Genomic DNA, 576,716 nt, shown 5'->3' on the forward strand with positions numbered 1-576,716 from the left:
GGAACTGAGACCCACAATCCGAAATGATCTTCTCTGGTAACCCATGTAAACGGTAGATGTGATGCAGAAAAGCCAAAGCCATTTGAGAGGAAGTAGGAATCCTGGAAAAGGGAATGAAATGCGCAGACTTAGTGAAACAATCTACCACTACCATGATGCAGGTGTGTCCCTCTGATGGTGGAAGCTCGACGATGAAATCGGTGGCTATGGTATGCCAGGGATAGGGTGGTAGTTCAGTGGGTCTGAGCAATCCCAAAGGTCTTCTCCTGGGCGTCTTGGTCTGGGCGCAAACTGGGCATCTCTCCACGTATAGTTTGGTTTCCTTAGCCCAACCCGGCCACCAGAACTGCCTGGCAATCAACTCCTGGGTTGCCTTGATGCCACGATGACCTCCTACTTGCGAATCATGGAACCCATGGAGAATGTCCAAGCGAAGAGATCTCGATGCTATGTACAACCGGTGTAAGAAGAAAAGAAAACCTTCACGTTCCGTGATTTGTGGACGTTTCAGTAGATTTGTGCGGTCTGGGTCTGTCTGAGTCTCTTGGAAGATCTTCTGCAAATGAGGAGAGATCGAGAGAAGAAAGTGCTTGGGGGAAATCAATGGAATGGGTTGGTTGACCTCCTCCACCTCTCTTTCCATGGAGCGAGATAAAGCATCGACTTTTAAGTTCTGGGCACTAGGAATGTACGTGATGTTGAAATCGTAGTGGGAGAAAAAAAAGGCCCATCGAGCTTGACGGGCGGTATGACACTGCAAAGATCGCAAGTACTGCAGGTTGCGGTGGTCGGTGCGGACTTCTACTGAAAAGCGACCACCAAGCAAATGATGCCTCCATTCCTCAAACGCTGTCTTGATTGCCAATAGCTCTCTTTCTATGACTGAGTAGTTCTGTTCGCAAGGAGAGAGTTTGCGTGAGTAATAGGCCACAGGATGTTCGTCACCCGTAGAGGGATGTTTCTGCAGCAGGACTGCGACCACAGCAAAGCTGGAAGCATCGGCTTCGACGATGTAAGGCATCTCATCATTGGGGTGACAAAGTACAGGTGCAGTACAGAATGCTGACTTCAAGGCTTCGAACGCCACTGATGCCTCAGTATCCCAGAGGTAGGGTATCTTCACACTGGTCAGACGCGTCAATGGAGCTGTGAGATGTGAAAATTGCGGAATGAAACGCCGATAAAAGTTTGCGAATCCCAGAAATCGCTGAAGTGATCTCACGTCCTGTGGTTGTTTCCAGTTCTGAATAGACCGGACCTTACCGGAATCCATGCTAATTCCTGTACAAGTGATTACATATCCCAGGAATTCCATCTCATCCCGATGAAAGGAACATTTCTCAGCCTTGGCAAACAGATGATGTTGTAACAATCGTTGAAGAACTACACGAACGTGGGAGATGTGTTCCTCTAGGTTGTCAGAGTAGATCAAGATGTCATCTAAATACACCCAAACAGAGATGCCAATTAAGTCGCTGAAAACATAGTCCATAAACCGTTGGAAGACAGCCGGGGCGTTACACAGCCCGAAGGGCATTACTCTGTATTCATAGTGCCCGAAAGGTGTCTTGAAAGCCGTCTTCCATTCATCTCCCTCTTTGATTCTGACGAGATGATAGGCTCCGCGGAGGTCTAATTTAGTAAAGACCCTGGCTGAACGTAAGGACTCCATGATATTCCGGATCAATGGTAACGGGTACCTGTCTTTAAGGGTGATGTTCAGTTGGCGGTAGTCAATACAAGGCCATAAAGAGCCTTCCTTTTTCTTCACAAAAAACAATGGGAAACCTGCAGGTGACTTGGAAGGAACGATGTATCCTTTCTTGATGCAATCATCGAGATAATCCCGGAGGACCTGTTTTTCAGACTGGGTGAGAGCATACACCTTTCCATGTGGCATCACGGCTCCGGAAACCAAGTCTATGGAGCAGTCAAAAGGCCTGTGAGGCGGCAGTGCGATGTCCCTTGGTTCGGAGAATACTGACATCAAGTCAGCATATTCAGACGGTATCATAGACAAGGAACACAAACCAGATGATTCTCTACCTGGGACTAAGGCTGTCGAGACTGACGTCTCTGAGGACGTGTTAGGGCTACAGCATTCTTGAAGGCAAAAAGAGGAGGTGAACTCCAGAGTACGTGTCTCCCAGTTTATTGTGGGGTTGTGTCGCTGAAGCCAAGGTAGCCCCAAGACCACGTGATATGAAGGTGTCCTTATAACATCCAGCGCGATTCTCTCCTCATGTCCTTTGATGCGTAACAACATACCCACAGTATGTAGTCGTATGGGGCCAGAAGCCAATGGGGTTCCATCAATGACTTCTACTGGAATCGCTTCTTTTTTGGTAAGCAATGGTATGCCGTTGTTGATGGCAAAGCGCTCATCGATGTAGTTCCCAGAGGCCCCACAATCCAATAACCCATGGATCTCTACTGTCTTATTCTGCCACTTGAGACTGACCTTCAGAATCATTAGGACTGCAGGCAACATGGGTGGAAACACAGATTCAGGGCAGGAAAGGACTGGTGGTTTAATCAGACCTGTCGGGGCCTTTCCGGAGCACGACAGGTCACCTAGTTGCCCCCTTTCTTGATTGGTCGTAGAGGATAAGTACCCAGAAAATTACCTGCGGCTCCGCAGTACAAACATAGGCGTTGGCTTCTCCTCCGCTTCTTTTCTTCCTCAGACAAAGGGCCCCTTACGGCGCCTAGCTGCATAGGTTCTTGAGTGGTGTTCGAGGACACTGGTGTCCCAGCAGGCGGAATTGGAGGTCTGAGGTCCGATTTCTCAAAACGGTGCCTTTCGCCTCTTCTCTCAGCCAATCTCTGATCAATCTTTAGCACCTGTTCTATGAGCTTCTGTAGATCTTCGGGTTCAGGAATGTGTAACAGCTCGTCCTTGTACTCTTCTCTTAACCCACGGCGAAACAAGGTCTTCTGTGTTATCTCAGGCCATTGGGAATCAGTTGCTAGTTGGCGAAAACGGCCTATATAAGAGATTATGTCTGTGTTGGCTTGTTTTAAATCCATTAACTGATTCTGTGCTGCTGAAGCCAGATTGGGGGACTGAAACACTTCCAGAAATGCCTTTTCAAAGGCCACAAAATCACCGAGAATGGGACTGTTAGAAACCACAAGCGGTGTCACCCAAGCAAGAGCGTTGCCAGACAAATTGCCCAAAATATATCCAATCTTGGCTTTATCGTTATTGAAGTGGGCTGAACGATACAGGAAATGTATCCGGCAATGATTGCAGAATTCCCCCACACGTCTGGGGTCTCCATCGAACTTGATGGGAGTGGTGTGTGCCATAGCGCTCTCAGGTGGAGGAACAACATTTGAGCTCTGGGTTACCATCTGGCGTAGGGTTTGGTTCTCCTGGCGGAGTGCAATCATCTCAGCACGTAAGGCCTGCATCTCATCACGAAGACTGGTGTCCTCATCCATCTCCGATTCCGAAGAGCCTGAAGCCTGGCGTCTCAATCTGTTAAAGATGGCGTCACTAGGGCGCAGCGTACCTGTTCGTCCGGAAGTCGGCTTAGTAGATGATGCCAGAATGCCAGAAGTTCTGTGGTGATGTGAGAGTGACACAAGGAACCAGCCCAACTCCCGTCCAAATGGATACTGGACTGGAGGTGAACCAGCTCCCAATGCCACAGGTTAGCTCACCCCTGATTAATGTGGCATCAGGACAGTGCAAGCACTGACAGGGGGAGCCTGATAGTCTTTGGCTAGAAGTTCTCTGCAGACAACTGGAGCAAGAAGAGTTGCGAGTCGAATCCAGGAGCAGGAATCCAGGAGGCAGCAGAATGCAAGGGAAGGCGGGAAGGCAAGGGGACCAAGAAGGACCAAGAACCCAGAGAAAGGAACAGAGAACAACTGAGAGGGGGGAACCACCCCAGCAGGAAGGGAGCAAGGAGAAGGGAACCAGGGGGACCCCCTACCCGGGAAAGGAAGGGCAGGTCTAATACCGAGGAACTGGAAAAACCAGGCAGGACAGAGCGGAACTCAGAGGAACTGGAAAAACCTGGCAGGACAGAGCGGAACTCAGGTCAAGGCAAGAGCAAAGCAACGATCCGGTCAGACCACGTTGAGACCCGGTTTGATCAAACCACCGGGCTCCTTAAGTAGGGCCTCCCACACCCGGGAGGCTTGGAACGCAAGCCGTGCTGTTTCCCAGGTGCTGGGAGGCCCAAAGCGAGGCTTGGGCCGCAAACCGGCCAGGAGCCGAGAGCATCGTGTACCGCGCATGCGCGGAAAGCGGGAAGGGGTCGGCCGCGCATGCGCGGAACGGCACGCCCCGGGAACCCGGAAGAGCGCGGGACCCGGAGCGGCCGACCGCGTACGCGCGAGACCAAGCGTCCCGAAGATCCAGGAGCAACCGGTACCCAGGACCGCCCCGTACCCCCCAGGCGAAAGCGGGGGTAAACCCTCCAAGGCGTGGCATGCCGCATCAGGTAAGAGGGCTGGAACAAGCCCGGGTTGGGCGGCGTGACACTAACCCTGAGACGAACTCCACTGGACCATCTTTCCCAACTGGCTGTACTTCTTTGCTGCTGCAGGAACTGAGTACAAGGGGTCGAGAAATCCGTAGTGGAGTGAAACGTCTGTGATCCGGCCAGAAGCACCAGGAGTCTCCTTAGTACCCTCCAGAATCAGGACGACCAGAGCTGGAGTCCCCTCACCAGAGTGCAGGACTCAAGGAGTGAAGGAAGCCCAACCGGTATCCAAGATCCGCAGTGGTGTTGTTCACCGAGAGCTGAAACCACAGAGTGCCGCTGATCTGAAAAGAGCCCGTAGCTGCCACCGACTTCAGAATTGCTGCCGCAGGTGTCCTCCAGGCATCCTCCCTCTTGTCCCCACGACTGAGGGCAAGGAACCCAGGATCTGCATCGCTGCAATCAGACAGAAACCAGCTGGACGACCACTCTTCTTCTAACCAAAGGTACTGTTCCGACTTGGGGTACTTACCTCAGTCTATTTAGCTTTGCTCTTCTCAGTTGAGACTTGGAGTAGCTACTTTGCTATAGTTAATTTCAGCTCTACCCTTCACAAGTGTCGCTTGTGACCCTACAGTAATTTTTTCTTCAACCAACTCTCTAACTTTGTGCAAGACTTTGTCATCTAAGAAGTGCCTCAGCTCCATAGACTGTGCTCCAATTGACTTTGGCTGTCCTGGCTCCCTGCAGACTCTTCTAGTCCATTTGACTTTGATATTTACTGTCCCTCAGAGGTGATAACTTGGTTTTTAACTATTATTGCTGGAAAAGGTTTTTGTCTAGACTTAATTGGAAGATTTAAGTGCTTACATGCTCCGAGAACCTGTTTAACTGTTTTCCTTCCCTTAACCTTTCCTTTCTACAAGCCTCAGAATGTACTAGTGATACATAAATGCCATTACTGTCCTAGTTAGTGAAGTCATCTCAGGGTGTAGGAAGTGTGTAAGAAGCATCTTTAAAAAGTATCTACTAGCTTTGTATTGATTCAGGAAAAGTATTTTAAAGTATATTTGATGGTTACATATATTGTCCCTTTTAAAGAATGCTTATTTAAAAACGGTTGTTGAATAAATAAATAACTATTTATAACTGATACCTTGAGTATAGGTGTTACTTGGCTACTTGTATTTGCAAATTTCATTGGTATAGCTCTACAGCTCACATTTACCCCTCTTGAGATAAGCATAGCTGCTCGGTCACACTACCAGCTTGTGTAGTACAGGTGTATACCAAAAGGTGGGTTACCTAATACCAAGAGGACAAGTGTTGTGTAGTCGCCCACAGGGTTACTACATCAATTCTTTTTTTATTTTAGTTTCATTTATTGTGCATTTAGTTTAAATTATTAAAACTTTAAGCTTTTTTCATATCAAAATACATTTCATTACTTGTCAAACAGACACATCCAGTACGTTTAAAAATGCACACTTTACATCGAAGTATAGCCACGTATCATTTTTTTCAACGGATCGATGCATTTAAAAAACATCTTCTATTTTCTGAATTTCTTTCCATATATCATGCACTGCTGTACATGCTACCACGGATGTTGCTCCATAGATAAATGACCAAAATTGGTTGTCTGAAAGGTTCACAAGTTTACCTAAAAATGTCCGTAACCCTTTTCATACTTTTCAACAGACCGTACATGATTGTAGGGATTATACTAGTTCTGTATATTTCTAGTATACCGGCCGTGTTGTTTCCCCCACAGTGACTTACGTAGTGCTTTACACTAGCCACTTCTTCCACAATTTATCACTGACTTTTCCATAATGGATATTTCCTAAGGAGTGTGCTGATATAAAAAATCCCAAATAGTTGTACTCCTGTACGTTTGCTATTACTCGCCCTCTCGCACTGTGTGTTCCTCCTTACATCTCTATCCCTTAGCCCCATCACCTTCTCCCTCTTTCTTTTCTCCTTACTTGTGCCACTCAGTTGGAATTTCCTCTCCCTTGATTTCAGAACTATCCCATCTATTAAGCAATTGAAGACAAATTAAATAATCTTCTATAATTACAATGTTGTGCCTTAGCGTGCTTCTTGAACCCAGTGATTTTGTGACAGCACTTAGTTGTCTGCATGTCAAACATATCTGACCACAGCAAAATGGCGACAGGCTCCAATTCAATTTCAGGTAATCCTTTTTCAATTTATATGGATTCCTCCAAAATTACAATGTCTAAAAGAAAAATGTTTTTCGAGGAAAGAACATCCGGAGTTTACCAAAATGATTATCATAAAGCAGAATGGCAAAACCACAGAACTCTTCGACCCAGACGATGTCCACAAATGTCCTGGCCAGTTAGATCTAGAAGGTATGGCTGTTACGGCTCCACCTCCATCAGAGCCTCAAGACCTAAGGTCTATGACTGGGAAACTTCACCAGCACTGCACTGGCTCATCTACACTATGAGAGGACAGTAGCTCTCAGAAAACCTTACATGAAGAAGAAGTGGAGAGACTGAGGCTGTAAGCCGGGATCTCCTAATAGGCCTCCTTACAGGAAACAAGTAATTTCAGGCAGAGAAAGATGATTACTTTTTTCAGCTAACTCTCTTTCAGAGAAATGTCTGGAGTAATTTCTTGGGAACCTTAAAACCATAATTTATTGTATTTTATTATCTAGAGTTAGTGATGGGTGACTGGGTTTTGAGTTGTATCAGACATGCTCTCCTCACAGGTTATAGGCATTTACAGTTTGTCTTTTATTGACTCTCAATGTAGAAGATGTAGTTGCGATTTGGTGAAAATGTGCATGTTTTTTATGCATTTACTATTCATTTTGTCCTTGCATTAATTTGCAGAAGTTTTAATTTTTTGTCAACCTTGTTTTTGTTTTTCATCATTGCTTTATCTTCCCACCTTGTAGCATGCTTGGTTACATAGCACTGTTATGTTCCTTGGGATGACCCCTAACCCTGTATTATAGTTTTTGGCTAGTTTTCATTCAGCTATGTCAATTTTACCCTTTCGATCCTTTTTCTTGAAATATTATTCCTCCCAGATTAAATTATGGCAAATCTTAAGAACATCTCTCTTAATGGTAACGGCAAGAGTAATTACATTGAGCGGAAAAATATATTCCATTATCTAAAATCATTTCATCCTGATATAGCCTTGCTACAGGAGGTCCATTTATTGAAAGATAAGGCTTATGAGCTCAACAGGAACTGGATTGGTATTTTAGGTTTTCCACTGTTGTAGGGCTAGTGGTTAGAAATGTGGGGTGGCGATAGTAATAAAATGGTCTTGAGGAAGGTAGGTTTCTGCATCTTGGGGGTAAAATCCTGGTGATAGGGTCCACATATGCTCTTAATGAGAGGACAGGTGAGTTCCTTTCTCACCTGACTGTGTTATCAGTGAATTTGGGAGGGGATTAGAATATTACTTTAGATGCAAATCTGGATGAATTGACCACACCCAATTTGACACATTGCTGGGATACAAATAGTCTGAGGGTTAAATTACTGGACAATGGATTGGTTGAGCTCTGGTGTCACGACTCGCTCCCTTCGCTCCCATTCCCACAACTTGGGGACATGATTTCGGGTTTATCCCCTACTGGACTTTCCCTCCGAACCTTATGCTACAGTGCTGTGATGAATTGGGAGCGCTAACTCCCTATTTTCCAAGCTACTTCCCGTCCGGATCAATTCCAGGTTTTCGGCAGCCAGCATGCTTCTTTAATCGAATGACTATGCTTCCCAGAATGCCTGGCCACTGCTTCACCTCCACCCTTGCAGGATAAGGTTGGGTGGAGGATAGGCAACACCTGTGGCTGCAGGTGCAGCAATCAGCTACCTGAGGCGTGTGCTCGTTTACCAGCTTTAAAAGCCTCAGTTTGCTTCAGTCCAGTGCTGGTCATTGATGCAGTGTTCCCGTTTTTGACTGGTCCCTTGTTCCTGGTTCTTTGCTTTGTGCTTAGTTCCTAGTTTCCATTGTTTGTTCCTTACCTTGGATTTCGAATTTATGAGCTTAATTGATTTCTGCTTTCCAGATTTCCCTTTCTGTCCGCCTCTGTTTACAGGCATCTTTTCTCAGTACTTTTCCCTTTGGTGCAGCCCAGTTTGCCTGTGTTCTTTATTTCTTTGACTTTGTCCTTTTCTGCTGTAAACCTTGATGGTTTAGTCTTTCCTCTTAATAGATTAACTTCCTGCCTTTTTCCTTGGATGGGTGGGGGAAGTTTGACTTTGTAATTTCGTTTTGCCTGCTCCTGCTCCTTTACTTTCTCTTGGAATCCATTCCATGTTTTCCCTTGCACTTCTGCATTTATTTCCCATTGATTATTAGGTGTGGTGTGCTGTTGTAGCTAGCTCCTGTGTGAATGCCTATGTTTTCATCACTATTCTATAATCACTATTCCTGCTTGCCCCTTGTCTTGAGTCTTATGTATTTAGTTATCCTCCCATTGCTGTTATAGCCTTTCTGGGTCCCTGTTTGATCAACAGGGTTCTTGGGCTTGCAGGCATTCAAGTGGTATTTCTCGTCCTCGTGAGTACTGTTTTTAAGTTCTCTTATTCAATACCATCAAGAGTGTTAGCTCACAGATCCTGTCGTTGCTTGCCCTCTACGTGGGCTTAGCGCTGTCAGTACCTCTAATAGCAATTGTGGGTAAGGAGCTTGCCGACTTTCCTTGCAATCATAAGGAGCTTCTAAGTGCTTATCCCACATCCCTTTTCATATATTTGTATTGTTGTAACACTCTGTTTGCACTCCTGGGTTTTAGTATACATGAGTTTTGGTTCCTATGTGCATGTTGTTTGACTCAAAGCTATTCATTGTGTGTTTTTGTGCACATTTCCCTTGCCATAATCGCTGCCTTAGTCCTCACATGACATCTGGAGACTGTTTCAACCCAAAGGTAGGGTATACCTTTGTGTGAAGTATTAAGGGCCCTTTTTTCGTGTAATGATTTTTATGTTACTTCTCAAAACCTACTTTATACAGTTATTTCCTGTGAAATCCTGGCAAGTGGTATTATTGATCATGGCTATATTCTTGTTAGTCTGGCTTTTGATATTGACAGACCTCAATACACAAAGCGGTGAACAAATGTGGGTATCTCCTAGGAGCCATACAGGGAAAAAGAGTTTTGATGGACTTCCTTTAGGACAGGGTTGTCCAACTCCAAGCCTCAAAGGTCGGTTCCATGTCGTGTGTTCAGGATACTCCTCATTAATATTCATGAGATACATTTGCATACAATGGTTTTAAATGTATGCACATTTTTCCTCATGAATATTAATGAGGGATATCCTGAAAACCTGTCAGGATCCCTGCCCTTGAGGTCTGAAGTTAGACAACCCTGCTTAAGCAGTATTTAGATTTGAATGATGGCTTGGATAAACACTGTTTTTTGTGGGTGATTGTATTGTATTGCATTCGTCATTTGTATAGCGCCCTTTCCCCATTTGTATGGCCTTAATGCGCTTTGTGGTTGGAATGCCCTCGGGGACCGTAGTGCGTGTGTGGGAGATTCTAAGAGTTGATTTATAAGATGCATGTGTGCCTTTTGCCAGGTTAGGACTTAGGTGGGCTGACTAAGCTCCAGTAAGCAGCCCAGAGCACAGGCACGTGGGCGGGTGCTGTTGATGGTTTAGAATAGAGTGCTAGTACCGGGAATTCGATGTGGGCCCAGTTAGCCCGACATTTTTCTTAGGTTGTCTCTGTATACCAATGGCAGAGGTGTTAAGGTTTGTCAGTGGTTTCTGTGTGGATGGCTTTGTGAGCTACTAGACCAAAATTGCACAGCCATAGCTGTATTCTAAAGTTCTTGGATGGGAGGCTGTGCCTGCAGCTTGTGTCCAGGGCGTGGTGCAGGGTATACATACCTTAAACTCAGATGGAGTTCATCTTCAATGTTGTTTTTCTGGGTCCAATGTGATTGGCTCGTCTCGCCAGTTGTGGTTTCCCTAGAATGAAAGTCTGAGCAGTTGGAGAGGGGCCCGGAGGGACAGGGAGTTATGTACGATCATCTGTGGGTGAGGGAGGGAGATGGATCTATCACGGTGTGCCGCTGCACACGCTGCCAGCATCCGTGGCGGTTTGGTGGATAGGTGTGCTCTTGGGTCAGTATAGAGTGCAAGAAGGTTTCAGGGGGGGAAGGGAAGAGCCAGATTTTGAGGGTCTTTCTGAATGCCAAGTGATTGTCAATGTTGCGGATGTGCAGGGGCAGAGAGTTCCAGATGATCAGCGTTTGGACGGCGAAGGAGGATAGAGATGCTGTGCCAGACCACAGTGCCCTTGAGCGATGGTAGCGAGATACTTTGTCTTGGAGCAGTTCCGGGCCAGTGTTGTGGGTGGCACGTGAGTGATGCACATGGCTTTAAAGGTAATGTGTCGACCAATAGGGTGTCAATGGAGGAGTCTTAGTGTAGGGCTGACGTGTTCTCTGGGACAGTTGCAAATGAGCAGGCGGGCCACAGTGTTTTGGATTCTTTGCAGTTTCTTTAGCTGAAACGCCAGTGCGCCCAGGTAAAGGCAGTTTGCATAGTCTAAGCAGGAGTGATGATGGAGATGATGGCCGAGAAATGGTGAGGAAAGGTGAGGCATGGGAAGAAATGCCTGAGGATGTGTAGGTGGAAGAAGCAGGTTCTGGATACAGAGTTGATTTGCTGCCAGAGGGATAAATCCATGTCCAGTGTGCATCCAAGGTTTTTTACCGTGGTGGAGGTTGCAGGAGGTTAGGGCGGGCTACGGAGTGAGGCCAGGGAATAGGTTGGGAAAGGAGCAATGTTTTCCTGCACACTAGGATTTCTGTTTTCCCAGGATCGAAGATGAGGTAACTGGTCATCCTGTAGTCAATATCAGAGAGGCATGATGACAGATCTGGATGTTTGGAGCCTGGCGATTTGGGGATTTTAAGGATGATCTGGGTATTGTATGTGTAGAGATTGTGGGAGCGGATGAGTGCGGGATAGTGGGTTCAGATTGATGTTGAAGAGGACGGGAGATAGGGGTGCTCCCTGTGGGACCCCTTTTGGTACTGGTCGGGAGGTATACGTGAAAGGGTGGAGGAGCATGATTTGCGAGTGATTGAGATGAAAGAGGAGATCCAGGTGAGGGCAGTGTCTTTGATTCCTATAGAGTGCAGCCTTTCTAGGAGAATGGTGCAGTCAATGGTATCGAAGGCAGCAGAGAGGTCAAGGAGAATGAGTACAGCACACCCTTCCACGTCTGCTGTTCTTTTTAGGTCGTTCCATATGGACACTAGGGAGGACTCTGTTCCTCAGAGTGGTCTGAAGCCGAATTGGGCAGGGTCAAGGAAGTGGTTGGCTTTGGTGAAATGGCTGAGTTGCTTGTATGCTGTGTGGTCCATGAGTTTGCCCATGAAGCAGGTGTTGGAAATGGGGCGGTAGCTCTGTGGGAGGAGTGGCTTGAGCGAGGGTTTTTTCAGGAGAGGTTTGATGTAGGAGGTTTTTAAGGCTTGCAGAAAGGTCCCCGATATTAGGGAGTGGTTAAGGATAGAGATTGCGATAGTGCCTGCACAGGTTGAAGCTAGGATGTTTTTGAGGAGGGTGGGCAGACAAGGGTCTTCAGGTGACCCAACTGATGTCTTTGTGCTAGTAGCCAGAGGAATTCATGGTGTGAGATTGGAGAGAACGAGGCAAAGGTTTGCATCAGAAATGAGTTTGGACGGAGAACGGGCGGTGGGCGAGTAATGGGGCAGGGCATTATTTCTAATTTAGAGATGATGGCAGAGTGTCTGTCGATAGTGATGTTGTGCAAGTGTTCCGTTAAGGCATCGCATATGGATTGGGAGTTGGGCGGAGGGGGGTAGACCAGCCTGGAGAATTGAATTCAGAAATGATTCTATGCAGTTCCTTGCTTGGGTTGCAAGAGTTCAAGAGTCTGTTCCCATAGAATGCTTTCTTGGTTTTTATGATTTGCAATCTGTAGGCCCTTGTTAGTCTTGCTAGGGCTGTTTTGTTTTGGGTGGTCGGGTTGGTTCTCCAGGTCCATTTAAGAAGATGCTTGAGGGTTTGTAGCAATTTGAGGTTGGTGGTGTACAACGTGGGTATGGGACTTGATCTCTGAGAGGCCATTGTATTGGAATGTGGGATGCAAGGGTGTTAGAGAGATAGTGGTCAAAGAATTAGATGGGGGGGGTGCTTCCTGGAGGGAGAGTCCTGGGATTGAGCTGAGGAGGAACCAGATGTTGAAATCACCTAGAATGTTGAGCGCTGGTTGTAGGTTGAAGGTAGTTTTCAGACTATCACAGAGGAAGTCTGCAATGTTTTTGTTGTAGCCAGTGGTCTGTAAATGAGTAGGAAGCTGTGTGAGGTGGAGGGTGAGAGTTGGTGTTTTACAAGAAGTATTCATAGTCTGTGGTGCTAGTTGAGGTGTCCTTGATAAGCAGAGGAAATGAATGTTTGTGTAAGGTTGCAAGTCATCCACCTCTTCTTGATCTGTTCCGAACAATCAGGTTGTAGCCGGGTGGGAAGGCCTTGTGTTCAATGGGTTCATAATCGTCAGCAAACCAGGTCTATGTGATGAAACGGACGTCTGGTTTTTCGCCTGAGATTAGGTCAAAGATGTCAAATTTGTTTTTAGAGCTTGACCTGGCGTTGATGAGGGCGAAAGAGATTTGGTGGGTGTGTTTGCAAGTGCGGAATGGGTATAGGTGGGGAGTATTGATGAGTGGAGGAGGGGGTGGTCCGGGGAGCATGGTAGTGTGGGGGGTGTTTGCGGTGGTTTGAGAGTAAGGGGTAGTCGGAGGAGGGCATGGGGGGCGGTTGTGGACACGGGGGGGAAAGGGAGGAATAGTGTTAGGACCAGGAAGGGCCTGACATGGGTGATGTCCGGGCCTTTTCTTGTCTTTCGGGCGGCCCATGGGGTGTGGGTGAGGGTGGGCTGGGGACTGTGGAGGTCTGGGTTTTGGCCAGGGCTGCCCTTGCTGCCCTAAGCAAAGGGAAGCGAGAGTTGGGTGTGGGGGGGATGTTGTTTGTGAGAGGTGAGGGTGCAGGTGAGGCGGTAGCGAGGGGGGTGTAGAGTAGGAGTGTTGGCTTGACTGGGTAGATGGGCAGTGCGGGAGGCTCAGGGGGTGAATGTTTTCAACTCTTGCTCTCTATCGTGCTTCTCCTGCTTGTGTGGAGCAAGATCTATGTGGAGGTTGGAGCAGGAGAGAAAAGGGGTAAGGGGGCTCAGAAAGGGTGGAGGGGTGTACACATTGGGGCTTTTTGAGGGTGAGGGGTGACTGCAAGATGAAGTGGAGAGTTGGGAGGATGGGCTGTGCTTTGGAGGGGGATGGAGTAGGGTGTGGTGAGTATTTGGGCAGTGTGTGGGATGGTGTCTATCTCGTGGGTAGGATGCATCTTTAATTGGGAGGTCACACACATATGGACAGTGCAGCTGGGGTTGGGTGTATCTAGATTTCGGATACGTGTATAGTGGGAGAAACATCTAAAATGGGGGCACAACAGTAAAGGTAAAAACACCTAGATTTGAGATAGCCCGGTAGAGGGCGAAACGCTTAAAATGGGGGCACAACAGTAAATACAGAAACACCTAGATTTAGGATGCCTGTATATAGGGAGAAACACCTACAATGGGGGCACAATAGTAGATGCAGAAACAACTAGATTTGAGTACAGAGCTTAAGATGGGGACGCAAGCGTTAATTAATTGGTACTTAGTGGTTGGGGTGCAGCAGTGATAGGACTATTACTTACTATCCAGCAACCTTGGTAGGTTATCTTATGAAGCTGAGAGGGGCTGTGGGGCTTTCCGGAATGCAGTAATTGCTATATTCCCCACCCAGACCATTGTTACATTGTCAGTTGCTGCTGGTTGACGGCCGCAAGCTTCCCATGTGAACACGGGCAAACACAGTCTGGAGCTGTTTCTTCGGGAGCTGCTGTGATTAATGAGTGATGATTCCTCACAGAAACCTGGTCTGGGACCTTCCTTATGTGGCCAGAGAACGGCAGATGCTTCCTGATCCCGACCCTGGGTGTGGTGCTCTGTGGGAGGATCACATGGAGGAGAAAACACACCAGGTAGACTGTGAAACCCCCCTATTCAACTTTCCCTGTAATCCCACACTTTTGGTGGCTGTTTGCCAAATTACAGAAGTTAAAAGAGCTAGCTTTTCTGTAGGTGACTACAAGTCCCATAGGAAGAGGGCTGAAGAGGAATGCCGTTGCAGTAGTGAGGCAATTAAGCCTAAGAACCCACACCTGAAAGAAACTGGGAGGCATAAAAGGCCCCCTCAGGTGCAGGCACATGGAAGGAGAGGAAGGAGCTGGAACGGTGACTGGAGTGCGAGCTGTAGCAGTGATAGCAGAAGGAAGAAGGCACGAGGCTGGCAAGAAGTGGGAGAACAAGAGGGACGCCTTTAATGAAGAAACACATATAAAAAGGAGGTAATTAAGGAAAGTTATACAAAGTTATAAATCCCTAAATAGGGTCTCACTGGAACTAGAGAAAAGTAGGCTGCGACAAACGTATAGAAATTGGTCATGGTCGCAAAAGTTTATTCGCCTACAGAATGATGGAGAATAGAGGCTGAAGGCTGTGGGAAAGGCTAACTCTAGACATTTCTGGTCCATAGTTAACAAGAGAGAGTTGAGGCAACCGAGCACCCAGAGCAACGTAATTCAAGAGTCGGTATGGGTAGATCATTTCTCTTCTCTCTGTGACCTATCAGACATGATGCCCGTATCTAATTCCTATAATGGTATTTGCCTTCTGAACTTTACCCAGGACTCTATAAAGGAAGCTATAAAGAAATCCTCTGGATCTAGAGCATCCAGGTCCAACGGGCTCACAAATCATTTCTTACAATCAGAAGTTGCCCTATGGTCCAAAATATGATATCATCTTTTTCAGGAGGTGGTCAGCTCAAGTACCCTACCAGAGTCGTGGAGGGCTGCGGTAGTGATACCAATCTATAACAAGGGACATCAGGCAGATCCAGAAAATGATCGCCTGATCTCCCTCCTTGATTCCAACAGCAAAATATTTGTGGGGCTGGTTCTGACAGACTGGGTAGAAAATCAGGGTATCCTATCAAAGAATCAAATCGGGTTCCGAACGGGTCTGTCTACGACACTCAATGTCCTTTCAGAAAGGTGCACCAGGCTTGTTTGGGGCATGGGTTGATTTGTCTGGGGCTTTTGAAACAGTCAATAGAGCCCGACTGTGGCAGAAACGGAGACAGTGGGGACGCCCCGAATCACTCTTCGCTTTAATAATTGAACTCCAAGAGTGGTCTTATTTGAGAATAAATAGGCCTACTGATTGGGTTCAAGAACAAATACATCTCTGACCTTATAGTGGTAGACGATTTACTCTATGGAGTGTTGGCTGCCTCTGTAACATTAAAAGACAAAAGGACTTACATACTAATTATTAATGTGTACTGTAACTATGCAGAATATGACCAATCTGTAATAATTGACCATATTGATGACATTCTAATCGGGTGCACAGAGAGGAGGCCTGATGGCCTTATTCTAATTGCAGGCGATTTTAATACAAACTGAATATCCCTCCTGAAAAACGGTGAATTCTTGCAAAGCTATAAGGTTGAGTCTACTCAGGACCCAAAGGGGAAGAAATGGTAGGAATGCTTTGAAGGTTGGAACCTAAATATGTTGGGGGGGGTGAGGGGAACAAAGGGTGGTAAATTAAAATACTTTGAGCAATGGGGTCACGTCTTTCATCATTGATTTTATTTTTATATCTGAGGAATGTGAATAAGAGTACTAACTTTGAAGTGAAATGTGGTTTACCGAGCAATCATGCAATAGTCTCAGTAGTACTACTGTGTGACTTAAAGATGGTAATAATTAAGAAAATGAATGAAGTCATTATCTCAGGGGGCAAAATCAGAATAATTTTGGCCCAGAAGGATATTCACGAGCTCAATGAGAAACTTCTGATAAACCTCTTAATGCCTCAGGGAGAGGTTGACAAATGCAACACCTCCCAGGCATTTTAGAAAATCTTCTTTTTCCTAGGAAATTCATCCAACAGAACAGTAGGCCTGATTACAATCCTCTCATTCAACAAAAAAAGAGGAAATTTAGATGAAATCTAAGAAGAATTATCTGCAAGAGTGATGTAGGACCCTCGCTTGACAGGGAAAAGAGGAGACTTAGGCAAGCCTATGGGCATAAATTGAAGACCATCAAGGCAATGAACTACCAGAGAGAGGGAAAAGAATGCTCGCCTGCCTGGTCACGAAAAGTTATGTAAATTACTGGAGGTTCATTAATCAGGGAAAACATTTCCAGAATATAGCACAAGCGAACCCTATAAACGAGCAGATATGGTCCTCACCCTTTTCGCTTTTATATAATCGCCCCATGGAGGCCCTGAAGAATTGGGATGGGGTAGATGCAGAAGACTGTTCCATGGTATTTTCTATTAAAGATATTGAGGCATTGATCTGTAGCAGAAGTAATTCCAGGGCCCCGGGTCCTAATGGACTTAGTAACAAAGAAATGAAGGAACCTCCCGAACTTTGGGCAAATATTTTATATAACTATTTCCAGTCAATTGTACACTTAAAAAGTACACCAGCATCCTGGAAAGAAGCACATATATATAAGAAAGGTGATCTGGAGGCCCCGGAGAACTAAAGGCCAGTGGCCCTGATGGACTCTGATTCCAAACTATTTGGAAGTTTACAACTCTCCAACTTAGAAGAATGTGCCAAAATGTATGACATCTTGAAACCCAACCAAGTGGAATTCCGGCCGGAGGTAGGTACCAATTTAGCGGGCTGGCTGATTAATCACATCCAATGTTTGGTATGGCAAGGAACATACAAAGAGACCTATCTGGTGTCAGTGGACCTTTCCCTAGCCTTCGATCATGTAAACAGGGATACCCTATGGAAAAAACTTGAGTGGGGCCTGCTGAAGGGATTGTTTATTTATTTTATTTGTAATGTGTTGGAACAGAGCCCTTAGGAATGGCAGCACGAGACCAGACAAACAAACACGAAACATAGAAGGTAATGGACAGTTAGATGAGAAACAGGGCTCCTCATTCAAGTAGGATAGTCTTCAGCGTACGTTTGAAAGCTGTCAGGGAGGAACAAGTTCTCAAGTCAGGCGGAAGTGCATTCCAGAGGCGAGGAGCAGCCATAGGGAAGCAACCTTCCGATACCCTAGCCAGATTGGCTTTTGGGGTCAGAAGGCGGCCAAAGTTATTGGATCGTGATGTACGTCTGACAGGGAGCCATGCCAGCATAAAAGTCAGTTAAGCTGTGCGTTTGCCAAAAAGACAGGAGTGCGCAATGCACAGCGTAGGAAGACCATTTACTTTCTAATTGGAAGCCAGGCAGGGATCTTCTTGCTACGGACACGTGGTCCGATGTGTGTAGGCCCCACACCACTCTGACGGCATTGTTCTGTACAACCTTGTGGCGATTCAGTACCTCCTGACCTACTCCCTGTGGGAGGCTCGAACAATAGTCCAGACAAGACCCAAAGATGGCTCGGGCCAGAGTGGTGCAACTGCTAGCATCTAGGAAAGGGCGGATTTGTGCCAGGAGCTTGATTTCATAGGAGGAGCAGGAATGCAGATGACTAACATGAGATTTCATGCTCAATTCCTAGTCAACAACTCCAAGCATCTTGACCTTTGTAAGGGTTTTAAGGAGGCAATCAGCTACTTTAAAGTTTGGAATGCCGGGTCTAGTTTGCAGAGTGTCTGAGCAGTGCCAACGATCATGATTTCCATTTTTGAGTTGTTAAGTACCTGACCATTATGCAGCATCCACCTATGTATGAGATTATAGGTGGAGTTGATTGTCAAGGATCCAGTCACATGATTGCCAGTGAGAGGGATACGAAACTGGGTGTCATCAGCATAGTTTGCATAGATCACATGATTGGAGTCCAACAGGTCAAAAAGAGGCAGGGAAAAATATAAAAAAGCTTGGGGGATAGACATGAGTCCTGGCGTGATCCCACAGTTAAAACAAATCCCTCCATCGCAACATTGTCACAATAGAATTTCGCTGTTCCCTCTGACAGAAAAGAGAGAACCCATTCAGCCGCATTGGGAGAGAAAGCTGCAGATTCTTGGGAGTCTGGTGACTAACATAGCATGGTCAACTAGATCGAAAGCCGCAGTCAGGTCCAGAAGCATCAATATTGCTGTTTTACCTTTATCAAGATGTTGCAAGATTTCGTGCTGTGATGACTTCTGAAACCTGACTGTCTATGGCTTAGAACATTGTGCTTGCCCAGAAAATCTTGAATTTGTTGATGAGCGACTTTATCTAACATTTTCAGGAGAAAAGGAGTGTTTGTTTTGGGCATATAATTGCCTGCCACGGATGGATACGAAGATGGTTTCTTCAGCAGAGGGGTGATCCATGCTCGCTTGATTGAGATGGGACCAAAATTATCCAGGAAAGATAGATTAATACATTTAGCACTTAAAGGGGCAAGAAGATGAGCACAAGATTTTAGAACAGCCACTGGGCAAATATCCCCTTTGCAGTTTGTTGGTTTTAGTTCGTCCAGCATGTCCAGGACCACCACATCAGATGCTTTAGAGAAGACAAAGCAATGTGTCTGGTCCAACAGAGTACCAGAACTGAGTACAGGCTTGTCATCTGATGAAGCACTGTTATTGGCCCCAATGTCATTTTTGATGTTTTCAATTTTTGTTTGCATGAAGTCCTCGATGTCCTTAAACCATTTCACATCCTTTTCGACAACGGAGGATGGTGGGCATGGGTTCTCTAGTTCCTTTATAATTCTAAACATTTCCCTGGAATTGGAGGAGGCCTCTGTAATTCTTGTCTCATAAAACATTTTCTTTGCTTCACAAATGGCCTGTTTATGTGTCTTTGCTGCCAAAGTGTAGCATTCCCTATCAGCAGAGCAGTTGGACTTGCACCAGTTCTTTAGGGTTCTGTCTTTCAGAGATTTTAATTTCTGGATGTCCGGGGAGTACCATTCTTTCGATGGTTTAGTCTTTACCCATCTATATTTCAGCGGCGCAAGATTGTTCACTGCCCTGGACATCCTTTCGTCATAAACTGACGCGATTTTAGAGGCAGAATCAAAGGGGGCAAGATTAGCTATAACAGGGGCAAAGAAGGGACACATAGCCGAGGAGGTCAATTTACGTGGGTTGCGACAAGCACTTTTTACTGGAGGGTTCCTCTCCTTTTCAGGTAGTAAACCATTTGCTTGCTAAAAGGAGATGAAAGAGTGTTCAGACCACAGGCAAGGATTTACTTCAAAATTCTCTAGTGTCACCCCATGGGAGGCCACCAATCCAGAGTTCGGCCCCCTATGTGATGGTTATTTAATATGTTAAGTGAATTTTAAACTTTCTAATGTATCCTGGATGCCCTTTGCCATGCAGTCATCAGGATCATTATACCCGAGATTGAGATCTTCCTGGACAAGCACCTTTGAGAGAGGTTTCTGTGATGTTGAGATCCAACCACTGAAATACAGTAGAAAGTCTGGCATGTTCTGAGGAGGCAGATAGATCAGAAGTATGTTAAGTGTGGTATTATAATCAATTTGCATTTTAAAGTTCAAGGTTTCAGTCAGCAATGCTTAGCGTGTTAATCACACGGATATTCAAAGACTCATGAACAATAAGGGCAACACCCCCAGCTTTCCTTACAGGTCGATCAGCTCTTAAACTTCTATTTTCATGAGGAATGGCTCGTGTCAGCACCGGCCCTGCTGCCTCATGAAGCCAGAACTCTGTTATGGCACAGATATCAATTCCATGCATCGTAATGAAGTAGGAAACTTCTGTGGAATGTTTTTATCAAAGACCTGGTATTTAATAACAGGTATTTCAGTTTTTTTGTGATTTTCTACTTTAGTGCCAGCACCTCGGGTCCTAGAGGTGATAGGAACAGGGGAGGATTCATTTTGGTTCAGCGCTGAGACCCCTGTGCTTCATGAATTGAGCAAGATTATCATTTGTGAGGAAAAGAGGGTAGTCGGTATTTCAAAGGGACATTACCTTCTTCTGCAGAAATTTTAGAAGATTCGATTATTTTAGAGTCAGTCGAGTGAAAGTAAGGTCATATTTTCTTCGCCTGAGCCTGCCCATGCTCCTTAAGAATATCTGGTTGCAAGGAGGGGAGAGAGATGTAAGTGTCATTTGTAGTTGAAGGCAGTACAGTCATGATTCTATTGAGTGCTCCCCTGCTGGGAGCGTCGTCTTTGGCTGGGTGATAGATGAGACCTAGGTCACCACACCCGCCCCGGATGCAAATAACCAGCGATAACCATGCGCCAGCGCTAACACGCCCCCAACGTCATTTAAAGTGCTGATTATCCAGGGAAATGTAGTCGACAAGAACTACACTGTGCGGCTACAGCTCTGCAATGGGTGAGCAAAGCTGGGCTGAAGCAACAAGCTTCAATGGAGGCACAGGTATGTTGTTGGCACCACTGATTCACTTGCACAAACACTTGTGGATTAGGACCAGACTAAACCAGGAAGGTCTCCTCTCAGACAAGATAAACACTAATAACGGCCTACGTCAAGGCTGTACCCTTGCACCATTCTTATTTAATGCATATATGGCAGATTTGTGAGAACAGCTGTTAAAAGCCTACTTTATTGCCCCAAAGATTTTGGGCACAAATATCTTCTGGATAATGTATGCAGACGATATTATCCAGATGGACTGCACTTGGGTAAGTATTCAAAGACTGCTGAAGGCTTTCTGTGTCTACTGTGGTGAAAATGAATTGACTAAAAACACTAAGATAACCCAAATGATGACTCTGACAGCAGGGAAGCGTAGGGGGAAGAATGCCATCTGGCTAGGTGATGAAGGAGTAAGAGAAGTTAACAATATGAAATATCTATGCTTTGACATTTATAGTAACCGAGATAAAAAAGCAATCATGGAAGGTTTTTACCTAAAGGCATCTATAGCTGGGGCCCAGATGAGAACGTTTTTTTCTTGTGGTATGCCAAATGCAAGGTAACAAGTTTATTGCAATAGACTGAGGAAAAGCATGATAAGAGCCAGGCTCTCACTCCAGCATTCTCCAACGTTTGAACAGAAAACAGGAGTTCATATAGTACATATGAGTCATTGTGATGTCACAGTTATGAAAACCTTTCTCTCTTAATCATCGGCTCCCTCTACTAAGCTACATATGGAATCCTATGTGTACAACTACGGAATGGACAATCGTTGTCTAAGAACCCACCCATGAACCTTTCCCTAAAACAGTGTATTACTCATCTGTAGAAATTAATTGGTAGGCCCTAAATTACTTCTGCCGTGAAAAAAGACGTGCTCATTGAGAGAGACACGTGTATTGCCTTATTTTAATTAAATCAAATAGCCCATGTTACCTCTCATGCCATGAGTCGCCGAGGCTCAAGGCCTTGTTCGCAATCTGTGATCGCCATCCTGCTCGACAGATTTATGAATAATAATTTTGTGAGTCATCCTGCTCTTACCCTGCTAAGATTTCATTGCGGCATTTTTTTTTTTTCTTTAACCGTTTCTTGTGTCTTCCCTGTCAATCCTAGCCGATTGCAGAATACATTAATCTGCCAACTCCTTCTGATTTCCTGGGATGCCCAGTTCGTCCCATAAACTTGAAACGGTTTGCTGTGTCTTTGCAACTTGATTAATCTGACAGCTGATTGTTCACAATAATAACTAATTCTGTCATGTACACTCCCTGCAAAGGCTTGGCCTTGACATTCCTTTGGGTAGCCACCATCTAGCCGGCTACAGCATTTTCCCTGGTTTGTTCAAGCGTGCACGACTGGGCTTTTCTTAAAGTTGCAAAGCTGAATTCTCTGCTGGTGCAAAAATAGCAACTGCTTGTCACGTTTTCTGTTGCTCTGCAGGACACATCTGCTCTGCATTTATTTGCTGTCTACCGAGTCCCAGTGCATTGGCTGTCACATAACATTTCTACATATGGGCATGCTGCAACCTCATTCCTATCTATAGAAATGCTGCCCTACTAGTCTCGTGCGTCCCTCATCCTTGGTACACGTTTACCTGCCACCTAGTCTTTTCTATATAAAAAGACACACTAATTATGCAAGCTAATGTCTCCTCTGTCCCTACTTGTGTAGCAAAACTAACTATTCTTTGTGCCAGTTGCATTTCCAGAAGATTTTAAAGTGCAGTTTCAAATGTGTTCTTTCTGATTTTGTAAATCTGTTTTTTCTGGGGAAGGCAGGGGCGTACCTGCTCTCTAGCCAACAATTGCCCCACTACATTCTACCCTCTGGTTGAGTCATCAACCACACCTTCATTTTCTCTCATCGTATTATAACCATCCTTGGGCAGCCACACTCAGTTGACCCCCCCCATACCCCTCTCATGTTACCTCATTGTGCTAGGCATTCTGCTGGACTGCATGTCATAAGCCAGTACTCGCCATTGTCGTCACATTTCATCCAGTGCACATTGTAGTTATGGGTATCTTTTGGGCATGTAAACAATGCTCCAGGTTGTGTAATTTGGGGCCCCAATGGGTACATGGGACAGTAAACGTCCTCATCTGTTTGAGTGCACTGATGCACGGTGTCAGCCACATTAAACATTACTGTCATTTGAAGTGTCTTCTTGACAGTCTTTTTACATTGGCTTATTGCTATTCTCAAGATGCAAAAGGCCATTAGGACCAGTACCAACATTGCCAACTAAATTCTGAATGCATCTTTCAGCCATGTAGGCATCCAGGAGAATAGATAACTGAATCAGCTATTCAGTCCTCAATATCATCCACTTCCTCCTCCATTTTATCATGCAGCTCTTTCAGGGAGTAAGTACATGGCCTCTGTCAAGTTCCCATTCTCCTCATCATGTGCGGTTGAATATGTACAACAACTTGGCCACATCTTTGCACACACTCCTCCTTCCATGGCTGTGAGGAAGTCCAGAACCTACCTGCTCTGTAGAGTCATTAATCTGACTGCTCTTAACTCCTCCTTGATGGCATTGAAGCCTTTTATTGTGGCATTAACAGTGTGTAACAGTTCCCATCTAGTTATCTGGATCCAATGTGAATTTGCTGCTGCTTGCAGGCCAGACATTACAAAGAATGTAAAGAACATTGTTGTTTTACCAAATAGCCTGTAACTCTCTGGTATTTCATTGAATGCAGCATTGGCTTCCCTGGAAAAATAGTTAGTTCTCTTTGTGCGTTTTATGCCTATGGATCTTTTCTCCCTGATGTGTGCCATTGAAGGAAATGTCCCAATGTCAACCTCACTTTGTGGTATTGCAAGTGCTGGTGCATTTAGTAACACTATTGTACATATGCCACCCCAGTTGTGTGGAAGCTGCATGTAGGCTCTTGTACCGTAGGCCCAGTAATGGTCCATCAGTACAGCTGTGCCAACTTTCATACCTGGCAAATCCATTAATACTTTTGCACCCTTCATTGTCACCAGGCTTTACTGAACCATTATTTCTAAAGCATAATGTTGGTGCTTGCAGTTTGGTTATGGGTAGTGGTCCTGCTTCATCCTCCACCCATGTTCAACATTTTGCAGTTTTTTAAAAAAAAAAACAACAATTTTTATTAACTTTTACAACTACCAATCAACAGAAAAACAAACCCATTAGTGCATGTCATATAAAGTCAAGCATCATATACAATATCGTAAAATGTCCACTGTCTCCCCATTACCCTCCCCTCTAACTCGGGCCTACTCCACTTCACCATCTCTGTCACGAGCTTTGACACTCTCCTCCCTGATGGCTACAAGATCCTCTCAGCACCCAGATCCTCCCGGTCCAGTGGGGGGATAGCCCTGATCTTTCCTGAGTGGATTCCTGCTTGTATCATTCCCACTCAGACCGACTCCTCTTTTGAATGCCTTGTCTCTAGGCTTTCTCTCTCGCCTACCCTTTCTCTTACTGTGGCTACCATCTACCGGCCTCCTGGTCAAATCACTTAATTTCTCTATGAGTGGGCGACCTCTCCTCCTCCCTCCTGGCCTCTACCACTCAACTCCTCCTCCTCAGTGACCTCAATATACATTTAGACTCTCCTTGTTCCTCCTCTATACTCTTCTGTGACCTCTGCGACTCCCTCTCTGTCCATCCTCCCCTCTGGCCCGACTCACTCTGCAGGGCACACACTCGATGTCTTGATCTCCTCTGACCTGCCCCTCTTCACCCCCCTGACCACACCTCTCTCCTGGAGCTATCACTCCCTCCTCTCCTCTTATCTCTCCCTCTCTTCCCCCCAAGCCAAGTCTACCCCAACACTGCCACCTACCTTCTCGGACATCTGGCCCATGAAGTGTGTGTCAGTTGAGGCTTTTGCCGCCACTCCCCCCCCCCCTCTGGCTGTCTCACAACCTGACACAGCCCTGTCTCTGCTCTACTCTTCAATTTCTGATACTCTTGATGCTCTTGCCCCTGTAATGAGGATCCGTTTGAAGTACAAAGCCAAGTGCAATTCCTGGAATTACTCTGACCTAGCTACACTTAAACGTAAGTGTAGGGCAGCTGAGAGGAAATTGAGGACTTCCTGTTCATCCTCTGACAAACTGGCCTGTCACCTGTTACAAAGGCAATACCCACTCTCTGTCCTCACCAAGAAGAGAGTCCACATTCAAGCTTGTGTCTCTGCGGCATCTAACAACTCGGCCTAACTCTTTAAAGTCTGTAAGGAGCTGGCCAACCCTGCTGCAGTCTCTACTCCTCATGTTGCCTCCCAGGCTCTTTGCAATGCCCTTGCCTCTCGCTTCATTTAAAAAGCACAGGACATCCTGTCCACCTTCTCCACCCACATCCCTCCGCTCCCCTCTCCATCTGTGCTGCTGACCCTCCTTTAGCCACCCCCCCCACCATCCTTCTCGTCTTTTCTTCTTTTCTCCCCTGATGAGGTCGCTAAACAAGTCCGATTTATGAAAGCCTTGTCAAAACAGGTTTATCCCCGTTCCTCTAAAACCATCAAGGACCACATTGACACCCTCGCTCCAGCCCTGCTGATTTCTGCAACCACTCCTTTGCCTCATGATCCTTCCCCTCCCCTCTGAAGCACTCCCCTTTGCATCCTCTTCTCAAGAAACCCAAAGCTGATCCTGCTTGTCAGCTAACTATCGCCCAATTTCCATTACTCCCTTTCTGGGCAAACTCCTGGAAAAGTTGGCTTGGAGTGCCAGGGATGTTGAAGTCGATGAGGAAGATGTTGTTGGCATGCATGAGACACATGGTGGTGAAGTCTTCGGTGATAGAGTGGGTGGTCTGCAAATGCGATTAAAAGTGATTGTGTCCATTGGCATTGGGGAGAGCAGGAAGTGGCAGGATTGATTTCGAAAGAGCCAATGGTGGTGACATCCAGTTGGTGTATGGCCATAATGCCTTATGAATGATGGCTAGTCCTCTGCAGATCTTGTTTGGACGGTCTTGTTGTAGAATTCTGTAGCCGTTGGGGGGTGAGGACGTCTAGGATGTAGTTGTCATCCAGGTCTCAGTAAGGAAGATGGCATCAAAGTCATGTGGGTTGATGAGGCTGGTGATGTCAGCTGCATGGTTGATTGCTGAGCTGACATTTGCAAGCATCAATTTTCGTGTGGTTGATGGGGTGTATGGGTGAGGTTGCTGTGATGCGGGGTCCATGATGTTGCTGGTGAGCAGGGTGGTGATGGTAGGAATGGGCTGTAGGACGGCCGTCTGCATCAGCCATGCATATATAGTTATACATTATGCATAGTTGCCAAAGTTATCCATTGCAATCTGTAAGTGCTTATCCAGTCCGAGTTTTTTCTTTGCATTCTGGGACTTGTAGCTCTGCTTTTCCCCCCCCATTATAAAACTCACTACAAGTCCCATAATTCAAAGGAAAATCCTGGACTGGATAAGCTCCTACAGATTGGAGTAGATCATGCTGGCAACTATGGATTATGGATAATGGATATATATTGTCTCAGATGGGATCAAGAACCTACCAATTCTCAAAGACAGCTCAAGGATTAGATAGAACATATGCAGGCCTTTACAACAGAGTTGGTGTTACGCCTTGGCAGAGCTAGCTGAAAGAGATCCTTGGAGGATGTTTTGAGTGGGAACTTGCACGTTGTGGGTGAGAACGCGCATAATGATTAGTGTAGCACTGATAGTTGGGCACAGACCGCACCTCTATCAAGACGTCCGGTCCATGTGAAGCAGAGTTATGGAGCAGACTACGTGCATGCCTCTCTAAGAGAGTATTGCGGATTCCTCGTACCAAATGTAGTATGTTATGCACAATGGAAGCTTGCCACCCTGCATGCATGGTGCAACCTTGGGAAACATCAGGATTCGATAAACTATCTGGCAGGCTGTGATCAGTGGAGAACGATGACTCCGACCTTTTGTCTTTTTTTATTACACTGTAAAATCATGTAAAAGAACACACTTAAATATGTCAGGAAAGTACGTCAACTGTTCATGACACTTGAATTCATAAAGCACAATGTCACCAAGGTAACACGATGTTCCTGTTTTTCATGTGCCGTTGTCCTTCAATAATTACATTTTTCACTCGTGGAATATTTAATCTCTTGACATGTAGTCAACCTAAGAAAGGCTCTTGGTTCTAATTCCTGATAATTATGCTATCTTGCTCGGTCCCCTTACGTATGTGACATTCAAGGTGTGATTTTTGACTAAGGAGAGCATTCTCCTAATATCAGAAGGCCTCTAATGAGGTTCACTTTGGTGTACACTTTTAAATATGAATTGTTTGAAAAAGAATTACTTGTTTTGCATTTTGCTTTTCATGTGACTGCACACCTGTACCAGCTAAAAGGTTTAATTAGGGCGGTATGTTCCATCAAGACAATTTTCTGCAGAGCTGAGGTGAGCCGCGAGACTGTGCTGCTTAATCGCATGTTGCAAATTACACACATATGGCCTCATCATGAGTTTGGCGGTAACCCTTAAATGCGGCAGTAACGCTATTACCGCCACATTTAAAGGTCTGCCAAATCACGGGTTTGACAGCATTTACCCCCAGCTTGTTCATGGGCATTGCTGATTTTTGGCACAATTACAGCGCTGTAATACCGCCGACAGTAATCGCCCCGTAAATTCCCCATTGTGTCAAATGGGGAATGGAGAAGTACCGTTCCGCCAAACCCACGATCCAGCGCCAATAGCGTTGGGGGGTTTGGCCGGTAACACTATTAGCCCTGGTGGTATCCCGATACCACCCAACTCGTGATGAGGCTGATAGTATTTCACATACTGATACACTGCCGTTTTCATCAGCTGGTAAGTTAGCTCAGCGGGTTGAGCGCTTGCTGCTGCGATCTGAGAGTGATCTGCAGGTCACAGGTTCGAATCCTGGCAAGGCCAACTTAGCCTTTCATCCTTCCGAGGTCGATAAATGAGTACCAATTTCAGTGGGTGATATTGAATGTAAATATGTGCTCTGTAAAGCACTTTGGATTAAGGCGCTATATAAATAACGCATCATTATCATTCATCAGAAAATGTAATATTCTTATGTGAAAATGTTTGCACTTAAAGTTTTCATTATCAACTTTTTGTTTTTTTGTTACGAATTCCTCTCTTGGGAACATTGTGGGCAATTATTAGCACCTACAGCATTAGAAGCTACTGGTTTTAGGCCAACATCAAAATGTCATGGTTGGCATAAAAAACATTTGTCTTAAATTATGCAGGTGGAGGAGGAATGCACGGCACAGAGGGTCACCCCAATCCAAGACCAAACTACAACTGTAAAAATGTTTTAAAGGGATAGTCCAGTAAAAAATGTTATTTAAAAAAATAGATAGGCAATATAAAAAAAATAATACTAGCACTATTTTTTTTTAAACTTCCTATGGAAAATGTTGAGCTATTCAAGCTCAAAATTCGCAAAAGCAAGCACATGGGCGCATCCATTTTGTGAAATGGATGCCCGCCTGTGCTGGCTTTTGCGGCACTAATTAAGGAAAAGCCAACCAGCTGTAGTAAACAAAAGCTACCGCTGGGTGGCTTTTCCTTCATTGGTGCCGGGACTCGGAGGACGCGGACCGGAGACCAGAGCAGGAAAGCTGCAGATGAATCTCGGTAAGTGCCATTTATTTTTTTTTTAAAATAAGCACTAGCTGCAGGTTTTTTTCTAAGTTTTCCGGACTGGAGGAGACCGAAAAACTTAGAAATAAAACCGCAACTTTAAAAACATTGTATTTATGTTTGCGGTCGCTTTTGAAGCGACCGCAAACAAATACAATGTTGTGTTTGAAAACGCTGCGGTTTTTCTTTCCAAGTTTCTCAGGCTCCTCCGGCTCGGAGGATCCCAACCGTGTTGTGTTTGTGCCTGCTGTGGCTATCACTTTGGGTCTCCGGTGCTCCCCCAGGGGAACACCGGAGACCCAAAGTGAAAGCCATGGCAGGCAGAAACACAACACGGTTGTGTTTACATGCCGCAGTGTTTCTCCCTACAGCTGATTTCCCATGTGGGGCTCTCGGGCTCCCCACGTGGGGCCCTGAGAGCCCCAAATGGGAAATGCTAAATGCTGCAGTGTTTCTGCCTAAATCTGCTTTCCCATTTGGGACTCTCGGAGCCCAAAAGCCCCAAATGGGAAAGCAGATTTAGGCAGAAACACAACCGCGTTGTGTTTCTGCCTGCCTTGGCTTTCACTTTGGGTCTCCGGTGTTCCCTTGGGGGAGCACCGGAGACCCAAAGTGATAGCCACAGCAAATAAACATTTTTACTGGACTATCCCTTTAAATTTCCCAGATCATAAATTACTTTTTTTTTAGCTTTCTTAAGCATAAAATGCTAGATTTCAACACCTTTATTTGCGCTACACGGGACTATCAAGTCATGACACCACATGTTCACACTAAACACTGGGTGTTGTTGTTGAATGTACGCTACTGACACAATGTGTAACCGGTTTGAATGAAGCACATAGAGCGCCTGGGACCGATTCCGTTGGTGACGGTGCGCTATATTTGCCTGCTGTTTGGCATCATATTTCTAGATAGTTGTGCAATTTTCCAGATATTGCCAAAATGTGGCCCTGTACTAGCATATACTTCGGTTCCAGTAGATTCAGAAACACCATTTTGCCAGGGGAGTGCAATGACTTTGCAACCATCTGTCACATTTACCATCAAATGCCCAAAAATTGAATAATATGTACACTAGCTTTGTTATCATCAGGAATTATGCATAAAGAACGTGTTTGCTCTTTTACAAGACTCTTAATAAAACACGTTGAAGCAAAAACATTCCAAAAGTCAAATGGAACGCAGTGGTCCACTGGATGGCAATGTTGGGCCATTTCAGACCATTATGCGCCGAAATATATTGATCGTATGCAGTGGTCTGCGCCGAAACATACTCGCGCCTAAACGTCCCGTCGCCCTATTGGCCGCGGCAAATGGAACCTGCGTCAAAACGGCCGCGCCTAAAGGTCAGGCGCCGATATGGTCCTGCTCTGCAGAGCACATAGATGGCATCCAAGCGCCACCTGCCGGTGAAAAGTAAAAATGGGAAGAATTCTGCTTGGCGGGCGTAGTCTTTCCTCCATTTCTTTTTCCCAGGCGACACATTGTACGACGATTTCCCACTATAAAACGGGAGCGCATGTTGCCCTCGGAGTCTTGAGACTGAACCCACTCGCGCTGCCGTAATAAAGGTTTCTGAAGTGCGAGCTCATGCCTCCGCAAGGCTGAGAAGATGGCAGCACTTCCGGTCCAACCGGAAGCGCCGCCATCTTGCCCTCGGTATCGGGACCCGGCCGGGCAATGGCAGAGGCGGGTAGCGAACCTTCGGGCGGGGAGGAGGAGGAGGGCAGCGGGGGCCGTTACCGCAAGCGCCGCGGGAGGCCTCGCCTCACGGACTCGGACCGCGCCCAGCGGCGCCTGGAGTCGCGCAAGAAGTACGATGTGCGGCGCGTGTACCTCGGCGAGGCGCACGGGGCCTGGATGCAGCGGAGGGCCCTCAGCGGCTGGAGCGACTCGCGCTTCGCGGCCTACCTGCTCAGCCTGGATCAGCGGGAGCAGGGGTGAGCATGGATACTGGCGGTGCGCGCGTGAGAGCGGGACGCAGTGCGTGACATCAGGGCGGAGGGGGCGTGGCCACTACGGGACTCCATTTCACCTGATTTCCCTACTCCCCTGTTTTTTTATTTAGCACACTGGTGCAGTATGGGTGTTGTAGTCTTGGATCACATCAATCAGTTCACCCCCCCCCCTGAAACGAGTGATTTACTAAAAGCAAAGTCCAGGACTGTAAAAGCAGTGACCAAGTGACATGGAGTTATGTAGTTAGCAGAGGTGTGACACTTGTTGCAAAGGGGTACTAGGATATGAGGTTTAAACTGGTGTTGGCAAGAAGCACACTTTCATTGGCGTACCTGTGACAAGGTCACTGGTCAGGACCTGGCCTGGATGGCCTCCTTTCTCACCAACCATTGCAGGTACAACTGGGGTCTTACCTCTTCTATCTCTCTCTACTCTTGGTGTTCCCCAGGGTCTAACCTTTCTCGCTGGCTTTTCAACCACTATCTGGCACCTCTTGCCCACTGCATCGCTATATTCAGCTCTACCTTTCAGTGTTATGCAGATGACACCCAGCTCTCCATCAAGCTCCTCTCAGCCACCTCTGCTCCTTCTCTCATACCAGATTATCTGGCTGCAATTCAGGAATGGTGTGCCGCCAATGATATCTTCCTTAATGCCAGTAAGAAGACTGAAATAGTCTACTTCGCGAAACCTGATCCCTCCTTTCTAGTCTCTCTCTGGCCGCCCACCCTGGGCCCTCTTCCTGCTCCTTCCTGTGAGGCTAAGAACCTGGGTGTCATCTTTAACTCCATTCTCGCCTTCTCTCCTCACATCTCCGACCTCTACAAAGTCACACTATCAGTTGCACCTCCTCAGAGGTATTCTGCCATTTATCACTTGCCCCCCCACCCCCCAGAAGCTCACTGTCTCTAGAGCCCTTGACCTCTCTATGCTGGATTATTGCAACAGCCACTTTCTAAATCTGACTGTCTCCACTCAGCAAACTTTACAACTTATCCAGAAAAGGACTACGAGACTTGCTCTTGGCCTCAAGCCCAGGTATCTTATCTCCAGCTCTGAAATCCCTTCACTGGCTTTCCGTGGCTGCAAGGATCACGTTCAAGACCCTTTGCATCGTAGACAAGGTGTTCCCGGGGCCTGGAACAGCACTACCCCCAACTTTCTCTTCCTTCTTGAGCTGTCCGCTCATCCACCTCCAACTCTCTGGGGCTCAGTCGCTTCTCCAAGCAGAGAATGGGGGGCAGATCTTTCCTCAGCTGGGGGCCTCCCTGCTTCTCTCAAACTTGAGCAGAACCAACTCCGGTTCCGGCAGCAACTCAAGACCTTCCTTTTCACTTCTGCTTTTTCTCTTCCTCTCCCCTGCTGATATCCCACTGGTCACCTGGCCTCCTCCTAAACTCTGATCCAGTCTCCTGTATGTCCAGCTGCCCTTGTACTTCCTTCGGTCTCCCAAGGGTCTGTATCTGTAACCCTACAGTCCCCTCTCTCTGCACCTATGAGCCACCCTCCAGCTGCACTTACTGAGTACTTGCGATTTCCTCCCCTGGCACTTATCGAGCTACCTGCATTGATACCCACCTAGTACAGTTGAAGTTGTGAGGAAAGCATTTGTTCTGAGATTTGTGAGGGCCACCACATATCTATAATTGTGTAAAGGCAGCAGTTTTCTAAGTAGTGCACTAATCTCATTTGGAGAAACTGGAGGGAAAATGGGGACCTAGTAGATTTATACAAGAATAAGATAAATTCTCACAACCAGCAATCATAAGCTTTTGATTCAAAATATTCTCCTAATATCTAAGCCGATACAATGCTCATATGAGATGGATATATGTGGTGGGGAGACAGACGGTTTTTATTAATGATTGACTACTCTGAGTGAACTTTCTAGGCAAATTTTCTGCATTCTTCACCTCGTTGTTTAAGAAACGTTTTCGCTTCAAGGGTGACTTTTTTTGTGTAATTTGTGCATAAAGCATGAACAATATTAAGATAGTCCTAATATTAAGATAGTCCTATGATTTGATATTCTTCCAGACTCTTTCTGCTTTACGAAGATCATGTGAACCCTTAACTGGCAGAGAACCACTGGGTAGACCTTTCTTAAAACGGGCCATTTGGAGTGGCACAGTATCACACATTTTATGAAACAATGATACCATGCACTTAGTATATTTGCTTCACAAATAAGCCATGAGTTATGCTGATTTTGATGTAGTTCTTTCAATAGTTTGCCAATTTATGTTTTTGTACGACAAGGAATATTCAGGTTTTTAACTGCTCTGCAGAAGGTGAGGGATGTTATGTTGCAAAATCTTAAGCAAATAGTTAATCCATGAAACTGGTAAAGGGTCATCATGAAGTATAGTAATATCTCAAACCATTTGACCGTGCCCTTTGAAAGAGTGGTAATATTAAGAAGGTGATTACAACTATGTGTGATAACACTCTGTTAAGATTTAGTTTAGTACCGTCCTGAGATGACGAGCAGAGATTTTAATCTCCCAAAACGAGGAGATTTTGTCAAGCTGATGATGTTGATCTAAAAACGTTTTTGTCAGATCCTGGAGGACTGTAACTCTTTCTGTAGTGTACATTTTCGTAACAAACATTCACCTGTTTTGGTGACGTGATGTATTTAGGCTTTCTGCTGCCCAAGGCCTCACCAAATTCATGTGCCCCTGCCACTTAACAGTCTACTGTTCCAGACCAGCCTCTTCTTTATTCATATTAAAGTTACAGAAGCACACACATTAAATTGAAGGTGAGAAACCTTTTAACCTGTTTACTTTTTAGTGATTCTCACTACTGTGCAGAGCAAGTTTTGACTTTTTAAATTGCTGTTTGAGCAGTTCTCTGTAGGCTGTTTGTTCTCCTAGAATTTGGGAGGAAACTATTTGGCCTGAAAGTCCATGGTTTTGCATAAACACACAATTTTCAATGTCAGCCAACTCAACTATTATTGCAGGTGCACTATCTTGTTGAATTAGCATATGAGCAAGCCCATGTGAGCAGCAGTGCCACTGCAACGCTTTACTGCTTGTTATTGAACATCAAACATTTGTAATAGACACTTTCGCATACTGAATCACAAATTCACTCCATATGGACCTTGCGTAGCCTGATTTGATATTCAAATGTTGTGGTCTGTTCTGCAGTGTCCCTAGCCCCCTGGTGCAGGTACCGAAACACCACCATTCAAATGATATAATCCGATTTTACCAGGATCTAACAATTTTGGCCATGTGGGGAATCTGAAATTATGGCACGGATGCCATAGTTCCAAATTCTAGATATCATTCTTAAAATGTTTTGCACAAAAATAAATTGCCAGAGCAATCATTAATGTGTAGATTGGATAACGAAGAACACCAGCACTCATGATTTCCTTAAAACAAACACCTAATCAATACCCATCAACCCCTCAGAAAAAGTTTACTTTTTATACTTCCAATAAAAATGTTGTGCACGAAGCTGGGTAGACAGCTGGATAATGTGGTCCTACTAGTATTGTAGCTCCTTAACCCAAGAATCCAAATGTTACTCCTTCGCCTGCAGTCTCAACCTCTCCTGTCCTCTGCCAGGCCATCTGCATGGCCTTGGCTTTTCATTTCATCTCTAAAACTCAGGACACCCTGTCCCCTCTCTCTCATCTCCTCCTCCTCCCTCTACTCCCCTCTCTTCCTCTAGCCCTTCTGTGGCTACCTCTCCTTCCTCCTTCTGTCTTTCCCCTGACAAGGTTTCTAGACAAGTCCGGTCTATGAAAGTCTCATCAAAACAGGTTCTCCCCTGTTCCTCTAAAACTATCAAGGACCCCATTGACAGCCTTTCTCCTGCTTTAGCTGACTTCTGCAACCACTCCCTCGCCACTGGAGTCTTCCCTTTCCCCCAAAGCACTCCCTTGTGCACCCTCTTCTTAAACCCTCTGCCGACCCTTCCTGCCCTGCTAACTACAGCCCGATCTCCATCACGCCTTTCCTGGGCAAACTCCTGGAAAAACCAGCCATCTCCCAGCTTAATCTTCACACTGAATTGGTTGGTTGTCTCTATGCCCATCAGTCTGGCTTCAGAGCTGCCAGAAGCACGGAAACTGCTCTCCTGAACATCCGTGTAGACCTTCTCTCCAATCTGTTCTCCAATACCCCCTGTGTCCTCATCTTACTTGATCTCCCTTCTGTCTTTGACACGGTCAACCATGCCATCCTGTTCAACCATCTCCGTGATAATATGGGTATCACCAATCAGGCCCTGGCTTTCCTCTCCGATCAACCCTCCCAGGTCCAACGTGGGCCCTTCCTCTCCTCTATCTCTACCTGTGGTGTTGCCCAGGGGTCTACGCACCGTCCCTGGCTGTTCAACCAATATCTGGCACTTCTTGCCCACCACATTGCCTCTCTCTGCCCCAACTTTCAGTGCTGTGTGGACGATACTCGGCTCATTTTCAGAGTCCCTTCGCCACCTCTTCTCCTTCTCTCATCTCTGACTGTCTGTCCGCTATCCAGGAGTGGTGTGCTGCCAACAATCTCTGCCTTAATGCCAGTTACACAGAGATTCTCCTGATCGGCACACCTGCTCCAACCTTTCCTGTCGCTCTCTGGCCAGCCTCTCTTGGCCCTCTTCCATCTCCCACCTGTGAGGCTAAAAACCGTGGGGTCATCTTCGACTCCACTCTCGCCTTCTCTCCTCATATCTCTGATGTCTCTAAGAAGTCACACTACCAGCTGCACCTCCTCGGAGGTATTCTTCCTTTCCTCCCTCCAGAAGCTCACTGTCTCCAGAGCTCTGGTTCTCTCTAGGCTGGACTACTGCAACAGCCTCTTTCTAAATCTGCCTGCTTCTTCTTCTGCCCTCTGCAACTCATCCAGAACAGGTCTGCGACACTTGTCCTTGACCTCAAGCCAAGGGATCGTATCTCTCCAGGACTGAAATCTCTGCACTGGCTCCCAGTGGCTGGGAAGGATTAAGTTCAAAACCCTCTGCATTGTCCACAAGGCCTTCTGGGGCCTCAATACCTACTCTCTTCCTAAATATCTTCCTTCTCGATGTTTTTGCCCATCTGTCTCTAACTCCCTCGGGGTGAGTCGCTTCTCCAAGCAACAAGTTGGTGGTAGATCTTTCTTCAGCTGGGCCCTCTCTCTGGAACAGCCTCCCTGCTTCCCTGAAACTTGAGGAGAACCATCTCTGTTTCCGGAAGCACGCCAAGACCTCCCTCATTGCTTCTGCTTTCTCTCTTCCTCTCCTCTGCTGAAATACTGACTGAATCTGCACTGGTCATCTGGCTAGCTTCTGATCTCTGGCCCAGGGTGCCTCCCCCGCCAGCTGTACACCTGCACTGCCTCCCGGGCAACCTCTGCACTTGGGGGCTGTTTCTGTATCCCCTACAGTCCCCACCAGCTTTTGACACTTGATGTCTGCACTTAATCCTGCACTTGCCACTAGCTGGCTGCACTTTTACCTATTGTTTTATTTATTCTTTACTGTTGATCCTATGTACTGCACTGCCCCCTCCCCTGCACTTGCGCGATGTAAGATCATTGTCTTTGTCTTCCCTCTATTACACCCCCCCTTGCCTCATCGCGCCTGCAAACACTTTTGTATAGGCGTGTTATAAATGCCATATCATTCCAAAGAAAGCCCAGCTACCACAGCCCCCCGAAACGCATGTCCTCTTTATTCTTGCAGCAAAGTCAAAGGCCCCTAAGATTAAAAAAAAGGCAAATGTTCATTGCACTGTAGGTCATACATGTCTTCCTGATATTCTGTGAAGGATCTTGAGGGAGAGGAGGAGGCCAATTACTGTCTAACGGAGTGACGAGTGAGAGCCATCAAAGGGTTTGGGAGCTAGAGAGAAACATGCAGGGAACTGATGAAATGGAAGGCAACTGAAGACCACCACCCAGGGAACCATTGTGCTAGAAGGTGCTGCTCTCCTGATGTCATCAACAGGCTCGGGAGCTGGTAGATGGCCACAGAATTTGGGGGAAATGACTCCCGTTTGTTAGTGAGGTTTTGTTAATCTCATTGCTAAAAGGAATCCTGTTGGAGTTCCATATTTATGGTGTTGAGGGGATCAAGCAGGAACATGTAAATATAAAGCGATTCATGATCGAGCAGAAGATTTAAAGAAGGTATGTGTGGTTTTAAAACGGCAACAACCGTCATTCTGCACTCCTTTAGCAAGTTGGTAATTGTGGATTTTTGATCACGGTGCATGAACAATGTTGCAGGGCATTATAACTGTTAATCTTGAATGGTTTTAGGTGTTTTGGCATCACTCATTTCATGGTCTCTTAGATATTGCGCAATTATTCGAAAGGATGTAGTTTGAGAGGTAAAACGTTTTCCCTGACTACACTCCTGCTTTAAATGGGTCAGTTCTAACCAGTCCCCGGTACATGCATTTATCGGTTTTGGCAATGTTGAGAATCGGGATTTCTCCAAATGTAAGGAGATTACCAGTACTCAATAACGGGGGGAGGGAGAAAGGAAATCATTTACCGGAGTCTTAGCTGGAAAGCTGCGCCTGTTGCCTCCTCCCTCTCACCCACCTGCAGTGTGCATTATAGCCGGTCAAGTGGCACAGCGAGTAGAGCACTCGCTTTGACATCCGTGCAGAGCCTGCTGACGCAGGTTCGAATCCCGGTGGGGGCAAACTCCGCCTTTCATCCTTCCTAGGTCGGTAAATGAGCACGTGGGTCATAATAAGCAGCGCTCAGATACCTGAGGGTTCGTAGCGCTATATAAATGCCTAATAATAATAATAATAATAATAATTATTATTATGTCTCCTTTCCGCCCATAACTGCTTAACGGGAGGAGAGCTGAACGTGAGGGTCTTTCAATTACTTTTAAACTTTTTGCTTGTTCTTAGCTGAGACTTTTCTAATGCCTAACTGTTTAGGTCATAGGTGATAGGAACTGTAATGGGGGCTTTCCAAACGGAAAGCCCACTAACTGCTCCAGTTACCTACCAGAAATGTGCCTTCTTTCAAGATAATGCAAATGAGCACAAAATAAAACTCCCTTTTAAAGCCTAATTTCTGCTCCTGATGTGTGCTGGTTTGAAATATAAAATTTTATGTGTTTGCTTTTATGTGAACATTCACATTTGCTTAACACCATACATCATGCTTACACTATCCATTCTGTTTGGGAGCAGCTAGCCCAGTGGTTTTAACTTTTTATTGTGGGGCTTGGAGTCCTGATTTCCCCATTATAAACCAAACCATGCAAAGTTAAAACCAGGAATGGTCCATTGTCTCCAAATGGGATGGATAACGTCGGCATGTATGATGCATACAAATAAGCTGGACGTTTGTATAAAACAATTGCTTTTGGCAGTGTCTAAAAGTTGAAAATATAGTAAAGAAATTTTTCATGTTTGCATTATTTTCCATTCTGGGCCTTTACCGTTTCCATTCAGGCTGTTGAAAATAAAGCTATTATGGGTACTATTTTGGCTTAACATGCTTCTGCAAGAGATTATATAATGTCAGATTGCTCTACTGTAATGCACGTACTTTAGAAGTAATACTATAATACCTAACTATTTATACCAGCTAGAGCTTGGAAGAAAAGTGCCTAAGCGAAGGTTCCGTCCTGGTGTCACTGCTTTGCCAAATAGTTTGATCCTTTTTAATGTTGGTGCACGGTACAAATGTCCTTTAACATTATCACTACCGGAGTGGTCCCCTGGCGCTCTGGCAGCTCTGAAAGAGGGAAGGGTGGTTAGTGGGAAGTAGCTGGAAAAGTGCAAAGGAGCAGTGGTGTGCTGTTGGCGGCCTCAGCGCAGTGGTTCCGTTGGCTGGGCCTGGGGTGTTTTGCGGCCGGTAGTCACTGTGTACTGTTGTGCGAGTCTGTGTGTTTTTTGTTTTGTTGCAATGTAGGGAAGCTTTCGCGGTTTGTTGTGCTGTAGGTTTGTGGTTGTTTGGTTTGGAGTTTGAGAGGTGTATGCAGAGAGGGAAATTGTTAGTGCAATTTGTTAATTGGCATCTTTATCCTAAATTGAGGCGCTGGGCTTCTGTAATCTCCCCAGGTGGGGTTCGGGAGCGCTCCTGCCCTGATCTGGGTCCGTCCGGCCTTCGAGGTCCCTTTCACATCTGGCCCCCTCTTCCCTTCCCACTCATACGGCTAGCGCATCTGCCCATGTCCACAGCTCATATAGTGTGGTGATTGCTAATATCCCGATAATTCCACTATAGTATGGTACCCAGTGGCAACTTACGGACAAGTGCAGTTGTTGGGTGGGATGTTGATTCCATCTCAGTTTGGGTGTTGCCTGTGTTCCCCTCTAACCGGCGTCCTTCGCTCAGGTGCTGTGGAAGCTTCTTAACATAGGGAGATGTCCACAGTCTGTACTGGGGGTTGTCCGTGTCCAGTTTATTTATCCCTTTCCTTTCTGTTTCGGTTTTCAGTTTGAGTCTGTGGTGTTGAAGAGCCAGGTTTTTAGTAATTTACTAAATTTGGTCAAAAATGAAGAGCCTCCCTAAATGGGGCAGCTTCAGGGGGCTTTTTTGCAGCCTCCCTCAATGGTAAATGAGGTGTACCAACCGCGTGTAAAAGGTTGACTTTTTTTTTTATTTTTTAAACCTAATTTCTCACTCCAGGGGATGTTTGTTTTTGATGGGCTCAGGTGGGGCTACGTAGCAAGCTTTATTCCCACCACCCCAATGCACTCCACTTGTTAAAATCAAATGCATATCCTGTAGCATTTGATTTTGATGAAGGCAGATATGCATTGGATTCTTAGGGTAAACGCTGGGCAGATTCCCCAAGAACTCATATAAATGCCCATCCCCATCCACAGACACAGCAGAATGCATTTATAATTGCAGAACAGAGTGCAAACAATGCACAGAAATCCGGGTCCTCCCAAATCGTCATACATTGTTTGCACTTTGTAGTGCAAATAATGTTAGGCCGGGTGGTCCTCTCCATGGTATTAGCAGAGGGAAGAAAATGCCCCTTCACAACAAAGCCAATGTACCTTACGTTGCCCTCAATAACATCTGCCGAGCAACTCATTAGGATGATCAGGTTTGAAGCTACTTTCTAACCCGGTCTGCTTATTGGCCATTAGTCTGATTGGACCATGCAGTGGTGCAGTTTGAGGTAACTAAGGTATGAAAGAGGGCTTCACAATCCTCAATGAACCAAGGTTCTGTAATAAACAGGAAATGTACCTTACCCACCAGTAGATCGTAAACCTCTGAAGCCTGGGCAAAAGCTGACCCAACGTTATTCACACATCAAATCCAGATTAGGTCATGTAATAGCATGAGAAGTTTATTAATATGCGAGGGGAAATTGTATCCCTACCAGTACTAAAGGATCAAAGTTTAATTGGCTAATAATTTAATCTGGCTTTTTCGCTCGTTATTACCAGAAATGCAGAAGACTTGTTCATCACCATACCTCTAGTAAATTTTGCCTAGTTTCTGAAACATCGCCTATCTGTATAGTTCTTTAGTCCTTATTTTTAAAAATTTTTTTTATAAAGAAGATCTGATAGTTGAACACCAACAAAACCAAGCATTGCCAAAGCCAATACTTCTGGTTTTTGTCTAAGCACAGGATTGCCATTTTCCAAGCACTGTCACATTGACGCTACCCGGTCCTACAATGGCAGCAGCTTGCAAATTCTGTTAGTACTTGGGCATGTTATGTTCGGCTTTGCAAAAGCTTGTAGAAGAACCACACTATGACAAGGTGGTGCCACACGATCATGCAAATCCACTTACGCCTGACCTGTAACATACCTTATGTGCAGGTATCTTATATTTTTTTGTTGCATGCATAGCTTATATCTTCAGAGCAGAAATGAAGCTATAAACTGTTTTTCTCTCTTCCCTATCTGACTAACGCCCTTGGTGCTTACCCCTTGATTTCTAGTTGTATGTTTTCGTGTTATACCTGTAGTCTTTATTTTGTCAGTCACCCTAAAGAGAAGGCTACAATCCATAGTTAATCCACACCATAATCATAACTTCCCCATTTAAATACTCATTTTTGGGGTCAATGCTAGATATAAACTTTCTGGTTTAACTAACTATTTTGTACATTTGTTCAGTCCACATGGGAGCACAGAGTTGCATTACTTCTTTATCACTGCTTGAACTCTGTTCCGCAGAACATTTGATGAAACTAGGCACTGCCGTTGGCCTGTTTCTTCTGTGTACAAAAGCGAAGAACCTCTACTCACAAGTGGCACTGGGGAATACACATAAATAACCTAAGGATGTCCCATGCAGAGAAGAATCAAAATAGTCAATTCACCATCACTCCGATACAAATTATCAATTTATTTTTCGACGGTATGACTTAAACAATGAATTATTTAAAAAATATTTATAAACTTTTAATTTAGTAGTTCATACCTATATTGAAAATACAAAGGAACACCATTGCAATATAATAAAAGGAAATTTTGAACAAAAATAAGATTAGGTGCTTAAAAGTGAAAAGAAACCGAGAAGAGAGTGGGAAACTACACCGATCCGTGGTGAGTTTAGACCAAAAGAGGTGTTTAAGCCAATCGTCGACGCAAGGAAAGAAAGACCAAGGGCCTGGCACACATGGTTAAAGACTGTGCACCTCAGACTATTTTCTGCCCACTGGAATGCGTTTCGGCGTGATATTCCAAGCCTTCCTCAGCACCGGGAGCCCCTGCATCCTAACAGAATACAAACAAAGAAGAAACACTTATATATAAAAACCGGGGAGTGTCCTTTTTTTTTAAAAAGGACACCTGGGCTTCTTCCTGGACTATGAGCCGGGCAGGTTTTCGATCTATGCACAGGACCGGGCTATGTTCTTCACCTTCTCCAGGGCCTCCTGTACCCGGCAACCCTTCTGCGCATGGAGAACTGAGGGGGGGCTGCGGATCCTCCTGTGGACAGGACAGGGTTGAGAGTAGCATAGCCTGGCACCTAGGCATCACTAGTGGATGGCATCCATCTTGAGAGAACATGGCACCATCATGCGAGAACATGGCATTGTATACTGAGATGAATCCCTACCAGAACCCAGAAATGCTGAAAAACCTCCACCGTGCCGCTCGCCTGGCCCTCAGTCCAAACTAGCCTTACAAGCCCATGCACATGCCTACCCCAAGACTAAATATCCTGCAGACCATGAGCATGATGCGGCTCTACAGTCGTACGCACCAGCTGATGCCAAAAATCTGGGTATGTTGAACAGTTTTTCGACGCTCTCGCTGGGGTGGGTTATGTCCACCATCTAGAACCCTGTTGTCTCCATCAAGAAAGCCCCCTCATCAGCCAGGGCCGCCTGTCCGCATAATCTCTGATCGCTCCAGCAGGATGGCGCTCGGATAGTAAGGCCCTCACCACTCAACCTTGCAAACTTCTGCCTTCTGCCAGAAATGCTGCCTTTGTGACAAAGGCCTCTATTTAAACTAACTGCAAAATCTGCTCCTGAGTCAGTGTTTGCGAACGTAAGCTATGCCCCCAAAGGTGCCAATTCTGCTGCTTACAATACTAAACGCAAGACCACCATTGAGAACAATACACCTATGCCGATCCCACAGTAACTGCTCCTAGAAAAAATATATCCTTTGTGAAAAATGCTGCCTTCAGTGCCACTTTTGCTACTGTTTATAGGCCTGCTGCTTGCTATACTGTCATGAGTGCCAATCTTGCCAATGTTTCTAGGCCTGCTATTTGTAACATCGCCAGCACTGCCCCAAACAGTACTATGCAGTCCAGGCCACTTTCAGCCCCCTATGAAGCAGGTCAATCCCTCCCTCGAAGAGAATAGGGGCATCCTGTCTCTTAAGCTGACTGCTTCACCCACATGCACCATCACACTCCACATTATCGCCCGCTGGCCCTGTGCTCCATTTCCACGAAGATTCCCTCCACACCCTGGAAGATAACATTAAGAACTCTGCAAGAATTATCCTTCTGGGTGACCTGAATCTGGGCCTCAATTATCCCATGGACCTGCTTGCTTTATCACTCTACACAGCCCTTGAAATCCTTGGCTTCAAGCTCCACATTAACAAACCCACCCACTCCAGCGGCTACATTCTGGACTGGATTACAGACCTCAACTGCTTTACTCTAGTTAAATCCAACACCCACTGCCCTTGGTCTGGCCTTCATGTAATCCACTTCTCCACGCCCCCCCCCCCCCCCCACCCCAAGAAATGTAAGCCCTCAACCACATTGTTGCCACCTGGACAAAACAGCACTTACTGCCATTCGTGGACAACCCTAAGCTCAACCGTCCCACCCCAAAGATTGCAACATCCTCGCTCATCTTTAGACTTCAACACTAGCCAAGGCAGTTGATGCCGCTGCCCCCCTCATAGCCTGCAAAGCCAAAGCTGTCAGGCGCGCCAACGCTTGGTTCACCACAGACCTGCTCAAACTCCTCAACAAAAATGGTTGGCCCAATCTATCTGGCAAAAAAAAAAACTCTTGACACTTCGAGACTGGAATTCACCAAGACATCCAAAACCTACAAACGGGCAATTATCGCAGGTTAAGCCTCATTCAACCTGAGAATTTCCAGTGTGAAATCTGACACTAGGGAGATTTGCTCAATCTTTAGAGAACTGGAGACCTCAGTCACCACCCCGCAGTCCTTTACTAAAGATGAAGCCTGGTGCTCCAACATCCAAACCGTGATGCTGGACAAAATAGAAATGTTAAACAAAAAAATCCTCTCTAAGCAAAGCCGACTGATCTCGCCCCCTCATGACACAACTTCCAATAACCCAATGACCTCTGATGTCCCATGGTTCCATTTCAAGGAGGTGACGGAATCAGAAGTACTCTCCATCGTCCAAAACCTAAAACCCAAATCTAAAGGAGATGTTTGTCCCGCCATGATTATCAAGGACTGTTAAGAAGTCTTTATCTTTCTTCACAACGCCTCCTTCAGCACGGGCCTGGTACCCACCAGCCTCATGGAAGCCTGAGCACTTCCCCTCAACAGTCCCATTCCTTTTGAAAATTCTAGATGGAGCTGCCTATCAACAGGTTCAGCAATACCCAGAAATCTACCACATACTAGGCCTTCGCCAATCTGGATTCCGATTCCGCCCTGGTCATTACACCGAATCCGCGTTGCTGGGCTTGAAAAACCAGTTGGATGAGATCGAGAACAGTGGTAAACTATACCTGCTCCTCCTCCTGGAACTGTCAGCCGCCTTCGACCTGGTAGACCACAAAATCCTGTGTCACCACCTCACCTCTAAAACCTTGAATGTGGCATACTCCACCATCCAGACTTGGAGATAAAACGGAAATCGTTCTTGTTGGACCTCCCGCAATACCAAAAAAGCTTGACGACCAATACTCAGCCTTTGTAATTGACGACATCCGGATCCCGATCTCGCCCTCAGTCAAGACCCTAGGGGTGTACGTGGATGCCACCGCCTCGTTATCCCGCCAGGTCAACACCATCACTTCCACGGCAGCCTATGCTACAACTACTGAACGCGGCCAAACTCTTCCTGTCCACTGATAGTTGCCTCAGCATCACCAGAGTGGTCCTAGGCTCAAGGCTGGACTACTGTAATGCCCTTTTTGCTGGCACCTCCACAAAAATCTAGAAGCTGCAAATCATTCAAAATAATGTGCTACAAGCAGCCCTGAACATTGCAAAAAGGGAACACATCTCAGCTGCCAGGAGAGCGCCCACTGGCTGCCCTTCAAGGAGCGTGTGCTATTTAAGACCTTGGTCATTACCCATAAATGCCTCTCCACTACAGCACCCCCTATCCCTCACAGAAAATTGTAAGAGCCCGCTCCACCAGACCCACAAGAAGCCCATATTCCCACCGACTCGTACAACCTAAAATCAGGCACGCCAAACCAGGAGGCACCAGCTTCCCTTTCATTGCAGCCAAACAGTGGAATTCCCTGCCGCCCACCCTGAAAGCCGAACCTTCCTACTGGACATTGCACAAAGCCCTCAAAACCTGGTGGTTTGAATAGGCAGGACCGCAATTATTTCTATTCCAGGTGTCCATGAATATACATGTCGTACTCCTACCCGAGCTGAACATCACAATACGATTGAACGAAAGTATGTAACCAATGTATTCTGTTTGACACCTGCACTACCGGCATATTACAATACTTCTTCTTTGACTGTCTGCATGTAATGAATCACTGTAACAGCACCACTATGACCCTGGGCTGTTCGTGAGCTCTAGAAATTAATTAAATAAAAAAGTGTCTGGGAGTGCTACAACTCGCATCCTAAAATGACTAACCTGATTATTCAGAAAGAAGCCCCACTTTGTTTTGTAAATGGAAGCACAGCCTTATACCTCTGGCCCACCTAGAGATTTAAAGGAGGAAAGCGTATTTACCATAGGCTATTATCCAAGAGTTTCTTAGTTTTCACCTACCGAGTGTCATCTTACCATCTGTTTTTACTCGTACATCAAATATTCAATCCATGAGCTTGATGTGTTTAATATTTTCATATTTCATCAGAATGTCGTGCTGCTGGTAGCACAGAGCCGTAAAGAGTTGTGCTTACTTCGTTCTTATTTCAGAGCTAGAGCTATCGCACTCAATTTAACTAAAAACATGAAAAGACAAGAAAGGAGAAATGTGGGCTAATAATTACGCACAGAGAGTATGTTCTTCAGACCGTGTAAACTCACAGCCACGCTTATTTGTTCAAACCAGGATTTCTCTTTAACAGTTCACTACACTGCAATGTGCCGTTAGGTAAGATTATAAATCTTCCCGACCTGTGTCAACCCCAGAACATGTTACTTGGACTTGGTAACTATTTTTCCTTGTCCCTGGGTGCAGGGGAATCATTTTCCCCCTCACACCTAGTCTTTTACTCTTTTTATGGGTGACCTTTTTATGTCTCTTGCTAGTGTATGTGTGAAGTTCTAGTTTGGTATAACTTTTGGGCTTAGGCTGGGTTGCCCCTTTGGGCCCCCCTGTTAATTTCGCGTTCATGTACTTGGGTTAACTACTGTTCCCAAGTAGTAAAGAGGGGTTTCTATCCCCTTTACATTTTTTATATAGTGAGCCAGTACACCCCACCATATGCGAGTGCTTGAGGGGGGGTACAATGTATTCCCTATCTTACTTAGCTGGTAACATTTTGTTACAATGACAAGTTTACTTGAATGGCTGGTGGCAGTGGTTTTACCTTAATGAATTTGTCATTTTTACTCGCAAGCTGTTGATTCAGCCTTGGTAATGCACAGAAGGGTCTCCAAATTGCTAAAATGGTGGGCTCCTTTTTTTGCCATTTCTTATGTGCTTGTAGTTTCTTAGGTCTTCCCCTGCCACTCTAGGTGGGAACGGCCTTGGTGGGATTTTTATCTTGAAAGTTAGCCCATACTTACAGGGTTACCCCTTAAATATATTGGGGGTACCCCTAATCGCGCTCCCACCTGATTAAAGTTCATCCCTCTAGGGCCAAGAGTCATGTCTTGCAAGGATAACAATTTAATCTGTACAAAATGAGTATGGGGCATGGGGAGAGCAAAGGATTCTGCCCTCATTCTGTGGCAGGCTCCTCTAGACTGATGCCAAGCAGGCGCCTTATATACTGTTCAACTTGGTTACTTGATACTGGAATAGCTCATTCAAAACTTCTCTTCTTGCCTTACAAGGGACCCTGAAGTCTTCCTTCTTGCATGGCCAGGTTACAAACTACTTAGCAAAGTGCTACATAGGCAAGAATACATTGTAGCTCCTGTTTAGCATAATTTGCTATATTATAAACCTTTACATATAAACTCACCTCCCCGCCATACTCTCAACACTTCACTCAATATTCTTATATTTTATCTTGTCCAGTAATTCTGCTTAAAACCCTGTTTTCCCATACTGTTACATTGTGTATATGAACCCCAGCCTGCCTGGGTCTTTTGATGGATAGGGAATAGCTGCTAGTTACCGCATGCTCTCTGCCAGCCTTAGCGAACACTACGGCAGTGCCTGTAGTCTATATTTAACACAGGCTGCGTTCTTTTTGGCACAGAGGATTCTGCTTTTTACTGTGCTCTGAGAAACCTAAATACAATGTTATATTTTTACAAATTCATTCAACTAATAGTTATTTCACCTTTTATATTTAAATACTAACGATTCTCATTTAGTGCCTGGCCAGGCCTGTGTGTGATTATTTTTGCATGAAAAAAGCTTTCTCAGTGCTATAGGGTTAAGAGAAGTCTTGCCTATTTGTAAAGCGTGTGAGGGGTGCAGGAAGGCGCTAACCAAGGGATAACTCCTCCCCAACTGTCTTCAGTGGGAATCCTTTGTATTCCCCGCCGTGGCTCCAGGGTTTCTGGAAAGTGAGGTAGGAGTCCAAAACTCTGTAGCCCTTTGTCTTCCACCTTGCCTGAAAGGAACCAACTCCCAGTGGGGGCTGCTGTAGTTCCTGTTAAATACTCTGTTCCTGGAAGCTGCTGACAAGTCGACCACTGGAACTGAAACCAAAGAGGAAGATGAAGACAAGTTGACTGTAGCGATTTCCAGCGACCAGAGAGCCTCCTGTCTAACTGGAAACTGCTTTACCCTTGTTTTCCATCCACTTGGGGGGGTCCCGAATGCGATGACTCCTACCCAGAGGCTGGTGAGAGCCACTAGTCTCAAGAAGACCTGCATTTTGAGCCATCCCACAACGTGCTGCGACCTTGTTTGGCTGTAATACCCCAATACCGTGGGACTTGGAGCCATTGTGCAGTGCACGTTCTACCGAATTCCGAATCTCACAGAAACTTTGGTGGCATCCTTTTGGACCACCAGAGACTTGATTTGAGTTCTTGAAGTCCCCTCCCCAGTGCTGGACCAGATTAGCGACGAGAATCCGACTGGCGCTATTCAGTCTTCTGGCTCCTGAAAAGGGTGCCAAAAACCACAGAACCGCATCCAGTCGTGAAACAAATTCTTGCTTTCTTGGAGCCTTCCCTGTTGATCCATGCTGCAAAATCCCTTCCAGTCTCTTGTCGTCTTGACAAGGAATTCATCCAAAATGTTTTTGGCTGTAGATCCTGAAGTCCTCTCGCTGCAAATTCTTCTTCTGTCTTGAGGTGCTGTGTTGGCTGGGGTATTACCTACCTTAAGCCCTGTGTGATTCCTGTGTAGCTTTTGGGGGGTGTTTCCTGTGATTGGGAGTCCTCTCATCCAGTTCACCCAGGCTCACTTCTGGAATAATCCGAATTCCCTGGAACCTAACTAACTCAAACTACTTACTTCTTTTGAAGAGACTTCCTCAGGAACTCTGACTTTTCTTTTTCTGCAACTGAACCCTATCTCGACCTGCCTACAGCTGGGACCTAAACCACTAGGCTCCCTCTTCTGCCTCTGAGAGAACTCATGCAATAGAGCATGGAAGGACTGGATAAGAAAATAATTCTACCTTGAATAATAAGTGTGTAAAAAATTACGTACTTGTGAAAGAGTTGGTTGGCAACTAACTGTCCCTCCGAGATATGAGCAGTTACAAAAGCTCTTCTTTCCTTTGAATGTTTTTTGCCACTTTTTATTTCTATTAAGAAATGAATGTATAAGTTCCCCCAACTGTGTCTTGCATCCCCTAACTTGCGGTATAGCCTGTTTAGAATAAGTCGGCCTTCGGTCTTACTGGAATAGCTGTGTGCAATTCTTAATAAGTGTATTGTAGGTTTTACTAACCATGGTCTGCTTTGTGCCATCCTAAAATTAGAGAGTTATTGCTTACCTTAGTCTGTGTTCCACTGATTTAAAAAGAAACTGTAATAGTTTATTACAACATTAGGTCTTACCTAGTATAACTGAAGGTTATCCCAAATGTAGTTGTAGGTTCCTACTGTCCCATGAATTTGTGTTTTACTATTCAGAAATGTATTCTTGTAACCCTGGGTTGTGCCTCTCCTGAATCTGCTTGGAGCAGGGTCCATTACTTACCTTGAAATACTGCTGTCTCTTAAACGCGTAATAGGGTTTTAGTACCTGATTTGCTTAGTGCATTCAAAAATAGTTGGTGTGTTTTAATACTTGTCACTGAGTAGCTTAATGCTCCACCAGAAAGTATGAGTTGATTTACTAAACTCAAAAGTAAGGTTGCAAGGAATACTTGTTACAGGGTTGGTTTGTTGTGTGATATCTCAACTGACTGTCACCGCGTGACTGACAGGGTCTACTACCCTTGAAGTACTGACTGTATTCAAAAGGTATATATAACCTGGTTTTACTCCCCAAGAATACCTGATTGTATACTGAATGTGTAATAGGGTTGACTTACCTTGACTATTGTATTCTTAATAGGGTGATACTTTGGGGTCTATCCCTTAAGTATTGAGTTGGTTTTTATAATTGTGTTTATAATGTTACAGTATTTATTTACCCAAGATTCATCTTGGCCTACTTGTTTTTAAATAAACCTTTTTATTTTTACAATACATAATGTTTGTGTTTCTTTGGAACATATGTATGCTACAACTTCTTTGTTCCTGTCTACAGCCCTCTCACCCTCCTAAGATAAGTCTGGCTGCTCTGTCTACGCTACCAACTTCTCAGGTGGTGTACTAAGAGTGGAGTCTTGTACTATCTCAGTAGTATGGTTTTACTAGGCCCTTAGTTGCACTTCAGAAAACCTGTCCTGGCAGCCTTGTTTACTTGAATTTATTTAAAAGACCAACTACAAAAAATAACAACACGGAGTGGTATCTCACATCAATGGGTGGGGAAAAAGGAAGGATTCTCCAAGCCCTGAAGCATACAGACTTATGAAAAGTCTTAGATATGCTTGAATTTTCTTGTGGTTATCTGCTGAATGCCGTCTAACCAAGAATACAGCATTCAAGCACGTCTTTATACTGTTTGTATGTGTTACTGCCATGGCGTCATTCCGCCAGGCGTTAGAAATAGAAGTATGCCGAAGGTGGCGCTATAATAGCTTGCTTTCAAAACTGTTCATAATCAGAAAAACAAAAGGATTCTTATTTGTCGTGAGAGGCTGTATTATTCTCTGCATGGCTTGACAAAATAACATATTTCTTCTAAACACATAGAAACATAGATAACAGAGCCACTGTAGTGTACATGCTACCAGAACATTTATTTATTTATCAAGAATTAAAACATTACACATTTTAGTCAAATGATAATGGTAAATTACCTCTGCGTAGTTAACATTGGAGAGATTACTGCAAGGGTATCTCTCTTATTCACACACCATATTGCACATTAAGAGCAGCTAACGATACCAAGTTATTGCAAGCAACTGCAGTTGATGCTGTTTACAATGTTACGGTTCAAGGTATGGGAGTTCTCCAGTGAGCATGAAGATCTTCCTTATTGGCGTACATCCCTGCATTGGTACCAGGTCATAAGTGATTTGTAAGTATGTTTAAACTGCCAATATGAGCATGTTAAGTAAACCAACTCCAACTGGTATATACATAAACACAGCCATTCATTATAGAATTGAAAATTGCTCATTTAGGCCATATTGGTGAGTGTCTAAGCGATGGATCCGTCGAGATTCACTTGACAACAAGGATTGTTCATTATTATGGGTACTTTTTATTACTTCCATAATCCACCATCTAATGTCATCTGGTGAGTATCTCATTGCATAAAATGATCAACTAAAGGTAGATTTGTTACTTTGCACCTAGTTCTCGATCTGTGCTCAGAGATGCAAGTGTGCACTGCTCTTTTTGTCTGTCCCACATGACAGTTGCGCTCCACGCAATAAATAACTTCTGAGTTTTTCATGTACTCGGGTAACTTAATTCCCATGTCCTGTTGCCTATTTCAAAACTAGTAATTTTAAGTGTGAATCTGCAAACAGAGCAAACACCAAATGAGCGATGTCCTCTTAGCAGGCGTAAGTAAGTTCCATGTAATATTTCTCATTGCTTTTGCAATAAATCTAGAGTGAACCAGTTTCTAGACTTACTCATGCATTTACGTTTCTACCTAATACAAGCACATTTATTTATACCACCCGGGTCTTTCTCAGGCAGTTGGTAATGGTACAGGATACTAGCAGAAAAACTAGTACAGGATACTAGCAGAAAAACTATCAAATTAGCCTACCTTTTGCTGCAAGAAATTCCTTTAAAAAAGAAAATCAACCACCTGCACTGTTTGGTTGGTTAACACAGTATTCTCAATTGACTTTTTCAGAATTAACGGAATTATTTTGTTCGAATTCTTTAGGAATTTCGGTCAATTTAAATATAAATGTGGGGTAAGGGAATAGGTTCAGGTGGGGGGAAGTGGGTAGAGGAGGGCGGCAGGTCCTCCCCCTACCTCACCCTCCCACATTTTTTGAACAAAAAGACAAAACAAATTTGGTCAAATCGGAAAAGGTCAATTATTTTTCGGACAAATATACTTAAACCACAAGTCAATTTTGCATTCAGCTTGGGGAACAGACTGTGTCAATATCCTTGACAACCTCTACCTGTTAACTGATGACGACGAGATGCGCCTTAATTATGTCAGACCTTTCAGGGGTATTTGGCATAGGCATCCATGCACAATAAGAGGGACAGCCTTGAACTACTATTTCTACTGCTTTTTGTTTTTTGAAACAATTGCTTCTTTTGGACTTACATGATGTTGGTGAGTCGCAATATCTTCCAACGCCTGTAATCTTGAAATGCTATTAAATATTACTTTAAGTTGGATGAGGGCTGGTACAACCCAGGTCAAGGGACACAGTTGCCGGTATCATTCAGGCTCCAAGAAACAGGGTTGCTCAGCTTATTGTTAGGTGATGAGAGGGCGCTCATACAACTGTAGTATTGACAAACTGTGGATCAAAGATAAAATCATGATATATGTTACTCCCGATGTTATGTTCTCTTCCAAGTTGTGGCGTTTTCATTAACCTTCCCTATGCTTTAGCTTGTTGCAATCAATGGATTCAATGAATGCGTTATTCCAGAGGTTAACATTTGTTTCATTTTAAACATCGAGGTTGATCTCCTCTCCTTAAAGAGATGATGTTGGAACTTCGCTAATGCACGCTTTCTTTAGTGAGGTCACACGGTACTGCAGATGCAATAGATCACAATGATGAGTACTCATCATGTCTTTGAGTGGCACACCCCGGTGGGGGGAGACAATGGTCTGTCTAACCCTCAAGAAGAACACCCTAGCCCTAGTGGGGGTGACTGTCCCTAGATGGCGAATGATGCGCCACCTATCTAATAGAGGATAGATCAAGGAGATTGTGTCCCTAGTTCTCAAACATTTGTGTGGGCAGGACTCGCAACAGATTTCGAGTTGAAACCGAAAGAGCAACAATGTCCAGCGTAAAACCACTATATGAAATTTCAACGGCAAGTCATGTGATTAAATCTTGCGAAGAGGCAGCTATAGAGCTGAGCATGTGGTGGGTGGTGCCATGGGAATTTCCATACTACATTTATTCACCCTTAGGCTACCACTTAACCAAGTGTGGGTGGTTTTTCCGTGGAATTAAAGAACACATAGTAAAACAAGAACGCAGTAAACGCTAATCCCTAATGGACATTGTTGCTCTTTGTGTTTCAACTCAAAATCTGGTGAGTCCTGCCCACACAAATGGTTGAGAACTAGGGACACTATCTCCTTGATCTATCCTCTTTTAGATAGGCGGTGCATCATTGGCCATCTAGAGACCGGCACCCCCGCTAGGGCTAGGGTGTTCTTCTTGAGGGTTAGACAGGCCATTGATTCCCCCATGTGGTATGCAAACTCGTCTTTGTCTGTCATTTGTGTGACCCTTTTGCACTTGTTACTCCCAAAGAACCGTGTGGTTGTGTTATGGTAACTGTTATGTTAAGGTTAGGGAAGGTAGTTGCCTTTCTTTTTTCCTTGTTGAAATAAGACCTGTTGTTTGTTGATTTGAGTGGCCCACTTTATTAATGATGTGCCTTTTTAATGGTCGTGCAGACAAGCTTGGATGTGAGATGAGTGTTCAGTGATCAATCTTTGCAGATAAATGTTTAGATCCTATCTATCGATGTGTTCTTGCTGTGAACGAGGCCAAACAGTGCTAAAAGACTGGATTACGGGAATAACCTTTTGTGAGGACTAGCTGTAAAAGATGCAAAAGCGCTCGCAGTTTGGACTGCTGCAAAAGGCTATACGCCGTAGAATTATCCCACACCCACCGTAAGGGCACTGAGGTTACAGTGTGCAACGTTTTCAGATCCTTTCCAAACCTACATTACCCACACTGGTATCTGGCTCTGCAGGCGTCTCTCCTCTCCTCCCTCAAAGCTGGTTGGAGTTTTATTTTCAGCGCAACAAGGGGTTCTGGCAGTTCTCTGGTCTCCCTCTTTAGGTGTGGATGATGCCCAAAAGGGATCAGAAACCACACCAGCCAGTCGTGTATACAGTTGCTTGTTATCACAAAAGTTAACACCCATATAACCAATGAAGCTGTTTGTTTCTTGGGACAAAGGAGGATAAGTTGGATCCCTGTCTAGGAATTGCCTGTCCTCTAAGGGGGAGTCATCCCCAGTGAGAAGCTGCTTGCTCTGTCTTGTAGGATGTGTTAAGCTTAGTGTTCTCGCCTCCCGAGTCCCAAAGGGATAGGCTCCCCGTTGGGGAGAGGGGATGATTTCCTTGGATTCGTCATGGATGATGAGAAGCAAACTACATACAAATAGCAAAGTACATGTAACCGTGTAATGCAGAAACGAAAGATGCCGAACCTGCCCACATATCAACATTTCGGACACAATCAAGATACCTCACACGGGATAAGACTAGACAATTGAGGGGCGTTGTACATGTGTATCCAGTAATATTGTTAACTTTATCATGTGCATGAAATGCCCCGGGCGTGGCTACTATATTGGGGAAACTGGTCAACCTCTACGTGAACGCATGAACTTCCACCATTGGAGTGTCAAGCTATGCACGAAGGAGAGCACGGTTGGCGAACGTTTGTCCGAAGATCATCATACCTTTGTTTGCCTCAGAATTACTGTACTCCGGGGTAATTTCAGGACTGATAAAGCCAGGAAGACTTATGAATTCAAATGCAGGAACATTTTCAATACATTGGCAGGGGGCTTGAATAGATATTGCAGTTTCATGAGTCATTTCCACAAATAACAGACTCTCTCACCATTTCCGCCCATAGAGATGCAGGAATCACAAGATTCAGACCTAAATATTTCCATCATATTCTTCAAAGCCATTCACGGGCATCAAACTGACACTGCACCAGCCCCACCAACCTTTCTAAGTCAATGACTCATTGCCAGACTCCCTGTAACCTAACCACACCTGTCCTCAAAATACCCTAGCCCAAAAGCTTCCAGGAGACTTGCTGGGGCCCTTGTCTCAAGTCGAACCCTACCCTTTCCTCATGATTGTAACACAATCCTGATATGGTACTTGACATAAACTTGCCACACGGGGCTCCACAAGCCATAGGCCTAACACATGGCTGGTTGTGCCTCCCCTCTTTCGACCTGTGGATGATTGTGCCACCACTGATCTTGCAAAGGGACTGGTCCGACATACTGAGTATTAACTGGACTGCACCTGCCATGACTGACAGTATTCCATCTCCTCCTGACTTCCTGAGAGCACTTTAGTTGGGTGGGCTGTGTTTTTATTTTTCTTTCTTTCCCTTCTCTTCAGTTCCACTGACACCTTCCCCACTTAACACAGTGTACCATTTAGACCCTGAAGACTGAAATGTCTGGGGGAGTTCATCATCTAATGCATGTCTCTGAGTAAAACTACAAATCGGGTACACAGACAGGCACAAATGAGGAAAAGGGGATTTCCAGGAGGAGCTATTTAAGCTGTATTGCTGCAATGTTTTTCAAAGGCTTCATTCCATTCTTAACCGATGAAGTGGTGGAATACCACGAAAGCTCACAAATAAGCAATTAAGTGACTTTTTTAGCCTAATTAACATATATATATATAATCAGGCGGAGCAGGAGAGCTCATTCTGCAGGGTCCGCACTCAGCGGGACGATCCGCTAAACACAAAGATTCACGGCACCCACTTTCTCTTTGCCATGTATTTGGTTATTTTTATTGATGGTTCCAAAAGAAACACGTGTTTCACCCTCAAGGGCTTCCTTGGAGTTAAACAGTGCATATGTAACCTCCCCTTATGTGCAAACTGTGATGTGAACAAAGTTATTGTCCCTCTTCTCTTGTTGCCTTATTTACAGATTCCATTAGTAAGGCAGGCGCCATCTTAACATGTATATCATCTAGATCTACACAGCTTTTCAATCCATCAGTGCTAAATGTTCCCCTTATCATATTAAATTAATTGATGTGCTGTCATTGTATAATCTTCTATACTAATAAAAGTCAGAATTTGTGGCTTAGGGAAGTGTTCCTTATACAATTTCACACCGTTTCACCAATCTGCACCACATTTTGCATAGTTGCCTGTTAGGACCCTCTGGACATTACTGGCTAACCCGCCCCTTTCCCTGGATTTCAGCACCTTCACACAAGAGACCTTTTCCTGAAATCTTCGAAACACCAATGTGGCCTTAGACGGAACAAGGAACAAAACTCAAGGTCCCTATGGGATCTCTCACGGTCCGAGGTCCTAGGATGAACGGTTTCTGAAATATTTGCAATGCAATGCACCCCAATGAACTGCACCACGCCAGGGTGTTGCAACAGGTGGGGGAGAGCGCACAGAAGATCCCCAGTATGCAGCAGCACACCAAAAATCGACAACTCCCAAATTACCCCAATTCCAACCCCCCAGCCCACCCCGTCTGTTCCGGGGTATGTCGGCCAGCCACACGCTACCATTCTTAGTTCCGTTTACGTCAGGATGCAAATCGAGCGATAATCGAATTGGAACAGCGACCTACTTTATAATTGATTTTCAACAATTGATGAGTGTTATCATGCAGGCCTGGATGGCCAAACGCCGTCTCTGCCGGAAAAAACTGAGCTACTCTTAGAGGGTCCTCCCTCTAAGCCTTGACCCCCAATATGCCACTTTCAACATTGATGGTCTCACTATTCCGGTCTCCTCTTTTGTGAAAACCATAGGTGTATATCTGGAGTCCTCCCTGTCCCTCTCGCGACGAGTCAATGCCATATCCTCAGCTGCAGCCTATTCCACCAAACTAATAAATGCTTCCAGACCGTCTCTCTCCCTGGACAGTTGTCTCGCCAGAGCCACTATAGGATCCAAGCTCCGACTACTGCAACGCCCTCTTTGCTGGCAGTACTGATCTCATCTTCTGAAAAATGCAGGACATTCAGACCAATGCTCTCTGAGCTGCCTTGAACATCCAGAAAAAAGATCACATCATGGCAGCAAGAAAAACAGCCCACTGGCTCCCGATCCGAGAACGGATCATCCTTAAGACAGACACTCCATCACACATAGATGCCTGTCCAATGATGCAGCACTGTACCTATCCCAAAATGTCACCAGAACCAACTCCTCCAGCCCTACCAGGGAAGCATACTCCAACCGCATCACCCAGGCTAAATTCAAACCTGTTAAAGCCGGAGGATCCAGTTTCCCGACTATAGCTGCCAAACATTGAACCTCCTCCCACCTATCCTCCGGGCTGAACTTTCATACTGGACCTTTCTGAAGGTGCTAAAACATTGCTGCTCGCCTAACTGCAAGCCACAGCAATCCCTTCCTTGACTTTTACTCTGTGACCCATAAGTAATGCATATTGTTTTTGTTTCTGTATCTTGCCATGGACAAGCACCTTGATGCCTCAGGGCTTGGCACGCTCTATAAATGTAAAATTAAATAAATGAATAAATGAATGTTTTCAGAACCCGTTCGGAGAATGTGTACTTTTGCTAGTATAGCATACATTTTTTCATTTTATATATTTGCATTATCATGATCATATTCACGTATCTGCACAGTATAAAAGGATAAGGAAGTAGCGAAATACCGAAAAACGCAGAATTTTTAAATCTGTCATATATATATATACATATATATGTATATTTCTGAGGCTTGTGGAATCTGCTTAGATCACATGCTGTGCATAGGCCGACATCTAGTGGAAGCTGCGGAGTATTACAGTTTGTTTTTCGAAAGTCGAAAATGGGCGTCGACACAGGCGTGCCAGTAATACTATCCCTAGTGTGACGTCCACTGTACCCAAGATCCCTCACGCGTGTAGGATCCTCAGATTGTATTTTTTCTGACATGAGGAAGCATGAGGAGTAGCGTGAGTACAGATAATCCAAGCAGATAGACAGAAAGGTAAGACTACAAGCAACCATGCGCCTTCTCTCGGAGGGGAGGAAGGGTGGGTCGCATGTGAATCTAAGCAGATACAAGCATCAGAAATACGATTACGGTGAGTAATGTATCCCTTCTGAGGCTTGTGGAATCTGCTTAGATCACATGCTGTGCATAGATTAGCGAGCAGTACCAGAAGAAGGAGGTGGGATGTGAGAAGGGTCATGAGCAAACAGGTGTCTTAGAACCGCTTGTCCCACTTGTGTATCTGTCTTGGAATGAGTGTCAATGCAGTAATGCTGAGTAAAAGTGTGAATAGAGCTCCAAGTAGCCGCTTTGCAAATGGTGTCGAGGGGGACATTTGCAATGAAAGCCAGAGTGGCACCAATGCCTCTAGTAGAGTGGGCCCTTGGCGTAAAAGGCAGAGTCTTTTCAGAAAGAGAGTAACACAGCTGTATACAGTTGATAATCCACTTCGAGATAGCGCCCTTAGAGACGCGATCCCCCTCTCTGCCTGTAGCTACGGAGACAAACAGTTGATCTGTTTTCCTTAGCGGTCTGGTTTTATTTACATAGTATAGGACCGCCCTACGCACATCTAGGGTGTGTAGTTTCACCTCAGCCGAGCTTTGCGGGTTCTGGAAGAAAGCCGGAAGCTCGATGGACTGGTTTACATGGAACTTGGATATGAATTTAGGTGAGAACCTAGGATGTGTGCGTAAAACCAGTTTGTCCTTGTGGATAGTAAAGAAAGGATCCTGCACTGACAGAGCCTGAATTTCACTGACCCTTCTTATGGAGGTAATGGCTACTAAGAAGGCCGTTTTATAAGTCAGGTGTTTGAGACTACTTTTATGCATGGGTTCGAATGGGGGTCCCATGAGCTTAGCTAGCACCACGTTGAGGTCCCATCCTGGCGGTGGGTTCGAAATAGGAGGGTGAAGTCTCTTTACTCCTTCCATGAAGGCTTTAACCACTGGTACTTTCCACCACGAGACCTTGTTATGGGATGTGGTGTAAGCCGAGAGGGCTGCCAGGTGTACTTTTAGCGAGTTAAAAACCAACCCTGCATCCAGCAGGTGGAGCATGTATGTCACAACGTTGGAAGGAGTGCAATCAACCGGGTTGATTTGTTTATTCTGGCACCAGATAACGAATCTTTTCCACTTATCAAAGTAACAGTGCCTTGTATTTGGTTTCCTGGACTCCTTTAGAATGTCCATACACCTCTGTGGTAATTTGAGATGTCCAAACTCTATGACTTCAGGAGCCATGCTGCTAGGTTCATAGAGTTGGGTTCCTGATGCACTGTTTGACCCTGTTGCTGGGACAGTAGGTTGTACCAGGCTGGGAGTCTGATGGGTTCGCACACCGCCATCCTGCGTAGGTGTGGAAACCATGGTTGTCTCGCCCACATGGGAGCAACTAGGATGAGCGTCATCAATTCCTTGTTCATCTTGTACACCACCTTCCTGATGAGAGGAGTTGGTGGAAAAGCGTACGCAAACATCCCTGACCAGTTCATCCACAGGGCATTCCCTTGGGAGTCCGGCTGGGGGAACCTGGATGCAAATCCTGGGCATTGTTTGTTTTAGCTTGTGGCGAATAGGTCTATAGTGGGGAAACCCCACTGAGAGAAGAGATCTTCTACTACGTCTCTGTGAAGGACCCATTCGTGTTCTTCTGGGAGGGAGACTCTGCTTAGAGCATCCGCTATGGAATTGAGCTCCCCTGGAACATGTTGCGATGACAGGAAGATGTTCCGTCTGAGTGCCCATATCCATATTTTCTGGGCAAGCTTGGACAGATTTGGCGAACGAGTCCCCCCTTGCTTGTTCAGATAGAACATGGCTGTCGTGCTGTCCGTCCTGATCTGCACCGACAAGTTCAGTAGATGGGGCTCGAACGCCCTTAGCGCTCGGAATACTGCCAGAAGCTCTAGCAGATTGATGTGGTTCTTGGCTACTGAGTGAGACCAGAGACCTTGAGCTGTGTGGTGGAGATGGTGAGCTCCCCACCCAGTCAGGCATGCATCTGTAGTCACCACGGCTTGTACTTCGGGATCGTAAAAGGGTTTCCCCTTTGCGAGATTCTCTCTTGACCACCAGTGTAGGCTCTGTACGAGTGTTGGCGAAACGACCACTAGATCGTCCCAATGACCACTTGCCTGAGACCACTGTTTCGCCAACCATTCCTGCATGGGACGCATGCGCAGACGCGCGTGGGGGACCAGGTAAATGCATGACGCCATCATGCCCAGTAACCGCATAGCTTTGCGTACTGTTATCTGTTGACCTGACTGATAATGCGGAATTTGCAGAAGTATATTCCGAATTCTCTCTTCCGAAGGGAAGGTCAATCCTTTCTGAGTATCTAGGATAGCTCCTAGAAACTGTTTTGAGGTGCTTGGCACCAGACTTGACTTTTTCTCGTTGATGGAGAAGCCTAATTCGTGGAGGAGGTCGATAGTCCTCTGAATGTTTGACCTGCAAATTTCTGGGGTTTCCCCCGTTATGAGCCAGTCGTCCAGATAAGGGTACACCGGGATTGCTTCCCTGCGTAGGTGTGCAGCCACCACCGCCAGTACCTTGGTGAATACCCTTGGTGCTGAAGCTATCCCGAAGGGCAGTACCTTGAATTGGTAGTGGCGACTGTCCACCTTGAAGCGCAAGTACTTTCTGTGCGCTGGGAGCATGGAAATATGAAAATAAGCATCTTTCATATCCAAGGTTGCCATGTAATCCCCCTTTTTTAGGAGGGGGATTACCTCTTGTAGCGTGGTCATACGGAATTTTTGGGGCTTGACATACTTGTTGGCAGGCCGTAAGTCCAATACTGGGCGCATTGTCAAATCTTTCTTTGGCACAAGGAAGTAAGTTGAATAGATACCCTTGTTTACCTGGTGTCCTGGGACGAGTTCTATCGCGTCCTTTTCTAGCAGAATGGCGATCTCCTCGAGAAGGATCTTTTGATGCTCTAGGGAGTGCACTCTTTGTCGTGGAGGATGATTCCGGGGACGCTGCAGTAGTTCTATACAATATCCTGCGGATACTGTTGACAGCACCCATCTGTCTGAGGTGATCCCTTCCCAAGCCTGGGTGAAGGTGAACCCCTACTGGGGTTGCGTGGCAAGGGACCCTGAACTGAGCGTCACTGTTTTGGTGGAGGCGTGCCCCCGCCCTTGTTGGGGCTGCCTCTGCCTCTTCCACGACCTCTCTTGTTACCCCTGCCGTAACTCTGGGTAGACTGCTGGTTGTTATTCCATTGTGTACCTTGTCCCTGGGCATAGTTGCCTCTTTGTGAATTTTGGCCGCGTGGGCGACGAAATTATTGTTCCCCCTCTGGTTAGGGGGTTTGTTGGTAAGCTGGCCAAGGGATTTGAGAGTCTCATATTCATCTTTGGCATTTTTAAGTGCGTCTTCGACCGCTTTCCCAAACAATAGGTCGGGTTCCACTGGCTTGTCTATTAAAGAAGCCTGGGTTTCTGTCTTGAATCCCGACTGCCGTAACCACGCATGTCACTTGATAACAGTACCTTCTGCTATCAATCTCCCTGCGTTGTCAGCGGCGTCGAAAGTTGCTTTTAAAATGCAACCAGACACGGCTCTCCCCTCTGCCGAGATCCGAGCCAGCTGGCCCTTTAACGGTTCTGGAGCAGAGGCAATGAGCGCCGCGACTTCTTCCCATTGATGGCAATTGAAACTAGCCAACAGGGTGGTGGAATTCGCAATCCTTGCTTGGTAGGCGGACGTTGAGGCTACCTTTCTGCCAAACCCGTAAAGTTTTTTGCTCTCCTTGTCGGGAGGAGCTTCTGATGAAGATAAGGGCGTGCCAGCCCTTTTTCTAGTGTTGGTCACCACTAGGGAATCTGGTTTAAGATGTCCCCTTATATACAGAGGGTCAGACTGGGCTGCCCGGAAAATCTTTTCAATTCTGGGGTTGACAGCTCTGGTGAGATTAGGATTCACCAGGGAAGGATCTATTCTTCGTTGGATGGATTTGAGGATAGGGATGGTCTGAGCGACCGGTCTTCTCTCTCCTACAAACTCCTCCGCGAAGTCCCTTTCCTCCTGTACACCGTGGGTGTCGATGTGGAAGTGTTCCGCTGCTCGAGCGAGAACCTCGTTGAGGAGGGGCTGGTTATCAACTGGAGAGTCAGTAACTGGGGCTTCGCTTTGTACTGGGGAATCTACTCTGTAAATTTCCTGCTCATCTTCTCCCTCCTCCAGGTCCTCATCCTCTGCATAGTAATCTGTCCCGGTTTGTTCTTCCATAATTTCAAACTCCTGGTCCTCTTCAGGGAAACCTTGTCCCTGGTAACTGGGGAGTGGAGTAGAATATGGAGTGGAGTAAGGCTGAACCTCGAAGGGTTCAGGTCTTTCGACCCGGGGCTTTTTACTTAGCGGGATAGGATCGGAGGAGCCTGAGGGTGTGGCCCCTTGAGGGTTATATGAAAGAAAGTGTTCTGGGTTCTTATCATAAAAATCAGCCAAGGAAGACATCCTAGACATAACCCTGTCTATGTCTTCACTGGACCATTCCCTGGAACAGGGTATTACTTTAGCAGGTGATGATTTATGGGACTTTTCAAGGGTAGACTTGTGTTTACTTGTCTGCCTAGGGTGAGAGGATGGCTTTACAGGGGTGGAAGGCTGTGCTTTCCGCTGTTTCCCCCCCTCCCCGTGCGTGGAAAAATGTTTTCCCTGTCCCTTGGAGGCCCCAGAGACTTTCGACGCCTGGCGCCGAGGGTCTGGAGAGGTATCTGTGTGCTTCGGGCGTGGGGCCTCACTGGTGTTAACCGCGGTCTCGGTATCTTGTAGCGCGGCCTGGGGGTGGAAGTCGTCTTCGTCTCCCGACGATCGAACTTCCGTTAATGTGTGTAGCGAGGCACTCTTGGCAAGAGTGGATGATTGCCTTGCGTCGTGAGGTGATCTCGATCGAGAGCGCCCAGAGGACACCGAGTCGGACCGTTCTTTTTGTGCCTCTTTCCGGGAAGTCGACGTCGTCGAGGTCCGGTTGGTCTTAGTGTGTTTAGTGTGTGTTAGGTGTGTAGCGCTTGCGTCGCCGGGGGTCTTCCCCATAGCCGCCCTGCCGGACGACCTTCCGAGGTCGGGGACCTGCGCTCGCCGGCTGTCTTTCGACGCCATAATGCCCTCGCCGTCCGAAAGTACGGCGTCGCTGCCATCGCTGAAGGCGCCCTCCGCTGCCATGGCCTCCTGCCTGGCGTGGTGGGCCCAACGCTTTGTCGAACGGTCCTTAAGTGTCTTAGGTTTAAACCTACTACACGCTCTGCAGTTCGCTTCGGGGTGATCCCTCGGCAAGCAGAGATTGCACGTGGCGTGCCTGTCGACCCAAGGGTATTTGCGATTGCACTTGGGGCAGAATTGAAAAGGGGTACCCTCCATACGCACCTTAAGGCAGCGGGCTGCTAAGTGTAGGAATATATAAAATGTAACTATATATCAAGAGTGAAGAGTATGTACCACCCCCCACTCTCCCTACTTGTAAGGGCCGAGGCCAGCGGCCTACTAGGCCCGGGCCGAGGCCAGCGGCCTTCCGAGGCCCAGATCCGTCGTGCAGCAGTCGACGGTCGATGACTTCTCCAGCCGTCGTCGAGGTTGAGGGTCGACGTTGGGGTGGGGAAGGGAATGAATAAGAATTATAATTATAATAACAGCAAAAGTATGGCTAAGGCCAGGGAACGCCGCAAGATGCTTCCGACCAGTATGGCGGAAAAAAACAATCTGAGGATCCTACACGCGTGAGGGATCTTGGGTACAGTGGACGTCACACTAGGGATAGTATTACTGGCACGCCTGTGTCGACGCCCATTTTCGACTTTCGATTACGGTGAGTAATGTATCCCATATATATATATATATATATATATATATATATATATAGGGGTGGGGTAAGGGATGAAAACGGGTGGTCAGGGGGTTGGGCTGGGATTATGATAGGGAAACGGGGGGGTTTAGGAAGGGGGCCCAAATGAATTCCGTATTTTTAATTTTTTCGGTAATTAAGTTTAGTTGAAAATTATTTAGTTATTACTGTTTTCGTTAAAATCACAGTGAACCATTATAATGTGCATGGTGCTATTTTCTTAAGAGCGACTGAAAATGTCATGCATTTTTTTTTTCATTAGCTAAATACATATCCCTCACATATACACACTGTTCCTCTCCGTGGTATTATGGCCATCAGATGTCCTTGTCAAGTGGGCTGCATATTACTATTACATCCATACTATCACGATTTGATTTATATGGCGTGTGCCCTATATCTGCTATATATACATAAAGCTGTCTGTCGCACCCAGTCTGCCCATCCCCGTTTTCAATATTCAAAGTGTATGTTTTACCTGTAAAGATTGCTGCCCATAAGGTGCATCATGCTTCCTAGGTTGTCTTGCTGTGCACACATAGATTGATAACGTTTTTTAGAAATAAAACAGTAACCTATGATCTAAGATGCTAAGGAAAGAAATGATGAGGGAATCTGGAGGAGCAATGAAGGGTGGCAAGGTCAGGAGTTCCTCCTGAGAGGGCATATCTGCTTGCCCTTTTATCTCATCCCTAATGACCTGCTTTTTGTTCCTTGCCTCTTGAACCATGTTTATAATGTGTGCTACCCTTCCCTTGACAGGAAACCGTGGAAGCAGGACCCAAAAAAATCAAAGGGGAATAAAAGTAAGTTTATTTATGTATTTATCTGTTTTATACAGTGTGACAAGTTGCTTAATGAGTCACAAGGCAAAACCAATAAGTTCAAGTTTGTTTGGATTATAAAAAAGTGTTTTCTTTTTAAAATACATGTTCATGTTAAAGGACATTTGTTAATTTTTTTTTTTAACTTTGTTTATTTTAAATCAAGGCAGGATGGCAAATATACAAATCATGACATATCACAAGCCATGCGTATTCAGGTTCTTCGATCCCCAGTCCTTATTTCCCCCATCAGGCTTCCTCCCTTCGGCCTCCCCCCCCCCCCCCCCTCATGTTTGGAGGCGAAATTTTCTTTCTGGGTTGTCCAGTTCGCCCCTTGGCGTCTGTGTCTTCTCCAGGGTCCTCTTGGTGTTTCAGGATCCATCGGGCCCTGGTAGGTTTATAGGTCTGGGCAGGGAAGCGCTGGGACATTTGTTAATTTTAAAGGACATTTGTACCGTGCACTATCACCACCAGAGTGGTCCCCTGGCGCTCTGGCGGCTCTGAAAGAGGAGGGGGAGACGGAGGGGGGGCTAGAGGGAAGAAGCTGGAAAAGTGCAAGAGATCAGTGATGTGCTGTTGGCGGCCTCAGCCCGGTGGGTCCGTTGGCTGGCCCTGGGGTGTTTGCGGCCGGTAGTCGTTGTGTGCTGTTGTGGGGGTCTGTGTGTTTTGTTGTTGCAATGTAGCAAAGTTTGTGCGGTTTGTTGTGCTGTAGGTTTGTGGTTGTTTGGTTTGGAGTTTGAGAGGTGCTTGCAGAGGGGGAATTGTTAACGCAATTGGTTAGTTGGCATATTTAACCTGAATTGAGGCGCTGGTTTTCTGTAATCTCCCCAGGTGGGGTTCGGGAGCACCCCTGCGCCTCTGTCCTGATCTGTGTCCGTCTGGCCTTAAAGGCCCTTTCACATCTGGGCCCCTCCTCCCCCAGCCACCCTCGTAGCGCTACCTGTCGTCCCTTCCCACTCATAAGGTTTGTGCACCTGCCAATGCCCACAGTTCAGATAATGTGGTGAATGCAATATCCCGATAATTCCACCACACTGTGGTACCTGGTGGCAACTAAGGGGTGAGTGCGGGTGTTGGGTGGGATGTTGGCTCAGTTTCCGTGGGTGTCGCCTGTGTTCCACTCTAACCGGCGTCCTTCGTCCAGGTGCTGTGGGAGCTTCTTCACATAGGGAGTTGTCCACAGTCGGTACTAGGAGTTGTCCGTGTCCACTCCAGTTTAGTTTAGTCATCCTTTTCCTTTCTTTTTCTGTTTTCAGTTTGAGTCTGTGGTGTTGAAGAGCCAAGTTTTTAGTAATTTCCAAAATGTTAGGTGATTTTTGGTGTTTCTTATTTCTTTTGGGATGTTCCAGGTTTTTGCAGCTAAGTGGTAGAAGGAGGTCCCTGGTTTTGATTCCAGGCGGGTTTCGTTGCTTGACCTCAGGAGTCTTGTTGGCTTGTAGATTATTTTCTTTTGTAGGAATTCTGCTCCTTGTCCATTGATTGCCCTGTGTGTTATGCACATTGTTTTGAAGGTGATGCGATGTTTTACTGGGAGCCAGTGTAGTGTTTTTAGGACAGGAGTGATGTGTTCTCTTCTTGATAGTTTGAGGAGTAGTCTGGCTGCTGCATTTTGGATCCATTGTAGTTTCTTCAAGAGGTATTCTGGTATTCCGAGGTAGAGGCTGTTTCCATAGTCGATTCTTGACATGAGAGCGACGATAGTGAGTGTTTTGTGCGTGAAGGAGAGGAAAGGTAGGATTCTTCTTGCCGTGTGCAGGAGGAAAAAACATTTGACTGTTGCATTTACTTGTGGTTCTAAGGTTAGGGTGTTGTCTATCAGGACTCCCAGATTTTTTACTATCTTAGATGGTAATGGTGCGGTTCCCATTTCCGTTGGCGGTTTCGTTCTCTTGGTCTTTGATATGATCATGATTTCTGTCTTTCCTGGGTTGATTTTCAGGTTGTGGGCAGTCATCCAGTTGAAGACTTCTTTTAGACACCCTATTAGGGTTGTATGATCAGCTTGGGTGTCTTTTGATTTTGTAAATGATTTGGGTATCATCCGCATAGTTGTAGCATGTAATGTACTTTTTGAAGATTCTTCTAACCGGAGTCTGGTAGATGTTGAAGTACAGTGGTGATAGTGAGGATCCTTGTGGCACTCCACAGTTGTTAACTCTTGGAGTGGATTTTGAGGGGTTAATCCATACGGTTTCTGTTCTGTCTGCTAGGAATGATTTAGTCTAGAGTAGTGCTGTGTCTGTTATGCCTATGTCTGTCTTCTAGTCTTTTGGTTAGGGTGTCTTGACTAACTGTATCGAAGGCTGCGGAGAGGTCGAGTAGAATGAGGGCTGAGGTTGTGTTTGAGTCTGCGTTAGTTTTTAGGTCGTCCCAGATGGATAGTAGTGCTGTTTCCGTTCCTCTTGCGGGTCCTCTTGAAGTGTGGGGGCATGCGGTCTAGGTGGGATCCCTATATATCTTCTCCTCAACCTTTGAGGGGTCTTCTATTTCCATTGCTCAGTCTCCCTACTTCCGCAGGTCATACTGCAGTGGTAATGTACTAGAGCCAGGGCACTCTTACTGTCTGGGCTATCCCTGCCTCCCAGGGAGGGTCTAAAGGCTGTGGACTTATATCTATGATTCCCTTTGAGACTTCCTAAGTGACCTAGCGGTATCGTCTGGTTGCCCTGGTGTTCTTCTCGTCTCGATGGCCATCTCTGAACCTTTTCCTCATTCAGCAGTCTTCTCTCTTCTCTCTCCACCTCATGATCTTACTATCTCTTTCCCTTTTCCTTTCTTCCCCCTCAAGCTCCATTCTATTCTCTCCCTTCGCCATACATTCCATCGCCTGGTTTTTTGAGCTGTCTCTCCTGTTTTCACTCTTCTGGTCTCTCCCTTCTCACTACATTCACTCTCCTGGTTCTAGCTTGCTCTCTCGCATGCCCATCTCCTGTTTTGCCTGCCAACTGCCTTCTGAACCTATCAGCTTCCCTCCTAAACTCACTCCTCCCAACACTACCCTGCCTTTTACTCCTCTTCAGCCTGCTGCCTCTCACTTCTCTCTTCTATCCCTTACTCTCAAGATGGCACCTTCTCTTCCTCCAACCACTCCCTCACTGAACCCACCTTGCACTCTCCCTCTAAAATTACCTCCAACCACTCTATCACTCAAACCTGAGGGTATCCTCACTCCTATTCCTCCTGGATCCTCTGCTGAGGTAGCCAGGGAAAGGCAATCGCTCTTGGATCCCAGCCCTGGGGGTGGAGCAGCTAGGGAGGATCACCTGGGTGGTGGGTCCTTGGATTGGGGTGTCCACAGCGAGACATGGTATCCCCCTTTCCCTATTGACGACCAACCTAACCCTCCCCGACCTTTATGGGCTATTGTAAGACCTCTCCCCTCTTTTTTCCCTACTTTTACCTCTGACAGTACTGGGACAAGGAAGAGGTGACTAGGAGGGATGAACACTAATGCCTCAGTTCTCCACTCAAGTACTGGGGTGGAGGGGTGAGAGAAAAAGAGAGGGGGGGAGGGAGAGATCCAAATCCAAGAGGACCTGTGGAGCCCAAGACCAGCTGGACTGAGAAACGATGACTGGCGTGGGAACCTACTAATGGGACAGAAACCAGCTGGAGCTGCGAACGAGACAGGAGGAAGAAAGGACGCTGTCCAGGTCCAAGCTTAACAGCAGGGCCACCGATGTGTGGAGAACCTCATCTGGAATGTGAGCAGGGCCAGCAGTCTGCAAGACAGAGAAGGTGAAGCTGAGCCACCACAGAGGAATGCCAGCACTGATCAGTGTCCGGAACATCACCCAGCACAGGGGCGCTCCTAGCGGGCTACGTTTAAACAATTAAGGGCCGCACGTGTTAATTGATCACCGAACTCAATGCAACTTTGAAACCAGGTTGAATTGCATTTATTGAATACTGAACTCATTGAAACTTTAGAAACAAAGCTGAAATACGTTTATTGAACGCTGTATTGAATGAAACTGTGAAACCCAGCTGATTTTAAACACAGAAATGAATGAAAATCTTGAAACTGATCTAAAGTAAGCCTATTGCACATAGAACTGACACTTTATGGGCAAAGTTAACAACGAAAGAACTTTTTATAAATGGATACAATACGGCAAAGCCAGAAGCTGGCAAGAGGTGTGTAGCACATGGTGACCAAGCCAAGAGGCTAAACGGGAGGAATCGGAAAAGTGTAAACCGGCATACAGAGCCAAAAAGGGTTTCCGATTGCGTGACCTGTGTTAGGTGGATCAAGTGGTCTGCCAAATGCGCCTAGACCAGTGAGCCCTAAGTGATGAAAGTCAAACGACATTGTGAAAGAAACCAAGAAACTGGTGGGGCGAACCAGGCGGAGTGTCAAGTGGACCCATTTTGTGTTGAACATAAAAGGTTGAAACCAGTGCAAGTAACTGGCTCTCCACCAACGATAAAATCCTGCTAAAATCTGCTTCACTAACTTAAAAGTGCCTGAACAATGCTGCACCCCGTTATCTCGTAGACAGAATAAACAGAAAACCTTCCCACCGACCCACCAGGGCGGCCTACTCCAACTGCCTCGCACTCCCAAGTTTCAAACTGACAAAAGTTGGAGGCAACAGCTTCCCTGTCAAAGCAGCCCAATTTTGAAACTCCTTATCCCCCTCTCTGAGGGCAGACCAAACCCACTCCATCTTTAGACGTAACATCAGGAACTGGTTCAAAGAAAATGACCACTATCAGAATGTACATTATCAGCATGACTCCTTTGCTATTCGAAATTCTCACTCCCAACCTGACTGATCACCTCTATCGCTCCTGTCCTACTTTGCTTTATGCATATACTACATGTATATATGTATTGTACACAACCATTTCACCAGTGTAATCTAGCTGCCACTTTATAAATATGTACTTTACAACCTGTAAGCTCTCCATCTGTATATATGTATTGTACATATCTAGTTCACTATTGTAATCTATGTCACGTTATAACTATGCGTTTCTGTAACTTTGTGAGCCGTAAATATTCTTGTTCCTGCACCCTGATACATTCGGGTGTGGTGCGCATTATAAATAAATAAACAAACAAGTGTTACATTGAAATCTTGGAAGGGACCCTGAGATTGGAGGAATTGCAAATACTGTCTTGAGGACGGAACCTCAACCCCCTCTCTTTTGTGTGAACTGTGTTACATTGAACTTGGGGAAGGGAATCCTGAGGATTGTGGGAAAACTACATTGCCTTGAACTGGAGAAAGGTAATCCTGAGACCTTTTGGTGAACAGTTTTTAACTTGGGGAAGGGGAACTAAAGAAGAAGCAAAGAGCCCACCCTCTTTTCAATGTCCATTTTCCTTCCGCCAGCCATATAGTCAGAGTGGGACATTTCATTTCTGTGCGTTTCCAGTCCTTGGCGGGTCACTGTTTAAACCATGTTTGGGGAGTGTATCTGGGTCTTCCTTATTCCTATGCATCGCTTGTCAGTTTCAGTTTTGCTGTCGCTGTCCCCTCTTTCCCCCCGCCTCTTGTAGCCCATTTTGTGGGGTGCATGTTTGGTCTCCCATTCAAGGTTGGGTTTGTCTGTTGGGTACACGTGCATTGAGTTACTCGTAGTCCAGTTTTATCTTTCACTTTGTTCTTCTTCCTGGGTTTTACGATCCATCCCGGGTTTCTGTGGAGTCTGATGCATGGTGATCATCATACTTTCTGAAAGATAGAAAAAGAGACATGGCTAGGTATTGGGATAGACATATTCCGGAATCTGCTCCACGTTTTGAAACTCTGACTGTTTCTTTGGGGCCGAGTACCTACTGACTAGTTCTCTCAGGGGCTGATAGTATAGGGATGGCCTGTCTAACATCCTAGATCTGATTTAGTGAGATTCTCTGGTAGGGCCTTGGGAGAGAACCCCAGGGGTGTTAGACTGCAAAGGCATCCCCCACTTGTGCATTCATTCTTCTCCTTGCTCCGTATACCATTTAGGATGTTTAACTTGTTAGGTCAGGGGTCGTATCGGTGGGTGCTATCAGTCTTGCCTCATAAGAGGTTGTCTCTGTCACTTTGTCACATGAACCTAGCCAAGGAGACAGTGTTTTTGAAGTGCAGATCATCTGACCACCAGTACAAAAATAAAGCTTTTGAACTTGGTTCACTTTCTGACAGTCTCAGTCTAATTCTTCTGTTTACTATGCTACAGTGTGAAGTCTATTATTTGTTTTTGCCATTGTTGATGTACTACGACCCATAGGTATCCAAGCACAGAACCTAACTGGCCTGAAGTGAGCAAAGAGCATATTAAAATCTAATTGTTGTGGTTTTTTTTTCTTCTTTTTCTGCTGAATTGATATAAATCCTCCCTACAGCATAGCTCTCCCGGCAGAGAGTTCCATGTTGTGGCCGATGTGATAGAGAAAGATTGTGCAAAGGCCTTAGAAACCCCTGGTAGCACAGAATCATTATGGTACACAGTGTTGTGACTCTTTGGGGCGGGAGGAAGTGTGACAGTGTGGTTTTGCATGTATGATGGAGCTGATCAATAAAGAGCTTTGTTACCGATGAGTAAATGTTTGAAGCAAACTCTTGACTTTGCTCTGAGCTAGTGTAGTCTCCTAAGCCAGTGGTATTCAAATGTTTTGATGTCTGCATTGTACGGAACTCATGGTGGCAACAGTAAAGACAGACACAAGTGATCGCAGTTCAAGGGTGTTGAACTGTATGCAGGTTGGAAAAACGCCTATTCTAAGCCTAAATCTAAGATGGGAGCATGCATCAACCATCAAATAAAAATAAGGCAGTCCTTGTGGCATTGTGTCAAAATAAAAAGGGCCTATACTAAGAAAGGGCCTATACTAAGAAACCTATCACCAAACCATACAGCTAATACAAAAAGGGTGTGGGATGATTTTCAAGGAAATATGTTACGATGCGGTAGCTTGGATCTCCCTTCCCAACGTTTTCAGCACAGTGTAAGATGGGATCTTTGAGCACGTTACACACTCAAGCTTTCCCCAGCATGAGTCGACAGTTTATCAGGACTCTTGTTGGCCAAGTCTCGTTTTTCTTGAAAGTCTCTTGCCTTTGAGGGCCTGACGTAAATAACAAATGTTCCTTCAACAAAAATGAGTTTGTTTCTTGGATTCCTCACCCCTGGGTCCCCCTCTTCTGGAAGCTGACCCTTCTTACTTTCAGCCTCCCTTCTCTGGGTCCACTAAGGCTTTTCTTTGGCTCAAATTCCAAATCTTACGGTCTTTTTAAACCGTTCCAGTGGATATCCCTTGGTCGGGTTCACAGTTGCCAACTTCCCCTTTACATTCACTTTCAGTGTTTTCAGGATTCACTTCCATTGCTTTCTTTATAGTTCATAGAACAAAGGCTTTCGACTGTACAGGGATTTTGCATGACCTCCTGCATGCCCACTTTGACCTATCTTGGCAGCTCTCCTACGGCCTTCTGGTTTCTGTAGTTTTACTCAGATGGGGATTGCCCAGAGTTTCTTCAGAGCAGCACCCACGGGGTGCAGGTCCCCTTCTGCAGCTGGTCTCCCCTTTACAATATTACAAACCTTTGAACTTTCTCACTTTGCGACTTCCATTCACCACAGCCCGGTTCTTATCGCCTCTCCCCTCGTCTCACCGGCTGTGGTAAACTGCTTTGCTTTCCTTTTCGCTGGAGTTAAAACTGGTACCACGGAAGCAGGAGACTCCCTCCGGCTTATCGGCATTGCTATGCTCCGTGTACTGCTGACATCTGCTGCAGCACACTTGGGCTATTATCCTCGGTCTTATGTTTCTCTCAGCGGAGGATTTGCAGGCTTTTGTCAGAAAGGGCAAGGCTGTATCTCTCCTTGTCAGCCTCTCGATAGATATTTGCCGACTTTCTCCTCCTCTTGAACTGCCGTACCTGGATAGCTGTCTCGTTGTGCGGTCTGCCTTGCTTGCACTGTGCTCTCTTGCTACACCTTTTATCCCTGTGGGGAAGGGAAAGGCCCGTCCGGTGTGTATGATTCTTGTATTGTCAGGTAAATGGCTCTGGTGTTCCGTTCTCTGGTGTGTCATGCGAAAGTGTTTGTGTCGGAAAGGCGGGGGGGAGCAGTGGTTTTGGATGTCCTACTTAGTAGGATGGGGAAAAGGTGTTGAAAGAAGGGGGAGACCGCGCCTCACCTGTTGATGACCCACTCCCTGAGGATTCTCCCATCCAGATGATCCTCCCTCACTGGTCCACCCCCAGGAACTGGATCCAAAGCGGTGGCCGTGTCCTGGCCACCTGGATGACAGATCCCCGTCAGGTTTCTCACAGCATCCGTTAACACGTTTTTAGGGGTCTAGCCCACTGTGTCATGTTAAGTGTAAACGTTAGTCAACCATCTTGAGTTATTGTGGTCAAATGTTAAATGATGAACTAAATGGAGTTGTGTGGGGTAGACACGTTAGAAACAATTGTAAAAGCCATGTTGCTTTCTATTTATCCACATTAAATGAGAAATACGTTTCTTGCCTCTGGAGTCAAGGACAGTACCACGGCGGCAATCGCTTCTCCCCACCTTGGCTATCAGTGCGGGAGAGCCCTGTGCACCGTTGACATCTGTCACACCACACACCAGCTGTAGGTCCCAGTCTTATTGTTCTTTTCATTGAGGCTTCGCGGGTCTGGGTTGAAAAGGGCAAGCACACTTCCCACCTTGTCCTTTCAGGTCTTTCCGCCTTGCTCCTTCATTTGAACTGCGGTCCTGGAATAGCTGCTTCCTTGTGCGTTTGGCCTTACTCAAAGTGTGCTCACGTGCTTTGCCTTTTATCCCTCTGGGGAAGGGAAATGATAGCCGGGTGTGTGTAGTTATCGGCAATTGTCTGACTCTGCCTGACCCTTGAGGTGGCACATGTCAGGTAAACGGCTCTGGTGTTAGTCTGTTCGCTTTCACTGTGTGAGAAAGTGTCTGTATTGGAAAAGGTGGGGGAATAAAGCTTCTAATTATCCTACGGGAAAGGATGGGGGAAAAGGTGTTATAAGGAAAGGTGTACCGCGTCTCGCCCTTTGGTGACCCACTTCCAATCCCTGAAGACCCCACCTCCAGGTTATCCTGTACCCCCCCCACTGACCCTCCCATAGGAACTGGATCCAATAGTGATGGCCGCGTCCCGGACACCTGGGTGACAGATCCCCGGGACTAGCGGGTGAGGCACCTTCAGTTTTCTCACACCCTTGTCCCAAGAGTGTTGTTAATTTAAAAACTGCGTCCATGTTTTTGGAAAGGGAGATAGTCGCTGCAGAAATGTAACAATTCAAGCTGGTAGTTTAACTTAATCAACAGGTTCCCCCACATCACCTTTGTCAGACACCACAGGGTAGCCTCGAACCTCCAACCTTTTCATAAACTTATGCATCTACTGATATTCTTTGCTGTGGAAGAGGGCACATTCTGTCCCTCTATTTGGATACAACCCAGGTTGCCAGTCTCCTAGCAGATGGTTTTCTTCTAAGTGTGTTTGTAGTTGTTTAGCTGCAGCTTTAGCCTTGATTTTAAATAACAGCAGTACTTTAGAAATGTCGTGCTCATTTTGACAGATTTCTGGGTCTCCACATTACATGCAGCGTGGAGTTGGGCCAAGGAGAGTCCACATCCCCTTTCACAGGTTCTCGTTGCCTGGTGAGGGAAACAGCAAGGGTACGGGCAGCATGTCCAATGTGAACCAGTGAATGCCTGCACAGGAAGACATGGAACCATGTCGGCAGCATCTTTGACACAGATATAATTAATAATCATTCATATTGTTTGGATTTTTTCATACGGAAGGATTTGATTTCATTGCACCCACTGGTTCATGTTTGGATAGTAATGGGTGATGGATGCAGTTTTTCAAGTCTATTCAGAATGTTAAACAGTTCCTTGGATGAATTTGAGGCTGCTTCTGTTTGGCATAAAGTTGTCTTTTACCTTCTAGAATGGCTGGGCTATAGTTGATGTGCACTGGTTTCAAAGAGACAATTTAATTAGCAGCTTTCTCTAAAGAACTCATGGTTGCAACAGTAAAGACAGACTCAAGTTATAACAGTTCAAGGGTGTTCAATGAACTTTATAATCTGTGAGATAAACGCCTAATCTAAACCTAAATCTAGGATGGGAGCAAGCTACGACCATCAAATAAAAATAAGGCAGTCCTAGTGGCGTTTTGTCAAAAAAAGGACCTCTACTAAGAAAAACCTATTACCAATCCTTACCGCTAAGTTACAAAAAGAGTGTGGGGTAATGTTCACCAGAAAAGAAAGGTGTTCACAAAATGATAAATCAGGAAGGTTTGGCTGGGTTCGACCCCCCCCCCCCCCCCCCCCCTCTCTCTGTTTTAAGCACTGGACAAGGTGGGATTTCTGAGCACAACGCACTCCTGGGCCTCGTCAGCATGAGGTTCGCAGTTCCAGTTCAACAATATCAAAACCTTCAGAGGCTAAGTCTCGTTCCTGCAAAAGTCTCTTGCCTTGAAAAGGTCTGCTGATTCACAATGACAAACAAACAAAAGTTCCTTTGATACTGTTGTACCCTGGGCATTTGCTTTTCTGCCCTTGGATCGCCCTCTGCCGGGCTCAGATCCTTCTTGCAAAAATGGGCCTCCCCTCCGTCGGGGTCACTACAGCCTTCTTTTAACACAGCTTATGTATTTTTAACGCAGTTGATGTATTGCTCATTTTCTACGGAAAGCAGGGTTTTCCTTCTTCTAGCTTTTTCTCTCCATCCCTCTGTCGGGTTCACACTTGCCGTATTATACAGTTCACAATCTTGTCGTAAAGCAGTGTTCCCTTCCCCTAGCTCTTTCCTCCTGGCAATGGGTCGGAGACTTTCGACTGTACAGGGGATTTGACGTGACCCTTGTAGGACCACTCTGATGCCTCATGCCGCCCTTTCCTGGGGCCTTCTGGTTCTTGTAGCTTCAAAACCGGTTCTGGTCTTTTCTTCTTGCTTTCCAAATGTTGCTATTTGCAATCTTGGGTTTAACAGTTTGGTTTGAAATCAGCTTCCTCCGACTCACCGGCTGTGCTGAACCCGTTGGCTACTTTGTTCTGTGGAGTCAAGCATAGTACCACGGTAGCCAGCTTGCCTCTCCGCCTGCGTCCTCAAAGTGGGAGGCCCCTGTTTACCATTGACCTCTGTTGCTCCACACGCTAGCTGTATCTCCCGGATTTACAATTTCCCTTCTGGAAGCTTTGCAGGTCTGAGTTGAAAAGGGCATGAGCAATTCCCCCTTCGTTGTCCTTCCAGGTACCACTGCTTTTCTTCTCCCTTTGTACTGCCGGTTTGGTGTAGCCGTATCCTCATGCGTTCGGCCTTGCTCGAAGTGTGCTTTCGTACTCCGCCTTTTATCCCAGTGGGGGAAGGTAAAGGGCCATGAGGGGTTCATGGTTATTGTCAATTGCCTGACTCTGCCTGACCCGTGTGTTGGGACATGTCAAGTAAACGGTTCTGGTGTCAGTCTGTCTATTACCGTGTAAGAAAGTGTTTGTGTGGGAAAACAGGGTGGGGGGGGGGGTAGAGTTTCTAAATATTCTACAGGGTGGGAAAGGTGTTACAAGGAAGGGGATAATGCGTCTCAACCCTTGGTGTCCCACTCCCCGAAGACCCCTCGCCCAGGTGATCCTCCCTCTCTGGTCCACCCCCAGGAACTGGATCCAATAGCTATGGCAGTGTCCTGGCCACCTGGACGACAGATCTCCGGGTCCAGCGGGTGAAACACCTTTGGGTTTCTCACATACCCTTCCTCCATGCGATGTAGCCGCAAATGCGTCACAGGGGTAAGAGGTAGTATCTCAGGTGGGTAATGGCCCACTTGATGGCCAGGGCCTCCAATTCCATCATAGAGTAATTTTTGTTCATGTGGGAAGCGTTTGCGGCTCGTAAAGAGAATGGGATGGTCTAATCCATCGCAAACTTGAGATGGGACTGCTCCTAACACAGTAAGGGAGGCGTCCGTCTGCAATATAAAATCTTTGGAGAAGTCTACCTTCAGGATTGGGTACTGGCACAGAGTTTGCTTTAAGGTGTTATAACATATCTCATCCTCTTCAGACCAATGAAGTTTCTGGGGTTCTGCGTTCTTAAGTTTATCGGTCAGCCTCGCTGTTTTGTCTGAAAACTTAGGGCTAAACCTGCGGTAATAGCCTATTAAACCTAGGAAGGCTCTCAAATCCCTTCTTGTTTTGGGTGTAGGTGTATCTAGGACGGCTCTCACTTTGTCATGTTGGGGCTGTATGTTCCTGTTCCCTACAAACCCCCCCAGATATTTTACGGCTGATTGTGCCAATATGCATTTAGATGGATTAGGCCGGCTTGTCTGAGGACTCTCATAGTATGAAGGTTGGAAAGGAGGTCTTCCCAGGTTTTACTATAAATTATGATATTGTCAATGTAAGCTCAACAGAAGCGCAATAAGGCCGTACGATTGTATCAATTAGGGGTTAGAAAGTGGCTGGTGCGCATTGTAAGCCAAAAGAGAGGCCTTTGAATTGAAACAGTCCTAAGGGTGTTGAAAACGGTCTTTTCTTTATCTGGCCCATATACTGGTACCTGCCAGTATCCTTTTGTTCGATCTAAGGTGAATAGAAAGGTGGCTGCACCGAGTTGATCAATTAGGTCGTCAATGCGTGGCATGGGATAGGCATCGAAACTGGATATTGCGTTGACTTGACGAAAGTCTATACAGAACTGCCATGAACAGTCAGGTTTATTGATCAACACAATAGGGGAGGACCATGGGCTCGATAATATTACCTTGCAGCATTTTGTTTACTTCCTCGATCACTATCCGTTTTCTGGCCTCTGGGAGTCTACAGGGCTTTACATGTACCACTTTTTCCTTAGGTGTTCTAATATAATGGTAAGTGCTTTTGATTCTTCCTGGTTTGTCTGAAAATACATCGGGGAAGAATATGATTACATTCCTCAGAGCTTCTTGTTTTTGGGGAGACCACTCAGAAGGAATTAGTTCCTAGTTGTCTATATATTCTGGAACCAAACAAGATAGCACTTTGGCATGGGTGGGTTGATGGGTTCTTCTTCCACTCCTTTAGGAGATTCACATGATATAAATGGACCTTCTGTTTTTCGGTCCTGTTGGGCTGCTTTATAAGTGCAGGTTCCCGTTAGTTCTACTATTTCATATGTCACATGCCAAGCTTGTTTTCTGAGGTGGGTAATATGACCAATACTTTTTGTCCTATAGAAAACTATCTTAAGCTTACTTGCTTATCGTAGTCAGACTTTTGTTGACTTTGGGCCTTTTCCATATGAGTGCTGACTAGATCTCGGACAAGTATCATATGTTCTCGCATTCGGGTGGCAGTTTGTGAGATGGGAATGGGTGCCTCTTCTCGTCCTTCCCAGGTTTCCTTGAGCATGTCGAGGACATGTCTGGGTTCTCTTCCATAAAGTAATTCAAAAGGGGAAAATCCTGTAGAGGCCTGTGGGGTTTTCCTCACTGCAAATAGTGCCCACGGGATCATTCGGTCCCATTCCTTCCTGTCTTTATCTACCAGTTTACATAGGATATATTTTAAGGTCTTGTTGAGTCTTCTGCCAAGCCATTGGTTTGGTCCGATACACAGAAGTTCGTAAGGTGGTAATATGAAGCAGCTCTTTGACCTCCACCATGAGTGTACTCCTTCAATTTGAACCTTGATTGGTCAATATTTCCTTGGGAAAGCCAACCCTGGAAATATACGCTAGGAGGTGTTTGAGGATTTGTTGTGTGGTATTTTGCATTGGGAGTTGTAAGGAACTTGATGTGGCAACAGTAAAGACAGAAACAAGTGATTATAGTTCAAGGTTGTCCCACTCCCCAAGCACCGCCAATCCAGGTGATCCTCCTGCACTGGTCCACCCCCAAGAACTGGATCCAAAAGCGATGGCCGTGTCCTGGCCACCTGGATGACAGATCCCCGGGGACTAGACGGGGAGACACCTTCAGGTTTCTCACGTACCCTTCTTCCATGCGATGTAGCCACATTTGTTTCACAGGGGAACCAAGAAAGAAAATCTACATTTCCCTTATCTTTTCCTTTTCGGTGTTCCACTGTGAAACAATAGGGTTGTAGGTCTAGAAACCATTGCATGACCTGAGGGTTGGAATGGAATTTTAACGTTGGCTAATCCAAACCAGGGGTGAGTGGTCTGTGACAGGTGTGAACTTTCGTCCTAATAGGTAGTACCTGAGATGGATAATAGCCCATTTGATGGCTACGGCCTCTAGTTCTACCACAGAGTTGTTTTTTTCACGTGGTAATAACTTGCAACTGGTATATAATCTGGGATGTTCTAGTCCGTCGCAAATTTGGGACTGGACGGCTCTTAACCCTGTAAAGGATGCATCCATCTGTAACACAATCTCCTTTGAGAAGTCGACTACCTTCAGGATTGGATTCTGGCACAAAGTTTATTTCAGGATGTTATAGCATATCTCGTCTTCGTCATTCCAGTGGAGTTTCTGGGGTTCAGCATTTTAGTTTTTTGGGTCAGATGGTCCTCCCAAGACTTACTATAAATGACCATATAGGCTCCACAGAAATCTGAGTAGGGTTGTAGGATCCTACCCATGAGGTGTTGGAAAGTGGCCGGTGCACCGTGTAGGCGGAAGGAGAGTACTTTAAACTGGCATAGTCCTAAAGACGTTGAGAAAGCTGTTTTTTTTTTCTTTATCTGGCCCATATACAGGAACATGCCAATACCCTTTGGTTAAATCTAGGGTGGATAAATAGGTGGCTGTTCTGGGTTAATCGATTAGGTCATCGATGCGTCGCATGGGATAGGCATCGAAGTCCAAGATGGTATTGACTTGACGTAAGTCTATGCAGAATCTGCATGAACGGTCCAGAGGGCTCCATGATATTGGCTTTTAGCTTCCAACATTTTGTTGACTTCCTCAATCACTATCAGTTTACAGGCTTCTGGTAGTCGATATGGCTTCAGATGAACCACTTTACCTTTTAGGTGTTCTGATATAATGGTATGTACCGTTTACTCTTCCTGGTGTCTCTGAGAATACATCAGGAAATGAGATCACTACATCTTTTAGATCTTCTTTCTGTTGGACTGACAGCTCTGAAGGAATTAAGTCAAAGTTGTCTATTAGGGGTGTCACGGTATTAGTTTTATGACGGTACGATAACCTTCTTGCCAAATGCCGGTATATCATGGTTATCGCGGTATAGCAGGTGGAGTTAACTAATCTTAACACATATTTTCTTAAAAGGTCATACATTGTCAGATTTATCATCACAAACAAAACCAGGCACCCAGGGCCAGCATTGGGCTTTTCAACATAATTTCCACTAAAATGCCAGCCCTTGCTTCCACCTAGCACAAACACATGTGGAGAGGAGGAGGGGTGGCGAGCCCTGCTGCAACTGGCAAAGCAAACTGAATAGCTTTTATTAAGTGGTCATTTAGGCTTTTAGCTCCCCCACTGGCTACTGGTGAAGATGAACATGTTGCTATCTTTATAATCTGTATGCCACAGATCAATGGAGGCTGATGGTAGTATACGCTTGTGCGCATACACACACGCACACTCTCTTTACGTTACAGCCTTTACTTTACTGGCGGGCCAAAAGGTGTTCAGTAATCACCACGGACATGTTTCCCTTTGGTATGGCAGTAGGGAATACCCACAGAGATGAGTGAATTTCGCAGTGTGACTTACTATATGTAAATTCAATGACAGAACCAGGGAAATCCCCCATTGTCATATGTCTAGCAAACATTATTCATTTTAAATATATAAACCCCAAAGCCGCCAACCCAAAGTAAACCTTTTTCCTTCTGGGCTCTGTATTTATTCTTCCTATTGCTAACATAATGATTTTGTGTCAGGCACGTGTGGTTTATGGAATGGCATTAAAAACTGCTCCAACTGAAACTACTTGGCAGATGGCACATCCAACAGTGCAAGACTGTGCAGCACTTGCTTACTGCAGCCTTTCCAAATCAGATTGAAAAGCACACTTAACGGTATAAACGGTATACCGGTATAAACAATGTGACGGTTATTATTGTTCAATTAAGTGGTTCACGGTATCTTTAACGGTATACCGTTATACCTTTACATCCCTATTGTCTATGTCCTCAGGAACCAGACAGATTAGATACTTGGCATGGGTGGCTGACTGGTTCACCTTCCATTCTTTCAAGAGGATTATATGGTATAAGTGGACTTTTTATTTTCTGTCTGGTTAGGCTATTTTATGCATACAGGTTTCCGTCCCTTCTATTATCTCATAAGGTCCGTGCCACTTGGAGACAAGTTTTGTTTTCTGAGGTGGGCAAGAGGTCAGTACTTTCTGGCCTATGGAGAAGTATCTTAAATCTACTTTTTTTTTTAATCATAAGTTACCTTTTGTTGACTTTGGGCCTTCCCCATATGAGTACAAACCAAGTCTCGGGCCATTTCTTGTGTGCTCGCATTCAAGTGGTAGTTTGTGAGATTGGAATGAGGGCCTCCTGTCGTTCTTCCCAAGTTTCTCGGAACATGTCCAAGACATCCCGGAGTTCTCTTCCGTGGAGCAATTAAAAGGGAGAGACACCTGTGGAAGCTTGGGGTGGGGTGGTGGATGTGTTTCTTACGGCAAATAATGCCCATGGGATCATCCGGCCCCAGACTTCCCGTCCTTGTCTACTAATTTCCGTAAAATTAGTTTTAAGGTCTTATTGAATCTTTCTGCCAGGCCATAGGTTTGTGGATGGAAGTTTGCATGTTAGTGATATTGAGTAGCTCTTTGACTTCAGCCATAATACTGATAAAATTTGAACCTTGGTCTGTAAGTATTTCTTTGGAAAAGCCAACCCTGGAGAAATATGGTAGAAGATGCTTAAGGATCTGCTGGGTGGTGTTATTTCGCATTGGGAATGCCTCAGGATATCGGTTGCATAGTCTACGATCACTTGGACATATTTATTGCCCAATTTAGATGTCTCTCGAGGTCCTATTATGTCCATGGCAATTCTAGAAAAGGGGACTTCTATGATCGGTAACAGATTCAGAGGGGCAGGTAATTGATGTGCATGCTGGACTTTTGGCTTAATTAGCAAATCTGGATGTTTTTATATCGGCATGGGTGCCCGGCCAATAATATTTCTCACTAATATGCGCCTGTGCTTCAAATTGTCCTAAATGTCCTCCAGTAAAGATGAGAATGTGCGATCTCTAGCACAAACTGTTGATGACTTTTGGGTATTAGTAGTTGAGTTTTTACCAAACTTTCGGTGGAGGTTTCTCCTATAAAGTAACCCTTGTTAAGGAACTGGCCTTTTCTTTGCCTTCCTCTTCCGGAATTGCTTGTAAAAAAAAAAGCTTCAGCGAGGCTTGGTTCATTTCGCTGGGCAAAGGTCAGGTCGGGATAGATGGTAGGTCCGTCTCCCTTTTCTTCGATGTCCAGAGATTTATCAGCTTCCCCCAAAGCCTAAATTGCCTCTCTTGTTTTATCTGGCTCACTTTCTTTAAATTGAGGGAATAGAGCTCTTTCCAAAATTCCCTGAGCAATCTGGTCTCCTCAACATATCTCACAGGGACTGCTCGATGATTCTGTAAGAGAAACTTCACATCTCCCCTGAAGTCGAGATCAATAACGCCTGCTAAGACATCTATACCGAACTTCCATGCTAAGCCATATTTTGGAGCTAGTCGGATATAGCACCCTGGAGGGATTATCGAGACTAAATACATAGGAATCATTCCTCATTTCCCAGGGGGAATAATAGCTTCCCTAATGTCACAGATATCAAACCCTATTGATTCCTTGGTGGCGATGGAAGGGTTAGAGGCTTTCTAACTAAGTCTTTGACATTGTAAGGTTCCCCAATTTGTTTCAATTGGGTCACATTCCACTCCTGACACCATATGTTAGGAACTCATGGTGGCAACAGTAAAGACAGACACAAGTGATCACAGTTCATAGGTGTTTATGAAACTGTAAAATGCAGGGTGGAAAAATTCCTAACCTAAATCGAAGATGGGCGAAAGCGTCGACCATCAAATGAAAATAAGGCAGTCTTTGTGGCGTCTTGTCAAAATAAAAAGGCCTATACTAAAGCAACCTATTGCGAAATCCTTACAACTAATTACAGAAAGAGTGTGGGATAGGGTTTGAATAAAGAAAGAAGTGTTCACAAATAATAAATCGGGATGTGATTGCCAGGGTTCTCCCTTCCCCCTGTTTTCAGCACGGGACAAGGTGAGTGTTCTGAGCACAGCACACATTCAAGCTTTCCAAGCACGTGCCGACAGTTCTGCATCCACTATCGGGTTCTTCAAATTTTTTCTCCTTTAACAAAAGTCTCTGCCTTCGAGCCCTGATGCTCTCACAAACAAACACAAGGTTCTGTTTTGCTAACACTTTGGGGAATGGCTTCACTCCTGGGTCCCCTTCTTCTGGAAGCAGACCCCTCAGAAGTCTTATTTAACAAATTAGCAAGACAGTTCCTTTCTCAATTAACTTTGGTTGATAACCTTCCACCCCTGGACCTCCCCCGGCCGGGCTCGGAGCTCAGATGACAATGGGGACACTTTCCTTCCCCTTGTCTTGCACTGCTTCTTGCTTTCACAAATCTTCCACTCTTTAAGAAACACAGTTCATGTACTAATTTTCATCAGGCAGGATTCACTTCCCTTAACGTTCACAATTCTCTGTCGGTCAAAGACTTTCAACAGTACAGAGGAGTTTGCAAGACCCCGTGTATGACCACTTTGACTGTTCTTCGCCTCTTCCCAAGGCCTTCTGGTTACAGTAGTCTTTACCGTTGGGTAATCTGCCAGAGTTTACTGCGTGAGCTCTTATGTGGTGCGGACTCCTCTGTATCTGGTTTTTCCCTTTCCTTCGTTAATAGTATCGGCTTCTTTTCAAAGTTCCACTTAGTCGGCTACTTTTCATTGAGCAAAGTGCAGCCTTTCATCGATACTCCCCTTGACCCACCGGCTGTGATGAACTGCTTGGCTTTTTCATCTTGGAGTCAAGGTTGGTACCAAGCAACAAGCGCCTCTTCCTGGCTTGGCAATCAGCAGAGGAGGGTCTCGCGTACCCTTGACATCTAATGCAATACACCCTGGCTATTGTTCGCAGACTTATAATTTTCTCTGCAGAGGTTTCAGTGTCTTGGTCGGAAAGGGCAAGGTAGACTCTCTCCTTTCTCCTTGTCACCCTCGCGGTCTGCACCGTCTTTCTCCTCCTCCTGAACTGCCGTGCTGAGTTGGCTCTTACGTCATGCTGTCTGCCTTGCTCGTAGTGTGCTGTCCTGCTCCACTTTCTATCCCTGTGTGGAAGGAAATGGGCCATCCGGTGTGTGATTCTGACCAATTGCCTGACTTTGCCTGACCCTTGTATTGGGACATGTCAGGTAAATAGCTCTGGTGTTGGTCTGTTTTCTTTCGTGTTGTGCGAAAGTGTTCGTGTATGATGGGGGGCAGTGTTTTGGAATATACTCTGTGGTAGGGTGGGAGAAAAGGTGTTTAAAGAAGGGGGATACCGTGTCTCACCCGTCGGTGTCCCACTCCCATTCCCCAAGAACCCACATCCAGATGATCCTCCCGCACTGGTCCACCCCCAGGAACTCGCTCCAAAAGCGATGGCCGTGTCCTGGCCACCTTGATAACAAATCCCTGGGGACTAGACAGAGAGACACCTTCAGGTTTCTCACAGAATGCTCTGGGGTATATAGTGGCATACTCGACAATTACCAGTACATACTTGTTGCCTAATCTGGATGTTTCTAAAGGTCCAATAATGTCCATTCCTACTGTTGAAAAAAGGGACTTCTATGATTGGTAAATGATTTAAAGGGGCAGGCAAGGGGACGTGTGCTAGTTTTTTGACATATTTCACACATCTGGACAAAGGTCTTGATATTGGCATGCATACCTGGCCAGTACAACTTCCCACTGATGTGTGCTTGTGTTTCCGTTTGTCCTAAGTGTCCCCAGATAAGATGTGCGATCTCCAGTACAACCTTTTGGTGGGTCCTGTGGATTACCAACTTTGTCTTTATCAACCCTTCGCTCGATGTATCTCTCCTATACAATAATCCCCATTTTAGGAAAAAAAAGGGGCTCCTTTTTTCTATACCTTCTCCTTCCGCAATAGTCTGTAGGAAGGCTTCAGCGGCAGTCAGATCGTTTTGCTGCGCGAAGGCTTGTTCGGGATTGATGGTGGGTTCCTCTCCCTTTGTGCCTTCAGTATCGGGTTTATCAGCTTCCCCAAAGCCCAACGTTCTTTCTGTTTTGTCTGGTTTGCTTTCTTGAAAGTGAGGGAAGAGAGGTGTTTCCAAAATTCCTTGAGCAATTTGATCCCCACGGTGTACTTCAAATGGGACTTCGTCATGATTCTGTAAGAAAACCTTTACATCTCCTCGGAAGTCTGGGTCAATGACGTCTATACTGAACTTCCATGCTAGGCCAGTTTTTGGGGCTAACCTGATGTAACACCTTGGAGGGGGTATCAGGACCAAATCGGTAGGAATCGTTCCTCTTTTCCCAGGGGGAATGATAGCTTCACTACTACTACAAATGTCGAAACCGTTTGACTCTTTTGTGGCAACAGAGGGGCCAGAAGCTGAATGACTAAGCTTTTGAAATTGTATCGTTCTCCAATTTGTTTCAATTGGTTCATATCCCACTCCTGTCACCATATGTAAGTAACTCATGCTGGCAACTGTAAAGCCAGCACAAGTTATCACAGTTCAAGGGTGTTTATTGAACTTTATAATGGGTGAGATAAACGCCTAATCTAAATCTAAGATGGGAGCAAGCTACGACCATCAAATAAAAATAAGGCTGTCCTAGTGGCGTCTTGTCAAGAAAATGGCCTATACTAAGAAAAACCTATTGCCAATCCTTACCACCAGAAAAGAAAGACGTGTTCACAAAATAAGTCAGGATGGTTTGGCTGGGTCTCCCTTCCCCGCATTTTAGGGACGGGACAAGGCGGGACTTCTGAGTACCGCAAACTCCTGGGCCTTGTCAGCACAAGGTTTGCAGTTCCATTTCAACAATATCAAAACCTTCAGAGGCTAAGTTTCTTTCCTGCAAAAGTCTCTTGTCTTGAAAAGGTCTGCTGAGTCACAATGACAAACCAACAGTTCCATTGGTACTTGTGTAACCTGGGCGATTGCTTTTCGCCCCTTGGATCTCCCTCTGCCGGGCTCAGATCCTTCTTGCAATGGGCCTCCCTCCGTCGGGTTCACTACGGCCTTCTTTTAACACAGTTTATGTATTTTTTAACACCGTTCATGTATCGCTTATTTTCTTCAGAAAGCTGGGTTTTACTTCTCCTAGCTTTCTCTCAGCATCCCTCTGTCGGGTTCACACTTGCCTTATTTTGCAGTTCACAATATTGTTGGAAAGCCGGGTTCCCTTCCCCTAGCGGTCCTCCTGGCAATGGGTCAGACTTTCAATTGTACAGGGCATTTGACGTGACCTTTGTAGGACCACTCTGATGCCTCACGCCACCCTTTCCTAGGGCCTTCTGGTTCTTGTTGTTTCAAAACCGTTCCCAGCACCGGACCCCTTTGCACCTGGACATCAACTGGGCTTTCTTTAAAGTTCAAACATACACACAAGTCCTTTCTTCTTGCGTTCAAAATGTTGCTACTCGCAACCTTGGGTTTAACAGTTTGGTTTGATATCGGCTTCCTCTGACTCGCTGGCTTTGCTGAACCCGTTGGCTTCTTTGTTCTCTGAAGTCGAGCATAGTACCACGGTAGCCAGCTTGCCTCTCCACCTGTGTTATCAAAGCAGGAGGCCCCCATGTACCATTGACCTCTATTGCTCCGCACGCCAGCTGTTACTCCCGGTTTTAGGATTTCCCTTCTGGAGGCTTTACGGGTCTGAGTTGAAAGGGGCAAGGGCAATTACTCCTTCGTCGTCCTTCCAGGTCCCACCGTTTTTCTTCTCCCTTTGTACTGCCGATTTGGTGGAGCCGTCCCCTCGTGCGTTCAGCCTTGCTCGAAGTGTGCTTTCTGTTAGGACAGTTTTTCTGAAGTCCAACTAAGGGCTTAGTGAAACCATTCAACTGAGGCAGTACAAGACTAAACTCTTAGTATAAGGCTGTACCAACTGAGTATATGGTAGCGCAGATCGAGCAGCCAGGTTTATCTTAGAAGGGAGCGAGGGCTGTAGAGTCAGTACAAATTAAATTGTGATACAAATGATCCAAAGAAACACAAACACTTATTGTAAAAATAAAGGTTTTATTTAAATACAGGCAGGCCCAGATAAATCTTGGGGTAAGTAAGCACTAACACAGACCCAAGTATAGACCTTATTTGAAATACCTAACAGTAGTTCTAGGGAAGTCAACACCTTTTCATACACATTCAGTATAGGTCACACCTATTCTTGGGGAGTAAAAACTAATGGTTACTTTTATATCTATATTCAGTAGTGCAAGGGCGGTAGACCCTACAAGTTATACACTGACTCTTAGTACAACTAACTTAATCGGTCAACTGGACAATATACTTTTGGTGAATAGTGGAACACTTATTCTAGGTGTAGTAAAAACCTATAACTACTTTGGTGATAACAGTGTCTTTGGAGATCCACCAGGATGCCCACAAAGTTTCAGTGAGATTCGGAAGACCGTGCACCGCACAATGGCTTGGGGTCCCAGGGTATTGGGGTATTGCAACAACGCATGGTCGCAGCAACGCGTGGGATGGCTCAAAATGCAGGTAAGCTTGTCGCTGTAACAGAATTGTTACAGGTTTAGTGTGAAAGGGGATACATTGTATCTACCTAGTACTCATAAGGTGGGGTGTGCTGGTTTCACTTAACAAAATGTAAAAGGGATCAAAAGATCCTTTCTACCCGTGGGAACTGTAGTTATCTCAAGGTAAGCAAAAGAAAGTTAAAATGGTTGCCCCTAGGGCAACCCATCAACAACATGCACTTATTCCCAATAAGTTGTTAAAGAGGATAACTTTAAAAAGACACTATGGAGAGTCAAAAAAATGACACCAATAAAGAGTTAAAGATTATGTGAGTGTGGAAAAAGGTTCACATTCACTGAGGTATTAAGGAAAAATATCCCACTAGCAAAGCAAAAAGTTCTGGGGTTGACCCAGGTCAGGAAGATTTACCAGTTCTGTGAAAATCTTACCTAACACTTTTGTACTCTGCCTTTTTTCCCCTTTGGGGAAAGTAAAGGGCTGTTGGGTGTGCATGGTTATTGTCAGTTGCCTAAGTCTGCCTGACCCGTGTTTCGGACATGTCAAGTAAACGGCTCTGGTGTCAGTCAGTTGTCTATTATTGTGTAAGTAAGTGTTCGTGTGGGAAAAGGAGGGTAAGAGTTTCTAAATATCCTACAGGGTAGGAAGGGGCAAAGGTGTTAAAAGGAAAGGGATACTGTGTCTCAACCCTCAGTGTCCCACTTCCACTCTCCGAAGACCCCTTGCCCAGGTGATCCTTCCCCACTGATCCACCCCCCAGGAACTGGATCCAATAGTAATGGCTGTGTCCTGGCCACCTGTACGACAGATCTCCGAGGACCAGCAGGTGAGAGACTTTCGGGTATCTCACATTTCCTTTTTCTTCACCAAAGCTTTTAGTTTTTGTAAATTGTAAAAACCCACAGTTTTCATATTAACTAAAGTTGTGCTTTATAATCTCTGATACACATGAGTTATAAGTCTTAACCATTTGTTCTCTTGAGGTAGCTTTACCTGCACAGGATATATTAGTAACAAATTAGTCATTAAGTATTGAAGTATTAAGCATTTAGTATTTGTTCAGACTGTGGTCTGCTACACAAGCCGTTTACCTCCTCTGATGTTTTAGACGCTATAATTGAACAGGAAGGGATGTTGAATAGGGTGGCTGAGTGATCAGTTCAGTCCAGGAGGTAGAATGCACATTAAGAATGATGGCTTTCCATGTGATCACTTTATCCAAAGCTTGGACAGATCCTGTGCCCGGGAATGGGCAGTCCCACTCCCTTCAGCAGATTACCTATGATATTTTATTTATATCGCACTCATACACAAGTGTTTCAGAGCACGACCAAGCAAAGGGAAGGGAACAATGGAGAGTAAAAACAAACAAGTTTATTAGGCCCAGTGACATGAATGCGCAAGTGCATGGAAAAGGGGAGGAAAGTGCGAGGATGGAGGAGAAGTGGAGAGTGCGGCAAAAGGAGAGCGCAGACAAAATAGTAAGTGCAATAAATTAATCAATACCGGCAGAGGCAAGTGCGTGGTTTGTCAGATAGGGTATATCTGATAAGTGCAGGGAAAAAATGGGGGACTGTATGGGTACACACAAAGATCCCATTGCAAGAGGTGGCTCGGAGGCAGTGCAGGAGGGTAAGCAGGCACCTGGGCCAGAAGGAAAGAGGGTGGCCAGGAGCATGGTGCATAGGGAGAAAAAACAGATCAGCAGTGGAGAAGAGGGGCAAAGGAAGGCAGACGTGGAGAGGAAGTTCTTAAGGTGCTTCCGGAACCGGGGATGGTTCTCTTCAAGTTTCAAGGTTGCTGGGAGGCTGTTCCAAAGGGAGGCCCCAGCCGAAGACCGAAATCTACCCCAAGCTCGTTTCTTAGAAAAACGACTGACCCTGAGGGAGTTAGAAGTAGAGGAGCGAAGGGCTCGAGAGGGGCGGTATTTACGGAGGGATAGTTGAAGCTATTTTGGACCCAGAAAGTCTTTTGGACAAAACAGAGGGTTTTAAATGCATTCCTTGCGTTCACTGGGAGCCAATGAAGGGATTTCAGAGCTGGAGAGATACGATCCCAGGGCTTGAGGCCAAGGACAAATCTCGCAGTCCTGTTCTGGATAAGTTACAAAGGGCAGAGTGTGGAGGCAGGTAGATAAAAACAAACAAAACAGTAGTCTAACCTCGAGAGAACCAGAGCCTGGGAGACAAGGAGCATCTGGGGGGAAAGAGAGGAAAAAGAGAGTACCTCTAAGGAGGTGCAGAAGGAAGTTAGACTTTTTAGAGACATCAGAGATGTGTGCGGAGAAGGAAAGTGTAGAGTCAAAGATGACCCTGAGATTTTTGGCCTTGCAGGTCTGGGTAGGATGGGGGCCATGGGAGGCCGGCCAGAGAGTGAGGGGAAAGAATGGTGAAGGTGTACCAATGAGGAGGATCTCGGTCTTGGTGGCGTTTAGACAAAGATCGTTGGCAGCACACCAATTTTTAATAGCTATTAGGCAGTCTGAGATGAGGGAAGGAGAGGAGGTGTCTGAAGGAAGCCTGAAAATGAGTTGGGTGTCATGAGCATAGCACTGGAAGTTAGAGCAGACCATGGAAATGTAGTAGGTGAGAGTGGGCAGGTATTGGTTGAAAATCCAGGGCGAGAGGTTAGACCCCTTGGGAACACCGCAGGTAGAGAGGGAGATCGAGGAAAGGAAGGCACCCTAAACTATAATGTTAGTTTCGGGTGGCTGAGTGACGGGTTCAGTCCAGGCGTTGATCCTGTGCCCAGGAATGGGGAGCCCACTCCCTTCAGCGGATTACCTATAATGTTAGCTTAGAGTGGCTGAGTGACCAGTTCAGTCCAGAATGTACCTATAATGTCAGCTTAGGGTGGCTGAGTGACCAGTTCAGTCCAGGAGGTAGAATGTGCCTTATGAATGAAATCTTTCCATGTGATCACTTAATCCAAAACTATGCCAGATCCTCTGCCCAGGAATGGGGAGTCCCACTCCCTTCAGCGGGTTACATATAATGCTAGTTTAGGGTGGCTGAGTGACCGATTCAGTCCAGGATGTAATGGTAATGTTTATTTGTAAAACGCCCATACACAAGGCAAGTGTTTCAGGGCGCTCAAGGAGGGAGGGAACAGGAGAGAAAAACAACATTCACAACAACAGCCCTTCAGTTTCTGAACGATAGCAAGTCTGCCCAGGCAGAGTAAGTACAAATATACAATTAACAGTGTAGATGACAACAAATGGGTCTGACGACAATTCTGCAGTTTTTCCAAGAGCATAGAGGTGACCATGCAGGAGGGGAGACAGGGAGGGAAAGATAGATGATCTTCAAGGCATGGTACGTTCAGATTGAGCAAGTGCACAGATAGTACAAGAGAGGGGAAAGGGAGGAGGACAAGTGCAGGGGAAGGGGGGGGGGTTAATTCAGATGCGCCCAGTTGGTCAGAAACTGGGTAAGTGCTGAGAGATGCCATTCTCAATGGGTAATTGACCGAGTGCAGTAGCAGTGAGGCAAGTGCAGGCCCTGAGGCAAGTGTTGGAGGTCTGGCGAGGGTGCCGGGTACCTTTGAGATTCTGAGGTGCTACCTCCGGCCAGTAGGCATGCTGTGTGGAAAAGGAGGGAAAGCGTTTGTTTGTGTTTTTATTCATTTATAATGCGCACCAGACCCGGGGGTATCCGGGTGCAGCAGTTGCAAGATATGTAAGGCTTGGGTTAAAAGGTTACACAATATGAGCAGACGTAGTACAGGTACAAGACAAGAATAAGTCAATAAATACACTGAAGAAAATATACCGCTACAGTACAAAAGTTATAGAGAGGAGAGCAGGAAGAGGAATGTATGAAGGAGTTTCCGGAACTTAAGGAATTCGGGCTCAAGACGAAGGGTGGCAGGAAGGCTATTCCAGAGGGAGGCCCCTGCTGAGGATAAATATCTCCCTTCAGATTTCTGCTTAGAGAACCGTCTCACCCGCGGAAGGTAGGACGTACATGAGCGGAGGGCTCAGGAGGGACAGTATGTATTTAGGAAGGCATCAGTGAAAATAGAAGGGTCCCGGGCCCACAATGCCAAGGGTTTTGAATTTGATTCTTGCAATCACTGTGAGCCAGTGGAGGGATTTTAGCGCTGGAGAGATGCAGTCCCTGGGCTTTAGGCCAAGGATAAGTCTCGCAGGTCTGTCATGGTTGAGTTGCAGAGTGCGCAGAGCAGGGAGGTTGAGAAAGAGGCTTTTGCAGTAGTCCAGCCTTGAGAGAACCAGAGCTCTGGATACAGTGAGCCTCTGAGGGGGTGCAGCTGATAGTTGGACTTTTTATAGATGTCCGAAATTTGAGTGGAGAAAGAGTGGAGTCGAAGATGACCCTGTGATGCTGGAAATGCATTGGAGGGACAGGGCCTATGTGCGTTCAGTATTGTTTTCTGCACAAGAGTCCATGTGGGACTCCTGGCAGTGCAGCTCTTCCTCTTTTTGATTGTGGTGAACAGAGACCTTGGGATACCCTTATGGCACCCATGGGTGAGGGTACAACCCTGTACCCCTAGTGTGTGTGTGTGTGTGTGTGTGTGTGTGGCCCACAGAGCAAGGTATGGGCTGGTGGCAGCTCCATGCTGAATTTGACATCTGCTCCGAGTATCCTCCACTTTGGGAACGCCCAGGCACTGCCATAGGAATCAGTGGATTCCTGATGGGAGACAAGATGGCCGTTTTGGCATCTTGGTTTCTATTACCCCTTAACTTGTTTTCCCAGTCCTGGGAAGCCCTGACTCTGCCCCTTCCCCAGACTGGCTGTTGGGTGGAAGAACCATATATGGTATTTTGGGGGAAGTCCAGGCTGGAGCCTTCCCAATGACTGTTTGTTGTGGGTACACCTTTGGGGTGGGACCTGTGTGAATAGAGTGTGAGACCAATATCCATGTTATGGTTGTCTGGTACGTGTGTTTGTGTGTGTGACACAAAGAATAAGACAGCCCTGCCCGAATCTTGACATGAATGCAGTGTGGTGTGCTGAAAGACTGGGTGCTTTCCCCAATCGACATTCCATGTTATGGGTGCCTGGGTGGAAGTGAATGGCCTGAATGCACTGTAAGCCTGATTGGTTGCCTGCCTGCATGAATGTGCTTATGAATGATTGGCTGCCTGAGCCTGGCTCAGCAGTATGAATGAGAGACAGAACAGTATATCTGGGGACCTCTCACTCACCAGAATTGTTCAGAAGCTGCCGCTTTAGCGAGGGGGGAGTGGGGCCAATCCCAAATTACCTGTGTTAAGGACAGCCAGGGGACGATACAGTGGTCCGACCAGCATATCCTTGAGGTCCTCACAGGCTTCTATTCTGAACTATACTCTCAGCCCCCCGAACACAGTGACTCTCAGATGCGGGAGTTCCTGGAACAGATTCCCACCACCACCATCGTCTTCCCCAACGACGAGAGACCAATTGGATTCCCTCGTTACATTGGATGAAATAGTGGAGGCTATCTGGAGTCTCCCAAAAGGAAAGGCGCCGGGCACCGACGGGCTAACGGCGGAATTTTATCAGGAGCATGTGGCTATACTGGCCCCCGAACTGCTCGGTTTGTGGAATGAGTCGCTCCAGTTGGGATCCCTTCCTCCGACACTACGCGAGGCCGTTATCACAGTCCTGCTCAAGCCTGGTAAGCTGAGCGATGACTGTGGATCATACCGGCCCCTTTCACTCATGAACTTGGACACAAAAATCTTTGCCAAGGTGATCGCCAATCGCTTCCTACCTGTAATGCCATAGATGGTACACGACGACCAGTCTGGTTTTGTGCCTGGGAGATCCACGTCACGTAATATCAGGAGGCTTCTTAACATTATGGCACGGACCAATCAAGATGTGAGTGCAGTTGAGGTCACGCTGGATGCCCAGAAAGCCTTTGACATGGTGTCCTGGAAGTACATGTGGTTGGTCCTGGGGACCATGGGTGTTGGGCCCAGGATGATTGCCTACATTAGACTGCTGTACACCTCCCCGGTTGCCAGGGTCCGTGTCAATTCTCAAATGTCTGCCTTGTTCCCTCTTTTCAGAGGCACCCGCCAGGGAAGCCCGTTCGCCCTGATCCTGTTCACCCTGGCCATTGAGCCTATGGCAGACTTTGTAAGGGAGCACCACTCACATAAAGGGTTACGACTACAAGGTACCCCTGAGATTATCTCACTCTACGCAGACGACATACTGCTGTTCGTCAGAGATCCAGATGTCCATCTTGACCCTATTCTGCGCGACATCACACGTATTGGCACGTACTCTGGCTTCACTATCAATTATACCAAATCCGAACTTTTCCCCCTCACGGGCTCCACGGTCCAACCCGCCACGGAATACCCGCTCCGTTGGTCCCCTGATGGGATTATATATCTGGGAATTCAGGTGTCGCTAACCAAAGACACTCTTTTAGCTAATAATTACCTGGCAGTGGCAAAACTGGTGGAAACCAAGATAGCGCGCTGGCGCAAAACTGTGCGCGCAGGTCTTCTGCCATTCTGGAGCAGTGAGGAAAAAATGGTTGGACATGACTCTTCCGTACGAGAAAGGTGGGTTCACGGCTCCTGACCTGATGCAGTACTGGATTGCTGCGCAGGCACAATTTGCCACCTACTGGTACACTGGGCCCCCACCCCGTTCCCCCACGACCACATGTCAAGCTGGAAAACCTTGCTGCCTCCGGCACCAATATAATTTCCTTAATTCTGCACCGACGATATGAGTCAGACTCGCCCGTAGACCCGGTCCAAACCACCCTATTGGCCTGGAGGCGGATGTTCGCAGCAGGCATGGAAGAACACGCATATTATAAGTGGCTCCCCGCCTGGCGGTTCCCCGGGTTAGAACCCGCGAATGACACAGCCCTGGTACGACACTGGCAGACCCTGGGATACTTGGCCCTAACTGACTTCTACCCGGAGGGGCTATTGATAACACCACAACTTGGAAACCGGGCCACTCGGGGTCACCGATGGAGCTGCTACAATACTACAGACTCCGCGCGGCATTCCGCGACGCATGGCCCGAGTTTCCCAGCGAACCCCCTGACTCCCCTGGGATCTCCTACATTGCCAAATCGGGTGGGGCCCGAGGGGTGGTATCATCATCATCATCATCATCATCATCATCATCATACAAACTCCTTATCACGACTGCCACACCGCGGCTCACCAGGGCGAGGGACGATTGGGCTTCCGAGCTGGAGGTGGAACTCGCAGACCAACTATGGGGGAAAATGTGCTCCCACACTAATGGGGTCTCTCTGAATTTTCGATATCGCACCATCCAGTATAAACTACTGAACAGGCTATACTATACCCCGCGAAGGCTCTCCAGGTTTGTCCGCTCTGACCCACGGCCCTGTCCTCGCTGTGGTGCGGAGGATGCGGGCCACTTGCACATGTTCTGGGACTGCCCGAGGCTAGCCCCATTCTGGGATGAGATCCTGAAAACTCTGTCAGAAATCTGCGATACTACTATTGAGCCAGACCCGCTGGGGGTACTGTTTGGGGCATGGGGGGGATGAGGGAGCCAGAGGGGCGGCTAAACTTTTAAATGTGTGCTGTATAATTGCCAAAAAGTGTGTTTTACAGAACTGGAAGTGCTCCGCTCCTCCTACCTTCCAAAAATGGCTGAACTTATTAACTTGGTCTCGGAACTGTGAGGAGGAATTAGAACCCTCCCGGCCCAGTCACGGCCTAAAAACATTTGGACTGCCTTCAACAGTTATCTTAATGGCCTTGATGCCCACTCTTCGGCTGACAACTCACCGTAATTAACATTGTTCTATACCTCGGCACCAATTGCTCTGTGTTGCTATACTCCTGCGTGGCTATTTCTCACTATTCATATGTGTAACTGTATTTTGTTGTTTACCCAGATTGTCATTTCATAACTGCCTTGATGTATGTGCATGCCACTTGCCTCTGCCAACAAAAATAAAAGTTTTAAAAAAAAAACATTGTTCAGAAGCTGAAGTAGAATCTTGAAGCTACTTCTCCTCGAAGCTGGAAGAAGAATTGTTACTGCTTTCCTTCGACACAATCTGAAAGCTGCTGTGCCTTCAAAGACTGATCCAAGAGAGGACCTGGATAGGAGACCTCTTCCTGAGCTATGAGGGAACATTGTGCCAAAGCTAATCTTCACCCAGGCACCCTGGAAGTCAGTCCTGAGAGGCTGCTGACCGGGGACAGGATTTCGCCGAGGAATCTGAAGTGAAGCACCAGGACGTAGGGGCCGTCGACGACCATCGCTGTCGACCGAGGTTCGGAGGACTGCTGTAAACTCGTTGACTGGAGCCTCAATGCTCCATTGCCTAAGACATTTAAACCAAGGACTCCCTTGCCATCACCGTAGACAGCTTTGTCCCGCCGGAGAAAGTCAGTCGTCGACGAAGCACGGAGAATCCGCCGGTGGGTTTCCCGCCACTCGAAGTCCACAAAGGCGCCAACAAAGATCTGAAAGCCAGCCGTGCTCAAGTCCTGATTGTCAACGCCAGTGACCCTACACCCTTGCTGGGCCTATGTTCTTCATTGAATCTATTGTGCGGCAACAAACTCTAGTCATAGAGGTGCACCGCATGCCTCGTCCTCGCAGGACGTCCACGATCGTCGACGAGCAACGCCAAAGCCAATGATATTGTTCACCTTTTCTCCGAGGAATCACCGACGACCTGTGGCTCCTGCTTTAAAGGGAGTCCACTCAAGAGGGATCTGTCGACGGACCGTCAAAGAACTGTGCTAAACTTGTGTACCTTGGGGTAGTAGAACATTTTAGCAGGAAACAAGACTATTTTAAACATTAATGGACTGGGCTTGTTGATGCACTTTATTTACAGATTGCCCAGGTGGGGGGGGATCCTCACACAGAACTGCGTCTTTGATAGGGCCAAAGTGTTCTGCCATTTGTTTAACCCATCTTGTCTTCCTTCCTATTTCTATTGTTGATTCACTTTACTATTTGACTTGTATGCCATTGAAACTGTCAGCAGTTGGTGCATTTTAAAGGAGTCAAGAGTTAACTGTGGTACCACAACGATACTGTACATATTTGCCACATAAGATTTGCCAAAGCACAAAGTGTATTATTGATTGTGTGTATATATATTGAACCTTGTTTATATATATAAAGAACTGTTTTATCACATAACCTAGTGTATGGACATTCCCTTGTGGGGGCGTGGGGCCTACACTGTACTTCTGAACCAACCTGCATCACCTCCTGAGAGCTTCAGCCTTGATTGCTCGTCTAACTACTGAATAGAGAATCTTAGCTGGGGTGCTCTGTGCTTCTACTCTGCCATACAGAGGGCAGGATTACAGATTACCCTCCCCCCACCCCCCCCTCCCTCCCAGTCTTTACGGACCCCAAGATTTATTGCCTCGCATGTTGGTGAGGGCCCTGGGCTAAGGGAGGCCGGCCAGAGTGAGAGTGAGAGTGGGAGTGGGAAGGTGGGAGCAAGAGTCCCAATATGAAAGATCTCAGTCTTACTGGCGTTGAGGCAGAGGTCGTTTGCAGCACACCAAGACTGAATTGCAGACAGTCAGATATGAGCAAAGTAGAGGAGGTGGCTGAGGGTACCCTAAAGGAGAGATGCGTATCATCTGCATAACCATGGAAATAAGAGGTAAAACTGGCAATCTCACGTGCCGGGGCAGCCATATAGACAATGAAGAACCAGGGGGAATGGTTAGAGCCCTGGGGGACGCCAGAGCCTGGCCAGTGATTTCCAGGGTGTCACAGAGATGTGCGATCAGGATGTTGTGGTTTACTGTGTAAAAGGCAGAGGAGAGGTCAAGAAGAATAAGGATAGAGGGAGTGTTCGTGTCAAGATTTGAGAGCAGGTCTTCACGGTTATTCAGAAGAGCAGTTTCTGTGCTTCCGGATGCTCCAAAGCCAGACTGATGGTCGTGGAGGCAACACGCAGATTGAGTGTGGAGGGGGAGCTGAGAGATAGGCAGCTTCTCCGGGTAGTTTGCCCAGGAAAGGGGTGATAGAGATGGGGCCATAGTTTGCCGGAATGGAGGGGGTCAGCAGAGGGTTTCTTAAGAAGGGTGCACAAGGGAGTGCTTAAGAGAAGGTGGGGAAAACTCCAGTGGCAAAAGAGATTGCAGAGATCAGCCAAGGCAGTAGCGAGAGCGTCAGTGATGTCCTTAATGGTTTTAGAAGGGCAGCGTTCCACCTGTTTGGATGAGGTATTTATGGACAGCACTTGTCTGGCAACCTCATCGGGTGTGACAGGAGTGAGTGAGTGAGAGAGAGAGAGAGGAGAGAAGTGGTGGAGGGGGCGCGGCAGGCTCCATGTGGTGGTGGTGTAGGATGAGGTGTCGAAGTGAGAGAGGAGGGGAAATGATATCATGGGTTTTTGCGGTGAAGTGAGGAGCCAGGGCCGAGCAAAGGGCCTGGTTGGGTGTGATAGAAGAAGTGGCTGCAGCAGGGTTGGCCAGTTCCTTACATACATCTAAAAATGTGGACCTTGTTGTGTGATGCAGGCTTGAATAAAGACTAATTTCTTGGTGCAAATGCAGAGTCGATATTGCCTTTGAAGGAGGCGGCAGGCCAGTATGTCAGAGAGCCCACCTGATGCATTCCATTTCCGTTCACGTGCCCTGGCATTTAAGGGCAGCCAGATCAGAGTCGTACCAACGGTTGCACTTTTTGGGAGGCTTCAGTCAGACACTCATGACAGGGGCAAGAATGTTAAGGGTGTTAGAGATAGAGAGATTGAAGTTAGCGAGGGCTGTGTCAGCGTGGGAGTCAGCCGAAGGAGTAGGATGCAGAAAGTATGTGGAGGCAAAGGCAGCTGCTGTCACCCTTTTCATGGGTCTAGTGACTTTGAATCAGAGTGACCGCGCCGGGTGTGCCGATGCAAGAGGAGCAGAACGTTTTAAGTGTGAAGAGAGTGGTCGGTTCAGGAAAGGGAGGTAGTGAGAGGGGTAGCGAAAGGGATGTTGGTAGAGATGATCGCATCAAGAGTGTGGCCTGCTATGTGCGTGGGACAAGAAGGTAAGATAGAGAGGTAGGGGAAATCGCATAGGTTGCGGACAGGATCCGGAGGAGTCTGGAGAGTCCAGATGGATGTTGAGGTCACCCAGCAGGAGGAGTTGAGAGGAGAAGAGTAGAGGGGAGGCCAGGTAAGCCCATTCCGAGAGGAAGAGAGTGGGCTGTCCTGGTGGCCGATAGAAGGTGGCCATAGGGAGATAGGATTTAGGAGAGAGTGAGAGCCTGCAGACTAGGCATTCAAAAGAGGAGTAGGCCTCAATGGGGATCGACACTCCCTCTCCTGAACCTTTGGGCCTGGGCACAGAGAGGACCTCGTACCCTTCAGGGAGTAGTGTGTCAAAGCTCAGGACAGAGCTGTCCTTGAACCATGTCTCCGTGATGGCGAGTACATCAAGATCCCGAGGGTGGCAAGAGAGCCAGAGGGATAGTGGAAGATGGCTGAGGGGCCAGGGCCGAGAAGGGAGCAGGGCAAGGGAGGAGACTTAGGAAGGCACGGCTGGCAAAGGAGGAGGAGGAGGAGGAGGAGGAGGAGGAGCTCCCAGCCGGTGCCATCATTAGTGGCTGAGGAGGCGATAGGAGAGAGAAAGACGACCATGTACCAGGTCCATAGGTCGGGTGAGGGAATGACGAAGAGGATGCCTGTGAGTGTCTTTGGTGGAAGCCGTGGCATAGGTTTCTGCAATAGAAAGGCCTGGGTTGGACCCCAAAATGTCCTGTTTCTTCCGGACAGATTTTGTTATTGGTTGAATTGAATCAACCTTTTTTGTTCAACATACAAGAAATTACAAAATAGAAAAAAGTAATTAAATAAATAAAAAATAAAAAATTAAAAATTTCCATATAACGATATGAAATTTTACAAAAATATCTTAAATTACTCAACTTAATTCACAATTAGTCACACACATCCTTAAAATTGCTCTATATCTTATAACATTTCAAATAACAAAGTTTATAAATGTTAATAGACTATTATCGTCATAATTAAAAACAAAACCTCCACTTATCAAATTCTCATGTTGTCTCTATGTATTCATTTTCTATTTCATCCTATGTTTCCGATCTCAATTTGATTACCCTTCTCCAAATTAAGGCTAACCAAAACATTTACAGCAGCCACCTGGATTGGGAGGTATGTTAAATGTCAAAAGTATTTGTACCGCGCACCGTCACCAACAGAGTTGGTCCCCAGGCGCTCTGGCGGATCTGCAAATGAGAAGTTGGGATGGGTTAGAAGGTGAAGCAGGAGTAGGATAGTGAGAGGAGTGGTGTTCTGTTGGCGGCTTCAACTCGGTGTACACAGGATGCTGTGCTTCGGTGCGAATGTTGGATCGATGTCAGTCCTTGTGTGCTGTTGGTGGTGTTTGTGTTGTTGCAGTGTTGTGAAGTGCGTGCGGGTTGTTGTGCGAGAGATGGTTGTGTGAGATTTTTGAGTGAGATCAGTCTGCAGAAATGCTTTTTTGTTAGTTGGTTGTATGAAGTTTAACAGAAGTTCGGAAATCTTTCCGAGTCTGGCACTCGCCAAACCTCCCAATCTCATCAGGGTGGGCAAAGGGGTTACGCCTGGCAGGGTTTGGTTTGTGTCGGGCGATCCCTGTGCTGCTCTAATGCGCTCTGTAAGATTTCTGATTGCTCCCTGCCATTCTATACTAACCAGCTCTGTTGGTGTTCTACTGCTGATGGATTGATTAATGTGGGTTGGGTGTCTATTCTCCTCCTTGGGTACTAGGGCTGGTGTAGCAGACTCCTCTCAAACTTTCTATCTAATGCGTCTGCCGGTTTGAATATGGTACGTCCGGGGGGAGTGGATGAGTCATTTAGGGCTTTCGTCTGGGTCTGAGTATGTGATCAGTCTCTGGAGACCTCCTTTTGTGGCTATTTCCCATGTTGAGCTATTCAATATTATTGTCCCGCATTGATCTGTTTCCTGCTTGTCCAAATATTGACAAATGTCTTGAGAAATGAGTTCTTTTTTCAAGTAGTGCTGGGCATTGTTACTAGATGTTTTAAAGTTTCACAGGTAGATTTGGAATTACAAAAACGACAGTAACTTTCTTGTCTTGTTGTTAGTTTCCTTTTCATAAGTAAGACTCGAGTTATCAATATGTTAAACCATAGCCATAAGATTTGAGCACGATATTTTGGAGATGGGGCTTTGAGATATCCTGGTAATTATCTCATTTTCTTTGGTGGAAAGCGATCAAAGTCTCCATCAGTATATAGATGACGGAGCGCACAGGTCCGAATCCAATCAGTGCTATAAATTTGATTTTTTTTGCCTATCAGGATTATTAATTAACGTTTCAATTGTGAGATCTGCATTAGCAAGAATAGCAAATGCTTTATTAATCCAGAGCTGTAGAAACCTATGGTCTGATGAGAACATATGTGCAGTCAACTCTTTAAGAATTACATTATTTGCAGTTGAGATTTGACATTTTCTGAACAGAGAGCAGAAGCGCCACTCATATAGAGCTTCAAGGGAGATCAGACCTAGCTCATATCACAACCAGGAGCATGGAGTGGAAGCAGGCAGAGAACACTTTTTTTTTCCAAAAACGGACTTCCCATTTTTCAAAGCTAAATTTAGAAGAAACATCAAGAGCCTCTGACCCGTATAAAATAGATGGAACGGCTTTGAGTTCAGTAGAACCAAACTGGTTTAACTGAAAATGTGCCGTATCTGTGCACTTATGTGCCATGAATATTTCTTGCAAGCATTTCTCTTAGGTGAATACATGATGTTTTGTGTGTATTTGTAATAAGTTCATTATTCACTATATAAGAGTTAAGTGCTGCAAGAAGATTTTGTAGGCCACTCTGCGTTTTTGACAATAAGACCATGTCATCAGCATACATCAAAGTATGTATTTGTTGGTTATTTATCTTAGGGGAATAATAAATCACCTTTTTAAAAACCTGAGTCAGATCATGGATGAAATAATTAAAAATAGCGGATGGCAAAAGGCATCCTTGTTTTAGTCCTCGGGCAGCTGCAATTGGAGCTGACAAGATTCCATCTAGTGATAGACGGACTCGTATCGATGTTCTTGAATGTAAAGCATAAATAATCTCAAACAGGGTATTAGGACATTGGTCTCTCTTCAGCACAACAAACAAAAGAACTCGAGAGACTGAATCAAACGCAGAATTTAAATCTACAAACGCAAGAGATAGTGATTGTTTACTTTCTTGACAATGTGATTTTATGGCGTTTATAGTTATTAAATTAATTTGAGTGTCCATACCTGCAATGAATCCTGTCTGCTGAGGATCTCAATAATTAACTAAACCCCACTTGTTGAAAGCGTGGAGCACACATTTTGAAAAAATCTTCCCAGTGGAGTCTAATAGTGCAATCGGACGGTAATTCTTTGCTTCAGATCGATCACCTTTTTTAAAGATCGGAATGATTACTGAGGATTGCCATGACGTTGGAATAGCTCTAGATGAAACAATGAGCTTAAAAATACGAAGTCATATACGAGTCATTCTGGAGAATTACTTTTGAGGATGTAATTTGAGATTCCGTCTGGACCAACCGCTTTGGGCGTACTGGACTTATTGATGTTATCTTCAATTTCATCTAAAGAAAAAGCTAGATTCCTCCTGGGCTCCAATGATTGCACATAATTCGCCTCATTAAACCTGAGATCTTCATATAAGCAAGTAAAATGTGCAATCCATTGAGCTTCATTCACAGTATTAAGTTGAGCTTCAGCTTGTCTGTTAGACCCATTGTTGTCCAGAAGATGCCACATTTCGGGGGCATTTTTATTACTCATGGCAAAGGCCATCTCTTCGCGGTCTCTTTTGAAACATTAATGATTTATGGCTTGAGATCCAATTTTTATACCGCGTGTTAGTAGTTGCCATCGGTTCTGTGACTGTGACAAGCTAATCCTGCTTTTTAGTTGTCTGAATTCTCTTCTTTGAATCAAAATAGCCTCATTAAAATGATGTTTGTTTGATGTGACCCTAAATTGGGAGAGTAATAGTATGGACAAAAGGAATAAGAATTTCAGTATATTGGAGCCTAACTCTCGGGATGTTCTGATGCAAAAGGAACTCAAACTCTCAAACCCTTGAATTTGTCCATTTTACTCGTGTTCGTGCATTGACTCCAAGTCCTACGTTCTTTGAGCATTCCCTTGCTTCTAGATCATTCCAATTAATTGAGAGTGCAAGCAATTTATGATCACTACACGGTTGTGCACTAATTTCCATCTTCTGTATTTTTTTAAACAGACTCTTATCAACACATATATATAGTCAATAGTGCAGGAAGAATTGTTGCGAAACCATGTAGTTTGTGGTGGCAAATCACCACTAACTGACCCATTGAGCATCTGAAAATGTCTCTCTGACAAAGTTTTGCCACATTATTACTGTATTAGAATTCTGCTTTAAGTTGAAGCAATCCATATTAATGTCTCCCATAATAATCGTGTGAGTAGTTGAGGCAGATATGTTAATCAGTTCTAGAAGTCTATTCGGACCACAATAAAAAGCTGCGTCAGACCAAGCCAATGGATTTATAGACACATTCAAGACAGCAATAGATTGCTCAGCAACTTTGACCTTTACTAATTGTAAATTAATGTTTTCTTCTGGCCAAGGACTAATAGTCAGACCTCTTAAGCGATTGACCTGCTACAAGAAGACCCGATGTGGGTCTCCCTTTAGTTGCCAGGGCCGGAGAAAGAACAATTTCATGTCCGTCCCAAATCGGAGGCACAGTATACCATGTTACTTGGAAAACCAAGATATCAAACTCAGTAAGCAATGTTTGTATAGAAGATTGAAGGTGTACGTGACCTCTCGTATTCCAGCTGGCAATTGTCAATGCTTGTTTATGCTCATTTTTTAATGGTTACTGTCTTTGAAAATTTTGAGACGGCATAGAATTGGCATTATTTACCAAGAGACTCTTCTAAATATTTGCTTTAGAACTGTGGGTCTTCAATGAATTTGTAGGGATTTTCGGTTCCTGGGTGAGTAAAAAACCCATCTCGAAGAGACATTTTAGCCTGCCAGATTATATATGCGACCACCCCAGATGGAATCCATAATCTGACAATTGCTGCCGATGTGTCAGACATGAATTCAATCTGTTTTGTCTCTTGACGTAACATCTTGCAATTCAGACACATCTTTAAAAATGTTCAAGACGCTATGTCTATTCAGATCGTACATTGGGAATTGTCCTTCTCTACATTTTAGAATGAATGAGAATGGACCTGCCCTATCCAACACAGATGGTGGTTTAGGAAATGTTAGATCGGACATGAGTCGGAACTTCAAAATATGCATTTTGAGCATGTAGATGTTGAGGAGGCTGTGACCATACATGATTCATGGGTATATCGTGAGGAATTTGATAAGACTCAACAGATGTGGGCATGAAATGCGGGGTGTTGAGCGTTGGAGGCTGGGTGGAATGAAATAATACTTGGTGACTATCCTTTGAGCAGGGGAGCCTCTCCATCAAATACGCATCACCCGCCTGCTTTAATAAATCTGTGGCAATTTTACCCTGATCCTTATTGAGGGAGGATGGGAAAGGCTGTAGAGAAGTGGGAATTACCTTTTTAACATTAGAGCATACAAGAACACTGGGAATAGATGCCTGGTCTGCCTGAGCAATGCCCTCTAGAAGATTGTCCAGCGGAGCATATTGCAGTTTGTTCCTTTTTTTTTTTTTTTGGTTTTGATTCATTGTTGAATCAACACTAGCAGAAACTTGAGTATCGGACTGCAGAGTCATGTGAAGGACTATTTGCGACAGTTGTGATTGACAAAGGCGCCCTCAATGAAGGATTTGAAACCTGTGCCAAAGGCATAGAGCCACCTATCGCTTTAAAAAAAGCATTCAGAGTACTTTTGACTCCTCTATGGGCCGGAAGATTTTTAGATTTTTTTTTTTGACATCGCGAGATGTTGAGGCTTAGCGCAATAAGGCCGATTGCCCCTGGAGACCAAAATGTGTTGGATTTTAGGGGCTGGCTCTGGCAACATTGTGGCATCTGCTACAATTGCTATAGAACTATTTTGAAAATGATTTGCCTGTGCACTTAAATCAACCAGTTCAACGTCAGCCGGACGAATGATCTCCGTGAATTCCAGTAACAGCGTGGCAATCTGATGTGGGACAGGCTGGCAGTGAATTTGATTGAAACATATTTTATATGTATGATCATTGCATCATTCACATATAGCAGTAAAAACATCTGTATCTCAGTGGGCCTTTCACAACATTGGAAAATAAACCACTTGTTCACTTACAATATCAACAGTTAAAAATCAGTCCCAAGTGTTCACACAAGACCTACAAAAGGAGGCATTTTACATTAGATCATGCCAGGTACAGAGTTTTCTAGAGCTATATCTGCACAACAGTGTATGTGAATTTAATGGCCAGTGTAGTGCCGGCCAGTGTAGTGCCATCCACTAGAAAAGTCTAACAACTTGTACTGATAACACACAATAAATGTATCTAAGGCACCTTGGCTAGGGTCCTTTTACAACATCTAAAAATGTACAGACAAAGGTGTATGTAAGACCTGGTGTGTAACACGGGTCTAGTTAGAATTAATTTCAGTATATGCAAAACATTCTGTACACAGATCATAAAAATGCATGAGACCAGCTTATGCTTTGTCAAGGTTGACCTGGTCATCTTCATCAGGACTTTATTCATATTGGGGTCTTACCTCCAACTCCCTGTATGGGTTAGCTATCTTGCTCCCATGCGTATGTTTTCTTGTTCCGCACTGTGTTGATTCAGGCACTCTTCACGATCCCTATCGAAAATGAAGGGCTGACCAGTCCTACTGCCGCTGTCAGGTGTATATGCAGGCGCTTTTTGGTGCTGTAAGGGTACTTTTGCGAAGTGGGGGATGACAAACTGGGCAAAATAGGATGGTGATTGTTTTGAGTCCATAAGAGAATCCTTTCTAATTGGGCAGCCTGTTTCTGCAATTTTTCATCCATTTGTTCGAAAAGTTTGTGCACACCCAAAACAGAAGTATTAATTGCAGAAAGCGCTACTTTGGACATAGTAAATGTCGAGACAGCAGGAATTGTATGTGGGGGTCTGACAGCACGAGGAGTTGGAAAGGCAAAAGTAGCTGCTAAAGAGGTTGTTTTTATGGAGGAGGCGGCAGAAGTTGATCCCTCACTTTCTGACTGGTGACCATCAGACCAGAGAGAAGTGGGTGATTCACACTGACTGGCATGTAAAGATATGCCAGCGTAATTTTCAGACACACTCTTAAATGAGATCGGTGCAATCAGAGAAATGCTCTTTAGAGAGTGGTGATAATGTATTTTTTTTTTTACTCTCCTCCATTTTCATGGAGTCCAGGATGGTTGCATCTGAAATGGATTGAGTCGGATGGGCATTGTTCATAGCAAGATTTTCACCTCACTTTGTTCCAATTGTGATAGAGGCACACGTGTGTTGCTGTGCCATAATGGAGGGCTGATTAGTAAGACCTACATTCAAGGGCACCTGTAATTTTTTTTGAAAGCATGGTAGTAGAGAGTTCTATTTTGCAATGTAGGCACGAGGGAGCTCTTCGGTGTAAGCACAGGAATTTGGGACTTGAACACTTGTGGTATAGTACGGAATTGCTCTGAAGGAGCAATGTTATTAGGCATATTGGATAAACCGTAACCACCATATACACCAATTTTTTTTAAAAAATATTTTTATTTTATTATGAAGTCAAACAAACACACTACAACTGATTCAAAACATAGAAAGCATCATTGTCCAGCACATTTTCATTAGAACTCCCCAACTACCCCCTCCCCCTCCTTAAACTAGAGCCGGTTCTCACATGTCATTTACGGGAGCATCATTGGGTAGCACAGTACTTAGGCAGTCATCATCTGGGTCCTCTGTTCCGTTGTTACCCTGATGAGAGTTTGCTATAGAGGCCACCAATTGCCGCCAGGCCAGCAAGGGCCCTACTTCCTCCTTGCCCCCCCCCCCCCTGGTGACCGCTTCAAACCAGACTACAGATTCAGCTTCCGCCCACCCCAAGAGGTCCGTCCACCATAGCTCCACCCTAGGTCTGTGGGCCGCCTTCCAACCCATAGCAATCCTGCGCTTGGCCAAAACACAAGCCAGGTCCTTCATCTTGCTTGTGTTTTAAATGCCGGGGTCTAGGAAAAAGCCCAAGCATGCATGACCAGGCCGATTCCACATCCAGCACCACCCCCCCACCAGTCAGTTTCGTCTTAACCTCGTCCCAAAATCTGTGCACTTCCGGGCAAGCCCAAAACATGTGTAGCAGTCCCGCATTCACCTCCCCACACCTGGGACATTGCTGCGTAACTGGTCCCCCAAACTTTGCAATCTTTCCGGGAGTTAAATAAGCCCTGTGGGTAACGTACAATTGAAGCTGTTGGAATCTCGTGTTTCGGGACACCTTTTTATGGTACCGCTGGGCCCATTCCCATTGCCCGTCCGTCATGGGTCCTCCCACCTCCTCCTCCCAATCTTGTCTCAATTGAAGCAACTCCTTCCCTGCCCTTACTCGCAGGAGCTTGTATATCCTCGATATTTCGTGCCCGCCCTCCGATACATCATACATGGTTTCCAGGGAGGCGTCAGGGTCTTCCGTTAGCACTGTCTCAGGCCATCTTTCTCTAGTCTTTTTCACAAGCCTAGTGTAGGTTATATATTGGCCACCATGTACCCCTGTCTCTTCCTGCAACCTCTGAAAGTCCAATGCCTCCCCTTCCTGCCATATGTCCCAGAGGGTGGCCAGGCCTACCTGTTCCCAGTATCTGCGGACCGATTCAAGTAGTTGAGTCGCTCCCGCACAGCGCCGCCAAAGGGGCCTGCTGAGAGTACGGCTCCGAGTCCCCCCCCCAATCTTCCATGTCCTGTGCCAGATCTCCCAGCCCAGCCTCAGTAGCCGCCCCCTGCCCACCAGTTTGTCTCTGCACAACCACACCACTTCCATCAGAAAGTATGGGGCTAAATCTCCACGCAGAAGCCTAGCTTCCGCCAAGTCTTCAGCTGAAAGCCACCTGGCCACGTACTGCAGCTGCCCCGCCAGGTAATAGAGTTCAAAATTAGGCAGGCCTATTCCCCCCACCCCCCTGTCACATCGGTTCTGGAGCTTTCACAGAGCAACCCTATTCCTAGAGCTGCCCCACACAAAACCCCTACACACGCTATGAAGTTTCGCGACTATGCTCCTAGGTATCAAAAACGGGACATTAACAAGAAAGTGCAAGAGTCTAGGCAGGACCACCATCTTGAGCAAGGCCGCCCTCCCCATCATGGTCGGGGGCAATCTAGACCAGAAAACCATGCTGTTCTTGATCCCCTCTATCGCCTTTTCCGTGTTATGCTTGTGTTCTGCCTCGACCTTGTGGTAAATATTTATTCCCAAATACCTAAATGTCACGGGCTGCGATGGTATTGGCAGGCAGCCTCTGTACCGGGACATTCCTGTATCTGCCCAAAGGAAACAGACTAGACTTTCTAGGGTTCACCGATATGCCCGAGAGGGTGGTGTACCGTTCTATTACCTCCAGCACATACTGCAGGTTTTCTTCTGGATAACGCAAATAAAGGAGCATATCATCCGCGTATAATGATATCAGGTGCCCTCCACTGACAGTGCTTATGCCCACCTCCCCATATTGTTGTCGCAGGCATATTGCCAGCGGCTCTAATGCCAGTATATATAGCATCGGTGACCAGGGGCATCCCTGTCTGGTCCCCCTGCAAAATTGCTAGGTGTCTGAGACTGTGGACCATGTTTTGACTCTCGCCATCGGGGTGCTGTAAAACAACTGGACCCATCTGAGGTATCCAGGTCCCATTCCATACCCCTTCAGGACCGCTTTCAGCCAGGGCCATCGTACCGAGTCGAAGGCCTTGACCGCGTCTAACGACACTATAGCCAACTCGCCCGTGTCCTCCTCAGTTTGGTCAATGATATGGTGTAGACTCCTGTGGTCATCAGTGATGTTCCTGCCTGGAACATATCCCGTCTGATCTGGGTGTATCAGTTTCCTAATCACCTTCTTCAGTCTATTAGCCAGCACAGCCGTGAGTATTTTGCTGTCCTGGTTAAGCATGGACAACGGTCTATAAGACCTGCACTCCACGGCCGGCTTGCCTGGTTTCAAGAGTGGGATGATCACAGCCTCGCGGAGAGACAATGGGAGTTCCCCCTGCTCATAGGCCTCGTTGAAAGTGGCAAGCAGTGGCTGAAGCAACTCTTGCTTGTATATTTTGTAGAACTCGCTGGGCAGCCCATCCGAACCAGGCGCCTTGCAAGTGGCCAAGTTCTGAATCACTACCTCCAGCTCATCCGAGGTGATGGGTGCGTCCAACTCCGTGCGTTCTAGGTCATCCAGGGTGGGCAGTTCTATGTCCTCCAATGTGTCCAGTATGTCTTCACACATATCCTCCCCCGTGTCCTCAAACAAGTGTCTTTAAAACTTAAGGAACTCCTCATTTACCTCTTTCTGGGTGTTGCATATGCAACCTCTCTCATCCTTAATCTCACTGATCACCGGGGGGGGATGGGTCTCACTCTTATACAGCCAGGCCAGCAGTCTGCCCAGCTTGTCGCCCCCTGCGTGTATCCTCTCCGTATATTTCCTGTAATTGAGTCTGCATAGTCTATCCCAGAGTGCGCTGCAGGACAACTGTAGCTCCTTTACTTTGGTTCTGTTATCATGAGCGGTGCTCTCGCAACGCGCAAGATCCTCTAGCTCCCTTTCCACCTCCTGAAGTTCCCTTTCGATGCCCCCCCCCCCCCCCCCCCCCCGTAGCCCCTTAGCTTTGGAAATGGCTACCCCGCGCACCACCACCTTAAACGCTTTCCACAGTGTGTCCAGAGAGCTTACGCTTCCCGTATTTATGTCAAGTATTCTTCAATGGCATCCCTCAGGCCCTCCCGAAACCCCTCGTCCTGCAGAGCCTCGGTCCTGCGTCTTCATGTAGGGATCCGCGGTCTTGAGGGCTGGTGTCTCCAGTCTAACACCAAGGGCGAGCGGTCAGATAGTACTCGGGCCTTGTATTCCGCTCCTTCTATGTCTCTCACTATCTCAGCTGTTACAAACATGTAATCTAACCTTGTGTGCAAATCATGTGGCGCTGCGTAGTGTGAATACTGCCTATCGGCGGGATGCAGCCTTCTCCACGCATCCTCTAGGCCTAGGTCTTTCAGTAAGGTACCCAGCGCTTTGGCCGCCGGTGCCGTTTTCCCTGCCCTGTCCTTGGACCTGTCCATTCTGGGATTCACGGTACAGTTAAAGTCCCCCCCCCCCCCCACCCCCCCACTACCGTACCCCCTGCCAGGGGGCCAAGTTTACCGTAGAGGGTCCTAAAGTAAGCCGCTGTGTTGTTATTGGGGGCGTACAAATTTATGATATGCACTTTCCTGTTTTCCAGGAGACCCGTTACCACCACCAGTCTACCCTCCAGGTCCACCGTACAATCAAGCACCCGAAACGGCACATGAGGCGCTACCCAAGTAATGACCCCTCTAGCATACGCCGAGTACGCCGCCCCCACAACATTGCCCTTCCATTTCCTCCTGACCACCTCCAGCCTTTCCCTAGTGCGGTGGGTCTCCTGCAGCAGGGCTATGTCTATGTGCATCCTCTTAGTACAACATCACTTTGTTACGTTTCAGGTAGCTGTTAAGGCCCCGTACATTCCAGGTCACAATTCTGAGATTACCCGATGCCATCCGGTCGGACTATCCCCATCCCATCCCTTCCCATAATGCTCCCCATGTTAGTTTGTTTCCTGGCTCTCTCCCTTCTATTCACAAACAATACCCTCCTTACCCCCTCCCCCCCAACTTCACACTACTGCACACAACTCCGCCCCCCTCCCCGCCAACCCCCAACAATAGCCCAGCTCCATCCCTGGATCTCGGGCCTACCCACGTCGGGACCCGTCTCGTGTCCAAGGACAAGGACCCCGCGGGGTGTCACCTATCTAACAGTGACCTAACTAAGTGTACTACTATTGGGTGCAGAGGGTGCTCCCCAGGAGCTCCCAGTCATCTATTTAGGAGAAGTGCATTTAACGGGACCCGCCGGCAGATACCATGACTTCCACCCCACAAGCACAATATCGTACTATATTCCAGTCCCAATGTCGTAACTATGGCCTCATGGGTGCCTCTGCAACGTGCTACTTATCTCCAGCCGCTTCTGTCTGGGCATCCGATTCCTGAGGTCGACCCTGCATGTCCAGCTACTCCATCGCTTTGGTCGGCGTCTCAAATAAGAGGGATCTGTTCTTATAAAACACCTTTAACCTAGCGGGGTAGAGCAACATGTAGCGGTGGCCTGCTTCTCTAAGCCTCCTTTTCACCGTTCCAAAGTTTATTCGACTCCGCTGTAAGAGCAGCGTATAGTCTGGATACGCCGTTATTTTAGCTGAACCCCTTTCTATCGTACCTCCTTTCTGGAAAAATTCGAGGATCTTTTCAAGGTCACGATAGTTCAAGATCTTCGCGATCAACGGCCGCGGGGGGGGGGCTCCTGGGGCCGGTCTCCTGGTCAGGGCCCTATGCACCCATTCGACCACGAACCCCTGGGTCAGCTCCCCGTCTGTAATCTCCTGCAGGAGCATGGTTTCAACGTAATCCGTGGGGTTCGATCCTTCCATTCCCTCCGGAACACCCACTATGCGAATGTTGTTGCGCCTGGCGCGCCCCTCTGCTTGCTCTGCTCTGTCGTCCAGATTGCCCACTCGTTGCACGAGGGCATGAAGCTCCTTAGCGTGTGCATTGCACGCCTCCGTGGTCGGGGCCAGCTCCTTCTCCAGTTTCCCAGTGCGCTCCGCGATCGTTCGTACGTCCTGACACAACAGGTTCACCTCTTCTGGGACCGCTCCGATCTTGAGGTCTAGGCCCTCCTGCAGCTCTTTCATGGCCAGGCCCAACTTCGTCTCCCAAGCCACCTTCAAGTCGGCAATTGCTGCCAGCACCTCCTGGATAGTACCCGGTGGGTCCGCCGCCGCAGGGGCTTCTTTGCTCTTGCCCCCTTCCGCGCCCGGGGGAGACCTAGCGTAGGCATCCATCGTGGGCTGTTTGATCCGGGGTCGCACCACCTTGGAGGACCTCCTGCTGCGTCGGTTGGGCACACGCGCCCAGCTGTGTCTCCGGCGCTGCGAAGGGCCTTGCGGGGTTCGCTCGCCGACCCCTTCACAGCAAGGTTCCGCTGAACCCGGGTTCGCTCTGCTGGCATGCCACGATCCAGGGCCTCCTCAGTGGAGGCTCGCTCTTATGTTCTTGCCCCCCAGCCAGAGGCGCATGCGACGCGTCTCTTTAGTTGGCCTCGCCCCCGCTCCGGCCAGCTTTGTCTTCCTCAGCTGCACGGACCATTTATGGCCTTTTGTCCACGGGCGGCCATCTTGGGTGCTGCCCTTACACTGTGCGACCGCCACCTTCTTCGAAGTCTAGTTCTGTGGATATGCAGTCTCGCTGGTGGGGAGGGCACTCACCATGTGCCCCCCACTTTCATGCACCCTTGGATGCACCGTGGGCTCGAAAGTCCACCGAAAACCATCACTTCTTCCCAGGATCAAGATCGGATCATCGGGAGCTCCTCCAAGGAACGTCCTCTCACATAGCCATCAAGCCATGCCCCCCCAACACCATATACAACAATAAGGCTTAAAACAATTGTGCAACACTGTTAAAGCTCTTACCAATTGGCCACAGCGTGAAAGCCAAATACAAGTTCAAAAATAACAAAGGGAGCAGAGCCATGGCCGCCACGCCGCTGCGAAGCGGAACTTAGTCGTGAACTTCCTTGTGCACGTGCATGCAGATTTTATGCACGTTGAAGCCCTCCGTTTCCTGGGCTGGCCCAGAGTAGCCTGTCAATCACAGGTAATGCGGGAAGACACTGAATAAATCAGTAGGAGTTGCAAAGTTCAGTCCGTATAAAGCAGTTGGAAGCACGCGAGCAGCAGTGATTCCCAGCGGCAAAGCGGAACTTAGTCGTGAACTTCCTCGTGCGCCTGGCCAGATTAAGTGATAGGAGAGGGATAGGAAATAGAAAGGCATTTAGAGAAGATAGCAGAGATGGTGACATAGCTAGTTGCAATGGTGAGGAGAACACTTACCAGGCTGATTCACTGAGGCACAGGAAACGGGAGTGGAGAGGGAGAAACGCAGGGTGTGGGGAACAGAGGGTGCCAAAAAAGGGGGTAGGTGGGTTTGCAGATGAAATAAGCACTTACTCTGCAGAAAACAGAAAAAAGCTACAAACGATTTGCTTTCTAACAGCTCGAATTACTTGCAAAACAGACAATTTATAGCAGCAAGGAGGGACAGCTAAGAACGATTTTCAAACGCACAGCAAGAAATTCTGCAGACAACGGAGTTGAGGGCTCAGGAGGAGCAGCTTGGCACTACAGTAGATGGTGAAGTGAGTTATAGAGAGTGGAGCAGAAAACAGACACCATAGAGCATGGAGATTTTTTCTAAGTTGTAGACATTGATGGCAGAGGAGAAGAGGTTCTATGGGTTAGAGGCAGCCCCTGAATTCACCTGTGGTGCGGGTCGGGCAAGAACAGTCAGGCAGGGTGCTGTCTGTGAAAAGGTTTTAGAAGACATATTGGCTAGTGATGCCAAGAAAATTGTCCCGGTGCACGTCAGGCAACGGACAGGAACAGACAAGGCCTTACTGTGTGGGCCTTGATGTTGGGGGCCGGCTAACGTCTGCTGGTGCCTGCCAATAGGTGAAACAGGGCCACGATCCGCCCAATCGGGGAAGGCAACATGCTACAGGGGGAACACACGCTGCAGTGGCGGCCATCTTTAGAGTAGTTTTTTGTTTTAAATTCACTTTTTTGTTTTCAACGGTTTCTAGAGAAACTTATATGCCCCCGGCACCAAGCAAACAATCTTCTGTACGGCGGGGTCAATAATAAATCGGCTGGGGTTGATGATCATATGAGAGCGCATTTACAAAGCGCAAATAAATAAGTCTTCCCAAGCCCACCAGGGTTTACCTTATAATTAGTGATGATTCGAGGCTCCTCCTGTGGCTTCAGATGAAAGTGAAAGGGTGGTGTAATGCACCTTATGAATGATGGCTTTCTATGTCATCACTTAGTCTAAAGCTTGGACAGATCATGTGCCCAGGAATGGGGAGTGCCACTCACTCAGCGGATTACCTATGTTTAGCTTAGGGTGACTGTGTGACCAGTTCAGCCCAGGAGGTAGAATGCACCTTATGAATGATGGCTTTCCATGTGATCACGTAATCTAAAGCTTGGACAGATCCTGTCTCTGGGAAAGAGGAGTGCCACTCCCTTCAACGGATTACCTATAATGTTAGCTTAGGGTGGCTGAGTGGCCAGTTCAGGCCAGGAGGTAGAATCTGCCTTATGAATGATGGCTTTCCATGTGATCACTTAATCCAAAACTTGGGCAGATCCTGTGCCCAGGAATGGGGAGTCCCACTCCATCCAGCAGATTACCTATAATGTTTAGCTTAGGGTGGCTGCGTGACCAGTTCAGTAAAGGAGGTGGAATGCACCTTATGAATGATAGCTTTCCATGTCATCACTTAATCCAAAGCTTGGACAGATGCTGTGCCCAGGAATGGGGGGAGGGCTCCCACTCCATCCAGCAGATTACCTATAATGTTTAGCTTAGGGTGGCTGCGTGACCAGTTCAGTAAAGGAGGTGGAATGCACCTTATGAATGATAGCTTTCCATGTCATCACTTAATCCAAAGCTTGGACAGATGCTGTGCCCAGGAATGGGGGGGGCTCCCACTCCCTTCAGCGGATTACCTATAATGTTAGCTAGGGGGTCATAATGGTCTTTGACGTCTAGATGTAGATCTCCAAGTATTGGAGCACCAATTTCGATTGGGTTATAATAATGTATGTAAATATGTTCTATGTAAAGCACTATATGAATATAAAAATATTATGATTATTATTATGAGAGGGGTACACAGTCTCATTAACAGTGTGATTGAGTCTAGTCATCTGTAGGCCGACACATAATGATCAGTTGTAATGGAAGCTGGCCATGTGTGATAAACCTAGCTTTTAAGATGTCATATGACGCAGTAGTCGCAGATGAAATCTTGTTAATATTATATTTTACATTGGCTTTTGAATATCATTGGTGGCTGCGCCCACCTCCTTACATGGGTTCTAATTAGAGCTGTACATATGGAGGGTCTTGAGTGATCTTGCAGCCAGGTTTCGGTGACGGCCAAGAATACAGCTTCATTTTCTGGAAAAAAGTCAAATATTTCATTAGTGTAGAAGGGAATAGAGTGAGGATTAAGTAAGGCCCACATAAATATAGTGCGGCTGTAATTGGGGTTTTGATCCTAAACATTATCGATGGACACATTCAAACTTCTCTCTAGGGAAATCCACTATGTGTTCCCGTAAAAGGATCCAAGTGGCTATGGGGACAGGGATCTAAGGAGAACATCTTCACTTCATGAGTTAAGACAGAGGTTTACCAATCTAATTACATCACATTGTATATGTTTTGAGTGAAAAGTGTGATCCAGGATTAATTCCTTATTATCCAGGTCAGAATCCGGCTCTGGGTGAGGAACGGGTAGTATAGCTCAGTGGCAACGCAGGTTCGGATCCTTAGTTTAGTTTGTTTATTTTAATAAAGCACGTGTGAACCCTCAGGTAGCTGGGCGCATAATCATGTGCACAGCAGAGTTACATATAGTTACACAAACACCTTAATACACCAGTCATTAGTCCAGTCTGAGTAGTTACATACAAAGTATACAGAGAACCGTGTACAAGATAGTTACAGTGGAAAGTGAGGACCGGGTTACAGGGTGGTCCTGAATCGGATAAAGCCAGGGTGAACATTACTACATGGTGGCGAACGGCGGCTGGCCGAACGTGTCATTGAGAGATTTGATGGTTAGGCTAGTAACCATGATTTCACCATGGCTCTGAATGGCCAGAATGCGGCTTCCGATCTAATTGCAAGAGGGAGGGTATTCCAGCATTGTGCTGCGAGCACTGGGAAGCTTGAACCTCCTGCTGTTTTTAGGTTATAGTTGGGGATCTTTAGTTGGTGCAGGTAAGGGGTTCTGGTGGGTCTAGTGGAGCAATGTCTAGCGAATTTGTCTGAGAGGTAGCGAGGGGCGGTGCATGACAGGCACTTATGGGTGATGACCAGGGTTCTTAGCTTGATTCTATCGCGGATCGGGAGCCAGTGGACTTCTTTGCTGGCCGTGGATTTGTGAGCCTTGCGCGGGAGGTTAAGGGCACATCTTAGTGCATTATTTTGCAGGATCTGGAGCCTGTTCAAGTTTTTTGTGGTAGTGCCTAGGTAGAGTGTGTTGCAATAGTCTAATTTAGATAATATCAACGCTCTTGATAAGGTGAGGCAACTAGAGGTGGAGAGAAAAGGCCTACAGGCAGTGATCAATTTATTGGTGTAGGTGGTGGCTGAGATGGTGGAGTTTATTTGTTTTTTTAGTGACAAGGTGGAATCGAGGTACACACCTAGTGTTTTGACCTCTTTGGAGACTTTTTTTGATGTTGCCGTCAATGGTAAAGGATTGATACCTTTGGTCTAGTTTGTTGAGGCGAGCCTGGGAGCCTACGATGAGCAGTTCTGTCTTATCGTTGTTGAGGCAAAGACTGTGTGTGGCCATCCAGGTTTGGATTTCTAAGTAGATTTCATTAAGCTTTTCAGCATCCTCTTCATAGCTGCCAGTGAGAGTGATGAGGACCTGGGTGTCTGCATAATTAGTGTAGCTGACACCCAGATCGTCAAGACGGTCAAAGAGGAGCTTCGTGTAGATATTGTAAAGTGTGGGGGAAATGCAGGAGCCTTGGGGCACTCCACATGTGATTGGGATAGGGTCCGCAGCCGCGGTGGGGGCGAAGACCCTAGTCGACCTGTCAGACAAAAATGACTGGATCCACTTAGTGGCATTCTGAGAGAATGCAGCAGCCGAGGAGAGGTGTTGAGTGAGGATCTGGTGGTCAACCAGATCGAAGGCAGCAGATAGATCCAACAAGAGCAAAATGGCCAGTTTGCCCTTGTCTTTGGCATCATCCATTTGGATTTTTAGATCCAAGAGGGCAGTTTCAGTCCCGTGCCTTGGTCTAAAGCCGAATTGTCGCAGGCCTAGGAGGTTGTCTTCCAAATGTTGTATTTGGAGGTAGGCTACCCTGTCTTTGAAGACAAATGGGACTGTGGTGATGGGCCTGTAATTTGTGGGGACGTTGGGGTCTAGGTTGGGTTTTTTGAGCAGGGGTAGGACCCACGCTGCTTTAAGGTTATTGGGGACCACTGAGTTTTTTAAGGAAGCATTGATCAAGGAGGTGATGAGGGGGGCTAACTCATTAGCCCCGTCTTTGATGACGGAGCCGGGACACCACTCGACCCCTTCCTATGGAGCAGGAGCTCCTTCACTGCAGGGGCAGTGACCCCGCTTCGGAATAGAGCTGGGGATTCCAGTTCCAGCGCAAGGTAGGCTTGGTGGCACCTATGCCATACCTTGCGCCCAAATTTGCGTTTTTTTGAAAATTTAAAAATCGCCCTACAATTCTCTGCATGTGACACCTAGGCATGCTAAATCATTTTCATGGCCAGAAAATGCCCCAAAGACTCCAGCTGAGCATATACTCCGAGCTACCATTGCCACACACGAGGTTGCCCCAATGAAAAATGGCCGCCGGGCTTTGCCGTGCAGCTGCCTGACCTGCCTTGCTTCCTGATCCTGGCCGGATCACCCATTGGCCTATACTCCCTCATAGCAGCCAATCGGGCGCCGGAAGGCGAACGCCGGAACAGCCCACGAAGGAGCACACACAAAGGAGCAGGACCTGTCCGAGCCGTTACACACCACTCGACCCCTTCCTATGGAGCAGGAGCTCCTTCACTGCAGGAGCAGTGACCCCGCTTCGGAATAGAGCTGGGGATTCCAGTTCCAGCGCAAGGTAGGCTTGGTGGCACCTATGCCATACCTTGCGCCCAAATTTGCGTTTTTTTGAAAATTTAAAAATCGCCCTACAATTCTCTGCATGTGACACCTAGGCATGCTAAATCATTTTCGTGGCCAGAAAATGCCCCAAAGACTCCAGCTGAGCATATACTCCGAGCTACCATTGCCACACACGAGGTTGCCCCAATGAAAAATGGCCGCCGGGCTTTGCCGTGCAGCTGCCTGACCTGCCTTGCTTCCTGATCCTGGCCGGATCACCCATTGGCCTATACTCCCTCATAGCAGCCAATCGGGCGCCGGAAGGCGAACGCCGGAACAGCCCACGAAGGAGCACACACAAAGGAGCAGGACCTGTCCTGAGCCTGTCGTGACCCGGAGGAGCCAGGGGCCTGAAACGCTTCCCTATTCCTACCACAGTGCCTCAATCATCTGGGTAAGTGTCTCCTACACCCAGCCATCTACGCTATACTTTCTCTGAGTCACTCGTATCGCATCTCGGCTTCGCTAACCTAATGAAGGCATTTATAGTTTACTTGCCACTTGAACGCTTCCAGAAACTTTAATGTGCAGCTAACTCCTGTGCCATCTGTTACGAGTCAAACCCAATCACCACCATTGCCTCACGTCTCTGCTGGCTTAAGCGTCCTACCCAAACCTGTGGCGCCACCCAACTCAGACAATTAGTCTCACTTTGGACTCAAACACTGCCACACTTACTATGTACTGTACTAGGACTACTATTATACCTGCCCGATTTGTGCCTTAACCTGTGTTATGCCCTATGGTCGCATTTAGACCTGCCTGAACTGTGCATTAATCTGTGTTATGCCCTATGGTCGTATTTAGACCTGCCTGAACTGTGCATTAATCTGTGTTATGCCCTATGGTCGCATTTAGACCTGCCTGAACTGTGCATTAATCTGTGTTATGCCCTATGGTCGCATTTAGACCTGCCTGAACTGTGCATAGACCTGCCTGAACTGTGCATTAATCTGTGTTATGCCCTATGGTCGTATTTAGACCTGCCTGAACTGTGCATTAATCTGTGTTATGCCCTATGGTCGCATTTAGACCTGCCTGAACTGTGCATTAATCTGTGTTATGCCCTATGGTCGCATTTAGACCTGCCTGAACTGTGCATAGACCTGCCTGAACTGTGCATTAATCTGTGTTATGCCCTATGGTCGTATTTAGACCTGCCCGATTTGTGCCTTAACCTGTGCTATGCCCTATGGTCGTATTTAGACCTGCCTGAACTGTGCATTAATCTGTGTTATGCCCTATGGTCGTATTTAGACCTGCCCGATTTGTGCCTTAACCTGTGCTATGCCCTATGGTCGTATTTAGACCTGCCTGAACTGTGCATTAATCTGTGTTATGCCCTATGGTCGCATTTAGACCTGCCCGATTCGCGCCTTAACCTGTGCTATGCCCTATGGTCGTATTTCGACCTGCATGAACTGTGCCTTAACCTGTGTTATGCCCTACGGTCGTATTTAGATCTACCCGACTTATGCCCTAATCTGTGCTCGGTCCTCCCTGCCCTTAATCATAATGATAATCACCTGTCACCAACTCTTACATTCTGCCCTGAGCCTCCTTACCACCATGGCACTTGCATCCATGGCCTCATACCCGGCCAAGGACAGAAACATGAGATTGAGGGCAAGACTATCCTGTCTCCATGAACCATCCTCCTACTACAATCACAGAGGCTACATTGACCTAGCAAATAAACGTTCACAAAACCCAAAATCTACCACGCTACATCCCGCTCCTATAACTACCGAACAGCCACTGTCACAAAGAGATGCCTATACCAAAAATAAACAACCTCCCTTGACTCAACCAAATAGTACCTTATCTATAACTGGATCTCTGATTAATGCAAGATCCATAGTAGCCCATGCTACTGAGATCTCGGACATTCTAACCAATGAAAATTTAGACCTTCTAGTCATAACCGAAACCTGGCTCCACGAGGCGGCTGGACCTGCCATCATGCTAGCTATACCTAACGGCTACCAACTACTAAGAGTGGATAGACCCAACTCTAAAGGGGGCGGCCTAGCTATCATTCACAAATCTACCTTACCTATTAAATTAGCCACTACCCTGATATTCCCATCTTGTGAACTCCTTACTGCCAAAATGCACCTCTCTTGTAACCGGACTCTCACCATGTATGTCATCTACAGACCACCCGGACCATTAGGAACCTTTGAAGATGACCTAACTAGTATCGTAACTAACAATACCAAAGACTACGCTCAAATACTACTACTGGGAGACTTTAACCTGGGCTTTAATGATGGCAATGACAAACATGCCCTATCTGTCGCCTCACTTCTGAATGACTACGCCCTAACTCAAAAAGTATCCTCCCCTACTCACACCAAAGGCAGGACCCTAGACTGGGTTGCCGATCGAAACTGTAACATTACCATTACCAATATAATACCACAATCCTGGACTGACCATTACTTAATTGTATTCAACGCCTCACTAGACCTTATCCGACCTAAACCCATACTCATGGCCCCGCCACTCCCTACGAGAAGTAAAAAAGACATCACAGCAGAACTACTCCTACCCCATCTCCTCCCTACTCTCAATAATCTAGATAACATCACAGACCCTTCGTCGTTGGTGGAAGCCTTCAACAGTACAATGAATAAGGCACTTGACTTGATTGCCCCCACCAAGCTACGTAAAAGTAAACAACTTTGTCACCTTAATAATTGGTTCACGCCACACCTGAAAGACCTTAGAATCCAAAAAAGAAAGTTGCAGTCTAACTGGCAACACTCACCTACTGAGGAGAACAAAACGAAATTAGCTACCATTACCAAACAGTATAAAAAGGAAATTATAAAAACCAAAAAAAACACCTTTAATGACAGAATCTCCAAAGCCAAATCAGACACCAAGGAGCTATTCTCCATCCTCCGCGAAATGGAATCACCCATAACCCCTCCAGACAATACTCCTAAAAATAAGCCTTGGTGCACCAACATACAAAATGCCCTGGCGGATAAAATTAGCCGGCTCCAAATTAAAATTGCTAACAAAAAAGCCTCCTTGCCGTCGCAAACAGAGTCTATACCGCAACCTCAGCCCCTCCTTAACCAAGCTAACACCCCTCACCCATTCAGCTTTAGAAAAGTATCTACACTAGAGACAGAAAAAATTATACTATCTCTAAAGCCTTCCAATTGCAAAGGAGACAACTGCCCGGCCCAAATAATAAAAGATGCAGCTCGAGACCTAGCACCCTTCATTTCAAAACTTATCAATGCATCCTTCAAGTCTAATCTAGTACCCAATAACCTCAAACAATCCTGGGTACTTCCCTTGCTAAAAAAACAAACTCTTGACCCTGCAATACCAACTAACTATAGACCCATCACTACCGTCCCATTCCTTCTTAAAATCATTGACAGAGTAGCATACCTGCAAATTCAGGACTACCTAGAAACTAACAATTTACTAGGCACACGGCAATCTGGCTTCCGCCCCCTTCATGGTACTGAAACAGCCCTGATTGACCTTAAGACACAAATTGACGAGTTGAAGGATAATGGTAAATCAGCTATGCTACTCCTCCTTGACCTATCTGCGGCATTTGACTTGGTAGATCATGTAGTTTTATGCAATCACCTAAGCTCGGCCGCACATTTCTCAAGTAATGCCATAACCTGGGTACAATCCTTCCTTGCAAACCGGACAATGAGAGTCTTCTCCCCCTTAGCAGCCGCTGACCCCATACAAGTCTCATGCGGTGTTCCCCAAGGATCATGTGTTTCTCCGACGATGTACAACATCTTTACTAAACCCTTGTTTGACAAGTTGGACAGACTAGGTGTTGTCTACACTAACTATGCAGACGACACTCAGATTCTAATCCCCCTTTCAGGTAACTTCTTGGAAGACACGGCCTTAGTAAATAAGATATATCTCCTCATTCAGGCTTGGATGGCATCACACGGCCTCTGCCTGAACGACGACAAGACTGAGCTACTGATCCTTGGCTCAGCATTGACCATCAAAAAACTTGACCCCAACTATGCCTCATTCAACATTGACAATAACGTCATTAAAGTGATGCCTGCCGTCAAGACCCTTGGGGTTTATCTTGACTCAGCGCTTACCTTCAAAAAACAAACGAACTCTCTAGCATCTTCCACTGCATATACTTGCAAATTGATCCGAGCATGCAGACCATTTCTAACTGAAACTAGCTGCATTACATTAGCCAATGCCCTCATCATATCTAAGCTAGATTATTGCAATGCCCTCTATGCAGGTTCCAACAAGTATATCCTAGACAAACTACAAACTCTCCAAAACAACGCTATCAGAGTAGCTTTAAATATTCCTAACAGAGCTCACATCTCCGCCTTTAGGAAAAATATCCACTGGCTAAAAATCAAAGACAGGATCGCCCTCAAAATACTTTCCCTTACATCCAAATGTCTTAACAACATAGCCCCTCCCTACCTGGCAAACAGAATCCACAAGAGAACCTCAAACCGTCCTACCAGATTGACCAACGCATTCACCTTAGTGATGCCTAGATACAAAAAGTGTACAGCTGGCGGCTCTAGTTTCCCCGTCATAGCCGCGCAAACATGGAACAAACTCCCTCTGGATCTTAGAATGGACCAACCCTACCTCGGCTTCAGGCGAAAAGTCCTCACTTGGATTCGCACCAATGACACTTAGTATGACCTCCCACCTCATAGATACTAGACAACCGTAATGACATCTGCATGACAAACGACACCTGTAACCAGATGAATGACATCTGGTCAATTAGACTGATCTGTATTTTATTTTTTATTTTATTTTTTTTCCTTTTTTTCTGCTCTTTGTATACCTACCTCTGCTTTAATTGTGAACTGCATAAACTGTATGCTTCCTGTAACTAAGTCTTCAAGTAACCTTGTACTGCTCTGCGCCCAGCTACCCTTGCGGGTTTGGTTCCGCGCTATATCAAAAATAAACAAACAAAACAAACAAACAAACAAACAAATGTCACCTTTGCAGTTGGATGGTTTGAGACTGGCGATTATCTTGATTACTTCCTCTTCTGTGACTGGTGAGAAGTGGAAGGAAAGGCAATTGGGGGTGGTGTGGTTTATTATGCTGATGGGATTCTGTTTGGAGGCAAGGTTGGCTTTTTTTGATTCTATCTTAGTTTGTAGGAGGGCAATTTTATTAGCGAGGGCCAGCTGGATATTATTGCACCAGGCCTTGTCTTTAATGCAGTCCTCTGAAGGAGGCAGTGGTGATTCGAGTTCCCTTAGTATAGAGAATAGTTCTTTAGTGCCAGATTTGGCGTTTTGTATTCTCATGTTATAGATCTCTTTTTTTTAGCATTTAAGATGGCGGATTTGTAGGTGGAGGCTGCTGAGGCGAACTTATCTTTAGTGGAAAGAGAAGGGGCTTTTCTCCAGCTAGTTTCTGCAGTTCTTTTGATATTGCTGAGAGACTTTAATTCTGCTGAGAACCATTTGTTGGAGTGGGCAATGGGTTTGGCTTTTCGTTGTTTAAGAGGAGCTATCTGGTTGAGAGCTAGTTCTATGGTATTGTTGTATAGGTCTACAATGGCTGATGGGTTGTCATTTTGCGTGGGTAGATTAGTTTTACTGATAGGCACGAGAAGAGGTCTAAGGTTCTCTATAGTGATGTTGCGATTATTTCTGGAGATTATTTGAGGTAACCTAGTGGGTAGTGTGGTAGATAGTATGGATCTGGGTAGAGAGAAGGTAATAAGGTGGTGGTCAGTCCAAGCACAAGGAGTGATGTCGGTCAGTGAGAGGTTGCAGTTGGCGTCTGCAAGCCAGTCCAAGGATCTTCCTTTTGTATGTGTAGGTTTATTAATGTGTTGGGTGAGGCCTAGATGAGTAATGGTGTTATTAATGGAGGTGGCTTGATTGTCATTGGGGTCATTCAGTCCCAAGTTGAAGTCGCTCATAATGATGATTTGAGATTTAGGTATCAGGTTGGTAGTGAGTAAGAGAGAGATATCATCTTCAAAGGTGGAGGGGGGTCCTGGAGGTCTGTATATAATGTGGAGAAGGATAGTTTGGGTCTCTGTGATAGCGATAAAGTCTAGGCGGTTGGTGGAGATAATATCGGCGACATCAGTAGCGTGGGCTACCAATGAGCGTGCGTTGATTAGAGCTCCCTTGATGGAGGTCAGTGGAAGGTTGAGTTTCGCGTGTGGTGGTGGGTGAGGTGTTGCAGGCTTGTGACTCAGTGGAGGGTCAGTAAGTGAGGTGGGCTGCGTGAGATTCCTAGCCTGATTAGTGAGCATTCTGGTGAGTTTTACATCAGGATTAGTGCAATGGCTGAGTCTAGCGTTTCTAATCATGGTCGGTGGGGCTGCGTTCAAGAAGGTGGTAGAGGGTACAACAAGGCGAGAAGCTAATCTTGTATTTCTAAGAGGTGTGGGACAGGGTATTAAGGGTGTAGGTGGGCTGGCGAATCTGTTTATCCAGTCCGCTGGAGATAGTAAGCCTGGGTAAAGTGGTGTGGTTGTGTAGGCACAGTTCTGAAGTGAGATCTTCTGGAACAGAGGGAGGAGAGTAGCCATAGTTAGAGTGGCACCTCTAAGTGAGGCCATCATGGGTAACTTGGCTCTGGAGATAGAGGCAGTGAGGTTGCCTTGCCTTGGTCCGCGCTTGGAAACCTCTTCGGTATTAAACGTGTTATAAATAATCAATTATAAGAATGTATAGTCTGGTAAAGTGTTAGGAATCCAGAGCAAGTATTGTAGGAATAAAGCCAAAGAGATGAGAAATCCCGCCATATTGCGCTGTCCAGAGCAGACATATGGGTAGATCGCCTGCCACACGCTGTGGCTCACTCTAGTGCCTTGACTTTCAATTCATTCACACTCGTTTTTGCTCTTTCCATGCCTCGTTCTCCGCTCTTGGGATTATTTCTAAAAGGGACTATTTGTTCTGGACGTGCAACGTTGTTTACTTGAAAAAACAATGTGGTAATTTACTATGTGGTAAGATACTTTGTGGGGTAAAATGTAGAGGGGGCGAGCCTGGGGTGGTCTGGCCCGGCCCGGGCTCCAACAAGCACTCCAGCCCGACCCTCCTTTCGCCCGGCACCCCCGAATGCCACACACCACACCGTTTATTAAAAAAAAAAAAAAAAAAAGCATTTCTTTCAATTTCGCCAGCGCTGCGTTGCCAAAATGAGAAGGAAATGGAAAAAGACAGGCGACTACTGTACTAGGCCTGACGACATTTCTGGTAGAGCCGGAGAAAAACAAAAGGTGAGGGGGAGAGGTGCAGAAAGGGATGGGAGGGACAAAACAAGCGACTATCGTACTAGGCCTGATGACATTTCAGATCGTGTTGGGGGGCAAGGGGGAAATAAAGTAAGGGGAGAGGCGAGGAGACAGGCTAGGTTGCTATCATACTAGGTCCAGGGGCAATTCTGATAAAGTGCATAGACAAAAGTAAGGGGAGGAGATAGGAAAAGGCAGAAGAGGAGAGGAGGAGAGAACAGGGAGTAAGCAGTCAAAAAGAGTGGAGGGGCAAGAGGGGAGAGCAAATACAATTGCAGAAGTCAGTAGTAACACATAATGTTGCAAGCCAGAATACAAGGTGAAGATGGGAACAGCATGATTCAGGGCCACCATGAGTACAAGATGCAAAGGAAGTCCAGCATGAGAGTTGAGAAAGGGTGACGCACTGTGAATCCAGGAAGTCCATAAAAGTAAAATCTAGCATTGGCCACAAGACTGGGATGGTGAAACCAGAAAGTATCAGGACAGACTGCTGCAGAAGTAGGCTGGAGGGCGGGGGAGTGGGAGCAGGGAAGAAGACTCTATCAGAACAGGCAACCCAGTAAACACATTTTGGTGCATGCTTACCTGCTGTCTTGCTGTCTGAGCGAGTGGTCGGTCTCTGGGTCCGCCTGATCGAAACAGGAATTGCCCTTTTCTTCGTCTGTCCTTTGCTTCGGACACCACGGTGAGAAACGCTGGGCGTTTTGTGGGCTAGACAGGCTGGGCATTCATTGTATTCAGTGGAATGAATCCAAAGTAGCCGGTGAAAAGGGTTATCTGGGAGACCCCATGGGATAGTGCCATTCAGCGCTGGTGCAGGTGAGTATGTCTCTAAACCAGGAAAGCCATAGGTTTACAGTGATGTTACCGCTCTTCAGGGTTGGCCTGTCTAGGTACCGGCTGGCATGCGAGTGGGCTTGGCAGGGCCGCATGCATAGATGGAAGTACATCTTGCAGAAAGAAATAGAATTGAAAGTTTATAAGAAACAGGAGGTCACCACTTCACATTTCATTTATGCAAATGTTTATTGAAAGAGCCACTAATGCTGAACTTGCATATTGCTAAGACTTAACTTATAAGAAGAATGCTTTTGATCACATTCCCATTTATTTTGCTTCCCGCTCTATAAAGTGGCAAGTGAAGAGCAATGCCTGTAATGTATGTGTCTTCAGAGAGTGATGCAGGATATCAAAGCTATTGAGTATCTGCCCCTTGAAGTGTTGGGCACTCAGCACTTTCTTTGCCTACTTGTGCAGCCGGCACCTGGGCAGCTGACGCAAGGTCTCGCAACCATCAATGTCGCCTAGGTCCGGCTCTCCTGGGACCTATAGATAAACTTGCTTGGGACACCCTTCCAGAAAACCAATAACGGGTGTTATTACCCCATGTATTGGTGTTCAATGTATCATCCTCAGAAGGAGAAAAAGGTTTGTGCATGTCCTTTGAGCAGGTAGCGACCTCAAGAAGCAAGTGACTTTTACTGCCTCTCTATTAGCTTGAAACATTTGTTTATCCCCCTGACTTAACTCAGAGCAATGGAGCGGGAGAAGGATGAGAAGCGGTGCTGATGTCTCCTTCTAATCCTTACCCTGCTACAGCTTATCTAATCACTGGGCTCAGTTTTACACTCCAACGCTGTTGAGATGGGTCCAGGACACAGGAAACCCTACGTATTCGCCTCACCCATAGATTCCAGCCCTGCCAGTACCTTCCCACTTCTACTCATACACTCAAGTGCTCTGAAGAAGGGAGAAGAATGGAGTAGGATACAGGCTTTGCTCAAGCCTCCTATGGCTTTGTCTGCAAGTGCAGATGTTAGGCTGCACTAGCCATGAAGTTACCTTCACATCCCTTTACACTAACACTAGGGGATGTGTCCTATGCCCAGGTCTGCTGTCGCCTTGCTACAATCAAACCCTGTTCACGAGTACAGGCAGAGAGCGATGCCAATGTGAAGTCCAGTCACTTTCATATTCTGTATCTCAAAGTTTGTGCTTGTTCTTTAGTAAATTCAGACACTGCTGTCCTAACCCCTTTTTTTTCCTTTTTCTCTTCCAGAAAGACGGCGGGACGTGAATTGCATGAAGGACCTGGTGTTCTGGTATGAAGACCACCAGAGCCGCTGCCCGTACGAGCCACTGCTGTCTGAGCTGGACCCCCTCTTTGGGCACTATACCACAGCGGTGTGGCAGTGTGAGGCGGGCCATCGCTACTTCCAGCATCTGTGCTCGCCGATGAAGCCTCTAAACGACTCGAACTCGGAGAGTGAGAAAAGTATGGCTGCACCTCTTTTCAATACACACTGTCTCACACTCCTAGCCTGTGGCAACAGCTTCATTGCTTGGAGGGATTCAGGGGGGCGTCTCGGACCCCAGCATTAAAGCTACATTCTATGGGTGAACATGTACAGTGCATAATTGTATTGCTCTATATGCATGGAGTATTCCATGAGGGGATCGCGTTTTCACAGCACAGGGTTGCCACTGTACATAAGAGTCCACTCGCACCCTAAGTTCCACCCCTACCATCCTCAACCCCCAACCCTCGAACACACCCACATGCTTATATAGCTCCATTTTGGGGACTGGAAAGCGTGTACACTGATTCTTTTTTCAGATAGCCAGAGCCTTGCTTTCTTTATTAACTTCCCAGGACCTCATACACCAGAGATGCCAAATAATTAGAATCTAGCTGGTTTTTCAATGAGGCTTTTACCAGAGCCTCACTGTTTGAGAATTCTCTAGGCCCTTTTTGGGGTCCCCTTAATTGTTTGCCTTTTCCCTTCATATTTTTTGGTTCACGGACCTAGGTTTTGGGATGTAGACTTCTACTTAAGCCCCCCTGCCAATGCAGCCCTTTTTCACTCACTAAGAGCATATAATCCCATGGTTGCCCAATGCGGCTTCCGGAACAGAGTCACTTTAAATGGCGATAGGACGAAAATATCAAACTCTTTACTGTGAACCCATAAATGGAGGGGTTTTCTAGTCGAATATTTGCACTTTTTCGCACAAATATTGATAAGTGGGGTAGGGATATTAATTGGGAATGAGGGGATGTGGAAGGGAAGCTGCAGGGGGTCTCCCCCCTCATATATTTGTGGAAAAAAGTGCAAAACAAATGGAGAAAAAAAGGTTGGGATTTTCGGGATTGACAGTAAAGGATTCAGCATTTTCACATGCATCCCTTTAAAAGCATGCTATTTTGTCCTTACATTGATTATATATAGTTACAATTCTGAAGAGTTCAGTGCAGCCAAGGCAGTGCCTTGAAAGGTACAAGCGAGAAAGAGTACGATCCAAAATGGCGATATGCCAAATATAGAGTTGCTCAATAACCTGAACACAAAGTTTCCACAGGTGTCTGAAGGAAGAACAGCCAAACGGATCCAATGTCTAATTGCTAACACAGATGTACTTTACCAGAAGACTCGCCCAGAAAGAGGAGCGAGCACCCTGTATAAAAACCCAGCTCCACTCAGGCACTGTGGGTTTTTGGAGAAGGTTGTCAGAGTTGGAAGGCGATATGTGGCATGATTAGGAGGTGGCGGAGAGAGTGGATGAGGTGGAAGAAAAGGTATTGGCATAATTGACCTAAAAAACATTTAACCTAAAACATATGATCAATTTATTTTGACCTCTTTTCCGGTCAAGTTTAATTAAATATATATATATATATATATATATATATATATATATATATATATATATATATATATATATATATATATATATATATATATATATATTTCTGAGGCTTGTGGAATCTGCTTAGATCGCATGCTGTGCATAGGCCGACATCTAGTGGAAGCTGCGGAGTATTACAGTTTGTTTTTCGAAAATCGAAAAAGGGCGTCGACACAGGGCGTGCCAGTAATACTATCCCTAGTGTGACGTCCACTGTACCCATGATCCCTCACGCGTCTAGGATCCCCAGATTGTTTTTTTTCCGCCATTCTGGTCGGAAGCACTTCATCGGAGTTCCCTGGCTTTGCCATATTTACACTTAAAAATAATTCTAATTTGCCCCATTTTCTCACCCCTACGTCGACCAGCATCTCGACGCCGAACCGGGGAGGAGATCAACGTCGAAACCCGACGGATTGGGCCTTGAGGCTTCCGCCTCGGCTCGGGCCTGGGCCGCTGGCCTCGGCCCTACAGTAGGGAGAGTGGGGGGTGGTACACTTCCACACTCGGTTAGAAACACCTTCTTACCTACACACACTTGCCCGCTGCCCACAGGCGCGTATGGAGGGTACGCCCTTTCAGTTTTGCCCCAAGTGTAATAGAAAATACCCTTGGGTAGATAAGCACGCTACGTGCAACCTTTGCCTGCCCAGAGACCACCCCGAGGCGGGTTGCAGGGCCTGTAGCAGGTTTAAGACAAAAACTCTTAAGGACCGCTCCACCAAGCGTTGGGCCCACCACGCCAAGCTAGCAGCTATGGAGGCGGAGGGTACCTTCAGCGACGGCAGCGACGCCGGACTTTCGGACAGCGAGGGCACCAAGGCGTCGAAAGACAGCCTAACGCACGTCCCCGGCCTCGGAAGGTCGTCCGTCCCGGCGACTATGGGGAAGTCCCCCGGCGACAAGAGCATTACACATACACACGCTAAACACAAAAAACCCACCCGAGATTCGACGTCGTCAAAACCTCGGAAAGAGGCACAAAAGGAGCGGTCCGAAAGGACGTCCTCTGGGCGGTCCCGGTCGAGGTCGCCGCACGACGTCAGGCAAGCCTCCACACTTGCACATAGTGCCTCGCCCATTAACATCACGGACGATCACTCGTCCGGAGACGAACACGGCTTCCATCCCCAGCCTGCACCCCAGGGAAAGGGTACATCACTTGGGAGTGAGGAGGGCCCAGTTTCGAAGCCTAGTTCGAAACACAGGGTTTCCACCTCCGATCCTCGACGCCAGGCGTCGAAAGATAAGGGAAAGGGTAAACACACTTCCACCCACGGGGAAGGGGGTAAGCAACAAAGAAACAACCCTTGCAATCCCCCACAACAATAGAACTGACTTCCCCGTCCAAGTCTTCTCAGGGACAGTCCATAGAGAGTTCCAGCAGGGTCACCCCAAGCTCAAAACTCTGGTCATGCGAGGACATTGACAGAGTAATGTCAAGGATGTCCTCCTTAGCAAATTTCTTCGAAAGAGACCCTGACCAACTACTAGTTTTAAACCCTCAGGAATCTTCTCCCTCAGGTTCAAGGGATCCTATCCCTTCAAATAAAAGGCCCCGGGTCGAGACACCAGTAAAGGCTTCAGAACCCTTCGAGGTCCAACCCTATTCTTGCCTTTTCCCTACAGGCCAAGGAGACTCTTCCCTTATAGAGGGCCAGGATTTTGAGACACCAGAAGATCTCGCAGTGTCAGATTATTACGGGGAGGACGAAGACGAGGATGAGCCAGAAAATAGCCCAGATATTTTCAGAATGGACTCACCAGTCGAAAGGGAAGCCCCAGTGTCTGATTCCCCAATAGATAATCAGCCCCTACTGAATGAACTGCTCTCTCGGGCAGCTAACCACTTCCACATAGACACACAAGGTGTCCAAGAAGAGAGGGACTTCGCGGAGGAACTAATAGGGGAAAGGAAGACAGTAGCCCAGACCATTCCCATCCTGAAATCTATTCAACGCAGAATAGCACCATCCCTTGTCAACCCAAACTTGACAAGACCTGTAAACCCGAGAGTAGAGAAGCTGTTTAAAGCAGCCCAGTCGGACCCTCTATATATTAGAGGCCAACTTAAGCCAGACTCTCTAGTCGTAACTAACACCCGCAAGAGAGCTGGAACCCCATTATCTTCCTCGGAGGCTCCCCCCGACAAAGAAAGTAAGAAACTCTATGGTTTTGGTAGAAAAGTAGCTTCCACGGCAGCCTACCAAACCAGAATCGCGAATTCCACCACACTGTTGGCCAGCTACAACTGCCATCAGTGGGAAGAAGTGGCAGCACTAATAGATTCCGCTCCCGAACCCCTTAAGAGCCAGCTATCTCACATTTGTGCAGAGGGAAGAAACGTCTCAGGCTGCATTTTAAAAGCAACTTTAGACGCCGCAGACAATGCGGGTAGAATTATAGCAGAGGGGACTGTCATCAAAAGACATGCTTGGTTGAGACAGTCGGGATTCAGAGCAGAAACACAAGCTGCACTCTTAGACAAACCAGTGGAAAGTGATCTCCTGTTTGGAAAGGCAGTCGAGGACGCACTAAAAAACGCTAAGGAGGAATTCGACACCATCAAATCCCTTGGCCAGTTAACTACAAAACCACCTAACCAAAGAGGGAACGGCAATTTTCGTCGCCCCCGCGGCCAAAATTCCAATAGAGGAAATAGCTATTCCCACACCCAGGGTACACAGTGGAACACCAACTCACAACAGTCTACCCAGGGGTATGGTAGGGCTAGTAGAAGAGGACGTGGTAGAGGCAGAGGCAGCCCCAGTAAAGGAGGCAGCACGCCTCCACCAAAGCAGTGACGCTCATTTCAGGGTCCCTTCCCATGCAACCCCAGTAGGGGGACGAATATCCAGCTTCACCCAGGCATGGGAAGGGATAACATCCGACAGATGGGTGCTGTCGACAGTATCCAAGGGGTACTGTATAGAACTACTGCAACGTCCCCGAAACCACCCTCCAAGACAAAAAGTCCACTCTTTAGAACATCAAAAGATCCTCCTCGAGGAAGTCTACAATCTGCTCCTAAAGGACGCGATAGAACTCGTCCCAGGACACCAGGTAAACAAGGGTATCTATTCAACTTACTTCCTTGTGCCAAAGAAAGATTTAACAATGCGCCCAGTATTGGACTTACGGCCTGCCAACAAGTATGTCAAGCCCCAAAAATTCTGTATGACCACGCTACAAGAGGTAATCCCACTCCTAAAAAAGGGGGATTACATGGCAACCTTGGATATGAAAGATGCCTATTTTCATATTTCTATGCTCCCGGCGCACAGAAAATACTTGCGCTTCAAGGTGGACAGTCGCCACTACCAATTCAAGGTACTGCCCTTCGGGATAGCTTCAACACCAAGGGTATTCACCAAGGTACTGGCGGTGGCAGCTGCACACCTACGCAGGGAGGCAATCCCAGTGTACCCTTATCTAGACGACTGGCTCATAACGGGGGAAACCCCAGGAATCTGCAGATCAAACATTCAGAGGACTATCGACCTCCTCCACGAATTAGGCTTCTCTATCAACGAGAAGAAGTCAAGTCTGGTGCCAAGCACCTCAAAACAGTTTCTAGGAGCTATCCTAGATCCTCAGAGAGAATTGACCTTCCCTTCGGAAGAAAGAATTCGGAATATACTTCTGCAAATTCTGCATTATCAGTCAGGTCAACAGATAACAGTACGCAAAGCTATGCGGTTACTGGGCATGATGGCGTCATGCATTTACCTGGTCCCCCACGCGCGTCTGCGCATGCGTCCCATGCAGGAATGGTTGGCGAAACAGTGGTCTCAGGCAAGTGGTCAGTGGGACGATCTAGTGGTCGTTTCGCCAACACTCGTACAGAGCCTACACTGGTGGACAAGAGAGAATATCGCAAAGGGGAAATCCTTTTACGATCCCGAAGTACAGGCAGTGGTTACTACAGATGCATGCCTGACTGGGTGGGGAGCTCACCATCTCCACCACACAGCTCAGGGTCTCTGGTCTCACTCAGTAGCCAAGAACCACATCAATCTGCTAGAGCTTCTGGCAGTATTCCATGCGCTGCAGGCGTTCGAGCCCCATCTACTGAACTTGTCGGTGCAGATCAGGACGGACAGCACGACAGCCATGTTCTATCTGAACAAGCAAGGAGGGACTCGTTCGCCAAATCTGTCCAAGCTTGCCCAGAAAATATGGATATGGGCACTCAGACGGAACATCTTCCTGTCATCGCAACATGTTCCAGGGGAGCTCAATTCCCTAGCGGATGCTCTAAGCAGAGACCCCCTCCCAGAAGAACACGAATGGGTCCTTCACAGAGACGTAGTAGAAGATCTCTTCTCTCAGTGGGGTTTCCCCACTATAGACCTATTCGCCACAAGCGAAAACAAACAATGCCCAGGATTTGCATCCAGGTTCCCCCAAACGGACTCCCAGGGGAATGCCCTGTGGATGAGCTGGTCAGGGATGTTTGCGTACGCTTTTCCACCAACTCCTCTCATCAGGAAGGTGGTGTACAAGATGAACAAGGAATCAATGACGCTCATCCTAGTTGCTCCCATGTGGGCGAGACAACCATGGTTTCCACACCTACGCAGGATGGCGGTGCGCGAGCCCATCAGACTCCCAGCCTGGTACAACCTTCTGTCCCAGCAACAAGGTCAAACACTGCATCAGGAACCCAACTCTATGAACCTAGCAGCATGGCTCCTGAAGTCATAGAGTTTGGACATCTCAAATTACCACAGAGGTGTATGGACATTCTAAAAGAGTCCAGGAAACCAAATACAAGACACTGTTACTTTGACAAGTGGAAAAGATTCGTTATCTGGTGCCAGAATAAACAAATCAACCCGGTTGATTGCACTCCTTCCAACGTTGTAACATACATGCTCCACCTGCTGGATGCAGGGTTGGTTTTTAACTCTCTGAAAGTACACCTGGCAGCCCTCTCGGCTTACACCACATCCCATAACAGGGTCTCGTGGTGGAAAGTACCAGTGGTTAAAGCCTTCATGGAAGGAGTAAAGAGACTTCACCCTCCTATTTCGAACCCACCGCCAGGATGGGACCTCAACGTGGTGCTAGCTAAGCTCATGGGGCCCCCCTTCGAACCCATGCATAAAAGTAGTCTCAAACACCTGACTTATAAAACTGCCTTCTTAGTAGCCATTACCTCCATAAGAAGGGTCAGTGAAATTCAGGCTCTGTCAGTGCAAGATCCTTTCTTTACTATCCACAAGGACAAACTGGTTTTACGCACACACCCTAGGTTCTCACCAAAATTCATATCCAAGTTCCATGTAAACCAGTCCATCGAGCTTCCGGCTTTCTTCCAAAACCCACAAAGCTCGGCTGAGGTGAAACTACACACCCTAGATGTGCGTAGGCCGGTCTTATACTATGTAAATAAAACCAGACCGCTAAGGAAAACAGATCAACTGTCTCCGTAGCTACAGGCAGAGAGGGGGATCGCGTCTCTAAGGGCGCTATCTCTAAGTGGATTATCAACTGTATACAGCTGTGTTACTCTCTTTCTAAAAAGACTCTGCCGTTTACACCAAGGGCCCACTCTACTAGAGGCATTGGGGCCACTCTGGCTTTCATTGCAAATGTTCCCCTCGACACCATTTGCAAAGCAGCTACTTGGAGCTCTATTCACACTTTTACTCAGCATTACTGCATTGACACTCATTCCAAGACAGATACACAAGTGGGACAAGCGGTTCTAAGACACCTGTTTGCTCATGACCCTTCTCACATCCCACCTCCTGCTTCTGGTACTGCTCGCTAATCTATGCACAGCATGTGATCTAAGCAGATTCCACAAGCCTCAGAAGGGATACATTACTCACCGTAATCGTATTTCTGATGCTTGTATCTGCTTAGATTCACATGCGACCCACCCTTCCTCCCCTCCGAGAGAAGGCGCATGGTTGCTTGTAGTTCTTACCTTTCTGTCTATCTGCTTGGACTATCTGTACTCACGCTACTCCTCATGCTACCTCATGTCAGGAAAAACACAATCTGGGGATCCTAGACGCGTGAGGGATCATGGGTACAGTGGACGTCACACTAGGGATAGTATTACTGGCACGCCCTGTGTCGACGCCCTTTTTCGATTTTCGAAAAACAAACTGTAATACTCCGCAGCTTCCACTAGATGTCGGCCTATGCACAGCATGTGAATCTAAGCAGATACAAGCATCAGAAATACGATTACGGTGAGTAATGTATCCCATATATATATTTCTGAGGCTTGTGGAATCTGCTTAGATCACATGCTGTGCATAGGCCGACATCTAGTGGAAGCTGCGGAGTATTACAGTTTGTTTTTCGAAAGTCGAAAATGGGCGTCGACACAGGCGTGCCAGTAATACTATCCCTAGTGTGACGTCCACTGTACCCAAGATCCCTCACGCGTGTAGGATCCTCAGATTGTTTTTTTCCGCCATACTGGTCGGAAGCATCTTGCGGAGTTCCCTGGCCTTAGCCATACTTTTGCTGTTATTATAATTTTAATTCTTATTCATTCCCTTCCCCACCCCAACGTCGACCCTCAACCTCGACGACGGCTGGAGAAGTCATCGACCGTCGACTGCTGCACGACGGATCTGGGCCTCGGTAGGCCGCTGGCCTCGGCCCGGGCCTAGTAGGCCGCTGGCCTCGGCCCTTACAAGTAGGGAGAGTGGGGGGTGGTACATACTCTTCACTCTTGATATATAGTTACATTTATATATATTCCTACACTTAGCAGCCCGCTGCCTTAAGGTGCGTATGGAGGGTACCCCTTTTCAATTCTGCCCCAAGTGCAATCGCAAATACCCTTGGGTCGACAGGCACGCCACGTGCAATCTCTGCTTGCCGAGGGATCACCCCGAAGCGAACTGCAGAGCGTGTAGTAGGTTTAAACCTAAGACACTTAAGGACCGTTCGACAAAGCGTTGGGCCCACCACGCCAGGCAGGAGGCCATGGCAGCGGAGGGCGCCTTCAGCGATGGCAGCGACGCCGTACTTTCGGACGGCGAGGGCATTACGGCGTCGAAAGACAGCCGACGAGCGCAGGTCCCCGACCTCGGAAGGTCGTCCGGCAGGGCGGCTATGGGGAAGACCCCCGGCGACGCAAGCGCTACACACCTAACACACACTAAACACACTAAGACCAACCGGACCTCGACGACGTCGACTTCCCGGAAAGAGGCACAAAAAGAACGGTCCGACTCGGTGTCCTCTGGGCGCTCTCGATCGAGATCGCCTCACGACGCAAGGCAATCATCCACTCTTGCCAAGAGTGCCTCGCTACACACACTAACGGAAGTTCGATCGTCGGGAGACGAAGACGACTTCCACCCCCAGGCCGCGCTCCAAGATACCGAGACCGCGGTTAACATCAGTGAGGCCCCACGCCCGAAGCACACAGATACCTCTCCAGACCCTCGACGCCAGGCGTCGAAAGTCTCTGGGGCCCCCAAGGGACAGGGAAAACATTTTTCCATGCACGGAGAAGGGGGGAAACAGCGGAAAGCACAGCCTTCCACCCCTGTAAAGCCTAAGCAGACAAGCAAACACAAGTCTACCCTTGAAAATAAATCACCTGCTAAAGTAATACCCTGTTCCAGGGAATGGTCCAGTGAGGACATAGACAGGGTTATGTCTAGGATGTCTTCCTTGGCTGATTTTTATGATAAGAACCCAGAACACTTTCTTTCATATAACCCTCAAGGGGCCACACCCTCAGGCTCCTCCGATCCTATCCCGCTAAGTAAAGAGCCCCGGGTCGAAAGACCTGAACCCTTCAAGGTTCAGCCTTACTCCACTCCATATTCTACTCCACTCCCCAGTTATCAGGGACAAGTTTTCCCTGAAGAGGACCAGGAGTTTGCATTTATGGAAGAACAAACCGGGACAGATTACTATGCAGAGGATGAGGACCTGGAGGAGGGAGAAGATGAGCAGGAAATTTACAGAGTAGATTCCCCAGTACAAAGCGAAGCCCCAGTTACTGACTCTCCAGTTGATAACCAGCCCCTCCTTAACGAGGTTCTCGCTCGAGCAGCGGAACACTTCCACATCGACACCCACGGTGTACAGGAGGAAAGGGACTTCGCGGAGGAGTTTGTAGGAGAGAGAAGACCGGTCGCTCAGACCATCCCTATCCTCAAATCCATCCAACGAAGAATAGATCCTTCCCTGGTGAATCCTAACCTCACCAGAGCTGTCAACCCCAGAATTGAAAAGATTTTCCGGGCAGCCCAGTCTGACCCTCTGTATATAAAGGGCAAGGATTGCGAATTCCACCACCCTGTTGGCTAGTTACAATTGCCATCAATGGGAAGAAGTCGCGGCGCTCATTGCCTCTGCTCCAGAACCGCTAAAGGGCCAGCTGGCTCGGATCTCGGCAGAGGGGAGAGCCGTGTCTGGTTGCATTTTAAAAGCAACTTTCGACGCCGCTGACAACGCAGGGAGATTGATAGCAGAAGGTACTGTTATCAAGAGACATGCGTGGTTACGGCAGTCGGGATTCAAGACAGAAACCCAGGCTTCTTTAATAGACAAGCCAGTGGAACCCGACCTATTGTTTGGGAAAGCGGTCGAAGACGCACTTAAAAATGCCAAAGATGAATATGAGACTCTCAAATCCCTTGGCCAGCTTACCAACAAACCCCCTAACCAGAGGGGGAACAATAATTTTCGTCGCCCACGCGGCCAAAATTCACAAAGAGGCAACTATGCCCAGGGACAAGGTACACAATGGAATAACAACCAGCAGTCTACCCAGAGTTACGGCAGGGGTAACAAGAGAGGTCGTGGAAGAGGCAGAGGCAGCCCCAACAAGGGCGGGGGCACGCCTCCACCAAAACAGTGACGCTCAGTTCAGGGTCCCTTGCCACGCAACCCCAGTAGGGGGACGCATTTCCACCTTCACCCAGGCTTGGGAAGGGATCACCTCAGACAGATGGGTGCTGTCAACAGTATCCGCAGGATATTGTATAGAACTACTGCAGCGTCCCCGGAATCATCCTCCACGACAAAGAGTGCACTCCCTAGAACATCAAAGGATCCTTCTCGAGGAGATCGCCATTCTGCTAGAAAAGGACGCGATAGAACTCGTCCCAGGACACCAGGTAAACAAGGGTATCTATTCAACTTACTTCCTTGTGCCAAAGAAAGATTTGACAATGCGCCCAGTATTGGACTTACGGCCTGCCAACAAATATGTCAAGCCCCAAGAATTCCGTATGACCACGCTACAAGAGGTAATCCCCCTCCTAAAAAAGGGGGATTACATGGCAACCTTGGATATGAAAGATGCTTATTTTCATATTTCCATGCTCCCAGCGCACAAAAAGTACTTGCGCTTCAAGGTGGACAGTCGCCACTACCAATTCAAGGTACTGCCCTTCGGGATAGCTTCAGCACCAAGGGTATTCACCAAGGTACTGGCGGTGGCGGCTGCACACCTACGCAGGGAAGCAATCCCGGTGTACCCTTATCTGGACGACTGGCTCATAACGGGGGAAACCCCAGGAATTTGCAGGTCAAACATTCAGAGGACTATCGACCTCCTCCACGAATTAGGCTTCTCCATCAACGAGAAAAAGTCAAGTCTGGTGCCAAGCACCTCAAAACAGTTTCTAGGAGCTATCCTAGATACTCAGAAAGGATTGACCTTCCCTTCGGAAGAGAGAATTCGGAATATACTTCTGCAAATTCCGCATTATCAGTCAGGTCAACAGATAACAGTACGCAAAGCTATGCGGTTACTGGGCATGATGGCGTCATGCATTTACCTGGTCCCCCACGCGCGTCTGCGCATGCGTCCCATGCAGGAATGGTTGGCGAAACAGTGGTCTCAGGCAAGTGGTCATTGGGACGATCTAGTGGTCGTTTCGCCAACACTCGTACAGAGCCTACACTGGTGGACAAGAGAGAATCTCGCAAAGGGGAAACCCTTTTACGATCCCGAAGTACAAGCCGTGGTGACTACAGATGCATGCCTGACTGGGTGGGGAGCTCACCATCTCCACCACACAGCTCAGGGTCTCTGGTCTCACTCAGTAGCCAAGAACCACATCAATCTGCTAGAGCTTCTGGCAGTATTCCGAGCGCTAAGGGCGTTCGAGCCCCATCTACTGAACTTGTCGGTGCAGATCAGGACGGACAGCACGACAGCCATGTTCTATCTGAACAAGCAAGGGGGGACTCGTTCGCCAAATCTGTCCAAGCTTGCCCAGAAAATATGGATATGGGCACTCAGACGGAACATCTTCCTGTCATCGCAACATGTTCCAGGGGAGCTCAATTCCCTAGCGGATGCTCTAAGCAGAAACTCCCTCCCGGAAGAACACGAATGGGTCCTTCACAGAGACGTAGTAGAAGATCTCTTCTCTCAGTGGGGTTTCCCCACTATAGACCTATTCGCCACAAGCGAAAACAAACAATGCCCAGGATTTGCATCCAGGTTCACCCAGCCGGACTCCCAAGGGAATGCCCTGTGGATGAACTGGTCAGGGATGTTTGCGTACGCTTTTCCACCAACTCCTCTCATCAGGAAGGTGGTGTACAAGATGAACAAGGAATCTATGACGCTCATCCTAGTTGCTCCCATGTGGGCGAGACAACCATGGTTTCCACACCTACGCAGGATGGCGGTGTGCGAACCCATCAGACTCCCAGCCTGGTACAACCTACTGTCCCAGCAACAGGGTCAAACAGTGCATCAGGAACCCAACTCTATGAACCTAGCAGCATGGCTCCTGAAGTCATAGAGTTTGGACATCTCAAATTACCACAGAGGTGTATGGACATTCTAAAGGAGTCCAGGAAACCAAATACAAGGCACTGTTACTTTGATAAGTGGAAAAGATTCGTTATCTGGTGCCAGAATAAACAAATCAACCCGGTTGATTGCACTCCTTCCAACGTTGTGACATACATGCTCCACCTGCTGGATGCAGGGTTGGTTTTTAACTCGCTGAAAGTACACCTGGCAGCCCTCTCGGCTTACACCACATCCCATAACAAGGTCTCGTGGTGGAAAGTACCAGTGGTTAAAGCCTTCATGGAAGGAGTAAAGAGACTTCACCCTCCTATTTCGAACCCACCGCCAGGATGGGACCTCAACGTGGTGCTAGCTAAGCTCATGGGACCCCCATTCAAACCCATGCATAAAAGTAGTCTCAAACACCTGACTTATAAAACGGCCTTCTTAGTAGCCATTACCTCCATAAGAAGGGTCAGTGAAATTCAGGCTCTGTCAGTGCAGGATCCTTTCTTTACTATCCACAAGGACAAACTGGTTTTACGCACACACCCTAGGTTCTCACCTAAATTCATATCCAAGTTCCATGTAAACCAGTCCATCGAGCTTCCGGCTTTCTTCCAGAACCCGCAAAGCTCGGCTGAGGTGAAACTACACACCCTAGATGTGCGTAGGGCGGTCCTATACTATGTAAATAAAACCAGACCGCTAAGGAAAACAGATCAACTGTTTGTCTCCGTAGCTACAGGCAGAGAGGGGGATCGCGTCTCTAAGGGCGCTATCTCGAAGTGGATTATCAACTGTATACAGCTGTGTTACTCTCTTTCTGACAAGACTCTGCCTTTTACGCCAAGGGCCCACTCTACTAGAGGCATTGGTGCCACTCTGGCTTTCATTGCAAATGTTCCCCTCGACACCATTTGCAAAGCGGCTACTTGGAGCTCTATTCACACTTTTACTCAGCATTACTGCATTGACACTCATTCCAAGACAGATACACAAGTGGGACAAGCGGTTCTAAGACACCTGTTTGCTCATGACCCTTCTCACATCCCACCTCCTTCTTCTGGTACTGCTCGCTAATCTATGCACAGCATGTGATCTAAGCAGATTCCACAAGCCTCAGAAGGGATACATTACTCACCGTAATCGTATTTCTGATGCTTGTATCTGCTTAGATTCACATGCGACCCACCCTTCCTCCCCTCCGAGAGAAGGCGCATGATTGCTTGTAGTCTTACCTTTTCTGTCTATCTGCTTGGATTATCTGTACTCACGCTACTCCTCATGCTTCCTCATGTCAGAAAAAATACAATCTGAGGATCCTACACGCGTGAGGGATCTTGGGTACAGTGGACGTCACACTAGGGATAGTATTACTGGCACGCCTGTGTCGACGCCCATTTTCGACTTTCGAAAAACAAACTGTAATACTCCGCAGCTTCCACTAGATGTCGGCCTATGCACAGCATGTGAATCTAAGCAGATACAAGCATCAGAAATACGATTACGGTGAGTAATGTATCCCATATATTGGGTGGCTAAGGGTATAGATCAGGTTGAGGGGATGTGGGGGAGGTTGCATTTTAGACTGAAAAAAGGGTCAAATAAATTGGATCAAATGTGATTAGGTCAAATGTTTTAGGTCAAATAAACCCACATCGAAGAAACATCATTGGTGGAATGGGAAGTAAAGTGTAAGTACCAACAGCAGCCAGGAAAAAGGCTGGCAGCACTGTAGTTCAAAATAACAGGAAGGTATGAGGGGCCCAGGTCGGCTCAAAGTAAAACCACACTGTGGGTGGAGGAATGAGAACCTGATGGGAGTAGTAGGGAGAGGGAAGGACACCCCAAGGCTATACAAAGCTCTAGGGTGAGTAAGAGCAAAGTGCAGGTGGGCCACACTGCCGATTCTGCTAGATCAACATTGTGCAACTGCTGGAGAGTCTCTTCACCCCTGAGGGACAAAACCAGAAGAAGTGGGCCATGAACAAAACCTACAACTACTGTGGAGGGGAAACAACATCACATTCGGTGTGAAGGATCCTATTTTGTTGACAGTTGTAAAGGACTGTGAACCATCTGCCCCTCTTTCAGTCTTATTTTTATTTGCATACTATCTAAGCCTCCTTCTACGCCATAAAAAAGAAAGGTCTGGAGAAAAAAGGGCAATGCTCTTCCTGCTCAGGTAACCCTAAGGGATGTTCAGTGCACCCCAAACAATGTGAATTGAGCAGACTAAAAAAAGTGAGTCCAAATCAGTAGCAGATATGTTGGGGGTTCCATTGAAGTAACTGGGGGACAATTACAAAAAACAAATCTTCCTTAACAAAGGTCCTCTTGGTGTTTTGCATTCAAGTTCTAGTAGTCGACTGAGGAATGGCTCCAACACTCCCCCATATTAAGACATTTCTCTGTTAGGCTGACTACAGCCCACCCATAAGGAAATGTATGAAACATTTTCAAACTCAGAGAGATTGCCCAGAGAGAGACCCATACCAGAGACCCTTGTGACCTCCGTGAAGAACAAGATATGGATTAGGGTGTCGGGACCCCAGTCAGAATTTCTATTTTTGGAGATTTGGGGCCACTTTTAGGGGTACCTCAACTTTTTGTTGTTTTTTTCCCCCCTGTCTTTTGGAGTTCTTTGATTTCCTTTTGGTGACCAGATGGACTCCCCTACCACTATGGCCCTTCACCTCTAAGGTGCCCAGTTCTAGGGCTGCCTCTCCCTTTCCCCATTTCTGCTGTAATGTGATTTTATCACACTACATAGGTTTTAAAGAGTAGGTTGGTGGTAGCTATACTTTACTTTTGGCTTCACCAAGGGTGCAAGCTATTTTACTGCATTATTTTATTTATTTGTACATTTATAAAGCACACTAAACCCATGGCACCAATGCGCTGGTATAGGTAAGAGTACACAGGCATTGTAGAAGAATTGACAGAAAAATAGTACAGGGAGAGCAACTCTGGTGCTACCCTCTGCGAAGAGCCATGTTTTCAACGGTTTGCGGAAGGCCCAGAAGGATTGTTCAGCTCTCGGGGCATGAGGGAGAGCATTCCAAAGTTTAGTTGTCATCACTAGGAGACTGGCACCGCCTACCTTTGAGTAAGCTGCCCACTCGAGGCCTGCTGAGCAGCCTCTATACCTCCCCCCCGTGGCAACAGCACCTTCTCTCCCAGCCTGCCGCCTTGCGAGCTTTCACAGGGATCTCTACAGGAGGACATGCAGTCCACACAGGCTCACCAGCATATGGCGGTGGATGTCCCCGATGACCCCGGCCAGGCGGGTCAGGACGACTACTTCCAAGACCAGGACGACCCAGGCATCTTTGTTGACCCCCTTCGTAGTTTAGGGCGGTCACTCGTCCCCTATTTAAGAACGACCTCCCTACAATTAGCTGCTCACCATTTTGGCATCGACGCTGAGGAATCCAGTCCCGCTAGGACAGACTTAGTTGAAAATCTTCTCAGCGAGAAAAAGCCCTTTTGAGACTAAGTGCTATAATTCAAACATAGTAGAGTATCTGAGAAAGAGTTTCAAAATTGCAAGGTAAGATTTATTTTACGCATATCATACACTCGAGCGGACTCCGGGTTCATCCACGACCAGTATTTCATGGAGAGTGGAGAAGGGAAGTGCCTGACTAGTATACAGCTTCTTCTATTATACAGAAAATGAAGACTGCATCCCCAGAAGGCAGAACAAATTACATTTTCAACAGTTATTATTGTTACTCGGAGTTTCCACTTTACTTATGGCTTTAATGACAAACTCTTTTGGCCAGTTCACGGACAGTGACTTATGTTTGAGGCCTTAAATACAGTATCCACTTGCCCTATGTTCCAACAATGGTCAACCTATTTGTATGATCTTAAAAAGATACCTTTCGTGCATTTAACAAAGTGGAAAGACTGAACACTATGACTCCATGTCTAACTGACCTCTGCTTGTTGCAGTAATCGTTTAGATAGCATTTAAAGAAGAGAATAGAGCCAGCCTTTTCTAATAATGACAGACGGAGGAAGTCATGAACACATTCCTATTTTGTTTCTACTCCATGACTGAAATATGCAATTCAATTTTGAATATTACTGAACGATCCGGATTTTGATCGCGAAAAACAAATTAGCTTTGGACTAAGAAAGATGCATATTATTCTTATTTTCTAACACAACACTATACTTGAAGGTACACAGACCAAAGTATAACCCTCATTTGCAACACTCTAGGGAAGTAAAAACCTTTTCATACACATTCAGTATAGGTCACACCTATTCTTGGAGTAAAAACCAATGGTTACTTTCACAGTTACATTCAGTAATGCAAGGGCAGTAGACCCTACTAGTTGTACAGTGACTCTCAGTACAAATCACATACTCAAGTCAACTGGACAATATACTTTTTGTGAATAGTGGAACACTTACTCCAGGTACAGTAAAAACCTATAATTACTTTTGTGATAGCACACAGTTTTACCATTTGAGTAAAACGCAAGGATATATATTATTCAATTACAGGTGCTTTTGAGATCAGTGAAACACAGATTGAGAGAAGCAGTAACTCTGGTAACTTATTTTTGGATGGCACACAGCTAATTCAAGGTAAGTAAAACCCATATACGTTCTTTAATCTCACAAGGAGTCCAGGTTAGATCTTTCCCATCTTTACAAGTGACTGATGTAGGACTTCTAAGGGACACTTGGAGAACCACAGACTCTGGATTAGATTGCACAGGGAAAGTAAACCCTATGTTACACTGTGTTGAATGACTCCAAGTTATTCTCGGTAGGCAACAACCTTATACAGACTTATTCTGTATAGGCTAATAGGGGAAGCAAGAACCAGTTGGGGGACACTCGTACAATTATCCTATCATCTGGTGATACCAACACATTAACTTTGGGAAGAGGCACAACCTAATCACCAGAGAGTGATATACCTTCACATCTACTTTCCATTACAATGGCAAAACAGTTTCTAAGGAAAGAAAAGATGTTAACGATACTTTTAAGAATAGTGCATCACACATCCAATGTACGTAAGAACTTTTGTAACTGTTCACTCTTCGAGTTAGTTACCAACCAACTCTTTTGCAAGTAATTAACTTTTAAACACGTATGGTCCAATCCCTTAAGTCTTTCCCCTATTCTTGGAGCATGAGTGTTCTAAGTGGCAGACGGGGGTCACTCGGATCTAGTGACCGACAGGCAGTGTCAGGATAAGTTCTTAATGAGCAGAAGTCAGATTTCCTTAGGTAGAGTGGGCAAACAGGTGAGTACTTTACTTCTAGGGTTAGAAGAGAGCCCAGGGTCTTCGCAGAAGACACTCTAGCAGGATTCTAGCAGTGGGATTGGGTGCACTGGATGAGAGGCCTCCCCATCACAGAAAACACCCCACATCTACCCCAAGAGACTTAAGGTAAGTACATACCAAAGTCAATACAGTACCTCAGCATTGAAGAAGATTTTGCAGCAGTAGGACTGGAGATCCTGGTCAGTGGATTCGTTGTCGTGGTGACTGAAAACGAGACCTTAGAAGGAACTTTGGAGAAGGCTCTAGGAAAGTTTTTCCTCCCGGCTGACTGCAGTTCTGCATATTTGGTGCCTTTTCAAGGAGCACAGAAAAGACTGAGGTCGTGCACTCTGGTGAAGGGTCTTTTCAGACTCGATTCGTGTTTCTAGTGATCCACCAGGATGCCTCAGGAAGCGAGATTCGGAAGACCTAGCACCGCACAGTGGCTCGAGTTCCCAGGGTATTGGGATATTGCAGCAATGCAAGGTCACAGTAATGCGTGGGGTGGCTCAAAATGCAGGTCTTCTTGAGTCGTGTGGGTCTCACCAGCTCTGAGTCAGGGTCGTCATTTCCGGAGTCCCCTGGTCGATTGGGAAGAATGGCTACAGCAGGCTCTCCGGTCGTGGAAATCGTCTCTGCCGCTTTTCCTTCTTCATCCTCTTCGGTTTTAGTTTCAGTGGACGACTTGTCTTCAGTTTCCAGTTTTGCAGTTTTAACAGGAACTACAACAAAACTTCTGCATTCTCTCCCTGCATTTCACAAGAAGGAGTGTTCTGGTTGCCCAATGATGCCAGCGCTTTGGACTCCTCCCTCGCTTCCTGCCCTCAGACAGACTGGAGCCTGGGCGGGGAGTCCAGGGGACTTCCACCGAAGATAAAAATCACACAAAGGAATTTCCCGCCCTGGATGTCAGGGTAAGGAACAAGAAAGCACATGAAACACTAAAATGGCGTAGAAGACGTGGGCCATTTTGGTCAAATGAGCACCCTTTGGTGCCTTTAATGCCGCTGCGAACACAGCCCGCGGTAAAGGTGCACCAAATTAATACAAGGTATCACTGACACCAGCCATTGAAGGTAAGCTTGTCCCTGTAACAGAATCGTTACACTTTTAATGTGAAAGGGGATACATTGTATCTCCCCAGCACTCCACATATGGTGGGGTGTGCTGGTTTTCACAGAATAAAATGTAAAAGGGATCCAAAGATCCTTTCTACCCTTGGGAACTGTAGTTCTCTCAAGGTTAGCAAAATAAAGTTAAAATGGGAGCACCTAGGGCAACCCAGCAACAGGCACTTATTGCCAATAAGTTGTTAAAGAGGATAACTTTAAAAAGACACTACGGAGAGTCTAAAAATGACACCCATAAAAAGAGTTAAAGATACTGTGAGTGTGGAAAAAGGTTCCCACTCACTGAGGTATTAAGGACAAATATCCCACTAGTAAAGCAAAAGGTCCTGGGTTGGCCCAGGTCAGGAAGATTTACCAGTTCTGTGAAAAGCTTACCTAACACTGGGAAATTTTATTACAACCTTTGCTGCATATCTCTCCAGGATAGCAAACGCCACCTTGCTTGCCAGCTACAGCAGCACCCAGTGGGATGAGGTCTTGCAGCATCTAGACTCTGTACCGTAGCCAGCTCGCACCCACCTTCTCAACAACACCACCGAAGGCAAACCGGTTTCCCAAAACATCCTCATTGGTCATTGCAGAGGGTACTCTCTTAAGAAGACATTCTTGGCTCAGACTCAGGATTTAAGCCAGAGAGACACGCAGCCGTAAAGAACTCTTTGGCAAAGCTGTCGACGACCAGCTGGAAACAGCAAAAAAGGAGCATGAGACAATCAAGACCGTTGGTCAGATTTCCAATAAGCCCTTTGTTCCTGGAGGAGCGTTTAACACACGCCGTACCCTTTGGGCGCAAGGCTCAGGAAAATGAGGCCAAGGCGCCTCGTTTTACATCCCACGGGGTCATTCATCTTACCAGTACCAGTAGCATGGGGTTCGCTGCGGGAAAGGACGAGGCAGAGCGTCAGACCGCTGGGACCTCCATAATGTGGACAAAGAATTCTCAGTGTAGTTCCTCGAAACACCTTGCCACCATCCACTGCATGTAGGACCAATATTCTCAGAATACCTACACATCCTCCAGGAGCAAATCCAATTACAGAAAGGAGCAATCAAGCTGGTGCCCTTCATGGAACAAAATCAAGGTATTTATATAAAGTACTTCCTTGTTGCAAAGAAAAATCTAACAATGCGCCTAGTGCCGGACCTGTGCCCTGCAAACACATGTCAAACCCCCAAAATTCAGGATGGCACCACTGAAGGAGATCATCCCACTATTCAAAATAAGGGGTTACATGGCAACATTGGACATGAAAGCTGCATGCTTTCAGATTTCAGTGTTGCCAGCGCACAAAAAATACCCCAGATTCAAATTGGGAAACGAGCACTACCAAGGTGCTACGATTTGGCATTGCATCAGCCCCCAGGATATTCATAAAGGTCCTAAGCAGTGGTGCCGGCCCATTTGCGAAGGCAGTCCATTCCAGTGTACTGTTACTTAGACGACTGGCTAATTACCGGCACTCTCCCCAGAGGTGCCTTCAAAGCACTCAGCAAACTATGAATCTGCTGTTACAATTGGGCTTCTCCATAAACGAAAAAAAGAAGTAAAGTCTAGTGCCCAGCCAAGTAAAGCAATTTCTGGGGGGGCACTAATAAAAACAGACTTCGGACTAGTCCACCTCTCTCCGAAGGAAGGGTCCAAAACATGCTGTTTCAAACACCTTGGTATGTAGCCGGTCGTGGAACGAAGGGCATTGCGCCTGTTGGGAATGATGGCTTCATGAATCTACCTAGTGCCTCACGCCAGACTGAGCAATGCGTCCAATGGCTAGCAAAACAATGGTCGCAAGTGTTGGGAAAGATTGTATGCAGTACCCTGTGGGAGACTACACCAGCTTTGTCAATGTTAGCTGTAGGGTTGTCGCAGTGACAAGAACCCAAATAAACTTACATTCAAGGTTTCTTGATTAAACAATTATTTATTTAACAGTCAGTTTGAATAAGCCTTCCACGGTAGAAATGTGAAAGGTATTTGTACAGCGCACAGTCACCAACGGAGTTGGTCCCCAGGCGCTCTGGCGGATCTAGAAACACACAATGATTGTAAAATGTACTTTGTAACCTTCTAGACCCAGCACACACTATCTTACAATAGGGTGATGGATGGGTTACCTATTATCTCCTTTTGTCTAACTTCTCATGTATCATTTTTATGTTACCCTTTCCTCACTGAATGACTGGTGGCAGTGGTTTCGTTTTTACTACCATGGTGTGCATTACCGCAGTATTTTTGTCAAAATGGGACCAGTCTACTTTTTTCGCCATTTCTTTGTGGAACGGTCCTTCTTGGGATTTACTCTGTGCGCCAAACCAGGTCTGGTCCCTTTGTTCGTTTTGCCTTTGGTGGGATTCAGGAGTGAAGCCCGCCTCTGGCTGCAGGGTGTAGGCAGGAAGTGAGGGAGGTGCCGAAACACTCTGCGCTTAGTCTCCTAGGAGACCCAAATGCACTCTGTAGTGATTGACCGGCTGACTGTCCGGCAAGGATAGTCACCCTACATAGTGACTGACAGCTGGGCTGGAATGAATGGGAGAGAACTACATAAAAGGCAGGTCTTTTGGCTTGGAAGGCAGAGTCGACCACTGGACGAAGGAACCGAAGAAGAATTTGAAGAGGATGCCTGCTGCAACTCCTGGACCATTGGTTTGCCCAGTGAAGCCCTGCTGCTGTGCTGAAACGCCAAGTTTGCATCGACAGAGAAGCCCCTGCAAGGACGACTTCTCCCCTTGAGTTGGTGGGACCAATCAACTCCAAAGTAAGCCACCTGGACATCCCTCTCGGAGCTGGTTGAATTTCCAGAGTTGCTGCTGGAAACCGTAGAGCCAGGGAGAGGAACACCAGTTTGTGTGCGTTGCTTTTAAGTTGGCCAAGAGCTCCAGGAAGATCCTCCCGACTGCCAGGAAGCAGGACTGACTCAGCCCGAGACCCCTCAACAGAGTGCGGGACCCCAGAAGTAAGGAAAGTCCATCTCGACAGCCAGGAACCGCAGTGTTGCTATTTGCGGTAGATGCGAGGAGCTGAAACGCTGAACAGCCACTGAAGTTTGCCGGTTGCACGTTTTGACCTTCCCAGTGCAGTGCAGGAGTCCCCCGACGCCCTCCCTCTTGTCCCCACGACTGAGGCCCAGGAACAGTGAGAGCTGCAGAGCTGTACAGGAACAGAAGTCATCTGCTGCACTTTTCTTTAAAGGTACTGTACAAAGTCTAAGAGAACTTGCCTCTTGCTGTAGTTTCTTGCATCTTCTACCACTCACAAGTCTAACAGCTTGTGGCCCTACATTGATTCATCTTTTTCTTCAAAGACTTCTGAAACATTGTGCAAATACTTTTCTATTTACCTTCAAAGAAGTTCTTCAGCCCATATAGACTTCTGCCTATTGACTTTGGTTTAGCCTGTTTCAGTGAATGATTTATTGGGGGATAAGAAAGTATTTGCCTGCTTAAGAAATATTTGTGGTATCTTGTTTGCTCTAATAATCTTTCACTTTTGACTTGCTCTTAACTAATTCTGAATACCAACAGTAATACATTAATGTCAACAGCACCCTAGCAATTGAATTCACCTGTGGGTGTAGGTCTCTGCTGTATGCCGTCCCAAATGGGTATTTACTGATTCTGAACTTAAGAGAGGATATAGTTTTGAAGTATATTTGTGTGGTGTTTTACAGTGCTCCCTTCTGAAGAAGGCTTACATTAACTGACTGGTAAATAAATGAATTATTGTTTTATCAAGAAACCCTGTGTGTAAATGTTTGCTTGAATACTTGTCACTGTGCAACTCTGTGTAATTCCCCTACAGCTCACATTGACCCCTCTTGAGATCAGCCTGGCTACTCGTCCACACTAGCAACCTGTCTAGTACAGACTTATACCAAAGGTTGGGTTGCTATTGCCAGGAGGTCAGGGTTGTTGTAGTGCACCCTAAGGGTACTGCATACAATCTTCCCTAACGCCAAGATTACACGTCCAGGTTTCCCCAGAAAGAATTCAAGGGGAATGCACTTCTGATGAACTGGTCAGGGAAAGGTGCATACGCTCGCCCAAACCTCCAACCCCCCGTCCCCCACCCACCCCAACTCTTCTCAACAAAATGGAACAAGTAACACTGAGTCTAGTAGCTGCAATGATGCCCCTGTGTCCTCCAATGAAACTACCCTGCACGGACAACCTGTTGACCCAGGATCAGGGAACAATGCTGCACCCATGCCCTCAGAAGCTGAACTTAGCAGCTTGGCTCCTGAGATCATAGAATTTGGTCACCTTAACCTAGACCAAAGGTGCATGGAAATACTCAAAGAAGGCACGTAAGCCTAACACAAGGCACTGCTATTTTAACAAATGGAAACGCTTTGTGTTATGGTGTAGGACACGGTCTCTCAATCCAACCAACTCTTCAACCAATATAGTCAACTACCTGCTCTACCTACTTGACTCAGGATTATTCTTTAACTCAAAGTACACCTAGCGGCTCTCTCCACTTACACCACGTCTCGGAATACAATTTTTGTGGTGTAATGTGCCCGTAGTTAAGGCTATCCTGGAGGGTGTCAAAAAGCTGTACCCTACCATCTCTTATCCTACTCCCGGCTGGGACCTCCATATCGTACTCCCAAGGATCCTGGGGGCTTGGGGGGCCTTCAAGCCTATGCACAGAGCCAGTCTTAAACACCTTACATACACAAAGGCCTTCCTAATAGCTGTTACTTCTATCACAAGGGTTAGTGAACTACAAACTGTCAATACAAGAGCCCTTCGTAATTATACACAAGGACAAGGTGGTGCTACGCATTGATCCTCGCTTTTAAGCCAAATTCATATACAAAAATTCCATGTCAAAGTATAGAGCTTCCTGTGTTTTTCCAAAACCCACCAAACGGAACAGAGGTAGTATTACATGCACTGTATTTTTGCTGTCATGTTCTACCTTCAAAAGACAAAGTCGATCAGAAGAGCAGATTGTTTCTTTGTATCTGTAGCCGCTAGAAGAGAAGGGGACCCATCTCTAAACCAGCGATTTCTAAATGGATCGTCAACTGCATCCAACTCTGTTACTCTCTTGCCAAGAGAACATTGCCCTTTAAGTCCAAAGCACACTCAACTCGAGGCACTGGGGCAACGTTAGCCTTCATAGCAAACGTGCCTCTAGATGTCATTTGCAAGGCTAACACATCGTCACTCAACATTACTGTCTGGACACACATTCTAGGGGTGATCCACATGATGGGATAAGCGGTGCTGAAACATCTCTTTGCAGCGCTCCCTTCTAATAACCACCACCTTCTACTAGCACTGCTTGCTAATCTATGCAAAGCATGTGATTCTAAGCATATCCACAAGCCTCAGAAAGGATACATTACTCACTGTAATTGTATTTCTGATGCTTGTATCTGGTTAGATTCACATGCTCCCGTCCTTCCTCCCCTCTTGGAGTAGAAGTTGCATGGGGAAAAAAGCATAGCTCTTTCACACCTCATGGTCTCTACCTACACTCTCACGCTCTAGTGCCACCTATAAACTGAGGTTGCCAGTTATATGGTCGAAAACAAAAGGATCAAATGCCTTTTGATCGACAGTAAAATGATTGGGAACATTTTTTTTTATTTTTTTTTTTTAATGGGGGGGTTCCCCCCAATAACCCCCATTTTGTTTTTAAAAACATTTTTTACCAACCCAATATATATTTCTGATGTTTGTTAATCTGCTTAGAATCACATGCTGTGCATAGGTCCGACATCCAGTGGTCACTGCGGAGTATTGCATTTTGTTTTTCGTAGTCGAAAAGGGGACGTCGACAAGGCGTGTCTGTAACACTATCCCTATAGTGACGTGCGTTGTACCCACAATCCCTCACGCGTCGAGGTCCCTCAGATTGTTTTTTTCCGCCCAGCTTATGGTCGCCTTACGCGGAGCTCCTAGAGAGACATTGCAAAACACTTACTACGGACCTCGGTCCTTAATTTATACTTATTGTTAAAGATCCCTCCCCTCGACGTTAGCTGTGAAGCTGTTTCTCCGCCGAGCAAGTTTTCGACGGACGGGAAGGGACGGAGGAGATCCTTCGGCGCTGCCGAACACGTGGCCAGGCCTCGCCGGCCAACATACAGTAGGGAGAGTGGGGGTTCGAACTTTTATCTTCTCGTCGAGAATGTCTTTCTTTCTCCCCTATCTTTCCCTTGGGGTTATCACCAGTTTTTATTGCCTCAGCTATGGAGAGGACACCTTTTAAGTTTTGCCCACGCTGTAGGGGCAAATACACTTGGAAGGACAAACACAAGCTCTGTAATCGTTGCTTGCCCCTCGATCATAAAGAGGACAGCTGCGCGGCCTGTAAGCTCTTGAAACCAAGAACTCTTAAAGAACGAAAAGTTAAGAGGTGGGCAGACTACGCTATGTCGAAGTCAGTTTCCTCACCCGCCGCCGCTGTTACAGAAAGTGACGAGGAGGGTGATAACTCGACGTCCGTTACGGAAGTCATTACCCCCAGAAGGAGCGCTCGCGCTCCTCGACGTCCGTCCCCGGCCCCGACGGGCTCGGCTCACGCCCTGCTTATGGGGATGAACACCCCGGCGACAAGGACGCACACAGACCCCATAGGCCTAAGCACACAACCCACGGCTCTTCTTCGTCGAGGACGAAGGATCCATCAGCGCCGAAGGGGACGCAGGGCACTCCGGCGTCTACCTCAGACCGTAAGTGTCTTAAGCCCCACCCGCAAACGCAGCCGCGACCAGCGATTGGGCTTTCATCTAACACGGGCGCTACCTCAAAAACATCCGACGTAACGCTCCATAGAGCGGCCGTCGAGAAACAACGCGTAACGCAGGCAACGTCGACTCCAGAACCCTCTACTGATGAACTCGTTGTCGAGAGCCTGGCGAGAATTGTTTCCGAAGACAAGCGGACGACGAAACAGATGTCGAATACCGCACCAAAAGATATAGAAACGCCGAAAAAGCACAAGAGTAGCCAGGAACTGCTCCCTTCATCTAAGGGCACTTCTGAACTACCGGAGGGCTTTTCTGAGGGCGACGGAAACCTTTTGTCGACGTTGTGGGAGCGTTCGAAGCGTTTTGAAGGTGAAAACACTGATTTCCCCCCTCTAGACTATTCAGGGGTTCCCCATGAGACCCTTGAAAGACTCCATTCTTGTATGGAAAAAATGGAAAGGTTTTTGGGTAGCCAAAACCCACCCACACCCAAAAGACCAAGAGAATGGACCCAGGATGACCCAAGGGTCAAGATTCCTAGGCTGTTTCCCCCTTCTACAGACGCATATGACCTCACTGAAGAGGAGCAATACCTCCAGGAAGATGAGTGTTTGGGTGGAGAGTAAGTACATGAGGAAGAGGGGTTTGAAGAAGACCCTTACACTAGTGCAGGAGCTTTTGAAGAAGATACAGCTACCTCACAGCCCTGGCAATCCCCATCAGTGCAGCCTTGGCAATCCCCATCAGTGCACTCAGACCCTGATGTCTTTCACCCTTCTCCTCCCAAGGACTCGCCTATTGGAAACACCTCCCCCATAGATGACCAACCTTCACTTAATGCACTATTGCGCAAGGCAGCAGCGCATTTTGAAATAGACACAGGGGAGACTCTTCCGGACATAGACTTTGTAGAAAAAGTTATTAAAAAGCCCCGGTTAGTCAATCTATTCCGCTCCTGGCTTCCATAAGGAGAAGAATAACTCCTTCCCTTTCCAATCCGGCCTTAGTCAGAGGGGTAAACCCTCGGATAGAAAAGCTCTTCAGCCCTTCGTCCTCTGACCCTTTGTACATCAGGGGACATTCTATTCCGGACTCCCTTGTAGTTACTAATACAAGAAAAAGAGCAGGGGTACCACTATCCACTAGTGAGGCACCACCTGACAAAGAGGGCAAGAAGCTCTATGCACTTGGGAAGAGAATCACGACCTCTGCCGCCTTCTCAACTAGGATTGCAAATAACAATTCCCTACTAGCTAGCTACGCAGATGTACAGTGGAGCAAGCTGCGCAGCGAAGCAGAGGACGCACCAGAACCCCTGCGTTCGCGCCTGCTGGCTATAATCTCAGAGGGAACTCTTGTAAACCAGGGCATCGTAAAGAACTCCTTAGATGCCGCAGAGACGGCTGGCCGTTCCCTGGTTCAGGGAATACTTCTCAAACGCCATGTCTGGTTGCGCAATTCGGGATTTAAGCCGGAAACCCAGGCTTCCCTGATCAATAAGCCCATAGAACAAACACATCTGTTTGGGAAAGCAGTTGATGAAGCCCTAGAACATGCGAAGAAAGAGTTTGATACCATCAAGACTCTTGACCAAATTTCTAGGCCACCTAACAGACGTAGCTATGGCAATAGACGCTCCATGCGTGGCCAACGCCAGCAGCAAAGCCAACAGCAATTTTACTCTGCTACCAACTGGCCCTCTAACCAAAGCACCCAGTTAAGTCAAAGAGGCCAACGTCGTGGCAAAGGAAGAGGTCGCGGCTCCAGTCCCAAAGGCCCCACACCCAATACCAACAAATGACCCGAAGATTCGGGTCCCCTCCCATGCATCACCGGTCGGGGGCCGGCTAACATCGTTCCTTTCAGCATGGGAGGGTATAACGTCAGACCGCTGGGTATTATCCACCATAGCCCACGGATACTGCATCGAATTCAATGGTTCCCCGAAATACAGACCCCCACGGAACCGACGCATGACACCGGAACACCTCACTATTCTTCTTCAAGAAGTAGAAGAGCTACTAAAAAAAGAAGCTATAGAGGCTGTCCCCCTATCTCGGGTAACAGAAGGTATTTATTCAGTGTACTTCCTTGTACCCAAAAAGGATTTAACCATGCGCCCTGTATTAGATCTGCGCCCAGCGAACAAGTTTGTCAAACCCCAAAAGTTTCGTATGGTAACCTTGCAGGAAGTAATCCCACTGTTATCACAGGGGAATTACATGTCAACACTAGACATGAAAGATGCATACTTTCATATTTTAATGTTGCCAGCGCACAGAAAATACCTCGGGTTCAAGATAGAGGACAAACACTACCAGTTCGGCGTACTACCCTTCGGGATAGCATCTGCACCAAGGGTATTCACGAAAGTACTGGCAGTGGCAGCGGCCCACCTGCGCAGGTTATCCATCCCGGTATACCCTTACCTCGACGACTGGCTCATAACAGGGGATTCTTACGAAACATGCTTCTCCAATACCCAAAAGACCGTAGACCTTTTGTCCCAACTGGGCTTCTCCATCAACGAAAAGAAGTCCAGCTTAGACCCCAGCCAAATCAAACAATTCCTAGGGGCTCTAATTCGAACAAAGGACGGCCTCGTCTTCCCCTCCAACGAGAGGGTCCAAAACATGCTGTTTCAGATCCCCAGTTATGTGGCAGGTCGAGAGGTGACGGTACGCAATGCGCTTGCTAGGGATGATGGCGTCATGTATTTATTTGGTACCTCACGCGCGCCTGCGCATGCGCCCAATGCAAGAGTGGCTTTACAGCCAGTGGTGTCAGGCCAGCGGACAATGGGACGATCTAGTGGTGGTCTCGCAGGCCTTGGTTCTCTCGCTACGGTGGTGGTCGAAGGAAAACCTGTTATTGGGGAGAACTTTTGCCACACCCGCAGTGGAAGCCACTCTAACCACAGACGCATCCCTTACAGGATGGGGGGCTCACCTATCCCATCAGACTGCTCACGGAGTGTGGACTCCGAGCTTAGCATCCAAGCATATAAACCTGCTGGAACTACTAGCGGTGTTCAAAGCACTGAAAGCCTTTCAGGAACACTTACAAGGAAAGACAGTGATGGTCCTCACAGACAGCACTACAGCCATGTACTACCTCAACAAGCAAGGGGGCTCTCACTCTCCAGGACTGTCCAAGCTGTCCCAGAATATATGGAAGTGGGCTCTCAAACACAACATGTTCCTACTATCACAACATGTACCAGGGGAACTCAATCTGCTAGCAGACAAACTCAGCAGAGACTTCCCCCTGCCCAAAGAATACGAATGGCAATTGCACGTAGACATCGTCTTAGACGTCTTCACGCAATGGGGATTCCCGGAAATAGACCTGTTCGCAACCCTGGAGAACTCACAATGCCAAAGTTACGCCTCCAGGTAACCCCAGAACCAGTCCAAGGGGAACGGTCTGTCGATTCAATGGTCAGGGAAATTTGTTTACGCCTTTCCCCCCAACTCCCCTCCTCAACAAGGTGGTGCACAAGATGCACCAGGAGCAGGTTACCATGATACTAGTGGCCCCAATGTGGGCCCGGCAGCCATGGTTCGCTCACTTGATGGAGATGTCCCTATCTCCCCCAGTGAAACTTCCCTGCCCGTACAACATGCTGGTACAAGACAAGGGCAGGACTCTGCATCCATGCCCTCAGACCATGAACTTAGCAGCCTGGCTCCTGAGATCATAGAATTTGGACATTTACATCTCCCACAGAGATGTATGGACATCCTCAGGGAAGCCAGAAAACCTAATACTCGCCACTGCTATTCCAGCAAGTGGAAAAGATTTGTCATCTGGTGTAGAGGTAAGAACATCAACCCGGTTGACTGCTCTGCCACTAACATTATTCTGTACTTGACCCAATTATTGGATTCAGGTCTAGTGTTTAATTCCATTAAAGTCCACCTAGCGGCACTTTCTGCATACACCACTTCCCAACTTAGTGTCGTGGTGGAAGATACCAGTTATCAAGGCCTTCATGGAGGGGGTAAAGAGAATACACCCTCCGATAGCTAACCCAGCTCCCGGATGGAACTTAAACGTGGTACTTTCTAGACTCATGGGCAATCCTTTCGAACCCATGCACAAGGCAACTCTTAAATACCTCACTCTTAAGACTGCTTTCCTAATAGCTATCACCTCCATTAGAAGAGTAAGTGAACTACAGGCTCTTTCTGTACTAGACCCCTTCGTAACAGTTCACAAGGATAAGGTGGTTCTACGCACACACCCAAGGTTTGCACCAAAATTCATCTCGAAATTTCATGTAAACCAGTCTATAGAACTACCAACGTTCTTTCAAAACCCTTCCAGCTTGGGAGAAAAAAGTCTGCATACACTAGATGTACGCAGAGCTGTCATGTTCTACATGGAAAGAACCAGAACACTGAGAAAGACTAATCAGTTCTTTGTCTCGGTGGCAGCAGGAAGAGAAGGAGATGCAGTTTCTAAGTCCACTATATCTAGATGGATTGTACAATGCATCACTCTCTGTTACACTCTTGCTAAGAGAGAACTACCCTTCAAGCCAAGAGCACATTCCACTCGAGGCACTGGGGCTTCCATAGCATTCATTGCAAATGTTCCCCTTGAGTCCATCTGCAAAGCGGCTACCTGGAGTTCTGTGCACACCTTTACAAAACACTACTGTCTAGATGCACACTCTAGATCTGACTCCCAGATGGGACAGGCAGTATTAAGACATCTTTTCTCTACTGTTCCTTCTCATAACCCACCGCCAACTCCGGGTACTGCTCGCTAGTCTATGCACAGCATGTGATTCTAAGCAGATTAACAAACATCAGAAGACTATGCATTACTTACCGTAAAAGCATTTCTGATGGTTGTATCTGCTTAGATTCACATGCGCCCGCCCTTCCTCCCCGCTCGGATGGAAGGAACATAGACATCCTTTCCTATATTTCTCTTTTCTGTACTCACTCACGTCTAGAAGGCTCCCTCAGGGCAGAAAAATACAAACAGAGGGACCTCGACGCGTGAGGGATTGTGGGTACAACGCACGTAACTATAGGGATAGTGTTACAGACACGCCTTGTCGACGTCCCCTTTTCGACTACGAAAAACAAAATGCAATACTCCGCAGTGACCACTGGATGTCGGACCTATGCACAGCATGTGAATCTAAGCAGATACAACCATCAGAAATGCTTTTACGGTAAGTAATGCATTGTCATATATATATATATATATATATATATATATATATATATATATATATATATATGAAAAAATTCAACCTTTTTTTTTCGATCATTTGACTGTAGATCAAATGGTCATTCGATCCTTTGTTTTCGACATTTGACTGGACACCATAAGCTGAAACTATTGCATTGGAGTACTCCAGGGGAAAAATGGCATATGAGGAGGGACACAAAGCTTGTAGGTTTTGTTTGTTTATTTGCCCACCCATTGACTGCCCATGGTCATGCTAATCATTCTGGCCATTCCTCCTCATGGGTACTCTTAGCTCGCTTTAGTCAAGCCTTACTCTAAAACTTTGCATTGAAGAGCCTGCCAGTCTTTTTTCAAAGCAGTCTTCTAACAGTTAATGACTTAATAAAAGCAGTAAACGTACTACTCGTGTAATAAACATGTATTTAACAAGACTGCCTTCAGCCACTCAATTTATAAGCAATATGCGTGTCCTTCACTAAAGTCCTGTTAAAACAAGCATTGGCAAAGTCGATAGTTTTGGCTTGCAAATAAGTATTAGACTTTTGCCAAGTGCCTTCCGCATGCCTACACAAACGCCCAAACTGTTGGCATTTCCAGTGCTTGTTAGAATATACTTGGTATCTTTTCAATACTATGAATTATTACCCGAGTACTTATTTGACCTGCAAGAGTTTTATGTGCGACTATGTGCGACTTGAATCAAATGTGTATCAGTGTGGTGTATTTTCTGGAGATATGTGTGACTAATTGTACCTTTTTTGTCAACCTACTACCCCTACCCAAGAGTTACGTCTGACCACGTTTCCCTTCCTTAAGGGAGGATTAGCTTACCTGTCTTGTTGGCCTCCCAATTAGGGTTAGTGGGGGAGGAAGCATAGCTCAGGGGCAACACCTTTGTCTTATAAGCAAGACAGCATAGCGCAACACAGGTTCGAATCCCGATCCTTCACTTAGAAACCACTCCTTGGTATTGAACGTGTTAAAAATGAACAATTATAATTGGTGGTTGTAGCATCCTCAACAGAAAGTGGTGCATAACCTACCTTAACAAATCCTCACAATGTCCAAGCACCCAGCTGCCCTTCCATTGCGCTTGATGGAGCCTGCAAAGATGCATGACCATATGCATCAATTTTCTACTCTGAACAGGGGAAAGACTGCCAGCAAAGGCAGTAAGCTGCAGTGGTAGGGCTTCAACAACAAGCTTAGCTAGTCATATTGGCCAATGTTGTTTAATTTTAGCGCAAAGCATCCTTGTGCTAAAATTAAAGGTGCACAGTAGCGCAATATCAAAATATAAAAGGAAAGGTACACTGCCACCAGCTTTTCAGGGGCACACTGTCAAGAATCAGAAATACAAATTGGAGAAAAAACAATGTTGTACAGGGCCCCACTGCACTATTTTCTATTATGAAGGTAGAGTGTTACACAAAAGATAAGAATGGGGTACTGCTCCCCCTGTACTGGTAGCCTTAGCGACTGACCAGGACCTGTCCAAGAAGTACGCTGCAGCAACTTCACAAAGTCTCTTCTAACCCTTCCCTACATAGGTACCTCCCGCTTGGCCCTGGGAGTCCTCAGGTGGGGATGGGATTATCTGCAATGGGCTTGCCCTTTTGTTTGGGGCTTGCCCTCTGGCGCTAATGCTGCGGCCAACAATCCTCTCCACTGATCTTTCCATCACCTGTTCATTCTGCGGAGGGCGGACGGGTTGGGTGCGAAAAGTACCTGGCTTGCCACAAAAGGTCAGGTAAAACAAAAATAACTATCAGATATGCTGGGGGGGTCACAAAGAATGGGGCTGAAAAGCAGCAGAAAGGAAAATATTTACTAACTGCAATCCAGACTTCTTTCCACACAGTCAGAGGGGACCACAATGCTTTCCTATTCTTACTTCCAGAAATCTGCACAGTTTACGCTGTGTCTGGAACAATGAACATCCTGCAAAGAATGACAGTTAGTAGGATCTACGGCTTTCAACTTCCAAATGCACTAACATACCTGCCTTGGACCACTTGGCCACCCCTGCTTTGGCCTACAAGACTGCAATACCAGCTACTGAAGTAGCTGCACTGTACCCCAGGATCAGGTTTGCTTCTCTATACTACAGCACTCTATACTCTAGCACAGCACTGTAGCTGGGAGCTAGACTGTCTACCAGGCCAGATTCTAGAAACCCACAGTAACACCAATTAACTTTTTGCCACCTTGTTATCCTCCTAAGAGTATAGCCTCTGATTTCTGTGCCACATTTCCCCCCCGAAGAGAGCCCAGCGCTAAAGGAAATGGCCTAGACGTGGAATGATCTTCCTCAGCTCTTCACTTGGGCTCCAGGATACTCCTGACTCTTAGCCCACAGGTACAGTCCTTACCTACAGAACCTCCTCCCCAACCAATGGGTAACAACAATACCTGACCGACCTGGAGATCTCTCTTTAGCCAAACCTAGTGTGCTCCCTCTCTTGGCACTCTCTTCTACAGGCGCTGAATGTCTGTGGATGTAGGGGTGCTGCAGAGAATAGTATCACGGTTCAGTGAATGGATTTCTGGGGATTGGACCTGAACTATGAATAAGAAACAGTTGCCTTGTGACTGAAGAGTTGATAGCTAAAAGGAGGACACCAGAGTGTTGTAGCTGATCTTTTAGGATCAGTTTTTTTTTTCTCAAGGATATTGTTTTATTTTGACTCATTGTATGTATTAAAAAAATTATTGTATGCGTTCATACTGTGCCAGCGTTCATACTGTGCCACCTAACATGGAGAGGATATCAAGGGGTGCACAGAATGATGAATTAAGAATGCAAATACATAGTATAAACAATGTTCTTTCCTTTCTCCATTGCTGCAGTTGTTAACGGCGTCGAGGTTGGTCACTCCGACTTTTCTGATAACAGTTGGGAAACGAATGAGCAGCAGCTGCAACCGGTGACGGATGATCAGGCTAGCTCCCAGAAGACTTTATCCCGGCAGGAGGTGGCTCCGCAGGACGGTGTTCCACAACCCTTTGAACAGCATCACATTGAAACCCTGAGTGCCGAACATGGACTGGAGGACTGCCAAGACTCCTGCACAGCAAGTGAGCAAGAGAGCATGAACGCTGTGGTCTGCATTCCGGGCCCCGAGCAAGATAGTCCGTGCCAAGGAACTCTGTTTGATGGTGTGCATCAGGAGACTCTTGGGCAGGTGGTGAGCGGTTGTTCTATGCAGGATATGGTGCAGAACCCGCAGGTCATCATCATTGCTGGCCACAGCTATGAAGCACTGACAGCGGAAAACCTCCATTTGAACGTGGGCAGCAGCGGTGGTGAAGAAGTCCAATGTACCATGATGGAAGGTGTGGCAGCCTACACGCAGACCGAGCCTCTGTGTTCTGAGCCCACCGAGGAGATGCAACCAACAGACTGCCTGGAGTGTCTGCAAGCAAAGACAGGTATGTATGTATGTATGTATGTATGTATGTATGTATGTATGTATGTATGTATGCATGTGTGTGTGTGTGTGTGTGTGTGTGTGCTGCCAGTCTTGGGCTACAATCCTTTCCAGAAGCTCACTGTTGGTTCGATTCTATCCCATCACTCTGTATTGGTTGATCTTTAGAGTATATGACTATCACAGATCCTCCTGTGGCACACTCAACCCAATCACCAATAATGACCTGACGGAAGCAATACAAACATAGACGCACCTTTTATTTTTATTGTCGAGCATGGCACCAAGTGATTCATGGATAGGCTGTTAAAATATTTCACCTTTTTGTCATGGTGTAGCAGTGCGTACTTCTAATTCCTGCCTGTTACAGTTTCTCTTTCTCACAAATCTTGAGGAAGACTGCCTCCCGTATCCAGAATGTATTGTGCTAAGTCATTGTTTCTTTTGTGATACAGTTCAGGAGTCCCTGACTCCCTTAAGCAGCATACAACCTGTCCTGGCAATGTGATATTTTTCCAGTGTGGTCTAGCAACATGCATACAGCATTTTCATCACTGTGGCTTGGTGCATTGGGGCTTAGACACAGTTGCTTCACCTTAGTGTACGGGCCTTCACTAATTCTCCTCACTCTGGCATTCGCCATCAGTCCTTGAAGCTGCAGAACTTCCCCAGTTTTGGACTTGCTTTCTCCTCCTCGCTTGTCTCGTATCCCAGTCGGATATTAATCTGTGTTCGTTATGTCGGGATTTGGGTTGGCGGCTATACTCTGACCCAGCGGTTCACGTCTTTGCTGCCCGATCTTTCCTTTACTTTGCATTGCCCTTGTGTTTTCCCTCCTGGTTGGGACTCTGGTCTAATGCTTGCTGCTGCTGCTGAATGGTTCATTGTCAAACATTCACCGATCCCGCACAGCGCACCATTTCTCAATGTCTCCAGGGACCTTATCCAAACTCTTGCTTGTCAGTTCTCTGCGGATTCTTGCATTGGCTGTCGACACACCACTAGCCGCAGGCTACACATCACCAAAGGTTCTCCCACCAGCAAAAGACCCCGCGCCAGAGTCTTCTCTCCAGCAAAAAACTCCTTCCTCATGTTGGAGTTCCCGACTCAAGGCAGTGCTGCGGAGTGTTACAGTTGATTTATCTCCTTATTGACAGACTTGAGACACAGCACTCTACAACATTTGCCATGCACTCCTTGCACAGAATCACACCGCCGCAGATTCTCCTTTGATCCAAGGGCCGAATGCTGATTCCTGTTCCTCAGTGTCCATCACTACACACGTGCTTAGAAACCCTGGCTGCTGTGTTTTTGTGAATGGCAGCACACCTCTCACTGTGCTTTACAGATGACAAGGTATATCTATATGTTTTGATAGTCTTTTCTCAATTCTTTAGAAAAGAATCTGTAAGGGAGCAAGTGCCTACTGCACCTCTGTTAAGAGGCCCTGGTCATTTTTTCTGCACCCTGTCAATCCTTTTTTCATCTAGGTCTCTGCTGAGGCCTAATGTGAGGCCTCAATGTTGGGTAGATGTTTCTTAGGCATGGTTTCGTGAGCGCATATGGGTGAAACTATTTGGCTTCTAGGGTGTTTCCTATGCGCTATCCTGACTCTCCAAGAGGTAGTATGGCTGAGCAGGCAAAGCAACTTTCCATGTGATGAGATGGTTTAAACGTACAGTAAACACTGTTGGTCTATATGCAATAATGGAAGGGTCACACAATGGATACATCAACGTAAATTATTACGTTCTGGAGATAATACGTTTGCAACTGTATGAATGCCCCCACCTCTGACCGCAACCAAACTAAGGGGGGCCCTTTGCAGGCCACCCACGACGAAGGAGGTTACACGACTGCACCAAGAAGGCTCAAGGAGAACCTAGCAAGCAGGTCACAGGTGTCTCAGATGCATTTTGGTGGCACTTTCGGAAATGTTTTAGGAATATTTACATCATCTCTTACTGTAGGTACCGTATTGAGTATATGGTCTAAATGTGTATCAGTTGTTCTACTGTGTACTAGAGCTTGTGGGCCTTGTAGAGACTGTTCATGGGTCCAGCTGCAGAACTGAAATAATGTATTGATGTCTAGGTTTCCCCCTTTACAATTCTAATGTACTGTGTTTACCCCAAAATCTGAGACATACATTGTCTATTGAGTGGGAGCGGTCTGCTGAAGCCCCGATTTTATACATATACTTACTCAGTGCTCCAGATAGGATGTTTTACTCCCAATTTTGAGATTTGAAGATTAAAACCAAATTCAAGAGAATGAAAAGGAGTATTCACCTTTGCATGAGTGTAAAAGATGTTGGACATCCAACCAATGTGTGCATAAAGTTAAACGTTTGGAAAATACACAAACAATATAATTGTATTTCATGTTATCTGGCTTTAAATTATTTATTACACTTGTGAAAAATGCTCCCTTATGCAATAACTGGTGTGTGCTATCCAGCTGCATCTTCATGACTTTAGGACACAGGACCTCTTACGAATTTTACTGTAGCTACAGAACCATATCCCAACTAGTTGGGTATTCCTAAATGAGGTCCCTTTCGAAGGGATTGTGTCCTCCGACGTATTCCTCATCTTAGATATCTCCTTCCAGCTCTGCTGGCCTCTGAAATTTTTTTCTCTAGAGGGCGCTGCGCGTCGACGTCCTCCGAGTCGATGTCCCTCGACAGCCGCCGTATCGATGTCGACGTCATCCTGCCTATAAAGGCCGCGCGCAGCGTCTGTTGCTCAGTTCCGTTTTTCCGCGCTTACTCAGTGCCTCGGAATACCGTTGCTCAGTTCTTAGTCAGATTTATCCTATTTACCTCGAGTCATTCGATCCGTACTCGATGGCTTCCTCGTCGGAACCGACAACTCCTCGATCCGGCTTCAAGAAATGTCGAGATTGTGGGAAAAAGATGTCGTTGACTGACCCTCACAGAGTTTGTCTGTGGTGTTTGGGAGCTGAACACCATTGTTCGGAATGCGAGGACTGCATGTCCATGACAGCTAAGGCCCTGAAGGAGCGTAGGGGGAAGCTGGAGAAAGGTAAGACTTTTAAAGCTTCTTCTTCGTCGACGAAGTCGAGACATTCGTCTCCTCGTCACCATTCGCGCTCCAGGTCTCGGAGTGGGTCTCATCACTCCTCGAGATCGAAGCACTCGAAGAGGAGACGTCGAAGATCCCCTTCTCCGTCTTCCTCTTCCTCTGTTTCGCCAAAAAGAATCCCTTGCCCCACGAAACATAGTTCCCGGGCTGAATGGGAGGAATTCCGCAAAAATATGATGAGCGTCTTCGAGAAAGCGGCCTCGACCCCCTCGAAGACTGCCGAGAGCGATGCTCTGGTCGAAAGAACCGAAGGTCAAAAAACGCCGCGAGTCGCAGTACCGGGCGAAGGAAACCTCTCGAGCGCGTCTCAAACCCTCGAGTAGGACTATGACCTCCAAACCTTCCTCGAAGGTTCCGTCGAGGTCGATGTCTTCGACGCCGTTGTCGAAGGGACCTTCGACACACGGGTCTGTCGACTCGACGCCAGCTTCGACACCGGCGTCGACGCCAAGAAAAGTCACGGTTACGACACACCAAGTGACTATCCCCAGGTCCTCGATGTTGATGGCTTCGAGATTGTCGAGTAGAATTCCAATTCTGTCGAGGTCTTCGAGGCCTCCGCCTTTGTTTTCGACGCCACGCTCGAAGCCTTCGGCATCGACGTTTTCGAGGCCGATAATGACAAGTTCGGCACCCTCTGCCTTGGAAATGGGATTTACTCCCTTTGAGTTCAGAACAATTGAGAACTATGTCTTCAATTTTGGAAGAGGATGAATTGTCTGAACAGGAAGACACATTTGTGTTGCAGGGATCTGTAACCCCAATTAGAGAGGAATTTTCCTCTGAAGAGCGCAGGTTAAAGGATCTTCATGATTCCTTACATGAGGCAAGTGGGTTAGACACTTCCCCTGAGGTGGAGTTTGCTAAGCCAGACCCGGGGGAGCATGCTGAAACCCCCTATAGAGCCTTAATGGCCAGGATCACAGAGTTCATGGGGTGGTCTGCACCTTCACAATCTTTCCAACAAGATGACCTCACGGATATTCTTGACAAAGGCCCACAGGAGGATCCTGTGGTGCCTTTTCATAAAGCTCTTCAGAGAAAGATCATGACAAACTGGGAAACCCCAGATGTAATACCAGCAGTAAATAAAAAACTGTCTACAAAGTACAGGTTATCTTCTACAGACCCAGAGTTTTTGTCTAAACACCTATCCCCAGAAAGTCTGGTGGTACAGGCAGCATCCTCTACCGATGTCAAGACGGCTTATCCTACCGTCCCACAGGACAGGGACGATAAAAAATATGATGCTATGGCAAAGAAAGTCTTTTCAGCATGTAGCATGGCGTTAAAATCTGTTAATGCTACTTGCACCCTTGCTAGGTTCAGCCATACACTTTGGGAGTGTGCTTCTACAGCGGCTGACTGCATCCCGGAGGGAGAAGAAAGGGATGCGTTCCTGAATATTATACAGGACGGTAAAGACGCTATGTGTGAATCCCTCCAGACGGGCATTGATTCGGCTGACAGTATCAGCAGAGCAATGGCGGCAAGTACATCAACCAGGAGATTCGCTTGGTTGAGAAAGTCTGGTTTTGGCCCAGATGTGCAAGCCAGGCTCTTGAACATGCCATTCGATGGCTCTTCTTTGTTCGGGAAAAAGGCGGATGACAGTTTAGAGAAACTGCAAACTTCAAAAGCAGCAGCAAAATCCCTAGGAGCTGCAATCCGTCAAACTCCTTTTCGTCCCACAGGAACCTCTGCGAGGGGCAAGTCCTTTCGCTTCTACTCCGCATTCGGAAGAGGTAGAGGACGACCGGCTCAAAGGGGACAAAGAAGAACTACCCGAGGTGGACGGGGTAGATATTCAAAAGCCGCAGCAACAGCAGGTACCTCTTTACCATCAGCATCTGCATCAGCCGCCCCAAAACCACTCTGAGGACTTCCCTCACAGGACACCTGTAGGAGGCAGGTTGACTCAACATCTGGCGGTATGGCAGGCTATCACGTCAGATGCTTGGGCATTGGAAACAGTTGCCCAAGGTTACTGCCTGCCTTTCCTACGTTTACCTCAGAGTCATCCACCGGGGATCAGCTCTCAGAAAGCTCCAGATCCGCTCCTCTTGCAGGAAATTTGGGACCTGCTAGAGAAAGGTGCCATAGAACCGGTACCTGTAGTGGAGAGGAACAAGGGCTGGTACTCCCCTTACTTTCTCATTCCAAAGAAAGACGGAGGACTGAGACCCATCTTGGACTTGCGAGAATTAAACAAATTCCTCAGAAAAGACAAATTCAAGATGGTCACTCTTTCTCCGATCCTCCAGGCCCTTCAGTTCCAGGACTGGTTGGTATCTCTGGACCTTCAGGACGCTTATTTCCATGTGCCTATCCATCTCAAACACAGGAAATACCTGAGGTTCGCAATTGGCAACTCTCACTATCAATTTCGAGTGCTGCCATTTGGGCTGACCTCTGCCCTGAGGGTCTTCACCAAGTTAATGTCGGTAGTGGCTGCAAGTCTAAGGAGGGAAGGGATTCACGTCTACCCCTACCTGGACGATTGGTTGATAAGGGCTGTTTCTCCGGAACAAGCTCAGATCCAGCTAAATCACGTGTGCCACTTCCTTCACAGACTGGGCTTCTCCCTCAATTTAAAGAAGTCACAAATGATACCATCGCAGAGACTCCAGTTCATAGGAGCGATCCTGGACACTTCCCTGGGAAAAGCCTCGCCACCAGAGGTGAGGGCTCAAGATATTCTACAGATGGTTACCAAGTTCCAACATGCCCAACGTCTCCCAGCCTTCGACTTTTTGAGGTTGCTAGGCCTCATGGCATCCTGCATTTTCCTAGTGCCAGAGGCTCGCCTGAGAATGAGATCCCTCCAGTGGGCACTGAGGACTCAGTGGTCACAATTCTCAGGGAGAATGACAGATCTTCTTCAGGTTCCCGGCAGGGTGGCTTGAGACCTTCAGTGGTGGGCCTGTCAGGAGAACATTCTGAAAGGAGAACAGTTTTGGCAACCCTGGCCGGAGATAACAGTAGTCACGGATGCCTCACTCACGGGGTGGGGAGCCCACGCCAACGACTTGACCATCAGCGGTCGTTGGTCTCCATCGGAGTCCAGACTACATATCAACCTGTTAGAGCTGAGAGCCATCAGACTTGCGCTGAAGGCGTTCCTGCCAGCTGTACAAGGGAAGAACGTCCTGATAATGACGGACAACACGGTGGCAATGCATTACCTCAACAAAAGAGGAGGCGTAGGATCACTACCCCTGTGCAGAGAGGCGATGCAGCTCTGGTTTTGGGCAATCCAAGAAGGAATCTCTCTATCGGCAGTTCACCTAGCCGGAGAGAATAACTTGACAGCGGACGCTCTGAGCAGGCAGAACACAGTCTCCCACGAGTGGGAGCTAGCTCAGGAAGTCCTTCAAGAGATCTTCGCCCTTTGGGGAACCCCTCAGGTAGATCTGTTCGCCACCAGCCTAAACAGGAAATGCGACCTGTTCTGCTCAAGGGAATTTCCCCCGAGAGGAGCTCTGGGAGACGCGTTCATAGTGGACTGGGAGTTTCCGCTTCTGTACGCGTTCCCACCGGTCCCTGTCATTCCTCAAATGATCAGGAGGTTGAGAAGATTCCGGAGAACCATGATCCTAATTGCCCCGGATTGGGCCAGGAGAACGTGGTACCCGGACCTTCTAGACTTGTCCATCTGCCCTCCAATTCGACTTCCACTCAGAGAGAACCTACTCTCACAGAAGGGAGGTCAGGTTCTCCATCCAGACATCAAAACCCTCAACCTTCACGCTTGGCTTCTGAAAGGCTGAGGTACAAGGATTGGGACCTCCCTGATGATGATATGGAGGTGTTGCTTTCGGCAAGGAGGCCAGCAACAAAGTCTTTATACCGCTGCCGTTGGAACAGATTTTGCAGCTGGTGTAGAGAACAGAATATCGACCCTTTTTCATGTGGTACACCAATGGTTTTGTCCTTCCTACTACATTTGGCAAATTCAGGCCTTCAAGTTGGCACCATTAAGGGCTATCTCGCAGCGCTATCCATCTTTAAGCGTACTGCGGAAGAACCATCCTATTTCAAATTACCCTTGGTAATACAGTTTCTAAAGGGGTTAACCAATGTTTATCCCCAAGACCATTCCAAATTCCCCTATGGGATTTAAACTTAGTACTAACATTCCTGATGGGTACACCTTTCGAACCTCTCCATTCTTGTTCGTTAAGATTCCTTACCCTTAAAACTGTTTTATTAATGGCACTTACATCTGCTAGAAGGGTGAGCGAATTACAAGCTCTTTCTTGTAAACCCCCTCACACAATATTTCACAAAGACAAAGTTGTCCTGCAAGTGAAGCCTAATTTCCTCCCAAAGGTGGTTTCTGAATTCCATATCACTCAGAAGATTACCCTACCATCTTTCTATCCTCCTCCTCACCCGGGGAAAGAGGAAGAGAGGTTACACAGGCTAGACCCTAGGAGGGCTTTAAGTTTTTACATCAGTAGACTAGCCAGGATAAGACACCCAGACCAGCTGTTTGTAGGTTACGCAGGTCACAAGCTGGGGTTACCAATAACTAAGCAGACCATTTCCAGATGGATCATTCTAGCCATTCTGGAATGTTATAAACTGGCAGGGAAAGAGCCCCCTCAAAACCTTAGGGCTCATTCGACCAGAGGTATTGCAGCTTCATCGGCCCTCAAAAGAGGCGTGCCGGTTAAAGACATATGTGCGGCCGCTACATGGTCGTCTGTCCATACCTTTACACGTTTTTACAATTTGGATTCCTCCTCCAGTCAAGAGACTAGGTTTGGAAGGGCTGTACTGCATTCTATTCATCAATAGAAGACAGCGTGAAGTCAGTACTCCCTCCTCCGATAATAGAATACTGCTATGGGAGCCTATCTAAGATGAGGAATACGTCGGAGGACACAATCCCTTCGAAGAACAAGTTACTTCTTACCTTGTAACGTTCTTTCGACGGGATGTTCCTCCGACGTATTCCTCATCGACCCTCCCATCCATCCCCGCAGTTCTACTTCCCTTGTTGTTGCAGCTTACGCTCCTTCAGGGTGATTAGTTAGTCCAGAAAGTATTATTGTGGGCTACAAAACGGAACTGAGCAACGGACGCTGCGCGCGGCCTTTATAGGCAGGATGACGTCGACGTCGATACGGCGGCTGTCGAGGGACATCGACTCGGAGGACGTCGACGCGCAGCGCCCTCTAGAGAAAAAAATTTCCGAGGCCAGCAGAGCTGGAAGGAGATATCTAAGATGAGGAATACGTCGGAGGAACATCCCGTCGAAAGAACGTTACAAGGTAAGAAGTAACTTGTTCTTCTCTACCAGCATCACTGCTATGCCTTGCCCCTCTGACTGTTGCTGCCTCTTCACCTACGTTTCCTGGCCTCTTCCTCATGTTTTGGCTCTGCCCTTCCTTTTGGTACTGTTTGACTGTCTCCCACTTTGTTGCTCTACCTCTCTCTATTGAGGGTTTCCATGCTTCTTGTTGTGGTCTCTTGCTCTGCACATCCTGTCTCGGAATACTATTATTGCTGTTCCTCTCCTCTGTCTTGCTGTCTCCATTGCTATAACTCCAGTGTCTCTCATGTTAATTCCTCTGTTTTCTCTTACATTGTATTACTCTGGCTCTCCCTCCTTTCCATTACGTTCTTTGTTCTGTCTGCTGCAACTTCAGCCATTTGTTGTCCTGTGTCTTCTAGGTTCGTAATTGCTCTTCCTCTCCTTTTTATTTGGAATTCGGCATAGAAATAAAAAGTGATACAAGCTGAAAATACATTTTCCATCTATAAATATAGTTCAGTTTGAAAAGTAGGGGTAGGTTCCTTTCAATTGTATGTAAACTTGCTTTTGGAAGTTGGGCTAAAACCATCACAAGCATGCATCCCTTGCTAGAACTCACTTTTACACTGTACTACACCAATCTTCAAAATCGGGCTCAGTGAGAATGCCAATTGTAATGGAACCTCCTAAAGTGTCAAAGCGATTTGCAATGCACATTAGTGATGCACAATTCTTAAATAACATTTCCAAAGTGAAAAAAACACACTAATTTATTTCCAAGTGTTACACTTTACAGACTCTGTATTCGCTGTATGAAATAACCAGACTCCGTATTCGCTGTATGAAATAACCAACACAGGAGTGTGTTAAATAAACAGATCATGACTCAACCTGGTTGGATGTCAGCAGCAAACTGCATGATTTATGGGGGGTGCTGCCAAGAATAATGGATACGAATAGGAAAAAGAAAGGTGCCGTATTCATAAGTACTAAGTGCGTAAAAAGGCCAGATACGTACTTTATCTGGAGGGCTGTACACACTGCTCTAGTTTATTGAAACTCAAGTACTTATTTAATCTTTGTATATGTTAGGGATTCTGTCCATTTTTTGGAATTCCCTAAGCCCCACCTTCACCTCCCTTTTTGTTTTTTAGGCTTTCAGACCTCCTTTTGTGGTCAAAAGAACTGCAATCCTTTTTTTTAGCACATAGTACTATGATCGCTCATATGGCCCAAAGAAGAGGGTCCCTTTTTAAGCACCTTATTTTGGCCACAGATTGGTTTTATCACCCTATGTTGGTTTTAGGGAGTAGGCTGGTGGCACCTGTTTTAATTTAGCTATAGCTTCATCAGAGAAGCAAACCAATTTACTGCATTAGTAGCCCATTGTATCTTATTGGCCATCAGGCTATTAATGTATTTTTGAAGTCCTACTCTCGGCCTGTTTGTTTTTGGGACACCCATTTGTTTGGGGAAAACACAAGGAAGGCCTAAAAGGACCTATGTGCACGTATGGGCTGACTTGGAGCCTTACACCCTCTCTAGTGGTTTGGGCTGGTTTAGACCAGTTCCTAGCCCTAGACATAGTAATACACATCCTTTGTGGGTGGTCCTGAATGCTTGATGGTTTTTGGGGCCATCCTGATTGACTGACTGCCGTAAGGAACTCGTGGTGGCAACAGTAAAGAGAGACACAACTGATCGCAGTTCAAGGGTTTTTATTAAACTGTATAAATGGGTGAGAAAAACGCCCAATCTAAACCTAAATCTAAGATGGGAGCAAGCTACGACCATACAATAATAATAATAAGGCAGTCCTAGTGGTGTCTTGTCAAATAAAAATGGCCTATACTAAAAATCCTATTGCCAAACCGTACACCTATGTTACAAATAGTATTCACAAGAAAATAAAAGACTGGTTTATTGGACATATAGCCAACATAGACTTTGTAAAAAAGAAAGTTTACAAACCCAGAACATTGATCGGTACAAAAATATTATACTATAAGCTCAACAGTTAAATAAACTAAAAGTGAGTAAAATCACAATTATTCAATAAAACTAATTTCATTATTCTGTTAAAAGCTTCATACTTTCTACATAAAATGTCATCAAGTTAGCATCATTTCTTTCCATCAATTTTCCCTACAACATTAACTGAGTGTCCTCAGTAAACATGCTAGAAAAGAGTATGCCTGCATAGTACATGATCTCAAAGCTGCAAAGCTATCGTAGACGCACAAAATATGCTCAGTTGCTTCGATTGTGTTCTCTCTATATAGACAACTGTTTTGCTTATTAAGCGATATTCGCATCCTTGCCCTCTGTTAGGCAAGATGTGGTGCAGTACCCTTTGGGTGCACTACAACAACCTTGACCTTCTAGCAATAGGCACCCAACCTTTGATATAAGTCTGTACTACATGGGTTGGTAGTGTGGTTGAGCAGCCAGGCTTATCTCAAGAGCGGTCAATGTGAGCAGTAGGGTGGTTACACACAGATTCACAGTGACAAGTACCCAAATAAACTCTTGCACACAACGTTTCTTGATTAAACGATTACTAATTTATTTAACAGGCAGTTTGAATAAGCCTTCTTCAGAAGGGGCAATGTAATAGTAACACATACCCTCCAAAATACACACTCTTTGTTTCTCTAAATCGTCAAATACCCATTTGGGATGGCACATACACATCCTACACCCTCGGGTGACTTAAATAGCTAGGACACTAGATATTAATATATCACTGGTTCATTTAGAGCAGTACTAAGATGGCTGTCACATTAAAGAGGTTTTAGAATAAGACAAGAGATCACACACATAGTCTTAAGCAGGTAAGTACTTTTGAACCCTCCAATGCAAAGTAGGTTAACCGTTTCCTGAAAGAAAGGTACCAACACACAATCAGAGGAGAGGAGAGAAGAGTCATTCAGGGAGCCGGGCCAGCCAATGTCAATTGGGAAAAAGTGTAGGTGAGCTGAAGCACTTCTTGCAGGCAAGTAATAGTCTTGCACAATTTTTTAGAAGTCTTTGTAGAAAGAGTGTAAGGCCACAAGCTGGGAGGCTTGTGAGGTGTAGAAGATGCAAACAACTCTACAGGAGCAACCAAGACCAGTCTCAACTGAGAACAAGTAAGACTATAAGTCAAGAGGTAAGTTCTCTTAGACTTTACAGTACCTTTGGTTAGAAGAAATGTTTTGTCATGCCTGTCAACTATCCTAGAGCCACTCTGGTCAAGCACCATACTCCAATATTCCCTACCTTCAGAGCCACGAAAGCCTCTGCCACATTACGTTTCCCATCTGCATTCAGAATGGCTGCTAAACCGTTCTACATGCACTGGAGGTTGTCGGGGTGGTCGCCATGGCGACTATGCGGCAGTACAATTGCCCGTCGTAAAACAAACACGTCTGAGCCAAACAGATATTCTTTGTTACTTGCACAGAAATTGTTTCCTCAGCGTCTTTCAGCCTTAGAGCCTTGGTTTGTTTTCTAAGGTAGTTTTGACACAATCGAACATCATCCATAGTGCGTTCCCCAGTGACCCTTTCTCTGGGTACCAGATTTGGAGGTGGGGCATTTGTTATCTCTCTTGAGCCTCATTTATTGCCGCCCCATTGTGATCGATTATATCAGGCCATAAGCGCCATAGCCTTAGCAATTCTTGCGGCATAGGCAGTAGAGGTGACTGTTTTCTTACCGAGCGCATATATGCGGCCACTCTCCCTGTCTGGGGGGTATTCAGTTCTCTCCTATATAGGTGCAATGGTGGACTACTGCAATGTCCTGCATAAACAAGCCAGCCGGAAAAGCACACAGTGTAGTTCTATCCATTCTGGAACATATGGCGTTGGCGCATCAAAAGAGATTTATATTCATTAACATTATGTTCCCGGGGAGATGAAACTGCCTAGTGGACAGCCTAAGTAAAGTCTTAAAACAAAATCATGAGTGGAAATTAAACACAAATAGATTTTCAAGAGCTGGGGACACCTCACAGAGGACCTTGTCCCAAGAGCACAGAATGTGAAATGGCCCACCTTCAAATCCCGGAACCCAGAGAAAGGGGCACTATGGAACACACAGTATGGTATGGGACATTTGCTTACACCCCCCCCCCCCCCCCCAGACGCACCCCCCTCCCACCCCCGACTCCACTCCTATGCAAGATGTTTCACAAACTATCCACATATACAAAAGAGGACTATTCAACCACCAATCAAATTACAGGAAAGACAAAACTCGCTAACACAACATCACAGTCAACTAAAACATCCATGGCGCAGAAGGAAACCACAAACAAGACGCTGCTACTCTTGCAAATGGAAGCAATTTCTCATTTGGTGTAAAGCAAAGCAGATTGACCCAATAAACTGCACATCCACTGATACTGTAATATGCATATAACATTTATTGGACTCGGTTGTCTACAACTGTATCATGGTACATATGGCAGAGTTAGCTACCTCTCAACATAAAACATCCTGGTGGAAGGTACCAGTCATTGGAGCATTCATGGAAGGAGTTTAACGCATCCTTCCCCCAGTATTGTACCCACCACCCGAGTGGGACCTTAATGCAGTCCTACAAAAACTCATGGAAGCGCCTTTTTAACCCATGTGTAAAGAAGCAGCTGACGTCATCTCTAGTGCCCCCCACCTCCCGACCTCTCATACTGGAAGCAAAACAGGAAGAATTTGTGTATGACACCAAGTAGTATCACAATATCGCATTGAAGATGTGAGCGACCATATGCACTCGGAAATCCGTACCAAATGTACCCTCGCACTGAAGTGGTGGACGGATGTCGGCATACAGCATTGGACAAAGAAGAGCTGTAAATGAAATCAGACCAAAGCAAAGTGACGTCATGAAAAGAAGATACTAAGACGTACCAAAATGATAGATGAATACTGAAAGAATGCTAAAGTAACTGAAGTAGTAAGAGAAACATGTACACAGAGATGACGAAATCATAAACCCTAAATAAGATGAGTAACCTGAAGAGTAGCAAATGTATATATGCAGAAACGCAAGGTAAATGAGACATATTGAAGCTTGTTGCAGTAGAAACTAGAACGCGAGGGAAGCTGCCATATTGAAAAGATGGACGTTGGATTGTGTCAAAACTACCTCCGAAGACGAACCAGGGCGAACCAGGGCTGAATGACGCTGAGGAAACCGTTTCTGTGCAAGTAACAAAGAATATCTGTTTGGCTGAGACTGGTGAAAGGAAGCGCCCCCAATTTCAGCACGATCCTCCCCGCAATGAGAGACAATAAGGGACTCTCCCGTAATGGGAATAAGGCCAAGACAGAGTGCGGGTGAGCGTAAGTGGGAGTTTATCCAAAGAATAGGGCATGCAAAGAACTCTGCAACCTCCGAGAGCGCTCTGTCTGACAATAGCAAAGACAGGCGTATTTCTAATACAAAAAAACGTCATCAGAACCTATACACTATAGGGGGCACAAGTTAATTGGGATTGGGTGGCGTCGACTAACTATAGGTGTTGCTGCAGCGTGGTTGGTCTTGGCGTGAGGACGTCACTGGTCAGCCTCGTGGGTTGGGTTGGGCCTGGCAGGCCAGCTTGAGGTCATCCGAGCGGTGTTGGTATGCTGGGGCAGCCTGTGACAAAGATGAATACCTTTCCTGACTCGTTTGCCCTAGGCCATGCACACTGCAGTTATTCAAGAAACGACATTTAAGTTCATCAATAAATCGCTCAGCAGTTTATCTTATAAAATAAATGCAACACATGAGGAATGCACCTCGTGAGAGGTCTGGTGGTTGTCGGTTGGGGTGAGATTTACCTGTGTCCTCTTGACCGGTATTTTAGGTCGAGGGGCTGGGCTCTGGGGCTTGAGCCGAATGATACATGTCTGTCTGCTGCGTTAGAAGTTATTATATAAATGGGTCTCTGTGTCTTGTCCCAGCGTTGGGGGTCGTCTTTGCACGGGGTCATGAGTCTTGGGGTGGTCTAGGGGGATTGTGGGATTTACGAGAGGGTGCTGGTAGATCTGTGGATTCAAACGTGGGTTTATTACCGTGCTGTAAATAACACAGGTGGCGGGCTGTGGCCTTGGGTGCGGTACCGGGGCCTCTGACTCTCTGAAGCGGCTCCAGCTTGGTTGGGGGAGGTGAGGGAGTGCGGCACATGCCTTAGCTTCTTCATCTGGCAGGCTTCGTAGGGTGGGAGGGAGAATGGCCTTGCATATATTCACAAAGGTTTTTTCCTCGTGCGTTGCTGACTTTTGAATGCAGAACTTTTATAATGTTTTGCCTTATTTTGATCTTATTTAAACACACATCTATATTTCAATTTCGTTACACATTCCTTTAATACATTCGGTCCGAGTACCTTTTCATTACATGGTATTATATCTACTACAGTGTTTAAGTATTTATATACATTCGACGGTACACGAGGTAGAACTATATTATGGACCACAGAGATTGACGGTTGCCACTATGGGTGACTTAAGAAGACATATAGGGGTTCATGTGTCTACATATGACTTAAAGACACTTTCTCTGTGATCTAGCAGCATTAGTACAGTCACAATGTGAAGTCATATAAACATTTCACTTTTATGGCTACTTCATAGTTTGCAGATCCTGTTTAAGAAGAGTAGTTCACTAATACCACTACTTGAATTCATTTCTGCGTCGCCCTGGCCTCGCGGACCAGGTCACACGGGGTGCAGTATTACATTGTGGATAACAGACTGTTACAGTGTTAATATCTGGTGTTAGCTCGTACCCAACTTTCTCATGGGAACGCGCTCGCAGCGGAGCTGCCATGGAGCTGCGGCGGCAGAGATGCATGAAAGGCCCTCCAAAGGTGGGGGCCGCGCTACAGTGCGCTGAACTCACGCCATCTTTGCTAGACAAGATGGCTTCTAGGCCTAACTGAATTTTGGTATATGCAGGGAACGGATACGTGTGGGCAATGTCGTCGGCGGGTGAACCCTCCTCCACCTGGGCCCGGGTGGCATGAGGGGACGCCCACCGAGTCATGGTCCTCACCTGGGGAGAAGGCTGTAGGTGAGGAGGGCCTCGCGGCCAGTCCTCCCCTACACTGGTGATGAAAGTACAAAGGGGGTTAACATGGATAATCTATGGACGAAGGACCTATTTCTCTTAGATAAAGCAGAAGCGAAAAATATCTGCAAGCGAAAAGTATTGGACAATTAATGAGGCAGAAAGCACATGCAAGATGGAACGACCAAGTCTCCAGAGGCCATGAGAAATGATACCCAGTATAATTGAATCAAATGGCAGTAAATAAAAGGTTGAAATGGACAAAATCGGTGGTCTACTGATACGTGGTGCAAGGCTCGAAAACAAGGCCTATTCATTAAGCTTCAACTGAAGATAGCGATGTATCTACACTCCCTTACAAGTCCCATAAAAGAGAACAGCCAGCAAGCAACTACAAAGGAGAAGCCTAGGCTCATGGTCAAATAGATGAGAAATGGTAGGCTAATTGACCAAAGTGGGCAGTGGTCTGATGTTCTCTGCTCCTGTTTCGTTTTGCTTACATGCTGCTAACGAGCTGAATATCCAAGGTTGAGAGAGCATGCCAACCAATCATAAGGGGCTATGTAGCGACATGCTACGCAATGTTGCAACAGCCAATCCAGTTATTATTTCTCTATAATCTGTATTATACGTATTTAGGGCTAGTTCTCGGCGTGCCTAATAGAGAAGGGACAACCAAAGATTTTATTAACGCTTATACATACTGCAAGTATAGATGTTCCCCCTAACCAATGCCTCACCTTCTCCTTCCCTCATCTCTAACTGTCTTTCTGCTATCCAGGACTGGTGTGCCGCCAATGACCTCTGCCTTAATGCCAGTAAGACTGAGATTCTACTCATTGCCAACCCACTCCCTCCATCCCTGCAGCTCTCTGGCCGGCCTCCCTTGGCCCTCTTCCTGTTCCTACCTGCAAGGCAAAAAACCTCGGGGTCATCTTCGACTCCACACTCTCCTTCTCTCCTCACATATCCGACGTCTCTAAGAAGTCACACTACCAGCTACACCTCCTCAGAGGTATCCTTCCTTTCCTCTCCTTCCCCCAGAAGCTCACTGTCTCTAGAGCCCTGGTTCTCTCGAAGCTGGACTACTGTAACAGCCTCTATCTAAATCTGCCTGCCTCTACTCTCCGCCCTTTGCAACTCATCCAGAACAGGACTGCGAGACTTGTCCCTGGCCTCAAGCCCAGGGACCGTATCTCTCCAGGACTGAAACCACTACACTGGCTCCCAGTGATTGCGAGGATCAAGTTCAAAACCCTCTGCATTGTCCACAAGGCCTTCTGGGGCCTTGGGCCAAAATACCTTGCAGTCCTGTTTTGGATTAGTTGCAGAGGGCGGAGAGTAGAGGCATGCAGATTTAGAAATAGGTTGTTGCAGTAGCCCAGTCTAGAGAGGACCAGAGCTCTGGAGACCGTAGAGGACCAGAGCTCTGGAGACAGTGAGCTCTGGGGGAAAAGGAGAATACCTCTGAGGAGGTGAGAGCTGATAGTTTGACTTCTTAAAGACTTCATCTAGACTTCATAAATGTTGAGGAGAGAAGGAGGGGGTGGAGTTGAAGATGAGGCCAAGGTTCTTGGCATCACAGGAAGGAGCAGGAAGATAGTCAGTCAGGCGTGGGCGGCCAGAGAGGGAGACAAAAGGAGGGAGCAGGTGTCCAATGAGGAAGATCTCTGCCTTACTGACGTTAAGGCAGAGATCCTTGGTGGCACACCATTCCTGAATTGCGGTTTGACAGTCTGGTGTGAGAGAATGATCGGAGGTGGCTGAGGGTAGCCTGGAAGAGAGCTGGTTGTCATCCGCATAACATTGAAAATTGGAGCAGAAAGTAGCGATGCTGTGGGCAGGAGATGCCACGCGTTGGTTGAAAAGCCAGGGAGAGAGGTTAGACCCCTGGGGAACACCACAAGTAGAGAGAGAAAGATAGGAGATAGTGTCCTGAAGATGGCTCTATAAATAACATTGTGTACACGTGGATACAGTGTAACACGATCCAAATACCGAAACGCGTGTCGACAACTTTGCTTAGAAGTACTGTGAATATCCTGGATACCTCGCTATTGGTTTATTTTATACAATGGATTTTCCACACCGTTTTCCGATAATTGATTTTTATTCATCAATGTGTTTATTTCGTGGGCTCTTGGTACAAGTAGTGGTCAGCTGACACGTGGTTCGACCCTTGGGTCTTTATCAAGGCTGTTTGCTTGCTTGCTTGCTTGCTTGTTTATTGAATTTCTAATGCGCACCAGTCCCGGAGGTAACAGGGCGCAGCAAAGGTTATGCAAGGCTTACAAGGTTACATAATGACAGGCAGTATAAATTGACACGTGAAATATAAAATGGGTAGAGCTCAGAATATACAGTTAGTAGATTTCAGAAAGAAGTTATTTACATCATAGTATACAGTAATATACAGTGGTTTGCAATATTGGGAGGTAAATTGTGCTAATGTGCAATAGTTTCAGTTGGGGCTATTCTTCAGTCAGATTGAGGTGGGTGATGCGGTTCTTTCTGAAATGTGGGTGCGGTTGATCAGCTCTCAGCTCTTGTGGCAGGGAGTTCCAGACTTTAGCGGCCTTCACAAGGAAGCTATTGCTGCCAATCTTGGAAGATTTGAATCTTGGTACCACCAAGCAGTTTGTATTGACAACTCTGGTAGGTCTACTGGAAATTCTTCTTGGCAATTTGTCAATTAGGTAGCTAGGGGCCGCATTATGTAGTGCTTTGTGCGTCAGGGAGGCTATTTATTTATTTATTTATTTATTTATTTTTTGTTAGATGTGGATAGCCATTTATATTGGCGTCTGATTGCAGTCATGTGCACTCTTTTGTTAAGGCCTAGTGCAGCTCTGAGAGCGTTGTTTTGTAGTATTTGTAATTTTTGGATACTGGCTTTGTTGCCACTGCTGTAGAGAGCATTGCAGTAGTCTAGTCTGGAAAGAATTAATGCTCTGGCCAATATTATGCAACTTGCGTTAGAGAGGAAGGGCTTACCACCTCTGATAAGCTTGCACGTGTAGGCTGTAGTGGAAGCCAGGGATTTCAGTTGTTTATTAAAAGACATAGTGGCATCCAGGTAGAAACCTAGAGTTTTTACCTCCTTTGAGACTATGGTGTTATTGCAATCAATGATAAAAGAAGCGTATTCAAAACCCAGTTTAGAGATGTTGGAGGGGGTACCAAGAATTATCAGCTCTGTCTTGTCATCATTCAGGCATAGGTCCGTGTGTGGCCAACCATGTCTGAATAATGAGGTAGATCCTATTCACCAACGCCAAGTCCTTACCATGATCCCCGGAAAGTGGCAGGAGAATCTGTGTATCATCTGCGTAATTAGTGTAGGTGATACCCAGAAGGTCCAGATCATCGAACAATGGTTTGGTGAATATGTTGTACAGAGTTGGAGACACGCATGAGCCCTGAGGGACCCCGCATAAGATTGGGGTAGGGTCAGCAGCCGCTGATGGGGAGAATACTCTGATGGTTATGTCCGTGGGCTGCTGAGTCAATGTGCCTGCAAAGGACCTTATGGTCCACCAGATCGAATGCAGCTGAGAGATCAAGTAACCGCAGTAGAGCTGTCTTCCCTTTGTCTCTCAGCTCATCGGTTTGTGTTTTCAAATCTATCAATGCAGTTTCTATTCTATGTAACGGACGGAATCCTGATTGTCTGACCCTTAGGAGTTTGTGTAGCTCAAGGTGTTTTTGGATCTGCGATTAAGCAACTTTGTCCAAAATTTTAAGTAAACATGGTACTGTTGTGATGGGGCGGTAATTAGTGGCGATAAGTGGGTCTAAAGTTTGTTTCTTCAGAAGTGGGAGAACCCAGGATTGTTTGAGGTTGGCTGGGACAGTGCCAGAGGCAAATGAGGCGTTGATCAGCTTGGAGATGAATGGAGAGAGGTCTCTTGCGGCATTTTTTTATTATGTGAGCTGGGCAGACATCTCCTGTACAGTTCGAAGGTATAAGTGATAAGATAGTTTTTTCAACTTCTCGGATGGAAGGTTTGTTGAAGAGGAATCTGTTATGATTCAAGGTTTTTTATTCTGTGGGAGAGAGTTAGTTGGCTGTGGTAAGTTCAGAGTATCTTTCTTATTTTTTATTTGGATTTTTAGGGTGTTTATTTTGTTAGTTGGGGCTTGGTGGATCTTTGAGCACCATGTCTTGTTTTTGGAACATATATCGGGTGTGGAGATAGGAGACTCTAGTTCTCTTAGTATTGTGAATAGTTCTTTCATACTAGAGTTGGAATTGGCAATACGTTCATTGTATGTATGAATTTCATTTTGCCAGATAGATTTAATTTTTGTAGTGGGATGCGGTGGAAGATGGCTTCTTTTTATTCTCACTAGAAGGGCAAAGCCGCCAGGCCGTTTCACATTTTCTTTTTAGTAGTCGCAAGTCCTTTAGTTGTGGAGTGAACCACTCCTGCACCAAGGTGTTGGGATCGAGATTATCCGCAGAGAATTTAGAGTAGGTAGAATATTAGGAATCTCGCTGTCCACTGTGATGTTCTTTTTCATTCTGGTTATACAGGGTGGCACTACTTGAGGAGCCATGGTTAATGGTCTGGTGGTGGATAGTGCCATGGACACGAGGGAGTGGTCAGTCCATGATAGGGGGGAGATGGAGGTAATGGTGGCTGTGCAATTGTAGTCGGCTACCCAGTCCAGAATTCTGCCCTTCATATGAGTGGGTTTGTTTACTTTTTGCGTTATTCCTAATGCATTGAGAGAGTTGGCGATGTGTAGGGCCTGTTTATCCAAGGGATTGTTAAAACCTAAGTTAAAGTCACCAAGCACCAATACTTGGGAGGAAGGTTTGTGATTACTGGCAAGTATGTTATGCAGGTCCTCCTCAAATGTTCCAATGGGCCCCGGGGGTCTGTATATTGCATGCATGGTGAGTGATTGGGAGTTGTTTAACGGGAGTTTGATAGAGAGGAGTTTGCAGGATTGCAGAGTTTGGGGAGAGGCTATTCTCATAGATAAGCTCTCTCTGGATATGATGGCTATTCCGCCGCCTCGGGTTCCATCTCTGTCTTGTCTGGAGATGGTATATCCTTCTGGGGTGGCTAGCATGAGTGCTGGTCCTGCAGCATCATGTAGCCAGGATTCCGTAATGGCTAGGAAGTCCAGGCTTTGTTCTGTGATTAGGTCAGCTATGTCAATAGCTTGAGCCACCAGAGACCTAGCATTAAGGAGAGCTCCTTTAAGGGGCTGATTGTCTGTTTTGGCTGCGGTTGAGCGTGGAGAAAGGCTGGTATGAGTCATAGTCTTGGAGCGGGGTGTGGTGGTCTGAATAGCAGTGGCACAGGGTGTGGATGGGGAGGTAGGCCATTTGGCAGTATTGGGGTTCGTGATACAGTAGCAGATAGTTTTCTTGTTGGTGGGAGGTAAAGATCTGGTCAGAGGCTCATATAGTTTAGGAAGTCTAGCGCACAGTTTGAGATTTCTGTTAGTTGTAGTACATGGGACCTTGGTATAGTCTCCTAAAGACTTGCAAAAGGGGTGAATAGAGAGGGCGGGGCTGCTAGGGTTAGGAGCCGTGGTTAACAGGTTGAAAGGGTGTGATCTATTCTCTTTTGGTATAGTTCCGTTAGGATGGACTGTGATACTAATGGCAAAGAGTTGTATGGCACCTAGTATCAGGATGGGGTGAGAGATACTTTGGCCTAGCATGTTTGGCAGTGGATCAGGGTGTGGTATATTTGTATGGCGGGCTTAAACACAATAGGCAGGTAAACAGTGTCCTAGGATCCAGTGAGTCACAATAGGCAGATTCATTTGTAGCTGGGTGGGCCTCGAAACAGTGTGCAGTGGAAGCAAGGTGCCATAGAAGCACAGTGGATCACAATCACAGTAGATCACAATAGGCAGGTTCGATTTTTGCTGATGGGGCCTAAAACACAGTTTGCAATGGAAGCAAGGTGCCATAAGAGCACAGTAAATCACGGTAGGCAGTAGCAGTGTGGATCATGTAATGTTAGCTTGAAGGGAGCTTGTCTGCATAGGTGCATGGAGGTGACTGGGTAAGAGGTGTGTATCATAGCTTTCAGGGTATAACCTTTGCAAATAATAAACCGGTATTTCATACAAATCATAGATTACAAGTGTGAATACATGCAAGATAATGCGGGCTGGTCCTGACGGGGGTAGTTGGAGGCGAATGTCAACAGGAAAAAAATTGTCCCCTCTCCCGTTTAGCCAAATGTGTGTAGCCCTCCTGTTTTAAATGGGGGAATAAACTTGTTCCTTCCTTGTCATGAACTGAATCAACACTAGTTATCAGACAAGGGGACTACTGAGGAACTCTTCACATGACTCTGCACGTGATAGTGGTCTATATCTTTACCTATATTTCATTCAAAGGCCACTTTTTTAGACACGGCTCTATATTCGCTGAAAGGAAGAAAGACCATATGCAAATAGTTCTAATAAAAAAAAAATAATTTATGCAGTGAAAGGAACCAAATTGTATAATATAATACAAGTGTGTATTGAACAGTTTACAGTAACACATATAATATACAAAGGTGAAACAAAAGTAAAACGAAATATAAACATGTTGCACTCCAACTCCTTAGTGCTAAACAATTGGTGTACAGTGAAAGCAAAAAAGCCTGAAGCTGGCCTTACTACTTCTTGCAGCCTTTTTTGTGTGACATATAATCAAACAGAACAATTATTGGACCTGTGTGAAATATCACATGAATCTTGAGGCTCAGTTGCCTCGAGGGTTGGTATGCTGAGCAAAGTGTTCGCAATAGTTCTCACAACTTCAGTGCTCAAGGTTGACTTTTTAGGGTCTGAAGTTTTGGACTTTATGGGATATCTCTGTATTTAGCCAACGTGCTTTTCAAACACTCATTTGACACACTAGGGGCTGGAAAAGAGGATACATAGTCTGTCCTCAGTCTTCATCTGTGTGCTGTTGAGTGGGTGCACGTTTCGGTGCTTAAAAGTACTTGCCCAGTACTAAGCACCTTCTTCAGGGCATCCAAATGGTAGACCCTGTGTGAGGGAGCAGAGAAATGTGGGGTTACCTCAGGTTTAAATAGCTGATAGTGCAGCTTAAGTAAATAAATTAAGACGCTTTCTGTACGGCTAGGCTTGTGGCGTTGTCGGTATCATGATCCCAAGACTCTTGGGGAATCCAGGGAGGGTCGGGCACTTGCATGGGACCTTTGGCAAGTGGTTTCTGTGGGCAGGCGGCACAGAACTTCCAGGTGTAGTCCTCGGGGCATGTAAGGGTGTGGGTGAGGCGACAAGAAATGGAGAGAGGAAAGAAAAAGGGTCAACTCTAGCCAGTAACCCTAAGGTGAAAGGGGTGTTGGTGGAGTGCCGGGCTGTGATAACAGATTACCTTGGTCCTGGTGTCTTGGTATCAAGCTGTGTATTCGTGGTGCCCAAAATGCCGATTTCCCGGGGCTATATTGCTTTCAGAGCCGTAGCTCGGGAGCGGCCATTCCACTGGTGCGCTTTCTTCTATGCATACAGAAGGTATCTGTTTTCGAAGAGAAAGCGTGTTACTAATGTGTATCTCTGGGTGAAATTGAGAGAGAGAGTTGTCGTGTCTTCTCGTATGGGTCCTGTGTCTAATGTGCACGGGAACAGGGACTTGATCAGTGTTGCTGTATCTTGCCAGAAGGGGGGAGAGAGGCACCTAGGTCTCTGCTCTTTGTTGCTGTGTCCGCGTCTCCTGTCTGTGGCTGTCGGAGCGCCGTTCTGCGTGCGGGAGTTCTGTGTACTCAGACGCCTACGGGTAGTTATGGCGACCATTGGGAACGGGATGGAATTTCATTGGTGCCGTGTCGTGGGCCAGGGGCTCGTAACGTAGCGTGCCTCCTGATTGGCTGCTGCGTGCTACACGGAGGGTGGAGGGCGCCTGGGCGTGTCGCTGGAGTGGGCGTGTCAGTGTGCAGTTCTCTCGCCGGTGAGGACGTTGGAGGCTGCACCAGAGAATGTTGCATCGGTATGTCTGCACAGAATTAACTGTTGTGGGCTGTGTGTCTGCAGAAATGGATCGGGTAGACACGTCACCTAAAATGACGGATGGCAAGGAATTGCGAGGTCCGCTGGGTCTCGTGTGCACCTCTGGTGACATTTTTTTAAAAAAGAGCGGGGAGTTGGGTCTGCCCCTGTGTGGATGGATCACCCGGCACCCCTGGTGGCCAGTAGTGTTCATGGCAAAAGATTTTTTGCAAGATCCACTGGGGCTCGTGTGTGCCGCTGGTGAAATGAAAGGTGCGGGGTGTAAAGTCTGCCCCTGTGCGGGTCAGGATGAGTTACCCGGCCCCCCCCTGGTGGCCAGGAGTGTTCATGGCAGTCCTGAACTGTGTGGATTTCGAGGTGGACAGACTGTGTGGCATTGATTTTTTGTGTCTGTCTCTCTGGTACGTGGCGGATATTCATATACTTCTTCGAGCATGTGCGATCAGAATATGCTCGGTTGAAAAGACTCATTCAGACCGTGGTGATAAGCGTCCAGCCGATGAATCCACCTAGACTCTCGATGTAGAAGGCTTTTCAATGGATTAGGGCCTCCCTTCACTTTCTCCAGTACCCACCAGAAAAGATCATTGGGGGTATGTTTGGCTGCAATGAAGTGTGTCACCAATGGGGCTGTTGTATTCTTGCACCTTATCCTTGAGCAGTGTTCTGAGATGCGTAGGTTGACTGCTCTCATGGTCTGGCCCACATACTTCTCCAGCATGGGGTCTGGCATGGATTCACATGCTCATGAATATTCCCCGTCGTCAGGCTGGGAATCCTCGGTAAAGAAAAAAACCAGTATCAGTTTCGTTTCTGATCTGTCTTTCGTAGTAATAACCAATCACTGGTCTCTGCGTCATACTGACCACAGCCAATGACTGCCCTCTACCTAAGCACCGCCTCTGGCAGCCATCTTCAGATTTTTACCGCACGTTCATGTGTTGGGATCCTCGTGCTATTGCTCTCGAGCGTTAGTGCAATTTTTTCGCGCTTTTACAAAAACTTCGATTCTTTCGGTCAAAAGAGCCTCAAGCTCCACCGATCCTACATCCGATCAACGGGGACCCGTGTCGGATTCATCTGTGCCCCTCAAGGGTGAAGATTTCGTCGAGCTACACTTCGGAGGACTCCAGAAGCTTCTCAGGCCCTGTCTCGGAGATGGCCCAGGAGAAGGGAAGCTCGACGCCCGGAAAGCTGTTCAGGGTCTGCCCTGGATGCCAGCTGCAGAACGTCTTCAAGGAGGACGAACACTCTTTCTGCCTTTACTGCCTTCATGAGGACAAGACGCACGTGGAGAAGGACTGTGCGTTTTGCGGCAACATGTCGGAACGGACCATGAAGGACCGCCATCAACGTCTCGCCAACTGGCTGGAGGGTAAGAACCCGTCTGGCGAGAAGAAGAAATCCGAGCGGTCTTCTAAGACCTTTGAGGGCGCCCCGGCGACGGGGGCCCAACATAAGGCCAAGCACCGCGAGTCCGCTGGCACCGGGAGCGCCGAACGGTCGGGCTCTACGGGCGCCAGGCAGGGCGCACCCTCCCCGGCACCATCAACCACGAGCCAACGCTCTGGGTCGGGTAAGAGGAAGGCCGAGCACCCGGCGAAGCTCCTGGAGAGGCCCCGGTCGAGCTCTAAGGCAGAGGAGGAGCGTGGCAGTGCCCCCTCCCTCAAGGATAAGGCGGTGAGCGCACCTAAGGTGGTGAAGGCCTTGATCCATCCGACCAAGCCCTCTATCGAAACGGTCGCGGCGGCCCTGGCTCAGCCTGTGGTGGCTGCACCAGTGGTGGCGACCTCAGGGCCCAGAATCTCCCTGCCTCCTCGGAGGGAGTCTTCCTTTGTGCCCATCGATAGGACCCCCGTGAAACCCTCCGTGGGGAAGAAGAAGGGGGGGCAGGGCGTCGTCGTAGAGTCGGCCTCAACCTCAGAAGAGGAGCTGATCGAGGTCTTAAGCCACGGCCTAGGCGTGGAAGAAGGCCAGCCCGTCGGAATGGACCCCGACGCAGGTGACGACGACGACGACATCGTCGAGGATACCGACGGGGCCCCTGCTCGCCCGTCGGATTCCCCTCTGCCAGCGCCGCAAGACAACTCGGCGGCCATTTTGTTGGCCATACAGTCCTTATGCTCCGAGATAAGGACGAGGCTACCGTTACCGACGGAGGAACCTCTCCCGTCGGGGGATCCAGAACCGGGACCTTCTGGTGTTCCCCCTACCAAGAAAAGAAGGATCCATCCACCACCTCCTTTTCAACCGTCGCGCCCCTTCCAGCCCTCCTCCCCGTCCACCCGAGGGGATGATACGGGGACTGACACGGCAGCGACGGGTACGGACGACGAGGCATACGACGAGGATTTTCCGTCGTCGCCTCCCACCAGGGCCTCTCCGCCCGACGAGATCGGATCTTTCCACTCCATGATCTCCAGGGCTTCCGAGCTTTTCCAACTCTGCCCTGAGGAGAAGAAAAAGGAAGGCTTCCTTTATCAGCGGCGCGAGGCCAAGAGGAAGACGGTCCTCGCAGTGCCTCTGTTGGACGACATTTGGGATGAGGGCCTTTCCCTCCTCAAGAACCCTTCCACGACGCCAGCTAGAAGAGACCGGTACGAGAAAAAGTACCGGGTCCCGGACACGGCCCCCCTATGCCTCCGGGCGCAGCCTACCCCGGACTCCGTCGTCTCCGCGGCAGCCAGGAAGAAAGCGGGGGGGGGGTGCGGCCTCCACATCGACTTCCCCGCCGGACGGCGAGGGAAAGAAATTGGATACTATGGGGCGTAGAGTCATCTCGTCGGCAGCGACGACGATTAAAGCGGCCAACGCCTTGGCTATCGTGGCCCGCTACGACAGGGAGCTCTGGTACAAGATGGCTCCCCTGCTGGATTTTCTGCCGGACGACAAGAGGGCGGAGGCCTTTGAGATCCTGCAGGAAGGTGAGGTGGCCTCGGACCACGCCATCACCGTGGCGACGGACATCGCCGACACTGGATTCCGCCAGCTGGGCAACGGTGTTTGCCTTCGACGTCGTGGATGGCTCAAAGCTACGGACTTCCGGCAGGACGTCCAGACCAGAGTCCTGGACATGCCCTTCGACGGGAACAACCTGTTTGGGAAGACAGTGGACGATTCCCTTCAGGCCATCAAGGCGGATACTGAGACGGCCCGGGCCCTTGGAGTCCTGAAACGACGGACGCCCTTTCGGAGCGGCGGAGGCAAGGGCGCCTCCAAAGGTTCCGGCGGCGGTTTCGCTTCCTACCGTCAAGCGGCCCGCTCGTCGTCGCAAGAGGCCTACAGAGGACGAGGCAAGTCTAGCGGACCCCGCCGTCGTCGCCAAGGAGGTCAAGGCGGCAAGGCCGCGTCCAAGCAGGATTGAACCGGCCGTGGGGTCGGGCCCCCACCGAAGCACCCCGGTGGGAGGCCGGCTGGCGGGCTTCGTCAGCGTGTGGGAGTCCATCTCCACCGACCGTTGGGTGCTGGACGCCCTGGCCCGGGGCCACGCGCTCGAGTTTCAAAGAAGGTGCCCGCGCGTCCCCCCCGTGGCCAGGAAAGAACTTCACGTCCCTCAACTTCTCCTGGAGGTAAAGGCGATGCTCAGAAAGGGCGCCATCGAACTCGTCCCAAAGAGGCTTCGGGGCTCCGGAGTCTACTCGAGATACTTCCTCGTGAAGAAGAAGACGGGAGGATGGCGCCCCATCCTGGACCTGCGACGTCTGAACAAGTTCATCAAGGCGCAGAAGTTCCGGATGGTCACCCTCCAGCACGTCCTGGGTCAGCTGGAGGAAGGAGACTTCCTATCGTCGTTGGATTTGGAGGATGCCTACTTCCACATTCCCATCCTAAAGGGGCACCGCAAATTCCTCAGATTCGTGGTCCAAGGGCGTCATTACCAGTTCAAAGCCCTTCCCTTCGGACTACGGTCGGCACCCAGGGTATTCACCAAGTGCCTTGCACCGGTGGCGGCGCAGCTGCGCCGCGAGGGGATCCACGTCTACCCCTACCTGGACGACTGGCTCATCCGCGCCAAGACGAGGGAGCTCGCCGTGGTCCACACGGCAAGGACCGTCCAACTCCTCACGGACCTGGGATTCTCCGTGAACTACGCCAAATCCCACCTGGTGCCCGCGCAAGTCGCACTGTTTCTGGGAGCGAGGCTCGACACAGTGTCCCTTCTGGCCTCCCCGTCGGAGGAGAGGACCAGGACCATCTTGGGCAAGGTGCAACGGATGTTGGTGGCCGACGCGGCCAAAGTGAGGTCCATCAAGTCCCTCCTCGGGATGATGTCTTCCTGCATCTACCTCATTCCCATGTGCAGGCTCCGGATGCGCCCGTTGCAAGAATTCCTGGATGCGCGCTGGATCCAGACGACGGGCAGCTTCGAGGAAAGGATCAAGCTCGACGAGAGTTTCCGACGAGCGATACGGTGGTGGGGCACCCGCGCGCATCTGACGGCGGGCATGGACTTCCAGACCCCAGCCCACCAGGAGACTGTGACCACGGATGCCTCCCTGGAAGGGTGGGGAGCGCACACCGAAAATCTGCACGCAAGGGGACTCTGGCTCCCGGCGGAGAAGTCCCTACATATCAACGTCCTGGAGCTCCGTGCAGTGTTTTGGGCCCTCAGGTCCTTCCTTCCGTCCCTCAAGGGCAAGGTGGTGAGGATCTTCACCGACAACACCACCACCATGTTTTACATCAGGAAACCGGGCGGAACCAGGTCCCCAGCGCTGTCCAAGGAGGCGCAGGACCTGTGGCATTGGGCCGTCGCCCAAGGGATTTTTCTGGTGCCGTTTCATCTGGCAGGGATAAAAAACACCATCGCCGACTCACTCAGCAGGGAGCTGCGCTCGTGCCACGAGTGGGAACTACGGCAGGATCTGGTGGATCGCCTCTTCCGACGGTGGGGCACACCCCAGATCGACCTGTTCGCGACGGCGACGAACACCAAGTGCCGGAGGTTCGCCAGCAGGTTTCCCCAGACGAGGAGCATGGGCGATGCTTTCTCGTTCCCCTGGGAGGGCCTGTTCCTCTACGCGTTCCCTCCCTTGCCTCTGCTAATCCGGCTCGTCAACCAGCTCAAGAGGTCACGGTGCAGGATGATCCTCGTCGCACCTGCGTGGCCGAGGCAGATATGGTTCCCGGACCTTCTGGACTTGTCAGCGTCCCCGCCGATCAAGCTGCCGGCGGACGCGGATCTACTCTCCAGGGAAGGAGGCGCCATCCTCCACCACGACCCGAAGTCGCTGAACTTGCAGGCCTGGCTCCTGCAGCACTAGAGTTTGGAGGATACGACATACCGGCCGATTGCAGAGAGGTTCTTGCAAAGGCCAGGGCGTCCTCGACTCTTAAATGCTACGGACACAAATGGAAGAGGTTCTCTGTCTGGTGCCACGCACAGAAGATTAACCCTCTAGGGATTACGGCTCCCCAAGTACTGCCGTACCTGCTGACGCTGGCCAAAGCTGGTCTGGCACATGCGTCCATCAAGATTCATCTTGCTGCGATCTCCCGATACACCAGAACCACGGGCCGGACGTCCTTGTGGTCTCATCGTCTGGTGAAAGAGTTCATGAAGGGACTGTTCAGATCGTTCCCGCCTGTGAAGGCTCCGGCCCCGGCGTGGGAGCTCAACGTGGTGCTGACCAAGCTCATGGGACCTCCGTTCGAGCCTCTGCACTCGGCCCCGTTGCAGTTTCTATCGTGGAAAACAGCTTTTCTTGTGGCCATCACCTCCGCACGACGAGTGGGAGAGATCCAGGCCCTTTCCTGCAAGGCCCCGTACTTGACTTTCCACGACACGAGGGTAGTGCTCAGGACGCACCCCTCCTTCATGCCCAAGGTACCGTCGGACTTCCATCTCAACGAACCCTTGGTGTTACCTGTGTTCTTCCCGTCGCCTTCGTCGCCGGCTGAGAGGACTTTGCACTCGCTGGATGTAGCTAGAGCGCTGAAGTTCTACGTGGACCGCACGAAGGGTTTTCGGAAGACGTCACAACTCTTTGTGAACTTTGGACCTGTCAATCAGGGGAAGGCTCTCTCGAAGGCTTCCATCTCCAGATGGCTCTCCGGCTGTATCATGTGCTGTCACCGGTTGGCAAACCGACCGCTGCCTGGCCGTCCGAGAGCCCATTCCACCAGAGCGATCGCAGCTACCACGGCGTTCCTATCTGGTGTGCCCCTGCTGGACATATGCAGGGCTGCTACGTGGAGGTTGACGCACACCTTCACGAAATTCTACTGCGTCGACCGGGATTCCAGGGAGGAGTCCAGGGTCGGCCAAGCAGTGCTGCGCAACCTGTTCGCCTGAGGTGAGCCTGGTGAGGAGGTAAGATGCTTAATGTTGAGTTGATGTGATGCTTAATGTTGAGCCTTTGCTACCTCCCGTGGTTGTGCATGTGTGTACTGCTATGTATTCTTTATTCATGAGCATGTGAATCCATGCCAGACCCCATGCTGGAGAAGGAACAAGTTACTTACCTGTAACTGTTGTTCTCCAGCATGGGTCTGGCATGGATTCACATGCGAACCCTCCCGCCTACCCCTCTGCGGCTCTTCACTTGGTCATACTGCCACTTCACGTGCTTCCAAATCTGAAGATGGCTGCCAGAGGCGGTGCTTAGGTAGAGGGCAGTCATTGGCTGTGGTCAGTATGACGCAGAGACCAGTGATTGGTTATTACTACGAAAGACAGATCAGAAACGAAACTGATACTGGTTTTTTCTTTACCGAGGATTCCCAGCCTGACGACGGGGAATATTCATGAGCATGTGAATCCATGCCAGACCCATGCTGGAGAACAACAGTTACAGGTAAGTAACTTGTTCCTTCATGCCACACGGGCACTGAATACAATATACCACACATTCACTTTTACAGTTTGTGTGGTCTCGGAGATGCCATTCCCGTTGACCTATTTGGAACGATTTCAATTTTCCCGTAAACCTGCATGAGGTGCAGTTGCCACAGGGGTAATGACCTTGTAGTGGTCGTAGGACTCTTTGAGATTGATAACTTGGGTCCGATTGGAACAGAGAGTGGACCAGGGACTCCTTCAAGTTCTTGCCTCGTTTGTAAGCAAAACGAGGGGTTGGGTCTTCTGGTAGATTTAATTTGGCTATGTGCCAATGTTTCCTTATGCTTTTCTTCATTTGGGATGTGTGTAGTCCATGTGTAATCACACATGTCAGTCGGTCTTCTCCTGCGGCTTGTCGTGTTGTGTTGTCTTGTTCCAATAGTGTGTCTCTGTTGGTGTGAAGGGCTCTTTTGGCTGCTTGTTTGAGTGTAGATGCTGGGTATCCTCTGGTCTTGAGCCTGTTGGAAAGGTCTTGGGAATGTTTTTTGAAGTTTTCTTTGGAAGTGCAGTTTCTCCTGATGCGTAGAAACTGACCGTACGGTAAATTGGTTCTTGTGTGACTCGGATGATTACTGGTGTGGTGCAGTAGGGTGTTGCGGTTGGTAGGTTTCCGGTATAAGTCGCACTCTAGTTTCCCGTCTTTGTGTTGGATCATCAAATCAAGGAAAGCGGTTTTATTGGTACTGTGCTCCATCGTGAATTGAATGTCCTGGTCACAGGTGTTCAGCCATTGCCAGAATTGTGTGAGGTTGGTCAGATCCCCCTTCCAGATGAAGATGACATCATCAATATATCTGAACCAGGAACTTATGTGCACCCTCCACTGGTTGGTCTGTGACAGTATGTGTTTCTCTTCAAATGAAGCCATATATAGGATGGCCATGCTCGGTGCAAACGCTGCCCCTATAGCTGTTCCTTTTTTCTGCATATATATTTGTCCATTGAAGGTGAAATAGTTCTTGGTGAGGGCTATGGTCATTAATTTGAATATGAAGTTGGTTGGGACTCTTTGTTGTAATGTGTTCCTGGTCAACCATTCTCGCGTGCATTCAATGGCCGCTTCTTGAGGGATATTTGAATATAGGGCTTTTATATCCATTGTGACTAGGATATCGGTTTCTGGATTAAACTCTTTGCCTTCAAATATCGTAATCGTGTGTTTTGTGTCCCGTAGGTAGGTATCTGTTAGCGTGCTCGGTGGTTGTAAGAAAGTGTCTACGAACTTGCATAGAGGTTCCAAAATTGAGCCGCATCCTGACACTATCGGGCGTCCCGGGGGGTTGATGGGGTCTTCGTGAATTTTGGGTAGGGCGTATAGGCATGGTGTTCGTCCCCCCTTCCTGATCAGGAATGCTGCTTCTTTCTCGGTCACACAGTCTCGTTGCATTGCGTAGTCCACTGTCTCTGCAATTTCTTGCTCTAAGTTTTTAGTTGGATCATTGCGAAGAGTAAAGTTGCATTCTTGGTCTTCTAGTATGGTAAGTAGTTAGAGGCGGCCTGGGAGAGCTGAGATGAACGTAGGGGCAGGTAGGGCAGAGTGAGATCGGGCGGTCTAATGTCGTTACAGGTCAAAGGCTGTAGGCCCGAGTAGGGGTCGGGGGTGGGGGGGGGTAATATAGCGTGACGTTATGGCTGCAGGCTGAGAACACAAAGTAGCGTGGCATACAGCTGCCGTCAGATAACAGGTAATCACAGTATAACGATGCGAGGGGGTTGGCAATTGGGTGCTGAATAGTTACACATCAGTGGTGGGCACGGGTGAGCCAATGGCTCGAGGGTTGTCACGTGGTCTTATTCGAGGACCAACAGGATAATATAGGCAGCTGAAAATCATACGTTTAAAATGAATACAAGTTTACAAGTTTAAAATGAACAAACATGTGACCCCAATTGATGTAGAGGTGGCATTTGTGACAAAAATGCATGTGTGACAGTGCCCAGTGAATAAGGTGTGAGGTAGTGCGGTAAGGAATGGCAGTTGTGAGCGTTATACAGCAAATTATCACTTGTAATTGCATATCATTGTGTACAGGCAATGTGGGTAGAATGGCGGGGGAAGGAAGAGAGAACGGAAATAATTAGTTTGAATGGAGCTCAGAATTGAAATTGAGCTACTTCATTAATGAAGAGCGAATACTCATACCTATTTGTGATGGAGGAGTGCCCCATATGGAGTCCTGAGATGGAAGCGAATGATCAGGTGTCTCATTGACAGCTGGGCTCTGCATAGGGCCCTGTGGAAGAGTGGGAAAATAAGGCTGCTCAATGTTGGAGGCAAGTTATTGAGTGGAATCCAGATGTGCACTCCATTGGTGGGGTGCACTGTTAGGCGACCCTAACTAGGTGCATGTGAAAAAGACACGTGTGAGCCAGGCCAGGGCAGCTGTAGTGGGGCACATTTCTGGTCCAGAGCGTACAGAGAGTCCTGGCCCATTTAATGTAAGGCCGAGTGGGAGAGGGTCCGTAAGTGGGGAAGAAGATTGTGGCGGGGGCCACGTGTGCGATACTAAGCGAGGGAGGGAGTACTCCTGCCTGCATTGGAAGGGCAGTAGTGGAGTGTGTCTGTGATCCATCTGTGAAGAGTATGCCAGTGGTAAGCAATTATGTGAACCTCAGTGCGGGTAACATTTGCTGCGGGTGGTATCAAAAATGATATTGGGCTCAGTGGTGAGGTTAAGCTGTGCTGGTAGCAATAGTAGCGTGTGGAGGTTAGCGAAAGGAATGGTGGGCACAGTGGGTGGCATTACCAAAAGTGAGCTTAGAAGGTCAGAGAATAGCATTATTTGCATGCAGAGGTTAGCGAAAAGAATGGTGGGCACAGGGGGTGGTATTACCAAAAGTGAGCTAGGGAAGTTCAAGATTTAACCTGTGCCTGGGATCGCCTCTAACGCTGTGGACAGCGTCATGAGTACGGTGCTCATTTGTGTCCGTAACCTGTTGAAACCCGACCTGGGGTCAGGGACATGATTAGGCCTGAGTCTGGGATGCCTAGCTGGGGAGCTAGCTTAGAGAATTATATATAAACTGCAGCCAGTATCCAAGGGGACCGCCCTGTGACTGACTTGGTCAGGGAAATTTGCCTATACTTCCCCCCCCTGACACCACTGCTCAGCAGGATAGTGCACAAGATGCACCCGGAACAAGTAACACTGATCCTAGTTGCTCCTATGTGGATTTGTATTTTATTTGTATAGCGCACCGGGCCCAAGGGCATTGGGGTGCTTGTCTTAGTTATGTTATGTTATTTTGCATTTATATAGTGCCTTGTATACCATTGGTATGGTCTGAAGGCGCTGGTAGGTTGAACGCCCTTGGAAACCGAAGTTCGGGTCAGTAGAGAAGAGTCTAAATATGCGTGTGCGCACCAGTTATGTGTGCAGCTGGTGCAGAATTTGTGTAATAGCTGCTTCATAGCGGTAGGTGTGGTGGTTGGGAGATCAGGAGTATGTGTTCGCTCAGGCAGGATTTATTCAGACAGAGTGTGGCTGCGTTAGGCCTGAGGAGAATGCCTGGCTGGGGGGTGTGTAACCAGCAGTGTTTACAAAGAGTGATGGGAAGTGAGCGGGAGATGTTGCTATGAGAACAGTCATACCGAATGGTGTCATAGTATCTCTGTGTTCTAGTTGGGTGGTGGTGTAAAGAAGAGAGTAAGCGTGGGGTGTGGTATGATGGGATATATGCTCTTTCAAATGTTCCTTGCATTCCAGGGCATATTATGTACGTCACGCAATTCTATGCGATCAAGTACGTTCTATGCACTTTTACTCGTTTCAGGCATTCAAGATCAGGTGTTTCACTCATCCGCTCTGTACACTCATCCGCTCTGTAGCTCCCCGTATTCGTCCGCTCCCCCACAGTCATCGGCTCCCCATAGTCATCCGCATTCTGCGCTCCTCTGCACTCCACGCTCGTCCGTTCTGTATAGTCATCAGTTCTACGCACTCCTGCGTTCTATTCGCTTCTCTGTATTTACGCACTCATCGGCTCTACACGCTCGTCCACCCTACACACCTAACCACTCTACACACTCATTTGATCTATCTAGTAGTCTGTTCTTTCACTCATGCACTCTTCCACTCGGTGCATTCATCTGTTCTATACTCTTCATCCATTCTAACTATTTCATCCACGCCATTCACTTCGTTCCCTCCTCATTCATTATGTCCATTTCAACAGTGTAGATCTCCTTACTTTCCCAATGATTTATTCATATTATCCACTTCACTGTTTTGATCTACTTTACTCGTTTAGTTCTGTTTGTCTTTCTAGTTTACATTCGAGTTTATTAGCTGTCAGTTTCTCGCATCAGGTAGTTTGTTGGGTCGGTGTCATTGTGATGCTGTTAGTTTGGAAAACCGGTTGGTTTTAGGGGAAGAGCCAGGTTTTCAGTAGTTTGCGGAAGGACGCTAAATCCTCAGTTAGGCGGATGTGGGGTGGGATCGAGTTCCACAGGGTTGGGGCCACGGCTGAGAATGATGATCCGCCCAACCTGACTGAGTTTGTTTTAGGAATTACTAGGAGGCCGGCTGAGCTTGATCTTAGGGGGCGAGTGGGATGATAAGGTTTTAGTTTGTCTTGAAGATATTGAGGTCCTGTTTTATGCAGTGCTCGATGGGACGGGCATAAGGTTTTGAAAGCCACCCTACGGGCTACAGGAAGCCAGTGCAGTGTCTTAAGGGCTGGGGAGACACGGTCTCTTGGACCGAGCGCAAGTAGCATGTTGGCTGCTGCGTTTTGTGCCCTTTTGGAGTTTATTCAGTTGGTAGGCGTGGATTCCAAGGTGCAGGGGGTTTGCATAGTCCAGTCTTGATATAACGATTGATTGGACCGCGGAGAGTCTGTTGGGAAATGAGAGAGATGGAAAGATGCGCCTAAGGGTTTTAAGGAGGTAGTGGCAGGACTTTGAGACATTGTTGACTTGGCGCGAGAGTGTTAAGTCAGAGTCAAGGGTGCATCCAAGATTTTTCACTGAGTTGGAGGGAGTCGGTGAGTTGCCCATGGCGGGTGGCCAGGGTAGTGGGTGCGGTAGAAGTTCGGAGTTGCCGCAAACCATGATTTCTGTTTTGGATGGGTTTAACAAGAGGTGGCTTGGGGTCATCCAGAGTTCTATGTCAAGGAGGCAGGATGCCAGGTCCGGTCGGGAGTTGGGTTTCAAGTCCAGGAGTTTTAGAATTAGTTGAGTGTCGTCGGCGTAGTTGTAACACATGATGTTGTGTGAAGGAATTATTGGTCGGAGGGTGATCAGGTAGAGATTGAACAGGAGGGCGGATAGGCATGCTCCTTGTGGGACTCCCGTGCCGGCTGTTCTGGCTTGGGAGGTATAGGTGGAGAGTATTGTTATTTGGTGCCTATCTTTGAGGAATGAAGCTATCCATTTAGGAGTGGTTCCACAAATTCCTCGGGAGTGGAGGCGGTCTAGGAGGATTGAGTGATTGATTGTGTCAAAGGCGGCGGATAGGTCAAGAAGGATTAGTGCGGCGCATCCCGCGGAGTCTGCTGTCATCTTGAGGTTAGGGTGGTTTCAGTTCCGTGACAGGCGCTGAAACCTGATTGTGTGGGGTCTAGGAGATTGTTGGCTACAACAAAGGCATTTAGTTGGGAGTAGGCGCTTCGGTCAATGAGTTTGGCAAGGAACCTGGTGTTTGAGATGGGGCGGTAGTTTTTGGGCTCGAGAGGGTCGAGGGGAAGGTTTTTTAATAAGGGGTTTCACATGAACCGTTTTGAATGCGTCGGGAAAGATACCGGAGTAAAGGGAGGCATTTATGATGGATCTTGCGTGTTCTCCTGCACATGTTGAAGCGAACATTTCTTTCAGGGTTGTGGCTGGGCAACGGTCTAGCGGAGAGCCAGATGGTTTGCGGGCAGATAGAAGTTTGAGAAATTGTTCTGGTGATATTGGACTAAAGGATTCAAACGTTGGTTGCAGCTGGTCGGCAGGTCAGAATGGGGGTGGGGAGGGGGAGTATTGCCTGGTGGATGTAGGAGATCTACTTTGGTGGCTAGAGTATTTGTTCTTTCGAGAGCTGTGTTGTAAAAGTGGATGGAGAGCGAGTTGCATAGTGATTGTGAGGGGGTCGGGACGGTCGTGGTGCAAGCCGGGTTGGCGAATTAAGAGATGATTTTGTCGAGTTCTTTGCTCAGGTTTTTGCTGTTTAGGATTCGGGAGTTGTAGTGGGCTTTTTTGCTTTCCGGATTTCAGCCTTGTACTGATAAAGGTGCCGGGCCAAGGTGGCCCTGCTCTCCTGGGTTTTGTCTTTCTGCCATTTGCGTTCTATGTATTTATATAGTTGTTTAGTAGCCTTCCACTCGGGAGTGAACCATTTGGGGAAGAGGCCATGTCGCTTTGAGGGTTTGCAAGGGGGTGTGAGCCGCATAAGAGATGCGTTGAGCCATGAGTCCAAGGCGTCAGGGGTTAGTTGTTTGGCAGGATGGTGGTGGAGATTGGAGGAGCGGGTCGGCTAGGTCCGGGACGATAGTTAGTTTTTTCCAGCATTTGCGTAGATTCGGAGGTTCGGATTTGAGTAGGGGAGGGGGGGGTCGGGTGAGCTAATGGTGAGCGAGAGAATAAAGTGATCGGACCAGATGATGGGGGTTGGAGGGTTTAAATTAATCTGGGTGTTGGAGCTGAAGATGGCATCAAGAGTGTGTCCTTTACAGTGAGTCAGGCCATTTATGTAGGGTTGGAGGTTAATTGCGTCTAAACCGTCAACCAGAGAGTGTGTCATAGAGTTGGAGGGAATGCCGAGCCATATGTTGAAGTCTCCAAGAAGTGTGAGGTTGGGGTGGTTTACTTGAAGGGTGGCAATAGTGTCGCAGAGGTTGTTTGCGAATTCTCCATCGTAGCCAGGGGGCCTGTAGATTATTAGGAAGCTGTGTGAGAGCGACTGGGAGAGGGATAGTTTAACAAGGAGAGATTTGCAGGAAGGCATGGAAGGTTGGTTGTCGATGAATAAGGCGTGGAAGACAGACTTGAAGACGAATGCTACTCCCCCTCCTCTGGAGGGACGGTTCAGTGGGATGAGGGAGTAGTCCGGGGGGAAGGCTTCATTAGCGATTGGGGCAAAGTCGTCAGAGAGCCAAGTTTCGGTGATGAAGACTAGGTCTGGTTTGTCAGAGGTGATGAGGTCAAAGATGCAATATCTGTTTTTTGCTACAGATCGGGAATTAAATAGGATGCAGTTTACGTCGGAGGGTGAGGATGGTCTCGGAGCGGAAGGGGATGGTGGCGGAGAGGGAGGGCGGTGGGGTGGGTGATGATCGATGGGAATAGCAGGCGAGCAGATGTATTGGCAGGCGTCGGCCGGGGCTGGGTGGCTGCGTGTGTTATGATGATCCGGTCTGTCCCGGGCGGTTTGAAGGTGGGGTCTGGGCGGTTAGGGGTTTCAGTTGCAGTTGATGAGAAATCTAGGGAGAGGGGTTTCAGGAAGGGTGAAGCCACGGGGAAGGAGGTGAGTGGGGGAATGAGGTGGTGGATTGAGACAAGGGAGGGTAAGAGTGCTGAGAGATTGAGGGGGACGAGGTACGTTTCCTCTTTAGTTTCTTTGTTGCGATTGGAGTGTGAGAGAGGGTAGGTGGGTCAGAGGGGGAGAGGGATGCGGCTTCGGTTCTTTCTAGGGCTAGGCGTGCAGTTTTTAGGGAGGGGAAAGGGTGCGGTCGGTGCGGGAATGTGGTGGGGGTTTGAGGGCAAGGCATGGGGTGGGTGCTTGCAGGGTGGGGTGTGCCAGGTATGATGGTGAGGGGAGCGGGCATGGTTAACGTTGGTTGGTTGGTCGTGGTGGGGTTCAGGGGAGGAGTGGTCTTAGGGTGGCTGGCTCGCCATCGTGCCCCTCTGGCTTGGTGTTTGGAGAGGGGGATGACAGGGAGTGCAAAAGAGGGTGGGGTGATTTTGGAGGGGGGGATGGCAGATCGGGAAGTGGGTGCGTTCCACGGTGGTCGTTTCCGACAAGCTCTGGTGGAATGGATGCACTCATGTTTGGTACGGTCTTTTAGGTGGATTTAGGAGGGCTTCTAGTTGTAGTTCTAAATTCAGTGGGTGCATGCTTTCAGGTAAACTTCCAGGTTCAAATTGCACAGAGATGCTACTAGACTACTAGGGACACTTCTAAGTTCAACTGTACACAGAGATATTAGGTCTACTTCTAGGATCGATTTTGTATAGAGGGGATATTAGATTGTTAGGCTCAGTTCTAGATTCTACATTACACAGATATACTTTTAGGATTAGCACGCTTCGTAACCTCAATGGCAACTTTCACAGAGAGGCTATTGGGCACACTTCCAAATGGAACTTTCACAGAGAGGCTATTGGGCACACTTCTAATTTCACAGAGAGTCTATTGGGCATACTTCTAATTTCACAGAGAGGCTATTGGGCACACTTCTAATTTCACAGAGAGTCTATTGGGCATACTTCTAATTTCACAGAGAGGCTATTGGGCACACTTCCAAATGGAACTTTCACAGAGAGGCTATTGGGCACACTTCTAATTTCACAGAGAGTCTATTGGGCATACTTCTAATTTCACAGAGAGGCTATTGGGCATACTTCTGATTTCACAGAGAGGCTATTGGGCACACTTCTAAATGCAACTTTTCCCAGAGAGGCTATTGGGGACACTTCTAAATTCACAGAGAGGCTATTGGGCACACTTCTAATTTCACAGAGGGTCTATTGGGCATACTTCTAATTAAACGGAGAGGCTATTGGTCACACTTCTAAATGCAACTTTTCCCAGAGAGGCTATTGGGGACACTTCTAAATTCACAGAGAGGCTATTGGGCACACTTCTAAATGCAACTTTCACAGAGAGGGTATTGGAACACTTCTACATGCAGCTTTCCACAGAGCGGCTATTGGGCACACCTCTAAATGCAACTTTCACAGAGAGGCTATTGGGCACACTCACAGAGAGGCTATTGGGCACACTTCTAAATGCAACTTTCACAGAGAGGCTATTGGGCACACATCTAAATTCACAGAGAGGCTATTGGGCACACTTCTAAATGCAACTTTTCACAGAGAGGCTATTGGGCACACTTCTAAATTCACAGAGAGGCTATTGGGCACACTTCTAAATGCAACTTTTACAGAGAGGATATTGGGCACACTTCTAAATGCACAGGGAGGCTATTGGGCACGCTTCTAATTTCACAGAGAGGCTATTGGGTAGTACAAGTAAGCATTGGTACAGGTGAGAACAGTTACGAACTGATGTTGCATATGATCATACAGAGCAGAGTATTCAAAAGCAAGAATTTAGATTGGAATTGCAAGGTAGTAGAACGGCTTGAAGGCAAGATAAGCACTATATACACAATATACATCAATATATACAATCTGCATAGAGAAGTTAAGTTAGGACGCAAAAGAGATTAGCGTACTGTAATGCTGAAGTGGTGGTGGGGAGGAGTTGAAAGGTAATTAACCAGTGTTTGGCTTTTTGTTTAAATAAGGAAGGAGATGATTCGGACTTAATAGCTAGTGGTAACGAGTTCCAGAGTTTGGGAGCAAGGACTGGAAAACTTGCACCACCTATCTGCCGTTTGTATCTAGGGATGGACAGGTAGTGTGCTTGGGCTGATCGGAGTATCCGGGTGGGCATGTAATGAGAGAATAGGGAGGCTAGGTAGATTGGAGGGGGGGGGCCTGATTGTTCAAACATTTGTGAGTGAGAGCGAGAGATTTCAATGAGATTCTTTGTGCTACTGAAAGCCAGTGCAAACTTCTCCTGGTTTTAGATATGTATGAAGATCTGGAGATGCTAAGGGCCGCTCTGATGGTGTTATTTTGGATAACCTGGAGTTTATTTACGTTGCGTTGGTTCGTCCCTAGATATAAGGCGTTGAAGTTTGGACATAACCAATGTCCTGGCCAGAGTAATGCAGTTCGGCCAGAGTAATACAGTTCGGGGTAGTTGGAAAGGGGCGGCATGCTGTGATACGCTTACAAGTGTAAGCAGATGCAGAGATTATAGCATTAGTTTGTCTATTGAGCGATAATGTGGAGTCAAGATAGATTCCTAATGGTTTGTTGTCGCTAGAGACCTTAATGGAGTTGCTGTCAATGTTGAAGGTTTTGAAGGAGGCATCAAGTCTATTCAGTCGATGTTGGGAGCCTAGGATGAGAAGCTCTGTCTTGTCATCATTGAGACAGAGCTCATGTTGGGCCATCCAAGCTTGAATGACTTGGTAAACCTCATTAAGTGCTTTAGAATCCATCATGTAGTCCCCCCGTGATGGGGATGAGTATCTGGATGTCATTAGCATATTTGGTGTAGGTAACACCCAGATAGTCAAGTATGTCAAACGGAGGTTTAGTGAATACATTATAAAGCGTTGTCAAGACGCAAGAACCTTGTGGCACATCACATGGCACCGGTGAAGGCGCCACCGAGGCACTAGGGGAAAAAACCCTCCTGTATCTGTTGTCCAAGAAGGAGCTAATCCATTTGGTGGCTTTCTGAGAGAAGTGGGCAGGTAATTTAAGGTGACAACAGAGGATTTGGTGGTTGACCAAGTCAGATGCTGCCGATAAGTCAAGAAGTAGTAGTAGGGCCAATTTTCCGTTGTCTTTTAGGTCCTCGATTTGTGTTTTGAGATCCATCAGGGCTGTTTCTGTCCCATGCTTAGGTTGGAAGCCAGATTGTCTCGTACCCAGTAATTTGTTGGTTTCCAGATACTTCTGAATCTGGAGGCATGCTGCCGGATCCAGGACTTTCAGCAAGAATGGGACCGTAGTGATGGGTCTGTAGTTGGTAGGTATGCCAGGGATGCCAGGGTCTAGTTTTTTTTTAATATTTTTTTTTTTAGCAGCAGTATGACCCAGGCATTCTTGAGGTTGTCCGGGACAATACCTGAGTGAAATGCGGAGTTGATGAACGCGTTGATGAAAGGGGCGAGTTCATGCGCAGATTCCTTGATGATTGGGGCAGTGCAGGAATCGCCCTGACAGTTGGACGGTTTCAGTTTACTAATAATGCTTTCTACCTCTGGGTTGGTGAGAGGAGCAAAGCTGACCGGTGCATGAGGGAATGTGGTGGGCAGGGTGTTGCTAGTGGGGAGTTTGTCTTGGAGAATGGTTTGAAGGCAATTTTGTTTAGCATTGATTTTGGACTGTAAGGTAGATATTTTAGTGAGGAGAGCTTTTTGGATGTTGTCGCACCACGTATTGTCTTTACTGCATGTAACGGGGGGATTCTAATTCTTTAAGAATTTTGAATAGCTCCTTCGTGTTGGATTCTGCTTGTGAGATATGCAAGTTGTACGTCTCTTTTTTTTTTTTTGGCCTGAAAAATGCTTTCCTTGTAGTTCAGGACACTAAGGTGAGGTCATCTTTATTGGCATCACATGGGTAACTTTTCCAGAGTGCCTCAGCATTACGTTTTTCTTTGCATAGTACTCTTAATTGTGGGGTGAACCACGGGTTGAGGTGGGCATGTTTAGGTTTCCTGGATTTGAGGGGTGCAATGGTGTTGATAGCTCCGAGCACAGTATGGTTAAAGGTGTCAACAAAGACCGAAGGGTCGTCGTGTGTAAAGGCGCAATTGTTGAGAATAGGCAGAATGAGGGGGAACAGTTTGTCCCTGGTGATGTCCTTTTTGTTTCTTATGGGGAAGACGGCTTTGGTTTCCACATCTGCTCCAGCTGGCAATGTGCGACCCTATCAAGCTCCCGTGTCCGTACAACATCTCCACCCACGCCCACAATCAATTAGCTTGACCGCTTGGTTCCTGAAGTCTTCGAGTTTGGCCACTCAAACCTTCCACAAAGGTGTATGAATATCCTCAAGGATGCACGAAAACCCAAGACGAGGCACTGTTATTAATAAGTGGAAAAGAGTTGTGATATGGTGCAAATCCCAATCATTAAATCTATTAGAATGTTCTCCAGCTAACATTCTAAACTACATGCTTACCTTACTAGACTCCGGCCTAGTATTCAATTCCTTAAAGGTGCATCTGGCGGCTCTATTGGCTTACTCCACTTCACAGAACAAGGTGTCCTGGTGGAAAGTCCCTGTCATTAAGGCATTCATGGACGGGGTAAAGAGGCTATACTACCCAATTTCCAACCCTCCACTGGTTGGGATCTCAGTGTTGTGCTCTCCAAGCTCATGGGACCACCCTTCGAGCCTATGCACAAGACCAGCCTAAAGCATCTTACCTATAAAACGGCATTCCTGGTAGCTATCACCTCCATAAAACGAGTCGGTGAGCTACAGGCTTTGTCTGTACAAGACCCCTTTTCATCCTACACAAGGACAAGGTAGTCCTCTGAACACTTCCTAGGTTTTCACCTAAGTTCTTTTCGAAGTTCCATGTAAACCAATCCATAGAACTTCACACCTTCTTTCAGAATCAATCAAACTCAGCAGAAAGAAGCCTCCATACACTTGATGTACGAAGGGCGGTCCTGTACTATGTGAACAAAACAAAAACCCTAAGGAAAACAGACCAACTCTTTGTTTCCATAGCGTCTGGTAGAGAAGGCGTTCACATATCAAAGGGTGCCATCTCCAGATAGATAGTCAAATGCATATAACTCGGCTATTCACTATCCAAAAAGGTTTTACCTTTTAGCCCAAGGGCACACTTTACCAGAGGTACGGCGGCTACCTTAGCTTTCATTTCAAACATCCCTGTAGATGCTGCTACATGGAGTTCCATTCATACGTTCACTCACACCGCATTACTGCATTGACACACATTCTAAAGCAGATTCACAGTTGGGACAAGCGATTCTAAAACATCTCTTTGCCGCTGTACCTTCTAACTTCTCACCTCATTCTCCAGGTACTGCTCGCTAATCTATGCAGAGCATGTGATCTGACCAGATCCACAAGCTCCAGAAGGGATACATTACTCACCGTAATTGTATTTCTGGTGCTTGTATATGCTTAGATTCACATTCGCCCACCCTTCCTCCCCTACTGGAGTAGTAGGCGCATAGTTGTTTTCTGGGTTATCAATATCTATACTCTGCTTTACAATATCTATACTCGCGCCTTCATGCAACATCATGTCCGAAGCAAACCATCTGAGGGACCTTGACATGTGAAGGACCATGGGTACATCGCACGTCACACTAGGGATAGTATTACTAATCATGCCCTGTCGACGTCCATTTTGGAAAACAGATCTTGTAATACTCCGACTTCCACTAGATGTTAGACTATGCAGAGCAGTCGAATCTAAGCAGATGCAAGCACCAGAAATATGATTACGGTGAGTAATGTATCCCATATATTTGAGGGATTTTGAGACCCAGCGAAGCCCGCTAGGATATGCCTATCCCCTCTTTTTTTTGCAGGGCCCAAAGCCCCGATATATTTCCCCTTGAACGTGTTCCTCCCCTTTCCGAAACATGTTTGTTTGGACGAATAAAACATCTAGTCCTGAAAATTTAAATTCCCTTAGGAACATTGAACGTTTCTGTGGCTAGTTTAGCCCTTTCACATTTAGCATCCCAAAGCCTACTGTGGTATTAGCCATCACCATGTTGAGGGTAGAGTCTCGCTGTCCCCACTAACCTGTGAGCGTGCAAGCGTAGTGCGTTTACCCTTCCTTGTATTGCCTCTCTGGCTCCCTGACGATGTTCCCATTTTCTATCACCAGTGTCGCATGCCTCTATAATGGATAATAGTTGCCCCTCCCCCATGTGAGATAAATGTAACAAGCCATTTCCCAATAGGTAAAGACGCCCTATGAAGCCACTCAAGGGAGACATCTCACCTGGAAATGCAGCCAACTGCTCTAAACCGTCTTAGTGCTGAACACTGTATAGTTTAGTAATGCTACTCCTAACTAACACGATTCATAAGCCTTGACAATGGGTTCTGTGAGAAACTACAAGGTGTCTCACCCGTTAGTCCCTGGGGCACTGTCTCTCAGGTGGCCAGGGCACTTCCATTGCCTTTGGATCCAGACCTTGGGGGTGGACCAGTGTGGGAAGATCACCTGGTTGAGGGGTCTTGGTCGAGTGGGACACCGGATGGCGAGACGTGGTATCCCTCCCCTTGTAACACCATTACATCCATCCTACCAGGTAGGAAACATGGGAACTTTACTCCCTCCCACCTTTCCCTTCACAAACACTGCCACACGGGACAGCCCACTCTGGGAGAAAACACTCACACCCGAGCAGTGTACCTGACCTGTCCCGCTACTATTTTACTGACTATCACTCACACCTGACTTCCATTAAACTTCCCCACACGGATAAAAGGCTGAGCACTCGAGAGCACACTCTGAGCAAGGCAAAGCACACAAAGGAGCCGCAGTTTCGACAAGGCAGCTGAATGAGGGGAGAAAGATGGCAAGGAGGGAAATACCCTTGACCTTTCCGACAGGAAACCGTTACTTTCCAACACCTTGTAGATAAGAAACGTATGGCCAGGAAACCAGACTAAAGAATCCTGCATTGTGTGTCAGAGATACCACAGGTCGTCCTCCAAGTCGGGGAGGAGTAGCAACCACTGTGGTATCGTCCTTGGCTCCAAGAAAAAAGTAGCGCCAAGAGATGAACAAAGCCGGTGAGTTGGGTAGGCCAATGCAAGACCGGTCTGTGTTGAAGTCCAGGTTGCAAGCAGCAACAGTGTATACTGGGCACAGGAACGAACATTGTGTGTGATGAAAGATGTGACTAAAGCTAAATTGCTGATGAATGTTTGAACTTTGAGAAGGAACAATACGATACCAGTGACAGTGTTCCGATGCCGCATGGCTGCTCAATGGAAGGCCTCTGAAAGGTATCCAGCCAAGAAGTGGCAGAAATTAAAGTAAGAACTTTGTGTGAAGTGAATCAAAGTGGTCCTGCGATGATTAAGCAAAACCCATTGCACATTCGAAAGTCTTCCATCTTTGATATCAAGAGAAAAACATAGAAAGTGAGATTGCATTGTCCAAGCCCAAACGAGGGAGAACATGAATATTGTGCTAAAAGGTTCCAAGCCGGAACGAGGGGAATCCATGGTCCGAGCCCGAATGAGGGAGACCATTGTGAAAATTGTGGTAAAAAGGGGTCCAAGCCTGAAGGAGAGAGACCCATGATGAATATTGGCTCATTTCAGGACTTGAATCCGGAGCGTTTTCTGCCTCTTTCCTGGACTTTACAGTGGATAGCTGCCGTACAAACAGCCTCACATTTTCACCTGGAGGACGTCCTTTTTTGCAGCACTCGAACTGCCTGGACTAATGGAAACCGACAAAGGTGACTGTGTTGAAGAGAGGCCACCAGGGGGCGCACAGGCAATGGCTGCCTGAGTGCACAGCTCCCGCCGAGGCCCGGGTATCTGAGGGGAATTGAGCCCCCCCCGCGAGCACAACTGGGGTGACCGACTTGGCGCCCCCCCCCCCCCCCGACGAGAGAAAGAACGGAGCGCGAGCTCCCCGGGGAGCCGGAATACGAAGCCCGCGGCGCCTGAGCGGGAGACACAGCAGGACAGGAGCGGCCTCGGGACCGCGAGCGAGGCGGTCCCACCCCGGGTGCACACGGCACCCCAGCCCGACTGGCCTTCACTCCCCCCATCAACACCCACCCCCCTCAGGGTGCGGGGAACGACCCGGCCGAGGTCCGGGCCCCCGGGACTTTGGTGACGCGGCAGTGGGCCGGCCCTCTCCGCCCCTCCCCCCGCGGCCCAGACCAGAACGAAGAGCACCGGGGCGGCGAGGAGGCGGCATCAGGGGGATCGGAGCAGCGCTCCTGGGGAGTTAGCATCCGCCCCCCCCCCCCCCCCCCGAGAGTCAAGAGAAGGAGCGGGGCGGCCCCCCCCCCCCCGGGGACGGCAGCGCAGGCGATCACGGCCCGCCGGAGGCCAGGTCAGCGGAGCAAGGGGAGCCCCGGTGGGCCGGGGACTCGCCCCCCCCACAGGTGAGCGCCCCGAGCGGGGCGGAACCCCAAAAGCAAGAGGACCAAAGGTGGGGTCTGTGGACCAGGGCCCCCCCTCTCCCTCCCCGGAGACAGCAAGGCTCAAAGCGGGGGTGACCAGGGTGAGAGGCCCCTGCCAGCAGTTGGTGGGGCGTGTGCCCGCCCGGAGGTGCCCCCCCCAGGACTCACGGAGCGAGTCACAACGTCCTCCACCCCCCCCTTTTTTTTATTTTTTTTTTTGGATTGGAAGGTTGGGCCCCCTTGATCCACCATCCCCCCCCCTCCAGGAGACCGGAGGAGGCCCCAGAAGACCACGAGGCACTTGAAAAGGGTGTGAGGCCCCTGCCTGAGAACAGGTGGGGCGTGTGCCCGCCCCCCCGGACTTTGCCACCCCATTTGGGACACCTGTGGAGCGCACAACCCAAGCAAGGAAGGACGGGCCAGTAGGGGGCCCCCGTCGGGGCCGCTGGGATCCAGACGACAGGACACAGGGAAGAACCACATGAGCTGGAGGGAAGCCTTGCAGAGATACCGCTTCCGGGGGGTTGTAAGAGGTGACAAAGGCTTAACCCGCGAAGGAACCATGGCCCAATCGGGGGAAGCTTCCCCCTCCTCGGCGGCAATGGAAAGGGGCTTTTCCTCGATCCTACAGGAAATAAGGGACATGCGCTCCGACATTGCCCAAAAATTTGAAAAAATGGACCAGAGGGTGGACAAGATTGAGGACAGGCTCCTTCAGGTCAAATCCAACCAATCCTCCATAGCAGTCCAAGACATACAATATAGCATGAGGTTGGAGGCCCTGGAGAGGAGGGACGAGGAGAGGGCCCGACAGATGGACGATTTTGAAAACAGGGAGAGGAGGAACAACCTCAGAATCTTTGGGGTGCCCGAAATAGAGGGGGAAACGGAGAGGGACGTCACCCGAGCAGTACGAGACATCATTACTCTCCTGTTCACGGAGGAAATGACAACCGAGCCAACTTTCGACAGGGTGCACAGGGCGGGGGGCAGGGCCGGGGCCCCCCGGTCGATTCTGGCCCGGTTTCACTACTACTCAGAGAAGACGAAGGTGTTGGAGGAGGCCAGAAAGGCTAGGGAAATCACTTATAACAACGCACAAGTCTCGATATACCAAGACCTCTCCGCCTACACGCTGGCCAGGCGCAGGATGTGCCGCCCTCTCACACAGGTGCTCAAGGAAAAGGGAGTGCGCTACAGATGTGGCTACCCCTTCTCCCTGACTTTCGAATACATGGGCCAAAGATCGACCCTGATCACGGAAGAGGACATAAGGGGAGCCATACAAGAATACGCAGTGGACACGAACCCCCGGAGGGGCCCATCGGGGCCGGAGCACGGGAGACCCGGCGGCCCTGGCCCGCCCGGCGAGAGGAGAAAGCGCACCGGCGCGAGGAAATTCAGGAAAATGAACACCCCCTCCCCTTCAAAGGAAGGAGACCGTAACGACTCCGAGGACTGAGCACGGGGGCACCCTGGCGTGCCCTGGTCGGAGGGACGCAGACTCAGAGGATTCGCTACTATCAACGTCCCTACGACCTGCAAGTAGGTGGGGTTCGCAGAGGGGTCACAGACGCGGGGGATCTCAGGGGGCTCAAGGAGATGAGCTTCTAATGCAGATTGCCTAGCCGAGGTGGGCAGGCTGGTGGTTCGGCCAAAAGCCAGCGATGGCAGAACTACTTGGCTGGACGCCGGGGAGTGGGGTGGGGGGGGACCACGGGAGTTGGGGAAGTTCAGTTACGGTTTGGGAAGGGGGGCAGTTGGGGTTTTGTCATAAGCCCACCCGGGGGGAGGGGGCGGGGGGAAAAGGGGAACACAGAGTTGATATAACGGAGCACACGGGGAGGAGCGCAGGGGAGGAGTTGACCGAGAGAGAGAAAAATAGCGACTATGGCTGACGGGCTGCCCGCCCTGGGAGTGGGCTCACTTAATGTCCGTGGTTTAAACACCCCCACCAAGAGGTCCTTGCTCTGCAGGGAATTTAGAAGGGCACACCTGGATTTTCTCTTCGTTCAAGAGACTCACTGGCCACAGGGGAAGGAGCCCAAAATGCGGGGAGGGGGAATTGGCGAGGTCCACAGTGCATCCCACAAGTGCAAAAAAAGAGGGGTCGCCATCCTGGTAGCCAAACATGTGGGCTTCGAGAAAGAAGCCCGTTACCTGCTGGTGCGGGGGTCCCTGCAGGGGGCCCCACTGACCCTAGCGGCCATCTATGCCCCAAATGAAGGCCAAGCCCAGTTCTGGGAGGAGGTGGGGGACAAACTCAAATATTTCATCTATGGCACGGTGGTGGTGGGGGGGACTTCAACATGGTTCTGGACCCCACCCTGGACAGGAAACGAGTAGGCCCGCAGTCCTCCAGGGCTGCGGACGAGATCATGGCGCGCACCTTCCAAAAAGTCAACCTAGAATTGGGCCTGTTGGACACGATCCCTGTCCCTAGAACAGACTCCCCCTCCTTTACATATTACTCAGCCATCCACACGTCGTTCTCCAGGATAGACTACATCCTGGTAGACGAGACCCTACGTCCATTTGTCTCGGGCCACAGGGTAGACCCCGTCCCCTGGTCTGATCACGACTTGGTCCGAGCTACAATAGCAAGGGGAGGTCTACACGAACGCAGAGGGAGATGGAAGTGCAACGACTCCCTGTTAAGGGACGAAGTCCTATCCCAGGAGGTCCTCGAGGCCATCGCGGAATTCTTTGAGCTTAATGACAACGGGGAGGTGGGCCCACACACCCTCTGGGACGCCTTTAAGGCAACCTTACGGGGAACCCTGATTAAAATAGGAGCCCAGAAAAAAAGGCAAAGGGAAGGCCAGGAAAGGTACCTCAGGGAGAAAATCGCCCTACTCCAACCTGGGGGTCTCCCCACGGTTCCCCTAGACAGCGAGCAGGTGACCGCATTGGACGACTACAGACTCCAATTGAAGGATCTCCTTCTCCACAAGACGGAGAGGAGTCTCCAACTGGTCAAACAAAAGTACTATGAAAAAGGGGACAGGGCGGACAGGATTCTGGCTTGGAAACTGAGGGAGGTGCAGAGAAGCCGATTAGTGAAAGAGGTCAAGAACGAGGTGGGAAAGGTAGGCTACGACACACCCCACATTGGCGAAGCCTTCCGCCGATACTATGAGAAATTATATTCGTCCGAGTACGATGGGGAGGAGGCGGAGATGGTGGGGTTCCTGAATTCAATCCAAATCCCGGCCCTGACCAGGGAGATAGCGGAGGGGTTGGAGGGCCAGGTGACCGAGGACGAGGTAGAGCGAGCGATTGGAGGAATGAAGGTGGGCACTTCCCCGGGCGAGGACGGGTACTCTGTCTACTTTTACAAAAGGTTCCGCTCGACCCTCTCCCCCCATTTGGTAAAAGTGTTTAACGCGGTGCTGGAGGGGGGGTCTCTCCCGGACTCCATGATGGAGGCAATTATTGTGGTGCTCCCCAAGGACGGCAGGGACCCTAGGGACTGCTCCTCCTACCGACCCATCTCCCTGTTGAATGTTGACGTGAAGATCTTGGCCAAGGTGCTTGGGGGACGGCTGGAGGGGGTCTTGCCGAAGCTGGTCCACGGCGACCAGGTAGGATTTATTAGGGGGAGACAGGGCTCAGACAACATCCGGAAGACCATAGACCTGATGCACTATGCCCAGAGGTCAGACTTGGACGCGAGCGTCCTGTCCATAGACTCGGAAAAGGCGTTCGACAGGGTGGAGTGGAGATTCATGGAACTTACCCTCCAAAAAATGGGCTTTGGGCCACACATCAGGGACTGGGTGGCAGCTTTATATAGGGCCCCGAGGGCCAGGGTCCAAGTCAATGGTGGGTTGTCGGAGCCCTTCCCCCTGTTGCGGGGGACAAGACAGGGATGCCCACTCTCCCCTCTAATCTATATCCTCTCCATGGAACCTCTAGCCATAGCAGTCAGAGCCCACTCAGAGATTAAGGGGATTAAGAGGGGGGAGGTAGAATTTAAGCTCTCCCTGTTTGCGGATGACATCCTGGCTTACTTAGTAGACCCGAGATCCTCGCTCCCCCCGCTCCTCTCCTTGATGGCTACCTACGGGCGTTTCTCTGGTCTCAAGATCAACGCGTCCAAATCAGTCCTGCTCCCTATGAGAACCCGGGACCCGGGCTTGGACGCCCCCGCCAGCCTGGAAGGAATAACGGTGGGAAAGGCCTCCATTCGATACCTGGGAGTCCTCCTTACTCGGGACCTAACCAATCTAGCCCCTGCTAACTATGATCCCGTTGTGGCAGGAATCACTGCAGATTTGAGGAGGTGGAGGTCAATGATTCTGTCTTGGTACGGCCGCATGACGGCTGTGAAAATGAACATTCTCCCGCGACTACTATATCTTTTCACCGCCCTCCCATCTGTAGTCCCTGACCGGACCTTCAGAGCCCTTCAGAATGCGGTGCGGGAATTCATATGGCAGGGTAAGACCCCGAGAACTGCCAATAGGGTCCTGACCTTACCGAGGGAGGAGGAAGGGTTTGGGTTACCAGATTTTCAACTCTATTTCCGGGCAGCCCAACTACGCGTCCTCCTAGAACATATGAAAGAGGGGATGGGCACTTACTGGTCATACCTGGAGGACATGGACGCCCACCCAGTGAAGATTCGAGACCTCCTTTGGGCCCCTAGCAAGTTTATTCCGAACAGACTCAAATCCCACCCAACCCTGGGAGTCCTCTGGACGATCTGGAGGGAGGGTCCCCAGACGGCACACCTAACATCGTGGCCATCACCGATGTCCTCTCTTTGGGGTCACCCCCTCAAACTGGGAAGCAGGGGGTTCCGCAACGCCCAGTCGTGGTCTGACATGGGAATGGAGTGGGCGGGGCAGATGTTCAGAGAAGGAGAATTCCGGCCATATGAGGAACTGAGGGACGCCCTCGGTCAGGGGTCCCTCTCCATATTTGAATACATCCGCCTGAAGGGAATTCTATGTGACCAGGCCTGGGGCCAGAACCTGAAAAGACAGCTGACCCCCTTCGAGAAGCTCCTGGACTCGGCAACCTCCAGGAAGGGTGCGGTATCAGGGATGTACAAGCTACTGAACACGGTTAACCGAGGGGAGAGAAGGGGGTTCCGCTCGTTCTGGAATGACTTAGCGGGGGATGAGATCTCGGAGGACGCCTGGGCGAGAATATTTAAAATAGCCTTCCATGGCGGACATGGAACACAACTTCAAGATTTTACAGGGGTGGCACAGAGACCCAGTGAAGTTGGCTAAAATGTACACGGGAGTGTCCCCCGCATGCCCAAAGGGATGTGGCCAGGTCGGTACGAGAGGGCACATGTGGTGGCACTGCCCGAAAGCCCAGGCATACTGGGAGAAGGTGAGGGGCTGGATCGCCGAAGTTTCTGATGAGCTTCTCCCCCAGAACCCCCTGACAATGCTGCTGGGCCTCCCCCCGGAGGACTCGGACATAACCCGATACCCTAGGATGTGGGAGACAATGCTAAGGGCGGGAAGGGTAGCACTGGCCCAGAAATGGAAGAGCCTGGAGACCCCATCGAAGGAGGACTGGCTAAAAAAGGTAAAAAACATGTACCTGATGGATAAACTGACGGCAATGATGAACAATAACTTGAGCTCTTTCCATGCAAACTGGTACGAGGCACAGCAGACATGGGGTTGGGATGTGCACTGATCCTCAAGGGGGACAAGGAGCGGACAGGGCCCTCGGCCCGGGGGACGATGGTAGTTCATCAGCCATTTCTAATAGTCAATGCTCTCGCTCTTCCTGGAGCTCCAGACTCTCGGAGCTTACACAGTGGCTCCCCAGCAGAACGTTTCTATGAGGACCAAGTTTTTTGGTTTTTCCCTTTTTGGGGGGGGGGGTGCGTGCGTTTGGGGTGGGTGAGGGGGGGGGGGGGTTGGGGCCTGTTACTTGCACAATTTGTGAAAATGTTTTGCGCCCTTTTGTTATAGTATGCAAATGCCAATAAAATAAAGTTGAAAAAAAAAAAAAAGGTGACTGTTTGGCGCACGTTGTGTACTTTCAGTTAGTAACTCCGTTGTGTGTGCACTTTCAGTTAGCAACTACGTTGTGCACGTCGTGTATGTGCTTCACCACCTATTATCTTTGCTGAACACTTATATAGTTTTTTCTGTTTGTGTTTCCTCAAGGGCTACTGCAGACTTTGGCCACGCCCCCCCTCCCCCACCCCGCAAGCTCGCTCGGCCCTTCATTATCCCACGTCATAGCGCACCCGCGCGCGCACTCGGCAAGTACTGCAAGTACTGCAAGTACTGTTTGCTGTTCGTGGGTCGCACGGTCCAGGTCCCAGGTATTACCTACTTTCTACTTTTTAGTTTAATTTCTATCCCTTTTTATTTTAGTTTATTTTCCCATTCTGTTTTCTGCATTCAGTGGTTAATTGTATGATTCCGTACACTCTGACCACCAGCATGCCGCCCATTCTAGAGACCCGCATGAAGAGTCAAGGCGTGAGAACGCCATGAGAAAAATTTTACTCCAACCGCGACTAACCAGTCTATTGCCATGTGTGGGGCGGGCTACAACTCAGCACACCCAATCACTTCCTGATGACATTCAATTGTGTCAATCTGAGGGGATTACATCTGAGGATAAGGGTCACTCTGACCACTCGCCTCCAACAATACAATCTGTTTCCACGAGAGCTGATGTTGTAGACCAGCCGTCTGGCCCTATAATTCCTGACCCCATGCCTACAATAGCCTCTTATATACCATCTCGAGAATCCAACTCGCATGGTGCTCCCACTGATAACACGCTGATAGCAGCTTGCGCTGCAGGTGACCTATGACCTGTCACAGCCCTTTTTCTAGGAGACACCATGCTACAACCGGTTCAGTGTTCAGTTCTGGCCCAACACAAATTGAGACAGGCTTACACTGATCTAACTATGATTGGAGAAATAGAGGAGGAGGATCTTGAATTCATGAACCTCCCTAATTGAACTGAGGAGCGTTCAGAAGAAGTTATATATGTGTGTTCAAATACCAGTGATTTAGTTCAGCTAGAGCAAGCTCCCAACAGTCATTTTGGTACAACTTGCGAAATTCTATCAACAATACGTTGGCAGCGATGAACACAGCCTTGTTAGCTGTGGCAAAACTATGCAAGGGGTTAGATGCAAAAATCTCAGAACAGTCCATCAGTCTTGAGCACCTGCTTTCCGTATACTCAAAAATCATAACACAACCCAATTCATCTGGGCAGATCCAAGAACCAGTGAGATCAAAAATCACTGAAGCAGTTTCTACACAGACGCCAGATAGTAATCTCATCTCACACACCGGATTAGAAACAATTCAATCCAATTTGCCTGTGGTGCCGCTGTCCGACCAACCGTCCAGTACAATTCGAGATACTACTACTGTTGATAGTACCAATAAGACATCGGAAGGCTCTGTCATGGCATTATCAACTGGTCTCAAAGAAGCTTCCGCGTCTGTGCTTGTCGCTGTAGCAGTGTCAAATGGCCATGTAGATGTTCCTGTACCTGTTACTAGCCTCCAAACAAATCGGTCTTCTTGTCCCTTAATGTCAAAGAATATGTTTGAGGTTTTTAACACGACCTCTACCAAATCTACAACACTACGGCCCACCAAAAGAAGAAAAGTCCAATCTGTTAAATCTAAAACTCCTGCCGCAAAATCAACGGCAGGGAAAAAACGGAAAAATCTTGTGGACTCATCAATTGATCAGTCGAACATTTCCATATCTGATATTGGCACCCAGAATCCTGAGGCAACGGCATTGAGAATGCTGATTGTTCAGCACAAACCATTGGATGATCTAGTGCAGAAGGTTGAATGTAATAACGAACAGCGAGAATCTCAGTCAAAAACCTCCAAAGCAACCTCTCCGGTCTCCTCTGTTGCTGCTGCAACAGCATTAGCGGAGTCTCTAAATTATCCATCTGGAGCCCAGAGCGCTCCCATATTGATGGCAATTCAGGCTCGGGTCCAGAAATCTATTGAATCATACCTGAAATTTTTGCCAAATAAATCCCCTCAGATAGCAAGACAGGAACATTGTGATAGTGTGTATCCAATAACTGTGGGCGACCAACTCAAGGCTCATCTCTCCCATCTTGATAGTAGACAAAGCCTGCAATCTGATGGCAAGTCAATCCAGAGCTCAGTGGCCCAGTTAGCCCCGCCAAAAGATGACTGTTTTACGAAAAATGTGGAGGATCAAATTAGAGCCTCAGTGGAGGCATATCTGACGCGCAACACCAGTTCTGATCCTCAGTTGAACTCTTCACATCCACCTCAGGTTTCTGCTCTCCCTCCTCCTCCTGTCTCTAATCAGACCTCAGTTTCTCGACAAGAGCTACGTGAAGAGATCAAGGCCTCCATCGAAGCCTTTATCCACCAATCAAATGAGATTAAACTAACAGAAAAAGGGTTTCCCTCACTCAAGCCCCTAATACAGGGGCCCCAGACAACTATTGCTACTCACCAAGACAGAAGGGCCCATTCCCCGGGAAGGCTACCAATGTTGTCAAGAGTGACCTGCACAAACCAAAGCCAAGCAAGAGCCATCTCACCATCGCTTTATAATTAAATGTAGAGAAACGCCATTTAAGTCTTATGATTTGAATCGATCTAGCATCCTTAACATCTGTGCAGAAATCCCTGCTCTGTCAGCCATCTCGTCATTGGATATTGAACAAATTGAGTTCACGAACCACACGGACCTGTCTGTTGCCCGCATATATATTCGATCCTCATTGGTAGCTGAAACCTTGTGGCAGGCTAGAATGGCATTATTTGACATAGGGTTTGTTCTATCACAAGAAACAATGCCTGGTCCTTCAACATTACAGGGCCATATGTCACGCATATTCATGTCAACCTCCAATAGCTCCTCTCATTAAGATTTAATGGATCAGACCAAACATGCATAACTATGCCATGATACCAAGGTCTTGACCCTAATTTCTTGGAATACACGGGGTCACAGCAATCTCAATTCTGTAAGAAATGGAGACCTAATTGACAGTGATATTGTTGCCCTTCAAGAAACATGGCTTGTCTTACCACCGGTCTAGGACTCACACACCATACTATTTACTCCTGCAGAAAAAGGTGCTCAGGGCAGACCCAAAGGAGGATTGACATTAGCAGTGAAAAAGACCTGTGGTTTAGAGGCAACCGAGTGTAAAGTTCCCTCTGTATCATTTCAGGTGGCAAAGCTATCTGGCATTAATCAAAGAATAGCAATTGTTAACATCTATTGGTGTAGTAACACGTTAGCCTCAGAAGATTTCTTTAAACAACTTGTGGAAATATTAGATGCACTTGCCATTGACTCCAGCTTGACACACACTCTGATATTGGGTGACCTTAATTTACATCTTATTTCAGAGGGGGTTGTTCCATTACCAGAAGATGAAATAAAATGGTCCTTAATTATGGGAGAGCGCAACTTCGTAATGGTAAATGGCAATGTGAGGGGTGATTGCCCTGCCCAGCCCACCTGGCGGAGGGGTGCCCAGCATGCCATAATTATCAATGGCAGAAATTTTAACTCGGTTCAAGAGTTACAAGTGATCGATACTGATCTAAGTGATCACCACAAACTCAAATTGTCATTACAGATTATTGAGACTCAAACGATGCATTGGTTTAACATGAATGTAATTGGTGCTGCTGTGAACAACGGGAGAAATAGATTGTCTTGGGACAAAGAGAAACTGAGAACTTTAGATGATAACCTAGAGACTGTGTATCAGAGTAGTCATGTGGTTAAAGACTATACAACTGCCATCAAGATGTTCACCCGAGTCATTACTAACGATGGGCTCACTAAACAGCGACATAATCATGCCTATGATTTAGAAATAAAATATCGAAAATCTGACTTGAGACAGGAAATTCGATATTTACGGACATCGCAGAGATCCGATATGGCTGAAAAAATCAGAGCAGCCAAGCGAAATTATAAAAAATGACTCCGGATAAAAAGAGCCAAGATGTACGAATTTGAGGGGATAGCTATGCTAAAACAATTAGTCTCAAAATCCACAGCTGGCATCTGGGCTCTGCTTAACCGTACAGCTGACATCCCTCAACATGTAGCCCAAATCAACTCGATTTCATCTGAAACATGGCAGTTGTATTTTCAGAAACTATATCTCTCTCCCTTCCCCGACATGCAACTAGATCTCAATCTGTCAACAGCTACAAAGGAACTCACGTTTGATATTTATGATCTTAGACTGCATCTTGAAACTGAGCTCGTCCCGGGCAGTAGGCCCAGATGGGCTGCACAATGCCATGTTAAAAATGCATATTGATGAATGGGCAGGCATTCTTAACCATATTTTCAATCAAGTGTTATATCTGGTGATATCCCTGAAACCTGGAAAAAGTACATTATCCTCCCGATTTTTAAAAAAGGCAATCACGAGAATCCTAGATCAAATAGGCCTATATCATTACTGGACTGTCCTGGCAAATTGTTTGCCAGACTTCTATTGAAATAATTTAATACATGGCTACAGAGGAGTAACTTGCGAGATCCATATCAAACGGGTTTTTTAGAAGGAATAGGCACTGGTATAAACATCATCACCCTGTCAAGTCTCATCCAGCGAGCCTATCAAAGAAAACAGCCCCTGTATCTCGCCTTTATTGATTTTCAGATGGCGTTTGATGCGCTGCCAAGAGAGCTTTTGTATAAGAAACTAGTAGATGCTGATTGTCCGTGGCACATTCTAAAATGGATAATACAACAATATACCAATACTATAATTCTCCAGCATGGGGTCTGGCATGGATTCACATGCTCATGAATATTCCCCGTCGTCAGGCTGGGAATCCTCGGTAAAGAAAAAACCAGTATCAGTTTCGTTTCTGATCTGTCTTTCGTAGTAATAACCAATCACTGGTCTCTGCGTCATACTGACCACAGCCAATGACTGCCCTCTACCTAAGCACCGCCTCTGGCAGCCATCTTCAGATTTTTACCGCACGTTCATGTGTTGGGATCCTCGTGCTATTGCTCTCGAGCGTTAGTGCTATTTTTTCGCGCTTTTTACAAAAACTTCGATTCTTTCGGTCAAAAGAGCCTCAAGCTCCACCGATCCTACATCCGATCAACGGGGACCCGTGTCGGATTCATCTGTGCCCCTCAAGGGTGAAGATTTCGTCGAGCTACACTTCGGAGGACTCCAGAAGCTTCTCAGGCCCTGTCTCGGAGATGGCCCAGGAGAAGGGAAGCTCGACGCCCGGAAAGCTGTTCAGGGTCTGCCCTGGATGCCAGCTGCAGAACGTCTTCAAGGAGGACAAACACTCTTTCTGCCTTTACTGCCTTCATGAGGACAAGACGCACGTGGAGAAGGACTGTGCGTTTTGCGGCAACATGTCGGAACGGACCATGAAGGACCGCCATCAACGTCTCGCCAACTGGCTGGAGGGTAAGAGCCCGTCTGGCGAGAAGAAGAAGAAATCCGAGCGGTCTTCTAAGACCTTTGAGGGCGCCCCGGCGACGGGGGCCCAACATAAGGCCAAGCACCGCGAGTCCGCTGGCACCGGGAGCGCCGAACGGTCGGGCTCTACGGGCGCCAGGCAGGGCGCACCCTCCCCGGCACCATCAACCACGAGCCAACGCTCTGGGTCGGGTAAGAGGAAGGCCGAGCACCCGGCGAAGCTCCTGGAGAGGCCCCGGTCGAGCTCTAAGGCAGAGGAGGAGCGTGGCAGTGCCCCCTCCCTCAAGGATAAGGTGGTGAGCGCACCTAAGGTGGTGAAGGCCTTGATCCATCCGACCAAGCCCTCTATCGAAACGGTCGCGGCGGCCCTGGCTCAGCCTGTGGTGGCTGCACCAGTGGTGGCGACCTCGGGGCCCAGAATCTCCCTGCCTCCTCGGAGGGAGTCTTCCTTTGTGCCCATCGATAGGACCCCCGTGAAACCCTCCGTGGGGAAGAAGGGGGGGGCAGGGCGTCGTCGTAGAGTCGGCCTCAACCTCAGAAGAGGAGCTGATTGAGGTCTTAAGCCACGGCCTAGGCGTGGAAGAAGGCCAGCCCGTCGGAATGGACCCCGACGCAGGTGACGACGACGACATCATCGAGGATACCGACGGGGCCCCTGCTCGCCCGTCGGATTCCCCTCTGCCAGCGCCGCAAGACAACTCGGCGGCCATTTTGTTGGCCATACAGTCCTTATGCTCCGAGATAAGGACGAGGCTACCGTTACCGACGGAGGAACCTCTCCCGTCGGGGGATCCAGAACCGGGACCTTCTGGTGTTCCCCCTACCAAGAAAAGAAGGATCCATCCACCACCTCCTTTTCAACCGTCGCGCCCCTTCCAGCCCTCCTCCCCGTCCACCCGAGGGGATGATACGGGGACTGACACGGCAGCGACGGGTACGGACGACGAGGCATACGACGAGGATTTTCCGTCGTCGCCTCCCACCAGGGCCTCTCCGCCCGACGAGATCGGATCTTTCCACTCCATGATCTCCAGGGCTTCCGAGCTTTTCCAACTCTGCCCTGAGGAGAAGAAAAAGGAAGGCTTCCTTTATCAGCGGCGCGAGGCCAAGAGGAAGACGGTCCTCGCAGTGCCTCTGTTGGACGACATTTGGGATGAGGGCCTTTCCCTCCTCAAGAACCCTTCCACGACGCCAGCTAGAAGAGACCGGTACGAGAAAAAGTACCGGGTCCCGGACACGGCCCCCCTATGCCTCCGGGCGCAGCCTACCCCGGACTCCGTCGTCTCCGCGGCAGCCAGGAAGAAAGCGGGGGGGGGGTGCGGCCTCCACATCGACTTCCCCGCCGGACGGCGAGGGAAAGAAATTGGATACTATGGGGCGTAGAGTCATCTCGTCGGCAGCGACGACGATTAAAGCGGCCAACGCCTTGGCTATCGTGGCCCGCTACGACAGGGAGCTCTGGTACAAGATGGCTCCCCTGCTGGATTTTCTGCCGGACGACAAGAGGGCGGAGGCCTTTGAGATCCTGCAGGAAGGTGAGGTGGCCTCGGACCACGCCATCACCGTGGCGACGGACATCGCCGACACTGGATTCCGCCAGCTGGGCAACGGTGTTTGCCTTCGACGTCGTGGATGGCTCAAAGCTACGGACTTCCGGCAGGACGTCCAGACCAGAGTCCTGGACATGCCCTTCGACGGGAACAACCTGTTTGGGAAGACAGTGGACGATTCCCTTCAGGCCATCAAGGCGGATACTGAGACGGCCCGGGCCCTTGGAGTCCTGCAACGACGGACGCCCTTTCGGAGCGGCGGAGGCAAGGGCGCCTCCAAAGGTTCCGGCGGCGGTTTCGCTTCCTACCGTCAAGCGGCCCGCTCGTCGTCGCAAGAGGCCTACAGAGGACGAGGCAAGTCTAGCGGACCCCGCCGTCGTCGCCAAGGAGGTCAAGGCGGCAAGGCCGCGTCCAAGCAGGATTGAACCGGCCGTGGGGTCGGGCCCCCACCGAAGCACCCCGGTGGGAGGCCGGCTGGCGGGCTTCGTCAGCGTGTGGGAGTCCATCTCCACCGACCGTTGGGTGCTGGACGCCCTGGCCCGGGGCCACGCGCTCGAGTTTCAAAGAAGGTGCCCGCGCGTCCCCCCCGTGGCCAGGAAAGAACTTCACGTCCCTCAACTTCTCCTGGAGGTAAAGGCGATGCTCAGAAAGGGCGCCATCGAACTCGTCCCAAAGAGGCTTCGGGGCTCCGGAGTCTACTCGAGATACTTCCTCGTGAAGAAGAAGACGGGAGGATGGCGCCCCATCCTGGACCTGCGACGTCTGAACAAGTTCATCAAGGCGCAGAAGTTCCGGATGGTCACCCTCCAGCACGTCCTGGGTCAGCTGGAGGAAGGAGACTTCCTATCGTCGTTGGATTTGGAGGATGCCTACTTCCACATTCCCATCCTAAAGGGGCACCGCAAATTCCTCAGATTCGTGGTCCAAGGGCGTCATTACCAGTTCAAAGCCCTTCCCTTCGGACTACGGTCGGCACCCAGGGTATTCACCAAGTGCCTTGCACCGGTGGCGGCGCAGCTGCGCCGCGAGGGGATCCACGTCTACCCCTACCTGGACGACTGGCTCATCCGCGCCAAGACGAGGGAGCTCGCCGTGGTCCACACGGCAAGGACCGTCCAACTCCTCACGGACCTGGGATTCTCCGTGAACTACGCCAAATCCCACCTGGTGCCCGCGCAAGTCGCACTGTTTCTGGGAGCGAGGCTCGACACAGTGTCCCTTCTGGCCTCCCCGTCGGAGGAGAGGACCAGGACCATCTTGGGCAAGGTGCAACGGATGTTGGTGGCCGACGCGGCCAAAGTGAGGTCCATCAAGTCCCTCCTCGGGATGATGTCTTCCTGCATCTACCTCATTCCCATGTGCAGGCTCCGGATGCGCCCGTTGCAAGAATTCCTGGATGCGCGCTGGATCCAGACGGGCAGCTTCGAGGAAAGGATCAAGCTCGACAAGAGTTTCCGACGAGCGATACGGTGGTGGGGCACCCGCGCGCATCTGACGGCGGGCATGGACTTCCAGACCCCAGCCCACCAGGAGACTGTGACCACGGATGCCTCCCTGGAAGGGTGGGGAGCGCACACCGAAAATCTGCACGCAAGGGGACTCTGGCTCCCGACGGAGAAGTCCCTACATATCAACGTCCTGGAGCTCCGTGCAGTGTTTTGGGCCCTCAGGTCCTTCCTTCCGTCCCTCAAGGGCAAGGTGGTGAGGATCTTCACCGACAACACCACCACCATGTTTTACATCAGGAAACAGGGCGGAACCAGGTCCCCAGCGCTGTCCAAGGAGGCGCAGGACCTGTGGCATTGGGCCGTCGCCCAAGGGATTTTTCTGGTGCCGTTTCATCTGGCAGGGATAAAAAACACCATCGCCGACTCACTCAGCAGGGAGCTGCGCTCGTGCCACGAGTGGGAACTACGGCAGGATCTGGTGGATCGCCTCTTCCGACGGTGGGGCACACCCCAGATCGACCTGTTCGCGACGGCGACGAACCCCAAGTGCCGGAGGTTCGCCAGCAGGTTTCCCCAGACGAGGAGCATGGGCGATGCTTTCTCGTTCCCCTGGGAGGGCCTGTTCCTCTACGCGTTCCCTCCCTTGCCTCTGCTAATCCGGCTCGTCAACCAGCTCAAGAGGTCACGGTGCAGGATGATCCTCGTCGCACCTGCGTGGCCGAGGCAGATATGGTTCCCGGACCTTCTGGACTTGTCAGCGTCCCCGCCGATCAAGCTGCCGGCGGACGCGGATCTACTCTCCAGGGAAGGAGGCGCCATCCTCCACCACGACCCGAAGTCGCTGAACTTGCAGGCCTGGCTCCTGCAGCACTAGAGTTTGGAGGATACGACATACCGGCCGATTGCAGAGAGGTTCTTGCAAAGGCCAGGGCGTCCTCGACTCTTAAATGCTACAGACACAAATGGAAGAGGTTCTCTGTCTGGTGCCACGCACAGAAGATTAACCCTCTACGGATTACGGCTCCCCAAGTACTGCCGTACCTGCTGACGCTGGCCAAAGCTGGTCTGGCACATGCGTCCATCAAGATTCATCTTGCTGCGATCTCCCGATACACCAGAACCACGGGCCGGACGTCCTTGTGGTCTCATCGTCTGGTGAAAGAGTTCATGAAGGGACTGTTCAGATCGTTCCCGCCTGTGAAGGCTCTGGCCCCGGCGTGGGAGCTCAACGTGGTGCTGACCAAGCTCATGGGACCTCCGTTCGAGCCTCTGCACTCGGCCCCGTTGAAGTTTCTATCGTGGAAAACAGCTTTTCTTGTGGCCATCACCTCCGCACGACGAGTGGGAGAGATCCAGGCCCTTTCCTGCAAGGCCCCGTACTTGACTTTCCACGACACGAGGGTAGTGCTCAGGACGCACCCCTCCTTCATGCCCAAGGTACCGTCGGACTGCCATCTCAACGAACCCTTGGTGTTACCTGTGTTCTTCCCGTCGCCTTCGTCGCCGGCTGAGAGGACTTTGCACTCGCTGGATGTAGCTAGAGCGCTGAAGTTCTACGTGGACCGCACGAAGGGTTTTCGGAAGACGTCACAACTCTTTGTGAACTTTGGACCTGTCAATCAGGGGAAGGCTCTCTCGAAGGCTTCCATCTCCAGATGGCTCTCCGGCTGTATCATGTGCTGTCACCGGTTGGCAAACCGACCGCTGCCTGGCCGTCCGAGAGCCCATTCCACCAGAGCGATCGCAGCTACCACGGCGTTCCTATCTGGTGTGCCCCTGCTGGACATATGCAGGGCTGCTACGTGGAGGTCGACGCACACCTTCACGAAATTCTACTGCGTCGACCGGGATTCCAGGGAGGAGTCCAGGGTCGGCCAAGCAGTGCTGCGCAACCTGTTCGCCTGAGGTGAGCCTGGTGAGGAGGTAAGATGCTTAATGTTGAGTTGATGTGATGCTTAATGTTGAGCCTTTGCCACCTCCCGTGGTTGTGCATGTGTGTACTGCTATGTATTCTTTATTCATGAGCATGTGAATCCATGCCAGACCCCATGCTGGAGAAGGAACAAGTTACTTACCTGTAACTGTTGTTCTCCAGCATGGGTCTGGCATGGATTCACATGCGAACCCTCCCGCCTACCCCTCTGCGGCTCTTCACTTGGTCATACTGCCACTTCACGTGCTTCCAAATCTGAAGATGGCTGCCAGAGGCGGTGCTTAGGTAGAGGGCAGTCATTGGCTGTGGTCAGTATGACGCAGAGACCAGTGATTGGTTATTACTACGAAAGACAGATCAGAAACGAAACTGATACTGGTTTTTTCTTTACCGAGGATTCCCAGCCTGACGACGGGGAATATTCATGAGCATGTGAATCCATGCCAGACCCATGCTGGAGAACAACAGTTACAGGTAAGTAACTTGTTCCTTCAAGTACGACTCACCAACGGTGGCTTACTAACTCCTCCCATTCCAACAGCTAGAGGCCTGAAGCAAGGCTGTTTACTAGCTTCAGCCCTGTTTAACTTCTTTGTTTTCGACATCCAGCGTAGCTTTAGCAAATTGACATCTGACTCTCCGAGGCTAATGGGAGATCAGATTCAATGGCTATTGTATGCTGACGACATGGTCTTGATGTTGCACACTCCTAAAGGCTTACTACAATTACTAGGTGCCCTCGATGGTTATACAAAAACAAATGGTATAACAATTAACATTGCCAAGACAAATGTCGTCCAATTTGGCGCTAGGAAACAAAGCCTAGCTCAGCATCATTGGCCTCTTCAGAACAGTAAGATTACTGTTACTAATGTCTATGTATACCTAGGCATCATCCTCTCTAATCTGTGTGCCCATGACCAGTACAATAAACGAGGCCTCCACAAACTCCAAATGTGCATCTCACAAGCTAAGATCATTAAGGCGAGATATTGCAAATTCTCTTACCGATTCTTACATACTATAAGCAAAAACCGGTACCTGTCATTTTGTATGGTGCTGAGACCCGACATATTATGTCATACACCTATTGGGCCATCAGGGAAGGTCGATTTTTGGAGGCAAATTTTACAGCTACCAACTTGGCAGCCCTTAACACTTGTAAGACATGAGCTAGGGTTAATCTCCCTATATGCAATCTATAAATGGAACCTATGTGCCTTATACCGCAAATGCCTCCTAAATGAAGCCACAACAGGGATTACCAATATCATATCTATGTACCTACTAAACTCTATGGATACTTTCCCGAAAGCATGGCGACAAAAAATCCAGTCAATTCTAAGGAAAGCTCAGATAGATCCAACCTTGTTACTGGAGAACCCAGATAAAGCAAGATCAAAAATCTGGGAAGTTGACTGGATCCGGACACGCCTGGCTTGTGTAAACTATACAAATTTTGAGGCTTTTCCATTCGCACTTAAATGCTACAATACTGTGGCCGATTATATGGTGAGGTCTCCTAAATAAAGCCACCGCAATGGATTTCTGAGATTTAGGTTATATATGTGGTTGACCAATGAAGTGGTGAATCGACGGGACAATGTTAATAGCCAATTACCCTGCCGATTCTGTAAACAACATGTAGAAACCCTTCAGCATTTGTGCACAGAATGTGGTAGCCTATTGTCAATTCGCTATGCTCACTTCAAACCCTTATTTTTGGCCCAAGAGATCCTGACCCCAGAAAACCTATGGATCTTATTACTTCACACTAACAGAAAGGCTGTAAGATATGCCGTGGTTAATTATTTACATCAGCTCAAAATACCGATGTATGCACTGTCAAAAAGCTGATTTGTGAGCAAAATACATTCTGTAAGATCTACTGTTGAAACTCCATAATGAGTAATGTTTTAAATTTGTTTTCTACATGTAAAGATCTACATCACCTTTTGTTATTTATTTATCTTGTATATATGCCAATTATGTAAATTGTTGTAAATTTGTGTATATGAGTTTTTAATTTTTCTAAAAGTTGAAAGGTCTTGATTTTGGTCGAGACCAAACCAACTATAAATAAAAAAAGAAAAAACAAAATTGTACATGTGAAAGCCCTGATACAAAGGATCTTTGGTGCTTATTTGTTGCGACGGGCCCTCTGCAGTAAAAGACTGTTATTGGAAAAGAAGCTTTGACAAAAGGCCCTGAGACCTTTGCTCTGAACTGTCTCCTCAGGGCAGAGAAGCCAGAGTGTGTGCGAAGCTTAAATGTGCCGTGCCGCCTTGCCCCGTGCTGAAAACGTGGGGAAGGGAAGCCAACTGCTCAACTATTCGGACATATTATTTCTTGGACACTTTTCTTTTTGCATACACCATTGTTTCACACCATTTTTTTTTATTGATTTAGAAGTAAGGATTGGCTATAGGTTTATTAGTATAGGCCCTTTTATTTTGAGGGACTTGACTTGGACTCTGTTATTTTTATTTGATGGTCATAGCTTGCTCCCATATTTTGATTTAGGTTTAGATAGGCGTTCAACCAACCCATTGAAGTTCAATAAACCCCCTTGAACTGTGATCACTTGCGTCTGTCTTCACTGTTTGATACCATGCCTTCCTTACAGTTGAGGCCTCATGCTATTGTACTCCAGACCAGACCCGTTTCCCACTGCTGCCCACCTATCTATAAAGGAACATGTTCTTAACACATTTTACATCACAGTTCTTCATGCCTGCTAGTTTGCTTGTTACAGAGTGTTGAATCTGCAGTACTTCCTAGATCCAGATGCACAGCCTCGTCCAGGTTGGGACATAAGACTCCCCTCCAAGTCTTTTAAATTCCGTAACTCTCCTAACTCCATTCCTCAATCATTGGATTTTAGACCATTGCAGAACATTGGACGCTTCTTCTCCAGATATAACTCTATGGTCCTCTCCACGATGCTAAAACTTTAGAGAAAATGGGACCCCCATCTGTATCTGGTGATTTGGTCCTGTAGCTAAGATGTTAACTGACGTAAGTCCTTTTTTAGTAGAGTTGCTACTGATAAATCCTGGTATACAAGGATGTCGGACCCCCTCAAAATAAATTGCGCCTTTCTTGCTTGCTTTCTGAACAATTTCTGCTTGTAATGATGGCATTTTGCCAGTACTGAGGGTGGACCGTTCACGTGGCCGTCCCACCTGTGGATTCTACAAAATTCAATTTCGGGTGTCGGAGGTATATCAGAGGGAGTTGATGAGAGCTTTCACCTGCTGTACCAGAGAGAGTTAGATGTTTCCTTCAAGCCCATTATTCGAATGTTGGAGCGTCTCTCCCTGTTCTCAAGATCATAAACCTTCGTGGCAAGATCAGATTCCCTCTGCTCGAGGTCCAGAAAGTGTCCCTCCATTTTCATCTCTGTTAGAACTACCGACTGCTGGTTGTTTTCCAGTGATTCTAATTTGTCTTCTACTTTGTCTATCCTGGACTGCAGGACTGTTATTGTGACTGAAATGCTGCTCTTCATCGGTCTTCTTTCCTCAAGCAGGTGGTGGATGTCTGCTTTTGTAGATGCTTCTTGGTCACTGCCTGGAACGCCTGGTATACTTGCTGAGGGCTGGGACTCAATTATGGAATCACTGCGACAAAAGCACTGCAAAGCTGCAACAGCATTGGGGTCCAGCATCGCGTTTACCGTCTGTGAAAGGGTGGCGAGAAGGGAGGGACTCTCACTACCCACTCTTCCCTGCTTCCATTGCGGCTGCTAGACTGCCATCTAGCTATGCAAGGGTGATGTGGAGGCGGTCTTGCCCCACTTCTCTTCCAGTGCTGCTGCCTCTTGTCACTAATCACTTAACATGCAATGTCAGACTTGGGAAGATTGTCTAGGTGACGCCCCCGACATTTCTCATTGGCTCTGGTCATTAAAAGCTCTTATTTATCCGCAGGGGGGCATGCTGCGCATCAGGTTTCCAGGCTGCTTGTTTGCTGTAACTTCCGGAGCCCTTTTGGTCACTTTATAACTGGGCACTGGGCCCCTACTAGTACTTGCCACCTGATGTCGGCACTTGCACTTGCCACCAGCTGGCTGCACTATTATTTATTGTCTTTATTTTACTGTTATCCTATGTACTGCCCCTCCCCTCCTTTCCCTGTGCACTTTTTCCCTCCCCTTCCCCCCCTGCACTTGCGCGATCTCAATGTTACCTGGCCTAGTAGGATCGTTGTCTCTGTCTTCCCTCTGTTTCTTCTCCCTTGCCTCGTTGCGCCTTGAAACACTAGTGTATAGGCGTGTTATAAATGGCATATCATATCACTGAGGCTCTATTGTAACATCTCAATTCGCTGCGCTGGCGCAATCCACGGTCTGCACTGGGATCCCTGCAGCAATTGCTCCGATGTGCACCGTGTGGAGTAGAGGGGCTTGGATGCTGTGCTCGGAGCAACTCTAGGTGCTTATGACTCTGCCAAGTCCCTGTCTTTTGCACACTCTTGTAACAGTGGGCCGTTCACTGTCTGCGGGTACCGGGCCTGTGTTCGGGCCCGAGATGTGCGCTACGTCCATGAGCAATTTTGATATAGATCCCTGGTGGTCTAGTGCAGTGCGATTTCTAAGCTATTGTCGCTTTCACGGCGAGCCCGCCCGAACACAGCATAGAGATGCACCGCCCCTGCATGGCCCGCTCACCTTCCTGCTTCACTGCCTTCCTTCTGCGCGTTCCTGTGCGGCGGGATTGCTGCCTGCGTAGCTGCTTCCATTGCCAGGGATGCCCCAGTAGCTACTTCACTATAGCGGCAGGTGGATTGAGTCTCCGGCCTGCGCCTTCACTCGAGTGTCCCTGCTCTTCACGCACTTGCGGGTCACTAGTGCGTTGGGTGTGACAACTGCATTCCTTTGCACTTATTGCATGCCGTCTTTTTTGCACGGTGGCTCCTGGGCTCTTATGACACGTCTTTTTTGCACGGTGGCTCCTGGGCTCTTATGACATCCTCTGATGCTGCCAGGCTAGGCTGAGAGTGGATGCGTGCTCATGACACCACCATTGTGCTGCTCCAGGCGAGAGAGACGATCGATCATGCGCCTATTACGCCTGCACCCCCTTGCGGTCTGCACCGGCTTGTGTTTTTAAAGCTTAAGGAATAGTATTTAAAAGGAGAGTGGGAGCCCCTCTACTGAGAACCACCATGGGACAAATACCTTGTTCTATGGAATTTCTTCTACTCAGGAGGGTTTACAACCACGTTTTATCTCACTGCACCCTTCAGAGGACAAATATCCATTATAGCTTGTAGACCCTCCCTAGTGGGCACCTTCCCAAAGAACTTACTTAAACATCAGTCCCTCATCTCCTGAAATCTTTCTTAATCCTCTGCCTATGTTATCTGTGAGATTTTGACTAGACAAAGTGTCTATTATCTTGTTCATTAACTGGGTTGGGCACTCAGAACCCTCCACACAGGACTGGTTCTGAAAAGCCCTCCTCGCGGACCTTAAGAGGACTGCAAGGACGACCAGTTCTGAGTTCAACACACTGCTCCCCAAGAAGGATGGTTGCAGACGTGAGTAACGACGTCAACGGCGGGGTTGGACAGGTTTGTTTCTTGATGGGCAGGATGAGCACAGGTGCCGTACAGCCACAGAATTAGTAAGACAACTGCTTGCAGGAGATCCACACTAAGCAGTCAGCTATAATTAGCTCAGGTTTGGAGCCCAGAGTTATCCTCGTAGGCAGCAACAGGAGAGGTCTCTATTCTCAGCCAGATGGGCAGAGGTCAGCACAGGAACCCTGCAGCGCCAGAGGAATGGAACCACCACTTCGATCAGAGCCTGGGGCACTTAGAAAATTGATTCAGCAAAGAGATGCAGTCAGCAACATTGTGTTGAAGAGGCTGCAGACGGGCCATTGGAAGAGCAACACGAAATGTCACGGTTGAAAGCCGGATGGCAAGGCCAGCAGACGAAGACTCTGATCTTGGAGGACAGGGCATCAAGCCCAGTGAAATCAGCCCCCCAGTGAAAAAGAGCAAGAAATGGCAGCTTTTCAACTTTGAGAACAGGTGGAGCATCAGTTCTGCTAGCCAGGGGTAACTGATAGTTGTTGGAATATTGTGCAACACTATACTCCACTCAAGGTCTCCACGCCGGGAGGATGCCACCAGAATCCTGTTAGACCATGGACGCATTAAACAAAAGGTCCAGCAGACGCAATAGCCAAGCTAAGTTACGAGATGGATGCAGTGTTCTAATTCCGTGGTATAGCAGCACAGACGAGCCCTAATAATTTGGAGAGACATATAAATCCCTTTGAGCCAAAAGATCCAGCTCACCTGATCCAAACAAAGCACCTCGGCACCCTAGACAATGAGCAAGGTTCCTTCTATTTGTCGGAAAGGCAGAGCTTCACCACCTGGTTTCTTGGTGTCCAAAGATTGCTCTTGCAGATCTTCTGTTGTCCCTGGACCATTTGTCTATCTGGATGAATTCCAGGTGTAGATAGTCTGCACCAGAACATTATCTGTTTTTAGGTCCAACCCAGAGTGTAGAAGGTGACCCCATGCAGCTTTCAATCATTTGGTGGCCAGCCAATTGATGCTGACCACCACACAACAACTTTAATTAGCACTTTAATTAGCATTCTCCATGGCAAATTCATTGGGATATCTATTCCAGAGGAATCCCAGCCAACAAGCCCACTCAAGTACTCCAGCACATCTACACAGTCCTTCTTTGAGCCCCTGGCCCCCATGGTCACTCGCCCACTCCACCCAGTAACATAAAGTCAACCAAGTACAGCTGCCTGGATGCAATTGTTGACTCTGTTTTGAGAACATCCAGGAAGAAAAGACCTACCTTGGAGACAAAATGGCAACTTGTGCTGCCACTATATTAAGTTACACTGCCAACAACTAGAACCATTATACCACAGTGTGTCGGCATTCAGACCCAGGGGGACATTCTGGCAGGGACCCCCCACCTTTGCCCACAAATGTTAGAATTGTGTCCCCAGTGAAATCTAGATGAAATTCATTTGGGGATAAATGGTGATTTGATTTATTTATAAAGCGCTTTCGCCAGCGCGCTGTACATAGAACATATTTACAAAAAATTATCATCTCAACTCAAGTTGTCCTGGGAAGGATGAAAGGCTGATTTGACCTCGCCGGGATTCAAACCTGCGACCTGCAGATCACTCCTAGATTGCAGCAGTAAGAGCTCAACCCACTGAGCAATCTTAAAGAATAGATTTCTTGGGACATGGAGCGCAGGCAAAAATAATTGTTTTACCTTGCACTTCATGCACACAAGTCTAGAGAAAGCATTTTGAATGAAGTCGACTGCTGAGTCCACTGCAGTCTTTGGGCAGTCCCTGCTTTCTTTCCTGACGAGTAGTTTGTCTACACTGCTTATCGTTGTTTGGGAGGACCCACATATAATCTAACTCCAGCCGCGGAGTGGGTGCGGAGTCGACTGCAGTCTTTGGGCAGTCTAGCGGCAGCCGCGGCACGCTGCCATATGGAGGAAGAAGGCCGGCTCTTACGGAGCGCAAAAGCTCGCCTCCCGGACGTAACCTCAATGGAGCATGATCTCATCTAGCTGGGAGACTCGCGGGCGGAACAAGGTAAGCAAGCCCCCTCTCCACCCCGCCCCTTGTCTCTAGGCAACGCCTCTGCTGTTTCAACAGCGTCGAGGAGACCTTTGCAAGGAGTTGTCGCGGGGCAAAAAAATGGGGAGAACAGGCCCGCCCGTGAAAACTGCAGAAGCAAGAACCGGCTTTCTCCGAGAGGAGCAAGCCCCGAACGAGTCGCTGGGGCAGAAAACCCCATGCAGCAACGCGGCACAGGCGGGTGCTGAGGGCGCAGAGGTCCCACACCTGGTACCTGGTTCGGCAGACCCGCGGGTTGCTCGCAAACGACCAGATCAAGCAGCAACACCAGATTTGAAGGAGGTGACCGAAGCGGAAGCTCCGACAGCGAGCAAACTGGATCCACCCAAGCCCTCGATTCACAAGCTTGCTTGGGGTTTAGTCCACGGGAGAATAGACCCAGAGCCGGAGAATCAAAGGGGAAGGAAGGGGCGAGGTTTGCAAATACAATACAGATTGACATCCACACAACAACCGAGAAGGAAGATCTGGTGAGTCCACCCTACGTCGAGTCGGAAGGGGTTGGTCAGGGGTCTGACACGGAACCAACACCCGTGAGCGGGTGTGATCGGAGTTCTGCCACTAGTCTTAGCAGTGAACTTTCCAATAACAGCAGCCACTCGAAATCATTACAGACCCAAAAAACCTCACAAGAGGAAAGAACTTTAAAACGGGCTCTAGAGGATAAGCCCTGTATGCACCGAACATTAAAACGCTTGATAATCCTGAAGCAATGGTTGTAATATCTAAACAACGTAAAACCCAACCAAAAAAGGGACACACTGCATCGCTTCCCAGCACTCATGTACTAACTGAAAGCCCAAGAAGAAACAATCGCGCCTAGTGCCAATACTAAAAGGACCAAACAGAAAAGTAACTGCGGCCCCCTCCAGGCACACGTTCTTGATTAACGTCCTAGAAGAGTTCTTCAAAAGGAAACATCCAGCAGCACTGCACGGACCTAAAGAACTATCAACGCAGAACTACTAGCTGGGGCGGAGGACATCATAGGCGATCCACCCAAACAACAACTCCTGGTTAACGTGCAAACAGCACTAGCAGAACGGTGGAAGAAATTAAATGGTCCCTTGACGCAAATGGTGCCTACTCGCACACCAATTAGATGGCACTTTGGTTAACCGGAAAGCAAGAACGGCAACTCATCCTCAGCTTGCAGGGGACATGCATATTACTGACGCTTCCACACGAATCCCTGGAAGCTAACCGTGAATTGACAAAAAACAAGTCATCCGAACATGGTTTGTAAACCTCATCCAAGGTAGCCCCTCGATCAGTAACCTACAATAAGGGGCTGGACACCTCGGAACTAGAAGAGACCAGAGACGCTCACTAATCGGAAGAAATTGTAGCGTCTACTCAGTCAACGCCTGCCAGAAGCCTGAGGTTTATGCCGGATATGAAAGAGAACAGAGAAGATACCTTAAAGATGCAAAAGAAATCTCAGAAGGAACAAAGGAGGTCCTCAGCCAGGTTCCAAAAAGTTCGAGAAAACACTCTTAACCAATAACTTTTTCAAGATACACCGCTTCATATACGTCTTCTGAGTGAGATATCAACCCTGGTCGCAAAAGAATCCCCATTAAAAACCCGACCTGCTGATAATCATATCGACAGTCGCCATCGCATTGGCTCCGTTTTTGCAAGTTGTACAAAGCATTAAATGACACCCAAAAAGACCATACTACCATGTTAGCACTTATGCACACCAAACTATCCATCCTCGAAGGGTTTATAACGGCCAAATCCAACGAAAAACCAACAACAAAATAAAAGCACGGGAACCGATTCATGGTCAACTTTGCCGTCCCAAAGGGACCCCGAATCTTCAGAAACTCGGAATCAGATCGTAACTTTAACTGATCACCAGGCACTAACCGAAACTTTGAACCAGGAAAACGACAGACGGAGACAAAAAGACAGGGAAAGGAACACCTGCAGAATTGAGAAAGGATAATCGAAAAGTCAAGCAATCAAAAAGGCTCGTCAGACCACCAACCTCACCACCAGCAAACCAGTCGGAGCCACAACCCGCCCAAACTGGGGACCTCGGAAGGAATGCTTCGCAACGACTCAATCGCCACATTCTCAATGGATAAGATCCAAAAAATAAATCCAAATCATGAGAAACCAAACCATTTAGTCCAAATTGAGACTAAGGATACACCTTGAGCATCCTTTGGAATTTTCACCCAGAGGTCAGTAACCATACATGCCGAGGACCCACAACTAACATCGTGGTGAGAGATTCTATTGTCTGAACCAAAGCGGATCCAACCGAACAAAGACAGGCGAGTGGTCTTTCTACAAACTCAAAATTCGACACCAATCTCTCCTTTGCAAACAAAAGTGAGAACCTCAAAGATGGAAGATGGGGGAGAAGCCCGATACTCGGTTGTCGAGGAAGAAGTGAAGGAGACCTCCATCGACCTAATGAACTTGAGTATTTATTCAGTAGAAGACTCTTGAGTCGGAAATAATACATCAGATACCCCAAAACCGTAAAGCAGAAGAAATGACAAAAGAAGTTGTGTCATTAGAGCTGAAAAATAAGACCATGATCATTGACACCCAACCACCCATCTCCTATTTGCCTCACGATGGCGGCAAAACACCATCAGGCTCACAAGGAAAGAGACCGACTAGATAACAAAAACAGAGCGATCAACAAGGATAGGACCCACACCGACAGTAATTACACCAATTACTCTGGTGGGAGTTCTAGAGGAAAGACAGTTGAAATATGAACTGCCGTACAACCTGAGACAAAGAAAATTCCAACATGGAAAATAACAGACCGTTGTAAAGAACAACACAGTAGGAACGAGAGGAATTCGCTTAGAGAATATGAAAGACGGTCTCAAGTGACCTCAGAATCAAATCAAAGAACTAAAAAACAGATATGCGAGAGGCTAGAATCAGATTATAGACAACTCAATGAAACCCAAACCGAATCTTTAAATTGGAGAGAGCTCCACAACCATAGAACAATCGCAAGACTATTTGATCAAGTTTCTATCTAGCCTGAGGTATCTAACATTTGACCTAAAGGTGGTAGAACATATATATGGTCGTAAAGACTGTTTTTTCCTTCATGTAAACTTTATGGTCATACAACGCATTCTACTAGACTCAACAGAGCACTTACAATCTCTGGTATATGACCTAAGAGAAGCAAACCCAGAATGGTCACTAAAGAAAGCCCAACCGAAGAAAACGCATGAGACGCAAAAGGATGAACCTCCGTGAGAGCGCAGAGCAGAGAGGAAGAACTCGCCAAACGAGCAGGGGACGAGATAACAACGCTCCCTCGTAGTTAGTTGAGGGCCAGTCTAAGGGCCAAAGAGCACAACACGAGGGAGGAGCTCAGAACTCAAAAAAGCACCATACTCAAAGTCACTTAGCAACGAGAACAAATCCCCCAGACATCCCATGGGCTCAGCCTGACTCACCTCTTAATCGGCCTATGGAGAGATTACCAACGGGCCCTCTGCCCCGGCTCAAAATAACCTTCGAGCAAGATGTATCAACAGCGAGACAGGAGCCGTGTAAAACAAAAGGGAGACCATTGACGCACAAAGAAGCACCAAGCAAGTGGACATGGTCTACAACTTCAGTCGCACCAAAACAGTATTTAGCCACTAAAGCATAGGGACGGAGAAGCTGGCAATCGGCCGAATTCACCGTAGCAGCCAGAAATCCATAATGGAATGTTAATAATGGGGTTGTGGAACACTAGAGGTTTCGGGCATTTAACCTTGCAAAGTGATGATAACCTAGGCAACTTTGATGTGCTATGCTTGCAGGAGACCTGGTTATGCACAAAACCAACATTGGATAGTTATGAACTAGCCTTGACAAGCACCTCGAAAGGCCCAAAAAGCTGCCCCCTTTCGGGCCTGCTTGCAGCAGTCCGTTCGGGAAGCGGTCTACACATATGAAAAACCTTACTCATCGGAATGTATTCAGACCACCTTGATATCTTGGCAACGTCCAGAAGCCAATGAACTAAATGACGTAGTGGAAAACCTCTTACTGATTTAATACCTACTGGAATCCCAGATATATTTCCAATGAGTCCTTCCTTGGAGCAATAGAATCCATTATTGATGAAGCCCAAGAATCAAACGAGATCAAATACACAATCATCAATGGGGACCTGAATGCAGTATGTCAAGATTTAGGGGTCTCCAACAAAAGTAGATCAGGCTCAAGAAAATCGCTAGAACGTGGACGGCAATGGTGATGCCTCATGGACTCGAAAGACCTCCACAATATGCACTGGATGACGAAAATCATGTCGCCCACTGTTCAAACATGGGAACGAGAAGGGTTGAGACCAACAATTGATCACACTTATGTGTCAAGGGAACTCTTGGCACTAGTAGAAAGCTTTACAGTTCTCAAAACGAAACAAAGTGATCATAATTTACTAATTACGTCCTGGCGAGCTCCAAAGAAAATGTCCTTTGAATTAGAAATTTGTGGAGGCGGAACTCGTCTGAGGCTAACAGAAGCAGTAATCAAGAACCTGACAGCCCAATATCTAGAATACAACTAGGCCTGAATGCAGGACTTGAATGCAGTGGACTACCAACCATTGCTCCTAGTATACAGAACGTCAAAGTAAGACAACAACAAATCATCGAAAATACACATCCACGAGTACAATCAAGAACAAGTAGATAAAAGAAAACTCTTAAAGGCAAAAAGAATAGAAAAAACATTTAACATTGATCAAAAAAACAAAGCCAAGGAAGCTGAACTAAGTTACAAAACATGACTGAGGTATTACAAGGTCCAGCTCTACCAATCAGACTCAGAAACAATGCTACGAGCCATATGTGGAAACAACTCTCGGGAATTCTGGTCGCTAGAGCACCTCAAAAGAAATAAACCATACCCGACAGAACAACGTGGGTGAACAAAAGTGGATCGACCATTTTACAAACATGTATAAAAACCAGACGAGTCTTCACTAACCAAACGGAAACAAATGGAAAGCTGCTGGGCTTTCTCGCACGACACGGAAACGATCTTGGCTAAAATCAAGAAATTGCTCCCGAGCGGCTGGGCCGGACAGGATTACTAATCGCGACCTGAAACATCCCGAGGCATGGTCTCTTTTCATAAGTAAGGTCTTTGAAAATTGAAGGAACACAAAAACAATACCGGCATCTTGGAAAAAGGCTTGCATGGTGCCCATCTTTAAAAAAGGCGCCAAAAACAATCCCCGACATTACAGGCCAATAGCTCTCCTGGACACAATGGGCAAAATCTTTGGATCATTGGCACTGGACAACTTCCAAGAATGGACCAGACAAAGCGCAACCTCAGGCCCCTTCCAAGTAAGATTCGTTAAGGATATGGGGACAACAGTAAACCTCTTGGCGTTAAGTTGCATGATGGCAAAGATCAAGGAGGGCACACCCTGAGTCGTCTTGGCATTCGTTGACCTGGTCCTGGCGTTTGACCAGGTCATCCGGGACACCTTATGGAACCAATTGGACCAACAGAAGTGCCCCAGATACATCTTGGATCCTATAATGGCCCTATACTCAGGAAAATTTATGCGAGTAAGATTGGATCAAACCGGGCTATTATCTAAAGAAATAAAAACCGAAAGAGGGGGAAAGCAAGGCTGACCTCTGGCACCAGCCTATATAACGCCTATACAAAAAAGGTAGCAGACGCCCCTCTCTCTAAAGAACACAGCATGGTAACCTGTTCATTGGTTTTTAACCACTTTGAGAGTTCGCAGCCACCTGCTTTTTGCTCACTGTATCTTTCATAGATGGGAAATATCCATTTGGATATCAGTCTTTGTCCCGCCCACACCAAAATGCTATGGCCTGATGAGGCCCAACAAGGCTGAAACACGTGTATGGGGTTGCTGTTGGTACTCTTGTTTAGAAGGTTCCCCGACATTAGGAGATGCGAAGCTATCCAGACTCCTCTACGCGGATGACATCATCTTAATGGATCAAACCATGATTGGTCTTCAGAGACAGATTTCCAATCTACATCTATACACCAAGGAAAATAACCTCGAATTGAATAAAGAAAAAACGAAAATGTCTTTCGAGATTTCCACGAAAAGAATAGAACAGCGAAAAATGATGCTAGACGTAATCCCACTTTAAAAAGTGAAAAGCTTTAGATATCGGAGTAATTTTGGGTAACGACGCAACTGTAATCCGGATGCAGGACAGCCTGTATGCTAAAACAAAGACCCTGACAGCGCAAACAAAATCAGTCTATAAGAAATACTGACGCTTTTCGCTTATCGCGGCCTTCAACTATTAAAAGTACAAGGTATTTTTTTTGTATTTATTTATATTGCGCACCGAACCCTGAGGTAACTGGGAGCTACCAAGCCTAACATACAGAGTTGAAGCAATGGCGATGATCCCGGATATACTCTGGTGAAAACTAGAAGGGCTGTTTTGGCGCAATGTTCTTGTCCTACCTCATTCAATGGCAGCGATTCAGCGAGAGCTGGGACTAATGTCAATCAGCTCGACAGTGGCACGAAATGGCTTAATGCTGTTTAGAAAGATCCTCCGAAAGCCACCATTGATCTTGGAGTCCATAAACAAAGAAATAAAAGGTGAAACCTGCCAGATGCTAACCAAATGGTCAGAGAAGAATAAACTTATGTTAGACACCCTGGGAAGCTCAGGAGAGGAATTGATGTACAATCCAACAAAAGTCAAAAAATGCCTATCGGAACTAGATTGGATTCACACCTCAGAAGAATCTGCGGCTTTAAAATTCTCTAAAGCACTTCCGCGCAATCCAATCAAAATAAATCAAACAAGGCCATACTTGGCAAAATTCCTGGATAAAACAATCCGACAAGGCTTCTTGAGGATTCGCTTTACACAAATGAGATAATAGCAGTAAGAAGCAAATCCAGTTCTCCAGCATGGGGTCTGGCATGGATTCACATGCTCATGAATATTCCCCGTCGTCAGGCTGGGAATCCTCGGTAAAGAAAAAACCAGTATCAGTTTCGTTTCTGATCTGTCTTTCGTAGTAATAACCAATCACTGGTCTCTGCGTCATACTGACCACAGCCAATGACTGCCCTCTACCTAAGCACCGCCTCTGGCAGCCATCTTCAGATTTTTACCGCACGTTCATGTGTTGGGATCCTCGTGCTATTGCTCTCGAGCGTTAGTGCTATTTTTTCGCGCTTTTTACAAAAACTTCGATTCTTTCGGTCAAAAGAGCCTCAAGCTCCACCGATCCTACATCCGATCAACGGGGACCCGTGTCGGATTCATCTGTGCCCCTCAAGGGTGAAGATTTCGTCGAGCTACACTTCGGAGGACTCCAGAAGCTTCTCAGGCCCTGTCTCGGAGATGGCCCAGGAGAAGGGAAGCTCGACGCCCGGAAAGCTGTTCAGGGTCTGCCCTGGATGCCAGCTGCAGAACGTCTTCAAGGAGGACGAACACTCTTTCTGCCTTTACTGCCTTCATGAGGACAAGACGCACGTGGAGAAGGACTGTGCGTTTTGCGGCAACATGTCGGAACGGACCATGAAGGACCGCCATCAACGTCTCGCCAACTGGCTGGAGGGTAAGAGCCCGTCTGGCGAGAAGAAGAAGAAATCCGAGCGGTCTTCTAAGACCTTTGAGGGCGCCCTGGCGACGGGGGCCCAACATAAGGCCAAGCACCGCGAGTCCGCTGGCACCGGGAGCGCCGAACGGTCGGGCTCTACGGGCGCCAGGCAGGGCGCACCCTCCCCGGCACCATCAACCACGAGCCAACGCTCTGGGTCGGGTAAGAGGAAGGCCGAGCACCCGGCGAAGCTCCTGGAGAGGCCCCGGTCGAGCTCTAAGGCAGAGGAGGAGCGTGGCAGTGCCCCCTCCCTCAAGGATAAGGCGGTGAGCGCACCTAAGGTGGTGAAGGCCTTGATCCATCCGACCAAGCCCTCTATCGAAACGGTCGCGGCGGCCCTGGCTCAGCCTGTGGTGGCTGCACCAGTGGTGGCGACCTCAGGGCCCAGAATCTCCCTGCCTCCTCGGAGGGAGTCTTCCTTTGTGCCCATCGATAGGACCCCCGTGAAACCCTCCGTGGGGAAGAAGGGGGGGCAGGGCGTCGTCGTAGAGTCGGCCTCAACCTCAGAAGAGGAGCTGATCGAGGTCTTAAGCCACGGCCTAGGCGTGGAAGAAGGCCAGCCCGTCGGAATGGACCCCGACGCAGGTGACGACGACGACATCGTCGAGGATACCGACGGGGCCCCTGCTCGCCCGTCGGATTCCCCTCTGCCAGCGCCGCAAGACAACTCGGCGGCCATTTTGTTGGCCATACAGTCCTTATGCTCCGAGATAAGGACGAGGCTACCGTTACCGACGGAGGAACCTCTCCCGTCGGGGGATCCAGAACCGGGACCTTCTGGTGTTCCCCCTACCAAGAAAAGAAGGATCCATCCACCACCTCCTTTTCAACCGTCGCGCCCCTTCCAGCCCTCCTCCCCGTCCACCCGAGGGGATGATACGGGGACTGACACGGCAGCGACGGGTACGGACGACGAGGCATACGACGAGGATTTTCCGTCGTCGCCTCCCACCAGGGCCTCTCCGCCCGACGAGATCGGATCTTTCCACTCCATGATCTCCAGGGCTTCCGAGCTTTTCCAACTCTGCCCTGAGGAGAAGAAAAAGGAAGGCTTCCTTTATCAGCGGCGCGAGGCCAAGAGGAAGACGGTCCTCGCAGTGCCTCTGTTGGACGACATTTGGGATGAGGGCCTTTCCCTCCTCAAGAACCCTTCCACGACGCCAGCTAGAAGAGACCGGTACGAGAAAAAGTACCGGGTCCCGGACACGGCCCCCCTATGCCTCCGGGCGCAGCCTACCCCGGACTCCGTCGTCTCCGCGGCAGCCAGGAAGAAAGCGGGGGGGGGGTGCGGCCTCCACATCGACTTCCCCGCCGGACGGCGAGGGAAAGAAATTGGATACTATGGGGCGTAGAGTCATCTCGTCGGCAGCGACGACGATTAAAGCGGCCAACGCCTTGGCTATCGTGGCCCGCTACGACAGGGAGCTCTGGTACAAGATGGCTCCCCTGCTGGATTTTCTGCCGGACGACAAGAGGGCGGAGGCCCTTGAGATCCTGCAGGAAGGTGAGGTGGCCTCGGACCACGCCATCACCGTGGCGACGGACATCGCCGACACTGGATTCCGCCAGCTGGGCAACGGTGTTTGCCTTCGACGTCGTGGATGGCTCAAAGCTACAGACTTCCGGCAGGACGTCCAGACCAGAGTCCTGGACATGCCCTTCGACGGGAACAACCTGTTTGGGAAGACAGTGGACGATTCCCTTCAGGCCATCAAGGCGGATACTGAGACGGCCCGGGCCCTTGGAGTCCTGCAACGACGGACGCCCTTTCGGAGCGGCGGAGGCAAGGGCGCCTCCAAAGGTTCCGGCGGCGGTTTCGCTTCCTACCGTCAAGCGGCCCGCTCGTCGTCGCAAGAGGCCTACAGAGGACGAGGCAAGTCTAGCGGACCCCGCCGTCGTCGCCAAGGAGGTCAAGGCGGCAAGGCCGCGTCCAAGCAGGATTGAACCGGCCGTGGGGTCGGGCCCCCACCGAAGCACCCCGGTGGGAGGCCGGCTGGCGGGCTTCGTCAGCGTGTGGGAGTCCATCTCCACCGACCGTTGGGTGCTGGACGCCCTGGCCCGGGGCCACGCGCTCGAATTTCAAAGAAGGTGCCCGCGCGTCCCCCCCGTGGCCAGGAAAGAACTTCACGTCCCTCAACTTCTCCTGGAGGTAAAGGCGATGCTCAGAAAGGGCGCCATCGAACTCGTCCCAAAGAGGCTTCGGGGCTCCGGAGTCTACTCGAGATACTTCCTCGTGAAGAAGAAGACGGGAGGATGGCGCCCCATCCTGGACCTGCGACGTCTGAACAAGTTCATCAAGGCGCAGAAGTTCCGGATGGTCACCCTCCAGCACGTCCTGGGTCAGCTGGAGGAAGGAGACTTCCTATCGTCGTTGGATTTGGAGGATGCCTACTTCCACATTCCCATCCTAAAGGGGCACCGCAAATTCCTCAGATTCGTGGTCCAAGGGCGTCATTACCAGTTCAAAGCCCTTCCCTTCGGACTACGGTCGGCACCCAGGGTATTCACCAAGTGCCTTGCACCGGTGGCGGCGCAGCTGCGCCGCGAGGGGATCCACGTCTACCCCTACCTGGACGACTGGCTCATCCGCGCCAAGACGAGGGAGCTCGCCGTGGTCCACACGGCAAGGACCGTCCAACTCCTCACGGACCTGGGATTCTCCGTGAACTACGCCAAATCCCACCTGGTGCCCGCGCAAGTCGCACTGTTTCTGGGAGCGAGGCTCGACACAGTGTCCCTTCTGGCCTCCCCGTCGGAGGAGAGGACCAGGACCATCTTGGGCAAGGTGCAACGGATGTTGGTGGCCGACGCGGCCAAAGTGAGGTCCATCAAGTCCCTCCTCGGGATGATGTCTTCCTGCATCTACCTCATTCCCATGTGCAGGCTCCGGATGCGCCCGTTGCAAGAATTCCTGGATGCGCGCTGGATCCAGACGACGGGCAGCTTCGAGGAAAGGATCAAGCTCGACGAGAGTTTCCGACGAGCGATACGGTGGTGGGGCACCCGCGCGCCTCTGACGGCGGGCATGGACTTCCAGACCCCAGCCCACCAGGAGACTGTGACCACGGATGCCTCCCTGGAAGGGTGGGGAGCGCACACCGAAAATCTGCACGCAAGGGGACTCTGGCTCCCGACGGAGAAGTCCCTACATATCAACGTCCTGGAGCTCCGTGCAGTGTTTTGGGCCCTCAGGTCCTTCCTTCCGTCCCTCAAGGGCAAGGTGGTGAGGATCTTCACCGACAACACCACCACCATGTTTTACATCAGGAAACAGGGCGGAACCAGGTCCCCAGCGCTGTCCAAGGAGGCGCAGGACCTGTGGCATTGGGCCGTCGCCCAAGGGATTTTTCTGGTGCCGTTTCATCTGGCAGGGATAAAAAACACCATCGCCGACTCACTCAGCAGGGAGCTGCGCTCGTGCCACGAGTGGGAACTACGGCAGGATCTGGTGGATCGCCTCTTCCGACGGTGGGGCACACCCCAGATCGACCTGTTCGCGACGGCGACGAACACCAAGTGCCGGAGGTTCGCCAGCAGGTTTCCCCAGACGAGGAGCATGGGCGATGCTTTCTCGTTCCCCTGGGAGGGCCTGTTCCTCTACGCGTTCCCTCCCTTGCCTCTGCTAATCCGGCTCGTCAACCAGCTCAAGAGGTCACGGTGCAGGATGATCCTCGTCGCACCTGCGTGGCCGAGGCAGATATGGTTCCCGGACCTTCTGGACTTGTCAGCGTCCCCGCCGATCAAGCTGCCGGCGGACGCGGATCTACTCTCCAGGGAAGGAGGCGCCATCCTCCACCACGACCCGAAGTCGCTGAACTTGCAGGCCTGGCTCCTGCAGCACTAGAGTTTGGAGGATACGACATACCGGCCGATTGCAGAGAGGTTCTTGCAAAGGCCAGGGCGTCCTCGACTCTTAAATGCTGCGGACACAAATGGAAGAGGTTCTCTGTCTGGTGCCACGCACAGAAGATTAACCCTCTACGGATTACGGCTCCCCAAGTACTGCCGTACCTGCTGACGCTGGCCAAAGCTGGTCTGGCACATGCGTCCATCAAGATTCATCTTGCTGCGATCTCCCGATACACCAGAACCACGGGCCGGACGTCCTTGTGGTCTCATCGTCTGGTGAAAGAGTTCATGAAGGGACTGTTCAGATCGTTCCCGCCGGTGAAGGCTCCGGCCCCGGCGTGGGAGCTCAACGTGGTGCTGACCAAGCTCATGGGACCTCTGTTCGAGCCTCTGCACTCGGCCCCGTTGAAGTTTCTATCGTGGAAAACAGCTTTTCTTGTGGCCATCACCTCCGCACGACGAGTGGGAGAGATCCAGGCCCTTTCCTGCAAGGCCCCGTACTTGACTTTCCACGACACGAGGGTAGTGCTCAGGACGCACCCCTCCTTCATGCCCAAGGTACCGTCGGACTTCCATCTCAACGAACCCTTGGTGTTACCTGTGTTCTTCCCGTCGCCTTCGTCGCCGGCTGAGAGGACTTTGCACTCGCTGGATGTAGCTAGAGCGCTGAAGTTCTACGTGGACCGCACGAAGGGTTTTCGGAAGACGTCACAACTCTTTGTGAACTTTGGACCTGTCAATCAGGGGAAGGCTCTCTCGAAGGCTTCCATCTCCAGATGGCTCTCCGGCTGTATCATGTGCTGTCACCGGTTGGCAAACCGACCGCTGCCTGGCCGTCCGAGAGCCCATTCCACCAGAGCGATCGCAGCTACCACGGCGTTCCTATCTGGTGTGCCCCTGCTGGACATATGCAGGGCTGCTACGTGGAGGTCGACGCACACCTTCACGAAATTCTACTGCGTCGACCGGGATTCCAGGGAGGAGTCCAGGGTCGGCCAAGCGGTGCTGCGCAACCTGTTCGCCTGAGGTGAGCCTGGTGAGGAGGTAAGATGCTTAATGTTGAGTTGATGTGATGCTTAATGTTGAGCCTTTGCCACCTCCCGTGGTTGTGCATGTGTGTACTGCTATGTATTCTTTATTCATGAGCATGTGAATCTATGCCAGACCCCATGCTGGAGAAGGAACAAGTTACTTACCTGTAACTGTTGTTCTCCAGCATGGGTCTGGCATGGATTCACATGCGAACCCTCCCGCCTACCCCTCTGCGGCTCTTCACTTGGTCATACTGCCACTTCACGTGCTTCCAAATCTGAAGATGGCTGCCAGAGGCGGTGCTTAGGTAGAGGGCAGTCATTGGCTGTGGTCAGTATGACGCAGAGACCAGTGATTGGTTATTACTACGAAAGACAGATCAGAAACGAAACTGATACTGGTTTTTTCTTTACCGAGGATTCCCAGCCTGACGACGGGGAATATTCATGAGCATGTGAATCCATGCCAGACCCATGCTGGAGAACAACAGTTACAGGTAAGTAACTTGTTCCTTCTAACAACTGCAGGTTTTGCAGAACCCAGGACCAAGTGGAAACCATAAAGCATGTGCTGCTGGAATGCCCGGGGACCCAAGACGTTCGTAACATCCACCTAGGTAATTTTGTTTAAATACCTACATTATTACGACGAAGAAGAATGGTGTACTAAGCCTAGCTGGGGGATCGCAGCAGTGCACTTCTTTCAGACTTGGGCCTAGACATGCTAATCACAATTCACAATTCAAAGTGTAACGTGACAGGATAGGACTACGCACCTTACTGATCGAGTGATAATAAAACTTCTCCAGCATGGGGTCTGGCATGGATTCACATGCTCATGAATATTCCCCGTCGTCAGGCTGGGAATCCTCTGTAAAGAAAAAAATCAGGATCAGTTGCGTTTCTGATCTGTCTATCTTAGTAGTAACCAATCACTGGTCCCTGGGTCATACTGCCCCCAGCCAATGACTGCCCTCTCCCTAAGCCCCTACCCTGGCAGCCACCCTCAGATGTTTACCGCACTTTCAAGTGTTGGGAGTCCTCGTGCTTTAGCTCTCTAGCTTTTACTGCGTTTTGCGAATTTTCAAAGAGATTTCATCTAATTTTTCAGTCATTCGAGCCTCAAGCTCCACCTTTTCTACTTCCGATCAACGGGGACCCGTTTCAGATTTTTTTTTCTATGCCCCTCAAAGGCGACTTCATCGAGTTTCGCTTCTCGGAGGCTTCCCGAAGATCATTGAGGCCTACCCCGCGTGGACATGGCCCAGGAAAAAGGAAACACGACGCCCGGACCCAAGCTCTTCAGAAGCTGCCGTGGATGTAGACTACAGAATGTCTTCAAGGAGGATGAACATTCTCGATGTCTCTACTGCCTTCATGAAGACAAAATGCACGTGGAGAAGGGCTGTGCGTTTTGTAAGAACATGTCAGAGCGGACGATGAGGGATCGTTGTGCCCGCCTCACCAACTGGCTGGAGGGGAAAAGCCCAGCAGCAGGTGAGAAAAAGAAGTCCGAGCAGTCTTCTAAGTCCTTTGAGGGCGCTCCGGCGACGGGTTCCCAACAAAAGGCTAAGCTCCGCGGGCACCGGGAGCACCAAATGGTCGGGCTCCTCGGCTGCCAGGCAGGGTGCAATCTCACTGACGCCATCAACCACGAGCCAATGCTCTGGCTCGGGGAAGAGGAAAGCGGAGAACCTGGGTAAGTTTAGGGAGAAGTCCCGGTCGATCCTGACGACAGCCGAGGGGGAGAGAGGTGGTGACCCTGACCCCAAGGTGAAGGCCTCAAGCGCCTCCAAGGTCATGAAGGCCTTGATTCACCTGGCTAAGGCCTCTATCGAAGGAGTCGTGGCGGCCCTGGCGAAGCCTGTGGAGGCGACCCCAGTGGAGGCGACCTCGGGGCCTAGAGTTTCCTTGCCACCGCGGAGGGAATCCTCTTTTCAGCCCATCGGTAAGACCCCCGTGAAAACCCCAGTGGGAAAAGGGGGGGGGGCTGGTGGCCATCACGGACACGGATTCAGCCTCTGAAGAGGAACTGGCGGGAGTCGTGAAAGTCCTGAACAAGGAGTTCGAGGAGGTCCGGTCCCACAGGAAGGATCCCGAAGAGGCGGACGAGGGAAGCGTCGGCGGTGGCGATGAGTAACACGTGGAGGTGGAGGATTCCACTCCCCAACCGTCGCACCCGGTCCCTGGGCCACAAGACAACTCGGGGGCGATCTTGATGGTGACCCAGGACCTTGTGTACGGAGATAAGGACAAGGTTGCCCTTACCACCAACTGACGACCAAGCGGAGCATGAACTGCCAGAGAGCCCTCCAAACAAGCGGAGGAGAATTCATCCACCCCCTCCTTTCCAGCCCTCTCGGCCTGCACAGCCTTCTTCCCCATCTCCGGAGCCGAGGAATGATACGGGAACAGAGACAGCCACGACGGGGACGGATGCCGACGGTGGTGATGACGGGATGGACCTTCCATCACCACCTCCTCGGGCCTCCCCGCCCATCGAAATTGGCTCCTTCCATGCCATGATCGCCCGGGCATCCAAGCTCTTCCAGCTCTGCCCTGAGGAAGAGAAGAAAGAAGGGTTCCTCTGTCAACGACGGGAGGCCAAAAGGAAGACGGTCCTCTCGGTCCCGTTGATCGACCTATGGGACGAGGGGCTGTTGCTCCTGAAGAACCCATCCACGGCCCCTGCCAAGAAGACCGGTACGAGAAGAAGTACCGGGTTCCGGACTCCATCCCCATGTGCCTTAGGGCACAGCCTACCGCAGATTTGGTTGTCTCCGCGGCAGCCAAGAAGAAAGCGGTGGGGGCGACGGCATCAACTTCGCCATCTCCGCCGGACGACAAAGGGAAGAAACTGAACGCCATGGGACGACGGGTCATCTCGTCGTCGGCGGCGACTGCCATTAAAGCGGCCAACGCCCTCGCGATTGTGGCCCGCTACGACAGGGAGCTATGGTTTAAAATCGCTCCCCTGCTGGATTTCCTCCCGGACGACATGAGGGCAGAGGGAGAGGTGGTGTCGGACCACGCGATAAGTGTGGCCACGGACATGGCCGACAGCGGCTTCCGCCAGATGGGCAACAGCGTTTGCCTTCGCCGGCGTGGTTGGCTCAAGGCAACCGATTTCCGTCAAGACGTGTAGACCAGGGTCCTGGACATGCCCTTCGACGGGAACAACCTGTTTGGCAAGCCAGTGGACAAGTCGCTGCAAGCCATCAAGGTGACACGGAGGCGGCTCGTGCCTTAGGCGTGCCAAGCTCGACACAGTGGCGCGACTAGCATCTCCGTCGGAGGAGAGGACGAAGGCCTTCCCAGGCAAGGTGCAACGGCTGTCGACCATGGACGTGGCCAAGGTGAGGTCAGTCAAGTCCCTGCTCTGCATGATGTCCTCCTGCTTTTACCTTGTGCGCCTTTGCAGACTACAGATGCGACCACTGCAGGAGTTCCTCGACGCCCGTTGGATGCAAGCGACGGGCAACTTCGAAGACAGGATCTCACTCAATGAGACCTTTCGACAGGCGATCCGGCGGTGGGGCACCCGAGCGCATCTGACGGCGGGTATGGACTTCCAGACCCAGCACATCAGGCGACTGTGACGACGGACGCCCCTCTGGAGGGATGGGGGGCCCATTCCGGACATCTCCACGCTGGAGGCCTTTGGCTGCCGGAGGAGAAGTCTGTGCACATCAACGTCCTAGAGCTCCGAGCAGTGTTCTGGGCCCTCAGGTCGTTCCTTCCGTCCCTCAAGGGCAAGGTGGTAAGGATCTTCACTGACAACACCACGACGATGTTTTACATCCGGAAGCAGGGAGGCACCAGATCCCCAGCCCTATCCAAGGAGGCCCAGGATCTGTGGCATTGGGCCGTAGCCCAAGGGATGTTTCTGGTACCCTTCCACCTGGCAGGCATAAAAAACACCATCGCTGACGCACTCAGCAGGGAGCTGCGCTCGTGCCACGAGTGGGAACTGCAGCAGGATCAAGTGGACCTCCTCTTCTGGTGATGGGGCAATCCCCAGAACAACCTGTTCGTGACGGCGGCGAACACCAAGTGCCAGAGGTTCGCCAGCAGGTTCCCCCAGCCGGGGAGTACGGGCGATGCCTTCTCGTTGCCCTGGGACGGCCTGTTCCTGTATGCGTCCCCCTGTTGCCTTTGCTGCTGCGACTCATCAACCAACTCAAACGGTCCAGGTGCAGGATGATCCTCGTGTCACCGGCGTGGCCGAGGCAGATCTGGTTCCCGGACCTTCTGGACATGTCAGCGTCCCCCCCAGTCAAACTGCTGACGGACGCAGATCTCCTTGTCAGAGAAGGAGGCGCCATCCTCCACGATCCGGCGTCGCTGAACTTGCAGGCCGGGCTCCTGCAGCGCTAGAGTTTGGAGGGTACGATACCCCGGCGGACTGCAAGGAGGTACTTGCAAAGGCCAGGGCGCCCTCGACTCTCAAGTGTTATGGACACAAATGGAAGAGGTTCTCTGTCTGGTGCCGTGCACTGAAGATTAACCCTCTGCGGATTACGGCACCTCAGGTGCTGCCGTACCTACTGTCGCTGGCCAAGGCAGGGCTGGCGCACACCTCCATCAAGATCCATCTAGCGGCGATCTTCCGCTACTCCAGGACCCAGGGGCGATCATCTCTCTGGTCCCATCGCCTGGTGAAGGAGTTTATGAAGGGACTGTTCCGGTCATTCCCGCCTGTGAAGGCTCTGGCCCCTGCGTGGGAGCTCTCTGCCCAGGCTCATGGGGCCACCATTCGAGCCACTGAATTCGGCACCGTTGAAGATCCTGTTGTGGAAAACGGCGTTTCTTGTGCCCATCACCTCCGCACGCCGAGTGGGAGAGATCTGGGCCCTCTCCTGTAAACCTCCATACTTGACTTTTCACGATACAAGGGTGGTGCCGAGGACGCACCCCTCATTCATGCCCAAGGTGCCGTTGGACTTCCACCTCAACAAGCCCTTGGTGTTGCCAGTTTTCTTCCTGTCGCCTTCGTCGCCGGCCGAGAGAACTTTGCATTCGCTGGATGTAGCTAGAGCGCTGAAGTTCTACGTGGACCGCACGAAGAGTTTTCGGAAGACATCATAGCTTTTTGTGAACTTTGGAACTTTGAACCAAGGGAAGGCCCTCTCGAAGGCTTCCATTTACAGATGGCTCTCCGGCTGCATCATGCACTGTCACCGGTTGGCAAACCGACCGTTGCCCGGCCGTCTGAGAGCCCATTCAACCAGAGCGATCGCTGCTACCACAGCGTTCTTGTCTGGTGTGCCCCTGCTGGACATCTGCAGGGCTGCTACGTGGAGGTTGACGCACACCTTCACGAGATTCTACTGCGTCGACTGGGATTCCAGGGAGGAGTCCAGGGTCGGCCAGGCAGTGCTGCGCAACCTGTTCGCCTAAGGTGAGCCTGGTGAGGAGGTAAGAGATGCTTAATGTTGAGTTGTTGTATTGCTTAATGTTGAGCCTGTTGCCACCTCCCGTGGTTGTGCATATGTGTACTGCTATGTATTCTTATATTCATGAGCATGTGAATCCATGCCAGACCCCATGCTGGAGAAGGAACAAGTTACTTACCTGTAACTGTTGTTCTCCAGCATGGGTCTGGCATGGATTCACATGCGAACCCTCCCTCCTACCCCTTTGCGGTTCGTCACTTGGTCATACTGCCACTTTACGTGCTACCAAATCTGAGGATGGCTGCCAGTAACTTGTTCCATATTGACAGGAACTTGTATGGATGGGCAGTATAACGTACTAAGGCTAATGAAATAAGGAGCAGCCCTGGGAAACAAAATAGTAACTTTTGTTTTTAAATTATTTCAAATAAAAAAAAAAAAGGAAAAATGTACTTTGAGTGCGAGGCCCTCTTTTTCTGAACATATTTTCAGAGATGTATATGGCTTGAAGGATTAATCTTCCGGTGTTCCTTGCTCCACCTTATCCTTCTTATGCGCAGGAGGTGCTACTTCTTCTTGGTCTAAAATGGATAAGTGGCCACAGAAGGAGTTCTGGGTTGAGAGTCGGGCATTCATCTAGTTTTCTGGTCCTCATACAGACAAGGCCATTACAGGGCAGTCCAACTCCCAGCAGATTGTCATGTGCATCAAGAAATAATCACAGCCCATTTAACCAGGAACCAGGCAACTTCTTTACTGCCCAAAGAGGTGTTTCCTTACTAAATGTCTGTCAGGCTGCCACTTGATTGAGTCTCCAAAGATTTGCCAAGCCTTATCGTCTAGACTCTTTGGTAGGGGAAGTCGCCTGTTTGGTCAGTATTGAAGCATTTCATTTTTGCATCAGTTCCTTGATGTGCTGCTGCATCCCTGGTACTCAGTGCCCCCGATAGGATTTTGAGGTAGGAGTATTTTACTCCCCATTTTTAAACTTTGAGAGTGATTTCAAGAGAGTAAAAATGACTTTTCTCCTTTGCAAGAGTAAAATGTATGTGACATTAAGCCGCCGTGTGCAACAACTGTATGGAAATAGTTACCATGCGGCAGCTTTCTGCATTGTGACAGAATACATCTTTCATTATTTCTCTACGATCTGGCCGTTTGATCTCTCCTGTATATATTTAAATGTTGAAAACACCAAAACCTAGCCAATTACAAAGATTAATTGTAGTGTGTGTTTTGAGGTTTGATAGCAGAATGGTCTTTTGATGTTTAATGAAAGTACTCATTTCCTGAAGCTATTACTACCTAATGGTAAAACAATGTTATGGTAGAACAGTGCAGAGAGGCGAGGACTCCATGCTAAATTCTATACCTAATCTCATGGTCAAATGGTTATTTATATATAGCGCTTTTGGCAAAGCGCTGTACATGGAACATATTTATCGCAATTATCAAACCTAAGTCAGTACTCCTGTATGGACCGCAAAAGGATGAAAGGCTGAGCTGGCCTTGCCGGGATTCAAACCTGCAACCTACAGATCACACAGATCGTAGCAACAAGGTTTCAAATGCCTAGGCGATTTTATTGGCTAACATCCTTCAAAGGTCGGTAAACTATTGACTGAGGTATAATAATCACAGTGCCTAGATGTTGGACAAACCTGTATGAAGCACTACATACAGCTAAATACCAATCTGGATTATCACGGGGACAGGTTTTGCTGCGTTTATATTTCAATTACAAATGTAACTTTAATTTGTTTGTTTTTGCGCAGCGCTTGCACTGCCTGGGAAATCAGGTGTTGGATGTTTTAATTGTAGTCTTGAAGATTTGAGATGCTATAACACCTGTGATTGGTGTAATGACAATCACTCATCCTTGAGCAAAGACTCTTCTGCCACTGGCCATTTATAGTAATGCACCCCATTGAATGTAAGGTTGAATGGATGTAAACTAGACTGTGCATACTCGTCATTTTACAAACTGTCTCTCGTAAGTTTGCCGGTCTGGTAACAACGGTACTGGTAAGCTTGCCGGTACCGCTGTTACCGGAGCGGCAAAGGAAGAGTTCTGCTTGCGGGTGCCTTCCCGCCTGCCAAGACTCACCTGGCGGGCGGACCAGCACCCGCAAGCAGACCTCGATGGATGCACCGGCCTCCCCATTCCCATTGAGCCCTATGGGGCTCAAATGTGAATGGGGAGCATTTTTTTCCCGGCACCCGCGAATGGGCAATTACCGGGTCCGGCAGGGCTGTAAATGACCCTGTAATTGCCCATTTGAGGGCGCTGGAAAAAAATGATACTGGCTTCCGCCGGTCTTGTATTGAGGCCCTCTGTTTTTATAATTAGAGTGTAAAAATGATCTGCCTCTGAATGATAATGCACACAGCACAGGAACTCTGAAAAATACAATTGTGCAATACTGGTTTGCTTTCACTGGATAAAAAGCACCATTTGTTACAAAAGATGAATTCTCAATTGCAATTTAGTTTTCCATCTTATTAATGATATAATCCTAAAATGCTAGGAAAATAAATATGCACAGTGCCTCTGTTTGCTCCCTGAACATACACACAGCAAAAGCTGAATGGAAAGACACCATTCCTTTAATCAGTGTGCAGTTTCTTTTTGAAAGGCTCTAGAGAAATGCATTCTGTTTCAGTGCTTTTCTCCATGGCTTGCAATTACATCCATTTAGCTAAAAATCAAAAGAAGCGTTCTGGTTTCTGTCAAGTAACCTAACCTTTCCACTGCCCTCTACTCTAAACTTGTGTGCACATGTACACAGGAAAATAATAAAGCTGCTGTATTTACAAGATTTTCATGTGTGAAAAGGTCTGGTATGCACCTTATCTGGGGGCCTTCTGGTACTACTTTTGGCTGTTTTTCAGCAATGCAGAACCTGTAGGAAGAAGCCATCCGCTAGAATAACAACTTAATGACCTTTAGTGTTCTTACTGATGGATACCCACTTCCTAACACAGAGACTCCCTGCCTCCCACGAAAAACCTCAACTTGCTCATTACTTATTCCATTTTTGGAGTATCTTTGCAATTCCTTTTGGTCTCTGTGGATGATGGAAATCGGGGTTGAATTGTGACACATGCCTGCATCACTGGGTCGCTGTTTTTCAGTTTAGCACCTGCAGATATTTGAAAGATGAGGAATCGCGGCTAGGAACAGTGTGTCCACCAGAAAGCATATTACTGAAGCTAAGTAGATTGTTCCTCAAGTTATGCGACATTCCTCCTGGGGTTAATGTATCCAAGTTCAGTACACTTTTGCCTTGCATGCAATTCCACAAACAAATCTTGTTTCCGAGTCAGACACGCAGGGATAATGTTCCAGTCTGTATGGAACCTATATACAGTCTGCTGCAGCCTCTTGGAAATGTGCAACCCGCTGTGATTTTTTTTTTTTTTTTTTACTTTACAAAAGACAGTGGGGTCTTGTTTAGGCCACAATCAAAATAGAGTTTATGATTACTATGGTGTTAGTAAACTTATGGTTTTTAATTGGTTTCCATCGACAGCGCATGAAGCACTCTATGCAATAACCAAAGAGAGTGACGACGATGTGGACATGGTAGGAAAGACAGGACTGGAGTTGGAACTGGAGCCTGCGCTTGAGAATGGACAGCAGAATCTCGAGTCACATACAGTGCCACTGGCTATGGAGACCACGGACACCTGTCCCATAGTCTACGAAATCCCAAAGGAGCCCGAAAAGTAAGTTCATATTCCCATGGCAGTGATGGGGAGAGTGGTTGAAAGAGGTTGAGTGAGTGTGTGGTGCTATCTTTCAAATGTCATTGTTTTAGATTTTTCACATAGTTGATGTCACAGAATAATGTCCTTTTCCTGCTGTATGCAGAGAAAGATCTCCCTTCCATGGCAGTAGATGTGCTAGATAACTAGATTTTATGAAGGAAAAACGGTCTAAAAATGTATTCCCATCAGTATTACTTTGGGGATAACAAATGTTTGTTTTTTCACAGCAGTGTCTTTAACCCTTTAAGTGCCATGGGTATTTCTCCCCAGTGCCAGAGCCTTTTTTGGTGATTTTGGTATGTGGCCATTCAATGGCTTGTAACTTTTTTGTTACATGAGATATCTCGGCCAAATTTGGCTCCTTTTCTTCCCACATGTAGGCGGTCGTAACGCCACCCAGGAATCCCAGGTTGCTGTAGGGGGGTGAGAGAAAATAAGGAAAATGTGCGAAAATTTTGGGTTTTTTCAAAAAATGCCAATAAAATGATGCACAAAGAAGCCAGTGGTTTTTTCCTTGTAAGAGCTAGGAACAAATGGTTTGCTGTGCTGAGTTCCCCAATGTGTTGGCTTTCAGGAACAGGTTGAGTGGAAATGGAAAAAAATTATTTTGATGGGGATATCAACCGTTTTGTGAGAGGTAGGCGATTTTTGCCATTTTTGCCAATTGGACATGCATGGACGGAATGGAAGAAAAGGGCAGGAAAGCCAAATTGGAGGACAGAAAGGCATATATTTCTGAAAAGTAGACAAAATTTCAAGTTTAGGAAGGGGTGATTTGTATAGGTCAGGCAACAACTAGGTAGGGGAAACTGCCATCGAATGGGGGAAAAGCGGGAAAATGACTGAAAAAAAAGGTATGTGTTGGACATGGTTGGCTTGGTACGGCAATGGCTTCTATGAATTTTGAGAAAAGCAATGCTCCGCTACATTCCCCCGACTCTTGCAGTTAGGAGAGCATACCATTTTTGTAGTGTTTGTACAAAACAAGCAATACCACAAGCCAAACACTGAGCCATGGTACACAGGAGTTTTACGCTCACGGTCTGACCAGACGCACTTAGCATGTGTAAATTGGGAAAACCAATGTGGTGAGGAACGGCAGCCATACATTTTTTGAAAGAGCACAGGCAGACCTTTTCAAGGGTAGGTGACTTGTGCAGGTTACAAAAGTGTATGGTGGCTAAAGCAGCGACTAAATGTAGGTCACATTTGGGAAAAGAAAGGGTTGTGAGACAAAGGGCTCCAGCAAATGGGTCAAAACGTTATGAAAACCACACAAACACAACACATGGCCTACCGTCCCGCGTTCCCACAGGTGTCCCGATGAAAACGGTACCTCACATGTGTGGGTGCACCTACCTGGCCGCCAAGGGGAAAGCCCAAAACACAAGTAACCCCAAGTCTGTTTTCACACCGGAAATGTCACACTCTCCCATCATACAGATATGGGCCTCGGGTGTCCAAGCCACCGAGGAAAACAGGGAACCCCATGCATTTCCGAAAAGAGGACACCCGTGGGAATCCGCAGAGGTATGATATGCCCAAATTGCCCCAGAATTTATTACCCAGACACCCCTGCAAAGTCGGAAATGTGGGGAAAAAAACGCTTTTTCCGTACATTTCGCTCGACGCACCCATCGAAACACGCCCCCAACAACACATGGCCTACCGTCCCGCGTTCCCACAGGTGTCCCGATGAAAACGGTACCTCACATGTGTGGGTGCACCTACCTGGCCGCCAAGGGTAAAGCCTAAAACACAAGTAACCCCAAGTCTGTTTTCACACCGGAAATGTCACACTCTCACATCATACAGATATGGGCCTCGGGTGTCCAAGCCACCAAGGAAAACAGGGAACCCCATGCATTTCCGGAAAGAGGACACCCGTGGGAATCCGCAGAGGTATGATATGCCCAAATCGCCCCAGAATTTATTACCCAGACACCCCCGCAAAGTCCGAAATGTGGGAAAAAATACGCATTTTCCTCACATTTCGCTCGACTCACCCATCGAAACACGCCCCCAACAACACATGGCCTACCGTCCCGCGTTCCCACAGGTGTCCCGATGAAAATGGTACCTCACATGTGTGGGTGCACCTACCTGGCCGCCAAGGGGAAAGCCTAAAACACAAGTAACCCCAAGTCTGTTTTCAGAGGGAAAACTCAGACATTCTGCCGACCGGCACAAGGTACAGATATGGGCCTCGGGTGTCCAAGCCACCGAGGAAAACAGGGAACCCCATGCATTTCCGAAAAGAGGACACCCGTGGGAATCCGCAGAGGTATGATATGCCCAAATTGCCCCAGAATTTATTACCCAGACACCCCTGCAAAGTCCGAAATGTGGGGAAAAAAACGCTTTTTCCGCACATTTCGCTCGACGCACCCATCGAAACACGCCCCCCACAACACATGGCCTACCGTCACGCGTTCCCACAGGTGTCCCGATGAAAACGGTACCTCACATGTGTGGGTGCACCTACCTGGCCGCCAAGGGGAAAGCCTAAAACACAAGTAACCCCAAGTCTGTTTTCACACCGGAAATGTCACACTCTCACATCATACAGATATGGGCCTCGGGTGTCCAAGCCACCAAGGAAAGCAGGGAACCCCATGCATTTCCGGAAAGAGGACACCCGTGGGAATCCGCAGAGGTATGATATGCCCAAATCGCCCCAGAATTTATTACCCAGACACCCCCGCAAAGTCCGAAATGTGGGAAAAAATACGCTTTTTCCTCACATTTCGCTCGACTCACCCATCGAAACACGCCCCCAACAACACATGGCCTACCGTCCCGCGTTCCCACAGGTGTCCCGATGAAAACGGTACCTCACATGTGTGGGTGCACCTACCTGGCCGCCAAGGGGAAAGCCTAAAACACAAGTAACTCCAAGTCTGTTTTCAGAGGGAAAACTCAGACATTCTGCCGACCGGCACAATGTACAGATATGGGCCTCGGGTGTCCAAGCCACCGAGGAAAACAGGGAACCCCATGCATTTCCGAAAAGAGGACACCCGTGGGAATCCGCAGAGGTATGATATGCCCAAATTGCCCCAGAAGTTATTACCCAGACACCCCTGCAAAGTCCGAAATGTGGGGAAAAAAACGCTTTTTCCGCACATTTCGCTCGACGCACCCATCGAAACACGCCCCCAACAACACATGGCCTACCGTCACGCGTTCCCACAGGTGTCCCGATGAAAACGGTACCTCACATGTGTGGGTGCACCTACCTGGCCGCCAAGGGGAAAGCCTAAAACACAAGTAACCCCAAGTCTGTTTTCACACCGGAAATGTCACACTCTCACATCATACAGATATGGGCCTTGGGTGTCCAAGCCACCAAGGAAAACAGGGAACCCCATGCATTTCCGGAAAGAGGACACCCGTGGGAATCCGCAGAGGTATGATATGCCCAAATCGCCCCAGAATTTATTACCCAGACACCCCCGCAAAGTCCGAAATGTGGGAAAAAATACGCATTTTCCTCACATTTCGCTCGACTCACCCATCGAAACACGCCCCCAACAACACATGGCCTACCGTCCCGCGTTCCCACAGGTGTCCCGATGAAAACGGTACCTCACATGTGTGGGTGCACCTACCTGGCCGCCAAGGGGAAAGCCTAAAACACAAGTAACTCCAAGTCTGTTTTCAGAGGGAAAACTCAGACATTCTGCCGACCGGCACAATGTACAGATATGGGCCTCGGGTGTCCAAGGCACCGAGGAAAACAGGGAACCCCATGCATTTCCGAAAAGAGGACACCCGTGGGAATCCGCAGAGGTATGATATGCCCAAATTGCCCCAGAATTTTTTACCCAGACACCCCTGCAAAGTCCGAAATGTGGTGAAAAAAACGCTTTTTCTGCACATTTCGCTCGATGCACCCATCGAAACACGCCCCCAACAACACATGGCCTACCGTCCCGCGTTCCCACAGGTGTCCCGATGAAAACGGTACCTCACATGTGTGGGTGCACCTACCTGGCCGCCAAGGGGAAAGCCTAAAACACAAGTAACCCCAAGTCTGTTGTCCATTCTGCCGACCGGCGCAACTTACAGATATGGGCCTCGGGTGTCCAAGCCACCGAGGAAAACAGGGAACCCCATGCATTTTCGAAAAGAGGACACCCGTGGGAATCCGCACAGGTGTGATTTGCGCCCATCGCCCCAGATTTTTTTACCCAGACAGCCCTGCAAAGTCGGAAATGTGGGGGAAAAAACCGCTTTTTCCGCACATTTCACTCGCCGCACCCATCGAAACACGCCCCCCACAACACGTGGCCTACCGTCCCGCGTTCCCACAGGTGTCCCGATGAAAACGGTACCTCACATGTGTGGGTGCACCTACCTGGCCGCCAAGGGGAAAGCCTAAAACACAAGTAACCCCAAGTCTGTTGTCAGAGGGAAATCTCAGACATTCTGCCGACCGGCGCAACTTACAGATATGGGCCTCGGGTGTCCAAGCCACCGAGGAAAACAGGGAACCCCATGCATTTTCGAAAAGAGGACACCCGTGGGAATCCGCAGAGGTGTGATTTGCGCCCATCGCCCCAGATTTTTTTACCCAGACAGCCCTGCAAAGTCGGAAATGTGGGGAAAAAAACGCTTTTTCCGCACATTTCGCTCGCCGCACCCATCGAAACGCGCCCCCCACAACACATGGCCTACCGTCCCGCGTTCCCACAGGTGTCCCGATGAAAACGGTACCTCACATGTGTGGGTGCACCTACCTGGCCGCCAAGGGGAAAGCCTAAAACACAAGTAACCCCAAGTCTGTTGTCCATTCTGCCGACCGGCGCAACTTACAGATATGGGCCTCGGGTGTCCAAGCCACCGAGGAAAACAGGGAACCCCATGCATTTTCGAAAAGAGGACACCCGTGGGAATCCGCACAGGTGTGATTTGCGCCCATCGCCCCAGATTTTTTTACCCAGACAGCCCTGCAAAGTCGGAAATGTGGGGAAAAAACCGCTTTTTCCGCACATTTCACTCGCCGCACCCATCGAAACACGCCCCCCACAACACGTGGCCTACCGTCCCGCGTTCCCACAGGTGTCCCGATGAAAACGGTACCTCACATGTGTGGGTGCACCTACCTGGCCGCCAAGGGGAAAGCCTAAAACACAAGTAACCCCAAGTCTGTTGTCAGAGGGAAATCTCAGACATTCTGCCGACCGGCGCAACTTACAGATATGGGCCTCGGGTGTCCAAGCCACCGAGGAAAACAGGGAACCCCATGCATTTTCGAAAAGAGGACACCCGTGGGAATCCGCAGAGGTGTGATTTGCGCCCATCGCCCCAGATTTTTTTACCCAGACAGCCCTGCAAAGTCGGAAATGTGGGGAAAAAAACGCTTTTTCCGCACATTTCGCTCGCCGCACCCATCGAAACGCGCCCCCCACAACACATGGCCTACCGTCCCGCGTTCCCACAGGTGTCCCGATGAAAACGGTACCTCACATGTGTGGGTGCACCTACCTGGCCGCCAAGGGGAAAGCCTAAAACACAAGTAACCCCAAGTCTGTTGTCCATTCTGCCGACCGGCGCAACTTACAGATATGGGCCTCGGGTGTCCAAGCCACCGAGGAAAACAGGGAACCCCATGCATTTTCGAAAAGAGGACACCCGTGGGAATCCGCACAGGTGTGATTTGCGCCCATCGCCCCAGATTTTTTTACCCAGACAGCCCTGCAAAGTCGGAAATGTGGGGAAAAAACCGCTTTTTCCGCACATTTCACTCGCCGCACCCATCGAAACACGCCCCCCACAACACGTGGCCTACCGTCCCGCGTTCCCACAGGTGTCCCGATGAAAACGGTACCTCACATGTGTGGGTGCACCTACCTGGCCGCCAAGGGGAAAGCCTAAAACACAAGTAACCCCAAGTCTGTTGTCAGAGGGAAATCTCAGACATTCTGCCGACCGGCGCAACTTACAGATATGGGCCTCGGGTGTCCAAGCCACCGAGGAAAACAGGGAACCCCATGCATTTTCGAAAAGAGGACACCCGTGGGAATCCGCAGAGGTGTGATTTGCGCCCATCGCCCCAGATTTTTTTACCCAGACAGCCCTGCAAAGTCGGAAATGTGGGGAAAAAAACGCTTTTTCCGCACATTTCGCTCGCCGCACCCATCGAAACGCGCCCCCCACAACACATGGCCTACCGTCCCGCGTTCCCACAGGTGTCCCGATGAAAACGGTACCTCACATGTGTGGGTGCACCTACCTGGCCGCCAAGGGGAAAGCCTAAAACACAAGTAACCCCAAGTCTGTTGTCCATTCTGCCGACCGGCGCAACTTACAGATATGGGCCTCGGGTGTCCAAGCCACCGAGGAAAACAGGGAACCCCATGCATTTTCGAAAAGAGGACACCCGTGGGAATCCGCACAGGTGTGATTTGCGCCCATCGCCCCAGATTTTTTTACCCAGACAGCCCTGCAAAGTCGGAAATGTGGGGAAAAAACCGCTTTTTCCGCACATTTCGCTCGCCGCACCCATCGAAACGCGCCCCCCACAACACATGGCCTACCGTCCCGCGTTCCCACAGGTGTCCCGATGAAAACGGTACCTCACATGTGTGGGTGCACCTACCTGGCCGCCAAGGGGAAAGCCTAAAACACAAGTAACCCCAAGTCTGTTGTCCATTCTGCCGACCGGCGCAACTTACAGATATGGGCCTCGGGTGTCCAAGCCACCGAGGAAAACAGGGAACCCCATGCATTTTCGAAAAGAGGACACCCGTGGGAATCCGCACAGGTGTGATTTGCGCCCATCGCCCCAGATTTTTTTACCCAGACAGCCCTGCAAAGTCGGAAATGTGGGGAAAAAACCGCTTTTTCCGCACATTTCACTCGCCGCACCCATCGAAACACGCCCCCCACAACACGTGGCCTACCGTCCCGCGTTCCCACAGGTGTCCCGATGAAAACGGTACCTCACATGTGTGGGTGCACCTACCTGGCCGCCAAGGGGAAAGCCTAAAACACAAGTAACCCCAAGTCTGTTGTCAGAGGGAAATCTCAGACATTCTGCCGACCGGCGCAACTTACAGATATGGGCCTCGGGTGTCCAAGCCACCGAGGAAAACAGGGAACCCCATGCATTTTCGAAAAGAGGACACCCGTGGGAATCCGCAGAGGTGTGATTTGCGCCCATCGCCCCAGATTTTTTTACCCAGACAGCCCTGCAAAGTCGGAAATGTGGGGAAAAAAACGCTTTTTCCGCACATTTCGCTCGCCGCACCCATCGAAACGCGCCCCCCACAACACATGGCCTACCGTCCCGCGTTCCCACAGGTGTCCCGATGAAAACGGTACCTCACATGTGTGGGTGCACCTACCTGGCCGCCAAGGGGAAAGCCTAAAACACAAGTAACCCCAAGTCTGTTGTCCATTCTGCCGACCGGCGCAACTTACAGATATGGGCCTCGGGTGTCCAAGCCACCGAGGAAAACAGGGAACCCCATGCATTTTCGAAAAGAGGACACCCGTGGGAATCCGCACAGGTGTGATTTGCGCCCATCGCCCCAGATTTTTTTACCCAGACAGCCCTGCAAAGTCGGAAATGTGGGGAAAAAACCGCTTTTTCCGCACATTTCACTCGCCGCACCCATCGAAACACGCCCCCCACAACACGTGGCCTACCGTCCCGCGTTCCCACAGGTGTCCCGATGAAAACGGTACCTCACATGTGTGGGTGCACCTACCTGGCCGCCAAGGGGAAAGCCTAAAACACAAGTAACCCCAAGTCTGTTGTCAGAGGGAAATCTCAGACATTCTGCCGACCGGCGCAACTTACAGATATGGGCCTCGGGTGTCCAAGCCACCGAGGAAAACAGGGAACCCCATGCATTTTCGAAAAGAGGACACCCGTGGGAATCCGCAGAGGTGTGATTTGCGCCCATCGCCCCAGATTTTTTTACCCAGACAGCCCTGCAAAGTCGGAAATGTGGGGAAAAAAACGCTTTTTCCGCACATTTCGCTCGCCGCACCCATCGAAACGCGCCCCCCACAACACATGGCCTACCGTCCCGCGTTCCCACAGGTGTCCCGATGAAAACGGTACCTCACATGTGTGGGTGCACCTACCTGGCCGCCAAGGGGAAAGCCTAAAACACAAGTAACCCCAAGTCTGTTGTCCATTCTGCCGACCGGCGCAACTTACAGATATGGGCCTCGGGTGTCCAAGCCACCGAGGAAAACAGGGAACCCCATGCATTTTCGAAAAGAGGACACCCGTGGGAATCCGCACAGGTGTGATTTGCGCCCATCGCCCCAGATTTTTTTACCCAGACAGCCCTGCAAAGTCGGAAATGTGGGGAAAAAACCGCTTTTTCCGCACATTTCACTCGCCGCACCCATCGAAACACGCCCCCCACAACACGTGGCCTACCGTCCCGCGTTCCCACAGGTGTCCCGATGAAAACGGTACCTCACATGTGTGGGTGCACCTACCTGGCCGCCAAGGGGAAAGCCTAAAACACAAGTAACCCCAAGTCTGTTGTCAGAGGGAAATCTCAGACATTCTGCCGACCGGCGCAACTTACAGATATGGGCCTCGGGTGTCCAAGCCACCGAGGAAAACAGGGAACCCCATGCATTTTCGAAAAGAGGACACCCGTGGGAATCCGCAGAGGTGTGATTTGCGCCCATCGCCCCAGATTTTTTTACCCAGACAGCCCTGCAAAGTCGGAAATGTGGGGAAAAAAACGCTTTTTCCGCACATTTCGCTCGCCGCACCCATCGAAACGCGCCCCCCACAACACATGGCCTACCGTCCCGCGTTCCCACAGGTGTCCCGATGAAAACTGTACCTCACATGTGTGGGTGCACCTACCTGGCCGCCAAGGGGAAAGCCTAAAACACAAGTAACCCCAAGTCTGTTGTCCATTCTGCCGACCGGCGCAACTTACAGATATGGGCCTCGGGTGTCCAAGCCACCGAGGAAAACAGGGAACCCCATGCATTTTCGAAAAGAGGACACCCGTGGGAATCCGCACAGGTGTGATTTGCGCCCATCGCCCCAGATTTTTTTACCCAGACAGCCCTGCAAAGTCGGAAATGTGGGGAAAAAACCGCTTTTTCCGCACATTTCACTCGCCGCACCCATCGAAACACGCCCCCCACAACACGTGGCCTACCGTCCCGCGTTCCCACAGGTGTCCCGATGAAAACGGTACCTCACATGTGTGGGTGCACCTACCTGGCCGCCAAGGGGAAAGCCTAAAACACAAGTAACCCCAAGTCTGTTGTCAGAGGGAAATCTCAGACATTCTGCCGACCGGCGCAACTTACAGATATGGGCCTCGGGTGTCCAAGCCACCGAGGAAAACAGGGAACCCCATGCATTTTCGAAAAGAGGACACCCGTGGGAATCCGCAGAGGTGTGATTTGCGCCCATCGCCCCAGATTTTTTTACCCAGACAGCCCTGCAAAGTCGGAAATGTGGGGAAAAAAACGCTTTTTCCGCACATTTCGCTCGCCGCACCCATCGAAACGCGCCCCCCACAACACATGGCCTACCGTCCCGCGTTCCCACAGGTGTCCCGATGAAAACGGTACCTCACATGTGTGGGTGCACCTACCTGGCCGCCAAGGGGAAAGCCTAAAACACAAGTAACCCCAAGTCTGTTGTCCATTCTGCCGACCGGCGCAACTTACAGATATGGGCCTCGGGTGTCCAAGCCACCGAGGAAAACAGGGAACCCCATGCATTTTCGAAAAGAGGACACCCGTGGGAATCCGCACAGGTGTGATTTGCGCCCATCGCCCCAGATTTTTTTACCCAGACAGCCCTGCAAAGTCGGAAATGTGGGGAAAAAACCGCTTTTTCCGCACATTTCGCTCGCCGCACCCATCGAAACGCGCCCCCCACAACACATGGCCTACCGTCCCGCGTTCCCACAGGTGTCCCGATGAAAACGGTACCTCACATGTGTGGGTGCACCTACCTGGCCGCCAAGGGGAAAGCCTAAAACACAAGTAACCCCAAGTCTGTTGTCCATTCTGCCGACCGGCGCAACTTACAGATATGGGCCTCGGGTGTCCAAGCCACCGAGGAAAACAGGGAACCCCATGCATTTTCGAAAAGAGGACACCCGTGGGAATCCGCACAGGTGTGATTTGCGCCCATCGCCCCAGATTTTTTTACCCAGACAGCCCTGCAAAGTCGGAAATGTGGGGAAAAAACCGCTTTTTCCGCACATTTCACTCGCCGCACCCATCGAAACACGCCCCCCACAACACGTGGCCTACCGTCCCGCGTTCCCACAGGTGTCCCGATGAAAACGGTACCTCACATGTGTGGGTGCACCTACCTGGCCGCCAAGGGGAAAGCCTAAAACACAAGTAACCCCAAGTCTGTTGTCAGAGGGAAATCTCAGACATTCTGCCGACCGGCGCAACTTACAGATATGGGCCTCGGGTGTCCAAGCCACCGAGGAAAACAGGGAACCCCATGCATTTTCGAAAAGAGGACACCCGTGGGAATCCGCAGAGGTGTGATTTGCGCCCATCGCCCCAGATTTTTTTACCCAGACAGCCCTGCAAAGTCGGAAATGTGGGGAAAAAAACGCTTTTTCCGCACATTTCGCTCGCCGCACCCATCGAAACGCGCCCCCCACAACACATGGCCTACCGTCCCGCGTTCCCACAGGTGTCCCGATGAAAACGGTACCTCACATGTGTGGGTGCACCTACCTGGCCGCCAAGGGGAAAGCCTAAAACACAAGTAACCCCAAGTCTGTTGTCCATTCTGCCGACCGGCGCAACTTACAGATATGGGCCTCGGGTGTCCAAGCCACCGAGGAAAACAGGGAACCCCATGCATTTTCGAAAAGAGGACACCCGTGGGAATCCGCACAGGTGTGATTTGCGCCCATCGCCCCAGATTTTTTTACCCAGACAGCCCTGCAAAGTCGGAAATGTGGGGAAAAAACCGCTTTTTCCGCACATTTCACTCGCCGCACCCATCGAAACACGCCCCCCACAACACGTGGCCTACCGTCCCGCGTTCCCACAGGTGTCCCGATGAAAACGGTACCTCACATGTGTGGGTGCACCTACCTGGCCGCCAAGGGGAAAGCCTAAAACACAAGTAACCCCAAGTCTGTTGTCAGAGGGAAATCTCAGACATTCTGCCGACCGGCGCAACTTACAGATATGGGCCTCGGGTGTCCAAGCCACCGAGGAAAACAGGGAACCCCATGCATTTTCGAAAAGAGGACACCCGTGGGAATCCGCAGAGGTGTGATTTGCGCCCATCGCCCCAGATTTTTTTACCCAGACAGCCCTGCAAAGTCGGAAATGTGGGGAAAAAAACGCTTTTTCCGCACATTTCGCTCGCCGCACCCATCGAAACGCGCCCCCCACAACACATGGCCTACCGTCCCGCGTTCCCACAGGTGTCCCGATGAAAACGGTACCTCACATGTGTGGGTGCACCTACCTGGCCGCCAAGGGGAAAGCCTAAAACACAAGTAACCCCAAGTCTGTTGTCCATTCTGCCGACCGGCGCAACTTACAGATATGGGCCTCGGGTGTCCAAGCCACCGAGGAAAACAGGGAACCCCATGCATTTTCGAAAAGAGGACACCCGTGGGAATCCGCACAGGTGTGATTTGCGCCCATCGCCCCAGATTTTTTTACCCAGACAGCCCTGCAAAGTCGGAAATGTGGGGAAAAAACCGCTTTTTCCGCACATTTCGCTCGCCGCACCCATCGAAACGCGCCCCCCACAACACATGGCCTACCGTCCCGCGTTCCCACAGGTGTCCCGATGAAAACGGTACCTCACATGTGTGGGTGCACCTACCTGGCCGCCAAGGGGAAAGCCTAAAACACAAGTAACCCCAAGTCTGTTGTCCATTCTGCCGACCGGCGCAACTTACAGATATGGGCCTCGGGTGTCCAAGCCACCGAGGAAAACAGGGAACCCCATGCATTTTCGAAAAGAGGACACCCGTGGGAATCCGCAGAGGTGTGATTTGCGCCCATCGCCCCAGATTTTTTTACCCAGACAGCCCTGCAAAGTCGGAAATGTGGGGAAAAAAACGCTTTTTCCGCACATTTCGCTCGCCGCACCCATCGAAACGCGCCCCCCACAACACATGGCCTACCGTCCCGCGTTCCCACAGGTGTCCCGATGAAAACGGTACCTCACATGTGTGGGTGCACCTACCTGGCCGCCAAGGGGAAAGCCTAAAACACAAGTAACCCCAAGTCTGTTGTCCATTCTGCCGACCGGCGCAACTTACAGATATGGGCCTCGGGTGTCCAAGCCACCGAGGAAAACAGGGAACCCCATGCATTTTCGAAAAGAGGACACCCGTGGGAATCCGCACAGGTGTGATTTGCGCCCATCGCCCCAGATTTTTTTACCCAGACACCCCCGCAAAGGCCGGGGCACGCTTTGCGGGGGTGTCTGGGTAAAAAAATCTGGGGCGATGGGCGCAAATCACACCTGTGCGGATTCCCACGGGTGTCCTCTTTTCGAAAATGCATGGGGTTCCCTGTTTTCCTCGGTGGCTTGGACACCCGAGGCCCATATCTGTAAGTTGCGCCGGTCGGCAGAATGGACAACAGACTTGGGGTTACTTGTGTTTTAGGCTTTCCCCTTGGCGGCCAGGTAGGTGCACCCACACATGTGAGGTACCGTTTTCATCGGGACACCTGTGGGAACGCGGGACGGTAGGCCATGTGTTGTGGGGGGCGCGTTTCGATGGGTGCGGCGAGCGAAATGTGCGGAAAAAGCGTTTTTTTCCCCACATTTCCGACTTTGCAGGGCTGTCTGGGTAAAAAAATCTGGGGCGATGGGCGCAAATCACACCTCTGCGGATTCCCACGGGTGTCCTCTTTTCGAAAATGCATGGGGTTCCCTGTTTTCCTCGGTGGCTTGGACACCCGAGGCCCATATCTGTAAGTTGCGCCGGTTGGCAGAATGTCTGAGATTTCCCTCTGACAACAGACTTGGGGTTACTTGTGTTTTAGGCTTTCCCCTTGGCGGCCAGGTAGGTGCACCCACACATGTGAGGTACCGTTTTCATCGGGACACCTGTGGGAACGCTGGACGGTAGGCCATGTGTTGTGGGGGGCGCGTTTCGATGGGTGCGGCGAGCGAAATGTGCGGAAAATGCGGTTTTTTCCCCACATTTCCGACTTTGCAGGGCTGTCTGGGTAAAAAAATCTGGGGCGATGTGCGCAAATCAGACCTCTGTGCTTTCCCACGGGTGTCCTCTTTTGGGAAATGCATGGGGTTCCCTGTTTTCCTTGCTGGCTTCGACACCCTAGGCCCAAATCTGTAGGTTGCCCACATGAACAAATTGTGCTGTGGCGAAAGGCTTGGGGTTACCAGCGGGTTACCCTTTTCCTTTTGCGACCCCGGTAGGTGCACCCACACATGCGAGGTACCTTTTTCGTCGGAACACCTGTGGGAACACGAGAAGGTATGACATCTGCTGTTGGCGACGTGTTTCGGTGAGTGGACACAGGGAAATGTCTCTGAAATTGGCCGGAAATGAAGACAAATCTCAGACATTTCCCTCTGGCCACTCAACGAAACACACCGCCAACAACACGTGGCCTACCTTCCCGCATCGCCACACGTGTCCCAATGAGAGGCTGACCTCTTTGTGTGCAGGTGTGGTACCTGAGTGACAATGGGCACATCTTTAGTATAGTAACTTCGCTGTAGTGCGCTTAGGAAACAGTAAAGTACTGCCAGTAAGCCATTTCACATGCACCTTTCCTCACACTTCCCATACATAGCAGACGCAATGCAGTTAGACACGCAAGGTGGGATTTAGCACAAGGACCAACCTCCTTGTATTGCACAAGAAGGTTTGTCCTTGTGAGCAGTGATGCCACGTCAAGGCACCCACCGGATCACTGGCCATTCGTATCCCTTTCGTGTCTGCAGTCAGTTGGCATCCATTTCAGCAGTTGCACTTCTACGAAATCACTAGCACCAGAGCAAGTGTATCTACACATGAGCATATCTACACACTTATACCACATGGACATCTGTGTACAATGCAACTGTGTCTCTAGCAATATCTTAACTATCATTTGGCATCAATTTCATAGCAACTGTGTCTGCATGCAAACTTTATGTGCTGGCAATCACATGTGGACAGTGATAGCAAGTGCATACTGCCTGACTTCACTACCCTGCCCTACAGGCGCTATCTTCCACACCAGCTTTCAGTATGCCCATAGCAACTATGGCCAAACATTCTTATGTCCCACCGTACCCACACAAAACAGCCATCCTGCAAAATGACAATCATTTCGTCACTGCTGGAAAAGTCCATTCACAGAAATTGCAACTGCATGTTCTTTGTATCTTTACCTAATTCACACACCAATCATATCCAATGCATTCCTACAGATGACGTGTCACTTACACCACACATAACATTACTCGAGGTAAAACAATAAACAAGGCAGGATCTTACGAGGTACGCAAGACACCGCTGCCATATAGTTGGTGTCCAAGTACCACTTTCATGACACTTAGACCTCAAGGGTAGGAGCCAAAGTGGCGTGTAATATTTTGAAAAAACACCCCTTGAGTGGAGGGAACCTGAATGCCGTTCTGGTCTTCCACAACGCACGGCTTGAGTAGAGGGAGCGGGACTGGCCTTTCTTTGCTTGCCAAACCTTAAGTGGAAGGAGCCAGATTTGGGTTCCTGTCCAAAGTACGCCAGAAGCGGATGGGGTTTTCCAGACGTTTTTTTTTTGTAAGGCAATCCCGAACAGGAGCAAGCTGCACTCCCATAGGGGAGTGACCCACAGTGCTCCACCCTTCTTCTCCATGGCCCGCCTCAACTAGAGGCGGTGGAGTGGCATTCCTTTCCAAGATGCGCCTTCTTTGGACGTAACAAGCATTGCGTTACTTTGCAAGGCACACCACGCGCAGAGGGAGCTAGACTGCCTTTTCCTTAGGAGGCAGACCTGAAGGGAAAGGTACCGGGGGTGATGTCTCTTTCCCAGGCAGGCCTCAAGTGGAGGGGGCAGGACTAGCATTGCTTGCCAAAGCACGCCAAAGGGGAGTAAAGCAGAGTGCTGTCCCCACCTACTCCAAGGCACACCTCAAGTGGAGGGAGCTAGAGTGGCATTTCTTTCAAAGATGCGCCTGCTTTGGACGTAACAAGCATTGCGTTACTTTGCAAGGCACACCACGCGCAGAGGGAGCTAGACTGCCTTTTCCTTAGGAGGCAGACCTGAAGGGAAAGGTACCGGGGGTGATGTCTCTTTCCCAGGCAGGCCTCAAGTGGAGGGGGCAGGACTAGCATTGCTTGCCAAAGCACGCCAAAGGGGAGTAAAGCAGAGTGCTGTCCCCACCTACTCCAAGGCACACCTCAAGTGGAGGGAGCTAGAGTGGCATTTCTTTCAAAGATGCGCCTGCTTTGGACGTAACAAGCATTGCGTTACTTTGCAAGGCACACCACGCGCAGAGGGAGCTAGACTGCCTTTTCCTTAGGAGGCTGACCTGAAGGGAAAGGTACCGGGGGTGATGTCTCTTTCCCAGGCAGGCCTCAAGTGGAGGGGGCAGGACTAGCATTGCTTGCCAAAGCACGCCAAAGGGGAGTAAAGCAGAGTGCTGTCCCCACCTACTCCAAGGCACACCTCAAGTGGAGGGAGCTAGAGTGGCATTTCTTTCAAAGATGCGCCTGCTTTGGACGTAACAAGCATTGCGTTACTTTGCAAGGCACACCACGCGCAGAGGGAGCTAGACTGCCTTTTCCTTAGGAGGCAGACCTGAAGGGAAAGGTACCGGGGGTGATGTCTCTTTCCCAGGCAGGCCTCAAGTGGAGGGGGCAGGACAAGCATTGCTTGCCAAAGCACGCCAAAGGGGAGTAAAGCAGAGTGCTGTCCCCACCTACTCCAAGGCACACCTCAAGTGGAGGGAGCTAGAGTGGCATTTCTTTCAAAGATGCGCCTGCTTTGGACGTAACAAGCATTGCGTTACTTTGCAAGGCACACCACGCGCAGAGGGAGCTAGACTGCCTTTTCCTTAGGAGGCAGACCTGAAGGGAAAGGTACCGGGGGTGATGTCTCTTTCCCAGGCAGGCCTCAAGTGGAGGGGGCAGGACAAGCATTGCTTGCCAAAGCACGCCAAAGGGGAGTAAAGCAGAGTGCTGTCCCCACCTACTCCAAGGCACACCTCAAGTGGAGGGAGCTAGAGTGGCATTTCTTTCAAAGATGCGCCTGCTTTGGACGTAACAAGCATTGCGTTACTTTGCAAGGCACACCACGCGCAGAGGGAGCTAGACTGCCTTTTCCTTAGGAGGCAGACCTGAAGGGAAAGGTACCGGGGGTGATGTCTCTTTCCCAGGCAGGCCTCAAGTGGAGGGGGCAGGACTAGCATTGCTTGCCAAAGCACGCCAAAGGGGAGTAAAGCAGAGTGCTGTCCCCACCTACTCCAAGGCACACCTCAAGTGGAGGGAGCTAGAGTGGCATTTCTTTCAAAGATGCGCCTGCTTTGGACGTAACAAGCATTGCGTTACTTTGCAAGGCACACCACGCGCAGAGGGAGCTAGACTGCCTTTTCCTTAGGAGGCAGACCTGAAGGGAAAGGTACCGGGGGTGATGTCTCTTTCCCAGGCAGGCCTCAAGTGGAGGGGGCAGGACTAGCATTGCTTGCCAAAGCACGCCAAAGGGGAGTAAAGCAGAGTGCTGTCCCCACCTACTCCAAGGCACACCTCAAGTGGAGGGAGCTAGAGTGGCATTTCTTTCAAAGATGCGCCTGCTTTGGACGTAACAAGCATTGCGTTACTTTGCAAGGCACACCACGCGCAGAGGGAGCTAGACTGCCTTTTCCTTAGGAGGCAGACCTGAAGGGAAAGGTACCGGGGGTGATGTCTCTTTCCCAGGCAGGCCTCAAGTGGAGGGGGCAGGACTAGCATTGCTTGCCAAAGCACGCCAAAGGGGAAAGACCCGCATGGCACAACTCAAGTACAGGGACTCATAATGATTACTATTTCGTAGGCACGCCTCCAATGGAAGGAGCCTGATTAGCGTTCCTTTGCAAGTCACGCTTTGAGCTGAGGGATCTAGACTGATGTACATTTTCTTGGCAGGCCTCAAGGGAAAGCTACGGCTGTGGTTGCCTTTCCAAGGCAGGCCTCGAGTGGAGGAAGCAGGACTAGCGATGCTCGTGAATGCACGCTAAATCAAGTGAAGTGAGTTGACATCCTGTTGCATTTTCATTGAAGGTACTCCTCCAGGGCAGGGTGCAAGAGTGCCATTCCTTTACAAGACATGCACGATTTCAGGGGCTAAGGGTCCCTTTCAAGGAATGATGGGCATTTTCGGAAATCAGTCGATCTCCCAATATTTTTCCTTTGTATGATACAAAAGGAAACAAGGCTGAAAGCAGAGGGCAGGCTGGGAAGGGCATTGGGGACAGTACACCCGAGTATCCTTCCTCTTTCCTTGTTTTGTACACACCTTACATTTTCGGTACGGTTGTGCCTTCGTGGCAGTGGGAGGAACATAATCACCAAAGTGTCGCTCTTGCAATCTGGCTACATCTTCGACCTCTGGAAAGGAGGGAATTTGTACATGAACATTAGCCAGAGATTGAACAATTTCTAATTCAAAATCCAAAAAGGAGAGCTTGTTTTGTGGAGTAGCTGCACGGTACACCACATAAGCATTGTACGTTGCCATATGCACAATGTGTGTGGCTAACTTTTTGTACCAGAAACGCGACTTGCGTTCAGCGTGGTATGACTCAAGCACTTGGTCATTTTTGTCTACTCCACCCATGTACTTGTTGTAATCCAGAATGCAATTGGGTTTCAACACTTGCTGAGTCTGCCTGCGCAGAGGGACAGCTGAAGTACTTTCATCATGAATAGTACTTAGCATGTACACATCCCTTTTGTCGCAGAATTTCACTGCTAACAATTCATCCTGCCGCAATGCCATACATTGTCCCTTAGCCAACTTCTTACACACAAGTTGTCTGGGGAAGCGTTTGCGGTTACTGCGGATTGTACCGCATGCGAGTGTGCCCACATTGAACAATTCCTTGAACAGTGGAATTCCGGTGTAGAAATTGTCTACATACAAATGATGTCCCTTGTGGAGCCATGGTGTGAGAAGATCCCAAACAATCTTCTCACTTGTCCCTAAATGGGCTGGGCAGCCCGGAGGGTTTAGGGTAGAGTCTTTACCGGTGTAGACTCTCATGCTGCTGACATACCCAGTGGTACTTTCACACAACATGTACATTTTAATCCCATATCGTGATCTCTTGCTAGGAATGTATTGCCTGAATACAAGGCGACCTTTGAACAACACCAACGATTCATCAATGGATATGTTCTGGCTAGGAACATACACCTCTGCAAATCGGTGAGTGAAATGGTCCAGAAATGGCTTAAGTTTGAACAGCCTATCAAAGTTTGGGTCCGTTTTGGGTAATGCTGCCGAGTTGTCATTGAAGTGCAACATACGGTGCAGTGCTTGAAAGCGATTTCTGCTCATTGTAGCTGAAAAAAACGGGCAATAAAGTGGTGCTACAGTAGTCCAGTACATTGCGACAGACGGCTTGTGTCCAATTCCCATGAGCAAAATGAGACCCCAAAACTGTCTCATTTCAACATCGTTTGTGGGTACCCATGCTTGTGCTCTGGAGTGGGGTTTCAGAGTGGGACCCCTAGACCTCATGAACTGTGCAGCGTATAAATTGGTTTGCTCAACCACGTCTGCAATGAACCCATCATCAACAAAAAGGTTGAAAAAATCAATAGGCTGAAACCCTTCTGTATTCACTGTGCACCCTGATATACCAGTGAAAGGGGGCACAACAGGCTGAGCCATTGCTGGAGGCACCCAGAGCGACTCTTGAGTCATGTCAGGAACTGCCACATTGCGTGGCAGTCTTGCACGTCCCCTCCCCCTTACAGGTCCCCTGCGTGTGGGAAGTGTGCGAAAAGGTGGACGCACTCTTCCTTCCTCTTCATCATCAGATGATGACGATGATGAGTGGGAGGAGGGACTTTCGTCAATGGCCATCTCACTTCCCCAATCACTTCCCTCCTGCCCCTCAGAAGCACTATCTGTTTCAGAATGCATGTACACATCTGTGCCTTGCTCTGAGCCAGATTCCATCACTACAGCTAATGCCTCCGCACCAGACATTGATCGCCGAGAAGCCATGAGTACCTTCGCTATGGAACCCTTCAATGCCCAAAGACCAGATGAAGACTGAAACAAGAAGTATGTGTGCTTCTGAAAGTATGGAACGTAGCACAGTAAGTGGTATTCAGTGCCACAAACCTACTCCACACAGGTACACCAAAAGGTCCAGACTTTGCTCACTAACAGTAGCAGCCCTCTGCAATATGACGTACTCCCTGCACGCTACAATAAACAGAGTAGTACTTTGCAAACACTCACGTGAAATGCTAAGGACCAGCTGACTGCTTTCCTACAAGTGTGTAGACAGCTACAACACACCTGCACCTAAAAGAAAGAGAACAAAAAATCTATGGCCAATGTACTATTCCGCTAAACTGTACAGAAATACAAGCGTGGGGACGAGGATTTCAGCCACACTACCTATTCAGAAACAGCCAACATGCTTTGCACCATGCCCTCCCCCATGGGATGCTTGTGGATGGGAAATCGAGGTGAGAAGGAACCATGCAACGTATTAGTGATTGGGTGAGTTGAAAAGCCATAGGCAATGAAGAAGCAGAGAGGGAAGATAAATACAGTACACGGCTGGCCCTTCCGGCCAACTGCTGGCACACTTTTGACAATAACACCTGCTCATTCATATAGGGGTGTCTATTGTAAGGGGAAAGCTCACATGGACAAAATTATTGCAAGGCCAAGCAAATTGATGTAGGCTGAAGCAAGTAGTGATGGGTACCAAAGAAATAAGTAGCAGAAACATACTAAATGCTTTGACATGCCATGAATGCAAACAATTGCTAGAAAGTGGAAGTCTCACTGCCAACATACTTACTACCACTTCTATTCACCTTTCAGATCTTCCAGTGTGTCCATCAGTCACTGGGCAAACTCCCCCTAAAATAGCGTCTGGGCAAAATCCATTATGTTTCCAATGAACAGCTCCATGCCTGTTTTGGAAAGGTGCACCCCATCTCTGTGAAACATCACAGCACCTTTGATATTGCCATGGTGAATGGTCCGTATTCTGGTGTTGCCCTCTGTCAGTTTAGTGAACTCGCCATTCATTTTCCACACCGAGCGGTTGATGGCCCTTCTATTCCCTTCAGTTCTCCAATCCATCCTGGGAATCATCTGGGACCAGGCCACCACAGTGTTTGGAAACCTCTCTGCAATCCATTCAAGGTCTGCCATGAGCTGCTCGCGTACCCCCTTCCGTCCCACAGACGCAAAATCATTTCCTCCCAGGTGAACCACTATAAGGTCAGGGGGGGGGGCCTTTCCTTTTTCTTGGGCAGCGACGATGGCTCCTCGGAGCTGGTGAAGGCGCATCCCCCCCACCCCAAACCAATGCACCGCAAGGCCATCCCTTCCAGACCCAGATGTAGGTGGCCCTCGGAAAAGTCGTGCAGCCCTTTGGATATAAGAGTGGCCGAAAATCCACACAACCCTCATCCTCACTAGGAAATGGAAACAGGAAAACCCCCATGATTATGGCTACACATACATTTTACCACATTACACAACATTTGCACCAACACATGACTCTTGGAGCAATCCCAGACACACACTTCACCCATTCGGAAACCACCTCTCATTTGAGATAACAGTAGGTCGACACATAATTGCCACGTTATTTTCAGGGGAAGGAGGTGAAGAAGATAGTATGTCACCTTGTGCCAATAACACAGTTGTGCTGGCGCAATTGTAATCAGTAAAAGTTGTCTGCTCCTGTGGCCCACCGCCTGCCCAGCACGGTGGTAAGGTGACGTCCACATGCTACATCGTTACAATTTGGCAGGGTGACTAGTCTCACGGAGGATATGAAGTCCACAGGAAGTGTGCTTTGTACGCTCTGTGAATATAGGTACCCTGACAGAATGTGCCACATTTACCACAAATGGGTGCACCTTCAGACACTTTCAATGTGAGTGTTTCGGCCATAGCTCCAGGACCACTAGTGACCTTGGGGCCACTTCACTACCAAGGAAGGGAGGTGGACAAGGTCACACCCATCACCCACCACTACCCTACATAGCTTCCTGGTCAGCACTACAGCTTTCCTCTCCTGGAAGGGATTGGACCCTGCACACACTGCTGAATTTGGAGGCAAAATATCCACCTGGGGGACGGACGACCAAGGCCAATGACACCCCCCTCTCTAGCTACCTTGCGTTACAGTTTTTTCCCCCTGCAAAAGGATGGGGACCCTGACAGGGCACACTGCGACCACTGCTGAAATTGGACCACAGAAATGGTGAACTTTGCAGTGAAAGGAATGAGCTCTGTAACAAGTGTGCATAGCATGCTCAGAAAAAATGACCATCTATATAACTACTGGAAAAAAATGTTTAAAATTTGCTGCCAAACCTTTCCTTCTGCAAAGCAGCTGCCTTACTCAATGCAAGGCACACCCATCACTGGCCCCCGACCCTCCCCACTACCCTTTCCCACCCTTATCACTGACAATGCACCCACAATTCCTTCCACCACAGTAACCCTCCACCCCCACATTACCAAGTAATAAATGTTGTACTTACATAAGTCAGCAATAGCTTTTCAGTAGCCGAAACTGCAAAGGAAACATAAAAGATTAAAATTCAATGCTTTGCCTACCAATTACACATCCAAACTGTCTGGCAACTATCTGTACATTTTTCACTTCCTTCCACCACTTCCATGACACTTCTCAGTCATCTACCACTACGGAAGGCTAGACTGCAGACGGATTGGAAATGGAAATAAGACAAGTGGGCATATGGCATCCTGCAGAAAAAACATAAAAATAAATAAATCCCGGAAATCTGGCACCAACCCATCACTGTTTGGAAACATCTGTGCTATCCATTCCAGTTCCTCCATTAGCAGCTCATGTATCCCTTCCCCTCCCACAGACGCTAAATCTTTTCCTCCCAGGTGCACCACTGTAGGGTGTTGGGTTTGCATCTCCTTTTGCATGGACATCGCTGATGGCTCCTCTGAGCTGGTGAAAGCACTTCCCCCTAACCCCAAACCAATGTACCAGGAGGGCATCCCTTTGAGAGCCAGATGTGGTTGGCCCTCGGAAAATCGTGCAGCCCTTTGGGTGAAAGAGTAGGCAATTATCTACACAACCCTCATCGTCACTATGATATGGAAACAAGTGAACCCCCATGAATATGCCTATACATACAGTTTACCAACTAGCTGAATGATTGTGTGAACACATGGCTCTTGTAACACTCCCAGACACACACTTCACCTATTCGGACATGCACCTCTCATGTGAATTTACAGTAGGTCATTACGTAATTGGCACTTGTGTTTTAGGGGAAGGAGGTGAGGAAGACAGTATGTCACCTTGTGCCAATAACACAGTTCTGCTGGGGCAATTGTAATCAGTAAAGGTTGTCTGCTCCTGTGGCCCACCGCCTGCACTGCACGGTAGTAAAGTGACTTCCACATGCTACACCATTACACTTTGGCAGGGTGACTAGTCTGACAGAGGATATGACCTGTGCAGCAAAGGTGTTTTGTAACCTCTCCGAATATAGTTCCTCTGACAGAATGTGCCCCTTTCATTACACATGCATGCACATTTGGACTCTTTGATTGTGAGAAATTGGGGCGCAGCTCCTAAAGTACTGGTGAACTTGGGGCCATTCAACTACCAAGGCCGAGAGGCAGCCAAGGTCACACACATCAACCACCACCACACTACATCTCTGCCTGGCCAGCACTGCAGCTTTCCCCTCTAGGACGGGATGGGGACCGTGCCGGGGCACCCTGCACCCACTGCTGCTTTTGAGGGACAAAATATCCATCTGGGAGATGGACGCCCAAGGGCAATGACTTAATCCCCCACCCCTCCTGCCCCTCTAGCTACCCTGCGTTACAGGTTTTCCCCCTGCAAAAGGATGGGGAGCCAGGCGGGGCTCACTGGGACGACTGCTGGAAAAGGACCACAGAAATGGTGATCGTTGCAGTAAAAGTAGTGTTCTCTGTATCAAGTACGCGTACCATGCTCATAACAAAATGACCATCTGCATTACTACCGGCAACATTTTTGAAAAGGAGCTGCTACTTATGTTGCCCAGTTTTTCCTTCTGCAAAGCAGCCACCTTCCTCAATGCAAGGCACTCCCATCACTGGCCCCCGAACCGCCCTCCTACCCTTTCTCCCCCATACCACTGACACTGCAGCCACAGTTTCTTCCACCACAGTAACCCTCCACCCGCACATTACCAAGTAATATATGTGGTACTTACATAAGTCAGCATAAGCTTTTCTGTAGCCACAACTGCAACAGAAACATAAAAGATTTACATTCAGTGCTTTGCCTACCAATAACACATCCGAACTGTCTGGCATATATCTGTACATTTTTCAGCTCCTTCCACCACATACATGAAACTTCTCTGTCATCTACCTCCACAGAAGGCTGGACTGCACAGTGATAGCAAACTGGCCTAAGACCAATGGGTGTATGGCAACCCCCAGCACACAAAACAAACATTGCACAGATGGCTAATTGGCAAACTTCCCTCCCAGGGAAACAGCACTGTTCAGCTGCACTGGGGGGCGTTTTGTCCGCAACCTGGACAAGTGTGTTCCTGGCCACCCCAATACCTCCCCAGAGCACCCACTTCCTTCACAACAGAACACTACAGGCCCTGTTCACCCCCACCCCAATAGCAATGTGCCCTCCACCCACTATCAAATGTTGGAATAAGCAAAATTTCATACGTACATAACAAGGGAGAAGCTTGAACTGCTCAAGACCTGTAAAGGGAAGAACAAAACATATATTATCTGTGTCAGCCCACCCACATACCAGACCACCCATATTGGCCCCACTGTAGCATTGGCCTGTACGTTTTGGGCACCCCGGCGCCAGACTGGCACACCAATGTGCCCCTCTACGCAAAGGCAGGTATAGTAAACGAAGAACCCAATTCAAAATGGCAGGCTGCCCCTTTGTGAGGGCGGAGGGGCCCCCTACACCGCTGTGGAATTTTCTAACGTGAGGGGGGTTGCACCTCTCCACCACCACCCCAATTTGAGGGGCGGCCCATCTCATGTAGCCCTCCCAAGGGGCAGATAAGGGGGAAGGCTGTCCTGCACTCCTCCCTGGGCTCAGGCGTCCGTTCCTAGGAGCAGATATCTGGTCCCAGGGAGGGCTGCATGACATGGCACCCACTCCATTGTGGGCAGGGGGGGGGTTAACACCCCATTCAGCTTTCCCAACCCTTTGGGGTGCTCCACCGCCCCCCCTAAAAAACCTTCCAACAATTTCACTGTTTTCCTTTGGTAACCCAACTCCCCTTTGTGCACAGGGGCACATTGGTGTGCCAATCTGGCGCCGGAGTGCCCAAACACTACTGCCCCCTCTATTGGGGGTCCTGCCCCACCTTTTGGGGTGCCCCCCCCCGCCCCACCCCCAATGGCTGGGGGACACACCTCATGCAGGCCTCCCTGGGCCTCCTCCAAACGGCTGCGTGAGGTACACTCCACCTCCATTTGGGGTGAGGGGGGAGAGGGCCACCCCAAAAGGTGAGGCAGGACCCCCAATAGATGGGCCAGTAGGGTTTGGGCACCCTGGGGGCAGATAGCCACACTAATGGGCCCATCTGCAGCAAGCAAAGTTGGGTAAACAAAAAACAAAATGCAAATTCACAGGCTGCTTTTTAGGGGGGGCTGGGGGCCACCCTAAATTGGCAGCGCCTGATGTACCGCAACGGGGGGTGGCCCTCAACCCCCCCACCCCAAATGGAGGGCCCCACCTCATGCAACCCTCCCTGGGGGCAGATATCTGCTCCTAGGAAGGGGCATCTGACCCCAGGGAGGGATGCATGAGGTGGTGCCCCCCCTATCTGCCCCCAGGGAGGGTTGCATGAGGTGGGGCCCTCCATTTGGGGTGGGGGGGGTTGAGGGTCACCCCCCGTTGCGGTACATCAGGCGCTGCCAATTTAGGGTGGCCCTCAGCCCCCCCTAAAAAGCAGCCTGTGATTTTGTATATTTTTTTTTGTTTACCCAACTTGGCTTGGTGCAGATGGGCCCATTAGTGTGGCTATCTGCCCCCAGGGTGCCCAAACCTTACTGCCCCATCTATTGGGGGTCCTGCCCCACCTTTTGGGGTGCCCCCCCCCGCCCCACCCCCAATGGCTGGGGGACACACCTCATGCAGGCCTCCCTGGGCCTCCTCCAAACGGCTGCGTGAGGTACACCCCACCTCCATTTGGGGTGAGGGGGGAGGGGGCCACCCCAAAAGGTGGGGCAGGACCCCCAATAGATGGGCCAGTAGGGTTTGGGCACCCTGGGGGCAGATAGCCACACTAATGGGCCCATCTGCAGCAAGCAAAGTTGGGTAAACAAAAAACAAAATGCTAAATCACAGGCTGCTTTTTAGGGGGGGCTGGGGGCCACCCTAAATTGGCAGCGCCTGATGTACCGCAACGGGGGGTGACCCTCAACCCCCCCCCACCCCAAATGGAGGGCCCCACCTCATGCAACCCTCCCTGGGGGCAGATATCTGCTCCTAGGAAGGGGCATCTGACCCCAGGGAGGGATGCATGAGGTGGTGCCCCCCCCTATCTGCCCCCAGGGAGGGTTGCATGAGGTGGGGCCCTCCATTTGGGGTGGGGGGGGTTGAGGGCCACCCCCCGTTGCGGTACATCATGCGCTGCCAATTTAGGGTGGCCCTCAGCCCCCCCTAAAAAGCAGCCTGTGATTTTGTATATTTTTTTTTGTTTACCCAACTTGGCTTGGTGCAGATGGGCCCATTAGTGTGGCTATCTGCCCCCAGGGTGCCCAAACCTTACTGCCCCATCTATTGGGGGTCCTGCCCCACCTTTTGGGGTGCCCTCCCCCGCCCCACCCCCAATGGCTGGGGGACACACCTCATGCAGGCCTCCCTGGGCCTCCTCCAAACGGCTGCGTGAGGTACACCCCACCTCCATTTGGGGTGAGGGGGGAGAGGGCCACCCCAAAAGGTGGGGCAGGACCCCCAATAGATGGGCCAGTAGGGTTTGGGCACCCTGGGGGCAGATAGCCACACTAATGTGGCCATCTGCACCAAGCAAAGTTGGGTAAACAAAAAAAAAATTACAAAACCACAGGCTGCTTTTTAGGGGGGGCTGAGGGCCACCCTAAATTGGCAGCGCATGATGTACCGCAACGGGGGGTGGCCCTCAACCCCCCCCCCACCCCAAATGGAGGGCCCCACCTCATGCAACCCTCCCTGGGGGCAGATAGGGGGGGGGCCACCTCATGCATCCCTCCCTGGGGTCAGATGCCCCTTCCTAGGAGCAGATATCTGCCCCCAGGGAGGGTTGCATGAGGTGGGGCCCTCCATTTGGGGTGGGGGGGGGTTGAGGGCCACCCCCCGTTGCGGTACATCATGCGCTGCCAATTTAGGGTGCCCCTCAGCCCCCCCTAAAAAGCAGCCTGTGTTTTTGTATATTTTTTTTTGTTTACCCAACTTGGCTTGGTGCAGATGGGCCCATTAGTGTGGCTATCTGCCCCCAGGGTGCCCAAACCTTACTGCCCCATCTATTGGGGGTCCTGCCCCAGCTTTTGGGGTGCCCCCCCCCACCCCACCCCCAATGGCTGGGGGACACACCTCATGCAGGCCTCCCTGGGCCTCCTCCAAACGGCTGCGTGAGGTACACCCCACCTCCATTTGGGGTGAGGGGGGAGAGGGCCACCCCAAAAGGTGGGGCTGGACCCCCAATAGATGGGGCAGTAGGGTTTGGGCACCCTGGGGGCAGATAGCCACACTAATGTGGCCATCTGCACCAAGCAAAGTTGGGTAAACAAAAAAAAAATTACAAAACCACAGGCTGCTTTTTAGGGGGGGCTGAGGGCCACCCTAAATTGGCAGCGCATGATGTACCGCAACGGGGGGTGGCCCTCAACCCCCCCCACCCCAAATGGAGGGCCCCACCTCATGCAACCCTCCCTGGGGGCAGATAGGGGGGGGGCCACCTCATGCATCCCTCCCTGGGGTCAGATGCCCCTTCCTAGGAGCAGATATCTGCCCCCAGGGAGGGTTGCATGAGGTGGGGCCCTCCATTTGGGGTGGGGGGGGGTTGAGGGCCACCCCCCGTTGCGGTACATCATGCGCTGCCAATTTAGGGTGCCCCTCAGCCCCCCCTAAAAAGCAGCCTGTGTTTTTGTATATTTTTTTTTGTTTACCCAACTTGGCTTGGTGCAGATGGGCCCATTAGTGTGGCTATCTGCCCCCAGGGTGCCCAAACCTTACTGCCCCATCTATTGGGGGTCCTGCCCCAGCTTTTGGGGTGCCCCCCCCCACCCCACCCCCAATGGCTGGGGGACACACCTCATGCAGGCCTCCCTGGGCCTCCTCCAAACGGCTGCGTGAGGTACACCCCACCTCCATTTGGGGTGAGGGGGGAGAGGGCCACCCCAAAAGGTGGGGCTGGACCCCCAATAGATGGGGCAGTAGGGTTTGGGCACCCTGGGGGCAGATAGCCACACTAATGTGGCCATCTGCACCAAGCAAAGTTGGGTAAACAAAAAAAAAATTACAAAACCACAGGCTGCTTTTTAGGGGGGGCTGAGGGCCACCCTAAATTGGCAGCGCATGATGTACCGCAACGGGGGGTGGCCCTCAACCCCCCCCCACCCCAAATGGAGGGCCCCACCTCATGCAACCCTCCCTGGGGGCAGATAGGGGGGGGGGCACCTCATGCATCCCTCCCTGGGGTCAGATGCCCCTTCCTAGGAGCAGATATCTGCCCCCAGGGAGGGTTGCATGAGGTGGGGCCCTCCATTTGGGGTGGGGGGGGGTTGAGGGCCACCCCCCGTTGCGGTACATCATGCGCTGCCAATTTAGGGTGCCCCTCAGCCCCCCCTAAAAAGCAGCCTGTGTTTTTGTATATTTTTTTTTGTTTACCCAACTTGGCTTGGTGCAGATGGGCCCATTAGTGTGGCTATCTGCCCCCAGGGTGCCCAAACCTTACTGCCCCATCTATTGGGGGTCCTGCCCCAGCTTTTGGGGTGCCCCCCCCACCCCACCCCCAATGGCTGGGGGACACACCTCATGCAGGCCTCCCTGGGCCTCCTCCAAACGGCTGCGTGAGGTACACCCCACCTCCATTTGGGGTGAGGGGGGAGAGGGCCACCCCAAAAGGTGGGGCTGGACCCCCAATAGATGGGGCAGTAGGGTTTGGGCACCCTGGGGGCAGATAGCCACACTAATGTGGCCATCTGCACCAAGCAAAGTTGGGTAAACAAAAAAAAAATTACAAAACCACAGGCTGCTTTTTAGGGGGGGCTGAGGGCCACCCTAAATTGGCAGCGCATGATGTACCGCAACGGGGGGTGGCCCTCAACCCCCCCCCACCCCAAATGGAGGGCCCCACCTCATGCAACCCTCCCTGGGGGCAGATAGGGGGGGCCCCACCTCATGCATCCCTCCCTGGGGTCAGATGGCCCTCCCTAGGAACAGATATCTGCCCCCAGGGAGGGTTACAAGGGGTGCCCCCTTTCTACTTTGGTTGGGGGGGCACCCGCCCCTATGGGGGGACACCCCCTCCCTTTCATTCAGTAAAAAATCCATGGTGGCTAGTGGCCCCCACCCCTTCCCCCAACCCTGTTTCCCATCATTTCATTTTTGTTTTTTATTTTACATTCCCTTGGGGCAGATGGTCAGCCATCTGCCCCAGGGTTCACATACACGTGCCCCCATGCTTTGGGGTCGGGAGGGGGGAGAGGGCTGCTTACTTGAAGCAGCCCCCTTCCCACCCCCCACCTCACAAAGAGATCCATGGTGGTCTAGTGGGTTGCTGGTCACGGATCGAGCGCTCTGCGCCGATCCGTGACCAGCAATGCCTCATATGTGGTGTCCTTGGAAAGGGGAGAAAGTCCCCTTTCCAGGGACACCACTTTCTGTTCAATCCCTGGTGGCCTAGTGGGCCCCAGGACCCCAAACCCCCTCCCACCTCCCCCCATCCCTCAGATTATTATTATTTTTTTTAGATATATTTCCCTGGGGGCAGATGGCCAGCCATCTGCCCCCAGGGTACATTTTCATGTGTCCCCATGCTTTGGGGGCCGGGGGGGGGGGGAGAGGGCTGCTTACCTGAAGCAGCCCCCCTCCCCCCCAACTCGCAAACAGATCCATGGTGGTTCAGTGGGTTGCTGGTCACGGATCGGCGCTCTGCGCTGATCCGTGACCAGCAATGCGGCATATGAGTGGTGTCCCTGGAAAGGGGAGAAAGTCCCCTTTCCAGGGACACCACTTTTAGGTCAATCGCTGGTGGCCCAGTGGGCCCCAGGGCCCAAAACCCCCTCCCACCTCCCTCCTTCCCTCGATTTTTTTTTTTTTTTTTTTTTTTTTCCCCCCCACCCCCGGGGGCAGTGATCATCTGCCCCCAGGGGTCCCTGGCGCTGTGGCCCCATGCTTTGGGGCCACGGGGGAAGGGGGCCGCTTACCTAGTAAGCAGCCCCCCCTCCCCCACGCGTCACAAAAGGATCTTCGTTTGATCCGTGACGTTGCTGCCCGCGGATCGAGGCGCCCTGCGCCCGATCCGCGGGCAGCAAAGTCACACAATGGGTACCGTTGGAAAGGGGAGAATCTCCCCTTTCCAACGGTACCCGCCTCGATCTCCGGCTTGAAATACAGCCGGAGATCGAGGCGGAACAAGAAGGGCACTCACCTTCTCTCTCCAACGCAGCAGCCGAAAATGGCTGCTGCGTTGGAAATACTTTCCGTTTCACGCCGACGTGCGTAACGCACGTCGGCGTGAAACTGAAGGAAATCCAACCCCCGGGCAGTGAGGGGGGACCTCCCCCTCGCATAGCCCGGGGGTTGGATTACAGTTTTGAGCGATCCCTGCTTTGCAGGGATCGCTCAAAACAAGGTGCCAAAAAGGACGAGCTATCTCGTCCTTGGCACTGCGTGTGCACTTCCAAGGACGAGATACCTCGTCCTTGGCACTTAAAGGGTTAAAGGATGTTTCACAATTGTAGGACCAAATACTGTATGATAAATAGTAGTGGGGTGAAAGGAAATGTACCGTCACCAACATAGGGTAGGCTTAGTCGGGTGAAGAGGGAATAGATGAGTGGGAGAAGTGGTGTGCTGTTAGCGGCTTCAGTTCGGTATACACTGTGCGCTGAGCTTTGGTGTGAGTATCGGACCGGGCAAGACCTCATGTGCTGTTGGTGCTGCTTATGTGTTTGTTTTGCTGTTGATGCGGTGTAGTAAGGTGCGAGTGGTTTGCCGGGTGAGAGATGGTTGTGTGAATTTTCGGGTGGGTTAGGTATGCAGAGATTTGAAAGTTGGGTTAGTGGGGTGTGTATCCAGGTTCTAGTATAACTTGTACCATTTAAATGGTATTCCTATGGGTGGGGTTATTGCTGATTCCTTTGACCGTCGTGTGTGAGAGGCACGGCTCGCTCCCACTGTATTCTAATGGACTTTGTAATGTGATTGGGTATGTCTATTTCTCTCCCTCTGGTGTAGGAGATGAGGATTGAATGCTCCCTGTCCCCTTCCTATCGATTGTGACAAAGGTCTTTTGGAGCTTGGGTGTGATTCAGGGCCAAGGTGCTAATGATGAATCGTCCTAGTCCTTCTGTCTTGGTGTGCCTATGTATTCAGTCTTTAGTGTCATCCTATCATGTCTATCTCTCAGACAGTCGTTCGGCATGTCGTGGATCGTCTTCCTTAGATTCTATTTTTTGATCGCTTGGTGGGAATCGGGATCTGTGTCTTTATTCATCATTGTTTGTTTTGTGTATGTCCCTGTGGGCGTTCTTCTAGTTATGAAGTGAAGAGCCAGGATTTGAGCAGTTTCTTGTGTTGCGTATGTTCTTTGGTAGGTCGTTCCAAGTTTTCGGCGCCTGGTGAGAGAAAGAAGATCCTCTAAGGTTTCTTTTATTGCAAGGTTTCGGTTCCAGGCGGTTGTTGTTGCTTGATCCGAGGGTTCTTGTTGGTTGATGTAGGCGTAATTTGTCGCTCAGCAACTCGGTGCCTTGTTTGTGTATTGCTCTGTGCGCAATGCACATTGTTTTGAATTTTATTTGTTGTTTTATTGGTAGCCAATGCAGTGTTTTTAGTGCTGGTGTGATGTGTTCTCTTCGGGTAGTTTGAGAAGCAATCTGGCTGCCGCATTTTGTATGCGTTGTAGTTTATTTATAAGTCGATCAGGCATAGGCTATTAGCGTAATCTACTCTGGACATGACGAGAGGTTTGTTTTATTTTATTTGTATAGCGCTCCAGACCCGGGAGTAAATGGGCGCTTAGGACAAGTTACAAGGCACAATACATATAAACATTTGCAGTAGTACATTAGTAAGGTTATGTACAGTATACACAGTTAAGGCATATGTGTGGCATGTACAATATATACAGTTTGTAGTAGGCTAGGCCTAACTTAAAATTGATTTTTAGTCCGTAACCACCCAATGACATGTTTCCGGAATAACTGGAAGGATTTGGTCGATTTAATGTTCAAGGGCAGGGTGTTCCAAAGTTGGGAGGCCAGGACCGTGAAACTAGAACCGCCAGCTCTTTTAGAAGTAAATCTAGGCACAGTGAGGCATAAAGTGTTCGAAGATCTAGTGGTTCTGATGGCCGGTTTCATGGTGAATTTTTGGTAAGGTAGGGGGGAGGGTGGTTAAGGGCTTTGTAGGTGAGTTTTTAAATCAATTTTTTGTTGAATGGAAAGCCATTTGTATGATATTCTGGTAGCGGATATATGCTCCCGCCTAGGAATGTTTAGAGCTGCTTGTAACGCATTGTTTTGGAGAACCTGAAGTTTATTAATTATAGATTGGTTAGCACCTAGGTTGAGGCTGTTGCTACCTTAGATTGTATGAGAGCCCTAGCCAGCGTGAGGCAGCTATTAGTAGATAGAAAATGTCTGCAGGCTCTAATTAATTTCCCTGTGTAGGCGGTAGCTGAGGCAGTCGAATTAACTTGTTTGGTGAGGTTGGTATTGGCATCGAGATAAAGGCCAAGGGTTTTCACATTTTTAGCAACTGGGATGGTATTGCCGTCGATGATTATGTTGGAATAGTCAGGGCTCAGTTTTTGTAGGTTATTAGGTGATCCGACCAGGAGAAGTTCAGTCTCCTCGTCATTTAGGCAGAGGCCATGTGTGGCCATCCATGCCTTTATGATGGAGAAGATTTTGTTAATCCTGGTGACATCAGCTTGATGTGATGGTGAGAGGAGTATCTGGGTGTCATCCGCGTAGTTGGTGTAGGTGACACCCAGAAGGTTCAGTTTGTCGAAGAGAGGCTTTGTAAAGATGTTATATAGAGTGGGGGGAAACACATGATCCTTGAGGGACACCCCAGGTAATGGGGATGGGGTCCGCTGCTGCCACGGAAGAAAAGACCCTCCTGGTTCTATTGGCCAAGAAGAATTGTATCCACGTGACAGCAGAGGAAGAGAAAGGGGCAGCAGAAGAGAGGTGGTTACAGAGTAATATTATGGTCGACCAGGTCGAAGGCTGCTGAGAGGTCTAGGAGGAGTAGGATGGCAGCCTTACCTTTTGTCTTTAACGTCATCAATCTGACTTTTGAGGTCATGATGAGCTATGGTGGTGATTGTTTTGATGGAGAATGATCGGAACTGTAAGATCCTTTTTATCTCTCGCAGGAGAAAGAAGCATTTCTTGGTAAGCGTTTACTTGTGGCTCTCGAGTAAGATTGTTGTCCATCAGGACCCCCAGGTTAACATACGCAATAACATGGGCAAGTATCTGGTTATAGGAACAAATCTGTTAGGTTTACCCAGTATATGGAAAAAATAGTCAGCTTTTGTGAGCGCCCCTCACTTTTTGCTTCTTTTTTTTTTATGATGCTCTGTCCAAATTTCTCCAGTGTGTTCCAGTCCGATCTCACTGGGGAAAAGGCTCTTATGTGTTTGTGGGCCTCTAGAGACTTGTATGCCCTCTAAGGGCATTGGCTACCAGCAATGTGCCCATCACTCCCTCTGTGCCAGTAGATCTGGTTTGTGGTAGTGTACTTAATTACAGTGGCTGCAAGAGTGTTGCCGGTTTGTCTGAGAGAAAGCCTTACTCTTATGTCCCGTCCCCTTTCCTCCAAACTGCATGGGCGTCCCTCGCTAAGGACTGGAGAAGGAACCTTTTTCACCAGAAAAAACCTTCTACCCCTTTAAATTTAGAGGGGTACGGGGGCACAGCCTTGGGAGCATGCGCTCCCCTGTCTATACCCACTGGCGCCACTCCTTGGTTTAGTTAGTGCCCTTTTCCGTGTTGACAGGAAAGGGACGATTTCACCAGCGCTCCTGGGTTTGGCTTCAGCCTTGTAATACCACGTGCTCTTACCCCAGATACTTTCTTCTGTCTTTTTGTCTTCTCTTTTATCAATTAGGTACTCGGTCCTCTGGCGCCATGCTCCTCCCCGGCGCATGTCGACATCAGCGGGCTTGAGCAGGTGTCCAGCCTGCGAAGGGCTCTTCCCTAAGTCCGATCCCCACACTCTTTGCCTCTGCTTCCTTGGCCCCGACCACGGCTGGGAAGGTTGTACCGTGCGTAATGCGCTTCTACTGCATGCTCTGAAGAACGGGCTAGCTCGGTGGAGGGAGCTCTTCGAGAAGTCACCTCCAGAGGACTTGAAGGACTTCATAAGTCAAGTCCCAAGGGAGGGCTGCTTTTTTTCATCGCACCCTGAATTGTGACCTGAATTGTAAATAATATGTACACCTGTATATACCTCACTCTGTATTCATTCTTGTAATTATATTTTATATTTTGTTTTGATTGTAATATCATGATCTATCTGTAACTTTGTAAGCTGTGCATTTCGATACTGCTGCGCCCTGTTACCCTTGGGATTGGTACACATTAGAAATAAACAAATAAACAAACCCAGACGGGCGTCTCCTTCCCAAGGAAACTCTTGAGCGGGAGGAGCCTTTCTGGTTCTTGAACCAGCACAGGTACCGAGGCTATTCCAGCTACCGGCCGCCAGGTCGAGGGGTCATTAGATCCTTCTGGAGACGGTGCTGAGGGACTTCAAGGTTCTTTCACTGGGTGTACACCTGAGGGGTGATGCCCTAATACCGGTCAGATGTCCGAGGGGGCACCTGCTTGCAGCACTATCAGTGATACTGCCGAGGGCAACACGCCTACCAGGCAGTGTCCTGGGGTGCAGGGTAGGTTGCATGCTTCATCGCCAATAGTCCTGGAGGAGGCCGGGTCCAGTGAGCCAAGCACCACGATGTCGGCACGTGGCATGCAGCTCGACAAGATGGCCGCTGCACCAGACAAAATGGCAGCTCGTCCGATACCGCCCCTGGGAACGGAGCAGGTGTGAGAACGAGTTACAAGGTGGGAATGGTGTCAACCAGCTACATGGCCTACAGCTTATCCATCGGCATTGCAAGGCAGGTTTACCTCGCAACTGACACTAGACAGAGTACGCACCGGCTCCCGCAGCCGCCCGCTACCCCATCAACATCACCTGCCACCCCACCGGCCTATGAGGGCAGTCTCTTTGAAAGGTTCCTCACTCTGATGAGATCTCCTCAGATGAGGGCCATCCTATGGGATGTGATCAGGGACCTGCTCCCTCCGGCCCCTCCACTGCGCCTATAGTCATTCCTCCTGTGGCTTCAGCTTCACAGGCCCTGGTGCAGCCTCTGCTGCCCTTGCCGGCTCCTTCGATTCTGGCTCCCCTGCCTCCCACAGTTCACGTGGTTCCACAGCAGCCCCCTGCTCCGGTTCCTACACCACAGCCCTCGTCCCGGTCCGGACCAGCCGGACACCCTGGTGGACACAGATGAGGAGGACCACCCCGAAATGCTGTTTTCAGCCAAGGCTTTCCATGAACGGCTTGCAGGTTTGGCAGAGTATTTGGGGCTCCCTCAACCCGAGGTCGAACAACCAGAGGCAGGATTCCTGGCCGAAGGCCTCACTCTATGCCCCGCGGCTAGAACGGTGATCCAGATGCGAAGGACGTCGCCTTGCACGAGAAGGGGTGGCTCAAGCCACAGTCGGCCCAGTCTGTCAATCAGCGCCTTCACGGCAAGTATAGTCAAATGGAGGGGGATCCACTCTTGCTGTCGGCACACCCTCAACTGCAGTCCTCGGTGATCGCTGCAGCGCCACTCTACTCAAAGCATCAGTCGTCCTCAGCCACCTCGTCCTCGGCGCTGCTAGGCAAGGAGGTGAAGATCTTGGAGGCTTACGGAAAGAAGCTTTATTCAAACGCTTCGCTGCACCTTCGTCAATCCAACGCGGATGCCATGCTGGCAGCCGTTAACTAGAGGCTTTGGTGGGAAATAGCCGATTTCCTTCCAGAACTTAGGGTGCAGAGCCAGGCACACTTCAAGGCGGGGCTGGCAGAGGCGAAACTGGTGGCATAGGACATCATGGAGTCCACTGTGGCCCACATTGACACCTCTGGCCGGGCCATATGCATCGCCAGGGACATGAAAACTGCCTGGCTTTGGGCTACTAAGTTAAACCCAGATGTTCAGGAACGAATATTGGATCTTCCATTCGAGGTAAGTGACCTCTTTCACACCACCACCGATGCGGAACTAGATAAAAAGAAAAACAGTTCCCAAACTGCGAAGTGTTTATCCTTACGAAGGCCACGCCCGAGGCGTACACCCAGTTGCATCAACACCCAGATAAGGGGGTGGATGTTTGGCGGGTTCTGGGGCTTCCAAGAACAGAGGTCTAGGCAGCCTGACCGTTCTGAGTCGGCACCGGCGCAAACAACAAAAGTGGGGAGCGAGGGCTTCTTTCAGTCCCCCTCCTCTGCAACAGCCTCAGAGGGTAAGAAGGCATGACGTGCCCCTTGTGAGTCCACGTGTCTTCGGTGGGGGGAAAGCTTGCCCTTCACGCACAGTTTTGGCATCAGAAGTTAGTGGACCCCTGGATCCTCTCCGTAGTATCCATGGGATGCCGCCTACCGATTCCTCCCTCTCCTTCCTCCTACCCTCCACTCCCACAGATTGGGACAGCAACTCTGTTGGCAGAAATTAAGTCCCTCGTCGAGAGCCAGGCAGTGGAGAAGTCCCAACCTCCCAGCGAGGTTTGGGCTTCTACCCTAGGATTTTCGCCATTCAAAAGAAGAAGCAGGCTGGCCTGAGAGTTGTTGGAACTCTCCACCCTCAACCGTTCCCTGCCTCTTCAAAAATTCAAGATGGTTATGCCAGCACTCATAGCAGAGACACTGTGCAGGGGAGACTGGATGTGCTCCCAGGATCTTTAGGACGCTTATCTACAAGTCCCGATTTGGCAGCCTCATCAATCCTTCCTGCGGTTCAGGATCATGGGCTGCCATTTCCAATACTAGGTTCTACCTATTCGGCCTCAACTCAGCCCCCAGGGTCTTTACCAGGCTAAGGAATGCAGTGGCTGCCCTCCTCAGGGCTGAGGGCCACCACGTCATGGAATCAGGAGCGGTGCTCCCAAGCAGACCTTGTCAGCCTTCCTCCTTCTCTCCACCTGGACCTCACCTGGTGGTCTAGGGACTGCCACCTGCGGAATGGCAGGCCCTTCCGGCAGACACCCCCTCAATTCACCATCGCCACAGATTCCTCCCTGAAAGGCTGGGGGTCTACGCTGGACAATCGGTGTCCATGGAGTCTGGTCCCTGCGTGAGCAGGAGTCTCATATCAACTGGCTGGAGCTGAAAGCTATCTGGCTAGCTCTCAAAGCTTTTCTTCTGCTCCTTGGGGGCAAGGTCGTCCTCATCCAGACGGACAACTCCACCAGCGTGTATTGTCAACAAGCAGGGTGGCACCAGGCCAGATTGGGAGCGGACAATTACGAATGGCAATTGAACGATCAGGGCCTGCTGGGTATCTTCAACAGATGGGGGCATCCTCAAGGGGGACCTCTTTGCCACCAGGTTCAACAGGAAGTGCCTGCAGTTTGCGTCCTGCCAGGGCCCCGGCTCCCTGGGTGACGCTTTTCAGATACAGTGGAACGGCATGACAGCATATGCCTTCCCTCCTACTTCCCTGGTCCACAGGGTGATCTGCAAGATGAGTCATGTCACCTCTGCATCATTCTGCTAGCTCCATGGTGGCCGGCGAGAACTTGGTTCTCAGAGCTCCTCAGCCTCTCGGACAGGCTACCCATTCACCTGCCGCTGGGCCCAGCATACCTTCTCTCACAGGAACGGGGCAGGGTCACCCACCCTGCTCCACAGAAATTAGCCCCAGCAGTGTGGCTCCTGAGCAGGTCACACTGAAGCATCTGAACCTGTCTTTGGCTAACCTAGAAATCATTCAGGGAGCTAGGAGCAAGGCTCCTAGGAACCAATAAAAAAGTAAATGGAATAGGTTATGTCACTGGACGGACTCTTAAGTAGATTGACGCCCTTACTTGCACACTGGACCATGTGCTTCCCTTTTCGGCACACCTCGCTCACTCCGGGGTGCAAATCGACACATGCCACACCTACTTGACAGCAATAGGCGCCAACAGGAACACAGAGGAGGAGATTTTCTCCTCTTCTAACCTTTGGTTTAATGACATCTGGCGGGCCTCACCAGGCTCTACCCGCCCATCAAGAAACCACACCCTGTGTGGGATCTCAATGTAGTGTTCGGCGCCCTAACGCACAAACCTTTTGAGCCAATGGCGTCCACGGACATCCGACTGGTCACCATTCAAACAGCTTTGTTGGTGGGTCTCACCTCTGCTCATAGTTAGCGAGATCCAAGCACTGGTGGCTTCAGCACCCTATACTACTTTTCACAAGGATACGGTGGTCCTGCAAACGCACCCCGCATTCCTACCTAAAGTAGTCTCATACTTCCATCTAAAGAAAGAGATGGTGTTACCCACCTTTTTTTGCCGATCCTAAGTATGATGCTCAAAGGGTAATGCTTTGTCTGGATGTCAGACACACTCTGAAATTCTATCTGGACGGACAAAGAGCTTCCGCAAGTCAGACGCTCTATTTGTCACCTTCGAGGGGGTCAAGGCCTGGGTATCGGGCATCCAAGGCCTCCATAGCAAGATGGATGGTTTTGGCCATCAGGGAGGCATATGAGGGGTAGCACAAACCACTTCCAGCCAACATGCATATCCACGCTGTCAGAGCCAAGGTCACAGGTGTCGCATTCCAAAGACTGCTCCCGTGTCAGGTCATCAGCAGGGCTGCCACCTAGGCCACCCCTTTGGCTTTCTGCGAACACTACTGTTTGGACGCCGACTCAAAGTCCGACCTGGCTTTCGGACAGGCGGGTCTAAGGAACTTGTTTTCTTAAAGAGGGTCACCGCTCCACCCTGCGGCTACACTCTGTTGTAATCGCCCATGTATAGAGAAAGGGGACGGGCCGTACGAGTAATTATAAGTTACTCACCATAGTGACAAATGTACTCTTGATCCTTAGTCCCCTTTCCTCTATACGTCCCTCCATTCCCCTCCCCCCTCCTAATACTGGTGTCCTTAGGAAATGTTTATATTGTCAACGTGTCATTGGGCACTGAGGAGTGGCACCGGTGGGCGGAGTCAGGGGAGCACATGCTTAGGGGCCCCTGCATGCCTATAAATTTAAAGGGGAAGGTTTTTTCTAGTGAAAAAGGTTGTCTCCCGTCCCTAGCGAGGGATGCCCATGCAGTATGGATGAAAAGGGACTATGGAGTCTCTATTTGTGACATCCATTATACATGCAACTGCACTGCTCTTTTGTGTGATTGTGTGGTGTCTGGAAATGGCCATTTATGGACCTTTTTTCTGATGGGTCGCTGCAAATGGAATGTGTGTGATTTCTCTGGAATCACTGATTGTCTGATCGCTCATGGTGCATGTGTGCATGATTGGAGATTCGGGCCACCCTCTGTCCTCCAGTTTGGCATAAAAGCTTACACTCTGCCCCAGGAACACGGTCAACCTTGTAATTTGATCCTGAAACATCCAGCGAGATGGCTTACTGGCTGTTGGGACAGTTTTCCTAAAGTCCAACTAAGGGCTTCATAAAACCATACATCTGAGGATGTGGTAGAATAGACGGAGCCAGGCTTATCTTTGGAGGGCGAGAGGGCTGTAGCTTGGTACAAAGAAATTGTAGCATACGTATGGTCGAAAGAAACACTGAAACACTATGTATTGTAAAAATAAAGGGTTTAATTCTTGGGCAAATAAGTCACATCATATAAACACTATCCTAAAAACGAACTCAATACTTATGGTCTGCATAACAAGGTTTCTGATGTTTGTTAATCTGCTTAGAATCACATGCTGTGCATAGGTCCGACATCCAGTGGTCACTGCGGAGTATTGCATTTTGTTTTTCGTAGTCGAAAAGGGACGTCGACAAGGCGTGTCTGAAATACTATCCCTATAGTGACGTGCGTTGTACCCACAATCCCTCGCGCGTCGAGGTCCCTCAGATTGTTTTTTTCCGCCCAGCTACTGGTCGCCTTTACGCAGAGCTCCTCGAGAGACATTGCAGATTTCACCTCCTCGACCTTTGGTCGTTTTCCTATTTAATATATAACACATCGATCCCTCCCTCGACGCAGTTGTGAAGCTGTCTCCGCCGAGCAAGATCTTCGACGGAGGGGACGAGCGGAGGAGATCCTTCGGCGTTGCCGAACACGTGGCCTGGCCTCGCAGGCCAAATACAGTAGGGAGAGTGGGGTTGTGGGACATCTCTGGTTCTTTTTTGAGAATGCCTTTCCTTTTCCCCTTCCTTTCCCTTGGGGTCGTTATCACGATTTATTGCCTCGGCTATGGAGAGGACACCCTTTAGGTTTTGCCCGCGTTGCAAGGGCAAGTTTACTTGGAAGGACAAGCATTCACGGTGTAACCGCTGCTTGCCCCTCGATCACAAAGAGGAGGGTTGCACGGCTTGTCGGCTTCTTAAGCCAAAGACTCTAAAAGACCGTAGGGTCAAGAGGTGGGCGGCCTACGCTATGTCGAAGGCCGATTCTTCACCCGCCGCTGCTACCACCGACAGTGACGAGGAACGTGATAACACGACCTCCGCTACGGAAGTCGTAGACCCCTCTAAAGAGCGCTTGCGCTCTTCGTCGTCTGTCCCCGGCCCCGACGAGCTCGGCTCACGCCCTGCTTATGGGGATGAACACCCCAGCAACACTGACGCACACGATACCACACATAAGCACACAACCCATGGCTCTTCTATGTCGCAGACGAAGAAAGCATCAGCGCCCAAGGAGACGCAGGTTCCACCGGCGGCCTCCTCGGACCGTTCAGGTTCGAAGCCCCTCTCGCAGCCGCGACCAGCGACTGGGCTTTCGGCAAATAAGGGCGCCGCCCCCAAACCATCGGCCGGCGCGCACCAGCAGAGAGCGCACGCCGCCGTAGAACGATCGACACCCGTAACATCGAAACCACAGCCCTCCGCTGACAAACGAGTCGCAGAGAGCTTGGCGAGGATCGTTGTAGCCGACGCCCAGAAGCATACGCCGAAAGACACGTCGAGCGCTACGCAAAGGTCGAAAGACACGCCGAAAAGCCCGAAGAAAGACAGGGACTACCCCCTTCAGTCGGGGGACCCCCAGCACACCGGAAGGCTTTTCGGAAGGCGACGGGACACTTTCCTCGACATTTATGGGAGAGGTCGAGCCGTTTTCAGCTAGATGACACTAATTTTCCCCCGCTAGACCGCTCAGGGGTACCCCATGAAACCATGGAAAGGCTCCATCTCTGCATGGAGAGGTTTATGAAGACCCAGAACCCTCCCACTCCCAAGAGAACAAGAGAAGGGCCTCAGGAGGACCCCAGGGCCAAATATCCGAGACTAATCAATCCCCAGCAGGACACAGCCTCAGATTTCCATAATGTGTATGACCTCACTGGTGAGGAACAATACTTGGAGGAGGAGGATGAATTTGTGGATGATGAAGAGGGACCGAACCAGGAGGAAGGTCTGGAAGACAGCCCAGACATGGTAGGAGAAGGCTTCGGAGAAAATCCAGAAGAAGGACCTTCTCATCCCTGGCAATCCATCAGTATATTCGGACACGGATGTCCTGAACCTAAATCCTCCTGACAATTCACCTGTTAGAAACACGTCTCCCATTGACGATCGGCCCACGTTCAATGCCCTGTTGCGCAGAGCAGCAGCACATTTCGAACTGGACACTGGGGAGATCTCTCCTGAAATAGACTTTGTGGAAAGAGTAATTAAGGAGAAACCCCCGGTCAGCCAGACCATTCCCCCCCCTCGCTTCAGTGAAGAAAAGAATCATCCCTTCGCTATCCACACCCGCACTAATCAGAGGAGTTAATCCAAGAATTGAAAAACTTTTCACTCCTTCACCCTCAGACCCGCTGTACATCAGGGGACATTCCATTCCGGATTCCCTTGTACTAACTAATACAAGGAAGAGGGCAGGGGTGCCGCTGTCCACCAGCGAGACACCACCTGACAAGGAGGGCAAGAGGTTATATGCCCTTGCAAAGTCACATCCTCGGCTGCCTTTTCGGCAAGAATTGCGAACAACAATTCTTTGCTAGCTAGCTACGCGGACGCGCAGTGGGCCAAACTGCGCAAAGACGCCGAAGAAGCGCCGGAACCACTACGTACACGCCTGCTATCAACTATTGGCGAAGGAACCCAGGTCAACCAGAGTATTGTAAAGAACTCTCTGGATGCTGCAGAGACAGCGGGACGTTCCCTGGTTCAGGGAATACTCCAAAAACGCCATGTATGGCTGCGCAACTCAGGGTTCAAACCGGAGACACAGGCGTCTTTAATAAACAAACCTGTTGAAGACTCAAACCTCTTCGGGAAAGTGGTGGATGAGGCTCTGGAGATGGCTAAAAAAGAGTTCGATACTATCAAAACTCTTGACCAGATCTCTAAGCCCACTACCAGACGCGGCTATGGCAACAACGCTTTTTTCGTGGCCAACGCCAACAGCAGAATCAGCAGCAACAGTACCCTGCCACCAATTACCAGACCAATAGTGGGCAGTACAGCCAAAGAGGCCAGCGCTGTGGCAAAGGGAGAGGTCGGGGGTCCACCCCCAGAGGCTCCCAAGCCCCCAACAACACCAAGTGACGCGAAGATTCGTGTCCCCTCCCATGCAACACCGGTCGGGGGCCGGATAACATCCTTTCTTCCAGCATGGGAGGGAATAACGTCAGACCGCTGGGTACTTTCCACCGTAGCCCACGGATACTGCATCGAATTCAACGGTTCCCCAACATACAGACCCCCGAGGGGACGACGCATGACACCGGTTCACCTTGCCATCCTTCTCCAAGAAGTACAACTACTGCTGGAAAAAGAAGCCATAGAGGTCGTGCCTCTATCTCAGGTAACGGAAGGTATTTATTCACTGTACTTCCTTGTACCCAAAAAGGATCTAACCATGCGCCCTGTATTAGATCTGCGCCCAGCGAACAAGTTTATCAAACCACAGAAGTTTCTTATGGTGACCTTACAGGAAGTGATCCCACTGCTATCACAGGGAGATTACATGACAATATTGGACATGAAAGATGCATACTTTCATATTTTAATGTTGCCAGCGCACAGAAGATACCTCAGGTTCATGATAGAGGGCAAACACTACCAGTTCAGAGTGCTACCCTTCGGCATAGCATCGGCACCAAGGGTATTCACAAAGGTACTGGCAGTGGCAGCGGCCCACCTGCGCAGGTTGTCCATCCCAGTTTACCTTTACCTCGACGACTGGCTCATAACAGGGGATTCTTACGAAACATGCTTCTCCAATACCCAAAAGACTGTAGACCTTTTGTTCCAGTTGGGCTTCTCCATCAACGAAAAGAAGTCCAGCCTAGACCCCAGCCAAATCAAACAATTCCTAGGGGCTCTAATTCAAACAAAGGACGGCCTCGTCTTCCCCTCCAACGAGAGGGTCCAAAACATGCTGTTTCAGATCCCTCAATATGTAACCGGTCGAGAGGTGACGGTACGCAAAGCAATGCGCTTGCTAGGCATGATGGCGTCGTGTATTTATTTGGTACCTCACGCGCGCCTGCGCATGCGCCCTATGCAAGAGTGGCTCAACAGCCAGTGGTGTCAGGCCAGCGGACTATGGGACGATCTAGTGGTGGTCTCGCAGGCCTTGGTTCTCTCGCTACGGTGGTGGACAAAGGAAAACCTGGAAAGAGGGAAACCTTTTGCCACACCCGCGGCGGAAGCCACTCTAACCACAGACGCATCCCTCACAGGATGGGGGGCTCACCTATCCCATCAGACTGCTCACGGAGTGTGGACTCCGAACGTAGCATCCAAACACATAAATCTACTGGAGCTACTAGCTGTGTTCAAGGCGCTAAAAGCCTTCCAGGAACACCTACAAGGCAAGACTGTGTTGGTCCTTACAGACAGCACCACAGCCATGTACTATATCAACAAGCAGGGGGGCACCAAACTGTCCAAACTGGCCCAAAATATATGGAAGTGGGCTCTCAAAACATGTTCCTACTGTCACAACATATACCAGGGGAACTCAATCTGCTGGCAGACAAACTCAGCAGAGATTTCCCCCTGCCCGAAGAGTACGAATGGCGACTGCACGAAGACATCGTCTTCGACGTCTTCACACAATGGGGATTCCCAGAAATAGACCTGTTTGCAACCCTGGAGAACTCACAATACCACAGTTACGCCTCCAGGTACCCCCAGAACCAATTCAAGGGGAACGGTCTGTCGATGCAATGGTCAGGGAAATTTGTTTACGCTTTTCCCCCGACTCCCCTTCTCAACAAGGTGGTGCACAAGATGCACCAGGAACAAGTGACCATGATACTGGTGGCCCCAATGTGGGCCCGACAGCCATGGTTCGCTCACTTGATGGAGATGTCTCTATCTCCCCCAGTGAAACTCCCCTGCCCGTACAACATGCTGTCATACGACCCTGTTCATCTAACAATTACATGGCCTAGCCCTCATAATTGTATTGTATGATGTATTATGTGATATATCTGATCACAGGTCACTGCCTTAATGTAACCCAAGGCACAACCTGCTCACATTGTAACTAATTCTTCCTGCAAGTAACAGTGCCACAATGCCCCTGGGCTGCCTGCGCGCTATATAAATTTAATAAATAAATAAATAATAAGACAAGGGCAGGACTCTGCATCCATGCCCCCAGAACATGAACTTAGCAGCTTGGCTCCTGAGATCATAGAATTCGGACATCTACAGCTCCCGCAGAGATGCATGGACATCCTCAGGGAAGCCAGAAAACCTAACACTCGCCACTGCTATTCTAGCAAGTGGAAGAGATTTGTCATCTGGTGCAGAGGAAAAAGCATCAACCCGATTGACTGCTCTCCCACACATATTGTTCTATACCTGACCCACTTATTGGATTCAGGTCTAGTGTTCAATTCCATTAAAGTCCACCTAGCGGCACTTTCTGCATACACCACTTCCCAACTCAAAGTGTCGTGGTGGAAGATCCCTGTTATAAAGGCCTTCATGGAGGGAGTAAAAAGAATACACCCCCCGATAGCTGACCCAGCTCCCGGATGGGACCTTAACGTGGTACTTACCAGACTCATGGGCTCACCATTCGAACCCATGCACAAAGCATCTCTTAAACACCGCACTCTTAAGACTGCTTTTCTAATAGCTATCACCTCCATCAGGAGAGTAAGTGAACTACAGGCTCTTTCTGTTCTAGACCCCTTTGTTACAGTTCACAGAGATAAGGTGGTTCTACGCACGCACGCACCCAAGGTTTGCTCCGAAATTCATCTCGAAATTCCACGTAAACCAGTCTATAGAACTGCCAACCTTCTTTCAAAATCCTTCCAACTTGGGAGAAAAAACTCTGCACACACTAGATGTGCGCAGAGCGGTCATGTTCTACATGGAAAGAACCAGACCACTGAGGAAAAGTAATCATTTCTTCATCTCGGTGGCAGCAGGAAGAGAAGGGGTTGCAGTTTCAAAGTCCACTATTTCTAGATGGATTGTTCAATGCATTACTCTCTGCTATACTCTTGCTAAGAGAGAACTGCCCTTTAAGCCAAGAGCACACTCTACTCGAGGCACGGGGGCGTCCATAGCATTCATTGCAAATGTTCCCCTTGAGTCCATCTGCAAAGCGGCTACCTGGAGTTCTGTGCACACCTTTACAAAACACTACTGTCTAGATGCACACTCGAGATCTGACTCCCAGGTGGGACAGGCAGTATTAAGACATCTTTTCTCTACTGTTCCTTCTCATAACCCACCGCCATCTCCGGGTACTGCTCGCTAGTCTATGCATAGCATGTGATTCTAAGCAGATTAACAAACATCAGAAGACAATGCATTACTTACCGTAAAAGCATTTCTGATGGTTGTATCTGCTTAGATTCACATGCGCCCACCCTTCCTCCCCACTCGGATGAAAGGAACATAGACTTCCTTTTATATCTCTCTTTTCTGTACTCGCTCACGTCTAGAAGGCTCCCTCAGGGCAGAAAAATACAAACAGAGGGACCTCGACGCGTGAGGGATTGTGGGTACAACGCACGTCACTATAGGGATAGTATTTCAGACACGCCTTGTCGACGTCCCTTTTTGACTACGAAAAACAAAATGCAATACTCCGCAGTGACCACTGGATGTCGGACCTATGCACAGCATGTGAATCTAAGCAGATACAACCATCAGAAATGCTTTTACGGTAAGTAATGCATTGTCGTACTCTTATTTAGAGGAGCAAAAAGCACGTCAAGGTGAGTCAAACCTAAAGTTATACAATCAGGATAGTAATATACTCTTCTTGGGGAATAAGACCAGGTTAGATATACTTTTAGAATACAATCAGTATTCCAAGGGTAGTTGACCTTGTCAGTCATGCAGTGACACACAGTTCTGAAATCCCATAATAAACCAACCCAGTTACAAGTATACTCCTTGCAACTTTACTTTTTAGAACTCAGTTCAGAGCTAGTTAAACAACTCATCCTTTCTGGAGAGGCCTTAAGCTACTCAATGAAAGTATGAACACTCAATAACTATTTTAGAACACACTAAGCAATCAGTAAAAAGCAAAACACTTTAAGAAAGACACTATGTATTTATTTTTTTTTTTTTTCATGTATGGCAGCGTGCCAAACCCTCAGGCATCAGGGCGCTAGTTACAGAAAGTGCGAAGGGACATTCTTCAAAGTGCAAGACGACGTATACAGATTACAACATAACATGTGGATTACAAAAAGCATAAACTGGCAAAGCCACACCTCATGGTACGGGGCTACATCAAGCAAGCAGATACATGAGTAACAGTCATGGTAACTGCACAGTCTGGCAAAATGGCAAAGCTGCTCCTCATGGTACAGGGTTACATCAGGCAAACGGATACATGAGTGACATGTCAAACTCACGGTGACAACAAGTAAGACAGACACAAATGATCACAGTTCAAGGGTGTTTATTGAACAATAAAAATGGTGTGCGGGTTGGAAAAACTAATCTAAACGGAAGTCTAAGATGGGGACAGGTGTCGACCCTGAAATGAAAAATAATGCAGTACTAGTGGTGTCATGTCAATCAAAAGGGCCTATGCTAAGAAGACCCATTGCTTATTCCTTACGCTATTCAAAGAAAGAGTGTGGGATAAGTTTCAAGAAAGAAATAAGTGTTCTCAAATAATAAGTCCAGAGGCGGTAGCCTGGGTCTCCCTTACGCACGTTTTGAGCAAAGGGCAAGGTGGAGTTGGTTGAGCACTGTACTGTCTCTCGTGCCTTCTCTGGCACGAGATAACAGTTCTAATACTAGTTCTCAGGACTGTCGATGGCCAAGCCAAGTCTGGTTTCATCAAGTCTCTTGCCTTCTGGTCTGAGGTGTTCAAACCACAAAACAAAAGTAAAAAAGTTCCTTTAAATCAAATAAATGTTTGTTTCCAAAATTCAACAAGTGTGATGGTTTCACCACCTTTGGTCCCCCTCTTCTGGGCTGACCCTTTCCCAATTATAATCCACAGTTCAGATAGGGTGGTAGCTTGACACTTGGGCCCCCCTCTTCTGGGCTGACCCTTCTGAATTGTATTCCTAATTTTGTATATGGTAGTTTGTTTTTCATTAAACTTTGGGTGTTTACTCCTTGGATCTCCCTCATTTGAGCTCGGACCTCTCTCAACTGCCAGCAATTGGGTAAGGACCTCACCCCTGGATCGCCCTCGTTCAGGCTCCGGTCTCTCTCAACTGCCAGTGCTTTGAGTATCAGCTTCTCAGGGCCATTTTGTCCCTCTTCTCCGGCATCCCTCGCCGGATTCACTATTGCCTTTTCAAAACGTTCTACTAGTTTAAAGTGTTTGCAGGATTCACGTCCCTTTCCTTCATTCACAATTTGGGACTCGCTTCCCTTGCTTTTAGCCAACTTACGGATCAAAATCCTTCGATTGTGCAGAGCTTTTGCTCGACACTCACGTATGACCACTTTGTTCCCTTTGGCAGCCTTCCTATGGCCTTCTGATTTCGGTAGTTCTCGATGTCTCTACTGCCTTCATGAAGACAAAACGCATGTGGAGAAGGACTGCGTTTTGCAAGAACATGTCAGAGCGGACGATGAGGGATCGTCGTGCCCGCCTCACCAACTGGCTGGAGGGGGAAGAGCCCAGCAGCGGGTGAGAAAAAGAAGTCCAAGCAGTCTTCTAAGTCCTTTGAGGGCGCTCTGGCGACGGGGGCCCAACAAAAGGCTAAGCACCGCGAGTCCGCGGGGCCCAGGAGCGCCGAACGGTCGGGCTCCTCGGTTGCCAGGCAGGGGGCAATTTCACCGACGCCATCAACCACGAGCCAATGCTCTGGCTCGGGGAAGAGGAAATCGGAGAACCTGGGTAAGCCCCGGTCGATCCCGATGACGGCCGAGGGGGAGCGACCCCCCAAGGTGAAGGCCTCAAGCGCTTTCAAGGTCGTGAAGGCCTTGATTCACCCGGCTAGGCCTCTATCAAGGGAGTCGTGGCGGCCCTGGCGAAGCCTGTGGCGGCTACCCCAGTGAAGGAGACCTCCGGGGGCCTAGAGTTTCCCTGCCACCGCTGAGGGAATCCTCTTGTCAGCCCATCGGTTAAGACCCCAGTGAAAACCCCGGTGGGAAAAGAAGGGGGGGGGCCATCACGGACACGGATTCAGCCTCGGAAGAGGAACTGGAGGGAGTCGTGAAAGTCCTGAACAAGGTGTTCGAGGAGGTTCCGTCCCATGGGGAGGATCCCGGAGAGGCGGATGAGGGAAACGACGGCGACGAGGAACACGTGGAGGCGGAGGATTCCACTCCCCAACCAATCTGGGGCGATCTTGATGGCGATCCAGGCCTTGTGTACGGAGATAAGGACCAGGTTGCCCTTACCACCAACTGACGACCCAGTAGAGCCTGGACCGTCAGAGAGCCCTCCAAACAAGCAGAGGAGAATTCATCCACCCCCTCCTTTTCAGCCCTCTCGGCCTGCACAGCCTTCTTCCCCATCTCTGGAGCCGAAGGATGATACGGGAACAGAGACAGCCAAGACGGGGACGGATGACGACAGTGGTGACGACGGGATGGACCTTCCATCACCACCTCCTCGGGTCTCCCCGCCCGACGAAATTGGCTCCTTCAAGGCCATGATCGCCAGGGCATCCAAGCTCTTCCAGCTCTGCCCCGTGGAAGAGAAGACGGAAGGGTTCTTCTATCAACGACGGGCGGCCAAAAGGAAGACAGTTCTCTGTCCCATTGCTCGACGACATCTGGGAGGAGGGGCTGTTGCCTCTGAAGAACCCATCCACTGCCACAGCCAAGAGACCGGTACGAGAAGAAGTAGCGGGTTCCGGACTCCGTCACCATGTGCCTTAGGGTACAGCCTACCCCGGATTCGGTTGTCTCCTCGGCAGCCAAGAAGATAGCAGCGGGGGCGACGGCGTCAACCTCGACATCTCCGCCGGACGGCGAAGGGAAGAAACTGGATGCCATGGGACGACGGGTCATCTTGTTGGCAGCGACTACCATTAAAGCGGCCAACGCCCTCGCAATTGTGGCCCGCTACGACAGGGAGCTATGGTTTAAGATCACTCCCCTGCTGGATTTTCTCCCGGACGACAAGAGGGCAGAGGCCCTAGAGATCCTACAGGAGGGAGAGGTGGTGTCGGACCACGCCATAACGGTGGCCACGGACATTGCCGACACCGGCTTCCGCCAGATGGGCAACAGCGTTTGCCTTCACCGGCACGGTTGGCTCATGGCTCAAAGCAACCGATTTCCGTCAAGACGTGCAGACCAGGGTCCTGGACATGCCCTTCGACGGGAACAACCTATTTGGCAAGGCAGTGGACGAGTCACTGCAAGCCATCAAGGCCGACACGGAGAAGGCCTGTGCCTTTGGGCGTTCTCCAGCAACGACGGCCGCCCTTTCGGGGTTCCGGAGGCAAGCAGGGTGCCTCCAAGGGATTTGGCGGCAGCTCCTCGATATACCGCCAGGCGACTCGCTCCTCGTCGCAGGAGGTCTATACAGGACGCGTCAAGCAAGGAGGATCTCGTCACCAGACAGGATTGAATGGGCTGTAGTGTCGGGCCCCACCTGAGCACCCCGGTGGGAGGCCGGCTGGCGAACTTCATCAGCGTGTGGGAGTCCATCTCCACCGACCAATAGGTGCTGGATGCTCTGGCCCGCGGACACACACTGGAATTTCTAAGAAAGTGTCCCTGTATTCCACCTGTGGCCAGAAAGGAAAATCACGTCCCACAACTATTACTGGAGGTACGAGCGATGCTAAAGAAGGGAGCCATCGAACTCGTCCCGAAGAGGCTCCGGGGCTCCGAGTATACTCGCGGTACTTCCTCGTAAGGAAAGACTGGCGGTTGGCGACCCATCCTGGACCTTCGTTGTCTAAACAGGTACATCGGGTCCCAGAAGTTCCGGATGGTTACCCTCCAGCACGTGCTGGGACAACTGGAGGAAGGCAACTTCCGATCGTCGCTGGACTTGGAGAACGCCTACTTTCACATCCCCATCTTGAAAAAACATGGGAAGTTTCTGCGATTCGTAGTCCAAGGACGGCACTAGCAGTGCATGGCCCTTCCTTTCGGTCTGAAGTCGGTGCCCAGGGTGTTCACCAAGTGCCTAGCACCAGTGGCGGCGCGGCTGCGCCTACAGGGGATCCACGTCTACCCATACCTGGACGACTGGCTCATCCGGGCAGAGTCAAGGGAACTCGCCGTCGAACACACAAGGAAGACCGTCCAACTGCTCACGGATCTAGGATTTTCGATCAACTTCATGAAATCACACCTGGTACCGTCGCAAGTCGCCCTGTTCCTGGGAGCGAAGCTCGACACAGTGGCGCGACTAGCATCTCTGTTGGAGGAGAGGACGAAGGCCATCCTAGGCAAGGTGCAACGGCTGTCGACCATGGACGTGGCCAAGGTGAGGTCCGTAAGTCCCTGCTCGGCATGATATCTGTTAAGGTGAGAATCACGGGAGAGTTGCGTACCTGAATACCTGGTTGATCTCGACGGGGCAGCCAGACTGACGAGAAGAATTGGTGACACTAGCAACCAGCCTCTCCTCCACCCAGAATGGGTACTGGGTAGAAGATGGACCGATTCCCAATGCCACAAGCTGCTCTCTCCTGGTTTCAGTGACGTCGGGACTGTGCAAGCACAGACAGGAGAAGTTGAAGGAGCGAATCCTTGAGGTGGCGAGGCTCCAGAGTTCAAAGTAGTCAGGGGCGAACTCCTGAAGAATGGCACTGGATGCTATGGTGATTGAGAGTCCAAAGAAGAGAGAGCAGTACTCCCGAAGCTGGCACTGGAAGCTGTGGTAATGAGAGTCCAAAAGAGTGGGAGCCGTACTCCCGAAGCTGGCACTGGATGCTGTGGTGATGAGAGTCCAAAGGTGAGGGAGCAAGCACCAAGAAAGGCTTTGGCGGTATACCACTAGGTACAGGCTTGGCCAGGGAGGAGAGGAGAGACTAAAGCTGGCAGGAAGCACTGGGCAGACTAAGGGAGAGGAACCAGGAAAGAGAAGGGAAATCAAACAGGGACCAGTAGGGAAGGAGAAATGCTGGCAGAGGACCACAACTAACCCAAGGAGAAAACCCAGAAGGCAGCAGGAAGGAGGAGAAGGAAATCCTTAGGCAGAAGTAAAGGGCAAGGCAAACGCTGGACAAACAAGGGAGAGCGAGTACACGATCCGGAACAGAACGCGTTGAGACGCGATCTGCTCCTGATCCTCTCTCTCCCTTTATGGGCCGGCGGCGCCCGCGAGGCCTGGAACGCAAGCCTGATTGTAGCCGGGCGCCGGCGGACCCAGAGCGAGGCTTGAGCAGCCAGCTGCTCCAATCCTGGGCAACCGCTCCACGGCGCACGCGCGGGACCGTGACCGCGGTCACCCGTGCACGCGCCGCGGAGCTGCAGCCCAGGTCCCCGGAGCTCTCCCCCTGGCGCCTCTCCAAGCGCAAAAGCGCAAATAGAGGCGCCAGGAAGGAAGAGCGCGAGCAGCGAACCCCGGTCTCCCGGTAAGCGTGACACTATCCTCCTGCATTTACCTCGTGCGCCTTTGCAGGCTACGGATGCGACCGATGCAGGAGTTCCACGTTGGATGCAAGCGAAGGGCAACTTCGAAGACAGGATCTCGCTCAACGAGACCTTTCTAAAGGCGATCCGGTGTTGGGGCACCCGAGCGCATCTGACGGCGGGTATGGACTTCCAGCCCATCAGGAGACGGTGACGACTGACGCCTCTCTGGAGGGATGCGTTCCCCCCCCCCCCCATTGCCGTTGCTGCTGCGACTCATCAACCAACTCAAACGGTCCAGGTGCAGGATGATCCTCGTCGCACTGGCGTGGCCGAGGCAGATCTGGTTCCTGGTCCTTCTGGACATGTGAGCGTCCCCCCTCAGTCAAACTGCCGACGGACGCGGATCTCCTCATCAGAGAAGGAGGCGCCATCCTCCACCACGATCCGGCATCGCTGAACTTGCAGGCCTGGCTCCTGCAGTGCCAGAGTTTGGAGGGTATGATATCCCGACCTGGTTATCTCCATGTACACAGGTCACTCGGACCAAGGCAGCGTGACGCAAGTCCTTTGTTGTAACTAAATTGGCTCGTACAGCGGTCTGTTTACTACCAGAGTCGATTAGGGCTTGTATCCGTTTCCCATTTACCCAATCTTTTTCATATATGAACTCGGCAGGGGTTTGATACTAAAGGCTTCTAATTCTTCCTCTGCCTCCTCCCACTCTTCTCCCTTCAAACATCCCATCTCCATAGGTTCTTCCTTCGTTTTTCGGACAGTGCTTAGCTAGATGTCCGATTTCTCTACAGGAAAAAACGAACAAAGGTGATGGTTTGCTTCCTTTTGCTTCTTCCACTTTCCTCTTTGGGTTTCCGGTCAATTTTCCTGATTTCTGTTCATTGTCTCTGTATTCCTTCCTTGTTTTTATATGATCCTGAATGCTCTATTCCCTGGGTTTGCGGTCGATGGATAAATTTATGATCTTTGATCCTTCCACCGATGAGCTAGATGAAAATTTTAGGCGCATCCGAGTGATTTTGCGCAGTCTTGGTGGCCATGGCTAAGGTGGGGCGATTTAATTGAAGGACTGCTTTTTGCAAAAGAGGGGTAAGGAGTTGGTAAATTGTTCTAGGATGATCATCTCCGTCAGTTCATCTAGGGTCTTACTAGTCCATAGGGCCACAGTGTCTTTAATTTGTTCGCCCATTTCTAGAGCAGTTTCTCCTGGGTTTAACCTAATGGCTCGTAATTTCTACCGATTACAAATTGCAGGTTTGCCCCACTCTTCAATAGGCCTTGGGATGGATAGGAAGTAAACTCCTTTAGCTAGGGTGTGTAATTGGTGGGAGGTTTGGAGTGCCCCTTTTAGTAGATGCCCCAGATAACATCTTTTTAAGGTTCTCCTCCCAACCCAGTTCGTCAGCTAGGCGCTCGAAATTTAGAAAATAATTATCAAATCTTCGTCTTCAAGATGGGGTTGAAGTACGCCCTGGGGTAGGTAAGGTCTTGCTTGTAACTCAGTTAGTTTGGTTAAACTTTCTTGGAGTCTATTTTCTGCCTGTATCTGATGGGCAGCTAGTTGGGCAATGACATTGGTCAGATCAGCCATTTCTTCGTGGGGTGTAAGGGTTCCCCTTGAGGTGTCTGAGTCAGAGAAAAAACAACTCTCTATCCCTTCAGACAAGGTTTCAAAATCTCCCGATTCAGAGTTTGTCGAAGGAGAGGACCTAGATAAGTTAGCTCGTAACCCAGAGGGTCCTGCTACTGATGAAAACTGACTACCCTGGAAAAAAAGGGTTCAGAAGGAGGGGGTCTTAGGGAGAATTCTCAGAAATTTGCTAATTCCATTCTACCTTAGAGACCCCCAGCACTTTTGCTGGACTTTAGGACTTTTAAATTTCGGACCTGGAGTGAGTGAAAACCTTTTTCCACTCGTATTTTTGGGTGATTTGGACTATGTTTCTTTTGACTCTGGAGTCTGACAAACTCCATAGGCATCACCTTTACATTGTGACACAAAGCACCTTCAGTGCAGTGACAGAAGGAAGTCTCTTAGATTTCCCAAAGGTTTAAATTCTTTCTCTTGGTAAAACTACTGTTTCCAAAAGCAGTGAAGCGAAATTGACTTTACTTACATTTTGTAACTTTCTAGACCCAGCACAGACTATCTTACTATCTTGCCATAGGGTGATGGACGGGTTACTTAGTATCCTATTTGTCTAGTTTCTCATGTACCCTTTCTACAATTAATGGCTGGTGGCAGTGGTTTACTTTTTCCTACCATTGTGTTTTTTTACTGCGTGCTGTGTTCGCATCTGCAGTAAGGCACCCATGGGTGCCCATTTTGTGAAAATGGCCCAGTCTTTTTTCACCATTTCTTGCTGGAAAAGTCCTTCTTGAGATTTGCTCTGCGCTCCAAACCAGGTTTGGTATTTGTTTGTTTTTTTTTGTCTTCACGAATGAAGCCTGCCTCTGGTTCCAGTATGTCTGGCAGGGGCAGGAAGTGAGGGAGGTGCCCGAAACTCCCTGTGCTTAATCCCCTTGGTTACAGGAATGCACCGAAAGGTGATTGGCGGGTTGGCTGTCCGGCAAGGACATCTACTCTACTCTGCTGTGTGATTGACAGCTAGGCTGGAATGAATAGGAGAAACATGCATAGAGGGAAAGGCTTTTGGCTTGGAAGGCAGAGGCGACCACTGGATGAAGGAATCCGAAGAAGAACTTGAAAGAGACACCTGCTGCAACTCCTGGACTGTTGGTTTTCCCGATGAAGCCCTGCTGCTGTGCTGAAGCTCCGAATTTGTTTCGACTAGAGACTCGTTTGGACATCCTCTCAGAGCTGGCTGTACTTCCACTGCTGCTGGAACTGAAGTGCCAGGGAGAGGAACACCAAATCGAGTGGATCGCTTTTAAGTTGGACCTGAAAACCAGGAAGATCCACCAGACTTCCCTGAAGCAGGACTGACCAAGCCTGAGCCACCTCAACACAGTGCTGGACCCCAGATGTGAGGAAAGTCTGAAGTGGTACCAGAGAACAGCGGTGTTGCTATTTGCTGTCAGACGTGAGGAGCTGAAACACCGGAATGCCACTGAATTGAAGTTTTCCCATTGCTGCAGGCGTTCCCAGATGTCATGCCTCTTGTCCCCACGACTGTGGCCTAGGAATAAAATTATCTGCAGAGCTGTACAGGAACTAAAGCCATATGGAACCATTTCTTCTAGGTACTGTAAAGTCTAAGGGAACTTGCCTCTTGTGGTGTAGCCTTACTTGTTCTCAGTTGAGATTTGTCTTGGTTAACCTTGCAGAGTTGCTTGCATCTTTTCCCCTCACAAGCCTTCCAGCTTGTAGACCTTCAAGTGAATCTTATTTGTATTTGTATTGTTTTTTTATATAGCGCTTTTGTCCAAAGCGCTGTACAGTTAAAACAGTGCAGTACAAAATAGTGGTAAATAAACATCAAAACATAACACATTAATGCTGGTAGTAAACAATCCAGAACAATGTAAAAGGTGAGATTTCAAAGACTAGCGAAAGGTAGGATAGTCAGTGATAGAACGAATAGCCACAGGAAGGGCATTCCAGTGATTGGGGGTAGTGGGGCAAGAAGCTGGAAAGAGCGGAAATGGAACTGGGCACATGGTGGCCGTGGGACATTCAGTCTAAAAAGACCAGAGGAACATAAGGGGCGAGATGGAATGTAAAAAGAAAGAAGTGAAGCCAGATAGTCGGGTGCAAGCTGGTAAAGTGATTTGAAGACTAAACATTGAAACTGGAATTTGAGCTGAGAATGGAAGCCAAGTGAGGTAAGTGATGAAGAAATTGAGTTGCGATAGGAAAGATGGCAGAGTAAACAAACAGAAGAGTTATAGATTGATTTCAGAGGAGCAAGACAGGAACTTGGAATGCCAAAGGGAGTGTTGGAGCAATAGAAGAGCCGTGAAAAACTTAGGGAGGAGATAAGACGTTTGGTGGTCTGCAAGTTGAGAAAAGGACAGATTTTATGAAAATTGTATAGATGGAAGTGACAGGAACGGAAAGTTAGAGAAATATGGTGAACAAAGGAAAGATTAGAGTCAAGATAAAGACCAAGGTTGTGAGCGGTGGGAGAAATCGTAAGACTGCAGATGGAAAAGATTTGGAAGGAGGTAGAGAATGAGGCGGAATAGTATTGGCAGGGAAGAATAGCACCTCATTTCCGCAAGGGCAGGACAATGACTAAGAGCGTCGGCCACGGTCATGGCGTACCCGGACTATTCCATGGGAGTACAGCAACAACGTCCTATAATATGTGGCGATGGAGACGGCTGCGAGAATCCGGCTTTCAGTATATGTTGCTATACCCGGCAAAACTAAGTCTTTCACATGAATAAGGCGTTTTTCTTTGAGACGCCCGAGGAGGCTGCGAGCTGGCTAGACATGTTGGGTTGCCCGGATGGTGTGGAGAGTCGACCTCGGAAAGAGCAGGATAAGTGACCCAGTATATTGTACCATAAACTTATAACAGAGTTGCCGGATCCCAGGGGGCTCCGAAAGATTGTATATAGATGCAGACATTGAAGGCAGTTCGCCCTTAGTAATAGGCATCTGGGCACACATATATAGTAATCTGCAATGTGGGCATAGTGTGGCTTTTAAGCAATTTAGCTTAATGCAGGAGAAATGAGGAAATACGTCCATACCCCCTAAGTTGGTTTAGTAGGGTATCCCCCTGCAGAGTCTCGGCACCGAGGCCGTGGGGGCTAGATGCAGGATAGCCTGAGATCCAAGGATGGAGCTGGGCAGTTGGGAATGGAATGGGAGGGGAGGAGGGAGAAGGGGGGGGGGGAGTTGGGAAGTTGATGGGAGGGGTAGGAAGGGTGTTAGGGGGATGGGAGTAGGGGAGTTTGAAGTGGTGTTCGAGACCGAGTTTACACCTATACATCACTGCGGAGGGCAACCGGGGCGGAACAGGATATGGATTGAATGGGGTACCTCAAGAAAGTGACATGGAATGTCAGGGGGCTCAATAGTTATTTAAAAAGGAATAAGACCCTGATGTACTTGAAGAGACAGAGAATTGACATTGCCTTGCTGCAGGAGACTCACCTAACAAAAGAGAAACAGGAGTTGGTGGGGAGGAAACGGAAGGGGACCACAATAGGATCTGCATATTTGGCATACGCCAGAGGGGTTATTGCGTGGATTGTACCGCATGTCCCCTTTAAACTGTTAGTCTACCATAGAGCCAGATGGGAGAATGATACTGCAAAGAGGATTAGTGGAAAATAGGGAGCTGAGCATAATCGACACGTATACCCCGAATCAAGATTCTACGGGCTACTTCAGGGCTTATACAATAAAATCAGTCCATACTTGTGGGGGTGGAGCAGTTATATGGGAGACTTTAATTGTACACTGGACCCCAAGGTAGATAGTTCATATGAGAAGATGGACAAGCCTACCCCGGCAGCTAAAGCTCTAAAGACCCTATTGAGAGATTTCAATCTGGTAGACATGTGGAGGATGCACCACCAGCAGGACAGGCACTACTCCCACTATTCCGCCCTGCATAACCTGTATACGAGGCTAGAGTACATTTTTGGTGCACCAGAGTTGACTGGGGAAATGGTGCGGTTGGAATACAAAGCGAGAGTCCTTTCTGACCACTCGCCTCAGGTTCGCCACCTAGGGTACGGATCCCTACATGGAAACTTACGGCTGAAGTTTTGAAAGATCCAATATTTAGGGAGGATATAAGAAAGGAAATAGTGGAATATTTCGAACATAACACGGAAAGTGTAGACTCGGCTGGCATAGTATGGGAGGCATTTAAGGTGGTGGTGAGGGGAGCTGCAAATCCAAGTCCAAAGGTCTGCAAGTGGGAATAACACATGAGCTGCAAGAAGCGGAGAAGAAAATAGAGGCAATTATACGAAAGGGCGAGCAGTCCCCTGAGGAGGCGGAAATGATGAGACCGTTGCAACAGGATTGTGGGGAGCATTGGGTGAGATTATGTAACTTGAGCTATAAAAAATACGTGGAAAGACAACTCGCGGTGGGAGACCAGCCGGGCAGGCTACTAGCCTGGCTATACAAAAGTGAGACACCCAGGCAGACAATTAGAGCAGTATGGGGAATGAATGGACAAATACTGGATACCCAAGAGGGGTCAACAGAGGCTTTTTAGAATTTTACCAGCAACTGTATAGAGATGTTGAGGGGGAGGGGGAGGAAGGGGCTGAAACATTGGCAGATATTGGCCTTCCCAGGTTGGGGTCTGCGGAGAGAGAGAGAGGGAGGTCCTAGAGGTTCCAATTACAGCGGAGGAACTAGAAGCAGTGATTCAGCTCTTACTTACTAGTAAGGCTCCAGAGTCATATGGACTCCCTAGTGAGTTCTACATAACATAAAGGGCGGAGGTGGTCCCCCCACTATTGACAATGCTAAATAAAGCTTTGGATAGGGGGATACTGCCAGAGTCCCTGAGGGAAGCAATTATTATCCCACTTCTTAAGCCTAACAAACCAAGCATGGGACTGCAGGTCATACCGACCGCTATCCATGCTTAATCAAGATACTCCCAGCAGTGTTGGCGAATAGACTGAGACCGGTTATCAATAAACATGTACATCCCGACCAGACCGGGTATGTGCCGCGCAGGAGTATATCGGATAATATTAGAAGGCTGCATCACGTCATAGAACAAACGGAAGAGGACCCACAGGAGGTTGCTATAATCTCGTTGGATGCGGTGAAGGCATTCGACAAGTGGCCGTGGGTGATGGCGGCCTTAAAGGAGAATGGGATTGGGCCCACGTACTTGAGATGGGCACAGCTGCTATACAGTACGTCACGAAAGGACAGATGACGTCACCACGCAATTACGTGATTACGACATCCCCATGGCGCAAATAAACAAACGGCCGCATTTCTTACAGCGGCGCCGTAATCATCAACACAGGACAGTTCGTTGGAAACTAGGAATAAAGAAGAAACCAGTTAGGATCATAGTTCTCAGAGCACTGGACTATGTAATTGCCCAGTACACTAGGCACAACAAGATCAGAAACATAGTAGATGCGTTTAGTCAGCAGCTCCCAAAGCAATGATAATGAGACATGCTTAACACAGCATTCACCTATTTGCAGATCACAGGGCACAAGAGGTATGTGAAGACCAGTACTACCGACGACAGTCCATGGGGAGAGGATATCCACTGCAGTCTTGGGGGAAGCAGAAGGGACAGCATGCCGTGGGACTTAGTCCTTAAGTGCCTAACATGAACAATCACTATTGTCCTATATACTACCGCAGAGATCAAACCAACCAGGCAACTGTGAGGGATGATTAACAGAGGAATCTGAGATTGAGAACAGTGAACACTATGGGAATACTGAACAGGTAATTTGAGGAGATATACATAGACACCAACCTATTGATTTTAAACTCCCATCTATGGGTTGTTATTAACTGGATATTACTGGAAGGTAGTCTAGTGACTTCATTTTTCATGTTTTTAGTTTTTACGGGAAGCACTTTTAACTCACTAAAGAATAAGTCACACTGAATAGGAAAGAACACAGGTAATTATGAGATACAGAATCATGACAGAAAAAAGTAACGGAAGAAAATACTCTATTGATGAAACACATTCTAAGATAAGAATAATACAAATATTGATTACCCACTATAGATTGGATACCAGATTTTATGAAGAGTACAGACCACTCCTGAAGAAGGGGACAAACGCACCCCGAAACGCGTATAGACACAAGCCAAGGATTGAACATTCGATAAGAAATTGCTATGTAGAGTTATTATTGAATGTTAAATCACATGTAACCTAAGACTTGTAATTGTCTATTCAATTGTGTAATGATTAAGTGACAATAAACGGTAACAGATTAATTAATTTACATATGATAGTTTGATATGAAATGATCTATATATTTGTATACATTTTGTACAAAATATTTCTTTACAGAATAACCTGTGTACGCATTATGATATAAGTGAATTTTGAAATTTACCATTTTAAGGAATTACTATTTGATTGTCTATACAATAGATATTGAGTGTGCAGGGGACGGGAGTGATCCACAAGATTGTGGACATCTTTTAGTTGAGGTATAGTAGTACAACCCAGTGTCAGGGTTGGTGTTCTCCCCGGCACCCCATTACTTATCCAATAAATTATCTAATTCTTGGAATTTGAACAGGAGTGCACTAGGGTAACCAATATTTAGACTTCAAGTGTAGGTAAACCAACATTTGTTATAAGTCTGTACTGCACAGTTTTGGTAGCGTGTTGAGCAGCCAGGCTCATCTCGAGGGGAATGTGAGCAGTAATGATGTTACTCAGAGGTTTACAATCAAAGATGTTCAAATAAATTCTTACACTCAAGGTTTCTTGGATAAATACTTATTAATTCATAGAAGGAGGTAATCCTATAGTAACACGGAAATGTACTTCAATACTGTACACTCTAAGTTTCGGAATCCGACAAGACTCTTTTGAGATGGCCCACAGACACAACCTACACCTACAGGTGACTTTAATAGCAAGGGTGCTGGGGACATATCTTACTGTTGGCATTCAGAATACTTTTCAAGAGGAGTATAAGAAAAAGGTTATCAGAATATAAAAGACTACAATTTTTCTTAGACAGTGCAAATACTTTGAGTTCACCAGAAGAGTCAATTCAATTCAATAGGCTAGGCCAAAGTCAATGGGCTAAAGTCTTGGATAGGATAAAGCGGTTCTGGTAAGAAAACGAAAAAGTCTCTGCACAAGGTCTTGGAAGTAGTTTGTAAAAAGAAGACTCATATGTGGGATCACAAGCTGATTAGGCCTGTGAGTTGGAAAAGTTTCAACCACTTTCACCGTGAGAGGTAACAATGAAGAAAAGGATGCAGCTGATGACTTCTGTTCCAGGCAGTTCCTGCAGATCTCGCTGTTCCTTGGCCTCAGTTGTGGGGACAAGAGGGAGGACGTTGGGGGACTCCTGCACTCCACTGGGACTGGTCAAAAGCTTGCAACTGGCAAACTTCAATTTCAGTGGCTGTTTCGTATTCCAGCTACTTCACTGGTAACAACGCTGGTCCTGGCTGTCAAGGTGCCCTGTCCTTGCTTCTGAGGTCCCGCACTCAGCTGAGGGGGAGTCAGGCTCAGTCAGTACGACGTTGTGGGAGTCCGGAGGATCTTCCAAACGCTTTCGGCTAGCTTACAAGTAACGCACACAATCTGGTGTCCCTCTCCCTGGCTCAACGGTTTCCTACAGCACTCCTGAGGAAATGCAACCAGCTTTGAGATTGGTGTCCAGGTGGCTTACTTGGGAGTTGATTGGTCCTACCAACTCAAAGGTAGAAGTTCATCTTTGCAGGGCTTCTCTGTCGATGCGAACTTGGTGATTCAGACCTGCAGCAGGGCTTCACAGTGCAAACCACCGGTCCAGGAGTTGCAGCAGCCGTCCTCTTCAAGCTCTTCTTCGGTTCCTTCGTCCAGTGGTCGACTCTGCCTTCCAAGCCAAGAGACTCGCCTTTTATTCAGTTCGCTCTCATTCATTCCAGCTTAGCTGCCACTCACCCATCAGGGTGGCTGTCCTTGCCAGACAGTCAGCCAGCCAGCCAATCAGCACAGAGTGCATTTGAGTCTCCTAGGAGACTAAGCACTGGGTGTTTCGGGCACCTCCCACATTTCCTGCCTACCCCATACACTCTGGAGCCAGAGGCGGGTTTCACTGCTGAAGCCCGCCAAAGGGGAATGAACAAAGAGACCAAATCTGGTTTGGCGCACAGAGTAAAACCTCTAGAAGGACCTTTCCACAAAGACATGGCAAAAAAAGAAGCCCAGGAACCATTTTAGCAACGACGGCTGGGCGCCCTCTTGAAACTGGAGCTACGAATAGTTTGCGGTCGGGGAAAAACCATGGTAGTTCGTTGTAAAATCACTGCCACCAGCCATTCTGAGAGGAAAGGGTAACATTTGAGTAACTAGACATGGGGGATACTAAGTAACCCCTCCAGCACGCTGTTTTAAGATAGGGTGTGCTGGGTCTAGAAATGTACAGGACTAAGTGAAGTCAATTTCACTTTACTGTTCTGGGAAACAGTAGTTGATCCCAGAGAAGGTATTTAAACCTTGGGAAATCTGAAATACTTCCCTGTGTCACTGCACTGAAGGTGCTGTGTGACACAAATGAAAAAGATGATGCCTATGGAGTTGGTTAGACTCCATAACCAAAGGAAACGCACACAGAAAAAACTTCTCAACAAATTGAGAAGTTCAAAGTCCCAAGGTTTAGCAAAAGAGCTGGAGGTCTCTAAGGTGGGAAGAATTGGCACATTTATGAGAATTCTCCCTAACATAAGGTCCAAGAAATATCTCCCTGACAACTAGCAAAACTGATCTGACCTAGCAGCCCTCCTGCCCTCCTGAAGTTAGGCCTGACTGCCCAGCCTTTGCTACTAGCTTTATAAAGGTTTGGATTCCTTTTTAATTGGATTTGTTTTTTCGCAATTCGGTTAGATAGTTGCACATCACTCACCAGAGGGATGTGTGTATACATCTCCCTAACAGTAATCCTGTGAGGCTTGAAGGCTAGTAGGTTCGATTGATCGAAGAGCGCTTCTGGGTGTAATTTCTAGGCAGTTCGAGTCAAGTGATGAAAGTATCCACTTAATTGTGGAAATAGTCCTGCAGTTATGTAGCCTTTTGAGATGAAGAATTTATTGCAGAAGACTTGCTGGGAAGAGGATTAGCTCTGTCTTGTGGGTCTGCATTGCTAGATGAAAAGTGGCCGAGAGGAAGCCTTTGTGATGGGACCCTCACAGTGGATGTCCATTGGGAAGCAAGATTACTTTTTCCACACTCTGCTGTCACTTCAGATGCCTTGGTGTTAGGTTAGGTACTTGATGCTTGTGCACTTCTTGTCCTTTTATAATTGCTATAAACTTTACGGTATAGAACGAATTGACCGAATTTAAAAGTCTGACCCACCAAAATACCTAAAACAAACACCACGAAAAGTTCGGACTACCAAAAGTCTGAACTTTTCGTGGTGTGTGTTTCGGTGGGGTCGGACTTGGGCCTGGGCGATTGTCCCACGCAACCCCCGCTCACTGTAGTGAGTGGGGGTGTTGTGGGGGACAAAAATGCAAAATGAAAAAAAAGCAGGGGTGTGTGGGGGTAATTTACAGTATAGTGAGCAGAGGTTACGGGGGAAACCCCTGCAGCTTCCGAACAAAAGGACCCTGTGGCACCGGTTCTCGATCGCGGAAGTGAAAGGGAACTGGCGCTGCAGGGACACAGCGTGAAGGAAAGGTAAGTAGGGTGTGGGTATGTTGGGGGTGTGGGTTTGTAGGGGTTTTAAATGAGTGTTTGCATGGGAAATGCACAAACCTTTTTTGGTTCGCACATTTCTCATGCAAACTTTTCTGTTGCCGACTTTAGTGCGGCGGAAAAATAACGCAGATTCAAACTATACATCACTCTAATAATATATTTACATGCTCTGATGGTCTTCACTAATCAGCTGAACCAGCTGTGAGAGTCTATGCTGCCCAGTGTCATATTGTTCTCTCTCTTACAGGAGGAGAAGCAAGCGGGGGCACCCCGCGGAAGGTGATGGTGTTCTGGAGATGTTTCATTGCCACTATGAAGGGTGTAGCCAAGTCTACGTTGCACTGAGCAGCTTTCAGGTATGTCACATGGAAAAGTGGATTGCTGTAGGAATGTTAGGAGCAATGTGACAGAGACAATATATTAACTGCATGCCTTTCAGTTAGGTCAGGGGGAGGGATGGAGCGGACTGTGAGACTGTAATTGGACTCCAGCTTCTAAAGGGCCACACATGCTGACAAGATGCTGGAGAGTCCAACTGTAAAGGCACATCTTCTTTGAAAGTTTGTTGATGGATACATCTTATGGACATTTTGGTTACAGCACGACCCCATTTGGGTTCATTTGCATTGAGGCTCCCCATTACCTCGGTGGACCTTATAACATTCCAGCAATTGTATTGATGGAAGAAGGAGCATGCTGTACACTGAAGTTCTAAGAGTGTAGGTTTTAGGCAAGATTGTATGCAGTACCCTTTGGGTGCACTACAACAACCCTGACCTCCTGGCAATAGGAACCCAACCTTTGGTATAAGTCTGTACTACACATGTTGGTAGCATGTTGAGCAGCCAGGCTTATCTCAAGAGGGCCAATGTGAGCTGTAGTGGAGTTGTGGGGGACTAGGTGCACACCTTGTAGTCAGTAATTTAGTTTAAAAAATTGGTCAAGTCCCAGCAGTGCTGGCTTTAAAGTATAAAGGTGCACGGGAGGAAATAAAGCCTTGACACAACAGCTTAATATAAAAATGTAAAGAGAGAAAAGGAACCTAGTCTGGAAACCTCCCGTCCCATGCACACGCGACGGGAGGGATCCAGACTAGGTTCCTAGTGTAGGGGAGTTGCACAGAGATTCGTAGTGACAAGTATTCAAATAAACTCTTACACACAAGGTTTCTTGATTAAACAATTATTAATTTAACAGTCAGTTTGAGTAAGCCTTCAGAAGGGGCAATATTATAGCAACACAAATATACTTCAAAATATACACTCTTAGTTTCTCTAAATCAGAAAAATACCCATTTGGGATGGCACACAGACACTGAGTTATATATGTATTTTAGGTATTGTATAACGGTTTTACTCTGTAACTGGTAAGCTTTGCATTTTTCTTATCGCTGCACCCTGTTACCCACGGGTCTGGTGTGCATAAAAAGTGAATAAATAAACAACAACAAACTTCCTTCACCCTCAGGTGACTTAAGTAACTAGGACACTGTAGACATTAATGTATCACTGTTGCATTTAGAGTAATACTGGAGAGTATGTCAAAGAAAAAGATTATTAGAATAAGACAAGAGATAACACCATTATATTCTGAAGCAGCTAAGTACTATTGAAAACCCCCCAATGCAAAGTTAATTAACCCCTTCCGGGAAGGAAGACCAAACACAATGTCAGAGGGAAGAAGAGTCATTCAGGGAGCCAAGCTAGCCAAAGTCTAGGTGAGCTGAAGCACTTCTTGCAGGCAAGTAAAAGTCTTGCACAATGTTTTAGAAGTCTTTATAGAAAAGAAGAAATCAAAGTAGGGCCACAGGCTGATTACGCTTGTGAGGTAAAGAAGCTGATAGCAACTCTACAAAAGCAACCAAGACAAGTCTCAACTGGGAACAAGTGAGGTTACACAACAAGAATGTTCTCTTAGACTTTACAATACCTTTGGTTAGAAGAAAAGGGCTTTCACTGGCTTCTGTTTCTGAGCAGCTCTGCGGATCCTTTGTTCATGGGCATCAGCTGTGGGGACAAGAGGGAGGACGTCTGGAGGACTCCTGCACTTCAACGGGACGGTAGGTGACAGAAAAGGACCAACTTCTATTCAGTGGCACTTTGCGGTTTCAGCTCCTCACGTCTAAGCAAATAGCAACACTGCGGACTCTTGGCTGTCGAGATGGGCTTTCCTTGCCTCTGGGTTCTAGCAATCTGTTGAGGTGGCTCAGGCTCGGTCAGTCCTGCTTCCTGGGAGTCCGGAGGATCTTCCTTGAGCTCTTGACAAACTTAAAAGCCACGCACACTGTCTGGTGTTCCTCTCCCTGGCTCTACTTTTTCCAGCAGCAACGGCAGTGGAAATTCAACCAGCTCCGAGAGGATGTCCAGCTAGCTTACTTTGGAGTTGATTGGAACCACCAACTCAAGGGGAAAAGTCATCCTTGCAGGGCTTCTGTAGTCGAGGCGAATTCAGAGCTTCAGCACAGCAGAAGGGCTTCACCCTGCAAACCAACAGTCCAGGAGTTGCATCAGGCGCCTCTTCCAAGTTCTTCGGATTCCTTCGTCCAGTGGTCGACTCTGCCTTCCAAGCCAAAAAGCCTCGCCTTTTATGCAGGTTTCTCCCAATCATACCAGCCCAGCTGTCAGACAGCCAGCCGGCCAATCACCTAGGAGTGCATTCCTGTCTCCTAGGAGACTAAGCACAGGGAATTTTGGGCACCTCCCTTGCTTCCTGCCCCCGTCAGACAACCTGGTGCCAGAGACGGGCTTCACTCGTGAATCCCACCGAAGACAAAATGAACAAAGGGACCAAACCTGGTTTGGTGCGCAATCTCGAGAAGGATCTTTTCACAAAGAAATGTTGAAAAAAGACGACCGTGGCTATTTTGACAAAAATGGCACCCTTGGGTGCTTTATCGCAGCTGTGAAAAAGCACACCATGGTAGTTAAAAGTAAACCACTGCCACCAGCCATTCATTGAGGAAAGGGTAACATGAAATTTTTACATAAAAAGCTAGACAAAGGGGATACTAAGTAACCCCTTCAGCACCCTATTGTGAGGTGGTGGGTGTTGGGTCTAGAAAGTTAAATGTGCAAGTAAAGTCAATTTCACTTCACTGCTCTTGGAAACAGTAGTTTATCCAACAGAATGTATGTAAACCTTTGGGAAATCTGAACGACTTCCCAGTGCCACTACACTGAAGGTGCTGTGTGACACAGTGTAAAGGATGATGCCTATGGAGTTTGTCAGACTCCACAACCAAAGGAAACACTGTGTTCAAATCACATTAAAAAATACACAAGAGAGTGGGAAAAAAAGAGTCTCACTCTCCCCATGTTAAACATTCAAGTCCTCAAAATCAAGCAAAGTTGCTGGGGGTCTCGAAGGTAGAGAGGAAATAGCACATTTTTGAGGATTCTCCCTAACACTCGTCCCCCCCCAGACTAATGGACAGGATGATTTAATCCACCCCTGGATGAATCTCCTTAGTCCAGTCGGTCAGACGTTATGGAGAGACCATCAGCATTTTGGTGATTACTCCTTGACCTGTGTTCTATGGTAAAATCAAGCCCCTGTGGCTGATTGACCATCTTAACAATTTAGGATTTTCCCCCTTCATCTGCATTAACCATCTCAAGGGTTGGTGGTCTGTTTGAATCACAAAAATACAAGTATGGGCTAACTTCTTCAAAGACCACACAATGGAAAAACATTCACGTTCTACGATTGCCCACCTTGTTTCAGGGTCCTTCAGTTTTCTACTGATGAAGCAGATTGGGTGTTCCCTGAGTTTCTCATCCAGCTGACTCAGAACTGCACCTATACCTGTATTGGAAGCATCAGTTGGTACAATACAGCATTGGTTGTACTCAGTAGCCCTTAGGACTGGAGCATGACAAATGGCTTTCTTAAGTCCTTCAAATGCCTTCGTGCACTCCTCGTTCCACCTGACCACCTTGGGGAATGTGGGTGAGGAGATCAGAGTCAAGGCAGAAGCTATGGTCCCATAGTTCTCATTGAAGGTTCCTATAGTAACCTGTGAGACCTAGAAAGGCTCTCACTTGGGTTTGAGTAGTAGGGGGTGGCCCAGTCTTGTACAGCTTGTACTTTGCTAGGCAATGGCCTTATTTGACCTCCTCCTACCTCATGTTCAAGGTAGACCACTTTACTCTGACCAATTTGGCATTTACTTGCCTTTATGGTCAGATTGGCCTGGTCAAGAGCCTGCAATACATATCCTAAGTGGTCAATATGTTCCTTCCAAGTAGGACTGAACACTGCAATGTCAACCAAGTATGCCATGCAGATGTCCTCCATCCCATTCAGAACATGGTTTACTATCCTTTGGAATGCAGCAGGTGCATTCTTTAGTCCAAAAGGCATAACCTTCAACTGGTAGAGGCCTCCTGGCGTTAAAAATGAAGTTTTCTCTTTGGCATGGTCTGTCAGAGCAATTTGCCAAAAGACTGATGTTAGGTCAAATGTACTGAGGTACTTGGCTGAACCAAGTTTGTCCACCAGCTCATCTGTCCTAGGTAAAGGATGGACATCAGTCGTGGTGACTGCATTAAGAGCTCTATAGTCCACACAGAATCTTAACTCCTTGGATTCTGCCTTTGGCACCAGTACATCTGGACTAGCCCATGGACTTGTAGATGGCTCTATTAGCCCAAGATCAAGCATCTTCTTGACCTCTTCCTTTATGTGGGTTCTTACATGGTCTGACATTCTGTAACCCCTGCTTTTGACAGGTAGACAGTCACCAGTGAGAATCTCATGCTGGCCCCAAGGGTTCAAGCCTGGTGATAGTGAAAACAAGGGGGGGGCGCAAACTGATTTAACAGAATTCTGCACTCCTCCTGTTGTTCCAGAGTCCGACCAGAGGAGAGATTAACTCCTATCTTTCCATCTAAAGGTTGTCCCCTGAGGAGGTCTGGTAGAGGCCCACTCTCCTCCTCCTGAGCAGAGAGTAGAAGCAAAGCTCCCAGTTCCGGTCTAGAGTCATAGGCCTTTAGCCGCTTGGTCTGAAATACCCTGGGGCCAGTTAGGGTTGCCTAAATCCATCAAATAATTGACCTATCCAAGTTTGTTGCAAAGGTGTTGGGGTTTGTTTGTGTGCCAGCTATACTGTGCTCTGTGCCTTGAAAATGTTCCTGTTTTGCACCTCTTCTGGTGTCGCAGATGTGTGAGGAAAGTAAAGAAGCTCAAACCCCTGCCTCTTGTAAGAACGTTGGATTTTTCTCACACTCTGAAAAAACTGCACCACACAATGTTTTGAAGTGTATAATTTGCCAATTTTTACGAGAAATATTTTCTTTGTACAACAAACAAAATGCCCTCTTAGATAACACATATTTCGACACTACACGTGTATCAAATCAGGGCCAATTTGTGAACTTCAAAAAACCCAGCAACAAATCAAAGTGATGGTCATATGTGTGCATGTTACATTGAATAAAAAAGGAAAACCATATATATTATGCACATTTGGTGAGTGAGACATAAACGAGCAAAATACAATAAGGTAGAAGTTCAAATAAATAAAGTGACACTTGTACCATGTTTAATTGCACAGTGCATCTTGATTTATTAATTTATTGGATGTTATACTGAATTGTATACCTATATGATATCATACCTATTTTTGTTTAAAGGAACGATCCAGTGGGGGCCTGTTCAAATTTTTTGGCCACATGGGGATCAATATGAACCTTGCATAATGTATAACTAACTACATTCTAATTTCATATCCACCGAAAATGGATGCACAAAACCAGTAGCATAAGTCACTATGAACTCACATGTTCATTGATTTCCCTCCTGAAATTACCCACACCGTAGTATATCCGCCACAAGCGTAAATATTACTAACCCTGAATTATTTTTCAAAAAAGTGTTACCTTCCAGTAACACTTCTCATTTATCGGTCCATTTTACAACCTTGTGTCTAGAATTTAGTGGGAGCTGACCGATTTCGTCTTGTGTTTATTATTTTGCGATGCCATTCATAGATGTTAATATGGATGGGAGTCTTTTAGTTTTTCACCACTGACGGTATTGCATACTTAAAATACTAAAATACCTTTGGACTATAGCAGAATCCAATGTTCGAACACCAATTCACACAACTTTGGATACTATGGATGCAATTAGATAGACTCTAAGGTTTGGGAACCCAAAATATGGCGCCGACATTAGCAGAACGAATTGGGGTAATGAACATGGTAGAAGTACCAATCTTTACTATAGTAACGCTGCGTAACCACGGCTTTTGCAAAAGTGCATGGAGCCGACGCGAGGAGACAAGTTACACTCCTTGGAGTTAAGCCCTAACTGCCAAATACATTTTGACACAGGCGGCAGCATCTTTATAACAGCCTCTAAGCTGAGGCTCGCATTGGGGGAATCGTATATACTAATAACCACAACCTAATGTATGCGCGATGCATGCAAAGAAAGCAAAAAATAACAATACGCTGCGTTTCATGACCGTTACGCTCCCCGTAAAACATGAACAAGCAATAGACTGATTTCATATATAGTAAAAATGCGGCACAGTATCAGTATAGCATTACAGATATATTAAACCAAATTCGGACTAGAGTCGCTGTAATATTTATCTACGGTTTTTGACAAACTGATCGACCACAACGATTTTATTTACAGGTGGGATTTAACCAATAGTTTAAAATACTGCGAATCCGAATTCAATTGGAATCAACATCTATGTAAGCATATATATTCACTATATATAACTTAGGTCGCTGTGACCTGACTTATGTTCTTGCGCACTATAGTAACACAAATACTTCTACCAGCAGTAAACTATATTTCTAATCTATAAACAGATTATATATGTCAAATAGAAAATGGTGCTTTTTGTGACAATAACCGCAAGTCTTTGCAAAATGTACACTTGGGTATTTAGAGTACAAGATTCCTGAGATACTGACTATGTTAATTTCTTTCTCCTTGTGTTTTTCGAAATCCCTTGTATCATCCACCCAACACCTCTCCTGTTTTTGTCTGTGTTTTGTTTCAAAATTTATTTGAACTTCTACCTTATTATATTTTGCTTGTTTGTCTCACTCACCAAATGTGCATAGTATATATGGTTTTCCTTTTTTATTCAATGTAACATGCACACATATGACCATCACTTTGATTTGTTGCTGCGTTTTTTTGTATGATTTTGAAGTTCACAAATTCGCCCTGATTTGATAAAGACACTTGTAGTGTCGTAACACGTGTTATTCAAGAGGGCATTTTGTGAAGAAAATATTTCACAACTAAAAATTGGCAAATTATACACTTCAAAACATTGTGTGGCGCAGTTTTTTCAGAGTGTGAGAAAAAACCAAATTTCATCCTCTCCAAGTTTGCCCACAACCTTCGTGTAAGGCCCTCTGCCTTGTAGGTACCATAACTAGAACAAGCTGGTCTTCAGTAAACTCAACCATGTTGGCCTTCTGGTCATGCCAATGTTTAACCAGAGCCTGACCTGCTTTCAAGTTATCAGAAGCTTCCGTCATCGTGTGTCATTCTCCTTTTGGAGACCTAACGCATAGTCCGTGACTCTCCTAGGCTTGTGGGAAGGAACACTCTCCAACCCCTCCTTGATTAGGGCCGATGGACCTCTAACTGGATGACTATAGAGGAGCTGAAATGGGCTGAAGCGAACCCCTTCTTGATTGACTTCTCTATAAGCAAAGAGAAGGCATGGCAGTAGAAGGTCCCACTTTCTTCTAAGGGGATCTTCTAAAGCTCCTATCATGCTCTTCATAGTTTTATTAAACCTCTCCACCAACCCTTTGGGCTGAGGATGGTAGGCTGTTGAGAACTTGTAGGCCACTCCAGTTTTTCCACATGGCTTGCATGTAGTGGGACATAAAATGGGTCCCCCTGTCTGAGATAACCTCGTTAGGAAAACCTACCAAATGCCAAGGAGGGCTTTCGCCACTGCCTGAGCAGTAACAGTCCTCATAGGTATGGCTTCAGGATACCTGGTAGCATGGTCTACCACAACCAATATAAATCGGTTGCCTGAAGATGTGGGACGGTCTAAGGGACCAACAATGTTGGTTCGTACCCTCTTAAAAGGGACTCCAACCACTGGGAGAGGCACCAAAGGTGGCAGGTTCTTGGCTCCACTCTTGCCAGGAGTCTGACAAGTGTGACAGCTTCTACAGATTGTATCTACATCAGACCCCATCTTGGGCCAGTAGAAATAAAGAGAAATCCTTTCCTTGGTCTTCTTAAATCTTAAGTGACCAGCTAAAGAAATCTCTTGGGCTAACAGTAGAAACTTGGGTCTCGCCTCCTGAGGCACTACACGTCTTCTGTAGTCCCCTGGGGGTAGACTCAATAGGCTTACTGTAGAGGAGGCCGTCCTCCCAGTACAGCCTGTTTTTCCCTGGCTCTTGCCCTTACCGCTGGGAAGCTGCTTGTTGGCGAAGTCCTTCACGAGTAGGACCATATCTTTGACCTCTGCTGAAGTCTGCCCTACAGGGGCCACCTTCTGCAAGCAAAGTCTGCAACTTAGGATTGTCTTTAGGATCCATATCTCCAACAGGGGGAAGGTCCTCTTCCAGCTCGGTGTCATCAGTCGCTGTTTCACCATCCTCTGGTTGGTCCTCCCGCTCAGCCTCAGCTGGTGTAGGGGTCACAGGTGTGACCTTGAACTGTCCTCTCAGGGCTATCCTGGTTTTGTGCACAGGAGTACTTCCTTTCTAGTTTTCTGAGACCTTGGGTTTCCCCTTTGTCTTTTTCTTCCTTGAAGTAGAGGTTTGCTCTTCCTGTGGACTAGGTTTTATAGGTTTCTCTGTAACAACCCACTGAGAGTCATCTAAAGTGGGCTCTCTGGCCTTCTTGGTCTGCTCTTGCTTCCTTTTGCTGTGAGGTCTGGGGGTGCTTGATACAACTCCAAGAGTTTTTAAGTCATTCCCCAACAGAACTTTCCCAGGCACCCCACTTTGTACAATGACAGCTATTCTTACAGTCATATTGTTGCACTGGAGGAGAGCTGGTATTGGAATCATCAGGACAGGGCCTCCAGCAAGCTTAGGTGGGCCTTTGGGTGCCTTAGCAACATCCTCAGGTTTTGTTAAGAAGAATTCTCCTAAATGTGCAAATTCCTCTTACCTTAGAGCCTCCCAGCTCTTTTACTAAACTTTGGGGCTTTGAACTTTTAAATCTGTTTGTTTACTAGTCTTTTTAAATTCCTAGACCCAGCACACCCTATCTTACAATAGAGTGCTGGAGGGGTTACTTAGTATCCGTGTCTAGATACTCATGTAGCAGTCAAATGCTACCCTTTACTCTCGAAATGGCTGGTGGCAGTGGTTTTACAACAAACTACCATGGTTTTTCCCGACCGTGAGCCCCGGTAGCGTTAAATCGCGGGAGACATGTTTTTCAAGATGGCGTCTGAGCCACCTCTGTAAAAACCGGTCCTGGTCTTCTTTTTTTGACATTTCTTTGTGGAAAGGTCCTTCTCAAGTTTTTCTCTGTGCGCCAAACCTGGTTTGGTCTCTTCATTCGCCTTTGGCGGGCTTCAGGAGTGAAACCCGCCTCTCAGAGTGTCTGGGTTAGGCAGGAAGGGAGGGAGGTGCCCGAAACTCCCAGTGCTTAGTCTCCTATGAGACCCAAATGCACTCTGTGGTGATTGGCTGGCTGACTGTCCGGGAACAACAGCCACCCTGATGGGTGAGTGGTAGCTAGGCTGGAATGAATGGGAGAGAACTGAATAAAAGGCGAGTCTTTTGGCTTGGAAGGCAGAGTCGACCACTGGACGAAGGAACGAAGAAGAGCTTGAAGAGGACGGCTGCTGCAACTTCTGGACCGGTGGTTTGCCCTGTGAAGCCCTGCTGCAGGCCCGAATCGCCAAGTTCGCATCGGCAGAGAAGCCCTGCAAGAACGACTTCTCCCTTTGAGTTGGTGGGACCAATCAACTCCCAAGTAAGCCACCTGGACACCCATCTCGGAGCTGGTTGCATTTCCTCAGAGTGCTGCCGGAAACCGTAGAGCCAGGGAAAGCTTTAGGAAGATCCTCTGGACTCCCACGAAGCAGGACTGACCAAGCCTAACCCCCCTCAGTTGGGTGCAGCACCTCAGATGTGTCGAAAGTTCACCTTGACAGCCAGGAACAGCGCTTATTGCTGTACCGCAAGGAGCTGAAATGAGAAACGGCCACTGAAAGTAAAGATTGCTGGTTGCCAGCTTTGACGGTGCCAATATAGTGCAGGCGTCCCCCGACGTCCACTCTCTCTTGTCCCCATGACTGAGGCCCAGGAACAGTGAGAGCTGCAGAGCTGTACAGGAACAGAAGTCTTCAGCTGCATCTTTTTCTTCTTTACTAAGGTACTGTAAAACTAGCCTAAGAGAACTTACCTCTTGCTGTGGAAGTGCTTGTAACTTCGGCAACTCACCTACATTTGATTCTTCTTGTTCTCAAAGCCTCCTAAGAACTTGTAGCTGTAGGTTGTGTCTGTGGGCCATACCAAAAGGGCCTTGTCTGATCCAGAAACTTAAAGTATACAGTATTGAAGTATATTTGTTGCTATTCTATTGCTCCATTCTGAAGAAGTCTTTATAACGGTCTGATAAATTATTCATTTTTTATGCAAGAAACCTTGAGTGTAAGCGTTTATTTGAAATCCTGTAACTGTGAATCTTTATGTAACCCCACTACTGCTCACATTTCCCCTCTTGAGATAAGCCTGGCTGCTCAACACGCTACCAAAAACTGTGTATTACAAGCTTATACCAAAGGTTGGGTTGCCTATACCTGTAGTCATAGGTGTTTGTAGTGTTCCCAGAGGGCACTGCATTCAAACTTTGCCTAACAGACTTTACTTACATTTGTAACTTTCTAGACCCAGCACACACTATTTTACAATAGGGTGCTGGAGGGGTTACCTAGTATCCCCTTTGTCTAGCTTCTCATGTAACAATTTTGTTACCCTTTTCTCACTGAATGGCAGGTGGCAGTGGTTTAGTTTTAACTACTCTGGTGTGCATTTACCGCGGGCTGCTTTCGCAGCTGCAGTAAAGCACCCAAGGGTGCCATTTTTGTCAAAATGGCCCTGCTCTTCTTTTTTTGCCATTTCCTTGTGGAAAGGTCCTTCTTGAGATTTACTCTTTGTGCCAAACCAGGTTTGGTCCCATTGTTCGCTTTGCCTTTGGCGGGATTCACAAGTGAAGCCCGCCTCTGGCTCCAGGGTGTCTGGGTTGGACAGGGAGTGAGGGAGGTGCCCGAAACTCCCTGTGCTTAGTCTCCTAGGAGACCCAAATGCACTCTGTAGTGATTGCCCGGGTGATTGTCCGGCAAGGACAGCCACCTTGCTGGGTGACTGACAGCTAGGCTAGAATGAATGGGAGAGAACTGAATAAAAGGCAAGGCTTTTGGCTTGGAAGGCAGAGTCGACCACTGGACGAAGGAACCAAAGAAGAACTTGAAGAGGACGCCTACTGCAACTCCTGGACCGTTGGCTTGACCGGTGAAGCCCTGCTGCTGTGCTGAAACTCCAAATTCGTATCAACAGAGAAGCCTCTGCAAAGACGACTTCTCCCCTTGATTTGGTGGGACCAATCGACTCCAAAGTAAGCCACCTGGACATCCTTCTCGGATCTAGTTGAATTTCAACAGAGTTGCTGCTCGAAACCGAACAGCCAAGGAGAGGAACACCTGTGTGCGTTGCTTTTATGCTGGCCAAGAGCTCCAGTTAGATCCGCGGACTCCCAGGAAGCAGGACTGACCGAGCCTGAGCCCCCTCAACAGAGTGCGGGACCCCAGCAGCAAGGAATGTCCATCTCGACAGCTTGGAACCGCAGTGTTGCTATTTGTGGGAGTCGCAAGGAGCTGAAACACCGAAGTGCCACTTGTTGGAAAGCTTGCCAGTTGCAAGTGGTGACCGTCCCATTGCAGTGCAGGAGTACCCAGAAGTCCTCCCTCTTGTCCCCATGACGGAGGCCCAGGAACAGAGACCTGCAGAGCTGCACTGGAACAGAAGTCATCTGCTGCACTTTTTCTTCAATACAAAGTTACTGTAAAGTCCGAGAGAACTTGCCTCTCATTGTAAAGTTGCTTGCATCTTATACTACTAACAAGTCTAATCAGCTTGTGACCCTACATTTGATTCTTCTGTTTTTCAAAGACTTCTAAAACCTTGTGCAAAGACTTTTCTACTTATCTACCAGAGGTGCTTCACCCTATATAAGACTTTTTCCCATTGACTTTGGCCTAGCCTGTTATACTGAATGACTCTGCTTAGGGAATCCAACAGTATTTGCCTGCTTAAGAATATTTGTGGTTTTCTTGTTTGTTCTAATAACCTTTTCATTTTACCAACTTCTAACAGTATTCTAAATGCAAACAGTAAGATATTAATGTCCCCAGCATCCTAGCTATTGAAGTCACAAGAGGGTGTAGGTTGTGTCTGTGGGCCATCCCAAAAGGGTCTTCCCTGATTTTAGAATATTAAGAGTGTGTTTTGAAGTATATTTTAGTGTTACTTTTATATTGCTCCCTTCTGAAGAAGTCTTACTCTGATAAATGAATAATTGTTTGTTCAAGAAACCTTGTGTGTAAGTGTTTATTTGAATACTTGTCACTGTAAATCTGTCACTCCCCTACAGCTCACATTGTCCCTCTCTTGAGATGAGCCTGGCTGCTCAACACGCTACCAAACTGTGTAGTACAAGCTTATACCAAAGGTTGGGTTTCCTATTACTTGTAGTCGGTTGTTGTAGTGCACCCTAAGGGAACTGCATACAATTTTGCTGAACACATTCCAGCCTAGCTGTCAGTCACCCAGCAGGGTGGCTATTCTTGCGGGACAGCCAGCTGGCCAATCACCTAGGAGTGTATTCCTGTCTCCTAGGAGACTAAGCACAGGGAGTTTCAGGCACCTCCCTCGCTTCCTGCCCCCGCCAGACAACCTGGAGCCAGAGGCAGGCTTCATTCGTGAATCCCACCAAAGATTTTAAAAAACAAAGGGACCAAACCTGGTTTTGCGTGCAGTGTAAATCTCAAGAAAGACCTTTCCACAAAGAAATAGGGAAAAAAGAAGACTGGGGCCATTTTGACAAAAATGGCACCCATGGGTGCTTTAATGCAGCTGCAAAAGCAGCACGCGCTAAAAGCACACCACGGTAGTTAAAAGTAAACCACTGCCACCAGCCATTAATTGTAGAAAGGGTAATATGAAATTGTTACATGAGAAACTAGATAAAGGGGATACTAAGTAACCCCTCCAGCACCCTATTGTAAGATAGTGTGTGCTGGGTCTAGAAAGTTAAGTGTAAGTAAAGTCAATTTCACTCCACTGCTCTTGGAAGCCGTTGTTTATCCAAGAGAAGGTATTTAAACCTTGGGGCAATTTGAAAGACCTCCCTGTGCCACTGCACTGAATGTGCTGTGTGACACAATGTAAAAGATGATGCTTATGGAGTTTGTCATACTCCACAACCAGAAGAAACTCCGTGTTCAAATCGCATAAAGAAATACATGAGAGAGTGGGGAAAAAAGGTCTTGCTCTCTCCAGGTTAAAGATTCAAGTCCTCAAAACCCAGCAAAAAGCTGGGAGTCTAAGGTAGAGAGGAATTGGCACATTTCTGAAAATTCTCCCCAACAGTGGGCATAGGCTGCAGCTGTGCATGCACCATCTCAGTCTGGCATGTGCTGCTTGGGCCAACACAACGTTTGTACTCTTAAGGTTCAGGTACTCATACCCACTCCTCACCCTCTTTCTCCTCTCTACCACTTTTGACTGTTTTAAAATGTCACCCTACCCACCACCAGTCACCCCTGAAATGCCTACAACTGCCTAGAGTGTCCCCTGAACTGCCTGGAGCCTCCTCTGCCCAGGTTATCCTTTCACCTCTGCCCCATGGAGTACTTTGTGATTGTGTGTCTGAAGTGCTAGTTGTTCAATTTCTATACTTCCATAATAAATTATCAAAATACCAGAATGTTTATTCTAAATGGTAACTCAGTCCCCAACTATCCCCTGGCCACATGAGAGAGAGATCTGCGGGGACTAGCGGGGTGCGAAACCCTCTGGTTTCTCACACCCTTGAGAAAAGTAAAATCTTACAATCTTTCCCAGAATCCCTGTTGTGCCCCACCGCACTTTTCCCTCACCCACCCGCCCTTAGTTTGCCCTGGTCTCCTTAGGTTTGCCCTCCGCTCAGCCCCCCCCCTTAGGTTCCCTTGCCCCATATTCCTGAGATTCTTTGCTGAGACATTACATTCGCTCCAAATCTCTTCCCTGCAGATTTTTCTCTACCTCTCCCCTCTCCTTTACCCCATGTGTCCCTCAGAGATTTTTGGCCTTCCATGTTGCCTTGTTCCCAAACGCCCCACCCCCAAATTACCTTAGGCTTCCTTGCCCCTCTTAGATACTTGTGTTTCCCCTTTATATCGCCATCCCATTGGGTCCACATCCTCCCAGGAGTTCTTGGTCCCATCTCCACATTTCTTGGAACCCATAAGTTGCCGGTGTCACTTCAGAACCCCTCCCCTTTCTAAAGCTACTCTCAACCACTCACGCCAAACGTAGATACTTTTCTAAATGGCTGGTTTAGCCTCAAACCTATGGCATATGGGTTTTAGACTCTTTGGGTGAGAGAAAGTGGCAACACCCTGTGAATGAAAAGACCAATCCCAACTCATCCTACTCTCCATACAGTGTAACTCTTTCGAGTAGACTAAGTTCTTCATATGGTTTATTTTGTTTAAACTTTGTTTCAATCAGTTCTCTCAATGGTGTGACTGTTTCTCCGTTTCGTTTCTGGGTGCTGTGTTGTGGGAATTATCACGTTCCCTGGGTCTGGGGAATGCAAAACTGAAATACTGGTCAACTAGGAGTCGGACAAAATAATAAAGGATGGGAAGACACTGAAATGAATACCAAGTGGTCAGGATGAATACTTGACCTTGTCCTGAGTGGGCCTCCTCTGCATTGTGGGGGTCCCCAGTGTCCCACTAGACAGTCTGGCTCTGGCCTCCTGAGTTTGTTGTCGTGGCTGTACTGACCTCTGTATTTGGTCAGACATAGGAGACCGTCACAAAGACATGATTCAATGGTTTTTATTAACAGAAAAGAAACCTCAGTTATCACTGTCTATTATGGCAGTCCCTACTAATAAAATAACAAAACTGGTGCTCGTCAAGATGTATTTTTTAAATATATATATATTTTTTAATAAATGTATTTTCCATAATAAACATGGACTGTTAGGCAAGTTTGTGTGCAGTACCCTTTGGGAGACTACATCAACATTGACCTGGCAATAGGAAACCCAACCTTTGGTACAAGTCTGTACTACGCAGGTTGGTAGTGTGGCTGAGCAGCCAAGCTTATCGCAAGAGGGGTCAATGTGAGCTGTAAGGTTGTAACACGGAGTTTCACAGTGACAGTTATCCTTATAAACACTTATCCTCCAGGTTTTCTGATTAAACAATTATTAATTTCAGTCAGCTATATAAGCCTTCTTCAGAAGGCAGTAAAACTTTTAACACTTATAGTTAATTCAAAACACACTCTGTTTCTCTAAATCAGATGATGCCCATTGGGGATGGCACACAGACACTTCCTACAACATCAGGTGACTTAAATAGCTAGGACATTGTGGACATTGATTTATCACGAATACATTAAGAGCAATACTGAGTTTGGTGTAAAAGATTAGACAGAGGAATAAAACAAAGGTTAACAAATAATTCATAAACTGGTAAGTACTTTTTTAAACCCTCCAATGCAAAGTAAATTAACCCTTTACTGTGGGGAAAGGCAAAAACACAAAGTCGGAGGTAGGAAGAGTCTTATCAGGGAGCCAGGACAGTCAATGTTAGTTGAACAAAGTCTAGGGGAGTTGAAGATCTTCTTTGCAGGTAAGTAAAATTCTTGTACAATATTTTTAGAAAGGTTTGTAGAAATATGATTCAGGTGAAGGGCCACAAGCTGGGAGGCTTGTGAGGGGCAAAGCTGCAAGCAACTCTACAAAGCACCCAAGACAAGTCTCAACTGAGAACAAGTAAGGCTACACAAACAAGAGGTAAGTCCTCTTAGTTTAACAGTACTTTTGGTTAGAAGAAATGGTTCCAGCTGGCTTCTGTTCCTGTGTGGCTCTGCAGATCCTGGGGACTCTGCAACACAATGGGAAGGTCGGCGGCAGCAAAGGTCAAACTTCAATTCAGCGGCACTTCGCGGTTTCAGCTCCTCGTGTTTCAGCAAATAGCACTACTGCAGTCTCTCGGATACCACGCTAGGCTTTCCTCACATCTAGTGTCCAGCTCTCTGTTAAGGTGGCTAAGGCTTGGTCAGTCCTGCTTCAAGGGAGTCTGGAGGATCTTCCTGAGGCTCTGGTCCGAACTTAAAAACGATCCACTCGATCTGGTGTTCCTCTCCCGAGCCGCCGCAGCAGCAGTGGAAGTACAGCCATCTCCGAGAGGATGTTCCGACAAGTTCACTTTGGGGTTGATTGGTCCCACCAACCCTAGGGGAGAAGTCGTCCTTGCAGGGCTTCACTAGTCGAGGCGTATTCGGAGTTTCAGCACAGTAGCAGGGCTTCACCGGGCAAACCAACGGTCCATGAGTTGCAGCAGGCGTCTCTTCCAAGTTCTTCTTCAGATTCCTTGGTCCAGTGGTCGACTCTGCCTTCCAAGCCAAAAAAGCCTTGCCTTTTATGCAGGTTTCTCCCATTCATTCCAGCCTAGCTGTCAAATCACACAGCAGAGTGGCTGTCCTCCAAGGACAGACAGCCAGTCACCTTTGGCTGCATTCCTGTAATTAAAGGGATTAAGCACAGGGAATTTCGAGCACCTCACTCACTTCCTGCCAGAGGCGGGCTTCACTCGTGAATATCGTCAAAGACAAAACAAACTAAGTGACCAAACCAGGTTTGGCGCGCAGAGCAAATCTCAAGAAGGACCAACAAGAAATGGCGAAAAAACTAAACCGGGCCATTTTGACAAAATGGGCACCCATGTGTGCCCTACTGCAGCTGCGAATGCAGCCTGCGGTAAATACACACAATGGTAGTAAAAGGTAAGCCACTGCCAGCAGCCATTAATTGTAGAAATGGTAACATAAAAATGTTACATGAGAAACTTAAACAAAGGGGATACTAAGTAAACCCCTCCAGCACCCTGTGGTAAGAGGGTGTGAGCTTGGTCAATTTCACTTCACTGCTCTTGGAAACTGATTTCACCAAGAAAAGGTATTTAAACCTTTGGGAAATCTAAGACTTCCCTGTGTCACTGCACTGAAGGTGCTTTGTGTCACAATGTAAAGATAATGCTTATGGAGTTTGACAGACTCCAAAGTCAAAACAAACGAAGTGGGCCTTGTTAAAAGTATGAAGGTAAGGCATCAACGGTGCTGTTATCGCTACCGGCACCGTTGCAACCGTACCGCCGTACTAGGAGTTCTGCTCGTGGGTGCCCTTGCAGCCACAAGGTCTGACCTGGTGGACGTACCGGCACCCGCAAGCAGAACATGATGGTAGCACCGGTACCGTTATTAACGGTACCGGTGCTACCACCCTCCCCATTCCCATTGAGCCTTATGGAGCTCAAATGGGAATGGGGATGAACTGGGCCCGGCACCTGCCAAAGGGCAATTATCGGTTCCGTCTGGGCGAGTTTGGAGGTAAAACCGGCAAGGCTACCTCCAAACTCGTAATGAGGCCCAGTGTCCAAATCGCAGAAAAATACTTGAGAGAGTGGGCAAAAGGTCTTGCTCTCTCCAGGTTAGAAATTAAAAAGTCCTAAAGTCCAGCAAAAGTGCTAGGGGTCTCTAAGGTAGAAGGGAAGTGGCACATTTTGAAGAATTCTCCCTAACATAGACCAAGCAATAACCTCTGAAATAAACGGTGCAAGTCAAGCAGCAATCCATATTTCCAAAAATATGTTTTGCGCACAGGGCACTTTTCACTTTATCCTTTCCTTTCCCTCCTCCCCTCTGCAGGTGTTGCAGCCGCAGAGTACCCCATCTCACCCTCTACTCCTTCCCCCTTCCATTAGCCCCCTCCGGGATCAGTCTGTCTCCGGCCATTTGCCCCATATTTTCTGGTGCTTTTGGGGGCAACCCCTCTTCCGAAAGACTCTGTGTTCCATCTCGCAACAGTGGTCCTTGGCCTCTCTCCATGTGGTAACGTTGGGAGGAGTTGGGCTACCCCACCCGCCACCAGATCCCTTTTAGCCACCATCACACGAGTCTTAATCAAGCTCTTCTCCCCCAGGTTAAAGTCTGGCTCACCCCAAATATGTAGAAGGCCCAGTTTGGGGCAATCCAGGACCTGATGCCCCACCATCCTTGAGATGGAATCCCTAACCACGCCCCATTATGACCGAATCTGCTGACAATCCCATTGTCAGGATGTCTTACATGAACTCTGTCAAAACCCTATCCTAACCTATGCTTGACCTACCACTAAAACTAAACAATATAATGTAGCCTAAGTCAGTTCAGAATGACGATACTTTGACTTCAAGTGGCTATTTTCGGAACCCCACCCACGGCTGTCATTGGGTTTCGGTGTCTCTCAGGCCCTCGGCCTCTTGCTGATTATCAAAGATGGATTCTTTCAATTCCTGAAAAAGGTTACCCGGAACCCTTGTGCAAAGTATCTTAAAGGTTCAACTAGTTCTTCTCCACCTCGGAATATTGGTTGCTCTGGACTTGTTGTCCTCGACACACACAAAACGTCTCTGGTTTATCCTTATCAAGATGACTGGTGGTTTTCTCATGCTTAGATTGACCTGAGCTATTTGACCCTTCAGGCCGTTTGTTTTCTATTTCTTGTTCACCCCCTTCTCGGGTATTCTCACTGGCAGTTTCTCATCTGTCTGTAGGCCTCTCAGGCCTTCTGCTTTCTAGTTCGCATTCACTCGTTTCCAGGCTATTCTCAGCTTTTGCCCCTCGTAGGTTTCTCGGTTCTCTTCCTCTCTCGGGCTCTCTCAAGTCTATTTCTCCTTCCCTAGGCATATTCTCGGTTTCAGCCCTTCGTGTCTTTTTTATGTTTGGTTCACCCTCTCTGGATATTCTTACTTTTAGCCCTTTGTGGCTTCTTTAGTTCAGTTTCCCCTTCTCTAGGGATATTCTCAGTTTCAGCCCTTTGTGGCTTTCTTAGGTCTATTTCTCTCGCGCTGGATATTCTTAACTTCAGCCCTTCGTGGCTTGCTTCAGTGCCTTTCCGCCTTCCACCCACTCCTCTAAGCAGGCGGCGTCTGCAAGGCACTGTGTATCCATGGTCCCAAGTTCCTTGCGGTCGGGTCCTCTGCCGTGATGCCTCCTGTCATCCAGGGACAGGAGTGTGGCATCAAGGTTGATCAGCGCGAGTACGCTGCTACGCAGGATCTGGTTTCCTGCTTTGGGAAGATGGACCCCGGTTCTCCAACTGCTTCCTGGAATAGGCATGTTCCGCTGGGTTTTCGCTGTTAGCCACGCTTGCATGCAGTAGCCTTTGGGTGCACTACAACCCAACCACCTGGCACTAGAAACCCAACCTTTGGTATAAGTCTGTACTACACAGGTTGGTAGTGTGTTGAGCAGCCAGGCTTCTCTCAAGAGGGGTCAATGTGAGCTGTAGGGGAGTTGCACAGAGATTCACAGTGACAAGTATTCAAATAAACACTTAGACACAAGGTTTCCTGAATAAACAATTATTACGAATTTATTTGACAGTCAGAGTAGGCCTTCTTCAGAAGAGAGCAATATAAAAGCAGCACACAAATACACTCCAAAACTACACACTCGTAGGTTCTAAATCAGTAAAGCCCCTTTTGGGATCGCCCACAGTCACAACCTACACCCTCAGGTGACTTAAATAGCTAGGGTGCTGGGGACATTAATATCTTACTGTAGCATTTAGAACATTCTTAAGAATTGGTCAAAGGAAAAGGTTATTAAAACAAACACGAGCTACCAAATATTCTTAAGTAGGCAAATACTTTCGGATTCCCTAAGCAGAGTCTTTCAGTGTTATAGGTTAAGCCAAAGTCAATGGGTAAATGTTTATACAAACTGAAGCACTTCTGGTAGGTAAGTAAGAAAAGGGCTTTGCACAATGTTTGAGAAGTCTTTGAAGAAAAGAAGAATCAATGTAGGGCCACAAGCTGTTTAGACTTGTGAGTAGTAGAAGATGCAAGCAACTCTACAATAAGAGGTACGTTCTCTCAGACTTTACAGTACCTTTTGGGTTGAAGAAAAAGTGTAGCAGATGACTTCTGTTCCTGTGCAGCTCTGCAGAGCTCACTGTTCCTGGGCCTCAGTCGTGGAGACAAGAGGGAGGACTTCTGGGGACTCCTGCACTTCAATGGGACAGTCATCGCTCGCAACTGGCAATCTTCAAACAAGTGGCACTTTGGTGTTCCAGCTCCTCGTAACTACCGTAAATAGCAACACTGCGGTTCCTGGCTGTCGAAATAGACTTTCCTTGCTTCTGGGGTCCCGCACTCTTTTGAGGGGGCTCAGGCTAGGTCTGTCCTGCTTCCTGGGAGTCTGGAGGATCTTCCTGGAGCTCTTGGCCAGCTTAAAAGCAACGCACACAATCTGGTGTTCCTCTCCCTGGCTATTCGGTTTCCAGCAGCAATCTGTGGAAATTCAACCAGCTCTGGGAAGTATGTCTAGGTGGCTTACTTTGAAGTTGATTGTTCCCACCAACTCAAAGGAAGAAGTCGCCCTTGCAGGGGCTTCTCTGTCGATACAAATTTGGAGTTTGAGCACAGCAGCAGGGCTTCACCGGGCAAACCAACGGTCCAGGAATTGCAGCAGGCGTCCTCTTCAAGTTCTTCTTCGGTTCCTTCGTCCAGTGGTCGACTGCCTTCCAAGCCAAAAGCCTCACCTTTTATTCTGTTCTCTCCCATTCGTTCCAGCCTAGCTGTCAGTCACCCAGCAGGGTGGCTGCCCTTGCCGGACAGTCAACCGGCCAAAAACTACAGAGTGCATTTGGGTCTCTTAGGAGACTAATTACAGGGAGTTTCGGGCCACTCCCTCACTTGAGCCAGAGGCAGGCTTCTCTCGTGAATACCACCAAAAACAAAAGAGAGTAAATCTCAAGAAGGACCTTTCCTCAAAGAAATGGTGAAAAAAGAAGACTGGGCCATTTTGACAAAAAAGGCACCCTTTGGTGCTTTACTGCAGCTGTGAACGCAGCCTGCGGTAAATGCACACCACATTAGTTAAAAGTAAACCACTGCCACCAGCCATTCAGTGAGGAAAGGGTAACATAAAAAAGTTACATGAGAAGCTAGACAAAGGGGATACTAGCTTACCACTCCAGCACCCTATTGTAAGATAGTGGGTGCTGGGTCTAGATAGTTATAAATGTAAGTCAATTTCACTTCACTGCTCTGGTGAAACAGTCGTTTATCCCAGAGAAGGTATTTAAACCTTTGGGAAATATAAAAGACTTCCCTGTGTCACTGCACTGAAGGTGCTGCGTGCCACAATGTAAAATATGATGCCTATGAAGTTTGTCAGGCTCCATAACCAAAAGAAACACAAAGTTCAGAAATCACATTAAGATGCATGAGAGATTGGGAAAAAGGGTCTCACTCGCTCCAGGTTAAAAAAATGAAGTACTCAAAATCCAGCAAAGTTGCTGGGGGTCTCTAAGGTGGAGGGAATTAGCATGTTTCTGAGAATTCGCCCTAACATCCGCCAACCACGCTTCCCACGTGTTCCTTCCTCTAGAGTATGGCCTAGACTGCTGGCCTCTTTTGGTTGTCTTAGTCCTCCCCCCCCTCCTCACTGGTGCAAAGTCTTAATTTCCTTCCTGTAACGGGAATAGTGATTCCATCGGTTCTCAGCAGCAGGTGTGGTGTCCACAACACTGAGTCAGAAACGAAGCTAAACTTGGTAAAGGTCACTGAAGATCATAAAATGGCTCAATTGACATATATCAACAGGGATGGTTCATTTTCATCTCTACTTGGAGCTGCCTTGTCCCCTAAAGGGAGGGAGGATCACCCCAATTTATATCCCACTTGCCCTGTCCCCTAGGCTCATCTCCATAGTCTCAAAGGGGGTAGCTCCCCCTTGGGCAGAAGGGACAAATTCCCTGGATTTGTCACACCTCCCACTCTAATCAGCCCAAAAGGGCGATTCCCTTACCCATTTTGTGGCTCTCTGGGGCATTGCAGGCTTTAGGATCCCAGAACTCTTCTTTACAATGGTCCGCTTTGTTACAGGCTTTCCAGGAGCCCATACACCAAGGTTGTCCGTTACAGGTGTAGGTCAACTAGCCGGCAAGGCACCAGGGAGAGCCTTCATGGAGCGGTTAAGTGAGAGACCGAGAGGAGTCGCTCCCAGTCTGGTGGTTTTTCCAACCCCTTGGAATCATTCCCCTGCCTACTCGTACTCCTCTGAAAATCTCCCTGACCCTCTCTCGAACCTCTTTTCCACCTTCTGGTCATGCCTAGGGCTTGGCCTCGACCTTTGGAACCTACCTGGGCTAGCCACTTAACCCCTTCTCTAATAGTCTCCTTGATTCTCCTTTCTCTTCCTTAGCTCTACATTCCACTTGCTAACTCTTATATTCAAGTGCTAGTCTGGCTCTCACAGCTGTCCTAGGTTTGTTTCCACTCGCCTTCTCCCATCTCTCCTTCCTCCTGGTGTCTCTCCTCCAAATTGGTCTCTTCTCAACTCAGGACTACATTACACCTAGCATCCCCGGCTTTGGGCCTCGTGACTCTTGGACCCCTAGTCATTGCTGCTCATCCTTCTAATAGTTACTCCCTCCACCTGAGGTTTCAACCATGTTCTGTCTGTTGGTCTCCCAATCTTCCACTTCGTTTAATAGTGTCTTGATAAATGTCTTTTTGCTTGTTCTCTCTTTCCTTCTGCACTTTTCCTCTCTTCTGACCTTCTAGCCAAATCCAGTCCTCCTCCTCTTTGAGGTAGCCATTTGTCCAGTACCTCCCTGCTGGCTCTTCCCATCTGGGACCACTGCTGTCAGTGCTCTGGGTCACTCTCCAACTCCCTTCTTGGTGTGTTCCTCTCTACTTTCTCACTACTACCATCTGCTGCTGCAATTACCTCTGCCTGAACACAATCTCCACCACCTCCTGTTGTAATCATTTCCGCATTTACATTACTGCCAGCAGCTGTAATTACTTCTGCCTTCAAACTTCACACTATCCTACAACCTCCTGACCTCACCACCTCCTCCTTGCCACTACCACAACCTCTTGTAATAACCATCACCTCCTGGGTTCTGAATCCACCACCTCCTGTTACTACCCCCTTTGCCTCTCTACTGTCACTGCCATATTATTACTTGAATAGCAGCAATCGCCTGAGTTAACCACCTATTTTTACTGCTTCTTCCAGACTCTTCTGCCCTTTTACTCCTTGGTCTCTCCAAATCCTGCTCTTTCCACACTGCTCCACTTTCCAGCTGAGTGCAAACTCAACATTTTCGGGTCGTGTAATCAACATGAACTGAATATCTGGCACTGGTATTATAGTGGTCTCGACCCCTTCCCCCAACCCCCGCCGCCCCTATCGCCCCACCCCCCTCCCTCCCCGACCGGCTGTGGGTATGTACCTGTGATTCCAAATCTGAGTGCCTCCGATTGATTAGTTTATCCAACCTCATTTGGGCCCAGTTGAGGCTGAGGGTGATGAGACTAAACCTAAATCGGGCCCAATGGCCATTTTAGATTTTCTCTTTGAGTGAAAGGGTCTGTGAGGATGAGAGTGAGGGCTGCCATTGTCTATGGGGAAAATACAGCTCCCGCCTATCATAGGTAACTTTAATGTTGCATGTGTAGGTGTGTTGTTGTTATTTTTATAATTTACATGGTGTTTGGATGCTGGCCGAATGTGCATACCTGCTGTTTTAGCAGTGGGCATGTACGGATCCGTGCACCTTACTGATTTCTATGGGAGCATGCAGGGTCTGAGAACTGCCTCGTTAGAAGGGTTGGGCTGCTTATATTCTCTTTTGGGGTCCAGGGGTCTTCAGGGTGGGGTTATTCAGATCCCTCTTATTGGAAGAGGATCTGCTGGCCTCTGTGATAGTCTGCTGCCAAATGACAGGGACCAAAGAAGGGTGAACAGCAACCGTCCCACTAGTTTATTCCCCTGCTGATCTTGCAGTCAGGCACTGTATTTTGCCGTATCAAGTACTGACCTCTAATGCCTTCTCTTTCTCTTCTTTTGCAGAATCATGTTAACCTCGTCCACCGGAAAGGAAGGACCAAGATCTGTCCCCACCCAGGCTGTGGCAAGAAGTTCTACCTCTCGAATCACCTGGGAAGGCACATGATTATACATTCAGGTGTGAAAAGCTAGGTGGTTGTGCTCTATTTTGTACCTGCGCACATCTGAAATTACGTTTGCAAATGTACATGCGCGACATTCTATACATAGCTTCATGCTGCTTTTATCACATATTTGTTTTCCCAAATTTGCCAGATATGACATCGGTGGCAGCGGAAGTTGAAATGATTTGCCCTCCAGAATTACACACTGTGGGAAAATGGCATTAGAACGGTTTCTTAATTTCCAGGGTTGACAATTCAAACACAACACACCTTCTGTATACACTTTGATTTGATACATCACATCTGCCAATAGAATGCAGCGGAGTCCCATGAAGAAATTAATGTCTAGCTAGAGACATGATTGTCTCCTTGACTCGCATACTCTCTCAACAACCCATCAAAGTACCCATCCACACGCCAATTCTCCATGGGTCGTTAGCAGGGACTTCGACACCCCTACCTACCTTCGTACTGGCCAAAATGCACACCTGCATTCATACCTTGGGCTTCGGTCCTCCAAGGGCGTTCACCGACCACGCTTTGCGGCCATACCAATGGATTTAGGTGCTATACAAATGCCATATAACATTTATAGAACACGCCAAGCAAGATTTCTGCACAGATGGAACACTGAATGTAGAAATAGTAGCTATGAAACGAGTACCCCATGTCCTTCACAAAAAGAAAATGTTTAGCTGTCTCAAAAATATTCTAAATCCATTTGGGAGCGCATCTGAAGTGGCAGTACGTTTCCAAGGGAGACCCCAATCACCAAAAATGTTCTGGTACTCCTAGTTTAAAATGAGAACTTGGGATAGCCAGTAATTGTTTCTACTCCGAATGGAGTGATCTAGATGCTACATATCATTGGACTTTGTTTGCACAATCTGTATGCAATATAAACACTTGGCTGGTAGACAGACTAGTAGTGCATTGCCATAATCCAGCCTGGAGTTAATACGAACCAAACTATTCCTGCGTTGGTCTCCTCGCGGAGGAATGCTAAGAATTTCTTTAACAAATGTAACCTAAAATAAGGTCTTCACAACAATACTAATTTGTAGATCAGATTGCCAGATGACTCCAGGGTTCTTAATTATATCACAAAAAGACGAGGAAAGAGATTGCAGGAGAGAGATGCGTCCTCAGCGATTCACCATAAAATAATCCTCTCACTCTTCTGGTGGACACTTTATGTAGGTCTGGGGATTTGCTTTTTTATGGTGACCAGGGAGAACTTGGTAGTTCAGCATCTTGGCAGCCTTATATGTGCAGGTACTACTGAACAAGAACTCCCAATGCTTACTTGGTTCACCTTTACTAGCAAGGTTTACAAGAGGTAGTATGCGTGGAGTGAGATGCATCATTGCACAGGAGTACACAAGTCAATACATTCATGGGGTTCCAGTGAAAGGTACTGGTTGGGATCCTTGTCCTTGAAGCAGGGGGAGATCCAACTTTAAAATGTACCACTCAGCGATCATCCCTCCACATCCCAGGGGTTTCCGACCTCCCTCTGTACAGTCTTCAGATGACCTTTCTCCACCTATCGATCATGTTATGGAAGTACTTGCAGCAGCCACCTCCTTTTTAGCTTCTTTTCATTGCGTATTCATTCATTTTCTGAAACCTTTCAGTAGCTTCTCTGAAAGGACCTTTACTATTTCGTGGCTTTGCCTTGCATGTTGTTCTTACTTTTTTTGTTTTACTGTTAAATAGCTTCTGTCCCATCCTGTCTCTTCTTGCAGTCTCTCCACAGCATTGATTGCACGCACTATGTCGCTAGCTTCAAGGCGTTTATCCAGCACATACATCCCTTCTCTTCTGACATGCACATAGCATGGGTCCCATTCTTGCCCCATTTGCATCCAGTGCAGTCTTGTGCCCTCTCAAGTAATCAAACCTCACTCCCCTAACGGCTCTCATCAACATATAGAGGCTAAAAGAAAATGACCTCTTTCCAAAGCAACCGCACACTCTATCGTGAATCCAGGCAGTTTAGTCATAGGGTAGGGTAGGGGAGCTCTGTACCAAGCTCGGCTTGGTGTCTGGAGGGTCTACTGGTTCTGAGCAGAAAGTTGCAAACTCCCATTATGAGGACTGCCTGCATGTCGTTCAGAAAAGAATGATTCCGGGGTCCCCTTTTAAGGTTTCTGATATGGAGGGTGTAAGTACGAACCCTTTCGTATCAGAAAATCTTTTGAAGGCGGATAAGGTTATTATTGTACTGAAGAGCAGCTTGTAAGACCACTTTGGCCTAGATCCGTACAGGTCTTGCCTCTGGGTTTGATCTGGTCGTAGTGTAGAAATCAATGTTTTTTTGGTTCCATTGTCCAACTTTGTGAGTGTTGGGTAAGAATTGGTGCAGTCACACTGTGTGAGACTACACAAGACGTAACCCGCTTGCTATTGGGTAACCCACCTTATGGTATAGGTCTGTACTATACAAGTTGGTAATGTGACTGAGCAGCCAGGCCTATCTCAAGAGGGGTAAATGTGAGCTGTAGAGCTGTACAAATGAAATCCGTAATAACAAGTAGCCAAGCAACACACTCAAGGGTTCAGTTATAAATAGTTATTTAACATCAGTTTTAAATAAGCATTCTTTAAAAAGGCAATTCGTTGTAACAATTCAAGTGAGCTTTTGGAAATACTTTACAGAATCAATAAAGCTGACGAATAATCTTTGGATATGCAAAATACTTTTTCTACACCCTGAGGTGACTTCAATTACAAGGATAATATTTGCATTTATATATCACACCAATATACTTTGTAGACTCTGGGTTGCAGAAAGAAAGGGATAAGGAAAATAAAAAGATTAGAACAGATTCTTTAAAAAGGTTGAGGACAACTGAATTCTCCAATGAAGTCTAGGGAAGCCTTTCCCAGCAGTAACAGTATTCAACAAGCTACAACCTATGCAGGGGCAAGCAATGCCAAAGTCAATGGATTTAGAAGAGTGCCTTAAGGGAGCCAGGATAGCCAGTGTTATTCGTACAAAGTCAGTAGTTCTGATGCACTTCTCGGATCAAAGTGTTTCACAAAGTCAGATTGTTCGAAAAGAAAATCACTGAAGACACACAAGCTGTTAGGCCTGTGCAAAGGGGATTGAAATCAACTCAGAAAGTTAAGCAAGTGCAAATCTCAAGTGAGACAGCACAACTTAAGGTAAGTACCCCCAAGCCCAAAGAGTACTTCTGGTTAGAAGTATAGAGTGGTCCAGCTGGTTTCCGTTCCTGAGCACCTCTGCAGATCCTGGTTCCTGAGCCTCAGTCGTGGGGACAAGAGGGAGGGTGGTGGGCTCTTTTCGATTCAGCGGCACTTCGCGGGTCAGCGCTTTGCAAACAGCACTGATGCAGTACAAATCTCTGGTTGGACTTTCCTTGGTCCCTCGGTCCTGGACTCTGGAGTGGGGACTCTGGATCTGGAATTCATGCTTCTGGGGTGTCCTTAGGCGGCTCCTGGAGCTTTTGGCCAGAGTCGTTCCGCGGCTGACTTGCACTTGACTATGGATCCTCGACCCCTAGCATTGGGCTTCTGCAGCAACGGAGAGGCACATCAAGTCTGGGATTGTGCCAAAGTGGAGTTAGTCTTGGGGTTAGTTGGTCCCACTAACCCAGGGGAGAAGTTGTTCCGTCTGAACTTCTTTGTCGAGGTGAAAAAGGATGTCAGTACAGCTGCAGCTCTTCACAGGGCAATTGAAGGTCCAGGAGGTTGCAGCAGGCTTCTCTTCAAGGTTTCTTCATCAGATGTTCCTTCCAGTGGTCCACTCTGACTCTAGTCCCAAAACCTTTGCCTTTTAAGCAAGTTTTCCCATTCATGCACAGCCTAGGCTGTCAATCACACAGCAGGGTGGCTGTCCTTTTAGGACACCCAGCATGCCAATCAGGACTGGTTTCGATCAGGCACATCTAGAGACCAAGGACAGGGGAGTTTTCGGGACACTCCCTCACATCCTGTCCTTCCAGACACATTGGAGCCAAGGGTGGGCTGGAGGGCTGAAGCCCGCCAAAGGCAAAACACAGAAAGGGGGGGCTTAAACCTGCCTCAACGCACAAAAAAGCTGAGAAAGATCTCACAAATAGAAGTGAAAAAAGAAGACCGGGGCATTTTGACACAATGGACACCCATGGGTGCAGTACTGCAGCTGAGGGTTCAGCCTGTGGTAGAAAAGCAGTCAATGGTAGTAAAAATTAAACCACTGCTACCAGCCATTTAAAGTAGTGAGGGTAACAAAAAACTGTTGCATGAGAAAGTAGGATAAGGGGCTACTAAGTAACCCCCCAGCAGTCCACATAAGATGGGGTGTACTGGACCTACCTACAAAGAGAAAAAAGTCAATTTCACCTTACTATACTTGCGGTAGTTCACTTTACTTTAGTTCATTTGTACCATGCAATCCAAACTGGCACGGAGGCATACGGGCACAGAGGAGGACACCTAAAGGGAAAAAAACCACACAAAGAATGGGCAACACATAAATCTTACCTGCCAAACCAGACAAAGATTGCTCAAATTACTTAAAAAGGTAAGTCTTCAGTTTCTACTTAAACCGATCCAGGGACTTTTCCATTCTGAGCTCTGGCGGAATAGAGTTCCATAGTTTGGGAGTTGCAGTGTAGAACCCACTCTTATTGGTTAGAGCCAATTTAGCTCTTGGTAACACCAACAAGTTGGAATTGTCTGATCTCAGATTTTTGACAATAGGCTTCTTACTAATACTTTCCACTAGATATTGTGGGTTCGAGCCCTCTAGGCATTTGTGGAATAAAGAAAGCATGCAAAAGTGAATCCTGGCTTCACCCAAGAAAAGGTAGTTAAAGCTTGTGAGAACTCTAAAAGGATTTCTCAGTGACACTGCACTGAAGTTGGTTTGTGTCGTCATACAACAAGCATATGCCTATGGAGTTTGCCAGACTCCAAAAACAGTGAAAACACAAAATCCAAATCTGGGAAAAACACATGAGGGAGTGAGAAAAAGGTCCCATTCATTCAGGAGTTAAAAGTAAAAAGTCCTAATTCCAGCAAAAGAGCTGGGGGTCTCTAAGGTTGAAGGGAATTGGCACAAAAATGAAAATTCTTCCTAACACTAGTCCCCCCAGACTAAGGGACCGGAGGATCTAATCCTCACCAGGATGGATCTCCTGTTGCAAGTTGGTCGAGTCCACCAGCAATCTTTTGTAACCCTTGCTGTGGTACTGTTTATGATTTTTCATTTACAAGCTATATGACCTACAGGTACTGTTGGGCATATCTCTCTTGTTTAATGTATTGGGGATCTGGTTTAACAGTCCCTCAGAAGTTGTGACAACTTCTGAACCTGCAATAGCCTTTTTACAAGGGTTCTTGTAAAGAAATCCCTTAGACCAAGAGGGTTCTCCATGATTCCTCACCACCTCTCACATGAGCAGGTTGGGGCTCAGGTATGTTAGTTGGAGTTCGAATGGCAGAGCAAGGTACATGCCTCCACTGCCTCTTAGATCTTGTTTTACCTTGGTTAGGGTTTTCCCTTCTAACACTAGGATTCACACTGGAGTCAAACAGTCTCAAGGTGTTTAGCCTTAGACTTATGATTCCTGGATTTCCAACAGTTTTGAGAATTACCAGCTCTCATAGGCCTAGATAGGTTTCCAACCTGTCTCTCCACCCCTTCCTCTGAAGCAGTCTGGGTTAGCCGCTTTACAGTTGGAATTGCAATGATGGAGCATGGTTTGGGCTCCCATTTCCCTAATATTCTAGTTTCTGTCTAGCCTTGCTGAGTGGTTGCCCTACTAACAATAGGACTTACAGTGGGGTCCTCTGCAGAAGACCCCACAGGTTCAGAGTGGTTTCTTAAGGTTGTTTCTCTAGCCAATCTGGTTTGCTCTTATTTACTTTTGTTTTGAGGCCTGGGGGTAAAGGACACTACTCCAAGAGTTTTTAAGTCCTTCCCCCAACAGGACTCGCCCAGGCACCTCATTTTGTACACTGACGGGGATACTTAGTCATATTGCACTGAATGAGAGCTGGCAAAATAGGAACCATTTGGACAGGGCCTCCAGCATGTTTAGTGGGACCTTTGGGTGCCCTAGCTACATCCTCCAGTTTAAAAAACTTTCATCAACCACTGTTCTGCTTCCCCCAGTGTCTCTAATGGCAGGAATCTAAGATACAAGAACACTTTCCATATAATATTCTTTGGTGTTATCTGTAATGGTGTTGGCGGAGTGTTGGCAGAGTGTTGACGTGGCACCTTGCTGCTGCTGCTGCTGCGTTAATCGCTGTGTGCGCTGAGTCTGATTTCATTGCCCTACAAGTAGGAGGGGCTACAGCCTTAAACACTCCATTCCCGACACAGAGCGTGACGAGGTGTTGGCCGAGTGTTTGCGGAGGGATTGCAGTGAAAATGGAGCCGCTACTATGCTAGGACCAGGGAGCCCTTTCAAGGACCCATAGTTAAGCCAGGATTCTACAGAATGGAGGTAGCAGGGGGAGGGGGGGATTCGGAGGGGTCAGAGCAGTGCCTTTGTATCATACGGCCCTTGCAGAATCGATTACATCAAAGCCAGCCGAGGGAATCAGTGTGTCTCCTTCTCCCACTGCCCTGTCCGCCCGCCAAGGCACCATACGCTAATCATGGACCGGCTTCCCCGTCCGCTCCAGCAAATACTGCCTCCCCACCCTTGGAGGAAGAGTGGCTGAATGTTTCAGATGCAGATTTATTGGTCGCATACAGACCATAGTGACAACCCGCAGGAGACGTTCCACCAATTTCAATCTGGCGAAATGAACACGGGGCGACCGAGGAACGGCCCAGCGAATGAAGTCTGCAATGGGTCCCTTGCATTCCTTCCTAACAGAGCCATCCCGTCCCTCGGAGATGAGGGTGTTGGCAAGTGATGACCTTGAAGTGCAGCAGGTGCCCCCTTGGAAGAACTCAGAGGCCCCCCCACTGGTCAAATAATGAGCCTAAATTGGACCGGGACAGAGGCAAAGTGAATACATCCCTGGCCGTTCGTCTGGCAAAAGACATTGCAACATTAACTCTACAACTGAGTATGAATACTTCGGCTAGGGGCGAGAAGATGCCCATCAGGGATGTCGAAGATGACACAGTCCTTGCAATCCTTGCACCGCAAAAAAAGTTGTAACTAGGATGTGTCCCTAGTTCAGCAGCTCAATTTAAGGGCAATCTCTTTAAGCGGGCAGAGATGGCACCAAGTGAGGCCAAGGACAAGCAGCTGCTGGAGAGCCCGAAGGGGCAATTCCCTCGCCCATTGATCTCTAGTGATGAATCTGAAGATTCGGAATCGGACGCCTCCAAGCACGAGAACCTTGACAACAGAGGAAAGGGGCAGGAAATGTCATCGTCCCCACATGAGTGCAGGAGCCCTTTGAATCCAAGCAGGAAGAAACCCATTGTAAATGGGAGGCCCAGTGCGCCCAACTTCAGTCTTCTATAGGGTCTATAAGTCTCTATTACTTTGTCCCCCTTCTTGAAACTATTTGAAACCCTAAATATGAACTATAAGGACCAATCGACTCTTAGCGCTGATGCATTCTAAACTCCTTTTCATCGAACCTCACATTGAAGCATCAAGGGAGAAAAGATCTAGAGAAAAGGAGTAGGAGGGAGTGATACGTAAAATTCTCGTTGGCCTAATTGAAGATGCGAGAAAGTGCAAAAAACCTTCCTAGCATGCTTTAGAGACACCCTCAGACTAATGAAGAGCCAAGATCATACTGATAGTAGAAAAAGTACTGCTACTCGAGTAGACGTAGATCTAACGTCCAAGCCTTTCCAACCACCTACCAGCACTTGGGAAAGGATGCCAGAGCTCCGAACAGCCCTATGGCATCCTGCTGATCCCAGAGAGAGTGCACAAGTTCCATCATGCAGTGGCCTGGGGTGCCCGCTGAAGATCTCTGCATGCCTTCCTCCAGTTCCCAGGTGTTGGGGAGAATTCTCAGAAATGTGCTAATTTCCTTCCACCTTAGAGACCCCCAGCACTTTTGCTGGACTTTAGGACTTTTTAATTTAAACCCTGGATAGAGTGAGACCTTTTTCCCACTCATGTATTTTTTAGTGATTTGGAGTCTGTTCTTTTGACTTTGGCGTCTGACAAACTCCATAGGCATCATCTTTACATTGTGACACACAACACCTTCAGTGCAGTGGCACATGGAAGTTTCTTAGATGTCCCAAAGGTTTAAATACCTTCTCTTTGTGAAACTACTGTTTCCAAGAGCAGTGAAGTGAAATTGACTACTTATATTTTGTAACTTTCTAGACCCAGCACACACTATCTTGCCATAGGGTGCTGGAGGGGTTACTTAGTATCCCTTTTGTCTAGTTCCTCATGTAACATTTTTTTATGTTACCCTTTCTACAATTAATGGCTAGTGGCAGTGGTCTACTTTTTAGTACCATTGTGTGTTTTTACCGCGGGCTGCGTTCGCAGCTGCAGTAAGGCACCCATGGGTGCCCATTTTGTCCAAATGGCCCGGTCTTCTTTTTTCGCCATTTCTTGTCAGAAAGGTCCTTCTTGATATTTACACTGTGCGCCAAACTAGGTTTGGTCCCTTTGTTCGTTTTGTCTTTGGTGGGATTCACGCGTGACACCCGCCTCTGGCTCCAGTATGTCTCGCAGGGGCAGGAAGTGAGGGAGGTGCCCGAAACTCCCTGTGCTTAATCCCCTTGGTTACAGGAATGCACCCAAAGGTGATTGGCTGGCTGGCTGGCTGGCAAGGACAGCCACCCTGCTGTGTGATTGACAGCTAGGCTGGAATGAATGGGAGAAACCTGCACAAAAGGCGAGGCTTTTGGCTTGGAAGGCAGAGTCGACCACTGGACAAATAAATCCGAAGATCTTGGAAGCACCGCCTGCTGCAATTCCTGGACCGTTGGTTTGCCCGGTGAAGCCCTGCTGCTGTGCTGAAGCTCTGAATTCGTCTCAACTAGAGAGGCCCTGCAACGACGACTTCTCCCTTTGGGTTGGTGGGACCAATCAACCCCAAGGTGAACTCGTTTGGACATCCTCTCTGAGCTGGCTGTACTTCTGCTGGAACCGAAGTGCAAGGGAGAGGAACACCAGATCGAGTGCATCGCTTTTAAGTTCAGACCCGAGCCTCAGGAAGATCCTCCGGACTCCCTTAAAGCAGGACTAACCAAGCCTAAGCCACCTCAACAGAGTGCTGGACCCCATATGTGAGGAAGGTCTAGAGTGGTATCTGAGTCCGCTATGGAGCTATTAACTGAGACTTGAGGAGCTGAAACCGCGAAGTGCCACTGAATTGAAGTTTGACCTTTGCTCCTGCCGACCTTCCCCTTGTGTTGCAGGAGTCCCCAGAAGTCCTCCCTCTTGTCCCCACGACTGAGGCCCAGGAACAACAGAATCTGCAGAGCCACACAGGAACAGAAGCCAGCTGGAACCATTTCTTCTAAGCAAAGGTACTGTAAACCTAAGAGGACTTACTACTTTTGTGTAGCCTTACTTGTTCTTAGTTGAGACTTGTCTTGGTTGGCTTTGAAGAGTTGCTTGAAGCCTCCCAGCGTGTGGCCCTTCAAGTGAATCTTATTTCTACAAACTTTTCTAAAAACATTGTGCAAGACTTTTACTTAACTGCAAAAGATCTTCAGCTCCCCGAGACTGTGTTCAACTAACATTGACTGTCTTGGCGGAGTCGGGTAGCAGTCTCTTGCTATTGAGACTACCAGATCATACGAACTTTTTGCTGTTTGGATTCAGTCCTCTTTCTTTCTCCACCACCTTAAAACCCTGACCTGGCCGCGGAGCGGACTGCTGAGTCGGGTAGCAGAGTCTCTTGTCTCTGGCTTGGTGCCGTAGGTGGGCAGCCCACCTCATATTCTGAGAAGTAAGCCGACCAAAGCCCTCTCTCTAATCAACATGAGACAAAGAACTAGAGAGCCCATTCAATGCAACAGAGCGCCGGGATTCGACCGGACTCGCCGACTGCTGCCCACCGAGAAAACGGGTAAGCGTAGTCACCCTACTTTAACTGTCCTGAATTGCTGCTACTGAAGAATAGGACAACCAACGTGAGTGGGAGACTGCAGGGCTTGTCCCTTTGATCCCGCTCACGGTTCCCAACAACGGCTTGCTAGCCGGACCCCCCTCTCGACAACCCTTTGTGCAACCGAACCCCCGACTGCGTGAGAGGAACGAGGTGAGGGTACGGAGCCGGCTATACTCGGATACCGCCTTCCATTTTTCTTGGCAGATATACAACACCCTTAGGGCAATTAGCTCCAACCCCCATTTGTTTATGCTGTACACTCTGCCTCATTAACACCAAGAGTCCATAACCATCCACAAGTCTCAAGTGGAATTGCCTGCCTGTCCATCCTGTCCACACATAGGCATACTATTCGTGACTAACGAGTATAGCCATGTCGAACCCTGGGGGACTAAGGACTCGCCGCAGAGGGAAAACGGATATCGTCGACGCTATGATGGTAAGAATCACAAAGGAAGAGCGACAACCATCGATACTTCAAGTATTCTCCAAAACCATAAAGAAGAAAGTGCTGTCTCTCTTGGAAGCACAAGGTATTCCTGATTCAATGTTGCAAGATCAAGAGGCAAAGAAACAGGACGCAGAAGTAGGAGACCTTACATTTTCTCCTAAGGGGGAAAACCAGTGCGACACTCATAAACTAAGGAAGTCCCAGAAAGAGACGACAGACGTGCAAAGTGCCGTAAAGCCTACGACGCAGCATGCATGCAGGTCGGAATTTATACAATGTCTTCATTCTCCCATAGATAAACATAACTACTCCCTGCCTACAACCCCCTGAGCATCAACGGCAAACATTGTAGCTTCATCAGCCTTGGATGATGCAACGGGAAAACCAGCTGTAAGCGCCGATGTCGTGGCGGCAGGAGAAGAAAATCCCTCAATTTTTTCAGATGTACTTGCCCGAGGGGGATCAGGGGGGCAGGGGGGGTGATGATCTAGACAGAGCGACCAGCACCTTTCCTCCCAGAGAAGTGGGCAGGCGAGAGAAGAAACCATATACTCACCCCTTACTGGCCAAAAAGCCTGTTTGAATGACCCAAACATAGCTACTGCACTTGAAACAGAACTGGCCAACTCAAAACAAATAGAAGATGGGGTTGACCCACAAACTCAAAAAGTTACACAGGATAACGAAGAATCAAGAAGAAATAATTCTCCTATAGATGGAGAGCCCAACATTCAGAGCGACCAAATAGAAACAAAAAAAATTAGACAACCTGATATTCTTACAGAACCTCTGCAGAAGATGACTAACAGGAAAAAAAAAGCGCTGAGAGCGAGAGCACTTTGGATACAGCTTCAAGATAAGAAAATCATAAAAGACCAATTGATCCCTGATATAAGAAATCAAAAGTCGGAACGAACACCCCAGTTGTCCTTAGATATTACTGAATTAGATTCTCTCATGAGCCCACATGAAAAAAGGGAAGAGCTGCACGAAAAAGCACAATGAAAGAGGTCTATACCTTGCCATACATCCACTCCTTTAGCAAAACAGAGTGACCAGAACTTCTCCTTTATACCGAATGACATTCCAATGGTCCAAGAAGAACAAAGCGATGACTTGCGCATAACGGAAAAGGGACAGTGACAAATAAAACATGAGACGATCCACCAGACCTCATTTTTTTTTAAAACTTTGGTTTTATTGGTAATTTTTCAGAAAAAGAAACCATGACAACACCGGGAGCAATATGAATATCACATTTAACATCATCATACCCCCGTGGTCTCCTTCCCCTCCCTCACCCCAGTCCGCCCCTCCCCTCAGATCAATGTCCCATCGAAAAACCAATCGGCGGAGTTGTCCTTAGTACTCATAGTTCGGTGCCTTGGAGCTGTGCTATGCGTTCCCGTAAATGCTGGCCTAGATGGATCCGCTGTCTCCCGGGCCGTGGGTTACACCATTGTCCTTGAGTGGTACTCTCTGGGCTCCATCGCCCTCACGCCCCATGTTGTCCACATAATGTCAGTGAGCATCCCACCCCCATGCCTGGTAAACCCCATACCAATTTGCCTGGAAGGTGCTCGATTCATTGTTTACCATGGCCGTCAGTTTGTCCATGAGGAACATGTTCTTAGGTTTTTTTTTAGCCAGCCTTCCTTAGAGGGGGTCTCCGGGCTTTTCCACCTTTGCGCTAGGGCCACTCTTCCTGCTCGCAACATGGTCTCCCACATTCTTGGGTACCTATATATTTCCGCCTCCTCCGGCGGGAGGCCCAACAACATCGTCAACGGATTGAGTGGGAGTAGTTCCTCGGTGACCTCCGCCATCCATCCCCGTACCTTCTCCCAGAACCCCTGTACCTTAGGGCAGAACCACCACATGTGACCCCTCGTCGCCACTTGGGCACATCCTCTTGGGCATCTGGGGGACACCCCCGAGAACATCTTGGATAACTTCAATGGGTCTCTATGCCATCCCTGTAGGATATTAAAGTTGTGCTTCATGTCCGACGTAAACAGGTCCCCATGGAATGCTATTTTAAATACCCTGGACCATGCGTCCTCCGAGAGCCTCTCCTGCCAAGTCATTCCAGAACCCCCGAAACCCTCTCCTCCCTTCCAAGTTAACAGTATTCAATATCTGGTACATTTTTTTTTTTTTTTTATTTGATTTAGTTGTTAGTACAACTTTACAAATTTTTTTTTTTCAATTTTTTTATGATTGAAACAATAAAATCGACATTTAGTTATAACATATAAAAGGTGACCATATAAAAATACAAATAAATGTTTTCATTTCCTCTCTTTTCATCTTTCCCTTCCTCTATCCTTGTACAAAGGGTGCAACTTTAAAAGGTTCCTTTTGGATAAGGAAATGCTATATCAAGCAATTGTATGGCAGCAATGCTAATCGATATTTTCCTTGCACTAAAAATTTGACACCATATTTCATCATAGGATCGACTAACATGCTGCCATGTCATTTCTTTCATCAATTTAAGTCGATGTGGAGCAAAGACATTACATTGGATGATAATATGCGCAAGCGTTTCTGTTTGAGATTTATCATTACAAAACCGACAATAGCTCTGCTTCTCTGAGACCACACCACGTCTTGCCAAAATTTCATTAACTGGCCATAAATTAAAACGCAACCGCATGATTTTCATTCTTAAATTTACAGATGGACAATTAGTGAGATATTCCGCCATGCTACCAAATTCCTTGTGACCAAAAAGAGATCTATTAAAATCTTTTAATCTTAGGCACTTTTCTTGAGTGGTTAACCAATCAGTCTGATTCAATTTAGTCTTAGCTCGATTCGGGTTTGTAATCAATAGATCGATTGATATGTGTGCTTCAACAAGGGCATTCATAACATGTATTCTCCATTTTGGTGGGAAGGGGTGAGTGGAGAATAAAAGATAATTTGCTAAGATGGCAAGACTCTCTCGCTTATTTATCCCCATAAGGCATTTTCTTAGAAGAGCACACATTTTCCATGTAGCTTGAACACGAATGGACAGCAGGCCAAGTTCAAATCTCAGTAGCATATTAGGTGTAGATTTGGGCAGTCTGAGTACACGCTTCCAAAATTTGGCTTCAATACCATTCCAGAATTTAATGGTTCGTGGGAGCAAAGATTCCAAACCATATATAAGAACAGGTATTACCTTTTCTTGGTAGAATTTCATAATCGGAATGCAAGTAAACTTACCAAATCTTGCATGGATTATTTTTGCCTGTGAAATCAATCCTGTTAATTTGGTTTGAATTAATGTCTCGAATGCTTTTTCCGAGGCAAAGTTGTTAAAATATACTCCTAGATATTTATATTCATTCACGATCTGTAGTTTTTTGTTACATATCGACCAGGTATATTTAGTCCGAAGAGACAACTTTGGTTTCCCAAGAATAATGATTTGTGTCTTCTGGTCATTGACTGTGAGATTATTTTTTGCCACATAGGAATCAAGGGCATTTAGTAAGTGTTGGAGCCCACTAGGAGTTTGAGAGATGAGGACGAGGTCATCGGCATAAAGAAGCCAAGCAACAGCTTGATTTCCTAACTTTGGGGGATCTGAGTGTACCACCGCAAGGTCGTCCGCCAAGTCGAGCAAAAATAGGTTAAAAAGGGTAGAGGCGAGTATACATCCTTGCTTGAGCCGCCTCTCAGTTGGGATGGATTTAGATAACAGGCCCTCTAGATTAAGTTTCACCTGAATAGATGTGTTAGAGTGTAGCAAACTCACGATTTTTAACAGTCTCCCTGGGCAACCATAATGCGCCAATTTTCTCAAAAGTAGCACTCGGTCGACAGAATCAAAAGCCATGCGAAAGTCCACAAATGCAACATATAAGGGTTGCTTTCGCATGGCATAGGATTGTTTAATTGCATTGAGAATGGTCAGATTAATAGCTGTTCCGAGACCTGCTACAAAACCCGATTGGAACGGGTCTCTACGCTTATACTGTAGAGACCATTTGTTTAGGTCACGCAATATAAGCCTGCAGAAGATTTTTCCCGGTACATCCAATAAGGCAATAGGTTGATAGCTCAATGGGTTTTGCCTGTCTCCTTTTTTAAAAATGGGAACAATGATGGAATGTGTCCAGGAACTTGGAATTTTTTGAAGGTGTATAATTATTTGAAATAGTGAGTATAGAATTGGTGCCCACATATCAATATGTTTCTTTTAGACCGCGTTCGAAAGTCCATCAGGACCCGGGGCCCGTGACATGCTTGCTTTATTAATAAAATAAAAGATGTCATCTTGGTCAAATTTTAAGGTAAAGGATGAAACTATCGTATCTGAGGGCTCACTTAGGGTAGGAGCAACATATATAGATGAGAAATGGTTGCACCAATCGTTTTCTGATACCCCGTTTATGTGAGATGATACTTGCGATACATTGGTTACTGAATTTAGAAATTGCCAAATTTGTGCTGTATTTTTGTTCTTAATTTGGTCTAACATAGCTTCTCCTTCTTTTTGTTGCTTTGTTATTTTATATTCTTTTATCCAATTTCTGTAAGTGGTTTTGATCGTTCTTAATATGTGAATCTTTAGGTGCAGAGATGATTTGAGAGCTTGTCGCTTTTGTGTTTTGAATAAGGCTTTCCTAGTGCGAATTGCATTGTCATATGGTTGAGCAGACTTTACCTTGATGCTTTGTTGTGTAGCATATAATTGCATAAGATCAAAAGGGACCAATCTATAGGATTCTGCTGACATTTGAGAAAAATCTGCATAAGATCTTATATGATCACGATAGCATGTTAAGGACTCGTGAGACCATTTTAATCGGTTTAAAGAATTATTAATTTCATATTTGCCCATAAGCGATTGACCTTCTACAATCGATGCAGAGGACAGCATAATCTTGAATGTTAATGGGCAATGATCGCTATGTTGCGATGATTTAATAGCAAAATCAGTAGTATGCGCGAATAGATTTCTGGAAACAAAGATGAAGTCAATTGTTGCTGACTGTTTTTGGCGATGCCATGTCGGTAATGGAGGAGAGTCCGCTGCACTTGTGCCATTCAGCATGATTAAATTCCATGACTTCATAAATTTGTTCCATAATCTTCTACGCTCAAGATCTTTAGAAGTTTCTTTGTTAAGAAGATGTAAGTTCAGGTCGCCCGCAATAACAAAGTGTACTATTTCTTGTGCGAGCACAACATTTTCCAGGACAGCTGTTAAATCTTTTAGAAATTTAACAGTTGAAATACCCATTGGGTTCCAATAAACATTGATACAGGCAATTTTAAGAGAACTAGCCGAAATATAGGAGCATTGGATGAATGGATTGCTAGAAGGCAATGGGAAAAGATGGATATTTGCAAGAGAATTTGATGCAATAAGCAGACCTGACATAGGTCTACCTCTCAAAGCGCATAGTGCTGGTTCAAGTAATATATCGTAGTTGTTCCAAGTCGGTGGAGTGGACAACCAAGTCTCTTGAAGAAAAACCAGGTCATAATCACCCAGTATACTTTCAGGGTTATTAATGAAATGAGAAAACCCTTGTGTGTTCCAGCTTAGCACCGATAGATCAACTTGCTCCTTATTTCGATCTAGTTATACTCTAGTGATCACATTTTGGCTCTTGCACATAGGAGTATTGCTTTCATTTCTATGTTTAGGGATGTATGGTTGGAATCTATGTGTAGATTTCATGCAAGATTTGATAGGTCCTTCATCTTTGTTGTTACGTGAGAGTACAAACCCTAGGTCAAATAATTCATCCCGGGCGGCCCAAATGATGTTATGGATTGTAAAAGACCGGCACCATATAAGGACTGTTGTCAGATCCTCACTACGGGGGAATTCGATCTGATCAATATCATTAGATTCGATCTCTCGTAGGGATTTCACGTCTGAGAAAAGTCTAAGAATATTTTGGCGATTCATATTACATGATGTAGATGAATCGTCTCGTGCTGATAAAAGCAAAAAGTGTCTGTTTTCTGCTTTGGATTGTTGTCTTCTACCAGACTTGGTTGGTTTATCAAAAGTGGGCTTTGGATCTATCACTGCTTGGTTAGGAAATTGATGACTGTTTGGTTGTTTTTTAAATTTTTCATCTTTTGGATGGTTTTGCATTTGTGCTTTAGAGTTTAGCATCCATAAGCGTGCAATAGACTCTTTGATTTCATTTAGATCTAGTTGTGACATGGTATTATTAACCAACCCCTCTCGTGTTGTTTCTTCATCGGCGTATAACAATGTGTCAGCAAACGAAACTCGTTTAACTGATGATTTTGTTAATTCACTAGGCATCATATAGGATACAGAATCTAGAGGGTTAAGAGTTAAAGATTTTGCTGGGCCATTAGTTATAATCGGAAAAACTGGAGGATCAAATTTGCGTGTCTCTAGGTATAGATCAATTTCCTCCCTTAGTGCTTTCCTTGATGATGCAACTACATCTGATACTTTTGTAAGTGGCACGCTCATTGCATTTGTTTTTTCAACATTGGTTCTCGAAGGCACATGTACGCTCTGATCTTTGTTTTTAAGTAGAGTTTGTTGTCCCTCTGCCAATGTGATCAAATCATTCAATGGTGGATGATCCATGATTGTTCCCACCGGCTGAGTGCTAATGATGTTTTTTAGCTTCTTAGATTTTGCTAGAGCAACATATTTTTTAGTTATGAGGCTCGCTGCTGAAGTTGAGCTAGAATTCGCCCTCGTGATCTTGTTAACAAATTGTTTGATGGATGGGAAGGATGTTGCTTTTACAGTTTTCATATTTTTTGTTTTTTTTTCTGCCATTTGTCTAGGGCTCTTCTTTTTTGCAGGGTTCTCGCACCCTTCATAGATAGTTTTTTTATCAAAAACAGAATAAATCGTTTTGTGAACTTGGTCGCATTCCAGTTTTTTGTCATGTTTTTTTTTGTACTGAAGGGCGTTCAGCGGCAGAGAATATGACAGGTTCTTGAGGTGTCATTTTTTCTACTATTATACCTGGCACAAAGGGGACCGCTGTTTTGGAAGTATGTAGGACACTGGATTTATATAGTTCAGGACAGATTTGAGAGTCCATAATGATTTCTACAATTTGACAGTCTGGGTCTTCTGTGGTTTGAGTGCTTATACAGTTCCCAGTCACACTTTCTTTAGATATACAACTCGGCTTCTGGGCCAGAGACTCAGCTATTTTTTGTTGTAAATGGGTGACATTATTTATTTTTGCATTTATGTTATCATGTAAGAGGGACATCTCTGATAACAGTTTAGTTTGGTTATTTTCAAGAGTATTAACATTAACAGTGAGGCACTTTAACGTGCTATCCACTGATTCAAACAGCTTTGCAAGGGCCATTAATGCTATGTTCATGACTTCCAAAGTCAGATTTCCGGATTTGGGATTAGTAGAAGATCTTTCAGGACTCGTAAAGATGTTATTCGATCTTCGTGGGGTTGGTGGTATAAATGATATCTCCAAGGTCGATATATCACAATCCGGACGATGGAACATATCTGGGGATTGTGATAATTTAGAGCCCTCTGCTCTAACCGAGCAAACCGAGTTGTTATTTTCTAATACATTTGTCAGTTCACTTGATTTTTCAAAAGTTGCCGCAACTCCAGTTGTCACTGCACCAGACAAGGCATTTTTTAAAAGCATACTATCTGACATAGAGGCAGTGATTTTAGAGGTTAGCAATGTCTCTTTTGAGTCTAAGTTGTCATCTAATATAATCACTCGTTCTTCCCCACTGCCTGTTTCAGAATCAATCGGCACAATGTTAGTAATATTATTGTCATGTGCAACAGTTGCCATCTGAATAGGCAGAGGGGCGGGATTAGTCATTCCACACTGCGCCCCACAGCCATATTTCCGAATATCAGCGTTGTCCATTGATGGCTTTTTCATTTTTCCTTTTGATTTGCATTGGATTCGAGCAGACTGTTGATCAGGCGTGGAACATACATTTCCTGCAGTACTTAATGGAAGTCTTTCGACCACCGACGCAGCCAGCAGTGGCTGGGTTTCTGACATTATTCGCAGCCTTGTATTCAAGGGCATGTCAGTTGTAAGGCGATAAATATCATTTCTTTTGGTGGACATATTTACGTATAGCGTCACCAAATTTATAACCAGAGCAACCTATGATGAAAAGTACTGATGCACTAAAACAAATAAAGGAAGAAAAAAAAAATAAAAAAAAATGAAAGGAAAGAAAAGAAAAGAGGAAAAGGCCCCGAGGTGCCCCGAGCGCCGCGGCGAAGCGGCAAAGCGGGGACTCCACGGGGACTCCACGGGGACTCGCTCGGGTGCGCGCGCGGCTTGGTGCTTATATAGGCCCGCCTCCAACAGGGAGAAAGCCTAAACAAATAAATAAAGAAATAAAAGAATAATAAATATAAACAAGGTATAGATGATGTATAGACCCCCTTGTATATATAAATAACACAGCAATAGGCTTTCTTAGGTGACAATTTCACCTGCTGGGCGTTGTAGTTTAAAGAGTCCAAAGTCCAAATAGCAACAGAGTAACAGAGCAGACTCCAGCAGAATCCAGCAGCGTGTAGCGGCAAAGCGGGGACTCCACGGGGACTCGCTCGGGTGCGCGCGCGCGGTGCGCGCGGCTTGGTGCTTATATAGGCCCGCCTCCAACAGGGAGAAAGCCTGCTGGGCGTTGTAGTTTAAAGAGTCCAAAGTCCAAATAGCAACAGAGTAACAGAGCAGACTCCAGCAGAATCCAGCAGCGTGTAGCGGCAAAGCGGGGACTCCACGGGGACATTTTAGATACTACCCCCTTCCTTGTTGTGGCCGTGTCTTTTCAAAGGGGGTCAGCTGTCTCCGCAGTTTCAGGCCCCAAGTCTGGTCAGAGGATGCCCTTCAGGCGCAAGTATTCAAAGACTGAAAGAGACCCCTGCCCAAGCGCATCTCGCAGCTCCTCGTATTCGAGGAACTCGCCCTCCTTGAACAGTTGTCCCTATAACGCTCACCTGATTCCCACGGAGGCGCAGGTCTGGCTTCGAGTGCTGGTGCTTCTTCAATGGTGAAGCGCAGGACTCTGAAGATGGACAAGGAGGGCCCCTCTACTCTGGCTTCTCTGGCTCGCAGGAATATTCCCCTGTGCGTGAAAAGGGAGTATTACCTACTGACTGAGTTATGCTCAAGTCTCCCACTCTCTTCCAACCCTCCACGATACCCTTCCACGATTCCCCGTGAAGTCTCACCTTAGGGTCATGAAGGATGGGCTCTCCATCCTGCTTCTGATGCTGGGGCGCGTTGAAACCCAGTTACTTCACTGGATTGAGGATTGATGGGAGTTCAGGTAAGCTTGACTATTCAGGTAAGGCGCTGTAAAAGTTCTGCTGCAAGTTCAAAAGTCCAAGCTTTATAATAATGTTCATAGTCTTGTTGCATTGCAGCAAGCGCTAATGCTTATGTCTTTTTCCTCTTAGGGGCCGGGGTTGGGAATGCCGGAGATATGGCGCCGACCCGAAGTGAAACGTGCAGTTCCAGTAAATGACAGGTAAGTTCTGGATGAGCGCTCGGGTAATGTCTTTGCATTCGCTCATTCAATGTCTTTGTCTTTTTTCCCCCCCATAGGGGCCGGGGTCCAGAAAATGCCTGGAAGCGGCAAGACCCGAAATGAAATGGGAATGACCCAACAGGTAAGTCTTAGAAGGAAACTGAGCTTTTCCTATTCCTTTCCTTCTCTCACCTTGTTCTTGTCTTTTCTCTCTAGGCTCTGGGAAGTGGCTGTGGATCCGGATGATCGCTGCTGAAGATGGAGGCGTCCAGGATAGGTGAGTGAAATGCAGCGCTGCAGCGATCGTAGCGAAATGCCTTTAAAAATGATGTCTTCCTTTTCAGGATCGTCGGTGTGATGTCTCCGTGGTGCTGATTTAGCAGGAAAGGTCTTTTGTCTCCCTTTGCAGGTGACCCAGGATACTGACAGGCGTGGCTGAGGTCCCGATGCAGGAGCGGACACGGTGAGCGTCCAGCTGCGAGGAGCAGAACAACGCGAAGCGTGAGTTGCTGATCATGTGTGGTTTAAATAGCTTTGGAAGAAGTTCCAAGTGTGTATCCTTCCACTGATCAGGTATGTATCCTTCCCCGACCACACCCGGGTGGAAAGTATTCCCACAGGTAAAGTAGTCCCATTCAGGCCTCAAGAGGGCCTGGATGTAGCAGCATGGTCTGCATCAGGTAAGTGCACATTAAAACACTTGAACACATGTCTAGCTTTATGAGCCTGGCGCCTAAGGCGCCAGGACAGGGGTCCAACATGAGCCTGGCGCCTAAGGCGCCAGGACTGCGTCCAAAGGGCCCCAGCTTGGGCCCGCTGACACTCCCCTGGGGGAAATGATGCCTGCCTCTGGGGTTGCTGGGTCGGACCTGGCTCCTTGGAGGTAGGCATCATGACAGCCCCGCCCATTCCAGCCCCCCATCCGACCAGGACTGGGCATTCCTGAATCCCCTGCTACCTAGTTTGAGCGGATGGCCCCAGAGCGAAGACATCGGGGAGAGCCATGAAGTGAGGTGTGCAGTTGTGGGACCTTCTTTCCAGATCGACCAAAGTATTCCCAGGGTTGGGTGGGTCTGCAGTTTATTTGGGATGTATTTACGCGGCAACCACAAAAGGTTGCATACTTTCAGAGGGTGGGCATCCATGTCCTCCAGATAAGACCAATAGGTGCCCATCCCCTCCATCATATGCTCCAACAGGACCCTTAGCTGGGCGGCCCGGTGGTAGAGCAGGAAGTCTGGCAGCCCGAAACCACCCTCCTCCCTAGGTAACATTAGAATGGCCTTCCCTATCCTCGGGTTCCGCCCTTGCCATACAAACTCTCGGACTGCCCTCTGTAAGTCTTGAAACATCTGGTCAGGGACCCCCGTTGGGAGTGCCGTGAAAAGATACAGCAGTCTTGGGAGGATATTAATCTTCACCGCTGTCATGCGCCCGTACCAGGACAGGATCATACCTCCCCACCTCCTCAGATCTGATTTAATCTCTGCCATAATGGGCCCATAATTCGCCAAAACCAATTTTGAGAGATCCCCTGTGAGGAGCACACCCAAATACCTAATGGAGTCCCTCCCACCACAATCCCTGCACACCTTTCCTGGTGGTCCAGCCCCGGGTCCCTCATAGGGAGTAACACTGATTTGGATGCGTTAATTTTTAGCCCCGAGAATTGCCCAAAGGTCGTCATCAGGGACAGGAGGGAGGGGGGGGGGGGAGAGAGCGAGGAGCTGGGCTCCACCAGGTATGCTAGAATATAGTCAGCAAACAGGGAGAGCTTAAACTCCACCTCTCCTCTTTTAATCCCTTTAATGTTGGGGTGGGCTCGGACCGCTGTGGCCAGGGGTTCCATCGTCAGGACATATATTAAAGGGGAGAGTGGGCATCCCTGCCGCGTCCCCCGTGTGAGAGGGAATGAGTCGGAAAGTTCCTCATTCACCTGCACTCTCGCCGTTGGGGCCCCGTATAGGGCGGAAACCCAGTTCCTGATGTGAGCCCCGAAGCCCATTCGACGGAGGAGGAGTTGCATGTACCTCCACTCTACCCTGTCAAAAGCTTTCTCGGAGTCCAGGGAAAGCAGACTTGCTTCGAGGTCTGATTCTTGGGCATGGTGGATTAGGTCTATCGTCTTCCTGATGTTATCAGAGCCTTGCCTGCCCCCTATGAACCCCACTTGATCCCCGTGAACCAGCTTGGGCATTATCCCCTCCATCCGCTTGCCTATCACCTTGGCCAGGATCTTAACATCTATATTGAGGGAAATCGGGCGATATGAGGAGCATTCAGTGGGGTCTTTGCCCTCATTGGGCAGAACCACGATTATGGCCCTCATCATGGTATCCGGCAGAGAGCCCCCTCCCCCTCCAACACCCCGTTAAACACCCTCACCAGATGTGGGGCTAGGATAGCCCGAAACCTCTTGTAGAAGTATACAGAGAAGCAGTCTTCCCCCAGGGATGTTACCACCTTCATCCCACTGATCGCGTGCCCCACCTCCTCTTCCGTCGCCCGGCCCTCTAGACCCTCCGCCATTTCACCTGTCAAGGACGGGATCTGGATGGAGTCCAGGAAACCCTCAATCTGTGTGTCATCCCCGTCATATTCTGACGAGTATAACTTTTCATAGAAATGGCGAAAGGCTGCTCCAATGTTTGGGGTGTCGTGATCTAATGATCCCCGATCATTCTTCACTGCCTTCACTGTTCTGTTCCTCTGAATCTCTCTGAGTTTCCAGGCCAGGATTTTGTCGGCTCTGTCCCCCTTCTCATAATATTTCTGTTTCACTAGTTGGAGGCTCCGCTCAGTCTTATGTAGCAGGAGGTCTTTCAACTGGAGTTTGGAGTTTTCTAGGGAGGCAATCTGATCCCTTTCCAGGGGTGCCTCCGGGAGGTCACCCGGCTGAAGTTGGGCTATCTTTTCCCCTCAGGGACTTTTCCTGGGCCTCCCTCTCCCTCTTTTTCTGGGCTCCCATTCTAATGAGGACACCACGTAAGGTCGCCTTGAAGGCGTCCCACAGTACGTGTGTGCCCACCTCGCCCTTGTCGTTCAACTCGAAGTACTCCGAGATGGCGTCCTGCACTTCCTGTGCCAGAACTTCGTCCTTCAACAGGGAGTCATTACATTTCCATCGCCCTCTGCTGCCACTCCGCCATCCCCCTACTATGGTGGTACGGACCAAGTCGTGGTCGGACCAAGGGACCGGGTCAACCCTGTGGCCAGAGATATGTGGAAGAAGGGGTTTGTCTACCAGGATGTAGTATATGCCGGAGTATGATGTGTGGATTGCTGAATTGTATGTGAAGGAGGGAGCCCTGTTCTGGGAGTCGGAATGGTGTCCACCAGGCCCAGCTCCGCGTTGACCCTCTGGAAGGTATGGGCCATGGTCTCATCTGCAGCCCTAGTGGGTTGGGGCCCCAAGCGTTTCCTATCCGCGGTTGGGTCTAGGACCATATTGAAATTCCCAACCAACCCCTCCCCCCCACCAACATCCCGTGAACAAACAATTTCAATCTGTCCTTCACTCCCTCCCAGAATTGCGCCTGGCCTTCATTGGGGCCGTACACAACTGCGAGAGTCAGAGGGGAGCCCTGCAAAGAGCCCCTTGCCAGCAGATATCGGCCCTCTGGGTCCTTCACCATGGCTTCCACTTCAAAGCCAACATCCCTTGCTAGCAGTATGGCTACCCCCCTTTTCTTGGTTCTGTGGGATGCGCTGAGGACCTCCCCGATCCCGCCTGCTTGCAATTGCGGTTCCTTCCCCCGAGCCCAGTGTGTTTCCTGAAGAAAAAGCAGGTCAAGCTTTGCCCTCCTGAATTCCCTGCAGACTAAGGATCTCTTGGTTGGGGTGTTCAACCACCGCACATTAAGGGAACCCACGCCCAGGGCAGGCAGATCCTCAGCCATTGTCTAGGATCAACATCTTACTGGATAGCTGACTCATGGCACTTTTCCTTTCCTGCTCCTTTTGTGTTAAAACCTGATCTCCCTTGCCCCCTCCCCCGCCCCCCAGGTGGGCCTTAAACCTGTCCCCAACTGCCCCCTGGTCCCCCCTCCGAACTGAACAACCCCAACTATTCCTTCGACCCCCCCCCCCCCACCCCGGCGTCCAGCCAAATAGTTCCGCCATTGCTGGTAATTGGCCGGACCACCAGCCTACCACCTCCGGCTGGGCTGATGTCAGAAATCACTCCTCCTTGAGCCCACCCCGTTTCCCCCCCGCCCCCCACAAGCCCCCTCCCCCAGGTAGCCGACATACTTGCTGTTCTGGTAGGCCCCTTACGTCTTTGGAACCCTTGGTCCTGGAAGTCAACTTGTCTTTGAGCCAGGCCGGACGTTGTGATCGTGAACCAAGTTCTTTGCCCGGTTTCATCGTACCCCTTTTTCACTTCCAGATTGGTTTTTCAGCTACAATACTACCCCAGGCCCGACCGGCCTGCTCCTCAGTGTCCGGGGTCAGCGTCCTCCCTGTCCGTCGTCAGGGACGGCGGGTTCAGTTTCTTAAATTTCCGTGGACCTGTCTTCTTACTCCTCTCTCCTTGTGGTCTGCGTTCTCTGGCTACTTCCGCTGCGAATCCCGTGGGTTCTCTCCGCGGGGACAGGTCCGACACATACGCTTGGATGGCTCCCCTTATGTCCTCCTCTGTAATCAGGGTCGACCGTTGACCCTCGTACTCGGACGAGAGGGAGAAGGGGTACCCCCATCTATAGCGCACCCCCTTCCCTTTTAGCATTTGTGTTAGAGGGCGGCAGATCCTGCGTTTGGCCAGCGTGTATGAAGAGAGGTCCTGGAAAATGGACACTTGTGCATTGTTATAGGTAATCTCCCGTGTCTTTCTGGCCTCCTCCAGAACCTTCGCTTTCTCAGTGTAGTAATGAAAGCGGACTAGAATTGACTGGGGCCCCCACCTCTGCCCCCCGCTCTGTGGACCCGATCAAACGTTGGATCGGTCGTCATCTCGTCCGAGAAAAGGAGGGTGATGATGTCCCTCGCCACTCGGTTTAATTCTCTTTCCGTTTTTCCCTCCAACTCCGGCACCCCAAAGATTCTGAGGTTGTTCCACCGTTCCCTATTTTCGAAATCGTCCATTTGCCTGGCCTTCTCCTCGTCTTTTTTCTAGAGCGGCTATTCTCAGGGACATGTCCATCTCTTGGGTCGTTGCTGAGGACTAGTTGGTCTCCAGCTGCAACAGTCTGTCCTCGACCTTGTCTACCCTACGGCCATGTTCTCCATTTTCTGGGCAATGTCCGCCCGTATGTCTCTGATCTCCTCCAGGACTGAGGCAAAGCCCTTTTCCATTGTAAGGGTGGGCGGGGGCGAGGTCTCGGGCTGGGACATTCTGGTCGTCTGTTCCGGGCCGCTAATCTCCCTTCTAGCGTCCTGGTAGCGGCACTCCTGGAGTGTGTGGCGCCAGCTCATCCGATCTCCCTTTCTCTCCCTCCGGCCGGTGGTCCTCGGGGGGGGCCAGGGGCGATGACCCTGCTGGGAGACCACCCTCTCTCCTTCGGGCAAAACCGCTCCGTGGGGAGCTATCTTTGAGCGGGCACATGCCCCACCGGCCTCCGGCGGGGGCCTCACACTCTTTTCCCGCTGCTTGTGGTCGTCTGTCCCTGTGGTGGGAGGTGGCGACGATGTGTGTCAAATTGTGATCGGATGAGGGTCCAGGCTAGGCCCACGGCGTGCTGGTTAGATACTATCGGCCATGTTTACTTCAGAGTTCGTCTCCAGGCGGGCACTCGCCCTGGGAAGGAGCCCAGGGGCCACCACCTGCGTAAGTCTCCTCCCGCCTGAGCCTCTCACTGTTAGGAAGAAACCTGTGCAGTTCCCTCTGGGACCACTGCAAATGATTTAGGACTACAGGTGTTTGGCAGTAAACCCACTTGGTAGCAGTCTGTACCACACAGATTCACTTGGTAGCTGTGGCTGAGCAGTCAGACTTCCCTCAAGAAGAGTTAGGCAGTATACAGAGTATTCACAATAGGTCAAGAGCACACAAAAGAACAAGTAAACACTGACCAGGGCTTGGTGTAAAAGAGATATAATTATTTATTTAAAACCACATCTGGAAAAACACACAGGCACTAATATTAAGCAATTCAAAAACACGGTCACTAAAAGATATACACTCCCTTAAAAGAATATTAGACAAGTCTTAAGTAAAGCCCCACTTATTTTCAGACAGCAGTGAGCGCTTAACGTAGATGGCACTCTAATAGTTCGTTTTAAAAAGGGAGAGAAAAGCAGAGAACAAATTGAAACAGATCCCAACACTTGTACAAGAACATAGCAAGAGAGGAAGGCAAAGTAAAACCGTGAATTCAGTCAGTAGGCCGGATCCGCTTTAAGAGGATCAAAAACGAAATGTGTCCAAGGTCACACTGTTGCAGTGCACAAAAGTCTTATAATGGTTCAAAAAGGAGTTGGATCAGAGAAAGGGACCAGTTAGAGGGTCAAGGCGGCCAGCCCAGTCCAGAAGGTTAAGGAGTTAATATTGCCTTGTTGCAATCTTTAGAAAGGGAGGCCTGGCGGACACGGTACCTTAAAGTGGTGGGAAAGCTCCAGCGGGGGCAGTTCCCGGCAGCAGGTGCAAGTCGGTGCTTCATCCGGAGGAAGAGAGGATCTCGTCGTGGAGGAAGACAGGAGTCCGTTGCACTGCCAGGGAAGAAACCAGCCGCAGAGTTTCTCAGGTACAAGGAGCGGTCCGGTGATTCGCGGTTCAGTGGTGAGTGGCTATCCGGCCGCCGGGGTGCTTGGCACGGGCAGTTCGACCACAAACCGGGCTGGGGTGCGAAGAAAGAAAGGAAAACTGGTTGTGCCCACCAGTCAGGGGAAGAAGCCTCTCCAGCCGGGAGATCTTCTCTGTCGTCGGGAAGTGGTGAGTCGGTTCTGCAGGGCTCCACCGGTGGTGTTGTGGTAGATCGGCTCAGCTTCTCCCTCGTCGGATTCTCAGGTCCTGTGGCGACTTCTGAAGTTCCAGTCCCCAAAGCCCTGCTTTTATGCAGAAAACCCCCATTCACGCAGCCTAGCTGGCTCACCACTTGGGCCAGTCGCACAAGAGTGCGCCCTGAGTTACCAAGTTAACTCGGTCCAGGGTGCCTAAACCCCCTACCACACCCCCTGTGGTACCCAGACAGAGTGGCACCACTTTTGGAGGCTTCTGTGGAGAAGCCTGCCAAAAAAGTGGAACAAAGGGCTCGACTTGGGTTGGAGTCACAGAAGAGAACACAAACGCCATTTTAGAATCGAGTCTTGGCAAATACCAACCGGAGAATTAATATTAATTAAATAAACCGGCGGTATGTTCGAGGCTATGAGAATTAAAAAATTAAAGTTGGTAGCCTCAAACAATGGGAAAATCCCATAGGAAAATATTTGCGGTCGAATATAAAAAGTAGTTTCCACTGCCACCAGCCAAAACTCGATCAGGGGGGGGGACGGAGACGTGCCCCCTCGACTAACAGACCCCGGGGCAATCGAATTGCCCCGACCAGTACGTCCACAATATGATGGTTTGTACTGGTGTCTGTTAATAATTTGGGACTAGTAAAGCCAATGGTGACTTTACATGCCCTGGGAGACAGTAGTCAGTCCCAGGGTATGGCGTCTATGGTGGGGTGTCACTATGACACCCCTGTGTTACTGCACGGAGGGTGCTGTGTAACACACATAGGAAAAACACATGAGACCCTATGGAGTAAAGGACCCCATAGCCCATAAAACACATTACCAGTCAAAGGAATACCATTAATCATGTCCAAGAGTGGGAGGAAAAGAGTCTCACTCTTGGCAGGAGGAAAAAAAAAATCCAGAAATCCAGCAAAGCTGCTGGGGGCCTCGCTAGGTTAGGAAATTCAGCCTAAAGAGAGAATTCTCCCTAACACTCACCAGCCGTGTCCCGCTGTTGTCCGCTGTCCACCGCTCTGATGGCCCTCGCCAGGGTCCGCTGGACGGGGCCTCGCCGCCCCTGTTGCTGGACTCCGTGTTCGGGAGCTCGGGTCAAGCGGGCTGCCTCTCCTTTGGTGGGTCTGCGGCTCGAGTCGCCGCCTGGGGCTTCCGCTCCGCGCTGGTACCGTTCTCCTGTGCCGTGGGCCCCAACGGTGGAGTCCCCGCCGGAGCACCGGCGTGCTCTGTGACCAGGGTAGGGTGGAGAGGTCAGGCGCGCTTGCAGGCCTCAACGGCTACCGCGCACCATGACTCCCCGCACAGCTCCGGAGGCGGGCGGGGCCTCTTGCGGCCCAACAAGAGAATCCACAAGGCCTCGTTCTCGGGCACCCGAGGGTCTTTCGGCGTCGCTCTTTCGCCCGGGGGGTTCCCCCGGGGTTCGACGCCACTGAGAACCACAGATATTTCATGGGGAGGTTGCGGGGGGGGCTCAATCCCCCAACACGGCCCAGTTTCGGTAGGAGCTGCGTCTTCAGGCGACCATCGCCTGTGCGCCCCCTGGTGGCCTCCCACCAGACCTCATTTAATGGAACGGGATGTAACTCTGGAGGAAAACATTCTGAAAATCGCCCTCTAGCTCGACTACCAACTACAATGTACGACACTCGTAGCCCTCATGCATACAAAACAGAGACACATCGAAACTTTCATCATGCAGGTACAACAGCGTTTAGAACAGGAAGCTGAGATAAACCGCATTTGGCAATCGAGACTAGCTGACATTGCTAGTTCAGATCAACTTGAGAGAATTCAATCCACAACAGCTTTGATGTCTCTGATGAAGGAGATGTCAAAAATCACAATGAAACTTACAGATTCACAACCGTCAGTAATGAATGCTACATTGATTGACCCAGGCAAGAAGGGAGACCAGATGAACATAGATGTGCTAAGGAAGCACCATTGAGTCAGCACAAGATAGCTGGTGTCAGGGTCCGGCTTGACTGAATTCCACAGGAGCTGATGCTGGCCCCACAGACCCTCACCAGGAGTTCACCTCTCAACCCTTAAATATAAGCTGAGCTGAAAACCCCAAGAAAGGGAAAGGGGAATTTGGAGAAAATAACAATGGAGACACTGCAGCCCTGCAACCGTCTGGTAGGCTCTGGTATCTGTGGTAAACAAATACACCTGGTTACTTATATGATAAGAAAAACTTCTTTTCTAAAATTATTCTAAATGAACCAAACATAGCATTGTTCCTTTAACCAATCAGATTAAGTTTCTTTCGCTCCATCTTGACTTGGGCAAGCTCAATGTTAATTCTATGTACAAACTCTTCCTGTTACTAACCCAGCCAGTTCTGAAAGCACAACTAACCCAGCCAGCTCTGAAGGCACAATGTTAATCTTGTTACTCTTCCTGTTACTAACCCAGCCAGTCCTGACAGCTGGGATCAAACCACAGATCCCTTCAGAGAATGACCAACAGTCATTTAATATATTTCCAAAGCAGAAGGTGATAAATCCACTGTTCAAAAGAAAATCGGTGGATAAAAAGGCAAAGAAAAGGCAGATGGGCTCACGAGCGTTACTTACGAAACCTCTCACTTCCCCAACCCAATCAAACGCTGATTGGAGTTCGTCTGACCAACGAAAAGACTGTAAAAGCAATCCATGTTGAACAAATAGATCCAATACAGACAACTGGAACAAAAATCACATCCTGTCACAATCATCAAGAAGAAGCAAGACAGCAACCAGAACTAATGGTTCTCTCCTTATACAAAGTAACTTCCGATACAGATGAGTCGGGCAAACACAACAATCCACCATTGTGGAGATAATTATTATAGATCAATATCCCGACACAAAATTTCCTGAAAGTTACATAATCAACCTGACCTGTGAGGAGATATCAGACGAAGAACTTAAGGATCTCCAAGATCCAGGGAGAACAAGCTCGAATGAAACGAGATATAGCTACTCAGAGGAAAGTAAAAAATCGCTCGACCAAGAGAAAAGACTATTATACTTACCAAAGTCTTTAAATCGTGAAGAGAGACAGTTGGCATTTCCACAACTAAGAGCACCTACATTTATAGAGCCTTTGAAAATACAAGAAAAATGTGTGCCAACTCTGGCTCAGCACAAATATGCAAAATCTCTGGTGATACTTAATCGAACCAACATATTACGTCTACTAGGAGCCCTTCTGGAATTGAAACACATAAGAACATAGGATATCAATATGGTGAGATTTACAGATGAAAAGACATTATATAGAGTAGAAATGGAACTAAAGACTGCCATCATAATGCATGAAATCTTAAAAACAACAAAACAATTCGAATACCTAGGATTTCAGTGCACCAAAGGCACAACATGTTATGTTAATGTTCAAGGTAATTTGTACCGTGCACTATCACCACCGGAGTGGTCCCCTGGCGCTCTGGCGGCTCTGAAAGAGGGGGGAGGGTGGGTTAGTGGGTGGAGGCTGCAAAAGTGCAAGATTGCAGTGATGTGCTGTTGGCAGCCTCAGCCCCGTGGTTCCGTCGGCTGGGCCTGGGGTGTATGCGGCCAGTAGTCGTCGTGTGCTGATGTGCGAGTCTGTGTGTTTTTGTTTTGTTGTTGCAGTGTAGTGAAGTTTGTGCGGTTTGCTGCGCTAGAGGTTTGTGGTTGTGTTTGGTTTGGAGTTTGAGAGGTGTATGCAGAGAAGGAAATTGTTAATGGTATTCGTTAGTCATCTCTATCCTGGACTGAACCGGTTGGGCTCGTGTAATCTTACACGACGGGATGCTTGTACACCCTGAGCCTCAGGAGGTACGTGCCCGTTTTGCATTCGAGGCGTTTGAGGATTTAGCTGTCCCCTCTGCCCGCTCCCTTAATAACCTTGCATGCTCCTCACCCCCTCCACATGACTAGCGCAGCTGCTAGTGTCCATACACCCGATTGTGTGGTGATTGGTGGTATCTTGGTCGTTCCACAGCCCCGTGGTACCTAGTTGTGGCTGTACGGGCGGTGGGGGATGGTAAGGGTTGGCTGGAGTAGTTGCATCCGTTTCTCTGGGTCTCGCGGGTGGACCCCTGTGTCCAGCGTCAGCCCTACTGGTGCCCAGGGTACTTCTGTCGGTTCTAGGGGTTTGTCAATGTCCTTTTTTGATGAGTCGTTTGTCTTATTGTTGTTTCGGTTTTAGTCTCTGGTGTTGAAGAGGCAGGTTTTTAGTAATTTTCTGAATTTAAGGTGATCTTTGGTGTTCCTTAATACTTTTGGGATGTTGTTCCAGGTTTTCGCGGCTAAGTGGTAGAAAGCGGTGCCTCAGAGTTTCTTCTTGATGTAAGGTTTTTGTTCCAGTCGGATTTCGTTGGTTGACCTCAGCGGTCTCGTTGGCTTGTAGATTATTTTTTTTTGTAGGAATTCTGCTCCTTGTCCGCCGATTGCCCTGTGCGTTATGCACATTGTTTTAAAGATGATACGCTGTTTTACTGGGAGCCAGTGTAGTGTTTTTAGGGCCGGGGTGATGTGGTCTCTTCTGGGTTATCACACGAATGAAAGATGTCAGATGAAAGACTCCAGAAACCAGAGAGTATTCTTTTGAAAATCAAGTGAGCGCAGTTTCTATACAGACGAAGCGATTAGCGACGCCTCATATGAATCTAGAAAATGGCAGAGCCAACAGAACTTGAACTCTTCCACAACAAATGAAAGAAATGGAAGACCACATACTTGAAAGGAGGATCGCTCTAACTTCCATGCAGGAAGGGAAACCAGCCCACGCCATCTGTAACAACCAACACCTGAAAACAAGTTGACACAAAACTGATCTCATGGAACACAAGGGGCCACGAGCACTAATTTTTACCAGATGCATCTGATCTTGATAGGAAGTCATATAATCTGTTTACAGGAGACATGGCTGTCCTACCCTCCAGTGTGTGAAGGGTATAATGTCTTCATTAACCCAGCCCAAACTAAGCAAAAAGAAGACTTTCCTCAGGTCAGTTGACGCTGGTCAAAATAGACTCCATATGGGCCCCTATTTAGTCATAATGTCTGAATCTATGGACGCAATATACCCTATTGCAGACCACAGATAAAGAAAATAACTCGCCTAGTAACCCAAGAGACACTCCAACCCTAGTTGTGTTCAACCTTTATTGGAGCCCTATGGCAGTTAACAGATGATATTCATAGACACAGTTAGGAGTGAGCTTGACATAATAGCTAAATACAAAAGGATTGATATTGTAGTTTGTGGTGATATGAAGGTTCATCTTGTGAATAAAATGGGAAACCTGAAAGATAAAGCCATTCTGACATCAAAAGAAAGACTATGGGTCAAAGAAATGGACGTGAGATGTTTGTCCAGTGTGGGAAACTACCAAACACAACAAATGATTCCAACATGGACACAGGGTTCAACGAAAGCCATACTTGATTACATATATACATCTCCAGCTATACAGTGTACAAAACAATGCATGGAGATCATTCAGACATCGAATAGCGACCATCATATCTTACTCTTGATCTGGGCAATGTGTCAAAAACAACCGCTCCCAGCACTGGACCTTAATATGCAACAAACACTTTTACGAATGAATCCAGGACAGATGGATGACCTTGTGGGTCAATTTCAACCCTCTGAGAAATCCCCGCTCCTAAAGCTAAACTATGAATGACTTGTAGATCCTCTTATACAAATAAAGAAAAGTGGCGGGATTACCAAGCAGTGTCATAATCACCAATTTGATTGTCAAATTAAAGAAAAAAAAAGGGACCTCAGAAAACTATGCAGGTTCTATAAGATTATTAGATTATCTCTTAGATCCAGTAGGGAAAATATTCGCAACCATGCTGCTTCGAGATCTCTCTACATGGGCCTACGAACAAAATCGCTTTGCTAAGAGACAGACAGGTTTTTCTCAACAAGTGGACAGGAATATTAATCTCTTCCTTCTTAACCTCATGAAACGAGAAGCCATCAATAAAAACACAACAGTTTGGATGGCATTTGTAGATCTGCATTTGACACCGTAAATCGACAACTACTATGGAATAAACTGGAAAAGTGGAAATACCCAGCTCACATCCTGCAACCTACCAAATCACTTAACTCACGGACCAAGATTCGAGTAAGATTGACCAAAGATGGGGTGCAGACCATATTCACCGAGACATGGACTGGTCTTCAGCAAGGCTGCCCCTTGGCAGCAACTCTGTTTAATCTGTTCACCGCAGATCTAGAACAGGAAATGTGGCAGACAATAACGAACCCTCCTAGACTAAATTCTACTCCAGTGCCCCTGATGTATGCTGACATTGTTCTGCTAGATAAAACCCCACAAGGTTTACAATACAGCTTGGATGTTATGGAAACATATATGATCAAAAACGAATTGAAAATAAACATTACAAAAACAAAAGTAATGTCCATAACAAAGACCAAATCCAAAAGGCGAACAAAGTTCAGTCATTCAAATATCTGGGGTTTATGATTAATCAAACAAATGACGAAAAGGAATGGACTCGAATACTCCACAAGTAAGCATATGCCTTAGCTAGACAAAGATATGCTATTCATTGTAAATTTGGAAAGTTCTCCTTTGTACCAATCGTGACCTTTTAGAGGAGTAAAGTCATTCCAGCAATAGCATATGGAAGTGAAACTTTTATAAAACTGCAGCCAACTATATGGCCAAAACTAGAGGCTATATTTTGGAGGAAAATCATGAACCTGCCAACATCATTTCCCATTGCAAGGATATGCTTTGAGGTGTCGATACAATCATTGAGGTTAATTGTGATATGGAAGAAACTGTCTCTGTATTGAAAGATAATCTGCAAAGAAAAAATTCCAGCAATCGAGATGGGATTTTGGTTTAATCTCAGTATATGTGCGAAAGAGGACACCCGTGGGAATCCAGAGGTCTGCCTTGCGCAAATTGCCCCAGTTTTTATTAGCCACAATCCCCGACAAAATGTGATATTTGGTGGGGAAAAACACAATGTTCCCTTTGTCTGGGGTTCTGGGTAATAAATTCTGGGCAGCTTCGCGCAAGTCAGACCTCTGTGCATTCCCACGGGTGCCCTTTTTTGGGAAATGCATGGGGTTCCCTGTTTTCCTTGCTGGCTTCGACACCCTAGGCCCAAATCTGTAGGTTGCCCATATGAACAAATTGTGCTGTGGCGAAAGGCTTGGGGTTACCAGCGGGTTACCCTTTTCCTTTTGTGCCCCCGGTAGGTGCACCCACACATGTGAGGTACTTTTTCGTCTGGACACCTGTGGGAACGCGAGAAGGTATGATATCTGTTGTTGGCGACGTGTTTGGGTGAGTGGACACAGGGAAATGTCTCTGAAATTGGCTGGAAATGAAGACAATTCTCGCTCTGGCCACCCACCGAAACACACCACCAACAACACATGGCCTACCTTCCCGTGTCCCCACACGTGTCCCGATGAAAACGGTACCCACTGGTAACCCCAAGCCTTTCGCCACTGCCCATTTTGTTCATGTGGGCAGCCTACAGGTTTGGGCCTATGGTGTCGAAGCCAGCAAGGAAAACGGGGAACCCCATGCATTTCCCAAAAGGGGACAGCCGTGGGAATCCACACATGGCCAAATTGGAGGGGCGGCCCATCTCATGTAGCCCTCCCCAGGGGCAGATGAGGGGGTGTGGGGGCTGTCCTGCACTCCTCCCTGGGCTCAGGCGTCCGTTCCTAGGAGCAGATATCTGGTCCCAGGGAGGGCTGCATGACATGGCACCCACTCCATTGTGGCACGATGGAGGGGGGGGGGGTGGTTAACGCACCATCACATTAGAACATTTCCAGACCCTTTGTGGTGCCCCACAGCCCCCCTAAAAAGCGTTCCACCATTTTCACTTTTATCCTTGGTTAACCAACTCCCCTTTCGTGCAGAGCGGCACATTGGTGTGCCAATCTGGCCCCGGGGTGCCCAAACTTTACTGCCCCACCCACTGGGGGGCCTGTCCCACAATTTTTGGGGGCCCTCTCCCCCCTCACCCCAAATGGGTGGCGGGGGCACCTCATGCAGGCCTCCCTGGGCCTCCTACAAACGGCTGCGTGAAGTACACCCCCCCTCCATTTGGGCTGGGGGGGAGAGGGCCCCCAAAAATGGTGGGACAGCCCCCCCAGTGGGTGGGGCAGTAAGGTTTGGGCACCCCGGCGCCAGATTGGCACACCAATGTGCCCCTCTGCGCCAAGGCAAGTTTCGTAAACAAAAAAAAAATGGAAACGGTACACTACACTTTAGGGCGGGCTGAGGGGCACCCTAAACCGCTAGGTAATTTTCTAATGTACTGGGGGGGGGAACCCTCTACCCCCGCACACCAAATGCAGGGGGGGCATCTCATGCAGCCTTCCCTGGAGTCAGATGCCCCTTCCTAGGAGCAGATATCTGCCCCAGGGAAGGCTACAAGGGGTGCCCCCATTTCCCCTTGGTGTGAGGGGGAGAGGGCCACCCCCCATTTCTGTAAAATATATCCCTGGTGGCTAGTGGCCCCCCATCCCACCCAAAATTCCCTTTTCTTATTTTCTTTTTGTTTTTCCCCCTTCCCTGGGGGCAGACGATCAGCCATCTGCCCCCAGGGGGGGACTAACCTGCAGGCCCCATCCTTTGGGGGGCCTGCACACTAATTCCTGGTAGCCCCCCTACCCCCCAATTGGATGGGGGGCCACCTTATGTACTCCTGCCTGGGGCCATAAATCTGCCCCCAGGGAGAGCTACAAGGGGTGGCCCCCCTTTCCACTTGGTGTGAGAGGGGGAGGGCCACCACCATTTCATGGGGGGAAAAAAATCCCAGGCCCCCCACCCGCATCCCTGTTCTATTTTTCTTTTTTTTTTTTTAAATTATATTTGCCCCCTTTCCCTGGGGGCAGATGATCAGCCATCTGCCCCCAGGGTTGTACACATATGTGCCCCCATGCTTTGGGGGCCAGGGGGGAAGAGGGCTGCTTACTTGAAGCAGCCCCCTCCCCCCCACGTCACAAACGTTTCCATGGTGGTCCAGCTGGTTGCTGGTCACGGATCAGTGCTTTGCAGGGATCACACAAAACAAGGTGCCAAAAAGGACGAGCTATCTCGTCCTTGGCACTGCGTATGCACTTCCAAGGACGAGATATCTCGTCCTTGGCACTAAAGAGGTTAAGAAGGCTTGTTTTACTGACTTAAATAAATTAATAATTGTTTAACAAATGAACCTTGAGAGTAAGTGTTTATTTGAATAACTGTCACTGTGAAACTCTGTGTTACAACCCTACTGCTCACATTGACCCCTCTTGAGATAAGCATGGTTGCTCAGCCACACTACCGACCTATGTAGTACAGACGTATACCAAAGGTTGGGTTCCTATTGCCAGGAGGTCAAGGTTGCTGTAGTCTTCCAAAGGCTACTGCACACAATCTTGCCTAACAGACTCCATAGTACAGATACAATACAAAGAATAGAGTTCCAAAAGACAGAGCCCATAAGAATGAATGAGTAGAAAAGGGCCCTTCTCTTTCAGGATTAAAAGAAAAAGGTGCAGAAGTCCAGCAAAAAGTGCTTGGGGTCTTTCAAGGAGTGGGGATGAAGCACAATAATGATACATTTCCCTAACAGTCTAGGATGTGTTGCAGTGTTACCATACAGACCATTTGAGACTTGAGGAGTTTAACATCCTAAGGTCTAGTATGGGTCCCCATCGTCCTGATCATTTTCTTACCAGAAAGTATCTGGGGTTCACTGTCCAGAGACCCGTTGGTTTGGTTTCGATTGCCCCCTTTTTTAGGAGGGACCATATGGTAGGGAGAATTCTCATTTCTGTGCTAATTCCCTTCTACCTTAGAGACCCCCAGCTCTTTTCCTGGACTTTGGACTTAATTTTAACCCTGGAGTGAGTGAGGCCCTTTTCTCACGCTCTTGTGTTTCGGCCTAATTTGGATTTTGTGTTTTCACTCTATTTGGAGTCTGACAAATTCCATAGGCATCAACTTTTTGTTTGGTGACTCACAGCACCTTCAGTGCAGTGTCACAGAGAAATCCTTTATATTTCTCATACGGTTTAAATACCTTTTCTTGCGTGAACTACAGTTCCCAAGAATAGTAAAGTGAAATTGACTTTACTTACCTTTTCTCTTTGTAGGACAATCACACATTCTTATCTGGAGTGCTGGGGGTTACCTAGTAGCCCCTTATCCTACTCTCTCATGTAACATTTTTTATGTTACCCTCTCTGCTTTAAATGGCTGGTGGCAGTAGTTTAATTTTTCCTCCCACTGTGCTTTTCTACCGCAGGCTGAACCCTCAGCTGCAGTACAGTAGCCATGGGTGACCATTTTGTCAAAATGGCACCCGTCGTCTTTTTTCGTCATTTTCTGTATGTGAGGTCGGTCTTGGGTTTTACTCTGTGTTAAGATATATTGGAGCCCTTTCTTTGTCTTGCCTTTGGCGGGTATCCGCCCTGAAGCCCACCTCTGGCTCCAGTGTGTCTGGGAGGACATGATGTGAGGGAGGGTCCCGAAACTCCCCTGTCCTTTCTCTCTAGGAATGCCTTAATGCAACAGTCCTGATTGGCTGGCTGGCTGTCCTCTAGGACAGCCACCCTGCTGTGTGATTGGATGAATGGAAGAAACCTGCTTAAAAGGTGAGTGTTTTGGGACTAGAGGCAGTCGACCCCTGGGAGAAACACCTGACGAAGAAACAGTGAATGAAGCTGTCCTCCTGGACCTTTGAATTGCCCGGTGAAGCCCTGCCTCTGTGCTGAACTCCTTTTTCACCTCAACAGAGAAACTCCCGACGGAACAACTTCTCTCCTTGGGTTAGTGGGACCAACTAACCCCAAGACTTAACTCCACTAGACCATCACCCCTGACTTGCTGTGCCTCTCTGTTGCTTTGGCAGCCCAATGCCAGTGGTCGAATATCCGTAGTCGAGTGAAACGTCTGATGCGGTAACAAATACGACAAGAAGCTCCAGGAGTCTAAGGACTCTCCAGAAGCAGGACGATCAGATCCCGAGTTCCCTCATTCCAGGACCCAAGGAGTGAAGGAAGCCTGTAACCGCGAAGTGCCGTTGGACCGAAAGAGCCTGTAACTGCCGACGACCTCCAAAGTACCGCCGCGGGAGCCCTCCGGACGTCCTCCCTCTTGTCCCCATGACTGAGGCTCCGAAACAAGGGTCTGCACTGCTGTAGCAAGACAAAATCCAGCTGGACCACTCTTCTTCAAACCAGAGGTACTGTTTAGGCTTGGGGTACTTACCTCATTGTCTTGTACCCGTGCTTTTCTCAGTTGGGAATTGCAGTGGCTTACCTTTTAGGATAGATTCCAACTCTCTTTTCACAGGCTTAACAGCTTGTGAACCTACAAGGGATTTTTCTACAAACTCTCTAACTTTGTGCAAGACTTTGCTCTAAGAAGTGCATCAGATCCACAGACTGTCCCAAATGAACTTGGCTGCCCTGGCTCCCTGAAGATTTGACTTTGATACTGCTTGTCCCTCGTAGGTGGTAGCTTGTTGTATACTGTTACTGCTGGCGAAAGGCTTATCTAGATTACATTGGAAGATTAAGCTGTCCTAACATATACTGAAAAACTGTCTAATATTTTTCCTTCCCTAATCTTTCCTTTCTGCAACCTCAGAATCTGCAAAGTATAACTAGTGTGATATATAAATGCCATTACTGTCCTTACGATTGAAGTCACCTCAGGGTGTAGGAAGTGTGTAAGAAGCATATCCAAAGATTATCCACTAACTTGCTCTGATTCTGAAAAGTAATTTTAAAGTATATTTGTATTATTACATGAATTGCCTTTCTAAAGAACGCTTATTTAAAAATGTATGTTAATTAAATAAATAACTATTTATAACTGAAACCTTTACTTGGCTACTTGTATTTACGGATTTCATTTGTACAGCTCTACAGCTCACATTTACCCCTCTTGAGATAGGTCTGGCTGCTCAGTCACACTACCAACTTGTGTAGTACAGACCTAAACCAAAAGGTGGGTTACCTAATACCAAGCAGAAAAGTGTTGTGTAGTCTCACACAGTGTGACTACATCAATTCTTACCTAACCCCATACCTTTCGAAGGAGGAATGCTTGTTGTTTTCTGCCTTTGGGATGGGCGGGGGATGGATGGACATTTCCCCATGAATTCCAGAGTATAGCCCTGGTGCAGGCAATGGTGCAATCCGAACACAATGTTGGAGCTCCAACTCGTGTCTATATTGTGGATAGCATATCCATTGACGTATCCTGAGCCAGAAGGTATGTCCATTGGGACAGGAAGCCTTGGATAAGGTTGAGGAAGGCGTTGTTTTGGTGGACCTGGTGGAGGCATGTTAACAACTGCTTCTTCTTCGTTGTCTGAGGACACCATCTCCGGAGCCTCTTTGTCTGAATCAGCCTCCTGTTGTAGTTGTGCAGGATGGGTCATGGATGGACAGGAACTGCAGGGGGTTCTTAAGGAGCCAGTGAAAACTGTGGCTGAGCATGAGTTTACCCGGGAGGTAGGATAATGCAGACGTGACACTTGGGAACTTGGAGACCAAGGGCCTCTGTACTGGCATCGTCGACAAAGCAGACCTGCTTGGTGAAGGCGTAGACCTGGGTGGCAATGCTGCTAAACATTTGGTCATCAATTAAGTGGTTGATGGGACTGAAGTAACGGTTTTACTAGTTGACATAGTTGCCTTGTTTGTCAACAAGTTGGTTGATGGAGTCGACGATGGGTTGGTCGTTGTCGAAGAGGATTTTGTCATCGTCGAGGAGGAGGCGGGGCAGCTGTGTGTCGTTGAAGGGGTTGCCAACGATGCTGCTGTCGATGATGGAACTGTAGTCGTGGCCGAGCATCGCTTTTCTGAAGAGTGTTTGTCTAACAAAACCATCAATAAAGACACTGTTCATGAAGATCCTCGACTTGTTTTTCAGATTACATATCAAGCCTTAAAAAGGCGTTTCTTCCTCGTGTCTGTCATCTCAACTGACTCCTGAAGGCTTCAGATGGAAAGTTGGAACTCTGGAGGCAGTGGAATGGGCTGTAACTTTAAGGCCATGGGTGAGAAGCGAGGCAGCACCAAACCTGAATATTTGATTAAAAAACTATCAAAAATAGACAACAATCATCAAAATTGTAGAAGAGAGAATTCTCTAGTACTCCCAGCACTTAACGTGCAGTAAAGAAAATCTGAAGATGGCCACCAGGGGTGGACCTGTCTAGTTGGCTGTGGACAGTATGACCCAAAATGACTCTTAACAGAGTATTAAAGTGACAAGCAGTTTCAAAATATATAGGTAAACTGCTTTAATGTTACAGTGGATTCCCAGCCTGATGACTGGGAATATTCCAAGAGCATATGAATCCATGAACGATCCAATGCCGGAGAACAGGAGTAACAGATATGTAACTTGTTTCTTTTTCAGTATCTGTCTGGTGTACTCTCTTGGTGTGTCTGATGGGAACCTAACTGTACCTATTCACCCACCTTCTTATCTTTGTTGAGTGAAGTCTTACTGCTCTGACATAGTTACCAATTTGGAGAGTCTAGTCTGTCTTTTGGGTGGACACTGAACACTCGTAGGATACATGATTAAACACAACTCCCCAGAGGCTTGTACAAAAATGGCCCTAACAAATACTGAATAGCCTTCAGTGGTACGAGGCCACACCCATGGCAGTTAATCGGTTTGCAAATAACATAACAGGAGTATTAAGCGATTTCATTTATCCCCTGAGAATAAACATGGACATTGATGTAGGATTACACATGAGTGTAGTTTGTCTAAGCTAGAAGCACTAAAAGGCAAAGTAAGGACACATGTACAGTCAAAGCAACATTTTGAAAAAATATCTTTGGCCAAGTAGTGTGCCTACATACCAGCAGTTAAAGGGTTAATTGATGTAGCAATGAGCGACTTTAGAAAAAGGATGTATATGGGTTCATGATTTTTCTTCTTTCCTTCCCTTAAACAGGTGTCCGGGAGTTTATTTGTGAGACCTGTGGGAAGTCGTTCAAAAGAAAGAATCACTTGGATGTACACAGGAGAACTCACACTGGGGAGACACCGCTGCAGTAAGTTATGTTGTGTTATGTGATATTTCTATAGTGCCTTCACGCCATTCTTATGGCTTCAGAGTGCTGTGGAGTGAGTAGCCTTCGGGCAGTCTGAACAGACGTGAAATAAAAAGAGCATTACATTGCAGGAAAATCATATTCATAATTTCAAGCGACTCTTCAGTTATTAGCAGAGATAACTTGGGTAGTGACATCATAATAGCTGTAGAATGAAGAGTGTACTTGTGCATAGTGGATTGCTGTGTCTGTGGATGTGTGATAGCTGGACTAAATATTTTGTTGGACTCGGTCGTATTCTATAGGGTGCTGTGCTAAAGGTGGAATGAGGATAGTATACATCAGTCTAACAACCCCAAGTGCACATTTCATATTGCAATGATAGTGACTCTACTGATGGTTAATGGGGTTCACTATCCACAATCCTGGTGCCCGGGATAGGTCCTGGAGGGGGTGGTACATGAGCTGGGACTGTTGGAGGAGAAGGCGGATGTGAGCTCCTTTTCTGATACGTATAATTGTGGAGGTACTACGTGGCAGTAGATGTGTGCAGGACCTGAGGCATTGTTACAGGGCCATGCCTGGACTCCGGGCGGTGGGCCTGGTGCAGTTTTAGGGGCCTGGTTGGGTCAGGTGGCTCCTGCGATGATCTAAACATTTGAGCAGGAAGTGACGCGGGGAGAACGTGAAGTGGCTGTCGAACGCCAACTGCTGTTCCACGTCAAAAGATGGATGCCAGATCAAAAAACAAAATTGAGGTGTGCCGGTGTGGTGAGGCGCTGGGTTAGAACTAAATTTGAGAAGACAAACTAAAGTCAATGAGACCCTTACAAACCAAATAAGATTTGGTTGCTGCACGAAAGAGGGACCAGCAGTAACTCTGTGTTACAACCCTACTGCTCACATTGACCACTCTTGAGATAAGCCTGGCTGCTCAGCCACACTACCAACCTGTGTAGTACAGACCTATACCAAAAGTTGGGTTCCTATTGCCAGGAGGTCATGGTTGCTGTAGTGCACCCAAAGGATACTGCACACAATATTGCCTAACAGGGAGTAAAACCTAAGAATGTAATATTCAGTAGCAGGTGCTTTTGAGATCAGTGAAACATAGATTGAGATAAACAGTAACTCTTGTAACTTATTTTAGGATGTTGCACAGCTAACTCACGGTAAGTAAAACCCCTATACTCTTTCAAGGAGCTATCAGCAACTTAAAGGCAGGTATAAACTCGAGACTCGTTTTGTGCCTGTCTAAAACGGACCAGAGAAAGCAAAACCCAGTGTTACACTTTATGAATGACTCAGTTATTCTAGGTAGGTAAAACATAATGCAGTCTTATTCTGGACAGGCTAACAGCAGGTCAGGGGAAGCAAGATCCAGTTGGTAAACTTACACACTAATTTTCTGAAAGAAATAGTTAAGTGAAGCTAACAGCATTACTTTTGGCGAAGAGGCACAACCAATTCACAGGTGAGTAATATACTTTTCTTTTAGAATTGTGAAACTTTTTTATAAGGAAAGAAAGATGTTACATATACTTTTCAGAATGGGACAACATTTCTAAGGTAAGTAATAACTTTTGTAACTGTTCACTCTGAGTTGGTCACCAACCAACTCTTCTATAATATAAGTAAGTCACTTTTAAACACTTATTCTCTTTTCTAGGCAAACGATCCAATCCTTTAAAAGTATTTCCCTTATTCTTGGAGCATGAGTGTTCTCAGTGGTAGAAGGGGGGGGGTTCCTAGGGGTCTGGTGGGCAACAGGCAGTGTTTAGGAAAGGTTCTTAAGTAGCAAAAGTCAGAGTTACTAAGAAAGACTGGGCTTCACAGAAGACACCCTAGGAGGATCCCAACAGTGAGCCGGGGTGAACTGGACGAGAGGCCTCCCAATCACAGAAAACGCCCAAAAACTACACAGGCATCACAAGAGACTAAAGGTAAGTAAATACCCAAGCCAGCACAGTACCTCGGCACAGAAGAAGGTTTTGCAGCAGGAGAACTTGAGGATCTGCAGCCAAAAAACATTGTTGTGGTGACTGAAAACAGGACCTTGGAAGGGATTTCTTTTCAGCAGGGATCAACAGGGAAGGCTCTAGGCAAGGTTTTCCTCGCGGCTGGATGCGGCTCTGTGGATTTGGCGCCTTTTTCAGGCACACAGAAGATGATAGCATATTGCCGGTCAGATTCTCGTCGTTACAAAGGTCCAGGGGACTTTCTGGACTTGAATCGTGTCTCTGGAGTACCAGCAGGATGCCCACAAAGTTTCAGCAAGGATTGGAATTCGGAAGACCGTGCACTGCACTATTTTATTTATTTCAATTAATAAAGCATACAACAGCCCTGGGGCATCGTGGCTCTGTTACATTATATTCACTTTGATGCAACTTAAAACAGATTCTTAGGACCAATATTAAGCAATATTCAGCATCAGTACGGTAGGAGTGTTCCAGGGTTACAAGGGAACAACATTCAGGTACAGTCTAGTTGAATAGATTGGTTTTTACACCTTTCTGAACGCTATGAGTGTGTTTTCTTTTCTAAGTGTGAGTGGAAGGGCGTTCCACGCTTTTGGGACTAACACTTCAAAACTGGTGCCGCCTGCTTTGGCCCTGTTGAACGCCAGGACTTAGAGTAGGTGAGAGTATTGGTAATGGCTTGAGGTCCCAGGGTATTGGGGTATTGCAGGCCTGCAAGGTCTCAGCACATTGTGAGATGGCTCATAATGCAGGTCTTCTTGAGTCTAGTGGGTTTTACCAGGCTCGGGGTCGTCCCTTTTGGGATCCCCAGCTCGATTGGAAGGAAGGGCTACAGCAGGCTCTGGTTACACAGCAGGCTCTCCGGTCGCTAGAAATCGTCTCCGCCACTTTTCCTTCATCATCCAGTTTTGGTTTTGGTTCCAGTGGTCGACTTGTCTTCAGCTTCCAGGTTCGGAGTATTTAACAGGAACTACAGCACCTCTTCTGCATTCTCTCCCTGCATTTTACAAAAAGGGGCGGTCTGGTTGTCCAATCAGGACAGCCAGCCCCCCACTGGGATTTGCCCCCATTAAGGGAAAGAGGAAGACAAAGAGCTGTGGAGCTTTGGACTCCTCCATTGCTTCCTTCCTTCACAGACAGACTGGAGCCTGGGCGGGGAGTCCAGGGGACTCCCGCCGTAGATAAAAAACATACAAAGGAATTTCCCACCCTGGATATCAGGGGAAGGAAGAAGGAAGGGCAAGGAACACTAAAATGGTGAAAAAACAAGACCGGGGCATTTTGGTAAAATGAGTACCCGTGGGTTCCTTTACTGCAGCTGTGAACACAGACCACGGTAAAGGTACACCGAATTAGTACAAGGTATCACTACCACCAGTCGTTAAAGGTAAGCTTGTCCCGGTAACAGAATTGTTAGTTTTAGTGTGAAAGGGGATACATTGCATCTCCCCAGCACACCACATAAGATGTGGTGTGCTGGTTTCACCAAATAAAATGTAAGAGGGATCCAAATATCCTTTCTCCCGTAGTGAACTGTAGTTCTCTGAAGGTTAGCCAGAGAAAGTTAAAAGGGGAGCCCCTAGGGCAACCCAGAAACACCAGGCACTTATTGCCAAAAAGCTGTCAGAGGATAACTTTAAAAAGACACTATGGAGAGTCTAAAAAATGACACCCATAAAAAGACTAAAAGATAATGTGAGTGTGGAAAAAGGTTCCCACACACCAGTATAAGGAAAAGGAATCCACCAGTAAAATGAAAAGGTTCTGGGGTTGACGCAGGTCAGGAAGATTTATAATTACTATGAAAATCTTACCGAACACATGGTTTGGTTTACACAAAGGTTAGATGTTGAGGTAGGCTTCATGTAGTAGACCAGGAGCTATAGGTACAAAAGGAGTGTCTGTTTTCTTCACTTACATGTAGCCGGTCGGTGCAGGCACCAACAGGTAAGTAGTAACACAGGTAAGAAGACTTTCTCTGGCACACAATCCACCACGCATGCCTATCTCCATCTGTCGTACATAATACATTCAACAGGTTACACACGCATACACACGTGCACAGACACACAAACCCCCTCCTCTCACCCTGCCATTACTACACTTCTCTCTCTCTCTCTCTCTCTCTCTCTCTCTCTCTCTCTCTCTCTCTCTCTCTCTCTCTCTCTCTCTCTCTCTCTCTCTCTCTCTCTCTCTCTCGCTCTCTCTCTCCCCCCTCTTAGATTCACATGCTGTACATAGGCCGACATCTAGTGGAAGCTGCAGAGTATTACAGTTTGTTTTTCGAAACTCAAAGGGGCGAACTACGGCGTGCCAGTAATACTATCCCTGGTGTGACGTCCACTGTACCCATGATCCCTCACGCGTGTAGGAACCTCAGATTGTTTTTTTTCCGCCATACTTGTTCGAAGCACATCGCTGAGTTCCCTTGGCGTTATCCATTTATCAATATTTCCCTGTTTCTCCCACCCTACGCTGAAGATCGATGCCGGTGAATTGAGATTGAGGAAATCAGCCGTTGAGACTCCACGACGGACTTTGGGCCTCGGAAGGCCTCTGGCCTCGGCCCTGTGCAAGTAGGGAGAGTGGGGGTGGTCATACACTCGTTAGCTACACGTACCCCCGCTGCCAATCAGTAACATAAGGAGAGTACTCCCTTTAAATTCTGCCCGAAGTGTAACAGGAAGTTTCCCTGGGTAGACGAACACAATACGTGTAACCTTTGTCTCCCACGAGACCATCCCGAGGCTACCTGTAGAGCTTGCAGGTTCTTAAAGCCCAAAACACTCACACCGCTCAACAAAGCACTGGGCCCTTTACGCCAGGCAGCTAGAGGCCATGGACGCCATGGGATCTTTCAACGATGGCAGCAAAGCCGCTTTATCGGACGACGAGGGCACAGGGGTGACTTCAGACACCCACGTGCAAGCCCCGACCTCAGAGGACTGACCGGCGGTTCAGTTATGGGAACAACACCCGGCGGCAAAAGCGGAACACACCACTTCCACCAAGCACATTAGCCCCAGCCGAGATTCGACACGCATGTCGAGCGATCGGCAACAGAAGGCATCGAGAGAGCGGTCCACTGAATCTGTGTCCTCTGGCCGTTCCCGGTCACGTTCGCCTCACGACAAACAACAACCATCCACGGTTGGGAAAGGAGCCACATAACCAGAAGTCATTGAGGAACGGTCGTCAGACGAATACGACCTCTTCTACCCCCCCGCCCCCCACCCCACCCAAGTAACAGGGTCGACGTCTACGAATCTACGCCCCTCTTCCAAGACTTCTGAATCTCGTACCACCTGCGACCCATGCAGGAATGGTTGGCGACTGTGGGCTCAGGCAAAGGGTCAGTGGGACGATCTAGTGGTTGTTTCGCCAACACTAGTACAGAGTCTTTGCTGGTGGACAAGAGAGAATCTTACAAAGGGGAAACCCTTTTTTTACGATCCATAGATGCAAGCTGTCATCACAACAGAAGCCTCCCTGTCAGGGTGGGGAGCTCACTACCTTCACCACACAGCCCAGGGTCTCTGGTCTCACACAGTGGCTCAGAATCACATCAATCTGCTAGAACTTCTGTCAGTCTTCAGAGCGCTTCGGGCATTCATATCCCTCCTATCCAACCTGTCAGTGCAGATCCTAACAGACAGCACGATGGCAATGTTTTTACGTAAACAAACGAGGGAGCACTCGTTTGCCAAATCTGTCCAAGCTTGCCCAGAAAATTTGGAAATGGACACTCGGACGGAAGATTTAATGTCATCTCAACATGTTCCAAGGGATCTCGATTCACTAGCGGACGCCCTGAGCAGAGATCCCCTCCCAGAGGAACACAAGTGTCGACTACACAAAGAAGTCGTAGAAGGAACAAGTTACTTACCTGTAACTGTTGTTATCCAGCATGGGTCTGGCATGGATTCACATGCTCATGAATATTCCCCGTCGTCAGGCTGGGAATCCTCGGTAAAGAAAAAATCAGTATCAGTTTCGTTTCTGATCTGTCTTTCGTAGTAGTAACCAATCACTGATCTCTGCGTCATACTGACCACACCCAATGACTGCCCTCTACCTAAGCCCCGCCTCTGGCAGCCATCTTCAGATTTGGTAGCACGTGAAGAGGCAGTATGACCAAGTGAAGAGCCGCAGAGGGGAAGGCGGGAGGGTTCACATGTGAATCCATGCCAGACCCATGCTGGAGAACAACAGTTACAGGTAAGTAACTTGTTCCTTCTCCAGCATGGGGTCTGGCATGGATTCACATGCTCATGAATAGAAGAGTAAATAGCAGTACACACTTGCACAACCACGGGGGGTGGCAAAAGGCTCAACATTAAGCAATACAAAAAACTCAACATTAAGCATCTCTTACCTCCTCACCAGGCTCACCTTAAGCGAACAGGTTGCGCAGCACTGCTTGGCCGACCCTGGACTCCTCCCTGGAATCCCGATCGACGCAGTAGAATCTCGTTAAGGTGTGCGTCGACCTCCACGTAGCAGCCCTGCAGATGTCCAGCAGGGGCACACCAGATAAGAACGCCGTGGTAGCAGCGATCGCTCTGGTCGAATGGGCTCTCGGACGGCCTGGCAGCGGTCGGTTAGCCAACCGGTGGCAGTGCATGATGCAGCCGGAGAGCCATCTGGAAATAGAAGACTTCGAGAGAGCCTTCCCTTGATTCACAGGTCCAAAGTTCACGAACAGCTGTGATGTCCTCCGGAAACTCTTCGTGCGGTCCACGTAGAACTTCAGCGCTCTAGCCACATCCAGCGAGTGCAAAGTCCTCTCGGCCGGCGACAAAGGAGACGGGAAGAAAACAGGTAACACCAAGGGTTCGTTAAGATGGAAGTCCGACGGCACCTTGGGCATAAAGGAGGGGTGCGTCCTAAGCACCACCCTCGAGGCATGGAAAGTCAAGTACGGTGCTTTGCAGGATAGGGCCTGGATATCTCCCACTCGTCGTGCAGAGGTAATGGCCACCAGGAATGCAGTCTTCCACGACACAAACTTCATCGGTGCGGAGTGCATCGGCTCGAATGGGGGCCCCATGAGCCTGGTCAGCACCACGTTAAGTTCCCACGCCGGGGCCTTCACCGGCGGGAACGACCGGAAAAGTCCTTTTCATAAACTCTTTTACCAGTCGATGGGACCACAGGGACGTCCGTCCTGTGGGTCTGGTATATCTGGAGATCGCCGCCAGATGAATCTTAATGGAGGCATGGGCTAGCCCAGCCTTTGCCAGCGATAGCAGGTATGGCAGCACTTGAGGGGCCGTAATCCGTAGGGGGTTGATCTTCTGTGCTCGGCACCAGATAGAGAACCTCTTCCACTTATGACCGTAGCATTTGAGAGTCGAGGACGCCCTGGCCTTTGCAAGAACCTCTCTGCAATCGGCCGGTATATCGTAGCCTCCAAACTCTAGCGCTGCAGGAGCCAAGGCTGCAGGTTCAGCGACGCCGGGTCGTGGTGGAAGATGGCGCCTCCTTCTCTGGAGAGAAGGTCCGCGTCCGCCGACAGCTTGATGGGAGGGGACGTTGACCAGTCCAGAAGGTCCGGGAACCAGATCTGCCTCGGCCACGCCGGTGCGACGAGGATCATCCTGCACCGGGACCTCTTGAGCTGGCTGATGAGTCGAAGCAGCAACGGCAACGGAGAGAACGCATACAGGTATAGGCCGTCCCAGGGGAACGAGAACGCATCGCCCATGCTTCTCAGCTGGGGAAACCTGCTGGCGAACCTCTTGCACTTCAAGTTCGTCGCTGTTGCGAACAGGTCGATTTGGGGTTTGCCCCATCGTCGGAGGAGTTGATCCACCTGATCCTGGCGCAGTTCCCACTCGTGACACGCGCGCAGCTCCCTGCTGAGCGAGTCGGCGATGGTGTTGCTTTCTCCTGCCAGGTGGAAGGGAACCAGGAACATCCCCTGGGCGACCGCCCAGTGCCACAGATCCTGTGCCTCCTTGGATAGGGCTGGGGATCTGGTGCCTCCCTGCTTCCGTATGTAAAACATTGTCGTGGTGTTGTCCGTGAAGATCCGCACCACCTTGCCCTTGAGCGACGGGAGGAACGATTTGAGAGCCCAGAACACGACTCGGAGTTCCAGGACGTTGATGTGCAGGAGCCTCTCCTCCGGGAGCCAGAGGCCTCTTGCGTGGAGATCTCCGGTGTGGGCGCCCCAACCTTCCAGGGAGGCGTCCGTCGTCACTGTCTCCTGGTACGGCGGCGTCTGAAAGTCCTTGCCCGCCGTGAGGTGCGCTCGAACGCCCCACCACTGAATCGCCCGCCGGAACACCTCGTTGAGGGGGACCCTGTCTTCGAAGGTGCCCGTCGCCTGCATCCAACGGGCGTCGAGAAATTCTTGAAGGGGGCGCATCCGTAGTCTGCAGAGGCGCACCAGGTAGATGCAAGAGGACATCATCCCCAGGAGGGACTTGATGGACCTCACCCTGGCCACGTCCGTGGCTAGCAGGCCCACTTTGCCTAGAATGGTCTTCGTCCGTTCTTCCGACGGGGCCGCCAGGCGCCTCACTGTATCGAGCTTCGCTCCCAGAAACAGGGCCACCTGCGACGGCAACAGGTGGGACTTTGGGTAGTTTATGGCGAATCCCAGGTCTCTGAGTAGCTGGACGTTCCTCGCAGTGTGTTCGACGGCGAGTTCCCTCGTCCTTGAGCGGATGAGCCAGTCGTCCAGGTAGGGGTAGACGTGAATCCCCTGCAGGCGCAGCCTCGCCGCCACTGGTGCTAGGCACTTGGTAAAGACCCTGGGGGCCGACTTCAATCCGAACGGCAGTGCTCTGAATTGGTAGTGGCGTCCCTGGACGACGAACCTGAGGAACTTTCGGTGACTTTTGAGGATGGGAACGTGGATGTATGCATCCTCCAGGTCCAACGACGATAGAAAGTCGCCTTCCTCCAGCTGTCCAGTACGTGCTGGAGGGTGACCATCCTGAACTTTTGTGATCTGATGTATTTGTTCAAACGACGAAGGTCCAGGATGGGGCGCCAGCTGCCCGTCTTCTTCCTGATGAGGAAGTACCTTGAGTACACCCCGGAGCCTCTTCGGGACAAGCTCGATGGCGCCTTTCCTGAGCATCGCCCGTACTTCCAACAGCAGTTGCGGGACGTGATTTTCCTTCCTGGCCACAGGTGGAACGTGAGGGCACTTCTTCAGGAATTCGATAGTGTCCTCTTGCCAGGGTATCCAGCAGCCAACGGTCGGTGGAGATGAACTTCCACACGCCGAAGAAATTCGTCAGCCGGCCTCCCACCGGGGTGCTTCGGTGGGGGCCCAAGACCACGGCCGGTTCAGTCCTGCTTGGAGGTGGTGGCCTTGCCGCCCTGGCCACCTTGCCGACGGCGGCGAGGCGCTCCCTGCTTGCCGCGACCCCTGTAGGCCTCCTGAGACGAGGAGCGTGCCGCCTGGCGGTAGGACGACGAGCCACCGCTGGAACCCTTGGAGGCACCCTGTCTGCCTCCGGAGCTCCGAAAGGGCCGTCGTTGCTGAAGGGCTCCTAGGGCGCGTGCCGTCTCTGTGTCCGTTTTTTTGGCTTGGAGGGATTCGTCCACCGCCTTCCTGAACAAGTTGCTGCCGTCGAACGGCATGTCCAACACCCTGGTCTGGACGTCCTGACGGAAGTCGGTCGCCCGGAGCCAACCCCGTCGTCGTAGGCAAACACCGTTGCCCAGCTGGCGGAACCCGGTATCGGCAATATCGGTTGCCACCGTTATGGCGTGGTCCGACGCCACCTCGCCCTCTTGCAGTTTTTCCAGGGCCTCGGACCTCTTGTCCGGCAGGAAGCCCAATATGGGGGCCAGCTTAAACCAGAGCTCCCTGTCGTAATGGGCCACGATCGCCAGGGCGTTGGCCGCTTTGATCGGCGTTGCCGCCGACGAAATGACCCGCCGCCCCATGGCGTCCAACTTCTTTCCCTCGCCGTGAGGCGGGGAATTCGACATAGAGGCTCCTGACCCCGCCGCTTTCTTTTTCGCCGCCGCCGAGACGACCGAGTCTGGCGTTGGCTTGTCCCTGAGGCACAGGGGAGCGGTTTCGGGGACCCGGTACTTCTTTTCGTACCGGTCCCGTTTGGCTGGTGCCGTGGAGGGGTTTTTGAGAACCGACAGGCCCTCCTCCCAGATGTCATCGATTAGAGGCACCGCGATGACCGTCTTCCTCTTGGCCTCCCGGCGCTGATGGAGGAAACCTTCCTTTTTCTGCTCCTCCGGGCAGAGCTGGAACAATTCGGACGCCCTGGCGATCATGGCGTGGAATGAGCCAATCTCGTCGGGCGGCGAGGCCCGTGCGACGGGAGACCCGTTCCGTCGCCCTCGCCCTCAGAACCCGCCGTCGAGCCCAACGCACCATCATCTCCCGACTCGTGGGAGGATGAGGAGGGAACTGTAGGCCTTACGAGGGCGAGCGGAGGAGAGGGTTGGGTCCTCCGTCGTTTGTTCTGAGGACTTCCCGACGGGCCAGGTTGCGGGTCCTCCGGCCTGGGCCGTGGGAATCTCGTCCTTATCTCAGAGCATAAGGACTGGATCGCAGACAAAATGGCCGCCGAGCCATCCTGAGGCCTAGGTTCCGGCCGCGCCGAAAGGGAAGGCTGCTCTGCCTCGCCATCGTCGTCTTCCTCGGTTATCTCCCGAGGATCTTCCTTACGGGATCGAACCTTCTCCAATTGGACTTCGAGGTTCCTCACGGCCTCGGTCAGTTCCTCCTCCGAGGCTGACTCCGAGCTCGAGGAGGCTACCGTGCCCCCCCTCGCTTCTTCCATCATGGCGGCCACGACGATGGGCTGAAAAGAGGATTCCCTCCTTGGCGGCAGGGAAACTCTAGTCCCGGAGGCAGGCTCCGCTGGCGGGGTCTCTGTTGGCTTGGCCAGAGTCGCCGTGATCGCCTCTATAGAGGCCTTTGCCTGCTGGGTAGGGGCCTTCACCACCTTAGGTGCGTCCCGGGCCTTCTCCTTCGGAGGAGGGGCGACGCCTCGCTCCCCCTCTTCCGAGATCGGACGGGGCTTCTCCCGAAGCTTACCCAGGGTCTCGGACTTCCTCTTCCCCGAATTGGAGCGCTGGCTCGTGGTTGACGGTGCCGGGGAAGGTGCGCCCTGCCTGGCGACCGAAGAGCCCGACCTTTCGGCGCTCCCGGAGCCAGCGGACTCGCGGCGCTTGGCCTGGTGTTGGGCCCCCGTCGCCGGGGCGCCCGCACAGGACTTAGAAGCCCGCTCGGACCCTTTCTTCTTCTTCTCACCCGTTGAGCCCTTCTCCAACCAGCTGGCGAGACGGGATCGACGGTCCCTCATGGTCCGCTCCGACAAGTTCTTGCAGAACTGGCAGTCCTTCTCTACATGAGTCTTGTCCCCATGAAGACAGTAGAGGCATTGCGAATGTTCGTCTTCCTTAAACACATTCTGCAGCCCGCATCCAGGGCAGCTGCGAAACAGCTTGGGTCCGGGCGACGAACTCGCATCCTGGGCCATCTCGAAGTAGGCCGCGAATCTTCTGGAATCCTCCAAGAAGTTGATTCGACGAAGTCTTCACCCTTGAGGGGCGTAGGAAAATCCCGTAACGGGTAGCCGTTAACGGGAGTAGAAACGGTGGAGCTTGAGGCTCGATTAACCGAAAAAATGTGAAAATTCTTGTGAAAAAGCGCGAAACACGCAGTAAAAGCTCGAGAGCTAAGCACGAGGACTCCCAACACTTGAACGTGCGGTAAAAATCTGAGGATGGCTGCCAGAGGCGGGGCGTAGGTAGAGGGCAGTCATTGGCTGTGGTCAGTATGACGCAGAGATCAGTGATTGGTTACTACTACGAAAGACAGATCAGAAACGAAACTGATACTGATTTTTTCTTTACCGAGGATTCCCAGCCTGACGACGGGGAATATTCATGAGCATGTGAATCCACGCCAGACCCCATGCTGGAGAAGATCTCTTCTCTCAGTGGGGTTTCTCCACTATAGACCTGTTCGCCACAGGTGAAAACAGGCAATGTCCAGACTTCACATCCAGGTTCCCCCAGCCAGGCTCCAAGAGAATGCTCTATTGGATGAATTGGTCAGGGATGTTTGCCTACGCTTTTCCACCAACCCCTCTGATGAGGAAGGTGGTCAACAAGATGCCCAGGGAATCGATGACGCTCATCCTGGTTGCTCCTATGTGAGCGAGACAACCATGGTTTCCGCACCTACGCAAACTGGCGGTGTGCGACCCCATCAGACTCCCGTGCTGGTACAACCTATGCTCCCAGCACGAAGGACAAACGGTGCATCCTCAACCCAACTCGATGAACTTGGCAGCATGGCTCCTAAAGTCATAGTTCGGGCATCTCCATTTACCCCAGAGATGTATGGATAGTTTAAGAGTCAAGAAAACCTAACACAAAGCACTGTTACTATGACAAGTGGAAAAGATTTGTTATTTGGTGCCAGAATAAACAAATCAACCCAATTCATTGTACTCCTTCCAATATTGTCACCTATATGCTCCACCTACTTAATGCAGGGTTAGTATTTAATTCACTCAAAGTACACCTGGCCACGCTGTCCGCCTACACCACCTCCCATAACAAGGTGTCATGGTGGAAAATGTTAGTTGTCAAAGCCTTTATGGAAGGGGTAAAGAGACTCCACCCTACAATTTCTAACCCACCACCAGGTTGGGACCTTAATGTGGTGATTGCTAAACTAATGGGACCTCCCTTTGAACCCATGCATAAAGCTAGTCGCAAACACCTGACTTATAAAACTGCCTTCTTAGTAGGCATTACATCCATAAGAAGGGTCAGTGAAATTCAAGCTCTCAGTGCAAGATCCTTTCTTTACTGTTCATAAGGATAAACTGGTTTTATGCACTCAACCTCGGTTTTCACCTAAATTAATTTCAACATTCCATGTTAACCAGTCCATTGAGCTACCGGCCTTGTTCCAAGAACCCAAAAGCTCTGCTGAGGTGAAACTCCACACACTAGATGTGAGGAGAGCGGTCCTCTACTACGTGGACAAGACCAGACCGCTAAGAAAAACAGATCAACTGTTCGTCTCCATAGCTCTAGGTAGAGAAGGAGATTGCGTCTCTAAAGATGCCATCTCTAAATGGATAGTACAGTGTATCCAACTGTGCTACTCCCTTTCAGATAAGATACGGGCCCTCATTACGACCCTGGCGGAAAGTAACTGACATGACCGCCACAGCGTAAATAGAGTTTCCGCCATAGCACGATGGAGCAAAGTGCGGCTAATTCCGACCCATCGGGCACGAGCATAACGCAATGGCGGAAGTGCAAAGTCCGCGATGGCGGAAATGGCCCCAAAACGCCCCTTACCGCCGTCGTACGCCGCCCAAGGTGCAACTCCGCCACCCATCTCAGCGGTCACCGTAATGAGCGGGCAGCGCAAATTACGGTCACCGTAAATATACGGAAACGGAAGTAAAAACATGGGGCCGGAACGGGAAACAGCACGCCGTACACCTATAAAATCAGAATCCCAACACAACCATCAAAAACCGACCCTGAGACGCATCCCAACCCGTTAGCCACCCCAGTTAAAAAAATAAATATGGGAAAAGTTGCTAAAAAAGCGTGCGATCGCAAGCGGCAGGTCCACTTCTCCCATGAGGAACTCACCGTGCTCACAGAGACCCTCCAGGAGAATGCTGCTGTCGTCTTCTCGACGCAAATGACCAGGACGGCACTTGCGATCAAGAAGGCCATATGGGCCCTGGTGGCACAGCGGGTAAGTGCGGTGGGGACCGCACCCCGCAACCCACAGCAATGCAGAAAGCGATGGGACGACTTGCGGATACGCATCCGGAGCATACTTTCGGCCAACCGAAACATTGCCACAGCCACCGGGGGAGGATCGGAATCACCCATCAAGTTGACCCCCTGGGAAGAAATCTGTGCCTCCACCATTGGAATGGAGAGCATAGAGGGAGTCGGAGGGATGGAGAAAGGAGTGCAGACATCCGAAGAATCAGGTAGGTGGCCCAAATAAAACAATGCTAAATCCACAATGTCCAATCATGTGAAGTACCATGTGTCCCCATAGTGCAATAGAAACACATGTCCAGGAGAACGTCCACATACATTGCCATGATAGCGCCCTTTAAAAGTCAGATCAAATACATAAATAAGTAAAAATCCTAAAACCACCCTCTACATGTGCAGCATGCACACCCTAACTGCAGGCTGCAAAATAACTGCATCCGCAATCCACACAAAAATGAGACCACCTCCAAGGCCCTGACCCAAATCACCCTCAGGTACCACCCCAATGCATGTGATACATTGCCATTCCAATTTCCACAGACCCATAAATAACGCTCGCCCTCCTTTACTCCACCACAGGGTCCGAATCAAACGACGAGCTACAGGACACCCCTACCAGCACACCTGCAAAGAGGGCCAAGACCAACGGCCAAAGACCCTCCACCTCAGCTGCACGGAACAAAACACGGCAGCAGCACAAATCAAGTGGCAGCACACTGGAGGGGACTTCAACAGGCACCCCAGCAGCCAGCATGTCCACAACAGCAGCACCACAGGTCCCCCCAATGGATGCCACAGAAGGCACTGCTTCTGGTGGCAGCAGCACCATAGGTGACACTGCTTTCATGCCAGCATGCTCCGACACAGAAAACGGTGCTGTAGATGTAGGATCCATCCATGACCTGTCTCAATCCCCCTGTTTGTTTCATCCCGTACACCATGAGGAAACCACGCAGGGGCACCCACTAGACGACGACTGGCCAACCCCCACGAGGCCTGTGGCAAGGCAACATGAGGTGATCAGCCCCGCTGTGACACCACCGCAAATGGGCATGGCCCAGCAGAGGCAACAGTCCCTCGAGCAGATGATTGTGCAACAGCAGCAACTGGCCACGCTCCTCAAGGAGCATGCTGCTGAATGTGGGGGTTCTAAGGCAGCCATTGAAACATCTACTGAGACACTTGGGGCCGAAATGGAGCTAAGTACAGAGACACTAAGGGCACAAATGGAGAGAAGCACCGAGAGCCTGAGGGGGGAACTGCATGCGACGTCCAAAGACGTATGTGGTGAACTTGCCGCTGTGCGCCGTGTGCTCACTGAGCTCTCACAAACCCTTAGGGACATGCATGGACGTGAGCAGGCAGAGACATCATCCGTTGCAAGTTCCGTCCAGGGCAGCCCCCAACGTAGATCTGGGAGGAACCTGCGCTCCACAGGCAGGGGTGCCCCTGATACCCAGAGAGGGGGCTTGCAATAGCGACTGCCCACTGACGCTGAGCATCTTTGGACACTGGTGTTGGGGGGAGAGGTAGGAGGGTGGAGGGGGTATGTTGGGCTTCTTTGGGTGGCGGGTCGATTGGGTGTGTAACATCATTTCACATTTGCTATACATTTCTTCGCATTCATCCAATGAGATGTGTGGACATTGATCTTTGTGTACGAGGCCTTTCTTGGCGTACAGTCCACATTGTGCATGTTCCAGACACACACAGTGCCACAAGTCCCGTGTCCATGTAACAGCCACCAGGCGTGAGTGCTAGAAGCATGCATCTATGAGATTCTGACGAATTACACGGGCCTCCTGTGCCTCGCGGACTCCTTGAGGTGCTCCCACATCCCCACCCACATCATCACCATCCTCAGGTGCTTGCAGTTCTGCGTCAGGGGGCATGGCCACATTTCTACGTACGCACATGTTGTGTAGCATGACACATGCCATGACCATCTTTGCCACCTTCTCATGGCGGTACAGGAGTGCCCCGCCAGACCTGCTGAGGCAGCGGAAACGAGCCTTCAGTAGGCCGAATGCCTGTTCTATGACTACACGGGTACGTGAGTGGGCATGGTTGTAGTCCTCCTCATGCTGGTTCTGTGGGTTCCGGATTGGTGTAAGGAGCCATCTCTTCAGTGGATACCCAGCATCACCTGTATGTGGACAAAGAAGGATGTTTGTGGAATAACATTGCTACGTACGCATCCCCCCCCTTCCTGCCACGTCATTGACGCATCACCTACCCCACATTCACATGCATTAAATGAGACTCACCGAGTAGCCAGGATCGGTGCCCTGCGTGTCGCTCCATGTAGCGTGGTATTGTAGAGTTCCTCAAGACCATAGAATCATGGGTTGATCCTGGAAATCGGGCACAACAATGTGTAAAGATCCTGTTGGAGTCACACACCATTTGTACATTGATAGAATGATATTGTTTCCTGTTGCGGTACTGGACCTCCATGGCATGTGGGACAACCAATTCCACATGGGTGCAGTCGATGGCACCAATGCAACCCGGTATGCCGCCAAGTGCATGGAATCCCACTTTTGTGTTTGTTAGCTCCTGCTCCGAGCGTGGTAAAGAGATGTAGTCGTCTGTGTGCTTCAGGAGGGCATCAAGCACTTGGAATAGTGTCCGTGACAATAGTGGCTGTGAAATGCCATGCAACTGTCCGACTGTGTGCTGGCAGGTGCCTGTGGCCAGGAAGTGGAGCACAGACACCACCTTCAGTAGGGGTGGGATGGCGGTGGGGCTATCTATCATGCTGACAAGGTCAGCGTGTGTCATGTTGACAATGGTGGTTATGGTTTCCCGGTCCAAACGGTAGAGGGTGTGGATCTGCTCAGCAGTGAGGTCGAACGGATTAGCTCGGAAGCGTGGGATTGCGGGCTGCCTGCGTGGTGGTAGTGGCTGTGCTGGTGGGCCTTGCTGCCCGTGCCTTGCCCTCCTCCTCCTTCGTCTCCTCTGTGCGGCCGGTTGTTGTAGTAGTTGGTGTTCGTCTTCTTCTTGAAGTTGGAGTACTTGCAGTGCTATCAGGTCCCCCAGGCCCAACATCGCTAGTCCTGTCGGTAGCATTTTGGAGTGGGTGTGGTTGTGGGAGGGGTTTGGGTGTGCATTTTATGTGTTTTCAGGCTGTATGGCCTCCACCTGTGGTGATTCATTCCACCTGTGCCAGCTGCAGTAACTATTGGGCGAGCACGTCCCGCACACAACGCTGCAATTTGACGCATGGCATCTTGCAATTACAATCATGTATTTAATCCCGATGGCAGTGAAATATTGGTTTATATGTTAATTTTGCTATTGTTCCATTTTTTAACATACTATATTTGCAGTGGCGAACAAACTTGTGAAGGGTCAGTGGAATGTAGTACTCGATGAACGGTGGACCCTCATGCAGCACTGTACCGACGTTCACCGACGGGCGGGGAGTCCCATTAGTGATTGGAGCCAGTTACCATTTTCACACACAGCCACACTACATAGATGTATTTGTGAATTCTTGCGTTCACAGATGCCTTTTCGACGTGATGTTGCAAATGAGGAATTCGAAGGACAGCGCTTTTGGTTTTCAACTAGCGGCGAGGAGACGCCCACAGGTCTGACAGGGAATATAACGTTCTATTGTTGAATGTCCTTGGGACAGGGCCCATGACGAGAATGCAATGATTGATATGAATTAAATGGGATGCGCAATAGCGTAGTGGATGATAAGGCAGGACGTTCCCACTTACATGTTATTTCACTACACTAGAAATCCGGCCAGGAGCACAGTGGATTTTGCAGACTGCATTACGCACAGACTCAATGGAAATTTCAAATGTTATGTGAGTAAATATTCAGGCGTTTTTATACCGGGATGAGGGAATGATGAATGGATGCATGGACAGATGATTTAATTGAGGGTTTGCCATGTACATGGCTTTTTGGAATCTATCCCCTTCCCCTGCGCTATGTGATGCAATGCTGCCATAGTGGGACCATCGTCTATCTGCCCTTGTTGAACCCTCCCTGTCTCGACGCGCCTTCAAACATTTGTGTCTATGCACGTTACCAATCCCATCAAATGGATTCTGTTTTAACAGACGCATGCACACAAACACTCGTTTGTGATAGTGTATTCACCTCGATTTATATCGTTCTGATTCCCAAGTTATTTTTGGGTGAAATTAATCCTTTTGAGTGGGCTAGCATGCATATGGTGGTAGATTTAGTGTGTTGAATGAAGTGAGTAATACTTATGAAGTTCGGATTCCCATACTATTTTAATTTTTATTCATTTGGGTGACAGGTATCTCCTCCCCTTTTGCCGCTGCCATCTGTACGCCACTCCTGCAGATGGCTTCTACAGTCGACACCTGCAGCTTCGAGTTAATCAGTGGAGCACCATTACGATCTTATGGGACGATCGCCAATGGGCCACATGCCCTTACGCAGTACTAGTGGCTAGGGGCAACATCTCATACTTTCAGCTGGACTAGTGCCTACTTCATGGGACGGCCCTGCGGTTCTAGGCGCTTCCATGTTGCCTTTTTGAACGTAAATGTAGCCCCTGTGTACCATGAAGAAACAGGGCGTCACACAAGAAGTAGCTGGTCATTTATTGCGGATGCAGCCCACAGTAATGAAAATATGGAAATTATTTGGGAGTTTATGAGTAAATAGCTGTATGGGCTTGGTTATTTTGATGTGCATTAAATTTATATTCAGTTATTTACCGTGTAGCGTTATTCTTTGCTAGTAATGTAGCACATTCCCATTGGTGCCGCGATGTATTGTGAGATGATATGCATTGGGTTCCGGCTTCTGAGTAGAGTTGTGTGGTACTGTACTGGCCGCGTTTGCCTGCGAAGCCCAGTTAGGTCAGGGATAGGGGCTTCCATTATGACTGTTTTTATGATGTCATGCTCAGGGGCGGGGATTAGCTTTTGTGCAACAGATGCCGGTCAGCCAGGTGAATTGGTGGAATGATGGGATTATCAGAAAATGGCTGGTCACAGGTGCCTGTGTTTGCGTGCGTTTCTTGGAGGGAGACTGAGGTCAGGTCCATTGGAATTGCTGCTGTATTCGTGCCATCTGTGCCCTACAGCTCCCATTGGCCCCTCTTGAGATGAGCCTGGCTGCTCAGTCACTCTGCCAACTTGTGTGGTACATGCTTATGCTGATGGTTGGTTTGTCTACTGGCAAGAGTACAGGGCTGGTGCAGTCTCCCTCAGGATACTGCTTTGGATGTTGATTTTAACTGGTGGCAAGCGATGGGGGACTATTGTTTTGTCTCTTGGAATGTTTCAGTTCATTTTGGTGTACTTGTACCTTCACATGCCTGTGCTGCATCAGTACGGCAATGGTGACATGCCAAATATGGATGGCCCCTCACAAGCCACTTGGAGCCCCTGCATGCATTTGATCGTTGGCATGCATGGGTGACTTGTACATTTCACTGGTTGCATAGTGTAACTACATTGCGCCTACGGGGAGTTGTGCAATGTGGGCAGGGAGTGGAGTACAGGCACTCAGTAGGGCCATTTACGGTTGGTTCGCGATGCCGTAATTCTCGCCATGGCGGAATGGTACTTTCCGCCATGCTTGATGGCGTTGAGTACATGTCCGCTAGGGTCAGAATTCGCGTACCGTTGCGCCATGGCGGAAATTACGGTTTCGCAAGGCGCGCGTGCGCGTACTTGGTGCAGTTAGCGTTGGCGTTCACTACGGTGTCGCTAATGACATCGTACTTTACGGTGACGGGTCATGATCGCAACGAGCGGTATTCGATGGCGGTATTACATTTCCGCCATCGTTTTTCGAATTCCGCCAGGGTCGTAATGAGGCCCACTGCCTTTTACGCCGAGGTCCCACTCTACAAGAGGTACTGGGGCCACTCTTGCTTTCATTGCAAATGTACCCCTTGACACCATTTGCAAAGCAGCTACACGGAGCTCTATTCACACCTTTACTCAGCACTACTGCATTGACACTCATTCCAAGACAGATACTCAAGTGGGACAAGCGGTTCTAAGACATTTGTTCGCTCATGACCCTTCTCACATCCCACCTCCTCCTTCTAACACTGCTCGCTAATCTATGCCCAGCATGTGATCTAAGCAGATTCCACAAGCCTCAGAAGGGATACATTACTCACTGTAATCGTATTTCTGATGCTGGTATCTGCTTAGATTCACATGCGCCCACCCTTGCTCCCCTCTGAGAGAAGGCGCATGGATGCTTGTAGTGTTATCTGTTTTATCTGCTTGGATACTCTGTACTCCCGCTACTCCTCATGCTACCTCATGTCAGAAAAAATGCAATCTGAGGGTCCTACACATGTGAGGGATCATGGGTACGGTGAACGTCACAGTATTACTGGCACGCCGTAGTTCGCCCCTTTTCGAGTTTCGAAAAACAAACTGTAATACTCTGCAGCTTCCACTAGATGTCGGCCTATGTACAGCATGTGGATCTAAGAAGATAATGATAGTGGCTGAGCAGCCAGGCTTATTTTAGGAGGGAGTTATGTGAGCTGCAGAGCAGTACAAAGAAATCAGTTGATACATCCATGCCACCCTTCACCACCTTCTCCAACGCCCCTCTCCCAGAGGGACACGGATGACAATGGCGAGACGGGGGAACCGCCGCCCAGAGCCTCTCCACCAGACGAGGTGTGGTCTTTACACGCAATGATAGCCCGAGCTTCAGAGCTGTTCCAGCTCATGCCAGAGGAGAAGGAAGAAGGCTTCTTGTATCAGCGCCGGGAGGCGAAGAGGAAGACCATCCTTTCGGTTCCCCTCCTGGACGACATTTGGGACGAGGGGCTGGCGTTCATAAAGTACCCCTCTACAGCCCCAGTAAAGAGAGACCGGCTGGAAAAGAAATACAGGGTGCCGGACTCTGCACCAAAGTGTCTGTGGTCTCACCTGTCGCCGGACCCGTTGGTCCCTGTGGCTGCCAGGAAGAGGTTGTTGGGCTCGGCGACCTCTTCTTTCTCCACCCCTCTGGACAACGAGGGAAAGAAGCTGGATTGTATGGGTGGGAAGGTTATCTACTCTGCTGCAACGACGGTCAAGGCCGCCAACGCCCTTGCGATCATGGCCATATATGACAGAGAGCTGTGGTTCAAGTTGGCCCCACTGCTGGATTTCCTCCCCGATGGCAAACTGGTGGAAGCTTTGGAGATACTTCAAGAAGGCGAGGTGGCATCGGACCATGCCATTACGGTGGCCCTGGGCGTCGCAGACACAGGTTTCTGCAGAATGGGAAATGGAGTCTGTCTTCGTCGTCGGTGGCTCAAGGCCACCAACTTTAGGCAGCAGGTCCAGACAAGGGTTTTGGACATGCCCTTTGACGGGGACAATTTATTCGGGAAAACGGTGGATGAGTTCCTTCAGGCCATCAAGGCTGACGCGGAGATGGCACGTGCCCTAGGCACCCTGCAGCAACGACAGGCGTCCTTTCGTTTCTCAGGAGGTAAGTCTTTCAGGTCGTCGAAGGTTTTGGCAGGGGTTCGTCCTCTTATCGCCAACCCTCCTGCTCCTCGACCCAGGCAGACAACAGTGGTCGTCGGGGACCGCAGAAAGGCCTGTCGACCTCCAAACAAGATTGAACCAACCAGAATGTTTGGCCCCCACCCGTGCACCCCATTGGGATGCCGGCTGGCGAACTTTGTCGGCGTTTGGGAGACCGTCTCCATCGACAGATGGATCCTGAACGCTCTCGCCCACGGTCACACCTTAGAGTTCCAACTGAAGTGTCTGCGAAATACCACTGATGGTGAAGCAGGAAAACCACATCCCTCAGCTGCTGCTACAGAAGGGGGCGATAGAGCTGGTTCCACAGCGACTCTGGGGCTCCTTTCGACGGCTCAACAAATACATAAAGTCCCGAAGTTCTGCATGGTCACTCTGCAGCACGTGCTAAGCCAGCTGGAGGAGGGGGACTTTCGGTCATCATTGGATCTGGAGGACGCGTACTTCCATGTCCCCATACACAAAGGACATCCCAAGTTTCTGCTCTTCGTCGTTCAGGGGAAGTATTATCGGTTCTAGAATCCTTCCATTCGGGCAGAAGTCAGCGCCCAGAGTCTTCACCAAGTGCTTAGCGCCGGTGGTGGCCCATAAGCGGCTACAAGGGTTCCACGTTTACCCCTACCTGGACGACTGGCTCATCAGGGCCAGGTCAAGGGACACCACCGTTGCACACACGGAGCGGACCGTCCATCTTCTCACGGATCTGGGGTTCTCAGTGAACTATGCAAAGTCCTACTTAACTCCATCACAGGACGGTCTGTTCCTGGGATCCAGGCTCAACAGAGTGATTGTTGCACGACAGAGTTCCTGTCTGGTGTACCCCTGCTGGACATCTGCAGGGCTGCTACGTGGAAGTCTACGCACACCTTCACAAGATTCTACTGCGTCGAAAGGGACACCAGAGAGGAGGTGGTGTAGAATATTTAGGTGGAGGTTGGAGAGAATATCAAAGGAGGAGAGTAGTGAGGAGGTGGTGTAGAATATTTAGGTGGAGGTTGGAGAGAATATTAAGGAAGGAAAGGAGGACAGCAGTAAGGAGTAGTGTAGAATATTAAAGTGAAAGTTGGAGAGAAGATCAAAGGAGGACATCAGGAAAGGAGGGAGGAGTGGTGTAAAATATTGAGGAGGTTGGAGAAAATATCAAGAGGACAGTGGTGAGAAGGTGGGGAATATTTAGGTGGAGGTCGGAGAGAATATCAAAGGAGGGCAGTAGTGAGGAGTGGTGTAGAGTATTACGAGGACGTTGGCGAGATTATCAAGGGGAAGAAGGAAGTTCAGTGTTACAGAGGAGGGGGGACAAGTGGGACGAGGTAGCAAAGAGTTTTGAAGAAGAGGTGTAGACTGTTGAGGTTGGTGACGACGTTCAGGGTAAGGAATGGGTTGGGGATAGCAGTAAGGGAGAGGAGGATGAAGGTATTATGTACTTGGGAGCGAACTGTAAAGAGAGTGCCAGGCTGGATTAGAGGAGGAGGGGGTTGCAGGAAGATCAGGCAAAATGCCTAAGCCTGAAAGGAGTGAGTGAAACTGGCAGTATGCAGCTTAGCTTCTTTCAGATAGACCTGAACAGTAGACCATACCATATATTACATCCTGATACCGTTAGTCATTTTCTAGACGAGTGGAAAGCTGTGATGGCTGCACTCCATGGAACGCTTGTAGTAGCAGGGATCCAGTGTGGCAGCATGGCCTGGAACCAGCTTAGCAGTACACTCTAAAGCTTGCTAGGCAGTATTGGAGCTAGACCAAAACACCTTGAGTATGTACTTAACTGCCTCGAAATCGCACACTACGAAGTTTCAAGCGGGTTTTGATTGAAACGATTGTGCGGGATACTTGAAGTCTCCGTGGTCTAGTTGGAGAAGTTCCCCACATCTCTTTCAGCCTTTAAATTGCTGTTCTAGACTCATCCACAAGGGGGCAGAAAAACACAAGCTTCAAAAGCCAAGAAATAAATGTCCATTTACAGATTATCAGCTGGTCATTTTTTACTGTTCTTGACAGAGAGGCTGATAAATCAGCTGGGCAGTCAGTAACAGAATCCAACAAGTCCTGGGACAGACACAAGAAGGAGTAATTGCGTGAGAAGAAACCCAGTGGCAGAGACTGGTGGGACCTAAGTTGAACGCAATGTATAGATTTTAAAGCTTTACGTTGAGGGGAGATTGAGATTGTCTGATTAATTTCCCGAATTTGCATTATGCCGAAGTATGGTGGAGTGCACATCTGGGGACCTGTACAGATGTTTGAGCACTAAAGGCATCCCTTTCATCTTCTGCTTTTCTGCTCGCCACGTTTGCGTTTGGTGCCCTACATGGATAGGGGTCTGGCGGGAGGAGGGGTTTTCATCAGGGTCGGACTGGGACAAGAAGTAGGACCGGACACGCCAAAATAAAGTGGCACACCCCTCGCCTAAGAAAAAGTGGCCCTCACACCATCATCTGTGAATCGCGTCAATTCACGACTTTACAGAAAATGCTACTTATTGAGAGTTCATGTGTCTGTTGCATATCATGTGTAAACGCTTGCGAAAGTGATAACATTCCTTTTTTTCTTCATCACATAGCTAAATACTTATTTTGCAGAACCAGTTTCCAGGCATAGCTACTCGTTGCCATCAGTAATGAAAGTAGATTGCATTTAATAAGCAGTACAGTCAAATGATGAAACCGGAAAGTACCTTGCCAGTTGTATTTATGCTCAAATATTACATTACAACAAAACTCCTAAAATGACATAACTCTGCGGCTAGTAGTTGTGACCACTGTTGCTGAATAAATATTCTTTAAAATGCACAATTTTCATGACACTTTGGGCCCGATTCTTGGAATAAATGTGCGCCGAAAACGGGGCGCTTACGTGCAAAACGCACGCAAGCGCCCGTTTACCGATTCATAGAACACATTTCCTGTGGCTTACCTGAGACTTGCATTGAATCCACGCGGGTCCAACACGTCACTGCGACACCATGAATGCCTTGGGCAAGTCGCCCAGTGAAGGTGCACACCGTCCAGCGCACACACCTAAAAAGGGGACGGAACACGTGGAATGGGGAACAAGCAGCGTAAATGTGGGCGTTACAGGGTGGAAGGGAGAAGTACCACAGGAAAATACTCGCAACGCCCACATGCGTGCTAACAATATGTATTCATGGAATCCAACAGGACCCACCTACGTGTGGCAAAAGACGCGCAAACCGCTTACCAAAAACAATGCATAAAAGTGCATGCGAAAATTAAACGCGTGCATACAGCTACTATGAATGTACCCTTCCTTGAAGCAGTGATCGTCGGACACCGTAGGAGGAGGAGGATAGCCAGGGTCCGAATTTTCTTACCGAGGACCAGCCTTTTCGGGATGCTTGATGACCAGGTCTATGTCAGGTATAGGTTTCCACCTCAAATCATCTTAGACCTGGTCATGGAGTGGGAAGATGACCTTGCATCACCCACCCTGTGCTCCCAAGCACTGAGCCCCTTGGAAAAGGTGCTCAATGTACTGCATTGTTTGGCCACTGGGTCATTTCAGCGGCCATCTGCCATAGTTGGGGGCATATTGCAGGCCACAGTCACGATGCCTACACCAGGTGTTGGCAATCATGACTGCATGTCCCTCAGTCCGCAGGCACATATACTTGCCCAGAACACCCGCAGAAAGGCAGGCCGTGGTCCAGGACTTCTATGGGGTGGCGCACATCCCTGAAGTGCTTGGTGCCATTGATTGGACCAATGTGGCCCTACGTCCACCTAGGACCACAGAGCACATCTATTGCAATCGGAAGCACTGGCATTCCATCAACGTGCATGTGATGCCAAGGGAATCGTCACCTCTGTATATGCTAACTATCCAGGGTCCACTCACAATAGTTTTCTCTACAGAATGTCCCCCCTACACCGGGCCCTGGAAGCTGGGAGGCATGGCAACACATGGCTCATTGGTGAGTACAAATGGACCGCCAATTGCGTGCATGTCTCACGCAGACTAAACCACACGCAGACTAAACCACATCACTGACAACCCATCTCACCTCCACAGGGCACAGTGCCTACCCTCTGAGCACCTACAGGATGACTCCAATACGGAACCCCACCACATCACTCCAGGTAAGATACAACACAGCTCACATTGCAACAAGGGCCATAGTGGAGTGCACAGAGTGCTAAAGTCACGCTTTCGCTCCCTTGACCACTCTGGGGGAGAGCTACTGTATGCACCACCAGTAGTGTGCAGGATCATAGTGGCAGCATGTGTCCTACACAATGTTGCATCACGGCGTGGCGTACAGGTGGACATGGTTGTACCCCACCATCCCCAACCACGTGCACGCCCGCAGCGCATGGGAGGGGAAAGGGCACGTGGCGAGGATGCCATACCCAGCTTGTGGCACAATTTTTCACCTAAAATCCAACCCCTGCGGAGTGCACACGGCCCTGGCACGTGCCAGGCCACAATCGATGATGACCAAAGGGACACACATCTGTCCAAGCCTTACCACCCTGAGAATGTGGCAGCGGAAGTGCCACATAGTATGCATTCCCTAGCACTAAAGCAACACAATCTGGTGTGTACAAATGGGACTCGTGGAAGAAGGAGCTTCCAACCACCACCATCGTGCCAAAGCAACCATCTAAATGCTGGTATGTCACCCAAATCCCCACACAATTCATGTCACCTGTCCCACACAACGTTTCATGGCATGCAATTCCCAAGCAGATGGCCAACACAACACCACTGTCACAAAGTGATCAACAATCAACGGACCAAGTCCATGAATCAACCCACCATGTCAACTAAAACCAACAATGTACACAGGAACAACAATTGGCCAGTACAACATACCAGACACACAGCACCCAATAGTGAAGCCCTCGTACCGTGACCAGACATAACTGCACTTGTGCTACAATGTGCGGCGACTTAAGCATGTCACCCTTGGACATACATGTGTCCCAGACAATCAAAGGGATCATCAAATTTCATACAGCCTTAAGGCCAACACCAATGAAGACAGACAAGCAAATATATGAAGTTACCACACCAACAAAGTATGGGACTAAATGCACAAACCAAAAGGGACAAACAGTCATAATTCCCACTAGGGGTGTATACACATGTTGGACTTGAGACTGCCCACAGACCTGATGGAAGCCCATTGCCAATGTGTATGTTACTTTCACACGATGCACACCTTGCAAGCCCATGGAAAGGGGAAGCAGGGGGTGCACATGTGTCTAGACCCAAAGGCACAAACAAGGCGGGTACCAACACGAGACAAGAGATGATCCTGCATAGGTCCAGCTGTAAACCACAGTGGATGCCTTCGGATGCCACACAAAGCAACACAATGGGCCTCATTACGACCCTTGCGGAAATGGAAAAATGATGGCGGAAATGCAATACCGCCATCGAACACCGCTCGTTGCGATCATGACCCGTCACCGTAAAGTACGATGCCATTAGCGACACCGCAGTGAACGGCAACGCTAACTGCACCAAGTACGCGCACGCGCGCCTTGCAAAACCGGAATCACCGCCATGGCGCAACGGTACGCGAATTCTGACCCTAGCGGACATGTACTGAACGCCATCAAGCACGTCGTAAAGTACCATTCCGCCATGGCGAGAAATACGGCAACGCGAACCAACCGTAAATGGCCCACTGAGTGCCTGTACTCCACTCCCTGGCCTCATTGCACAACTCCTGGCAGGCGCAATGTACTCACACTATGCAACCAGTGAAATCCACTATTCACCCATGCATGCCAACGTAGAAAAGCATGCAGGGGCTCAAAGCGCCCCGTGAGTGGGCATCCATGTACGGCATGTCACCATAGCCGTACTGACGCAGCACAGGCATGTGAAGGTACAACACATCAAAATGAAAATCAAGAACACATGACACAAAACAACAGTAGTCCCCCATCGCTTGCCACCAGCGCAAGGCAACATCCACAACAGCATCCTGAGGGGGATTGCACCAGCCCTGTACTCATGCCAGTAAACAAACCAACCATCAGCAGAAGCATGTACCACACAAGTCGGCAGAGTGACTGAGCAGCCAGGCTCATCCCAAGAGGGGCCGATGGGAGCTGCAGGGCACAGATGGCATCAATACAGAAGCTATTCCAATGGACATGACCCCAGTCCCCCTCCAACAAACGCACGCAAACACAGTCACCTGTGACCAGCCACATTCTGAACAACCCATCATTCCACCAATCGACCTGGCTGACAGGCACCAGTCGGCCAAAAGCCAATCCCCCGCCCCTGAACAGCACATCATGTAAACAGGCACAATGGCAGCCTCTATCCGTGACCATACTGTGCTACGTAGGCAAACGCGGCCAGTACTGTACCACACAACTCAACTCAGAAGGCGGAACACAAAGCAGATCATCACGCAATACATACCGCCACAAAGCGAAAATCGCCACATCACCTGCAAAGAACAACGCAACACGACAAATATCGGAATACAATTTAAATGCACATCCAAATGACAAAGGCCCCACATCAATTTGCAAAATCCCACCAAAACAACCATCATCACCGAGGGCTGCATCTGCAATAATTGACCGGCTTCCACTTGTGTGACGCCCTGTACCATCATGGCACACAGGGCTTACATCAACGTTCCAAAAGGCAACATGGAAGCGGCAAGAACCGCAGGTCCGTCCCATGAGGCAGGCACTAGTCGAGCTGAAAGGCCGAAATGTTGCACCTAGCCACCAGTACAGCGTAAGGGCATGTGGCCCATTGGCGATCGTCCCATATGATCGAAATGGTGCTCCACTGATTCACCCGAAGCTGCAGGAGTCGAGAGTAAAAACCATCTGGAGGAGTGGCGTAGAGATGGCATCTGCAATAGGGCAGGAGATACCTGTCACCCAAAAGAAACACAAATCAACCGATTGCATTACGGGACTCATGATGCATTACAATCTTCATTCAACACACCAAATCCACACCCATATGCATGCTAGCCCACTCCAAAGGAATATACACACCCCTAATCCAGTATCGAATCACAACGAAACCAATCGAGCTAAATACACCATTGGCAACGTCGGTTACTGTGCATGCGTCCGTCAAGATAGAACCCATGACATGGGATTAGTAACGTGCCTAGACACAAGTGTATGAAGGCGCGTCGAGACAGGGAGGATCCGACAAGGGCAGAGAGACGTATGTCCCACTATGGCAGCCTTGCATCACATAACGCAGGGGAAGGGGAGTGAACCAAAAAACCCATGTACATGGCAGACCCTAAACGGATTCATCAGTCCATGCATCCACACATCATTCCCTCATCCCGCAATGAAAACGCATGAATATTCACTCACATAATATGTGAAACTTCCATCGCGTCTGTGCGTAATGCAGTCCGCAAAAACCACTGTGCCCCTGGCCGGATCTGTAGTGTTGTGAAGCAAGATGGATTTGGGAACGTCCTGCCTCATCGTCCACTACGCTATTGCGCATCCCCTTCAATTCATATCATTCATTGCCTGCTCGTTATGGGCCATGTCCCAAGGACATTCTACAATAGAACGTTACATTTCCAGCCAGACCTGTGGGCGTATCCTCGCCGCTACTTCAAAACCAAAAATGCTGGCCTTCGAATTCCTCACTTGCAACATTACGTCGAAAAGGCTTCTGTGAACGCTTGCATTCACAATTACATCAATGTAGTGCGGCTGTGTGTCATGATGCTAACTGGCTGCAATCACAAATGGGACGCCACGCCCGTCGGTGAAGTACGTTACTGTGCTGCATGAGGGTCGGCCATCGATCGAGCCCTACATACCACTGACTCTTCACAGGTATGTAAGCGGCTGCAATCATAGCATGTGTAACAATGGGAGCATAGCATGAAAATCAGTCAAAGTACATCACACTGCCATCGGGATTTGATACATGATTACAATCCCAAGATGCCATGCGGCCAAATGCAGCCTTACGTGCGGGCCGTGCTCGACCAGAAGGGATTGCATCTGCCACAGATTCATTCAATCAGCACAGGTGGAGGCCATACAGGCCGACAGCACATATATTGCAGACCCAAACCCCTCCCACAACCACTCCAAAATGCTACCGGCAGGACTAGCGATGTTGGGCCTGGGGTACCAGATAGCACTGCAAGTGCTACAACTACAAGAAGACGACGAACAACAACAGGTACAACAACCGGGCGCACAGGGGAGACGGAGGAGGAGGAGGAGGGCAAGGCAGGGTCAGCAAGGCCCACAAGCACTGCCACTACCACCACGCAGGCGGCCCGCAATCCCACGCCTCCGAGCCGATCCGTTCAACCTCACTGCTGAGCAGATCCACACCCTCTACCGTTTGGACCGGGACACCATAATCGCCATTGTGGACATGACACATGCTGACCTCGTGAGCATGATAGATAGCCCAACCGCCATCCCACCCCTACTGAAGGTGGTGTCTGCACTCCACTTCCTGGCCACAGGCACCTACCAGCACACAGTGGGACAGTTGCATGGCATTTCACAGCCACTGTTCTCACGGACACTCTTCCAAGTGCACGATGCCCTCCTGAAGCACGCCGACGACCACATCACACTACCACGCACGTACCAGGAGATTACCAACGCTAAAGTGGGATTCCATGCACTTGGCGGCATCCCGGGTTGCATTGGTGCCATCGACTGCACCCATGTTGAATTGGTTGTCCCACATGCCATGGAGGTCCAGTACCGCAACCGGAAACAATTTCATTCAATCAATGTGCAAATGGTGTGTGACTCCAACAAGATATTTACGCATTGTTGTGCCAGATTTCCAGGATCTACCCATGATTCTATGGTCCTGAGGAACACAAGAATACCACGCTACATGGAGCGACACGCAGGGCACAGATCCTGGCTACTCGGTGAGTCTCATTCCATGCATGACATCGTGGCCCATTTGATGCGTCAATGACCTTGCAGGGGGGGGGGGGGCTACTTAGCACTATCATTCCACTGACACCCTTTATTCGTCTCATACAGGTGATGCCGGGTATCCACTGAAGAGATGGCTCCTTACACCAATCCGGAACCCACAGAACGAGCATGAGGAGGACTACAACCATGCCCACTCACGTACCCGTGTGGTCATTGAACAGGCATTCGGCCTACTGAAGGCTCGTTTCCGCAGCCTCAGCAGGTCTGGCGGGGCACTCATATACAGCCATGAGAAGGTTTCTAAGATGGTCATGGCATGTGTCATGCTGCACAACATGTGCATACGTAGGAATGTGCCCATGCCCCCTGACGCTGTACTGCATGCACCTGAAGATGATGATGATGATGAGGGTGGGGATGTGGAGGCACCTCAAGGAGTCCATGAGGCACAGGATGCACGTGCAATCCGACAGAGCATCATAGATGCATGCTTCTAGCAACCACGCATGGTGCCTATTACACGGAAAGGGGACCTGTGGCACTGTGTGTGTGTAGTACAGGCACATTGTGGACTGTACGCCTATGAAGGCCTCGTACGCAAATATCAATGTCCACACATGTCATTGGATGATAATGAGGTGCTGTATTGTTGATGTGATTTGATTTATACACCCTATGGACCCGCCACCCAGTGAAGCCCAACACACCCCCTCCACCCTACTACCTCCCCCCCCCAACACCAGTGTCCAAATATGCATGCTGTCCGTGGGTAGACGCTATTGCAAGCCCCCTCTACGGGTATCAGGGGCACCCCTGCCCGTGGAGCGCAGGTTCCTGCCAGATCTGCGTTGGGGGCTGCCCTGGACGGAACTTGCCACGGATGAGGTCTCTGCCTGCTCGCGTCCATGCATGTCTCTGAGGGTTTGTGAGAGCTCCGAGAGCACACGGCGCACAGCAGCAAGTTCAGCACAGACGTCTTTGGACGTCGCATGCAGTTCCCCCCTCAGGCTCTCGGTGCTTTTCTCCATTTGTGCTCTCAGGCTCTCGGTGCTTCTCTCCATTTCTCCCCTGAGGCTCTCACTACTTTTCTCTATTTGTGCCCTGAGTGTCTCGGTGGATGTTTCCATGGCTGCCCTGGAACCCCCGCATTCATTTGCATGGTCCTTGAGTAGCGTGGACGCTTCCTGCTGTTGCTCGATCAGCAGGTCGAGGGACTGTTGCCTCTGCTGGGCCATGGACATTTGCGGTGGTGTGACAGGGGGGCTGCTCAACACATGTTGCCTTGGCACAGGACTTGTGGGGGTTGGCCAGTCGTCGTCTTCAGGGTGCCCCTGCGTGGTTTCGTCATGGTGTAGGGGATGGAACATGCAGGGGGATTGGGAAAGGTCATGGATGGTACCTACGTCGCCAGCACTGTTTTCCGTGTCGGAGCATGCTGGCATGACAGCTGTGTCACCTATGGTGCTGCTACCACCAGAGGCAGTGCCATCAGATACGTTCTTTGGGGGGACCTGTGGTGCTGGGGTTGTGGACTTGCTGGCTGCTGGGGTGCCTGTTGCAGTCCCCTCCAGTGTGCTGCCACTTGATTCCTGCTGCTGCCGTGTCTTGATCCTTGCACCTGAGGTGGAGGCTCTTGGGACGTTGGTCCTGGCCCTCTTTGCAGGCGTGCTGGTAGGGGTGTCCTGCAGCTCGTCGTTGGTATCGGACCCTGTGGTGGAGTAAAGAGGGGCGAGCGTTAGTTATGGGTCTGTCGGATTTGGAATGGCAACGTATCAAATGCATTGGGGTGGTACATGAGGCTGATTTGGGACTGGGCCTTGGAGGTGGTCTCATTTTCGTGTGGATTGAGGATGCATTCATTTGGCTGCCTGCAGTTAGGGGGTGCATGCTGCACATGTAGGGGTTGTTTATGGCTTCTTGATTGATTTGTTTGTTCATTCTGACTTTTAGAGGGCGCTGTCAGGGCTAAGTATGTATTGCACTATGGGGTCACATGGTACTGCACATGTTCGTGGTTTGTGGATTTCGCATTGTTTCTCTTGGCCAACCTACCTGATTCTCCGGATGTCGGCACTCCTTTCTCCATCCCTCCGACTCCCTCTATGCTCTCCATTCCTATGGTGGAGGCGCAGATTTCCTCCCAGGGGGTCAACTTGATGGGCGACTCTGAACCCCCCCCGGTAGCTGTGGCGATGTTCCTGTTCGCAGAAAGTATGCTGCGTACGCGGATCCGCAGGTCGTCCCACCGCTTGCGACATTGCTGTGGCGTGCGGGGTGTTGTCCCCACCGCACTTACGCGCTGTGCCACCAGGACCCATATGGCCTTCTTGTTGGCATGGGCCGTCCTGGTCATTTGACTGGAGAAGACGACGGCGGAATTTTCCTGTAGGGTCTCGGTGAGCACGGTCAGTTCCTCTCGGGAGAAGTGTACCTGCCGCTTGCGGTCACACGCTTTCTTGGCTACCTTTCCCATATTTATTTTTTTAACTGGGGTTGCTAACGGGTTGGGATGTGTGTCAGGGTCGGATTTTTTATGGTTGTGTTGGGATTCGGATTTTATAGTTGTGCGGCGTGCTGTTTCCCGTTCCGGCCACATGCTTTTACTTCCGTTTCCGTATATTTACGGTGGCCGTAATTTGTGGTGCACGCTCGTTACGGTGACCGCTCATTACGGTGACCGCTAAGATGGGTGGCGGTATTGCACCTGGTGCAGCGTACGGCGGCGGTAAGGGCCGTTTTGGGGTCATTTCCGCCATCGCAGCCTTTCGGATTCCGCCATGGCGTAATGCTCGTGCCCGATGGGTCGTGATTGGCCGCACTTTGCTCCTTCGTGCTATGGCGGAAACGCTATTTACGCTGTTGCGGTCCGGTCAGTCAATTTCCGCCAGGGTCGTAATGAGGGCCAATGTCACATAAATGCACAATAGACACAAAAAGAAGAAAAAGAGAAAAATCAAAACCTCCATGGGATAATGGGCCGCATGGCTATCCGGGATCAGGAGACCTGTCGCTGCTGTCGTCATCAGAATGTGGAAGTGGCAAGGGAGGTACACAACATGTAGCCCTGGTCTGGTCCTCGATGGCAGTGGCCATGCAGGACTGAGATGCCTGCATCTGCAGCCTGATGGCTCGGAGGTCTCCATGCAACACCTCACGCGATGCACGCAGTTCCTCTGTGATGGCACGAGTCAGCAGATGCAACTGCTGTGCAGACCGCTGACTGCTGGATGCCTCGAGTGCATCCAGTGTCGTCCTGAGGGACATATACTCCGACCTCGCTTCCCTATGGGCTCGACCCTATACATCCAAGGAGGCGCGCAGATCCCCCGGGTCCACCCGTCGGCTCATGTTGCTAGCCAGCATGTTCAGCCTGTGTGAGCGGCATGTGTGGCATGCCTGCTGCTGGTGATCCACCTGTCTAGCCGGGGGGAATCATTAAATTGGCCACCCTATCCATGCCCTAAGCCAACATCTCCTGTGAAGCAGCCTGTTGTGCAACAGCATACATTGACTGCTCTCACACAGTAAAGCCAGTCAATGACCCCGTGCCTGACCTGGCCAAGGGAACCTGGCCCTTCATGTGATGGTGCTGCCTGTGGCTGCAGGACTGCATCCCTCCCCTGATCAGCTAGCCCAGGCCCAGGAGTCAAGACTGTGGAGCGCGGCACTGCAGCCGTAACCACCACAGACGGACGCACCAACACTGGTAGACCCTGTGAGGCCCCCCACCCTTCAGACGCTTGGAAAGCAACAGGATCCACACTCTATGCACTCGCCTGCAACATCAGAGGCATCCATGTCTGTCTCCCCACCGGAGCCATAGGCTTCCTCAGAGTCTGACTCAGACTGAGTCACGTCCAGGATGGCTTGCAAAACTGGTGGATTCTCATGGGCTACCACCCCATGTCCTCCACTGGTGGTTAGTTGTGTACCAGTATCCTGTACCTCCTCCACCTCCTCCTCTGCTTCCAGTGCCTCATCACCTGCACATAGACAGAAAAACACATGATTAGTCATGGAAACTGTGTAGACCATACACATAGCCACCACAATGTCAACATGCAAGACATCACTTGCCCTGTCACAATTTATTTATTTATTTATTATTTATTTATTCGCATTTGTTTAGCGCACAGGCAGCCCAATGGGCATCGTGGCGCTTGTTACAGAAATGAAAATGACTTGTTTTACATACATTGAAGTCATTAATTAGTTGCAAGCGAAGAAAACAGAAGATATGCAGATGACTAGTTGTACATACATTGAAATAATTTCTTCGTTGCAAGAGAAGAGAAATATCTACAGGAGAGGAAGACGAGGGAGTAGAGGAGGAGGAGGGAGTAAACAACATGAGGAGAGGGAATTAGTTAAACAAGGTGGTTTTCAGCTTTTTTCAGAAGGCAGAGAGAGAGGTTTCTGCTCTAAGTGTGCTAGGTAGTGCGTGCCATAGCTTAGGGGCAATGTAGAGGAAACAATCTCGCACACGCACACAGTGTCAATGCAAGTAATGGACAGCATGAAAGAAGACATGGACATGTGTAGGAAAGACATAAACACAGCACCTGCTCCAACCATGGAGCACCTAAATGGCATAGTCCATACACCAACATCCATGTTGTCAACACACATATGCCATGTAGCATAGTCATGCCTTGATCTGCTAAATGCATCAGATGTGACATGCATACCACTGTCACAGAGCCATGAATGAGGGATGTGACATGCTAATTAAAAAGGGGGGTCCTGGGAGTCCCTCTGCCAGACATTAGTCCTGGTTACAAGAGACTTACCCAGAGTCTTTAGCTCACTATCTTTCACAGAGAAGAAATATCCCAAACATATCAGTCCAGACGTGGACCCCTTGCTCACTATTCTTAGAGAGGCACAGCTCCTCCCTACTGATGAGGTCCAACCAGACCGAAACACGTGTCTGGGGATGCTGTTGGTACTCTCGTTCAGAGGAGAATTGCCTAGCATTTTGGTGCTGGACTGCCCAGGGCAGGACAAAGACTGATATGTTTGGGATATTTCTTCTCTGTGAAAGATAGTGAGCTGAAGACTCTGGGTAAGTCTCTCGTAACCAGGACTAATGTCTGGCAGAGGGACTCCCAGGACCCCCCTTGTTAATTTGCATGAGGGATGTGACATGACATGTAACTCAAAAACTCCATACACATGTCCCACAAGGTGCCAAAATGCAAGGCTGTTGTTATTCACCACTAGTCGAACAGGTCAGGGCGTAGCTCACCCTTAGGATACTAGAGGAGAGGGAGCTGCTCCGGTAAGTTGTCAGTAACTGAACTCTCCGGAACCAGACCGCCTCAACTTGAGGAGCTCTTTAATGCAACACACCACTTTGTTATAATAATACAATCAAAGGAATTAGTTACCCAAAAGAGCAGGGATACCCACACCGCTACACCAAGCTGTGGAAAATAGATAAACACGGTTACAAGGTGATGATTGGAAACATAATATATACAGTTTAGCAAGACAGAGGAGTACCTGAAGATAACCTAGTAGGGCAGTAATGGTATCAAAGAGTGTGGTTGAGACATAACTAATGGGAAGAGAGAGAGGATTGGTTAACTCAGTTTATACCTATCTAGAACCCCAAATATGCACAGAAATGTATTAGGGCTTACCCTGATAGGAAGGAGACTGATAATGGGTGTACAGGAGAGAGAGTGACCCCTGACCGGCCCATAGTCAGAGCTCGCTCTCAAGTACTTTAGGAAGAGATAGCTGCACCTTGAGGTGGATGGGGGTGCAGGTTTTTACTCTGAACACCAATCAATAAGGACAACTAAATGGTTTGGCATAGGGGAGTCCGTTTAATGACAAGTACAAAACACGAGGAAACATGGAAATCAAAAGTGATGCGATAGCCCGTCTCGCTTCAACTCCCAACTCCTTCATGCAATCAGTAACAGTTAAACTCAAAATTTGTCATCATTGACGTGTAACACTCAAAAAGTTTGTCATGCAATTCTATTGGTTGGCAAAGGTAACTTAAATATAGGTGCTATATCTGCATATGGTAACGGAGTGTGAGGATTGGATAAACATCATTAGGTGGGCGTCTAAGCCCATCCTTCTAACATTACTCTTGTAGACTTCACTAAAAGTACAACATCCCATTGGTTCTACTATCTATAGGACTCCAGATTATTTGGTCCACTATGATTGGGTTGGTTTCAACCCATGCATAAATCTCCACTTTAATTAGCAGCACGCAGAATGGTCAACCAGTTGCAGGATGGCCCAAGATTCACCCAGCCTCCCCTCCATCAATCAGTACTTTAGTGCCATGTGTCAATTAGTTGGCTGTAGTCGGCCTCGAAACTGTAGCTTCATGTCGGGAAAAGTTATGGTATCTTCTGTTTGGGAGACAGCAAGGCGTAGGTGCCTCTTCTCGTTCGGCTGGTCACATGCTAGCACACCGTGAATCTGCTTAGTTTTCCTTCCTTTCGTGCATTCAATTCTTATTTGCCTTGCCACCTGCCTGGGCCTCCTAATCTCGACCTTCATGAGGCAGGCTGCTCTGTTCTTAAGTTTCGATTCTCCGGAGCTACTGTCTGCCTCCCTCTCTTGGTTTGACCTAGATTTCCCAGGCACGAGCTGCTCCTTGCTAAGTTTCGATTCCGCCGTCTCATTTCTTGTTTTAGCTGGAATACGAATCCTGTCCTGTTTGACCCTTAGTAACCTGGGTTAATTCTGCTTTTGTATAAAGTGGACTCGCACTTATATAGTGTGCTTTTGTTGAGGTAGATACATAGGTGGCGCTTGCCGCTCTATTCTTCTACTAAGCATAGCAAGCTGCACTGTTTTCTTAGCTTCTTGCGGTTACAAACATGTACAGCCGTTAGCTTGTTGAATAGCTACATCCTGCTTTACAGTTTAAGTTTCTTTATCTTTTAACATCGTCTCTCCTTCTAAGTTCATGATATCCTTATTCATGGCGTTTCGTCTCTGTCATTTTTTGATTGTCGTTTTTCATCTGTGAATCTGTTTGGACCCTCGTGACGTCACCATTCGTCTTCAATTAAGGCCTGTTGAGTTTCTTCTGGGACAGTGTTTAAGCAATCTTCATTTCGTGTCATTTGCTAGTAGGGTTTTCTCAATGGATACCTTACTGTCCATGGTTGTGTGGTTATTGGTACTTCAATAGGTATTGCTCTTCTGATGGGCACTGGGCAGAGCCCTAATGCGGCTCTCTGCTGGTTTATTTGTTCATCATACGTCACATAGCTCGGTGGGAACGTTCCTGGTACTTCAAAATGGACGGCTGGAGTGCAGGCTATATTTGGCACCTCCTCTACACTCCCCCCTCTGGTCGCTTCATCGACCACTTCCGCTTCTCTTTTGGATTCATCTTACTTTGTTCTTCTGTATCCATTTCTTCTTCATCTTCTGGGTTTGTACATGATGGTTTGAAGGAATGTCTCTTTGGAGTCCATATTTTTATCACTCCTTTCAGGCTTCCTGGTGTCTTTACATGTTCATCCTTGTTCCATGTCCTTAGCTGACATTGCCCATTTGGGCTACAATAGATCCATTTTCCTTCATAATTTCTGCGTTTCCTGGGATAAAGAAACTTCGTACCCTCTGGCGCATGGTCGCTTGCCTTCACAAAGTCTCTTAGTTCAACGTGAGTTTGATCTCTGGGCTTCCATCCTGATTTGACATCGATCATGATCGTCATCCTTATGGCTTTCTTCGCAGTTTTCTGGCATTGCGAGATTATTATCTTGATAACGCAAAATCCTAGTAATATCATTACTAGCAGGGCTCCCAAGAACTTGAATGCATCTGCCATCCATTGTGGAACCCATGAAAACAGTGATCCAACCAGCTGTCATCATCCACTTCGTCGGTTTCATTGATCATCTGGTTCTGCAGGTGTGTCGGCATACTAATGGCTTCTGTTAAAGTTCCGTTTTCTTCGTCATGAGAAGGTTTAAATGTGCAACATGATTCTCCAATTTTTGCACAAACTCCTCCATCCATAGCTGTGATCATATCAAGGACATATCTGTTCTGGAGAGTCATCAGTCGGATGGCTCTCAACTCTTCCTCGATCACGTTGTATCCCTTTATTGTCGAGTTGATGGTTTGCAGTAATTCCCATCTGGTTATCTGCAACCATTTAGTATTTGAATCAACTTGGAATCTTTGCATGAGGATTGTCGCGAACACTGATGAGGTGAGGCTGAACAGCATGTTTTCCTATGGGATTGCATAAAATGCTGCTTCTGATTTGGCAGAGAGATCATTTTCTCTCTTCACTCGAGTTGTCAGTTCCACAGATCTTTTCTTCCTCGGGTGAGCATCTGCTTTCGGGAAACTGTTAATATTCAGGTCACCTTTAGAAATAGCTAGTGCTGGAATGTGGACATTCACTATTGTGCACATGCCTCCTCAGTTTTTCAGCAGTCTTGTATGCTTTGGATCCACATGCCCAATAATGATCCATGATTACTGCAGTCCCACGAGTCATTACTGGAGCTTCAAAAATGAGTCTGCAGTTCTGATTTTCTCCCCTTTTCATTGTGCCATTGTTCCTGAAGCACAATTTCGGTCTTTCTAGTGGCACTATCTGCAAGGGTCCTCCTCTGTCTTCCACCCATGTCAGTAGTCTTGTAAGCTTTGGCCATAGTGGTTTGCACAATCTGAGTTTCCAAGGACCATCCATGCTCGACGGATCACTACTCCTTCTTACTATCCGTTTGGTGAAAGCACTGTTACCCAAATCTGCATTTGTCCTCTGTTTTTCCAAATTTGAGTTTCTTCTGGGGTGTTTCCTTGGATGTTCAGTCTTTGGTTTATTTCCCTTCTTATCCCTGCTCCTTTAACTTCAGGTTTCTCGTACCTGATCACGTGATTCCTAGTATGAGCTCTGTTTCTCACTTGATGTCCTGAACATAATCGTCTTCATCGGGATAATCTGTTTCAGTTGCCTCTGGTGTTGCACATTGCTACGTGTGACAGTGTGCTGTCGGGACATCAATTTCTACAGCCACGAAGATCTTGGATTTCCCCATGCTGTACGGTAGAAGTGCACAAACGAAGCATTCTCCTTCTGAATTTCATCTTCCAACTTCTTTCATGTGCTGGTACCAAATGTTGTTCCCTAGGCGTGCTGTGCTGTCCAAGTAATCGTTTAGTTAATTATTCTCTTCATGAAAGCTTCTCTCAATTCTTAGTGTTTTCCTGTAGTTTGCTATAACTACATCTCTGAATGACTCTGTATGGCTTTTTCCTGCTTGAGGGTTCTCGGGTACCCTGGTCCATGGTGCAGGCTTCTGCATCTGCGGCATTTGAGTGGACAAGAGTCTAGCAGCTCTTTCCTGGTCCTCGTGCATCTTTTCTCTGCTGCGTGCAAATGCCCAAGCCAACCAGCCTAGCACTGGTCCTGTATATGGTTATATTATAGGCCTGGTACTTGTCCCTTGTGTTGAAATATGCGTGCTGGCTAATACAAGCTCTGCCGTTTTGTTCTTCAGTTCCTCTTGTCGTTTTCTCGCTCTGGTTAGGTGTGGAAATAGGTCTACTAACATTTGTGTCGTTGCGGAGAGTTTTTCTGCGGCCCCTTCTGTTTTCTTAAGGGATACTGACAAGACTGCTTCTGTTGGCTTTCCTCTTCATTCTTCTTGTTTCTTCTCACTATCTCCTGTGAAAGTTTTTGTGGTAGGCAGTCATCTTCTATGCTGCTTTCGTTTGAGGTTCCTTGGCCGCTTGGCCTGGTTCGTGTGTCTTCAGTGTGTGTAGTCAGTGATTTACACTTCATTCATCTCGTGCCGACCCGGTCTCCAGCTTTCAGCTTTTCTCTTCACTCGTTACCTCAAGTGTGTGTGTGTATCACTGCTAATCACATTTGTTTAGAGTTAATTCGCTCCACTGTCAGATCCCCTAGGGACTGGAATGACTATATAGGGTCTGGGTGCTTTTGTGGGTTTCATGTGTGTATCATCAGGTGGGTGCACTGAAATTGGAACGCTTCGTGTACCAATAAAGAATGCAGTTCTGATCGTTAATGACAGTAAAATAATGATAAATACAATGCATAAATACATTATAGTTCGATATGTAAGACGACAGCATTTTCTTCCAGAAAAGCGGGGGTGCCTCTCTGCTTGTGGGAGAACCAGGTTACTGTTCTGGGCCCCCATCTCGATCATTCGCAAAAAGGTCAATGTTATTGTTCCCCCACTCACTATCGTTCTCCGAGTTTTGTTTCAAAAGTGTCAAGTGGTTCACAAGTGTCCCCCCTCTTGCGAGTGACGATTGTCTCTTAATACAGGATACAGTTCCTTTGCTAAACTATGGGAAAAATAGATTAGAATAATACTTCGATGAGTCACCTTTACTGTGCATGTTCAAAGTGTGTGAGTTCCCAGTCCACTCCTCGAATCTGCTTCTGTCCTGAGGACATGTTTGACACTGGTCAGTATGAGAATATAGGGAAAAATGACAACAAATGTAACAAATAAGGTTCTTGACTCTGCTCCCTGGATCTGTCCCTCGGCGAAAGTCTCTTCAGAACCTCCTCAGATAATCTCTCCAATGGTAGGAAAGTTCTACTTGGAGTATTATTCCATGCAGGAGCATTCCCATTTGTGCGATATTAGCTGGATCTCTGATGAAGGTGAGGATGTCAACCTCGACGGGCCTCCCCACCAATTCCGGAAAGTCGGTAACTAGGCAAAAAAGGACATTGTGCGCTAATCTGCTGCCTTCTGGTGATAGGGACATTTGTCCAGTCTTTGTTGAGATTCAGGATTATACGTTCTTTCCTTTACATAAACAATGTTTGCACTGTCCGGTCGCGTGGAGTGTGAACAAAATACTGATCTTATTTAACAGATGGCTCAAATGTTCAGTGTTTGCTGGATCTCGAAGGAATTTCAATGTATCAGTTGTTCTCCCGACAAGAGATGGACAGTCTTCGATTATGCGAAAGAAAAGTGTTTTGATGAGTTCATCTGTTTCCGCCTGTGCTGGAAGCATTTGTTTCCTTCTCACTGTACTCTAGGAGTACAATGAATGTTTCAGCAATGACCGTAAGCAGTTGTCTGATTATTTTTTCGTTGTCAGGATCTTGAAGAAAGTCTGTGACGCGGGTGAGCCTCACTACCAGTGACGGGTAAGATCTTAACACTAGGTGTATGTTACCACGTCCTTTGTGATGTCTCTACTGTGGGACACCATAAGTGCTTCCAAACAAAGTCTCGGTTTTGGATGATTCGGGATGCTGTATCTGTTTCCAATGTACGTATCCTTGATCAGAGTTTGTCATAGTCCTTTTCTCCTCGCGGCTTGAGGGTGTCTTCGTTCAACAAGTTCAAGTCAACAAAACATGTTGTGGCTTATACGTGCAATTTTCTTCTTCACCCAGAAGTGTCCGTTTCTATGTCTTTATCCCCCTTTTTGCTTAGAGGATGTATCCAAGTTAAGCCATAACTTGCAAAAATTCTTTGTCTTTACTTTGCTGGTCATGCGTCTTTCTTCCTCGTCATGGATCTCGTCTGCACGTGCTGTGGTTCTTCACCGTTGTCTGTAGTCTCTTTGCAGTGGGGTGCAGGCAGGGGGTTCCTCCGATGTATGGCTTGATATCACCCAGGAAAATCCAAGCTCTTCTTCCTTGTAGCTTGACTGCGGATGGAGTAACGTCTTCAACTGTGAATGGTTCGTTGAACCTTGGCTCGTCCCACTTTTTCTTGTGTGATTCCTCACCAAGACGGTGTCCCCAGGGAAGACGAGTGGAACACGTAGACCCTGAGCCTTGTCTGGTGCAGTGTGTCTTTGTGTTCTGTGCTGCACCCTGTTTGTCGTCGCTGCAGCTGGTCTGAAATTACGGTAAGGCAAGATGTCATGCGGTTCAGATAATTTTGCATTTCAGAACCCAGAACCTCTCCTGTCGACTAGGCGTCACATCTAGCTCTATCTCGGGGGGTGAGGGGAGTTTTCATTCTTCTTCCTGTGACTATCTTGTGTGGCGTAAAATGATGGTCGGATCCGGGTTGGTTCCGAAGAGCATACAGTGTCAGTGGAAGGCAGTGCAACCATCCCCTCTTTAGAGTATGCTTCAACTTGGCTATCCTTTCCTTTAACAAGCCGTTGAGCCTTTCACAGACCCCATTCGCTTTTGTATGATACGCAGACAAGAACTTGTGCTTTATACCAAGCAGCAAGCTAATCTGCTCAAAGATTGCATTTACAAAATGAGCCCCATTATCTGATCTCATCACTTCACACACCCCCCACCTAGGGAACCCTTCCCTCACTAAGAATGTGGCCGCACAGGTAGAGTTTGGGTGTGTACATGGACCTGCTTCTATCCATCTAGAGAATGGACACAAAACGACAATTGAATATCTGTACCCGTTGCATACTTGAATCATGTCGACAAAATCAACATGCAAGTGCTGAGAAGGCCCATTTGGCCTGGGGAATGACTCCTCTCATTACTTTTAATGTGTACCCAGCGGTGAATTGCTGACAGACTATGCAGTTCACCATAAAGAATGCAACATGCTCAACTAAATTCGGTGTGAACCAGTCTTCCACGAGCGTTGCTGCTAGACTCTCTTGTCATGTGCGCCGGGTAATGCAACTGTTCCAGCGCTATTTTTAATAGGGCTACAGGCATCACCGGTTTACCAGTGCTGTCTTGTCGCCACAAGCTGTCGGAGGGGTTTAAAGAACACCCTCAACGTTTCCACAAGTTTTTCTCTTCCTGTGGTGCCTCCCCTTGGAGCTTCATTTGTTGCGTTTGCCCAAGATCGTTGTAGGCTTCTGATGTGGTTCGTGCTACCATCATCCTTTCATGGGTGCACGCCACTTCCATAACCGTCTCATTTTTGGATGCCATACGATTGGCTTCTGTGTCTGCTGCGTGATTTCCGCGTGAGACAAAATCTGTCCCTTTCGTGTGGGCGGCGCATTTCACGACTGCTATGCCCACTGGGAACTGTAGTGCCTTTAGCATCCGGTCCAGTAAGGCTGCGTGCTGCTCTGGCGTGCCGTCCGCTCGGAGGTAGCCCCTCCTTTTCCAGCACGCTAAGCCTGCGTGCACTGTTGACGTCACATAGGCGGAGTCACTGTACACCGTTACTTCCTGGAATGCGTGATTCTCAATGGCGAGTATCAACACCAATAATTCTGCAACCTGTGCTGAGTAATGAGATGGTATTCGCGCACTAAAAAGTAACTCGAAATTCTCCATTTGCTATGTGTTTCATTACAGCAATGCCTGTGTATCTTTGCCCATCACCTTGGTCGATCCTCGACGAACCGTCAATAAAGACGATCTCTCCTCATGCCAAGGCATTTTCTTTTACCCTGGGGATTTCATCATAGAATTCTTCATAATTCGTGCAGTCATGTATCGGCTCTCCTTCAGTGACTGGCTCTGCTATAAACATAGCTGGGTTCACTATCTTACATCAGACTATTTTGATAGATAGGTTTGATATGATCACTTCATAAGCAGAAGCTCTCTGAGATACCAATGTGCCCTTTGGTTTCTCTAGAATGGCAAATGAGTGCTCGACGTATAGCCTCATGGAGCATCACATTACAATGGTTGTCGCTTTCTCTATGGCGAACACTGCGGCAGCTAAACTTTGTTTGCATGGGAAGTGGCCTTTCATTACTGGGTCCAGGTTCCCACTGTAATATGTTAAAGGCTTGTACCCCAGCGAGGTTCTTTGGGCGAGCACTGCCGTCCTAGCGCTACCATCTGTGCGAAAACAGGTAAAATTCCTCTGCATAATTGGGAATTCCAAGAACTGGAGCTGTGCAAATCACTCTCTCAAGTTCAGTAAACCCTTTCTCCATTGTCTCAGACCATTCAATCTTTTCCTTTGTCACCTGGGCCTTCTTTAGAGCCTGAAGTATAGGCTTAGTATAGGAGCTGTAATCGAAAACAAATGCCCTAACATAGTTGCACAGGCTTAAAAAGCTCTGTATTTGCTTTGTGTGTGGCTTAGCCGTGCTCAATATGGCTTCAGCCCTTTCTGGGGTCGCCTTCATGTGAGATTAACTCGCCCATGTACAGGACTTTCTGTTGATAATATTGCAACTTTTCCTTGTCAACCTTATAACCTGTCTCAGCCAGTATAGTCAGTAGCTGAACAGAATCGTGCCTGCATTGTTCTTCTGTAGTGTTGCAGAGGATGTCATCCACATACTGCAAGACAGTACTTTCTAATGCAATATTGCTTAAGTCCATCTGCAGGACTCTGTTGAAAATAGACAGACTCACAGTACCCCTGTGGCAGTCTTGTGCTTTTCAGATGCATTTGTCTGAACGTGAATGACGTCAGATCTTGTGAGTCATGGTGCAATGGGATTGAGAAAAAGGCATTTTTCAAGTCGATCACCATAAAATATTTTGCCTCAACGGGTATATTACATAGAATTGTAGATGGGGTAGGCACTAAAGGGAACTCTGCTTCAACAATATTGTTTATTGCTCGTAAATCCTGAATTAAACGCCAAGACCCCTCCTTTGATTTCTTGTCAGGATAAACGGCCATATTACATGGTGACGCTGACGTCACTAAGATGCCTTGGTCCTTCATAGCAGAAATTGTCTTAAAAATCCCTTCATCTGCCTCTCTGGACATGGGATATTGTCGGACTCTGTAAAATTGCTCCTGGTTGTAGTTTGATTTTCACTTCTCCCACCCCCTTCAATAGGCCTATGTCATAGGGTCCTGTAGTCCACACTGAGACAGGCACTTTGCTATATCCTCATCAAAATATTCTGGACGTTCCAACGCCAACATCATTCTCTGAGGCATTTCCCTTTTGATCATTTTTACCCAAAAAATGACTCACTTTCACTCTTGTCTCCTCTGTGTCTGATTGTTCTTCAAACAGATTGTCATCGGTGACGTCAGTCACTCGATACCCTTCTTCGATGGCGATAATCGCGCTCCTGTCTGCCTTCATCATTGTACCCATCAGCCAATGCTACTTTCCCTCGCACTGCTGCTGCATGTATCATCAAGGGAAATACTTGTCCCTCCTCCTCGTGCATAGGTATTCATGGTCTAAATAAAAACTCATCAGGGGTTCTCATGGTTCTGTCTGCAAGGCCTGGCAATCCTGCCATAAGCACACGCATTCCATATGCGAAAACGTCTGGCTCCAATGGTATGACCCTCATGGCTATGTGTCCTGAGTATGCTCTAATCATTTTGCATACATTTGAATAGTGCATTCCTGGAGTGGAGCATACTATGCCCTCCTCTGTGAACAAAATTGTCATGTTCAACTTTGTCATTAAGTCTCGACCCAAAATGTTTACTGGGGTCTGACGTGAATATAATAAAGGTACATTCATTTTGCACTTTCCTATGGAGACTAGGAGTGCGTCTGTAAAGGTAACTCGACTGTGAGTTCCTGTAAAACTGAGTATCTATGGCCTCGCCGGACAAGGAAAACTTGCCTTCACTTATGCACCCGTGTCCACCAGGAAGGAATATTCTTTACCCCCTATAACGACATACACCCTAGTTTCCCTATGAGGGTCTGGTGTCACTGATAGGATAGAGCACATCACGGTTCCCAGTGAGCTGTCCTAGTTTATATATAAGTTTGGCCCACTGTGCACTTGCGGATTTTCCCCTTTCCCAGTGTTTCTTCCCCTTCCAGGGTTCTGGGCCTGCCTCATCGTGTGTGACACTTGTAACGGTGCCTGTTGGGATTGTCCTTGTGGTAAATTGCCCATGTTTTGTGGTTGCGCCCCTTGTTGCGCTCCTGGGGCTTGTTGCACTGTGTGATTCTGTGCAACGCCCTCTTGTAAGGCTCCCTGATTGCCCTGCCATCCTCTTCCTCTAAATCCTCTTCCTGTGGGTAAAACCCTACGTTACCCTGGTTATTCTGCTGTGGATTAGCCACCTGCTGCATGCTGTGTTAGTTAGGCCTGTGTGCTGGTGGCAGGTCCCTGCAGCACACGCCTCTTGCCCTTGGGACAAGTGTCCCTTGGTCTCCCTGGGCCGGTGCCTGGACCACTACAGGCATGGCAGGAGGACCCTGAGCCTGGGTGGCCAGCGTTGCATCTGCCCCTGCAGCTACCGGACCCTGGCTGGCCCTGGTTCGCTAGCGCTGGTGGCAGGTCCCTGCAGCATATGCCTCTTGCCCTTTGGGATGCGTCATTGCCATGCCTGTAGTGGTCCGGGCCACGGCCCAGGGAGACCAAGGGACACGCGATTTGGCTGGTGTGAGCGGGGTCAGGCAATTTAGTATTTCCAGGCTAGGATATAGAAGTTTAAATGGCATTTCCAAAGAATTCTGAGTCTCGTGACATCTTTGGCCCATTTGCCACGCTCAGAATTAGGCCTTTATAAACACCTATCCAATTACTGTGATCAGTTGCGAGTACCTTAATACAAGAATAGTACAATCTCCTACAGTGGGGGACCCAGTAAAAGTACACCCGAGGGGTGCTCCCTTCCTTTATCTAGTGACACAAATTAGAATGACCACAAACTCCTCACAGTTCAGCTGGTTGGGGCCATTGTCACGGTCATCACTCATCGTCTTTGGGACCTCAGGGACAGGCTCTTCATATAAATCACTTGGAGTGAATGCAGAATTCCTAAGCCTCAAATCTTTTCTACTCCTTCGCAAGGGAAACGTGGTAACGATTTGTACTAACAAGATGACTGCATGAGGGGAACCAAATCTCGCTGCTGTCACCTATCTCTGCATCTTTGGAAACAGTGCCTTAAGTATTGTATTTTTCTTGTAGCATCCCACTGAAGGAGGACTCTGAGCAGAACAATAGGTTAATCCCTCCCAATATCTCACAAATGGGATTTCCTTTAGGTTGGTAGGTTTGTTTGTGACTCAGAGCAACCCTCATGTAACGGTGTGCTTCCTGTCTGGCAATAGGAACTATGCGAGATGCTTTCAGTCTCCACAAGCTGAGGAGGTTCCTTTGTACTTCGTCTGAATTCTTGTCATTCATCAAACTCTGAGGAAATTTAGGATTTGTCACGACTTTGAAGATTCTAGTTCCTCTCTTTTGACCTCATCAAATATGGTTTTTGCATCTCCTGCATCTGTCAAAGAATATATTTGTTGCTTGCTCATTTTCACGTCTTCTTTTCCAATAGGTAGGCTCAGACCTTCACCCCCTTCAATTGCTGAACTTCAGCATCTGGTCCCCAAAAAATTAGCTTGTGCACCTTTAGGGTTCTCAGTTGATAATGAGGCTATCATTTTTGCATTAAGCACAGATTGTACCAGCAGTACCAGTAGTACAAGAGCAAGCTGGTGAGAATGTGTCACAATGCTCCGGTAAAAGAGTGAACATATAGTTCTTAATCAGCACCCTGTCATGCATGGATGGAATGTAGAGTAACTCTACACCAAATAATCAGACCGACTCAGGAAGTTGGCAAAGTCTCCTTCAACTGTTTTAATATCAGTTGTCTAAAACAGGCAGTTACAACGGACATCGACAGACATTCGCTCCAGCTCTCAACGCAAATCACATAAAAATACACTTAAGTATTAAAAATGTGTCATAAGCGACATCATACTACGTGGCAAATGAGAGAAACCTACGAGGGATTGTGGTTGGCTCAAGGGGAACATCTAAGTATACTTTCTGTACAGGAACAGGTTGTGATTGAGTCTCTACAGTCAGGTGGACAATTTATGCCCACCCCTAGTCCAAGTCATTTTCAACACTTATTAAGTACACCGAATACTATTGGCTCTTAAACTATAAAGCCCTTCGTTATATATATGGCCTCCTATAAATGGTTGGCACGCTTGTGCCATGACTGGAACTGTTGGGTAAATTTTGAATGCAGTACTCTCTGGGAACACTACAAACAACTATGACTACAGGTATAGGCAACACAACCTTTGGTATAAGCTTGTACTACACAGTTTTGGTTGCGTGTTGAGCAGCCAGGCTTATCTCAAGAGGGGAAAGTTGAGCAGTAGTGCAGTTACACAAAGATTCACAGTTACAGGTATTCAAATAAACTCTTACACTCAAGGTATCTTGCATAGACCATTATTAATTTATCAGTCAGTTATAAAGCCTTCTTTAAAAGGGAGCAATATGATAGTAACGCACAAATACACTTCAATACTGTGCACTCTGAGTTTCTGAATCAGAAAAGACCCTTTTGGAATGGCCCCCAGACGCAGCCTACACCCTGAGGTGACTTCAATAACTAGGGTGCTGGGGACATTAATATCTTACTATTGGCATTCAGAATACTCTTAAAAGTTGGTAAAAGGCAAAGGTTATTAGAATACAAGAGATCACGCATTTCGAGGAGATTGTGTCCTCCGACGTATTGCACATCTATGACAGTAATCACCACAGCTGTGCTGCTTCTGAAAAAATGTTGGCGTCTGTCTTGCGCCGATGACGTCGATATGCTGTCCCTCGAGGGCCTCCGTCGAGCGCCGACGTCACTGGATGTTATATGTAGGACACATGACGCCTGTAGCTTCAGCTCTGTTTCTTCCGCGAATGTGTTCGCTTCGGAATCAATGCGCGCCACAGTTCTTCTCCTGTTGAATCGGTTCTTCTAACTTGGTTATTGTGAAAAATATGTCTTTGTCTTCTTCTACACCGGGGTCTGGCTTCAAGAAGTGTCAGGACTGCGGTTCCTAGATGTCCCTGACGGACCCGCACAACGTCTGCCTTTGGTGCCTCAGCGAGAGCCACACCACCGATGACTGCGATGATTGCCAGTCCTTGATGTCGAAGGCCTTGCGGGAGCGGAAGAAGTTGTTGTCTGTAGGTAGGGTTTCCAAGCCCCGTAAGTGCTGGGCTTTCGACCGACGATTCGAGGGGCGACTCTCTGCGTCAGCGTAAGTCCAGGGGGTCTCGTTCTCGGAGTGGGTCCCGCCATTCCTCTGCCTCTTCTAGGCACTCTCGTAAGTGCCGTCACCGGTCACCTTCCCTGTCCTCGTCCGAGGACTCTGCAAGACGGTGGGTAGCTTGTTCTAACAAGCATTCATCACTGGCGGAATGGGACGCATTTCGCAAAGAGATGATGGTGATTTTCGAATCGCAGGGCAGCGTTTCGTCCGCGCCTTCAAGAGAAGCCGGCAAGGAACGTGCTAGGGCCACCGCTTGCACGCCTTCTGGCTTGGGTGGTCGTTGCGATCATCGGGAGCCGTCGAGGTTCGGATCGCCATAGCCATGCCAGGTCCAGGTCCTGGTCCTCGACTCCCTCGAGACAGTTGGAGCCTGTGAAGCCTTCTAAGAAGGCATCAACGGCATCAGCGCCATGTCCGTCGAGGGACTCTAGAGTCTCCGGCTCTGAGGAAGCTGTCGACGCCATCTGCGCCGAGGCCGTCTAAGGACGCGCTCGAGGCTCCGGCCTTGAAGTCGACGCCGATTCCATCGACGCCTTTTGAAGAGGCTTTACCACAGGTGCCCTGGAGGGCCGTGGAACCTCCGAGGAAGGCCCTGAGTAAATCAGTGAGGCATGTGTTTGAGCCTTTCTGTACCTTCATCCAGGGATTTATTCCAGCCTTTGGATTACATTTCAGAGGTGGAAGAAGGGTCAGATGAGGAGGGGATGGTACCTCCTGAGGTTCCTGATGACCTGTTGTCTGGTCATAGCCAGATGGAAGACCTGCATCCATCCTTACGTGATGCCAGTGGTCTGGACACCTCCCCGGAGGTTGAGTTTGGCAGGCCTGAGCCTGGTAAACACGCTGAGTCTTCGTACAGGCGTCTCATGTCGAGGGTGACGGAGTACTTGGGGTGGTCTGCTCCACCTGTGGATTTTCTGCAGGATGACCTGACAGATATATTGGACCAGGGTCCGCCCGGTGCTGCCATTTCATATGGCCTTACAGAGAGGGCGGCGGCGGCTTGGACTGCTCCAGAGAGTCTCCCGGCAGTGAATAAGTTGCTACTGAAAAAATAACGTCCAGCCAGTGGCGACTCCTGCTACTTGTCTACGCACCCCACTCCGGAGAGTTTGGTGGTGCAGGCGGCTACGGCCCCAGCTAAGCAGGCTGCGTACCCTACCATCCCTCCGAATAGGGACGACCAGTGCTTTGACGGTTGGGCGAGGAAAGTATTTTCTTCTGGGGTATGGCTTTAAAGGCAGCCAACTCCGTTTATGCCTTGGCAAGATTCATTCACACTCTGTGGAATTGTGCATCTTTGGCAGCTGACCATATTCCCGAAGGGGAGGAATGGGATGGTTTTCTTGCCCTCGTGCAGGATGGCAAGGATGCCATGTGTAAATCCGTTCAGTCGGGTCTGGACGTGGCAGACTGTGTCAGCCGGTCCATGGCAGCGAGCACTGTGATGCGCAGGTTTGCGTGGTTGCGGAAGTCGGGGGTTTGCTCCTGATGTACAGTCCCGGCTTCTCAACATGCCCTTTGATGGTGACCATCTTTTTGGCAGCAAGGCTGACGAGAGCCTTGAGAGGTTGCAGACCTCCAAAGCTGCAGCGTAGTCGTTGAGCGCTGCAGTACGTCAACCTCCACCTTTTTGTCTTAGGGGACAGCAATGGAGGGGAGGATCCTTTTGCTACTACTCTTCCTTTGGTAGATCGAGGGGAGCTGCCAGTCAAAGGGGCCAACGTAGGAGTACCAAGAGGTGGAAAACAAGGTACTCGGGGTGCCAAAGCCGCTCGGGCAGTTGCCTCTTTGCCCTCAGACACTGCCACAGCCGCTTCCTCTCAGTCATGAGTCCATGTCCCATGGTTCGCCGGTTGGGGGAAGGCTGGCGCAGCATCTGGTAGAATGGCGTGCCATTACTTCAGATGTGTGGGTCCTGGAGATCATAGCCCATGGCTACTGTCTTCCTTTCCGGCAGAGGCCTCACGACAATCCACCGGGGAAGCTCTCTTTGAAGAGTCTGGATCTGCTCCTTGAGCAGGAAATCAAATCCCTGCTGGAGCAAGGCACCATAGAACTGGTGCCTGTAACGGAGAGGAACAAGGGATGGTATCCCCCATATTTTTTGATCCTGAAAAAAGACGGGGGATTGAGACCCATCATGGACTTGCGTGGTTTGAACAAGCTCCTCAGGAAGGACAAGTTCAAGATGGTTGAAGTCTCAAGTCCTCCAGGCCCTTCAACTTCAGGACTGGTTGGTGTCTCTCGGCCTCAAGGATGCTTGCTTTCATATCCCAAGCACAGGAAGTACCCGAGGTTCACGTTTGGCAACTCGCATTTTCAGTTTCGGGTCCTACCGTTCGGGTCGACCTCCGCCCCGAGGGTCTTCACCAAGCTAATGGTGGTGCTGGTCGTGGCAGCATATCTCAGGAAAGGGGGATTCACGTCTACCCCTACCTGGACGATTGGTTGATCAGGGCGTGCTCTCCAGAGCAAGCCCTGGATCATCTGTCGGTCAGCTGCCACTCCCTTCACAAGCCGGGCTTCTCCCTCAACTTAAAGAAGTCTCATTTGACACCTACGCAGCGGCTCCAGTACATCGGAGCAGTGCTCGACACATCTCTGGGGCAGTGTTCGCCTCCCCAGGTGAGGGTGAACAAGTTTCAACATGTCCAGGGTCTCCCGGCGTTCGAGTTCTTGAGGTTGCTCGGCCTCATGGCATCCTGCATTTTACTGGTGCCAGAGGCCAGGCTGCGGATGAGAGCTCTGCAGTGGGCTCTCAAGATCCAATGGTCGCAGTCCTGCGGCAGGATGTCGGATCCCGTTCAGGTGCCGCCCTTGGTCGCCCAGGGTCTTCTGTGGTGGGCCGTCAAAGGCAATCTGATGAAGGGGGCTCCGTTTTGCTACCATGTCCGGAGGTAACGATCGTGATGGACACATCCCTCACGGGATGGGGAGCTCATGCCAGCGAGTTGACAGTCAGCGCTCGGTGGTCTCTGTCGGAGTCCAGACTCCATATCAATCTGTTGGAACTGGGGGCCGTTAGGTCAGCCCTGAAGGCTTTTCTGCCGTCTGTGCGGGGGAAGAGTGTCCTGGTTATGACGGACAATACAGTGGCCATGCACTACCTCAACAAAAAGGGGGGGGGCAGGGTCTCTCCCACTGTGCAGAGAGGCGATGCAGCTCTGGTTCTGGGCCATCCAGCAGGAAATTTCGATCTCGGCAGTTCATCTGGCTGGAGACGAAAACACGGCGGCGGACGCTCTGAGCAGGCAGAGCACGGTGTCTCACGTGTGGGAGCTGGCTCAGGAAGTTCTTTTGGAGATCTTCGCCAATTCGGGGACCCCACAAGTGGATCTCTTCACCACCAGTGTCAACCGGAAGTACGAAAGATTCTGCTCGCGGGAATTTCCTCCAAGAGGAGCCTTGGGGGACGCGTTCGTAGTGAAGTGGTCCTTCCCACTGCTGTACGTGTTTCCTCCAGTCCCCGTCATTCCTCAAGTGTTACGGAGGTTCGGTTCCCGAATGAGCCTCATTGCTCCGGCGTGGCCCAGGAGAGCATTGTCCCCGGACCTTCTCGACATGTCCATCTGCCCTTCACGCCGTCTTCCCTACCGAGAGGATCTGCTCTCCCGGGAGTGGGGTCGGGTTCTCCATCAAGAGGTCAAGTCCCTTCGCCTTGATGCTTGGCATCTGAAAGGCTGAGTTATAAGGCTTGGGACCTCACTGAAGACATGATGGAAGAGTTGCTTTCGGCCGGAAGGCCCGCAACAAAATCCCTGTACCGTTGCCCTTGGAGAAAGTTCTGCGACTGGTGCAGGGTACAGAATGTGGATCCTTTTCAGCGTTCAATTCCTGTGGTTCTGTCTTTTTTGCTTTCATTAGCCCACAAGGGCCTGCAAGTGGGTACCATTAAGGGTTACCTGGCGGCACTGTCCATATTTAAGTGCTCGTCTGAGGAGTGTTCTTATTTTAAGATTCCTTTGTTTCTCAGTTTCTGAAAGGGCTAACTAATTTGTTTCCTCCGTCACCTTTCCGGGTGCCCGGTTGGGATTTGAACTTAGTTTTAAAGTTCCTGATGGAAGATCCGTTTGAGCCCTTACATTCTTGTCCATTGAGACTCTTGTCCTTAAAGACTGTATTTTTAGTTGCGGTAACTTCCGCTCGCAGAGTGAGTGAATTGCAGGCACTATCCGCCAAGCCACCTTTCACTGTGTTCCATAAGGACAGGGTTGTCCTTAGGGTTCATCCTTCTTTTCTTCCGAAGGTTGTGTCGGAATTTCATTTGAGCCAGAAGGTAGTTCTTCCGTTTTATCCTCCTCCTCATCCTGGTAAGGAAGAGGAGAGGCTCCATAGGTTGGATACTAGTAGAGCTTTAAGTTTCTACATCTCGCGCATGTCCCGGGTCAGAGTGGACAATCGGCTATTTGTAGGATACGCTGGAAGGAGCTTGGGTCAAGCTGTTTCTAAGCAGACCTTGTCCCGTTGGATCATCTCGACAATCTCTGAATGCTACCGTCACGCGGGTAAGGACCCTCTGGTGGGCTTACGGGCTCATTCTACTAGGGTTGTGGCTGCCTCCACTGCTCTGCAGAGGGGTGTTCCTATTTGTGAAGCAGCCACATGTGCCTCTGTCCATACTTTTGTAAAACACTACTCCCTGGATTCTATCCATGGGCAAGATTTGGCCTTTGGTAAGGCGGTCCTCTATTCTGCAATTTGATTGGGCATTCTAAATTATTTTCCCACACCCATACGCTAGTACTGCTTTGGGAGTCTGTCATAGATGTGGAATACGTCGGAGGACACAATCCCCTCGAAGAACAAGTTACTTTCTTACCTGGTAACATTCTTTCGATGGGATGTTCCTCCGACGCATTCCACATCGCACCCTGCCAGCCTGCCCCTCTACAGAATTTCTTATGCTATTGCAGCTTACGTTTCCGCAAGGCTTTCTGTAGTCATACTGCCAGAAGATTGGTGCCACACGTTCTGGGGCAAAAACTACAACTGAGGCTACGGGCGTCGGGCGTCCTACAAATAACATCCGATGACGTCGGCGCTCGACGGAGGCCCTCGAGGGACAGCGTATCGATGTCATCGACACAGGACACAGATGCCGAAAAATGTTCCGAAGCAGCACAGCTGTGGTGATTACTGTCATAGATGTGAAATACGTTGGAGGAACATCCCATTGAAAGAACATTACCAGGTAAGAAAGTAACTTGTTCTTCTTAAGCAGGGCAAAACGCTTTTAGATCCTTTTAGAAGAGTCATTCAATTCAATAGGCTAAGACAAAGTCAACGGGGAAAAGGTTTGGATAGGATGAGGCACTTCTGGTAAGTAAACAGAAAAGTTTTTGCACAAGTTGTTAGGAGTCTTTGATGAAAAGAAGAATCAAATGTAGGGCCACAAGCTGATTAGACTTGTTAGTTGTGGAAGTTACAAACACTTCTACAGCAAGAGGTAAGTTCTCTTAGACTTGTTTAACAGTACCTTGAAAAATAAAGAAAAGATGCAGCTGATGACTTCTGTTCCTGTGCAGCTCTGCAGATCTCACTGTTCCTGGGCCTCAGTCGTGGGGACAAGAGGGAGGATGGCGGGGACTCCTGCAATGCACTGGGACACTGTCATGGTCATCGGGCCAAGAACGCAAACATTAAAGGGCTACATACACAGGGGGCCAGGATCGCCAGGCTCATGAATAACAGTAAGCAAGAACATTTATTTGGGACAAGAATGCTTTTATTATGGACATAGCACCACATTTCGGGTGCAAAGTGCAATTAACATGGGAACTTCCATCTCTAAAGCAGCCCCACGTATACACTTGGGTGTGGCTTCTGCTGCTCCTATTAGGTTGCCTTGCACGTGCCGACTCTCTAGGAGTGGCAGGCAAGCCAGGCCTAGTGGGTGTGCCCACGATCGCAGCTATATAAACTGCTCTGATTCCGAGGCAGACGATTCCCGTTGTTTTGCACTTCCATGCAGCGTAACGCTCACCGCCACCTGGGATTAGACTTACCTTTGGAAATCCTGCTTCCTGCCTTCATACATACCACTTGGGGAATCTGCTCTCACCTGTGCGTGTCTTCGTTGATCCTGACATTCTCAAATCTTCCGGGACGCTGACATCGTCATCTTGGCACTGCAGCTCATCTTCAAATCTTCTGGGGCGCTGAAATCTTCATCTTGGCACTGCAGCATGACGCGCCTCGTCCGTGACAGCAGAACCTGCACGTAAAAACGAAAGCCAAGGTTAGACACTTAAGGTCGCGCTACCACCAAACCTCACCCAGTCACCTGTTGTCGGACATTGCGGTTTCATCAATCTTCCATCCGGCCTTGTACCGCGCCCCCAAAGCTGCTTTTAGGGCGCATTTCCATCTATTGGGAAGAAAACAGAAAACGTTATTCAGGAATTAACAACAATATTGAGAGCAATAATATCAAGACAGAAAACGAGAAGGGGCAAAGAGAAAACAGAAAGGGAAAGAGACAAGAGACATCGAGAGACGCTACCAACCAGGAGAAGCATAGTCGGAGCTGGACTAGACTATTACTACCGGGGACCAGTGAAGGAACTAGGTCCCATCGACAAGCGCCACTGCCAGAAGTAGCAGGACGGAGAGCTTACCATCAATAGTTAACAGTTGAGCCCTATGCACAGAAATCGCACCTTAGGTAGAAGAGTTTGAGAGGTGCAATAGTCACTGATCAGCGCACTCACGTTTTCTCTTATCAGGAGCAGTATCACCAATTGCCGCTGCTCACAGCTCATCCGCAGAGGGAAAGACCTAACAGGGGTGATCTAACTCCTGGGAGGGCTGTAACAGTGCCCCAACGCCTCCGCAGAGACCAGGTGAGCGTAACAGGCAGTCAAAACTAGCAACCGGCAAACTTCACTTTCAGTGGCTGTTTCGTGTTCCAGCTCCTTGCGACTACCGCAAATAGCAATAACGCGGTTCCTGGCTTTTGAGGTGGGCTTTCCTTGCTTCTGGGGTCCTGCACTCAGTTGAGGGGGCTCAGGCTTGGCCAGTCCTGCTTCTTGGGAGTCCGGAGGATCTTCCAAAAGCTCTAGGCCAGCTTAAAAGCAACACACACAATCTGGTGTTCCTCTCCCTGGTTATACGGTTTCCAGCAGCAACTCTGTGGAAATGCATCCAGCTGGCTTAGTTTGGAGTTGATTGGTCCCACCAACTCAAAGGGAGAAGTCGTCCTTGCAAGGGCTTGTTTCTCTGTCAATGCAAACCTGGAATTTAGGCACTGCAGCAGGGCTTCACCGGCAAACCAAAGGTCCAGGAGTTGCAGCAGGCGTCCTCTTCAAGTTCTTCTTCGGTTCCTTCGTCCAGTGGTCGACTCTGCCTTACAAGCCAAAAGACTTGCCTTTTATTCAGTTCTCTCCCATTCATTCCAGACTAGCTGTCACTCACCCAGCAGGGTGACTGTCCTTGCCGGACAGTCAGCCAGCCAATCACCACAGAGTGCATGTGGGTCTCCTAGAAGACTAAGCACAGGGAGTTTCGGGCACCTCCTTCATTTCCTGCCTACCCCAGACACTCTGGAGCCAGAGGCGTGCTTCACTCCTGAATGCCGCTAAAGGCGAAATGAACAAAGAGACCAAACCTGGTTTGGCGCGCAGAGAAATTCTCTAGAAGGACCTTTCCACAAAGACATGGTGAAAAAAGACCAGGGACCTTTTTGTCAAAGATGACTGGACGCCATTTTGAAAAAGATGGCTCCCGCGGCGACAAATGCAACCCATGGTAGTTCAAACGAAACCACTGCTACCAGTCATTCAGTGAGGAAAGGGTAACATAAAAATGTTACATGAGTATCTAGACACAGGGGATACTAAGTAACCCTTCCAGCACTCTATTGTAAGATAGTGTGTGCTGGGTGTAGAAAGTTCCAATGGTAAGTAAAGTCAATTTCACTTTACTGCTCTGGGAAACAGTAGTTTATCACAGAGAAGGTATTGAAACCTTGGGGAAATCTGAAAGGCTTCCCTGTGCCACTGCACTGAAGGTGCTGTGTGACACAATGTAAAAGATGATGCCTATGGAGTTTCTCACACTCCATAACCAAAAGAAACACAGAGGTAAAATTCACATTAAAATACATGAGAGAATGGGGAAAAAGGGTCACACTCTCTCCAGGTTAATAAAATCAAGTCCTCAAAATCCAGCAAAGTTGCTGGGGGTCTCTAAGCTGGAGGGAATTAGCACATTTCTGAGAATTCTCCCTAACAGGAACATTCAGCTCCTTAGCAGCACGTCAGCTCATACTTAGGGGCCGGCGGTGGACATGACTTTTCTTCCCACCCAATTAGCCCCTCATCTCTCATGCCTTCTGCCATGCAGACTGTCTTTGAACTTCGCCTGCAGTACATTCTGTTCTCTTGGGATAAACAAGGGAGTACAGGCACACGCTTATCACTGTTCTGGTCTGCATGCCCAACTCCTAGTTCTATCCTTTGCTCACGTGACAGGAGACCGTATTTCGCCTGTTTTATAGCATTTAATTGTCTTGAATTAATAAACTTGCCACCCATGGTGTTCCTCCTTTGCACCTTAACATGAGATGATTCAACGCCTCACAGTTTCTGTTCTTCATGGATAGATAATTAGTTCTTGACTGCTTCAGCTTTGATACCAGGCCAAACAGCTTCACCCTTCAAGTCTGCGATCTCCAGCTAATTATTTGCTGTGACACACACAGCTCTCGATCCTTCTTTCTCTGTGGATTTGAACTTACTAAAGTTGTGACACCGATGTCCAGACACCATATAATGGCGGCACCGCCTGCAATCTTTTCACTACGTATAGCTAACTTCTAAGATTACCTAGTCTACTTGCGTTGTTGCATCTGTACAGTTATTAAATGGCTTTCATTTTCTGCAGTGCTCTTCACACATGCAATCTTTTCTGCATAATGATGTTCACTCGACTCCTTATTTCGTCATCTGTTACTATAAGATCCATCCATCCTCTTATCTTCTTGGTGAGTCTCCCTCACTTCTTGTGACGTCACCAGCTTATCTTTCTCTTGTTTTCATATTCCTTCAGGACATCTTCCAAGAGATTGTCATCTCTTCGGGCATACATTTGGTATGGCTTTCTCAGTGGATACCTTTCCTCGAACACTCCTCGCGGTATAGTCACAACTACTGGTGTCAAACATGGTGCAGTTTCAGTCTTCTAACATACAGGCAGTAGGGGGGTGGGACTTCCTGCAGAGGTGTTCGGGCTACTCCTCTACAAGAGTCAAATGCCATTGGAAAGCCTGGGATTTTGATTCAGTCCTTCAAACATTACCTGCCAGCATATCTTAACAGACCAGGTGCGATTTGTTCCTTATCAAATGAAGCAGTAAAAAGTTGATTTTATGGACTGCTTCAGATACATCTTCCATTTATACATGGCACTTACATTTGCTGACTTCCGAAGAATTCATTTGTTGCTATTTCTTTAGCCAGACGAGTGGCAACTATGATCGTCAGTAGATCCTTTTATTATCTTTGATAAGGACTTGTGCTTAGAGCAGTTATTTCTTTAATTCTGAAGGTGTTCACAGAAACTCATCATAACCAAGGGATTGTGCTTCCTGTTTCATTCAAGAGTGCACTCGTCTTCAGCTGAGAACATTTCCAGAGCTTTTATATTTCACTTGGATACAGCTAATCCTTTCAGAAAGTCTAACTACTGTGAGGAACCAGGAATGAGACGCGGACAGAGGACTCATGAGGATTGCTATAAATATTTATGAAATGATAATGGGGTGGGGAAATACCTCTGTCCCTAATCTAGTAGGTGTTTCCCTACCTCAACCAAAAACTAAGGGCCTGGCCTGTCCTGTGTCAAGATGTCCAAAGCACATATGTCCTGTGTCTGAAATCCTATCCTAGCCCTCTCATTCTAAGCAATCTCGAAGGTGTTAAGGGTATTGTCTTTGGCTTGAAAAGTGCACAAAAAGGTATAAGTCCAACAAAAGGGATAACGTTCACGGTTCCAGGGAATGGCTCCTTTCCCCAGGTTTCTCTCCACCAAAACAAAAGTTCAAAAGAATAATCAAATTCTTTGTAGCCCAAGAAGATCGCCCCCTCCTCTTGGTGTTGCCATTCACTCCAGGGGAAATTATTCTCTTCCCCCAGCCTTTTCCACATAAGGGCAGGATTCTTGCTTGGGATTCCCTTTTCATGATATCTCTACTGGGGTGCGGGACCCAGACTCGCAGAACAGCCGGTATACTTTCCTGCCAGGTTCTTTCATATAGTTCATTGATGCAATGTGTGTGTGTGCGCGTCCCAGACTCACAAAACACCTAGTTATACTCTCCTGCCAGGTTCTATCATATGTTCATTCACTCTCGATCTAGGGGCATATGTTTTCCCCCCAAGTTCCTCTCATCACTGGTGTATTTGCATCTCCCTAAATACTGGCACTTTGTAAATCAGTTTGATGTAAGCCATAGGGCATTTGCCTCAGTTAGGGACCAAGAATGCTTTCTCCAGCTCCCTCACAAGGCCTTGACCTTCCATTGTGGGCTCACTGGCTTTAGGACGGCTCCTGTAGCTCTGACCCCGCTCAGGCCTCTCGCAGCGTCTTCTATCTCTCCTCTTCACACAGTGCGTCTCTGCGACTGGTGGCCGTCAGCGTGCTGCTCCAGCTTCCCTTGCCGACGCAATGCTTCTTTGCCTCTCGTCCTGCTTCGGCATCTCTCCTGCCTGCGGAAATGTGTCTCCAATCCAGATGCCGTGCAGCTTCTCTGCCTCGCCTCTTCTTCATGCTTGCATGTCCACCTGACAGCTTTGCTTCCCCAGCAGTGAGTCTGATCTCTTCGCACTTACCCACGGTTCCGTCTTTGAACTCCCGCGTTACTTAAGGGAGCAGTTTGAAGCCAATCGGATTTCTCCAACAGCTAGACCGCTCACCTTGGTCTAGCTGAGCAATCTTCATTCCGGTTGCTCTCTTCCTCGTGTCAGTCTTTGTTACTGATGTAACTAGATAATGTTTAAAAGTTCTATCACTAGGTTTTGATAAAAGGCGGAGGGTTACTGCCACAATATGCCATGAAGGTCCGAGGTACTGAAGGGGTGTCCATAAAAGGCAATGGGGGATACCATGTCTCACCCACCCCCCGCCCCCTAGGGTTCACTGGTCCTCATGTCAATACCTGCAATATTTCCAGCTTAATAAGGATAGATGGAAAGGTGTAACTTGGGATAGGGTAACAAGAGGGAGGTAGATTGAGTGTGAGGGTTCTTATCCTGACCTCTCCGTAGGTGGATGTTTCTGTTTCCAAAGGGAAAGTCCCTCTCCCTGTGTTCTTCCCAGTATAAACCAACCCTAATTGGATCCACTGGAAGAGTCCTTTCTTGGTAAGCAGGGCTGATGTCTGTGACTTTCTCACAACACCCTTTAATAAGCGCTGGTGAATAACTCAGGAGAAATGTGCTCTTCTTGGAGGAAAGACCGCACTGAGCAGCACAGGTTTGATACCTGGTCCCAAGCTCAGAGGCTGGATTACAGCATGAGGCACGATATAAGAGCCCAGTTTAATTTAGGTTATGATGTTAATGTTAAAGGACATTTGTACCGCGCACTATCATCACTGGAGTGGTCACCTGGCGCTCTGAAAGAGGAGGGGAGGTTGAGTTAGTGGGAGGAAGCAGGAAAAGTGCAAGAGAGCAGTGATGTGCTGTTGGCGGCCTCAGCCCGGTGGGTTCGTTGGCTGGGCCTGGGGTGTTTGCAGTCGGTAGTCGTCGTGTACTGTTGTGCGAGTCTGTTTTTTGTTGTTGCAATGTAGTGAAGTTTGTGTGGTTTGTTGTGCTGTAGGTTTTGGTTGTGTTTCGTTTGGAGTTTGAGAGGAGTATGCAGAAGGGGAAATGGTTAGTGGAGTTGGTTAGTTGGCATCTCTATCCTGAAATTGAGGTGCTGGGCTTGCGTAGTGTCCCCTGATGCGCCTCTGTCCTGATCTGGGTCTGTCTGGCATACAAGGTTCCTTACTCTTCTGGCCCCCACCTCTATCTTGCTCTCTCATAGCCCACCCTTTCCTCCCTTTATGCTCCTGTGGCCAGTGCACCTGCCAAATGTCAACATCTCAGGTAGTGTGGCTATTGCCAGTATCTCGACAATTCCACAACACTGTGGTACCTGGTGGTAACTAAAGGGCGGATGAAAGATGTTGGGTGGGATTGGCTGGGGTCGTTGACTTGGTCTCCATGCGTGTCGCCTGTGTTCCAGTCTATCCAGTGTCACCCGTCCAGGTGCTGAGGGAGCTTCTCTGTCAGTTCTGGGCTGTCCGTGTGCTTTCCAGTTTAGTCATCCTTTTTCCTGTTTCGGTTTTCATTTTGAGTCTGTGGTGTTGAAGAGCTAGGTTTTTAGTGATTTCCTGAATTTTAGGTGAGCTTCAGTGTTTATTTCTTTTGGGATGATGTTCCGGGTTTTTTCGGCTAAGTGGTAGAAGGATGTGCCTCCAAGTTTTTTCTTAAGGTATGGTTTGAGTTCCAGGCGGATTTTGTTGCATCTTTAGGGCAGCCACTTTGACCCTATATTATGCTTTTTTATTAGCATTATTTCACTGATGCATCTTCTAGTAAATATTCTGCCGTAACCCTGCACATTTTATGCAGCCTTTTTCCTCGAAACCTGTCTGAGCATATGGTGCCTCCTCCGCCCAACATATTTGGTGTGCACAATCGGATGCCAAACCAGTTCGGAAGATGGGAAGAGTAGAAGGAAAGAGTAACGAAAGATAAACTTCATTCGGTGTGCTTGCACTCCCTCTTTCACAAAGTGTCCCCAGGTGTTCCTTCTCAGCATATACTTTGCTACAATCTTCAGGTCGTAAACGCATGTTAGAACTGAAGAGGGACATTTGGGGACTCGTGCTGGGAGCCCCTGTTCTAAAGTTTTTTACATTTTTTTTTTTTTAAGAGTCTGCATTCTTTTTGACAAGTTTTGTTGCTGGTAGTACCGAAGCAGTTGGGAGGAAGGAGTGGACTAATCAAAATCGCCATGATGTTAATATTTCCTGTTTTGGGGACAAAGCATGGGGAAAAAAGTATTTTCAATTGTTTGCTTTTCAAGTTTGCGATCTACATCACAATGTTTCTTCCCCCTCTTCCAGGTGTGAGATCTGCGGGTACCAGTTTCGGCAGCGGGCCTCCCTGAACTGGCACATGAAGAAGCACACCTCAGACGTGCAGTACAACTTCACCTGCGAGCACTGCGGCAGGCTCTTTGAAAAGCTTGATGGCGTCAAGTTCCATAAACTCAAGAGCCATCCAGAAGTGAAGGTCACCTGACTGTCCCCACTAGGTGCCCAGGAGCACCTTGCCTTTACTTTCCTGTTCACTGGCTTCCAGTGACTACTTGTTTGGTTCTGTGATCTGCTCTTTGTCCTGGGACACCGGTGGAGGAGACACAAGATGGTTCAGATCAGTGTTGTGGAAATGTCCGTCTGCTCTCTTAAAGACTGGGCGTTCAGACACATCTGTGAAAGTATGTTCCTTGGATGAAGCAGTGGTTGCATTCTCCACCATCCTTGGTCAAAGATGACGAAGCTAAGAGATTATGTGTGGTACCAGTCTGGAGAGTCAAAAGGGGTTAGCGTGTCCCTTTGGGCTGGGCCTGATGGATCTCCTCCTTCCAAGCAAGTTCCTTATTTAAAGTTCAGTTCTATCCCTTTTAAAAGTCTTATTTCAATATTCAAACTGAATAAGCACAGATGAATTACAAATCCATCGGGTATGGAAAGTTCTGGCTGTTGAGAGAGGGGTGCACTGATGCTTCTGGCATTTATATCTTACTGGGTATGGAAACCTGGAACATTCAGACATTGGCAAATGGACATCCGAGTGTAATCTGGAGATGGGGATGAACACAGATGTTAGCAACACTGATGCCTAAGGATATTCGACAGATACTTGTAACATTGAGACTGGGGGATGTGCACAGATGGTAGTAACACTGATGCCTAAGGATGTCCACAGATACTTGAACATTGAGATTGGGGGATGTGCACAGATGTTAGTAACAGTGATGGCTAAGAATGGCCACAGATGCTAGTAACATTGAGACCGGGGATGAGGATCATATAGGTTAGTAACACTGTTACCTAACAATATTCCACAGATGCTTGTAACATTGTGACGATGGGTGAACACAGATGTTAGCAACATTGAGGCTTGCAGATGTCCACAGATGCTGAGGTTATTGAATCCTGATAAATGCAAATATATTACTGAGATTGAGGTCTGGGCCTGTACACAGAGCTTTCTAACATTAAAACTTCTAGGGAACATGCACAGTTGTCTTTGACATTCAGAGCGGGGCGCGGTTTTCTGGTATTTTCAGCTTGAGAAGTGGGGTTATGCTCAAATGTTGGTGATATTGATAAGTGGGGATGTGCACTGGTCTTTATGACATTGGGAATAGGTGATGTTCAGATCATTGTGAAATTCAGTGTTGATAATGTGCACAGGTGCTTGTGGCATTCAGTACTGAGGATAGGCACAGTTATTTGTGGCATTCAGCCCTGAGTCTTTGCACAGGTGGTTGTGACATTGAGACCCGAGAATGTGCACAGGTGATTTTGATTTCTGCGGATGTGCATTTCATATTCAGACATAGTCTTGTGGAGAGAGGGAGGAAAGCAGCGGTTGTCAAAATATAAATGTTTTTTTCTTCTTGTCTCTTTCTAAAAGTGTGGTGTATGTGTGGATGACAGTTTTGCTACTGGGCAGGTGGGTGTCTGCATGAATCAATCTTGCATCCCCAGTCCAGTGTGCCTTGTCCAGATCCATTTCTAAGGTGCAACCCATCCTTCAATGGATTGCTTTTCTCCCGCACATTCCTCATCTGATATCCTCATACAGCTCTGCGGCTCGGAAACTTTTAGATTGGTGGACCTCGACTCGGCCGACGATCCGTCTTGCTTGGTGCCCGATCAGTCTTGCTCAGTGCTACGGACATGATATATACCACATCACTACTCTCTGTACCTCAGTTCCTTTTTTCCGCACGCTGCTTCAGGAACACAACATTGTGTCTTCGACTCAGCGTTTTTGATGAAAATTCATAACATTTCTTATGTAAAACCTTGACCGCAATGTCCGCTCCCCGGATTTCAGGCTTTAAGGTGCACCGACTGCCATTCCAAAATGTTGGTGACTGACCTGCACGCCATTTGTCTGTGGTGTCTGGGTGTGGATCATGAGACAGAGGGATGTGCGTTGTGCTCCAAGATGCATTCAAAATCCATTTGTGAGCGGGCCGCCAAAACTTGCTTTGGGCTGACCGTCCCCGAAATCTCCAGCATGGTTGCTCGTCCGGTCCTCCCAGGCCGAGATGGAAGTGCCCAGTCCTGAAAAAGAGAAGGAAACACATCGGCAGAAGGCCAAAAGGCAGTCACACTCGAGGAGCCACTCTTCCTAGTCTTCATCACGTAAGAAGAAGAGGCGACATCGACAGGAGTCCAGCTCGTCGTCGGAAAAAGCAAAGCTCTCGGCTGGCTCGACCACTCGAGTTTAGTGGGAACATTTAAAAAAAGAAATGCTAGACATGTTTAAGACACAGGCTGCTGCAGGTGCGGTTACCACCTTGCCCCCAAACAGCAAGCCTCAGTGCCAAAAGCAACATTCCCGATTCCACGCATGCCAAACTGTCGACGCCGTTGGCATCAGAGAAGCCTTTGGGCTCGACACTGAAACCATCGACGGCCAGAGACTCACGTTCCCGATGTCACAGCAATACCCAAGTCCCGACCAGCGACGATGGCCATTCCGTCAAAGGAAAATCCCTTGGCGCCAGCGGATCCTTCATCCCTCTCTCCAGGTCCGGATTCTTCGAGTCCATGGCATCGATTTTCAGCGCGACCAGGGGGACATCGATCCCGTGTATACTGGGTTGGGAGGTGTTGATTTTTCCAATGACCAAGCGGACCTGTTGGCATTAGCCAAAGGATTACACAATGCCAGCTGCCTGGGCACATCTCCACATGTGGAATTTCAGCAGGGTCAATCCTACACCTACACCCACACCCATGATACATTTAGGGCCCTAGTAGTAAGGGTAGTAGACACCCTAGGTTTGAAGTCCTCTTCAGTGCCTATCAGGGCTACAAATTGACGGACATCTTAGAAGAAGGCCGAGTAACAGAGCATAACATGCCACTTAATCCACCCCTAACCTCCTTGTGGCAACATCCGTGCTCCATTCCCCCTGTCAACTCTAACTTTGCTGGGAAGTACAGGCCGGCAAGAGGAGATCCATCTTTCCTGGCTTCTCACCCTTCTCCGTGTGGGCTTGTTGTGCAGGCAGCCACAATCGCCACCAGGCCTTCGGCATCCACTTCGAATCTGCCTCCGGATAGGGAGGGTAAAAGGTTGGACGCTATGCCCACGAATGTCTTTACTTCTGGCAGCATGGTGTTAAAAGCCACCAATGTGGCCTGTGGATTTGCAAAACATTCCTTTGGTTTATGGAAAGCCCTGGAGCAGGCAACGCAATACATCCCCAAAGGTGAAATGCTGGCTGGATTTACACGGCTAATGGAAGATGAGAAGGAGGTAGCCAAGCAGTCGTGGCAAACGTGCCTGGATGTGACCGACTGCATTGGCCGTTCGATGGGGTCGGCGGTAGTATTGAGAACGCAAGCCTATCTCAAAACCTCTGGCTTCTCCCCGAACGTCCAGAATAGGCTACTGGGTCATGCCTTTTGTGGGAGAGTTTCTTTTTGGCCCGCAGGCGGATGACTCTTTGGAAAGGTTTGAGTCAAAATTAGCCGCAGAATCGCTGAGCTTAGTTGCGCATCCAGCCAAACCTCCCTTCTGCTTTGACTCTAGGTGCAGAGGCTTCAGGCAATATATGCCTTAAGGCAGGAACGCGCAGCTCCCACAGGCCAGGCGGTGGCAGAAGCGTTTCTCGTGTCCTGGAAGGGGCAGACAGGCTTCCAGAGGCCAGCAAACAGCGGCAGGGGAGGCACCGCCCATAAGCCGCTTTAATGTCCCCTCCCAAGACTTACCTGTGGGTGGACAGTTGGCAGAACATTGGCCCCAGTGACAGGAGAGTACCTCCAATGCCTGGGCCCTGCTGCTCGTTCGGTGAGGTTATTGTCTGCTCTTATTAGGAAAACCACTGGACAGACCCTCACTGCCTCCAATCCTACCGGGACAGGAGCTCCAGGAAGAACTGCAAGCCCTGTTGTTGAAGGTTGCTGTGGAAGAGGTACATTCAGATCAGAGAGGATCGGGTTGGTATTCCTGTTATTTCCTGATATCAATGAAGGAAGAAGGTCTGCGTCCCATTCTGGACCTCAGGGCCTTGAACAAGTTCCTGAGGAAGGACAAATTCAGGATGTTCTCGAACTTCAGGACTGGCTGTTGTCAATAGATCTGCAGGACGCTTATTTCCATGTGCTGAAACATCAAAAGCACAGTAAGTTCCTGAGGTTCCTCATAGGGGACAAGCACTGTCCGTTCAAAGTGCTCCCCTTTGGGTTGACCTCTGCTCCAAGGGTTTTCACCAAGCTCATGTCGGTAGTCGCGACTCACCTCAGGAGATCCGGGATCCATGTATGTCCATACATGGATGACTGGCTCATCTGAGGGAAGTCGGCGATGGCAGGTCTTGTTTCATCTGGAGGACACCTACCTGCTACTACACAGGCTGGGCTTCTCCCTGAAGAGGTCCCATGTGACACCAGGCTCCAGTTCATCAGAGCAGTCCTAGACACCCGGGTGGGAAAGGCTTTCCCCTCCCGAGGAGAGAGTTGACATCATAGCATAGATGGTACACTTCCGGAATCATGCCACCTTACCAGCTGCTTCCCTTCTCCGCCTCTTACGTCTCATGGCCTCCTGTATTTTTCTAGTGCTAGAGGACAGGCTACGCATGAGATCCCTAGTGGTCACAGTACCACGGAGCGCTCACAGATGCCCTCAAGGTGCCCAGCCAAGATGTTGAGGACCTCAGCTGGTTGACCAACCGCAGCAATCTTATTACACGGGGAACCCTTCTGGCCTCTGCTCCTGGTGGTCATGGATGCATCTCCGAAGGGTTGGGGCGCTCACTGCAGGGATTTGCAGGTCAGTGGCCTTGGGTCAGTGATGGAAGCAGGTGGCACATCAACAGTCTTGAATTGCGAGCCATCAGGCTAGCCCTGAGGGTTTTAACCTTTCTCTCAGGGGGACACATGTCCTGAACCTGACATTCAACACAGTGGCCATGCACTACCTGAACAAGCCGGGTGGCGTGCGCTCCCTCCCCTTTTGCAGAGATGCAATGCAGCGGTGGTTCTGGTTGCTGGAGAGTCAAGTCTCGGTCTTGGCAGTTCATCTGGTGGTGGCAGAGAACGGCTTGGTGGATGCTGAGCAGGCAAAGCACAGTCTCGTGCAAGTGTGAAGTGTGCCAGGAAGTCCTGGAGGTCTTCTCTCTCTGGGTTACTCCAGCAGTGGATCTGTTTACCATGGAGTCCAACGGGAAATGCAGACAGTTTTGCTCAAGGGAATTCCCAGTGAACGGTGCACTAGGGGACGCGTTCCTGATGGATTGGACCTTCACGCTCCACTACGCCTCCCCCTGATTCCCGTCATCCCATGGGTTCTTATGAGGTTGAAGAGGTTTCGAGTGACCATGATCTTGATTGCCCCACACTTGGTGAGCAGAACGTGGTACTAAGATCTCTTGGATCTGACCATCTGTCCGCCTCACTGGTTGCCTCGGTGCCACCCGAACCCTGAGTCCCTCAACCTACATGTGTGGTACTTGAGAGGATGAGGTATGATGACTGGGACCTCTCGGCAGAGGTACTCTGGGTGTTGCTGGCTGCATGCAGACTGTCTACAAGATCTCTGTACGCATGCAGGTTGAGAAGATTTGAGGCGTGGTACAGGGACCGCAAGATCGATCCCATCACTTGCCCCACCACTACAGTGATGGAGTTCCTTCTGTCACTGACCTCAGCAGGCCTTCAGGTTAACATAGTTAAAGGGTATTTGGTGGCCTTTTCTGTGTTCAAAAGGTCACCGGATCAAGGTTCTTTCTTTACAATCCCAGCTATGGCCCAATTCTTGAAGGGCCTTGTGAATAAGTTTCTGCTCACTCCTTGTCCCGGACTGGGATTTAAATCTAGTTCTGACATTCTTGATGGTGGCTCCATTTCAGCTCATGCATTCCTGTTCTTTGAGGCAGTTATCTTTGAAAACAGCCTTTTTGGTTGTGATCACGTCAGCCAGGAGAGTTAGTGAGTTGCAGGCCTTGTGTTGCAAGCCCCCGTTCTGCATTTTATTTTCGGTAAAAGGTTTCCCTTAAAGTAAGATCTGGCTTTCACCCGAAAGTGGCTTCTGAGTTCCACCTTTATCAGTACATAGATTTACCGGTCTTCTACCCTCCACCACACCCCTCTAAGGAAGAGGAGCGGTTCCACCACTTAGATCCCAAGAGAGCTTTGAGCTTTTACGTCGCTAGGACGTTTGCTGTCCGGAAAACTGACCAGCTGTTTGTGGCTCATTCATTGTCTCGCAAAGGTCTAGCGGTGACAAAGCAGACTCTATCTCGTTGGATTATCTTTTACATCGCAGAATGTTACCAGTCTGTAACCGGGAGCTTCCTCCAGGCATCAGGGCACACTCAACGAGAGGGGTTTCGACTTCTACAGCCCTGCAGGGGGACAGGGGGTTGCATTAGGGACATCTGTCATGCGGCCACATGGCCATACTTGCACACATTTACCAGGCACTATTGTCTAGATGTCAAACGCGGGGCTAGCGGGTCTGATGCACGTTTTGGTAGGGCAGTTCTGCAAAATCTGCTACTGTAACACTTTCTACCCACTTATCTATCAGATGAGGAATCTGCAGGAGAAAAGCAATTAATTGAAGGTGAAATAACTTTCTGTAATGTTCTTCCTATAAATTATTCTCCCGCAGATTCTTCATTGCCCCTCCCTTCCATCCCGATTCACAAAGTTCTTGTGGCTTTGGCGCATCTGCCTAAGCAAAGGGACGCCTGGTGATGGCTCTGAGGTAACCGCTCCTTTCTGGCTAGTCGCTTGCCTTTCAGAAAAAGAAAACAAAAGCTTTTATTTTTTCCTAAATTCTTGGGGTTTTCACCCTTTGGGATGTTTCCCATTGTCATGGTTAGCCTGGTCTCCCATTGTTTTCCTATGCAGCGTTCAAGCATGGGGAAACTAAGGTACGGGGCGTAGTGACGTGGTATTACGACGACTGACGTCGAGTCCGAAGCCGCCGATCGAGCACTGAGCAAGACGGATCAACAGCTGAGTAGAGGTCCACTACGCCCCTGTCGCAAAGTTTCCAAGCAGCAGAGCTAGATGAGGATATCTATCAGATGAGGAATCGGCAGGAGAAGAATCCATAGAAAGAGGGGGGGAGGGGGTGGGGGGGTTTGAGAAGGGGGGGTTTGAGAAGCCTCTCAAATTATAGGCACAAGTCGTCAAATAATGACCAAGTAGAAAGTGAGCATGATTTGCCCCGGAGGAGGCCTTCAATCTAATAATCAGTATACGTATGTTATCATGCATTTGTATAGCGCCTCCTGCCATAGGTTATGGCGTCAAAGCAACATCCTAGACTTAGCCTTCACATCACCCCCTCTGAATCACCTGTGCAAACCCAACCCCACTTTACTGGTCTGACCACGCTGCCATCCCATTATCGGTCACCCACTCAACTGTGGCTCACAAAGGTCAGGCGCTCACTCAACGCTGATCATTCAAAACCTTCCCGGTTAATGAGCTGGAAGCAGACTTTGCAGCCTTCCACACCATAGAGAATGCCTCAGGCCACCTGAAATTATTCAGCAACTCGGCTGTGAAACTAGTGGACACTCATGCCCCATAAATTCCAGCCGGCCAAAGACCAAACCATCCGCCCCATGGCACACCCTGCCTCCAACAAACTCTCAATCGGAGCCCTAGAGAAATGGTGGTGCAAAAACCATAACTCTGGAGACCTCACCAACCTGAAATCTCTGCAAACCATAGGATTCTAATTACTGAGGCCAAAGCTGCTTATTACTCCACCACCATTGCGGCTGCCTCCAACAGGAGCAAAGCCCTCTTTAAAGTAGTGTGAAGCATTGTACCAACCCTCACCCGACCCCGAAGTGCCAGCGACTCAGCACATTTTTTTATTGAAAAAAGGGACCATCGAATCAACCTCACAGCTTTAGCATCCCCTGTACCCCGGCAGGCATACTGCCCCTCTGAACTGAATTCTCCTCTCTCTTTCGCCCAGATCTCCTAAAAATGATGACCTCCCTCAAACCTACTTCTTACACTGATATCATCATTCCGGCCTCCATCATTAAACAATTGACTGTCCCAGTGCCCTCCTCCGCATCATCAATGCCTCCCTCGCAGAAGGATCATTCCCAGACACCCTCAAAACTGGTTTATACAACCTCCTTTGAAAAAAATCTAAATCCTAGATCCAGACGAATTGCCAACTACCGACCCATTAAGAAGCTCCCGTTTATTGGCACAATATTGGAAAAAGTAGCTGCTACAACTACTTGCCAGAATTGAAAAACTCCACCGCCTAAATGACTAACAGCCATTGTTCCGCCCAAAGTGTAGTATCGAGACAGCCACCATCGAGGTGGTGGATGATGCCCTCCAAATGGTAATGGTAATGTTTATTAATAAAGCGGCAAGTGTTTCAAAGCACTCAAGGAGGGTGGGAACATGGGGAAAAAACAGTCGTTCAGAGCCCTTGAAATTCTTAGACGATAATAGTCTGCACAGGCAGAGTAAGTGCATATAATACAATTAACAGTTAAGACACGGCAAATAGGCCTGATGACGATTCTGCAGTTTTACCAAGTGCAATTAAGGCGTGAAGACAGGGGAGAACAGACAGACGATCTTCAGGCATGCAGCATTTGGATCGTGCAAATGCACAGACAGTTACAGGGAGAGGGAGGTCCAAGTGCACCCAGTCGGTGGTGACTGGGGTAAGTGCAGAGAAAGCTACTCTCTTGGGTCATTTCTCAAGTGCAGTGAGGGTGGGGTGAGTGCAGGGCTCTGAGGCAAGTGCGAGAGTGGACTGGCGTGAGTGCCAGGGATGTGTGAGACTCAGAGGTACACCAAGCGGCCAGTCAGCAGGCTGTAAGAAAAAGGAGGGAGAGAGGGAAAGAGCAGAGCGCTAGGTTAGCAGGGTAGAGAGAGAGAGAGAAGGAAGAGGAAGGTCTTGAGTTTCCGGAACTTAAGGAGGCTCAAGACGGAGGGCGTCAGGGAGGCTATTCCAGAGGGAGGCCCCTGCTGAGGATAAAGATCTCCCTCAAAATCTCGGCTTGGAGAACCGGCTCACTCGCAGAAGGTTGGAGGTAGATGAGCGGAGGGCTCGGAGGGGACAGTATTTAGGTAGGAAAAATTGCAGATAGCTAGCTCCCAGGCCCCAGAAAGCCTTGTGGACAATGCTGAGGGTCTTGAACTTGATCATTGCAGCCACAGTGAACCAGTGAAGGGATTTCACCGCCAAAGAGATGCAATCCCTGGGTTTGGGGCAGGATATGGCTTGCAGGTCTGTTCTGGATGAGTTGCAGAGGGCACATGGCTGTTGAGGAAGAGTCTGCTGCAGTAGTTAAGCCTAGAGAGATCCAGGGCTCTGGAGACAGCGAGCCGCTGTGGGGAAAGTGAGGAAAGGTAGATTACCTCTGAGGAGGTGTAGCTGATAATTAGACTTTTTGGAGATGTCCGAAATGTTAGAGGTGAAGGAGAGTGCAGTCAAAATCATAGATGAGGGCGATCCATGCCCCCTCGTCCGCCTTGACCTCTCAGATGCATTCAACACTGCATCCTTCTCTCCCTCCTTGCTGATAGGCTGGGATTCTCTGGCACTGTCCTGAATTGTTTTAACTCCTACCTCTCAGGCAGACACCAGGCTGTTCAAATGAACTTGTTGCGTCTTTGAGAAGCCAGAAGGTGTCTCACCCACCAGTCCCTGGGGATCTGTCATCCAGGTGGCCAGGACACGGCCATCGCTTTTGGATCCAGTTCCTGCGGGTGGACCAGTGCGGGAGGATCACCTGGGTGAAGGGTCTTCGGGTAGTGGGAATGGGGCACCAGATGGTGAGACGTGGTATTGCCTTCCCCATAACACCTTTACCCCATCCTACCAGGTAGGATATTTAGGAACTCTATTCTCTGACCCCCTTTTACAACACAAACACTTTCTCACGGACAGCCCGCTATGAGAGAATTCAGACTAACACCCGAGCAGTATTCTTGACGGGTCCCAATACAATGGTCAGGCAATTACTAACGATCAAACACACCTAACATCCATTAAGCTTCCCCACATGGATAAAAGGCGGAGCGTAAGAGCACACTCTGAGTGAATCAAAGCATATGAGGAAACAGCAATTTGGAGGGGGCAGCTGAACGAGAGAAGAAAGATGGCAAAGCAGAAGGGGATCGCAAGGAGAGAAGTTCCCTTGACCTTTTGGACAAGGAGCTGTTATTATTTTAGGGAAACCTCGAGAATAGAAAGCGTAAGACCAGGAAACCAGGCTGAAGAATCCTGCATTGTTTGTCAGAGATACCCGGGGCACTCCTGCATCAATAATCAAGGCGGGGATATGCACAAGCCGCAGTGGTACTGACCTTATCTCCAAGAATAAAGCAGCGTCAGTGAAAGCAACACAGCCGGTGTGTTGGGGAGACCGATGCAAAACCAGTCTGTGTTGAAGCCAAGGTTGCATGCAGCAACATTGTATGGTGAGTGCTGGAATGAACATTGTTAAAGCGCGTGTGATAAAAGACTCAAGTAAATTTTAACTGCTGATGAGTGATTGAACTTTCAAAGCAAGATACAATACCTTTGACAGAGTGGTCCGGCAACGTGTGGTTGCTCAATTGAAGGTCTATGTAAGGTATCCAGCTGAGAAGTGGCAAAGGTGAAAGTGAGAAAAAAGTTATATTAAGAAGAGAACGAGTAATTGTGAATCAAAGCGGTCCTGCAACGGGTTGAGCAAAATCCTGCGCACAGTCGAAAGTCTTCGATTTTTTTGGAAGTATCGAAAACTTTGAAAAGTAGATAAAGTTGGTCCGAGCCCAGCAGAGGGAGATCAGTTGAAAGCTTTGTGTTAAAATGGGTCTAAGCCTGGACGGAGGGAGACCCGTGGTGAACCTAAAATCACCCGAGAAGTTGTATATGTGAAATCCTAACAAGAAAGAAACTTTAATGTTTGTTGTGTTGCATCAGGCCCTCTGAAATAAAGAGACTTTGAATGGCAAAGAGACATTTACACAGAAGGTCTTGATATTGAGGTTTTGAACTTCATCCTCATGCTAGAGAAGCCAAAGACTGTGCTATGCTCGAGTGTGCCACCTTGTCCCGGCCTGAAAACGTGTGGAAGGGAAGCCAACGGCTTGAATATCTTGACATAACATTTCTTGAACACTTTTCTTTTGCATAATATTGTTTCCCACACTATTTGAATTTAGAAGTAAGGATTGACAATAGGTTTATTAGTATAGGCTCTTTTATTTTGACAGACTCGACTAGGACTGTTTTTATTATTTGATGGTCGGAGCTTGTTTCCATCTTTAGATTTAGGATTAGATAAGCGTTTTCCAAACCTAATTGACGTTCAATAAACACCTTTGAACTGTGATCACTTGTGTCTGTTTTACTGTTTGATATCATGCCTTCCTTACAGTTGTAACCAACTCCAGGTCTCCTGCAGAGTCCACCAACGCTCCATCCTCTCACCAATGCTTTTTAACCTTTACATGAAGCCTCTGGTCACTCTCCTGAAAGATCCCAATGTAGCCATTCACCAATACACAGATGATACTCAATTGTACATGAGAGTAAAGGGCACACAGGACATCATTTGTCTCTGCGATTACCTAGCCATCATCCAGTCCTGGATGTCGACTGCCTACCTCCTACTAAACCCATCCAAGACTGCTAAAAAACAACTTGTCCAACAATGACTCAATGATCTGCATCTAGAAGGATTTGATCCACAAGTCTCAGACTCACCAAAATCTGTGGGTTTCACCATTGACAGCAGCCTGTCCTTCCAGAAACAAATAGCCATGAAGGCCGAAATAGCCTGGCTCAGAATCTATACCCATCGAAAAATCAAAGCCTTCATCCCGCCTATGGCTTCTGGACCATCGTGCAGGCCCTTGTGGTCTCGCACATCGATAGAGGAAATTCTCCCCTGACAGGGCTCCCAGCTGTTCATTTGGCTCACCTAAAAGCAGTCAACCACACTGCAGCACGTCTTATTACAGGAGCACGGACATTTGATGAATGACCCCATCCAAAGCGAACTACATTGGCTTCCACTCCAAGCCAGGATATTGTTCAAGACTGCATGAATCATCTACAAAGCATTCGCGATTAGCACACCAGCATACCTGGCGGCTAAGCTCCACGTATCTGGTGGAACATGCTCCTCACGCAGCAACTTGACCAACCAGCTTGAATAGCAACTTGTCCGCACAGGGAGGACTCTCAAACACTCCTTCTCTTGTCATGCACCCACCCTCTGGAACTCGATCCTGATGTCTGGTCGGAAGGCCCCTACAATTCTCCAATTTTGCAAATCTATCACATCATGGCTCTTTCAAAAACACCTGACCAAGGACTAATTCCAATAGATTCACAGGACTCGCTGTACTGCACTACTGTTAAAAGATGCCAGCCCAAATGCTTGCTGCCCGAACTCTGCACAGCGCTCCTCTGCTCTCCAGCTAGGTCCATAATATTAGCAATAAAAAAACAAAACTGTATTCTCTGTGACGCAGCCCCAAATGGAGAGATAGCTGTAGAGAGGTGCTCACCCCGCTAGGGGGTATGTCTGGAATGTACTCACCTGATTGAGCTTCTATGTTATGTTATCCAATATTTATACTACGCCTATCACCACTGTAGTGGTCTTACTATGACTGGCCTTGTACAAAAGGTGGCATTTTGTGACTTTGCCAGTGTGTTGCAAAACCTTAGTTTGTGGAAAAGAAGGGGAGGCGATGATAGGAAAGACAAACTAGACAATAGAATTACCAAAAACAATGAGGTAAAAGGATTGAGATGAGTGGAAGGGGATATTGTGTCGAAGTAGAGATGTGTGTTTCTCAAATGTGAAAGTTATTCGTACTCAAGAGTGTAGGACTGTTAGGCAGAATCCCATGCAGTACCCTTTGGGAACACTACACACAATTAAGACTACAATTGTAAGTACAATTTCACCTTTGGTACAAGCCTGTACTGCACAGTAATGTGGTAGCAGTGGCTGAGCAGCCAGACTTCTCTCAAGAGTAAAGTGAGCAGTACAATTGGTTACACAAAGGACTAGCAATTACAGTGATTCAAACAAACACTCGTGGTTTCTTGGTAAAGAATATACATTTATTTACACAGTCAGTTGGAAAACATTCCACTAGCAAGAGCAGCTCAATATTGTATACTAATATACTACAAATACACAACCAATAAGTTATTCGACAAGTTCAGCTCCCCTGAAGTGGGAGCAAAATGGCACTTCAATTACTTTTAAAAGGGGTAAAAATACAAGGTTAAAAGAAATCAAGACACAAATACTTTAATAGGCAGTGCAAAGGGTTTCAGTTCACCACAACCAGCAATTCAATTCAATAGTCCTGGGCCAAGTTCAATGGTTCAGAGTCTTGTATAGGATAGCACAGTTCTGGTAGTAAACGGTTAAGTCTTTGCAACGGTTCTTGGAAGAACTTGGTCAGACAAAGTTAGATGTTGGTTGAGGGAAGGACAAGCCTTCAAAGTTGGGAAAGTTTCACAAACTTTCACCGCGGCTGAACAGAGTTCTGCACCGCACTTGCACAGTACTTGGTAAGTGAAGAAAAGCTGTAGCTGAGGCAATTGTTCCTTCAGATCTCGCTGTTCCTGAGCTTCAGTCATGGGGACAAGAAGGAGGATGTCGGGAGGTTCCTGCACTGCCCAGGGTAGAGGCCACAAGCTTGGCTAAATGTCTGTTTAAGGTGTGAGTGCCTTAAAGACCACAAACTGGTATCCTTCCCACTGGCTATGCGGTTTTCCACAGCACTATGCAGATAATTCGACCAGTATGGGGACGGTGTCCAGGCGGCTTACAAGTTGGTTGTTCCCGCCAAACTCAAGGGAAGAAGTTAACCTTGAAGGGCTTCTCTGTCGATGGAGTTTCAGGCAATTCGGACCTGCAGCAGAGCTTCACCAGTGGACCAGGAGTTGCAGCAGTCGTCTTCCTTCAGCTCGTCTTCGGTTCTTTCGTTCCAGTGGTCGACTCTGCTTTCCAAGTCCCAGAGGCCTGCTTTTAAACAGTTGTCCCCCATTCATTCCAGCCTGGCTGTCACTCACACAGCAGGGTGGCTGTCCTTGCCGGACAGCCAGCTGGCCAATCACTCCAGAGTGCATTCAGGTCTCCTAGGAGACTAAGCACAGGGAGTTTCGGGTACCTCCCTCACATCCTGTCCCCCCCAGACACTCAGGCGCTAGAGGAGGGCTTCAGCACTGAAGCCCGCCAATGAACAAAGGGACCAAACCTGGTTTGGCACGCAGAGACAAACACAAAAAGGACCTTTCCAAAAAGAATGGCGTAAAAAGTTGACCGGAGTCTGTTTTTACACATAGGTCTTGGGCGCCATATTGGAAAACATGGCTGACCCGATTTTTAGCTACCGGTGTTCGCGGTCGGGAATAATCATGGTAGTTTGTTTAAAACCACTGCCACCAGCCATTTCAAGTGGGAAAGGGTAACATTTGACTGTTACATGAGTGTTTGGACTCAGGGGAAGCTAGGCAACTCCAGCACACTATAGGAAGATAGTGTGTGCTGAGTCTGTACATTTAAAAAGACTAGTAAAGTCAATTTAACTTTACATGCTCTGGGAGACAGTAGTCTGTCCCAGAGAAGGTATTTAAACCACGGGGGAGTCTGAAAGACACCCCTGTGCCACTGCACTTAGGGTGCTGTGTGACACACAGAAAAAGATGATGCCTATGGAGTTGTATTAAAACTCCATATCCAAAGAACACGAAAGTAAAACGTATATCAAAATACATGAGAGTGGGAAAAAGGCTCACGCTCTTTCCAGGTAGAAATTAAAATCCTAGCAATCCAGCAAAGTTGCTGGGGGTCTCAAAAGGTAAGGTAAATGGGCACATTCTTGAGAATTCTCCCCAACAAGGATTCAGGAGAGCACAGCTTAGTTTGGAGCAGAGATTTATTGTGATGGCAATGTCTAGAACCAACGAAGCATGTTACTAGATATAGTTGAATGGTGAGTGGTCACGTGATGGACTTGAGAGGTCCTCACACGTCCCTGAATAGTGTGGAGGCTTTCACCAGATTAGTTTATAAGAAACAATATCTGTATTTAGGGAGGAGAGCACTGAGTTTGGCAAGTCAGCTGACAGGTGCCAAGAGTTGGACGTGTAAAGAATTATGCTTGGGGAGAACAAGGGGTAAGTGATAGGGGGGGGAAGGAGACATGATGGACTTGTGTCCAGAAATTGGTTTTTCATTTTTATTTGTGTTTGGTTAATAAAACCTTTACAAAATGGCAGAGTATTTTTTTTATTTAAAATGTTTTGTTTGATTTTACAAACTTTTCATTTACACTTGTTTTGCATTTCAAAAAAAGTATCACTACATTTCAGTCTTTCAAATTGCTATCTTCGATGATCGCTGTCCAGAATTTGATTACTGTGAAGATTAGACATTTGTCTTGTCCTCTTAATAAATTGGCCCATCTTTCTTGAGTCGTCATTTGTTTGTGGGATATCCCAAAAAAGTCTCTGTATAGATCCCTTTTTTCCAGACAGACCATGATCAGGTGAAAGTGTTTCGCGCATGTTTCTTGATTTGCAGAAGCGGCCATCAGAAGTTTTATTATCTGGTTTATCTGTCATAGTTAAATAGTCACGAGTCGATAAAATATTAAAGCGAAAACGCAAGACTAGATCACGGATAGTCCGGTGCGGAAAATAGTTCAGGTAGCCTGGCAGTTCGTGAAGGGGCCCTTATTTCCGTATGACATTTAAGATGATGTTTATATTTACTTTGTTCGGCTACAGTTTTGACCCAATCGGTGGTCCGAATTTTGCGTTTCGCATGCTGTGGTCTATTTATCAACATTTCTTCAGTGATTTCTTCTGTATGCATTTTTTGTATAATCTCGGACGTCCACTTCGAAAAAGCTGTGATTTGAAAAGCTTGTTTCTTTTCTTTAAGGATTTCCAGCGATGGTATTTTGTCTTGGGAGATTATTGTGCGGTGGAGATCCATTTGCTTCCAGAGAACTATAGATTGTATAGATTGAAGGGCTAATTCAAACCGGATTCTTGGCATTGGGAATGAACTAGGAAGAGATGGTGTTTTCCTCCAAAATAGCGCCTCATAATGAGGCCACTTTATTGTTTGCTGATTGATCAGTGATTAACTGGCATAGATCAGGATCGGAATTTGTTTTTGCTTGTACAGAGCAATTGTAGCTTTTATTGAGTATGTTCCAAACTTTAGATGGAAAAATCGACCTTGCCTTGCAAGAGATCTGGCTTTTCCTTCAACGTGGTCTTTCCATTCTTGTTCGTTTAAATAGGGATTAATCATTGCGCCCAGATATTTGATTGCCCTGGTTATCACGATCGGTTTGCTTTCTAGATGTATCTTTAAGTTGTGTTGATTCTTGTTTTTTTGGGAGGAAAGTTTCATTACCTTAGAAAATGAGTTGCTGATAAATATCGATAAAACTATCATGAAATTTTGTGCTTTGTCTAAGGTTTTTTGTAGGCCTGACAGTTTTATCTAAAAGGATGTCGTCATCGGCATAAATTAGGGTTTGAATCGGTTCGTTGTTAATCTTCGGAGGGCTCGCTGCTATGTTTTGGATCCTTTCCCCAAAGTCACAAGTATAACAATTGTATAGGCAGGCTGCCAAGGGGCACCCTTGCTTCAGGCTGTTCCAGGTGGGGATTGGCTTTGACACTATACCATCATTGGTTAACCGGACTTGAACCGAGGTGTTGGAATAGAGTTGTTTTATTGGGTTTCAGGATGGAGGGTGGACAGCCCCATGATGTTAATTTGGTCCAAAGTTTTTGTCTGTTGACGGAGTCAAATGCCATTTTTAGATCTATAAAGCTGGCGTATACCTGTTGGAACTTGGTTATTGCTTCATATTTTATCATGTTGAACAGTAGTAGGTTCACGTTGGTTCCTATTTTGGTGACAAAACCGGTTTGTCTTTTTTCTTGTTTACCGTTTTCTGCTGCCCAGGTGTTGAGTTTTTTTAAAAGATAGCCCGCAAATAATTTCCCTAAAGGATCTAGAAGCGCTATAGGTCTATAGTTTGCCGGGTTTTTTCGGTGTCCAGTTTTGAAAATTGGAATTAGGATAGCCAGTGTCCAAGAGCGAGGGATTTCTTTTGTCATACTAATAAGTTGGAGAAGTTGGATGAAAAAGGTAGCCCATTCGCCTGGAGCTGCTTTGAGATCGGCATTTGATAACCCATCTCGAGCCCCAGGCCCCGATGGACTAAGGGCTATGATGGTATTTCTAAGATCTTCAATGTCCCAGGTAAGATTCCAAGAACCATCTTTCTTCATATCGATTGTTGAAATATCGGTATTTGATTTGTAAAGTGTTTGATCCATATCTGTGCTTCGACTTCTTGGATCATGTTAGGTGCTTTCGATGAATCATTCAGCAATGACCATAGCTGTCTTGTGTTTTTCTGTTTCAGCGCAGCTAGAATTGCTTCTGCATCATTTTGTTGCATTATGGCTTTGATTGCTTTTGAGTTTGAGTATTTCTGTTTTTCTTTTTTATTTCAGTTTTGAAATCATGTTCTTTCTTTTTCTTTAATTGTCGTATTCGTTTCTGATAGTTTTTTCTTCAACTTGATTTCGATATTGAAATGATTGTGTTTTGATGAGTTGGTAAGACTTGATCGCGGTTGATAGTATTTTTCCAGGATCCAGCTGTAGTTCAGTTTTGATTTGATCTTGAAGTGGTGACTCTTCAAAGGTTGATACTAGTCCAGCTATCTGATGATTCTTTATTCAGAGTTTGTTCAAACTGTTATTAAGTTCGAGGGCTGGTAAGGTTATTTGGGGGTTCTGTGATCTTAGCATGTCCCATGAAATTGATATTTGGTAATGGTCACTGGTGGACTGCGGAGTGTTAGCAGTGGAGATGATTAATTTTCATATACCTTCTGAAATTAAAATATAGTCAATGATTGAGGTAGATTTTTCTCATGACCAGGTTGGGAGGAGAAGACCTTTACTATTCATTGGTTGCTCACTCAGGATATGTTACGAATAGTTAATTCTTTAGTCCATTTTCTAGCTCTAGATGACAAAGCCTGAGAATCTAGTTTTGTTCTTTTTCTGCTGAATAAAAGCATGTTGAAGTCTCCCGCAATGATAAATTCTACTTGGTTGTTAGTGTTGGCGATGGTATCGATTTCGTCGCATATTGAGTCTATAAATTTGTTATCGTTCATTGCGGTCGGGTTCCAGTAGATTTTAAAGATGGTTAGATAGATGGCTTCAGAGCATTGATCCAAGTCGATAGTAAAGGTTGGTATAAGTATGGTGATGTATTGTGCCCAGGAATGGATATTCTTCCTTGTTGTTATCGACCACGAGGGGATGAGTTTCGTTAGGATTATCATTCCTGACGCAGGTCTACCTTGCTGTGAGGTAATTGCGGGATTCATCAAGGTTGTAAATCCATCGCAAATTACATCTTCTTTCAACCAGGTTTCCTGTAAACAAATGATGTCTGATTCTGCAAGAGAGGCTCACCCTTCATCGAAGAGGTGTTTGTGGTCTCTGGTATTCCAAGAGCATAGAGATGTTTTACTCAATTGGGGAGTTTTGCATGTTGATTGTTGTAGATAGGTTTTTCTGGACAAACTCAGGTTTCCCCCCTGAATTCTAGATTTTGTTTTGTGTTGGGGGATCCATTGTTGGTCACGCCATATTTCTTGTCTTTTCAGGGTATCATATGTATTTGTCTGGTGGTTTTCCCTGATGGTATCTTGAAGCTTTGGAACAGTATCATTAGCATTCTTCTGGGTATCATGTACCGATTGTTGTTTCATTGATTTGTTTTGCGAAAGTGTCAGTCGTGCATCGTTGGTTAGCTTATTTTGTTTTCAGCCATTAATCTGAATACAAAGATCTTTTCTGTTTTGAAGCCTAGCGTTGCTAATTGAGAATTGGTGGATAGAACACATTGCATTATTTCTTGGCAGTAAAAGTCAATATGGGCTGTTTCCATCTGTCGTTTATGTCAGAGTAAAAAAAAACATAAGCATTTGTGACAAAACATGTCAAATAAAATTATTACATCTATAGATTTTAAAACGACCTAGACAAATACAAATAATCAACAGAAATTGAACCAAATACTTTAAAAAAAAAGTGACAACATCCCTCTTTACATAAAAACCACATTCAACTTTACAACAGTAAAGGACGGAAAAAAGGGTCTTCCCCTATTTCCTTAAATTTCACAATTATTCAATTCCGAAGTTGCTAAATCTTTTTCTATGAATTTTAAATAATGACCTAATGCAAAAATGAGTGGATAGTATGACCCTTGCATAAGTCTATCCCATATGTTTTCATTGAAGTCTGCATTTCTTGTGCCCACAAATTTCATTAAAAACACTGTACGAGATACTTTAAATTGTGGACATTCCAATACAAGATGCTTCAAAGTTTAATTTGGTTTGTCACAATTAGAACATCTACAGCTCTTCGTCTGCATGAACAATGGCATACCTTCCCAATGACCACATCTCTCCTTAGTTCTAATTGGGGGAGGGGGGTGTAACCCATGGCAGTTAAAAGGTTAAGGCAGCACAGGTTTACTCTATGTTCCACCTGATTAATTTAATCCACCACAACAGCAAGAGTATGGGAAGAATCATCCTTTTAGACAAGATTACCTCGATGATGACATTACCCTCTACCAGAATCCCGATTATGAATCCTACATGTATTTTAAGTAATGGTTACCACAAGGATTTTGTGCTTGAGTAGGCCCTACGCTTGTGCGTCTGCAAGTGCTTAAGGACACAAAGCCTGTCTTTAGCTCAGCAATAGTCAAAGTTGTGAGCCTTCTACAGTGTCATGGTGAGTCTGAGTATGTTCAATCCATGCCCAAGAAAACACGGATGGCAAATCCCTTCCACTAATTTGCCTTGTTTGCAAAAGCTGTCTGAAAAGCAAGCAAAACATTGTTTTATTTTGGTTTCCTCATTTATGTCATGGTTGCCACAAGGATTTTTTTAAAATAAATATCATCAAACCCTAGGCTTGTGCATCTGGGCAAAGGGCTAAAGGGCAAGAAGACGGCCTTTGCTCAGCATTGGGCAGGCTTGTTAGCCTTTCAGTGTCATGGTGAGCCGAGGCATTTCATTTCTTAACGTCATTAGTTTAGCGCTTTTCACTATGGGTATGGTACCAATGTGCTGTTGGTTGAATGCCCTTGGTGGGAACATTGTATGGCAAAGTTAGGAGGTGCTAGTATGCATGTGTGCATAATGGCCATTAAAGGTTATGAGGACGTGGTCGAGTCCCTTCTAGCCACCCATGTCTTATTGGTATGTGTATGGGTGGAGAGATGTACACTAGAAAAATAAGCTGAGGGTGCGTGTAAGAAGATAGTTAAGTGTAGCTACACTTTGAATTTTTGTTGTGAAAGTTAGTTACATTCTTATGGCAGAAGTGTTATGCTTAGTGTCAATCAGGTTGTATATATAAGCAAATACATGCGGGAGTGTGGCAGCGCATTTGGTTAATTCCAAAAGCATGGGCTGCAAGAGGATAAATGAATTGGTCATAATCAAATGAAAGCCTAGAATTGGTACATTTGGCCAAATTCTAAAACATATAGGTTGATGAATTGGTTTTATTTCGCTGCAGTATTTTTCATCGCCGTTTTTTTTTCTCGAAAAACTCGTTTTTGTTTTTTTTGGGGGGGTTGCCCCCCAACCCCCCCTTTTTTACATTTTTTTTTTTATTCCCTTACACCCACAACCATATATTTAATTTTTTAACCCCCCAAAAAAAAGATTCGTTTTTAAAAAAAATAATAAAAACGGCGATGAAAAATACCGCAGTGAAATGCGTGTATACCGATGAATTAAGGTGGATGTGTTTTATATGCTTCCAGCTATCATTAAGTGGCTACATTCAATACCCCACTTAACCATAAAGGCAGCATTCTGCCAACACCTGCATTCCCTATGGTGGAACACCTTCTGCAATCGCCTAGAATCCATAACGTGGTCGCCCTCATGGACTCGACTAAGTGCAGCACCCTGGTCAACTGCACATCCCTTCCAAGTGCTATACAATGACTATCACAAGAGATCTTCTGCTGCAAAGGCTACAGTCTGTGCACTATAATGGCTATCCTCACAAGATCCTCTGCGAGCAGCACCCAGTTCACAGGGCAAAACAAGAAAAAATACTTGGCTTCACTTGTAACTCATCTAAGAGCAGAAGCAATGGTCATCTTTCTAATGATGTGGTTCAACATGTTGGTCACCCTCAGAAATTCCTCCAGTGCGATACATTGACAACCACTACCACCCTCCTGCCCCCCCCAATCCTTTGCAGTGCAAATATATTGCACACACCCAGAATCCATCAAAGTGCAGTACATTGCCAAAGTCCATCTAAGAGCAATACATTTCCCAAACCATGCCCAAGAAACGCAGAGGGCAAAGCCCTTCTACTCCTTGAATGGCCAAGAACAACCGGGGTCTATAGATGAGAAAATTAGGAGGAACAATGGGCATTTAACTGAGGGGGCGTGATTTCTGCCATGGCTTCCTTGGGAGCAGAAGCCCCAGTCCAAGGTTCCTGAGTTTTATTCAATGGATTTATTTTACAAGCTTGTATAGCGCTTTTATCCAAAGCGCTAAAGTAATGATCATTACAAAAGATGCAAAACTCACAAGGCAGGACTTCAAAGAAAGAAAGGTTTAAGAGCATATAGAGTGAAATAATTGAAGATTGAGATACTTTTTGATAGATTACGAGAAGGGCAGGATCGAATATCTGGAGAAAGAGCATTCCAAAGACAGGGGCCAAGAAGTTGTAAAGAAAGAAAACGAGATGAAGCACGAGGGGGAGGGGGGGCAGGGACAGATCGAAGGAACTGAGTAGAAGAATGAACCTCGCGGACTGTGTGGCAGAGAGAAATCAAGGGACAGAAATAGGGTGGGGCCAGGTCGTGGGGACTCCTAAACACTGGAAATAGGAAATTAAATTCAAATCATAATTTAAAGCCTTCGGAGACGGGTCAAGTAGGGAGTAATACTGGAAGACAAGAGAAGGTACAACAAGATTCTATCGGCAGTGGGGAGGATTGAACACAGAGGGAGAATGGCATAGTTGGGGAGACCAATATATAAGGAACAGCAATAGTTAAGAAGTTAGACTATGACACTGAAAAGGTGAAAGCGACAGGAATTAATAACAGGCCCAACCTGGGGAAGAAGTCAAAAGGAGCAATCAAAAAGGACACCGAGATTGCGATCTTGGCAGCTGATGACGAGTTCGAGAGCAGGGAAACAGAGAGAGAGAGGAGAGACGGTGGCAGGGGAAGCAGGGAAAAACAATATTTTGGTTTTGTTGGGGTTAAGACAGAGGAAACGGGAGGCCATCACTTTATGCGAATGGTTACAATGGTGTGTGAGCCAAAAATCCTCTTAGGCTGCAGCTGGGCGCTATTAGAAGTTAATTCCCAAAACTAGCCTTCCCTCTCTGGGCTGCATTTAGTGTGCTTTGTCATCACAGGGCATCATGCGATTGGTATGCCAAATCAAGGGTTTAGGGTCTAGTTACCAGATTAGCCTCCTCTCTGTTCCTGTTTGTGATTTCATTTTTCTGTTGCTAATGATATTTGCGTGTTTAGCCTTAAGGCTGCTTCAAGGAGCTTGAACACTAGACATTTAAAGCAACACATTATAACTAAACTTCAACATAATATACCTTGACCTAACCAGCTAGTATAAAAGTGTTGTAAAGTGACTTGCAGGCTTTCTTGGGTTCCAAGCACTTAAGTTACGGTTACATTAAGATAAATGCATGAGAGTATGGACTATAATCAGCACTGGCCCCATCACTCAGGCAGGGGAGCTCTAACTGCCTCAGTATGGAACCCTCAGATCAACACTCCATCATTCACACAGCAACACTCCATGTGACATCACAGACTCACAGCATCACACAGACAGTCACTACATAACACATCTCCTTCTTTTACCAGACCCACATACACACACAGAAGGTCACAACATAATACATCTCCTTCCTTTACCAGACCCACACAACACATAAATGGTCACTACTTAGCACACCTCCTTACATTACCGGACCAGACTCAACACCATGCATACTCAACACCACACATCTCACTCCATTACTTAAAACAAAGACAAACACTACACACCCACTCAGACACTAAATTGTCTGGCCTATCGGGTGCACCCAAATGAGCCAATATATTCAAATACACCGACACTGGCCAGGCATCCCCTAATCCATCTGCGTACCTGACACTTGGCCACTAACGACCCGATGGCAGTATCACGAAAGTCTGTCATGCCATAACCCCACGCTATAGAAAAAGTATAGGCTTCAGCATGTCACATATAAGAAAATCTCAACAATGAAGGCACTACCTCCTTTAAATATATAGTGGCACTAATCTGACCTGGCACACACCCACTAAGTTACCACTCCTACTTCATACTGGCAGAGGCGCTACCTCCCTTACAGTATTCCACAAACGGGAGTCGCTACCTCCCTCAAAAACACTAATGACACGAAAATCAGAGGCGCTACCTCGCTTGAAAACCAATTGTGCCACAATAACCGGAGGCGCTACCTCCCTTAACCGCCTTTGCGTCACACTCGCCAGAGGCGCTACCTCTCTCAATCATGACACAAACAGAGGCGCTACCTCTCAAAAACCACGTTTCCACACAACCTGGAAGCGTTACCTACGTCAATTACCTTAGCATCATACTCACAAGAAGTCACTACCTCTCAATCGTGACGCATACATCGGAGGTGCTACCTCCCACAACATACACTGACACACATATGAGAGGCTCTACCTCTCTCAAATACCACTAGTGCAACCCAACCGGAAGCGCTACCTCTCACTACTACCTAGTGTCACTTACACCAGAGGCGCTACCTCTCTTAAATTACAATCGTGACATAACACACCAGAGATGCTGCCTCTTACTACTACCACAGAGTCACCCACACCAGAAGCGCTACCTCTGCTGTGACAACCTGACTCGTACCACACCTTTATTCCAAGCACTTAAGTTATGGTTACATTAAGATAAATACATGAGTATGGACTATAATCCGCACTGGCCCCATCACCCAGGCAGGGGAGCTCTAACTGCCTCAGTATGGAACCCTCAGATCAACACTCCAGCATTCACACAGCAACACTCCATGTGATATCACAGACTCACAGCATCACACAGTCACTACATAACACATCTCCTTCCTTTACTAGACCCACATACACACACAGAAGGTCACATCATAACACATCTCCTTCCTTTACCAGACCCCCACACACATAAACAGTCACCACTTACCACACCTCCTTCCCTTACCTCATTATCATACACACAGCAACACTCCATGTGACATGTTAATGTTAAAGGACATTTGTACCGCGCACTATCACCACCGGAGTGGTCCCCTGGCGCTCTGGCGGTTCTGAAAAGGAGGGGAGGATGAGTTAGTGGGACGAAGCAGGAAAAGTGCAAGAGAGCAGTGATGTGCTGTTGGCAACCTCAGCCCAGTGGGTCCGTTGGCTGGGCCTGGGGTGTTTGCGGCCGGTAGACGTCGTGTACTGTTGTGCACGACTGTGTGTTTTTGTTTTGTTGTTGCAGTGTAGTGAAGTTTGTGCGGTTTGTTGTGCTGTAGGTTTGGTTTGGAGTTTGAGAGGTGTATGCAGAAAGGGAAATTGTTAGTAGGGTTGGTTAGTTTGCGTTTCTATCCCGAGTTGGGGCGCTCGGTTTGCGAGGTCTCCCCTGATGCAGCTAAATCCAGATCTGGGTCCGACTGGCATATAAGGTTCCTTACTCTTCAGGCCCCCACCTCTAACATGCTCTCTCAGTGCTCCCCTTATTCTCCTTTAATACTCCTGTGGCAAGTGCATCTGCCAATGTCAACCTCTTAGGTAATGTGGTGATTGTCAATATCTCGTCAATGCCATACCACTATGGTACCTGGCGGTAACTAAGGGCAGGCGAGGTGTTGGTGGGATTATCTGGGGTAGTTCACTCAGTCTCCGTGCGAGCCGTCTGTGTTCCAGTCTGTCCGGTGTCACCCGTCCCGGTGTCATGTGAGTTACCCTCTCGGTCGGGGATGTCTGTCCCCTTTCCGGTTTAGTGACCCTTTTTTTTTAGTTTTGGTTTCCAGATTTAGTCTGTGGTGTTGAAGAGCCAGGTTTTTAGTGATTTCCTGAATTTTAGGTGATCTTCAGTGTTTCTTATTTCTTTTGGGATGTTGTTCCAGGTTTTTGCGGCTAAGTGGTAGGAAGTGCCTCCCAAGTTTTTTCTTAAGGTATGGTTTGAGTTCCAGGCGGATTTCGTTGCTTGATCGGAGGGGTCTTGTTGGCTTGTAGACTGTTTTCTTTTGTAGGAATTCTGCTCCTTGTCCGCTGATTGCCCTGTGTGTTATGCACATTGTTTTGAATGTGATGCAATGTTTTACTGGGAGCCAGTGTAGTGTTTTTTGCGCTGGAGTGATGTGTTCTCTTCTGGATAGTTTGAGGAGTAGTCTTGCTGCTGCGTTTTGGATCCATTGCAGTTTCTTCAGGAGGTATTCTGGTATTTCGAGGTAGAGGCTGTTTGCGTAGTCGATTTTTGACATGATTAGGGCGACGATAGTGAGTGTTTTGTGCGTGAAGGAGAGGAAAGGTAGAATTCTTCTCGCCGTGTGGAGGAGGAAATAGCATCTCTTCACTGTTGCATTTATTTGTGGTTCCAGGGTTAGGGTGTTGTCCATTAGGACTCCCAGATTTTTTACTACCTTCGATGGTGTTGGTGCGTTTCCCATTTCCGTGGGCCATGGGATGGTAGTTTCGTTCTCTTGGTCTGTGGATATGATCATGATTTCTGTCTTTCCTGGGTTGATTTTCAGGTTTTTGGCATCCATCCAGTTGAAGACTTCTTTTAGACAGTTGGTTAGGGTTGAGTGGTCGGCATCGGTGTCTTTGATTTTGTAGATGATCTGAGTGTCATCTGCGTAATTGTAACATGTAATGTTGTATTTTTTGAAGATTCTGATGACTGGAGTCTGATAGATGTTGAAATATAGTGGAGATAGTGAGGATCCTTGTGGGACTCCACAGTCGTTAACTCGTGGGGTTGATTTAAAAGGTTTTATCCATACCGTTTCTGTTCTGTCTGCTAGGAATGATTTGGTCCAACCTAGTGCTGTGTCTGTTATGCCTATGTCTTCTAGTCTTTTGGTCAGGGTGTCGTGGTTAACTGTGTCAAAGGCTGCAGAGAGGTCGAGCAGAATAAAGGCTGAGGTAGTGTTCGAGTCTGCGTTAGTTTTGAGATCGTCCCAGATGGATAGCTGTTTCCGTTCCTCTCGCTGGTCTGAAACCGATTTGAGCTTGGTCCAGCAGGTGGTGTTTTTCTACGTGTTCTTGAGTTAGTTTATATACGTAGGTTTCTAGAAGTTTTGCTAGGTAGGAGATGTTAGAGATCGGCCTGTAGTTGGAAAGGTCATCTACGTCACCACTTGTGTTTTTCAAGAGTGGCCTGATGTATGCTGATTTGAAGATCTTCGGTACAGTCCCTGTTAATAGTGAAAGGTTTAGAAGGTTTCTGTAGTGTTCTGCTGGCGATCCTTGCGCGAGGATTGATTTGTATATGTCTGGGGGACAGGGGTCCATGGGTGATCCCGCTTTCTTGCTTCGTTTTACCAGCATTGCGAATGCCTCTGCTGATATTTCAGGCAAGCTTTGGAGTTTGTGCTTTGGTTCCGTGTTAGGTCAGTTGGGTTGTGTGTTGTGGTTGGTTGGTCGCTTTTGTATGGTTTGTCGGATATCATTGATTTATTTTTTTGAAGTGGTCTGCCAGGTCGTTGCAGAGTTTTTCTGAGGGCGTTGGGGTGTTATCGCAGCCTGGTGGGTTTCTCATTTCTTTAATGATGCTAAACATTTCTTTTTGTGTGTTGGTGGCATTGTTGATTCTGTCATCGTAGTGTCTTCTCTTTGCTTTTTGAATTTCCTTCTTGTATGCGCGGATTTTTTTCTGGTATAGTGTTTTTTTTTCCTTGGGTTGTATTCTTTCCTCCATTCCAATTCCCTCTTTTTGTTTTCCTTTTTCATGTCGTTTAATAGTAGGGTGACCCATTTTGCCGCTGCTCTTTTTTTTTTTGATGGGGTGAACGGTTTTTCTGGGGTGATCTTGTCTATTGTATTTGTGATCCATTTGTGCAGTATCTCTGCTTTCCCGTCTAGGTCCGCTAGCTCCAATTCTGTATTTGAGGGTTTCGTTAATTCCAGTTGTTCGAAAAGGTTGCTTTCTTTGACGTGTTTCCAGTTTCTTTTGGTGGTGGTAGTGAGTTTTGGATGTTGGATGTAGGCTTGGGTAGGCAGAGTGATCACGAATGGGATGATGAGATGGTCGCTCCACAGTATTTGTATCGGCGGTGCCGTGGTGATTTTTCTTTGGCGGAAATTGCATCTAGGGTATGTCCTGCCGAGTGTGTGAATCACAGCATCACACAGACAGTCACTACATAACACATCGCCTTCCTTTACCAGACCCACATACACACACAGACGGTCACAACATAACACAAAGGAAACCAACATCATATTCTCCAACCCCCCAAATCGAGTGAATACATACAAATACTAGTAAAAATCCAGCAACACTCTGGTAGGTTCTAGTTAACTTGAGTTTAGTTTTGGGAAAATAATACATTGATCTTAAACAAACAAAACATTACACAGCATGTTTCTAAAGCTTAAAAACGACTTGGCGTAGAATACCAAATCTGAGTGTAGCACTTCAAAACAGGGCAGAGCACAGACCATATAGCTTAGCGTAGTCACATAGCAAACCACGCCATCGCTAGGCTTCCCAAATAGATAATGATGCAACCCAGCAGAAACTGTGCCACAAAGGTAGCGTGTCCTTAGATATTGAAGATATTGGCATGGTGGCGCACATGCACATGTTGGGGTTGGAAGCCCTGGGTCTCAATCGCAAGGGACAACATCCCTCACACTCTTCCTTCAGTCTACCCTAGGCCTAAGAAGTGCCATCTCTCCTGGACATAGGAAGGAACATGTGGGTCCTTTTTAGTGAGAGAGTGTTGGCTCATTGTTTGAAACTACTCCTGGCTTCAATAAATGGACTTTATTTTTATTTCCTTATTTTTTTTTTTTATTTGTAGTTGTATACATTGCTAACATACTGCCTTGCCTCATGCTTGCTTCATAGCTCTTCAGTTGTACATCAGTGGCTTTACTAGTGATAAAGACAAACGATGGAACATGACTTGAGCCCTGCGTTTACATTACAGCCACAGTTCAGTAGATAACCGTAGACTGCCTTGCAGTGCATGCCTTGAAAGAGAGCAGTGATAGTAAGGTACTGTGGGTAAAGTCACCTGATCGATGATATGGATCCTTCTTTAAGTAATGATGACCAGGGATAGCTGGAATGAAATTGTTTGTTCTAAAATGACCAAATCTTTAGGTTGTATGTTTGTCAAGGTTTGTCACAATGTTCCTAGCACTAGGAACACTAATTTAGGCAACCTGGGCGAGAATTGTCTTAGAGGCGGATATGTTAGGAGTGCATCCTCATTATACAGGAAGACGACACAGTCGAAACTAAATCGAAAGGTTCCTCTTTCCATTTTGGGGTCTGCATTATAAATCATAAAGGACTATCTCTGCGTACATGCCGGGTCCCGGAACACACTTAGGTTAAAGAAACAATTAAGTGCATTTTACATGGAGCGATACAAACTACACAGAATCGCATTAGAAGTCATTTTTCTTTTTGTAAACATAGAGAGCAAATAGCACTTGTGCTTACTATGTAATCTGCAGAGCCATATTAAACAGACTATGAGAAAACAAAAAGGAAACGCCTAAGAGAAGAAATCCCCAGCTCTGGGTCGCTGCCACAGTCCCATGAAGCACTGTACTGACTGTTATCCCTCAGGTCCCTATGGAATTGTCAGCAACCTGCTCATTGTTGTCGAGGATATCTTCTGTGTTGTCTGAATCAACTTCGAAGCACTGTCGCACCTCTCCAGAGACTGGTTGGATGTCTGAATGTTGAGACATTTGATGTCAAAGCATTCTTCAAAGACTTTGAGTTCCTCAGACTATTTGTCAATACACTGTACTAGTCAGTCAACATCTGGACAATCTGCCACCAGCTTCTTCAAAAACATCAACTCTGAAGAGACGAGAACTGGCTCCTTGGGATATGGAAGTAGCTTCAGCCATGGGACTATTGAATCTCTGTCTCCTATGAGGACAGAAGCGATCTTGAGAGCAGTCACCATAAGCGCTCTAGAGTAGAGATGTTGCCTGGAACCCCTTTGAGGCCGCCTTCTATGGATTTGGGTCGGTCTCGTTTCGCTCTTTCACCTACCTTGTCGGCCAAGTCCAACGTGTCTCCTCCGAATGACATAACCTTCAACAAAGTACTCATGACAGCTGCAAACAAAGTCCCAACTTTGTTTTTGTCAATAAAGGCCACAGGGATTTCACCAATCAATGATCTATAAATCCCTAGTACCTCATAGTACCAGGCATCATGTAATTGGCAGAATATGCATTCTGTATGTTTTTTCCAGCAATAGGTACAAAATCAACAAAATCAAAACCGGATAAGAAATGTAAAACTCTGGTACAGGACACGTTATTTCTCCAGCATTGGATCGTTCCTAGATTCACATGCTTGAATATTCCCCGTTGTCAGACTGGGAATCCTCGGTTATATAAAAAGAAATATATATATATTTTTTTTTTCTCAAATAGGAAAAATCAAAACAGTTTGCCCATTCTACCTGTACGGGCACTCGCTTATGTAGTCCCTCCACCTCACTTTGATCCTTTATGACCCTAACCAATGAGGTGGCAGGGCTTAAGCTCCATCCCTGGCAGCCATCTTCAGGTGTTTCACCGCAGTCAAACAGACTAGGGGAACCCTCATCAGCTCTCCAACCTTTCTTCAAATATAACCATCTTTACTAGAAAACGATTTTCTGAAAGAGCCACACTTGCTCAACACAGTTAGTGTTTTTGAACTCTGTGTCTCTTTTGCTGTGCCTGTATTCGTCGAGAGAAGAGCCTCCACAGGGTACTGCATGTCCACGGCAGACAGAGGCATTGGAGGTACTTCCAAGAGGAAGACCTCTCTCTTTAAGTACTGCTTTAAATGCAGGAAGAAGCTTCTTTTCGTCAGAGATCCACACATGGAGTGGATCGACTGTCTCTACCCACATGACATTCATGAATGTAATATTTGTAAAACTTTCACTCAGAAGACCCTCTAAGACAGACACAGAACGCTCTTACATCCCCTGCATCATCTGATGCGGCTTCTGAGAAGCAAACCCCTAAAAGGAGAGCTTCATTAGTTGAAAGAGGATCTTCACCTCCCTCGAAGGTCAAGAAAAGGAGTGTCAAGGAGTCTAGGGCAGGTTGCCAGGCATCCAATGGGCACAAACAACGGCATCCGGAGGCTAAGGGGACCAAACCCAAAGGTAAGAGCCCCCTTCCAAATCCTCATCCACAGGACTCTAGTCTACAGAGTGGGTTGCAGCAACTGACGGATAAAAAGGCCATGCCTACAAGTCATTCTCCCACAAAGGGACACTCATCCACGGACCGAGTTCTGACTGACCCTGAGACACCATTGATACCTATGTTGTCCATGGGAGAACGTTTGTCCACTGGGAAATCCCTATCCACAGCAGCTTTAGCGTTGACGATCATGATGAAAACCTGGTCAAAACACTGCTCGTCCACTACTATCCTCTCGTCCACGGGTGTCCCGTCAACGGAAAAACACAGCTCATCCATGGCTACCTCATCACCGGACTATTTGTAAATGAGATAAGCCTTGTCAAATGACCATTCACCCACAGAGGCAATCACATCCACAGTGAGCATTGAACAAGCTGCCAATATTCCATTTCATACACTGACAACCCCCTATGCATACACCAGAGGGAGGCTAGAAAACCAATCAAAAACCCTATAAAAGGAGGGCCTGTGCTGGCAGTAGGCGAACCTAGGTTAATAAAAATGTGTTCGGCTGATTCTCATCTGCAATTCCTTCTAGTGCTTGACTTCCATTTGCTGTATGGAAACGCAGAAGCTGTGGTAGTGATAGTGCAGCATGAGGGCTGAGAACAGCCCTGAATTGAGACGGCATGCCTTGGTGATATTCCTCACAGGGTACCCGGATTTCGCATTTCTCTGCACTTAAACGATAGCTATGTTGGTTGGGTGCCTACATCCGAGTGCTGTGTCCATTCCCTTCCCATTATCAGTTTGAATCCTACTAGGTCCTTTCGCTCCCTTTGTGTAGAACCCGATTCAGCATTTTAAACTTTTGTGCTTGATAAAATGATAACCAGTAGTATTTTATTTAAGAACCAAGAGGCTGTTCCATTTGGCCAATTTTAGCATTAAATGTGAATCGCTGATAAGGGTGCAGGGAAGGACACATAGTCCTACATCATTTAAGTCTCTCCTGAACGGCAAGCAAACACTTTCTTTGAAACATACATCCATCCTTTATTAACTCAGACATACACAAACACCACTCTGGTACTGGGGCAAAGAAGAGGAATGCTGAGTGCTAAGACCGTTGTTCGATTGAAGAATATTGTCTGTACGTGAGGCCAATTGGGTGGTATAAATGGCACGGTCAGGTGAGGCTAAGGAGAACACCTGTGAAGCGCTTGCAGAGGAGAAGCTGGAGGTGAATGCAGGAGACGCATGCCCAAAGTGCTGAGGAGCTGCAGAGTCATTGCCGCAGAAGCAGATTGTGGCAGGAATTTTCAGAAGGTCTCTGGTGGCAGGGTTGGCCTCCCTCTCCGCGGTTAAAACATTTTTATTTTTCACAATAAGGAATAAAACATAACATAGCGCTAATCCAACAAATAAGCACACAATCAACCAAAATCAGAATACGTTAAGAAAATCACATTAAACCAAAACTGAATAACAAATAGAAGAGAAAGAATAGAGGTGCACGAAGGGGGAAAAAGAAAAGGATGAAAACGAAAAGAAAGAAAGTAGTGAAGCCAATGACTGAAAACTACATTTGAAATAAACCATGTAGCAAACATAACAATATTATAGACGCATTACATAAGCTAACAAAGAAATACTCATATCTAGAATAATCAAAGCTAGAGGTGTATTGTACCCCAAATAAAGTCCAGTTTCACCCATAGACATCGAGAAAACTGCTCCAAATGTCCCAAAATTTGTCAACATCATCTATGTTTTTGTAAATGGCTTTTTCATACGTTGAAACTGTAAGAAACTCCTCCACCCAGTCATCAATATTAAAGGAATTACTTGATTTCCAGCACCTCAATACTATTTTTTTTTAGCAACCATGCATGCGCGCAGCAACCATACTTTCTTGCCAAAGTCAATGTCAACCAGCAAAGAGATATCACCCAAAACCAATAATCAAAGCTAGAGGTGTATTGTACCTCAAATAAAGTCCAGTTTCACCCATAGACATCGAGAAAACCGCTCCAAATGTCCCAGAATTTGTCAACATCATACATGTTTTTGTAAATGGCTTTTTCATACGTTGAAACAGAAAGAAACTCCTCCACCCAGTCATCAATATTAAAGTAATTACTTGATTTCCAGGACCTCAATACTATTCTCTTAGCAACTATGCATGCGCGCAGCAACCATACTTTCCTGCCAAAGTCAATGTCAACCAGCAAAGAGATATCAGCCAAAACCAATAAAGAAGCTTTCATGGGGATCGCAGCGTTCAAGACTAGACTCAATCTTTCACAAACCTTTCTCCAGAACTGCATTGTTTTGGGGTATGACCAAATCAAGTGACTGAGGGAACCTCTTGCCAACTTGCACTTCCAGCAGAGATCACTATCCAAAAGTTGTCTCCCAAACAATTTCACAGGTGTCCAATAGGCTCTAAATAGCAATTTCGTTTGAGAGGCTCTAAGGCCCCAATCCAAACTCTTTAACCGAGTGTTATCACAGCACGTTCGCCAACATCTCAAGTCAACGTGTTCCCCTATCTCCTCCGCCCAAACTGCAGGTGAACTCGGATCATCTTTACGATTGGCTTTTATGATTCCGTACATGGTAGAAGCGGGGGTGTGATGCATTCAAGCATACCTCTAAAGCTGCCCAGGCAGTACTCTGGTTTGCTAACTGCAGCGCTTCAACACAAGCAGAAATAATAATCTTCAATTTCCTGTATTCAGCAAATGAGCAGTCTGCCATCTCATATATCTGACCAAGTCGAGCGTATGGAATCCAACTTCCTTATTCAAACAAATCTTTCGAGTACTTTATACCAGCCATAAACCATTCCGTCCAGAAGAGGGACTTCCCCTGGTACAACAATGCCGGATTATTCCATATGGATGCATCCGGGTGCAAATAGGGATCAGGACCCAAACGACTTGAGAGTTCACACCAGCAGTCTTGCAAGAAGCGAGTGCACTGGATTTTTTCAATTTACATCTTTTAGTAGTCAGCAGGGCTTTAGGGTCCAGTAGGGAAACTGCACCACAATGCCACGACAAGAATTCAGATTGAGCAGACTGTTCATTCATCAAGCCAGCAACCCTGCATAAGTGGCGAATGGAGAAGGACAAGTGGTAATCCAAGAAATTAGGCAAGTTCATTCCTCCAAGTTTCAATGGGAGCTGAAGTTTCCAGATTGCGAGACTTGGGGGCTTCCCATTCCAAATAAAGTGCTGCATAAGTCTATTAATCTCCTTAAAAATGGTTCCAGGCACCTTTATCGGTAGCATGGATAAGATATAATTTATCCGGGGAGCCAAATTCATTTTTATACAGTTTATTTTGCACCAGGTTGACAGATGTAAAAGACCACATCTTCCCAAATCTGACTTGAGTTTCGGGAGGATCCATGCAAAATTAATCGTTAGCAGTTTCATTATATCTGCTCCAATCCAGATGCCTAGATATTTCATTTTTTCTGCACACCACCTAAATTGAAATTGGGCACAGGTATGCAGTTGACAAAGATAATTAACCGGGAGGATTTCGCATTTACCCCAATTAATCCTATAGCCTGATATCGAGGAGAACAATTGAATATTACGCATCAGGTACGGAATACCAACAGCCGGGTCCTGAAGTGCAATCAATAAATCGTCAGCGTACAGCCAAATTAGATTATTCCGGCCATTTCCAAGAAGAGGTTGAAGGTTCACATCTGCTCGTAAGCATACCGCAAGAGGTTCCATAGACCAAATGAACAGGAGAGGTGAAAGTGGACAGCCATGCCTTGTACCCCGATGAAGCACAAATGTTTCTGAAATAAGGCCATTTGTTAGGACACTTGCAGAAGGATTATTACATAAAAGCTTAACCCAGCGTCGGAAGTCTTGCCCAAAGTTCATTTTTTCAAGGCACATGAACGAAAATTTCAATTCCACACGATCAAATGCTTTCTCAGCGTCTAGTGAAATAACTGCATTGGGAACAGGCTGATTGTGTCCCTTCTCAATGGTCAGTAACAGGCGTCTCATGTTATCCGCCACCGCTCTGCCAGAAACAAAACCCACTTGATTTTCATGCACCAAACTTGAAATGACTTTTCCAAGTCGAACAGCCAAGATTTTAGCCAGTATTAGCCAGCAATTTATTAAACTGATCGGTCGGTAATTTTCACACCTGGTAACATACCTGTCTTTCATTTTCAGTACTGTAATCAATGCATGTCTCATTGTATCCGGTAGCGAGCCAGACTCAAATGCATCATTAAAAACTTCACTCAAAAGTTGCAGTGCAGAATCTGGGAGGGCTTTATAGAATTCAACAGGTAGTCCATCAATACCAGGCGATTTACCCACAGTACGCTTCGAGATTGCCTGTTGCACATCAGCTAACTCCACTCTCCCTTCAAGGCTTGCCGCCTCATCAGTTCTCAAACGAGAGAAAGTTTGTGAATCAAGAAACCTCTCAATGTCCACTTTATCACAGGCCAATTCAGAGTCATAACGGTTCTCATAAAAGCCACAGAAAAATCGTTAATTCCCCTCTGCTCCGTTTCTAATGAATTATTCAGATCTCTGATTGCAGTAATGAAGTGGTCACTTTCAGTTACCTTCAGTCTATGTGCCAGCAATCTCCCAGCTTTCTCACCGTTCTCAAAGTAATTAATCTTTTGCCTGAATAGGGCATAATCAACCTGGCTGGAGATGATTTTATTCAGTTCATACTTTGCTTTTCTCAGTTCAGAGTTTGTCACATCATCCTTACTAGTTGCAAACAGATTGTCCAGAGGCTTTGCTTCAGAAGAGAGTCTTTGGATTTCTTTAGACCTCAGTTTTCTCTCTTTCCCAGTTTTTGAAATCAGCACCCCACAGACAAAGCATTTCAGTGCCTCCCAGACCAATGAGATTTTGACATCAGCAGTCTTATTGATTTGAAGTAAGCTTTCAATTTCCTCTACCACCTCTCGCCTGATTTGGTCATTCTTTAGAATATTTGAATTCATTCTCCACCTTGAAGATTTAACCAGAGAGTGATGCAACGATAATCGAAGTGAAACAGGTGCATGATCTGACAGGGCAATGAGCCCAATTGCTGTATCATAGCAACTCGAAGTCACCCTTCCAATGTGTTATCTTGAGCGTGAGAGATTGTGTATAGCACACACTGCCTAACCTATTAACCTCTTGGCGAAAGGTGACTGCAATGACAAGGAAAGATGTTTTAAGAAACCCCACAGAAATGTTGATTCTCCAGCATGGTGTCTGGCATGGATTCACATGCTCATGAATATTCCCCGTCGTCAGGCCGGGAATTCTCGGTATAGAAAAAAAATCAGTATCATTTTCGTTTCTGATCTGTTTTTCTTAGTAGTAACCAATCATTGGTCTCTGGGTCATACTGCCCCCAGCCAATGACTGCCCTCTCCCTAAGCCCCGCCTCTGGCAGCCATCCTCAGATTTTTACCGCACGTTCAAGTGTTGGGAGTCCTCGTGCTGTAGCTCTCGAGCTTTTGCTGCGTTTTCGCGCTTTTTCACGAGTTTTTTCTCATTTTTCGGTTAAATAGAGCCTCAAGCTCCACCGTTTCTACATCCGATCAATGGGGATCCGTTTTGGAGTTTTCTACGCCCCTCAAGGGTGAGGTTTTCGTCGAGTTACGCTTTTGGAGGATTCCAGAAGTTCCGAGGCCTACCCCGGACATGGCCCAGGAGAAAGGAAGCTCGACGCCCGGGAAGCTGTTCAGGACCTGCCCTGGATGCCAGCTTCAGAATGTTTTCAAGGAGGACGAGCATTCGTTATGCCTCTACTGTCTCCATGAGGACAAGACGCACACAGAGAAGGACTGTGCGTTTTGTGGGAACATGTCGGAGCGGACCATGAAGGATCGCCACCTCCGTCACGCCAACTGGCTGGAAGGGAAGAGCCCGTCAGGCGAGAAGAAGAAAATGAAGTCCGAGCGGTCTTCTAAATCCTGTGAGGGCGCCCCAGCGACGGGGGCCCAAGGAAAGGCTAAGCACCGCGAGTCCGCGGGCACCGGGAGCGCTGAACGGTCGGGCTCCTTGGATGCCAGGCAGGGCGCATCCTCCCCGGCGCCATCAACCACGAGCCAATGCTCTGGCTCGGGTAAGAGGAAGTCCGAGAACCCGGCAAAGCTTCTGGAGAGGCCCCGGTCGATCTCGAAGATTCCGGCAGAGGGGGAGCGAGGCTCGGACCCTCCCCCCAAGGTGAAGGCCCCAGGCGTCCAGAAGGTGATGATGGCCTTAATTCACCCTGCTGAGACCTCGATTGAGGATGTCGCCGCGGCCCTGGCTCAAACTGTGGAGGATAACACCAGTGGAGGTGCCCTCAGGACCCAGAGTCTCCCTGCCACCACGGAGGGAGTCTTTCAGGCCCATTGAGAAGACCCCCACGAAGTCCTCGTTGGAAAAGGTGGGGGGAGGGGCTGGTGGCCATCGTGGATATGGACACGACCTCTGAAGAAGAGCTCATCAAAGTCGTGGAAGAGGCCCAAACCATTGGGAGGGATCCCGACGAGGGCGACGACGAGAGCGACGGTGTCGCCGACAAGGCTCCTCAAGAGTCCTCGCGCCCGTCGTTTCCGGCGCCGCAGGACACTTCGGCGGCCATTTTGTCAGCAATTCAGTCCTTATGCTCGGAGATAAGGACAAGGTTGCCCCTTCCCCTGACTGAGGTACCTGAGCCAGACCCGACGGAGGAACCGGAGCCAGGACCTTTGGAAAGTCCACCGCATAAGAGGAGGACGCATCCTACGCCAGTCGGCACCCAGGGTGTTCACCAAGTGCCTCGCACCGGTGGCGGCGCGGCTGCGCCTACAGGGGATCCACGTCTACCCCTACCTGGGCGACTGGCTCATCCGGGCAAGGCCGAGGGAGCTCGCCGTGGAGCACACTGCAAAGACCGTCCAGCTGCTCACGGACCTGGGATTCTCCATCAACTTTCCAAAATCCCACCTGGTTCCGTCGCAAGTCGCCCTGTTTCTGGGAGCCAAGCTCGACACAGTGGCACGGCTGGCCTCGCCGTCGGAGGAAAGGACGAGGACCATTCTGGGCCAGGTGCAGCGTCTGCTGGCCATGGACATGGCCAGGGTAAGATCTATCAAGTCCCTCCTCGGGATGATGTCCTCCTGCATTTATCTGGTGCGCCTTTGCAGGCTTCGGATGCGCCCCTTACAAGAGTTCCTCGACGCCCGCTGGGTCCAGTCGACGGGCAGCTTCGAGGACAGGATCCCTCTCAACGAGACGTTATGTCGGGCGATCCGGTGGTGGGGTACCCGCTCCCATCTGTCGGCGGGCACGGACTTTCAGATCCCAGCTCACCAGGTGACGGTGACGACGGACGCCTCCCTGGAAGGTTGGGGAGCGCACTCCGGAGATCTACACGCGAGAGGCCTTTGGCTCCCGGAGGAGAAGTCACTCCACATCAACACTTTGGAGCTCCGCGCAGTGTTCTGGGCCCTCAGGTTCTTTCTCCCGTCCCCCAAGGGCAAGGTGTGAGGATCTCCACCGACAACACCACCACGATGTTGTACATCCGGAAGCAGGGCGGAACCAGGTCCCCGGCCCTATCCAAGGAAGCCCAGGATCTGTGACATTGGGCCGTCGCCCAACGGATGTTTCTGGTGCCTCTTCATCTGGCAGGAATAAAAAACAAGATCGCCGACTCACTCAGCAGGGAGCTGCGCTCGTGCCACGAGTGGGAACTATGCCAGGATCAAGTGGATCGACTCTTCCGACGATGGGGCCAACCCCAAATCGATCTCTTCGCGACGGCGACGAATTCCAAGTGTCGGAGGTTCGCCAGCAGGTTCCCCCAGCCGAGGAGCATGGGCGATGCTTTCTCGTTCCCCTGGGACGGCCTATTTCTTTATGCATTCCCTCCGCTGCCGTTGCTGCTCCGGCTCATCAACCAGCTCAAGAGGTCCCGGTGCAGGATGATCCTCGTCGCACCGGCGTGGCCGAGACAGATCTGGTTCCCGGACCTTCTGGACTTGTCAACGTCCACACCAGTCAAGCTGCCGACAGACGCAGACCTTCTCTCCAGAGAAGGAGGCGCCATTCTTCACCACAACCCGGAGTCGCTGAGCTTGCAGGCCTGGCTCCTGCAGCACTAGAGTTTGGAGGGTACGACATCCCGGCCGACTGCAGAGAGGTTCTTGCAAAGGCCAGGGCGTCCTCAACTCTCAAGTGCTACGGACAAAAATGGAAGAGGTTCTCTGTCTGGTGCCGTGCACAGAAGATTAACCCTCTGCGGATTACGGCCCCTCAAGTACTGCCGTACCTACTATCGCTGGCCAAAGCTGGACTGGCTCACGCCTCCATCAAAATACATCTGGCTGCAATCTCCCGATATACCAGGACTACGGGACGGGCGTCCTTGTGGTCTCATCGCCTGGTGAAAGAATTCATGAAGGGACTATTCCGATCATTTCCGCCGGTGAAGGCTCCTGCCCCGGCGTGGGAGCTTAATGTGGTGCTGACCAGGCTCATGGGGGCCCCATTCGAGCCTATGCATTCGGCGCCTCTGAAGTTCCTGTCATGGAAGACAGCTTTCCTCGTGGCCTCCGCATGACGAGTGGGAGAGATCCAGGCCCTATCTTGCAAGCCTCCATACTTGCCTTTTCATGACACGAGGGTGGTGCTGAGGACGCACCCCTCCTTTATGCCCAAGGTGCCGGCGGACTTCCACCTCAACGAGCCCTTGGTGTTGCCAGTTTTCTTCCCGTCGCCTTCGTCGCCGGCCGAGAGGACTTTGCACTCGCTGGATGTAGCTAGAGCGCTGAAATTCTACGTGGACCGCACAAAGAGTTTTCGGAAGACGTCACAGCTGTTTGTGAACTTTGGGACTGTGAATCAAGGGAAGGCTCTCTCAAAGACTTCCATTTCCAGATGGCTCTCCGGCTGCATCATGCACTGTCACCGGTTGGCAAACCGACCGCTGCCTGGCCGTCCGAGAGCCCATTCGACCAGAGCGATCGCTGCTACCATGGCGTTCCTGTCTGGTGTGCCCCTGCTAGACATCTGCAGGGCTGCGACGTGGAGGTCGACGCACACCTTCACAAGATTCTACTGCGTCGATCGGGACTCCAGGGAGGAGTCCAGGGTCGGCCAAGCAGTGCTGCGCAACCTGTTCGCCTAAGGTGAGCCTGCCGAGGAGGTAAGAGATGCTTAATGTTGAGTTGTTGTATTGCTTAATGTTGAGCCTGTTGCCACCTCCCGTGGTTGTGCATGTGTGTACTGCTATGTATTCTCTTATTCATGAGCATGTGAATCCATGCCAGACCCCATGCTGGAGAAGGAACAAGTTACTTACCTGTAACTGTTCTCCAGCATGGGTCTGGCATGGATTCACATGCGAACCCTCCCGCCTACTCCTCTGCGGCTCTTCACTTGGTCATACTGCCACTTTACGTGCTACCAAATCTGAGGATGGCTGCCAGAGTCGGGGCTTAGGGAGAGGGCAGTCATTGGTTGGGGGCAGTATGACCCAGAGACCAGTGATTGGTTACTACTAAGAAAGACAGATCAGAAACGAAACTGACACTGATTTTTTTTCTATACCGAGGATTCCCGGCCTGATGACGGGGAATATTCATGAGCATGTGAATCCATGCCAGACACATGCTGGAGAACAACAGTTACAGGTAAGTAACTTGTTCCTTATTGGATAAGGCATATTGCATAGCTCCTACAAAGCCCTATGCACAGGCGCTTTACAGCAACCCACGTTTACAGTGTTACGTGAATTTTATAAAGACACAGGCCTCATAATGAGTCAGGGGTGTAGTGAATTGTTGGTGATTTTCGGTGGTAATTCTGCGTTGGTTAAATCCCCCACTTTACCTTACAAGATCTTTGGATTTACTGCGTCAGAATTACTGTTTGACAAATATGACAATATCCCACTGTTAGGCAAGACTGTATGCAGTACCCTGTGGGCGACTGTGTCAGCCTTGTCCTCTTGGCAATAGGTAACCCAACCTTCGGTATAAGCATGTACTACACAAGTTGGTAGAGCGACTGAGCAGCCAGACTTATCTCAAGAGGGGTCAATGTGAGCTGTAGGGTTGTAACAGAGATTCACAGTGACATGTATTCAAATAACACTTATATGCAAGATTTATTGATTAAACAATTATTTATTAATTTAACAGTTAGTTGAATAAGCCTTCTTTAGAAGGGAGCACATTTATGAAACACAAATATATACTTCAAAAATGCACACTCTCAGTTTCTTTATATCAGTAGATACCCATTTGGGATGGCACACAGACACTTCCTACACCCTGAGGTGACAAATAATTAGGACACTGTGGACATTGACATGTCACTGGCACATTTAGAGCAATACTGAGTTTGGTGTCAAAAGGAAAAGATGACAGACTAAAACAATGGTTAACAAATATTCTTAAGCAGGTAAGCACCTTTTAACCCCCAATGCAAAGTAAATTAACCCTTTCCGAGCTACACAAGTTATAGAATGTGTGACTTTTGTTGAGGGATAGTTTAAGCACAAAGTCAGAGGTTAGAAGAGCCTTTCAGGGAGCCAGGGCAGCCAATGTTAATTGAGCAAAAGTCTAAGGGAGCTGAAGCACTTCTTGAAGGTAAGTAAAAAGTCTTGCGCAATGTTTTAGAAATCTTTGTAGAAAATGAAATCACTGTAGGGCCATAAGCTGGGAGCCTTGTGAGGGGCAAAGCTTCAAGTAACTCTGCAAAAGCAGCCAAGACAAGTCTCAACTGAGAGCTAGCAAGGCTACTAAACAAGTGGTAAGCACCCCTTAGTTTTACAGAACCTTAGTTCAGAAGAAATTGGTTCCTGCTGGCTACTGTTCCAGTTGTAAGTCTGCAGATCCTTTTGTTCCTGGGCCTCAGTCGTGGGAACAAGGGGGAGGACATCTGGGGACTCCTGCACTACAAATTGAAGGTCAGCGGCAGCAATGGGCAAACTCCAGATCAGCGGCACTTCGCGGTTTCAGCTTCTCGCAAATAGCACTAGCGGGGTTCTCGGATACCTTATGGACTTTCCTCGCATCTGGGGTCCAGCACTCTGTTGAGGTGGCTCAGACTTGGTCAGTCCTGCTTCTAGGTAGCCTGAAGGATCTTCCTGGAGCTCGGGTCTGACTTAAAGACGACACACTCAATTCTGGTGTTCCTCTCCCTGGCTTTCCAGACGAGTTTGTCTTGGGGTCGATTGGTCCCACACCCAAAGGTGAGAAGTCGTCCTTTGCAGGGCTTCTCTACTTGAGGCGAATTCAGAGCTTGAGCACTGCAGCAGGGCTTCACTGGGCAAACCACAACGGTCCAGGAGTTGCAGCAGGCGTGTCTTCCAAGTTCTTCTTCGAATTCCTTCGTCCTGTGGTGGACTCTGCCTTCCAAGCCAAAAGCCTCGCCTTTTATGCAGGTTTCTCCCATTCATTTGCAGCCTAGCTGTCAATCACACAGCAGGATGGCTGTCCTCTGAGGACAGCCAGCCAATCACCTTTAGGTGCATTCCTGTAACCAAGGGGATTAATCACAGGGAGGTGTGGGCACCTCCCTTGCTTCCTGCCCTGCCAGACTGCTGGAGCCAGAGGCAGGCTACAACAGAGAAAGACAAAACTAACAAAGGGACCAAACCTGGATTGGCACGCAGAGGAAATCTCAAGAAGGACCTTTCCAACAATAAATGGGAAAAAAAAGACTGGGGCCTTTTGACAAAATGGGCATCCATGGGTGCTTTATTGCAGCTGCAATTGCAGCCCGTGGTACAAACACACAATAGTAGGAAAAAGTAAGCCACTGCCACAGCCATTAATGGTAGAAAGGGTAACATAAAAATGTTACATGAGAAACTAGACAAAGGGGATACCAAGTAACCCCTCAGCACCCTATGGTAAGATAGTGTGTGCTGGGTCTAGAAAGTCACAAAATGGAAGTAAAGTCACTTCACTGCTCTTGGAAACAGTAGTTTTACCAAGAGAAGGTATTTAAACCTTTGGGAAATCGGAGAGACATCCCTGTGCCACTGCACTGAAGGTGCTGTGAGTCACAATGTAAAGATCATGCCTATGGAGTTTGTCAGACTCCAAAGTCAAACGAAACACTGAGTCCATATCACATATAAAATATATGAGAGGGTGGGAAAAAGGGCTCACTCTCTCCAGGTTAGAAATTAAAAGTCCTAAAGTCCAGCAAATAGAGCTGGGGGTCTCTAAGGTAGAAGGGAATTGGCACATTACTGAGAATTCTCCTTAACACCCACGGATTAGTCCTATTGACTTCATACATGGGGGCTAACATCACTGTTACCCCACTTTAATCCCACTGGTGGTAACAGTAAACATGTGGAAGATTGCATTGCTATGCTCCACCACATCGTCTTGACATCACACGGCTCCCTAACTCACCTGATTTGACTTTCTAGACTAACATTATACATGCCACATAAATGGAAACATACTAATCTTGACTTTATTGCATACTGCTGTTCTCATATGATGCCTGCAACTGTAACATGCATGCAACATACCTAACTCTATCTCTGCCCTGACAGCCATGTTTGCTCACTTACCTGAAGTTGCCCCATGTACCACAAGGCTTGCCAGAAGGTGCACTCATACTTGTGTCACTCTTGTTTGCTCACCTGAATCTGCCCCCTGTACCATGAGGCGAGGCTTGCCAGAACGTGCACTCATACTTATTCTGTCACTCATGTTTGTTCACCTACCTGAAGTAGTTCTCCGCACCTTGCGGTGAGGAGAGGCTTTTACAGGAGTGTGTTTTTCAAGATAATCCCTCTTGCGTGTGACCCTTTGCATGGTCTTGCACCCTGTGGACTTGGCTATTGCACTCACTGTAACTTACCATGTAACTAGGACCCAGATGCCAGAGGGATTGGTGCGCTGCTATAAATGCAAAAATAAATCAATAGAGCTTCTGGATATCCTGCAGGAAGATTTCTAAGACGAAGAAGATATTCTGAAAGTACCACAGCCGTCACCAAAGGAACACAGTCCGCCATGGCACCCCTCTGCAGACGACACTTCCGACCCTTTCCATCCAGCACTCATGCAGTCCATGAGGAACATTATGGAAGAGTTCCAGCGACGACAAGCAGCACACCTGGCGAGGCGGAAGGCCCGTGAGCCAACCACTATAGACCAAGAGATCCCATCCAAAAAGCAGAGAAGTATCTCTCCTCCACCAGGACCAAGCAACTCGCCTAGGAGCATGACCCCATGCGGAGACGCAGCACCTCCCCCAGAAGCATGTCTTTCCAGAGTCAATCCTTCCCCCGCCCACATCCTTTGTCGCTTGGAAACAGAGCCTCCTCTGTTTTGTCCTTCACATACTGGCAAGATGATCCTTACAGACAGGACCCAGACAGGACCCAGTGGATGAAACGTACAGCGATTTCACTAATCTTGTTGACCAAGATGATTCCCTGGAGGAGGGGGAAATCCTTCAACATTCACTAACACGTTGAGTGGATGAATGGGACAAATATGTCATAGAGAAGCAGCTGAGGAAGGACTCTCCCGCAGGCTCCTCTCCACCGGACGATGTAACCTCAATCCACACCGTCATGGCCAAGGTGGCTGAGCTGTTCAACTTGCAGGTGTCCGGTGAAGAGAAAAATCGGTGTTATATGAACACAGGGACAAGCAATGGCGAACAGTTGCTACCATTTAAATCGTGGACACTATATAGGAAACCATGTAGAAGATTCTGATGCTCTTTATCCACCCCTGCCTTGGCCACTCAGCCTGAAAAGAAATAGAAGACACCTCACAGCGCACCTTTATGTTTATGAGGTCACCGCAAGCCTGACTCCGTCATTACAGCAGTGGTGAGAAAGAAGCTGGTAAACCCAGAGTCACTGCATACTACTCCCCCAGATAAGGAAGGTAGGAAACTAGAGACGATGGACAGAAAGGTGTCACGGCAGCGTCCCTAACAATAAGAGCAGCAAACGCCCTAGCAATGTCAGCAAGGTACGACAGGGAACTTTGGCACAAGGTGTCCAAGCTCGCAAAACATCTACCTACAGAGTTCCAAGAAGAGTCAAAGTCAATCATTTCAGATGGCGAAGCCACTTCAGAGCACATGATCCACACAGGAGTAGATATAGCTGAATCTGGTTTCAGACAGATGACCCACGGCACAGTGCTAGGAAGACAGGCCTGGATAAAGGCTACAATGTTCAGGCCAAAGGTGCAAGCCCAGATACTGGATATGCCCTTCAACAGACAGTAGCTCTTCGGCAAGAAGGTGGACGACCATATCAAAGGGATAAAGACTGACACAGCTACGGCCAGAGCCATTAGCTCCCTAAAGGATAAGGATAAGGGCTGGCGTACCTTTCGTTCTTTTCGGGACTCATCCTCAAAATAGTGAGACTACACCAATGCGTACACCTCGCAGAGGTAGTCCTCCTCATCCTTTCAGTCGGGTAATATGTACTAACAATCTTCCGCCAGGTACAGCACGCAAAGGCAGGCATGGGTCGGCCATACCAGAGCCCAATCAAAGCAGAATTGACACAGCCCCTCGCCCCCCCACACTACACCCCTGTGGGAGAAAGGATCAATAACACATCCACCACTGGCTGAACGTTACGTCAGACAAATGGGTGCTTCAGGTTGTACCAAACGGCCACACCATGGAGTTCATGGACTGTCCACCAACATCACCTCCACAAACAACAAAGGTGCACCACTTGTCACAGCTCAAGCAGGAGATAGACAAACCTATTCAGAAAGTGTCTATAGAAATGGTATCAATAAGCTAAAGGGCAAAAGGATGTTATTCTCGTTTCTTCATGGACCAGAAGAAAAACGGACTGTGGCGCCCAATATTAGACCTAAGGGCTTTGCACAAGTTTGTGAGAAGAATAAAATTGAAGATGACCTCAATCCAACAGGTCTTAAACCAAGAAGATTTCCTGGCTACGCTCGATCTAAAAGATACACCCAGCTCACAGGCTCCACCTTTGGTACTCAGTGGAAAACTTGCACTTCCAGTTCTGTGTGCTCCAGTTCGGATTAAAGTCAGCTCCAAGGGATTTTACAAAGTGTCTCAGTCCTGTGGCGGCACATCTCAGGCACACCGGAATAGAGGTATTTCCGTACCTAGACGACTGGCTGATAAAAAGGAAAAAATAAGGAATCAGGCAGCCAGGGCTGTCAAGCTACCGGAGGCAACTCTAAAAAGGTTACGTTTCTCCATCAACAAGGGCAAGTCAGTGCTTACACTGGCGCAAACCACCCTCTTCCTAGGAGCAGAACTAGATACTCACATTCCCGGTGTGTGGCCTTCCGCAGAGATAATAGCAGCAATGTTGCAGCTAGTTTCTCAGGTAGTTTTCCTCCACGGTACGTTGATTCAAATCCCTCCTAGGCATGATGTCTTCTTGTATATGTTTGTGATGTCTCCTAGGCATGATGTCTTCTTGTATATGTTTCATCCCCAACTGCAGATTGAGAATGAGGCCAATCCACGAGGCACTGCACCAGCAATTGGAACAAACAACAGGCTCATGGGAGGATCGCATTCGCCTCTAACCCCAGTTCACACGGCTCTACAATGGTAGAGGAAATGAGGAACACGTTCTCAATCAAGGTATGCATTTTAAAGCGAAAACGTCCACATTGATTCTCAGGGCAGACATTTCCCTGTCAGGGCTGTGTGATGAATCCTGTGTAGTCATCACTAATTCTCCGTAAATTATCTCCTCCCATGTGGCCAGGGGATGACAGCCGCTACCTGACCCTGGGGATGGTATTTTGAGGGAGGATAACATGGGAGGAGACAGCTGTCAGGCGAAGGTGGTGACTCCATCGAGGGAGATGCAGTATTCTTCCCTCCGGATGAAGATCTTACAATCCCTACGTTTTTGATGGCCTGTTGTCACTCTACAAATCCTCCTCTTTGTAGAGCCCAAATCCCTTCCTTTAAGACCCTGTAAACAAGAACCCCTTTGTACCTCCAACATACACCACAAACACCTAACATCTCCTTTTTCTGATGTTTTTCTAAGTACAACTCCTAAACAGCATTACTTTAGAAAACATATAAACTTTAGGGACTCCAACTCCCATAAATCCTCAAGACGAGGAAGAGCAAGAAGGCGTTGATGCAGATTGAAAGAGGCCCAAAGCTGAATAGGCAGACTAGTTGTTTGACTGGATTACGAATGCGCGGGACATTTATAAATGACATCCACATCCGAGGCAGAAGTAGAATGTCAGAGGACCGTGCCGGAGGAAGTCAAGAGGACAGGCGCATCCATGCGGCAGCTTGCAAACGCGAGAACCACTTACTGGTGTGGCGCAAAGGGACCGGCAGAGTATCAGGAGCGGCAGAGGAGCTCCCTGAGATAATGGCTGTGCCGAGGAGCAGCAGTCTTCAGCCCAGGTCACAGTGAGAAGCCGGCGGGTGCACGTGGAGCGGACAGGAATGCATTAGGAAGGTCCGCCATGCAGAGGAGGGCGTCCAAGAGGTGAAGCTGACTTGCAGAGACACGCCATGCGTCGGGAACGCTGCAGAGTACCAGTGAGTCGGCCCATAGCCATTGGGGACCCCTGGGTGTACCGACAAGCATGTAACCCAATAACTGAATTAAGAACATGTGAATACTGACAAAATAAAGTGCAACAGCAACACTTGGAAAAGTCCCTATGTGTGAAATGTCGTTGCGGGGAAAACTGTAGCAAGTATTATCCTAAATGCTGATAACATTAATAAAATGACAAAACTTTAAAGTTCCACAAAAGTCTCTAGATTACCTTTCCCAAGTTCAAAGTAATACAATACCAAACAATCTTGGGTTTCCCTTACCCATATTCGAGGCAACACAGTTCAAAAGAAAAGGGTCTTGAGGCTCCATCCTCAAGAGAGCATCTGCAATTCATCAAGTCTCAGGGTTCCCTTGCCCAAGACTTCAACGTAGCAACTTGTACTTGGTTCTGGTTTTTGAAGTTCAACACAACTCCAGGTCAACTTGACCCTCCTTTTGGATGGCATAAACAGTTATCTTACAGTGATCCTTGTGATATGTGTGGTTGCCAGGACTTTCTGAATAGACTCCTCAGACCCCTGGTACACTCCCCTGCAGGAATCTTGTCACCACAATGTCTTATAACTTTCTATTCTCTTGGTGGATTGCCTGGTATACTCCCTTGCCAGGAATCCTTCTTTAGGGTCTTGTTGATCCCCTGGTGTACTTCTCTGCCAGGTATCTTCCCTGTTTAAATGTCAACTGCTTGGTCCACTCCTTTCACCAGGACATCCCACACATTTCAGTGTTCTTTAAAACATATCGCAGTTGTTTTACTTCGCTGTATTTTTATTTGTTTGCATAAGATAATGCTTGCTCCAACTTTCCCCACACTGACGTTTCAAATATAGGGAATTGTTCAAGTTGCCTTCTTCTTCTACCCCATTTCCAAACAATGCATCCAGAGGCGCCCTGGGTGCCACCTTGTCTAGTAATGGCTGCTGCTCATGGCTTTGGTGTCGACATTAGCCGAATATGCTCAGCTCAACCCTCCCTCTGGAATCTTGACACCCTGTTCTGGCTCAGCAGCTCTGCCAGGACTTCCTCCTTGTTCGCCAACCTACCTCGCTCTGATCGCTCCTTTTTTCTGACCAATCACTGCCACAGAAAAAATACTCTGGATTTTGCGTTTTCTTTGTAATCGACGAGGGCACTTCACATCACCATATGAGGGACATGATGGATGAGGTCCGGCTTCTTGAGTGTTCTTTGACTTTTATTGAACGTACACATATGGGCTCTGGCTGGCAAAAGGAAGACCTGGTATGTCCTTTTGTCTGTCAGATGCCCACAGAATTCATGTTGGTGGGTACTCAGAAGAAGATTGTTAAGCTAGGTCCTAGTTTCGAATCCTTCACGATTGCAGACTGTAAAATCGATGTTAAGAAGAAAGTCAAAACACTGGGTATGGTGCTGGATCTGAATATGAAGGCGCAGGTCAGCAGTGGGGTTGCCTCGTCGACTTATTCCATAAAACTTCTGGCCCACTTGCGGCTTCTTATATCTCAAAATAACTACAAGATTATTGCTAGAGCTATTGTAGGCACTAAGATTGAATATTGTAGCAGCCTACTGATAGGTTTGACGAAAGTGGAATGTAACCGCCTCCAGGTTATTCAGAATAGCACTGTGAGAGTGGTTAAGGGACTTAAGTGGAGAGAGCACGTCTCTGCGACCAGATGGCGCCTTCATTGGCTTCCGGGAGCAGCTAGAGTTCACTTTGGCTGCTTCTAATAACCCATAAATATCGAGTAGGACCTATGCCAGTCTATCTGAAAGACCTTCCCATGGGGAAAAGTAACTCGCAATCTCTTAGATCCAATAACACGAATCAGCTGATGATACCTCCCAGCAAGACATGCAAAGCGTCCACAGGTGCCTTTATTAAAGCAGCTCCTAGAGCTTGGAATTCCCTTCCACCAGATCTAAGGAAGATCACGTCAACAGAAACGTTTAAGAAAAAGCTAAAAACACTGCTATTCAGCTAGCCTGCCGCTCTTTGACACTCTGTTATTGCTGCTACTTTCAGTCAAGTTTAATCGCTGTCTCTGTCTTAGCCGTTTGTTTGTCTCTGTCTGCGTCCTTAAACCCTCAGGTCCAAGGTTTGCGCGTTATGAATGTGAAGTAAAGTAAAGTGAAAAGCTTGCAAAGAGCAGCCGTGCATGCTGGGAACTTCCTCCCAAATCACCACGTACACCTGAGAAAAAGAGTTGGGGGAGAGCGATTGCACACGGGTAGTTGTGTTGCAGGTCCCCAAACACAGCTGATTAAGGGACTGGAATGAGAAATATTAATACTCATATTTGATGGTTAAGTTCGTAGACAGTTTATAACAAGATCGAAATAAGAACCAGTGCATGCTGGGAAATGGTGTCTAAATTCCTAGATCGGTTGGAGAAAGACTGAAAGAAGAAACGATGTATGCTGGGAATTGAAATCCAAAGTCCCAGAACTAGCACACTGACTGAAAGAAACAAGACTTAGCGTTCTGGCCCTGACAGCATTTGCTTTTAATTAAGATATTGAACTCCCTTTCACACCTTATGTTTATTATTTGTTTAAGAAATAGCCACACTTGAGAACACTGTTCAGGAAATCCTGATAGATGCTGTTTGATGGCCTTAACTTGTGTCGCAAGATATTGGCAAAGTAAGGTTCACAGGTAGTGTCTTGATTAGGGGTTTACTACAGGCATTTAGGGAAGGGATCAATAAAATAGAACCTTTCCTGAGGGCAGAATCTTAAATAAAGTGAGAATAGAACGAGCGATGCAGCTCTGTTTGCATTCCCGCTTCGGCACTCCTGTGCACTTTTCTAAACAATCCCTGAGCCATCTAAATATTGTTACAGGGGGCCAAGTGGGATGTAACTATGACTGTACCCTCTGAGTGCATTTTAAGTTCTTTATTTCTAAGGAAACAATTCAAGAGCAACACACAAGCTTCAGTAAAACAGATTATTATCAGTGTCCAAACAAGTTCTAGATTTAGGCTTTTCCGGGTATCATTGGCCATCTACCCTCAAACGTTGCTGCAAATCTTAATCAAACTGCTTTCCTCAAAGCCTCTCCAATATACACTTCTCTGTTACCTCCACCGGGTGTAGGCACCTTCATTGATTCTCAAGGGTTGAGTTCCCACTAGCCCATCCTCCTTCCAAGGTTGCTCCACCACCTTCATCCTGTCCTTTACCCCTGTACATCTGGTAGTTTCTACGGTACACATTGCTCTTCGCATCCGGCCTGGTTGTCGTATCTCCTCATAGCTCCTCTCTCTTCTGCCACCTTACTAAGACCAAGCTGCCCTCCTTATTCCATCCTACTCTTGCTGACTCTGATCCCACTTCCTTTAGGTATTGAAATCTGTCTCTTAATGCCACTACCTCCTGCTGCTGCCAACTCCTCCAGGTATTTTCACTTCCTCTAATGTTCCACCACTGCCTCCAGATATTACCACATTCTTCCACTCTGCACCGGCTCCTCCATATTCTTCCCTGCCTCCAATTATACACCACTTCTCCCAGATCTTAACCCCTCTTCCAACTCTTCCAAAGATAACCTCCTCCAACTCACCACAACCTCCTCCCGATATTACCAGCTCCACCAACTCTGTGCTACCTCCCGCTAACTTGTTGCCCCCTCTCTCATCTCCAACAACTTTCCCTTCCCCACCGTTTTCGTATTGTGCTCCAGACTCCTCCAACCGGCAGCCACACTCTGCTCCAACAACCCACACTTTAGTGAGAGTACTGTTTGATAAAGGGCAGTAACTCCTCCTCTTGGTGTTATCCTCCCTTTAGTGCTTACTCCTGTGTAGTAGGACTTGGGCTCAGCAGTGATTGGCCCATGGGCTTTTGGTCAAGTGGGCTTACAATGGACTGGCCTACGGCTATGTCATGAACAACCGCCATTTTGATTCCTAAAACTTCTCTCTGGCAACTTCTCACTTCACTCCTAGTTCCCATCCTCAGTGCTGCCCTGTGATAGGGCTTCCTCGACTCCCTTGCATTTAACTCTGAAGTTTAGGAGATGCTCGGGGAACCTAGAGAATGGGAATGCAAAGAACGATGGTCTGGAGGGTTGCCCAGAGCAATGCAAGAGGTTAGGATTAATTTGAAACCTTCCAGCCATCACCTCTTTTGTTTTGCTGTAGCTACCCCGAGTGGGACGAGTATGCCCAGACGTGGGTCTCGTGCCTGCTGGGCCTAGACACCCAAGCTACTCCTCACTGATGCGGTCCAAAAAGGCCAAACATGTCTGGGGATGCTTGTGATCTCATGCAGAAGGGATGTGACCAAGCAGTTTGGGCTGGACTGCTCCTTTTGGGTTGGGACCAAGACGGATTTGCACATGGTCTTTCCCCTTTTGTAATGGCTTGGCAGGCGAAGAACGATGGTCTGGAGGGCTGCCCAGAGCAATTTCAGAGGTTAGGATTAATTCTAAATCTTCCAGCCATCACCTCACTGCAGAAAGTCGTTATCGCGCACGGGGAAACCCAGACTTCGCAGTGGGCTTATCAGGCCCCAGGAAAGTCTGACTATCCAGCCGAGATCTTTTGTGGTCAAATCAGGTGAGTTTACCTTTAAGAATCATGTCCCACGATTGTGATGTTGTGTCCGCAGGACTTCTGTGGGCTAGCTCTGTGCTTTTAATAGTTTTTCTGGATGCTGGACATAAGAGGGAAGAGGGGAGGGCGGGAGGGCGCACGATTGCTCTGAGTTGAGGCAACATGACGGTCAAGATCCAAAGAACTAGAGGTAGGTGGAAGGGGAACTCGATGGGAAAACATCTATGAGGAGGTTGAAAAATCGGGGCCAGATAGAAATCGGGCGGAAAGTCAGAAAGGAGACCCAAGGAGTAAAGGACTCAGTAAGCTTCTAGGTTATGATTTCTTCTGCACCAGTCACCATTCCAAGATGACCCCCAGGTTAGACTCTTCTTAGAAACATAGATTAGCTTGCTTGGGGATTGGATGGGACTATAAATAATTGGCACCCTCTACCTGCACTTTTGAACACCTGCTGTCTGCACTCACCCTTGCACCTGCCGCCTGCTGGCCACACTTCTTGTCATTGTTTTGATCCCAAGTACAGCACTGCACCTCCCCTTTCCCCTGGCACTTTTCCCCTTCTCCCTCCCTTGCACTTAAGAAATCTCAATGTCACTTGGCCTAGTAAGTTCATTGTCGCTGTCATCCCTCTGTTCCCCCTTCCTTTTCTCGTCACGCCCTGAGACACTTGTGTATAGGCGCGTTACAAATGCCATATCATATCACTTGCATTAAAGAGCTGCTTGGTAGCATTCTTTGGTGGATCTTTTCGCAGTCCCATTCCAGCACCTTGCAGATTACTCGTTACTTTGGGATTTGGTGGCAGTTTGGGCCACCCCTCTGTCTCTCTTCTGGGTAAGAGCCTGAGTTGTTCCCTTTTTCCTCTGCTTGGCTGTCACCTTCTCCCTCACGCACCCCATTGCCTTCTCATTCCCGCCTCCACAGTCGTCCGGCCTCCTTAATTTCCCTGTGCAACACGGCTCTTTCGTGCATGCTGTTCTGAACACATCCCATGGCTCCTCCTGCCTGCGCCTACGCCATTGCACTGCCACTCCGGTCAGGCGTGTAATCCCCAGTCATGAATGCAATCCCTTCCAGAGCAGATGCTCCTTACCTGCACACTTTGCTTATCCGCTGTTGGGCCACCTGAACCCTTACTACTTGCTTCTTTGGGTTCACCTCCGTTCTACCTGTCAATATTTCTCTGGTTGTTTTTCCTTGAACTGAAATGCTTTTTCTCTTCCATTTGCATATGGACTATGTTGTGTCTTGGTTCCCTGCCTTGGTCCTGCATGAATGCTTGTCTGAGAGAATGCCTCTTGGAATGTTATGCCTGTGGAATGTTGTGGTGTGAGTGCCTTTGTAAGCTCCATGAAGGTCAGTTGGAGTGAAGCAGCCTATGAGAGTGGAGGCCCGTGGAGGTCTCCTGTGTACCTTCCTACTTAGTTACCCTTGAACTTACCTGATATATATATACCTTGTCACTGGAACTTGGTAAAGAAGTTCACTTCCATTACCTGAGCATCAGACCTTTCATTTCACCCCGCACACTAGTGACGAGCTGGCTTAGGGAAGGGCCAGGAACCCACAGCTGTCCAGAGTAAGCAGGGCCTAGAAGAAAGAAAGAAAGCTGTGAAACCAACAATTGTATCCCCCCACCCCCAGAGGTGAGCTGACCCCGTCTCATGCCCCAACAGCAGTTGCAAAGGCAGGAAGGGGGCAGCTGGGGGCAGGAGTTGACTGTATGTTGAAGTTGGAGCATCAGTGGGGCCACCTTTAAGCATTTTGGCCACCAATGGGGCCACCTTACAGTTAAATATAGTGATGCCACTACTGTAACAGGGGAATGTGGCTGGGGGTGCACCGACACTGTAGAGAAGGAGCCAAGTACCCCCACCTCAATCGACCCGCACCTTTTACCTGTATGTTGAAACCAGAGTATGTGACATATACAGAACAGCTTAATCGACAAAGCAGAATATGGACTAAGTCCAGTACCAGTGAAAGGGCCAGTACCTAAGGGAATCTGGGAGCCAAGGTACCCATTGAGAAAACCTTATTTGCATACAAAGAAATATGATGGCCATCTGAATGAAATCCCTGAAGAAGCAGAACCAATAAACTGCAAGGATGAATGGTAGTATTACTAGCCATTGCCAAGCATATATTATATGGAGCTGAAGATGAAGTACATGAAAGGATGCAGTGATCGGAGAATGCGGATATTCTACAAGGCATCAAGAAAGCAATAAGGATAAGTGACATTTTGGGCTCAAGGTGAAGAAACTTAAGCCACAGAAACAGATGAAGATGTTTATTTATTTTTTATTTATTTTGTATTTGTAAAGCACCTAACAGCCCAGAGGCATTGAGGTGCTGAAGGTGTCTAGTTACATGACCTGAGAGGCATGCAAGGGTTACAGGTAACATGTACCTTACAGGTAGAAGTGCAGACATGGAAACATACACGAGATTCTGTATTCTACCATATAGTTACACAAACAGCATTGTTTTGATTGATTTTCTTAGTGTGGGGGGAAGCAGGTTCCAGTTGGTAGCAGCGATGACTGGGAAGCTTGAGCCACCTGCGCAGACTCTTAGGCTTTTGGGAATGGTTAAGCGGTTAGTGTAAGTTGATCTGGTAGGTCTTTTAGAGGGTGGGATGGAGAATCTTTGTGAAAGGTAACGGGTGCTGTGTCATGGAGACATTTGTGGGTGAGTGCCAGGGACTTAAAGAGGATACGTTCCTTGATGGGTAGCCAGTGGACTGATTTCCTAATGGCCGAGATGTGGTCTCTCCTGGAGATGCCTGTGGCTGCTCCGAGAGCATTGTTTTGCACCGTCTGGAGTTTCCTAATGTTCCTTGTTCCTAATATCAAGTCATTTTACATGTGTACAGACGCAGAAGAAACACCAGCGGCAAAGTCATCGTGATGCTAGCTTGAAGCTTATATTAAATAGATTGCGGCAAGCGAGTACGTATATATATACATAGAAATACAAATAAAATAAAAAATAGGAATGAGAGAATTATGGATGTTTCCACTAAACGTATTATAGCTGGTTGAACATTAGCAAAAAGGCCTCCGTTCCGTGTGTCGCAGTTAAAAAGCAGACATTGGATTACAAGCAGAGTATCAGTGAAAGGAGAGGCTGAGTGAGCCAAGAAGCCAAGGTCTTATCAAAACTGGAGTAAACTGACTTTGGATACAAAATCGTGTGAAAGAACAAACCTCCTGTTCAAAAGGAATGAACATAACAAGGAAGACGTCAGAGGTCTATTACAACAGAATATTAAATACACTAAAAGGCTTGATTTTATGGTCTCTAGTCACATGGAAGCATGAAGTTGGATGAACGAGATGGTCACACCTACGTATGAAGGCAGACTGTGCTTCTCACTCCCTAATTTTCTCAGAGCTAAGAACACGCTCAAGGACGAAGTTCAAAGGCCTAATTGACAGTAGACCACTGAGGTGATGATGGATTGATATGCTAATTGGGGGGAAGCTAAAGTAATGGCAACCTCGCCAGTCTCTGCATGGCCGACCTGCAGGCTGCTAACGTAGGTTGAAAAGTACTGAAGATGCATAGAGTGCCAACCAATTGTAGAGGACTTGCGTATTCAGGGTTCCTATAGTGGGTAAAGCAAGGAGACGTTGTGTATTTAGTGACGTTCATAGTGATAATTTTTGAAGGGAGTGCTTAGTTGTCCCACCTGCTGTTAAGTAACCAATCACATAGCTACACTTTTTTTTTAATAGTATGGATCATATACGTAGATGTTCACACAGATCCAATAGCCCAAGCACATAGGTTTTGTAGTTTTCCACATAGGATGTCGTTAGTACACATGTGATTTGGACGTCATTGATGACACATTTTGCTTATAAAAGTACAGTTTTTTCTTAAATGCTTTGACTTTGAAGTTCGAGCGTTTGCGTTGATGTTCGTTATGCTCCCTGTCTTAGATAATTGATATTAAAACAGTCTTTCTTTTGTCACCTTCCTGAGTCGGCTCTACTATTGATGTATGATTAAGGTCTGCATCCCCATCCATCTTGAGGGTAATTGCTGTGAAGAGGAAATATGGGACGTTCCCTTCCCCTGACCCACGTACAAACTATGGCTGATGACGTCACGACGCAAGTAACCTCAGCGGGATGAGTTCGCACCTCGGTCCGCCACCTCAGATGTCAATATCCACTGTGGCCACACCCCCACCTCCACAACCTAGCCGCATCCCACCCAGAGAATGAGGTGGGAAACAAGATGGAGCTGAGACTAACTACATGGACCAGCTCGACTTAACGTCACAAACCTATGCTGCCATCATTAGAGATGACATGACGACATAGCCACAACAAACAGAAACGCATTTGTTGCCATGCACCTGGATCAGACACACACCAATCCACACGAACACGCTCAGTGCTACGACTTAGAGGACTGTGCACACTCACAGACATGCATCGTTATTATTTTTCACAAAGGTCAGCAACCGCATTGCAGAAATGCTAGACGCCAGAAGAGTTTGTGTATATGCTTGCAGACGCTTCATGCACTAACCCCTGAAGATAAGACCCTATAGATGTACCTATGTACAGAGAACCACACCGCACCCTCACAACTCTTGCCTTATGGATCTTATACCGCCACATATAACCAAGCCAAAGTAGGCCGCAAACCAGAGTCCACAGACAGAGTCTGGAGCAGTTCATAAAGTGCTACAAGGTGCTGATCATGCAGCCCAACCCTGACTAGAGCCCCGCAGCCAAGGTCGCGACATTGCAATTAACATGCTGCGTTCTCCAAGCCAAGGTTACACCTGCCACTGCTACAACCCCCCAGAGCAGACATACAAATCAAATCCCCGTAATTATGCCTCAGCTTCGGTCACTCAACACGTGACCAGGACAAACTGATACAATGCCAAGGTCCAAGGACTGAAGAGACTCTGGGGTACCACATCTGGGACCCAGCTTGCAACAAAGAAGTAACAAACTAACCAACGGCAGCGATGGGACAGGAGCGCTCTAACGGCAAGTAGCAGGACCTGTCCATTGTCGTTCACTGACACATAGTCACACATTGTTGCCAGCACCAGCTACATCGCGAGCTGGGAACAACGCTGGTCCCAGGCTTGGGGGCTCGTGGATGGGCCAATCGGGACATGGGGGGCTAACCACTGACGGCATCACAACCGAACCAATCACTAACTCTCTCCATGTAACAATTTCCAAGTAGCAATTTTTAGGGACAACCTAAGCGTACCACCTGAACGCTACTCTACCAATTAAACTGTTCTCTATACCGTCCTATACTGACCCTACCACTCAGAGAACCAATCCGGAGTGGCGTTAGGTTTGTGTCGAGCTCTCTCAATTTACGCACATTGTTATGTCACTAAGCCACAAAAGGCCCGATTATAACAAGAAGTTTTTGGGAACCTACGCTCCATGAACCTGTCCCTGTCTGTTTTCTTGTAATAAACAGCAGTAACCTATTGCTCTTGTGTGGGCCTCCTACTTCTTTAGGACACAGAAGGAGTTAGGGCCTTCCCACAGCTGGAGGTCTGCGGACGCCTGATACAACCCTGCCGACCTCCAGAAATGACCATAACATGTTGGAAGCACTGCTGAGATCCTGATATAGATCACAGCAAGACCATTTGCGACAAGGAGGCCCGGCAATGTGGGCCCCTCTGCCGTTGCCCCCTTGGAGGACTGCAGGACCATCACGGAACTGTGAGACGACCAGACTGCTCAATCCAGAGATTGGCCGTCGGGAGCCGACTTCAGCAATTTACGGCCCGCGGTTGGCGAGTGTCCAGACGCGGTCTAGATGAGGGGAAGTGGCGAGCTGATTGGGAGGGGTGTCTGCAGCCGAGCAGCACCAGCAGACGTGAGCCCGATGTGAGTATGGTCCTCTCAAACAGCAATATCATGTTGTGCGGGTGGGGGGATGCATTGTGAATTGGGTGGTTGTACATTGTCGCAAAATTTGGTCTATCAGTGGTGATCGACAAGTGAATTGTAGTAGGGAACGGAGCAGAGGTTATCCCTTCTTGTGTTATTGAGCATGTTGGGTGGAGCGACAAGTTCCCACGTGTTGAATGGAGTGTTGCGCTGATTGGTCTGGATAGTGAACATATGCATGGGGGTGTGGTATTCCTATGAGTCGGCATTGTAGTTCAGTGAATAGATGTGGATCCCTATAAATTGAGTGTTTTAGCTCGGTGAATAGATGACATATTCCCGCAGGAGGTAGCTAGAGTCTCTCTCAGGTTGCGGAAGATAGTTGGCTGGTTAAGTTCCCTAGTGCGTGAGCGTATCACACACGAGGCGGCGCAGCGTGCCAAGCCCAATTATAATAATAAAGGTGATTAATGAATACTCCACGCAAGGTGTAGTGGGAAGACAGCTGTAGGGATTGTGGGGATTGTTGAACTTGGCGCGCATTACATATTCAAACTGTGTCTATACGTAATACATTGTGTTATTTGGTGATGTCACCCATAGGGCTTGCATAGGACATAGTGCTTCCTTCTTAATGAAATTGGAGTCGCAGGCAATTGGCTAGGGCGGGGTGAGCAGGCGGCCGCATACAGAGAACGCCGGCACACCATCGATCGTAGGGGGTGTGCCGAGCAACAGTACAACACGTGCAAGTGGGAAGGTACGGACATACGCAGCGCAGGCTGTGGAAAGTAGAGGGGAGGAGGGGTTAGGACACTAACACAGGCGTGCTGAGCAGCGGCCACCCGAGAAGGCAGGGTGGCACCGGAGCATGCTGCACTGGGCGCGAGGTCGCAGGAGACCTCGCGCGCCTCGGGTCGAAGGGGACCCTAGTTGCACAGGGGGGTGCGTTGAAGGGCGGCAGCCCGGTGAAGGACGACAGCGAAGTTGGTAGTGAATAGTTCGACAGTATTGTAACGCACTTTTTTTCCCTCCGATTGACAGTGGAGAGTCGGAAGTCCCCAACTAAGGGGCCAGGTAACGTGGAATATATCTGAAAAATGTCATTGTATTATGGGTTAGGAACCGACAATGGGTTCCACGCATTAACACCACTCCAACACATTTCTGGAACACTACCACCGCACAGAGACAAAATAGTAAAATACAGTATTGAATGGACTAAAGGGAAGGACGAAAAGATAAGGATACCATGGCCGCCCAACGGTAGCTTTAGAATGGAAGCCCAACATTCACTGCTAGCATATTTACACAACACATACAAGGGGAAGAAATTGGTAAGCCAATTAGAGGTTTTCGACCTCTGGAAGATGTTTCGGGGTATAGCCCTGGAATGATGAGCAAAGAAAGAAGAGGTGAGTGAAGGGGAAGGGCGCAGTATGCCCCAGGCTCCTCCCAGCGATGTAGCAAAGAATGCTGAGGAGAGTGAGGAAGAGGTAGAGGGATCATACCCAATAAAAGAGGTCAAGAAAGAGACTGAAGGGCTATACCCAATAATGGAGCTGAAAGAAGTAACAAGGTCGCGAGAATTAACGGCCGAAGAGGGATACTCAAACCCTACATACAACCCACCACCGTACGCTCCAAAGGATCACTACCAGGAAGAGTTGCATGTAGGGGGCACGGTAGGTATGAAAGGGACACAGGTGAACGGCGATGGCATAAAGAAAGCACAGCTCGCGTTAGCAGGTATAGGCCCAGACGAATGGATAGCAGCACAGGAGCTATTCAAACTGCAGGGGACAGTGACAGGAAAGGCAGAGGAGGTGATGCAGGCAATAGACAGAACGGAGTTAGGGCAAACACAGAGGGAGAGTGAGGTAAGTAACAAGGAAGAAGGGAACACAACGAAAGAAAAAGAAGCAGAACTGGAGGAAAGACTAGCTGAATTAAGGAAGACTTGAAGCATACCCACTAAACAACTAGAGTTAAAGGAGCTAAAGAGACAGGTAGAGCTGGAGAGAGAAAAGGGAGTGAGAATCCGAGGGGGGAGGCTCGCATATGGAGTATCACAGAAAGAGCAGCACGTATGGAACAACGGGACAATAGGAGAAAATAAGAAGAAAGGGAAGAGAGTGACCGGGAAATGATGTTCTGGAAGAAAATAATTCTGTCAGAAGGCACACGTAAGTACGAGGAGGGAAGGATAATTGAAAGCATACTAGCACGAGAGGGCGGAGAAACGAGTACCAAGGATAGAGATGCAAGGGTGTTGGGCCAGGTAAGTGACGCCATAATGAAAGAACTACACAGAGCTAGAACGGTAATGGAAAGTGAGGGTGAACGGCCAGGCGACCAAGAACTCAGAACAACAAGGAGTAAGTTGAACACATGTAGTTACGAAGCAGCCATGACACCTCAAGAAGGGGCACATATAGGGGATACAGGTAAGTGCGCAGGCATAGACTTAGAAACAGTAACAGTACGATACCCGCGCCCACGCACAAAATTAACATTCTCGGGGGGATCCCCTAGTGTCATGACCACTGTGAGGGGGCACAAGTTGTGCCACAAGCAGGCTCCCACCAGAACCCTGAGGGCATTAAAACCACTGCAAAAGGGCTCCTGGAGCCAGTCCTGGCGCCTTTGGCACCTGGCTCATATGTAGGAAGGAAGGGCTGTTCAAACTAGGTCCCATTTATGTACATGGGCCTTTAAATCCAACATGGAAGCACCCACACAGTCTAGTTCTAAGAACCAAGCCATGTGGTCTAGTGTTTTGGGTGTGTCAGGCCTGGAACTACTTTACCTGGGCTATATAAACCACACCCTGACTGCAGAACACGCTTCGTGTTATTCTGCAACCAGCAGCGTGACGCTCACCGTGTCCAGCTCCTGGTCTTCAGCATCTTCCTGCAATCCTGAAAGAACAAGATTATTCTGTTTTACCTGAGAAAACAACTCCCAGCACTCAGCATCTCAACTGGGCTGCAATCTGTGGAAACCGAGAGAAGAAGAAACATCACTCACCTGTGAGTACTAGTTTAAGGCCTTCCGGAGAACTGCTACCACAGCTGCTGTTCGAACATTGCGACCTGCAATAACGAGAAAGGGAAAAACAATATTAGAATGCGCGCTTCCAAAACATCGAATTCCATCAGTCTTACCTGAATTCCATTGCGCTACACCACGCTTCCATCTGGAGCACCATAGCAACATCTGCAAAGGAAAAGAGATGTATTCAGGTTTGCTTTCAATATTAAACAACCGCACAGTGCTGTACTTACCTTAACAGATTCCGGGGGCCTGTTTTTCATCGCTCTCTCATCCACTTACAGCACCACAGCGGCCTGTGAGGAGAAGAATAAGAAAACACAGGTTAGCTTTAAAACACAATAAAGGCGCTGCGCTTCACGCTTTCTCCTACCTAGAAACGTGCCTCTCCATCCGGCACGCCAGCATCAAGACCTTCGCACCTGAAAAGGAGATAAAGACATTGACTAATTCCCACCATAAACAGAACAAAGACTTACAATTAACAGACCTACCTGCCTACCAGCAGATTTGGGGTCACGGCAGACCTGGGCCCAAGGAAGCCGTACTGCACCAGTGAAGAAACTCGGGCAGCTCGCCAACAAACGTCAAGTGCCCCTGCACAAGAAACGCAGGACGGATAGCTCACCCTACAAATAACTAAGGTGAGAAAAGAACCCAGTGGGAAGGGATTCGGTCATAGGAAGGTGGGAGATTCACCCATTAGAGACAGTTATCACAAATCCCCCCTTCTGTAATTGCAGATTCATTATTCAGCACTGGGCAACTACGCATCCAGCGTTTCAGATCTCAGAGCCTTCCAGACGCCCCCGGGGATATCAGGTGAGAGTAACAGTAGTGACGAGGAGGAGGAAGAATCATGCGGAGGACAGAGCAATGAGAGCGGAGATCGGCTTAGTAAACTATACATCACATACACAGGCACAGGGTCCTCTTGGGAATGTAGAACACGTGAGGAAGGCACAGCTGGACGAGAGGTTGCAAGCCCACAGAGGGAAGGTATACTACATTAACATCATCCACCAAGCACACCCATTATGTCAACAGACTAAGAGACCTCCCTGGGCGCAGAAAGGAAGGATCAGCAATAGCACATAACAAGGGCCAAACAGGCCATCGCAGGGATCGTAGGAGCACAGCGGACGCACAACATGCACGTCAAATTACTGACTTTTTTGATGATTTATCAGACATGGAGGAGGAGACTCAAGACATACACATCACACAGCATAGACGTACACCAGAGGAAATATCAGATTACACACAGCTGCCGCTCTTGAAAAGGGGCGGGGCGAGGCCACAATATGTACCATGGAAACCATTAAGTGTAGACTACCCTCCCTAAGTGGGGGGGTGGGGAAATGGATATACGAAATGGAAAAATTAACTGCAGGACATAGGCTAGCGGTTGGGGATGTCAAGGGGTTCTTAATATCAATTTTGGGTGACGCTGCAGATGCCATTTGAAAGAGGGCGGCATTCTTGGGGGTGATCATCAGCAACACAACACACAATGGGTCATTATTTGCAAACTGCAGACACGCGGTATGGCAAGCTTTGAGGGTACAGTACCCCGACACATCAGACATGGGGCGATTACCTCACGTAAAATGCGTGAGGACGAGGACCCTGTTAATTACATCCAAGAAATTCAGGAGAAATGGCGCCTGGAAACACGGGAGCCGTGGGACAAAACACTAGCTATAGTTATGGCAAGAAACGATGAAACAGAAAGAGGAAGATAGAAAGGCAGATGAGGCAAAACTGGTTCAAAAGAAGCTGTCGAAGTATGCCCTAGAAGGGGCACTCATAACGGGCCCTACCCCACCTGCACTGGCTCTCGCACAAAAACAACTAAGCAACAAGTACCCATTAAGACACAACAATTGCCAACCCCGCCCCAATACACGGCACAAAAATGATATGCACAATGCATGGGAGGAGGGTACACGAAAATGGGTAATGGCTACATGAACAACTACAGAGGTAGGGGAAGGTTCAAAAGAGGGAGGGGGTTTGGCCCATCAGCACACCAGCAAGGAGGGGGGGTTCCGAGGATATTCCCAATTTGGAGAGCAGGGTTATTTGGACAGCACAGGGGGATACCCATGGCAAGCCCGGGAGCAGCCCACGTGCTGGCCCTGCGGGATAGTAGGACACGTATCACGCACATGCAGGGCAAGACTGGCACAAGCGGGATGGGGGAGCAATGACAACAGTGCTACCAAGGGGGACCAAATATCTACCACCAACAAGAAATGCTGCAAGCGGGTCAGGTACAGATGGGACAGCAAGGTGACTTGACACAACCACAGCTACAACAGCAACCAGACATCCTAACCACTACACAGCAGATGCAACACCAACCTGCTCAGCAACAAGCACAACAACAAATGACATTGACACAACATCAACACGTCCACACAGTGCAGCAACTAACACAAGCACAGGACAACATACAACCACCCATGGACACGGCAGTACAAAAGACACAAATGGGGGGAATAACAATACTGGGGCATAACCTCTACACAGGCAGTGGACAATCATTGTACCCCCAATAGGACAGCCCACAGACTTCCTTATTGTGTCCCATCCTGTCGGTAACACCTAACCCTCTGGAGGAACCATGCATAAAGGTGGCGATAGATGACAAAACATTTTCCTTCCTAGTTCACACAAGGGCCACTAGATCCTGTATTAGGGAAGGGAAGTTCAAATTGTCAGGCGATGCCATGCACATTCAAGGATTTTCTGGGGCTCGAGGGGTGGTTCCTTTTTCTGATAACATCTCCTTATCTGTTGGAAATCACAACTTATCTGTGTCCATGTTATACGCAAAACAATCACCAGTAAATATACTATGGCGGGACATTATGAGTCGGTTGAACATGACCATCTCCTTCACTGACAAAGGAATAATATGCTCAACACCAAGCACACACATGATCACGGCAAGACACATACTTCAGGCTTACTTTGGCCAGACAGTGGCGAGGGCAGAACCCGTGCACGCTGAGATCTTCCAATACGGGACATGCATGGCAATAGCCTGGCTACCGGGAATTGAGGGTAAGGTATGGAGGAGGCCCGCCACATACGTTTTCAGGCCTGAAACGCCCACGAGTGAGGAAGAAGAGGTAATAATATCAGTAGACATTGAAAGTACTGTAGCAAACAAAGACAGGATCGCGCTTCACGCCCAGGATGGGGTAGGAAAGGCATGGAGGGCGGTAATAGCACTGGCAGAAGGATGCAGGTGTCCTGGGAAGATAGCTCAGTGGCAACGTGCGCGCCTTGGAAGCAAGAAAACATGAAGCAACACAGGTTCGAACCTGGGGTTCGTGCTTAGAAACCTATGGGTGTTTAAGCGCTTTATAAATATGCAACTAAGACAAAAACAATTACGCAACTAAAAAAAAATAAGAAAAGAAATTCCTGTAACAGCGCCTCGATGCCAGCGGGCTGTGTGAGTGCTTTAAAAATGCAACAAAAAAAAAACACTAGTGTCAGACGAGGAGCTGTTCTCAGATGAACAAGGAGATGGAGAGATGGTGTTCCAGATGAGCGTCTACGTGTGGTTGAAAGTGACATACAAGGAGGTTGCCCAGAAAATGGCAATAGCACTAGAAGCGCCCCTCCCCACACACTCTGATTTCTGCAAGGAAGATTTGTCCGCTGTACCCACTTCACTATGGACTACTAGTCCCTATGATGTGGGGTGCATAAAGAGCATTGGAGAGGAAAAAATAAAACTAAAAAGGGGAGCAATACTGCCCAGAGTGAAGCAATACCCATTGTCAAAAGAGGCTGATGAAGGGATTTATGAGACAATAAGCGCCCTAGTGGAAAGGGGTATATTGGTACCATCAGAATCACCATGCAACACTGCGGTATACCCTGTGCACAAGGCTAAGGGAGGGTTTTGGTGTTTCATACAAGATTTGAGACCACTTTACTATATTGTAGAGGCAGGATACCCGACAGCAGCTAACCCCGCCATAATATTGTGTGGAATACCAGCAGAGGCATCATGGTTCTCTGTGATCGACCTCATGAATGCGTTCTTTTCAATACCACTGCACCCTGACTCACAAGATCTGACAAGCTTCACATAACGCAATACAAAATGGAAACACACTAGGTTACCTCAGGGATACTGCCAGTCACCATCCATCTTTATCAGGGTTATACAGATGGACATGGGGAATGTTGAACTTGAGAGCACGGTATTGCAGTATGTAGATGATATTCTCATCTGCAGCACCACCAAGGAAGAATGCTCACGGTGTTGGCCAAAAAGGGACACATGGTTGACAAGGAAAAACTGCAATACTGGCAGGAGCAGGTCCTATACATAGGACAGATTATATCACAGAAAGGGAGGAACATCGCACCACAAAGAGCACAAGCTATAAAGAATACACCTCAGCCACAAACGATCAGGGAATTGCAACAATTTCTTGGCCTGTGCAATTATTGCAGAGCATGGGTTTTTACATACAGCACATACTTAGGGCCCCTTCGGTTGCTCTTAGGGAAGCACAAAGAGGGGTGAAAAAGTTGGGGTGGACAAGAGATATGACTGATGCATTCAATGAACTGAAAGAGGCCATTTCAACAGCACCAGTTCTGGGCACTCTCAACTATGAAAATGAATTTTACATCTTCTCACATTGCGATGGTGCAGTAATGAAAGCAGTACTAACACAAAAAACAAGTATGGAACACAAACCCCTAGCATTTTACAGCGGGCACTTGGGCCCAGTAATGATGGGACACTTCCTGTGCGAACAACATCTGGCTGCTTCAGCATTTGCTGTGGAAAAATCATCTTCCATCACTATGGGTTTCTCCACCATACTGTATGTTGAACACACCCTCTTTGTAATTCTGTATGTTTTGTAAAACCCATAGTTTTGTAAAACTATGGGTTTCTCCACCATACTGTATGTTGAACACACCCTCTTTGTAATTCTGTACAAACCAAAAACCACACTCACTACCCAGAGAGCAACGGGGTATGAAATTATTTTGTCAAGACCTGAGTTGAAAATAGTGAGATGCAACAATGTTAACCCGGCACAGTTCATAGCAGAAGAAGTAGCACACGATTGCACATATGCCATTGAATACTACTCATCCACCCGAAAGGTAGAAGAAAATGCCCTAGAGGGGGGTGAGATTTCGTACATTGACGGGTCATCAACAATTGATCAAAGTGATGGTATAAGAAGGACAGGTGCAGCTGTTGTGCGATTAAGGGAGGATTGGACTTATGTACCAGTAAAATGTGTCAAATTACCCCAACAATATTCAGCGCAAGCAGCAGAATTGGTGGATCTCATATTGGCTTTAGAAGAAAGCAACGGCAAAAGAGTAACAATATATTCTGACAGTGCCTATGTCACTTCTACAGTACACTCAGGATTAATAAGATGCCTCAGAAGGGGATTTAGGAGAGCAGACGGTAGTCCGGTGCAACATGGTCTCCTCCTGGGTGAACTGATAGAAGTAATAACATACGCACACGATTTAGCATTGGTGAAGTGTCAGGCACACACAAATGGTGAAGACTCAATATCTAGAGGTAATGAAACAGCAGACACACATGCAAAATATTCTGCATATTTTGGCGAGATGGGGGACCTCCAAGAAAAACAAAAAGAAAGGGGGAGGGCGAAACAGATGATAATGAAAGATGGGGACACGCATATCCTAGAGACACAGATTATGGAACTACAGGCAGCAGCCCCAATGGCAGAAAAGGAACTGTGGGTACAAAGAGGATGTCCCCAACAGATGCACTATGGAGACAGAATAACACAGAAAAAGTTGTGATGCCCCTGGTCCTACTAAAAACAGTGCTGGCCCAACTACACCATCCCACCCATACAGGAAAGGAAGTAATTGCAGCACGGATAAAAGAATCATGGTTCTGTCCCGAACTAAACTCACACATTGCAAACATTATCAGCAATTGCCTTACCTGCCAGCAATTTACGGCCGGTCACACATTACAAGTGATCAAGGGTACAATACCACGGCCTGAAGGACCCTTCCTGGACCTGCACATTGACTACGTTGACATGATCAACGTATGTCAAGGCTACCGATACATGATTGTGGTAGTGTGCCCCTTTTCAAGGTGGATTGAGGCTGGCCTGTGCTCCCATGCTGACGCACTTAGTGCAGCAAAGTTTCCGGTATGGGAGGTATTCCCAAGATGGGGGCTCTGCGAGGTATTAAGGTCAGACAACGGTCCCCCCTTTGCGAATTAATTATTTGAGCACATTACAGCCCTGCTCGAGATTAAACATAAATTTTCCTCTGCATACCACCCACAAGCCAATGGCGTCTGTGAAGGCCTCAACTGCCTCTTAAAAGAATCCATAGCTAAAACTCAGCAGACGACCAAAAAGAGTTGGCTGTATTGCCTTCCTCTGGCTCTGTTTTGAAGAGGGAACATGGTAGGATCCCTTTCCCTGATCCCATCCAGACCATGGCCTATGATGTCACGACCTAAGTAACCACCGTGGGATGAGTTCAGCCCTCTGACTGCTGCCCCGGATGTCAAGATCCACCATGGCCACGCCCCACACACCCAGACCAGCTGCGTGTCATCCAAAGCATGTGGTGGGACCTCGGGTAGAGCTGAGACGGACCATATGGACCAACTCGATTAGACGTCACCCACCAGTATCGCCATCGTTAGAGATGACATGACGACATAGCCAATGGACAAGACTACACGTGCCACCAAGCACCTGGATCAGACACACACCAGCCCGCACGAAGAACATACTCAGTGCTATGACGCAGAGGACCGCTCACGCTCACAGACATGCATCGTTGGTATTTTTCACATAGGCTAACTACTGTACTGCAGAAACGCAAGATGCCACAAGAGCTTGTGTATATGCTTGCAGACGCTTTTGCTACTAAAAACCCTGAACATGTCACCCTGTAGATGGACTAATATATAAGGACCCAAGTCGCACCTTGTGACCCCGTGTTATAAGACTGTATGCCGCCACCCATAGACTAGGCCAAGGTAGGCCGCAAACCGAGTCTGAGTCCGCAAACAAAGTCCGAGCAAACTCCGGGCTGAGTCCCCAGGACCGGAGCAGCTCAGACGGAGCTGCAAGGTGCTGATCGTGCAGAACAAACCCTGACGGGAGCCCCACAGCCAAGGCCACGAAGTTGCAATCTACACGCAGTGCTCTCAGCGCTAAGGCTACACCTGCCACTGCTAAACACTCCTCGGAGCCGAAATACAAATCAAATCCCCGTAATTCTGCTTCAGCCACGGTCTCTCAACACGTGACCAGGCCGACCGGATATAATGCCAAGCTCCAAGGACCAGAGAAGCTCTGGGGTCTCACGCCTGGGACCCAGACTGCAACAAGGAAGTTACAAGTTGGACACCGGCGGTGATGGGAAGAGAGCACCCAACAGCCAGTCGTAAGACCGGCCCATTGTCCGCCACTGACACATAGTCATACATTGTTGCCAACACCAGGTACATCACGAGCTGGGAACGGCGGTGGTCCCAGGCTTGGGGACTCGCAGATGAACCAATCAGAATACGAGGGGCTAACCACTGACAACACTATAATTCAACCAATCACTAACTTTCTTCATGTAACACTTTCTATGTAGCCATTTTTAGGGACGACCCAAGCGTACCACCTGACCTCTTCTCCACCACTAATATTTTCTCCTATACTGATCCATACTGACCCTACCACTCAGGAAACCAACCCGGAGTAGCGTTAGGTTTAGGGGCTAGTTTTCCCAGGTGACGCACGTAGTAGCGTCATCCGATTAGAAAAAGGGCCTGCAAGCCCATCGCCGCTGAGATGTTCCTTGGGTACCTATGCTCCGAGAACCTGTCCCTGTCTGTTGTGTGCAATAAACAGCAGTAACTCTTTGCTCTTGTGTGTGCCTCATACTCTATTTGGGACGCGTGAGGAGTTGGGGCCTCCCCAACCCCGGAGGTCCGTGGACAGCCCTGCCGAGCCCCGGGAAATCACCCCGACAAGTTGGAGGCACTGCTGAGATAGATGGTGAGATAGACCACAGCGAGACCGTTTGCGTCAAGGTGGCCCGGCAACGTGGCTCCCTCTGCCGTTGCCCCCTTTGGAGGACTGCAGGACCATCGCAGAACTGCGAGATGACCGGACAGCGCAATCTGGAGATTGGCCGTCGGGAGCCGACTTCAAAAATTTCCCGTCCGCGGTTGCCCAGTATCTATTTTTGGTCCAGACGAGGGGAGGCGGCAAGCTGATTGGGAGGGGCACCAGCAGGCGAGAGCCCCGATGTGAGTATGGCACAAGCAACCAGCAGTGTAATGTTGTGCGGGTGGCGGGAGGAATTGTGAACAGGGTGGCGCGTGGTTTTACAGTGTGTTAAGAAAAGATTTTGGTCATTTAGCAGCGATCGATACGTAAGGTGTAGTGGGGAACGGAACAAAGGCTGTCCGTTCTGGTATTATGGAGAGTTCTGGGTGAGGCTTCAAGCTCCCACGTGTTGACTGGCAGATCGCGCTGATTGGTCTAGATCGTGGACAGCTGTACAGGGGGTGTGGCCTTCCTATGAGTTGGCATTGTAGGTCGATGAATAGATGACGATTCCTATTGAGTGTTTTAGCTCGGTGAATAGATGACATATTCCCACAAGAGGTAGCTAGATTGTCTCTCAGTGCGGAAGATAGTTGGCTGGTTAAGCTCCCCTGGGGAGGGGGCATATCACAAGCGAGGCGATGCAGCGGGTGCAGCACAATTATAATAATGAAAATGATTAATGAATACTCCACTCCGGGTGCGGTGGGAAGACAGCTGTGGGGATTGTGGGAAATAACATTGTCAAAATTGGCGCGCATTTTATGTTGTACTCGTAAACCATAGTACTAGATGTTGACGTCACCCATAGGGCTTGCATAGGACACCGCGATCTTCTTCAGCATAATTGGTGCAACGGCATGCGGCTAAGGAGGGGTGAAGGGGGACAGGCGACCGTGCATAGAGAACGCCAGCACATCCTCACCCAAAGGGGTCGCGCTGAGCAGCGGCGCAATCAGTGGGAGGGGGAAGAGGTGGGCATACACTGCGCGGACAGTGGGGACAGAAAGAAACGAGGAGGGCTTAGAAGAATACCGCAGGCGTGCCGAGTAGCGGCCGCACTGAGAAGGCGGGGTGGCTCAAAAGCACGTTGCATCGGGCGCGACGATGCCGGGGGCCCCGCGTGCCATAGGTCGAAGTGGGCCCTAGCTCCGAAAGGAGGGGTGTCAAGGGTGCAATAGCGTTGTGAAGAACAGGAGAGCGGTGGTGCCCAGCACGAAAGTACTGTAATAACAACATTGCTTTTCCTTGCAGTGGAAAGTCGGAAGCCCCCAAATTACAGGGCCAGGTAACGGCGGTAAACAAAATTTGCAAATTTCAAAATGTCTGTGTATTACGGGATAGGGGCAGGATATAGGGCTAGCACATTACCAACACCACTCCGGCACATCTGGGCAACACTAATACTGCACAGAAATAAAATAGTAAAGTACAGTATTGAATGGACTCAAGGAACAGATGAAAAGATTAGGATACTATGGCCGCCCAACAGCAGCTTTGACATGACAACTCAACATTTATTGCTAGCATACCTACACAACACCTACAAGGGGAAGAAGTTAGCAGGCCACCTAGAGGTTTTTGACCTCTGGCGAATTTATCAGGGGTATGCACCGGGGATGTTAAGCATGCAGGAGGTAAAGAAGAAGAAGGAGGAGGTGAGGGAGGGGGACGGGTGCAGCACGCCCCAAGCTCCTCCCAGTGCTGAGCAGAGCAAAGAAGAGGCAGAAGGATCATACACCATTACAGAAATAAAAAAGGAGAGTGAGGGAGAGACGCCCCCAATTACAGAGGTGAAGAAAGAAACAGAAGGTTTGTATCGAATGAGAGAATTAAGAGAAGCAGCACGACCGCAATTAACAGCTGCTGAGGGAAACTCAAACCTTGCATACAGCCCACCACCATACGTGCCAGAAGACAACTACCGAAAGGGGCCGGGTACAGGGAGTACAGTAGACACCAAACAGGCACAGGCACAGGTGAGCTCTGGTAGCATAAAAAAGACCCAAATAGATTTGGCAAGTATAGAACCAGACGAGTGGATAGCAGCACAGATGTTATTGAAGCTTCGGGGGACGGTAACAGGAGAAGAAGAGGAAGTGATAAAGAAGGTAGATAAGGAGGAGGTAGGTTACACTCAGAAGGGGAGCGAGGTAAGTACTGGGGAAGAGGGAAACATGACAAAGGAAGAATAGGCGGGGTTGTAGGCGAAACTAGCAGAGCTGAGGGAGGCACGAAGCGTATTGATTAGACAACTCGAGCAAAAGGAGCGGGAGAGGAAGGTGAAGATGCGAGTAGGAAGGGAAGCACGAGCGGAATTAAACCAGCAAGAGGAAGAGAGAAAGAAAAGAGAAGAGGATTGCATAAGGGGGATTGCAGAAAGGATAGCACATATGGAGCAATGGGAGATCAGGAGGATAGTAGAGGAACGGGAAGAGAACGACAAGGAGATGACACTATGGAAGAAGAAGATTATATCAGAGAGCGCACGGAAGTACGAGGAAGGGGGAATAATAGAGAGTATATTGGCAAAAGAGGGCGGGACGTGGAACGATAAGTATAGAGACACAAGGGTGCTAGGACAGGTGACACCATACGGGGAGACACAAGGGTGCTAGGACAGATAAGTGACGCGATAATGAACGAACTTCGCAGGGCGAGAACGGAGTTAGAGAAGGAAGGAGACAAAAGAAGCAATCAAGGGCTAAGAGGAACCAGCCAAACACCTAGGAGTAAGATCAATGTGTGTAATAATAAAGATGTAGCGATACCACAAGTGCAGGGAGAGATGGAGGGAACAGGTGAGTACACAGATATAGATTTGGAAACTATGACAGTGGGAGGAACACGGTGTGATGCTGGAACTGCATCAGAGGGACAGGGCCTCCGTATCCTTGTCCTTTACTGCTTTTTATTGTGTGTTCTGTCGTGTTTTCCGTGCAGGAGTTCATGTGGGACTCCTGGCGGTGCATCTCTCTCTTTTGGCTTGGTGAACAGACCCATGGGATACCCTTATGGCACCCATGGGTAGGGGTGAAAACCTAGTGTATGTTTTTGGGCACCTGTGTGTGACCCACAGAGATCCTCCATTTTGGGATGCCCAGGCCCTGTCATTGGAATCGGTAGATTCCTGATGGAGACAAAATGGCCCCCATGGCCTCTTGCCTTCCATCGCCTGTTACCTTGATCTTCCCAAAGTCCCGGGAAGCCCTGACTCTGTCCCTTCCCCCTGACTGGCTGTTGGGTGGAAGTTCCATATATGGTAGTGTGGGGAAGTGCTGACCAGACTGGCTGGAGCCTTCTCAACGACCTTATGTTGTGGGTACGCCTGTGGGTGGGACCTGGGTGAATGGAGTGTGTGACGAATATGCATTCTTTGTTGTGGGTGTCTAGTATCTGGTGGTTGACACAATGACAGAGACAGCCCTGCCCAAAACCGGTATGAATGCAGTATGGAGTGCTGAATGGCTGGGTACTTGTCCCAATCCACACAACCTGTTGTGAGTGTCTGGAGAGAAGTGAAATGGCCTGAATGCACCGTGTGCCTGATTGGCTGCCTGCCTGCATGATTGCCTTTAGTCGTGATTGGATGCTTGAGTGTGACCCAGCGGAATGAATGGGAGATCAACAGTATATCTGGGGACCTCTCACTGCTAGGAATCGTGTTCAGAAGCTGAAGTCCACTACGACGAGTAACTGGAGTAACGGAAGCTTGACCTTGAAGCCCTGCTGGACGAGAAGAATTGCTGTTGCTCTCCTTCACAATCTGAAAGCTGCTGTGCCTCCAAGGACTGACCCAGAGAGGACCTGGTAAGGCGCCCTCTTCCCGAGCTACAAGGGACCATCATGCACCAGCTGATATTTGCCAAAACTCCCTGGTAGACAGACCTTCGACAGGCTGCCGACCCAAGACGGGGACCGCCACGGAATCACAAAGAGAAGCGCCCTGACTATTGTCCGCCACTGTCGATGACTGCCGTCGCCGACTGGAGCCGCCATGCTCCTGTTTGCATAAGAACTTTCGAATCCAAGGACGCTCTCGTCAGCATCATCGCCGCTGTATCCTGCTGGAGAAGGCCTGACCGTCGATGCGCTGAGGTGCATCCACCGGTGGGTTTCCCGCCATCCAAAGACCACAGAGATGCCAACGACCCGACACCCTTGCTGGGCCACAGTTCTTGAAACTCTTTGTGGTCCAGAACTATCGACACCGAGGTGCCCCGCACGCCTCTTCCTTGCAGGATGTTTAGGTTTCCCCGTCAACGAGCACCGCTAGGAACGAAGCTGCCACTTCACTGTCATAGCTTGACCTGTTCTCCATCGGACGTTCGACGACCCGTGACTCCTGCCTCAAGAGTGCCCCTCTTCGTTCTGCCTGTGTTCCTCGCGTCGGCCGACGCAGATAACGAAGATAACAAAGGGATTAACCCATGATTTTTGTGAGATGGAATTCCAATAAAAAGTATTATTTAGCAAATAATTTGCCCTTAAATAAGTTTTTGTTTTGAAAAAGGCCCTTAAGAGGCTGAAACACGTGTTAACAAAAATTAAAGGGCAATGTGAGCAAACCATTAATAAACTTGCTCCAACATCACCAAAGTGAGAGTGACCACACATTTCTTTCAAGGAATAATGGAGGTGGCGCAGTCAAAGTGTGTATCAGCCTTGTTTACCTTGCAACCAAGGGAAGGAGGGGATTGGTCCTTCCCTAAAACAACACACTAGCGCGACACCAAATCAACAGGAGTGGTATTTAGGTCGCTGGGTCAAATAAGCTGCTACCAGAACAAAAACCCAAGTATAAATAATAAATAAATGTCACATAAAACATACTATAACATACAAAATCAAAAAATGAGACATAAAATCCTCGACAAGTGTCTTTGAAACCACTATCCCAACATGTTTCTGTTTATATTGTCATACATGACTGAACATTCTTCAGGGGAAATTCTTTAGAATGTGGATTCCTTCAACACCAAACAATTCAAGGTCGAGAGAAAACTTCATAGGAGGGATGTCACTAAAACCTAAAAATAAAGAAAAAAACCTTATTTATGGCCATGAGAACAACTCCAAAATAGATTATGCTCACCTAAAACTCTAAGTAGTTATCAGAGTAAGCCACACAAACGGTTCCGACAATAACCGATTTATGAATATAAAGAGAGCAATTACCTATTAATGGTATTGAGTCTCCTGCAACTTTGTTTATTTCCATTAGTTGCTGAGTGCTTGAAAACTCAAGTATTCAGAATCCAAAAATATCTGCAAAAAACATTGAACCAACCATCACCTCTTATTGTATGAAAGACATGTAAACCATGTCTATCACTCCAAATCAACTAATTTAAAAAATACCTTGCTGGTTTCTGATTTCATAACCACATAGAAGGCTTCCATCCATCGCTAGAATTCAAGCTCTGTACTGTTCATCAGTCACCCATAGTTCATATTTCACTACAAAAAGATATGAAATAAAACATCATTGTTCAAAATCCAGTATCCCATACGCTGACACTGCAATGACTGCACACTATATATGAAAACAAGGATGAAATACACCTTTGTACACTTACACCTAACAGCATCTAGATCTATGTTTACAATTATGGTTCGTGGCAGAAACAATGACCTTACTCGTAAGAACTACAGAGTGTACAACGCTCATAATACTGGCGTCCCAGAACTGCGCGCTCATATGTGGCGGTCCATCAATTCGATGTGCCCCCTATTCTCCGGAAGAAATAAGCTACACACATCTATAAATACTGTGGCCTCACACGTGGAAACTCACCTCAAGCGTGTGTACACAGTGGATCCTAAACGCGCTCGCTAATGCTGCAGCTGCGGTCTGATTACAAATGGCTATATCGATGTGCCCCCTATTCTCCAGAGGAAATAAGCTACACACATCTATCAATACTGTAGCCTCACACGTGGAAAGTCACCTCAAGCGTGTGTATACAGTGGATCGTAAACGCGCTCGCTAATGCTGCATTTGTTAAGAAACAAATGGATATGGAAGCTTTTAAAGTTAAATTAGAACAACACTTGAAAGATTTAGTGGAATTTAAGAATGACACCACCAGTGAAAGAATAAAAAGGATGAGAAAAGATCTGATACATTTTTCTCATGAAAAAGCCTTCCCATATACCACGGATGGTCATAAATTTGGCAACAACCAGCAGGGACCCAGCAATAGAAGAAGGGTACATTTTCGCGATACTTCTTTCAGTTTCAGTGATGAAGGTAGCACCGGAAGCATTGTATGTGGTTATGAAATTGGAAACCAGCAAGGTATTTATTTAATTAGTTGATTTGGAGTGATAGATATGGTTTACATGTCTTTGATAAATAAGAGGTGATGGTTGGTTCAATGTTTTTTGCAGATATTTTTGGATTCTGATGCCATTTGCGAGCATTATACGTACTTGGAATACTTGAATTTTCAAGCACTCGGCAACTAATGGAAATAAACAAAGTTGCAGGAGACTCAATACCATTAATAGGTAATTGCTCTCTTTATATTCATAAATCAGTTATTGTCGGAACCGTTTGTGTGGCTTACTCTAATAACTACTTAGAGTTTTAGGTGAGCATAGTCTATTTTGGAGTTGTTCTCATGGCCATAAATAAGGTTTTTTCTTTATTTTAGGTTTTAGTGACATCCCTCCTATGAAGTTTTCTCTCGACCTTGAATTGTTTGGTGTTGAAGGAATCCACAGTCTAAAGAATTTCCCCTGAAGAATGTTCAGTCATGTATGACAATATGAAACATGTTGGGATAGTGGTTTCAAAGACACTTGTCGAGGATTTTATGTCTCATTTTTTGATTTTGTATGTTATAGTATGTTTTATGTGATGCACTTATGATTAGCACAGGTGAATTCCTTCAATTGTATGTTTTTCAAGGGTCAATGTGCGGGATGTGTGTTTTTTTAAAAAAATGCAAAAATCTTTTATGATGAAGATATTTTTAAGAAATAATTTTTTGAATAAAATTTAATTGATGATTGTAATTTAAATTGAGGTGTACAGGACATCCATTTTTTCAGGGTGCAATGTACTAGAAGAATCTTCCTTTATTTGTGGGCTAATGAGATACTATTGTACTTGTATCAAATCTTTCTCCTCTGTGTATTCCTCTGTGTATTGATGTAAATAGATCTACCCCTGACCGTGGAGTTGGGTTTTTCTGACTAGGGGGCCCGTTTTCCTTGTCCTGTTTTATACTTATGTATTTGAGAGGCTCTTTAAGGTCTCACAGGCTAGTGTAGTTACACAGTCCTATAGATAGCAAAAAACATTGTATAGCCTCTTCTTTTTACACTGTGAGTGGTATTTGGGGCTTTAGTGGTGCTTTGACGATGGTGATCCCGATTGATAAGTCTTTGGCTTATAGTGAAGATCACATTAAAACATTTTTGGACTCTTTGTCTATACTGTCCGGTACCCCGGAACAAGGGAGTACCAAGAGCAATGACCAATGGGATGAGCTTGCGCAACTGAGAAAACGTGTGATTTGTACGGAATTACACGGAGCGATTATGTTGGAATACTTGAAAAACCAGGCTCTACCGCAGGGATTGGTCGTGAGAAATGAACCACGACTATTCTTGGACAATAAAGAGTTTAAAATCAAATGGAGCTACATAGCCAACAAGTGTGGTCGGAACTGGTTAGTTTTAATCATTGATACAGCCCATGAAGTTTCAAAACAGATCGAAATTGACATTAATAAGCTGCAAGAAGACCTTAAGAAACAAATGGATTTGAAAGCTTTTAAAGTTAAATTAGTACAACACTTGAAAGATTTGGTGGAATTTAAGAATGACACCACCAGTGAAAGAATAAAAAGGATGAGAAAAGAGCTGATAAATTGTTCTCATGAAAAAGCCTTCCCATATACCACGGATGGTCATACATTTGGCAACAACCAGCAGGGACCCAACAATAGAAGAAGGGTACATTTTTCGCAATACTTCTTTCAGTTCCAGTGATGAAGGTAGCACTGGGCCTGAAGGGTCAGGGATCCAGCAGGGTTCGAATAGAGGCAGAGGCCAGAGAGGCTCAAACCGCCAAAGACAGAATGGGTCTTTTTTAGGAAAGGGCCCAGATCGAGGGGCATGGAACAGCCAAATGCAGACTCGAAGCAGATCAAGGAATCAATGGTAGTTAATCTATCTAATTACCAATCGAGTGTGAAGGAGGAGGCAGTTCTTAACAAGGGGTTGAATTTTGTAACTACCAAAAAACATGATCCGTTTGAGCTTAGGATTGAGTTCCAGGGGTTTATGCGAAAAGTACACCTCAATGAATACTTCATTCGTGAATGTGAACGTGTGCGGCTCTTTGCGGCTCTTTGCATTTTTTTTGCGGTTCTTGGTCAACGGACTGGGGCCAAGGACGGGGCTAAGCCTGGAGTGCTGTCCGCGACTGAGACCGGACCGGACGCGTGTGAAGTGGAGTATCTCGCGTTCTACGAGACCCACGCGGCGAGCCCTGCAAAGCCGAGCCGAGCCGAGTAAAACCGAGTAAGTTTTTGGAACTCGATGAATAAATGCTTGTAAGAGAGCAGGTCTGTAAGGTTAAGGGTGGTCTGAGGTAATTTGAAATTGGCCCATTGACCCGCTGATCTGCATACCCATTTATCAGGCTGTACAAGAAGCTACTAGCACTCAATCTGAGGGGGTAGTGTGCTGTGTGCTGTGTGCTGCCCGGCGCCCTGTGGGAGACTGTGGAGACTGGGTCCCTTTGATCCCACTGTCTGGATAATATAGGTGGTAATATTTGTGTCAGTTTCCTGCGGGCTCTCTGCACTGCGATAGATTCGCAAAAGATTTGTGCTCACAATCTGACTGTATCCAACACAATAAACGCAACACAATAAACGCAACACAGCGACAATTGTGGGTTTCTCTTTTGAATCCACTGCATTAATAGACCTAACATACCTCAGTTGCCGGCAAAAGGAAGAAGAGACAAAGGTGAGAATAAGGGAGATTGTTGGAGATTGTACTTCTTTGATCCCTTTTTATATACCCTTATCTCCTAAGATAAAGTGTGGAGCAGAGTTGGGCAGTCTGCGGCAGTCCGCAGCGGGAGATGGCGCCAGATGAAGAAGAACCGCAAAGACATTTGTGTAGCAATAGCCAGCGGACGGAAGATTCAGAGCTCGACCATCGGGGCCCGTTGAAACCTGCGACATCAAAACGAGGTAAGATCTTACTGGAGGACAAATTAACAGCGCAAAGAAAGCAAGGGCAGCGATTACCCAGGCTTTCCGAAAAACCTCAAAGAAGCCCGATTCCACCAAACACTGACACTAATATCCCCGCTTTCACACCTTCCGAGGTGCCGATGAAAATGCCGTCAGTGGAAGGGGGGAGAGAAGGTTAATGGAGCTACCACCTGTCTTTGTCCCAGGAGAGGAAAAGAGAAGGGAAAAGAGAGACGAGACCAAGAGGGGCGAAAAAGTCTGCTCACCCTCACAAGCTGGAGTCCATTGTCCTGGGAGAGGGTTGAGATCTGAAATGACGTATGAAAGCTACGTGGACGGAGTCTCTCTACACACGGAGACGATCAATATATCGATTGGAGAAAAAAAGAGAAAGGATGAAAGCATGCTCGCTTCCGGTGCAATTAGCGGCCTAACAGAGAAAATGGACGGGAAAGATGTCGCTGTTTTAACAGACGAACCGGACAAGGCAAAATCTAAAATGGGGTGCATAACGGAGTGTATTGTCCACCCCATATCTAATGTCCAAAATCTCCAAAGCCCCCCGGCAGGAGGCAGCATGTCTTATCTCCAAAACCAGGAGCTTGGAAAAATATCATATGAGATATCGGACTCGAACGTGATGATCTTAACAGATAATGTTATAGACTTGGAGGAAAGGCTGGACCTCTCACAGATAATAGAAAACCCACTAAGCTCGACAAACAACGAGGAGGGAAATGAGCCTAGAAAGAAGGCAAAAAATAAAATCAGCCTAAAGAAACAGAGAAAATCAAACTTGAAGGAACTAAAAACTAAAAAACCCAAGACAAATAACATTATAATAAAGCCACCTATCTTGATGAGAAAAAAAGAGAAGGAGCAGAAGAAACTGGAAACCGAGATGAAAGGAAAACGGGTGTATAAAAAAATCAACCCGATAAATAGAATAACGACAGACCAACCCAAAAAATCAACCCGATAAATAGAATAACGACAGACCAACCCACGGTCTCACACTTTTTTCTGAAAAAGCAAAACACAAAGGTTCAAAATTTGGGAGAACTATCGGATGCAGAAATTCTACAAGGGGCAGACATAGACCCCAAGATCCACTTACCAGGTTTGCAGGTTTTCTCATGGTCAGGTATGGCTAATGCACAAACCGAGCAAAACTTGGAGAAAGACCACACCAAGGAGGGAGGCCGCATGAGCCATGACGTAACAAGACCAACTGCTCAGTATGGGAGAAATTCAATAGAAGTAGACTCCCCACAGAAGCAACGAGAGAACGTGGCAACTAATACACTGAAGAGCCCGGGAGAGGACATGACAAGACAGCCATGTTGCTCTGTATCGCAAAACACTTTAGAACCAACTCATGTTAAGTTGACAACTCAGACGGAGGAGAACCGAGCACAGCTTGAAACTAAAACATTAGTAGGCAAATGTGTTTCAACAGTTGGAATAGAGAGAGGAATCAACACCACGATTAACTGAACTACATGACAGCATAGTGCCAGTCCTAACGAAAGAGAAAACCACTAATAAAGAGCAAACACCGTTAAGGAACCAGACAGAAGGCAATCTCAGAAGCCCAACGGATGGACTTGTATCGAGGGAAATGAGAGGCAACAAAATCCAATCCCATACTTCAGGGGAAACCCTCCCGAAAGAAAAAACACCAAAGAGAAAGCAAAACGAGCGAAAGACCAGCAGTGCAATGATCGAAAAAACACCATCTCCAGAACCCCGAAAAAAGAGAATATCAAGCGAAGGTCAGATTAATGATATCGTCAAAGGGGGCACAAAGGAAATAAACCATCACAACCACTGTCTACCCCACTAACAAGAAGACATTCTTTATCAAGATTCTGGAATACCCACAAAAAGAAACACAGACAAAAAAAATGGACCTGGCTCTGGCACCTTTTACAAAGCTATACGAGTCACTTAATGATACGATCAAAGATCAGTCTTCATTACTAACAACGCTGCACACTAAAATGATGTAAATGCACACTAAAATGATGTAAATGATGAGGGCTATATTACAGTATTACCAACGCAAAAAGAACTGTATAAATCCACCATCGGGGAACAATTTAAAGAGCATCAGGAGGCGAGAACACATTGTAGCAATCAAAAAACAGAAACTATGCGAATAGAAACAAGGAATCAAATGATACAAACAGGTTTGGAGGAGGAAGGACAAAACGAGGTGTTACACAGAGTGGAAATCCGGAGACAGAAGACAAATGATAATGATAAAAAAAGAAAAGAGGAAGAGGAATCCGCAGGAGAGAGAGTCATTGGGGTAAACCTATTAGAAACACCCCTACAATCCATAACGCAAATCGGGGGTCAAAGTAAGAAATCAGATCGAAAAATGCAATGTGAAACAACTAGGAAACGTGTGAACGGCTGCGTGGTCCTGAAAGAAAAAAAATCATCAGAAATACAATTGGATTGTAAACTACAGGATACACGAAAACAATGTACACAAAATTTGAGAGGTGAGATATACCCGGTATTCTCCCAGATTCAGGGAGACAAACTCACCAAGAAAAGGAAAGTAATATTTGAATCTCCTAACAATAAAGAGAAGAAACAGGAAGCATACGATGAGGAAACAGAGGATGAAGTAGCCCTGTCTATCTTAGCACAACGGTTAGTACCAAACAACCCCTCTCAACTTAAAGAAACGGAAGAGGGAACGAGAAAAAAAACTACTAATCCACCGATTAAGAGAATCGTGATCATAGATTCAGAAGAATCCACAAATCTATTAGATCTATCACAACATCAGGAGGAGGAGGGAGATAATGAAACAAGTCTTATAAAGGAACATCTAGAGAATACACAAACTCTAAGAAACAGCTCTAGAGATATTAACCTGGACGGTGATTTGTCACCATTTATCTCGCTAGAAGATAAGAGGAAAAAAATTGATAATGAAGAAAGAAAAAAACGAGACAGGATGACATGGGGGGGGGAAACATACCGAAAGAGAACAAATAAACAATTACTCTAACAAGAAACCTCAACGCCTACAGGACGAGAAAGAAAAAACAAAATCTCCTTGCGTTAACACATCCAGAAGAGCCTTCAGGGATAACCAGAGTTACAAACCAGGAAGACAGCGAGAATATCAATCGAGATCGAGAATTCGAAACTCGAGCTATACAAATACCAAAAATGACAGATTAACCTATAAAGAAAAAATAAAAAGCTGCAGAAGCTTTCATCTGGAAAGTATAGGAAAATCAAACGATACTATTCTAAACAGGAAGAACATAATGACTTTGCTACAATGTATACCACCCTTAAGAACAATAACCTCTGTGGATATCAGGATTGTGGAACTCGCCAAGCGAGGCAAACAGGATAGTGTCTACCTACATATCCCTTCTCCGGTGGTAAGAACAATGATGGAACAAGCCACCGAATATTTTCTGATACTGGGATATGAGTTAACAATATATAAAGATTTAAATCAGAAAAGGGAAAAAACAACGCGAACAGGATCCCCACCTAGACGAAGGGATGAACAAAGGAAACATAAACTTTTAAACTCGGATAGAAAAGCAGCAGTTACATCGCCAAAAAGAAATAGAACTCGAGCTACTGATGAGAACGAAAAAACTACAGAACGAAGCAGTAGTCACAACAAAAGTAGAAATCAAAAAGATCAGGAGGGGGAAAACACAGAGATATAGGAGGGACTCGACATCTCCACAAAATGAATTAGTCAAAACATATAAAGACCCTACGGGTTGGCGGGCTGGCTCCTTAAAAGACCCCAACCAAAAATAAAGATCACATTCAACCCAGAAGATAACGAGAAAGAAGAGCTATCATCGGCAAAACTGGAAAAAGAATGGAAGAAATTGAAAGAAGGTCAAAAATGGAGATGGATTTCCAAAGTTCTCAATCAAAGGGATTCCAGTTAGCAAAAGAAGACCAGGAATTTGGAACCTCCACCAAACAAGGAAATCAGGGAGGAGACTGTATCGTTGAAATTTGCGTCCTGGAACACTAGAGGTTTCACACATCTCCTAAAACAAAGTGACATACATCTAGGAGACTTTGATATTCTCTGTCTCCAAGAGACATGGTTAAGAGAGCAGCCTACAATGGATGGTTATGAAGTATATCTTTCTCCAGCGGCAAAAGGACTTTCAGGTAGACCGTCATCCGGCCTCCTGACAATGTTACGTTCAAACAAAGATCTACAAGTGACAAGAGTATTAGAATCGTCGCTATACTTCCAAGTGCTACTATTAACATGGGAAGGAAGAAATCAAAGATTGCCAGCTCAGAAGCCAGAGAACATCATAATAATTAATACTTATTGGAACCCACTGGCATTAAGTGACGAACAGTTCTTAAAACAGCTAAATAATATCTTTGAGAAAATTGACTTGAAATTTCAACTGAGTCACTGGATAATATGCGGAGATTTGAATCTGGAATATCCTAAACTACAGCAATGTAATCAGAATTACTCAAAAACCCCAGCAAAGAAAAGGGGAATAAAATGGAACACACTAATGAAAACAAGATCCTTAAAAAATCTCCACTTTTTGATTGAGGAACACGCGCCCCTGATACCAACTTGGGAAAACAGCTCTTCAGCATATATCTTGGATCACATCTTTGTCAGCCTGGAATTCTTAACATATGTCACCAATTTTAAGGTCAAGCGTACCAAGAACAGTGACCATAACTTACTTGAGTTCGAATGGAAAACCCAACAGGAACCAAGAGACCTAATGAAAACAGAGATCGAAGAATCCCGAGGCAGAATAAGATTAAAGGTAAAACCGGAAAACATAACTAATCTTATAAAAAAATACGTAGAAAGAAATAACAACGAAAAAGAAAAAAAAGTTGATTACGAACAATGTTTAAACATCTATAAACAAAGAGTGAACACAGTAACAAAGAAAGGAGGTGAATACATGCATAGTTACGACAAACTTTTGATAATGGAACGGAAAAAGCTAAGAAAACTGCAGAGACGGGCAAAGAAAACTAAAGATACAAAAGACGTAGAGGCGGCCCAAAAAGCAAAAAAATATTATAAACACTGGCTAAGATCACGCAGAGCAGGAATACTCCAAGCAGATGCGGAGTTGATGCTAAGATCATTGAATGGGCGTAACCCTAGAGATTTCTGGACACTAATTAAGCAAACAACGAATACTCTGAGAAACACAATCGATAATAACGTAGGAGAAGGCAAGTGGATCGAGCATTTCACCAATCTCTATAAAAATACCAATAAGAAAACAAAGACCGCAAATAACAAAATGGAAGTGAAATGGGTACTCCCAAACGACATACCTTCAATTATAACGAGAATCAAACGACTAAACACCTCTAGAGCTCCGGGGCCGGATGGCCTGACTAACGCCCATCTAAAGGAATCGCCACAAAACTGGGCACTATTCATTAGCAAGGTATTTGACATCATCGAAGAAACTAAATCAATTCCGAAATCCTGGAAAAAGGCTATAATAGTTCCAATTTATAAGAACGGCCCAAGACAAAATCCAAAAAATTACAGACCAATAGCGTTATTAGACTTCATTGGGAAAATATATGGTTCAACCTTGTTGGAGATGTTCGAGAAATGGGCTAATGAAAATGAACTGATGGACCCTTTCCAATCGGGCTTTGTGAGGAACGCAGGGACTCTGGCCAACATATTCTTGATTAAAATCTTAAAAAGCAGAACGAAAGAAGGAAAACCGGGCATATATATGGCCTTTATTGACCTGGTTCAAGCGTTTGACCAGGTCAATAGAGAGCGCCTCTGGAGAAAATTAGAAACCAAAAAATGCCCGGGTAACATACTAGAGCAAATTAAAGCACTTTATACAGAGACATCTTTATCAATCCGCCTGAACCAACAAGGAGCGTTATCAAACCCCATAGAAACAGCAAGAGGGGTGAAGCAGGGCTGTCCGTTGGCGCCGACGTTATTTAACGCCTACCTGTGGGATTTCAGAGATTCGGAAGCTGAAATTAGATCTTACCCCCCAAAAATAGGTGGGACCATCCTGTCTCGACTACAATACGCGGACGACCTAATATTAATAGATCAAACGCCGATAGGACTACAAAGGCAACTTGAAAATCTAAGCAGATATGTCGAAAAAAACAACTTAGAGATCAATAAGAGTAAAACAAAAATCATGGTGCTACAAAAAAGTAACACCTTAAAAAAAACCATTTTCATGGCAGTTGGAAGTTGCAAAGATCCAGACGGTAATGGAGTTTAAATACCTGTGAGTGTTACTGAGCAACAACCAAATGGAAATAAGTATGCAACATCATCTCTGGGAAAGAACGAAGAACTTAACATCCCAAGCGAATATCATTGAAAGAAAATTCTGCCAGTATTCACTCAAACCAATAATACAATTCTATCGCACAAAAGTGATTCCATCAGTTACATATGGAGTGGAGGCTTTTTTTTAACATCCCAGAAGAAATCTGGATAAAGTTGGAAAGTTACTTCTGGAGACAGCTTCTAAATCTCCCAACATCCACGCCCATGCCTTTAATAAGAAGGGAACTATGTACCCTATCATTGCAAGGAACTGTATTGAGAAATAAACTGATGATGTACAGGAAAGTGATCATGCCGGAGAGATCGAATATTTTTGATATCATCCACAGAGAAATCTTAGGATCAAATTCCGAAACTTTAAAGAACTGGCAACAGAAACATACCCTATTACTGGAAGAAATAGGATCTTCAGAAGAAGAGCTAATTCATAATCCAACAAAAGTTGCAACAAGAATAGAAACTTGGGATTGGATAAAGACTCTTGACACAGTGGGGTCATACAAACTAGCGGCACACGCAACACCGATTTGCAAAAAGCTAAATGAAATAAGATCATACCTGAAGCTCTTTCCAAGTAGAAAACATCGACAAACATGTTTGAGGGCACGCCTTAACATTCTACAGACAAACGAGATAAGGGCAATCAGAGGAATATCAGCTACTGATAAATGCCGTTTTTGTCAGGAAACGGGGTGCAAGGAAACTTTAAGGCACCTGCTCTTAAACTGCAAGGGCTTAACTGAATTGAGAACTACGCATATGTTACATCTGTTTGAGGATTTACTCTTCTATGATGAACAATACTGGTGGAAACGCCTAATAGAAGGTGAAGGAGTAAAGGAAACAATTGCAGTGACACAATTTTTGCAAAACATCGACTTCAGAAAAACATGAAGATGGAAAAGCACGAGGAAAGAATTAGGAAGCAATAGCGGGATGTGGATTTTTGGACTTGAGTGAAGTAATTTTGTAAAAGAAAATGTGAAAACATTTTTTAAGTCAAAAATAAAAAATAAAAAAATACTTCAGGAATGGGAAAGAATTTATCAACACTAATTGTAGTGGATTGAGAAACAAATCTTCATTTAATGCTCCCACTTCTAGCTATTCCGCAGAGTCTGTGGTTTTTGAAAAACAGGTATTGTCTGAATTGCTTAAATTAGAATTTATGGACAATGGACACCATACTAATTTTAGTACTGCCCAATGTGCCCTTATAACCAAAATAGCCAAACACAAAGAGTTGATAGTCAGACAGGCAGACAAGGGCAGAGCCATTGTTTTACTAAATCACACTGACTATGTTAAGGAATCTATGAGACTTCTCAGTGATGAAACAAGCTACTGTCCTCTTACTAGTGACCCCACTACAGAATTGGTTGGGATTATCAAGGATAAGGTGTCTAGCACCCTGGAAGCTAAAATGATCAGCCTAAAAGAGTCTGAGTACCTTATAAGAGAACAGGGAAGAGTCCCTGTATTTTATATATTACCTAAAATACACAAGAGTTTAGTAAATCCACCGGGCAGACCAATAGTTTCTGGGGTGAATTCTATTCTTGAACCTTTGTCCGAATTTGCAGACTTTTATTTGAGACCCTTTGTTCTGAAGATGTCGAGTTACCTAAGATACACTACTGATGCTATCAACAAAATTGAGAATCTGAAATTTACTCCAGGACTCAATTTGTTGATAGGCCTAGACATACAATCTCTCTATACAGTAATACCACAAAGAGCGACTCTAGAAGTGGTAGAAGGAACCTTACATAATAGAGTTGATGGTCATCCAGTGAGCAGTGCTTTTATTATTGGTGCACAGAATTTGCACTAACCAAGAATGTTTTCCAATTTAAGGGGAGATATTGTAAACTTTCTTCCAGGTTTTGTGAAGAATGCTTTTGATTTTATATGATCGGTTAGAAAATGTATTTATAAATACTATCCCAGTTTTTCTGTCTGACTTGTCTCTTTTTCCAATAGGGCCTCACGGTTATTATAAGCTCTTTTTGCTGATGTTCTAATTAACTTGTTCTATAACAAGTGGAAGGCACGGCCATGGGGGCAGCCATGGCCGCTAATTTGGCTAACCTTTATGTCGAATATTTTGAAAAAACTGTGATATATTCTGAAAACAATCCTTTCCAAAATCCAGCTACGGAAATGGTTGAGATATATAGATGATGTTTTCATCATTTGGGATGGTTCAAAAGAAGAATCAGCTACATTCGTAGACTGGTTGAACATTCAAAATAGATATCTCAAATTCACCAAAGATATAGGAGAAGAAGAAATTAATTTTCTTGAGACTACCATTTTCCACAATGCTGGTGCTTTGAAAGTGAGGCCATACAGCAAAAGTACTGACAGGAATGCTCTTTTAGATCACTCTAGTCATCATGCAAATCACATAAAATCTAACTTGCCTTTTGGACAATGTATCAGGTTGAAGAGAAACAGCAGCTTGAAAGAAGACTATAGCAAAAGTGTGAATACTTTGATTGACAAATTAACTGAAAAGGGCTATCCTAACAAGCTAATTAGAACATCAGCAAAAAGAGCTTATAATAACCGTGAGGCCCTATTGGAAAAAGAGACAAGTCAGACAGAAAAACTGGGATAGTATTTATAAATACATTTTCTAACCGATCATATAAAATCAAAAGCATTCTTCACAAAACCTGGAAGAAAGTTTACAATAACAAAGATGAACCCCCTCCATTGGTGGCATTTAAAAGAAGTCAGAATCTTAAAAATATGCTGATAAAGAATGATATATCAGAGATAGAGAAACCCCTGCCTCGTCAAACCACTCTTTGGGGACTTCCCACTGTAAAGGGTCATTTTCCATGCGGCCAGTGAATTATGTGCAGATTTACTACGGAAACTACCCATGTTAACATTGGCTTAGAAACAGATTGCCTAGTAGGAGAGATGACTAACTGTAATACAGAAAATGTCATTTATATGATCACATGCCCTTATGACTTGAAATACATCGGAAAAACCAACAGGAAGTGTCGTACTAGGATGATAGAACATCGTAGTTGCATCAAGAATAAAGTGTTAACTTCACCTATGGTAACACACTTTGTAGGAAATGAACATAGCCATGAAAGTTTCCAATGGATCATTTTGAAAAAGGTTATAGGTACCAACAAGATGGACACTGATCGTAAACTAGCAAACTTTGAACAAAAAATGATTTTCAAGATTCAAAGTCATATTCTTGGTTTAAATGAAGGGATAGATTGGCACCATGTTAAATTGTGAGTGTTGTGCAGTCTGGTACCATGCTAAGAATTATCTGCAATATGTAAATAGGCATTATGGACATTGGCGCTTTTATGATTTGCATGATTGCACATGATTCAGGTTCTATATTTAATGCAATGCGGATTGATTCAACATCAAATAGATTTGATGGCAGATGGTGTTGTTTTTTACCACTTTGTATTGTTACAATATGACAAGGATATTTGAGGTTGTATGTTCTTTATGGCGTTTGATGAAACCAATTCAACATGGCGCCAGCAATATTTTAGGTGGTTGATTAGCACGAGAGTCCGTCATTTATCTCTGATACTGTGATATAGCCATTTGTAATCAGACCGCAGCTGCAGCATTAGCGAGCGCGTTTAGGATCCACTGTGTACAAACGCTTGAGGTGAGTTTCCACGTGTGAGGCTACAGTATTGATAGATGTGTGTAGCTTATTTCTTCTGGAGAATAGGGGGCACATGGAATTGACGGACCGCCGCATGTGAGCGCGCAGTTCTGGGACACCAGTATTATGAGCGTTGTGCACTCTGTAGTTCTTGCGAGTTGCGAATCGTAATTGTAAACATAGATCTAGATGCTGTTAGGGGTACGTGTACGAAGGTGTATTTCATTCTTGTTTTCACATATAGTGTGCAGTCATTGCGGTGCCAGTGTATGGGATACCGGATTTTGAACAATGATGTTTTATTTCATATCTTTTGTAATGAAATATGAACTATGGGTGACTGATGAACAGTACCGAGCTTGAATTCTAGCGATGGATGGAAGCCTTGTATGTGGTTATGAAATTGGAAACCAGCAAGGTATTTTTTAAATTAGTTGATTTGGAGTGATAGACATGGTTTACATGTCTTTGATACAATAAGAGGTGATGGTTGGTTCAATGTTTTTTGCAGATATTTTTGGATTCTAATGCCATTTGTGAGCATTATACGTACTTGGAATACTTGAATTTTCAAGCACTCTGCAACTAATGGAAATAAACAAAGTTGCAGGAGACTCAATACCATTCATAGGTAATTGCTCTCTTTATATACATAAATCGGTTATTGTCAGAACTGTTTGTGTAACTTACTCTGATAACTAACTAGAGTTTTAGGTGAGCATAGTCTATTTTGGAGTTGTTCTCATGGCCATAAATAAGGTTTTTTTCTTTATTTTTAGGTTTTAGTGACATCCCTCCTATGAAGTTTTCTCTCGACCTTGAATTGTTTGGTGTTGAAGGAATCCACATTCTAAAGAATTTCCCCTGAATAATGTTCAGTCATGTATGATAATATGAACAGAAACATGTTGGGATAATGGTTTCAAAGACACTTGTCGAGGATTTTATGTCTCATTTTTTTATTTTGTATGTTATAGTATGTTTTATGTGATGCACTTATGATTAGCACAGGTGAATTCCTTCCATTGTATGTTTTTCAAGGGTCAATGTGTGGGATGTGTGTTTTTTAAAAAAAATGCAAATATCTTATATGATGAATATATTTTTAAGTAATAATTTTTTGAATAAAATTTAATTGATGATTGTAATTTAAATTGAGGTGTACAGGACATCCATTTTTTCAGGGTGCAATGTACTAAAAGAATCTTCCTTTATTTGTGGGCTAATGAGATATTATTGCACTTGTATCAAATCTTTCTCCTCTGTGTGTTGATATAACCAATACGGACAGCAGGGGTATTTAGACAACACTGGAGGATTCCCGTGGCAAGCACGAGCCGCCAACGTGCTGGACTTGTGGACTAGTAGGACACGTATCACGCACATGCAGGGCAAGGCCGACACAAGCAGGATGGGGAGAGCAAGGGCAACAGGGTTACATCAGGGGACAAAACTACTACCAGCAAACACAGCTACAACAAATGGGAGAAACACACATGCAACAGCAAGAGGGACTGGTACAACAAGTGCCACAACAACCACAGCAGCAAACATACATGACGCCCACCGCACAACAAATACAGCACCAACCAGCCCAACACCAAGCACAACAACAAATGACGATAGTACAACAACTCACTCAAATACAAGACACTACACAACCACCTACGGACACGCCAATACCACAGACGCAAATGGAGAAGGTACCGATACTGGGTCACAACCCATACACAGGGAACAAACAATCATTGTACCCCAAATAGGACAGCCCACAGACGTCCTTGGTGTGTCCCATCCTGTCGGTAACACCTAACCCTGCGGAGGAACCACGCATAAAGGTGGCAAAAGGTGACAAAACATTTTCTTTCCTAGTTGACACGGGGGCCACTAGATCCTGTATTAGGGAAGGGAAGTTCAACTTGTCAGGTGATGCCATGCACACTCAAGGATTCTCTGGGGCTCGAGGGCTGGTTCCTTTTACTGATAACATCTCCTTATCTGTCGGAGATCACAACCTATCTCTGCCACTGCTACACTCAAAACAATCGCTAGTAAATATACTAGGAAGAGATATCAGCAGATTGAACATTTGAACATGACTATATCCTTCACTGACAAGGGAATAGTATGCTCAACACCAGGCATATACATGCTCACCGCCCGACACATACTTCAGGCTTACTGTGGCAAGACAGTGGGAAGGGCAGAACCAGTGGACAGGGACCTCTTCCAATACGGAGCAGACATGGCAATAGCATGGCTACTGAGAATTGAGGGTAAGATGTGGAGGAGACTGGCAGCATACCTTTTCAGACCAGAAACGCCCACTAGTGAGGAGGAAGGGGTAATTATATCAGTGGATATCGAGAGTATTGTGGCAACCAAAGACTACATTGCTGTTCACGCCCAGGACGGGGAAGGGAAAGCGTGGAGGGCAGTAATAGCATTGGCTGAAGGATGCAGGCTGACGCAGGTGTCAGACGAGGAACTGTTCTCAGACGAAGTAGGAGATGGGGATACAGTATTCCAGATGAACGTCTACGTTTGGTTGAGAGTGAACTACAAGGAGGTAGCACAGAAAATGGCAATGGCACTAGAGACGGCCATCCCCACGCAATCAGACATGTACGAGGAGGACTTAGCAGCTGTACCCGCCTCCCTATAGACTACTAGTCCATATGATGTGGGATGCATAAAAAGCATTGGAGGGGTAAAAATAAAGCTAGAAAAGGGAGCAATGCTGCCCAGGGTGAAGCAGTACCCACTGTCCAAATAAGCTGATGAAGGGATTTATGAAACAATAAGTGCCCTAGTGGAAAGAGGAATATTGGTACCATCAGAATCACCATGCAACACTGCGGTATACCCAGTGCGCAAGGTGAAGGGGGGGTCTTGGTGTTTCATACATGATTTAAGACCTCTTAACCACATTGTGAAGGCAGAGTACCCGATAGCAGCCAACCCAGCCCCGATACTGTGCGGAATACCAGCAGAGGCATCACGGTTCACCGTGATCGACCTCAAAAATGCATTCTTCTCAATACCACTGCACCCTGACTCACAAGATTTAACAAGTTTCAGATACCGCAACACAAAATGGAAACACACTAGGCTACCTCAAGGGTACTGCGAGTCACCACCCATCTTTAATAGAGTAATACAAATGGTATCATCTGCAGCACCACTGAGGAAAAGTACAGGAGGGACTTTGTAAAGATGCTCACAGTTCTGGCTGAGAAAGGATACAAGGTTGACAAGGAATAACTGCAGTACTGTCAGGAGCAAGTACTATACATAGGGCAGATAATTTCACAAAAGGGAAGAACATTGCACCACAAAGGGCGCAAGCAATAAAGAACACACCACAGCCACAAACGATAAGAGAACTGCAACAATTTCTTGGCCTATGCAATTATTGCAGAGTATGGGTTTTCGACTACAGCACATACATAGGGCCCCTCTCAAAGAGTCACAAAGGGGGGCGAGAAAGTTGGGATGGACAAGAGAAATGACTGATGCATTTAATGAACTAAAAGAGGCCATTTCAACAGCACCAGTTCTGGGAACCCCTAACTATGATAATGAGTTCTACATATTCTCACATTGCGATGGTACAGTAATGAAGGCAGTACTAACACAAAAGACGAGCATGGGACACAAACCAATAGCATTTTACAGCGGCCATTTGGATCCGGTAATGATGGGACACTTCCTGTGCAAACAACACTTGGCTGTAGCAGCTTTTGCAGTAGAAAAATCATCATCCATTACTATGGAGTGCTCCACCACACTATACGTGGAACACGCCCTCTTTGCGATATTAAACAAACCAAAATCCACACTGACTATGCAGCGAGCAACAGGGTATGAGATTATTCTCTCTAGACCTGAATTGAAAATAGTAAGGTGTAGCAATGTCAACCCAGCTCAGTTCATAGCAGAGGAAGTGGCCGAAGGAGAATATGTACACGACTTTACACATGCAATTGAATTTTTCTCATCCACTAGAAAAGTAGAAGAAAATGCCCTAGAGTGGGATGAGGTGTTATACATTGATGGGCCATCGACCAGTGACCAAAGTGATGGTGTGAGGAGAACTGGAGCAGCTGTAGTGCGATAGAGGGAGGATTGGACATACGTTCCGCTCAAATGTGTTAGATTACCCCAACAATACTCGGCACAAGCAGCAGAGTTGGTAGCACTGATCATAGCTTTAGAAGAAAGCAACGGGAAAAGAGTAACAATATACTCTGACAGTGCATATGTTATCTCAACAGTACATTCAGGATTGATAAAGTGGCTCAGGAGAGGATTTAGGAGAGCAGATGGTACTCCAGTGCAACATGCTCTCCACTTGGGTGAACTAATAGAAGTAATAACATACCCAGCAGAGGTAGCCCTGCTGAAGTGTCAGGCACACACGAATGGGGAAGATCCAATATCAAGAGGTAATGAAACAGCAGACGCACATGCAAAATATGCTGCATACTTTGGCGAGACATGGGACCTCCAAGAAAAACAAAAAGATAAGGGGAGGGTAAGACGGATGAAAATGAAGGATGGGTACACACACATCCCAGAGACACAGATTATGGAACTGCAGGCGGCAGCTCCAATGGCAGAAAAGGTACTGTGGGTTAAAAGAGGATGCACCATGTTCCCCACAGATGCACTATGGCGACAGAGGAATACAGGGAAAGTTGTGATGCCCCTGGCCCTACCGAAAACAGCTTTTGCCCAACTACACCACCCGACTCATACAGGCAAAGAAGTAATTGTAGCATGAATAAAAGAATCATGGTTCTGCCCGAGCTAAACTCACAAATTTCATTAGCAATTGCCTCACATGTCAACAATTTACGGCCGGTCACACGCTGCAAGTGATCAAACGTACAATACCCCGGCCTGAAGGACCCTTTTTGCACCTACACATTGACTACGTCAACATGATCAACGTATGTCAAGGATACAGATACATGATTATAGTAGTATGCCCATTTTCAAGGTGGATTGAGGCGGCCCATGCTCTCATGCAGATGTATGTAAGGGAGGTCTTCCCGAGGTGGGGGGTTTGCGAAGTATTGAGGTCAGACAACGGTCCACACTTTGCCAATGAATTATTTCAGCACGTAACTGCACTTCTGGGGATCAAGCATGAGTTTCCCTGTGCATATCACACACAAGCCAATGGCGTCTGTGAACGCCTCAATGGCCTCCTGAAAGAAGCGATAGCAAAATCCCAACAAACAACCAAAAAGAGCTGGCTCTATTGCCTTCCTCTGGCTTTGGTTGAATTGAGGAATATACCAGGTTCGGACCACCACCTCACACCACATGAGATGGTGACCGGATGCCAAATGCACCTTCCCCTCACACCACCGTCAAGGGCAATGCATGATTGTCATGCAGCAAGTACTGTTTTTGGTAAAGAAATGCATGTGTATGTCTCTTCTCTGGTTACTAGTGCCGCTTTTATCTCTCAACAGATTCAATGGACTCAGGGCGGGTCAGAGAACAACCAACGGGAAACAGCAACCAACAAGCAACAGGAGGTGACTGAACGGTGGACAGTGAAAGAAGGAGACACGATACTCCTTAAAAACTATCGGAGAAAGTGGAACGCCCCTAGATTTACGGGGCCCCACACAGTGCAGAAAGTGGCCCCCTAGGGCCGTCAAATTGCCCGATAAGGACGTTTGGACACACATCCACAACATCAAGCCCTACAAAGCACAGACCTGCCCCCATCACTACAGTGACAGGGCCAACGCTTCAGCAACGACAACTAAAAACAACGACACAGCACAAGCACCAGATACCCCAAAAGACACAAACGACCAACCACCCATAACCCACCCCATGGTTACGAGCTCGCAGACCAAGTACGCCCTACACCAGAACAATAAAATTATTATCGTTAAGAAACTGCCAATAGAAACTGGAAAAATAAGCTTGACTAAAAAGCACCCGCCAACAGCAAAAGAACATTATCGAAAATATCTGTAATATACACCACACCGTGTAAACATGTGCATGCTCTCTTCTCTTTTGTCTCGCACATGCAAGTATTGCGTATTGTTATTGTTGTATGTAGATATCTGACAAAGAACATATGCCACTGCCCAGGGCCAAATGCTACCCACAGACGATATCCCAGAAGCACTGTCACACCAATTTGCATACATAATAAAAAAGGCCAAACTACTTAAGGCCCAGGAGAATACGCATCTAGTATAACGCGTTTCTTATGCTAATAGTACGTTCGTTTCCACATCTCCACGCAGCATTACCTGCCTTGAGAGATGGGATGGTAAGGAAGGCGTGGGAGAAGCTTTTCGCCTGGGCATCGAAGGACCACTTGATATGCAGGGCTTGAATAACAAACACTAACAGAAATAACGGAATTTTTTTAGAGATTTTCAGGCGGGCATCTATATCATCTAAAGTAAAGTAGCTGCAGGACGGCAGCACAGGTACGATAAAAATGCCAGTGGTAATAGCAACTGTAATAAAGATGTTGGGATATTTTTCACCACTGGTCTGATAACGTAAAAAGAGGTAAACGTAGTGTTTCTATAGACGTACATGGGGTGGACACATATCTTACAGAATCCGCACATGTCTCCAACAACATGTGGTAAAATGGTTAAGGACATGACAAAGGACAACTGTTATGTGTGCTTGTTGATCCCATACGCCATGAGCGCCTCAATAACATTTGTGGCTACTGAAGTACCAGCAGCAACAGCAGAATGCCTTTTATATTTAGCGTTATTTCAAACACAAGGGCGATTTCAAGGTAAACGGGCAACACTAAGATGGAAGTCAAGGTCAACATACCCCTACGAAGACAACTTCATCAAGACATTACCAATGTATGACAATTATTGGCAGCTGACTGAAGGACTTCAATACATAACCGACGGACCCGACAAAGGAGACACAAAAGAGGTCACATTGACCTACCTGCCATGCAAAAGGAATGCAAGAGAGGTTGGAGGTGAACCAGGGTGCTGGGAGAGACCACTAATACTAGTATATGGCAAAGTATATATGAAGAACGGATAGGTGGATGGAGTAGTATGAAGCAAGGTAGTGACATTGGCAAAATCATCACAGATGACAGTACAAGAGGAAAATGACAAATGCTACAAGGAATGGACAAAGAGTGCAGCGCTGCTAACTTGGTTGGACAAAGAAGAGGAACCAATAATGATAATACCCGTTGCAGCACCTACACTATGTTACCAGCACGATGGTAAGGCTGATGATGTTGGAGTAAACAACGGATGTAAATGAACAATAAAGATTCCTGAGGGGGGAGCAGGAACAGCCATACTGATGGACCACTATTGGGCCTGCGGAACAAAAGCTTATAACCGCCTACCACAATCATGGAATGGGGTATGTACCATGGTACACGTCAAGGTACCTTCCCTGGTAGTACCACAAAAACACATCAACCTGGAGAATTTCCCTAAGATGGACGAAGGAAACAAATGGAAGAGAAGGTCCCTGGATGAAGCAGGAAGTGCCACAAGGAGTGACATTACTACAGAGAAGAAAGTATCCAGAGTAAAAAGACAAGGAGAACCACTGACTGGAAATTACCCTTGGGGAAGATCAGAAACAGCACTGAGTGAGATTCCACCAGCACACAGACTATTCAGCAGAGTGGCAATGTTCTTTTTCTCTATGATTCATCCAGGAGTGCAGGCGTATGTGAATGCAAAATGGCTACAGATAACAAGATGGGAGCTAATGATGATGATTAACTCCACCGTTAACAGATTTAACGTGATTAAAGAAGAACTGAGAGCAATAAGGATGGTGGCCCTACAGAACAGGTATGTGCTAGACCTTCTGACAGCAATGGAAGGAGGTGTTTGCGCAAAAATTGGAAGTTCCTGTTGCACGTTCATTCCTGCAAACGACAAGGACAACAGCACTTTATCCGCAGCAGTATCACAGCTGGCCAATATGCATGCCAAAATGGAAGAGGAAGCAAAGGAGGTGAAGAAGGATGGTAGCTGGTTTTCATACCTCTGGTCATGGATGCCATCATGGCTGTCGGATGGCCTCAAGGTTGTGGCAGGATGCATGATCCTTGGAATGACTTCACTGATGGGGATAAAGTTATGGATGGCAAGGTCGAGGCGTACTGCTGAGGAAATGATAGGCATGCACATGCTAATGCCCGCTGAAGACGAAAAGCATGCAGATATAATAATAAAGGAACGCGAGAGGCTGCGGCAACAGATAGTGGAAGCAAACTTGTACCCGGCATCGATAAAAGTTGAGAATCCACGAAACCCGAAGAGCTATGTTGGAAAATGGGTTTATTGCAAGCCCGGTGGGGGATGTGTATGCATGTACTGGTCCTTTGAAGATCACGTGGACCGATACTGACACCTGGCAGGAATAACAAAGGTATGGTGAGTAAGAGGAGATAAAAGAGTGGATAATTTTGTGGTCGACAAGTCGACCAGAGGGGGAACTGAAGAGAGAAAATGGGATGAACACTTTCCCTGATTCCCATCCAGACCATGGCCTATGATGTCACAACCTAAGCACCCACCGCGGGATGAGTTCAGGCCTCTGACTGCTGCCCCGAATGTCAAGATCCACGTTGGCCACGCCCTGCACACCCAGGCCAGCTGCGCATCATCCAAAGCATGTGGTGGGACTTCGGGTGGAGCTGAGACCACCATATGGACCAACTCGATTAGACGTCACCCACCAGTATCCCCATCGTTAGAGATGACATGACGACATAACCAACGGACAAGAATACACGTGCCACCAAGCACCTGGATCAGACACACACCAGCCCACACGAAGAACATACTCAGTGCTATGATGCAGAGGACCGCTCACAGACATGCATCGTTGTTATTTTTCACAAAGGCTAACTACTGCACCGCAGAAACACAAGACGCCACTAGAGCTTGTGTATATGCTTGCAGACGCTTTTGCTACTAAAAACCCTGAACATGTCACCCTGTAGATGGACTAATATATAAGGACCCAAGTCGCACCTCCTGACCCCCGTGTTATGGACTGTATGCCGCCACCCATAGACTTGGCCAACGTAGGCCGCAAACCAGACTCCCCAGGCCTGGAGCACCTCAGACGGAGCTGCAAGTTGCTGATCATGCAGAACAAACCCTGACGGGAGCCCCACAGCCCAGGCCACGAAGTTGCAATCTACACGCCACGCTCTCAGCGCCAAGGCTACACTTGCCACTGCTAAACACTCCTCGGAGACGAAATACAAATCCAATCCCTGTAATTCTGCTTCAGCCATGGTCTCTCAACACGTGACCAGGCCGACCTGATATGATGCCAAGCTCCAAGGACCAGAGAAGCTCTGGGATCTCACGTCTGGGACCCGTACTGCAACAACGAAGTTACAAGTTGGACACCGGCGGCGATGGGAAGAGGGCACCCAACAGCCAGTAGTAAGACCTGTCCATTGTCCGCCACTGACACATAGTCATACATTGTTACCAACACCAGGTACATCGCGAGTTGGGAACGCCGATGGTCCCAGGCTTGGGGGCTGGCAGATGAACCAATCAGAATATGAGGGCCTAACCACTGACGACACTATAATTCAGCCAATCACTAACTTTCTTCAAGTAACACTTTCTATGTCACCATCTTTAGGGACGACCCAAGAGTACCACCTGACCTCTTCTCCACCACTAATATTTTCTCCTATACTGATCCATACTGACCCTACCACTCGGGGAACCAACCCGGAGTAGCATTAGGTTTAGGGGCTAGTTTTCCCAGGTGACGCACGTAGTAGCGTCATCCGATTAGAAAAAGGGCCTGCAAGCACATCACTGCTGAGATGCTCCGAGAACCTGTCCCTGTCTGTGTTGTGCAATAAACAGCAGTAACTCTTTGTTCTTGTGTGTGCCTCATACTTTATTGGGGACGAGGGAGGAGGTGGACCCTCCCCAACTCTGGTGGTCCGCGGACGGCCCTGCCGACCCCCGGGAAATCACCCCAACAGTTTGAGTTAAGAAACAAACCTGGTTCTGACCACCACCTCAAACCCCACGAGGTGGTGACTGTACGCCAAATGCACCTCCCACTAACCCTACCCACAAGAGCGATGTATGACTGTGAAGGAACAGACAATGAGCCTCATTACACGGTAGGTGGTAAACCATGGCGCTATTAGTGCCATGGTTCATGCCAGTAATTTACTGGTACCGCCTTGGAGGAAAGGGGAATTATTCCTCCTTCCTCCATTGCCCTTCCCCATTCCCATTATTGCCCCATAGGGCATAATGGGAATGGGGAAGGCGCTAATTACGGTACCGCAAATTGCGGTACCGTAATTAGCACCCCGGTCCCTTTGCGGGTTCGTTTTTTAACACCCTGCACTTGCGCGGTCTGAATGACACCTGGCCTAGTAGGATCGTTGTCTGTCCTTCCCCTGTTCCCCCCTCCCTGCCTCGTCGCGCCTTGAAACACTTGTGTATAGGCGCGTTATAAATGCTATATCATATCCTATCATACCTGCTAAAAGCAGGCATTAATGTACCAACCCGCAAAGGGACCTCGTAGTAAGGCGGTAAGGGTTTACCAGTACTGGTAAAATACCGGTACCGGTAAACCCTTACCGCCTACCCTGTAATGAGGCCCAGTATCTTTGGTCAAGAAATGTATGACTATGTCACTTCTCTGGTTATTAGTGCCTCTTTTATCTCTCAACAGATTCATCGGACACAGGGCGGGTCAGAGAACAATCAACAGGAAGCCACCAACAACGAGAAACAAACTAGACAGTGGGTGGTGAGAGAAGGAGACACAGTTCTCCTCAGGAACTACTGAAGGAAATGGAACGCCCCTAGATTTAAGGGGCCATACACTATCGAGGAAGTGGCACCTAGAGCGGTTAAATTGACAGATATGGACATTTGGACACATATCCACGACATCAAACCCTACAAAGCACAGACTGTGCCCCACCACTACAGCGACAGGGCCAGCACTTCGGCAACAGCTACGACAAACGACGGCAAAGACACACCACAGGTGTCAGATACACAGCCCATAGCACACCCTATGCTGCGAAGATCACGGACACAAAATGTCCCCAATGCCCTAACTGACAAAGATTTAAACGTGATGGTGAAATCCAAATAAGGCAGTAGAGTGTAAATTAAAAGGATCTAAAAACAAATTGATACAGAACAAACGCTGATAAAGATATTAGCAAATACGCATTACACTGTGTAAACATGTGCATGTTCTCTTCTCTTTTTTCTCGCACATGCAGGCGCCGCGCATTGTAATTATTTTATGAAAATATATGATAAAAACACATCCATATATCCATCAGTGCCCAGGCTTAAATGTTACCTCCCATCGACCACCCAGAAGCACTATCACACCAATTTATTCATGGAATTAAAAGGCCAAATTACTTTAGGCCCAGGCGGCCATGCGTGTATTACAACGCATTCATACAAATTATGGTGCGCTCAGATCCACACCTCCACGTGTCTCTACCTGCTCTGAGAGACAGGGCAGTTAGGCAGATGTGGGAGGAGCTTTTCGCATTGGCATTCAGCGCCTATTTGATACGCATGGCTTAAATAACAAATACTAACTGTAATAATACATAATCTTAGACGTTTTTTAGCCGGGCACCTATATCATCTCAACTAAAGTAGCTGCAAGACGGCAGCAAAGGTAAGGTCAACATGCCAGTGGTCGCAACAATTGTAATTAAAATGTTGGGGATATTTTTGACCACTGGAGTGATAACTGCCGCTGTCTGGCAGGCCTACTATGCTTTTCATGCAACCGCAATAGCCAATACTAACATTTCGCCTACTTCAGCTGCAAGGAGCACTGTGTCAGGCGGTACGAGTAGCACGGGACAAAACGTAAGAAGAGGTAAATGTAGTGTTTCCATTGATATACATGGGGTCGACACATATATTACAGAGGCAGCACACGTCTCTAACAACATGTGGTATAAACACATGATCAAAATTCGTAAGGACATGACAAAGGACAACTGTTACGTATGCTTGTTGATCCCGTAGGCCATGAGCGCCTCCCGAACATTTGTGGCAACTGAAGTGCCAGCGTCCACAGCCGAGTGCCTCCTATATCTAGCGCTGTTTTAAACATGAGGATGATTCCAAGGTAAAGTGCCAACACTAAGGTGGAAATCAAGGTCAACATACCCATACGAAGATAACTTCGTCAAGACACTACTGATGCACTACTGATGGTTCATGCCAGTAATTTACTGGTACCGCCTTGGAGGAAAGGGGAATTATTCCTCCTTCCTCCATTGCCCTTCCCCATTCCCATTATTGCCCCATAGGGCATAATGGGAATGGGGAAGGCGCTAATTACGGTACCGCAAATTGCGGTACCGTAATTAGCACCCCGGTCCCTTTGCGGGTTCGTTTTTTAACACCCTGCACTTGCGCGGTCTGAATGACACCTGGCCTAGTAGGATCGTTGTCTGTCCTTCCCCTGTTCCCCCCTCCCTGCCTCGTCGCGCCTTGAAACACTTGTGTATAGGCGCGTTATAAATGCTATATCATATCCTATCATACCTGCTAAAAGCAGGCATTAATGTACCAACCCGCAAAGGGACCTCGTAGTAAGGCGGTAAGGGTTTACCAGTACTGGTAAAATACCGGTACCGGTAAACCCTTACCGCCTACCCTGTAATGAGGCCCAGTATCTTTGGTCAAGAAATGTATGACTATGTCACTTCTCTGGTTATTAGTGCCTCTTTTATCTCTCAACAGATTCATCGGACACAGGGCGGGTCAGAGAACAATCAACAGGAAGCCACCAACAACGAGAAACAAACTAGACAGTGGGTGGTGAGAGAAGGAGACACAGTTCTCCTCAGGAACTACTGAAGGAAATGGAACGCCCCTAGATTTAAGGGGCCATACACTATCGAGGAAGTGGCACCTAGAGCGGTTAAATTGACAGATATGGACATTTGGACACATATCCACGACATCAAACCCTACAAAGCACAGACTGTGCCCCACCACTACAGCGACAGGGCCAGCACTTCGGCAACAGCTACGACAAACGACGGCAAAGACACACCACAGGTGTCAGATACACAGCCCATAGCACACCCTATGCTGCGAAGATCACGGACACAAAATGTCCCCAATGCCCTAACTGACAAAGATTTAAACGTGATGGTGAAATCCAAATAAGGCAGTAGAGTGTAAATTAAAAGGATCTAAAAACAAATTGATACAGAACAAACGCTGATAAAGATATTAGCAAATACGCATTACACTGTGTAAACATGTGCATGTTCTCTTCTCTTTTTTCTCGCACATGCAGGCGCCGCGCATTGTAATTATTTTATGAAAATATATGATAAAAACACATCCATATATCCATCAGTGCCCAGGCTTAAATGTTACCTCCCATCGACCACCCAGAAGCACTATCACACCAATTTATTCATGGAATTAAAAGGCCAAATTACTTTAGGCCCAGGCGGCCATGCGTATATTACAACGCATTCATACAAATTATGGTGCGCTCAGATCCACACCTCCACGTGTCTCTACCTGCTCTGAGAGACAGGGCAGTTAGGCAGATGTGGGAGGAGCTTTTCGCATTGGCATTCAGCGCCTATTTGATACGCATGGCTTAAATAACAAATACTAACTGTAATAATGCATAATCTTAGACGTTTTTTAGCCGGGCACCTATATCATCTCAACTAAAGTAGCTGCAAGACGGCAGCAAAGGTAAGGTCAACATGCCAGTGGTCGCAACAATTGTAATTAAAATGTTGGGGATATTTTTGACCACTGGAGTGATAACTGCCGCTGTCTGGCAGGCCTACTATGCTTTTCATGCAACCGCAATAGCCAATACTAACATTTCGCCTACTTCAGCTGCAAGGAGCACTGTGTCAGGCGGTACGAGTAGCACGGGACAAAACGTAAGAAGAGGTAAATGTAGTGTTTCCATTGATATACATGGGGTCGACACATATATTACAGAGGCAGCACACGTCTCTAACAACATGTGGTATAAACACATGATCAAAATTCGTAAGGACATGACAAAGGACAACTGTTACGTATGCTTGTTGATCCCGTAGGCCATGAGCGCCTCCCGAACATTTGTGGCAACTGAAGTGCCAGCGTCCACAGCCGAGTGCCTCCTATATCTAGCGCTGTTTTAAACATGAGGATGATTCCAAGGTAAAGTGCCAACACTAAGGTGGAAATCAAGGTCAACATACCCATACGAAGATAACTTCGTCAAGACACTACTGATGTTTGACAACTATTGGCAGCTAACTGAAGGGTTACAGAATGTAACATATGGACCTGACAAAGGAGAAACAAAAGAAGTGACGCTGAAATATCTGCCATGTAAATGGAGCGCAAGAGAGATAGGAGGTGAACCGGGGTGCTGGGAAAGGCTGCTGATACTGATCTATGGCAAGGTGTGCACCAAGAACGGATGGGCGGATGGAGTAGTGGGAAGCAAGATATTGACATTGGCAAAGTCCCCAATAATGATGGTACAAGAAGAAAACGACAAATGCTACAAGGAGTGGGCAAGAAAAGAGGCACTGCTCATATGGTTGGACAAAGAGGATGAGCCAATAACAACAATCCCCTTTGTATCCCCCACGCTATGTTACCGGCACGATGGAGAAGTGGATGTAGGAATGAATGAAGGATATAAAAGAATAGTAAAGATTGCTGAGGGGGGTGCGGGGCCAGCAATACTGATCGACCACTACTGGGCCTGCGGAGCGAAAGCATATCACAGTCTACCACAATCATCAGGTGGAGTATGTTCTCTAGTACACATCAACGTACCCTCTCTGGGAGTACCGCAGAAACACATCAAAATGGAAAACTTCACCAAGATGGACAAATGAAACAGAAGAAGAAGATCTCTGAAACCAATTGGCAGCACATCCCAGAGTGCCTCCCTTCCAGAAAAGACACTGACGAGGATAAAAAGACAAGGAGAACCACTCATAGGAAATTACCTCTGTGGTAAATCAGCAACCACACTAAGCGACATCCCACCAGCTCACACATTGTTCAGTAGAGCAGCCATGTTCTTTTCCTCTGTAATACGCCCAGGGGTATAAGCATATGCGAATGCGAAATGGCTGCAGATTACCAGATGGGAGCTGATGATGACGATCAACTCCATGGTGAACGGATTCAACGCAATAAAGGTAGAACTAAGGGCAATAAGAATGGTGGCCTTGCGGAACAGATACGCACTGACCTCCTGACTGCAATGGAAGGAGGAGTTTGCGCAAAAATTGGACGTTCCCACTGCACGTTCATTCCTGCGAATGACGAAGATAACGACACTCTATCTGAAGCAGTATCGCAATTGGCCAAGATGCACGTGAAGATGGAAGAAGAAGCGAAGGGTATGAAAAAGGATGGTAGCTGGTTTTCATACATCTGGTCTTGGATGCCATCATGGCTAGCGGATGGTCTCAAGGTTTTGGCAGGCTGCATGATACTGGGAATGGCATCGCTGATGGGAATTAAATTAAAGATGGCAAGGTCAAAGCGTACAGCAGAGGAAATGATCGGCATGCACATCCTAATACCCGCAGAAGGCGGACTACACACAGACGTCATCCTCAAGGAATTGCAACAGCTACACCAACAGATAATAGAAGCAGACTTGTACCCACAAACAATAAAGCTTGAAAATCCACTCAATCCGAAGAACTATGTTGGGAAATGGGTTTATTGTAAGCCCGGTGGTGGATGTGTATTCATGTACTGGTCATTTGAAGATCACGTAAACCGCTACTGACACTTGGCAGGAATAATGAAGGTGTGGCGAGTACGAGGAGATAAACGAGTGGATAATTTGTGGTCGACTAGTCAACCAGAGGGGGGACTGAAGAGGAAAAATGGGACGGTCCCTTACCCCGACCCATGTACAATCTATGGCCGATGACATCACAACCCAAGTACCCTCACCGGGATGAGTTCCCACCTCTGTCCACCGCCTCAAATGTCAAATATCCACCATGGCCATGCCCCAATTCCATAACCTGGATGCATCCCACCCAGAGCACGAGGTGGGAAACAAGATGGAGCTGAGACTGACCACATGGACCAGCTCGACTAAACGTCACAAACCTATGCTGTCATCATTAGAGACGACATAATGACATAGCCACAACTAAAAGAAACACATGTGCTGCCATGCACCTGGATCAGACACACACCAATCCACACGAAGAACACGCTCAGTGCTACAATTTAGAGGACCGTGCACACTCACAGACATGCATTGTTATTATTTTTCACATAGGTCAGCAACTGCATCGCAGAAACGCGAGACGCCAGAAGAGTTTGTGTATATGCTTGAAGACGCTTCATGCTACTAACCCCTGAAGATAAGACCCTATAGATGGACCGATGTACAGAGAAACACACCGCACCCTCACACCCCTTGCCTTATGGACCTTATACCGCCACATATAACCAAGCCAACGTAGGCCGCAAACCAGAGTCCACAGACCTGGAGCAGTTCATACAGAGCTACAAGGTGCTGATCATGCAGCCCAATGCTGACTAGAGCCCGGCAGCCAAGGTTGCAATGTTACAATTAACATGCTGCACTCTCCAAGTCTCCAAGCCAAGGTTACACCTGCCACTGCTGCGACTTCCCGGAGCAGACATACAAATCAAATTCCCGTAATTCTGCCTCAGCCACAGGCCCTCCACACCTGACCAGGCCGAACTGATTCGATGCCAAGCTCCAAGAGGCTCTGGGCTCTGGGGTCCCACGTCTGGGGCCCAGCTTGCAACATAGAAGTAAAAAACTAACCACCGGCAGCGATGGGAAAGGAGCGTTCTAACGGCAAGTAGCAGGACCTATCCATTGTCATTCACTGACACATAGTCACACATTGTTGCCAGCACCAGGTACATTGCGAGCTAGGAACAACGATGGTCCCAGGCTTGGGGGCTCATGGATGGGCCAATCAGGACACGGGGGATAATTTGGTCTATCAGTGGTGATCGACAAGTGAATTGTAGTAGGGGACGGAGCGGAGGTTTTCCCTTCTTGTGTTATTGAACATGTTGGGTGGGGCGATGTGTTCCCATGTATTGAACGGAGTGTCCCGCTGATTGCTAGCGTCTCTCTGAGGTTGTGGAAGATAGTTGGCTGGTTAATTTCCCTAGTACAGAAGTGTATCACACGTGAGGCGACGCAGTGTGTGGAGCCCAATTATAATAATAAAGGTTATTAATGAACACTCTACTCAAGGTGTAGTGGGAAGACAAATGTGGGGATTGTGGGGATTGCTATTGTTGAACTTGGCACGCATTACATATTCAAACTGTGTGTATACATAATATGTTGTGTTAGTTGGTGTCACAACCTTATTCTCACCGTATGGCAACGGGTCCCTAAAGACCTTATTTGGCCCCCCTCGGATTCCTTGGAGCCAGTCCTGTCGCTGTTGGCATTGGAGGCACATGCTAGGATGGGGTTTCAATGGGCAATGGACAAGCATGGCCGCCCCCATGGGGACTAACGGGGAACTACAACTAGCGGTCTAGCATCTAGAGTGGGGCCCGCCACCAAAGGCACCTGGGATACCTGCTGGCTATTTAAACCACGCCCGATTAGAGGCACGTGCTTCGCGTTATTCTGCTCTTGCAGCGTGATGTTCACTGGGTCCTGCTCAGCATCCTGGCCTGCAAGGGCGAGAGAGGACAAGAACCATCATCATCCTTACCTGACCGGCGGCATCCTCCATCACCCGAAGTTATCCAACATCTATTGTCTTCCACCGGCATCATCTCTGGAAAGCAGAGCGTGAACAAGACATCGAGTAAGCTACTTACCAGTCCGTCTGGAAGGCCATTGTCTCCAGTACATCGTCCGCCGGTTTTGGTTCGGGTGGGCCCATTCTTCCTGGATTCTTTCATGACCTGCAAGACAAACAATAGCAAAGGTTAGCCAATTGCAAGAATGCTCGCAGCGCCGCTTGGCGCATCCATCCTACCTCCTCGAATACAGCTCCAGCATCCGACCTCTGCCTTCAACATCTGCAAGAAAAGGGGAGAAGGTTATTTGGTGCCTTAACCAATATAGACATTGCTCTCATCTTAAAGACTTACCTTGAAACTGGAGTCGCAGCCGGTCTGGACTCCGGCCCACACCAGTGAAGAAACTTGGCAGAACGGTGCCACTGACAACGCGCCCCTGCCCAGCGCGGCAGGATGGAGAGCGCATCTTTATAGAAATCAAGGTGAGAGACGTCCCCTGGGGAAAACGCAAGGGGGACCCGGGAGGTGGGTCGCAAGGGAAGGAATAGCAGCTAAACTTCCCCTCCTGTCTTCTAGAACTGATCCCCGACAGCACAAACTTTAGTGAAGGTGCGGAGTCCTGGAGAGCATTCCGGCCAGTCGAGGGGCGTCCCCGTGGATTCAAGGTGAGCATTACAGAACGCGAAGCCCTAAACTTAATAATCCACCCAGTGCCTAGTATGGAAACTTCGGAAACGGACCAGTTGGCCCAGTTGCTGGGGCTGTTGCGCGCAGAGGTCCACTCTACGTGGCAGGAAACTAACACTTTGCAGAGAGAACTAATTGTGGCCAAGGAAAGGACGGATGACCTCGGGAGGACTCCTTCAGTCACAAGCAGGACAAGCCCCGTTGCCTGGAATCGGTCAGTCTACCCCAGCTCCAGCAAACAATCTGCTCCAGAACAATCTCCCTGGGGGAGTACATCTGGCTCCTCCGGAGCGATTCTCAAGAGACCCCCGACGATATGCTACCTTCATGATCCAGTGTCGCCTCCATTTTTTGTGCAGGCCTGGGGCCGTCCCCACCGACCAATCTCGTGTGGCCTTCGTACTATCCTACCTGAGCGGGAGTGCTGCAGATTGGTCAGTACCGTTTATCAGCAGGAATGATCCTCTGTTACAGGACTTCGACGGATTCCAGCAGGAGCTGGAAAAACTCTTCGCTCGACGCCACCATGGACAGGCTTTAGATAATGAGCTCTTGTCCCTTCATCAAGGGAGCCAGGATCTGCTGGCGTACATCGCCCTTTCAATAGACTGGTGGTCGAGGCAGATTGGCCAGAGGACAAACAAACTACCTTGTTTCACTGGGGTCTTCGAGGGGAGTTAAAAGATGTTTTGGCCCAAGTAGTGGACCCACCCCGGGATTGCGCCGAGTTCATCAGTTTGGTGGTACAGTTGCATCGCCATCTGCAAGATAGAAAGAACGACCGTAATAAGTCAGATTCACGCCCTTTATTCTTGTGGTCCAAAGATCAAACTCCACGGGGACCCGACGGAACCAGTGAACCCATGCAGATAGGAGAAGTCAGGCCTCCTCTGACCAAAGCCAAACGAGACAAAAGGAGGGAGTTGCAATTGTGCCTGTATTGTGGAAGAGCCGGTAATTTCCTAAAGGAGTGTCCGGTCAAGTCACCCAGAAGGACAGTGGGAGCCACAGATAAGGAAACCCCTGATGAGGAGTCGGGAAACGACCAAGCCGTGTAATTGTAGGGGTACAATTGGCGAGTGAAGAAATCCAGCTACAGACCTCCCATTTTGCGCTACCTGTGATCTTAAACCCCCATCAGCAGCCGTCTAATATGCACTCTTTGGAAGCCTATATCGACAGTGGAGCGGTGGGAAATTACATAGATCAAGATCTTGCAGCAAAGATGGGGCTAGCTCTTTGCCCTAAGCTAACCGCTGAGACTGCGACCACCGTTGATGGTACTGAGATTGCATCGGGCCCTGTGCCTGAATGCACCACTGAACTCACCCTCCTGTGCGAAGATGGGCACAGCGAAATCATCGCCTTCGATCTGATTAAAGCGCCGCAGTTTCAATTGATCTTGGGGATGCCATGGCTGGTCGCACATAACCCACGGATCAACTGGCGAGCCATCGAATTGGTTTTCGCCCACAGCTGCAAGCACACCTGTTACCCAAAAGGTTGGAAAGTAAAACACGCGAGTTCTCCTGTTCGGGAGGGAATGGCCAATGTCCTCAGAGGGGTCGCACTCTGCCGATTCGTTACCAAGAATTCCAAGATGTTTTCCAAAAGGAGCAAGCAAATACATTGCCACCCCACAGGCCCTACGATTGCCAAATCGATCTGCTACCCGGAACCCGGATTCCATGTGGGGGCATTTACACACTCACTGAGCATGAAAACCAGCACCTGAAGATGTACCTGAAGCAGTACCTGGCCAATGGCTTCATCCGCCCGTCCAAGTCATCGGCCGCAGCGCTGTTATTCTTCGTACCGAAAAAAGAAGGTGATTTGAGAACGTGCATTGACTATCGTGCATTGACCATCAAAAATCGCTATCCTCTGCCTTTGATCCTGGAATTATTGGACCAGGCCAAGGAAGCCCAGATTTATACCAAACTGGATCTGAGGGGAGCCTACCATCTAGTGCGCATTAAAGAAAGGGACGAGTGGAAGACGGCATTCCGTACCAAGTATGGCCCGTTTGAATATCAAGTAATGCTGTTCGGCCTATGCAATGCCCCTGCTGCGTTCCAGTATTTCATGAACAATGTCCTTAGAGAACTCATTGATGTCTGTGCCCTGGTATACATCAATGACATACTGGTGTATTCAACTTCCGAGCAAGAACACATTAAGCATGTGCGGGCGGCCCTAACCAAACTCCGAGAACACCACCTTTACGCCAAGCTGGAAAAGTGTTCGTTCCATGTTACGAAGGTGGAATTCCTGGGTTTTGTCCTCTCACCCAAGGGCATACGAATAGACACTCACAAGGTGGACGCCGCCCTCAATTGGCCAGCACCAAATTCAATCAAAGCGGCCCAGAGTATGTTGGGTTTTGCGAATTTCTACCGCCGGTTTATTCCCAGATTCTCCCAAATAGTGCACCCGATGACTTCATTGCTAAGGAAATGCAACAAGACATTTAATTGGACAGAGGAAGCTGAGAAAGCCTTCCAGGAACTCAAGACAAGGTTTACCACCGCTCCTATCTTGCGACACCCGCATCCAGACCTTCTTTACGTTGTAGAAACAGATGCGTCCAGTCAGGCAATGGGGGTGGTTCTGTCCCAATGAGACCCACAAACAGGCCAACTATATCCAGTGGCCTTTTGGTCACGGAAATTCATGCCAGCGGAACTCAATTACGCCATCACGGACAAAGAGTTATTGGCCATTAAAGCTGCCTTCAAGGCCTGGCGACACTACCTGCTGGGGGCCAGGCACACCGTCACCGTGATAACGGACCACCGAAAACTCCAATATCTAAAGGGTGCAAAGGCTCAATCGTCGTGACAGCTGCGCTGGGCCCTTTTCTTTGCGGAGTACGACTTTGTAATTACGTACCGACCAAGAGCTAAAAATGGCAAGGCTGACGCACTCTCTCGCATGGGTACCGATGAAATGGCAGACACACCTCCGGATCCTGTGCCATCATTCCAGAGATTAGAATCCTAGGTATCACAACCACCATGACCTAGGACAAACTCATATATGAAATCCGGCAGGTTTTAACCCAGGAGCAACTACAAGAGTGGGGTTCCAGAGGGGAACACTACTTTATTAAGAACCAAGTGCCGTATTACAGGAACCGGCTGTTTGTGCTGGTGAAGGAACTCCAAGAACAGGTTATCTCCGAAAACCATGACTCCCTCATTGAAGGCCACCTGGGATTTGCTAAAACCTTGGCTAAGGTAAAAAGAAGCTACTGGTGGCCAACATGGCGTAAAGATGTCATTGAGTTAATTTCTTCTTGTGGTATCTGTGCCCAAAATAAATCCTCCAAACAAAGACCAGCCGGACTCCTACAGCCTTTGGACATTCCGCCGGCCCCATGGCACACGTCATCTTTAGACTTTAATACCGATCTTCCTCCAAGTCAAGGATATAACACCATCCTAGTAATCGTGGACCTATTTTCTAAAATGGCTAATTTCTTCCCGTTCAAGGGTCTGCCGACTGCATCCGGCCTCGCCAAAACCTTCCTCCAACACATATTGCGCCTGCATGGATTCCCTTCAGTCCTAATATGAGACCGAGGAACCCAGTTTGTATCCATCTTTCGGAAGAAATGCTGCTCATTGGCCCAGATAGACATCCGCCTGTCCACTAGTCATCACCCGCAGACCGACGGTCAAATGGAGAGAACAAATCAGACTCTTGAGCAGTACTTGCGCTGCATGCTTCACCAGGTAGAAGGGGATTGGAAAGAAAAAACACTGTTCTTTACGGTGTATGGAAGACACCCATGCACTTCTGAATTAAACTTCCCCACAACCCTGGAAATGCCAGCCGTCAAGAACCTGCACACGACCATCGCTCAAGCTTTCACAAGAGCTCAAGAACACTTGCAACAAGCTAAGGCGCGCCAAAAAAGATGTGCGGACCAGCTTCGCACCAAGGCCCCTGTCTACCAGGTGGGAGATATGGTGTGGCTAGCCTCCAAGCATATACCAATAAAAGTAATGTGAACGTTTCGCCCACGGGTTTTGGGACCATACCCAGTGGAAGCCATAATTAAGCCAGCAGCTGTAAAGCTGACACTACCAGTCCACATACGAATACACCCAGTATTCCATGTATCTCTCCTGAAACCCGTCAAGCCGAGTACCCGAATAACTATTCCACCTGAACCTGTCATCGTTTGGGGGGAACCCGAATATGAGGTAAAGGATATTCTGGACTCTAAGTATGTGAGGACTAAACTCTACTACATAGTGGATTGGAAAGGGTATGGGCCACAGGACAGGACATGGGAACCCAGCGGCACATTCATGCCCCACGCTCGCTTCAACGTTTCCATCGAGAATTCCCCTCCAAACCAGGGCCAGGCCGGAGAACCACCTTGAGAGGGGCCTTTGGGGGGGAGTGCTGTCATGACCTTATTCCCACCGTATGGCAACGGGTGTCTAAAGACCTTATTTGGCCCCCCTCAGATTCCTTACAGCCAGTCCTGGCTCTGTTGGCATCGAAGGCACATGCAGGGACGGTGTTTCAATGGGCAATGGACAAGCATGGGCGCCCCCATGGGGACTAACGGGGAACTACAACTAGTGGTCTAGCATCCGGGGCGGGGCCCGCCCCGAAGGCACCTGGGATACCTGCTGGCTATTTAAACCACGCCCGATTAGAGGCACGTGCTTTGCGTTATTCTGCTCTTGGAGCGTGACGTTCACTGGGTCCTGCTCAGCATCCTGGCCTGCAAGAGCGAGAGAAGACAAGAACCATCGTCATCCTTACCTGCCCGGCGGCACCCTCCATCAGCCGAAGTCGTCCAACCTCCATTGTCTTCCACTGGCATCATCTCTGGAAAGCAGAGCGTTAACAAGACTTTGAGTAAGCTACTTACCAGTCCGTCTGGAACGCCATCGTCTCCAGTACATCGTCCATCAGTTTTGGTTCCGATGGGCCCATTCTTCCTGGATTCTTTCCTAACCTGCAAGACAAACAATAGCACAGGTTAGCCAATTGCAAGGAAGCTCGCAGCGCCGCTTGGAGCATCCATCCTACCTCCTCGAACACAGCTCCAGCATTCGACCTCTGCCTTTAACATCTGCAAGAAAAGGGGAGAAGGTTATTTGATGCCTTAACCAATATAGACATTGCTCTCATCTTAAAGACTTACCTTAAAACTGGAGTTGCAGCCGGTCTGGACTCTGGCCCCCGCCAGTGAAGAAACTCGGCGGAACCGTGCCATTGACAACGCGTCCCTGCCCAGAGCGGCAGGATGGAGAGCGCATCTTTATAGAAATCAAGGTGAGAGATGTCCCCTGGGGAAAACGCAAGGGGAACCCGGGAGGTGGGTCGCAAAGGAAGGAATAGCAGCTAAACTTCCCCTCCTGTCTTCTAGAACTGATCCCCATCAGCACGAACTTCAGTGAAGGTGCTGAGTCCTGGAGAGCGTTCCGGCCAGTCGAGGGGCGTACCCGTGGATACAAGGTGAGCGTTACAGTTGGTGATGTCACGCCTAGGGCTTGCATAGGACATCGCGTTTCCTTATTAACGAAATTGGAGTCGCGGCCAGTGGCTAGGGCGAAGTAAAGGTGAGCAGGCGGCCGTGCATAGAGAACGCTGGCACATCATCGATCGAAGGGGGTGTGCCGAGCAACGGTGCAACCCGTGCGAGTGGGAAGGTACGGACATACGCAGCACAAGCTGTGAGAAAGTAGAGGGAAGGAGGGGTTAGGACACTAACACAGGCGAACCGAGTGTCATGATTCCTGCCCCTCATGTCCCCAGCCCTCCAAGATGTCATGCTGTAGCCAGGCCACGATCACCTACATGGCCCTCAAGGGCCTCTCCATCCCCCCAAAGACCCACTTGGAGTCAGACTTGGTGCTTGTGGCACCAGACTCACTCACTCCCATAGGATAACATTGGGGATTGGACTTTCAGTGCATGGATGGGGACAAGATGGATGCCCCCACATATTTCGGTTCCCAGAACTGCATGTGCAGTCTAGTCTTTTGGGTGTGGTTCAGCCCAGAGACACGTGGGATACCCAGAGACTATTTAAGCCACGCCCAGGCTGGGAAACATGCTTTGTGTTTTCTGCACCTGCAGCGTGACACCGTGTTTGGATTGGTCTCCAGTAGGCCTGCATCTTTCTTCTGCGCTCAGCTCCTGCAAGAACAAGAACACTGTTAGGGACAGCCTTACCTTGCGGCGCTTCTGCCCATCATTCATCGCTCCTTCTGTTCGGCGGGCATCTTCGGTGGTGTCATTCCCATTCCGGCATGCCGCTTCCTAAGGAAAAGGGAAAAGAACAGAAAAAAGGCATTGGTAAGCATTCAGCAAATCTTCTCCTTTTTTTAAAGACTGTACGAGCTTCAAACGCTTACCTGAATCCCAGCCTCTCTGGGGGAACTCTGTCTTCAGAACTCCTCATCCATCTGCAAGAGGGAAAAGACTCCAGGTTAGCGTGGAAACATCTAGAGGCGCTGCATACCGCGCTTACTCACTGCATTTCTTCTTCATAACCGGCATCCACGCTGAAAACGAAAGGGTCGCATTGCGCTCTCACTCACCTTCAGCGCTACTCATCTCAGCAGCACGTCGCCATCCCCGGACGCCTGCCATCATCTAAGGAAGGAAAGGAACGAAGTTAGAGAACTGTTCAAAAGACTCATTATACTTACCTGACAGACTCTTGCCAGGGAAGTAACTAGGCAGCAACGAGCTCGCATCAATCAACGCGCCCCTCCGCTGAAAGCAGGATGGAGAGCACACTTTCCAAGAAAACCAGGTGAGCTGTGGATCAAAGGGAAGGGTTGAACCCCGGGGAAGAAGGGGTTCAAGTACACAGAGACAATAGGGAGTTAAACTCTACCAATCCTGTGTTTCAGGCCCAGTCTCCAGTCGAGTAGACTCGAGGGAAGGGTTCAAGGTCATAAGAGGTCAGAACAGGCTGAGTGACGTCCCCATGGATACCAGGTGAGCGTTACACCGATCTGCGGCCACCCAAGAAGGCGGGGCGGCATCAGAGCACACGGCGCTGGGCGGGAGGTCACAGGGGACCTCGCGTGCCACGGGTCAAAGGGGACCATATTTGCACATGGGGTGTGTTGAAGGGAGGCAGCCCGGTGAAGGACGCCAACAAACTTGGTAGTGAATAGTTCGAGAGTATTGTAACGCAAAATCTTTTCCCTCCTATTGACAGCAGAGAGTCGGAAGTCCCCAACTAAGGGTCCAGGTAACGGTGGTATATATCTGAAAAATGTCATATTATGGGTTAGGAACCGACAATGGGTTCCACACATTAAGAACACCACTCCAACACATTTGTGCAACACTACCACCGCACAGAGACAAAATAGTAAAATACAGTATTGAGTGGACTAAAGGGACGGACGAAAAGATAAGGATACCGTGGCTGCCCAACGGTAGCTTTAGAATAGAAGCCCAACATTCACTGCTAGCATATGTACACAACACATACAAGGGGAAGAAATTGGCAAGCCATTTAGAGATTTTCAACCTCTAGAGGGTGTTTCAGGGGTATAGCCCTGGCATGATGAGCATGCAGGTGGTAAAGAAAGAAGAGGTGAGTGAAGGGGAAGGGTGCAGTACGCCCCAAGCACCCCCCACCGATGCAGCGAAGAATGCTCAGGAGAGTGAGGAAGAGGAAGAGGGGTCATACCCAATAAAAGAGGTCAAGAAAGAGACCAAAGGGCTATACCCAATAAGGGAGCTGAAAGAAGTAACAAGGTCCCAAGAATTAATGGCCGCAGAGGGATATTAAAACCCTACATACAAACCACCACTGTATGCTGCAAAGGATCACTACCAGGAAGAGTTGCATGTAAGGGGTACGGTAGGTATGAAATGGACACAGGTGAACGGCGATGGCACAAAGAAAGCACAGCTCAAGTTAGCAGGTATAGGCACAGACGAATGGATAGCAGCGCAGGTGCTATTAAAACTGCAGGGGACAGTGACAGGAAAGGAGGAGGAGGTGATGCAGGCAATAGATGGAACAGACTTAGGGCAAACGCAAAGGGAGAGTGAGGTAAGTAACAAGGAAGAAGGGAACACAATGAAAGAAGAAGAAGCAGAACTGGAGGAAAGACTAGCCGAATTAAGGAAGACTCGAAGCATACTCACTAAACAACTAGAGCTAAAGGGGCTAGAGAGACAGGTAGAGCAGGAGAGAGAAAATGGAGTATGAATGGAATTAGAGCAGCATGGGGAAGAAGAAAGGAAGAGGGAGGAGGCTCGCATATGGAGTATCACAGAAAGAGCAGCACGTATGGAACAACGGGAGAATAGGAGAAAAGAAGAAAGTGAAGAGAGTGACTGGGAAATGACACTCTGGAAGAAAATAATTCTGTCAGAAGGCACACGTAAGTATGAGGAGGGAAGGATAATTGAAAGCATACTAGCACGGGAGGGCAGAGAAACAAGTCCCATAGGACTCAATGGGAATGGGGAAGGCGCTAATAACGGTACCGCAAATTGCGGTACCGTTATTAGCTCTAGAGTCCCTTTGCGGGTCCCGTCCTTAACTCCTGCAAAAACCAGGCGTTATGGAAGGACCTGCAAAGGGAACTCGTAGTAGGGAGGTAAGGGATTACCGGCACTGGTGCCCTTACTGGTGCTGGTAATCCCTTACCTCCCACCTCGTAATGAGGCCCTATGTCACTTCTCTGGTTACTAGTCCCTCCTTTATCTCTCAACAGATTCAACGGACACAGGGCGAGTCAGAGAACAATCACCAGGAAGCCACCAACAACAAGGAACAAACTGGATGGTGGGCGGTGAAAGAAGGAGACACCGTTCTCCTCAGGAACTACCGAAGGAAATGGAACACCCCTAGATTTACAGGGCCACACACTATCGAGAAAGTGGCACCCAGAGCGGTTAAATTTACAGATAGGGACGTTTGGACACATATCCCCGACAACAAGCCCTACAAAGCATAGAGTGCACCCCACCACTACAGTGACAGGCCCAACACTTCAGCAACAGCAATGACAAACGAAGGAAAAGACACACCACAGGCGTCAGATATACCCAAGGACATAAACGAGCCACAGCCCACAGCCCACAGCACACCCTATGCTGCGAAGATCACAGACACAAAATGTCCCCACTACCCTAACTGACAACGAATTAAATGTGATGGTGATATCAGAATAAAGCAGTAGAGTGTAAATGAAAAGGATCTAAAAAAAATGGATACAGAACAAACGCTGATAAAGATATTAGCAAATACGCACTACACTGTGTAAACACGTGCATGTTCTCTTCTCTTTTGTCTCGCACATGCAGGCGCAGCGCATTGTAATTATTGTATGAAAATATATGTTAAAAACACATCCATATATCCATCAATGCCCAGGCTTAAATGTTACCTCCCATCGACCACCCAGAACCACTATCACACCAATTTATTCATGGAATTAAAAGGCCAAATTACTTCAGGCGGCCATGCGTGTATTACAACGCATTCATACAATTTATAGTGTGCTCAGATCCACACCTCCACACGGCCCTACCTGCTCTGAGAGACAGGGCAGTTATGCGGATGTGGGAGGAGCTTTTTGCATGGGCATTGAACGCCTATTTGATACGCAGGGCTTAAGTACCAAATACTAACTGTAATAATGCTGAATCTGAGGCGTTTTCAGGTGGGCACCTATATCATCTCAAGTAAAGTAGCTGCAGGACAGCAGCAAAGGTAAGGTCAACATGCCAGTGGTCGCAACAATTGTAATTAAAATGTTGGGGATATTTTTTACCACTAGACTGATAACTGCCGATGTCTGGCAGGCCTACTATGCTTTTCATGCAACCGCAATTCCCAATCCTAACATTTCCCCTACTTCAGCTGCAAGGAGCACTGTGTCAGGTGGTACGAATAGCACGGGACAAAACATAAGAAGAGGTAAATGTAGCCTTTCCATTGATATACATGGGGTCGAGACATATCTTACAGAGTCCGCACACGTCTCTAACAACATGTGGTATAAACACATGTTCAAAATTGGTAAGAACACGACAAAGGACAACTGTTACATATTCTTGTTGATCCCGTATGCCATGAGCACCTCCCGAACATTTGTGGCAACTGAAGTGCCAGCGTCTACAGCCGAGTGCCTCCTATATCTAGCGCTGTTTCAAACACAGGACGATTCCAAGGTAAAACGGCAACACTAAGGTGGAAAACCTGGTCAACATACCCATACGAAGATAACTTCATCAAGACACTACCGATGTTTCACAACTATTGGCAGCTAACTGAAGGGTTACAGTACGTAACAGACGGACCAGACAAAGGAGAAACAAAAGAAGTGACACTGAACTATCTGCCATGTAAATGGAGCGCAAGAGAGATAGGGTGCTGGGAAAGGCTGCTGATACTGATCTATGGCAAGGTGTGCACCAAGAAAGGATGGGCAGATGGAGTAGTGGGAAGCAAGATATTGACGTTGGCAAAGTCCCCAGTAATGATGGTACAAGAAGAAAACGACAAATGCTACAAGGAGTGGGCAAGGAGTGCGGCACTGCTCACATGGTTGGACAAAGAGGAGGAGCCAATAACAATAATTCCCGTTGCATCCCCCACACTATGTTAACAGCATGATGGAGAAGTTGATATAGGAATGAATGAAGGATGTAAAAGAATAGTAAAGATTCCGGATGGGGGTGCGGGGACAGCAGTACTGATGGACCACTACTGGACCTGCGGAGCGAAAGCATATCACAGTCTACCACAATCATGGAGTGGAGTATGTACTGTAGTACACATCAACGTACCCACCCTGGTAGTACCGCAGAAACACATCAAAATGGAAAATTTCCCCAAGATGGACGAAGGAAACAGAAGAAGAAGATCTCTGAAACAAATTGGCAGCACATCCCAGAGTGCTGCCCTCCCAGAAAAGACACTGTTGAGAATAAAACGACAAGGAGAACCACTCCCAGGAAATTACCTCTGGGGTAAATCAGAAACCGCACTAAGCGACATCCCACCAACTCACAGATTGTTCAGTAGAGCAGCCATGTTCTTTTCCTCCGTATTACACCCAGGAGTACAAGCATATGTGAATGCGAAATGGCTGCAGATAACCAGATGGGAGCTGATGATGACAATCAACTCCACGGTGAACGGACTCAACACAAATAAGGAAGAACTAAGGGCAATAAGATTGGTGGCCTTGCAGAACAGATAATTGCAGGACCTCCTGACTGTGATGGAAGGAGGAGTTTGCACAAAAATTGGAAGTTCCTGCTGCACGTTCATTCCTGCGAATGACGAAGATATCGGCACTCTATCTGATGCAGTATCGCAATTGGCCAAGATGCACGTGAAGATGGAAGAAGAAGCGAAGGGGGTGAAAAAGGATGGTAGTTGGTTTTCATACATCTGGTCTTGGATGCCATCATGGCTAGCAGATGGTCTCAAGGTTTTGCCAGGCTGCATGATACTGGGAATGGCATCGCTGATGGGACTAAAATTATGGATGGCAAGGTCAAAGCGTACAGCAGAAGAAATTATCGGCATGCATATTCTAATGCCCACAGAAGACGAACTACACACAGACGTCATCCTCAAGGAATGTGAACGGCTACGCCAATAGATAATAGAGGCAGAATTGTACCCACCGTCAATAAAGGTTGAAAATCCACGCAATCCGAAGAACTATGTTGGGAAATGGGTTTATTGGTGGATGTGTATACATGTACTGGTCATTTGAAGATCACATAAACCCGCCACGGACACTTGGCAGGAATAACAAAGGTGTGATGAGTACGAGGAGATAAATGAGTGGATAATTTTGTGGTCAAGTCGACCAGAGGGTGCACTGAAGAGGAAAAATGGGACGGTCCCATCCCACGACCCACGTACAAACTATGGCCGATGACATCACAACCCAAGTACCCTCAGTGGGATGGGTTCCCACCTCTGTCCACCGCCTCAGATGTCAAATATCCACCGTGGCCACGCCCCACCTCCACAACCTGCACGCATCCCACCCAGAGCACGAGGTGGGAAATAAGATGGAGCTGAGACTGACCACATGGACCAGCTAAACGTCACAAACCTATGCTGCCATCATTAGAGATGACATGACAACATAGCCACAACAAACAGAAACACATGTGCTGCCATGCACCTGGATCAGACACACACCAATCCACACGAATAAGACACTCAGTGCTATGACTTAGAGGACTCTGCACACTCATAGACATGCATCGTTATTATTTTTCACATAGGTCAACAACCGCATCGCAGAAACGCAAGACGCCAGAAGAGTTTGTGTATATGCTTGCAGACGCTTCATGCTATTAATCCCTGAAGATAAGACCCTATAGATGGAGCGATGTACAGAGAACCACACCGCACCCTCACACCTCTTGCCTTATGGACCTTATACCGCCACATATAACCAAGCCAATGTAGGCCGAAAACCAGAGTCCACAGACCCAGATGAGTTCATACAAAGCTACAAGGTGCTGATCATGCAGCCCAAACCTGACTAGAGCCCCGCAGCCAAGGTTGCGATGTTGCAATTAACATGCCGCGCTCTCCAAGCCAAGGTTACACCTGCCACTGCTACGACTCCCCGGAGCAGATATACAAATCAAATCCCTGTAATTCTGCCTCAGCCACGGTCCCTCCACACCTGACCAGGCCGAACTGATACAATGCCAAGCTCCAAGGACTGAAGAGGCTCTGGTTCCAATATCTGGGACCCAGCTTGCAAAATAAAAGTAACAAACTAACCACCAGCAGTGATGGGAAAGGAGCGTTCGAATTGCAAGTAGCAGGACCTGTCCATTGGCGTTCACTGACACATAGTCACACATTGTTGCCAGCACCAGGTACATCAGGAGCTGGGAACAACGATGGTCCCAGGCTTGGGGGCTTGCGGATGGGCCAATCAGGACACGGGGGGCTAACCACTGACGGCATCACAACTGAACCAATCACTAACTTTCTCCATGTAACAATTTCCAAGTAGAAATTTCTAGGGACAACCCAAGCGTACCACCTGACGTCTACTCTACCAATTAAACTTTTCTCTATACCGTCCTTTACTGACCCTACCACTCAGGGAACCAATCCAGAGTGGCGGTAGGTTTGTGGGCGAGCTCTCGCAATTTACACGTGTTGTTACGTCACTAAGCCACAAAGGGGCCTGCGTGCCCGATTACAACAAGATGTTTCTGGGAACCTACGCTCCATGAACCTGTCCCTGCCTGTTTTCGTGTAATAATCAACAGTAACCTATTGTTCTTGTGTGGGCCTCCTACTTCTTGGTGACGCAGAAGGAGTTAGGGCCTTCCCACAGCTGGAGGTCCGCAGACTCCGGGTACGGCCCTGCTGACTTCCAGAAATTACCCTAACAGCTGCTCATCAAAGGGGCTACACTATCCAGTTCAACACTAAGAGGGAATCCCCCTTCGTCTGCCTGTATTTGGCGTCCAGGCTCTTATTGGTAGGTTGGGTGGGGTGTTACTTGACCCAGCCCTTTTTGGCTAGGGATTCCATGTCCTTTGAAGGTGGGTGCTCGTTCTCACGGGAGGAGGAAGTGTAAGTAGCTCAGCCAGAAACCCTGCCTCTGGTTTCTCCGCCTGTGGCTGAGGGATACTTCGGTACTCTGCCAAACCCGCCAACCTCTCATGGAAAGCTTTAGCTGGCGATGGTGTGTCTGGATCTTCATCCGCGTCCGTGTCCACTGATGTGTCCTGCTGATCTGGGGGCAGGAGGAGAGCTGGGTGCGCGCCTACTGATTGGCAGTGCCGGGGATTGCTGAGGGGGCTGAGCCGGGGGATGCAGCTGTGGGTTGGGAGTGGAGAGCTCCCCCGTGTCACAGTCCATGTGGGTGCAGCTGTAGTTGGGAGTGGAGAGCTCCTTAGTGGCATGTGGGTTCAGCTGCGGGTTGTGAATGGAGAGCTCCTGGTGTCACAGTCCAAGTGGGGGCTGCTGTGGGTTGGGAGTAGAGAGCTCCCTGGTGTCATGTGTGTGCAGCTGTGGGCTGGGGGTGGAGAGCTCCCCAGTGTCACAGTTCATGTTGGGTGCAGCTGTGGGTTGGGAGTGGAGAGCTCCCCAGTGTCACAGTCCATGTGGGTGCAGCTGTGGGTTGGGAGTGGAGAACTCCACGGTGTCACAATTCATGTTGGTGTAGCTGTGGATTGGGAGTGGAGAGCTCCCCGTGTCAAAGTCCATGTGGGTGTAGCTGTGGGTTGGGAGTGGAGAGCTCCCCAGTGTCACGCTTCATGTGGGCATAGCTGTGGGTTTGGAGTGGAGAGCTCCCCGGTGTCAGAGTTCATGTGGTTGTAGCTGTGGGCTGGGATTTTAGAGCCCCCCTGTTATCATGTGTGTGCAGTGCGGGTTGGGAGTGGAGAGCTCCCCCGTGTCATGTGGGTGTATCTGTGGGTTGGGAGTTATGAGCTCCCCGGTATTGTGTGTGCAGCTGTGGGTTGGGAGTGGAGAGCTCTCCGGTGTCACAGTCCATATGGGTGCAGCTGTGGGTTGGGAGTGGAGAGCTCCCTGGTGTCACAGTCCATGTGAGTGCAGCTGCGGGTTGGGCATGGAGAGCTCCCCGGCGTCACAGTCCATGTGGGTGCAGCTGTGGGTTGGGAGTGGTGATCTCCCATGTATCATAGTCCATGTGGGTACAGCTGTGGGTTGGAATTGGAGAGCCGCCCGTTGTCGTGTGTGCAGCTGTGGGTTGGGAGTGGAGCGCTCTCCGGTGTCACAGTCCACGTGGGTGCAGCTGTGGTTTGGGAGTGGAGACCTCCCCGGTGTAACAGTACATTTGGGTGCAGTTGTGAGTTCGGTGCTGGGAGTGGAGAGCTCCCTGGTGTCACAGTCCATGGGGTGCAGCTGTGAGTTGGGAGTGGAGAGCTCCCCGGTGTCACAGTCCATGTGGGTGCAGCTGTGGGTTGGGAGTGGAGAGCTCCCCAGTGTCACAGTTCATGTGGGTGTAGCTGTGGGTTGGGAGTGGAGAGCTCCCCGGTGTCATAGTCCATGTGGGTGCAGCTGTGGGATGGGATTGGAGAGATCCCCAGTGTCGTGTGTGCAGCTGTGGGTTGGGAGTGGAGAGCTCCCCAGTGTCACAGTCCTTGTAGGTGCAGCTGTGGGTTGGAGGTGGAGAGCTCCCCGGTATCACAGTCCATGTGGGTGCAGCTGTGGGTTGGTAGTGGAGAACTCCCCAGTGTCAGAGGCCATGTGGGTGCAGCTGCGGGTTGGGCATGGAGAGCTCCCCAGTGTCACAATCCATGTGGGTCCAGCTGTGGGTTCCGGGTTGGGAGTGGTGAGCTCCCTGGTGTCACAGTCCATGTGGGTGCAGCTGTGGGTTGGGTGTGGAGAGCTCTCCGGTGTCACAGTCCACGTGGGTGCAGCTGTGGTTTGGGAGTGGAGACCTCCCCGGTGTAAAAGTACATTTGGGTGCAGTTGTGAGTTCGGTGTTGGGAGTGGAGAGCTCCCTGGTGTCACAGTCCATGGGGTGCAGCTGTGATTTGGGAGTGGAGAGCTCCCCGGTGTCACAGTCCATGTGGGTGCAGCTGTGGGTTGGGAGTGGAGAGCTCCCCAGTGTCACAGTTCATGTGGGCGTAGCTGTGGGTTGGAGTGGAGAGCTCCCCGGTGTCATAGTCCATGTGGGTGCAGCTGTGGGATGGGATTGGAGAGATCCCCAGTGTCGTGTGTGCAGCTGTGGGTTGGGAGTGGAGAGCTCCCCAGTGTCACAGTCCTTGTAGGTGCAGCTGTGGGTTGGAGGTGGAGAGCTCCCCGGTATCACAGTCCATGTGGGTGCAGCTGTGGGTTGGTAGTGGAGAACTCCCCAGTGTCACAGTCCATGTGGGTGCAGCTGCGGGTTGGGCATGGAGAGCTCCCCAGTGTCACAATCCATGTGGGTCCAGCTGTGGGTTCCGGGTTGGGAGTGGTGAGCTCCCTGGTGTCACAGTCCATGTGGGTGCAGCTGTGGGTTGGGTGTGGAGAGCTCCCTGGTATCACAGTCCACGTGGGTGCAGCTGTGGGTTGGGAGTGGAGATCTCCCATGTATCATAGTCCATGTGGGTGCAGCTGTGGGTTGGAATTGGAGCGCCGCCCGTTGTCGTGTGTGCAGCTGTGGGTTGGGAGTGGAGCGCTCTCCGGTGTCACAGTCCATGTGGGTGCAGCTGTGGTTTGGGAGTGGAGACCTCCCCGGTGTAACAGTACATTTGGGTGCAGTTGTGAGTTTGGTGTTGGGAGTGGAGAGCTCCCTGGTGTCACAGTCCATGTGGGTGCAGCTGTGAGTTGGGAGTGGAGAGCTCCCCGGTGTCACAGTCCATGTGGGTGCAGCTGCGGGTTGGGAGTGGAGAGCTCCCCGGTGTCACAGTTCATGTGGGCGTAGCTGTGGGTTGGGAGTGGAGAGCTCCCCGGTGTCATAGTCCATGTGGGTGGAGCTGTGGGATGGGATTGGAGAGATCCCCAGTGTCGTGTGTGCAGCTGTGGGTTGGGAGTGGAGAGCTCCCCAGTGTCACAGTCCTTGTAGGTGCAGCTGTGGGTTGGAGGTGGAGAGCTCCCCGGTATCACAGTCCATGTGGCTGCAGCTGTGGGTTGGTAGTGGAGATCTCCCCAGTGTCACAGTCCATGTGGGTGCAGCTGCGAGTTGGGCATGGAGAGCTCCCCAGTGTCACAATCCATGTGGGTGCAGCTGTGGGTTCGGGGTTGGGAGTGGCGAGCTCCCTGGTGTCACAGTCCATGTGGGTGCAGCTGTGGGTTGGGTGTGGAGAGCTCCCCAGTATCACAGTTCATGTGGGTGCAGCTGTGGGTTCGGGGTTGGGAGTGGTGAGCTCCCCAGTGTCACAGTCCATGTTGGTGCAGCTGTGGTTGGGAGTGGAGAGCTCCTCGGTGTCACAGTCCATGTGGGTGCATCTGTGGGTTGGGAGTGGAGAACTCCCCGGGTCACAGTCCATGTGGGTGCAGCTGTGGGTTGGGGTGGAGACCTCTCCATTGTCACAGTCCATGTGGGTGCAGCTGTGGGTTGGGAGTGGAGAGCTCCCCGGTGACACAGTCCATGTGGGTGCATCTGTGGGTTGGGAGTGGAAAGGTCACCGGTGTCACAGTTCATATGGGTGCAGCTGTTGGTTGGGAGTGGAGAGCTCCCCTGGGTCACAGTTGATGTGGGTGCAGCTGTGGGTTTGGATTTGGGAGTGGAGAGCTACCAGGTTTCACAGTCCATGTGGGTGCAGCTGTGGGTTGCGAGTGGAGAACTCCCCGGTGTCACAGTCCATGTGGGTGCATCTGTGGGTTGGGAGTGGAGAGTTCCCCAGTTTCACAGTCCATATGGGTGCAGCTGTGGGTTGGGGTGGAGAGCTTCCAGGTGTCACAGTCCATGTGGGTGCAGCTATGGGTTGGGAGTGGAGAGCTCCCCGGTGTCACAGTCCATGTGGGTGCATCAGTGGGTTGCGTGTGAAGAACTCCCCTGTGTCACAGTCCATGTGGGTGCATCTGTGGGTTGGATGTGGAGAGCTCCCCGGTGTCACAGTCCATGTGGGTGCAGCTCAGGGTTGGAGGTGGAGAGCTCCCCGGTGTTACAGTCCATGTGGGTGCTGCTGTGGGTTGGGAGTGGAGAGCTCCCCGGTGACACAGTCCATGTGGGTGCATCTGTGGGTTGGGAGTGGAAAGGTCACCGGTGTCACAGTTCATATGGGTGCCGCTGTTGGTTGGGAGTGGAGAGCTCCCCTGGGTCATAGTTGATGTGGGTGCAGCTGTGGGTTCGGGGTTGGGAGTGGAGAGCTACCAGGTGTCACAGTCCATGTGGGTGCAGCTGTGGGTTGCGAGTGGAGAACTCCCCGGTGCCACAGTCCATGTGGGTGCATCTGTGGGTTGGGAGTGGAGAGTTCCCCAGTGTCACAGTCCATATGGGTGCAGCTGTGGGTTGGGGTGGAGAGCTCCCAGGTGTCACAGTCCATGTGGGTGCAGCTGCGGGTTGGGAGTGGAGAGCTCCCCAGTGTCACAGTCCATGTGGGTCCAGCTGTGGGTTCCGGGTTGGGAGTGGTGAGCTCCCTGGTGTCACAGTCCATGTGGGTGCAGCTGTGGGTTGGGTGTGGAGAGCTCCCCGGTATCACAGTCCATGTGGGTGCAGCTGTGGGTTGGGAGTGGAAAGGTCACCGGTGTCACAGTTCATATGGGTGCCGCTGTTGGTTGGGAGTGGAGAGCTCCCCTGGGTCATAGTTGATGTGGGTGCAGCTGTGGGTTCGGGGTTGGGAGTGGAGAGCTACCAGGTGTCACAGTCCATGTGGGTGCAGCTGTGGGTTGCGAGTGGAGAACTCCCCGGTGTCACAGTCCATGTGGGTGCATCTGTGGGTTGGGAGTGGAGAGTTCCCTAGTGTCACAGTCCATATGGGTGCAGCTGTGGGTTGGGGTGGAGAGCTTCCAGGTGTCACAGTCCATGTGGGTGCAGCTGTGGGTTGGGAGTGGAGAGCTCCCCGGTGTCACAGTCCATGTGGGTGCAGGTGTCACAGTCCATGTGGGTGCATCAGTGGGTTGCGAGTGAAGAACTCCCCTGTGTCACAGTCCATGTGGGTGCATCTGTGGGTTGGATGTGGAGAGCTCCCTAGTGTCACAGTCCATGTGGGTGCAGCTGTGGGTTGGGGTGGAGAGCTACCCGGTGTCACAGTCCATGTGGGTACAGCTCTGGGTTGGGAGTGGAGAGCTCCTCGGTGTCACAGTTCATATGGGTGCAGCTGTGGGTTGGTAGTGGAGAGCTTCCCGGTGTTACAGTTCATGTGGGTGCAGCTGTGGATTCGGGGTTGGGAGTGGAGAGCTCCCCAGTGTCACAGTCCATGTGGGTGCAGCTGTGGGTTGGCAGTGGAGAGCTCCTTGGTGTCACAGTCCATGTGGGTGCAACTGTGGGTTGGGAGTGGAGAACTCCCCGGGTCACAGTCCATGTGGGTGCAGCTGTGGGTTGGGGTGGAGACCTCTCCGGTGTCACAGTGCATGTAGGTGCAGCTGTGGGTTGGGAGTGGAGAGCTCCCCGGTGTCACAGTCCATGTGGGTGCAGTTGCACTGTCCATGTGGATGCATCTGTGGGCTGGGAGTGGAGAGATCCCCGGTGTCACAGTCCATGTGGGTGCATCTGTGGTTTGGGAGTGGAGAGCTCCCCGGTGTCACAGTCCATGTGGGTGCAGCTCAGGATTGGAGGTGGAGAGCTCCCTGGTGACACAGTCCATTTGGGTGCATCTGTGGGTTGGGAGTGGAAAGGTCACCGCTGTCACAGTTCATATGGGTGCCGCTGTTGGTTGGGAGTGGAGAGCTCCCCTGGGTCACAGTTGATGTGGGTGCAGCTGTGGGTTCGGGGTTGGGAGTGGAGAGCTACCAGGTGTCACAGTCCATGTGGGTGCAGCTGTGGGTTGCGAGTGGAGAACTCCCGGTGTCACAGTCCATGTGGGTGCATCTGTGGGTTGGGAGTGGAGAGTTCCCCAGTGTCACAGTCCATATGGGTGCAGCTGTGGGTTGGGGTGGAGAGCTTCCAGGTGTCACAGTCCATATGGGTGCAGCTGTGGGTTGGGAGTGGAGAGCTCCCCGGTATCACAGTCCATGTGGGTGCAGGTGTCACAGTCCATGTGGGTGCATCAGTGGGTTGCGAGTGAAGAACTACCCTGTGTCACAGTCCATGTGGGTGCATCTGTGGGTTGGATCTGGAGAGCTCCCTGGTGTCACAGTCCATGTGGGTGCAGCTGTGGGTTGGGGTGGAGAGCTCCCCGGTGTCACAGTCCATGTGGGTACAGCTGTGGGTTGGGAGTGGAGAGCTCCCCAGTGTCACAGTCCATGTGGGTGCAGTTGCACTGTCCATGTGGATGCATCTGTGGGCTGGGAGTGGAGAGATCCCCGGTGTCACAGTCCATGTGGGTGCATCTGTGGTTTGGGAGTGGAGAGCTCCCCGGTGTCACAGTCCATGTGGGTGCAGCTCAGGGTCGGAGGTGGAGACCTCCCTGGTGACACAGTCCATTTGGGTGCATCTGTGGGTTGGGAGTGGAAAGGTCACCGGTGTCACAGTTCATATGGGTGCCGCTGTTGGTTGGGAGTGGAGAGTTCCCTGGGTCACAGTTGATGTGGGTGCAGCTGTGGGTTCGGGGTTGGGAGTGGAGAGCTACCAGGTGTCACAGTCCATGTGGGTGCAGCTGTGGGTTGCGAGTGGAGAACTCCCCGGTGTCACAGTCCATGTGGGTGCATCTGTGGGTTGGGAGTGGAGAGTTCCCCAGTGTCACAGTCCATATGGGTGCAGCTGTGGGTTGGGGTGGAGAGCTTCCAGGTGTCACAGTCCATATGGGTGCAGCTGTGGGTTGGGAGTGGAGAGCTCCCCGGTATCACAGTCCATGTGGGTGCAGGTGTCACAGTCCATGTGGGTGCATCAGTGGGTTGCGAGTGAAGAACTCCCCTGTGTCACAGTCCATGTGGGTGCATCTGTGGGTTGAATCTGGAGAGCTCCCTGGTGTCACAGTCCATGTGGGTGCAGCTGTGGGTTGGGGTGGAGAGCTCCCCGGTGTCACAGTCCATGTGGGTACAGCTGTGGGTTGGGAGTGGAGAGCTCCTCAGTGTCACAGTTCATATGGGTGCAGCTGTGGGTTGGTAGTGGAGAGCTTCCCGGTGTCACAGTTCATGTGGGTGCAGCTGTGGGTTGGGAGTGGAGAGCTCCCCAGTGTCACAGTCCATGTGGGTGCAGCTGTGGGTTGGCCATGGAGAGCTCCCGGTGTCACAGTCCATGTGGGTGCATCTGTGGGTTGGTTGTGGAGAACTCCCTGGGTCACCGTCCATGTGGGTGCAGCTGTGGGTTGGGGTGGAGACCTCTCCAGTGTCACAGTCCATGTGGGTGCGGCTGTGGGTACAGGTGTCACTGTCCATGTCGGTGCATCTGTGGGCTGGAAGTGGAGAGATCCCCGGTGTCACAGTCCATGTGGGTGCATCTGTGGTTTGGGAGTGGAGAGCTCCCCGCTGTCACAGTCCATGTGGGTGCAGCTCAGGGTTGGGAGTGGAGAGCTCCCCGGTGTCACAGTCCATATGGGTGCAGCTGTGGGTTGGGAGTGGAGAGCTCCCTGGTGTCCTAGTCCATGTGGGTGCAGCTGCGGGTTTGGCATGGAGAGCTCCCCGGCGTCACAGTCCATGTGGGTGCAGCTGTGGTGTGGAGTGGAGATCTCCCATGTATCATAGTCCATGTGGGTGCAGCTGTGCGTTGGAATTGGAGAGCCGCCCGTTGTCGTGTGTGCAGTTGTGGGTTGGGAGTGGAGCGTTCTCCGGTGTCACAGTCCATGTGGGTGCATCTGTGGTTTGGGAGTGGAGACCTCCCCGGTGTAACAGTACATTTGGGTGCAGTTGTGAGTTCGGTGTTGGGAGTGGAGAGCTCCCTGGTGTCACAGTCCATGTGGGTGCAGCTGTGAGTTGGGAGTGGAGAGCTCCCCGGTGTCACAGTCCATGTGGGTGCAGCTGCGGGTTGGGAGTGGAGAGCTCCCCAGTGTCACAGTTCATGTGGGCGTAGCTGTGGGTTGGGAGTGGAGACCCCCCCCCGGTGTCACAGTCCATTTGAGTGCATCTGTGGGTTGGGAGTGGAGAGTTCCCCAGTGTCACAGTCCATATGGGTGCAGCTGTGGGTTGGGGTGGAGAGCTTCCAGATGTCACAGTCCATGTGGGTGCAGCTGTGGGTTGGGAGTGGAGAGCTCCCGGGTGTCACAGTCCATGTGGGTGCAGGTGTCACAGTCCATGTGGGTGCATCAGTGGGTTGCGTGTGAAGAACTCCCCTGTGTCACAGTCCATGCGGGTGCAGCTCAGGGTTGGAGGTGGAGAGCTCCCCGGTGTCACAGTCCATGTGGGTGCAGCTCAGGGTTGGAGGTGGAGAGCTCCCCGGTGTCACAGTTGATGTGGGTGCTGCTGTGGGTTGGGAGTGGAGAGCTCCCCGGTGACACAGTCCATGTGGGTGCATCTGTGGTTTGGGAGTTGAAAGGTCACCGGTGTCACAGTTCATATGGGTGCCGCTGTTGGTTGGGAGTGGAGACCTCCCCTACGTCATAGATGATGTCGGTGCAGCTGTGGGTTCGGGGTTTGGAGTGGAGAGCTACCCGGTGTCACAGTCCATCTGGGTGTAGCTGTGGGTTGCGAGTGGAGAACTCCCCGGTGTCACAGTCCATGTGGGTGCATCTGTGGGTTGGGAGTGGAGAGTTCCCCAGTGTCACAGTCCATATGGGTGCAGCTGTGGGTTGGGGTGGAGAGCTTCCAGGTGTCACAGTCCATGTGGGTGCAGCTGTGGGTTGGGAGTGGAGAGCTCCCCGGTGTCACAGTCCATGTGGGTGCATCTGTGGGTTGGATGTGGAGAGCTCCCTGGTGTCACAGTCCATGTGGGTGCAGCTGTGGGTTGGGGTGGAGAGCTCCCCGGTGTCACAGTCCATGTGGGTACAGCTGTGGGTTGGTAGTGGAGAGCTTCCCGGTGTTACAGTTCATGTGGGTGCAGCTGTGGGTTCGGGGTTGGGAGTGGAGAGCTCCCCAGTGTCACAGTCCATGTGGGTGCAGCTGTGGGTTGGCAGTGGAGAGCTCCTCGGTGTCACAGTCCATGTGGGTGCATCTGTGGGTTGGGAGTGGAGAACTCCCCGGGTCACAGTCCATGTGGGTGCAGCTGTGGGTTAGGGTGGAGACCTCTCCGGTGTCACAGTCCATGTAGGTGCAGCTGTGGGTTGGAGTGGAGAGCTCCCCGGTGTCACAGTCCATGTGGGTGCAGGTGTCACTGTCCATGTGGATGCATCTGTGGGCTGGGAGTGGAGAGATCCCCGGTGTCACAGTCCATGTGGGTGCATCTGTGGTTTGGGAGTGGAGAGCTCCCCGGTGTCACAGTCCATGTGGGTGCAGCTCAGGGTTGGAGGTGGAGAGCTCTCCGGTGTCACAGTCCATGTGGGTGCTGCTGTGAGTTGGGAGTGGAGAGCTCCCTGGTGACACAGTCCATGTGGGTGCATCTGTGGGTTGGGAGTGGAAAGGTCACCGGTGTCACAGTTCATATGGGTGCCGCTGTTGGTTGGGAGTGGAGAGCTCCCCTGGGTCACAGTTGATGTGGGTGCAGCTGTGGGTTTGGGGTTGGGAGTGGAGAGCTACCAGGTGTCACAGTCCATGTGGGTGCAGCTGTGGGTTGCGAGTGGAGAACTCCCCGGTGTCACAGTCCATGTGGGTGCATCTGTAGGTTGGGAGTGGAGAGTTCCCCAGTGTCACAGTCCATATGGGTGCAGCTGTGGGTTGGGGTGGAGAGCTTCCAGGTGTCACAGTCCATATGGGTGCAGCTGTGGGTTGGGAGTGGAGAGCTCCCCGGTATCACAGTCCATGTGGGTGCAGGTGTCACAGTCCATGTGGGTGCATCAGTGGGTTGCGAGTGAAGAACTCCCCTGTGTCACAGTCCATGTGGGTGCATCTGTGGGTTGCATGTGGAGAGCTCCCTGGTGTCACAGTCCATGTGGGTGCAGCTGTGGGTTGGGGTGGAGAGCTCCCCGGTGTCACAGTCCATGTGGGTACAGCTGTGGGTTGGGAGTGGAGAGCTCCTCGGTGTCACAGTTCATATGGGTGCAGCTGTGGGTTGGTAGTGGAGAGCTTCCCGGTGTCACAGTTCATGTGGGTGCAGCTGTGGGTTGGGAGTGGAGAGCTCCCCAGTGTCACAGTCCATGTGGGTGCAGCTGTGGGTTGGCCATGGAGAGCTCCCGGTGTCACAGTCCATGTGGGTGCATCTGTGGGTTGGTTGTGGAGAACTCCCTGGGTCACCGTCCATGTGGGTGCAGCTGTGGGTTGGGGTGGAGACCTCTCCAGTGTCACAGTCCATGTGGGTGCGGCTGTGGGTACAGGTGTCACTGTCCATGTCGATGCATCTGTGGGCTGGAAGTGGAGAGATCCCCGGTGTCACAGTCCATGTGGGTGCATCTGTGGTTTGGGAGTGGAGAGCTCCCCGGTGTCACAGTCCATGTGGGTGCAGCTCAGGGTTGGGAGTGGAGAGCTCCCCAGTGTCACAGTCCATGTGGGTGCTGCTGTGGGTTGGGAGTGGAGAGCTCCCCGGTGACACAGTCCATGTGGGTGCATCTGTGGGTTGGGAGTGGAAAGGTCACTTGTGTCAAAGTTTATATGGGTGCAGCTGTGGGTTGGGAGTGGAGAGCTCCCCGGGGTCACAGTTCATGTGGGTGCAGCTGTGGGTTCGGGGTTGGGAGTGGAGAGCTCCCAGGTGTCACAGTCCATGTGGGTGCAGCAGTGGGTTGCGAGTGGAGTGCTCCCTGGTGTCACAGTCCATGTGGGTGCATCTGTGGGTTGGGAGTGGAGAGTTCCCCGGTGTCACAGTCCATATGGGTGCAGCTGTGGGTTGGGGTGGACAGCTCCCAGGTTTCACAGTCCATGTGGGTGCAGCTGTGGGTTGGGAGTGGAAAGCTCCCTGGTGCCACAGTCCATGTGGGTGCATCAGTGGGTTGCGAGTGGAGAACTCCCCTGTGTCACAGTCCGTGTGGGTGCATTTGTGGGTTGAATGTGGAGAGCTCCCCAGTGTCACAGTCCATGTGGGTGCAGCTGTGGGTTGGGAGTGGAGAGCTCCCTGGTGTCACAGTCTATGTGGGTGCAGCTGTGGGTTGGGAGTGGTAAACTCCCCGATGCCACAGTCCATGTGAATGCAGCTGTGGGTTCAGGGTTGACAGTGGCGAGCTTCCCGGTGTCACAGTCCATGTGGGTGCAGCTGTGGGTTGGGAGTCGAGAGCTCCCCGGTGTCACAGTCCATGTGGGTGCAGCTGTGGGTTGGAGGTGGAGAGCTCCCCGGTGTCACAGTCCATGTGGGTGCAGCTGTGGGTTGGGAGCAGAGAGCTCCCCGGTGTCAAAGTCCATGTGGATGCAGCTGTGGGTTGGGCGTGGAGAGCTCCCCGGTGTCACAGCCCATGTGGGTGCAGCTGTGCTTTGGGAGTGGAGAGCTCCCCCGTGTCATGTGGGCGCAGCTGTGGGTTGGGCGTGGAGAGCCCTGGTATCACAATTCATGTGGGTGCAGCTGTGGGTTTGGGGTTGAAGTGGAGTGCTCCCCGGTGTCACAGTCCATGTGGGTGCAGCTGTGGGTTTGGAATGGACAGCTCCTGGTGTCACAGTCCTCTTGGGTGCAGCTGTGGGTTGGGCGTGGAGAGCTCCCTGGGGTCACAGTCCATGTGTGTGCAGCTGTGGGTTGGGCGTGGAGAGCTCAATGGTTTACGAGCCATGTGGTGGAAATGTGGGTTGGGAGTGGAGAGCTCCCCAGTGTCATGTGGGTGCAACTGTAGGTTGGGCATGGAGAGCTCCCCAGTGTCACAGTCCATGTGGGTGCAGCTGTGGGTTGGGCGTGGAGAGCTCCATGGTTTCACGGTCCATGTGGGCGCAGCTGTGGGTTGGGCGTGTAGAGCTCCCCAGTGTCACAGTCCATGTGTGTGCAGCTGTGGTTTGGGCGTGGAGAGCTCCCCCATGTCACAGTCCACGTGGGTGCAGCTGTGAGCCGGGCATGGAGAGCTCCCCGGTTTCACGGTCGATGTGGGTGCAGCTGTGGGTTGGGAGTCGAGAGCTCCCCGGTTTCATGTGGGGTGCAGCTGTAGTTTGCGCATGGAGCGTTCCCCGGTGTCACAGTCCATGTGGGTGCAGCTTTGGGTTGGGTGTGGAGAGCTCCCCGGTGTCACAGTCCATGTGGGTGCAGCTGTGGGTTTGGCGTGGAGAGCTCCCCGTTGTCACAGTCCATGTGGGTGCAGCTGTGGGTTGGGCGTGGAGAGCTCCCCAGTGTCACAGCCCATGTGGGTGCAGCTGTGCTTTGGGAGTGGAGAGCTCCCCCGTGTCATGTGGGCGCAGCTGTGGGGCGTGGAGAGCCCTGGTGTCACAATTCATGTGGGTGCAGCTGTGGGTTCGGGGTTGAAGTGGAGTGCTCCCCGGTGTCACAGTCCATGTGGGTGCAGCTGTGGGTTGGGAATGGACAGCTCCTGGTGTCACAGTCCTCTTGGGTGCAGCTGTGGGTTGGGCGTGGAGAGCTCCCTAGGGTCACAGTCCATGTGTGTGCAGCTGTGGGTTGGGCGTGGAGAGCTCAATGGTTTACGAGCCATGTGGTGGAAATGTGGGTTGGGAGTGGAGAGCTCCCCAGTGTCGTGTGGGTGCAACTGTAGGTTGGGCATGGAGAGCTCACCAGTGTCACAGTCCATGTGGGTGCAGCTGTGGGTTGGCCGTGGAGAGCTCCATGGTTTCACGGTCCATGTGGGTGCAGCTGTGGGTTGGGCGTGTAGAGCTCCACAGTATCACAGTCCATGTGTGTGCAGCTGTGGTTTGGCCGTGGAGAGCTCCCCCGTGTCACAGTCCACGTGGGTGCAGCTGTGAGCCGGGCATGGAGAGCTCCCTGGTGTCCCAATTCATGTGTGTGCTGCTATGGGTCGGGCGTGGAGAGCTCCCCGGTTTCACGGTCCATGTGGGTGCAGCTGTGGGTTCGGAGTCGAGAGCTCCCCGGTTTCATGTGGGGTGCAGCTGTAGTTTGCGCATGGAGCGTTCCCCGGTGTCACAGTCCATGTGGGTGCAGCTGTGGGCTGGGTGTGGAGAGCTCCCCGGTTTCACGGTCCATGTGGGTGCAGCTGTGGGTTGGGCGTGGAGAGCCCCCCAGTTTCACGGTCTATGTGGGGTGCAGCTGTGGGCTGGGATTGGCGAGCTCCCCGGTGTCATGTGGGGTGCAGCTTTACTTTGGGCATGGAGAGTTCCTCAGTGTCACAGTCCAAGTGGGTGCAGCTGTGGGCTGGGCGTGGAGAGCTCCCTGGTTTCACGGTCCATGTGGGTGCAGCTGTGGGTTGGGCGTGGAGAGCTCCCCAGTGTCACAGTCCACGTGGGTGCAGCTGTGGGTTGGGCGTGGAGAGCTCCCTGGTGTCACATTCCATGTGTGTGCAGCTGTGGGTTGGGCGTGGAGAGCTCCCCGATTTCACAGTACATGTGGGTGCAGCTGTGGGTTAGGAGTGGAGAGATCCCCAGTGTCATGTGGGTACAGCTGTAGGTGGGCATGGAGTGCTCCCCGGTGTCACAGTCCATGTGGGTGCAGCTGTGTGTTGGGCGTCGAGAGCTGACCGGTCTCACAGTCCATGTGGGTGTAGCTGTGGGTTGGGCGTGGAGAGCTCCCCGGTGTCACAGTCCATGTGAGTGCAGCTGTGGGTTGGGAGTGGAGAGCTCCCCAGTGTCACCGTTCATGTGGGTGTAGCTGTGGGTTCGGGGTGGGGAGTGGAGAGCTCCCTGGTGTCACAGTCCATGTGGGTGCAGCTGTGGGTTGGGCCTGGAGAGCTCCCCGGTGTTGCAGTCCATTTGGGTGCAGCTGTGGGTTTGGCGTGGAGAGCTCCCCGGTGTCACAGTCTATGTGGGTGCAGCTGTCGGTTGGGCATGGAGAGCTCCCCGGTGTCACAGTTCATGTGGGTGTAGCTGTGGGTTCGGGGTTGTGATTGGAGAGCTCCCCGGTGTCAGAGTCGATGTGGGTGCAGCTGTGGGTTGGGAGTGGAGAGCTCCCTGGTGTCACAGTCGATGTGGGTGCAGCTGTGGGTTGGGAGTGGAGAGCTCCCTGGTGTCACTGACCATGTGGGTGCAGCTGTGGGTTGGGAGTGGAGAGCTCCCCGGTGTCATGTGGGTGCAGCTGTAGGTTGGGCATGGAGAGCTCCCCATTGTCACAGTCCATGTGGGTGCTGCTGTGGGTTGGGAGTGGAGAGCTCCCCGGTGTCACAGTTCATGTGGGTGCAGCTGTGGGTTCGGGGTTGGGATTGGAGAGCTCCCCGGTGTCACAGTCAATGTAGGTGCAGCTGTGGGTTGGGAGTAGAGAGCTCCCCGGTTTCACAGTCCATGTGGGTGCAGCTGTGGGTTGGTAGTGGAGAGCTCCCCGGTGTCACAGTCCATGTGGGTGCAGCTGTGGGTTGGGAGTGGAGAGCTCCCCGGTGTCACAGTCCATGTGGGTGCAGCTGTGGGTTGGGAGTGGAGAACTCCCCGGTGTCACAGTCCATGTGGGTTGGGAGTGGATAGCTCCCCGGTGTCACAGTACATGTGGGTACAGCTGTGGGTTGGGAGAGGAGAGCTCCCCGGTGTCACAGTCCATGTGGGTGCAGCTGTGGGTTGTGAGTGGAGAGCTCCCCGGTGTCACAGTACATGTGTGTGCAGCTGTGGGTTGGGAGTGGAGAGCTCCCCGGTTTCACGGTCCATGTGGCTGCAGCTGTGGGTTGGCCGTGGAGAGCTCCCCAGTGTCACAGTCCACGTGGGTGCAGCTGTGGGTTGGACGTGGAGAGCTCCCCAGTTTCACAGTCTATGTGGGGTGCAGCTGTGGGCTGGGATTGGCGAGCTCCCTGGTGTCATGTGGGGTGCAGCTTTAGGTTGGGCATGGAGAGTTCCTCAGTGTCACAGTCCATGTGGGTGCAGCTGTGGGTTGGGCGTGGAGAGCTCCCTGGTGTCACGGTCCATGTGGGTGCAGCTGTGGGTTGGGCGTGGAGAGCTCCCCAGTGTCACAGTCCACGTGGGTGCAGCTGTGGGTTGGGCGTGGAGAGCTCCCTGGTGTCACATTCCATGTGTGT

At 48.3% G+C, this 576,716-nt stretch overlaps 1 protein-coding gene across 1 annotated transcript; it reads left to right on the forward strand.

Moving 5' to 3' along the window:
* The first annotated feature begins 30,001 nt into the window (after positions 1-30,001).
* ZNF653 (zinc finger protein 653) lies at positions 30,002-442,703 on the forward strand. The gene is made up of 9 exons (XM_069604215.1): positions 30,002-30,458; positions 63,289-63,332; positions 125,350-125,565; positions 158,919-159,500; positions 251,087-251,282; positions 314,438-314,546; positions 338,346-338,460; positions 379,274-379,373; positions 441,526-442,703. The coding sequence occupies exons 1-9, from the start codon at positions 30,199-30,201 to the stop codon at positions 441,701-441,703; spliced, it is 1,800 nt and encodes a 599-aa protein (XP_069460316.1). The 5' UTR covers positions 30,002-30,198; the 3' UTR covers positions 441,704-442,703.
* Positions 442,704-576,716: the final 134,013 nt, after the last annotated feature.

This window comes from Ambystoma mexicanum, chromosome 3q, assembly GCF_040938575.1.
Source record: "Ambystoma mexicanum isolate Mex_15411 chromosome 3q, UKY_AmexF1_1, whole genome shotgun sequence".
NCBI classification, from domain to species: domain Eukaryota; kingdom Metazoa; phylum Chordata; class Amphibia; order Caudata; family Ambystomatidae; genus Ambystoma; species Ambystoma mexicanum.

Excerpts from the sequence above, each read along its gene's own strand:
- ZNF653 (XM_069604215.1), top strand. The coding sequence starts at position 30,199 with ATGGCAGAGGCGGGTAGCGAACCTTCGGGCGGGGAGGAGGAGGAGGGC. Across the intron at positions 125,566-158,918 it reads GAACTCGGAGAGTGAGAAAA|TTGTTAACGGCGTCGAGGTT; the intron begins GTATGGCTGCAC and ends CCATTGCTGCAG. Across the intron at positions 314,547-338,345 it reads TTGCACTGAGCAGCTTTCAG|AATCATGTTAACCTCGTCCA; the intron begins GTATGTCACATG and ends CTTCTTTTGCAG.